This window comes from Thamnophis sirtalis, unplaced genomic scaffold (assembly GCF_051295495.1).
Source record: "Thamnophis sirtalis isolate CommonGarterSnake01/CBP01778 unplaced genomic scaffold, rThaSir2_p1.2 scaffold_4, whole genome shotgun sequence".
NCBI lineage: Eukaryota > Metazoa > Chordata > Lepidosauria > Squamata > Natricidae > Thamnophis > Thamnophis sirtalis.
In genome coordinates this window covers 67,323,670-67,736,169 of record NW_028261384.1, presented here as the reverse complement: position 1 = coordinate 67,736,169, position 412,500 = coordinate 67,323,670, and the positions used below count along the sequence as shown (strand labels likewise).

At 41.6% G+C, this 412,500-nt stretch overlaps 2 protein-coding genes and 1 long non-coding RNA gene across 11 annotated transcripts; 2 read left to right on the top strand and 1 right to left on the bottom strand.

Annotated features, from left to right (window-relative positions):
• Positions 1–27,231: 27,231 nt before the first annotated feature.
• Positions 27,232–29,147, top strand: LOC148045898 (uncharacterized). The gene is made up of 2 exons (XR_015696250.1): positions 27,232–28,376; positions 28,925–29,147. It is a non-coding gene; the product is annotated as an uncharacterized LOC148045898 (long non-coding RNA).
• Positions 29,148–127,637: 98,490 nt separating this feature from the next.
• On the top strand, positions 127,638–377,151 carry HERPUD2 (HERPUD family member 2). Of its 9 annotated transcripts, none has more exons than XR_015696384.1 (9): positions 127,640–128,140; positions 131,041–131,118; positions 132,924–133,031; positions 133,696–133,847; positions 145,310–145,429; positions 147,456–147,779; positions 150,413–150,527; positions 167,429–170,429; positions 170,465–174,478. XR_015696384.1 is itself a non-coding variant. In XM_087713074.1 (8 exons), the coding sequence occupies exons 1-8, from the start codon at positions 127,994–127,996 to the stop codon at positions 375,781–375,783; spliced, it is 1,110 nt and encodes a 369-aa protein (XP_087569200.1). In that variant the 5' UTR covers positions 127,639–127,993; the 3' UTR covers positions 375,784–377,151. The 9 variants fall into 9 exon arrangements, 7 of the variants coding, with proteins under 7 accessions (XP_087569202.1, XP_087569200.1, XP_087569201.1 ...); XR_015696385.1 differs by having other exon boundaries at positions 127,641–128,140; positions 167,386–170,429; XM_087713074.1 differs by lacking the exons at positions 167,429–170,429; positions 170,465–174,478 and adding an exon at positions 375,718–377,151 and having other exon boundaries at positions 127,639–128,140.
• Positions 340,592–341,474, bottom strand: LOC148045897 (uncharacterized). Its single transcript, XM_087712158.1, is given in 2 exon segments — positions 340,592–341,154; positions 341,157–341,474. Coding segments are annotated over 2 exon segments (870 nt in total). The 5' UTR covers positions 341,464–341,474.
• Positions 377,152–412,500: the final 35,349 nt, after the last annotated feature.

The window sequence follows — 412,500 nt, the reverse complement described above, 5'->3', positions numbered from 1 at the left end:
AACACCTGAAAACTACAGACCAATAACATGCTTGCCAACAACCTTCAAATTACTCACAGGCATTATTGCAGATAACATGATGGATTATTTGGAAACAAACAACATCTTGCCAGTAGAGCAAAAAGGCAACAAAAGAAGGAGCAGGGGCACAAAAGATCAGCTTCTAATTGATAAAATGATATTAGAAAATTGTAAGAACAGAAAAACAAACTTGAATATGGCCTGGATTGATTACAAAAAGGCATTTGACTCACTGCCACATAGTTGGATCATAAAATGCTTAGAAACAACTGGCATTAGCAAAAATATTACATCCTTTACTGAAAAGGCGATGAAACAATGGAGAACTGAGTTGGCAGTAGGGAATGAGATCTACGGAATGGTTAATATCAAGCGAGGAATTTTCCAGGGTGATTCACTTTCACCTCTTCTCTTCATCATCGCAATGATCCCACTATCAGTAATCTTAAAAAAAATGAAATTAGGCTACCAAACAGCCAAAGAAGCTGAAAAAATTTCACATTTACTATATATGGATGATTTGAAACTCTATGGAAAGTCAGAAATAGAAATCCAATCATTGACAAACACAGTCCGAGTATTCAGCACCGATATTTCAATGCAGTTTGGCATGGAAAAATGCGCCACTGTATCCATAAAAAGGGGCAAAATCACTGCATGTGAGGGAATTGAAATGCCCAATGGACAATTAATTAAATGCAAAGAAAATGAAGCCTACAAATACTTAGGCATTCTGCAGTTGGATAACATCAAGCATGGAGAAGTAAAAACTATTGTCAGGCGAGAGTACACCAACAGAGTTAGGAAAATTTTAAAATCTAAATTGAATGGTGGAAATACAATCAAGGCCATAAATACCTGGGCAATACCAGTTATAAGATACACAGCTGGTATAGTTAACTGGACACAAGCTGATTTGGACCTTTTGGACCGAAAAACCAGGAAACTAATGACAATGCACTACAGTTTACATCCACGTGGTGATACTGATAGACTATATCTGCCCCGAAAATCAGGTGGCAGAGGATTATTACAAGTGAAGCAAACAGTTGAAGAAGAAAAACATGGACTGGCTGATTATTTAAAAGAAAATCAAGAACATCTATTAATCGAAGTAAAGAACAAAAATCTACTGAAGGCCCAACAGACGAAACAAGAATACAGAAAAGATGTGATAAAATCAAGAATGGAGAGTTGGCAGAACAAAGCACTGCATGGCCAATTTCTGGAAAAAATAAAAGATAAAGTGGACAGTGAACAAACTTGGTTATGGTTAACAACAGGTACATTAAAGAAAGAAACAGAGTCACTAATCCTGGCTGCGCAAGAACAAGCTATCCGCACAAATGCCATTAAGGCCAAAATAGAAAAATCCTCTGATGATGCCAAATGCAGACTTTGCAAAGAAGCTGACGAAACTGTTGATCACATACTCAGCTGCTGTAAAAAAATCGCGCAGACTGATTATAAATTGCGGCACAATTCAGTAGCACAAATGATCCATTGGAATTTGTGCAAAAATTATAATATCAAAACAGCAAAAAACTGGTGGGAACATCAGCCTGAAAAAGTCACCGAAAATCAGATGGTCAAGATCTTGTGGGATTTCCGTATACAAACCGACAAAATACTGGCGCATAATACACCAGACATCACACTGGTTGAGAAAAATAAGGTCACAATCATAGACATCGCAATACCAGGTGATAGCAGGGTCGCCGAGAAGGAACATGAAAAAATCGCAAGATACCAGGACTTAAAAATCGAAATTCAACGACTATGGCACAAACCAGCAGTGGTAATTCCAGTGGTAATTGGCACACTGGGTGCTATTCCAAAAGCACTGGAATTACATTTAAAACAGTTAAAAATTGACAAAATCACCATCAGTCAAATGCAAAAAGCCGCACTGCTTGGATCTGCACGCATATTACGAAAATACGTTACGACGTCCTAGGCCCCTGGGTGGGGCCCGACTAGTAACCAATGCCAAATCCGGCGAAACAACTGGCCGCTGTGATACAATTGTATAATAATAATACAAAAGTAAATTGCGGCACAATTCAGTAGCACAAATGATCCAATGGAATTTGTGCAAAAATTATAATATTAAAACAGCAACAAACTGGTGGGAACATCAGCCTGAAAAAGTCACCGAAAATCAGATGGTCAAGATCTTGTGGGATTTCCGTATACAAACCGACAAAATACTGGCGCATAATACACCAGACATCACACTGGTTGAGAAAAATAAGGTCACAATCATAGACATCGCAATACCAGGTGATAGCAGGGTCGCCGAGAAGGAACATGAAAAAATCGCAAGATACCAGGACTTAAAAATTGAAATTCAACGACTATGGCACAAACCAGCAGTGGTAATTCCAGTGGTAATTGGCACACTGGGTGCTATTCCAAAAGCACTGGAATTACATTTAAAACAGTTAAAAATTGACAAAATCACCATCAGTCAAATGCAAAAAGCCGCACTGCTTGGATCTGCACGCATATTACGAAAATACGTTACAACGTCCTAGGCCCCTGGGTGGGGCCCGACTAGTAACCAATGCCAAATCCGGCGAAACAACTGGCCGCTGTGATACAATTGTATAATAATAATAATAATACTCCACCATTGCCAGTCCCAAGCCAAATGAGAAAGGAGGAGGGTTGAGGGCAGGTTGGCAACCTGGCCCAATATAAAACCCGTCAACCCAAACAACATGGTGAAAGAAACAAATAAAAATTTTATACTGCATCGGTCATCGTGCAGGTTAACAAGTGACGCAGCGGATGTTAAGGTCCCTGGACATCCTTCGGCAAGGGGACTACAAGTGGGCCAGCCAACTAAATGACAAAAATATAGTGCAGATGAAAATCGTGCCATAATGGCCTGTTACTACAACTCAGAGCCAGAAAAAAGAGGCTATTTAAAGTGAATGTATGAATTATGGAAACAACAATATCCAGATTCAAATGTTAGTGAACAACGACTAGCAAATCAAAGGCCATTTATTATACGGAATAAAGTGTTTAGTGAAGTTGAACTTGAGGAAATTCAGGCAAATTGCAAAGCAAAAACAACACCATAACAAGCGGAAATAACTGATATTCAAGACACAACTAAAGACATTGTAGTAGAACTCTCAGAATAAGCTGTCGGGGAGGAAATAACAACACTACCACCAGAACAAGTTATCACTGACCAACTGATGAACTAACTCAAAAACAAAAAGAACTTTAGGACAAGATCATGGAGCATTTTCTGTCTAATGAGGAAAGGCAATGTTTACCATCATTAAAAACTGTGCATAAGAAAATTTTGGCCCCTATCATGAAAATGGTTAATGCAGTGTTTTCAACAATCGGGATCCATCTTGGAAACAAACCAGTTAATGTACAGTGCAGCTGTAATAGTCACTAATGAACTAGGCATTAAAATCAAAGCACCTAGTCCCACAAAGGAAAAAGCATCAAAGCCAAAGTGGAAAATCCAATTAGAACAAAAAATCTAAAAATTAAGGGCAGATGCTAGCAACTTAACGAACATGCATGAACAACGGCTAAAAAATAGCAAAATCATAGATCAGCTAATCAGAAGATATAGATTGGATACAAGAAACATCAATGAAGCTGTAGAGATTGTAAAACAGCAGATAACAGCAACAGCGAAAAATATGAGGCACGAATCATCCAATATAAACAAAATCAGCAATTTCGATCAGACCAACAGCGTTTTTATCAAAATCTAATTGTGAATGGTGACACCAAAAGTGAAAAACAGAAAAGCAGGCCACAGTTGAATTCTGGAAAGAATTGTGGGAAAATGTAAAGGACTACAATAAGAAAGCAAAGTGGATACATGACTTTGAGAAAAGCATTGGCAACAAACAAATGCAAGTATTAGAAATAACAACTGAGAATGTCAAAAATCGAGTAAGAAAAGTAAAGAATTGGACATCACCTGGAAATGACCAATTACATGGTTTCTGGCTCAAATATCTGACCGGTTTACATGCAATATTGGCCAGGCAACTGAATGAAATTTTACAAAATGGTCAAATTGATGGTTGACAACTGGAAAAACATACTTGATTCAGAAAGATGCAACTAAAGGAACAATACCTGAAAACTACAGACCAATCACATGCTTGCCAACATCCTTCAAATTACTCACAGGCATTATTGCAGATAGCATGATGGATTATTTGGAAACAAATAACATCTTGCCAGTAGAGCAAAAAGGCAACAAAAGAAGGAGTAGGGACACAAAAGATCAGCTCCTAATTGATAAAATGACATTAGAAAATTGTAAGAACAGAAAAACGAACTTGAATATGGTCCGGATCGATTACAAAAAGGCATTCGACTCATTGCCACATAGTTGGATCATAAAATGCTTAGAAACAACTGGCATTAGCAAAAATATTACATCCTTTACTGAAAAGGTGATGAAACAGTGGAGAACTGAGTTGGCGGTAGGGAATGTGAACTACGGAATGGTTAATATCAAGCAAGGAATTTTCCAGGATGATTCACTTTCACCTCTTGTCTTCATCATCGCGATGATCCCACTATCAGTAATCTTAAAACAAATGAAATTAGGCTACCAAACAGCCAAAGAAGTTGAAAAAATTTCTCATTTATTATATATGGATGATTTGAAACTCAATGGAAAGTCAGAAATAGAAATCCAATCACTGACAAACACAGTCCGAGTATTCAGCACTGATATTTCAATGCAGTTTGGCATGGAAAAATGCACCACTGTATCCATAAAAATCACTAAATGTGGGGGAATTGAAATGCCCAATGGCCAACTAATTAAATGCAACGAAAATGAAGCCTACAAATACTTAGGCATTCTGCAGTTGGATAACATTAAGCATGGAAAAGTAAAAAACTATTGTCAGGGGACAGTTCACCAACAGAGTTAGGAAAATTTTGAAATCTAAATTGAATGGTGGAAATATAATCAAGGCAATACCAGTTATAAGATACACAGCTGGTATAGTTAACTGGACACAAGCTGATTTGGACATTTTGGACCGAAAAACCAGGAAACTAATGACAATGCACTACACTTTACATCAACGTGGTGATACTGATAGACTATACCTGACCCGAAAATCAGGTGGCAGAGGATTATTACAAGTGCAGCAAATAGTTGAAGAAAAAAAACATTCACCGGCTGTTGAGTTTCACCACATTTTACAAGTTGGCCACGCCCACCTGGTCACATGATCACCAAGCAATGCCCACAAAATAGGCCACACCCACAGAATAGGTAGTAAGAAAAATTGAAACACACTACTGGTTTGAGCGTACTGCTAAGAGAAGCAGTTTCTGAAAACACTTAAGCAGGGCAATAAAGATAAGCAGGATTAGAATAGAAAGAACACACTAGGCGCACTAGAACAGTGGTTCTCAACCTTCCTAATGCCACAACCCTTTAATACACTTCCTCATGGTGTGGTGACGCCCAATCATAAAATTATTTTTGTTGCTACTATGTAACTGTAATTTTGCTACTATTATGAATCATAATGTAAATATCTGATAAGCAGGATGTATTTTATTGTTATAAATTGAACATAATTAAAGCATAGTGATTAATCACAAAAACAATATGTAATTATATATTATGAAATATTTATTTCTAATTACAAATAAATGAAATTCTGTCTTGAAGCATGGTGTAGCACAGGGGTCAGGAATCTTAAACACTCAGAGCCATTTGGATCCGTTTCCCACAGAAAAGAAAACACCGGGAGCCACAAAACCTCGGTGGGTGTGGCCAACTCAACATCACTCCCACCCAGTCACGTGACATCCCCCCCCAAGACATGCCTTTCCAGGTTTCATGGCTCAGTGTTTTCTGTGGAAATAGCATCTCTCTCTCATGTCTCCCCCTCCCTATCATTTCTGTTTTTCTCTATTTTTCTGCTCACTTTCTCTTCTTCCTTCCTTTCTTTCTTTCTTTCCTTCCCTTTCCCTCTTTCTTTTTCTTTCTCATTGAATACAATAGCAAATCGAAAGTAAAGATATTAATTGTAGGAAATTGCTTCTCTGTAATCTTTTCATAGTGAATTCTAAGTTGATAGAAGCTGGCAAGATTCTACTAACAGCAGTAGGATATGTATTTTGATTTCTTTTGAGTTTGACAATATCCAAAATTATAAATAATCTTATTTTCAGATGCATTTTTGCCATCTCTGTTATTTTCTTTTTTTTTAAATGAGACTTGCTTCCAATTTGTGCCTTCTGGCAAACTGCAGTTTTCTTGGCAAGAGATCTAGCTTGCCATTGCTTTTGTCATAGGTCTGAAAAAGTTATTTAGTTAGTTAGTTAGTTAGTTAGTTTCTTTTCTCTTTCTTTCCCCCTGATTTGTTTCCCTCTATTTTCCCTCTCTCCCATTCTCTCCTTCCAGCTCTCTTTCATTTCTCTCTCTCTCTTTCTCCCCTTTTGTCTTTCATCTCTTTCTTGCGTGTGCAAGCAAAATACTCTCCTGGGCTGGAATCACAGCGGCAGGGACAGCAACTGCTTCTGCTGCCGCCACTGAGAAGTGAGTAGCTGGCTGTTCTGCACAGGAAAGCCATGCTGCACAGGAGACTCCTCAGAACCAGACTCAGGTGAGCGCCAGCCGCGGTCCACTTCGTGTTGGCTCAGGAAAGAGCTGGAGCAGCTGTCTCTTGATGCAGAGAGGGAAGAGTTCCAGAGCCCTGCGCAAGGAGAGCCCTGTGCAGCACAGGAGAACTGGAGTTCTTCCCTCCCTGCACCCAATCAGCTGCTGCTGCTGCTGCTCCCCATTCCACTCCTTCTGGAGGCAACACAAAGGGGACCGCGGCTCGCGTCGACCTGAGTCTGGCGCTGAGGAGTCTCCTGCGTAGCGTGACTCTCCTGCACTGCGTACCCAGTTACTCACCTCATTGTGCAGTGGTGACAGTGGGAGGAGAGTCGTTATCCCCTCCACCTTGATCCTGGCCCAGGAAGGTATTTTGCTTGCACGCACGCGCGCAAGAGGTGAACACAATAAAAGGGCTTGGAGCTCTTCCCAACACTGAGTTGCCTGCGAAGGATGCAGAATCCAAAAGCAGGCGAGAGGCTCAAGCCTTCTCAGGGCAGAGAGCAGATTGCTCTCCCCCCCTCCCTCTCTCTCTCTCTCTCTCTCTCTCTCCCTCTCTCTCTCTCTCTCTCCCTCCCTCCCTCCCTCCCTCTCTCTCTCTCCCTCCCTCCCCCTCCCTCTCCCTCTCCCTCCCACATCCTCAGTCCGGTCTCCCTTCCCTTCTTCTCTGTTCAGTTTTCAGCTAATGGGCTCCCCCTCGGATCCTGGCGGAACTAAGCAGAGCCGACAGACTTTCAACCAGTAACCCCCTCCACCCCTTCCCGTGTCCCCAGGCTCCTTGGTGACCCCTGTGAAAAGATTGTTCAACCTCCAAAGAGGTCGCGACCCACAGGTTGAGAACCGCTGCACTAGAATGTCTTCTTCCTGCATTTCTGACAGGATTAACCCCTTAAGGAGGGAAAAGCAAAAGCTGTTGGAAGGAGATTTCTTCCAATGGCTGGTTAGCCAAACTGCTCAAAAAGTTAACAACTGGTTCTCCTGAACCGGTGCAAACTAGCTGAATTCCACCACTGCTTTTATCTTTAATATCAATCTATCCATTTCTGCACAATCTAATATTTTTTTAATTACATCTTCTCTCAGAGTTTCTTCATTGTTTCAATACTGTGTAAATACAATTCTTGCTGCTGTCAAGACATGCAATAATAAATACAACTTCCATTTATTATTATTTTCTGTTACTATCCCTAACAAGAATATTTCTGGCTTATAATCTATATATCTTTAATATTTTTTCTAACCATGCATGTATTTTTATCCAATAATTCTTTGCTTTCGCCACATATTATAGTATATACCTAGTGTATGATTACATTTCCAGCACTTGGCAGTCAAACTTTTAAATATCTTCGCTAATCTTGCTGGTGGTAAGCGTCACCTATAAAACATTTTATACAGGATTTCCTTATAAGTAGTTGCCATTGTCAATTTACAGTTTCTCTTTCAGAGTTTTTGCCAATAGTCTAAATCTATGGTATATCCAAAGTTTTTTGGTCCATATCATTGTTTCTTTTACCATTTTTAAACTTAATAGTATTATAGTTTCTTTATTAGATTTTCATCTGTTCCTAACATTATTTGATCTAATGTTGTTTACTCTTTGTAAAAACCATGTGCTTTCTCATATCTCGATTGTATTTGCAGGTGTAGCCAGCATGATAAGTCCACCTTTTGATTTTGTAACTCTTGTTTAGTTTTAAGTTCCCCTTCTGTATTCAAAATGTCTTTATATGTTAAAGTTTTTCCCAAATTCACTACGTTTGAGTAATTTCTTTCATAGCTGAGAGCCAAACTGGTAGTTTTATATAGGTTTTTTTTTCACCTTTTCCCATACTAAAAGTAAAGCATTTCTTATACAACGTCTTTGTGAGTTTTATTTTTATCACACCATAAAAAAGCATGCCAACCTAATTGGAGATCATGTCCTTCCAGCATCAATAATCTTCTTTGTCTGCGAGTTATCCATTCTCTCACCCATGTTAAAATGGAAGCTTGATAGTAAAACACTCAATCTTGTAATCCAAAGATCCATTATTATTTTTATTCTTATAATATTTTCAATCTTATTTTTGCTTTTTTCCCTTACCAAACAAAATTTAAAATTATTATATTCAGCTTAATCAATTTTTTTTCTATTTTTTATGGGGATCATTTGAAATAAAAACCATATCCTTGGCAAAATATTCATTTTTATAGTTGCAATCCTTCCTACCATTGATAGTTGCAGATTTTTCCATTTCTCCAAATCTGTTTTAATTTGTTGTAATCTTGTATAGATATCTTCTTTAATCGTTACACATCTTGCTGTTAAGTGTATTCCCAAATAGTTTACTTTCTTAACTATCTGAAGGTCTATTTTTTGGGGGGGTCAATTCCCCTTTTTGTTTTTCTCCTACAACACAGATGTTTTCAGATTCCATTTCCAATATTTTCTTATAGAGTATTTGGTAAAATTCTTCTTGTTTGTTATTTGGTGTATATATTGCTATCATGAGTATCTTTTTTTTTGTTCATCACTATCTCCACCATTAAAATTCTTCCTTCTTCATCTGTGTATATTTCTTTGGAATTTATTGTATCTTTAATATACAGAGCTACCCCCTCTTCTTTTGTTGTGCTGATGTGAAATATAATTTCCAAATTTTGGGGCATCCAATAGTTTACTGGGTTGCTTTTTTATGTGAGATTCTTGGAGACAGATTATATCTTCTTTTAATTTTTGAAATCGTGTGAAATTGTTTTTCCTTTTAATAGGGGAATTCAATCCATTTATGTTTATTGATAACATCTCATTTATCCTCTTCATCTCATTTATTAGTATATAGGACTTATTCTCCTAGTCCTTATTTGTCTCTGGTATTTTGCTCTCCCTCCTTCTTGTATTGCTCTTTCTGCCTCTTTGCCTATTTGTTGTGCATTCCTCTCTTCACCCATCAATTCCTCTTGTCTTTGTGCTTCAGATTCTTCTCTTGTTTCTTGTCCCACATATAGAACAACAACAGTATCATAGAATTGTAATGCCTTATCTAATGAGTCCAGTCTGTATCTCTTGTCCTCCCAATTTCCTTTGGCACCAACCATCTAAAAATTACTTCCCTTTTAATCAGTTTAACAGTCAGAAACTGTTAATGTTTTCATAAATCTCTAACCCTCCTAGGTATCTGCTTCAGCACCACTTATTTCCCTCTGTACTGCAATAAATCCTCTCTTATCCTTTTTAGTATTTCATCTCTTGTTGATTTTTTAAAAACAAATCTCACAACTACTTCCCTCAGGACTTTATGTCTCCTTGCATAGCTTGTATTCATTCTGAATATTTCATTATCTTCCCCTCTATCTCTTCCTTTCCTGCCTTTAGAACACTTGCTAGTAACTCTGTCATCACTTCTAGGAGGTTCTCTTTTTCTATATTCTGAAATCTTAAGTAGTAGGCTGCTTTTTCCATTTTGAGGATTGTAACTGTCTCTTCAAGATCCTTATTTGGGGTTTAGGTTGATGTTGTGGTGATATCAGACACAGGTAAAGTGTCCCTGTGTTCCTTGTGCTGAATTTTCCCTGTTTGTGGGCTCCAAGAAAAGCCAAAGCCACCTTGTAAGGTTGGTGAAGCAAAATGGGGCACCCTGTGAGGTCGCGGAGATTCGCAGCTCTCCTGTCTGACCTAGGGCTCTTTTTTCCTCTCAGCCATGGTAAGGAGAAGAGACAGCCTAAAGATGGCTGCCACAAATCTCGGAACCAGCACCAAGGAACTGGTGCTGAAGTAGGTGCAGGTGCAGACTGGTGCTAGAGTAGGTGAACAGGTGAAGTAGGTGAACAGTGACTGAAACTGGGGGGAGGATTTTTTTTTGCCTTAAACCTAACCCCAAGGAATAATTTGGAACTATTTGCTCAGAACTATTTGTAAAAGCAATGTTTAGGTATTCTGAGAAAATATCAGACTGGAAGGGAAAGATGCAAGAGAGAAAAATAAATAAATTTTGAAACATACAGAAAATTGGACTCTTAAACTGGGAAGACACAATTCTGGGAAGGCATTTTAAAATGTTGGAATAATTTACTTAAAAACGTATTCTGCTTTTATAATTGATTTATAACCAAAATGATAATTGACTAGTGGCAATATTGAAATTTAAGTTGAGAGTACCATCTGCTGATGAAAGGAAAATTACATGTCTGGGAATGCCTATATGAAGGATTGTGAAAATATCTATGGATTATTCCCAACTACCCCATGGCTACTAGAATCTCAAATACAAAAATAAATAGGCTATTTAATGAAAGGAACCCCTGAATGTTATGCTAAAAGATTGAACCTGTAAAATGGATGTAAAGAGGCTTTTGATAACCTCTGGGACTATTTAAATGGAACTGACTGTTTACCTATGGGATACAAAGAACTGTGATTAGTGCACTCCTTAAAGAGCAACTTAATGACTGAATAATTAGTTCTTGGACTGCTGGATGAAATTTGAACTTTTAAAAATAAAATAAGATGCTTTATAAGGAAGAAATGAATGGAACCTCGAAGGAGATGCCGTTACTTTTTCAAAACACAAGGTACATAATGGAGAAAGGATTTAAGGAGTTTACGGGGAAAATGGAAAATAGGGATGATGAGTAAAGACCAAGACGTCCAGGAAAAGGAGGAGCCAACAGTAGAAATGGAGGAAAAGACTAAGCTGAAGAACCAGAGAATAAAAGAAGGAGACAAGGAGGAGATAAACATGAAAATAACAGGGAGTTAAATCAGGGTGGGGGAAATATATTAAGAGAGCTGAAAAGAGGATTGGAGGTACAGGATACTTTCGAAAGGGAGACAGGGGCCTGGGCAGAAATTTTGGAAACTAACCAGTGGAAGAAGGTAGAAATGGGAGAAATACTTAGATTGAACAGCCAAAAAGTAGATGCAGACAGAGACAAAGATCCAAGAGAGGAATATGGAAGGCAAGTCAAAAAAAGCAAAGCAATTAAAATATTGAAGCGGGCAAGAGACATTGGATAGATGATTTCTTTTTATTGTTGTTCTGGTTTGCTTTTCTTTTTCTCTCCCTTTTTCAGGCAAGTGACTTGACTAGAAGGTAGGACAGTAAGAAAATGTCTTTTAATAAAGGGTGACATAATTAAAAGTATAAGATAGAAATAGGAGAAAGGGGGAATATTAATATATACACTTTTATATAATAAAATAAGAATAAAAACAAGAGAAAACATGGAATAATTCAATAATGACAGACTGCAACAATATAAATATGTATTATTAGAAGAAATATATAAGTTGGCTGAATGTAATAACTATGATTAATTTTATTAATTTTATTTGTATTAGAATGTATGACATCCAGGTGCCACACTGTTCATGCATTGGCATGTTTATTCAAAAATAAAAAAATAACTTTTAAAAAAAATCTTTATTTGCTTGTGTCAGCTTTTGATTCATCTCCTCAATATTTTTCTCAATTTCTTCTGTTTTGTCCTTTATTTTCTGAATTCTCTGTTCATATTTTTGTTATCATTTGCTGAAAGTTTCCCATTCTCTCATTCATATTTTGGATCTTTTCCTTCATCTCTCCGAGATCGCCTTTCACCTCATTGTGGTTTTTTTCTTGCTTCCGCTTTCTGCAAGGTAATCATTTCTGCAAGGTAATGTATTTCTTTTTGGAAATTATTCATTATTTCCTGTTGTAACATTCTATATTGATCTTTGGCTTGATGGGCTGGATGCTGCAGATGACGATGTGGAAGATGTTTTAGTTAGAATTTGAAGATCCATCCCCCCCTCTTACAATCTACTTTCCCTCACTCTATTTTATACTCTTATTATAGAAATCTAATTTATGAATCACATACTAATCAAACAATAGCATATGCCCTTCAATACCTATACATTTTTTTCTGGATTTCAGCATTATAAAAACTGCAATATTGAAACTCCAATATTAAAATATTAAGTCTATTGAGGAGCTAGAAACCATACAGAGTCAAGAAATCCATATCAAAATTATTATGGTCCAAAATTTTTCCTTAATATCTTGATCAGTGCTGCAAATGTTGCTTCATTTTTCTTCTTTCACCTTTCAAAATATTCCATCAAAAAATTTTTATAATCTGAGATGGCCCACAAAATATCCCAATATTGCCAGTGACCAGTAATCCAAATAGGCCAAAAAAGCACACAAAAAAATCAATTCACTCAATTTTCAAACAGTTCCTCAGAGCTAACTGTGTTTATAATCCACTGAATTCAGCAAGTTCCAAAAAGAAAACACCATCTGTTCCCAAACAACAAAAATGGCCTTACAGATGTTATTTATCTCCTTTCTTCTTTTTTCTTATCAATTCCAGCCTTGTTTAGTCTATTCTTCTATTTACTTCCATTATGTAGTACCTTTTTTCCAGTAGCTCTATCTTCTATCTTTAAAGTGAAAGAGTTATCAGCTGATTGTCAAATAATTCCAAAAAATAAAATTTTCTTTATAAAAGTTTACCAAAGTATATCCAATACTTCAAAATATTTTCCAGCAGTTTAATTTGTCTTTCAGATTGTTATCAATTTTCTCACATTATACTTCTGGGGGGGGGGGCTGCCTGCAGGAGCTGGCTCTTAACAGCTCCTGATTTTCGGTTGTGTTAAACTGTCTGAATGGCAATTCATCAGCTGCTTGACAGCTTGTTTGCCTTTTTCTTCAGGCTTAGAAGATAAGATGAGATAATTGTGCTGGGGCAGCATGCCAATGAACTTCCCCAGACCATAAATCTGGGGGCGGGGGGGGGAGGAAGGACACCCGACAGCAGAATTTTCTCCGTGCCAAGAATCCTGCTGCATTTATTCGCAGCACAAAGGCATCCACCCACTCTCTGCACAAAATCTGATTTATTGAATCCTGGAGGAGCAGAGCCTACACACGTGAACTTTCAATTGTATGTATTAATCCTTAGCTTCATTTTTGCAAGAATTCCTTCTGATAATTTACTTGTTAAAGAGGCATTCAAAATGGCGCCGAGCGGCTATGTTGTTGTACTGGTCGGACTTTGAATTTCTACGGAACTTAAAACTTCAAAGAAAAGGAAGTGATTTATTACTAAACTAAACAGTAATTGCTGTACAATAGTAATTGCTAGGCAAAAGGTGCCCCCCTCCTTCTAATGTCTCAAAAAGTGCGGGAAACTCCCCCGCTCCTGGTACGAAATTACAGTCATTACTTCCCCCCCTCCATTGTTGCAGGGGAGCAGTTGACTAAAGAAATTTTTCAGAAAGAACTGGCTGAAGCTTTTAAAAACCACGCAGTTGTGATGGAAACAAAAATTAAGGAGGAAATATCTGTTGCTCATAAAGAACTGTCTGACAAACTTGAGACTTGGGTTCAGAAGATCAGAGACAACATGCTGGGGTTGTTAATTCGTTAACAGAATATGTCTCGGGAATTGAACACAGATTAGAAGATCTTAATGATGCCAATATTAACTTGGTATCGAAAATGGATGTGGTGCAACAAAAAGTTGGAGATGCTGAAAAAGAAATTATTATGTTATAGTATAGACAAATGGAATTTGCATTAAGAATAAGAGATTTATGTGAAAATATCCAGGAAAATTTGAAACAAATTCTCTCAGAAGCATAACCTGATGGGAAGTCTAGGTGGGAATTTTGAATGGCAAATTGATAAGGTTTATTGTGTTAACTCCTGGCTTGCCAGACGGAAGCAATTACCAAGAAACTTTGTGGTATACTTTTCTACAAGAGACATGAGAAATATGATATTGCAAGAGTCTTATAAAACCAAGCTCCAAATTGGGGGTCAAGGTGACTGTTTTGAAGGAGATACCACTTCAAATGCTAAGATCTAGGAAAGACTATGCTTTTTTAGTTGAAGAGCTTAAAAATCATCAGCTACAGTTCAGATGGGATGCACCAGTTGGTCTAGCACTCATTTACCAGGGCAAAGATACTGTCTTAATTCAGTATGGAAGGCCCGGGACTTTTATAATAATATATTGAAGGCTGGACACTCCGCCCCGCCTGGACCTAGAGAAAGAGAACAAGAAGGACAAGATAGACGGCAAACTACACAAGTGTCAACAAGGTCAGATCAACCTTCTTTCTCAGAAGTACAAGGAGCCAAGGAACAAAGACAAACCCGTGTGATTACCAGATGAATGGATCAAGAACTATAGAAGCAACAATCACAACAAACACCTGTTACCAGTCAAGACGCTACAGCTACCAGCTCAGAAGCAGTGGAAGGAGCCAGACCAAAGGTTAAATTCCAGGAAGTCCAGATGGCTCTAAAAAAGCTTCAGGGACCCAAAGATGACAACTAAGTTCCTAACATGGAACGTTAATGGATTAAATTCCCCACAGAAAAGGAAGAAAATAAATCACTATCTTAAACAGTTCAAGAATGATATAATTTGTTTGCAAGAAACTTACATTAGATCAACTGATCAAAAATACTTGATTAATACAAGACTTGGACAACACTTTATAGCTTCTGCCTCAGAGAAGAAAAATGGTATAGTCATCTACTTAAGGAAGGATATGAAAACTGAATTAATTGAAGCAGAACTCCCAAGGAAGATATATTGCAATAGATCTGGTACTAGAAGGGAAAAGGACATTATTACTGGGAATATATGCTCCCAACCAACAACAAGATGGATTTTATAACAAGCTCCATGCTAAATTAGTACAGTGGGATTATAGGTCTTGCATACTATTGGGTGACTGGAACGGTGTTTTGGACACCAAGAAAGATAAGAAGGTTTCTCGACCAAATACTCAAATGCGAGCGAAACTACCTAAGTCCTTTTTTGATATGATGGATGATTTTGAATTGAGAGATATTTGGCGAGAAAGAAATGCAGAAGAATACGACTTCACCTTCTTTTCTGATAGGCACCAATCTTTTTCTAGAATTGATTTCATACTAACTACCAATGATTTGCTTTTTAGGGTAAAGAAGACAAAGATATGTGCCAGAGTTTTATCAGAGATGAAAAAATGGGAGAAGTTACAGTTATCCTTGCTGGGAAGAATAGCAGCAGTGAAAATGAACATTTTACCTAATTTTTTATTTCTTTTCCAAATGCTACCAATACTTAAAAAAGATGTGAACCTGTTAGAATGGCAGAAGGGTATTGATAAATTTGTATGGGCAGGGAAAAAGCCGAGAGTAAAACTAAAAATAATGCAAGATGTGCATGAGAGGGGAAGTTTGAAATTACCCAATTTAAAATTATACTATGATGCAGTAGTTTTATCTGTAATTAGTGATTGGATTAATTTAACAAATAATAGAATATTTAATATCAAGGGGCATGATCTGGTATATGGTGGGCATGCATACCTGCTATATAACAAAAAAGTGGATAAGAATTTTGAAAGTCATATTTTAAGGAATGCTCTTCTGCGGGTCTGGAAAAAATATCAATACAAATTAAATGATAAGATACCGATGTGGGCAATTCCTAGACATGCAATAGAAAATATGAACATAGTACAAAAACAGGATATAATTACTTACAGACAGCTTCTTACTCTAGAAAGGGGCGTATTACAACTAAAATCCTTGGATGAATTAAAAGAGGAAAAGGTAATCCAAACATGGTTCCAGTATGGGTAGCTACAGGCCAGGTGGAAAACAGATAAAAAAATTGGTTTTATGCAAGTGGAGGATAATTTATTTAAACAAATAAGAGATCAAAGTTTAATGCATATAAAGAGATTATATAATGTATTAATACAGATGGACTCCGAAACAGAATTAGTTAAAGACTGTATGATAAAGTGGGCTCAAAATATTGAAGAACCAATAATGCTGGATACATGGGAAAGGATTTGGGTAAGAAATGTAAAATTTACACAAGCCCAAAACTTGAGAGAAAATTTTTACAAGATGTTTTATAGATGGCATTTAGATCCTAAAAAGTTGGCTTCTATGTACCCGAACTTACAACCCAAATGCTGGAGATGTGACTCTCTGGACGCTACATATTTTCATATATGGTGGACTTGCAAAAAAGTTAAGGCATTCTGGATAAAAATATGGTGGATTATGCAAAATGTTCTTTAAAAAAGGATAAAGTTTTCCCCTCAGTTATTTTTGTTAAGTATAATTACTGATTGTTCAGCTGTAGATATTCATTTGATTTTGCACTTAATAACTGCGGGTAGATTGTTGGTGGCGCAATACTGGAAGAAGGAAGATTTGCCTACAATTCAAGAATTGACATTGAAAGTCACAAATTTAGCCAAGATGGCTAAAATATCTGCATATCTTAAGGATTATTCAAACGAGACTGGAAAAAATGGATCGATTATACTCAAAATAAATATGGGACTAAGAAATTCCAGATAGCTTATGATTAAGATCAGGAATGATATAAATTGTTTAAAGTTAGTCTAGCAAGGAGGAGCTAAGTTCAATTTAAAGATGTTATCAATTTTTTATTCTTTTTTCAAATATATTTTAGACTGCTTTTGTTAAAGATTTATACTGTGTATGTGTTCTGGGAAGTCAGGGGAGGGAAGGTTGGGGGGGTTGGGGGGGAGGGAGGGAGGGAAGTATATTAGGCTTGACGAGGGGTGTTAGATTTTAAAGTAATATGATTGCACATGTATACTGTATTCTCTTATTTTTTCTTTAAAACTAAGATATGTTAAGTATATTGATATGGAAGCATAAATACCATCAACATAGAATGGAGTTTGCTCAGAAGCTGAAATACACCAAGTGAATGAGAGGAAGAGTGGGAAGCAGAGGAGAGAAGAAAGATAGGAAGAGAGGGATAGGAGAGAGGGTTAGGGGGGAAGATTAGGAGAAAAAGGAGGAGTGGAATGAGAAGAGAGGAGAAGGAGAAAGGAAGGGGAAGTAGAGTAGGAAAGGATGATGGAGGAAAGAAAGGAGGTAAGGAGGGGGAGGAGAGAGGCAGAAGAAAGTGGTGTATGGAGAGCAGAAGAGCCAATAGTTGGTTTCTATCTTTTTTAGTTTTTTTTTCCCCGGGAGTTGATGGCAAGATGAACTGATGTAATCATTAATTAATACAATATGATATTGGCTATGTAATAGTATACATGTGATTATATGTTATGTAAATGGAAAATTTTTAAAAAGTATTTAAAAAAAAGTTTCTCACATTATAGTGAGATCTTCGTCGTACAGCTGAGTACCCAGCTCCTAATCTGCAGGCCAAAACAGGATTTCCTAGGGTGAGCCAGCTGAAGAAGACTCCTCTGAAGACCCCTGAGAACTTAAGAGCAGCGAACCAAGCAGTGGAGGGTTCACCAGCACCAATTGAGTTGGGCGAGGTAATAGCAGAAGGCAAGTACCAGAAGCTTCCTATGACCATGACAACAGGGAAGGGGACCCGATGGTGAGTGCACCTCTTGTGCCCTTCCTCATCCCTGTGACCATAATGAACCCACAAACAGGTCAAGGTGGTAGATATAAGATAGACTTGGGTTGTACCCAGTGCCTCATAAACCAAGTGATAGCCACTGACTTGGGGTATGGGTCAAGAAGTTAGTCAAAACCATACAGTTTGAGCATGTTGGTGGGTCCCTGTTGGCAGGAGTCCCAGCCACACATGTCACTGAGCCAATGCAGTTAGACATGCCCCAGCATTGGGAAATGATATTGTTCATAGTAGTGCCTATTATGACCGAATCCATGGACCTGGGGTTCTTGGAGCACCAGCAATTGCTTACCGAATGAAACAGGGTGGCATGGAAAGGTGATAAACTGTATGTGCCATATGCCCTGAGGCCACAGATGCTACAAAGATACCACGACGTGAAACAAGCAGGACACTTTGGGTTCCTTAAAACCCTGCATTTAGTCAAACGGCAATTCTGGTGGCCCAGGATGCAACACAAAATAGAGGACTATGTCAGAAGCTGTCTGATTTGCACAACCACAAAACCCCAAACAAGGAAACCCCCTGGCCTCTTGTAGTCTGAAACTAACCCACCTGGCCATGGAAGGTGATAGGCCTGGATTTTATTGCTGAGCAATGGCCAGAACTTCATATGGATGGTCATTGATTTGTTTTCTAAACAGGCCCATTTTATACCCTGCCCTGGTTTACTGTTGGCATGAAATTTGGCTAAACTTTCCTGCAGCATATGTATCACCTCTACTGGGTGCCATGGAGGATCATTTTGGATTGGGGGGTTAGGGTTCACACCAAATTCTGGTGGAAGTTCATCTGGATGATAGGGTCTTCCCAGGGGTCAAACTTAGGTTTTCATCCAAGTACTAGTGGGGCAGCCAAGAGAGCCAATACCATTATAGAAAGATACCTTAGATCTGTGATGGTGAACCTATGGCACACGTGTCAGATCCCTAAAAGTGATACTGCCATTCAATTGGGAGGAGGGGAGCCTCGGAGTTAAATCATTAGCTACATCTGAAACAACTGAGTTTTACAACTTTACAACTGATTTCCTATCACTGGGAGAGTGAAGATCCCAACATCTCTGGAGGGATGTTTATGGTAGCCATGTGGGATATATAACTTTGATGTCTAACTAGAGATAGCCATGGAACGTGTGCTTTATTGACTCCCAGGGCAGAAGAGTTAAGGAAGTATCTTCACACTTGTGTATTGGTCAGAATCTGAATTCGGACAAAGGGGAGGGGTCATTATCAGCTTAATCCCATTTACATGGCCTAAAGATGTGCAGATGCTGTTTGCTTCTAATGGTTTCCACCCCGCTGAATTAAAGGTTCCTTTTGAAATAATCCGTTTCAAGAGTTTTTACTTTCTCAAGTTAGGAGAGGAGCCATAACATATCTCTCTGCAAAGTGGTCAACCAGGAGAGAAACATTTTTACTCTACCGAGGGGACCCAGCAAACCATGTCTGAGCATAACAGTGAACAAGGGGAAACTGACTGCTGGAGGAAGAGGGAAGCCCCTCCACAACCAGAGGCCTGCTCCTTGTATTCTGGTGGAGAGAACAGAGTGAGCTTGGAGGACCCCAAAAAGCCCCGTTGGTCAATCAGAATCGGGACGAAAGACGGCTGGGAAGGGAAGACCAGGGGAGTCACTCTTACCCGAGGTAGCTGAAAACCAGGGTGGGAATTGGAATTAGAAGCCCCCTTTGACCAGGAGGAGCTAAATGAAGCCACCCTGAGCAGAGATGTACAGGCGGCCCCTCTGCTTAAGAAGTTCCATGGGAAACATCCCCGCAAACTGGGGAGGGGGGATATGGGATATGGTCGGGTATAGTAATCTCTTGCTATGTATCCTCATGTTTGCTTACTATCTTCCAGGTGTGGTCCTGGTGAGAGGGAAGCCACCTGTCAAACCCCGGTTTCCCCTTCGGGGTTTGCCTTGCAGAGAGAAGCTTCTGCTGTTGGGTGGGTTGTGAAGCCGGTGGCTGCAGTGGTATGCCAACAAACCTCCATTGGAGGCATGGATCAGCTGTGTAGCAGGGAGATGGGGCAAAAGAGGCAACCCGGATGTCCAATGATCAGTTGGGTAAGGAGGTGAAGGGGTCAGCCTGATGATCATCTATGAGGCCTCATGAAGTTGCTGGGCAGAGTCCAAATGGCCATTCTGACACACAGCTGCCTTCTGAGTGAGGCCGAGGCTGACAAAGAGGTGTAGCCCACCTACCTAACCATGCTGGGAGGCGGATGCTGACTATACATCCTGGTTGCATTTGTTTCCTGCTTATTGCTTTTTGTAACTCATTTGTGTTGTCTGGCTTAATAAACCTAGTTACCAACCAAATGAGTGGAGTTAATGCTGGATAAGGTCCTGAGCTCAGACCTCTTGAGAACTTATTGCATCCTAATTGCTTCTGATGGTTTGAACATTTGGAATTTGAATTCCATTACTGTTCATGATTTATTACTATTGTAGCACATTTCTCAAGACCAAATTCTATTGCTAAAAATTCTTACATTGTTTCTCTATGATTTTGATTTCTGATTTTCCATAATGCTTCAGATGGTTTATATAAAGCAAATGTGAGGTTTTATTAACATTTCTTTGGCAAATATTTGTTTTTTTTCCAAAATTACTGAAAGTGGGATCATAATAACAAATAATAAGGGTAATAATTATTCACCCTGCAAGATGCCTCTCTGAATATTGAGAAGCCCATATTTTTCATTTTCATCCACAAATTATTTTCATTTTTTTTAAATATAAAATTTTACTGATATTATTTACTTCAAATATTTGATAATCTTAATTATGGGATAACAAATCAAGCACCCTTTTATAATCAATTCAAAGCATATGTAAATTGATTTTTAACTTTTGATATTGTTCCTTTCACTGGGTCTTTTTGAATTAGATAAGTATTGAGACTTATCAACCAGTTGCTTATGTTTCCTTTATGTAACATTCATTGGGTTTTTTAAAAGTATAATTAAGCTAGATATTTGAGTCAGAAGTCATGCAATTGATCATTGTCAGAAGAAGTCAAGTTTTTAATCCTTTTCACTCAATTGTAACCATTTCTGCTGTTATTAATAGATCTTCTATTTGATTTTAGCAAATTCATCTTCAAAAAATTCTCTTAGTTCTAGTTCTCCTTGATTAGTTCGATTAGTTTCCATTCATTGCTTCCTGTCCTGCCTTCAGATGCTTTGGAGAATAGCTTAACTCCCTCTTTTTTGTGGCAACCCCTGAGATATTGGAACACTGCTATCATGCCACCCCTAGTCCTTCTTTTCATTAAACTAGACATACCCAATTCTTTTCATTAAACTAGACATACCCAACAATCGTTCTTTATATGTTTTAGCCTCTAGTCTAAGGTGACCAGACGTCCTGATTTTGGCGGGACAGTCCCTCTTTTGAACAATTTGTCCCACGTCCCGCAGTGTTTTAAAAAAGTCCTGATTTTTTTTAAGCATGAAAGGAAAAATCTGCAAAAAGTCACGGGGAGCCCCGGGGATTGTTCCTCGCAAAGCATCATGGTTGCAGAGAATGCAAATGAAGGTGCTTATCTCCCCACCTGGCAAATTAGAGCCACACTGAGTCCCATTCAGAGGGTGGAGGGACACTGTGCTTTTTTTGTTTTACCTATGTTCTCACAACCATGCAAAGGTTTTGGGTTTTGTGCTACAAGGATCTTTCTTTGTTTCTTTCTTTCCCTGTCTGCGGTTAGGGTTAGGGTTGCCATCATCCTTTGCTTTGGATTAAAACACCGTTTTTCATTCCTTGCAAAACTGGGGAAATGGCAGGGCCCCTCCGAGGCGGCGGATCCCGGAGACCTCCTTGGTTTACCGAGGAACTCCGGGAGATGAAGCGCCGGAGGAGATGCCTAGAGCACCGATGGAGGTCCGATAAGTCCGAATCGAACCGAGCAATGGTAACCACCTGCACCAAGGAATACACCAGGGCACTTAGGGCAGCGAAAAGATCTCACATAGCCACCTTGGTTGCGCCCGCTGAGTCCCGCCCAGCCGCCCTGTTTAGGATAACCCGCTCCCTATTAAATAAAAGGGAAGCGGGGGAACCCTTGCAGGGCAGAGCTGAGGATTATGCCCAATTCTTAGCGGACAAAATTGCTCGGTTTCGGTCGGACTTGGACTCCATCCCCGCAGTTCCAGCCGAGGCACAAGAGGATCAAGTAGAACACCTCTGGGTTGAGTTTCAGGATGTTACCCCCGGGGATGTGGACAAGGCCATGAGGGCTGTAAGTGCCTCCACCTGTGTACTGGATCCGTGTCCCTCATGGCTGGTTACTAACAGCAGTGAGGTGACACGAGGCTGGATCCAGGCGGTTGTGACCGCCTCTCTTCGGGAGGGGAACTTCCCCGCCGCACTGAAAGCGGCGGTGGTGAGACCCCTCCTAAAGAAGCCATCTTTGGATCCAGCTGTTCTTAATAACTATCGCCCAGTCTCCAACCTTCCCTTCCTTGGGAAGGTTGTTGAGAAGGTGGTGGCCTTCCAGCTCCAACGGTCCTTGGAGGAAGCAAACTATCTCGACCCCTTCCAGTCAGGCTTCAGACCCGGTTACAGCACAGAAACCGCTTTGGTCGCATTGACCGATGATCTCTGGAGGGCCAGAGATGGAGGACATTCCTCCATCCTGGTCCTCCTTGACCTCTCAGCGGCTTTCGATACCATCGACCATGGTATCCTTCTGCGACGACTGCGGGAGGTGGGAGTGGGAGGCACCGTGTTGCGGTGGTTCTCCTCCTACCTCTCGGACAGGTTGCAGTCGGTGTTAGTGGGGGGGCAGAGATCGTCCCCTAGGCCCCTAACTTATGGGGTGCCTCAGGGCTCGGTCCTATCCCCCCTACTATTCAACATCTACATGAAACCGCTGGGAGAGATCATCCGCAGGCACGGGATCAGATACCATCAATATGCGGACGATACTCAACTGTATCTGTCCGCCCCGTGCCAACTCAATGAAGCGGCAGACGTGATGAACCGAGGCCTTGAAGCCGTTATGGACTGGATGAGGGTTAACAAGCTTGTGCTCAACCCAGAAAAGACCGAGTGGCTGTTGTGTTTCCCTCCCAAAGATCCCACCAATATTCCATCTCTCAGGCTGGGGGGTCAAATTCTATACCCCTCAGAGAGGGTTCGCAACTTGGGAGTCCTCCTGGATCCACAGCTATCGTTTGACCACCACTTGACAGCTGTGACCAGGGGGGCATTTGCCCAGGTTCGCCTGGTGCGCCAGTTGCGACCCTACCTGAATCGGGAGGCTCTCACAACAGTCACCCGGGCCCTTGTGACCTCTAGGCTGGAATACTGCAATGTGCTCTACATGGGGCTGCCCTTGAAGAGCATCCGGCGACTTCAGCTAGTACAGAACGCGGCCGCGCGAGTGATTGTGGGTGCACCTCGGTTCACCCACATAACACCTATCCTCCGCGAGCTGCGCTGGCTACCTGTCGAGCTCCGGATGCGCTTCAAGGTGTTATTAGTCACCCATAAAGCCCTCCATGGTAGTGGATCTGGATACTTGAGAGACCGCCTTCTGCCAATTACCTCCCTGCGACCAATAAGATCACATAGATTAGGCCTCCTCCGTATTCCATCGGCCAGCCAATGCCGGCTGGCAACTACAAGGAGGAGGGCCTTCTCAGTAGTAGCCCCGACCCTTTGGAACGAGCTCCCCGTGGAGATTCGTACCCTCTCCACCGTCCAGGCCTTCCGCACAGCCCTTAAGAACTGGCTAGCCCGTCAGGCCTGGGGACAAGGATAGCCGCCCCTCCCGAATGATGAATGTATGTTGCTTACTATTTTATTATATGTTTCTATGTCAATGTCTGTATTTCCCCCTCCCTGGTTTTATGTGAGCCGCCCTGAGTCCCCTCAGGGAAAAGGGCGGCCTACAAATATTAATAAATCTCTAAATCTCTAAATCTCTCCCCCCTTTCCTTGCAGCAACCTCAGTTGCAAAATGTTCCCCTGATTTGGTTTATATGTTCACAGCAATGCGATCCAACAAATAGGAAAGTTTTAGTAAGATCTTCTGACTTTATTTGGTCTCTGCTGCCCCCCCACCCCGTTAGCCCTTGGGTTTTGTCCCCTCCCAAGGAGAGAGTGGGAAGGAGAGGAAGGAAGGAGGGAGGGGGGAAGGAAAAGAAGAAGGGAGGGGGGAAGAAGATGGAAGGAGAAAAGATGGAAGGAAGGAGAAAGAATAGAAGGAGGAAGGAGAAGGAGGAAGATGGAAGAAGAAAGGAAGGAAGAAAAAGAGGAAGGGAGGGAGAAAAGAAGGAAGGACGTAGGAAGAGAAGGGGAAGAGAGGGAAAGAGCAGAAAGACAAAGAGGATGAAGTTGATAGGCAAGAGGAAGGAGGAAGGAAGGAAGAAAGAAAAAGGGAGGGAGAGAGGAAAGAAGAAAAGATGAAACTAGAAAAGAAAGAAGGGAGGGAGGAAGGAAAGGGGAAGACAGGGAAAAAGCAGAAAGACAGAGAAGGTGAAGGTAGATAGGCAGAAGGAAGGAAGAAGGAAGAAATTGGAAGGAGGGAAGGTGAAAGGATGGAAGGAAAGAACAGAAGCGAAGGGGAAGAGAGATGGAAAGAGCAGAAAGACAGAGAAGGTAGATAGGCAAAAGAAAGGAAGCTGAAAGAATGGAAGGAGGAAGGAAGAGAAAAGGAAGAAGGGAGTGAGTGAGGAAAGAAAAGAGGATGGAAGGAAAAAGGAAGGAAGAGAGGGAAAGAGCAGAAGACAGATAAGGTGAAGGTAGATAAGCAAGAGGAAGGAAGGAAGAAGTAAGGATGGAAGGAGGAAGTAAAAAGAAGGGAGGGAGGGAGGAAAGAAGAAAATAATGGAAGAAGAAAGGAAGAGAAGGGGGAGAACAGAAAAATAAAGAACAAAGGAAGGAGGGAAGGTGAAAGGATGGAAGGAGGAAGGAAGGGAAGGGGAAGAGAGATCTAAAGAGCAGAAAGACAGAAGGTAGATAGGCAAGAGGAAGGAAGAAAGGAGAAAGAATGGAGGAAGGCTAGATGGAAGAAAGAGGGAGGGAGGGAAGGAAGCAAGGAAGGTGGAAGGAAGGAAGGGGTACTTCCACTTATAGACCTGGGACTAAATGCAGGAGGAGTCTCTCCATAGGATCAGCTGCTCCTCTGATCATGGTCTATGAAAATGTTACTGCCTGCCTGATGCAAATTTAGACAGACGGTGCTTTGGGCTGCCCCTCAAATCCCCCCCTTTACTCCTCCCCCTGCAGAATTCAGCCCCCTGAGTTTTGCCTTTGAGGGGTATCTAAATTAAGGTGACCAGACATCCCGCTTTTGAACAATTTGTCCTGCATCCCACGGCATTTTAAAGAAGTCCGGGTTTTTTTTAAAAAATTTTTTAATCAAGAACAATCCCCCCCCCCCGGTCAAAGGTGTCCCTCTTTACCAATGTTAAAATCTGGTCACGTTACTCTAGTCCCCTAATAATCTTCATTGCTCTTCTCTGCACTTTCTGGCGTCTCAAATCTTTTTTACATTGTGACAACCAAAACTGGATACAGTATCCCAAATGTGGTCTTATCACAACATTATAAAGAGGTATCAGCACTTCACATAACCTTGATTCTATCTGTCTGCTTATGCAGCTTAGAACTGCATTGGCTTTTTTGGCAGCTGTAGCACACTCCTGACTGATATTTAAGTGATTGTCCACAAAAACCCCAAGATCCTCCTCATAATTACTATTGAGCCAGGTACCACCTATAATATGCCTGTGCATTTATTTTTTCTTATCTAAATGTAGATCCTTATATTTTTCAACATTTAATTTCATTTTGTTAGGTAAATACCCAATGTTCAAGTCTGTCAAGATCCTTCTGTATCTTAAGCCTATCTTCTGAAGTATTGACGATTCCTGACAGCTTGGTATTGTTTGCCAATTTGATGGGTTCCCCATCTATCCCTTCAACTAAATCATTAATAAAGATATTGAACAGTATTGGGCCTAAGACAGAGCCCTGGGGGAGACCACTATGCTCTTAGGACCCTTCAGTGCAGCAGAAATTTTATTGCTGTCTTCCCCAGGCCTGCACCTTGCAATAATCCTGTCCTTGAGCTCTGCAGGCAGTTCCTTTGAACCCATGGCTTTTGTTCTGCTACTACAATATGCATTGTCAGCTGTGAGGCCTTCTATAAAAAGGTGTGTGCCTTTTCAAATCATGTCTAATCAATTTTATTTACCATAGAGTGACTCCAATCAAGGCATAGAAACATCAGCAATGATCAAGAGAACTGGAGGACTAAAGAGAACCTGAGCTAAATTTCACGTATTGTTGCAAAGGGTCTGAATACTTCTGTCAATGTGATATTTCAGTATTTTCTTTTTAATAAATTTACAGACATTTCTAGAATTTTGTTTTCACTTTGTCGTTATGGGGTAGTGAGTGTAGATTAATAAGAAAAAAATGAATTTCAACTGCAGCACAACAAATTGTGTGTGTATATATGTATGCAATTGTTTTTTGTCTGTTTCGATATAAAAATTAAACTGTTCCATTATGGAAATCTACAATGAAGCAAAATCACATGCATTAAACAATTATGTGGCCAATTCATGCAAAGACTGAACCTCATATTACAGTAGTGCTAGCAAATATGTCATTTACAGACCAGTGGTATTTGGGTCTGCAATCTATAGTAGGCTTAAATCACTTTGCTGGCATTTGGATTTGCTGGGCTGCCAAAATTTGTTCAATTTGCCACTTTACTGTACTCCCTTTTGGCAGTATGTCATATTGTATAAATGCATGATTCTGCACAATCAGCAAAGCTGACTACATTGAAGCTTAATCCTTTTTGACAGACTGATGCATCTTATACCATTTCCACAGCCAGGGAAGTAAAATAATTAAATACATATCTGCATTAAAAATTCAAACAGTGTTGTGCCTAGATCACCAGACACAATAAGCCAATATCCCCCATTTTATAACTTTCAGGAAACATTTATTATCTCTTTAAAATACTTGCCCTGAAGAAAATAGCCTCTATGCAAAAGGGTTATATGATCACACACAAACTGGCAGTATCCCAGCTATTTCCCTTTGAACTTTTTCCCTTCCCACTCTTCACATTTTCTAGCTGCATTCTTCTGGATTGTGACTCTAATGACTCTCATGAGAGTTAATTCATTCACGTTGTTTTTACTTTCTCTTATTTCAGTATATGTTAGAAATTTTAAAAACAGGGTGGTTTATACATCTACATGCAAGCTAGAGCAGACTGTATAAAGCAAGATTTGGAAAGCTGACATTGATTTCAAATGTTATGATTCATTATTAGAAATATCACCAGATCTTTAGTTACAGAACTGTCAGCCTCTACCTTGCATGCTTGCTATCAGCTGCCATAGTAACAGGGAAGGTGGGGGCTCATGATATTTGGGAGGGGAAAAGTGCTGGTGGAGATATCTCAAGAAGATATTTCAAGAAGGGAGTTTTGTTCTCACATCTGCGCATGCTGATGGTTCATGTTTTGGTCAAAGCCAACTGTCTCTGCATACCAGTGAAATGAAGCCACTTTAAGACACCTTTGGGTCTTAAAGTGGAGATTGGACATTGGGTTGGGGTAACTGGAGAGAAGGATTTGGATAAACGTTTGATATGTTCAAGTTCACACTTTTTTGCTTCAGATCTTGTTTCACTTTCGCTTTTTTCATTTCATGTCCAGTAAAAGTACCTTTTCTCTAATTAAATGGAGTTGGGGGGTTTCTTTCTTGGATTTTGAATGAGGCACGCCTGACAAGAACTTTATAAGAAAGTATTTTTTCCAAGCTAACACCAATTTTCAGCCTTTTAATTGATTTTAAAACATACTCTGCTATACTTCTCAAGAAACAATTCACAACCTAGTTATAATAAAACTACCCAGTATTTTAAAAAAATAGACTGAGCTGTTCAGTTTGACACCATAAGAGTATTAAAATCCATGAATCAATATGCTTTAGTGGCTAAACTAACTTTGTATCTTAAAAATAAATCTGACCAGATTTAAACTCAAACTAGAAAATAGACAATAATCTAATATATGATTTTTTTTTTCAACCAAGGTTCTTCAAATACCCTGCAAATAGAATGCTGGGAACCATTAGTCTTGTGGGAATGAAATTTCAGAAAGTTCTTACCATTTCAGTGTTGCTGTGCTGTTGCCATTTAGTGCTACCACTATGCTACCATGATAACATGATCCTTATTTATGATGTTCTCTGACATCTTCCCACAAATCAATAGGGATGCCTGGGAAATTTGCAGGAAGAAAATTAGTAGAGATCACATGACAGCAGGAACATGGTGGTGAGTTTACACTTGCATTATTTGTTTAGATAAAGAAATATATTTGAAAGGATAAGTCAATGGATCATAGGTTGGCTAGGCAAATCCAAAATATGTTATAGGTACAAAATCCAGGGTATATATATCTCAATTTTACAAGATATCTAAATCAGAACACTATAGATTCTTAATAATACAGACTGAACTTACTACAGCATATGAATCTATGAGGTGATTTATACTGTGGTGTCTATGATTCTTGATATTTATTTTAATAATAGTAGTGACTTTTAAAGTCTTTTATGATACATTATATACAATATATTTAACTGTGAACAGCTAATCAACAATATATTGGTACTGACATTGACAATGAAATGTCTTATTTGAACATAGATCTTTTTAACATTTATATTTTATTTGTCAGGCCTGCATTTATATTCCTTTTAGAATTTTGGCCTGCCACACTTTCTCTTATTTCATTATGCTGTTTCTTTAAGTATAGTTGATAGGAGGGGGGAATAGAAGGAGTAGGATTGTGGAATGTATTGTTTTTCATTCTTTGCTAGAAGTCAAGGTCATCCTTTGTCTCCGCACTTTCACACCTGACCGGAAGCAGTTAGGCGTAGACGCCAGTGTGGAAGAAGAAGATTGGACCATGTGATGGACTGTGGTTGTGGGGACAAGATCATGAACTTTTAACTGGGTGGGATTCTGATGTAACTTCCAGAGTTGGGATCCCACAGAACGATGCCAACATGCCTGTCTTATTAAATTGGAACTTTAAGCATAGTTTTGCCTGCGACTCTGATCAAATTCTGCATGGTATTTGGAACGCTGACATTATTTTGTTCACCTAGGTAAAATGTGAATATATTGCATATCCATGTATGATATGCCATACACTAGATAAATAATAATAATAATAACATTGTAATTCTTTGGTTCATTCATTATATTGTTCATTCAAAACAATTAAATTGTATTATTTTCATGTTCTTTTCACATTTGTATAATGTAGAATGACAGATAGAAGCAATTGGCTTTAATGTGGATCACAATCAATTCTTTTCTTGATCTTTTGAACATTCTTTTTTTAAAAATACTAAAAGCATTTCTGCCTTATTGTTATTATTGTGTATATATGAATTATTATATCTCCTTCTTCTTGTTGTTACATTTCCCAGAAACATGGATAAGATTTTTCTTGACCAGATATATACTTTTGGTACCTGGCTTCACCCTTCTTTCCAGGTTCTACCTAACCTTAATATTCAATAGTGTACTTAAAACCTTCACTGCATGCTCCTCTTTCCTACTTTCAATTTTCACTGACAAATCTAGAAATGCACTGGTTTTTCTGGACATGTATTGGTCTCCTCTATTATAAACGCTTGGTTCTTTCTGAGCTAATCCTTAGTATTATAAAATCATAACTGCAAAAACAATGTTATATACTATGGGGAGGTGGAATACAGTGGTGGGTTTCTACTGATTCGGACCAGTTTGGCCGAACCGCTGGTAGCTTGGTGCCCTGGGTTGCTGGAACGACAGTGACCCAGGCCTGCCATCGTGCCGCCATCTTCTTTTTTGTTTCTGCACATGTGCAGAGCAATTTTAGTTGTACTGTGCATGTGTACGCAGTGCGTGCACGTGTGTGGCACATTCCTGAGTGGAACATAGTTTGATCAGTTTTAATAATAAACGATTAATCATCCCATTTGTAAGTTTCTGAGATCCTATGGTAATATTTTATTATAACATAAATGTGCTTTTAGTTTAATTTATTTTAAGTTGTCATGCAGCTATAAAAGGGATGCCCTTTAAATTGTTTTCATAAACCATGTCACTGACTTTCAGTTTGCCAAATGCAACATGTTTAAAAGCATCCAAATCTTTCACACAATCATTTTAAATATAATTCTTTGTTGTGGCAGTAACAGCAACCTTCACAAAGATAAGAAGAACTATTCATGTTGAGCACTGGTTCGCAAGCCTCACACGTACACTATTCAATGTAAATTGTTGTTCACACATGTGCGGAACAATTTACAGTGAACTGCACATGCACAGTCACTAAAATCCAAAATGGTGGCGGCCTAATGGCAGTGAAGGAACCAGTTCGGGGGCATGGCAGGCCTGAGTCGCTGCCAGTTCTGCGACCCAGGCCTGAATTCCAGTTCCAGTTCGGCCAAACCAGGCTGAACCGGGAGTAACCCACCTCTGATGTGGAGGTCTGAAGCTCCAGATTTGCTTTCCTTTTACTGGTTAAGTCTTAGGGGCATGACTTAGATTTTTATTTATGCTAAAAAGTAATACAGTGTCAGAAGAAAAAAATAGGCCAAATTCTTGCTCCTGGGTATTGTTATGGGAAGCAATGTTGATTAGATCTGACTGATCTATTTCTTTTCTGGTTGCCCAATAAGTAAAACCAGAAAAAATGCAGTATACTCCATTGATGGTAACCTTTTGGAAATTATTACAGTAAAGCCCTAGTACACCCTGTTATGATAGATTGATTAGGTGCTATTACACTGTTTTTGATTCCTAGCATATTCCTATTTCTAGATATAAATCTTTTTATAGTACAATGTCATGAGTAACTATTCAGAAGTCTCATGAATATCAATAGGAGTTACTCTCATACAGGTGACTATAAAGTAGGATAAAATGTGAATTAAAATATAAAAGTGAGACGTGGCAGAAGGAAGATATAAAGACCTGCTTTTAAGACATGTACAAAAACAGGAAATGTCAAAAGCTCAAAACCACAGAGTTCAGCTAAAGTTCTTATAAAGCAACGTAGCCATTACCTGTGGCCCAAGACAAAAGGAGAAGTAAGACAGTATCTACTTATAAGGCTTCTTTTCTCAAGATAACCAATAAGAAATGGGTTAAGTGTTTCTGTGTTGCGCTGCTTTTGAGAACATATAAGAATGTGTGCTTCCACGAGAAGAGTTGTTCAGAAGTTGCATGCTAGCCTTTGACTAGCTTTTCTGAACCTGGCTGCTAATAAACTTGTCCTTGATCCCGAGATGTCTAAGTCTTTTTATTTTTTGCAACAATTGTGGCAACCTGCGGCAGGACTTAGATATTTCACTGAGGACGGAACGGACTGACCGGTGCCCAATTGAGGTCGTTTTGCCAACCTTCAGGCGCCGACAGAGACTTTCTCTGGAAGGGGGCAGACAACCCCCCTTGGGCATCCAGTGAACACCGCCGATCCAAGAACAGGACAAGTCAATAAATTACGCTGGCTAAGAAGAGAAGATGCCTGCAGGCAAGTATTGTGGGAATTGTAGGTTGAGAATGGAAGAGGGGGCTTGATCATCCCTCTGAGCCCGGGATAGTGTCCCTTCCTAATGGAACCAGCTTATCCTAATGTGGATCTAGAATTGTGTGGGTGGTTAAGCCACTGCAGTTCTGTTGGTGACCGTGAGTCTCCAGGGCCGCAGGTCAGTGCAAAGTGTCTTAGAAATAGAACATGGGTGGTGGAGGAAGTGTTCCTTGGATGCCTCTTCAATGCATGTTAAAAAAAAATTAAGAAAGCTTTTAGTGGAGATAATGGAAATTGCACATAAGGTCTTTGTGAATAGAGGCAAAGAGGAAGAAGGGGAAGAGGAATGAGGCCCTGTGGATTCCAAGGCAGAGGCCGAAGTTGGCCCTAAGAGAGGACAGAAGCTATAGGCTTGGCCGCAGTAGATGAGTTGTACAAGCAATTCAAGACCATATTAAGAGCATGTAATTTAAAAAAAATTATTAGAAAAGAGAAAACACTGAACACCCCAGAACAAAGAAGAAGAGGAGGAGGAGGAGGAGGAGGAGGAGGAGGAGAGTTGTAAGGTGTGTAGTCCTGGGTGGACAGAATACAACACTCTTAGAAAAACCCTGAGATATAGTCAGTTACCAGAATGGGTAACAAGCATCAAGGAGGAAAGAAAGAAAAAAAGAGAGTCTCAACGAAACATTTAGTTCCTGTGTTGTTTTAACTTGCGTATTTGTCTTTGTCAATGTATGTAAGTGTTTTTTGTTTTTGTTTAACAAAAAAGAAAAAAGAGAGAGTCTCTGACATCAGTGCCCTCCACCTGTGTATCTTTGACGTGAAATGGTTGACACTGAAGAAGGAGGGGACCCAGGGAGACAAAAGGTTGAATCAGATATTGATTAGAAAGAACAGACAGTCCCATTAGGTGGGGCCAGGAGGAAGAAAACCAAAAAGGTTAGCAAAGGGACAGATCAAGTGGACCACAAACCTGGTCCAAGGGAGCAGTTGAGATTTAAAAAATAACTCAAATTGCCCCTAAAGGAATTTTTATTGCCAGGAGTTGAGGGGGAGCTACGTAAGATGTGGAGATATGCTCCCCTCTCAATGGCTGATTTATATAATTGGCAAAATCAAATTTCTGCTTATAGAGAAAATCCAGATGAGATGCATGTCCTTTTTGCATCCATTTTTCTGAATTCACCAGTCTACTTGGGCTGACATACAAAATCTGATGGAAATTTTATTAACCCAAGAGGAAAGAAGGCTGGTGAAGGGAACCATGAATAAGCCTTTTCAGAAGGATCATGCAAAACATCTGGACTGGACATGGTTACTGGAGGAACCAGATTGGGAACCTTAGTCCATTCAGCTGCAAAACTATTGGACTTTAGTTTTGTTAGGACTCAAACAAAAAGTTTAGAACTTAGGAAAGGTCTATCAAATACAACAGAAAAAGAATGAAAATTCAGGGGAATTCTTAGAATGCATTTATCAAACCTTTAGGCACTATACCACATTAGATCCTGAGGTTGAAGAAAATAAGAGAATGGTCAATATGATCTTCATCGGCCACTCTGCAGATGACATTAGGGTAAAAATTACAGAAGACAAAAAGGGGGCCCAGGAAAGGTGTCTCTGAACTTGTGGAATGAGCATACAAAGCATATATTAATTGGGCTCAAATTTCAGAGAAGAAGGAACCTTAAAAGACAAGAGGAAACACATTTTTTCCTCGCTGAGGTTCTTAGACAGAAAGAGTGGGAGGCCAGGGGACCTGCCGGAAGAATGTACGAGGAGGAGTCAGTAGTTAGAATCCCACACCCAGTCAGAGGAAGAGCCCTCCAGTTAGCAAAAAGGAAGATGGTTAATGTCTACATAGACAGAAAATATGCATGTAGAGTTTTACATGCTCATGGGGCTATTTGGAAAGAAAATACTCACTGATTTTTCACTCAATACATACTGGCAAAAGGCACTTATGCCATTGTTAATCAGGTTGCTCCAGCCTGTCTGTTATGCACAAAAAGGCATTTGAGATTTTAAAGTAAGCGTTGCCTCAAGCTTATATTAAGGGACTTCCCAACCTTGAGAAATCTTTCTTGACATAAGAAAAGGGAAGTGGCACACCCCCCAGCTTAGCACAAAGTGGGGGCACATTGCCTTAAAATCCTGGCCACAACTGCTTTTCTGATCAAAGAAGCTAATAAATTGACTTGTGGGCAGCCACTTACTATATTTACTAGTCATGCAATTCGTGGAGAATTAGAAACAAAGAGAAACTAATGTGCTTGCCTAGGGGAATTAAAGATCTCATAGTGGGGATCTGCACAATCTCCAAGCTGGATGCTCGGATCCAGCAGAAAAGGGAAGAGCAGCTGACAGAGAAGCAAAGCTGTTAGCAATCTGAGATGATGATCCACCCTGACATGACAGCTTATGCAGCATTGGAAATGCGAAGGGGATTGAGCCCCAGATATTCTAAAGCAGAGGAACTCCAGGCAACTGTAGATTTAAAGTGACTAGAATCTTACTCAAGGACAAAGTGTGTCTTGAAACTCACCTTGAATGGGTGAATGCATTGCCGCTGGCACTTTGGTCTGTGCATGCACTCCATGAAAGGGAATTAGGTTATCTCCTTTTGAAATGATGTTTGGGAAACCCCCCAGTTATAAGTGCTAACTTGAAAAATCACGTAGGGGACCTAGGTCAAATAGGGACCTCATGGTGGGAGAATTAAATAAGCAAATACAAGAAATCCAGCAATACTGTGTGTCCCTCAGTCCACCATTTCTGAGCACCTCTAGTAATAATATTCAGGTGGGAGGCAGAGTTTGGGTAAAACACTGGAAAGGAAAGACCTTGAAACCCAGGTGGAAGAGCCCATATACTGTGGTCATGTGTTCTCCACCTGCAGTAAGAGTGCTGGAATCCCAGTTTTGGATTCATTGGACAAGAGTTAAGCCAGCTGCTGAGGAGTATTGGAAGGTAGACCAGGACAAGGCCCAACCTCTAGTGGTATGCTTGAAGAAGCACCCCCTATAACTGTCCTACCGGCAACGGGCAAACTACAAATGGGGCAGAAGAGGCCTTACTGGGAGTCACGCCTGGAAGCTGACCCCTCTACGTATAGCTGAAGATTTGGGGGAGGAAGACAACATTCCATTTATTAGATATAATATGTATTAGAAAGTCTGAGCACCTGTCAGGGTATGGAAAGTCAAGTATTCATAGTCATAACTGCACTATCTATTGCTTTAGTGAGTGTGCTTACCCTTATTGTGATTTGTTGTATTGGGTATTCATTCTTCAGGAATTGCCCCCTCCCTGAGGCTAAAATCATTGACTGTGACAAAGAGGAGTGTGAATCTTCTGATGACACTTACGTTTGAGAAACTCTGGGAGTGGGTTCTCTGTAGCATAGTAGGAGTTTTGGAATTGTGGGCAATATATTTAGCAAATAAGACTTGGCTTTGTGGATTGCCCAAAACTGATATTGCCCTTCCTCAAATTATATATAACCCCCGCCTTCTTCCTGATGTGGTGATTCTGTATGTTAAAAGAATTGTGTTTGGAGAGGTTCTGCGTAAGGAAGGGACAATTATGAGCTTTTTGTGGCTTTGGCTGTTATTGGCAAAGTGCCTACTAAGTGATAATGTCCTGAATATTAGTTCCCAATGTTGTGAGAATTCCCGAGTAACCCCCCTTGCCCTTGAGGGAAGATCCAAGGATGTTAAGAATCCCAAAGAACAGGGCAGAATCAGGTCACAGGGTGTGGAACAGGTCCACTCCTGCATCTGACAATCCCTGTAAGAAATAGGGAGAACGCCCACCTGCAACAATTGAGAAAAGAGAACTATATGTTAAGAGTGCTGGAGTTGGGTCAAAGCCTAATTAATCAGTCTGACCCTGCCCTAGATCAAAAATGCTGGTTGTGTTTATCTGCTGGACCTTCATCTTACCATGCTGTTCTAGTTGAACCAGATCTTTGGGAAAAGACCAAGGCCTCCACCTGTGTACTGGACCCGTGTCCCTCCTGGCTGGTTGCCAACAGCAGTGAGGTGACACGAGGCTGGATCCAGGCGGTTGTTACCACCTCCCTTCGAGAGGGGCACTTCCCCGCCGCACTTAAAACGGCGGTGGTGAGACCCCTCCTGAAGAAACCATCCTTGAATCCAGCCGTTTTGAACAACTATCGTCCAGTCTCCAACCTCCCCTTTATTGGGAAGGTTGTTGAGAAGGTGGTGGCCTTCCAGCTCCAACGGTCCTTGGAGGAAGCTAGCTACCTTGACCCCTTCCAGTTCGGCTTCAGACCTGGTTACAGCACAGAAACCGCTTTGGTCGCATTGACCGATGATCTCTGGAGAGCCAGGGATGGAGGCCATGCGTCCATCCTGGTTCTCCTTGACCTCTCGGCGGATTTCTATACCATCGACCATGGTATCCTTCTGCGACGACTGCGGGAGGTGGGGGTGGGAGGCACTGTTCTACAGTGGTTCTCCTCCTACCTCTCGGACAGGTCGCAGTCGGTGTTGGTTGGGGGGCAGAGATCGTCCCCTAGGCCCCTAACATATGGGGTGCCTCAGGGTTCGGTCTTATCCCCCCTACTATTTAACATCTACATGAAACTGCTGGGAGAGATCATTCGGAGGCACGGGATAAAATACCATCAATACGCGGACGATACTCAGTTGTATCTGTCCGCCCCGTGCCAACTCAATGAAGCGATGGACGTGATGAACCGGGGTCTTGAGGCCGTTAAGAACTGGATGAGGGCTAACAAACTGGTACTCAACCCGGACAAGACCGAGTGGCTGTTGTGTTTCCCTCCCAATAATTTGGCCAGTGTTCCATCGCTCAGGCTGGGGGGTCAAATTTTACACCCCTCAGATAGGGTTCGCAACTTGGGAGTCCTCCTGGACCCACAGCTGACTTTTGACCATCACCTGTCAGCTGTGACCAGGGGGGCATTCGCCCAGGTTCGCCTGGTGCGCCAGTTGCGACCCTACCTGAACCGGGAGGCTCTCACAACAGTCACTCGAGCCCTTGTGACCTCTAGGCTGGAATACTGCAATGTGCTCTACATGGGGCTGCCCTTGAAGAGCATCCGGCGACTGCAGCTAGTCCAGAATGCGGCCGCGCGAGTGATTGTGGGCGCACCGCGGTTTGCCCACATAACACCCATCCTCCGCGAGCTGCGCTGGCTACCTGTCGATCTCCGGGTGCGCTTCAAGGTGCTACTTACCATCCATAAAGCCCTCCATGGTAGTGGATCTGAGTACTTGAGAGACCGCCTCCTGCCAATTACCTCCCTTCGACCTATTAGATCGCACAGATTAGGCCTCCTCCGAGTTCCATCCGCCGGTCAGTGCCGACTGGCGACTACGCAGAGGAGGGCCTTCTCTGTAGCAGCTCCGACCCTTTGGAACGATCTCCCCATGGAGATTCGTACCCTCACCACCGTCCAGACCTTCCGCACAGCCCTTAAGATCTGGCTATCTCGTCAGGCCTGGGGATAAGGATTACGCCGCCCCACCCGAATGTTGAATGACTGTTGTGTTTTATTGTTATTATTTTGTTTATTCACGTATTGTGTTATATTGTCTTGCACTCCCCTTCCCATGAATTGTAAGCTGCCCTGAGTCCCCTCAGGGAAAAGGGCGGCCTATAAATAATAAACAATTCAATTCAAACAATTCAATTCAATTCAATTCACAATAGTCCTTGAAAAAGGTGGTAGGTGGGGAACCAAAGCGGCAGAAGCCCAGTTGCAAGGTGACTTGTACAATGCACTCAAAAGGCTGGGGATGAGCTGTCTCCCCATTGTTGGCCCCATAGCTATGGGTGTAGAAATCATAGGGTCGCTCTCCTTGTGCATCAAACGTTATCAGGAACCTGGCGTTCCTGTGGGGTCACTGTCATAAGAACAGTGCCTATCTGAAATGTATTTGCCCCTAGGAAGACACTCATGGATGTAAAATTAACCCGCAGTATGTCTCCATATGCACACAACCACTTCCAACAAAAGATCACTTTCTTGCTTCTGCCCCCCCCCCCTCGTTTTTAACCGTTGGGAGTGGAATTTGACTACTGGAAGATGCCCAAGGCGATTTCAGCCACCTTGATTCCCCGTTTGGCTTTCAATTCAATCCACCACAGGATTTTGTGTTTATTTCCCCCCCCTCCAGAAACACCAGTTCCCACTGTCTCTTTGAAGGTCCAGTCCTCAGGAATAAGCAAATGGACCCTAACCAAGAAGCTCCATTACAGCCTCTGACTGTATGGGCCTGGAGGGTATGGAGGTATGGACTAATGAAAGGAACCTCTGAGCACATGTCTTCTCCATGAACATAGGCATATAGGAGAAAATGGAGTCTTCTTATGTGGGAAAAATGCATATCTATGCTTACCTTCCAACTGAACTGGAACATGTACTCTGATACACCTCCTCTCCAAAATGGGTGTGGTAACTGGGGAATAGGCTCTCCCTGTATCTCTAATGGGACATGTTCAGAAAATGGTGCTGCTCTTAATCCCACTGTTAGCGATCCTGGGAATAGGGGCAGCAGTTAGAACAGGTGTGGGTGGAATAACACACTCCATCACACAGTTTAGGCAGCTGTCAGCAAGAAAGCCTAACCCAAATTGCTGTTACCTTGGTTGAGGTCCAACATCAAATAGACTCCTTGGCAGTAGTGGTTTTACAAAACCAGCATGCCATAGACCTCTTAACTGCTGACAAAGGTGGGCTGTGTGTATTCCTGGGAGAAGACTGCTGTTTCTATATGAATAAATCAGGTGTGATCCAAGGAGTAGCCAAAAGAATTGCGGGACCGGGCATCTTCAATTGGATAGAGGCTGCAAGGGGAAAGATGCATAGTTCTCTTGGTTACTGGGGTCTGGTTGGATTAAACAAATGCTATTTCTATTGTTATGTGGGATCGCAAGCCTAGCTTTTCTTCCTTGCATAATACCCCTACTTAAGCAACTAGTTATGAGGTCAGTAAAGGAAATATAGGTTAAAAAGGAATTAGTTTTGATGGAAAGCCTTATTTATTGTAGGATTGCCCCACATCCCTATGATGAAGGTGAGATTTCAGACACTGGCATGTTCAACTTGCACTTGGAGAGAGTGCCTTCAGAAGTAAGCTCTAAGAATTATTCTATATGTCTCTTTTCTTTCTCGCTGCTATATATTATTATTCTGTATGCTTGCATTGCTAATCAATAACTCTGTAATAGGCTAGACTCAATTGTAGCTAAAAATAGAGTCTAGAAGGCGGGGGGATAAAGCAGGATAAAATGTGAATTAAAATATAAAAGTGAGATGTGGCAGAAGGAAGATATAAAGACCTGCTTTTAAGACATGTACAAAAAGAGGAAATGTCAAAAGCCCAAAACCACAGAGTTCAAATAAGGTTCTTACATAGCCACGTAGCCAGTACCTGTGGCCCAAGACAACTTATAAGGCTTCTTTTCTCAAGAGAACCAATAAGAAATGGGTTAAGTGTTTCCGTGTTGTGCTGCTTTTGAGAGCGTATAAGAATGTGTGCTTCCATGAGAAGGGTTGTTCAGAAGCTACATGCTAGCCTTTGACTGGCTTTTCTGAACCTGGCTGCCAATAAACTTCTCCTTGATCCAGAGATGTCTAAGTCCTGTTATTTTCTGCAACTATAGCTACTATTTCAAAATCATATGGCAGTCCAAATTTCATATTGAAACATTGTGACCTAAACAAGGAGAAACCAAAAGCAAGCCGAGCCCTAGAATAATTAATGTGATGAGAATATTTTCAGTAATTATTGGCACATTTTCTATATACCAGGTTGTTCAACCCTGCAAAACTAAACAAAGTAAAAAAAAATCCATTGTTTATTTAGAGTCAATCATATATATTGGAAAACAAAAAACAAATATATCTGAAAGGGTAGCTGATGGGTGATCATTTCATAATTAACAGCAAAACAATCTGTACACAATTAAAATTTTGAACAGCTTTGACTGGTTTTATGTATTGTGATAAGCCATTGTTTGCTTAATCAGTGTTTTGATTAATAAATCATCATTGGCCAGTTTTACACAACATACTCAGCCATAAACCATACTTTGCCAAATACAGTGACTTTCTTCTCTAAACCATTAAACTAAAATTTAAATAGATTTATGGCTTAGCACAAAGTGAGAACCCAGAAACTGTCAATGCCGTATTCTGGGCAAGATAGACAATATGTTCTATTAACATCAAGCTATTGAGATTAATCTCATTTTGGTTTGTCATGCAGGGCAAGTACTCAGCTTCCTAGTCTCATGAAATCTGAACTCATGAAATGAATTATTGAAAATTATTTTACATAAAGTAATGTAAAATAGAATGAATGTTATATGCTTTAATATTAATTTACAGAGAATAGTAAATAATTAATATCTATTTTTCAGTAAAAATAAATTTTTAAAGATTTTGATTTTAATAAAACAAAAAAAGTTTTAGGAAAAAAGTAAAATACTATGAGATAATAATTAAAATTGGATCATACCCTGATCAGATAGCTGAATATAATAATGTTGAATCTCATGGATTTATGCCAAATGCTCCTTTTAATTAAATTAGCAAAATATTAGTTTTGTCAGGGAAAATAATAGAGGGAAGGCAATCCAATTATACCTATTCTTTCAAACATAATGTAAAAGACAGCTAATTTTTCTGATTTATCTCATAGCATAACTTTTATTTGGATAATATAATTAAGAGTTCTCAATGATACAGTACATTGTTTCATATGAACCATGCCAAGATTGTAGTTTAAAAAATTATGTTACTGTCACTGATGTACTCTCCAGGAAGAAGCAATAGTCTGGAAATTATTTTCACTGAACTAGCAATTTTCAGTTTGCAAGAACAATCCAGTCTCCTAATAATTGTGTGACATAAAACAAAAAGGCAGTGCTTATATAATATGGGGAGCTGCATCCTTCAAAAGTAGGCCATCTCATATTAGGTCAGGTCAGTTAAATTAGTTATTGTTCAGACTCCATTGCTAGACATGCATATTAACAAAGAAAAGAGATTTGAATTTGTTTCCCTCCAGGAATAACTCATGTAGGAGCATATGTTGCATAATCCCATTTAAAACAATGAAATAAATTAAGCCAGTTATTTGTTTGATAGACATAGGGGAGAAATTGGTATTTTAAGACAGCTTGAATAATTTTGCATATTCATACTATACATAAAGTACTTCTGTCTTTTGGAACTTCTACAGCTCCAACTCTTTTGGTTGGGCATTTTTCTGATTAAAATAATGAATAAAAATAATTCTTCTTCTTCTTCTTCTTCTTCTTCTTCTTCTTCTTCTTCTTCTTCTTCTTCTTCTTCTTCTTCTTCTTCTTCTTCTCTTCTTCTTCTTCTTCTTCTTCTTCTTCTCTTCCTCCTCCTCCTCCTCCTCCCCCTCCTCCTCCTCCTCCTCCTCCTCCTCCACCACCACCACCACCACCACCACCACCGCCGCCGCCGCCACCCTCTCTCTCCTCCTCCTCTTCTTTTTCCTAGAGTTATACGCGCAGGATAGGGTCTGCTTTTCAGCTTGACGAAGGCCATCTTGCATCATCAAATGCAGAATCCGGGTCATGTCTTCATTGACAAATGTAGCTATAAATGTTGGCTATAAATCCATTGGTTACAAAAAAAAACCCTGACCAACTGGCTTGTTGCCTGGGTCTGATGTCCCCTTAGTCTGTGTTCAGCACAGCACTGCCCTGGTGGGCAGGCAGCATCCAATGGCACCACTAGGAGCAGCAGAACTCATCTCCTATAGAAAAATACATCAGTTGGAGAAAATATCCACAATACATGCATTTTTGATGAAAATACTCAACTTAGGGAAATTTCCTTGTTGCCAACAAGCATATATTACATGTATTTTTTTAAAAAAGCAAAGTAAATGAAATGCACATGGAATATGTGTGACAATTGATGAACATATTTTTATAAGCAAATTAATGTAGAAATGGGGGGGGAGATCAGAAATTTTACAAACTAAAACAAATATTTTTTTACCTTATTTATCCATTCTAATGACATCTCCATGTCACTACGGCTAAAGCTTTTAGACTGAGGCCTATGCCACTATTGGTTTATAATATTTTAAACAGTGCCTTATAATTTTCCTAAAATTAAATAAAACCAGCATTTCACATTTTAGCAGGATTGTGCTATTATGTAAGAGATAGAAGTGTTGATGGTGGCAGATTTAAAATTTCAATCTGGATAAGCAAACTAGAGCAAATATACAGCTGTAAAGACATTCAGAAACAAATTTAATGTTTCTTTTTTCTGTCTTTAAATTTTAAAAGGGCAACTATAATGACTGTTTTTCTTAAAGGTAATATTTAAGATACATCTATTACTGTGAATAGTATCACTCCTGATACTAAGCTATAATGTGTTTGGCTTAGGATATTATGAGTATTAAGTCATATTATTGGTTAAATGATCTGAATAATGACTCCATGATTTTTAAAGCATGGATTTTTAAAATCATGGCTTATTGGTTAAGTTATGGGTGAACACAAGAATTCCCCTGACAGTGTTAAAAACAATGTGGACAATAACCTTCTCCAAGTTACAAATTAGTAAAGTGCCTTGCAGGATGTATTACTATGGATAAAGGAACCAGGGCGCCATGCACTAAAAAAATACAAATAGAGTGAGTCTTGGCACTCAGCTGCCACATTTGTTTGTTGAAAGAGAAGTAAATGACTTCTGGTGAAGCCACTCAGTATGCTATTGACCCACTGAGTAATGCATGCATATTCCTGGCATAGAAAAATGATTACATGGAATGACAAGAAGTCCCCAGGGACGCTAGGCCCTACATGCTCACTACCTCCTGTGCTCATGCCCAGGGGCAGGGGCAAGGTGGTGCTGCAGATCTAAGGCTGGATCTGGGTGAGGAATCAGAGAGCAGCTGGGCCACAGGCATGATTCTAGGTGAGTGGCCAAGGCAAGATAAGGAGTTGCTGGGAGGGGACAGGCATGATGGGGTGGGACCAACCAGTGGTGAGATCAACTAGTTCACTGAACTAGGCAAAAGGTTAACAAGGGGCTCAGCCGAACCAGACAGAACCAGCTGAATCCCATCATTGCCCATGTCTATTGGTAACCAATCATTTTCTGCAAAGGTGTTTCATTTTTTTAATATATTTTTTTATTAGTTTTATTACAGAAAAAAACACAAAAAGAAAAGCATCATCTTTCATTACATCTTGTAGAAAGCATATCCATTGGTCACAAGTACATTTTGGGCATTCTGTCCACAATCACTTATATTCCATTCAGTTTAAATTGTATATGTTAAAAAATTATATATTTTACTATTACCATACCACAATTTTCATTTATTTAAGATTCAAAAACACAGCCACCTGCTGGCATTTTTTCCCCTTGCCCCAGTTCCAGTCAATCTGCCATATTTTTATATCTTTATAACATATTCTAAGAAAAAAGTCAATTAGCAGGACATCTAACATTTCCTCTCTCTAACATATCTTTATTAATATTATAGTTAACTAGGGGTTATTTACATTTTTCTCTCTTCTTCTCTCCACAAACGCAAAAAGCAACTATCTCTAAGTAACAATCTATTAATATGTGTTAACAAAATGACCATTTAAAGTCTAAGACAATCTAAAGGGAAAAGGAAAAATGTTGACATTTCTAGCTAATAATCACCAAAGTATATGTTAACCTTCCCTTTTGTTTTTATAGTTGAAAGACAGAAAAAAGAACAATTGTTTGCCATTTCTAATCCAAATTAAAGTGTCTAGTTGATAATCAAGATATGCATTAACATTCCCTTTTATTATTGTAATTAGAGAAAGACAGAAGAAAAGAAAACAATTGTTTGCTATTTACGTCACATCACCTCTTATTCTAATCCAAATTATTTATAGCTTCATAACAAGGTCTGAAACACAAATTAATAGGCTTTATCATACCATCAAAACTCAGTTGCAATTTGTAGCCTGGTTATTTATCCTAATCCTTTCATTGTTAATATCATGATATATTATATGTTAGCAACTAAACATTCAATGATAATCTATAAGAGTCTACAAAATACTAAAATCCCTACTTATTAACCAACAAACATTAGCTAATTTTTATCATCAATTGGCATTATCAGCCAGTGTCTTTCCAATAGCAAAATAATCCTTTCTCTCTCGCCAGCAGTTGTGTCATTTCAGTTATTAGAATCTTTTCAGAGTTTAACATTTCTCTCAGCACTCTGTAGCTTAAAGAATCTCTCATGTAGTTTCATTGCTCTTTAATTGTTATTAACGTAGGCTTAGCTTTGGTTATCAAACTTGTTTCTGGATATATTTGTCTTCTTAGTTCCATCTTTTTCACTCTTTTTTCCCCTCCTGCATCTTGAAGTTGAAAGAAAGGCTCCAAGTTGTCAAAAAGACTTTTTCAGCTTCCCTTCTTTTTACTTTTGCTCATATTTAGTCCATTGATGGATTCATCTGACATCTTATCTTTATTTTCTATGTTTCCATTCTCTTCTTGCTGCAAAGGTGTTTTGACTTCTCCAAGGCGGCACAGTACAAAGATGCCATATCTGGGAAACTATGGCCTTGAACACCCAGTACGAACTGGTTGGGAAGAGTTGATTGAAATGATATGATCCTCTTCTCCCTCAGGCTCCCATACAGTTACAGCAAAAATGAAAGCATGTAAACTATGGCTCATGCTTCCCCTCTTCTGCCCAGAATGGCAACATTCCAACAGGGACCTGACATGATGTCACCTTAGAAGAAGGAGATCTGCATCTGCAAAAGAAAAAGAGAAGAAAAACAAGGAAAATACAAATATTTCAGTTTGTTAGGATATTGGGTATGTAAGCATTTGAGCAATGTAGGGGCTCTGATATGACATTCATCAACCCACTCACCCTGAGAACCTGGGAAATCCTTCCATGCCACCAGGTACTGAACCTTCCCACTATGGATCTGTGAGTCTAGAATCTGCTTAATCTCAAAATGCTCTTCACTGTCAATCATAAAAGATTTGGGGACAGAAGGAGGGGTTTGCTGTAAAGGCAAGGTTGATTTGGATTTTAACAAGTACAGTGGAAGACTGGGTGGAATCTTCTCAGCAATTTAGGCAACTCCTTTTCCATGATAACTGGATTGACAATGTGTTTAATAGGGAAGGGACCTACAAATTTTGGCCCCAGTTTTTTTAGAGGGTTCTAAGGATTGGAGGAACCATGTGGATAGATAAACATGATCCTCAACTTTAAACTCCTTAGGTTCTATTCTTTACTTGTCAGCTTGGATTTTGTAAGTGGCCCTAGTGTCATCCAGGGCTTTACGAACAATTGGCCAATTATTTTGCAACTGTGAGATCCATTCCTGCAATGAAGGGACTACTGGATCTTTTACTGGCAATTCAGGCATAGGCTTAAATTGTTGGGCAGTTGCAACTTGGAATAGAGTTAAACCAGTGCTACTGTGCACTATGTTGTTGTAAGCCACTTCAGCAAATGACATCAGGTCAGTGCAATAATCTTGTTGATAGTTGATAAAACATTGCAAGTATTATTCTAGCACCGAGTTGGTTCTCTCTGAGCCTTCATTAATTTGAGCATGGTATGGTGAACTTAGTCCTTATTCAGTGCCAAATAAGTCCAAAAAGGCCCTCATTATTTTTTTTTAGTAAATTGGACCCCCCACCTATCTGAAACTATTCATTGTGGGCCACCATGTAACTGGTAAATGTGAACAGTTTCACCAGTGTTTTAGCTGTAGGGATTTTTTTTGGCAATAAATAAAATAGACCTGCTTGAAGAACAGATCCATCATGATCCAAATGTGTTTCCTGAGCTTTCAGGAAGCTCTACAATAAAGTCCATAGAGATCTCTGTCCAGGGCGCTGAAGGCTTGGCTACCTTTTGGAGGAAGCCTGGTGTCTTCCCTTGCCTGCACTTAGCCAAGGCACAGATAGGGCAGCTGGATACATAGCTTTCAATGTCCTTCTTGAGGAAGGCCAAGCTCTAATTAGTTTCACGTCTCTCAAGGCACTGCAAAAAATCTGGCAGTGTTGAATGAACAGAAACCATCTGCCGCAAAGTATGCATTCAGCTGAACTTGCTTCCAAGACTAACATGCTCTGGAACTGTTGATTTACATAGTTACCCAATTATTCAGAAAATCAATTACAGTTATCTGCAGATTTCCTCATCCTCATGGGAGCTCAGAATTGCAGACTACTGTAAAAAAATTTCCATGATTTTTTTTTTAATGTATTCTCTATTGTTAATGCTATAGTACAATTTAGGGATGTAATCTTGGCAACTATCTTTTCAGTCTGTAGAATGTGGATGAAATTTCTGAATGAATGAAAGCTACAAATTTTTTTCCTTGATCATGTTCCTTTTGACTAAAGCCAAATCAGAATATCCAAAGATTGAGAAGGGTCCATAAATTGGTGCTGGGCAGTGACGTGCGGTGAGGATTACAGTTGGTGAGGCAAGAGTACAGCAGTGGCGAGAAGCAATGTCCCCGCCGCTGTGTCTGACAGGCGTCTCGTGTTTATGTCCGCCATAATGCGAGACACCTGTCGAACACAGCGGCGGGGACAGAGGAGGTGGGGGGACGAGGTGGCAGAGCATGGCAGCGGCAAGAAGCAACATCTCCGCCGCTGTGTCCGACAGGTGTCTCACATTTATGTCCACCATAAATGTGAGATGTCTGCCGGACACAGCAGCGGGGACAGAGGAGGCGGGGGGGGCTAGGCGGCGGGCGGTGGTCATGACGGTGCCCGACAGAGAGATGTGCACTGACCTGGAGTGGGAGTTCGGGCAGGCGGGGCCGGTGCGGAGGGCGGTGGCCATGATGGCGCCTGGCGGAGAGACATGCACCGGGATGGGCTTCGTCAGCTTCTCCTTGCTGGGGGACGCCCAGTGGGCCCTGAGCGAGATCCGCATCTTCAGCGGCCGCCAGGTCAGCCTGACACTGGTGTGGCCCAAGAAGAAGCAGAGGGTGGCAGGAGAAGGCGGCGGTGGCGGCGGCAAAGAGGTCCCTGGGAAGCGCTGCAGCCCCCAAGGCCAGCCCCCCCCCCCCCAGAAGGTCCGGCTGATCATCTGCAACCTTAGCTTCAAGTGCATGGAAAAGGAGCTGAAGAGCATCTTCGCTCCCTTCGGGACAGTCCTGGAAGCCTCCCTGCCCAGGAAGCCCTATGGGAAGCTCCAGGGCTTTGCCTTCATGCAGTTCAGGAATGTCCTGGAGGCAGGAAAGGCCCTGAAGGGGATGAACATGAAAGAGCTCCGCCGCCTTGCCCCCGCCTTCTCCATCCCCGCCGCTGTGTCCGACAGGCGTCTCGCATTTATGGCAGACATAGACACGAGATGCCTGTTGGACACAGCAGTGAGAATGTCCCTACCACTGCCACGCTCTGCCGCCTCGCCCCCTGCCTCCTCTGTCCCTGCCGCTGTGTCCAACAGGCGTCTCGCATTTATGGTGGACATAAACGCAAGATGCCTGTCGGACACAGCAGCAGGGACAGAAGAGGTGGGGGGGGGCAAGGCAGCAACCCGCAAAGAAAGAGGAGAGGAGGAGGAGGAAAGGGAAAGGGGAGCAGGGTGGGGCTCCCGGTGGGGGGAGAGGGCTGTCCCTCTCTTCTCAAACAAGGCTTCCCTCCCTGCCTCTGCCCCTTCCATCTCTTCTCAAACAAACTCTCTCTCAAATTGAGAGAGAGTTTGTTTGAGTGAAGTGAAGAAAGAAACACACGCACACAGACACACACACACAAATTACTCACAATAAAAAATTACTTACAAATTAAATTACAATAATTTTGAATTCCCCCCCCCTTCCCTCCGTCCGACCCACATACCTTTTCCAGCTGTGTCACAGAGGATTTCAATTCTCCTCTTGTCCGCCATGATGAAAATGTAAAAAGAAAAAGGCAACTTAGGCAAGAGCTGCTGCTGCCAGAGCAGGAGGCAAGAGAACCACGTGCCTCCTTTGCATAAGGAATTTTTCACCTTTTAACCCTTGCTCAGAGTTAAGCAAGCGTTAAAAGGCAAAAAATTCCTTAAGGAAAGGAGGCACATAGTTCTCTCACCTCCCCCTGCAGTTAGCACAAAGCAGAGTCATCCACTGTGACTCTGGCAGCAACTACCTTAGCCTTTTTCCTTTTAATTTTTCTTTTCTTTTCATCATGACACAGGTGAGGCTCTGCCTCCCCTGACTGCACGTCCCTGGTGCTGGGGAACTATTGTTAAATTGCAGTAAAATAGAAGCACTGTTGGTCAGCTGAATTATAAGCCCATATGCAATTATTTGGGATCATTATCTTCTCTGGATAGTATCAAATTAATGAATCATGGGAAAAAATGATTACACCTGAATACTGAGTTTGGACCTATAATAAATAGGGCTGCATTTCTTGAAAGAGTAAAAATGTTCCCAATCTTTGATGTCATTGATGGTATTTATAATGTGGTGAATATTTTCATAATTAAGACCGATATGTCAGCAGATACTGTTTCTGAGTATATTGAATTTGGCAGTAGTTTTCCAGAATTATTTACATTTACTTAAATCCTGTTTTGACAATTGCAATGTGTTCTGCAAGAGACTGCCTTTATATAGTCTGGAATGCAGTGAGAAGCTTATTTATCTTGGATGTGGGAGAGTCTGCTCCCATGTCATTCCCACCCTGTGGAATGAACTGCTTCAGGAATGTGATTTGCATCCATTTTTCTGTCTTTTAGAAGAGGAGTCCATATGCCTCTCCTTCTCCAAACTGTTAATTATAAATTAAGTAACAGATTAACAGAGTTGGAAGGTACCTTGTAGGTCATCTAGTCCAACCCCCCCGTCCAAGCAGAAGACCCTATACTATTTCTGACAAATGGCCATTCAGTCTTTTCTTGAAAGCTTCCAGTGATGAAGCTCCCACAACTTCTGAAGGCAAGCTATTTTACTGCTTGATTGTTCTCACTGTCAGAAAATGTCTTCTTATTTCTAGGTTGAATCTCTACTTGATCAGTTTGCATTGATTATTCCTTGTCTGACCTTCAGTTGTTTGGAAAATAGGTTGACCCCTTCCTCTCTGTGACAGCCCCTCAAATATTGGAACAGTGCTATCATGTCTCCCCTGGTCCTTCTCTTTACTAGACTACTCATGCTGAGTATTTGCAACTGTTCATCATATGTTTTAGTCTCCAGTCCCTTTATTATCTTTATTGCTCTTGTCTGTACTCTTTCTAGAGTCTCAACATCTTTTTATAGTGTAATAATCAAAACTGGATGCAGTATTCTAGGTATGGTCTTACTAAAGCTTCCCCTCTGTTATTTAGGATTGCATTGGCTTTTTAGGCTGCTGCCAAAGTATTGCATTCATGTTAATTTGCCTGTTACCTTTCACATTTTTTTCTCATAGTTTTCTGATCTTGGGTGCACAAATTGAATAGAGTGTTTGGATATTAATGAAACAAATAAAACAAAAGGCTAGATAAATATATGTATTAGCCCTGAGCAATGACCTTCACTAGAGAGGAATGGAGAAACTCCATGCCACTAATTGCCTTTGATCACTGAGATATTGATAACATAATCAGGGCAAATATATCCAGGGGATTGTTCTTTGTTCATCATTAAATGACAAAACATTTCATCCTCTTTTCTATTCAGCAAGTGTATACGACTGCTTGAAAACCTAGTTCAAAGCCAATGTTTGAATTAAAGGAATAGCCCCCAACATTTTGGGCTCCAGGAACAGGTTCCATGGATGATGTTTTTCCCGTGGACCAGGGGTGTGGTTTCACATGCTATCCAGATCCCACACATGTATAGATGGGGCTTTGCTTGCTTGTACGGCCTGGTTCCAGGTGCCAGTCCTCAAATTGGGAGTTGGGGATCTCTGAACTAAAGCATTACCAAAATCCTGATAAATTCCAACTCCCTTTCTAAGGAGTTGGAACAGAAAGGACATTCTTTTATAGTCTTAATTCTACTTTCTGTATCTGAAACAAGTGATGAGCAAAAACATGAAGGCTCAGCTTTTCAGCAATATTGAGTCCAATAGAATATAGTACCTAGTAATCAAAGGCAGAAGCATTTAGGGTGGTAGTGGTCAAAGATATGATTTCCAAATCAATATTTTTCTTCTAATTCTACTGAGGCAAAATCTATCAAGAAACAAACTGCAGTTGAAAGAAATGTGCTTAGTTTCCTGTCTGTCTGACAGGACTTATATCAAGGAGTGCAACCTAAAAAACCAGATTCCTCATGAAAAAAGAGATCCCTTATTTGATTTCCAGGTTCAGAAAAAGGTGAGTGCTTGATAAGTTCATTCAGGTTAAAAATGCAACATTATTTCATCACAAATAGTAATAGCACAAAAACTATTGAATATGAACAATTTCTGTGATATGAAGTTCCCCTGTGGTATGTGTCTGCATGGGAAATGAAATGGGTCAACATTAACTAAACGGACTAGGACTCTTTAGCAGTCAAATAACTATTATTTACTAACATTGTAGTCTCCTGGCTAATTGTAACATCACCATATATTAAATAAATAAATCTGACATTATGAGGGAGGGATAACAAAGATTTGTATTGCTCTAGTGTCCATATTGTTAGGTAATATTGGAAGGATCCCTGAATCATATTATCTGTTTTACATAGAGTCACATAATTATAGAGGTGGAAGGGACTTCCTATTGAAATTAACTGTCTGTATCCCAAAAACAAGAAATTCATGGAAATACTGGTAATAGGCCTGGGATCAAATCTACTTTTTAGATTTGACTGAATTCTGAAAATAATTGTTCTTTATATTAAAGCTTGCACTCAAATATTTGTTTATTTATCAAATTTGTACAGCCACCTACTCTCAAAAAGCAATTCTGGGTAGTGTACAACAGTGGTCCCCAAACTTTTTATCGCCGCGGACCAGTCAGCCTTTGATAATTTTACCGTGGCCCGCTGAGCGTGCGCAGGGGTAGGGAGGTGTTGTTCGCGACGACACATTGATTGTTTATATATCAGATTGTTTTGATTAAACAACTTTTATTTTATTGTATTAAACATGCCATACTAGGGCCTAGTATCAATGTTTGATACTGATCTGGCTGGGTAACTTTAGCCCATTCACTCTATCTAAGCCCCCCCACCTCACAAGGTTGTCGTGGGGGAAATAGGGGGTGGGAGTATTAGGTATCTTCACTACCATATATAAAAGGAGATACTATCTTAAATAACAAAGTGGGCCCCACCTCCAAAATATACTAAAAGAAAAAAGATTCCATGTGCTCAACTAATTTTTTTTAAAATCATCACTATATTATGGACTACAGACACACACACACACACACACACACACACACACACACACACACACACACACACACACACACACACACACACACACACACACACACACATATATATATATATATATATATATATATATATATATATACACACATACATACATACATACATACATACATACATGCATGCATGCATGCATATATACATACCGTACGTATGTACGTACGTATATATATAATGTCCAAATAACAGGAAAAGCGCTTCAAGGACCAAAGTATATTCCTTTTTTGCAGCCTTAAGAGAACTCTTTTTTTTTCGCCCGTTGGCGAAATTTTGGAAGAGAGGCAAGAGACTTCAGGCACCGAGCCCCCACCCTTGGCTGCGGCAACTGGAGCGGGCGGGAGGCAGGGAAGGGGTGGGCAAGACCGCCGCTTTTCCACCGTGCGCTGCAATAGCGGCAGCGGCAGCCTGAATCTGGCGACTGCCCCTCACCACCTCAGGCGGCGCTCATACCCTCCCCTTTCCTGTGCTACCGTTAGACTCCTCTCAGCCCCCCACCCACGCCCGCGGAGGGCGCACGCACGCCAAAATCGCGCACCCCCCATCTCCCCTCAAAAGACCCCCCCGCCCTCGGCTGCCCGACATTCTCTCTCTCTCTCTCTCTCTCTCTCTCTCTCTCTCTCTCTCTCTCTCTCTCTCTCTCTCTCTCTCTCTCCCTCTCCCGCCGTTCCTTCTCACAAGCCAAGGCCGGGCGGGGAAGCACCGTCTCCGTCCCGGGCGCGCTGCCCCTCCCTGGGCAACTCGGAGACGACTGAGCCGCTTTTTCTCCGGCTGCGCGGCCCGGTGCCAGGTACTCCACGGCCCGGCACCGGTCCGCGGACCGGGGGTTGGGGACCACTGGTGTACAACATCCCAAAAGCAGTACTTAGACAATAATTGAACAGTAGGAAGCCTTGTGTTTGGCGGGGAACATATAATCAATCTTATAGGAATTCATTCTATTTTTCTCCTTTATCTACTCTTCTTTTATAGTAATCATTGAGGCTTAAAGTATATTTTGCATATTATATCATTAAAATGCATTCCAACAAGAGCCAATCAGCTTTATCAATCATCATGTCCAATCCAGATCTTCTGCTCCTTTTTGTCCCCGCCTACTACCATGTTTCCCTGAAAATATGACATGTCCTGAAACTAAGGCCATGCCACATTTTTCAGGTGGGCAAAAATATAAGCCCCCCTGAAAATAAACCCCCTGGACAACCCCCCCCCCTTCAGCCAGGCAGAGCGCTGCTCACCAACCTAGAAGTATCCTGAAGGCACCAAGCTGCAGGAACCATGGGGGACAAAGGTGCTCACATTGCTTGGCACCTTCAGGATACCATGAGGTCGGTGACCAGCGTTGTCCGCAGGTGGAGAGGGGGTTTGCTGGGCAGCTGTTCCGCTCCCCAATTGCGCGCCTTCCAGCCTCACAATTCCCTGGCCCAACTCTCCCTGCAGAGCCAGGGCACCTCTGCTGCTGCCTCCCGCCCCCACCCCCGCCATCCCAGCATGGTTTTTTCTGCGGAAGTAGGCTGCCAAGTCTTCCGGCAGTAGCCAGTCTGGGCGTACACTCTATGTTTGTATGCTCTGCCAGCAACTGGCCCACAATTTCTCTCTCTTTCCTCTGCCTTTCCCTCCCCCCATTCTCTCATTTGTTTGGAGTCTCACAAAGACTCATTTCTAGCAACTTTTACCAATGTAGAGAAGGGTGGGAGGGAGAGACGCTAGGCGCATGTCCTAGCATTACCGGAGACTGACAGCTTCACTGCGTTCCTTGCCCTTTTGTCCAGGGAAGGCCCTTGTAAAAAAAATCTCATGAGTTCAACTTGCAAGATTTTTTTTACAAGGGGCTTCCCTGGACAAAAGGGTAAGGAATGCAGCAGAGCTGTCAGTTTCCGGTAACGCTAGGATGCGCGCCTCATGTCCCCCTTCCAACCTGCCACTCCTTACTAAAGGGATGGTGGGGAAGGGAACCAGGCAGGCTGCTTTTACCATTGGGGGTGGGAGGTGGCAGGCCAGCAATGCGCCTTGCACCCCATTCCCTCCTGCGCAAAACAACACCTTTCCCCAATGCTTCCCTTCCCTGACATCCTTTTAGCAAGGGGTGGCAGGTTGGGGGGGGGAGAAGCAAGATGCATGTCCTAGCGCTAACAGAGATTGACAGCTCCGCTGCATTCCTTGCCCTTTCATCCAGGGAAGCCCCTTGTAAAAAAAACCCTCATGAGTTCAACTTGCGAGGTTTTTTTTACAAGGGGCTTCACTGGATGAAAGGGCAAGGAACGCAGCAGGGCTGGACAGGTAAAAGGCACAGTTCGCTTCTCCCCTCCACCTACCACCCCTCGTTAAATGGACAGCAGGAAAGGGAATCAGGCAGGCTGCCTTTACCATTGGGTTGAGGTGGGTGGTGTTGGGCCACGAGGCACATCTCTTACCTTTCCAGGTCCATTGTGGTCCTCACCATTGTGTCCAGGGAAGCCCCTGATAAAAAACCCCTTCTCGCAAGTTCAAGAAGTTTGATTGAACTCATGAGAAAGATTTTTTTTTAACCAGCAGCTTCCCTGGACACAATGGCGAGGACTGCGACAGACCTGGAAAGGTAAGAGGCACGCCTCTCTTCTTGCTTGTCCCAGAAAATAATAAGCCCTCCCCCTATAATAAGCCAAGGCCATATTTCGTGGGTTACAAAAAAATAAGACCCTCTCTTATTTTTGGGGAAACACGGTATTACTTGTTAATAAAGATTTATCTAGTTTGGGCATTTATTTCTGGAGCCCTTGATAGTTAATATTTCCAGACAAGATTTTCATTCATAAAATCTACAAAGAATATGTCCAACTAACATGTATGTTGACAATTTCAAATGCAGTCTTTCTTTCTTAGTTTGAATAAACAACTTTTGAAAACAATGTGATGTAAGGAAAGAAAAGAGGGTGTGAAGAGTAAGAAAATATGAGGCTCAAGAGGCAAGTTTAAAATAGTGTAACTCAGCCAGAAATTATTAGAATTATAATAGAATGGTCCAACAATAAAAAAGAGATACTTGGAAATACAACGTAAGAATTACGCAGCAATTGCAATAAGTAATGGCATATATCCAGAATAGAAAATTGAGTAATTTAAGCAAGAATCATTTCCCTCTATATTACATGTTCTATAGCAAGGTGAATTCAGCAGTACACTTTTAAAACAGAAAATCTTTGATGCAAATATAGTAACCAGAAACAATGTTAATGTTTATAAATAATTTGACATAAGCACTTGTAGGTAGAATGGAAGAACAATATTGTTTGTTAAATTATTTTTGGTTTTTCCCCAAAAAATCATATGCATTTATTTTTAATCATAACAAATAGTGGTAACATCAATATAATGTTGAGAGTTTGGTAGTGATTTACAATTACAACCAATTAATCTAAAGAATAATGGATTTTAAATTTTATAACAATTGTTTTTAATTTGTTTACCTTCTAAAATTTTATTTTCCATGCACTATGTTTTTTTCTCCTTTTATTTTTTAATGTAGACCTTTATTTATTTCTTAAATGTTTCTAAATAAATAGAAAATCAGAATCAATTTCCCTCTTATTAATTGGACCCTAAACAAATGTACAACCAAACCAGAGGTGGGTTCCTACCTATTCAGACCAGTTCGGCCGAATAGGTAGTAACCTGGCTGGACACGTAACTGTACAGGTTCTATCCTGGGCACTGCCATCTTTATTTTCTGTTCTGCACATGAGCAGAACAATCTTCATTGAAAAAATGTAAATTTTTTCCTTTTTAAATGGTGAGCGCATGCACAGACCTTTTTACATGCAAATGTGCACATGCGCAGAACGCGTCTGGTGTATGTGCGAGTGAAGTGCATGCATGCACGTGCAAAGTTTTTCAGACACTGAACCAGTAGTATTGCTGTCAGGAATCCACCCCTGAACCAAATCTATACATGCAACCCTGTACAATGCTGTTATGACTCTGGGGCTGGAGCAGTTGGTAACGGACAACACTAGGCTCAACAATTACTTAGATCTCATCTTCTACAACAGCTTAAACTCAATTTATAGCCTACAAGTTAAAAAACCTTTTTCCAACAGTGATCACAATATGTGTCAGGTTCTGGATGAACAATAAACACTCAGGACACAGATGTTAGGTTGAATTCCTTGTTTATCCAAGCTGCTACTAACTGACTACCACTTTGCAAGACAAAGAGAATATTTGTTAGAGTTAATGCTCTGTGCTCCCCACTACCTTTATGAGCCTTCCATCTGGCTCCAACCATGCTTGTGCTCCTCATCCTGTGATCTGCCCCACCCATGTGCCATCCTCCATCATGACCAATGCTCCTGCCCACAACTGTTAAATGTAAACACCGCTTCTTGCATCCTATCATCAAACACCATTCATCTAGTTGACAGCCACAGCTGATGCAAGCTTCCGGGTTGGTGTCCTGGCTGGTCAACATTTGCCATGCCACCTCTCGTTGGCAACAGCATGGAGAGGCTGCTTCAGTGCTCCTGCGTTGTTCCCTCTTCCTCGATGTACAGCCAGGGGGGGGGGGGAGAGATGGCTGGGAGCCTCTTATGCCAGCCACAGCTTCAGAGAAACCCGACTTCTGGGAACAGGTGAGATGTGGTGTTTTAATGTGTGGTGTGTTTCCCATCAGAATGGCAGCCCCGGACAGATGGGAATATTGGGGATGACATGCGGCCCCCTCTTTCATGGAGACTGCATCTGCAATACATAGATTACGGTGAGTGGTCATGGAAGAGAAAGGTCCCGGCTTCCCTGGGTATCTGCAGTGGAACCTGGCAACCAGCCGTGGAGCATTCACATTGAGACTATGTACCCATGAGGCCTCAGCAAGAAGGTACCCCTTTCATAAGATCAAATATTGTAGGTGACCCCTATGGAGTCAAGCATTCAATATTTCTGCCACCTCGTAATGTTGCCTCCACTACCGCAACTGGATATGATGGTACAGCAGGAGAGCCCCTGACATCAGCTGTTCTAACTGGCTGGAGGAGACTACAGTGGAAGACTGGATAGGTCTTCTTTAACAGGCAGGGTAATTGCAGCTGTACCATCACGGGGTTAATGAGTCACACTATGGGGAATGGGGCCCAGTTTCTTGCAAGGCAGATCCAGGTTCAAGTATTTAGTGGAAAGGTACACCAGCTGGCCAACCTGAAAGGGGGGTTGTAATCTACGCTTCATATCCATTTGTTGCTTATACTCCACGGTTGATTGTTGGAGTGCCTCCTGCACCACACCCCATACCTGCTGTGTTTGTTCTATCCACTTTTGGACTCCCATGTCCTCTAGGTGCACTTGAGGACACTTGGGGATTGGGACGAACTCCTTGCCTGTGGCCACTTGAAAGGAGTTAAACCCTGTACAGTTGTGGATGGTGTTATTGTACACTACTTCAGCATATGGGAGTAGGTCCACCCAGTCATCCTGCTGATGTCTCACGTAGTAGTGTAAATAACATTTCACCATGGAATTTGCTCTCTCAGAAGCCCCATTTGTGGCTGGATGAAACAGGGAACTCAGCCCTTGTGTAGATAATATCCTGATCAAAAGCTCCTGCCAAAACCAGGCTGTAAACTGGACCCCTTCATCAGATATCACTCTGTGGTATGCCATGAAGGTGATATAAATCACAATAAACAACTTGGCTAGTTTCTTAGCAGAGGGGAGACTGGAGCAGGCTATAAAATGGGCCTGCTTTGAAAATAAGTCTATTACCATCCATATTACATTATGGCCCCTGCTCTCCAGTAGACCCACAATAAAGCCCATTGCAACTTGTTCCCAGGGTCTTGTAATAGACCAGCCAGTTGGCCGGTGTAGGCCTTCTTGGTGGTGCATACCGTACAGCTCTTCACATACTCCTCTACATCTTTCTAAATTTATGGCCACCAGAACTGCCAGTTGGTGAGATGCAGGGTTTTCACAAAACCAAAATGGCTGAGCAGATGTTGTGATAGCGCCGCAGCACGTCAACATGAACAGCCTGGGGGACATACAATTTGGAACCCTTCCAGATGAAGCCATCCCTCTGGGTGAAGAGGGATTGGTTCTCCATTAGAATCAATCCATGGGGAGTGCAGACTGAGTGGTCTCTGCTATGTCTTCACACAGGATGACTCAGGCTACTGGTGGGGCCCGTGGGTCCAGCAGAGCCTGGGATCTGCTCGGTGGAATGATGGTTTGCACTATTTCCTCATGGGCACTGTCATATTGAGGCTTCCTGGACAGCGCATCTGCCAGGAAATTCCTCCCCACAGGTATGTATTTTAGTGTGAAATTAAACCTGCAGAAATAAAGTACCCACCTAACCTGCTTTGGTGCTAGTTGCCATGGAGCCTGCAGGGCCTCCAGATTCTTATGATCCATCCAGACCTTGAACATTAAACCCTCCTCCAGGAGATGTCACCATGTGGTCAATGCCCACTGAATGGCAAAGGCCTCCTTCTCCCAGATCAGCCAATTCCATTCGGTGTCTGCCAATTTATGGGAGGTATAAGCACAGGGCTGGAGGGCTCCTTCCTTGTTCATTTGTAGAAGGACTGCAGCCACTGCCATGTCACTGGCATTGGACTGGACTACAAAAGGTTTAGAGGGCTGTGGGTGTTGTAACACTGGCTCCTTTGCAAATAATGTTTTTAGGTGCTCAAAGGCGTGTTGACATTTGAGCATCCATGGTAATGGACATACAGGATGGGTCAAGAGCCTTGTTTTTAGGAGATCGGTAAGGGATAGAGCAACCTGTGCAAACAATGGGATGAACTGGCGATAAAAGTTGGCGAACCCCAAAAAACTCTGCAGCTGTTTTTGAGTTCTGGGTGCCTGCCAATCCATCACCACTTGGACCTTGGCGGCATCCATCTCTATTTCTTTCTGGAATATATAGTATCCAAGGTAGTCCAATTTGGTGAAACTCATATTTAGAAAATTTCACAGATAAATGGGCAGCTAACAGCTTCTTTAGGATTTGGCACACCAAAGCCACATGCTCCTGCATTGCCCTCGTATAAATAAGTACATCAATCAAATATACTAGGACTCCGTTGTATAGGTGTTCATGCAACACTTCATTAATAAGCTGCATGAACACTGCACGAGCCCCTTGCAGCCCAAAGGGCATTATCCTAAACTGATAACTATCTAGGGGACAATTGAAAGTGATCTTTCATTCATCCCTGGCCTTTACCTGCACCCTGTAGTATGCTTCCCGGAGGTCCAGTTTAGTAAAGACCCAGCCCTCCGCTAACCAGGTCAGCATATCCTTCATCAAGGAAAGGGGATATAGATGTTATATGAATACTGTGTTAAGGTCCCAAAAGTCAACACACAAGTGGAGGCCCCCATCCTTCTTCTCCTGGAACAGGATGGGTGTGGCTACCCTGGACATAGCCAGTTGGATGAATTCCCATTTTAGATTTTTATCAATATAGGCCTTCATCTCCTTAAGTTCCTGTGGGGTCATTGACATCCTGGGTTTCAGTAAAACAGCCACATGGAGGATTTCTATCCCACAGTCAGTTGGAAGATGGGGAAGCAGGGTGTCACATTTCCATTTATTGAAAACCTTCAGATCCTGATATTCTGAAAGATAACACAGCTCCTCAGTGGTTTTCAAGAGTACAACCATTTCTACCCCTCCTGGCTCTGGGTCGGGATCTGGCAGTGGCCCTTCTGTATTGGTAGGATAGGACCCAAACCTATCCACAGGTGTCTGCATCCCCACCACCAAATCTTGGGACGCCACTTATCCAACCATGCTAGGCCGAACACCACCTATATTAGGAACCACCACAAACCTCAAGCTTTCTCAGTGGGTCCCTATCACCAGAACAACCTTTTCTGTGACACGGGTAGCTAGCTATCTACCCAGCAGTGAACCAACCATCTGTTCAAACCAGATGGGTTGGGGCAATTCCTGGAGGCTCACCCCCAAACTGTTGGCAAACTCAGCATTCATGAGACCCCGCGTACAACCAATGTCTACCAACGTGGTACATTGTCTTCATTTTGATGACTCTACCACTACAGGGATCATAAATGGTCTGATGAGTTTACTTACCATGGGGTCCAGCTCCCTTTCCTCCCCACTGCTTCTTGTTGCTGGGCCACATCAGCCACTATGCCATTCGGGCATTTGTCATGTTCCCATAGCATCTCAGACAGGGCCTTTACAGTTTTCCATGTGGTTCCCCTCTTGGCACTGTGAGTCCTGGCTGATACCCTTGGACTCGTTGCATGATATTCCATGGTCCAGAGGCCTGGCTTCCCACACAGGAAACACATTAGTGGTGGCTTAGCTGGCACGGCCATTCCTGGTGTCACTGAGGGTATGGCTTTGACTGTCAGTGACTGAGCCCCAGAGCCCAGTGAGGATCATACAGCTGAACCCATATGTTGGGAGGGGGGGCTTCTGGCCCCTAGTGCCCCACAACCAATCTTCCTTGAATTTGCCATCTAACTTGGTGACAACCTGATACCATGCCTAAACTTTGGGGCAACCCCCAGCATGTGCATGACTGTCATAATGTACAGTCGAGGCCCCCTTTAAAATGATGTACTATTAAATGTTCAGGCCATCCACACACCTTGCCTGCCAAGTGACAAAAGTCCCAAATGTATTCCTTCACAGACCAGCCCCTCTGCTTGACAGCCAATAAATCTCCCTCAGTCCCATTCTCAAAATGCTCCAGGAAAAGACCCAGTTCTCCTAATTCCATAGAGTGCTCAGTTACCCAGTCCGCAGCCTCTTCCTCCATTGCTGCCATTACTCGGTCCCACTGTGATGTATATAAGTGTCCATACCTGTCCATATGGTTCAACACTTGACCAATGAACAGGGCCAGCTTCTCCGAGTTTCCATTGAATATTGCCTTCATCACCAGTGGGTCCCAAAGTTCTGCCATAAGAGGGACATGTCCTATTCCCACTACTGGGTGGTCAAGAGGAGGTTGGCTCTCATAGCTGCTAAGTCTCATCCCAGCAGTGCCTAGGCCACGTGTGTCTGGCCAGCCCATGCTGGTTCCACTGGCAGCCATTGGACAGCTGCTCCCAAGGGCTCTGTGCCCACATACTGCTGGACAGCACCTGGTAGCTGGAGATCGCTGGTGGCACTCCTCCCAATGGGTGTGGCTCCGGCAAAGGATGAAATGCTGGGGGGGGGTATATCCTGCCAGCCACTATTCTGGACCAGACCTCCAAACCCAGCAGCCCCAAACATCTCCTGCAAGACTTCAATTGTTAGGCTACCCACTGCCATGGAGTAGCTCTGATTATCACCATCAGATATGCATCTTTCTCTCCACTGGGAGAAATGTGCCCCTAAAGGGGTCAGCACAGGGCTTGTGGTAGGTAGTGCCCAGGAGTCCCCAGAGTGCAAGGCCCCAGCTATGATGTTCCTGTGCCATCCTGCCCCTCAGTCAGTCACTCAGGGGCTTCCGGAAACATTCAGCACATATCAGGGTGTTCCTTCAGCTGAAAATTCACTGCCCCCTCTCTGCAAGTCCAACCTCCACAACAGTTGCCTCTGTTGCTGCATCAAATGCTCCCAAATCTGCAGCCTCCAGCCCCAGCACTGTACCTTCAGCCATCATTGTTTAAAGATTAAAGAGAGCTCTAACAAACTGTCAGGTTCCAGATGAACAACAAAGACTCAGGATACAGAAGTTAGGTTGAATTCCTTGTTTATCCAAGCCAGTAATAACTGACCACTACTTTGTAAGACAAAGGGAATAATTTTTAGAGCTAACGCACTTCCATCCAACTCCACCCATGCTCGTGCTTCTCGTCCTGTGATCTGCTCCGTCCATGTGCCATCCTCTGTAACGACCAATGCTCCCACCCCCGCAGCTGTTAAATATAAACACCGCTTCCTGCATCCTATCATAACACCACTCATCCAGCTGACAGCCACCCCTGCTGCAAGCTTCCAGGTTGGTGTCCTGCTGGTCAGTGCTTGCCAGGCCCCCTCTCCTTGGCAACAGCGTGGAGAGGCTGCTTCAGTGCTCCTGCACTGTCCCCCTGCCTCAATGTACAGCCAAGGGGGGAGATGACTGGGAGCCTCTCATGCCAGTCACGGCCACAGAGAAACCTGACTTCTGGGAACAGGTGAGATGTGATGTTTCAATGTGCGGCATATTCCCTGTCAGAATGGCAGCCCCGGACAGATGGGAGTACCAGGGCTGACAGTATAATTGTCTTTTGTTTCAACCTGTGTCCTTGCAAAGAGGGCCATAATAATGGGATTCCAAATTATAATTTAAAAAAAAGCCAACTATGACTTCATAACTGTCACCTTTCATCTCTTGATTGACACCTTTTGTTCACAGGTTGTAATACTGCAAAAGAGCATCATAACACTTTTCTGCTCGAAGTCAATAGAGTCATTAACCTAAAATAACCCCTAAAGCCCCCCAAAATACAAATTACCCATAAAGATTAAAAAGTTACAATAAAAAAATCGCTTTAGCGATTTTGGCAGAAAACAAAACTGGCTGTGTAGCTTATTTTAAAAACTGCTACAAAGCCTTATGCTGCAAGATAAAGGCAGAATGCACCAATTTCCATTGCAAATAGGAGGAAGAGTTGTTAAATTCAAAATTCTCCTGAGCCTTCTATAATTTCGTAAATGCCAAACTTAAAGACTAGAAAACTATCCCACTCTTAAAAGGGCCTAACGGGGAAGACTGTAATGATGAAGCTGTTAAGGCCAACCTCTTCAATATGTTCTTCAGCTTAGTCTTTGTTGACAGCAATGGCTGCTGACGCCCCTCTCCCAATTTCCTAATCATATCATAACAAATTGAAACAAATTACTACATATTGATTTTACAGTAGATACCATTGAAACGGTACTACGCAACCCAAAGTCATCTTTATCTATTAGCCCTGATGTGCCTATTTCTTGAAAAAGCTTGCACTGCCCTAGCTGAATCTCTATGCACAATCTATGAGGCATCTTTCAGAAGCAGCTCCTTGCCCTACTTATGGCCATTAGCAACGGTCATACCAACAGGTATTTTTAAAAAGGGAGACCCTAGTCTAGTAGAAAATTACCAGTAAATATATATATTTATATATATATAAATATATATACACACACACACACACACACACACACACACACACACATATATATACATATATACATACATACATACACACACACATACACATACACATACATACATACATATATTTAGTGTTACAACCCCTGGTAAGGCCCAATTATGGGAGGAAGCTAACAGCTTCCATTATCTTTCAATCGGCTCGTTGCAAGAGTCCATCACGACAGAAACCCAATATTTTTACTGTTGCCTTTGTTACACATTTTGTGTTATATTTGTGCTGATAAATAAATAAAGGGAGACTAGTATAGATCTATTTCAAGCTATTTAGCTCTCATCAGCTAGCCATACCTATCAGCTATACATACATACATACATACCATATGTATGTATGTATGTATGTATGTATGTATGTATGTATATATACATACATATATATATATACACACATACATATACATATACATACACACACATACATACACAGACACACACACACACACACACACACACACACACACACACAAAAGAAGCTTGGAAGGCTAGAGTGGCAGTGGCTATCAGACTCCACTTTTCTTTTTTCTACAATTTTTTTTTGGAAAAATGGATCAATATCCAGATGAGGAAACCTTAAAATTTCAAAATATCCTGGCTGGAATTCAAAATATTGGAAAGACTGTTGTTTATCACAGCAAAAGATGATGGGGTTGGAGCCCCCAAAATTAAAAAAGAGAATGAAAATATAGAAGATAAAGACAAGACAATAGATGAACTTATTAATGGAGCAAATATGGGTGAAAGCGGAAAGAAGGGAACATGAAAAAGTGAATTTGACAATTTAACAATTTATCCCAGATTTCAAGATATAGGAGAAAAAAAAGGGTGATAAGGATAGGGCTAAGAAGAGAAACGTATCCAGAAATAAGTTTGACAACCAAAGACAAGCTAATGTTAACAATTCAAGGGCAACGAGATGATTTGAGAGCTCTTTTAAGCAATAAAGTGTGGAGAGAAGTTTATAAAAACTTTATAAAGGAGCTGAAAAGAGAATTGACACAACAATTGACCAGAGAGATAAAACTGTTTTGCCATTGGAAAGATACAGGTTGATAATGAAAGTTGATGATAAAAAGTTAGCTAATTTTGGTGATTAATAAGTAGGGATTTTAGTATTTTGTAGATTGTTTTAGATTATCATTGAATGTTTATTCATTAATATATAATTAACTATGACAATAATAAGGAAATGATAACCTTAATTAGTATAAGTAACCTGGTTATAAATTCTAAATTGGGACTTGGTGAAAAGACCTATAAATTTTATTAATAAATTTTTGTTTAGATTTTGTTATAAAGGTATAAGTCCTTTGGGTCTGAAGAGAGGAAAGGTGATATAAATAGTAAATAATTTTTAGTTAACTACAATAATAACAAGGAAATGTTAATGGATAATGTTTAATTTTATATATATATATGTGTGTGTGTGTGTGTGTGTGTGTGTGTGTGTGTGTGTTATACTAGTTAAAGCAAATTGGATATAAGCTTTAAATTGTGAGTTGGGGGAAAAGGGGGGGAAATGCTTAGATATCTTACTAACTGAATTTGTTTCAGAATATGTCATAAAGGTGTAGTGTTATTGGAGGTTTATTGAAACTGCGAATGAATGCCAGTAGGTGGTTGTGTCTTTAAATACAAATGATTTTAGATAAAAACATGGTTAAATAATTGTAATTAAATGAGAATTGTGGTATAGTAAAATACATAAATTTTATTTTTTGATTTAAAATGTACAATTCAATTTGAATGAAGTATATGTAAGGATTGTGGAAGAAACACACGAAATGTATTTGTAACCAATCAACACGCTTTCTACAAGATGTAATGAAAGATGATTCTTTTTTTGTGTTTTTGTTTAATTAAAACAATAAAACTTTTTCAAAATAAAATAAAATAAAAAAGAAATACTAGATTGTCTGCAAAAGCCTGCACTTTGTATTCCTGTGTCCCAATTTTCAATACCTTTATCTCCTGGTTGTAACATTAGTGAGGATAAATAACAGAGGGGATAGAGGGCATCCCTGTCGTACCTCTTTGGTTATGCTGCAACTTCTGTTCTCTCCATTTAGCATTATTTTAGCCATCTTGTTAGATTATATTGCTCTGATCATCCTGATAAATTTCTCCCTGAAGTTCATTACTGCTAGTTGATTTATAAGAAAATTCCAATTTAGGTTATCAAACACTTTTTGTGCGTTAATGAAAATCAATGCTGCTTGTTTTTCTGAATGTATATCATAATATTTTAATATGTTCATTATTGTTCATATGTGCTTATTGGGTAGAAATCCATTTTGGTCAGGGTGTATGATTTTGTTTAGTATATTTTTGATTCTTTCCACCATTATTGTCATAAATATTTTATAAGCAGTCTTTAGCAGTGAGATTGGCCTATAATTTTGGATCTTTTGTTTCTCAGTGTTGTCTTTGGGGATTAATTAATTAATGCATCCATCCAAGATTTTGGTATCTTAGCTCATTCTAATACTTCATTGTACATTTCTAATAATATGTTCTCTAATGGTTTTTGCAGTTCTTTATAAAATTCTGCTGGGATTCTGTCCAGGCCCGGGGTTTTGTTATTTTTTTTTGTTTTTGGATTGTCCTTTTTAACTCTAACATTGTTATTCTTCCATTTAATGTTTCCTTTGTTGTTTCCAGTTTGGTTGGAAGATTACTCTTCTGCAAGTATCTTTTAATATCCTCCTCTATTTTCTCGTGGGTATACAGGGTTTGAAAGTATCTTCCTGCTGTACTTTTTTCCCTTTCTTCTGGTGGTGTATCACCCCTTGTTCATCCTCTAATTGTTGTATTAATTTCTTTTCTTTTTAGTTTTTTAGCTTATAGGCCAGCCACCTCCTGGGTTTGTTGACATTTTTGAAATAATTTTGCCTACTTGATCTAACTTTCTGGGCTATTACTTCTTGTGGAATTAAATTTAATCTATGTGTAATTATTTTTTCTTCTTCTTTAATTTCCTGATTTTGAGGTTTTCTGCATTTTATATTCTAATTTCCCCAGTTTCTCCTGGAGCTCTGTATATTGTTTCTTTTTAACTTTGTTCCTTTGTATTGTGTATGCTATTGTAATGTCCCACACATAGGCTTTGGTTGTATCCAATAGGTTTTGAGTTGTTGTCTGTTCATTCCAGTTTTCCTCTAGGAAAAATGCTAGTTCTTTTCTCGATATTGAACATAGTTATTTTCTTTCACAACCTTCTGATTCATGGTCCATCTCTTTTTCCTTTTTGCCTCTCCTTTCCATTTGACTGTTAATGGGTTATGGTCTGCCCAAATGTTCAGTGTTATTTCAATTTCCTCTACATCCTTCTCCATCTCTGGCTCCATCTGCACCATGTCAATCCTGGACCATGAATTATGGGGGTTTGAAAAGAATGCGTATTGGTTCTTCTGTGGGTTAATTTCTCTCCAGACATCTTTTAGATTTAATTCTTGGGTCATTTCAAAGAATGCAATTGGTAGTGTTCTCCTCCGATAATTTTTTTCTATCTGTTTTATAGTCTTTCTTTGGGTCTACCACTGCATTAAAATCCCCTAGTAAACATACGTTGTCCAGTTCCAAATCTGCAATCTGCTTATGTAATTTACTGTCAGAGAGTTAGAGAAATTATATCTGGCCTTGGCTGAAACGAAGAAAAGGAGAATTGCAGTATATATAAATGAATGCCTATATATGCACCAAACACAAACCAGAAAGAATATTACTGCCAGGCCTGCAGTCATATTCCTTTTTAGGATCTTTGGCCTGCCACTCTCTCTATTATTTCATTATGCTGTTTTATTAGTGTAGTAATTGGGAGGGGGAATAGAAAGGAGTAGAATTGTGGAATGCATTGTTGTCATTCCTTTCTAGAAGCCCAAGGTCATCTTTTGGCTCTGCACCTCCACCAGCTGGGTGGAGATGCCAGCGTGGGCGAAGAAGATTGGACCATGTGATGGATTTATAGGTGTGGGGATAAGATCATGAACTTTCAACTGGGTGGAATCCCAGGAAGCTCTAAATTTGGGATTCCACAGTTTGTGCTAACATGTCTGCCTCATTAAATTGGAACTTTAAGGATAGCTCTGCCTTGGACTCTGATTTAATTCTGCATGATATTTGGAATGCTGACATTATCCCAAATCTAAAGCTTCCTGGGATTCCACCCGGTTGAGAGTTCATGATTCTATCCCCACACCCATAAATCCATCACATGGTCTTGTTGTATTCGGGTCTTTTCCTGTGTATGATTGAGATTGTCTTGGCAACGTTTCAGTGAGATCCCACTCACCATCTTCAGGCTGGTGTTTTCGGCTTTGTGCTTGTGCGAGTAAGGCGTGGTCGGAGCTGTCGTCTTATTATAAATCTTGGTGGGGGTGTGTGGAGTGCTGGCTTTGTTGCTGTAAGTGGGTTGATTGGCTGTGTAGTTGCATCCTGATTGGTAGATGGTGTTGATGTTTTTAGATTGGTGAGCTGTTTCGTATCATCCTGTGTGACTGAGGTGCTGGCTGTGTGTTCATTGTTCTTTTGTGTTGTAATGACCTGGGTGGTAGGTGGGGTTCATTTGTTGACTAGGGCTGGTTTCCAGATGTTTGGTAGGCAGGATGTATTGTCACGTTTATTCATGTTGTGGGGGTGTTTCAAAACAGGATGATACAAAACAGGCCACCAATCTACAAACATCAAATCCACCTACCAATCAGGATTCAACTACATAGCCAATGGACTCACTTACAGCAACAAAGCCGGCACTCCACCACCCCCACCAAGATTTATAGAAAGACGACAGCTCCGACCATGCCTTACTTGCACAAGCACAAAGCCGAAAACACCAGCCTGAAGATGGCGAGTAAATTAGAATATCATGCAAAAGTTCATTTATTTCAGTAATGCAACTTAAAAAGTGAAACTAATATATGAGATAGACTCATTACATGCAAAGCAAGATAGTTCAAGCCGTAATTTGTCAAAGATTCCTACTAGACCAAACCAACCAAGACCTACTCACCCTTACCTCAAACTCAGCAACAAAATCCACCCAGCACTCTGGGACAAATCCAAACAACTAGCCCTCTGGAGAGCCAAAACAGAAACCTCCTACAAGACAGACAAACACACCAACAAACTCCACAGACTAGAAAAACAACAGAAGCCAAACCCCCCTCCACAGCAACTCATGAAACAAACAGTACACAACATGTCAGACAGAACCCTCACCACAGCTGAAACCAATTTCCAGAGGATTCAACTTTGCAGTCGCCCCTAAACGCATCCCCACTGAAGACATCATATGCGGAGTTGAAGCTACACTCACCAAAATCAACCCAGATGAAGGCAATAAAATCAGACTTGCAGTCAGCAACATCCTTCGCTCCAGTAATCTACCCAGAAGCAACTTACAGCAAGAAGAAGAAATAGCACTCACCAACCTGAGGAAAGACAACAACATAATCATTCTCCCAGCAGACAAAGGTAATGCCACAGTGGTGATGAACACATCTGACTACCAAGCCAAACTATCCAACCTACTCCAAGACCCCACTTACAAACCTATAAACACAGACCCCACCACCTACCTGGAAAAAAACACCAAATCCAAAATAAAAGCCTCTCCCATCAGTGAAGAGATCCAGGAAAGAATCATCCCCAGAGAGAAATCTTCCAATCACTGTTCCCTCTAAGGTGCGCGCCTGCGCGACCGCGCACATGAGAAGAAAAGACCGCGCAGGACTTTTTAAGTCCTGCGCAGTGATTTCCACAGGCTCCGGAGCTGGGGAGGAGGTCCTTTGCAGGCGCTGGCCAACTGGCCCTGGACTTGTTTTGATGACCACGGGGCGACTGACGGTAATTGTGAAGCCCCAAAGCCCCCGCCACCACCGGACTAACTGCTGCTGCCTTCTCCTCCTCTAACAGCACCGCCGAATTTGCTGCCCGGCGCTGCGGCTTTGAGGAGCCTTGAGGCTACGGGAGCCACCCAGTAGGAAGGCAGCGGGGGGGCGGGAGCAGGAAAAAAAGCCCCGATGGCTCTTCAAAAGCACGGCGTTGGAGGAGGGGGCAGGGTAACGTGGAGCTCAGGTGCTCCGAGCAGAGGGGGAGCCGCGGGAGCTTTTGCAGCTTCACCTCAGCCGCAGCGCTGGGCAGCAAATGTGGTGCTGTTGGAGGAGGAGGAGATGGCAGCAGCTATTCTAGTTGTTGCAATGAGCAATACTCATTGCTTCCATTATTATCTTCATGCCTGAAAGATGACCTTGCCATTTTAAAAGTAAATTATTTATGGAAAAAAGCCCAGTATCCATTTCAGGTTATGTAAGTAAAGTTAGATAGCTATAGAAAGTACAGACTAATATCTGTTTATATTTTGGGCTGTCTAAGGTCTTATTGCAGAATATTCCTAAAAAAATGACAAGAGCTTCCCTTATGTCTCCTATCATTATTATTATAATTTCCAAAATGCCAGAAGAGTAGTTTGAGTGCAAGGAATTGCAGAGAAAGTCATCCAGCCTTGATTGAAAGGAAAAACTGAACATAACTCTATACAATGAAATGCCAGTAGTGTTTAAGCTTGTTCATGTTCCAGCAGAGTGGCTTGCTAAAGTGACTGTTTCATGTAAATTGAACTGAAGTTGTCCATTTAAAGTTGCATGTGGCAATCTAAGCATAGTCCATAGCCCATATCAAATATTTATCCCCATCCAAGATGGATTATGGTCCTCTAGGAATAATGTATAAAATCTGGAGGAGTTGAGAGTATTATCTTAAGATGCCATCCTTTGTTTGATCTATATTGGGATTTTTAGGGTTGACAGGTTTCTACTTGATGATTAGACCCATCATTCCAACTTTGTAAGAGATGCTGGTGTTTATTATGAATGGCTTTAGGAGGTTGTTCTTGTTTTGTGGAATTTGTACCCTAACCTGCAGATCTTTAGCAATTCAAACTATTTTCTAAAAGCAGCCTTACTTGATCATATTTGTACATTGTTGTTGGCTGGTTTCAAAGAAAATACAGGAAATCATCAATTAGATGTTATTTGGTTGAATACAAGGATTCCTGATTAATACTCCAACTTCAGACAGGACTGCTTTAACTGTAACATAAGGCAATGGGTTTCTGAAACACTGCTACAGTATGGGATTCCTTAGAAGGTAACAGGAGGAAATTATGTTACAGAGAGATTGGTATTAATATGCTCCATGATTTATTACAAAAAAAAATGTTGACTTGCAAATTTGCCCAGCTGAAAGAAGAGCTATCCCACAAAGAGCAAAGTCATAGCAGAGAATTGGAAGGAATGAGGCTTGAGGTTACCCAACTAACACGGGAACTGCATCAATATGAAATCACAATTGCTTCTTCTTTGGGTTCTACTTTAAGCTTAGAGCAACAACAACTAAAAATAGAGAATGAAAAAGTGGAGCAAAAGACAATAGAGCACACAAGTCTTAAAGCTGTCAAGTTTGAACACCTCTGGGTTTTTTTTTCTAAAGGGTTAGAGGTGCAAGGATCTTGTAACCTGACAGCTTTGACTTGCACACTTCAATGCCAGAGTTCCTGAGCCAACATTTTGGTTGCTAAGCAGGAGCTTTGTTAAGTGATACTGATATTATATAACACTTTTAATTAAGCGGGTACCTTGAATAAACATAACTTTGAGTTTCAAATAATACTGATTTCATTGTTGTCTTAGGTAACATCTGTGAAAAAAATTCAGGTGCTCAGGCATGAAAATGTGCCGCTCAAACACTATACTTTTCCGCTCACACTGAAAAAAAATTAGAGGGAACATTGCTTCCAATGCACCAAACTCTATGGCTTGCCCAAGATACACAAAGAAGGAACACCACTCAGACCCATAGTCAGCTCCATAGGCTCACCTCCACAGAATCTTGCCAAATTCCTCGCCAAACAACTCCAACCCTATTCAGAATCCATTACCCCACACATACAAAACTCACTCCACTTCATAGAAACAATAAAGAAACAAAACCTACAACCCAGTGACCTACTCATGAGTTTTGATGTCATATCCCTCTTCCCCAAGTGCCTATAAAAGAAACCTTGAAAGCTATCCAGAACAAACACCCCCCCCCCCAAACACATCCTGCACCTTACCAACCACTGCCTAACCAACACATACTTCATCCATAATGGACAAAAATACAAACAGATAGAAGGAGCACCCATGGGATCACCCCTCTCACCCATCATCGCAAACTTATACATGGAACATTTTGAAACTAATGCCTTAGATAAATCTGAACACAAACTCAAACTCTGGCTTAGATATGTTGATGACACTTTCGTGATTTGGCCACACGGGAAAGAAAAACTGGACAAATTCCTCACACATCTCAACAGCCTATACCCCAAAATACAATTCATTATGGGAATAGAAGCAAACAAACAACTTCCCTTTCTGGACGTCCTAATCTACAAAAAACCCCAATGGCTCCCTAGGACACACCATCTATCGGAAAAAATCAAACACCAACTGCTACTTAAATGCACAATCCCATCACCACCCTCCACAGATCAACTCTGTAGCCAAGACCCTCATCTCCAGAACCAAATGCCTAGCCACCAAAGACCACCTGAAAACTGAATTACATACGCTCACAAACGTATTAATCTCCAATGGATTCCAAAGAAAAACAATTACCAACCTAATCCACAGGGAGATTCCCCCAAAAAACTGAGACACAGAACAGGACAACAGCATCGCCCTCCTCCCTTACATGAAAGGCACCATAGATAAAATCAGCAAAATTCTCCACAAAAACAATATCAAGACAGCGTTCAACACTGACCAAAAATAGCGAACATCTTAAGAAACCCCAAAGATAAAATCCAGGTAGAAAACCAAGGAGTCTATGAAATACCATGCAAAATCTGCTCTGCAACATACATAGGACAAACAAACAGGAGAATAAATGCATGCATCACAGAACACAAGAACGCAGTAAGAAAAAAAGAAAAAAACTTCCTTTTCCAGCACCTTAAAGCTACAGGACATGAAATTAATTTTGAAGGAACCAGGTTAATCTCCAAAACTGAACACCTCAACAAGAGAATAATTATAGACGCTATCGAAATAGAGAAACACCCCCACAACATGAATAAACATGAGGATACCTCCCACCTACCAGACATCTGGAAACTTGCCCTAGTCAACAAACAAGCCCCACCCACCATCCAGGCTGTTACAACACAAAACAACAATGGACACACAGCCAGCACCAATCAGCACCAATCTATCAATCATGATACAACCACACAACCAATCATTCCACTTACTGAAACAAAGTCAGCACTCCACACACCCTCACCAAGATTTATAGAAAGACGGCAGCTCCGACCATGCTTTAAGCCCAAAACCCAGCCTGAAGATGGCGAGTGAGACCTCGCCGAAACGTTGCCAAGACAATCTCAATCTTACATGCGAAAGGACCTGAATACAACAAGACCAGCACGCGTGTATGTATGTATGTATGTATGTATGTATGTATGTATGTATGTATGTATGTATATCAGGGGTGGGTTCCTGCCAGTTCTTACCTCTTCTATAGAAGAGGTTCCACAAATCTACAGTGCTGTTTAGAACCGGTTCCAGCTCCCTCTCCCTGCCCGTCCACAGATGAAGAGCGAGAGGAGGAATTCTGGGAGTTGAAGTCCACGAGTCTTAAAGCTGTCAAGTTTGAACACCCCTGGGGTTTATTTTTCTAAAGGGTTAGGGGTGCAAGGGTCTTGTAACTTGACAGCTTTAAGACTTGTGTGTTTCAAATGCCAGAGTTTCTGAGCCAACATTTTGGTTGCTAAGCAAGAGCGTTGTTAAGTGAGTTTCATCACATTTTATGTTGGCCACACCCATCCAGTCACATGGCCAACAAGCCACTCCCACCCAGTCACATGGCCGGCAAGCCACTCCCACCCAGTCCCATGGCTGGCAAGCCACTCCCACAAAGCAGGCCACACCTACAGAAGAGATTCTATATGTGTGTGCGTGTGTGTGTGTGTGTTTGTGTGGAGAGAGAGAGAGAGAGAGAGAGAGAGAGAGATACAGATAGATAGATAGATAGATAGATAGATAGATAGATAGATAGATATAGATAGATAGATAGATAGATAGATAGATAGATAGATAGATAGAGATAGATAGATAGATAGATAGATAGATAGATAGATAGATAGATAGATAGATAGATAGATAACCTATTACACTCTTTTTACTATATGCGCAATAAATTAATTAGAGGTTAATACAAATCAACAATTCCTATTTTAAAGCTAAATAGATTTTCTAATATGCAGCAATAAAAGAAGTAACTATAAATTATATCCTGTTTTAAATATGCTTAAATCTATATTAAATATATGTAAGTATAAATATATAAAATGTATAGCTTATAAAATGTTAAGTTCTTGGATCTAAAGATCACTATAATAAATATAATAATATTTGAATACCATAAATAATGTAAACGTATTTGAAGTGTACAAAGCTGTTTGCAATGCAAAGTCCTTCGTCGGAATTGCCATAGTTCTTATTCCTCAATCTCTCTGCTTCCTTTGCAACTTCCCTTTTTTCCATGTTCAAGATGACAGCTACCCTCAAATTGTACGATCACTGTCCTTTCTCTTCACTTTCTTCCTCCTCTGTGTCTTCTATCACAAAAAGAGTCTTTTCTTTCCTTCTTTTCCAGTCTGTTCACCACCCACACAAAGGTTTCAACCTGTATCACCACAAATTCGGTCTCAAAAATAACTATAAATTCCCAACTCAGCAGCCGCAATCACTTTTACTCTCTACCGATTCTTTGCTGGTTTTGTCTTCTTTCCTTTCTGCTCCCACCAGTAAGGCACTGCACTTCCCTCTTTGGAGACTCACTTAATTGTTCTATTATAAATTCCAGCAACTTGGAGTCTGGGAGTCTCACTTTGTTTTAGCACTGTCCATCAAAACTTTTTGCACTTTTTGCTTCCTCCACCATCAATCAGACCATCACACCTCCGGACCAAGCCATGACAGCTGGTCTCTTCCATGCTGGATTTCATTTGTCATTTTGTCATTTGTCATTTATTAAAATTTATAGGCCGCCCTTTTCCCTGAGGGGACTCAGGGCGGCTTACAATCACGAGGGAGGGGGGTGCAGTATCAAAAAACAAAAAAAATGTGAACAAAGAAAAATAATAAAACACAACTTTCGTTCAGCAATCAACACTCGGGCGGGTGAATTGGGAACCTATCCCCAGGCCTGCTGGGAGAGCCAGATCTTGAGGGCTGCGCGGAAGGTCTGGATGGTGGTGAGGGTACGGATCTCAACGGGGAGATCGTTCCACAGGGTCGGAGCTGCAACAGAAAAGGCTCTCCTCCGTGTAGTCGCCAGTCGGCATTGACTGGCAGATGGGATTCGGAGGAGGCCCAGTCTGTGCGATCTAATTGGTCGAAGGGAGGTAATCGGCAGAAGGCGGTCTCTCAAGTACCCAGATCCACTACCATGGAGTGCTTTAAAGGTGGTCATCAGTACCCTGAAGCGCACCCGGAGACCAACAGGTAGCCAGTGCAGCTCGCGGAGGACGGGTGTAACGTGGGCGAACCGCGGTGCGCCCACTATCACTCGCGCAGCTGCATTCTGGACTAACTGTAGTCGCCGGATGCACTTCAAGGGCAACCCCATGTAGAGCCCATTGCAGTATTCCAGCCTAGAGATCACAAGGGCTCGAGTGACTGTTGTGAGAGCCTCCCGGTCTAGGTAGGGCCGCAACTGGCGGACCAGGCGAACCTGGGCAAATGCCCCTCTGGTCACAGCTGACAGCTGGTGGTCAAAAGTCAGCTGTGGATCCAGGAGGACTCCTAAGTTGCGGACCCTATCTGAGGGGTATAAAATTTGACCCCCCAGCCTAAGTGTTGGTACATTAGCCAAATTATTGGGAGGGAAGCACAACAGCCACTCGGTCTTGTCCGGGTTGAGTACCAGTTTGTTAGCGCTCATCCAGTTCTTAACGGCCTCAAGACCCTGGTTCATCACGTCCACCGCTTCATTGAGTTGGCACGGGGCGGACAGATACAGTTGCGTATCATGGATTCCATCTTTCACAACAGGGGATTGCTCTTCTCCCGGTCACCCCTAGATTCTCCCTATCTATCACTGTCCCCTCCAAGGTGCAGCTTTGCTGTTGCTGACCTCCAGACGCAAACATACGGGGAGAACGGAATCTCATTCTCCTGTAACCACACCAATGTGACATCACGCTGGAAGTCCAACTTCTTTAGCTTCAACCACAATAATACATGGGCAAACAATCGATATAAACTCAAGGTAAACCACTTTAAACGATTGCAGAAAATACCACTCTGTTCAGCAATAGAGTGGTCAACAGCTGGAATGCTCTACTTGACTCCGTTGTTACAGCCTCAAACCCTCACAGCTTCAATCTCAAACTGTCTACTGTGGACCTCATCCTATTCTTAAGATGTTCCTTAAAGGGGGCATGCATAAGTGCATCAGCGTGCTTACCATCCCTGTCTTACTGTCCCCATTTATTTGTATTTACTCCCTTTGTTCATGTTTATGTTCATACCTATACTTGTCATCTTGTACATGTTTGACAAACAAATAAATAATAGAATTATAATAGAATGGAAGAGACACAAGGGTCCTTGGATATCATGTAGTCCAACCTCCAGCTCCATGCAGGAGTCTAGTACATTGACTCACGGTATGGAAGAGTTGAAAGGATCTGTAGTATGGGTGTGATGATGATCACAAGATTTGGTTTGGGCCCCAATTCAGTGATGTAAAAAATAATCAGTTTCAGTTCAAACCAATCTGATATGATCATAATTCAAAATGAGATTGAGAACAGAAGCTTTAGGGTTGCTCTGTCATTGACTTAATGAAGGATTCTGAAGCAAAGAAATCCAGCATCTCTACCCAAACCCAATAGCCAACCATGACTAAATTCAAAATGAATTATTCATTGGTTATATTGCTAGAACATGCTAATTCATAGTTAACATATTCCTTGTTCATTCAACTTACCAATTTTTTTGAGTTCACAAAAATATTGAGCTGTAAACTAACCACACAAGTTTCACTTGTTAGATTATTGGCCAGTATGCAACTCAATGTGTTTGGTAAACTCCATTCATGACTAGAGTTCTTCTAAATTATTATAAGTAAAGGATGTCTGTTGTTTAATTTGACTGCAACTTTAGGCCTGAATACTCAAATACTTTTATCATGTAGAATCTAGTAGGGTTCAGAATGAAATCATAAGAAAGGTTGAATCTTGATATAAGGCTAGTTTTAGATTAAGGCCAAGCAGACATTGGCCTAAGATTCCAAAGATTAAGGGGATGCCAGTGCCCCATCCTGGATTCTGCATTATTCTACAAATGCAAATATTTGCATTGGTGGGAGGTGGTGCCATCAGTCAATGTTTCCTAAGGATAACATATCCTTGATCCAGTATTGCCTTGGGCATGTCTTCCAAGCCCCAAGCAGCTTCTATTTTAAAGATATACAGTCCAAGCACAATATGTTTGAGCAGCAAAAACTGGAGAATCATAAACGGTTCCACCACAAAAGCGCGTAGGACAAAATCGCGCTCGACAAAAGCGCGCTGTGACGTCATCACAGCGCGACGAAAAAGATTGAAAAATGTAAAAATAAAGCGAAAACTTTACCCTAAGCCCCCCAAACCTAACCCTAAACCTAACCCTAAACCTAACTCTTAACCTAACCCTAAACCTAACCCTAAACCTAACCGTTAAAGTAACGAAAAACCTAACGCTAACCCTTATCCTAACCCTAACGCTAACGCTAACGCTCTAAAGCTAACCCTAACCCTTAACCTAACCCTAACCCTAACCCTAACCCTAACCCTAACCCTTACCTTTATGTGAATCGGCTTGCTTTAATTTTTTTTATTAATTTTTATTTGAATTTTTCGATCTTTTTCGTCGCGCTGTGATGACGTCAAAGGCGCGATTTTGTCAATCGCGCTTTTGCCGTCCGCGCTTTTGACGGGTCACGATCATAAACACTAGTGGTAAATTTCAGGTTTTTTTATTTTTTGCTAGTTACTATTTTATAGTCTAGATGCTATATCTTGAAAAATGTGGGGTATAATTATGATTCCAAATAATAATTTCAGACAAGGATTCATCCATGACAAACATAATCAAATCTTTTATCGATGGGAAAGGTAAATGCATAAATTATTTAAGTGTAAGTAACTTTTTTTTAATTTGCATATACTTGGATGAAATTCATTATAATAATGAAGACTGGTCAATTTCAAACAAATCAGATGCAAGGAATTGAAGTTACCTTTTTAAAGCTTTGTTAAAAAAGCCTTTTGATTATTTAATAGAATTGGATTGCATCTGCAAGGTCAAGATAATGCAAAGTTCAAGGACCCTAGTCCTGAAGAGCCTGTGAAAAACGTTTTCCAGCTTCTACCATGGAGAAATAAACCTGAGGTTGTAGCCTTTTGCAACATTGTTTATTGATGAAACACAAGATGATCTGGATTCAGTTTTGGTTGCTTCAATAAGAGCCTGCATTTAGTCCCCAAATGGTATATTAAAAGAAGGGTCACATTTCTATCATTTCATTATTTTATTTGTTTTATGGGTTCAATGTGTGAGGCATAGTATCTCCAACACTTACACATGTACTACACATATTGTACATACATTTAAATTATATATTTAATTACAATTATTTTAACAACAGTTGAATATGAGATTTGAATTTGAATCTTATTCAATCAAATCTATGTTTCTATCTAGCTGCAGTTTTATCTAAATATTAGATATTTTCTGCTAATGTTCTTCTCATTTTACTATTTATTTATTTGGAAAAAAAAATTCTACTCTTTACCTGCAAACGATTACTAGAAAAGATTACGCAACAATAATACAGTGGGGTTTTTTTTGCTGGTAAGGCGCAAATTAAAAAGGCATACCGTATATACTCGAGTATAGGCCGACCCGAATATAAGCCGAGGCACCTAATTTTACCACAAAAAACTGGAAAAGTTATTGACTCGAGTATAAGCCTAGGGTGGGAAATGCAGCAGCTACCGATAAATTTCAAAAATAAAAATAGATACCAATAATGCCATTGCCCATTGAATAACATATACAGCCTGCCTGTGCCCATTAAATATACAGTAGCCATTGTAAAAATTTGCTCTGCATAACAAATTATTATCACACAATACCGGTGTATTCAATGAAATACTTCACTCACCTCATGATGCTGATGTCCCGCTGTGATGATGATGTCCCGCCTCCTATGACACACGGCACAGTCCTATCATTGGATCACTGTACCAGAGGAGGTGGGACATCGCTATGTGGCTGCTTGCCATAACAAGGAGGAGGTGGGACATCGTTGCAGAGCGGCAGGAGGGGGAGGAAGGGGAATCGTAAGACAGCCCTGCATTACATTAGAACGTGAGGAGGGGGGATGGTGCGGTGCGCGCTGCGCGGCAAACTGACACAGAGGGAGGGGAAACTCACAGGGGCGCTGGGCCATTCACAAGCGTCACCCAGCGGCATGGCCCCGCCCCTTTTTCTCCTCCATTTCGGGCAAATTTTTCACTGACTCGAGTATAAGCCGAGGCGGCTTTTTTCAGCTCAAAAAGTGGGCTGAAAAACTAGGCTTATACTTGAGTATATACAGTAATAGAAAAAGAAAAGGATTTGGAGGGAGAGGATAAGAAAATTCTCTTGTGGTATTAGTTATATAGTTTTTATACTATCTGATTTATTGAATATGTTTGATCACATATTATGATTAGCCATCTTAGCTTTTGACCTGAAAAGATGGAACAAACATTTAATAATTTTTTTTGAACAATACGTTTTTGATTCTATTAATAAAAACATGTCTAATTTTTGAATATTTCGGTTTTGCTCTTAATAACTAAAATCATAGACATTTAAATTTGTCATTTTAATAGCATGATTTTAGTATAGTATAATAAATTTACATATGTATGTATGAGGCTGTCTGTTAAAAGGATCCTTATGATATTGGTATACCACACATTTTCATCATGGTGGACAAGAGGAGAGTTGAAATCCTCTGACACAGCTGGAAAAGGTATGTGGGTCCGAGGGAGGGGGCAGGGGGGAGGAATTCAAAATTATTTATAAGTAATTGTAATTTGTTTTATTATAAGTAATTTGTGTGTGTGTGCATGTGTGTGTGTATGTGTTTTACGCACCTCTGCTGGCGCGCAGGCTGGCACTTTTTTATTTTTTAAAGCCACCGGTTGTATGGCCAGGGCGGCAGCATGCACTTAAAAGTGCCAGTGGGTTGTATGGCCGGGCCTGGGGCGGTGGCATGCACTTTAAAGTGCCAGTGTGCCTTCCGGCCATTCAGCGAAACCTGCGAGGCGGGCTGGCACTTTAAAGTGCTGCACGCTGGGCTGGGAGAGTCCCGGAAGATGGGCGGGAGATGGCGCAGGTGTCCTGAGCCCCTTCTGTCACTGTCCCTGCCAGGCAATCTCCACACCCACTGAGTCTTGCTCTGGAGGCTTTTAAAGCAGAACGCAGGATCTGCACTGCCTCTCCTGGGGGGGGGGGGAGGAGGAGGATGCAGGAGCCACTCCAGAGCCCAAGAAAGGCCGGCAGGCGCTGCTCATGGCTGGTTGGGGGAGCTGGGCTGCCAGGGAGGGGGAGGGGAGAGCAGCCACTGCCAGTCGTGCCCCCGGGGGCATGGGGGAGGGGGGATGGCACATCGAAGAAGCGGGCACAGGAAGCAATTGCTCCTTCTTCCTGGTCGGTTTGGCTGCAGTGCTTACACTGTTTTATGCTCTTTAGGCTTTCACCAGGCTCCATTTTTGCAATAAACCCGCCCCTCCTTCTCTTTTTGAGGCTGCGGAGCTGACCAGTTCCACGTGCATCCGTGGCTGTGGCTCTTGGGGCTAACGCGGATGGGGAAGCGGCTTGGGCTGATTTTCCCCACAGCAGAAAGTCTCATGGAAGGTTTTTTTTTTTTTTTGCAAAACGGGGAATTTCCTCTTAAGGCTCCACCATGTTTCCACGTTCTGTATCTGGATGGGTTTGCTGATTCACTCCTTGCCTTAGTCGGGGCCTGTAGTGTACATGCAGTGGGTGAAAGGAGTGAGTGGGGCAGGAATACTGGACAGGGAAGTCTATTGGAATTGGCTGGCTAATAAATTCAAATAGGTAAATAATTAAAAAAGAAACTTTGGGGGCTACTGGACTTGGGATCCTGGGGTCAATCCACAGATTGAAAATCATGTTTCAGTTACCTCAAATTGGGGTTTACTCAGCTGGAACCCAATCAACCCTATTGTGGTTTAGTGGGACAGATGAAAACCAGGACTAACGCTAAGATTGTTTAGCTCTTACGTGGCTCCTGCTCCTGCAAGAGACGATTGGAATCTTTTGCAAATTCAGAATGTTAAAAGGGTCTTTATGAGAAGGAACCTAAATGTACTTGCAAGTAAAGTAAAAGCCAGATTATATGCAAAGACAACATTCCCACCAAAGTTTTTTTTTTTAAAGTAAATATTCTTGAAAGGGTAAAGAAGAATGACTTGTGTGAGAATCACCAACTGTAACCCATCATTTAGAGACTTCCAATTTGTTCTGCATGTCCATAACTGAGTTTGTCTATTTATTAAATTTATATACCTCCCATCTTACTACCTTAACTGATTCGGGACAGCTTACAATGCTATAAAAGCTAATAGATAAGCATTAAAATTAACAATTAAATGAAGGCTAAAAATCCATGAGGATGAAACACTGCAGGGATGGTCTTTTTATGTTTGTCTCTTAAGGACAGCACCACACCTCCATATTTTCTCTCAGCTCCTGCTTTGATTTATTTATTTGATCAAATTTTGAAACCAACCATCTCCCTCACAAAGGAACTCCGGGCAGTGTACAAATAAAACATTAAAACCTAAAAAAAAAGCATATAAAATTTGAAAGAGGCAAAGATGATTAAAATGCTAAAACTGAATTAAAATTAAAACTTTCAGTTTTCCCTTGCATCAAGGCTCTCCAACAGAAAAGACTCTTGATAGCTCCAGGTTGAAATGAGGGGTCCTGGGTGCTCTCTGAGCTTAATGGTTTTCTTGCAGATGTTTTATTACAAAACTAGGTAACATCATCAGTGCTAGAAAAAATGGGATATATTTTTTTAACTCTTTTTTCAGACAAGAAAAAAGCAGTGAGGAATCTCAGCTGGTAAGAATCTTCTTTGAAGTTCACAGTTTGTTTCTTTGTGAGCTGTGGACGGAGGGGGAGGGTCAACCCAAAGCTGAGTCATTCAACTCCGACCTGAACTTCGCAGCTGTTATTCACAGCACGAGACAGGATCCCCTCCCCCTCAGGACAATCTTTAGAAAAGAGACTATTAAAAAACAATACGAGCAAAGACCAACTTGTGAACTTTTAAACCTTTCTCTATCTGAAATACCAGCTTCAATGTTATAAAAACCTCTTTTGCTTAATTGTCTTCAAAATGGCGTTTACAGCTTCTGCATCTGTTATCTCCGGCTTCCTGCTACAGAAGTAAAGAAATAATCTCTTATAATTTAATTAGAGCTACTCCCTTAAAGCTTTCAAGACTCTTTGTTGATTCAGACACATTCCAAACATTCTAAACGGACTTTCTCTTTTGAAATCCTCCGTAAAACCCCTTGGAAAAAAAAAAAAAAAGGAAAAAAAAAAAGAAGGGAAAAAAGGGGGGGGGAGGAATTTCTTTTTCTCCACATAGCACAGTGGATTAGTAATTTAGAATAAATAATTAAAACCAAAATATAATGGCATCCAAATCAACCTCTGTTAAATTACCTCCGAAAACGTCTCCCATACCTGGCACAAAGTTGCAGCCCCCACCATCTATGCCCCCTAGTGGAGATGTACTAACAAAAGAATTTTTTCTGGAAATGTTCAAAGAATCCAGAGAACAGAATTTAGAAATGTTTAAAGAATTCAGAGAACAGAATCTAGAAATGATTAAAGATTTCAAAGATGAAATAAGGAATGAGATGGAAGTTCTATATGACAAATTTGATACCAGGGTCACTAAAATGAATGATAATATGATGGGAATTGTAAATGTGATAACAGAATATATTTCTGGAATGGAAGATAATTTAGAAACTCTCAATGAAGCTAAAACTAACCTGATATCCAAAACTGAAGTGGTGGAACAAAAAATTGATAATGCTGAAAAACAAATTATTATGATACAGTATAAGCAGATGGAGCTTGCATTAAGAGTGAGGGGGCTGCGTGAAGAAAAGCAGGAGAACTTAAAGCAAATGTTTTCTGAAGCTTTTGACCGTCTGGTGGGAAAACCGGGATCCAATTCTGATTGGCAGATTGACAGGATTTTTCGTGTTAACTCATGGGCGGCAAAACAAAGGCAACTTCCCCGAGACGTGGTAATATACTTTGTTACAAGAGAATCTAGAAATATGATACTACAAGAGTCCTACAATACTAAGCTTCAAATTGGTGGACAGGACCTGATTGTTCTGAAAGAAATACCGCCTCAGATGCTAAGAGCCAGAAGAGATTATGCTTTTCTGGTGGAAGAGCTCAGAAGGCGCCAGATACAGTACAGATGGGATGCCCCATTCGGTATTATAGTTACAATGGACAAACAAAGATATCGTCTCAGCTCTGTATGGAAAGCTCATGATTTCTATCATAAGATTCTGAAGATGGGATACCCTGAACCTTCGGGATATGGTGAAAAACCACGAGACGAACAAGATAAACAGCAAACCACACAACCATTAGATAAAATGTATCATCTCCCTCTTCCGGAAGGGCAAGGAGTCAAGGAAAAAAGATCCAACCGCAAGACCACCAGACAAACGGATAAACAAGCTACTATGCAACAATCTCAACAATCATTGGCCACTGACCAAGGAGCTACTGCAACAAGCTCAGAAGCTGTGGGAGGAGCCAAACCAAAGGTGAGACAGGCCTTGCGGGAGGCTCTAAAAAAGCTTCAGGCAACCAAAAATGACAACTAAGATTTTGACATGGAATGTTAACGGATTGAACTCTCCACAGAAAAGAAAGAAAATATTTCATTGTCTTAAACAGTTTAAGAATGACATAATTTGCTTGCAAGAAACTCATATCAAATCAACCGATCAAAAATATTTGTTTAACCCCAAACTGGGCCAACATTTTGCGACCTCAGCCATGGAAAAGAAAAATGGCATAGTAATATATTTAAGAAAAGACATTAAAGCTGAGCTAATTGAAGCAGATCCCTTTGGAAGATATATTGCATTAGATTTAATCTTAGAAGGGAAAAAGACGTTACTTTTGGGAATTTATGCTCCTAATCAACAACAAGATGGATTTTATAGAAATCTCCATGCTAAATTAGTACAGTGGGATTTTGAGTCTTGTATATTAATGGGTGACTGGAATGGCGTGATCGACACCAAAAGAGATAAGAAGACAGCTCGCCCGAACACCAAATTTCGAGCTAAGTTACCCAAACCCTTTTTTGACATGCTGGACGACTTTGAATTGCGAGACGCTTGGCGCGAGAGGCATGCAGAAGAATATGACTTTACCTTTTTTTCCAATAGACATCAATCTCTTTCAAGGATTGATTTTATACTAATTACAAATGATTTACTTTGTAGGGTGAAGAAGACAAAGATTATGGCGAGAGTTCTTTCAGACCATAATCCAGTCTGGATGGAATTGGGAAGGGTAGCCCAGGCAAGAAGGTCCTGGAGGTTGAATGAAAACTTATTTAGATATGAAAAGTATGTTAATGATTGTAAAAAATTGCTATCGGAATATTTTGTCTTCAATATGAACAAGGGTACATCTTTGGAATATGTATGGGATGCAAGCAAAGTGTATATGAGAGGAGTATTAATGAATATAAATAAAATACATAGATACAAACAAGGGCAAAAACGAAAAGAATTGGAAGAGGAAATTAAAGGGAAAGAGTCAGAATTAACATTGAATCCAGGAGATACAAAGATTAGGGAAACAATTGCTATATTAAAATCTCAGTTTGATATGCTGATCTCTGACCAGGTAGCTACTAGTTTATTATATGCTAAACATAATACTTTCTGCAATGCAAATAAACCCGGTAGGTGGTTGGCTTATCAGATTAGAAAAAAAAGGAAAGCTCGAAATGTATCCAAATTGTGTCACAGAGGGAAGGAAGTGTTTCAACAGGAAGAGATTCAAAAGGTATTTCGGGAATTTTTTACAGAGTTGTATAAAGGGGATAAAATTAAGGACGGAGATATAGACAAATACCTAGATAAAGAGAAAATCCCCCTAGTCAGAGAAGAACATAGGCATAAGCTGAACCAACCTATAACCTCTGGGGAAATTTTGCAGGCAATTAAACAATTAAAGTTAGGGAAAGCACCAGGCACAGATGGTTTAACAGCTGTTTATTATAAATATCTACAGTTAGAAATGGTAGAACCCCTCAGAGAACTATTCAATAAAATTCAATCGGGAGGGAAAGTGCCTCCCTCGTGGAAGACTGCGTTCATATCGTTGATACCCAAAGAAGATCAAGACCTTACCCAACCAAAAAATTACAGACCTATTTCATTACTTAATGTAGATTATAAAATTTTTACTAAAATATTAGCAAATAGGCTAATGGGGGTAACTCAGCAACTGATACATACCGATCAAACTGGTTTTATACAGGGCAGACAGATGAAGGATAATGTTAGATTAATTATCAACGCTTTAGAATACCTGGGAAAGAACAATCAAATCCCGGCCGCATTCATATTTTTGGATGCGGAGAAAGCCTTTGATCGAGTTAATTGGCAATTCCTGCTGAAGACATTGCAAAAAATGCAGATAGGAGATGGCTTTTTACGGTCAATTGGTGCAATATATCAGCAGCAAACAGCCCAGATCATTGTCAATGGAAGCCTGACAGACTCCTTTCAAATTGAAAAAGGTACAAGACAGGGCTGTCCTCTGTCCCCATTATTGTTTATTATAACTTTGGAAATACTGTTGAATAAGATACGGGGCCTGGGCGGTCTAAAAGGGATCAAAATTAGACAGCAAGAATATAGAGTTCGTGCATTTGCGGATGATCTGGTTATAATATTGGAACAACCGCAGGAATCTAGTAGGGTATTATTGAATACGATCAATCAATATGGTCAAGTCTCGGGATTTAAAATAAATCTAGGAAAAACCAAAATAATAGCTATAAATATGACTATCAAACAGAAGGAAGAACTGGGGGCGACGCTAAGATGTGAGGTAGTTAAAAAAGTTAAATATCTTGGAGTTAATATCTCAATCTCAAATGGGAAATTATACAAGTATAATTATGAATCACTTTGGCATAGTACACAGTTGGAGTTGAAAAGGTGGGAAAAACTGCATTTGTCCTTGCTGGGTAGAATAGCGGCAGTAAAAATGAACATTTTACCAAAATTTTTATTTCTTTCTCAAATGTTACCAATACTTAAAAGAGATGCGAATCTTTTACAATGGCAGAAGGGTATCAACAAATTTGTGTGGGCAGGAAAGAAGCCGAGGGTAAAGATGAAAATAATGCAAGATGCACGTGAAAGAGGAGGATTGAAATTACCCAACTTAAAATTATACTATGACGCAGTGGCATTATCTGCAATTAGTGATTGGATTCATCTAACTAATGACAGAATTTTGAATATCGAGGGATATGATTTGTTATATGGTTGGCATGCTTACCTGTTATTTAACAAAAAAACGGATAAGAAATTTAAAAATCACATCTTAAGAAATGCTTTATTGCAGGTTTGGAAGAAATATCAACATAAACTAAATGATAAAGTGCCCATGTGGGCAATTCCTAGACATGCAATTGAAAATATGAATGTAGAACAAAAACACGATAGAACCACCTATAGACAACTTCTTATCTCAGAAAGAGGGGTGATGGAACTAAAATCTTTAGAGGTACTTAAAGAAGAGAAGGTAGTTCAAACGTGGTTTCAGTATGGTCAACTACAAGCTAGGTGGAAAACAGATCAAAAAACTGGCTTTGTAAAAGTTGAGGATAATTTGTTTAAACAAATAAGAGATCAAAGCTCAATGCATATAAAGAGGATATATAATGTATTAGTACAGATGGATTCTGAAACGGAACTGATTAAGGATTGTATGATAAAATGGGCTCAGAATGTCGAGGAACCAATAATGCTTGAAACATGGGAAAGAATCTGGGTAAGAAATGTGAAATTTACACAAGCACAAAACTTGAGAGAAAATTTTTATAAGATGTTTTATAGATGGCACCTAGATCCTAAAAAGCTTGCCTCTATGTATCCAAATGTTCAACCTAAATGTTGGAGATGTGGTTCTTGTGATGCTACATATTTTCATATATGGTGGACATGTCGTAATGTTAAGGCATTTTGGATAAAAATATGGTGGATCCTGCAAAACATCTTTAAAAGAAGGATAAAATTTACCCCCCAGCTGTTTTTACTGGGTATATGCATTGATTTTACAGTAGCAGAGACTAATTTGATCCTGTATTTAATAACGGCAGCAAGACTCTTGGTGGCGCAGTATTGGAAGAAGAAAGATTTACCCACAATTCAAGAATGGACTTTGAAAGTTATGAACTTAGCCGAAATGGCCAAAATCTCAGCATATCTCAAAGAACATTCAAACGAGAGATACAAAAGAGACTGGAAAAAGTGGATTGATTACATAAAAAGTAAATATGGGACTAAAAAACTCCAGATAGCTTATGCTTAGTATCAGTAATAATTTAAATTGTTTAAAATTTGGGTAACAGTAAGAAGCTGAGCTCAATGTAGAGATATTTCAGACTGTGATTGTTCAAAAATTATACCAAGTATGGTCTTTGGGAAGTCGGGGGGAGGGAAGGGAGGTGGGGATTTAGGGGGAGGGGGGAGGGGGGAAATACAATATGTGTTAAATTCCATGATTGTATTTGTATACTGTGGCTTTTCAATGTTAGTGCGAAAATAGTACAAACCGAATATACTGGAAGGTAATAGATACCGAAGGAAAGAGTCGAGTGAAAGAAGAAGGAGGGTGGAGAGGGTGAGAGAGAGGAGGAGGAGAAGGGAGGGAGGGAGGGAATGGAGAGGGAGTGATAGGGTTAGAAAGAAGGGGAGGGGAAGTAGGCGTAGAGGGGTGTGTGAGAAGGAAGAATGAAAGTTGGAGGGGGTTGAAAGAGGGTGTATGGCAGGCCAAGGTGGTATACTGGGTTTGTATTGTAGAGGGCATTTTCTATATAAGTGAAGGTCATGTTTATTATTCAATGTTATATGCCCTGATCAAGCACAGTGAATATGTGATTGTATAGAATGAAAACATAATAAAATATACATTAAAAAAAATGGGATATACAGAGAGGAGGAGGAGGTGGAGGGCAATGACTGTGTGGTCCTTGGTGCTCTCTGAGTTTGCTTGTTTTCTTGCAGATGTTTCATTACCCAAACTAGATATTATCATCATCATCAGTGCTAGAAAGAGTGGGATATCTTGAGAGGAGGAAAAGGAGTGGGGAGGAGGAGGGAGACGGACAGCAAGGTCCTTGGTGTTCCCTGAGCTTGTTAGTTTTCTTGCAGACATTTCATGACCCAGCTAGGTATCTCACACCAACAACAATAAAACATCTGCAAGCAAACCATAGAGACCAAAGGGAACTTTTCTTTTCTTTGAGAGAGTGACTCAAAAGGGGGAGGCAGGGTGTTCCGTTTCCCAGTCCCTGAAGCTTAGTGGTGACTAAGATTTTGAGCCTTTGACAGATCTGGAAAAAGCTTGATTCCATTAAAAAATAAGAGGCATGGGTCAAAACTTATGGAAAGCCTGGATTGGTTCTCTTTGTTTTTTTCATTAAAAAAATTGGAACTGATTTTATGGTTATTAAGTTTGGATGGTGTCAGCCTCTGTTTTGCTGCTTGCTTTCGGTTGCCATTGAAATGGGGAGGGGGCATTGTTTGTGGGTGGGGAAGTGTCAGCACTGGAGAGGCTGAATAAAGGGAGGTGTTCTCACCATCTACTGCACATGCTGCTGATATAAGATTTGCCGCCCAGATCAACTGTCTGGCATACCAGCCTGATGATGCATTTTGAAGATGTCTCCCACATGACACCTGTGGGTTGTACTGATTGGACTATGGACTAAGGTTATTAGGGGGAGGGGGTTGGGTCACATATTGATATCTATGATTACGTGCGCTTTTGCCTCAGACCTCGCTTTGCTTAGCTACTATCTACTCATGACCAGTAAAAGTATTCTTAATTCTGCAAAATGGTGTTGAGTGGTTTCTTTCTGGATTACTGAGTGAAGCAGCCTTGACATTAAGCGAGGTCTCAGATACGCACTCATCCCGGAGCTGATAACCTCCAAGGGGAGTGCACCCAATTCCTATCCCCCCCCCCCCCGGAACATGTCCCAGCAAGGCAGCAACCAGGGGGAGAATGAGGAGAGCCTCATGAAACAATTTGCAGAAACTTGGAAAAAGAAACATTCCATTTGTGACCCTGGAAAAGAAGCGGACCTCCATGGAACAGAGGAGGTTTCTGTAAACATATTTCTCTGCTTGAGAGAGGCCGGGGGACAATCAAAAGATTTATGGTCCTTCCTCAGGCAGCTGTGGAATTTTGTGCAACAGTTTGGAAACATATTTTTCATTGAAGAAGGCAAGGTAAGAAAGCTTGCTACACCTTGGGGAAGTAAGGCAGCCGTTGGGATGGAGGCCCCACATGATGCTGACCCCCCCTACTGAGAGTCTATAAAAGATTTATGGCTGCTTTGAATAAATACTTTGATGATTCGCTCACGGAGCTACAAATAAAAGCTAAATTTATATCCCTTACCCAGGGGAACAAGAACTGTGTAAACAGGGGACCCCCCCCCCCAAATTGCAGCTCTGCTATGGACTGGCTGTGGCAATGGGAAGTGATTTAGTCCATGACAATTATAGTGAGGATAGTGGGAGAGAGAAGGCTACCCCACCCAAATCTCCCCAAGGAGCTCCAAATGAAGGGAAAGGTGGCTCTGCAAGCAAACCCAGATTTCCCATCCCCAAAATGAGCCCAAGATCCTCTATTAGGGGGGAGAGGAGGACAGAGAAACTGCCTGGGAGGAAGAGGGAGACCACCATGAAGGCATTGGAGGCGCATCCCCAAATCCACCCTGCCCCAGGGGGAGAGGAATCGCCCTCTTCATCGGAGGAAAGTGAAACCAAAACTGATGACAATCGTCTGGTAAACTCCCAATCGGGGCCCATGATTATCCCAGTGAAACTTAAAGTGTCCTCTACTGGAGTGCAAGAAAATATGCTGGCTCTTTTAGATTCGGGTTGCACATGTTGCATCATTAGCCCCGAAATAGTGGAAAAATTGAGCCTAAGACTAAAAACCTTGAAGGTCCCTATTGCTTTTTGCCAGTTGAATGGCTTGATAGCTGGAGGGAGTCCAGCCCATTTTGTGACTGAGCCAATAGACATGTGGATGGGAACTCACCAAGAGTCAATAAGTTTTATTGTGGTCCCAGGAATGGATCGGCCTCTTATATTGGGCTTACCCTGGCTGTGTAACTGGAATCCACACATCAATTGGAGGAAAGGTTGGATACGCATCCGATCTGCTACACCCCCCTGAAGGAGAGGGGGAGGCTCCCAAGCGGAGTAAAGAATTGAATTGAATAAAATTTATTATATTTCTATGCCGCCCTTTTCCCCAAAGGGGACTCAGGGCGGCTCACAATCCAAGTCAAGGGGGGGGGGTACAAATAAGGAATAAAAAAGACGGACAAAACAAAACAAAACAAGGAGGAGAGGGAGAGGCCCCCAAATGGAGTAACTGTCCTGCTGCACCCCCTAAAGGAGAGGGGGAGGCTCCCAAATGGTGTAACGTTGACCCCAAACTAGCAGCCAGGGGGGCAAGAAAAAATTGAGTGGGAGGAGAAAATCCCCAAAGAATATTGGGACCTGAAAGATGTTTTCAGTAAGAAGTCTTCTGATAAATTACCCTCACACAGGGCCATTGACTGCAGCATTGATATTCTCCCCGGGGTGAAACTCCCTAAACCTCAGATTTATTCAATGACCCCTAGAGAAATGGAGGAATTAAGGAAATTTATTGACAAAAATTTGGAAAGGGGATTCATTGAACCTGCTAGGCCCTGAGTTGCTGCTCTGGTATTGTTCAGAGAAAAGAGAGATGGCTCCTTTTGTTTGTGTGTTAATTTTAAGAACTAAAACGCTGGACAGATTCTGGTATCTGTCCAGAATCTTTGCCCATTACCGTTAATGAAGGACATGTTGGCCCAGCTGGGTAAGGGAATTTTTTTTCACAAAGTTAGATCTACGAGAGGCCTATTACTGAGTCAGAATTAAAGAAGGGGATGAGTGGAAAACTGCGTTCAACTGCCCTCTTGGCTGTTTTCAATTCTGCGTATTGCCATTTGGACTACAGGGGGTGCCAGCCATTTTCATGCAATTAATAAATGAGGTTTTGCATGACCACCTTTACAAAGGCATGAGGGTCTATCTTGATGATATCCTTATTTACACGGAAACACGTGAAGAACACTCAGTGCTAAAAAAACTCTGGGCAGCAGAGTTATATGCGAAAGTGTGAATTTCATCAGGAGAAAATTGACTACCTTGGGTATCACATCTCCCATGATGGCATCGAGATGGACCCAGCAAAGATCCAAGCTGTAACTGAATGCCCCCCCCCCGCATCTGTAAACAGTTGCAAAGTTTTTTTGGGATTTGCGAATTTTTATTGTCAATTTATTCCCTCATTCGCCAGCATCGCCCTTCCTATTACGAACCTGCTGAAATCAAAAGGGGAGGCCAAACCTAGACCAGGAAAGCCCTTAAATTGGACTATGGAGTGTCAAGTCACATTTGAAAAACTTAAACGACTATTTGCAGCTGAACCTGTTTTGAAACACCCAGACATGGATTCGCCATTTGTGGTCCAGGCAGATGTAAGTGACATTGCAGTGGGGGCAGTATTGCTACAAGCCAATGCTGATGGAAAGCTACAACCTTGCGCTTACACCTCTCGAAAGCTGACTGAGACAGAGAGACGATGGGCTATATGGGGAAAAGGCTTTTGCAGTCAGGTGGGCTTTAATGAGCTGGCAACATTTCTTAGAGGGAGCAAAACACCCTTTTGAGGTGTGGACTGACCATAAGAACTTGGAGGCGTTAAAAGCCCCCCAGAAATTATCCCCCAAACAAATGAGATGGGCAAAACATTTTAACAGGTTCGATTTCACTTTAAAGTATATCCCAGGGGGGAAGAACTTTATGGCAGACACTCTATCTAGACTCCCTCAATACAACAGCTCAAAGCTTAGCGTGGTTCACCCAGTCATCCCAGTGAAGAATCTCGCTGCTCAGGTGGTCACCAGAAGCCAGAGCAGCCCTAATTTTGAGGTCACAAAGGACCTCGTCTCCAAACTCAAGGAAAACCTTGAGTCCGATGAGTGGTTTAAACATCATTCAAATGAGTGTACCATGAAAGACGATCTACCTTGGATAGGGGCTAAATTGTATGTTCCTGCTGCCATTAGAACTTTGGTTCTACAACGGGCCCATGATTCACGCATGGCAGGCCATTTTGGATTTGTGAAAACTCCGCATCTCATTAAAAGGCAATTTTGGTGGCCGTCATTGAAGAAGGACATTGAGTCCTATGTTTGATTTGATTTTTGATTTTATTTTATTTTATTTGTATGCCGCCCTTTTCCCTGAGGGGACTCAGGGCGGCTCACAATCCAAGGGAGGGGAAGAAGAACAGACAAGTTACAAAACATAACATGAAAATCATACACCATTAAAAGGCACAACAGTCATACCATTCGAGTGGGGCTTTAGTCTTTAGCCCCAGGCCTGTCGGAACAGCCAGGCCTTAAGGGCTATGCGGAAGGCCTGGAGGGTGGTGAGGGTACGAATCTCCACGGGGAGTTCATTCCAGAGGGTCGGAGCAGCCACCGAGAAGGCCCTCCTCCGGGTAGTTGCCAGTCGACACTGGCCGGCTGTTGGAATTCGGAGGAGGCCTAGTCTATGGGATCTTATTGGTCTAGTGGAGGTAATTGGCAGTAGGCGGTCTCTCAAGTACCCAGATCCAATACCATGAAGGGCTTTGTAGGTGACAACTAGCACCTTGAAGTGCACCCGGAGATCAACAGGCAGCCAGTGCAGCTCGCGGAGGATAGGTGTTACGTGGGTGAATCGAGGTGCACCCACGATCGCTCGTGCGGCTGCATTCTGGACAAGCTGAAGTCGCCGAATGCTCTTCAAGGGAAGCCCCATGTAGAGCACGTTGCAGTACTCCAGCCTAGAGGTCACAAGGGCACGAGTGACTGTTGTGAGAGCCTCCCGGTTCAGGTAGGGACGCAACTGGTGCACCAGGCGAACCTGGGCAAATGCCCCCCTGGTCACAACTGACAAATGGTGTTCAAAAGTCAGCTGTGGGTCCAGGAGGACTCCCAAGTTGCAGACCCTATCTGAGGGGCGTACAATTTGACCCCCCAGCCTGAGAGATGGAACACTTGGCCAATTAGTAGGAGGGAAGCACAGCAGCCACTCGATCTTATCTGGATTGAGTACAAGCTTGTTAACCCCCATCCAGTCTCTAACAGCCTCAACTGTGGCCAGTTGCCCCACATGTGCTGCTGCGAAGCGCCCACCAGGGAAACCCCAGGACCTCCTCCAGGGCGTCGCTTGTCCGGAGAAACCGTGGAAAGAAATATTTATGGATTTCATTGTGGAATTACCCAAAAGTCAAGGAAATACTGTGATTTGGGTCGTTACAGACTTGTTTTCCAGACAAGTTCATTTTGTTCCATGTTCCAAAATCCTGTCGGCTAAATCCTTGGCAAAATTGTTTATTACACATGTATATCGCCTGCATGGTGTACCAGACCGCATTATATCCGATAGGGGGGGGGGGTCCAATTCACCTCCTTATTTTGGAAGGAGTTTTTGAAGTTGATTGGCTCCGCCCAGGGGCTTAGCTCCACCCACTATCCGCAGACTAACGGAGCTTGTGAAAGGACTAATTCTGTTTTGGAACAGTACCTACGGTGTTTCATTAATTATCAGCAAGATAATTGGGTTGAGTTGTTACCTCATGCTGAAGTGGCCTACAACAACTCGGTGCACAGCAGTACAGGTTTTACGCCATTTAAAGTAGTGTTTGGCCATGATTTTGTACCTATTCTGGAGGTGCCATGAGAAAAGCCACAAGTCCTATCCCTTTCAAAATGGAGTGACCAAAATCTGGCCTTTGGCATACAAGGCATTGGATGCTGCTCATCGGGTACACAAGAAACAGGCTGACAAGAAGAGGACTAAGGAAAGGGAATACAAGGTTGGAGACAGTGTGTATTTGTCTACCAAGTTTCTCCAAACCACTCAGAAATCTGAAAAACTGGGTCCTAAGTACGTCGGTCCATTACCTATTATAAAGATTATCAACCCTGTTTCGGTGCGACTGCAACTGCCAAAATACCTTAACCGTGTTTACCCCGTGTTTCATGTCAACCTTTTGAAGCCAGAACACACTTCCTCTCTGCGAGTTCCTCTGCCTGCACCGCCTGCCCCTCTTCTCATTGAGGGAGAGCAACATTTTGAGGTTAAGGAGATATTGGACTCTCAGTAACATAGAAATCGAATTCAGTATCTCGTTTCCTGGAAGCATATCCCCCCCATCTGATGCTGAATGGGTCGATAAGTCTCACGTGAGGGCTCCTCGACTTTTGCGGAAGTTCTACTCTGCCTATCCCAACAAGCCTTGACCTGGATTGGCGTGGACATTTTCACCTTCTCTTGTTCCTGTTTTCTGTTGTTTGTGTGTTTATTTGTTTTTTTTTCTGCAGGGATGATTTCCTTTCCTGGAGGAGGGCCAGATGTCAGCCTCTATTTTGCTGCTTGCTTTCAGCTGCCATTGAAATGGGGAGGGGGGCATTGTTTGTGGGTGGGGAAGTGTCAGCACTGGAGAGATTGAATAAAGGGAGATGTTCTCACCATCTACTCCACATGCTGCAGATAAAGGATTTGCCGCCCAGACCAACTGTCTGGCATACCAGCCTGATGATGCATTTTGAAGATGTCTCCCACATGGCACCTGTGGGGTGTACTGATTGGATTATGGACTAAGGTTACCAGGGGGAGGGGGTTGGGTCACATATTGATATCTATGATTACGCGCGCTTTTGCCTCAGGCCTCGCTTTGCTTAGCTACTATCTACTCATGACCAGTAAAAATACTCTTAATTCTGCAAAATGGAATTGAGTGGTTTCTTTTGATTACTGAGTGAAGCAGCCTTGACATTTGGACTTTAAAAAGGGATTTTCCCCCTTCAAAATAAATACTGTAGTAAAAATGGAAAACCAAGCAAGCATAGCACCTAATGGTTGGAAAGGATACTACAAATGGAATGAAGAAGTCTGTTATGACTAAGATGGTTATCTTTGGAAAGGAATTGGAAACAAAATAGCACCTCCAGATTGTTTACTTTGAAAGTTTGGAGATACAGGGTGAAAATATTGAAAGGCTTTGATCTATGCTTTGAACTATTATGGATTACAGATTGAGCCAGCAAAGTGAAGAAGAGAAATAGCTTGGGTGTCAGCCTCTGCTTTGCTGCTGCTTCGGCTGCCATTGGATCCCTGCTCCGGAGCTTGTCGGGTGTGAGTCCTTGCTGGTGAAGTTGGACCTTGCAGGTCAAGTGGGCTTGTTGTTGATGTACCTGCCTCCCAACAGCGTGACAACAGCCTCCCCTTGCTCCTTGAGTCAGTAGCCGAGCTGGCAGTTGAGTTCCCCAGACTTATGATACTGGGGGACTTCAACTTGCCTTCGCTCAACGAACACTCTGATGGAGCACAAGAGTTCATGGCTTCCATGACAGCCATGGGCTTGACCCAAGTAATTCAGGGCCCGACCCACTCAGCGGGTCACACACTCGACCTCGTATTTCTTTCGGAGCAGTGGAGTAGTGATCTTGGTTTGAGGGGTAGTGAGATCTTGCCCCTGCATTGGTCAGACCACTTCCTACTGAGGCTTGACTTTCGGAGACCAATCCCCCGCTGTAGGGAGGAGGAACCGATTAGGTGGTTCCACCCCAGGCATCTTATGGATCCTCAGGGTTTCCAGACGGCGCTTGGCGTTATGCCTGATACTCTCGTCCGCAGTTCGGTGGAGACCTTAGTTGCTACTTGGAACTCGGTAGCGTCTGAGGCTCTCCACAGAATTGCGCCTTTATGGCCGATCTGCAACAGTGGATCCAGGAGGGCTCCTTGGTTTACCGAGGACCTCCAGGAGATGAAGCGCCAAAAGAGATGCCTAGAGCGCCGCTGGAGGGCCAGTAAATCCGAGTCAGACCGAGCACTTCTGAAAACCTGCATCGGAGCATATCTATCGGCAATACGGACAGCTAAGAACAATCACATTGCCGCTCAGATAGCGTCCACTGAGTCTCGCCCTGCCGCCTTGTTTAGGGTGACCCGCTCCCTCCTAAATATGAGGGCTGCGGATAACCCTTTACAAGCTAGAGCAGAGGAATATGTCCAGTTCCTCGCGGACAAAGTTGCTCGGCTTCGGATGGACCTGGACTCCAATTGCGCAGAGCCAGATGGGGTACCGGGGGAAGGTCTTGAACACCACCTCTGGACTGACTTTCAACCTGTTGCTCCTGATGAAGTGGACAAGGCCATGGGAGCGGTGAGTGCTGCCATGTGTGTAGTGGACCCGTGCCCCTCCTGGCTGGTCGCGAACAGCAGGGAGGTGACGCGGAGCTGGGTCCAGGCGATGGTGGATGCTTCTCTTCGGGAGGGCTTCTTCCCACCAGCATTGAAGATAGCGGTGGTGAGACCCCTCCTGAAGAAGCCATCGTTGGACCCAGCTAGTTTGAACAACTACCGTCCAGTCTTCAACCTTCCCTTCATTGGGAAGGTTGTTGAGAAAGTGGTAGCCTCCCAACTCCGACGGTCCTTGGATGAAGCCGATTATCTGGACGCCTTTCAGTCTGGATTCAGGCCTGGCTACAGCATGGAAACCACTTTGGTCGCACTGACTGATGATCTCTGGAGAGCCAGGGATGGAGGTCATTCCTCCATCCTGGTGCTCCTTGACCTCTCAGTGGCCTTCGATACCATCGACCATGGTATCCTTCTGCGACGGTTATGAGAGGTGGGAGTGGGCGGCACCGTTTTTCGGTGGTTCTCCTCCTACCTCTCGGACAGGTCGCAGTCGGTGTTAGTTGGGGGAGAGAGGTAGACCCCTAGGTTCCTGAAATATGGGGTTCCTCAGGATTCGGTCCTATCCCTTCTGTTTAATATCTACATGAAGCCACTGGGTGAGATCATTCGACGGCACGGGATTAAATACCATCAATATGCGGACAATACTCAGCTGTATCTGTCCGCCCCGTGCCAACTCAGTGAAGCGGTTGAGGTTTGAGGTTTTGAGGTTTTATTAACATTTATAGGCCGCCCTTTTCCCTGGGGGGACTCAGGGCGGCTTACATAAAACCAAGGGGGGGGGATATACAAACAGTAGCGCAGACAAACATAGAATAAAATAATGAGCAACATTCATTCATCATTCGGGAGGGGGCAATTATCTTTGTCCCCAGGCCTGACGGGCTAGCCAGGTCTTAAGGGCTGTGCGGAAGGCCTGGACGGTGGTGAGGGTACGAATCTCCATGGGGAGATCGTTCCAAAGGGTCGGAGCTACTACTGAGAAGGCTCTCCTCCTTGTAATTGCCAGCCGGCACTGGCTGGCAGATGGAACTCGGAGGAGGCCCAATCTATGAGATCTAATTGGTCGCAGGGAGGTAATTGGCAGAAGGCAGTCTCTCAAGTACGCTGATCCACTACCATGGAGGGCTTTATGGGTGACAAGTAGCACCTTGAAGCGCACCCGGAGATCGACAGGTAGCCAGCGCAGCTCGTGGAGGATAGGTGTTATGTGGGTGAACCGAGGTGCACCCACAATCACTCGCGCGGCTGCGTTCTGGACTAGCTGAAGTCACCGGATGCTCTTCAAGGGCAGCCCCATGTAGAGCACATTGCAGTATTCCAGCCTAGAGGTCACAAGGGCCCGAGTGACTGTTGTGAGAGCCTCCCGATTCAGGTAGGGTCGCAACTGGTGCACCAGGCGAACCTGGGCAAATGCCCCCCTAGTCACAGCCGTCAAATGGTGGTCAAAGGACAGCTGTGGGTCCAGGAGGACTCCCAAGTTGTGAACCCTCTCTGAGGGGTGTAAAATTTGACCCCCCCAGCCTGAGCGATGGAATACTGGTCGAATTGTTGGGAGGAAAGCACAACAGCCACTTGGTCTTTTCCGGGTTGAGTACAAGCTTGTTAGCCCTCATCCAGTCCATAACGGCCTCGAGACCTCGGTTCATCACGTCCACCGCTTCATTGAGTTGGCACGGGGCGGACAGATACAACTGGGTATCGTCCGCATATTGATGGTATCTTATCCTGTGCCTGCGAATGATCTCACCCAGCGGTTTCATGTAGATGTTAAATAGATGTTCATGTAGGTTGACATGATGTGCCAGTGCCTGGAGGCTGTCAGGGTCTGGATGGGGGTTAACAAGCTTGTACTCAATCCAGACAAGACCGAGTGGCTGTTGTGTTTTCCTCCCAAGAATTTGGCCAGTATTCCACCACTCAGGCTGGGGGGTGAAAATTTATGCCCCTCAGACAGGGTGCGCAACTTGGGAGTCCTCCTGGACCCACAGCTGACTTTAGAACATCACCTGTCAGCTGTGACCAGGGGGGCATTTGCCCAGGTTCACCTGGTGCACCAGTTGCATCCCTACCTGAACCGCAACAGTCACTCACGCCCTCGTGACCTCAAGACTGGACTACTGCAATGCGCTCTACATGGAGCAGCCTTTGAAGAGTATTCGGAGACTTCAACTCGTCCAGAATGCAGCCGCGTGAGCGATTGTGGGTGCACCTCGGTACACCCACGTTACAGCTATCCTCCGCGAGCTGCACTGGCTACCGATCAGTCTCCGGATACGCTTCAAAGTGCTAGTTGTAACTTATAAAGCCCTTTATGGTATTGGACCTGGGTACTTGAGAGACCGCCTGCTGCCAATTACCTCCCAAAGACCCGTTAGATCTCACAGGGTCGGCCTCCTCTGGGTTCCATCCACCAGCCAATGCCATCTGGCTACTACCTGGGGGAGGGCCTTCTCTGTAGCAGCTCCGGCCCTTTGGAATGAACTCCCCACGGAGATCCAGACCCTCACCTCTCTCCAGGCCTTCCGGAAAGCCATCAAAATCTGGCTGTGCCGGCAGGCCTGGGGTTGATGAGTTCCCCTCCCCTCTCGACTGGTATGGCTGTGTGATTTTCGTGTATTTTAATTATGTGTATTGTGTTTATGTTCCCTTTCCCCCCTGAGTTGTTCGCCGCCCTGAGTCCCTCCTGGAGAAGGGCAGCATACAAATAAACCAATTACAATACAATACAATACAATACAATACATTGAAATGGGGAGGGGGGGCATGGTATTTGGGAAGGGAATCATTATATGCTGGAGGAAGATTCTAGACGCTGACCTGACCATCTCATTGCGCATGTGGAGGAAGGGAGTTTTCCACCAAGGTTAACTGTCCAGCATTCCATCTTGGTGATGTTTTTTGAAAATATCTCCCACCTGACAGTTGGGTGAATTATAATTGGACTATGGACTGGGGTGCCAAGGGGAGGGGATTGAATTATACATGATATTCTTTGCTTTCACGCCTAATTAACCAGATTCAGCTTAGCTTCGCTACTGTTCATTTGTAATTAGTAAAAGTACACTTAATTTCAAACAAATGGAGTTGAGTGATTTCTTTCCTGATTATTAAATGAAGTCACACCTGACATTGGGTTTGTTTTGTGACCAAGTGGATAATTTCTCTGTTGTTTATTTTTTTCTTCCTTCTTCCTTTTTTTGGTTCTTGAACTGGCTGGATACTTCAAACTGTGGGTTTTTCCACATTTTAAATTTTAACACTTTGGGACTATAAATATATTCAACAGTGAATTGAGATCTATAAAGTCTTCGGGAATAGGTGGGCCTTGTGGATTACAAATATTTACTACTGAGAGAAGAAGGAAGTAGCTTTGAACTTTGAACAATGAACTGAGAATTGCAATGTACTGAGGTATTGATGCACCTTGTGGATTACAGATACTAGTTATTGAAAGAAGAAAAAGAAGAAAGGAAAACAATTATCTGCAAAGAAGTATTTTACGCTACTACAGGATTAATTACTGGAATGATATGGTGGATTATAAAAATTATAAGATTGTGATTCTGGTGTGAAATTGGAAGAGAAAAGAGTATTCTTTCCTTGATTTAAAATAGGAGGGTTACAAGTTGGTTGGGGGCTAGGAGATTATTGGGGTGAATTTTACTAAATTAAGGTCCCAATTAACCTGGTTAATAGAGATAAAAAATTATATCTGCATCATCATCATCTGCATCAGCAGTAGCATCAAGTCAAAGATTGATAGAGAGCATTTGTCAGCCTCTGTTTTGCTGCTTGCTTTCGGCTGCCATTGAAACGGGGAGGGGGCATGGTATTTGGGTGCGGGCATTGTTCTGTGCAGGAGTGACTGTAAAAAGGGAGTTGTTCTCACCATCTACTGTGCATGCTGCAGAGAGAAGAGTTGCCGCCAAGGCCAACTGTCTCGCATACCAACCTGATGATGATTTTTGAAGATGTCTCCCACATGACACCTGTGGGGTGTATGGATTGGACTATGGGATGGGGTTACCAAGGGGAGGGGGTTGGATATCTGTGATTACACGTGCTTTTGCCTCAGATCTTGCTTTGTCTAGCTACTATCTACTCATAACCAGTAAAAGTACTCTTAATTCTGCAAAATTGGGTTGAGTGGTTTCTTTCTTGGTTACTGAGGGAAGCAGCCCTGACAGCATGTTACAAGAAATCAAATTCATTTCAAAAAGATGTGATGATGATGTTCCAATCTTTACAGGAGGTGATAACAAAGAATCATAACGAGGTGTAGAGTGAGTTGGGAGAGGTGAAAGAAATGATACACGATATGAAGGAAAAGATTAGGAAATTTCCAGGACATGATAGGGAAAAAATGAACAAAGGATTCAGGTAATAGAAGAACAAGCTGAGAAAAAAAAGGAAGATATGAACCAAAGGCTTACACAGGAAAATAAAGAGCTTGAGGAAAATATTTCATTGCAAATGGAAAAAGCTGCTTACTTTCTGAGATTCCAAAACATAGAAGAGGAAAAAGGAGACAACCTACCTGATATAATAACAGAATTGCTGGCAAATGCTTTATAAATTACGAAAGAAGACATGCAAGCAGAGATTGATAAAATATTTCAAATACACACAACTACGCAAGAAGACATAACCTCCCAAGTGAAGTTCATGTCAGATTTGTCAAGAAGATAAGAGTTGAAATATTCTAAAAAAGTGAAAGATGAACCCCTGCAATATAAAGGTACCCAGAAGAATAAGAAATCTAAGAATATCCATTTTTGACAGGTCAGCTCAATAAATACAATGTAAATTTCAGATGGCTGATAGCAGAGAGAATTTTGGTAACTTGGAATGAAAAAAATATAGATTGGACTCATTAGATAAAGCACATGAATTTTATGAATATCAATTTGGAGCTACTGAAGAAAAGGGAAGAGGAGAGAAAGTAGAATGTAAAGGACAAAGAGAACCAGTAATTGGGGAAAAGACTACATGGAAAGAAGAAAATGAGTCCAAGAAAACAGGACTAGCAGAATGAGAAGGAGCAAAAGTAAAGGAACAGAGAGAAATAAGATCAACTAGGACAGTATGGCCTATATAAAAGTGAGGAGATGGGAGAAGAATTACAGATGCTATCAATTAACATAAATGGATTGAATTCACCAAAGAAAAGGGAAAAAACTTTTATAAAACTACAAAAATTAAAATTTGACTTAATTTGTTTCCAAGAAATCCACAATCAAAAACAGCATAGCAAGCTTTTAGAATACTCCAAAATGGGAAAAGTATATTTTTCATTAGCACAACAAAAGAAATGGGGGTGGTGGTCTTATCTATAAAGAAAACAATAAATGCCAAGTAAATATAAATGCCAAGCAAAGAAGGAAGAATTTTGATGGTAGTGGTAATAATAAACCAAAAAACAAGTACTTTTGATACATATGTACCAAATAATAAACAAGAAGAATTCTATTAAAAACTCCACATGAAAATAACAGAAATGGGTTATGAAAATATTTGTGTGTAAGGGGACTTTAATGCAATTGTGGACACAAAACTGGACTATAAAAGCAGGAAAATAGTTAAAAGGCATGGAAAACATTCTCCAGGACCTTCTTTAAAATATAGAAGAACTATCACTTCAAGATACATGGAGAGAAATGAACTTAGAGAAAAACCAAGATACATTTTACTCAGATAAACATCAATCATGGTTGAGAATAGATATAATATGGATGACACTGGAATTAAGAACAAATGTACAAGAGATAGAAATTGAAACAAATGTACAGGTAGATCACAACCCAATGAAAATAAAATGGAAAGGACAAAGGATAAAAGTGAGATGGACATTGAATCAAGTAATATTAAATGATAAAGAGTTTATACAAATAATGGAGAAAGAAATTGTCTTCTTTTTCAAGGAAAATAAAAAAGAAAACTTCACTACAAAATATATGGCATAAGCAAAAGCATATATCACTATATAGGTGATCACTAATCCGTGATCACCTATACAGCAAAAAAGAGCAAGGAAAAGAGGCAAACATAAAAGAGATTAGCAGAAGAATGCAAGACTGGAATCAGAGTTACAGAAAGAACTACAAAAAAGAAATTTAAAATAACAAATGGAACTGATAAACTCAACAACTCAATTTAATGGAAACAGAAGATTAAAAGAGCAAAACAAAACTACTTTGAAAATGCCAACACAAATTGAAAAAGGAGAAAGAGAAGAAATTGATTCACAGCTTGTTAGATGAAAGGGAATCCTTCACTATCAAAATGGAACTAAAAGAAATAATCCAGAATTACTATGAAAAACTATATAACCAAGAGAATGTGTCAGGAGAAAAAATAAAACAATATTTGGAGAAGACTGAATCACCCAAATTACCTGAAACAGTGAAGGTGTTATAGATAACAATGATGGAATTAACAGAGGTGATCAAGAGAGAAAAAAATAATGAAACACGGACCAGATGGACTACCAGCAGAACTTTATAAATGTTTACAAAACACTTTGGGTCTGCCAATGTTGGAAGTTTATAATGAAGTACTTTGAGAGGCCAAAATTCCAAACATCTGGATGGAAGGAAATATAGCTCTAATACCAAAAGAATCAGATTTAACGCAGATAAAAAATTATAGGTCAATAACACTATTAAATGCAGACTACAAAATATATGCCTCAATAATTGCAGAAAGATTAAAAAGATTCCTGAATGAATTTATACACCCAGACTAGAATGGATTTTTACCTAAAAGGCAAATTAAGAATAATATGAGAATTATTTTGAACACGCTGGAATATTATGAAATGCATCCTGAAAAACAAATGGCATTGATATTCTTAGATGCACAGAAAGCATTTGATAACATAAATTATTACAGCTATTTATGTTATTACAATTAAACTATATGGCCTTTGGGGAGAAATTTATTAACATGATTGAGGCAATATATTCCAAGGAAACAGCAAAAGTGATGTTTAATGGGGATATGACTGAGAATTTTAACATAAGAAAAGGCATGAGACAAGGATGTCCGCTGTCCCCCCTACTGTTTATATTAACATTGGAAGTACTAAATAGAAATATTAGATAAGACTCAGAAATAAAGGAATGAAAATAAAAACAGAAAAATATAAACTACAGGCATTCACAGTATTTATTTTAGAAGAACAAGAATCTAGACCCAAGTTAATGAAAATAATAACAGAGTATGGTGAAGTTGCAGGACTGAAAATGAATAAAGAGAAAACTAAAATACTAGTTAAAAATGTCAAAGAGAAACAAAAAAAAAGTTGATAAAAAAAATAGTTAAGAAAGTCAAATAACAGCAGTTAACAGCAATATGTGCAACTATAAAGGAAGATAATTATATGAAACTGTTACGACAAATTAAATTAGATTTGGAGAAATGGAAAAACCTGCAGCTATCGTTGATAGGAAGGATAGCTACAATAAAAATGAACATTCTGGAGCTTCCTGGGTGGAGCCTGCTGGTGGTGGCAGCAAAAAACCAGCTGCCTCTGAATTCCTGGCTACGTACCTGTTTAGAGGATCTTCCATCTGACGTCTTAACAGGTTTTCTTACCTTTCAGGCAAGAAGGAAAGAAGAAATAGTTTTGCTGGCAAATGCTCTTCGATTTTTGCAGCTTTTGTACTTGCAGAGAGAGGGGGGCTAGCCCAAAGCAGAATGACCTCCGTGCTGGGAACGTCAAACTGCCTTGTGCAGAACAAAGTAGGTCTCCCCCACTCAGTTCAAAGTTTTGATTGATTTAATCTTATCACGAGCTGGATCCGTTTGCGTGAACAATAATTGTTTATCAAGATTTTAGCTTCTTTTCTTTTTCTCCTCTGAAAATCTATTTACTTAGAGGCTTTTAAAATGGTGCCGAGCAGGCTGGTTTCTCCGGTAATAATGAATACTTTTTGTTAATTGTCACAAGAACTCAAAATTTCAAAGGAGCATGCTTATCACTTGTTTTACAATCGGCCAGCAGAAGCTTTTTAATTAGTTTCATTTTTACAAGACTTTCACTCCCTCATTAATCTTGCTTATCTGGAAGTTAAATGGTGATGAATCTGCTGAACTGTCTTGTTACAATGTTTACTCACTGAAAGTTTTGCCAAGCCTCAAATTTCAAAGTAAAAGGAGAAATTCAGCTTCTTTACTTAAAGCTGCTTAAAGCTATTAATTGCAGGAAGATAAAATTTTGAAATGTCTTCAAAACCAAGTTTTAATTTGAAGCCATCACCCTCTATTCCCAGGGGCACATCCCCAGTGCCTGGCACAAGGCTGCAGCCTCCGCTTCCTATGCCCCCTGCTGGGGATGTGTTAACGAAAGAATTTTTCCTGAGCGAACTAAGCATGGCTCTTAATGCACAGACAATTAAAATGGAAGATAAGCTTAGAGATCATAGAGAGGTGATAAGGCAGGAGAGAAAAGAGGAAATAAAAGAAATGAAAGAAGAAATCAAAAGTGAAATAAAAGGACTTAAACAGGAGTTGTATGAGAAAATCGATGCCAGGGTTGTTAAAATTAAAGAAGAAATGCTGAGACTTGTAACTGTATTGACAGAACATGTTTCTGGAATTGAAGATAGTCTAGAGGATCTTAATGACGCCAATACCAACTTGACATTGAAAACAGAGGCGGTGGAACAAAAAGTGGAAAATGCTGAAAAAGAAATTATTATGATACAGTATCGACAAATGGAGTTCGCATTAAGAGTAAGGGGGCTGCGTGAGGAGAAACAGGAGAACCTGAAACAGATCCTATCAGAAGCTTTTGACCGCCTGGTGGGAAGACCAGGGACCAACCTTGACTGGCAAATCGACAAAACTTATCGCGTTAACTCTTGGCTGGCAAAGCAGAAGCAACTTCCTCGAGACATCGTTATATACTTCACTACAAGAGAGCTTAGAAATATGGTACTACAAGCGTCTTATAACACTAAGCTTCAAATTGGCGGTCAAGACCTGATTGTTTTGAAAGAGATACCATCTCAAATGTTAAGAGCCAGGAGAGACTACGCTTTTTTGGTCGAAGAACTCAGAAATCATCAGATACAGTATAGATGGGATGCACCATTTGGCATTATATTATATTTGATAGGCAAAGATATCGCCTCAACTCTGTATGGAAAGCCCGAGATTTTTATTATAATATATTGAAGGCTGGATCTGGACCTGGAGAAAGACCACAAGAAGGACAGGATAGACAGCAAACTACACAACCACCAGATAAGATGGAGCATCTCTCTCTTCTAGAAGCGCAAGGTGTTATGGAACAAAGACCTAGCCGCATGATTACTAGACGAATGGAGAAACAAGCTAAAAAGCAACAATATCAACAATCACCGGCCATCGATCAAGGAACTACAATAAGTCTGGAAGCAGTGGGAGGAGCTAGGCCTAAGATTAAACAGGCCATGCAGGAAGCTCTAAAAATGCTTCAGCCAACCAAAGATGACAACTAAGATTTTAACATGGAATGTCAATGGACTGAATTCTCCACAGAAGAGAAAGAAAATATTTCACTATCTCAAACAGTTTAAGAATGATGTAATTTGTTTGCAAGAAACTCATATCAAGTCAACTGATCAAAAATATTTGATTAACTCAAAACTTGGTCAACATTTTGTAGCTTCCGCTATGGAAAAGAAGAATGGTATAGTTATATACTTAAGAAAAGATATGAAAGCTGAATTAATAGAAGCAGATCCCTTCGGAAGATATATTGCTTTAGACCTAATCCTAGAAGGGAAAAAGACATTACTTTTGGGAATTTATGCCCCCAATCAACAGCAAGATAGATTCTATAGAAATCTTTATGCTAAATTAGTACAGTGGGACTATAGTTCCTGTATACTATTGGGTGATTGGAATGGAGTGATAGACACTAAGAGAGATAAGAAGACTTCCCGCCTAAATACTAAGATGCGAGCAAAGTTACCCAAACCTTTCTTTGACATCATGGATGACTTTGAATTGAGAGATATTTGGCGAGAAAGAAATGCAGAGGAATATGACTTCACTTTCTTCTTTGACAGGCATCAATCCCTTTCAAGGATTGATTTTATACTAACCACTAATGATTTGCTTTCTAGGGTCAAGAAGACAAAGATTGCGGCTAGGGTCCTTTTGGACCATAACCCAGTTTGGATGGAGTTGGGAAGGGTAGTGCAGGCAAGAAGGTCTTGGAGATTGAATGAAAATTTATTTAGATATGAAAAGTATATTAATGATTGTAAAAAATTGCTATCTGAATATTTTGTTTTGAATATGAATAAGGGTACATCCATGGAATTCGTATGGGATGCAAGCAAAGCATATATGAGAGGAGTGCTGATGAATATAAATAAAACACATAGAAATAAACAAGGGTTAAAACGAACAGAACTGGAAGAGGAAATTAAGAGAAAAGAGTTGGAGTTAACAATGAACCCAGGCGATACAAACGTTAAGGAAGCTATTAACATATTAAAATCTCAATTTGACATGTTGATCTCTGACCAGGTAGCCACTAATTTATTATATGCAAAACACAATACTTTTTGTAATGCAAACAAACCTGGCAGATGGTTAGCTTATCAGATTAGGAAAAAAAGGAAAACTCGAAATATATCTAAACTGATTTACAGAGGGAAGGAGGTCTTTCAACAGGAAGAGATTCAAAAGGCATTTCGGGAATTTTTTACAGAACTGTATAAAGGGGATAAAATTAATGGTTTAGATATAGACAAATATTTAGATAAAGAGAAAATACCTTCAGTTAGAGAAGAGCACAGGCGAAAATTGAATCAACCAATAACCTCGGGGGAAATCTTGCAGGTAATTAAGCAATTAAAGTTAGCGAAAGCACCAGGTACAGATGGTTTGACAGCGGTTTACTATAAAAACTTAGAGTTAGAAATGGTAGAACCTCTTAGATAATTATTTAATATGATTCAAATGGAAGGTAAAGTGCCTCCATCTTGGAAGACAGCGTTTATATCTTTGATACCCAAAGAAGATCAAGATACTACCCAACCCAAAAATTATAGACCTATTTCATTACTGAATGTAGATTATAAAATTTTCACTAAAATATTAGCAAATAGGTTAATGTTGGTTATTCAACAATTGATACACACGGACCAAACAGGTTTTATACAGGGGAGACAGATGAAAAGTAATGTCAGATTAATTATTAATGCATTAGAATATTTGGGAAAGAACAACCAGATCCCTGCTGCGTTTATATTTTTGGATGCTGAGAAGGCCTTTGATCGAGTTAACTGGCAATTTCTGTTGAAGATATTGCAAAAAATGCAGATAGGAGATAATTTTTTACAGTCAATTAAAGCAATATACCAACAGCAAACAGCACAAACAATAGTCAACGGAAGTTTAACAGACTCTTTTCAAATTGGAAAAGGTACAAGACAGGGCTGTCCTTTGTCCCCATTATTGTTTATTATAACTTTGGAAGTATTGTTGAATAAAATACGGGGCTTGGATGGTTTAAAAGGGATCAAGCTTAGACAGCAAGAATATAGAGTCCGCGCTTTTGCGGATGATTTGGTCATAAAATTGGAACAACCGCAGGAATCCAGTATGGTCTTAATGAATACGAATAATCAATATGGTCAAGTGTCTGGTTTTAAAATAAATTTAGGAAAAACAAAAATATTAGCTATAAATATGAATACTAAACAAAAGGAAGAATTAGGAGTGATGCTAGGATGTGAGGTAGTTTAAAAAGTCAAATATCTTGGAGTTAACATCTTAACTTCAAATGGGAAATTATATAAGCATAATTATGAACCACTTTGGCATAGTATACAGACAGAGATGAAAAAATGGGAGAAATTGCACTTATCTTTGTTGGGTAGGATAGCGGCAGTGAAAATGAACATCTTACCAAAAATTTTATTTCTTTTCCAAATGTTACCTATACTTAAAAAAGATGCGAATCTTCTAGAATGGCAGAAGGGTATCAACAAATTTGTATGGGCAGGAAAGAAGCCGAGGGTAAAGATGAAAATAATGCAAGATGTACGTGAGAGAGGAGGTTTGAAACTACCTAATTTAAAACTATATTATGATGCAGTGGCATTATCTGTAATTAGTGATTGGACTCATTTAACTAATGATAGAATATTGAATATTGAGGGACACGATCTGGTATATGGTTGGCATGCTTACCTGTTATTCAACAAAAAATTGGATAAGAATTTCAAAAGTCATATTTTAAGAAATGCTTTACTGCGGGTCTGGAAAAAATACCAATATAAATTAAATGACAAGATACCCATGTGGGCAATTCCTAGACACGCAATTGAAAATATGAATATAGCACAAAAACAGGACAGAATTACTTACAGACAGCTTCTTACCTCGGAAAGGGGGGTATTACAATTAAAATCTTTAGAGGTATTAAAAGAGGAGAAGGTAGTTCAAACATGGTTCCAGTATGGGCAATTACAGGCTAGGTGGAAAATAGATCAAAAAATTGGTTTTATCCAAGTTGAGGATAATTTGTTTAAACAAATAAGAGATCAAAGCTTAATGCATATAAAGAGGATATATAATGTATTAATACAGATGGATTCGGAAACAGAATTAGTTAAAGATTGTATGATAAAATGGGCTCAAAATATTGAAGAACCAATAATGTTGGATACATGGGAAAGAATCTGGGTAAGAAATGTGAAATTTACACAAGCTCAAAATCTGAGAGAAAATTTTTACAAAATGTTCTATAGATGGCATTTAGATTCTAAAAAGTTGGCTTCTATGTATCCGAATGTACAGCCTAAATGTTGGAGGTGTGGTTCTCTTGATGCTACATACTATCATATATGGTGGACCTGCCAAAAGGTTAAGGCATTCTGGATAAAAATATGGTGGATTATGCAAAATATCTTTAAAAGAAGGATAAAGTTTATTCCTCAGTTATTTTTACTAGGTATATGTACTGACTTTACAGTGGTAGAGACTAACTTGATTCTGCACCTAATAACGGCAGCAAGACTGTTGGTGGCACAATACTGGAAGAAGGAAGACTTGCCTACAATTCAAGAATGGACATTGAAAGTCACAAACTTAGCCGAGATGGCTAAAATATCGGCATATCTTAAAGATCACTCAAATGAGAGATATAAACGAGACTGGAAAAAATGGATTGACTATATACAAAATAAATATGGGACCAAGAAATTCCAGTTAGCCTATGCTTAAGATCAGAAATGCTTTAAATTGTTTAAAGTTAGTTCAGCAAGAAGAAGCTAAGGTCAATGTAGAATGTCATTAATTTCTTTATTTCTTTTTTCTCAATAGATTTTAGACTGTGTTTGTTAAAAATCCATACCGTGTACGGGTTCTGGGAAGTCGGGGGGGGGAAGGAGGAGGGGGGTTGGGGGTGGAGGGAGGGAGGGGCATACAAAAAAATTGTACTTCGATGTTTTAATGATTGACGAATGATGAAATATTTGTGTTTTAAAAGAAATAAAACCTTTGAATGAGAAAAAAATGAACATTCTGCCCAGACTGTTATTCTTATTCAAAACAATTTCAATAAAATTAGAATATTTTTTAAAGAACTAAACAAAATGAGACTAAAACAAATTTGGTAAGGGAAAAAAAGCAAGAATAAGACTGAAACTGCTACAAGATACTAAACTAAAAGGGAGGCTTGGGTTGCCAGACTAGGAGCTATACTACCAGGCTTCTGCACTTGTCTGGGTGAAAGAATGGGTAAATTTGAGACATAAAAGACTATTAACTTTGGAGGGACATGATTTCCAACTGGGTTGGCATGCCTTTTTATGGTATGGAAAAAATATACAATGAGCGTCTCTGCATTTGCAGAGTAAAGAGGTAGACCTGGCTCACATCCTATTTGATTGTTGCTTGTATAAGGGGGTGAGAGAGAGGTACCTTGGTCTATATACCAAAAGAATGACCCATTGGGATCCCCATATCAAAACAACTTACTTTATGTGTGGCCAGAATCTGAAAATAACATTTAACACATCACAGTATGGAAAAATCAAATACATGGTGTTCTGTCCCCCCTTCTCTGCTCGTTAACAGACGACAGGCAGACAAACTTAAAAGGAAAGAACTTTTCCTCAGATCAGTCCTCAGCTCAGACTGGCTGCGAGCCCAAAAATAAAGATAAATAAAGTCTCTGACAAGAAGATAACAGAATGCAAAACAAAACTCTTACAAAACAATTTACTTCTCCAAGTGTCTCCTTGAATCAGGGTTACAGAAAGCAAATCACTTCTCCAAGTGTCTCTCACAAACAAACCACGACCGATGATCAATGAACGAATGAATGAACGTTGACTCCTGCAACCAGGGTGTGGCACCATCCATTCTTTTATCACCAGAAGACGCCACTAACGAGCCCCAGCTGCATTGTTAATCTTGCATCCCTACTCAACTCACAGCAAACATCTGCTGAGTCATAACACATGGATATTTTCAAAGGCACCTTGTTAGAAATGCACTATTGTTAGTATGGGGGGAAATGAAAGAAAGACACTATATAAAAATACCAGTTTGGCTCTCCACGATGGAGGCACTGATTCATCCCAATGTGATTAATATGGAAAAAATTGTAAGGTATAACGACATTTTGAATGATAAAGGAGAACAAAAATTCATTAATCAAAAGATCAATTTAGCATGGTGGTGATATGTGCAAATACAATCAAGATATAGGAAAGATCCAAGAATGCATGGTTTCTATAAAAAACTAACAGAACTAGACCAGATATTACTAGGGACAAATGAAAAATTAATTTAAAAATTTATATCTACTTATTGAGTATTAAAATGGAACAAGAGCAAGTCAAAGAAACAATGATAAGATGTGCTAAACATGTTTGTTACTCAATAAAATTAGACAAATGGCAGAAATTCTGGGATAAAAACTGTAAATTAACAATGTCAATAGCCTATAAGGAAAATCTATACAAAATGTTTTATAGATGGCATTTACCACTAGCGATGGTAGCTAAAATGTTTGAAAATTTATCAGCTAAATGTTGGAACTGTAATCAGACACTAGATTCATATTATCATATATGGTGGACATACACACAGGCAAAAAAAATACTGTACTAAAATAGATACTTGAGTAGAAAAAATGATAAAACAACACATAGATTTGAAATCAGAAATATTTCTGCTGGGGATACTACTAGAACAGTATAATAAAGGAAATATATATTTAATTTTGCATGTAATGGCAGCAAGGATAGTGTTTGCCCAACAATGGAAAAATGATAAGGTCCCGACAGATAAAAGTGTAATAAAAAATATTAGACTATTCTGAGATGGATAGATTGATCCTTAAGATAAAAGAAAGAAACAGAATAATTTTACCAATGGTTAACTAACAAAAACACAGTTTTAGAATTTAAAAAGAATTCAAAGAGGGAATAAAAATCTGTACTGAAAATATTACAAGATGGATAAACTAATTGTTCTATTATTTTACAATTAATATTGATATGTTTATTAAGATTACTAGTCCCGTGTTTCTCTGAAAATATGACATGTCCTGATAATAAGGCCATGCCACAATTTTTTGGTGGGCAAAAATATAAGCCCTCCCCCACAAATAAACCCCCTGGACAACCCACCCTCCAGCCAGGCAGAGCGCCGCTTACCAACCTAGCCGGTATCCCAAAGGTGCCAAGCTGCGGGAACCTGGGGGTGGGGGGAAGGTGATTGCATTGCTTGGTTACTAGGTTGGTGAGTGGCGCTATGCCCAGTTGGAGAGGGGGGTTGCCGGGTGGCTGCTGTCTTGTGAGCGGGCTCCCAAAGAGCCAGGCACAGCCTGAGGGGTGAATGGCTGGCTTGTGCTGTCACAGCAGCACAACACAGCAGCCATGAAGCAACCATGCTCACGAGCAGCCATCCAGCAAACCCCCTTTCCAGCTGGGCACCATTCACTGACCTAGGGGTATCGCCAAGCAGTGTGAGCTCCTGTTAGCCGCCGCCCGGCTCTCGTAGCTTAGTGTCTTTGAAATGCCAGTGAATGGCTCTCTGCATGGCTGGAAAGAGGGGGTTGTGTGAGCGGCTGTTCCACTCCCGCTTGCACGCCTCCCAGTCTCATGATGCCCTAGCATTCACTGGTATTTCGAAGGCGCCAAGACGCGGGAGCTGGAGGACGGCGAACAGGCGCTCATGCGGCTTGGCAATACCCCTAGGTCAGTGAATGGTGCTGTGCCCGGCTGGAAAGGGGGTTTGCCGGGTGGCTGCTCATGAGCGTGGTTGCTTCATGGCTGCTATGATGTGCTGCTGCAACAGCACAACCCAGCCGTTTGCCCCTAGGCTGTCCCCAGCTCTTTGGGAGCCCGCTCGCAAGAGAGCAGCCACCTGACAACCACAAAACAATAAGCCCTCCCCTTATAATAAGGCCCAAGCCATATTTTGTGGTCAAAAGAAAATAAGACCCTGTCTTATTTTTGGGGAAATATGATATGATTATGGTTATTGTTGTACCTTTACTTAAAATTAATTATGCCCAGACAACATTCTGTTCAGATAGTCATGGAATTTTTTTATGTTTTTAAAATGAAAAAATGTACCAATAAAACATATATTCAAAAAGGAAAAAAAAAAAGAGCTGAATCAGGCTGAATGGCCCTTAACAGAATTTGCCTCAATTATCTTCTGATAATTTGATATAACTTATTTGAAAGAATAGATTTCATAGGCCAGTCAAATAAAGTACTGACTGTTCACTCATGGACTACTGGCTGCTGGGAACTAAAAAGCAACTAAAACTCTACATCTCTTCAGGCTTTGGAAAACTACAGTATGCAGGGGAAGAACTGAATTGCTATTGCAGCAAATGTATGTAACTCATAAACATTTTCTTCATACTGTGCAGTAAACATTTAACCCAGGGTAAAGTAAAGTAGAAAAAAAGGGCATTCATCATTACATCATATGTATGTATTGTCCCCTATTTGGGTCTGAGCCTGGTGCCAAGGCCAATGAAGGATGCCAGACACGAGTTGCAGGTTTTGATTGCTTTTTATTGGGGTACCCCAAGGAAAAGGGCTCCTCACCAAAATGCCAAGAGAGCCAAGAACAAAGGATCAAGAAAGCTTTATACATTTTCACTAAAGGAGAAGGAAGGACAAGGCGGGATAATAAGAAATATCTAATAAATATTTTAGTAATAATTCTACAATTTGTTCTATTGGTGGGCTGCACTTATCTTAATAACCAGTTTTCTGGTTGTAAGCGTGTGTGTGCACATACTAGCTTTGCTCGTGCACGCCTCTTAGTGGCTGAAACAGAGCTTCAAACATGCAGCTAATCAACTCAGGCAGCTCCGGTGAGTATAGCATGCGTGGCACGGAACTCAGCTGGGGAGAACAAGTCAGAAAGTTAGTTATAAGTGGAAAGAATAGTGCAGAGATGGGTGGGCAGGCCCAGCCAGTGATCACAACTACTGACTTGCCCGAATCAGTCTGACCAGGTAGTAGCCCACCATTGGTACTGCCTGAACTATGATGAATCAACTGAATTGGCAATGATATGGTAACCCTAAGTAAACAAATAGATTGTATTATTTAATAGGATGGTCTGATTCACCAAGCATGCTGACATAGTGTTTTGCTTGGCTTTAACATGCTGTTTTTTTATAGCACAGTATTTTGTTTGGGATGTTGTACAAAAATGCCAATGGGGTTTTCTTGGGTGACATAAAGGTTGTTATGACTTCCAAGTTTGATGGAGTAATTCTTATAGCTGCCACTAATTCTAGAAAGAGCCATTCCTTTGAAAATTAAATGTATCAGAATTATCTGATTCTAATTTGCTGCTTTCAATCCTCCTTGTACCACAACAGCAATACACCTTGGAAGAAATAACCACAACAGATAAATATGATAGTGGCATATAAAACCATGTTTTGCAGATACTTAGAATGTTAAGATCATCCACTTAAACCAAATGCAAGGCCAAACAAAATATTTTCCCACACAATATGTTATTAAACTGTGGAATTTGCTATTATAAGTTTGGTAAGAGGAGCCTATTTGAATTTTTTAATTTAAGAGACTGAAGAGGTTCATGGGGACTTAGGTTTTTAGTGCCTCATGATACAGAAAGTTTGTAACATCCTGAATCATAGACAGCATTCCTTAGATGCTGTTTGCTAGGAGGGGCCTATCGAAACTTGCAGCTTCCCAAATGCATTCTTTAGGCCTGATTCAGCAGGATGTTTCCCTTATAACAGCCAAATCAGGAAAATGCAAATCTACCCCAATTGCACTTCATTCTATTTCCTTCATCAAAGAACTTACAAGAATGCCATACATATTGACATATCACTTGTTAACGAAAAGAGCCAGGGAATAGTAACTCAAGCAATGTAAGGAAATGGGCTTGAGATAATTAAACTGGGACTTGCTATGTAAACAAATGTCAGAGCCAGTCTTGTTATAGAGCAGGGACAACTTGGACTAAGACAAAAAGAAATGGCCAAATAATGATAAAGGAAAACTTTATAGGGCTCTGGGGAAGAATGAGAAAACAGAACAGGAAATGTTTATGTAGATGAAGAAACCCTGTGAAAGCATGGGGGCAGGGATTGTAGGAATTTCAGCCTGTTTGCCATCAAGTGGAATTGTAATTAGGAAACATTAAAGAGTCCAGAGGATAGAATGTAAAACTGCAAAATCTGAAGCTTTATGATGCGACCCAAAATAGCAATAGTTTGAAAAACTCAATTTCCAAGGTTTGTATCTCCAGAAGTCTATATAACCCAGTTCTGGAATAGCCAGTTTATTGATCTTTCAGGTCATACTCCACAACTAATTGGTTTTCTGAGGGCTAGTGGAAATAGCTAAAGATGGTTGGTTGGCTTTAAATAATTGGGAGATTTCTGAACTTATTTGGTTTTTTTTTTAGTAATACCAAAGGAGAGGAACCAACTGTAAAATTGAATATTTATCACCTCTTTGTGAATTTTCCTCATTTTTTAATGGGCACCAAAATGGATAGTGTTTAAATTTGTTGTCAAATTCCAGTAGCCACTCTTTGTAGTCTTCTCATGATTGTGGATACCAAAGTTAATTATATTTTCCAAAACTAAATTGTAACTAAATCCAAGTATTTGCTGTTTGCATACTAAGAGTTATCTCTCTTACCTTGCCATTTCAAGATTTTGTCTTATTATTGAGGATAATTAAATAAAGGGTTCTTGTACCCTGAAGGCATTAAAATGAGAAATGGATATCAACATAAATGCATGTAATGATCTAAATGGGGAACACTATCACAATGTTTTTGTTTTGCCAGCTGTGCTTATACTCTGAGATATACGGCAGACTGCCTCTTGTAAAACTCACTACTCATGTCCATTTTGCCTTCTTCTTTCTCTTTTACTTTCTTTGTTTGCCTGCTGAGGAAGTAGGCTAGGAACTTTGCCAAAATGTAGTTATTAGCTAGTAGGTTTGTTATTTATTTTATAATAAAAAGGTGTTTATTAGAATATACCTCGGGTTTATTTTTCTTAATTATAAAGTATACTTTAAGGAAAACCACGTTTCATCCTCCATTAAAACACAGGGCTGAACTTCCATCCCTGACAAACACAACAATGATTTCACATATACACTAGTTAAGGATAATTCAGTCATTATCAGACGACAAAAAACATTTCAGGAATATAGTATACAACTTATCAAAAATTCATTCACATCTTCTGTGAAAGAGAAAATTATTATGAAAACAAATTATCAGAAGACTAGAAAATATTATGTGTTATTTAAATCTATGAAGTCAACTTTGTCTTAATTCAATCATAATGACTGATTCTGGGATAATTAATTTCAGCACTGCAGTGCAAACAGTGAGTGCCTATTAGATTAAAAATTCTTCTTATTCCATTGCAAAAAGCTCTGGGGATAATTATACTGATGAAGTATTGGAGGAGAGAATAGCACCTGTTTTCCTTCTGAACCTTTAGAAAGTTTATTTTATGCTTGAGCATAATTTTGTCCTACAGACAGAATTCTTGAAAGGAAGTTTTAAATGGGAAATAATTAAACACTCCCCTATTCTTCACATCTTTTTCCATGTGTTTCTTCAGTGCCAGGATTTATTTTATTTTATTTTGCAACTGGGTTTTTTAGCTACCATAGAATATGTCTGCAGGATAACATGGACCTTGGCCCCTACTCTTTATTCTATTGCTTTGTAATGTCCCAGACATTTCCCCAAGCCACTGAGATGCCAAAGAGAGTGAGACTTGAGATAACGCTTGCAGAAAATAAAAGCTTTTATTTTTGGCCAAAGCTAAAAGAACTGGGTGAATACTCTATCCAAAACATACAGACAAACTGCATGTAAGGAATAGCTATATCTCTGCGAGAGTGGCTCAGAGGTGAGAGCTCCTGCGCTGCTTTGAAATTGTTTCTTCCTCCAATACACAATTAGGCTGGTAGGCGGTCAGTAGCTGGAGGCAACAGTGAAAGTCTGGAAGCTCAATACACCAATTACAATACACAACAAGGCTTGGAAGTCCTTAGCTGGAGGCAACGAGCTCTTTCAAGCAACCAGAGAAGAAAAATCCCCTCAGAATACCACGTTAAGGCTGAAAGCCCTCCAATGGCTTCCTATGCCACCCCCCCCCACCCAAAGGGGTAAAGGCAGGCAGACATCACCCCAATGGGGCTATTGGTGGGAAAGAAGGAAATACTCAAAAAATAGGAGAACAGAATTCACAATTAAATTACAATTAACTCAATACTAATGAAATTTTCTCTGGAGAAACTAGATGACCAACCGTCCAGATTGATGGATTGAGTCGAAGCTGGGGGTCTGCCTGGCAATAGGGGTGTGGTTTAAAGGTCTCATCAGGCTCAGTCCAATCATTGAGTGGATGACATCAACCCAGTCTGGTTACTCCTCCCCTATGGAGAATTTACTCAATCAGGGGTAAAGATTCGTTACCAATGTGGGTCTTTATCTTCAAAGGTTTCTTTGTTCAGCCCCCTGTCTCTGCCATCCTTATCTATGGTGCATCCCTATAGCCCTGTGTTGGAGTTTTTTAAAGCTCCCTGGCCAAGTTGTTTATTCAGCAGAATGTTTTCAGGTAACTTCCTGCTGTGATACTATCTATGAGGCAGGAAACTCTGGAGCAGAAGCCAATAACAAAGCTTAATTCCTAATAAATGATTTCTAGCAGTATATCATATCAGAAGCAAACAGCAAATATTGGATAGTGAGATTATTGGATAGTAATCAGAATTCTCCCCAGGCTTTAAAACTCAAAAGGATGATCTGAAACTCCAGAGTTACAGTCAGTCTGTGAAACCTGTGTTTGTGATTGTAATATATAAAACAAGAACATAAAACCAAGAATAACCCTAGATTACTTCCAGGCCCAAAGAAATATTTTTTGGACTTTGAATAATCTGTTCTCAGTTTTCCACAAATGTTAATGAAACAAGATTACCCACTAAAGTTTTAGAAATTATTCAGAATCTAAAAAGTTTGGAATCAATTTCAAGACGTTTGAGAAAAGTATTGACAAAAGACTCTAAAACATCTACTCTTTCATCTTGATTTCATCGCATAATATTTGAACTGTCTGGAATCAAGAAAATGGCATCATACAGTGAATATGAACACTGAGCATTGAGAACAATCCTGTTTTCCTGAAAATATTCTCCTTGATCAGGAGAGAATGAGAGCGGATAAAATTCTCAACAGACAGCCTACTGAGCTATCCACAGATATCGGTTTCTATTTTTAAGTCTTTGGAAATTCTTTCATCCCCACATCTGGGCATTCTGAGAGGCAGTTTTATCCTTCAATAAATGTAGCAACAGCACTATCTAGTGACACTTCACTTAATTTTAAATATGGGTACTGATGGCAAAATATGACTTTTTCAGGCTCATGCCTCAGTGTGCATATTTTCCAATGAGACAAACTGAGACAGGAAGATCATTTTATTACAATTTATCAGAATATTCAAACAAAAGGGATTCATCATTCAAAGAGGGAACCCCAATCTTTAACTTATATCCCCTTATATAGTTAACATAACAAAGAAGTCTGAAAGAGGAAAGTTGATTGGACAGGATAATAGCATATATGTTTATTAAAATGAGTTCTGAAAGGGAATAAATTTTAAGGAGAAAGGTTGGTTAGGGTTCACAAACGAGATAAACCAAACCCCAGTTTGTACTAACAAAATTTTCTTATCAGGAGCTAATCTCCAGTTTGTTTATCAGTTTAGGAGTGTTAAAAACTAATAAATCTTGAACATCACTTTAAAAGAAAGAATAAAAATCAGATTAAAATACAAAGTAACTCGGGGCTTGCAGGGGGTATACCCTATCCCATTGTTGGTTCCAGATTTAGCTATGAGAACTTCCTGGGACCTCGGGGATACCCTTGAGCTGTGATTTACTGCTTCGTAGCCGGAACATCGTGAATGAAATGGGGCGGTTGGCGGTGAAAGGAGAATGAAGAGCATCGGCGGCTGCTGGCATAGGTGTGGTTAGCGGTGGCGTCGGGTCGCCTGGCCTGGGGTCTCTGCAGCTGGTGTGGATGTGGTCGTCGTTGTCGGGATGCCTGGCCTGGGATATCTGAAGCCGGCGTGGGTGTGGTCAGCAGCAGCGGTGGCAGGACGCCCGGCTTGGGATCTCTGCAGCCGGCATAGGTGTGGTCGGTAGCGGCGGCGGGATGCCCGGCTTGGGATCCCTGCAGCTGCCGCTCCTCACATCGTGGTGTTATCCTGACTACTCCCCCCCCTCCTTGCTTATGGACATGATAATTTGGATCAGAGGGGAGTGGCTGAGGTAGCTGGCATGAATATTTATGCCAGCGGAAGATGGCTTTGGTGGTTGGCATGGGCGCAGTTGGAGTGGGGGGGTCCTTCGTTCTGGCCCCCTCCGGTGTCACCACCATTGCCTGGACCACTGTACTGTGTCATTTGGCCATTTGGCCACTACCCTTTTGATAATATGGACTGGGTTAACGGAGTGCGGCCCTGGCGATGGATATGAGTGCAGCTGATGTGGACGGAGCCTGGCTGCTGGAGTTGTTGAAGTTGGAGCAGCCGCTACTGCCACTACTGTCCTCATCGCCGCCATTACTGGCCGCTTCACCACCTCGCAATTCACCATCTGCTGCGTTTTTGACATCTGGCCGTTACTCTTACATATTGTCCTTAACATCGACCATTGCTATGATGGACATAAGCTTCCCGCTACCCCCCTTGAACACTGCTGGCTGCCCCACCCTCGTGGACATGTCATCTCCTCGTTCCATCTCCCCATGATGTCATCCTGTTTGGTTGATGCCACACTCTCCTCTATGTTATACTGTGACAGAACTTTATTCCCTTTGGGAACTCCCCCTTTCCCGGGGATGGCCTTCTTGCCTATCAAGACGCTTCCTTAATGACGGATCTTGGGATCCCGAGAGGTGGCATGCAAAGAAGAAACTTCTTAAGGGTTTTTTACAGGGGTTTTAAAATCAAATTTTAAGGGGGCGCGGGGGGGTTGATTCGGATGGCTCAGACAGGATTGGGGAGGAGTCTGCCAGGGCACAGGCCAGAGATAACTAATGGGTGCGGGTCGGGATTGCTGGGAAGGGTTGGGATTCCGGGGGAGACATTAATCCATTCCATTGGGGGGGTTCACCATCTCTATTGTTTGTGGCAGATATTGTGGGGGCCGAGGGCCAAATTATGTTCGGGGGACGCGGGTTCACTGTTTAAGAGTGATCGCACGTTCCGACCCTCATCACCCTTCTCACACCCCTGGGTGCTCGGGATTAAAGGACCCTGGTCTCCGGCTGGTGTCGCTTAATGCCAGGTCCGTGGTACATAAGGCTCCCCTTATTTACGACCTCATACAAGAGGGTAGAGCTGACCTGACGTGCATTATGGAGACCTGGTTGGGCCATGAGGGGAGTGTTACCCTTAGTGAATTATGCCCACCAGGTTTCCGGGCGTTTCACCATCCGAGAGCCCAGGGCAGGGGCGGCAATGGTTATTAGGGAAAGTCTCGGACCTCAGGAGGTCACTGTGCCTCAGATAGGCAGGTGTGAGTCCCTTTTTGTGAAATGGGGCCTTGGAGTTCAGGTGGGCCTTTTTGTTACGTACCTGTCTCCCTGCTACGTTTCATCGGCCCTGCCGGAGCTGCTGAATATGTTAGCTAGATAGGCGGTTGATTTCCCCAGGCTTATGATCCTGGGGGATTTCAATCTGCCTTCCATTGGCGAGACATCCGAGTCAGCTCAGGAGTTCATGGCTTCCATGATGGCTATGGACCTAACTCAGTTAATTCAAGACCCCACCCATAATGGGGGACACACGCTCAACCTGATTTTTGTCTCTGGGCAGTGGATGAATGATCTAGATTTAGGGGATATTTCTATCCAACCCTTGTCATGGTCGGATCATTTCCTCATCAGGCTTGACTTCCATACTGCTACCCCTCACTGCAGAAGGTTCCGCCCCAGGCACCTGATCGACCATGAAAGGTTCCTGATGGAGCTTGGGACTTTTCCTGAATCCCTTGCTCACAACTCGACCGAAGCTTTAGTGGAAGCCTGGGATCGGGGGGCCACTGGGGCTTTGGATCATGTTGTGCCTTTGCAGCCTCTGACCCGGTGTCGATCCTGGGTAGCTCCCTAGTTTACCGAGGAGCTCCGGGAGATGAAATGCCCGAGGAAGCCTGGAGAGTGGTTGGAGGGCCAGCCGGTCCGAATCTGATCGAACACTAGTAAGAATTCATATTAGATCCTACTTAGTGACGATAAAAACGGCAAAATGGCAACATTTTTCCGCTCTTATCGCATCTGCAGATAACTGCCCAGCTACCCTGTTTAGGGTGACTGGCTCCTTACTTAACCAAGAAACTGGGAAAGACCTCTTGCAGGGTAGGGTTGAAGAATTTGTTCAGTATCTGCAGGATAAAATCACTCAGATCTGGGCAGGCTTGGACTCTGACTGGGTAGATTTGGGCGAGTCGATGGGGATGAATCTTGTGGAGACCATCTGGGATGAGTTTGACTCTGTGACCTCCAAGGGCATGGACAGGATTATGGGGAGACTCAGTGCTGCCACTTGTGTGCTGGATCCGTGTCCCTCTTGGTTAGTCTCGGCTTCCCGGGAGGTGACACGAGGCTGGCTCCAGGCGATTACCAACGCTTCGTTGAGAGAGGGGTTCTTTCCCACCGCCTTGAAGGAGGCAGTGGTGAGGCCCCTCCTTAAGAAGTTTTCCCTGGACCCAGCTTCTTTAGCCAACTATCATCCGGTCTCCAACCTTCACTTTGTAGCGAAGGTTGTTGAGAGTGCGGAAGCACGTCAGCTTCCCCAGTACCTGGATGAAGCTGTCTACCTGGATCCGTTTCAGTCGGGTTTCAGGCCCGGATACAGCACGGAGACGGCATTGGTCATGCTGGTCGATGATCTCTGGCAGGCCTGGAACAGGGGCTGCTCCTCTGTCCTGGTCCTATTAGACATCTCAGCAGCTTTCAATACCATCGACCATGGTATCCTACTGCGACGACTCAGGGGGTTGGGAGTGGGGGGGGCACCATTTTACAGTGGTTCTCCTCCTACCTGTCGGATCGGTCGCAGTTTGTGTTGACTGGAGGGCAGGGATTTACCCCAAGGTGCATCACTTGTGGGGTCCCCCAGGGGTTGGTTCTCTCACCCCTCCTGTTCAACATATATATGAAACCAGAGGGTGAGATCATCCGTGGTTTTGGGGTACGGTATCATCAATATGTGGATGATACCCAACTTTTCATCTCTATCCCAAACCACCGAAACGATGCCCTCGATGTGGATGCCTGGATGCTATGCAGATCTGGATGGGGAGGAACAGGCTCAAGCTCAATCCCTCCAAGACTGAGTGGCTGTGGTTTACGTCATCTTGATTTGTGCATCTTGTTCCATCTTTGATGATAGGGGGAGAAATTTTAGCCCCCTCAGAGAGGGCCTGTAATCTGAGCATCCTCCTGGATATGCGGCTTAGTTTAGAAGAACACCTGACCGCCGTGACCAGGGGACCTTTTACCAGGTTCGCCTGGTACATCAATTGCGCCCCTTCCTGGATCGGGATGCTCTGTGCACAGTCACTCATGCCCTCGTTCTTTCTCGCCTGGACTACCGATACGCTCTCTACATGGGGCTGCCCTTGAAGAGCACCCAGAGGCTTCAACTGGTCCAGAATGCGGCTGCGCGGGTTATCAGGGGGGCACCTAGGTGCTCCCATGTTGCACCCCTTTTAGGCAGCCTGCACTGGTTGCCGGTTGTTTTCCGGGTGCGATTCAAGGTACTAATTATGACCTTTAAAGCGCTCCATTGCTTAGACCCAGGATACCTGCGAGACCACCTACTGCCACTGGTAGCCTCCCACCGTCCAGTGTGATCCCAGAGTTGGCCTCCTCAGGGTGCCGTCAGCCAGACAGTGTCAGCTAGCAACCCCCAGGGGAGAGCCTTCTCTGTGGGAGTGCCTTCCCTCTGCAATTAACTGCCCCTGGAGCTTTGTATAATCCCCGACCTCCGGTCCTTCTGACGCACACTAAAAAGTTGGCTTTTCCAGCAAGCCAGCCTGGCCTGAACAAAACAAAACAAATTATTGATTATTGTTAATTTTAATCGAATTTCCTTTAAAAATGTTATTGTTAAGCTATATTGGGTTTGTTTTTTGGATATTCTATTTTTTTTAAACTTTTGTAATATGTGCTTTTTTTAATGTTGTACCCGCCCTGAGTCCTTGGGAGAAGGACGCCATATAAATCCAATAAACCTAAACCTGACCACACTTGCTCCAATGAATGGCCTGCACAAAGAAGAAATGAACTCTTCAATCTGCATGCACTACATTAGGATGAAACCAGCGCACAAAACAATAAGAGAGCTACTTACAGAGGGAAAATGACTGCCTTGCCAATCTTCTGCACCACCACCTCACCACCTTGCTCCAATAACCTGCACAAAGAAGAGACACAGAAAGGAAGACTTTAATTGCATGCACTACGTTAGGGATGAAACCAGCACACAAAACAATAAAATTGCTACTTAGGGAAGATGACTGCCTTGCCGGCCTTCTGCATCACCACCTCACCACCTTGCTCCAATAACCTGCGCAAAGAACAGACACAGAAAGGAAGACTTTAATTGCATGCACTTACACCTTACAAAAGAATAACATAATGAAAGAGATACACTCAAGTACTTACTTGTGTTATTGGTTTTCTGGTTGAAGATGTTTCCATATTGTTCTTAGGCTTCCAGACTCCTCAGTTGCAGTTTTCTTGGTCTTTACTCGTGGATCATCAGCCGTATGATGGCGTGCTCTGAGCCACTTTTTCACTGCAGGAATTGGGTCCCATCTCTCAACAGGCATGCCAACAATACTTATCATCATCAGATTACTTATGTTTGAAATAATTAGGCGGGTTCTTTGCTCTGAACATATGAGGTTCATTTTTGAGAACCCCCTTTCCGCCTCTGCTGAACTAACAGTAATTGTCCTGACAATATCTCTAGCTTGTCTGATACTGTCAGGAATTTTGTAGTTGTTTGGATTTTTGAGCACATTTTCCAAAAAATCTCTGTAGTCATTGAAATTAATTTTGTAATTAAAATTTTTGGCAAATTCAATCAATGCTGCTGCTGCCTCTGCCCATGAAATGACTACATCTTCAATGTTCCAGTAATCCAGCTCCAAATATGTGATAAAGTGTAACTTGTTTGCGGCTGGCAATTGGTTACAATCTATCAGCCTTTTATTCAAATTGGTGATGATGCTTGACAAAAGCTTTTCATGAGGAAGGACAACAAATTGTTGATTTGGAGCTAATTTTATGTTTTTGAAGGCTTGTGTAGCTAGCATTGCATCAATGTTTTTTTCATATGCGCCCTTTCCCTGTCCAAGCACTTCAAATGCTTTAATTGTTCGCAATACTAATTTTTCGGCCTTGATGATATCTGTGTTTCTCCGCTGCAGGGCATTAGACAGAAGAGAAATTTCATTTAGAATATTGATCATAAAGGCCAAATCCTTCAAAAAATGTAGATTTTCAAAATGGGAAGCCATGCCTGGGAATCTTTCATTGCCCAGAAAAAACTGATGTAGTGTTAGATAAGCACACCATACAGTTATGGTTGCCCTTAAAGGCAGCCCTTCTTGGTCCCAAAACTCTGCTAATCTTCACAATTTCAATGCCCAATTGTTCGGAGATTTTGAAAAGGTCATTCTGGCTCTTGCAGGATTTCTGGAAAGTGGTGTGTATTTTAGGAAGATCTTGAAGTGGTTGAGTTGTTTTATTTCTTTTGTTGCATTATTCAGCACAAAGTAGAGATGGTGGTTCAACCAGTGCCAGATTATGATGTTTGGGAAGTCTTGAGCTATTCTGGTGCTGAGTCCAGATTTTCTCCCAAGCATAATATTGGCACCATCGGAGCAGAAAGCTATTACATTCTTCTGCAGATATTTGGTGGTAAACCCAACTTTACGCAAGCTTCCCATCGCTGCAGAATATATGGTCTCCGGATCTTGTTTCTCTAATTCCAACAGCTCAATGAAAATGGTTGCTGGGCATTCTGGAGCCTCAACTCTAACAAAAACTATCAGAACTGCTTTCATTGAAAGCATTGAGGCTTCATCGATTGTTAGACACACCTTTAGAGTCTTCACAATAATCCTGGAAAACACGGTGATTTTAATTTCGTTTGCAATGAATTCAACTATTTTCACCATGGATCTCCATGAATGCAAGCCAATTCCCAAATCTGCTCCAACTGTAGTTAGCAAATTTACCTGCACTTCAATGTCTGAGAATGGATTGCATCTTTGTGCCAAATCATAAACAGTAACAAATATTTTGCAAGTACTGGATAAATGTTTGTTAGTTGACTTATTTATGGATTTGGTTAAAGCATTCTGTTCCCATTGTTTAGTGTTCTCTCTACAAATAAGATGTGCTATTGATTGAAAATGTTCCTTCAATTTTTTTCTTAGCGATGCTTGTTGATTCTTCTTAGTTGTTCCCTGCTGCCACAACCTGGAAATGTTTCAACTCTCTAGAAACATGAATACCTTTCTTTAATGAGAACATGGATTTTGCACAGTACTCACAACCTAACTTTTTGTCGGATACTGCTAGTCCATCATACTTCTCCTGGAAGTTTCTGTATTGCTGCAAACTCCAGTAGTCAGGAAGTTGTGGAACTTCAGTGGAGGAGATGGACTTACTGCTTTCTCTGATCTCAAGTGGTGGAAGTGCTGGTGCTGGTGGTGCTGGCACTGGTGCTAGTGGTGCTGGTGGTGTTGGTGCTGGTGACTGTTGTAGATCAGCTGATTCCTCATCTCTTGGTTTTTTAGAGAAGAAAGTAGTTATACCATGTTGCCTCTTCTTCATCCTGTTAAATAATACTAATTGTAAAAGAAATAAAACAATATTGGACTCAACTGTGGTTGTAAGCTGAGGACTACAGGCAACAGAAGGGACCTCTGTTTTCACCCAACAATGTACAGTCTTTTCAGGAAGGTGAAAGGGAAACATTATTTAGAAATATCAATGTGGCTTTCAACAATGGAAGCATTCACACATTCAAATATTAGTAGTATGAAAAAATATTATTAGATACAAAGGTATCTCAACAGAAAGGGAGAACTAAAACAAAAACAAGAATTAGAAAAACAAGGGATTGATATAGGATGGTTTTCACAATGGCAAATACAACGAAGATATGAAAAAGATAAAAGGGAATATAGTTTTAACTTAGGAAGTTTGGAGTTGGGTAAGATACTTATGGGAACGGAAGAAAGAATAACCAAAGAACTAGATAGCTATCTATTAAAAACTATGCTAGAAGAAGAAGTGGTTAAAGATACAATGTTAACTTGGGCAAAGAATTTTGGCCATATGATTGAACTAGAAAAATGGCAACAACTATGGGAAAGGAATTATAAATTAACTATGTCAACAGCCTATAAAGAAAACATACAAAATGTTTTACAGATGGCACATGTCACCAGGAAAATTAGCAAAGATGTTTAAAGACAAGTCAGTGAAATGTTGGAAATGTCAACAAGCAATAGGTTCATACTATCATATGTGGTGGATATGTGCAGAAGCAAGAAAATACTAAAATAAGTGGACTAAAATAAGAGTATGGTTAAAGGGAACGTTACAACAAGAAATAGAATTTAGATCAGAGATATTTTTACTAGGTATTATCCCAGAGAAATTCAAGAAAGAGGATACTTATTTGATTATAATGTAGCTACAGCAGCAAGAATGGTATTTGCCCAAAATTGGAAATCAAATAAGCTACCAGCAGACGAAGAGATAATAAAAAAGATATTAGATTGTGCAGAGATGAATAGGTTGACAATGAAAATAAAGGATAAAGAAGAATTGGGAGTACTTCAAGACGTGGGGAAGATTTTATGATTGGCTAGAGAAAGCAAGCTAGAAAAGAAAGTAGGGAGAAGATAAAATACCCAGATGACGCACTATTAAATAGAAAAGGAGGGGGGGGGAGAAGGGAAAACAGAAAACAAAATATTAAATATATAAGTATATATTCAAGAGTGAGATATAAAGGTGGGGGGGACATAGATCAGCGAAGGTAAGGGAATAAGAAATGATACTAAATTATATTTGGGTTGGCAGAAATACCATCCCAAGGAGACATAAACTGAGTTTTGAAATATACACCAACAATAATAGAAAAAGAAAGGGAGAGAGGAGGAGAGAATGAAAGGAAGACAGGGGAAAGAAGAAAGTTAAGGGGAGGAGGAAGGGAGGGAGAGAAAGAGGAAGAGAGAGGGTAGGAAGGGGAAGAGGAAGAGCAGGAGTAGGAGAAAGGTAAGGGAAAAAGAGAGAAGGAGGAAGGAAGAAAGTAGAGAAGGGAGGGAGAAAAGAAAGGGAAAACAAGGTGTTGCAAAAGGAGGAAGGAATGGTAAATAAAGCAACCCAAACTGTACATCATAACTTATTAAATGAAATAATACATGTATAAGAATGATAAATGTAAAGAAGAATAACAATTATGTGAATGTATACTTAAAATGGTATGTAACAGAATAAAAAAATAAAAATAAATTAAAAAGAGAGAGCTGTAAAGCACCATGAAGCGGTATATAAGTCTAAGTGCTATTGCTATTATTTGGTTCAATTTGGGCATAGCTTTCTTGTGTAGGTTGGAGTTTGGCTAATGTTACCTCTAGAGCCGTTATTTTTTCCTCTAGTACTTCACATAAATTACATTTAATAGATGTATTAAATTCGCAGCTCCAACTGCTTGTTGCTTTTTCTGCCAGCTCTATTCTGTCTTTTGGGGATTGAATCTTTTCAACCTTGTTCCTGCTCTGGTCAGCTCTCTTGAACTGCTGTTCAGCTTTCTGATTGGCTCAACTCCGCTTTCTAGTCTGTTCTTCTCAGCCCTCCACTCACCTCCACCATAGCTTTCCCCATTACCCTCTGCGCTGCTCTCTGGCTCTAGCTCACTGCATTGCCCTTGCTGCTGCTGGTTCTCCTCCCTCCTGCACTGCTTTTTGCTGTGCAGCCATGTGTCTCCTGTTTGTTGGTCTGTTGTGCCAGGACACTGCTTCCACCAGCAAACAGGACCCCCTGGGATGGTCCACAGCAAGCTCTCCTCTCCTCTCCACCTTCCTGCTCTGCTTTCTCACCAGCTTGCCTCTATTCCTGCTGGTTGGTTGCAGGAACTGGAATGGCTAGTCTGGTGAAGAGAAGGACCAGGGGAGACATGATAACAGTCTTCCAATACTTCAGGTTTCGTTTTATTTATATGCTGCCCTATTCCCAGTGGGACTCAGCGAGACTACTTGAGGGGCTGCCACAGAGAGGAGGTCAAGCTGTTTTCCAAGGCACCTGAAGGCCAGACAAGGAATAATGGATGGAAAATGAACAAGGAGAGATTCAACCTAGAAATAAGGAGAAACTTTCTGACAGTGAGAGCAATCAACCAATAGAACAGAAGTTGCATTCAGAAGTTGTAGGAGCTTCATCACTGGAGGCTTTCAAGAAAGACTGGTCTGCCATCTGTCAGAAATGGTGTAGGGGCTCCTGCTTGGGCAAGGGATTGAACTAGATGGTCTACAAGATCCCTTCCAACGTTAATCTTTATCTGATGCTTAAGAGTTAGGGCAGATACTCAAACCACTGGTCTATGGTCCTCCCCTTCCAGTTACAGGGTATCCTTTCCCAATTGGCATCTTCCCGATGTATTGAGCTGTATTACACCTCCCTGACTTTTTGCAGTGGAAATCCAACGCATCAAAGGGGACTGCTGAAAACTCGCTAAGTGTCCTTGGACAAACTATGCCCAAATATAAAATGACGTTTTCTTTCCTATTGTTTTGCTTGCTGGTTGCTTTTTCTCCTTTTCCGCTGTTTTTCTGTTCGTTGTTGCCTCTCGTTGGCTGCAGCTCCAAATTCACGTGGCATAGCCGAACACAACAATAATAGAAAGCTTCATTTCCCAAGGGATTTTTTTTTGTCCTTCGGGAACTCGAACCGCACAAGCAGAAACCAGTCTCTCACTGTTTTGCCTTCGTCTCTCCGGACACGGCTATCACCGCTGCTCCACAGTGCCCTCTGGTGGCCACGCGATAGAGCAGCAACAACCACCGATTCCGCCGCTGCTGTGCTGAGCTCTGGTCAGGCGGGGCGGTTGGTTGTTTTTCCGGACTCCATTTTAGGCTCGATGTGGGCTGGTAAGAGTATTGGCTGAGCGGCTGTTTGCGGGGCAGCGGCGGGCTACGTCAAGGCCGGACCCGGGCTCTGGCCTTGTTGCGCGTGGCCACTGTATGACGCTACCCTTCTGCCTCTTGGAGGCCTGAGCCCTGCTGAGCTGAGAAGGAAACAGCAGCTCCCAGCGGACAGAAATGGGTGCTGGGGGCCGCGAGGCCACTCCCGTTTCTGGAAGGCGCTTCTCTGGTTCTTGCTGCTCCTAAGCCTGATTGCCCGTCGGCCGCCTAGACAACCGCCGGCCCCGATGGAGACCCCAGAAGCGGGAGCGCCCGTCACGCTCATAATCAAAGCGCCCAACCAGAAGTACATGGATCAGACCATCAGCTGCTTCCTGGACTGGACCGTCGGGAGACTGAAGTGCCACCTCTCCAAGGTGTACCCCAGTAAGCCGGTGAGCCCCTCGCCTTTCTTTTAGCTCCTCCTCCTCCTGAGTCCCCGGACGAAACAGAGCAGTCGGTGGGGTTCAGGAGATGCTGACCGAGAAAAGCTACTGCGTGGAAGCAGAACGCTTTATTTTTTGCTTTGGGCCTTGCTTTAGTTACACGTTTGAAAGGAGTATGGTGTTCTAAAATGGAGTTTTTCACATCGTCTCTGTATTTGAGCAAGCTTTCTTTGTTACATTTCAGGGTTTTAACTTGTACAATAGTCAGAAATAAAATATAGCATTCCTACTGGTATCCCATGGGACCTCAATGCCATTTTGAAGTTATCTGCTCTACCCGCTATTTCCCAAGCAATGGTGTCAGACCTTGGCATAGTACTAACAACTAGGCCTTTCCCAAACCAAAGTGTGCCCCAGTAAGATTGTGTTTCTTCATTCAGTATTCAACAATGGGTTCACTTGTTGCTCATTTTCTCTTCCTTGAGCCCAAGTAGGCATTCCAGATGTTGGTCACTTCTCTTTCCTTTAATTACTAGATTACAGATACTTTAGTTTTAAATGCATATTGTCTCCTAATAGTGCATAGTTTCCATTATTGGGATTTAAAGAAAGCCATTCCTATCTAAAATATACATACTAAGTCACACTTATAATACAACTTTGTGTTATAAAGAAATAACTACAACTTGCCAACTATGTCTGCAGAAGCAAATCTGTGTTTTCCAATAATTGTACAATCTGCAAAATAACCCCAAGCTTCTAAATAGTTATGTCTAAAAATATTTGTTGCAATTAATTCTCTAGCTGAGCCACCAAAATTGCCTCTTGTAGCTTTTCATCCTGCTTCTCTACACTATTGCAAACGTTTTGGTATTTTTCAGTTTGAAAATCTTATTTTGTTATAAAAAGAGCTTTGTTAACCTGAGCTTTATGCTCAAATCATATACATATCTCCAAGCAAGTGATCATCATAGTTCTAGTTAATTACACGATTGTTATTGTTATTATTGGCATTATGACCTTTGTTCAGTCATGAACTCATCCATTTTTAGACCATCCATGTGGTCTAAAAATATGTTTTTGCTACCCCGCATTAGAGTTGTTCAGTATTTTAAGATTGGATCTCCAAAAGGATTTCTTAATAAATAGTTCTGCCACTTTCTGGGATTGCATAATCACTAATCACATGATCCCAGAGGGAGGGAAAAACATACTGTTTAAGTGTTGTAGTAAGGCACTATGTTTGAATGTGTATTGGTCTGAAATAACTTTTGAAGATTGAATCCAACTACTGCACATTTCTACCTCCACCATCTACTTTATTTTTGGAAATGAGTAAATAGCTATTTTCTTTTAAAGGTGAGTCTTTTCCTTTTCATAATACCGGGGTGAACACAATTGTCTCACCACTCTCTCTTTATCTCTTGATTCATTTTATTCAAGATACTATATAACTCAGTCAAATACAAGATGTTCTTGATTTTTCTGCAAGGGTTCTTTGCATCAACTTGTAGAATAGATTGTTGCATTTTTGCTGTAGGCCTTTACAGACTGTGTTTGAGCAAACTAATATGTTTTTGCTATGTAATTTGTTTTCTAACATTTTAAATAGATACAAACTCATTTCCAAGGCTTCACCTGCACTTTCTTGTAGTTTTACAAGCAGTTCAGAGAAATCATGCCTGTTCTGATAGAATGTAGTGATATCTTGAAATTATTTATGAAAATGAAGCCTGATTTCTCTCCTAGGCTGTTATATTTGCATTAAAATAATCAATATTTAGTAGTAATCAAATATGATTACTGTTTTCTAAAATATACTGTGAATTATTATAACTTACAAGGTTAAGAATGGTTTGCTTTAATACACAGTAAACCAAAGAAAAGTGGAAAAAAAAACCAATAGATTTTGTGGTTGGGGGGTTTGTGTGTGTGCCTTCAAGTATTGGCTTTTTCTAGTTTGTGCAGTTTTCTTGGCAAAATTTTTGGAAGTGATTTGTCATTTTCTTATTCCTTGAGACTGAGAGAGAGTGATTGACCAAAGGTCTATCTGACAAGACTAGAACTTATATTCCTCCAATTCCCAGCCTGGTACCTTTATCATCTAGTGATATGCTTCCTGATTTTCGTTTAGAATTTTTATATAGCACATTATAGTACATGGTTTCTTGGCCCTGGATTTTGTACACATTCTTTAAATGGATTTGAGGTATATTCATTCAAAAATTGTTGCATTATAATGCACTGTTTGGGCTAATTGAAGGTTACAAATTGACAAACAGGAGAGCTTTCGTAATCTATAGATAAACATCTTCCCTTTGAGGTATGTTATTTAGAGAGATTCAATATTCTGAATAAGACTAATCAAGTATTATTTATTTCAGCAATACATTTGAATCCCTTCTTATCAAATACACACTGAATGATAGTGAAACTCACATTTGGAAGCTCTGAATCATATTAATATTCTTCACTGAAGGAGCTAAGTATGTCAAAATAAAGACATTAGTTTAAAAAAGCACTGGTAACAAACTGGTTAAAGCATAATATTGTGAGACAAAGCAATTAGTTGTGGCAATTTATTATCCTATTTCCTTCTAATTTAGCAAGACCAATATTTATAAATGACAATAGTCAAGATATATCACATTTGACAAATAAATTACTTAAATATATATTTACTTTATTTATTAAAGCTGATTGGATGAACTATTCCATGGCTCGAGTCATAAAAGCATTTTTGTGTATTTGTATTATCAATGGGCATGTAGATTGAAGCTTTAGACACCATTTACACGTATTTCAAATGTTCAATGTAAAATAATATTAAATTAAACTATTAATCTACAAATATTGTTTGTGGGTCTAATATAATGCTTTTGAAATTCTTCCTTTGTCACATCTCTTAGTCTACAAAGGATCAGAGATTGGTTTATTCTGGCAGGTTGCTTCCTGATCACCTGCAACTGAAAGATATTCTCAGAAAAGTAAGCTTTACTCAATTACTATATTTTAAATAAAATATATCTAAATAAATCTTTTACTTAAATGAGAATTCTAAATATTGTTAAACTATGTGGGAATTGTTACTATTGTAAAATGGAGCAATTCCAATGTATGATGAACTACAGAATATGCTGACTTTTTTACAATATGAATTGATTATTTGTTTTAGAAAATTATTACTGTAATAATTACTGTATATTTCTAAGTGTACACATACATAAGGTTAGCTATTTTATGTATCATAAATATGAGTGTTAAATTTGTAATACTTCCTAACTATTTTATTGCATTGGTTAGATCTATTGCTGCTCTAATTCTGAACAATTACAGCCTTTTCTAATAATCTCTCCCTGTAATTATTTATTGATAAAGAGGAGATTAAAATTGATGATTGTTGCCAACAGCAGTATAAATTTGGGAGGAATAGCAGTGATTAATGATGGTTCACTGGGACTGATGAAAGAAGAGCGAACCTGTTGATTGCTTGCTCTCCAGAGTGTAGGTGGAGTCAATTGATGGAGCCAAGGGGATTAGTGTTTTACTTCTCTTTTCTATTTCAGAAATACTAGAACAATCCATATGGAAAATAATATTTCTCATCTTACTCAGAATCACTTATGCAATTTGTTGAAGAAGCACAAGGTCATTTGATAATGCAGTGAAGAACAAAATATAAACATTATTTTTATTTTAAAAATTGCTCAGAAGAAAGTCTTAAGCAAATTCCAGGGATTTATTTAAATATAGTTTAGGTACATAGACAGGCAGATAGGTAGATAAAATGTTTGGATTTTGCTTAAATCTTTTTTTGTCAGGACTAGCAAGTTATAAAGCAACACTATTCTCAAATAAAGTAACATAGAGAAGACAAAGCCTAAATTCATAATATTGGGAGAGAAGTATTTGGAAACCTACATTCCTGTACTCCCTATGATAGAAATCCATTGTAGATAAATGGCAATTTATTATTTCTTTAAAAATTACTCTGAATATGTATTTGAAACTGGATAAAACAATTGGACGGTGGAGTATAAATTTAGGATATGGGGTGATCCTGATATTAATATCAATTCTTTTTCACATATTTTTCTGACCCAGAGACTAAAGAACCTCCCAAGCCTCATTGGCAAGTAAACTGAGATGTTCCTTGGTATAAAAATGAAAGTGGAGTCATAGTCATAAACAGATCACTAGATCTATTTTTCTTGAACACTCATGAAAATAAAATAAAGAATTATGATTTACATAAACACCCACACCCTCAAAATCTTTCCTTATTTTCTCCTTTCCTTTTTTCCTTCCTTCCTTCTCTTGCTTTTGCTTACTGGTTCTGTGTTTTCTCTTTCTGATAAGGAAGAGAGCCAGCCAGCCAGCCAAAAGAGAGCACCTACCCATTGCTGTGTGTGCGGGGCTATTCTTTGAAAATGAAAACTAGATGGTTAATATAGATACTATAGCTGGAATGGTCATAATAAACCTGTCCACATTTGGTACTCATTGGCTGAATTAACTAGGTCAGACTAAGACCTAGAAATTGTATTTGCATAAATTACAAGCTTGCGTTTATTTTTTAAATCATAGTTTAATTTGTTCTGCAAATCCAACATATTTTCTTAGAGTCTGTACAAATGTAGAAAATGGGTTAATTCAGTAATCTATTCAGTGTGTTGTTCAAACATATTTACTGTACTAATTATATGAACACTTACACGATGATTGGTATTGCTAGTCAACATGGATTTAATGTGAAAATAGACAGCGCTAAAAATACTCCCTTTTATTTTAGCAAGATGAATATCATATGGTTCATTTAGTATGTTCTTCACGGACACCCCCAAATTCCCCAAAACCTGATAGAGAAAGTCATGAGTCTTCAGCATCTAGCAACAGCTTGGTAAGTTATCTTTGTGTGAGATGTAATCATTTAAGTTCTATCAATAAATAAATGCTATTTTAATATATTCATTCCTACTTATAATAGTGATATTATGATAGTACTGTTGTCAGGAAGGCATTATATCAACTATTTTGGCCATTTGATGAATGAGGCATAATAAAAGGTTTTTAGACTGTATCTTTTAGAATTATGCTTTCTAAAAATACAAAAAAATGTGCAAGTACTATTCCCCATCCTTCCAAGAATATACATAATGTTTGGAGATAATAGATGATAGCAAATCTCTTACAAAGCATTTACAGATGTCTTGGTCCCAATATAGATAGGCTGACATTCATATGGCAATCATATCGTGAGTGCTGGATTCATGATGATGTTTTCCAATTCATAATCTGCTTACCTTTTATAAAGCTAAAATAATACAGTATGTACTATTTTAGCCAGCAAAATATTCTATTAATTTTTTTAAAAAATGTTTTTTAAAAAGATGCATAAAGATATTCTGGGCAAGGTATAAACTGCTATAAGGTATAAAAATTGGATTACTAATAGGAAGAAGCTAATGTCCAGTATAGAATATTAAACTAGTTTTCATAGTATTTTGAAGAACCAGCACTGAATGCTTTGCATATCTAATTCAAACTATTATCTGCATTTTAAGAGTTCAGAACATTTGGGATCAATATCTCCTTCCCCATCTCAAGAAACTGTATATACAACTGTCAGTAATTCTGAAGATGTGCGACATCGCAACCTTGCACAGACACAAAATAATCAAATGCAAAGCCATCCATTTTCATATCTTCTGCAGGGGTAAGTAGCATATACATGATTTGAATCTTAAAGTTCTGTTCAACATTTTATAGTATAAGCAATATAAGCAAAATAATACACAAATCAATGAAAATGTGTTAAAAATAATAAAGAAAAGAAAAGGAAAAGAAAGAAAATACTTGACTAAAACTAATATACAATAAGAGCACTCACTGTATCTCTGCCTGTTTTTCTATCCTTGCAAACTATTCTTCCTTAATGTTTACATCAGGGGTGTCAAACTCAATTTCATTGATGGTTGCATCAGGGTTTTGTTTGACCATTGTGTGTGTGTGGCTGGGGGGGGGGGAACAAAATAGCTAGTTTGAAGTCATTTGTGTCGGGAAGACCTGTGGTGGCCCAGGCAGGACTGGGGGGATCCATTGTCTCCAGGAGAGGCAGGCAAAATCATAGAGAGCCCTAACCCTCATCATTCCTGTCAGGCCATAAGGAGGATCCTCAGCGGTGCAGGCTGTCCAGGCCCTAGGCAGCAGAAGGCAAGCACCCAATCTGGCCTCAAGCTCCTTGGGCACTAGCCCAGACCTGCTTCACTGAGAGGTGCCTGCTGCACTTACCTCCTCGAGGCTGCTGCTGCTATTCTCACACTTCTTGGCCATGTTGGTCATGGTGTGTGCGGGAGGGCAAAGTACGTGGATCAGAGGGAGGCCCACTCACTCGCCACACAAGGAGACCCAGCTTTATAACCAAAGCATCCTCAATTATAAAATGGCAGACCACCAGGAGAGATTAGGAGGAGAAGACAAGGGGATGGCAAAAGGGGAGCAGGACGTCTGGTGGCCAAGTATTAAGGCAGGACTTCCCTCAGACCCTTCCTCCCTTTCATTATAATCTCCCTCCCACTCTCCCTCCCTCTCTTTTCTTTTCTTTTTCCTTTCCTCTTCATTCTCCTTTCTTCTTCCTTCCCCTCTTTCCTTCTTTATCCCTCCTTGTTCTCTTCCCAACTTTCCTTCTTTTTCTTTTCTCTTTCTCTTTTCCTTTCTCTTCTCCTTTCTCTTTCTCCTTTCTCTTTTTCTGTCCCTTCTTGGATGCTCAAATGCAAAAGGGGAAACATTTCTCCTTTTGTTTTGCTTTGCTTTTAGTTTGTTTTGTTAGCCCTCTGCCAATGAAAATGGAGCTTGGGGGGGGCGTGTCCCCTCTCAGGGCCCCATTTTTGGCCACAATGGCCTCCTGCAACCCTCTGACAGAGAAAACAAAGCTGCAGGAGGATGTAGCAGCTGAAAATGGGGTCTGGGTGGGGCAGCATGTCTCCCCTGAGCTCTGTTTTCACTGGCAGAAGGCTGCAGGAGGCTATCATGGCCAAAAATGGAGCCTGGTAGGCCTCCTGAGCACTGTTTTCATTTGCAGAGGCACTGCAGGCTGGTCCTTTGCTATTTCCTGGGCAGCCCTGTGTGCCAGATTTAAGCACCTTGGGGGCTGGATCAAGCCCATGGACATTGAGTTCGACACCCCTGGTTTATATCATGCAGTGTCTTTTATACCAATAAAACAGAGTATTTGTAACTCAGGTTTAAATTGTTGAGTCCTTGGTGCTCTCTGAGCTTGATGGTTTTCTTGCAGATGTTTTTCAGACTTCTCCCCTCCTTACTTTAACCACAACTTTGTTTCTTTTCACCATGTACATTTTTCTTTTATATGATTTGTTTTGCTACTTGATCCTCCTTTCTATCTATAAGATCAAACTCTCTTAAGCACAGATAATTTTCAATCACATTCCTTCAATATTAATTAGTTCTATATATTATCTCTTGTCATTCATACCCACTTCCATTTCCACACAAATTCTATGTTTCTCCTCACATACCCAGCTTTCATTTCTGTATAACAATGTTGGAACATAGCTCTACATACATTTTGGCATTCATAATTGACCATATTTAAATCATGATCTTTCTCTCTCGATGTGTAACTTTTTCACTTCATTTTTCTTGTTGCATGCAATTACCTTAAGCTTTGACTATTAGTTTTCTAGTTGCATCATACTGCAAAGTCTTCAGATTTTCAGTCAATGCATAAAAACATACAAAAAGTACATTCATATTTCTTACCAATATAGTTCTAATGTTAGCGTAACTACCCCATATATATTTATTCATATGTAGACAATCCTCGACCTATAACTACAAATGAAACAAAAATTTCTGTTGCTAAGCAAGACAGTTATTAAATAAATTTTGCCTCATTTTAAAACCTTTCTTGCCCTTCTTGTTAGGTGAATAACTTCATTTATAAATTTAGTAATATGGTTGTTAAATGAATCTGGCTTTCCCATTGACCTTGCCTGTCAGAAAGTTGCAAAAGATGATCACATGATCCAAGGACATTGCAACCATCATAATTACATGCCCGTTGCCAAACATCCAAATTTTAATCATATAACCATGGGGATGTTGCAGTAGTCGTAAGTGTGAAAAATGGTCATAAATCACTTTTCAGTGTTGTAACTTTGAATGGTCACTAAATGAATGGATGTAAGTCGAAGATTACCTGTATGTTTTCTGTAAATCTCTATAAATGTACAGTATGCTTTCTTTTAATTGTTATACATTTTTAAAGATCTAAAAAAAATCTCATTGCACATCCTATGATTTGTATAAAGCTACACCGACTTTCCCAAATTTTGTTCATTGTTGTGTTTTGTACTCAGTCAGAATTCTGCCAGATTCTTTTTCAATCTCACTTACTGAACTAATCACCTTATAAGTTTTTCATTCACATATTTCCCTTTGTATTGCAGAACAACAATGGTATTGTTCCAATAATCAGGAACAGATACCATATTTCTTATTTAATACATTAAATGAATTGCATCGCCACTCCTTAAACTAATAAACATGTGAATATTTTAACATTTTGTCACCTGTACAAACTATACTGAAGTTTTACTATTTGTATTTATAGCTTCCTTTTCATATTTTTTTAAAAAAAGATGCCTGCAGTTACAGCATTAGTTTCAATTCCACTCTTCAATGTAAACGATGTCATCTTCATTCCAGTATCTAAAATATTTCTTCCAACGTTCTCTCCTTTAGTTATTTATAAATATTTTCATCATTTTTTATATCTTTTACTCTGTTGGAAACTTACCCTCTGCACTCATTTCCAACGTTCTTACTGGGCTTCTTTTTGTCTTTAAATTATTATTGTTATAGATCTAGAAAGATAATGCCAATCAGTGGTGGGATTTGAATTTTTTTTACTACTGGTCCTGTGGGCATGGCTTTGTGGGAGTGGTGTGGCTTTGTGGGCATGGCTTTGTAGGCATGGCTGTGGAAGGATACTGCAAAATCCCCATTCCCTCCCCACCCCACTAACCTGCTTTCCAGCTCCACTTTCCTATTCAAAGAAATGAAAGAAAATCGGCTGGGAGACAGGGGGCGAGGCCATCTTATTTGCCGGTTCTCTGAACTACTCAAAATTTCCGTTACTGTTCTCCAGAATCTGTCAGAACTGGCTGAATACCACCTTTGATGCCAATTCATACTCTATAGAATGCATTTTGGATATTTCATAAGTAAGCCTATATCATCACCTCTTTGTGTTTATTTATCTATTACACTTCACAAGATCAGGCAGTTTTTATTCCAATCTATTACTTCTTTTTTTTTTTTAGTTTTGCAAATTCACAGTCTTCTTTCTTTTCAGATGATAATTTATACTTTTTATCATTTACTTCTCTGTCACTCCAGGTTCAATTTTCTATACATTGTGACCAGATAGGTTCATAGATTTTGATCTCTGCTGCCCAGTGCTTCGGTCATTGAAACGTTTTGTGCTAATTCTTTTTAGTAAACTACAAAAGGTACAGACTGTAGTCCAGCCATCTTTATATCTATGTATTTTTAAATAACTACTATTGGTTCTCTCTTCTTATTACTAATATTTTTACATCTCCTGAGTCTGAGTACACAAAGATTAACGAGGTCTCCTGTGACACTTTGCAACCAACTTTCTTCTAAGATAGAATCCTGGTATGATGCAATATAATTGCATCAATGTGTATTGCAGTGAATCCTGTTGTTGCCTCTAAAAAGAATGTACAGCATTGTCATTGTAAAATTTTTAAAATACATATGTTAGATTTATATGTTTGTCATTTCTGGGCAGAACATCAGCCTACATACTGCATTTTTCGGAGTATAAGACGCACCTTTTTTCCTCAAAAAAGAAGCTGAAAATCTGGATGCATCTTATACATCAAATACAGCATTGTTTGCCTCCCAAAGCCCGCCCCCTTTGCCAAAATGGCTGTACATAGCCTTATGAAGGCTTTCAGAGAACTGGGAGCTGGGGAGGGCAGAAATGAGCAAAAAATGGGCTGTTTTGTGCCCCTCCAGCCCCAAGCAGCACTCTATAAGCTTCCATAAGGCTATGCATGCAATTTTTTTGACAAAAAACATGCCCGTTTTCTGCTCTTTTTTGCCCTTTCCCCACCCCTGCAGGAGCACTCTGCAAGCCCCCCCAAGGCTATTCATGCCTTTTATTTGAAAAAAAAGGTCTGTTTTTGCGAAAAATGGGCCATTTTTCAGAGGTTTGCAGAGTGCAACAACTTTTTTTTCCTTTTGAATGCTCTTTAACTGATGAGAATTACATTGATCAAGTGCTGTGCTAGCAGGAACAAAGTCTTAAGGCTTGTCAGTGATTTTCTTCTCCAGCACATGGATAAATACACCTGGAAACATCTACCTACCTACCTACTCTCTCTCTCTCTCCCTTCCGGGGGGTGGAGCTACAGCCAGTGCAGCTGGAGCATGTTTGCAGTAGTGCCTCCTGGTTTTATTTTATTTTATCAATTTTTAGTACTCCTACTCGATTCTTTTTTATTTAATTAACATTTTTTGGTGGAGATAACAGTGTAGAACATAATACAAACAAAAACTTTTGTTGCTGCCGAAGAATTAAATAAGCATGGGAAAAAGAAAGAAACGCCATGGCACCAGCCCAGGATCTCTCCCTCCAGTGAAGACAGCAAAACAACCACGAATTGAGGAGCTCTTTGTTGGCAAGAGATCTGTAAGTAAAACTAACCCCCCCCCCCCCATCTCCAACAATCTGGAGAGATTAGAACAGGACCGGCAAAAAGATATGGCAAATCAGCATTTACTAGACTTCTCTGATCTGATGGAGGGACAACTAAATGATTGCCAGCTCTTATCACAAACAACTAGTCCAACAACTTCCTTTATGGAGTCTAAGTTAAAGACTAAAAAGGCAAAGAACAACCAGATAATTCAGAGTATGGAGAGTTTACCCTGGGAAAATTCAACCGAGTTTATGGCAAAGCAATGCCTTCTCACAGCGCAAACGGTGGTTTCAATATTTGAACAATTAATTGCCATCCAACATGATGTAGAGTCATTGAAAAAAGATTTAGCTGTTTTTCTGCAAATGCAATATCGGGCCCCAAGAACTCCCACTAAAGTTCTGGCAGAAGATTTGATTAACTCCCATTTGCAGGATAAGGAAAAGGAAATAGAACAAAAGCCAGAGAAACAGTTAAAGAGACAGATAAAAGGAGACAGTCCTCTCAAAAAAACAGTCCCCCCCCACCAGACAAGGCATCGAGAGGAAAAGGTACAAAAAAGAAGAATTCAGGAAAGAAGCCCTCCCTCAATTACAACAATCACATCGCTCGCTACAAACACAAAGGATAGTTTTCAGAATCCATTTGAACAGACTTAATTATGGACGTTGGAATTCCAGAAGTGCAATATTAAATTCCCTAAGCCAGCTTCTTCACTGTCACAGGGGCATGATTGATCTCCGTGCTGTGGAGTGGTTACCTGAGGCCCCATATTGGAAGCGGATCCTTCTGTCTTTCAAACAGCCCACCATACTACAGATGTTATTCAAGATAAAGGCATTTTTAGCCTCCTTTCAAATCTTTCCTATCAGAGTCTTTGGTGAGGAAAGGGTTATCCCGTTAATAACTAACATGCAAGCCTCCAAGGCGAATGACATCACCTCATTTTCAACCTTGGAAAAGAAAGAGAATGATAGTGGGAGTCAACCAATCTTGCACGGAGAAGAGATACTTAACAGCACAGAAGCTGGCCTTATTAATGCTTTTGGTGCTCTCCCAAGGAAAGAACAAGACAATATATTATTCAAGCTATAAAATTTAAAGAAATCCTTATTGGTCACAATGGACACAGCAGAGCCACTTATAGACCTGGTTTCCCCAATAATTGAGCCTCTCACTTCCCCCCCAGAGGACAAGAGATTGCATGAATTCAAGATCATAGAAAATAGAAGCCAAGACCCAAAGGGGGTATTAGAGACCCCAGAAGAGATGGAGATGTTTTCATCCCTGTGTGAAAATTCCATGACACCTTCATCACCGCCAGCTCCAAACCAAGATACTGAGAGTCGACTCACGAAAGAGCCACCATTGCAAAGAATGAAAGATGACCTAATAACGCCTTGCCCTACAACCAGAGAAGAGGCTTCGGAATGGCAAGCTCTGCTAGCTGGTGCTAAAACCTCTTACCCTGAACAAGTTTCTCAAGAGTCTACACATGACCTAGACGGGTCCTCCCTATTTTTAAAGAAGACCAATTCAGTGTGCGATGACACCTCAATCCATGGTAACAGCCAGACAACTTCCCTTTGTATAAATCAAGTTTCCTGATGAGCTCCAAAAGTTGACCCACTCTCCCTTATAACCCAGAATATAGCAGGTTGGTCCGTCCCATCAAAAGACCAACTCTTTTTTGACTATATATCACAATTTGACATCCTCTTCTTGCAGGAAACCTGGGCCTCCGCAGAGATTCAGTTAGATGGCTATTGGGTCAACTCAATCCCGGCTGTCCCAAGCAAGGTGGGGGGGGGGAGAGCTAAAGGGGGTATTGTGACATTAGTTAATACATCCTTACATTTTAAATGTGTACCACTGCCACCTTTCCAGTCATGGGTTGTAACTACATTACTCTTATTTAAACAGGTGGAAATTTTGCTATTCAATATCTATATTCCTCCACTTAATAAGAATAATGTGATTAACAAGATTTGGGACAGCATATAAGATTTTATTCTTGGCTGTTCAGCCAAATTCCCCAAAGCTGCAATAATTGTAGGGGGGGACTTAAACACTAGGATGGGGCCAAATGATCAAGCATTATATAAGCAGTTTAAGATTCACTATGATGAAAATGTAACAGATGAATCTTTGCATGCCAGACAATTTAAAGACCCTAAAGCTAATCGGGCAGGCTTATGTGTAAGACAAATGACTGAACGTTTGGATCTGTGTATCCTTAATGGGTCCCCATGGGGCGATTTCCCAGCAGAATATACTTACCGGGGAGCAGGAAGAAAATCCACAGTTGACTACTGGATAATATCATATGACCTCCTGAAGTTCTTACAGAAGATAGAGGTAGACTCGCGATTGGAAAGTGATCATAATACAATATCCTTACTCTCACATTGCACCAGAATTCTCTAAGGGCAGGCACAGCCTACCTACCCAGGTTAGAAACTCAAAATACCCAGGTAAAAATTAAATGGAATGAGAAAAACGCTAAGGAAGTTACCAAATGGATGTTGGCCCCTGAAACCATAGAGTTACGTACATCCCTACTAAGAAATAACTGTGGGGGATCTTACCTAGAGGGGTTTGAATCCTTAATTGTAAACTTGAATTCGGTTCTCAGTAACAGATCACTAGCTCACCCCAAAATGCTAGTTACAAAAAATGGTTTGATAGAGATTGCGTTCAACTAAAAAAGATACATAATGAAGAATACAAGAAAAGTAAAGGTGCCCCCTCAGAGGAGCACACTTACTACTTAAAGCAGCTGAAAACACAATATAAGAACCTTCTAAAAGAAAAGAAAAGTGCGGCCCTGAAGGAGTCTTGGCATAGTCTAATTACGGCAGCCAGGACAAAAAATACATCCCTTTTTTGGTACATCACCAGGGGATTGGGAAAACCTCCCCTACCCCCTACAAATCAGGTTCCAATTCATGCCTGGGAAGAGTACTTTAGGGAGCTTTATACAGATCCTGACTATGTAACCAAGGAGAGCCAAGCTAGTTTGGACCACACTCCTCACTGCCCCCCAGTTACACCAGAAGAGATAGCCCGGTTGATCAGAGCCCTAAAGGCTAATAAGGCACCCGGAGCTGATAATGTCCTGCCAAAAATAATTAAAAAGAACGCCAGTTGGTGGGCTCCACTTTTAGCATCACTGTTTACATTTATAGACAATACAGGCCATATGCCTAGAGATTGGGGAGTAGCAATTATCATACCATTTTATAAAAAAGGGAATAGAAATGACCCAGGCAACTACAGACCCATTAGTCTTCTGAGCGTTATTAGTAAACTGTATGCCAAACACCTAAATTATAAACTTCAAGATTGGCTAATCTCAGGGGGGATAATCAAAGATGAACAAGCCGGTTTTAGAGAAGGAAGATCGACGGTGGATCATATCTTGGTACTCCACCATTTAGTACAAAAATACAAACATAAAAAAAATAATCCTCTCTTTTTGTGGCCTTCCTGGATTTTAAACAGGCCTTCGATTCAATATCCAGGATCACCCTCTGGGAGAAGTTAAAATGCACCACTATCGATAAACGCCTCCTCTTCCTCATACAAAAATTGTATGCTAATTCCACCCTGAAAGTGAGGTGCAATCCCCAAGGGAGTTTAACCGGCTCAGTAAGAGTACAAAAAGAAGTACGGCAGGGTTGCATCCTGTCCTCCTCCCTCTTCAACTTCTATATTAATCCCCTGATTGAGCTTTTACAGAACCCGAATTTCCATCCTCCTAACCTAGCACAACGCAAAGTGCCAATTCTCTTATATGCTGATGACACCGCTATCATTTCACAAACCCCCATAGGACCGAAGAGAGCAATTAGGGCAACACTCGGCTATTGCAGGCAAAACAAGCTGGTCCTTAACTTCGATAAATCAAAAAATTTAGTTTTTGCTAAAAGACCACGCCAATATTCCTGGCAAATAGAAGGATATAGTTTGGAACAGGTTAGAACATTTAGATACTTTGGTGTGGTTTTCCATTCACTAGAGACATGGAAGGCACACCTGGATCACACATTGCAAGTAGCCATTAGGTCCTCAAATGCAATCAAACATTTCTTTTATACAGGTGGAGGTCAGTTAGTACCTGCTGCCTTAAAACTTTTTGAGGCCAAAACATTGGCACAAATTCTTTACGGGGCACAAACAGGAATCCTTGCAAAGAGAGACTTGTTAGAAACCATTCAAACAAAATTCCTGTGAGCCATCTTAGCTGCTCCCAATGGAACTCCAAATGCCCAGTTAAGAATTGAGACAGGCATGCCTCAAATTCAAGTAAGAGCCTGGAAGTTGATGGTCATTTATTGGCTTAAAATGCATTTCTTTCCAGAGGGACTGTCCCCACTAGTGTTGACTGACAATTTCCCTTCCCCCTGGAAACAAGCAATTGATCACAAGCTAGGCTCTTATGGGCTTTCACCATTATTCTTAATGTCCCTAGGTTTTGAGCAAGCAAAGCAAGTAGTAATCAATAGAATGAGGGACATGGAGTTCCAAGAAGAACTAAATAGGTTGCCTTTCCACAGTAGGGACAGAATCAAACAGGATGTGTGGGAATCGGCAAGATATCTAAATGACCAAAACAAAGAATAGTTTTCTTCAGAGCCAGATTTAGCATTCTTCCTTCAGCACTCCTCCAGGGCAGGTATAAGAGAACACCTATAGCCGAACGCATTTGTATATGTGGTAAAGGAGAAGTGGAAGATAATTCACATGTACTATTACACTGCGAGCTATACAGAGCTTGTAGGTCTGCATATATTCTCTCCTTATTAGAGAGATTGCCAGGGAGGGCAGACAATTTTTATCTAGGCTTTCTCCTCCAGGACACTAACCCGGTTACCACATATGCAGTGGCAAAGTTCTGTGCTGCTGCAATGTCCATAAGAAAAAAAAATGGCTACGCTATAGTACTATCTTGTACCAATTATCTGGACATACCTTTAACAATCTTCGGACCGTAATGTTATTATCCACTGTTAATGTAAATACTGTTAATTATATTTTAATGTTAGTATTTTTAATATAGTGTAAAGACAAATGTATATTGCTGGTCTTTGACCGTAATAAAGATACTACTATTACTCTCTCCGTACCTACCTACTGTATTTCTCTCTCTCTATCCCTCTGCCTACCTACACACTCCCCTGCCTACCTACCTACTGTATTCCTCCCTCCCTCCCTCCCTCCCTCTCTCTCCCTCCCTTCCTCCCTACCTACTGTATTTCTCTTTCTTTCTCTCCCTCTCTCTCCCTATACCTACCTACCTTTTTAAAAAAAATTGCCTCTTCAAAACCTTGATGCGTCTTATACTCCGAAAAAATGGTAAATTGAAGTAATGAATAAATAAATATAATCCAAGAAACAGTGATAATAACTTACTATTTTAGCATTTCCTCTTGATAACTAAATCATCATCTTTGCTAGTAAATCATTGTATGCAAGCCTGGTTACATTTTTAACATAATGTAACAATATTTTGCTAAGTTATTCTGTCAAGGTTTTTTATTTTCTTGAAAGCATAATATAATTACGTTATACACACTTTTGGGGATAAAGTATTATTATAATAAAAAATAAAAATAATTTGTTTCCAGGTTACTTACATTATAGTTTTTACTTATTTATTTAACTTATTTATTTATTCCAGAGTAGCTTTCAAATATCAGAAAGTTTGCCTCCTAGCTTTCAAATTAAAAACATGACACTCCTAGAAAAAGTTGATGAAGAAGGGAACAACAGGTATAGCCATAACTTCTTAAAGTAACTGTTGAAGCCTTTGGTGTGAAGGCAGTTAGTGAATGTGCCAGCATTTTATCTTCCAGAATTTATATTGACTTTTCTATAGAAATAAATGGATACTCACCTTTTCTGTTGGAGATTGGTTTGGGACACGTTAAATTTTGTGATAGTATTCAGTTCTTTTCAATTTATTGCAATCTTCTACATATTTGCTAAACACTTGGTATTATTATTTTTAAATTATAAACCACGGGGGATTATGAAATTATATTATTTTTAATATATCATTGTTCTTGTTCATTCTTTTCTATGTAAGATTTTCCTAAAATAAGACTGGGTTTTATATTTATTTGGAGGAAGTGTGATAACTCAATTATTGTTCTGATTTTATTGTATGTTTTATCAGTTACAAACTACCTTAGATTCTTTGATAGAGCCATATACATTTTGTAAAAAATACATTCTTTAACTTCATGCCTACCCAAATCTGGGCTTCAAAAATCCCAACTGCTAGTGGAAAGCAAAGAGATATAGAAATTCTTATTCTTTGTGTACCTGAATTTTTGCAGCTCATATATTTTATCTATTTGTACCTCTGTTATATAAAGCAGAGATATATAATTATATCTCTGTGTGCTTCTAACAGTGTAGATAATCAGTTTCCTGTGCAAGGAATATCAACTGGGTGTCCAGTATATCCTACTATCAGCCCTCTCCAGATGTTATGGTGGCAACAGATGTATGCACATCAGTATTATATGCAATAGTAAGTATAAATAGAAAATGATTTTAATTAATACTCAGATGGAAGATTGATAAGTAAAACAATGTCTAGATTGGTTTTTTTAAATATATTAGTTTTAACCAACCAATTCTGAAATAAAAATACAGATTTGTTAAAGCATTTACTAGAATTATTGAGTTATAAAACTTGATTATTTAAGAGTACCGTATTTTCACCCATATAACCCGCCCACGCAAATAACCCGCCCACGCAAATAACCCGCGGGTTTTCCGGATCGTGTAAAATATCTTCCGTATACCCCGCCCACGCATATAACCCGCGACGAGTAAGAGAGAAGGGAAACAGCTGAGATCGGGGTGGGGGAAGAAACGGAGAAACAAGCCTGCGCAAGCTGGGGAAGAGGAAAGGAACGGAGGAGAAGGAAACAGCTGAGATCGGGGTGGGGGAAGAAACGGAGAAACAAGCCTGCGCAAGCTGGGGAAGAGGAAAGGAACGGAGGAGAAGGAAACAGCTGAGATCGGGGTGGGGGAAGAAACGGAGAAACAAGCCTGCGCAAGCTGGGGAAGAGGAAAGGAACGGAGGAGAAGGAAACAGCTGAGATCGGGGTGGGGGAAGAAACGGAGAAACAAGCCTGCGCAAGCTGGGGAAGAGGAAAGGAACGGAGGAGAAGGAAACAGCTGAGATCGGGGTGGGGGAAGAAACGGAGAAACAAGCCTGCGCAAGCTGGGGAAGAGGAAAGGAACGGAGGAGAAGGAAACAGCTGAGATCGGGGTGGGGGAAGAAACGGAGAAACAAGCCTGCGCAAGCTGGGGAAGAGGAAAGGAACGGAGGAGAAGGAAACAGCTGAGATCGGGGTGGGGGAAGAAACGGAGAAACAAGCCTGCGCAAGCTGGGGAAGAGGAAAGGAACGGAGGAGAAGGAAACAGCTGAGATCGGGGTGGGGGAAGAAACGGAGAAACAAGCCTGCGCAAGCTGGGGAAGAGGAAAGGAACGGAGGAGAAGGAAACAGCTGAGATCGGGGTGGGGGAAGAAACGGAGAAACAAGCCTGTGCAAGCCTCCGATCGTGTAAAATATCTTCCATATACCCCGCCCACGCATATAACCCGCAGGGGGGCGCTGTGCATGTAAAAACCGCATATAACCCGCGGGTTATGTGGGTGAAAATACGGTAGTTTTATTTTTGTTTGGTGGCTGATTCAGAGATATGCTTTATTATAGAGAAAAGTTATTACAAAGTGAAAATTTCCATCCCTTAGACTAACTGTATTTTGGGAAGAATTTTATTAGAAATGCAGAAGAATACAATGTTAAGACACACTCCCATATTTCCAGTTTTTTTTATGTAAAAATTTATCTTACCTGCACATTTGTGTCAAAGGGGAAATCACTTTACATGGTTGAAATTTGTCATATTTAGTGGCATGATTAATCTTATTCATGATAATTCAATGAGATTGAAGGAAAAAATAAGCCTTGCTGTACCTCCTCCTTTACACCTTCATATTTCTTCCCTGACCTTTACTATGTTTCCTTCATGAGCTGTACACCCTCCCCAATTCCCACCCTCCCTTGGAGACACACACCATCCGAAATTCTCATTGCAACTCCCTCATATCACTACACATTCCCTTATACTCTCTGCGCCCTCCTGAATGTCATCATACCTCACTCACATCCTTATATACCCTCCCTGAGCCTGTCTACACCTCCCTGGCACCCCCATGCACACTCATTGAGCCTTGCTGTACCCTGATCCAAATATATCTTCATTACTGAACAGTGGAAATTCTGGTCCTAATTGCCATTATACATTAGCAATGTATAATTGAGGACAGTTATCTGTCCATAATTTCAGTATTTCAGGCTGATTTTTAAAATGCCTATTTCAGCTATCAGTGCGAGATAATCTTATTTCATCCAGGGGAGATGGGTGCCTTTCTTACAGCAACTGATTTAAGTACTATGATGAGATTCTTTTGCTGCATATTATAGGTAGCTAACTAATATGCCTTACTTTTGAGAAGCTATTCATTATTTCTTTTATAGTCAAGCTGCACTTTCAGCACAGGAAAACCTCAGTCCTGAGTCTACCAGTCCTCCAGTTCCGGAGCCCTCAAATTCTGATTATGTTCCTGCAAATGAAGCCCCAGCAGCTCCAAATGTAGCTCCACAGGAGAATAGACCTATAAATCAAAATGTGCAGATGAATGCTCAAGGAGGCCCAGTCATAAATGAAGAGGACTTCAATAGAGATTGGCTGGACTGGATATACACATTCTCCAGAGCCGCTATTCTTCTTAGTATTGTATATTTCTATTCATCCTTCAGTCGCTTTGTTATGGTGATGGGAGCTATGTTATTAGTTTACCTGTAAGTAAATATGATATATTTATATCATAACATAATTTTGTGAATTTAAATTTGAAAAACTGGAAAAGTTTGAACATTATATATTTTGTTGTGAACTTCATCAGTTTAGACTCCCCAACACTCATTTTGAAAACAGATACATGGATTAGTCTGCAGGGTTTTTTAAACTTTTCTGTTACACAGTTAAGCAATTTACTATTTTATGAACATGGTGTAAATGCTACAGTTATTTTTCCCCCCATATGGTCTAATTTGGAGTACTTAAACAGTGTAGCACCATCACCTGCATTTAAAACACCCCTAAGATTAGTTTAGGAAAATCAGTGCATCTTCTCTTCCTGGATAATTGTATATTTAAAAAGATGGCTGTCTTGTTAGCAATCTATATATATACCTTCTTCCCTGGCTTCAGCTGATAAGGAGGAGACCTGTGGCTCAATTGCTAAGACGTTTGCCTAAGATGCAATACAGCACAGGTTCGAATCCCAGTAAGGGTATGGCTAGCTGATGAGAGCTAAATAGCTTGAAATAGATCTATACTAGTCTCCCTTTATTTATTTATTAGCACAAATAAAACACAAATATAACAAAAGCAACAGTAAAAACATTGGGTTTCTTTCTGTAAAGGGAGACTAGTATATATAGGGAGACTAAATAGATCTATACTAGTCTCCCTTTATTTATTTATCAGCACAAATAAAACACAAATATAACAAAAGCAACAGTAAAAACATTGGGTTTCTGTCGTGATGGACTCTTGTGACGAGCCGATTGACAGATAATGGAAGCAGTTAGCTTCCTCCCATAATTGGGGCTTACCAGGGGTTGTGACACTAAATATATACTTTCTTCCCTGGCTTCAGCTGATAAGGAGGAGACCTGTGGCTTAATGGCTAAGACGTTTGCCTAAGATGCCATACAGCACAGGTTCGAATCCCAGTAAGGGTATGGCTAGCTGATGAGAGCTAAATAGCTTGAAATAGATCTATACTAGTCTCCCTTTATTTATTTATCAGCACAAATTAGATAGATAGATAGATAGATAGATAGATATAGAGATAGAGATATTTTTCATACAAATTCATACAATTATCTAAAAAACAGTATACTTTTGCTACTGTATCTGGCTCATTTCAACTTGTGATTAGTCTGCATAGCAGCTGACATCCTTTCTAACTTCTGTAATACTAGAATCTAAAAATAATTGTGAATTTAAATATGAAAAGGAACCCTAAAAAGACTCTATGAACATGTAAGTTTACAACACATTTCTAAAATTTGAAAAAGTTAATTGGAATATCTATATTAATACAGAAATGGATCATGAACAAAATAAAAACTATTGTACCCATCATTATATAATCTAATTCTTCCAGTAACACTTACTAGTGGAAAGACAAACCATGAGAGTCTGAGGGATGAATAGTTTGCCTAAGTTTAGCCACTGAGTTCATAACTAAGGTGAGAATCCTGGTGCTATATATTAGAAAATCCATAAACTGAATTTAGAAGGATCTTAATCGCAAAGTGTACATAATGGTCAAGCGTTCAGTTAATTATATAATTTTATTTTAAAGTTTATTTAATATCTTAAATGCTTATTTTAAAAATATATAAAATGTATGTGATGGAATGTACATCTGCAGGGGCAATGGGAGAAAATTTTGGCAACACAATTTTTTCCAGAGAGAAGCCTGGATTAAGAGGCTGTGCAGTTCCAAGCTGGATGGGTGGTGGTGGTGAAAGAGGTTCAGGATAGCCACAACCTACTATCTCTGAAGATACTTCTAGTAGGTTAGACAGTTACAGCTTTAGTTTGGCAAGACTCTGTCCTTTAGAAGTAAGCTATCAAAAGATTGAACTCAATTGAATTTTTCTCTATCACGGAATCCTGATGATTCAGTGTATTTTTATATCTTTATTTGTTAGTAGACAAACTCCTGACCCATTAGGTTATCATTTCAGAGATATTTTCTTACCTAAACAGAGATTCAGAATGACCACCAGTGGTCAAAAATCAGTTCCAGAGCAATGTCTTACTTCCTCTTGGCTTCCCCATTGAATTTTCTTGTGGGAAACTGGCAGTGAGTGTTGGACATCTTCCTCCTCTCCTCTGTCCTCCCCTCCCTCTCCCCCTCTTATTAGTGGTTTTATACAAATTTAATTATATTTAGATTCACTGAAATCTACTGAACTTTTTAGTTTACAGTAAAATCTAATCCTTTGTTCAGTAAATATAAATATTTTTCATTCCTGAAAGCTGATCAATAAGTAACATTTATAAAATTTACAGTGAGTTGTCATGTGCTCTTCTAAATTAAAACAGAAAATGTTACTGCTTCTACGTGTTCATTTTATATGTTACATTTACTAAAAATATATAATTGAATTATTTTAACTTTACATCATGAAATTATATCCAATACATTTAATCACATTCAAAAATATCTATGTATCTGACTCAGGAATTCTACAAGTTGTACTCCCAACGCATCTGGAAAGCACAGTGATGGGGAAGAATGAGTTAGATGCTATTAGTCTTAACTGATTTATTATTATTTGTTGCTTTATATTATTTGCTGACCTAAATATTTTATTTCATTTTAGTAATTTTGTCAATGTCTTTTATAAAGGCACCAAGCTGGGTGGTTCCCATTCAGGCAAGAAGGAATCCAACAGCCTGCAGCAAACAATGCAGATATAAACCATGATGGTCAAAATGTAAATAATGCTGGTCTTGAAGAAATGGTAAGAGATGAATTGAGCAACACCACTAATTTTAAATTTAAGAACTACTTTTTTATGAGAGTTCAACTCTAAATTTAAGAAATAAAAATAAGATGATTTAATGCATGCTTAATAGAGAATAAGTTTTACTAAAATCAGAACTGAATAAATTTATTTTACATTGCAATGTCTGATTATTCTTTACAATTTATAAGCATAGTGTTGATTTGTCTATAATTTATCAAATTTGCAAAGAGGAATACATTATATTGGTATCTAGATAGAAGGACACATGTTTTCCAAGAAACTATAGTTTACAGTAGTTCTGTTAATACAAATTGCATTAAATAATTCAGTTTTTTTTTAAATATATATATATATATATATATATATATTTAATATATATATATATATATATAAAGGAACGTCTCATGGATGAAGGTATTGAAGAAGATAGTGGTGAAGACATTGGTGATGTCAATGCAGAACAGCCTCCTGGATTTATGGCTTCCGCATGGTCTTTCATTACCACTTTCTTTACATCCCTCATTCCCGAAGGACCTCCACAAGTTGGCAACTAAACAAAGGAGGAATTACTAATAGAACATGGAAGTTGACTCTGGGAGAGTGGTATTTTAAATATCATTATACATGTATGTATATGTATGTATGTATGTATGTATGTATATGTATATATGTGTGTATGTACACATGTGTATGTGTATATGTGTGTATATGTATGTGTGTATAATATATAATACACAAACATACTGTGTGTATGTATTTTATATATATATTACATATACACACACAGTATAAATATTCTGATCGTGCTGTACACAAATGTGGTTTCTTTTCTTTCAGCTTTCTCATGCTAATGAATATATTAAGCAGAAATGGACTAGTAAATTCTTTAGAAATATTTTTCTGTAAAGAAGAAAAATGTAAAAATTGGTCTTTCATGTTTTTGTTTTAATTGTATTAACTGAGGGTAGGAACCTGTAACTGGTGTGAAATGCCTTTTCTTCGAAGTGTTATTAAATTACAAATCTTACCAATAATAGTAGAAATAAGCTCCTTTAGAGTAACCCCCCCTTGTGTTGGAATCTTTATTGTTTCTTTTTAAAAAAAATTTTATATCAAAAATGTATATTGTGCTTACAGTTTTTAGCAATAGTGGCACATTCTCTAGGTTTTCCCACTTTCCTCATGATACTAATAATAAAGCAGCATTTTGAGGATAGTAGATAATAACTAAGTGCATTACAAACATTTAATTGATAAGAAAACTATTTTAAAAATAGTTCAGGACACACAGATGAATGTAAAAAGTTTTTAAATTTAGTTGTAGTATTGAGGAAACTAATCTGCAAGTCTTAAGTATTAATTTGCATGAGAAAGGTTCAATATTTCTGATACAAATCATAAAGAATGTTGTATACATGTTAACTACTGTATATTATTTATAGCAGCATAATCTAAATTACTGTTCTCGTGTGTGTAGTGATATTTGGGAGTTGGGCAGACATAATAGATCCAGAGGCTACATATATCAAAATGAGTAGCATCAATACAAGAAAAAATGTGTAGTTTAGGATTAAAATGAGATCTCTGTGCATTCTGAGCTTGGTTGTTTTTAAGTCAGTCTAGGACTAATAATATTACCTAGTTTAGGTAATGAAACGTTTGCAAGAAAACAACGAAGCCCAGTGAGCACTAAGGATATCTCAAAATGAACAATGCTAGGTGCAATAGTAATTTATTTAAAAATCAATGCATATAATAATCTAGAAATACAAATAAATAATGTATTATGGTAGATTTCATGATTTTTCAATGATTGGCCTATATCAAGGGTCTGCAACCGTAAACCCTCAACAGCCATTTAGACCTGTTTCCCATAGAAAAGGAAACACCGGGAGCCACAAAACCTGGGTGGGCATGGACAACTCTACATCACTCAATCCTACTCAGTGACATGACACACTGGCCATGCCTACCCAGATGGTCATTAGGGCAGAAAACTGGTTGTTAAACACCCGGAGCCACAAAACCCTTTTGACATCTAAAAGGATGTCAAATGATGTCTGTCTGTCTGTCTGTCTGTCTGTCTGTCTGTCTGTCTGTCTGTCTCTCTCTCTCTCTCTCTCTATCTATCTATCTATCTATCTATCTCACCCTACCTCTCTCTCTGTATTTTTTCTCCCCCCTCTCTCATCTCTTCTCTGTATCTCCCCCCTCTCAGTATCTCTTTCCCTCTCCCTCTATCTCCCCCTTTCTCCCTGTATATCTGTCTGTCTGTCTGTCTGTCTGTCTGTCTGTCTGTCTGTCTGTCTGTCTGTCTGTCTCTATCTATCTATCTATCTATCTATCTATCTATCTATCTATCATCTACCTACCTACCTACCTACCTACCTACCTACCTACCTACCTACCTACCTACCTATCTAATCTCTGTCTCCCCTCCTCTCTCTCCATGTAGGCTTGAGGCCTGACAGTATCTATCCCCCTAGCCCTCTCCCCCCCTCTGCATCTCTATGTCTGTCTCCTCCCCTCTCCCCACTCTCTGAATTTCTCACCCTCTTTCCCCCCTCTCTATATCTCTCACCCTCTCAACCTCCCTCTCCTCCCTTGTCTTTGTATCTCCCCTCTGTATATCCCCCCTCTCTCTGTGTGTGTCTCCCCCCTTCCCCCTCCTGATTCTGATTCTCTGGTGTTTCATCCAGGGGTTTTGCTGCCCGACAGACTGAATCAAAAAACGGTGGGCGGCTACTTCTAGCCTTTGTTGGTGCTGGGAGTACCTCGGATGCACTAAGTTTCACTGCTGTACAAGGCATGAGAACAGCTGGCAGGCCATTAGGTGCTCTTGCAGCACCTTGCGCAACACAGCAAAATTTAGCGCACTTCACAAAGTGGGAGACTGGTCCCGTCCTCCCGGGACCCATTATGATATGGGCACAATGCGACCTGCTCCACTCACCCCTAGCAACAAGATGAGTGTGGTGGACCCAGAGCAAATCTCTTCTCATGTCAGGCAAGTAGTGAGTGGGAGGGGAGGGGCAATGGGTGGGGTCAGCCAGTGGTGAGATCAGCCAGAACTGCTAAAAAATCTAACTACCGGCAGTGTGACAGGGAGTTGCAGGAGAGGGACGAAAGAGCTGCATGGTTGCTGATAGCCAGCCTATTCAAAAAAGTAATTCATTATAAAGGTCTCCAATTGAATGATTATGATGTGCCATAAAGTAATCAGTTCTTAGCAACTACTAATTTATGCAACCGTGTTTAAAATAGGACAATGTAAGCCTGGTGGTTTACATCTTAAGTAAATTCATTTAATTTTTTTTAAAATTGCTAATGTTCATTAAAATGTTAATTCTAGAAGACATTTTAATCCATTAGGTATAGTACAAATATCAAGACTGTCATTTAGTTGGCCCTTAGCGCTGTATATGCCATTAGATTCTTGATTTTTTTTTTACCTGCTTAAGATGAATTTGAGCGCCTACTAATTTTGATGGCAAAAGGCAATTCAATCCTTTCCTGGCCATTTTGGGTTGTCTGTAAAAAAAAATAGTTAATGGCCATAATGATAACTGTTTTGACATTGCACACAAACTTTGCGGAAGAGAAGGCTTTGGTTCTTCCTCTCCATATATTTTTTTAGTTACAAAAATAAACATTCCATCTTTCCTTATGCAGTGTGCTATCTGGGTACAAACATCTCTGTGCAACATCATTCCTCTTTTGCCACATCTTTCACATTCATATTAACATTTCCCTAAGTATTATAATATATTGAGCATTTAAATGCTATGGAACTCTTCATTTTTCTTCTTAATATCTTCTAGTAATAATATCATATCAACATTAAACATCATTATTCTCATCATACACATACTAACAGTTTTCATCTTATTTATAGCTCTATAGCTATAGTAGTATTATCTACTTATTTTTTAGTTTGCTTCATTTCCAAACTCCTTTTTTTCTCTCTCTATTTTACCATTGGTAAAATACTTCCCAAATCATATAATATTCAGTTTGCTCTTTCTCCTTAATTGCTAATGTTAATCTGTTCATTTCTGCACATTCTAATATTTTCCTTATCACCTTCTCGTCAACAAGAATCTTTACATTTTTCCAATGTTGCGCAAATACAATTCTAGCTGCAGTTAATACATGAATGATATACATTCTCTTTATTATAAATTTCAGGTAGAATTCTTAGCCGAAATGTTTCTGGCTTCAGCTTAATACATTGTTGTATCGTCTTTTCCAATCATGTCTTATTTTTTGTTCAATACTTCTTTGCCTCTCCACATGTCCACCACATATGATAATAAGATCTAGGTATTTGGTGGCACTTCCAACATTTAGCTGAGTTGTTTTTAAACATCTTTGTCAACCTTGCCGGTTGTAGATGCCATTTGTAAAACATCTTATGCAAATTCTCTTTATATGCAATTGACGTTGTTAATTTGTAATTCCTATCCCACAATTTCTGCCATTTATCCAATTCTATCATGTAGCCAAAAATTTTCGCCCGTGCTATCATTGTCTCTTTTACTTGTTCTTCTTCCAATTTTATGCCCAATAAGTAATTATATAGGTTTTTTTAATTAATCTTTCTTCTGTTCCTATTAGAATTTTATCTAACTCCATTAATTCTTTGTAAAAACTCTGTAATTAGCATCTTTCTCATATCTAGACTGTATCTACACATGAGAATACCAGGTTATATCAATCCCTTGCTCACTCATTTCTTCTTTCGTTTTAAGTTCCCCTTCATTCAAAATATCCTTATATCTGACAATGTTTTCCATATTAATAATATTTGGGTGGCTTCCATTGTTGAAACCAAACTGGTATCCCCAAATAATGTTCAAATTTTCCCTTCATTGTTCATTAATTTGTCTATTGGCTTCTTTCTCTCTCTCTTTTTTAATTTACATGCCAGCCATCTTCCTGGTTTGTTAGCATTTTCAAAGAAATGTTGTTTAACATTTTTAATTTTGCGTGCTAATTCTTCTTTCTCCATTAAACTCATTTTATGTTTCATTAAGTCCATTTGATTCTGTATTTCCTTTTTTGTGGATCTTTTTGTAATTCTGTCTCTAAAGTCTTATATTCTTCTAGTATTCTTTGTTTTTGTTTCTTCTTTCTATTTTGCTTCCCCCTGTATGTTATAACTAATACTCTGATATATGCTTTGGTTGTGTCCCATAAATTTCTATCCTCTTTGAAGAAAAAATCTAGTCCTTTCCTCCTAAAATGGATACATTCCTTTTCTTTTAGTATTTCTTGATTCAATGTCCATCTCAAAGATCTTTTTTGTCATTTCCATATAACTTTTATTGGGTTATGATCTGCCCAGTTGCTTGTTTCAATACTTATTTCTTTTACATTGGCTTTCAGTTCTGCTGTCATTCTATCAGACCTGTTTCCCCTAAAAAAAGACCTCCCCGGATAATAAGCCCAATTGGACTTTTGAACTCATACGCTAAAATAAGTCCTCCCCCCCCAAAATAAGCCCTCTTTAAAATATTTAAATGTATGTGCAGCCAGTCCCCCACCATTTCTTAGGAGGAAAAGGGGGGGTAACATGCCCCACGTGCCCCATATGCACTTGCCATCCACACAGAATGGCTTCATGGAGGCTGCTCCCGCAAACCCTAGTTAACTGCCCCCCTTCTCTTAGTGGCGGCTGCAAAAAGAGCGGCAGTCCCAGTGACGCTAGGGCTGGCAAGAGTGTGTCAGAAACAGAGACAGCACGTCCGGCCCTCTCTGGATCAGCTGCTCCATAGGCCGAGGTTAAGGGGCCTCCTGCACCTCAAAAATAATGTCCTCCCTGAAAATAAGGCCAAGTGCTTATTTCTGTCTTATTTTCAGGGAAATAGACATATTTTCAGGGAAATAGATATATCTCTGTTTGAATAAAATGAATATTGGTTTTTGTTGGAATGCATTCTCCAAAGTTGATGGAGACAGCAGCCATGCATGGGTTAACTCAGCCAGTAACCAATAGGACTGAGTCTATTGATTTGACATCATAGCCTCTGAGGAGTGTTCTCCCGCTTTTTTAGACTCAGTTCGAATTGGACTGGCTGTGCTAAATTGCTCTCCTCAACTTGATAAATACTTCAGATTCACTATCTGGAAAAGAATTAATTGGCTTTTTACTAAAGAAATAATTCCAAAAGATCTCCTGGCTGTGGAAGGCAGGGATTGTCATCACGACAGCGATTGCTCCTTGCTGGAGCGCAGGCTTCCACATCATCTCAGGATCGTCAGGAGAAGCGGCCACGTGAAGTTGGGCTTTCAGCCTCTCAGCTTCTAACTGCAGCTTTAATGGGCTCTTATTGCTCCTCACTGCCTGGCATCGGCCGTTGGAGGCTCCGGCCATCGTGCAGCCTTGCCGCTTGCTCAGCACCGCCTTAGGAGCCGTGAATCCTTCGCTGCCGCCTACAAGCCACTGCTGCCGCAAAGCTGCTGACATCACAGATCCGTCAACTCCACGGCATCCCAACAGGGCTTCTCATTGCCCTTTCTGGACTTCAGCTTCGCAGAACCTGGCCCATGGGCTTCTCAGCCTCGGCAGCCATTTTCTTTGGGCGCGAAGTGTCCTGGCAGCCATTTTGACTTGAGCTCATCTTCCTGCAGGGTTGTAAATACTGGCCATAGCCTCCAATCCCATTCAGGATCAGCAGGACCCTCCAGCCTCCCAGGCCCTGAGTCCAGCAATCGGACCTCCCAAACCCAGGGAAAAGAAGCACAGGCCTGCCCCAGATGCTCCAGCCAATGAGCCTCCTTCCAAAAGCCCAGGGTTTACTCAGGGGGCCACAGTTAACTTACCTTCAGAGGAAGGCTTCCCAGTTCCACAGGCACCACCTAAGAAGGCCAGGAAAAAAGCCAAGCACACAGAGCCACATCCCTTCCAGGCCCAAAGGCCTCTACAGGCTAGTCGTCCTCCTGAGTTATCATCTGTCTCTGAGGACAAGTTGTTTCCTGCAGCCTCCATCATTCAGCCTGAGGAAGCCAGAGGTACAGGCGACCTTGGGAGGGGATGAATCTAATGATGACAGGAGTCTCACCCCGGATGGGGAACTCTTGTCCCAGGTGGATGGTTCTCCATTCAGGCTGCTGCCCTACACTCCGGATATGGCCACTAACATCTGATGCTATCGAACGGGGCATAGTGGCGAGTCTTAAACAGGTCTTCTAACCATTCTATTCCACACAGGTTCTTCCAGTTCCAGGTGCAGACATGGTGACCTCTCAGCCTCTTCTTTTCACGAAATCCCTGGTACCTCCAGTCAACCATTGGTATTTGGTGAAGAGGAATGCCCAGCTCGAAATTCTCTGAGGGTCGTCCACAAGATCCTCCCACATTTGTAGGCCTTTTTAAACCAGCTATCTTTCGATCTCTTCTCTTTAATACAAAGAAAATAGCGGGCATTCCTGCACCCAAGGCTACCCAAGGATCGGAGGCGGACAAGACTGACACTACAGATCCTCTCTTCATTCAACCCAAGGTAGAGAAAGAGGTGATTCCATTGCCCTGTTTATCAATGTCGTCCAGAACCAGTGGGTATCCTCAGGTACAGGCCCTCTCCCCAACACCTTGGACAAACGTCTTTACAATGTGGGGCCAGAGCTTTCCAATGCTCTAGAGATCGACTTGCCTGTGGTGAGTTCTGTCAACTTGCCTGTGGTGAGTTTATCCTCCCCAAATGTGGCTTCGGCCATGTCTGAGGAAGCCCTTCGTCCTGAGGACAAGAGGTTTGAACAAATGCTCTTTAAAGGGCATCAAGCCTCCGCATGGACCATCCATGCCCAGGTCTCCTTCAGCCGCTCTACTTTCCTTTGGCTGAGGCAACTTCAGGAGAGACTCCCTGCTAGGGATTCCAGGGCACGCAGGGACATTAATAAATTGAAAGCGGCCCTGGAGTACACTGCAGATGCAGCCTTATATGCGGCCCATTTCGCGCTCAAATCCATTGCTGCCTCTATCACTTCTCACTGGCTTCTCTGGCTTAAACAGTGGCAGGCGGATGCCCATGCTAAGTGGAGGCTCGCCTCCTCTTCCTATTCTTCCAATCTTCTCTTCGGTCCACCACTAGAACCTTTGTTAGTGGAATCTAAAGATAAACGCAAGGTCCTGCAGGCTGCTACCAAAAAGCAAGATACTCAGAACCAATTCTTTTGTCGCAGGCAGCCCTTTCAAGGGCAGGACGGGGGTTTCTCCAACCCCCGTCCTCAATGTCATGCACCTCTCAGACAGGGACCCTCCTTCTCCAGTAGATCAGGCAGGAATAACCAGAAATTTCATCCCAAGAAATCCTTCAGAGACAACTCCAACCGCAGAAGTTACTTCCTGGAGGACCTCCCAATCGGGGGTCGTCTGGCAGCCTTCATGCATCATTGGGACAAAATCAGCAACGACGTGTGGGTCAGATCCACTGTCAGATTTGGCCTAACCTTGGACTTGTGCTTCAGCCCTCCGGACCACTTTCTCACATGCCCGATCTCCAGAGACCCTCACAAGAGGCTCCTAGTAGAGCAGGCCATCCATCACCTGCTCCACATTTGGGCCATCCAACCTGTGCTTCCAGATCAGGTAGGACGGGTTTTTTACTTTCATCTCTTTATTGTGCCAAAGTCTTCGGGGGGGCTGGAGAGCGATCCTCGATCTCAAATTTCTCAACCGATTCATCAGGTACAGGAGATTCAAAATGCACTCTCTCCTGTCAATTCTGGAGAGAGTGCGCAAAAACGATCTCCTCACCTCAGTGGACCTCATGGAGGGCTACCTCCATGTGCCCATTCTCAAACAACATGGATGGTTCCTGAGGTTTGTCTATGCAGGCAACCATTTCCAATATCGAGCCCTCCCCTTTGGGCTATCATCAGCTCCACGGGTCTTCACCAAATTACTTGCTGTGGTGGTGGCCCATCTATGAGCCAGGCCCATATGGATATTGTGCTATCTGGATGACATTCTCTTGCTGTCCAGGTCACACAATCAAACTCTCCAGGATCTCCGGACCACCATTCGGGTCCTGCAGGAACAGAGTTTCTCCATAAATCACGACAAGAGCCATCTAGTTCCCACCTCCCGGCTAGTCCATCTGGGCACCCTGATAGATTCAGCAAAGGGGAAGGTATGTCTATCGCGAGAGCAGCAGGTCAGCCTCTGGAACCAACCGTTGGTTCCTCTGATCCGACTGTCCCAGTTACTAGGGAAAATACTCTCCTGCTTCTCCATTATCCCTTGGGCCCAGCTTCACAGCCATTGTCTCCAGTAGTTTCTTTTGCCGTATCAAAAGATCAAAAGCAGCTGCTCCTTAGTCAAGGTCCAATTGATCCAATCTCTGGAGTGGTGGATCTCCCCGGCCATCTCCCAGGGGTCCCTTTTCTGGGAGCCTTGGTGGCTTGTCGTCACGAAAGATGCCAGTCTCAATGGGTGGGGCGCTCACCTAAACTCACAGGTAACCCAAGGCCTGTAGTCCAGCTCTGATCTCACCCACAGCATGAATTGGATGGAGTTGAGGGCTATTCATCTAGCCCTCCTACACTTTCAGACAACAGTACGCAACTCCCATGTCCTTATTCTAATGGACAGCATGACGTACAAGAGCTGGCAATTGAGTTCCCTAGGTTGATGGTCCTGGGGGACTTTAATTTGCCGTCGCTCGGTGAAAACTCTGATGGGGCGCAGGAGTTCATGGCTTCCATGACAGCCATGGGCTTGACTCAAGTAATCCGAGGCCCAACCCATTCAGCGGGACACATGCTTGACCTCGTATTTCTCTCGGAGCAGTGGATGTGTGATCTTGGTCTGAGGGGGAGTGACATCATACCCCTGTCGTGGTCAGACCATTGCCTACTGAGGCTCGACTTCCGGAGGCCAAACCCCCACTGTAGGGAGGAGGAACCGACCAGGTGGTTCCGCCCCAGGCGTCTTATGGAGCCAGTAAGGTTCCAGACAGAGCTTGGGGTTATTCCTGATACTTTCGCCCACAGTCCGGTAGAGACTCTGGCTGCTGCGTGGCATTCGGCAGCGTCAGAGGCCCTCGACCGGATTGCGCCACTGCGGCCCCTCCGAGGCGGCGGATCCCGGAGACCCCCTTGGTTCACCGAGGAGCTCCGGGAGATGAAGCGCCGGAGGAGATGCCTAGAGCACCGTTGGAGGTCCGATAAGTCCGCATCGAACCGAGCAATGGTAACCACCTGCACCAGGGAATATACTAGGGCACTTAGGGCAGCTAAAAGATCACACATAGCCTCCCTGGTCGCATCCGCTGAGTCCCGCCCAGCCGCCCTGTTTAGGATAACCCGCTCCCTATTGAACAAAAGGGAGGCGGGGGAACCCTTGCAGGGCAGAGCTGAAGAATATGCCCAATTCTTAGCGGACAAAATTGCTCGGTTTCGGACGGACTTGGACTCCACACCCGCAGTTCCAGCCGAGACTCAGGGGGACCAAGTACAACAGCTCTGGGTTGAGTTTCAGGATGTTACCCCCGGGGATGTGGACAAGGCCATGAGAGCTGTGAGTTCCTCCACCTGTGCTCTGGATCCGTGTCCCTCATGGCTGGTTTCTAACTGCAGTGAGGTGACACGAGGCTGGATCCAGGCGGTTGTAACCGCCTCTCTTCGGGAGGGGAACTTCCCCGCCGCACTGAAAGCGGCGGTGGTGAGACCCCTCCTGAAGAAGCCATCCCTAGATCCAGCTGTCCTTAACAACTATCGCCCGGTCTCCAACCTCCCCTTTTTGGGGAAGGTTGTTGAGAAGGTGGTGGCCTTCCAGCTCCAACGGTCCTTGGAGGAAGCAGACTACCTAGACCCCTTCCAGTCAGGCTTCAGACCCGGTTACAGCACTGAAACCGCCTGGTCGCATTGATGGATGATCTTTGGAGAGCCAGAGATGAAGGACATCCCTCCATCCTGGTCCTCCTTGACCTCTCAGCGGCTTTCGATACCATCGACCATGGTATCCTTCTGCGAAGACTGCGGGAGGTGGGAGTGGGAGGCACCGTGTTACGGTGGTTCTCCTCCTACCTCTCGGACAGGTCGCAGTCGGTGTTAGTGGGAGGGCAGAGATCGTCCCCAAGGCCCCTGAAATATGGGGTGCCGCAGGGTTCGGTCTTATCCCCCCTACTATTTAACATTTACATGAAACCGCTGGGAGAGATCATCCGTAGGCACGGGATTAGATACCATCAATACGCGGACGATACTCAATTGTATCTGTCCGCCCCGTGCCAAATCAATGAAGCGGTTGACGTAATGGACCGGGGGCTTGAAGCCGTCATGGACTGGATGAGGATTAACAAGCTTGTGCTCAACCCAGAAAAGACCGAGTGGCTGTTGTGTTTTCCTCCCAAAAATTTGGCCACTAATCCAACACTCAGGCTGGGGGGTCAAATTTTACACCCCTCAGAGAGGGTTCGCAACTTGGGAGTCCTCCTGGATCCACAGCTGTCATTCGACCATCATATAGCGGCTGTGACCAGGGGGGCATTCGCCCAGGTACGCCTGGTGCGCCAGTTGCGACCCTACCTGAACCGGGAGGCCCTCACAACAGTCACTCGGGCCCTCGTGATTTCTAGGCTGGAATACTGCAACGTGCTCTACATGGGGCTGCCCTTGAGGAGCATCCGGCGACTTCAGCTAGTGCAGAACGCAGCCGCGCGAGTGATCGCGGGTGCACCCCGATTCACCCGCATTACACCTATCCTCCGCGAGCTGCGCTGGCTACCTGTCGATCTCCGGATGCGCTTCAAGGTGCTACTGATCACCCATAAAGCCCTACATGGCAGTGGATCTGGATACTTGAGAGACCGCCTTCTGCCAATTACCTCCCTACGACCTATAAGATCCCATAGGTTAGGCCTCCTCCGCATTCCATCGGCCAGCCAGTGTCGGCTGGCAACCACAAGGAGGAGGGCCTTCTCAGCAGCGGCCCCGACCCTTTGGAACGAGCTCCCCGAAGAGATTCGCACCCTCTCCACCGTCCAGGCCTTCCGCACAGCTTTGAAGAACTGGCTCGCCCGTCAGGCCTGGGGATAAGGACCATTACCCCGCCCGAATGTTGTATGCATGTTGCTTATTATTTTATTATGTGTTGTCGTCTTAGTGTTGTATTCCCCCCTCCCTGGTTTTCTGTGAGCCGCCCTGAGTCCCCTCAGGGAAAAGGGCGGCCTACAAATAAAATCAAATGAAAAAAAAAAAAATGAAGACGCATGTCAACCGCCAGGGGGGAACGAGGGCAGTCTCTCTCATGGACTCAGCCTTTCACCTGGGGATCTGGGCGGAAGCCATCCTCTCTCTCCAGGCAGAACATATTTCAGGCACCGACAACACACAGGCAGACTAGTTGAGTCGCACAGCCATCAACCTGACGGAATGGAGCCTGAGCCATTGCATCTTCAGACAGTTGACCACGAAGTACAGGACTTCAGTTCTGGATCTTTTCGCATCACGATCCAACAAAGAACTTCTCAGATACCTCACCCAATACACGACACTATGGGCGGAAGGGACAGACACTCTAAGGTGCAGTTGGCCTCCAGGTCTTCTGTACGTCTTCCCTCCCTTCCCCCTGATACAGAGGGTCATTCGCAAAATGCTAGAAGAGGAAGCTCATTCTAATCGCTCCGCATTGGCCGCGCCGACAATGGTACGTGAACCTGGTCAATCTATCGGTGAGTCCACTATGCCGCCTTCCGATGGTCAGGTTCCTTCTTCATCAGGGGTCCATTCATCACCCCGACCTCCAATGGCTTCGTCTAACTGCCTGGAGGCTGAGCTGGCAGCCTTAACAGCGGCTAGCCTTTCTGACAGAATAATCTGGACAATTCAGGTGTCTCGACGCCCATCTACTAACAGAATTTATGGATCCTCTTGGCAAACCTTTACTACATTGTGCCGTTCTTGGGGTATTATTCCACTCCAGGCCTCGATAGCCGTGGTTTTGGAATTCCTACAAGTATGTCTTGAAAAAGGACTTTCTCCTAACACTCTAAAGCTCTTTCATCTATTCTCTCTCTGCATCGTTCCGAACCTCTCTCTTTGCTACCCACATGTCAGACGTTACCTCAAGGACACTTCCAACCTTAACCCTCCTGTCACCCATAGGTTCCTAGCCTGGGCTCACCAGGATCCTCGGTTTTCTCACCAAACCACTGTTTGAACCCTTGAGGTCTGCCTCATTACAAGACCTGACTCTGAAGGCTGTATTTCTTGTTGCTGTCACATCAGCGAGGCAGGTTTCGGAATTGGCGGCGCTGTCCATTAGATCTGATCTGTGTGTGTTTAATCTGGACCGAGTGGTCCTTCAGCCAGACCCCACCTTTGTCCCTAAGGTAAATTCGGCCTCCCATCGGGCTCAAGATCTGACTCTTCCTGACTTTTGCCTCCAACTGACACACAGACTTGAAAAAAAGTGGCATACTCTGGACGTGTGACATGCCCTCAAAATCTACATCGGTAGGACAGCTGAGTTCAGACGTATGGAGGCCCTTTTCATCTCCTTTTACTCCACCAATAAAAGGCTTAAGGCCTCCTCTATGATGATAGGACGCTGGATCAGGTCCTCCATTTCAAAGGCATATCAAGCACATCACCTCACACCACCATCTAACATTACTGCACATTCAATGCACAGCGCAGCAACCTTGGTGGCATGGTCTATCCAAGCCTCAGTGGAAGAAATCTGCAGGGCGGCCACCTGGATTTCTCCGACAGCTTTTATCCGCCACTACAGGGTGGATAGGTATGTGGCCTTCAGAAGACGGGTGCTTCAACAAGTACTTTTCTCATCAGTCTCTTAGGCCATCGCAATTCCTCCCGTGGACAGGCCAAGCTGTGGTATGTCCCATGTATAGCTGCTGTCTCCACCAACTTTGGAGAATGGGGCGTTGGTTGCTTACCTGATACGCCCCTTCTCTGGGCAGGTGGGAGACATCAGCCATCCCCACCCTTTCTCTTTGTGGGCCTAGTTCGCAGAGGGGCAGTAGTGAGGAAATCTAGGATATGAGCTATCGAGAGCAATCTGTTAGAGCATAGCAGTCTACTTATCTCCTTCGTCAAAGAAGCGGGAGAATACTCCTCAGAGGCTATGATGTCAAATCAATAGACTCAGTCCCATTGGTTACTGGCTGAGTTAACCCATTCATGGCTGCTGTCTCAACCTGCCTAGAGAAGGGGTGTATCAGGTAAGTAACCAATGCCCCAATTCATGCCAAACATCTTGAATAGCTAGTTCTTCCATCATTCTTGAAAAGACTTTAGGAAGTGTTTTCTTGCCTTTTTATTTGCTTTTCTAATTTTATCTAGTTTCTAGTTTTATAGTCCATTTCTGTATCCACAATTTCATAAAAGTCCCCCAGGATACAAATATTTTCATATTCCAATTCTGTTATTTTTTCATAGAATTTTTTTTATAAAAAAACATTTTGGTTGCTATTTGGTGCATATATTGCTACCAAAAATATCAGTTTATTGTTCATCATTATTCCACCATCAAAATTCTCCCTCCCTCATCTGTAAAAACTTGTTTGGCATTTATTGTTTCTTTTATATACAAGGCTATTCCCCTTTTCTTTTGTAGTGATAAAGCAGTATATTATTTCCCAATTTTAGGATATTCCAATACATTCATATGTTGTTTTTATATGTACTTCTTGCAAACAAGTTATGTCTAACTTTAATTTTTCTAATCTCTGGAAAATCTTTTTCCTTTTTATCACCACAGTCCATTTATATTGATTGACATTAATTTAAGTTCTTCTTCCATGGTTATTGTTCTTATTTCTCTTAGTTCTTTTGCTCTTACCCCTTCTCTTAGTGCTATTTTCTCTCTGTCTCTTTCATCTTCTTTTTCTTTTTCCATGTCCTTCTCTTCCATTCCTTCTCATCATCTTGCCTCTTCTTTATCACTAATTCTCATTTCCTCTTGTAGTCCAAAATATTGTTCATAAAATTATTCTGCTTTCTCTTTGGAGTCCAATCTGTGTCTTTGCTCCATCCAAGTCACCAATGTTCCATCTGGAATCAGCCATCTGAAATTTACTCTGTGTTTGATTAGTTGTCTCTCCTTATTTCTCTTACTCTCCTTGGAATCTGTTTTAATACTACAATTTCCTTTTTCTTGTATTTTATAGGTTCATCTTATCTCTCTCTTTGTAAAACTTCTGCCTTCATTGCTTTAAAAAAAAATCTCACATGGCCCTTTCTAGGGAGTCTATGTCTCGCTGCATATCTGGTGTTAATTCTAAATATTTCATCAATATTTTCCCCAAAAAATTCTTTGTCCATGTCTAGGGTTCCTGTCAATAACTGCCATTTTTTCTAGAATTTCTCCTTTTTCTTCCTCTATATTCTGAAATTGTAGATAAAAGTCAGCCTGGTCAACTTCAAGTGAAATTATTATTCTTTCTTTATTTTTATCTGCTAGTGTCAGTCGGTCATCAACTTCATCCACTTTTTTCCTCTCTGCATTCAACTTTTTTTCTACTTTCTGTATAGGTTGTTCATTATTTGCCATCATTTGTTGGACTTTCTCTAATTTATCTTCTACTTTCCCTATTTTTTTCTGCTTTAAAATCATCATGGAGCGCCTGAATCATTTCTTTCAGATCTGACTGCATTGCGTTCACTTTCTCTTGTTGACCTAGAGTGGCCAAGGTCTTCTGTCCAGAGAGACTCGAAGCTGCTGATGGGTTTGTTGACAATGGTGCTGACGCTGTTTTCCTCATCTTGAATCTTTTAAAATCTTTTTAATATTTATAATCCACCATGAAATGAAACAAAAATAAATATTCTTCAATTAAAATCCAAAAAAGAGAATAAACAAAAAAACCCAAAGCCAAAAAATCAAAAGAAAAAAAAAATAAATCATTTATAATCCAAAAATCCAAAAGTTTCCAAACTTTCAATCTCTTGACCCCCCCCCCTTCTTCTATTTTTGTTTGTTATTTTTTTCAGTTTCCCCCAACCCTAATCTTTTAATATCCAGGCAAAAAGAATAGTAATATAACAATAAAGTGTGGCCCACCAATAAACTATGGCCCACCAAACACAATTATTTTTTATTTCCTATGACTGTGTTATTAATTTGGTACCAGGGAGTAAATTTCCAGCTAAGAGGCAATATCCAATGTCAGGAAAGGAACTGATGATCTTAAAGCAACATCTGAATTCCAATTTGGAAAAGGATTGATTAGACTTTCAAAGTCACTAGCACCTATCTTTTTTGTTCCTAAGAAACAAGAAATGGATTTTCTGAACCCCAAAAGTGAGGTTCCCATGTGCACAGTCCTCAATAACAAGGTCACAATGAGGGTGTCAGCGTTCCAAATATCATGCAGAATTAAATCAGAGTCCAAGGCAGAGCAATCCTTAAAGTTCCAATTTAATAAGACAGACATGTTGGCACATTTTGGAAATCCCAATTCTGAAAACTTCCTGGGATTCCATCCAATTGAAAGTTCATGATCTTATCCCCACACCCATAAATCCATCACATGGTCCAGTCTTCTTCGGCCACGCTGGTATCTCCACCCACCTGGTTCTGGTCAGGTGCAGAGGTGTGGAGACAAAAGATGACCTTGGGCTTCTAGAAAAGAATGACAACAACACATTCCATAATTCTATTCCTTTCTATTCCCCCCTCCCAACTTCTACACTAATGAAACAGCATAATGAAATATTAGAAAGTGTGGCAGGCCAAAGATCCTAAAAGGAACATAACTACAGGCCTGACAGAGGGACTATTACCTATTAGCTACCATATCTGTTGGGCAGATTGCAAAATCAGAGCATATTTATTAAACTGGACTTCTTAAAATATGCAAATTACTTGACCTTTTATTTGCAGTTCCCACATCTATGAAGATCCATCCAGTTTTCCATTGTTGCAGGTCAGAGAGACTTCACCAAGATTTTTAAAACTACAATAGCCATTGCTCCCTCAAATGATTGTTTAAGATGAAGAGGAATTCAAAGTCGAAATATTGGACAGGAGGAAATGGGGTAAAGGCATAAAACATTTGAATCTACAGAAAAAACTCACCTGAGTTGGAATAATCATTTGCATTTTGAGATTCAGGAATTGCAGTGGGAATATTCTAATAAACATAGGCCACTATGAGGTAGATGTTGTAAGGCTACATTTCTTTTGTCTAAAACTGTTCCATTTATGTCAACCCTGATTTTCTCCACAATTAAAGAGAATAAAGGAATTAGAGAATTTCAGAAATCACAGTGAGGTTACCCTAGATTCTGATTGAGAATATTATTAACATTTATTAAGCCTATAGAAAAATAAGATCCATTGATTATCAATATGATTTTGCACATGATCAAAGTTGATACCACCCAGAGCATAGAAAAACTCAAAGAATTAGTGTAAAATCTGAAGATGTGGAGAGACCTGGCCTGTAGAATTGCCAAGAATAAAAAATGACTGAATGTGGGGGAGGGACTTGATGTTGCTGTGAAACGGTGGACTTTTTTGGAGTCCCGGGATCGCCGTTGAATTCAGGTCGCCTGGACGGTCCAATCAGACCTAAACTGTCCCGTAGAGATGGTGATAGGTAGAGGTATATCCTGCTGATCCCAGAGACCTGCAAAGTCTCTGGTGATCTGGGAAAAATCCCCTTTTGCCGATGACTTTGAGTTAGCCACTAGGCTGCTGAAACGGCAGACAGCTCTGTAACACAAGGGCAGGAGAGAGGCATGTCATTTGGTGAGAGTTTTAAATTTTTCTTTTCTATTGGCGAGGGAACACCCCAAATTTGAAGATTTTGTTAAAAATAAAGACTGATGAGGGAGTAAGCGGCGGATCTAATGCATGGTCAATTGAAGGTTTCCTTTTTTTCCCTTTTTACTGCTGGAAGCTGGATTGGACTTTCATTGCAATTTACTTTTTAAAGTGGACTGATTCTTTGCGGTTTTTCTTCCTTACTTTTTTTATTGGACTCTTTGGAAACATTGATACAACTAAGTTTGAACTGTCTAAAAGTTTCTCTCTTTTTACCTTTGTTTAATGAATTAATGTATTTTCTTTTCTTGGCTTTCCATTTTTTTTTAAGTAAAAGGTAGAGTGTAAGAGATAAAGACAGAGTGGGAAAGAAGTATCACTGCCACCTAGTGGATTTGAAACAATGTTTTTATTTTTTGCATGAATGTCTGGAGAGAAGCTGTTTTTCTTAAGATTATCTTGCTAAGGCTTGATAGTTGGAGGAACACAATTGTTTATACAGGTGCCCCTTGGGAAACTTTCAATGCCTGGAAACCCACCTTGAAAGAATAAATAAAAACCTTAAGGGAAAGCCCAGAGTGACCTTGTAAAGGCTTTCACACTACAAAAGCTTTGAATTCCTTTTCTTTTTCTTTTTCTTTGGTGGCAGTGTTAATCTTACTCTGTTATGGAAGTTGTGACTCCTTTCTGTCTCCCTTTTATTTTTAGATTTTTTTTTTTACTTTGAGGCACTGTGTGAGCATGTTTTAAATGGACTAGACCAAAGGAACACTTAAATATTCTTTTTCTCTTTTTCCCCTTCTTCTATTTATAACTTTTGTATTTTTATATTTTTATTTGGGAATTGCTCTCCCCTCTTATTTTTTTGTTTCGTTCCCCTTTTTATTTTTATTTTTTTACTTTTACTTTTTCTTTTCCCCACTTTTTAATTAGAACCAATTAGATAAGGGCATACAAGAGACCAAAGATTTTTTACTCTTTTGGCTTTTTATATTATTGTATCTTTTCTCTTTGTGGCTCTTCCGTTGCCCCCTAGCCTCTATTTAGTGTTTTATTTCTTATTTTTTGGCCTCATGGCTATGTGGGACCACAATTTCATCTTACATTAGGTGGATTAAAACACACAAAAGAAAAAATCTGGAAGATGAGTAAAAAATAACAACCTTTGGCTCTGCAACAACAACTCCCTCCTCTTTACCTGCAGGAGGACAAAGATTAATACAGACAATGCTCCGTGAGGAAAAAGATAAGGGAATAACATTAGAGGCAATTATGCAAGGAATACAAAAACTACAAGTGAGAACAGAGAGCATTGAAAAGATCAGAAACCATTGAAAAGAGAACAGAGATGGAAAAGAGAATTGAGACGATAGAACAACGAACAGAAAACACAGAACAAAAGACAGATAAAACAGCAAAAAATTGAAAACATTCAACAATGGATGATGAAGTATGAGGATAGATTACAAAAAAATTGAAGAAAGAGATTAACAAAGAGAAGAAAATTGAGGACATTGATAATAGATTGAGTTTTGTGGGAAAAGATAACAGCGGAATATTGGGATGGGAGATGGATTGGTCAGAATTTTTCTTAAGATTTCAAAACACAGAAGAAGAAAAAGGAGAGAACTTGGTACAAATAATATCAGAAATTCTGACAGATGTGTTAGTGATACCCCAAGAGAAGATGATAGATGGTATAGATGAGATGTTTCGAGTTTACACAAGATATGCAGTGAGAAATGCTTTCCCAAAGGAAGTTCATGTAAGATTTACTAAGAAAACAATTGTCACAAATACTACAGAAAACAAGAGATAGAAAATTGGAATATAAAGGCAAGGAGATTGTAGTTCTGAAACAAATTCCAAGAAGAATGAGAGAGATAAGATAATATCAATTCCTGACTAAGATTTTACTCAAAAAAGGCATCAACTATAGATGGCTCATACTGGAAGGTTTAATTTTTGTATGGCAAGGACAAAGATATAGAATAGATACAACTGAAAAAGCAGAAGCATTTTATATGGAACACCTGGGAGGGAAGGCTGAGAAGGCTGAAAAAGAAGAGCTATTGGTAGATCTCCAAGAGACACAGCCGAGACTGAGAAAGTAGTAGGTGCAGTAGGTGGGTTCGAAACAGAAGAAGGTGCTGTAGGAGGTGTGGGTTCGAAACAGAAGAAGGTGCTGTAGGAGGTGTAGACATCAGAGAACCATGAGAACCGAGATCAACTAGAGCTATAAATCCTACTTATAAAACATAAACATGGAAGAGAAAAAAATGATTACAATTAATATAAATAGACTTAAATCAGCAATTAAAAGAAGAAGAAGATTTCACAAATTAGAAAAATTAAAATTGGACATAATTTGTCTATAAGAAGCACATATTCAAAAATAACACAAACACTTATTGGTACAGCCAGAACTTGGAAAAATGTTTACTGCACTGGCAAGATGCAAAAAGGAGTGATCTTTTATAATAAAGATAAAATTCTAGTGAAACCAATTTATACAGATGAGGATGGAAGAATTCTGATGGTGGAAATTATGGACAACATTAAGAAAATACTTTTAATCCCAATTTATGCTCCCAATGATAAACAAGAGGAATTCTATAGAAAACTACACAGGAAAATAATTGATTTGGACTATGCTGATATCTGTATGATGGGAGATTTTAATGGAATTGTAGATCAGAACGTGGACTATAAAGCACAAAAAACAACAAAGCTAAATAGAAAACCACTCCCCAAATCCTTTTTCAAGATGATAGATGAAATAAACTTAAAAAATGTCTGGAGAGAAAGAAACCCTACAAAAAAAATATACTTTTTATTCAAATAGGCACCTATCATGTTCCAGATTCGACATGGCATGGGCCACAATGGAACTGACCTGTAATGTACAGGAAATTGAGACTGAAACAAGTACCTGGGCAGATCGCAATCCAATTACAATTGACTTGAAAGGCCAAAGGATACGATCTAGATGGACATTAAATATTACTGTATTAAAAGAGAAAGACTTCATTCAGAAAATAGAAAAAGAAATGACTTTCTTCTTTAAAGAAAATAGAAAAGAAGATACGTTATTGCAGAACCTTTGGGACACAGTGAAGGCCTTCACCGGAGGTTTGATAATAGATTATACAAGAAAGAGAAACATAAAGAAAAGACAAACTTTTAAAGATTTAGAGAATGACATAAGTCTCTTGAAAAAGAGTTACAGAAATTCCGACAAAAAAAGACATTAAAATAAAAATGGACATAAATAAGTACAAAATGGATCTATTGGAAAAGGAGGAATTGGCACAAAAAATTAGAGGTACTAAACAGAACGACTTTGAAAATGCAAACAAACCAGGTAGATGGTTGGCATATAAATTGAAAAAAGAAAGAGAATTAAAGAAAATATTGCAATTAAGAGATGATTAAGGGCAAATCCATTATGGAAATGTTGAGAAAAAGAAAATTATACAAGACTACTATGGTAAACTATATGAACAAGAGATTATAGAAGAGTGAGGAATTAAACAATATCTACAGGAAGCCAATCTCCCCCAGATACCCAAAGAAACAAACAATATTAGAAGGCAAAATAACTATGATGAAGCTAACTGAAGCACTTAAGAAGCAAAATAATGGAAAGGCCCCAGGCCCGGACAGCTTACCAGTAGAATTTTACAAGACATTTCAGGAATCGTCATCCCTCCCGCTATTATTATGAATGAGGTGATGTCTGAGAACAGGATAACCAAATCATGGTTAGAAACATATATTACACTTCTGCCAAAAGAGGAGGCTGATTTAACACAAATCAAGAACTACAGACCCATCTCCTTGTTAAACATAGATTATAAGCTATTTGCTTCGATATTAGCAGAACGACTTAAAAAATACCTAAACAGTTTCCACCCTGATCAAAATGGGTTTTTACCAAAGAGGCAAATCAAAGATAATATGAGAATAATTTTGGACACTTTGGAGTACTATGAGGCGCATCCTGAAAAACAAGTGGCCTTAATGTTTTTAGATGCACGGAAAGCATTTGACAATGTGAACTGGCGTTTTATGTTTCTAACAACTGGAACAGATGAATTTTGGTAAGAAATTTACCCAAGCCATACAAACCATATACCACAAACAAACAGAGAAGATAATGATAAATGGAGAATTGACAGATTCAATCGCAAAAAGGAGAGGAACGAGACAAGGCTGCCCACTATCACCTTTACTTTTTGTCTTAACATTAGAAGTTTTAAATAGAAAGAGAGAAAGTTTTAAATAGAGGAGAGAAAGAAATAAAAGGAATGAAAATTAAAAAAAGAATATAAATTACAAGCATTTGCAGATGATCTGGTTTTTATCCTTGAGGATCCAGGCAACGAACTTGATGTGGATTAAGGGGTGGATAACATTAAGAAATTCTAGAATATTGACTGTAGAAGGACATAACCTGCTGTTGGGATGGCATGCTTTTTATGATATAAGGAAACTAAAACACAGGGTTATTTTAGAAGACACTATATACGAGAGGCTTTGTTACTAACTGGGAGAAGATCAAAAGGCAATACTACCTAGAAATTCCAGTCTGACTATCAACTATTGAAGCTTTTTCATATCCAATAATATATAAAAAGGAACAAACAGTTATGTATGTGAAATATTGAATGCAGAGGGTGAACTCAAATCTATGCAAGAGTTGAAACAGGAAGGAATAGGAATGAATTGGTTTTCATATGCGCAAATACAATCTAGATATGATAAAGATCATAAAATGGAAGGTTTCTATGATAAAATGACTGAATTAGATAACATTTTGACAGGTAGATGAAAAAGTAATCAAAAAATTATTTACTAGATATTTACTAGAGATTAAGCTAAAGGAAGAACAAGTCAAAAAAACCATGATAGCTTGGGGAAAATTTTTTGGACATGGGATTGAAATAGAGAAATGGCAGAAATTGTGGTCTCAAAATTATAAAATGACAATGTCAACAGCATATAAGGAAAATTTGTATAAGATGTTTTACAGGTGGCATCTATCCCCAACGAGATTAGCAAGAATGTTCAAGAACAAGTCAGAAAAGTGTTGGAAATGTCATCAGACACCGGGCTCATATTATCACATATGGTGGACTTGCATAGACGCTAAAAGATACTGGACTAAAATCCACATGTGGTTGGAGAAAATGATACAAAAACACACAGACCTTAAACCAGAGATTTTTTTATAGGGAATTATACCAAAAACATACAACAAAGATTTGAAATATTTGATTATAAATGTTTTAATAGCAGCTAGAATTGTATTTGCAAAAAATTGAAAAAATGAAAAAATACCAACACAGGAGGAAGTTATTCGAAAAATAATGGAATGTGCTGAAATGAGTAAATTGACATTTGAAATTAGAGAACAAGAAAATGTATAATTTTATAAGATATGGGACTTGTTTTATCCGTGACCCGACAAAAGGGCGAACGACAAAACCGCGCCCGACTAAATCGCGTTGCTGACGTCATCAACGCGGCGACAACAGCCAGCGCGGAGAAAGAAGGGCGCTTTAAATAGTGCGGAGAAAGAAAGCCGATTTAACTTAAGGTAAGGGTTAGGGTTAGGTTAAGGGTTAGGTTTAGGGTAGGTTTAGGATTATGTTAAGGGTTAGGGTTAGGGTTAGGGGTTAAGTTTAGGTTTAGGGTTTACAGTGTGCTTCTTTCTCCGTGCTGTTGTCGCCCGGTTGATGACGTCAGCGACGCGGTTTAGTCGGGCACAGTTTTGTCGTTCGCCCTTTTGTCGGTGAACCATTTTATCAATAACTAGATAAAAAACATAGAAATGAAAAACTTTGGAGAAGTTTTACATATTGTAAGAATAATAAAATAAGATAGGTGATACTATAAAGATATATTATTAAATAGACTAACAATGATGTAATGGAATATTGGCATATACATGAATTGAATATCTGAAACATTTTCCTTAAAATGAAAGAATATCAATAATAACTGAACAATATGATGTACAATGTCAATAATGTATCTGTATGCTTGATGGATAATCAGTGACCCTATACACAATTGAAAGTGGTGATGCACAAATGCTTGTAACCTAATGACATAACCTAATAACCTAATGGGTTTATGTTACATGAACTGTTTGTCTTTGTTTATAAAACTTTTAATAAAAAAATGACTGAATGGATAACATTATCATGATTTTGCAAATATAAATGGGTCTTTATTTTTTCAGAATGTAACAAAACATGAGGAAAATGTTAGGAAAAGTATCTACAATGGATGCTACTAACTAATGTGTAAAACTCCATAGGAGAAATCTTAATTGAAACTTAATTTATACCCTGCCTTTATTATTTTTTATAAATAATTCAATTTAATATTCTTCAAATATTTTCTTGAAAATGTTTCCTCCTCCTTCTCCTCCTCATTAATTATGATAGAGCAATGGGAAGCAAATACTGAATTTATTTGAATTCTGGACTATCTTTGAAGGTGCATATTTGAATAGTGACAGTGGAAATGGAAAGTGCCAGTTCTGTTGCAAACAATGCAACTTCCACTTCTTCTGACCTATCTTTAATTTCTTAGCTTTAATTTATTCTGACTAATCTGACCAATCTTTAATTTCTTAACCTATTTATATTCTTCATATCCCACTAGATGGTGCAATAATCACATATATTCCTTACTGAAAACTACACAAGAACTCTATTTGGAAGATTCCTTTTGTGGGTAATTCTTATAAAAATTGGGGAAATTGTCATGGAATTATTGAGGCATTAGGAAAGACATACTGCTTAGTGTATACATTTCCATCTCAGATTTTAAATTGCTGATTTTTTTTTCATTTTCTGGGCTTTCTTAAGTCAGTAGAAATAGATTAAATATACTTTTGCTTGTTAAAAGAAAAAAATATTAAATATTGGGAAATGGGGTTTTGTTTCATTTACTTAAGTTAATGTAACTTGTGTTAGTGACATGAATATGTATCCCAAAATGAATAATTATCCTTTCATTCATCTTAGCAAGGATTTATGAGTTAGTCCTGTCCAATGTGGATTGAATCATCTGATATATTTTTGTGTAGCTGTTTCTTTGAATTCCTGAAATCATAGATGCTTTCTATTAGTAATACTATAACATTTATATCAATTGATTGCTACATATTGATCATAAGTGATATCTGAAATCAGTGTAATCTTTTTAAAAATCTGTATGAAAAATTAGTGGAAAAATATAGAGGAGACTATAACATAGGCATGATTGAAAAAAAAATTGCAAATTTCCAGTGTAGAGTAATATGGTTGTATAGTAATATAAAACACAAAACAGATATGATGACTTCAAGTAGCCTGGATAGAGATTTTAAAAAACCGCAGATCTCTATCAGAATGGTTTATACCTATTTTGTAACTGTTTCAGCTTAACACAAAGATTAAATTATAAAATATTTGTAATATGACTTGTAATGAATTCCAGAGAGGCTGACATCAGCAAAGGTTGTTAAGGTCATAGAAATCCACATGTTTGAAGATATCTGCTTCTATATGACCAATTGTGTGTGATGATCAATGAGGGATCTTATTAATTTTTAAAATAAAATTGGATTGTGTGAAATATAAGTTTTCATTCATGCTTAGGTGAAGTGATCTGATCAATGACTGATCATTTCTGCCTACGTGAGGACATTCTGTTAAATAAAATTGTGTCTCCCTTCTTCACTTTCTTTTTTGAGCAGTATCCTTTTCTATCCCCAAATATCGGTGTTCTTTCTAGGGATAAGAAATTTATATATTGCTTCTCATTCAGTGCAATGAGAATGTAAACAGTATCAAAGTTAAACATGTTACTATAACAGTATAGTGTTGCAGCTTTGAAAAATAAATGCAAAAAAGCATTTTGTTCTGAATACTATATGTATTTGGTGTTCTGCAGGAAGGGTATCAAAAGTTCATATTATATTTAGAAGCATCAGTGCAAAGAAATCTGTAGCTGCTAATCTGACTCCAAACCATATTTGGTTACTTTAAATGTAATATAGGCAAAGTGAGGGCTGATTTTCAATTGCAAACATTCCTTTTGCATTTTCCACTATTTTAAATCATTCAGTCTTCTACTAGGAAAAATAAATGGATACTTCAGCTTTTACTTGATTAAATTCTCTCAAGTTTTAGTTATTTTAAATATTCATTAGAAAGCCTAACTTGAAAAGATTCGCCAAAAGTGCTGGGATGGGAACAGTTGGAAAATAGCAGAGCTCTGACAGGCTCTGCGAAAACCCAACCAGACACAGCTGCCAAGGACCTTTGGGTCAGAACCTGTTCTGGAAGAACTGGTGAAAAAGAAGAAACATCTTGTAGAAAAAAGAGGAACCGGCAGTTCCTTGAAAGATCCAAGGTAAAGTTCTTCAAACTGACAGTGGCAGCAGTTTTAATGGCCACTTTAAAGTTGGGGCAACCAGACCAAGCTATTTGAGCAGGAGAAGTGCTGGAACAAATTGTTGGACCTGGGTGAAAGAGTAATCAACCCAAGGTTAAAAAAAACATTTAAATTTTGATTAAAAAGAGACCTGGAGTGGAATTTAGCAGCTATTTGGCAGACGGGGGATTTAACGGGGGGGTGGGGTGGCGGGGCGGAGACAAAAATGCAAAGCCCTAGAAGACTTTTATCCCCCAAATGTGGACTTGGAAACATCAAAAATAATAAAAGAACTTGGAGTGAAATTTCCTTTCTTTTGCTACCTTTTTCTATTTTTTATGGAATAAATATGGATTTTGACAGCTAGAACACATTGCCTACAGCAGAGAGTGGTGAGCAGAGGATACCACAAGATCTAATAGAAATTGGCAGGGGAAAGTACATCTGGAACTTCACCTTGACTGAAGCAAATAACGATACTTTGGAGCTGTGAGAAAGAACAAGGAGGATTTGTTTTTACAACAGCGTTGTGGATTGATTTTAGTGGAAGACCAAAAGTAAAGTAAACAAAAAGTGGAATTGGATTTAAGGAATTGGAAATTTTTTAAAAAAGGAGGGGGGGAGAACTTTAAGCTTAAGTAAAAGTGATATAATAGAAAAAATTTAACTTGTCAAATTAATTAAACAGATAATATGGAATTTTGGATGTTTAATGAAATAGTTGATATGTTAAAAATGCACGTGAAATGCTAAATGGGAATAAAATAGTGGAAACTCAGAGGAAACATTTAGAACAAGGAGAAGGAGAAAGAAAAGGGATTGAATGAAGAATAGGAAGATAACATAGAAGAAAAAGAGATTGAGAAAGAAAAATACTTAGATGATTATACTGGGATTTACAGTTACATACCCAAAGAAGACAAGGGGGAAGCGGCCCCCCAAAAGGGAAAAATAAATAGCAAAGGTGGGATTAATAGAGGAAGATGGCGGGCAAAACTGGGGAGAGGTACAAAAACAACAATTAAAAAGGAGGAAAAAGATTGGAAAGAAAAAGGAATTTCAAGATCAAGAAAAAGATAGGCAAATGGGTGGAGAGAAGAGAATATAAGAGAAATGAAGTTCCTGAGAGACTAAGAAAATGGTTGAAAGGAGGAAAGAAAAAAAGGATTTGCCAGTAGAATACAATGAAATTTAGTAAATATAGCCAATGGTATATATTCAATACAATGTGGAGGAAATAGATTAAAATTATAACTTGTGGATAACTAACTAAATGAGATGTTTACTACATAAAATTAAACTTGAGGATAAATTTTATTAACAGAATAATAGATGGAAATGATATGTTAAATTTGATTAATTTGGAGAGGCAAATAATGATATTGTTTATATATTAAGAAGAATTAAAATTAAGCGGGAGAATATGGAATAAAAATAAGATGACTGAAATGTAAAATGGGAATATGATGTAAAATGTACTATGCATAATAGAAGATGTAAAGAGAGGAAAACCAGGACAACACTTTGTTTATAAAAGAAGTTAAAATATGTGACAAAAAAAAAAACTTTGAAAAGGAAACCTAACTTCCCATTGACGTCATAGCAATACTGTCAGAGAGGAACGGGCCTCCACATTCCCTATGCTGAACTCTTCCTGTTTGTGGGCTTTGGAGGGAGCCTAAGAGGTGTTGAAGTGGGCAAGATATGATGTGTAGTTGAGCTCTTTTTCCTTATTGTTGTTTTGACTTGTTTTTCCTTTTTCACTTTCTTTTAAAGTATAGCAATTAAAGCAGGGAAATGATGAAGGATGATTCTCTTTCTCAGTTACTGTATTGAATTGTTTTCCCCTCTCCCTCCCTCTCTATTCTTTTCTCTTTCTCTTTTTGTAGGCAGGTGACCTGATTAGAAGTTGGTCAGGGAAGAATGAAAAAGCTTTTTGTAGGGTGATATGAAATAAAGGGAATAATGTACTATGTTTTTATTTGATAAAATGAAAGTAATAATGAGAAATAGGTAGAATAATTGAATAATGAAAGATTGTAACTTAATATAGATGTATATTGTTATGGGAATTATATGTTGATTGAATGTAATAATAATATTCAATCTGATCAGTTTTGATTGTATTGAAATATATGGTGCCCAGGTGCCACACTGTTCAGGCATTGATTTGACATTTTTATTAAAAATTTTTAAAAAAAAGAATATATCTTGTATTCAACATCTGTCTTATGAAAGGCCATATCTATAGATAATTAGTATCTCAGCCAATTTTGTATCTTTTTGACAAGTGTTTCAATAGATATAGAAATATGCTAGAATAATATTTCATGTGTCTTATAAAATGAACTATATCTACAATATTATTTTATAGAATTCTTAGTTTATTCATTGTTCTCAAGGAGCTAAGCTGTTTATAGATGTTATTTGTTATTTAAATAACTTTTTGCCAAAGTTGTTTATTCTCTGTTTGAGTATCCAAAAATATTGCTTTTAGCAAATATGTAATATCTTTTTGAAATGTCTGTGCAGCTCATAGTGATTTGCACACTGGAGTTCATTGTTAAATGGGTCCAGGTGTTGATGAATATAACATCTGAGAGTTAACCCATTAAAGCTCAAAAAAGGTCACAAAAAAGAAAGTTATTTTTAAACCTTATAAAAATGTTATTTGATATAATTAGTAACAGTGCAGTCTTATATCTACCTTTAAACAAGTCGAAATTGAAGTACCAGTGTATACATTTATACAAAAATAATATGTGTTTTATATTTTGTAACATTAAAAAAAACTTGCTGGAACATTTATTACAATTTTTAATAGTGTTCAATAATACTCCACCACTGAATTTTTCTTTACTGAGTGGTTTATATAAAAATATATGCATTTATAAAATGTTAAGTTTCCCTTCATGATGACAAGAGGGGACATCATTACCATTTTATTGCATCCAAAGTGCAGTAACAATGATCCACATTCTCTTATTTTGCATTTAACTTTTGTTTTTTTTAATGTTCATACATTGTTACTGAAGAAACTAAAATTTTCAATTTTATTTCAATTTTGCAAAAAAAAAATACAAAGCAAATTTGCAGTGTCTTTTTGTATACACAAGCTCTCTCAGCAATCTCCAGAAGCGTTACCAATTTAGTCTTTGTTTAGAAGCAGTCTAATTTCTTTTACTTGACGGAATCAGTCATTCCCCTAATACTAGGTTTACAAGCATTTGATTATTTACAGCTATATTTCCAAACCAGAATGTTATTGTGTCTGGGATATTTGTAATAAATGATATCATATATATGGTGATATTCTTTTTTTGCTTTAAATAATGATGGCAGTTGTGGGATCTTTACTTTTAAAAAGTGCATCTATTTTTGGAGGACTGCATTTTAATTAACATCAATTACTATAGACATCCAAGGTGGGCAATGCAAATGACTTAGGGTAATTGAGAAATGATGGAAATCTTAATTATGGACATGAGAAAGAATAGATAAAGAAATATAAGAGAAAAGATAGATACAGAAATGCCATCACAAACTCCTGAGTCTTGAGAGAACATCTAATCTAATGAAAATAGATTTTGCTTGAGAGATCATGCAAATACAATTAATTATTCATGGCAGCAACATCATTAGGATTTCATTTTGTTTAAAGGCCTCTAAATTACTTAGAAAATTGGGTTAAATTGAAGAAGAGTTTCAGGGGAAAGGATGGACAAGCTTTTCAATATATTGACTTGGTGTAGTACTTTCTAATATAGGAAAATGTACATTATTCCTAAAATCCTTTTCAATCTGGATGTAAATTTGATCAAAAGAGTCAGGCAAACTGAACTAAATAGTGAACAGTGGGAATAATTAAAATTAAATGACTGTAAAATTGGTGATGGGTTTTCTTGTCATTTAATAAAAATATATGTTTATGAATTTACTCTGTTGAAATAGGAAGCTTTTGGGTCATATCTCAAAGGTTACATAGTCCAAAAATTCTAACATGTCAGCCTTAAAACAAAATCTTCTCTAGTACTTGAATCGTGTATGTTTTCTAATTCATCTGGAAATAGACACTTGATAAAGTATTCAGAGATAACAAACATTGTACATTTGACATGCAAAATTTCTGTTTAATTTATCTTGACTCTGATTTTCCTAACTTATAAAAGCTTACTGGAAAGAAACAGGGTAGTAATAAAACCTGATTACCTCTTTTGCATTTTATGCAACATGCAACAGATTGTGGTTTTGCAACCACGTGGACTGAGAATTCTGGGAACTGCAACCCCACCTATCTGAAGAGAGATACAAGATAACTTTTTCAGGATTCCTTGACTTCTATCCAGGATCACTGGAGACAAGTTCTTATTTTTAATAAGACACTTGTTGGAACTATTGGAAGCACCTATCCAGTATATAAAAGAAACAGAATCAGTAATTTTATACATGTGGCCCAAGGAAAGAAACCTAATTCTACTAGAGCAGTATTTTTTAAACTTTTAACATGTGGTCTTCAACATTCAGAATCCTCTGCACTCAGCACCTTTGGTTTGAAATTTGGAAATGTTATAATAGCGAAATACAGAAGAAATGGTAAAGAATATTTATGGGCATCATTCAAAAAAAATTTTTTTTTGAGATGGGGAGTTAGAAAAAAATAACATCCCTGAAATGTTTTTAGAAAATACCCATTCTTCATCATTTCTCTAAGAAATTTGTGGTGTCTAATATATATACTTGTGGTAATTGACTTTATTTCAGTCTACTATGGCACTGCAAAATTTAGGTTTGTGTTTTTGGTTTAGGCTAATACAGGCAGTCTTTGACTTGCAACACTTCATTTAATGAGTGTCTGAAGTTACAACAACACCGAAGAAAGTGACTTATTACCATTTTTCACATTTATGATTGTTACAGCACCCCTGTGGTCATCTGATCAAAATTCAGATGTTTGGCAACTGATTCATATTTATGATGGTTGCAGTGTCCTGAAGTCATATGATCATCTTTTGCAGTCTTCTGACAAGCAAAGTCAATGGGAAAGCCAGATTCACTTAACAACTGCAGTGATCCATTTAACAACTGTAGCAAGATCATAAAATAGGGCAAACTTCATTTAATAAATGTCTCACTTAACAACAAATTTTGGGCTCAATTATTGTAGGTTGAGGACTACCTGTACTTGCTTTTCCTTTTTTTAAGTGGAGTAATTACTCAATCTGGAAAAGTTGAGCAGATTGGAGTTAACTATTATTTTAGGAGTGTGAAACTCATTTCATCATAACGTTATCACATGATGTATCAATCCCCCCCACAACTTTGCTAAACCGGGAGTGGCCAGCACATGATGCATCCGGCCTGCAAGCCAGGAGTTTGACAGCCCTGTACTATCTGAATTGACTTGATTGTTCTATTAAAGTCTCCAACCTTTCTCAAATGAAATTTGAAATGGCCCCATCACTAAGATCTACTAAGATCATTTTTGTTTTGACTTCCTGCCAACTAATGCTGCCCTGATTTTGTGTGTACAAGGTGTAATAAGTTAGGTAATTGGTTGATGCTTCCTGCAAATCCTGCATTGCTGCCTTCAGTTCATCATTGGTTAGGGGAAAGCACTCACCAATCAATGTTCTGCCATAATAATGGGGTGGATTTGGCTGCATGATTTTGTCAATTATTTTAAACACCTCCCTGTGATTCTTTTCATATACATTCTGTTGTAGGCAAAGCTAAATAAGGTAAAAACCAAGAAAAAGATTGTGATCATAAAGTGTGCCAAATCATAAATATTTATTTATTAGATTTAAAAAAAAAATCTTACTTACATTACAAGTAAGTCAAGCAGTGAGCATATAAAATATTCCTTCCTCTTCCTATTTTTATTTAGTCTTTTTACTTAGGATTTCTCTCCCCTTCTTTTACATTCTTTACAAAGAATGCAATGACCGGTTTGGAAGACAACTGCATAGCAATGACAATGGTCATTTATTGAAATTTATTTATTTATTAAATTTATATGCCACCCATATCACTTCTAAGATGACTCTGGGTTCTTAAAAATGATATAAATATAAAAACAATTAAAATTAAAAGACACATAAAATTTGAACAAGGGGATGGGAAGCACAGAGGGGAGTTTTTCTTTTTACCCTGTCAACCATCTCCAGCAAAGAATGTTCCTATCAGGATCCCAAACCAACTGGTAAAACTAGGTTTTGAGACCATGTCAGAAGGCCAGGGAGCAGATCAGGGGTGGGTTCTTGCCAGTTCTAACCTTTTCTATAGAAGAGGTTCCACAAATCTACAGCGCTGTTTAGAACTGGTTCCAGCTCCCTCCCCCCGCCCGTCGGCACATCATCAAGATGAAGAGTGAGAGGAGGAATTCTGGAAGTTGAAGTCCACAAGTCTTAAAGCTGAACACCCCTGGGTTTTTTTCCTAAAGGTTTAGAGGTGCAAGGGTCTTGTAAAATGACAGCTTTAAGACTTGCATGCTTCAAATACCAGAGTTTCTGAGACAACATTTTGGTTGCTAAGCAAGAGCATTGTTAAGTGAGTTTCACCACATTTTACATTGGCCACGCCCACCCAATCACATGGCTGGCAAGCAACTCCCACTCAGTCACATGACCAGCAAGCCACTCCCACAAAGCAGGCCACACCTACAGAAGAGGTTCTAAAAAAATTTGAAACCCACCACTGGAGCAGATCCCTCCTCTGGCAATAGAATGTTCTAGGACAGAGGCCCCAATGGAAAAGGCGCTTCTCAATCCTGCCAGATGAAATCCCTTAACAGGTAGGTTTTGCAACAAACCCGTTCTGGAATGAATGGTGGACCAATACCTTGAATTGGACCCAGAAGCAAACCCCTGCAGCTTGTGAAACAGCAGTGTTAGGGGCCTCCAGAATATTTTGAACTGCTGCATTACTGTAATCCAGATAATGAAGGACGACTATAGGCGTCCAGACCATATGTCCAGACCACCTTGAAATGACCAGTAAATGCCTTTAATCCACCTGCAAGTAGTGATCAGTTTTTGCTTCTGACATAATAAGAGGAAACAACATCTTTTTTAAAAAAAAATATAATTTTTATTAAACATTATTACCTTTAAAAAACAGGAAGAAAAATACAGCGACAAAAATACAACGACATAAGCAAGACAAATCATACATAACAATATAAAGTAAAACATACAGATACAAATGCCGTTTTAAACATACAACCCCCCTCCCCCCCACGGTGACAGTCATTCACAACCCAGTTTTTCTTTCTTTCCTCATTATTAGGTCTCTAAGCCACATCTTCTCATTGCAAGATTCAGGGATCTATTACGGTACCTATGTTAACTTTCCCCATTTTAAGTCCCTGCTGTTCTCCTAGTCGCCCACATATACCATAGGTTCCAGCTAAGATAATGTTCTGTTTCTCCTTTGTCCCTCAGCCAACCCGTCATTCTGTCCATTTTTAATCCTTTTCCAATATTTCGTGGCCTCAGTACAGGACCACCAAATATGGTAGAATGTGCCATCCTTTCTTCCACATTTCCAACACAATGGAGATAACCCAGGAAACATCTTAGCTAACCTCGTTGGGGGGAAGTGCCACCTATAAACCATCTTGTATATGTTTTCTTTGAAGGCAGTAGATGTTGTAAGTTTAATGGTCTTGCTCCATAGATCCCACCATTTGCCCATTTCAATTTCATAACCTAGGTTTCTCTCCCATACTATTAGAAGGCTTTTGTCCATCTCTTCATTAGTATCTTGGCAGGTCAAAAATTGGTAGATCTTCGATAACATTTTCTTGTCTCCACCAAACAAGATCTTATCTAGCCCCTGAGGGTTTGGGTAGATCCCGAAACGTGCCTTATCACTATTAAACCTGTTTCTAACCTGTAAATATTCCCACCATTCCAAATTCCTGCCCTGTTGCTCTAATTCCATCTTTGTTTTCATGTTGCCCTCTTCTGTCATGATATCTTTATATGTTATGTTTCTTGTCCAATTAAATAAACTCGGATGCGTTAAGGCCTCTAATGGTGCCAACCAACACGGAACCCTAAGATAATATTTTTTCCTCATTTTTTCCCAGACCCCCATCAAAATCTTCCGAATATAAGTACCTATGGGGGGTGTCTCTTTCTTGCCAGAGGGAGGCATGCCATCCCTGGGGGAGGTCATGTCCCTCTATAGCCAATAGGCGCCTTCTATTCAACATCACCCAATCTTTCACCCATGTCATGATTGCTGCGTTATAGTATGCTTCCCAGTTGGGTACTCCGAAGCCTCCCAGTTCTCTGCGTTTTTGCAAAGTTTGGGCTTTGATTCGTGCTTTCTTGCCTTGCCATATAAACTGTGTCACTATTGTCTCCAGGGATTTTAAAATTTTTTTGTCCAATTTAGTTGGTGCCGTTTGAAACAAAAACAAAAATTTTGGTAATACATATGTCTTGACTGTCGCAATCCTGCCCATCAGAGACAGAAACAACATCTTATTGTGAGTTGGATTAAGGAGAAATTTTCTAAGGGTGAGACCAATCGAGTTGGCCATGCTCACCCAGTCATATGCCCACCCAGTCACATGCCCACCCAGCCACACTCATCCAGCTGGTCATTAGGGTAGAGAACCGATTGTTAAATTATTTGAATCCCACCACTGCCCTGTTTATGAGGCTTATCTAGATAGTTTCGTTTGGAAATGGAATAGAAGATTTAGTATATCCAGCACAAAGAATCTTGCATTGTTTCACAGTTGTTACAATTCTTAGTTTAAAACAGGATACATACATTTTTTTTAAAAGGAAAAGTTTTAAAAGTTGATTTGGAGGCTGAATTTCTGTTCTCAATCCTATATATATCATCTGAGCCTTGATCTCTGTGTGGATGCTAGGCTGATCTCTGTCACACTATGCTAGGCTGATCATTGAAAACTGACGTGCTCTGAGAAATGCTTTGATTAAGCATGAAAATTAGTCGGAATTATTCTGGAATCTGATTGTTTTAAAAGTCTGCCTTTTTTCCTTTACCCCATCCCACTTTTATTTTATTGTTTGTTTACTCATCTTGCAATTCTCTCAACTAATTCATGTATATAATTCAAGAACAGATTTAAATTAAAGTAGACAGCCTCCAGTACTGGTCTGCCTTTTACATCATTAGGTTGGTTTAACATGGCCTGTTTGCAGAATGTTTGAAATGCATGGAATCTATATGCCTATTTTTTTTAATAATGTGCCTGAATGCTACTGCTGTTAACTTAAAACATTTGTCTGACAGAGATACTAAAACCTTACTAATGATTGGCCAATATCTGTAAACTATTTTCCATCCCAAGGGAAAGTAATGGTAACTTGGAATAATAGCAGAGTGGGTTGCTCAAGTTCAGCCCGCTTTGGCTGAACCAGTAGGGGAATTCAGTCCTGGATCGCAGAACTGGCAGCGGCCCATGCCTGCCACACCCCTGAAACAGTTCCCTTGCCACCGGTGGACTGCCACCATTTTGGTTTTTAGTCACTGCACATGCACAGTTCACTGTAAATTGTTCTGTGCTTGTGCGAAGAACAATTCACATTGAACAGGGTTGTGAACCAGTAGCAAAATCAACAGCAACCTACCCCTGAGTAATAGGCAGTAGATTTGGGGCAAAAATGTTTTCTAGTTATATAAGAGGGATAGCTAATTAAATAATAACAATGGTGGATAAAAAGCAGTAGACCTGTCCTTCCTCGCTTCCACAGATGCCAAAAAATCAAATATCCTTATTAACAGAGGAACTGTCAGCAAATTACAAAGACAAATCTGTCATAAAACCACTGAAATAAAGCAAATGTTCCACTACCCAAGTATTAACCCAATACTTTAAGAGAAGCTATGTAAGAACACTATGTAGATGAACACAAACATACTTTGGCAACCTTGAATATCATAAAAAGTAAACAGACCACCTATACAACATTTTCCAACAAAATGTATACTGCAATTTTATCAATTTTATTTAAGTTCCTAACCACTTAACACATTATAGCACAACCATCCCAAGTTATAAAAAAATAGCATTGCCATACATCAAAAACATCTCAGAAGCAACCAACCCACTATTATAACCGCACAGCATCACAGTAACTAAAAGACCAAACAGCTCAGAAGAAAAAAACAGGAGTCATATACAATATACACAATAAGAATTGAAGCAACTATTATGTAGGATGAATAGACTAGCATAGTGCATCTATGAACACCACTAGAAGTCAGGAGATATGACAGAAAACTTATTAATCGCACAACACATAGACAGCCTTAACCATAGTTTCAACTGGGAAACTGTGAGCATCCTGGGCCAAGCTAAATCCAAAAAATTCTAGGGAATACCTGGAAGCCTAGCACTCAGACAAATCAGCCATCAGTAATCAGACAGAGTTGGTGTTGCGGCAATATCAGACACAGGGAACGTGCCTCCGTGTCCCTGTGCTGACTTCCCCCTATTGGTGGGCTCCGAGACAAGCCAAAGCTGCCTTGTAGGGACAGTGAAGCAAAGATGGATGCCCTGTGAGGTCGAGGAGAGATGCAACTCTCCTGTCTGACTCAGGGTTTTTCTTCCCTCTCAGCCACGGCAAGGAGAAGAGACAGCCTAAAGATGGCTGCCACAAAGCTGGGACAGCCAAAGAACAACAACTAAGACTGGTACTGGAGCGAAGTAGGTGAACTGTGAATGGAACTGGGGAAGAGGATTTCTTTTTACCTTAAACTTAACCCTAAGGAAAATTTGGAACTATTTGCTCAGAATTATTTGTTAAAGTGGTGTCTAAGCATTCTGAGAAATTCCAGACCGAAAGAGGAAGATATAAGAGAGAAAAATAATAAAATTTGAAATGTATAGAAAATTGGACTCTTAAATTGGGAAGATGTGGTACTGGGAAGACTTTTTTAAATGCTTGAATTATTTACCTATAAAACTTAGTCTGCTTTTATAATTGATTTATAACTAAAGTGACAGTTGCCAAGTGGTAATGCTGAAATTTAAGTTGAGAGTGCCACCTGTTGACAAAAGGAAAAACTACAAGCCAGGAAATATTTATGGGAAAGACTGTGAAAATATTTACTGGATTATTCCCAACTATCCCAGGACTATTGGAGATTTAAACACAAACATAAGCAAGCTACTTAATTAAAGGGATCCCTGAAAGATTTTCCATAACTTCTGGGACTATTCAAATGGAATTGAATTGTTTGGGATATAAAGAACTGTGATTAGTGCATCCCTTGAAGGGTAACCTAAGGACTGTATAAATAGCTTTTAGACTGTTGAACAAAAGTGGAATTTTTTTTAAAAAAAACCCAAAATAAGATGCTTTATAAAGAAGAAACAAGTGAAACATTGACGGAGATGGCATTACTTTTTCAAAACACTAAGTATATTATGGAGAAAGGATTTAAGGGGATTATGGAAAAAAATGGAAAATGCTATACAAGGGATGATGGGTAAAGATTAAGATGCCCAGAAAAGGGAGAAGCTAACAGTAGAAATGAAGGGAAAGACTGAGATGAAGAACCAGAGAATAAAAGAAGACAAATAGGAGACAACAAAGAAAATAACAGTGACTGATGAATTAAACCAGGGAGAAAATATATTAAGAGAGTTGAAAAGTGAATTGGAGATACAGGAAAATACCTTTGAAAGGGAGATAGGGGCATGGGCAGAAATCCTGGAAACTAGGCAGTAGAGGAGGGTAGAGGTGGGAAAAATACTCAGATTGAACAGCCAAGAAACAGATGTAGAAAGAGAGAGAGATTTTAGAGGAATATGGGAGAAGAGTCAAAAAGAAAAAAAAGCATAGCAATTAAAGTATTGAAGCAGGCAAGAGATGATGGATAGATGATTTTACATTTTTGGTGTTGTTTTGATTTGATTTGCTTTTACTCTCTATCTCTCCTTTCTTTTTTCTGTTCGTAGTTGACATAATTAAAAGTTAGATAGGATAGAAAGAAAGAAGATTAGAAGTTAGATAGTATAGAAAGAATATGTTTTTTAACAAAATATGACATGATTAGAAGTTAGAATAAGAGAGAAATAAGAGAAAAGGGGGATATTAGTGTATACACTTTTATATAATAAAATAAGAGCAACAATAAGAAAACATGGAATAATTGAATAATGACAAATTGCAACTTTATATAAATATGTACTACTATTAGAAATATATACCTGCAATACGGGTGGCACAACTACTTATGGTGCGAGGGAAATAAAATCCACAATTATTTTAGTAGTCACCATTTAAGGGGGGTATTGATTAAGGACTGGCTCGAAATTAGAAGGAGATACTACACGCAACTACCTAAATGGATATCTCCGACGGAAGCCCTGATATACCCGAATTTGATAAACTTGGATAAAATTGTTACCTACCAACAGTTGCTAGACGACCAAAACAAACTAAACCTCAGGGAAAATTTGGCTGATAAGGGAATAAACATCGATTGGTGGCCATATCTTCAAATTCAAAACAAACACAAATTCGATCTAGCACAACCTGGCTTCCAGAACAAGAACCAGGAATTAGATAAAATTTTAATTGGACCAGATGAGAAATTAATTTCAAAAATATACAACTGCTTACTGATTCGAAAAACGGAAGCAGAAAGAGTAAAAGAAGTCATGGTAACCTGGGCCCAAAACATCGGCCACACAATAGACCTAGACGACTGGGAAAGAGTCTGGGAATGGAACCTAAAATTGACAAAGTCGACGGCCTATAAAGAAAATATATATAAAATGTTCTACCGCTGGCATCTTCCACCGACAAGACTGGCGAAAATGTCTTCAAAAGTTTCGGCCATATGCTGGAAATGTAAAACAGTGCTGGGCACGTACTACCATATGTGGTGGACGTGTCCGGTAGCCAAAGTATATTGGAAGCAAATACTAGGATGGCTGAATGGAATCCTGTCAATTAAACTATGCCTTAAGCCGGAAACTTTCTTATTAGGGATAATAGATCAAAAAATTTGCAAATCTGACCAATACCTCCTAGTCCATATTCTGACAGCGTCAAGGATTGTTTACGCACAGTGCTGGAAGAGTGAAAATGCCCCCACCAACACTATGGTGATGAATAAAATTTTAGAACTAGCAGAAATGAACAGACTGACGATGCGAATTAATGACAAAGAAGACACAGACTTTTATACAGTCTGGGAGAAGCTATACAAATGGCTTGATGAGTCAGTGAAGACCTAGACATAAAAAGAGATAGCTGACTAACCTAATACGATTAAACCAATAACTCAAATGAACAATATACAACAACTGAGAGATAAACGAAAGGAGAAATGTATCAGGGGCGAGAACCCACCGTCGAGCAATTTTGTTACGCTACAATGTTGGGAAAACTTTAAAAAGCTGATAGGAAATCCGCTATAATTACCTGCATGAAATTAGCGATTAAACTTCATTTTAGATGAGGCGAGAGGACTTACAATCCTTGCCTCTTCAAGCAAGGAAAGGAAAAGAGAACCAGGTTGTCCTCAGCAGAGGAAAATATGCAAATGTAACAAAGGTTAGAAGGGAGGGAGGGAGGACAGTAGGGAAGTCAGGATGGAGAGGAGAAAGGAGAGGAATAGGAAAGGCAGAAGAAGGGGGGAAGGATAAAGAGGAGGAAGAGAAAGAAGAGAAGGGAAAGAAGGTGGGAAGAAAGAAGGAGAGAAGAAAGAGAAGAAACTGGGGGAGGAAGGAGGGAGGGAAGAGAAGAGGGTAGTAAAGAGGGAAAGAGGGAGGGAAAGAAAGAGAGATGGAGAGTTGAAAGGAAGGAAGGAAGGAGGGAGGAAAGGAGGGAGATTAAGAGAAAAGGAAGGAGGAGGGAAAGAGGCAGGGAAGGAGGAAAGGTATGTGAGAAGGAGGGGGGGACCGAGGGAGGGAAAGGAGGGGGAAGGAAAGGAGGAAAGGAGAAAAGAAAGGAGGGAAGGCAGGGGAGAAGGAAGTAAGGGGTGGAGGGAAGAAAAGGGTATGGAAAAGAAGAAATGAGGGAAGAAAAGAGGGAGGGAAAGATACCTAACCTTTGATGTTTATAATGATTTGATAGTATGGGAATATCTCGAAATGTAGTTGTATTGTTTTTTACAAGTTATGGATGTTGTATTTTCTTTTTACCAATAAAATCTTTAAAAAAAAAAAAAAAAGAAATATATACCGTATTTTTCGGAGTATAAGACACACCTTTTTTCCTCAAAAAGAGGTTGAAAATCTGGGTGCAACTTATATACCAAATAAAGCATTTTTTGTCTCCTGAAGCCCTGCCCCTTCACCAAAATGGCTGTGCATACCTTTATAGAGGCTTTCAGATAGCTCCTGGGAGCTGGGGAGGGCAGAAATGAGAAAAAAAGGAGCTGTTTTTTGCCCCTCCAGCCCCCAGCAGCACTCTATAAGTCTCCATAAGGCTATGCATGCATTTTTTTTTGACAAAAAACGGGCCCATTTCATGAAAAACGGGCCTTTTTTGCTCGTTTTTGCCCCCTCCCAGGAGCACTCTACAAGCTCCCCCAAGGCTATTCATGCCTTTTTTTGAAGAAAAAAATTGGGCCCATTTTCATGAAAAACAGGCCATTTTTGGGAGGTTTGCAGAGTGCAAAAACTTTTTTTCCCCTTTGGAAAGCTCTTTAACTGATTGATGAGAATTACATTGATCAAGTGCTGTGCCAGCAGAAACAGCTACCCCCCTCTCTATATATTTATATTTATATTTATATTTATATTTATATTTATATTTATATTTATATTTATATTTATATTTATATTTATATTTATATTTATATTTATATTTATATTTATATTTATATTTATATTTATATTTATATTTATATTTATATTTATATTTATATTTATTTATATTTATATTTATATTTATATTTATATTTATATCTATATCTATATCTATATCTATATCTATATCTATATCTATATCCATATCCATATCCATATCCATATCCATATCCATATCCATATCCATATCCATATCCATATCCATCCATCCATCCATCCATCCATCATATATAATATATATATATATATATATATGTGTGTGTGTGTGTGTGTGTGTGTGTGTGTGTGTGTGTGTGTATATATATATGTGTGTGTGTGTGTGTGTGTGTGTGTGTATACACACATATACATACATACCTACACACACTCTCCCTCCCTCCTGTATTTCTCTCTCTCTCTATCCCTTTATCTACCTACCTATCTATCTACCTACCTACTCTTTCCCTACCTATTGTATTTCTCTCTCTATCCATTTACCTACCTATCTACCTACACACACACACACACACACACACTCCCTGCCTACTTAATGTATTTCTCTCTCTCTCCCTCTCTCCCTCCCTACTCTCTCCCTCTCCCTCCCTATCTACTGTATTTCTATCCCTCTACCTACCTACCTACCTACCTACCTACCTACCTACCTACCTACCTACCTACCTACCTACCTACCTTCTCTCTCTCTCTATACTTGCCTACTGTATTTCTCTCTCTTTCTCTTCCTGTCTACCCCCATATCTACATACCTACTTTTTAAAAAATTTGCCTCTTCAAAACCTTGGTGGGTCTTATACTCTGAAAAATACGGTAAGTTAGTTGAAAGCAATAACTATGACTAATGCTGTTAATTTTATTTGCATTAGAATGTATGACACCCAGGTGCCACATTGTTTATATGTTGATATGTTTGTAAAAAATAAAAAACTTAAAAACAAACAGAGATAAACAATATTTGCATACCATTCAGAAGAGACAATGAAAAGATTAAAAAGGAAGCAAAAGGAAAGACCAAAATAGCTCCTCACTAGCAACAACTTAGATAAGCAGAGATTAATACCAGAATTAGTACTAAACCAAACATGCAGTAAACAATATCCAGTCAAGGAACTACCAACTCAGACAAACAATCAAACAGTAAAAAATAGCTTAATCAAAGAACTACCAAGAAGAAAATAACACTATCACCAAAATTGACAGCATTAGTCACTTTATAAACAGATACAGTGATGGGATTATTTTTTTTGGTGGTCATGTGACTAGGTGGGTGTGGCTTGGTGATCATGTGACTGGGTGGGTGTGACTTGGTGGTCAAGTGGCTTGGTGGTCATATGACTTGTTGGGCTTGACTGGGAGGTCATGTGATTGGGTGGGGGTGGCCAACTTGACATCACTCACATCGAGGTGCCTTGCCTGGCCTCTCCTTGTCTCAAAGGCCTCAATTTCGTCTATTTATTTACTACTACTGAACAACCAAATACACTATTTAATCCTATGTATAAGGATTGCCTTTCCTAATTTAAGAAAGTGAAGACTCTTGAAATGAAGTATTTCAAAAGGAAGCTTTTATTAAGTGAAAACAATAAGTTCAAAGCAATGTCTGAATCCCTTTAGGCAAGGCAAGTAGAATTAAAGCAGTAGAGACCCCTTCCATTAATCAGAAAGCAGCTTTTATCCGATACACAAGTGTGAAGGTGGTTCCTTTATCAGCTGCCCTGAGAACCAGATAAGCATACATTCCCATGGCTATCTCCATTAGACATTTAAGTGAACCATCCCACATGGCCATCATAAATATTCCCCAAAAGATGAGGAGATCTCAAGGCACTTTGGCATCAGGAAACAAGTTGTAAAATATCAGTTGTCACAGGCACTACTAATAAATAGAATCCAAGCCCTCCCCCCATCTCCCAATTAAATGGCAGTATCACTTTAGGGATCTGACGCCATATACATATGCCATATGTGCACATACATATTACATAGAATAGAGCAAGGATGGCGAACCTATGGCACACGTGGTACGCAGAGCCATTTGTCAGGGCACGCGAGGGGTTGCCCTGTCAACCTTTTATTGAGGACATTTTTCGCCCTTCCCAGGCTCCAGAGGCTTTATAGAAGCCCGGGGAAGGCAAAAACAGCCTCCCTGCCCACCGGAGGCCCTCCAGAGGCTTTAGGAGCTTCCCTGAAGCCTCTGGAGCGAAAAAACCAGCCCTATGGGCAAACCAGAAGTTCAGGAACAGACTTCTGCTTTGCTTGTAAGGCCAATTTTAGCTCTCCGGAGGCTTCAGGGACCTTCCGGAGGCTTCCCTGAAGGCTCTGGAGGGCAAAAAACAACCCTGCAAGCAAACGGGAAGTCACTTCCGGTTTGTCCATAGAGCTGGTTTTTTAATGGGGGAAAAGCACTGGTCATGCGCGCATGTGCGCTGGGGTCATGCATTGAATTATGGGTGTGGCACACCTGTGCACGACTCCCCTGCACTCCCCCCGCTTTTGGCACATGAGCCAAAAAAGATTTGCCATCAGTGGTATAGAGTGTGTATAGGCATACAAAAAGATACATATCTACTATATATACTGTATGTGTATGTACACACACACACACACACACACCTTTTCTAAAACCTATCTTACTGCATTTGGAAAAACACACTGAGTCCACTTTCTGCCACACATTTAACTATAACCTGTACATTAGAACATTACACATACCTTCAGATGTTCTTTCCTAGTCTGCACATGACTGTTAGAGTCAGGAGATGTCATGGATTGAGTAAAATGTGGTGAAACTCACTTAACAACGCTCTTGCTTAGCAACCAAAATGTTGGCCTCAATTGTGGTCATAAGTCAAGGACTATCTCTGTCCTCCTCTACATGGCAGCCTTGTCCTAGTGAACTCCTTCTCCTTTCTCGCAATTTTCCTCTCTGTTAGAGACACCAAAATAATCCAGATGATATAAGGTTTCCTGCTGGAGCAGGGGGTTGGACTAGATGGCCTCCAAGGTACCTTTCAGCCATAGATTGCTGTGATGTTTCAAAGCATCTTTTAAGCCATCTCTAGTATCAGGGTTTCATTCTTCTCCTTCTCTCTCTCTCCCTCCTCTCTCTCTCTCTCTCTCTCTCTCTCTCCATCCATCCATGTATCACCCAGCAAATGGGAGGGAGAAGGTGAAGGTGGCAGCATTTACTTTACTTTATTCTTATTGTACGTATACACACAGTTTATACATACAACAAAATTCACACAACACCCAGAGTCCAGGCCCAACACACATAACAATCCCCAAACACACCCCAACCCACCAAAAAAATCCCTGCCCCGAAACCACCCAAGCATCCACACAACAGATCAAGTGGTAGTGTCCAATAGCTCATTGATATTGACCCTTTAGTTCATTGTTGAATGCAATTGCTCTGGGATAAAAGCTATTCAGAAGACGTGTTGTCCTAGTTTTAATTGTTCTATATCTTCGGCCAGAAGGCAACAGTCTAAAAAGGTTGTAAACAGGATGGGAAGAGTCTCTGAGTATGTTATGCAACCTTCTCAAACAGCGAGATGCAAAAATGTCATCCAGGGCTGATAGCTGGAGCTCGGTGATATTCTGGGCAGTTTTAATGATTCTCTGTAGAGCATTTTTGTCTGCTGCAGAGCTGCTCCTATACCATGCAAGAATGCTTTATGTCAGGACACTCTCAATAGTGCTGTGATAGTAGGACAGAAGTAGATGCTGAGATAGATTTATCTTCCTTAGCATTCTCAGGAAGTACAGCCTCTTCTGTGCCTTCTTCACAAGCATGCTAGCATTCATGGTCCATAACATAGCACTATAATGGATTTCTTCAGGCAGGTAGGGATAGAGTACTGCAACAGGGGTAGATTGAAAATATCCATGAACACTCCAGCTAGCTCTGCAGCACAATCCCTAATAACCCTTTCCATGATTGTAGCAGGCCCAGCTGCCTTCCAGATGTTAACATCCTGGAAAGTGTATCTCACATCAGAGATCTGCAGTAGAAGTGGTTGCCTATCGATGGTAAGTGTTAGTAGTGTACTATCAGTGGTAGATGATGGAATAATGGTCATTCCTGTTTCTACCTCAAAATGGCTGAAGAATTGATATAGCTGTTCCACCAAAGAGTCATTACTGCTGGACAAACTATTTTTATTGCTCTGCCCTGTGATTTGTCGCAGATTTTGCCATACCAGATGAGAGTCCTAGTTCTCAAAAAGATGTTCAATTCTCTGTCTGTACGTAGTTTTAGTATTCCTGATACCCTTTTTCAATTTAGCTCTTGCCTCGCTATACTGTAGCGCATCACCAGAGTGGAAAGTAGAATTTCTAGCTCTTAATAAAAGGCACACTTCTCTATTTATCCAGGGCATGCTGTTAGAGAACACCCATACCTGTCTGTTGGTAGTGACAACATCAATGCAGCTGTTGCTATAAATCTTGAAGTTGCTCTGATGCACCTTCTGTAAGGTGACCAGACGTCCCACATTGGTGGGACAGGCACGCTTTTTCATAATTTTCCCCGCGTCCCGGGCCGTTCTCAAAAGATCCCGCTTTTTAATTTTGGCGCCTTCTTCGATCGCTCGCTCCCTGACCCATCCGCTGCCGCTCACATAGGCGGGGTAGCGTAGCGAGTGAGCAGGCAGATGGCGGTGGGATCGCCGCCCGGGAGCCGCCAGAAGCCTTCCTGCCCAACACCTACTCTCCCCGGACTTGTTTTGATGAGCGCGGGGCGACTGATGGTAGTTTGCACTGGCCACGCCCGCTCAAACTATCATCAGTTGCCCCGTGTTATAATCTGGCCACCTTACTCTATGCTCACTTTTATTCTGGGGAAAAAAACCCCGAGCCTCCGCCATTGTCCAATCCTCGCGTTTCCTGGCAAGAAATCCATCCCCCATTGTGACGAGGTACGCCGGCTGTCTATTGGTTAAGGGCCCTGTCCTTCTCCCATGTCTCTTGCTGGTAGAGCCGGGTTAGCGGGGTCGCGGATGGAGAGGCGCTTTCTGCCAGGTGAGGACCTGGGTTGGGGAGAACCGTCGTCTTCTTCCCCCCGTTCGCTTTGCTCAACGGCTCCTGGGGACTTGGGCGGAGGGCTAGTGGCATTCTTCCTGCTGTTTCGTCCTGCCGCTTGCCTAGTTTCTTTAATCTGAGGGGAACTGAGGTAGGCTTTTTTTAAAAATTAAAGGTGCACCGCCCAGTCCTCCCTTTTTTTTCTGGCGGTCATGAGATTCACAGGCGGGCAGAATGAGGAACCTTGCTCACTTCCCTGGACTCGCAACAAGCTTTTTAAATGAGAAAGAAGAAAAAATATTTCGCTTAGCTGGGAGATGGTGGGGAGACTCGCGGAGCCTAACACTCACTTGTGTGATGACAAACAAACACACTGCAAAAGGAAAGAGAAACCTTTAATGCTGCCGCTTCCCCGAAGCCTCTCCCACCTGGCTCTTTAGCCTTCAAGCGCCCCTTTTACTTTCCTTCCTCACGCGAGGTTATTCGTGTCTGTGTGGATGCACCATCATTGACTTTGGTCGTTTTTACCTCTCTTTCCGTGCTTCCTTTTTCTTCATCCTTTAAAAAAAAAAAGATTAAAACCCTATACAGGAATAGCTGGCTAACTGGTCTCCACCTAGGTATTTCTATTTAATGTTTGGTTTAATTATACTCGGTGGAAATAGTCGCAACCCTCTTTTAATTTGAAACTGGTTCCACTTGCGTGACTACACTCTTGCTGGGTGAATAAAATGTTGTCTAAGACCTTTTGGAGAACAACAACCTTGAGAATTGAGACCTTATAAAGTCCTTCTTCACACGCTTTTCCCTCCCAACCGCACCCCTCTCGCGTTCTTCGGCCCGCTGGACCAATGGGGGCCCGGGGTAGGCGGAGCCCAGCGAGCCTCCTGGGCCGAGAAATTGGAAGGAGCGAAGTTGCGAATGCTCCAAGGAGTGAGTAAAGCGCTGCGCTCGGAGAAAGTAGCGGCACATGATTGGAGCGGGAAGAAGGGGTGAGTTGGGGCATCCTTGGCATCCCCTGGGTGATCTCTGGGCCCCCGGATTCCCCATCTCCTCTCCTATGGGGAGACGTGCATCATAATGTTGTAAGCCGCCCAGAGTTACCTGTGTGTGAGGTGGGCTGCCCTATGCATTTGCGTGTGTGCGCTGGAGAGAGAGTGAAAAAGAGAGGGAGAAATAATTAGATTAATTAGATAGATCAGTGTTTCTCCACCTTGGAGACTTGAAAGTGTGTAGACTTCAACTCCCAGAAAGGGAGTTGGAAGAAAGGGAGAAAGGAGGAGAGAATGAAAGGAAGATGGTGGAAAGAAGAAAGAGGTAAGGAGAGGAGGATGGAAAGGAGAGAAAGAGGAGGAGAGAGGGTAGAAAGGGGAAGAGGAAGAGCAGGAGTAGGAGAAAGGTACGGGAAGAAGGAAGGGGAAGGAGAGGAGAAAGGAGGAAAGTAGAGAAGGGAGGGAGAAAGGAAAGGGAAAGGAAAGGAAGATGGAAGGGAGAGAAAAGGAAGGAGAGAGGGTAGGAAGGGAAAGAGGAAGAGTAGGAATAAAGGAGAGGTAAGGGAAGAAGGAAGGGGAAGGAGAGGAGGAAGGAAGGAAGTAGAGAAGGGAGAGAGGGTGAAAAGAAAGAGGTAAGGAGAGGAGGATGGAAAGGAGAGAAAGAGGAGGAGAGAGGGTAGGAAGGGGATGAGGAAGAGCAGGAGTAGGAGAAAGGTACAGGAAGAAGGAAGGGAAAGGAGAGCAGGAAGGAAGAAAGTAGAGAAGGGAGGAAGGGAGAAAAGAAAGAGAAAATAAGGTGGTGTTATAACAGAGGAAGGGATGGTAAACAAAGCAACCCAAACTGTATATTATAACCTATTAAATGAAATAATAAATGTATAAGAATGATAAATGATAAAACACGTAACCAAACGACATGCTATATGTGATGATGGGTTTTTTCTTTTTGTTTTGTTTTTTGTTTTTTTTAAATTGTTGTGGGTATGTGTCGTCTATGTAACAAAAAAAACTTATTTTAAAAAAAGGTGGAGAAACACTGAGATAGATGATAATGAGATGAGAGAGGGAGAGGGAGAGGGAGAGCATAACTAGATAGACAGATAGGCAGGCAGATAGACAGATGGATAGAGAGAAAGAGAGAGAGATAGGTCGGCAGGCAGATAGATGGATGGAGAAAGAGAGGGGGAAAGAGGGAGAGGGATACCATAACTAGATAGGCAGGCAGATAGACAGATGGATGGATGGATAGAGAGAGAGAGGATGTGTACAATGAAGGTGACCAGACATCCCTAGCGAGGCCGTGCACTGGCCACGGCCTAGCTCCCCCCCCCCCCGGTCAATGGTGTCCCTCTTTACCAATCTGAAAATCTGGTCACCTTAACCTTCTGGCCACACTTGTATTTCTCTAATCGATGGTCTAATTCTGTTGACAAGAGGTCTGTATGATTCCTGTGTGTTGCTGCTCTTGTTAGCTCCACAGACAATGTTAGCAGCCACACTGCCCCCTTCTTCCTCTCCCTCCCAGCTGCTGGTGATTGCATGTGAAGAAGGGAATGGCAGCCTTTAGCAAAGGAATAAAAACTGATTTTACTGCTTCTCCTTGGCTAATGCCCAGCAAAGGATAATTTGCTCTGCCGCGAACGGGCAGAGACGGGCAATGAGGAGAGTGCATGAGTGATGATCGTGTGCCAATAAAATCTTCCCTTCCCCTGTGGAAAGATTGGGACCTTTTTAGGTTGGGTGGACAGGGAGGGACGGGGCCAGCCAGAATTTTTACTACCAGTTCTCTTGAACCATCCTGAACTGGCTGAATCCCACCACTGAACAGACAACAAACTCCAGTCCCTTCTAACTAGTTGGATAACAAAATGTCTGCAAGAAAACAAGAATTCCAAAATCAAAGTTTCTATAGTATTATCTTTCCAAAGAATTAATACAAATTCAGATGTGCCAAGAAGAAATGGGAATCATAGGAAAATTGCAAGATAATGCATTGTTTAATAATTTCTTCATTACTTTTTTTCTCTAGATGCCTTCTGATAACAATTTGTTTTGCTGAGTTCAAGATTACATTTGCTGGATAAAAACTGTAGAAGGTATTAGCAAAAATGGGCCCATGGGAAATAAGCAAGCAATCCCTTTCTCTATTCAATGTTTCCTTTGCAGTTCCTGTTCTGAAAGTCAGTCTGGATTTGTTGAGAACAAGTCTTAGCATGTTGTCAGAAACCTGTGAACATAATATATTTTGGCTTCAGCATTTTTTAAAAAAAATACATACAATTTTCAAAGTACAAAATTAATTAAGCATGTGAAAAATGGAATATCTGGTTGATAGGTTGATATTTGGGTTGAATAGCATAGTCAAAGAGTTTTCACCCATGGTTCCTCATCAAACTGGAAAGAATTATCAAGTATTACAGGATTAAATCCTGTATCTATTACTGTTCAATATTTTTATTAATGACTTTGTCTAACTGCTGAACACAATGCTTATCAAATATGCAGATGATGCAGAATTGGACAATAAGATAAGTAGGCAGGCAGGCAGGCAACAGACAGACAGGCAGATAATATTCTAAATTCAGGAACAATGTTCAATGCAATCCTAAAAAACTAAAAAAAACCTCAGTTGAAAATAACAGAATCAAATTTAATAGAGAGAGCTATGAAGTTCTTTACTTAACAAAGATCAACCAAATATACACATTTAATGTTGAAGACACCTAATTTGAAAATAGTATGCATGTTAAGAATGTTGGAACATTTTAAAATACATCTGTTGTAATGTCACCTAATGTCACACAATTCATCACTATGTTTGAGACATAAAACAGCAGCTCAATCTCAAAAAGGATCTTCTTAACTGAGACAGGGACCTAAGCACATAGCTGAAAAAGTTCACCCCATCCCACCTCTTTTAAAGAGAAAAAGCACTATTCTGTTCTAGAAAAATCAAGAGATCTGGAAGAGAAGGAGCAAGAAGTACAAATGAAGTACCGTATTTTCACGACCAAAAGCCGCACCGGATTATAAGCCGCAGTATCAATTAACGTTAATTTTTCAAACTTTTTCCACATATAAAGCGCACCGGGTTATAAGCCGCACATTTCCCGACGCTTCTGGACATCTGTTGCAGTCGCGAGGAGCGGCATGAGGGTTCTTGGCGCTCCGGGGGGCGCCGAGGGTGGCTGGGAGGGGCGCGCGGCTTGGTTTCTCCTCCCTGGACGTCGCAGCGGCGGCCCCGGGCGCACCGATCTCTGTGTTTTTCGCATCGGGGCATGCTCTTGCAGCGCGCCCCGATGCGAAAGGCACTGGGATCGGTGAGTTTGGGGCTGCTGCTGCGGCGTCCAGGGAGGGGAGGCCGGGCCGCGCGCTTCTCCCAGCTGCTTTCGGTGTTTCCTGGAGCGCCGGGAGCCTTCGTGCCGCTCCTTGCGACTGCAACAGATGTCCAGAAGCGGCTTTTGGGGCTGGTGGGGATTGGATTTCCGGCTCGGTGGCCCCTGTCGCTTCTGGACGTCTGTTGCGGTTGTGGGGAGCCGAGGAGAGTGTGGAGGGGAGCGTGCGACGGTTCTTGGCGCTCCGGGAGGCGGGAGAGGCGCGCGGTTTGATTTCTCCTCCCTGGACGTCGCGGCGGCGGCCCCGGGCGCACCGATCTCTGTGTTTTTCGCATCGGGGCGTGCTGCAAGAGCATGCCCCGATGCGAAGGGCGCGGGGATCGGTGCGCTTGGGGCTGCTGCTGCGGCGTCCAGGGAGGAGAGGCCGGGCCGCGCGCCTCTCCCGCTTCCCAGAGCGCCGGGGGCCGTCGCGCGCTCTTCTCCGCGCTCTCCTCGGCTCCTCACAGCTGCGGTGGACGTCCAGAGGCGACAGGGGCTGTCGAGCTGGGGGTCCGGTCCCCATTGGCCCCAGGGGCCGCTTCTGGACATCTGTTGCAGTCGCGAGGAGCAAAGCAGCTGGGAGATCTTTTTCCACATATAAAGCGCACCGGGTTATAAGCCGCACTGCCGATTTTGGATCAAATTTTAGGATTTTCAGTGCGGCTTATGGTCGTGAAAATACGGTACTGCCTTGGAATTTGATTTTTGATTTGTCTAGTTGTGTTGAGCTTTATATTTGACTGTAATATTTATGCTTTTTATATGTTTTCAGTACATTCTGTGTTCTTTTGCAATTTAAAAGCGCCTTAATGCAAGGTTCCTTATCTTCTGATCTATTCAAAACCATGTATACTCCTTTATCTTCTTTACTTTCAGGGATCATTTTTCAATCACTTTCACTAAGACAGGAAGAGGGGGTGGGGGACAAGTTGGTAGTGTAATATGGTTGCAAAAAACAATAATGCAATGTCAGTAGTTTGCCACTTCAGTCATAGTTTCCATGTTATGGAAATTAATAATGTCATTATTCTCTTTGACATTGGCCAAAGGTGGCTATAGAGTAAATCAGTCATGACTGCCATAAGGGTCAAGTTGAAGCACTATCTGTTTCTTATGTGTTGCCATCTTTACTTTTTAAAAACTATATAGGATAAACTATATTCTGTGGATATGCCTACCTCCAGCATAATTGTTCTGACTATTTTTGGAGCTTCATCCTTGAAGAAGGTTTCAGAAATTTAGAATAAATGCAAAGAATATCAATGAGGATAAGTAAGCAGATTAAACTAGGCTGCAGAGTTCATTGGAGTTAGACAACTAATACATTTAAATAAATACCTAAACAAAATGCTCCCCATTTTGCTCGTCCCCATCACCACAGTCTCTTTGCAGCTTCCACAGATATTCCTTTCAACCTACCACCTTATCTTTCCAATGTCTTCCTGCTACCATTGCCAGATTTTTCAGCTGGCCCATCCATCTTCAATAATATGTTTTGCTTAACAGTGTATATATAACATACTATAGTATGTTTTACTTAATTTGTCGTGGAATGACAAAAGATGGGATATCCTTTGGGAAAAAAATTAAGAGCACGTTCATGTGACCAGGGCTGAACCAGCTATATAACCTATAAAAAAAGAGGAAGTTCAAACCATTTAGAGAGCACCAAGTTGGAGAAGACAAGTTTATATTTTTTACTGCTAAACATTTGACACTCAGAAATAATCCTCTCCTTCAAAACTAAATGCTTGGCTTTCATCACCATTTCCTTCATACCAGGAGGAGGGTGAGATTCTCAGTCTCAGCCTGATTTCATAGCTCTCAACTGAAATGAAATACAGTGTCCAGGGATAAAGCCCATCTTCTGTAAACACCCTGAGGAAATGGTTTCAATGTTAGCTCAGTTTGTAACCACACTGGGAAAATTTGTTTTTACATCAAGCAGATGAATGATTTCTCAGTTTGGGGGAGGAAAATCTATGACTAATGCTTAAAATAGAAAACTGCCTTGGTGAATGTTCCAATCAAGGATACTGATGTTGAAATACATATTTGTGTTTCTGCTTTGGCCACAGTGATTGGTGGATTTCCTTTAGTCTCCCATCCTTCAGCCACAATAATATGTGTCAGTCAGGTTCTCTTCTATGGACATTTATTTTGAGAACTGGCAAAAAAAAAAAAAAAAAAACCCCACTTGTGAACTGTGCTTGAAGGGAAACTTGACCAAACTATTATTAATGATATCTAATTAAAAGAGAATAAGAAATGGTCCACCTTTCACTACCTACAAAACAAAACAAAAGTTACACTAAAGGAAAAGACTTTCATAGCAGGATGTTTAGTACCATAGCAGGATGTTTAAGAGCCAAGGTGGCGCAGTGGTTAAATGCAGCACTGCAGGCTACTGCTAGATCAGCAGGTCAGCGGTTCAAATCTCACCGGCTCAGGGTTGACTCAGCCTTCCATCCTTCCGAGGTGGGTAAAATGAGGACCCAGATTGTTGGGGGCAATATGCTGACTCTCTGTAAACCGCTTAGAGAGGCCTGAAAGGCCTATGAAGCGGTATATAAGTCTACTGCTATTGCTATTGCTATTACCAAAAAGTAATCAAAGGCAAAGGGTGGAATCTGTGAGAAGGGACTTCTAGAGCAAATTCCAGAAGTGTCAGGTGCTGCTTCATTTAATAATCAGGAAAGAAACCACTCAACTCCATTTGTTAGAAATTAAGTGTACTTTTACTAATTACAAATGAATAGTAGCAAAGCTAAGCTGAGTCTATTTAATTAGGCGCGAAAGCAAAGAATATCATGTACAGTTCAATCCCCTCCCCTTGGCACCCCAGTCCATAGTCCAATTATAATTCACCCAACTGTCAGGTGGGAGATATCTTCAAAAAACATCACCAGGGTGGAATGCTGGACAGTTAACCTTGGCGGGAAGCTCCCTTCCTCCATATGCGCAATGAGATGATCAGACCAGTGCCTAGAATCTTCCTCCAGCACATAATGATTCTCCTCCCAAATACCATGCCCCCCTCCCCGTTTCAATGGCAGCCGAAGCAGCAGCAAAGCAGAGGCTGACATCTGACCCTCCTCCAGAAAAGGGCGGTCAGACCTGCAGAAACGAAAAGAACACAAACAAACAGACAGACAACAAGAAACAAAAGAGAGAAAGGGGAAGGGAGAGAGAAAAAAACAAAAAGGAAAATTAGCAGACTGTCTAAGAATCAGGGCTTGTCAGGATAGGCAGAGTAGAACTTGCGGAGCAGATGAGGAGCTTGAACATGGGATTTTTCAACCCATTCAGCGTGAGATGGGGGAAAATGCTTCCAAGCCACCAGGTACTGGACACGGTTCCGCCGCTTACGAGAGTCCAAAATCTCACGCATCTCGAAATGCTGCTCACCCTCTATCAAAAGTGGGTGGAGGAGGAAGAGATGCTCTCAAGGAAGACGTGAGCTGAGGCTTCAGGAGATTAACATGAAAAACAGGATAAACCCGGTTGAGGTGTTTAGGTAACTGGAGACGGACGGAGACAGGGTTGATGATCTTGACAATTGGAAATGGGCCAACATACTTGGGGCCCAACTTCTTCGACTTCTGAGTCATTTGAAGAAACCTAGTGGATAAATAAACTTGATCACCAACTTTATATTCATGGGGTTTAGTCCGTTTCTTATCAGCCTGTTTCTTATGAGTGCGGTGCGCAGCATCCAGAGTCCGGAGTGCCAAAGGCCATATGTCTCGAAGGCGATCACTCCACTCGGACAGCGAAGACACTTGTGGCTGCTCGCGGGGAATCTCAGGAATGGGCCCAAAATCCTGGCCATACACCACATGAAAAGGGGTAAAGCCAGTGCTGCTGTGCACGGAATTGTTGTAAGCCACCTCAGCATGAGGCAACAATTGCACCCAATCATCTTGTTGGTAGTTGATGAAACAACGTAAATATTGCTCCAGCACAGAATTAGTCCTCTCACAGGCCCCATTAGTTTGAGGGTGGTGGGAAGAGCTTAAACCCCTGGGCGGAGCCAATCCGCTTCAGGAATTCTTTCCAGAATAGGAAGGTGAACTGAACACCCCTGTCCAAAATGATGTGGTCGGGTACCCCATGTAAACGATATATGTGAGATGAACATCTTAGCAAGAGATTTAGCGGAAGGGATCATGGAGCAAGGAATGAAATGAACTTGCTTGGAGAATAAGTCAGTAACGACCCAGATTACTGTGTTTCCTTGACTTTCTGGAAATTCAACAATGAAATCCATGGAGATCTCCTTCCACGGGGCTACTGGGTGAGCCACCACCTGGAGCAACCCCTGGGGCTTACCCGGAGGGGGTTTAGCTGCGGCACAAATGGGACAACTAGCTACATAAGCCTCAATGTCTTTTTTCAGTGAGGGCCACCAAAATTGCCTCTTAACGAGGCGCAGGGTCTTGACGAACCCAAAGTCTCCAGCCATCCGGGAATCATGAGCCCATTGAAGTACAATGGTCCTAATGGACACAGGGATGTATAACTTTGCTCCAATCCAAGCCAATCCATCTTTTATAGTGCATTCATCCATGGGTTGCTGGAACCAGTCATCCTCAGTAAGGGCTTTTTTTAGGCTAGAGAGAAAGTCTTCAGTGACTTCCAATTTAGAAGTTGTTTGACTTCTAGTAACAACAGGAGCATCTGTTTAGGAGAAAGTTTTCTGGGGGTTCTCAATGCCTCCAAGTTCTTGTGGTCAGTCTACACCTCGGAAGGGTGCTTGGCGCCCTCTAGAAAATGGTGTCAGGTTGATAAAGCCCAACGAACAGCAAAAGCCTCCTTCTCCCAAATAGCCCAACGTCTTTCCGTGTCGGTCAGTTTGCGAGAGGTGCAAGCGCAGGGTTGCAATTTACCTTGGCTATTTGCTTGAAGTAGCACAGCTCCCACTGCTATATCACTGGCGTCAGCCTGGACCACAAAAGGCGCATCCATATCTGGGTGCTTGAGGACCAGTTCCTTCTCAAAGAGGCGTTTCAACTTCTCGAAAGCAGCTTGACAGTACATAATCCAGTCCAATGGTTTGCTAGGTTTAGACTTAGCCCCTCCTTTTGATTTAAGGAGGATAGTTATAGGGAGAGCTATATTAGCGAATAAACTGACGATAGAAGTTAGCAAATCCCAAAAATCTCTGTAATTGCTTACGTGTACGTTTACTTCATTCTCTTGAAGTAAAACAGCACCAACTGCCACATCACTGGCATTGGGCTGAATTACAAATGGTCTTGGTGTTTTAACACAGGTTCAGCCAAAAAGAGTCTTTTCAGTTTCTCAAATACTGTTTGGCTGATAGTCCACTTCAGTGGTTGGCTAGGATTCAGTTTATCTCCTCCCTTGATTTTTAACAGATTTGTAATTGGCAATACTATTTGGGCAAAAGAGGGGACAAACTTCCGATAAAAATTAGTGAACCCCAGGAAGCTCTGCAATTGCTTGAGAGTGGTGGGGGTTTCCCACTTGAGGACTGCTCTGACTTTTGTGAGGTTCATTTCTATCCCCGGTGAAAGGTTTGATACCCTAGGTAATCTATTTTATCTTTGGTAAAATTCACATTTGTAGAGTTTGGCAAATAAGCTGCCCTTGGTTTCTTCAAGACCTTCTGCACCAACTTAACATGTTGAGTCTTAGTTTCAGTAGAAATAAATATATCATCGAGATAAACCAAAACTTCACTTCCTTATACAAGTGTTCATGCAGCACTTCATTAATTAGCTGTATAAAAACAGCAGGAGCCCCTTGATGCTCAACAGCAAAACCTTGAACTGAAAATATTCAATAGACAATTAAATGTTGTTTTCCATTCATCCTCCTCCCAGATCTGGATCCAGTAATAATCCTCTCTTAAGTCTAGTTTGGAAAAAATTTCTCCCTTTTGCCACATGGGACAGCATGTCCTTCATTAGGGATAGGGAATAGAGATTTTTCTTGCAAATTGTGTTTAAATGTCTATAATTCATACACATAATCGCAATGAGCCATCCTTCTTCTCCTGGAACAGGACTGGGGCGGCCACCTTGGGTCTCACTGGTTTGATGAACCCACGCTTGAAGTTTTTGTTTATAAAAATGCAACCAGTTCTCAGGGAATAATAGCATAAAGTTTCGGCTTAGATAGTTTGGCCCCTGGTAAAATCTCGATGGCACATGGGTGAGAAGTTCATCTGAGGCTGCTTCACTAAAAACATCCATAAAATCTCAGTATTCTCTGGAAATGCCCAGGCGGGGTCCATTGGCTGTAGTCACAGCTAACTCCTCAATCTGCGGTACTCCAGTCTGGTGGGCTTCCGGATTAATTCATTATTAGAGTATTGGAGGGTCCCCTCCATCCAGTCCACCCTTGGGTTTCACTTCTTTAACCAAGTCAGTCCCAGAACTAGGGGCCAGTCCATCCCTGGTGTCACAATGAAAGCAATGGTTTTGGAATGATTTGCCATAGTTAGTTCAAGTGGTTTAGTGGCAAACATGACTTGAACATGCCCCACAATGGACCCATCAATTTGGCAGAACAAGACTGGAGTTTTTAGTAGCCTTAGTTGAATCCCAGTTCCCCAACCACAGTCGGGTTTATTAGGTTTCTCATTCACCCCAAATCCAGTAATGCTTTAAGTCTCATTTTTCTTTCCATTAATTGAATAAACAGTTCTATAGGAGTTGTAAGGGGTTCAACAAACCCACTTACCAAAGTCATAGTCACTCTGTTACTCGATGATCGGGTTCCTCCACCAGAGGGGTTGGAGTTCCTCACACCATAATTAATTTGAGCAGGAACTCAACAACTGCATGAGTCTTTAGGGGGGTGTCTCCAGAATGTGGTGGTGGCTTTGAGGGTTTCCCTCCAACCTGCTTCTCTCCTTTCTGGGTGGGCATCCTTGCATGGCACTTGGCTACGTAGTCGACTTCCCTCTCTCAATCGAAGCAGGTGGCTGAGCATGGCAGGGCAGAGCGAGGTTTGGTTCCCTCCCCTTTCCCTTCTTTTGGGGATCTCTTCCAGGACCAACTAGAGTGGTATTGGTTTTGAGTTTGCTTGATTTCAGCTTCTTCAGCCAAGACACACCAGCCATGCATACAGACTGGGGCTCCACAGGCAACACAGGTATTATACAGGTCATTCTTTAAGCCATCTTTGAACCAACTATGAGTATTTCCTCTGGTCAATCTATGTGGCAAGTCAGTTCACAAACTCTTTGATGTACTTGGCGACTGGATGGTGCCCCTGTCTGATGTGCCTTATACAGTCTGGCAAAGGTTTTGTATGTCCTAGTAAGCAATACAGTGTTACCAGAGAAGAAACTTTGCAAAATTAGGTTAACAACTCTGAATGCCTTTTTGGCAATGCTGTTACAGTGAGCTCTGGGGCTTAGATTGTTTGAAATGAGTACTCCTAGGTCCTTGACAGAGTGAGGGTCATCTACAAGGTGGTATCCGTCCAGCTTGTATTTTGTGTTCTGATTTTTATTGCCAATGTGTAGGATAGAGCATTTATTAGTTGAAATTTAAAGTTGCCAATTGTGCGACCATTCTGACACATTGTCAAGGTTGCTATGTAGGGGAGCACCATTGTCAGTAGTGTTAAATAATTTTAGATCATCAGCGAAGAGAACACAGCTGTTTTTAATATGATTGCATTGGTTGTTGATGTAAAGCAGAAAGAGTGTAGGTTCTAAAACGCTGCCTTGGGGGACACCTCTGTTAACTGGTGGAGGATTTGATAGGGCCCTCCCTATTTTGACTATTTGTTGCCTTTTTAAAGATAGGTATGACCGTGGCTAATGACCACAAGTCGGGCAAGGAGCTGGTTCTGAAGGATACCTCATAGATTGTGCATCAAAGTACAGCTAGGGCAGTGGCAAGCTTTTTTGAGAAGTAGGCACATAATCCATCAGGGCCAATAGGTAGGGATGGCTTTAGGTTACATAGTGCTGTTTCAACGTTATCTAATGTAAAATCAATATGTACTAAATCAATACAATTTGTTATGGTACAACTAGGAAATGGAGGGCAGCAGTCATTGCTGTCAACAAAGACTGAACTGAAGAACGTATTGAAGAGATTAGTCATAAAAGCTTCATTGTTACAATCTTCCCCTTTAGGCCATTTTAGGAGTGGGATAGTTTTCAAGTCTTTAAGTTAGGGTTTATTGATGCTTATAGATTAATGACTCTATTGACTTCAAACAAAAAAGTGTTATAATGGTCTTCTGCAGTATTACAACCTGTGAACAGAAGGTGTCAATCAAGAGATGCAAGGTTGGCAGCTATAGTTGGCTTTTTAAAAATTATACTTTGGAGTCCCAACATTATGACCCTCTTTCCGGGGACATAAATTGAGATAAAAATCAATCATGTTGTGATCACTATTGGAAAAAAAGTTCTTTAAGTTATAGACCATAAATTGAGTTTAAGCTGTTGTAGAAGGTGAGATCTAAGCAATTGTTGAGCCTAGTGTTGTTCATTACCAACTGCTCCAGCCCCAGAGTCATGACAGCATTGTACAGGGTTGCATATATAGGTTCGGTTGTACATTCGTTTAGGGTCCAATTAATAAAAGGCAAATTGCGATCATCAAGAAAGATAAGGGGATGTGGGCAGGAAGCTTCCCATGTTAGTAGCATAATTAGCTTGTTCGTATGACCAAGGTCATAATCAGGGGCTCTATAACAATAGCAAGAAATGAACTGTGGTATTTAGGCCCAGTTTACAGACAATGGTCTCAGGAAGAGCAAACTCATGTGTAACATTAATCTTTTTCAGACCTAGGGATTTTTTAAATAGAAAATAGCAAAACCAGCCCCTCTATGGTTTTCACGGTCAGATCAGAAAACCTGATAGTCACTTACTATAAAAAGGGAGTTTGAAAAGGATACATTCAACTACGTCTGAATAATAATGTTGATTCATTCAACATTAACTTTACTGTTATCACACCATAAGTAGCCATGCCATCCAAATCTTAATTCATGGCCCACTAATTCAAGTAACCTCTTATTCTGAAGGCTCAGGTCAAACAGTATGCATCAAAATGCAATTTCATATCTTGTAAACCAAATCCTCTGTCAGATCCCTAAAAGTGATACTGCCATTCAATTGGAGTCGATTTATTAGCAGTTCCTGTGACAACTGATATTTTACAACTGGTTTCCTGGCTCCAAAGTGCCTTGAGATTTCCCTCATCTTTTGGGGGAATGTTTATGATAGCCATGTGGGATGTTTCACTTTAACGTCTAACGAAAGATAGCCATGGGAATGTATGTTTATTCGGTTCTCAGGGCAATTGGCAAAGGAAACATCTTCACCAGTGACGTGCGGTGAGCTTCATGGCAGGTGAGGCAAATGCGAAAGCCCCGCTGAAGCCCCGGCGCCGCATCCGCCATAGAGCGGGACTGGGACCCGCTCTATGGCGGATGCGGCACCAGGACTTTAAAGCCTGCCGCTGGGGCCCTGCCACCACTTTAAAGCCCGGGTGGCAGGGCTTTAAAGTGGCGGCAGGGCCCCGGCGGTGTCCGCCATAGGGCAGCCCCGACCGTTGTTAGTAGCCACGTAGTAGCCTTCCATGCCTGCCGACTTCACCTGATGCCCAGAAAGTGCTTGCAGGCAGGCAGGCAGGCAGGTAGGCAGGAGCTCAATAGCTTAACATTGGACTAACAGCTGCAGATAAAAAGGACACGTTGGGGATTCAATGAACGCCCTCGGAAGGGAAGGCGAAGGGGGGGTTATGTGTTCAGGATTTGGCTGGGTCTCCGTTGAACGAAACCGCAAGCTCCTTTTAAAGCAAGGTCGGGGGAGGGGGCAGAGGGGCGAGCCAGTCAGCACTGCAGTGGAGCTATGCAGGAGCCTAGCAAAGAGGGAAGCCATGATGGCTGTCCCTAGCTCAGCAGGTTCCTCGCTGGCTCACCTCTCTGTGCCCCCTCCAAGCCTCTGTTTGTGGCCAGCATCCCCCACCCCCCCACTCCTACCCCTCATTTGGTAAAGGCACTGAAGCCTTTGATCTGCTTGCTGACACCCCCCCTGACTCGATTGCGATTGCTCCACTCAGGTGAGAGCAAAGGATGAGGAAGGCAGGGAGGATGCCCGGGGGCGCCTCTGGTTTTGCAAAAGGAAAAGGCAGGAGAACTGCAGCCCTTACCTTCCACTGCCATTCTCTCAGAGCTCGCTTAGTGCATGAATAATTTGCCTGCCCAGAGATGCTTCTCCTCCTCCTCCTCCTCCTCCTCCTCCTCCTCCTTCTCCTCCTCCTCCTCCTCCTTCCTTCTGCCCTTCTTCCCCCACCTCCTTCTTTCCTTCCTTCTCTTTCTTCTCCCTTCACGGTTTTCTCTCTCTTGCCCATCTGCAACCGAGAAGTTCAACCTGCAGCGAGGAAGGCTTTAGCTCGCTTTCCCTCTGCAGCCTGGGAAATGGAGTCTCTGCCCTCCCTGCTCAAGCGGCGCAAGGCATGATTTGCTGCTCCCAGATCAGGAGGCGGGAGAATCACGTGCCTCTTTTGCATACGGAATTTTTCACTTTTTAACCCTTGCTTAACTCTTAAAAGGCGAAAAATTCCTTATGCAAAGGAGGCCCATAGTTCTCCCGCCTCCCCCTACAGTTAACACTAAGCAGGCTCAAAGTCACTGTGACTTGGAGTCTGGCAGCAACTACCTTGGCCTTTTTAATTATTTTAAAAATTGTTTCCTTTTCCTCATGAGACTGGTGAGGTCCCACCTCCCCTGCCTCCAGTGATTGCACATCCCTGATCTTCACACTTGTGTATTGACTAAAATCTGTATTCTAAATAATGGGAGGGGTCTCTACTGCTTAATTCTATGCACATTGCCTAAGGGGTTTCAGACATTGCTTTGGATTTAATGGTTTCCATTGTACTTAATAAAAGGTTCCTTTTGAAATACTCTGTTTCAAGAGTCTTCACTTTCTTAAGCTAGGAGAGGAACTCTTACATAAAGCAACATCTCTGCAAAACAGTCAGCCTGGAGAAGCCATTTTTGCTCTACTGAGGGGACCCTGCAAACCATGTCTGAGCACAATAGTGAGCAGAGTGAAGCTAAATGCTAGAGTAAGATGTCAACCCCTCCTCAACCAGAGGCCTGATCCATGTACCATGTTGGAGAGGATAAGGTGAACCTGGAGGACCCCCAAAGCCCCACTAGTCAATTGACATTGGAACGAAAGACAGCTGGGGTGGGAGGACCAGAGGAATCACCCTCGTCTGGGGTAATCAAAAACCGGGGTGGAAATTGGAGCTAGAAGCCCCCTCTGACCAGGAAGAACTAAACAAAGCCTCGTTCTTCAACTGAAGAGACATATAACCAGTTGGTTCTGGTGGATAAACCAGAATGGCAGCAAAGAAACATTGGAAGGGCATCAACAATGGATGATGCCAAGGGGTTACCCCCATACTCATTTGGAAGCAACCCAGAGGATGAACCACTGGTAAGCAAACCAATTAAACTGATTACCCTTCTGCTAAGAATGTTTATCCCCAACTGGGAGAGGGGGATAAAAGTCTCCGCTTTAGTGGACTCAGGGTGAACCTGCTGTTTGATTAGCCCAACCCTGGTAAGAAAGTTGAGGATTAATGTAAGGAAGCTGAAAAGCCCCATAGCTTTTTGCCAACTAGATGGGTTAATAGCAGTGGGGGGGGGGAGCCAGCTTCTTTTGCCACTGAGACTCTACAGATAGGCATTTGGAGCCACAAAGAAATACTTACATTTATAGTGGCATCTGGCATGGAATGGCCGCTAGTTTTGGGCCTTGAATGGCTGACAAAATGGAACACCAAAATTAATTGGAAGTGCACCATAAAAGTTCAGATTTATGAACCGAGGTGGCGCAGTGATTAGGGTGCAGTACTGCAGGCCACTTCAGCTGACTGTTATCTGCAGTTCAGCGGTTCTAATCTCACCAGCTCAAGGTTGACTCAGCCTTCCATCCTTCCGAGGTAGGTGAAATGAGGACCCAGACTGTGGGGGCGATATGCTGACTCTGTAAACCGCTTAGAGAGGGCTGAAAGTGGTATATAAGTCTAACTGCTATTGCTATAGATGCATGTGACTTTTGCTGAGAATCCATACAAAGAAACTGGGGGGGGGGCAGAACACCAAGAAATAGCAATGCCTGCTTATACTATGTCAACCCAGGGCATACCCAAAGAATACAAAGACTTGGCTGAGGTTTTTAGTGAAAAAGCTTCTGATGAGACCCCCCCCCACCGCTCCACTGGCTATGTGATAGAAATCCTACCCAGTGCCAAACTCCCTAAATCCAAGATGTATAGCATGTCTCCAAGGGAACTGGAAGAATTGAGAGCATTCATTGAGAAGAACCTAGCAAGGGGTTTTCATTGAGCCAGCCTGACCAAAAATCGCAGCCCCAGTGTTATTTAGAGAAAAAAGATGGCTCTAAACGTCTCTGTGTAGATTTTAGAAACTTAAATACGATCAGTGTAGAGAACATGTACTCTCTTACCCTCATGAAAGACATGTTAGCACATCTCACTAAAGAGAAAAAAATTTTGAAGCTGGATTTGAGGGAGGCTTACTACCATATCAGAATTAAGGCTCCTTAAGAAGCCTTCTCTGGACCCAGCTATTCTTAAGAACTATCGTCCTGTCTCCAACCTTCCTGGGAAAGGTTGTTGAGAAGGTGGTGGCACTTCAACTCCACCTTGAATGAAGCAATTATCTAGACTCCTTTCAGTCTGGCTTTAGGCCTGGATACAGCACAGAAACCACTTTGGTCGCACTGACCGATGATCTCTAGCGGGCCAGGGATAGAGGATATTGCTCTATCCTGGTGCTTTTTGACCTCTCAGCAGCTTTCGATACCATCGACCATGGTATCCTTCTGCGACGGTTAGAGGAGGTGGGAGTGGGAGGCACTGTTCTACGGTGGTTCTCCTCTTACCTCTCTGACAGGTTGCAGTCGGTGTTGGTCGGGCAACAGAAGTCAACCCCTAGGCCCCTTAAATATGGGGTGCCGCAGGGTTCGGTCTTGTCTCCCCTCCTATTTAATATCTACATGAAACCACTGGGCGAGATCATTCAACAGCACGGGGTTAAGGATCATCAGTATGCTGATGATACACAATTATATCTCTCTGCCCCATGCCAGCTCAGTATAGCGATGGACGTAAATTGTAAATTTAATGAATTTATATGCCGCCCAATCCCGAAGGACTCCGAGCGGCTTACAAAATACAGGACTAAAAAGATAAAAAGTTAAAAATAAAGAAAGAGAAAAACAGATTAAAAAGCAACGCATCATACACTCAATCTAGGTGGGGCTGGACCTCATTTGTGAGGTCAACAGCCCCAGGCCTGCCGGAATAGCCAGGTTTTTGTGGCCTTTCAGAAGGCCGAGAGAGTGGGAAGGGTCCGGATCTCTGGGGGTAGATAGTTCCACAGGGCTGGAGCAGCTACAGAGAAGGCCCTCCCCCGAGGAGTTGCCAGCCGGCATTGTCTGGTTGACGGCACCCAGAGAAGGCCCATCCTGTGAGATCTTATTGGCCATTGGGAGGTGTGTGGCAGGAGGCGGTCTTGCAGATATCCGGGTCCTAGGCCATGTAGGGCTTTAAAGATGATAACCAGCAGCTTGAAGCACGTTCGGAGACCGATAGGGAGCCAGTGCAGCTCGCGGAGGATAGGTGTGACATGGGTGTATCTAGGTACACCCGATATCGCTCGCGTGCCTGCATTCTGGACCAATTGTAGTCTCCAAACACTTTTCAGGGGCAGCCCCATGTAGAGCGCATTACAGTAATCAAGCCTTGAGGTGACGAGGGCGTGAGTGACCATTTGAAGTGCCTCCCAGTCCAGGTAGGGCTGCAACTGGTGCACCAGGCGAACCTGGGCAAAAGCCCCCCTGGTCACAGCTGACAGATGATGTTCTAGTGTCAGCTGCGAGTCCAGGAGGACCTCCAAGTTGCAGACTCTCTCTGAGAGGTGTAAGATTTCACCCCCCAGGCTAAGGGATGGAATATCTGGACTGTCCTTGGGGGGCAGCATCAATAGCCACTTGGTCTTGTCAGGATTGAGTGCAAGCTTGTTCACTCCCATCCAGGCCCTGACAAACTCCAGGCACTGGCACATCACTTCCACCGCTACACTGAGTTGGCATGGGGTGGAGAGATACAACTGGGTATCGTCTGCGTATTGGTGGTATTTAATCCCGTGCCGGCGAATGATCTCACCCAGTGGCTTCATGTAGATATTAAATAGGAGGGGGAACAAGACCGAGCCCTGTGGCACCCCATATTTAAGGGGCCTAGGGGTCGACCTCTGTCCTCTAATCAACACCGACTGCAACCTGCCCGAGAGGTAAGAGGAGAACCACCGTAAAACGGTGCCTCCCACTCCCACCTCTTCCAGCCGTCGCAGAAGGATACCATGGTTGATGGTATCGAAGGCCACTGAGAGGTCAAGGAGCACCAGGATAGAGGAATGTCCTCTATCCCTGGCCCGCCAGAGATCATCGGTCAGCGCGACCAAAGCGGTTTCGGTGCAGTAACCAGGCCTGAAACCCAACTGAAAGGGATCTAGATAATCTGCTTCATCCAAGGTCCATCAGAGTTGAAAGGCCACCACCTTCTCAACAACCTTTCCCAGAAAAGGAAGGTTGGAGACAGGACGATAGTTCTTAAGAATAGCTGGGTCTAGAGAAGCCTTCTTAAGGAGCTGGAACTCACTCCAAAAAATTCGATCAAGGCCCTCCCTTGGCATCTCCGCTGGTACTGTCCAAGTGGAGTCCAGGTACATCCAAATCTGAGTGACTTTGTCCGACAGAAACTGGGCAAATTCCTCAGCCCTTCCCTGTAAGGGTTCCCCCGCATCTCTCCCTTTCAGGAGGGAGCGGGTTATCCTAAACAGGGTGGCCAGGCGCGATTCTGCGGATGCAATAAGAGCGAAAAAATAAGTACATTTTGCTGCCCGTATCGCCACTAAATAAGTCCTAATAAAGGCTCTCAGTTGTGTTCGGTCAGATTCGGAGTTACTAGACCTCCAACGTCACTCTAGGCATCTCTTTTGGTGCTTCATCTCTCGGAGTTCCTCGGTAAACCAAGGGGCCCTCCTGGATCCACTGCCATGGAGAGGCCGCAAAGGCGCAATCCGATGTAGTGCCTCAGCCACCGCTATATTCCAAGCTGCGACCAAGGACTCTGTCGGATTGTGGGCTAGGGAGTCAGGTATCTCTCCAAGCTCCGTCTGAAATCCCAATGGGTCCATCAGGTGCCTGGGGCAGAACCATTTAATCGGCTCCACTTCCCTGCAGTGGGGGAGTAGCTTCCGAAAATCAAGCCTCAGTAGGAAGTGATCTGACCATGACAAGGGTGAGATCTCTATGCCCTTCAGTTCCAAATCACGTCTCCACTGCCTGAGAGAAACACAAGGTCGAGCGTGTGTCCCGCTGTATGAGTCGGACGTGATGTGCCGGTGCCTGGAGGCTGTTAGGATCTGGATGGGGGTAAACAAACTCGTACTCAATCCTGACAAGACCGAGTGGCTATGGATGTTTCCCCCAAAGGACAGCCCAGATAGTCCATCCTTGATCCTGGGGGGTGAAAACTTATACCCCTCAGAGAGGGCACGCAATTTAGGGGTCCTCCTGGATTCACAGTTGACACTGGAACACCATCTGTCGGCTGTGACCAGGGGAGCCTTTGCCCAGGTTCACCTGGTGCATCAATTGCGGCCCTACATGGATTGGAAGGCACTCCAGACCGTCACTCATGCCCTAGTCACCTCAAGGCTGGATTACTGCAACACACTCTACATGGAGCTACCCTTGAAAAGTGTTCAGAGACTGCAACTAGTCCAGAATGCAGCTGCGTGAGCAATATTGGGTGTACCTAGGTACACCCATGTCACACCTATCCTCCGTGAGCTGCACTGGCTACCTATTGGTCTCCGGATGCAATTCAAGGTGTTGGTTATTACCTTTAAAACCCTGCATGGCTTAGGACCAGCATACCTGTGAGACTGCCTCCTGCCACACTCCTCCCAACGGCCAGTAAGATCCCACAGGGTGGGCCTCCTTCAGATGCCATCAGCCAGACAATGTCAGCTGGCGCCTCCCCGGAGGAGAGCCTTCTCTGTGGCTGCCCCGACCCTTTGGAATGAACTACCCCCAGAAATCCGGACCTCACCCACTCTCATGGCCTTCAGAAAAGCTGTCAAGACCTGGCTATTCCGGCAGGCCTGGAGCTGTTGACCTCATTGTTGAGGTCCAGCCCCGACTGAAATGAACGTATCTGTGTTGTTTTTTAACTTGTCTATTTTATTTTTATTTTCTTTTGTTTTCTTTTCTTTCCCCTCTCTGTAAGCCACCTGGAGTCCTTCGGGATTGGGCGGCCTATAAATAAAATTAAACTTGAAACTTGAAATTTGAAAATGGAAGATGAATGGAAAACAGCAATTAACACTCCTCTTGGATGCTACCAATTAAAAAGTGCTCCCATTTGGGCTACAAGGGGCCCTTGCAGTGTTTATGCAATTAATAAATGAAGTGCTACATGATCATTTGTATAAGGGCTGTTTGGTATATTTAGATGACATTTTGCTATATACTGAGACCAAAGCAGAACATATAAAACTAGTCCGGGCTTATCTGAACACACTCCGCTCTGCTAAACTTTATGCTAAACTCTCTAAATGTGAATTCCACCAAGAAAAAATCAATTATTTAGGGTACCACATTTCACACCAGGGCATAGAAATGAATCCTTTAAAAATGCAGGTGGTACTTGATTGGGAACCACCCAGAACATGTAAACAGTTATAAAGCTTCCTGGGATTCGCCAACTTTTACTGCCAGTTTATCCCTGCTTTCGCCCAGATTGCCCTCCCCATTACCAAGCTTTTAAAAATGAAGGGGGAGGGTAACCTGAATAAAGCAGTCTTTGAACTGGATAATGGAATGCCAAACAGCATTTGAAAAATTTAAATGGCCATTTTCAGCAGAGCCAATTCTAAAGCACCCGGACACAGAGAAACCATTCATCATACAAGCAGATGCCAGTGATGTGGCATTAGGAGCAGTCCTGCTTCAGAAAAACAAGCAAGACCTATTACAACCATGCACTTACACATTAAAAAAAAATTGAATGAAACTGAGCAAAGGTGAGCCATTTGGGAGAAAGAAGTTTATGCAGTTTCGTGGGCACTTTTAACCTGGAGGCATTTCCTAGAGGGGAATAAGAGAGCCATTTGGGAGAAAGAAGTTTATGCAGTTTCGTGGGCACTTTTAACCTGGAGGCATTTCCTAGAGGGGAATAAGATCCCTTTTGAAGTCAAGATGGATCATAAAAATTTAGAAGCCTTAAAGACCCCAAGGAAACTCTCCCCAAAACAAGTATGATGGGCTCAGCACTTTAAATGGTTTGAATTTACACTCAGATATCTCCCGGGGGAGGGGGATTTTCTGGCAGATGCACTATCACTAAGAAAGGACATAGAGAATTATGTAGTTAGCTGCCCTATTTGTGCTAAAAGACGTCAAGGGAAAATCCCAGGACTCTTACAGAAGGTAGCTGAACCTTCAGAACCCTGGAGAGAGATTGCTATGGACTTTATTGTTGAACTACCAGAAAGTGTGGGGAATACTGTCATTTGGGTCGCAACAGACCTGTTTTCAAAACAAGCACATTTTATACCTTGCCAAATGATCCCAATTGCTAAAAGTCTAGCCAAGTTATTACTGATATACATTTATTGTTTTCCTGGGGCCCCACAGAGAATAATCTCTGACAGAGGCGTCTAATTCATATCAAAAATTTGGAGGGCATTTTAAAATTTGCATGGCACCACCCAAGAACTGAGCTCGTCATACCATGCCCAAACTAACAGTCAAACTGAAAAAATGAACTTGGTCCTAGACAATATCTAAGATGTTTTATTAATTTAGAACAGGATAACAGGACTGAACTTTTACCTTTTGCGGAAGTGGCATTTAATAACGTTGTACACTCAAGCACTAGTTTTACCCCTTTTAGAGTAGCAACAGGCGAGGATTTCAGTCCCATGCCTGAACTACCCACAGAAGAACCCACTATCTCCTCACTTAAGGAGTGGGTAGACACTTTATGAGACACATGGTCAGTAATTAGATTAGCTTTAGAGGAAGCTAGAGTGGCTTTTAAAATTCAAGCTTGTAAGAAAAGAGTGGTACCCAAACCTTTCCACATTGGAGATAGAGTATACTTATCTACAAAATTCCTGAAGTCATTGCAGCCATCAAAGAAATTAAGGCTAAATTTCATTGGCCCTTTCCCTATCACTAGAGTCATCAACCCAGTAACAATAGAACTACTCCTTTTAAAGACACTCAGGCAAGCCCACCCAGTATTTCACATTAGTTTACTCAAACGAGAAGTAATTTCACAACTCAGACCACATGCGTCTACACCACCTGTCCCTATCAGGATAGAAGGTGAACAACACTTTGAAATTATGTAAATCCTTGATTCTAGAACCCACAAGGGGAAACCCAATACTTAGTTGCTTGGAAACATCTACCCTCATCCCAAAATGAATGAGTAGCTAAACACCATGTTAGGGCCCCTACCTTACTGAAAAAAATTCACTCCCAATACCTTGACAAACCATGTTAAAATATTATGATGGAATTTTTGTTTCCTACTTTTCACAGGTAGATTTCTCCTTTTTCTAAGGAATGGCAGCATGTCAGATTCTTAAAAGTGATACTGCCGGATTTCCTGTGCTGACATCATCGTGCTTGGAGCAGAGGAATGGGAGCTCTCCTAACCTCTAACTCTAACTTCTTTGTTTGGGCTCATTTTTGAGTGCTGTGGATCCTGAAGGGGCCAGCAGATTAAGGAGGATACTCTGTAGATGCTGGGGTAATATGGCAAATCCCCCAGCGGATAGGAGAAATCCTCTAAATGGACGAGGATCTATCCTGCCATTTAGTTAGGACCAGAGCGATGGCGACCACATAAGAAGGAAGCAGAGAGAGAAAGCAGTTGAAATCTAGATATCTGTTACTATTACTGACAACCCAAAAAAGAGGAGGACAATGCGAAATTGGCAGAGAGGGTGAGCTGGAAAGAAAGAGGCGCCGGGACGGAGACTGTTTTTGCAGTTCAATTTGCCGAAAAGAAGTGAAGCAGAGACACTGAGTTGGAAATGACAGCCTGAATAAGTTGAAGGAATTGGCCACAGTGAGAATGAAAAACTGGCATGGACAACAGGAGTAGAACATAATAACTGCTGAGAAGATTTGGAAGGCACAGAAAGGATTGTTTAACAGTTGGGTTGGTAGTTGACTTGTTTCTTCTTGCTCTTCCTTCTACTGTTTTGTTTTTCCCAAAGAATAGTTGAACTTATAAGTACTTGATATTTATTTGCCTCGGAACTTGGAACAGTGCCAGAGACAGTAGAGAGAGGACTGTTTCAGAAGGAGTCCTTTACTTCCCTTTTTTGCTGGAATTGTGGATACTAACAGTGATACTGAGGAGAGGGTGACATCTAGTGGATTATAAATTTGAACCGTGAAATCGGATGCAAGAAAACCAACGGTGACATAAGCTGATTATATATACATATACATATACATATACATATACATATACATATACATATACATATACATATACATATACATATACATATACATATACATACACATACACATACACATACACATACACATACACATACACATACACATACACACATATATACATACATGTATACAGAGAGAGAGAGAGAGAGAAAGAGAGAGAGAGAGAAACTAACTACTAGAATTGAATACCTGTATAAATGATAAAATTGAGAGACATCTATTTGTATAAGATAATAGTGTGATACAGAAATCTATGATATATAGGAGAAGAAGGTGGGGCTTACCAGTGTGAAGACGGACTTTCAGGCTGTTCCTGAGGGACCATCTAAATCGGGTCATCTGGACGGTCCTTTTTTGAACCCAAGCTATCCCGTAGAGACAGTGAAAGGTAGGGGGAAACTCAGTGGTCCCAGAGACGTTCGCAAAGTCTCTGGGGGCCTAGGAAAACCCCCTTTGCCAGTGATTTCCAGACCAGCCATCAAGGCTGCTGAAACTGCGGATAGTCCCAAAGAGACTGGATAAGAACATATCGTTTGGTGTGAGTTTTAAACCTTTTTTTTTTTTGTTGGAAAGAAAACACTCTAAATTTGGAAACTTAGTTTAAAATAAGGCTGACTAGTGAGAAAAGCGGCGGGTATAAGCTTTGCCAATTGAAGGATTATTTTTTCTGTTTTTCTTTTTATCTTTGGAAACCGGGCTGGACTTTCTTGTAATTCAAATCGGCTTTTTGTATTTCCTTTTTGTTGTTGATATCTCTAACTTTGAACCTTGTGGGGACATTGAATTTAAACCTAAAGTGCTTTGAAGATCCATCCTTTGTTTTCTTTTAGCTTTTTGGTTGCATTTTAACAATTAGTAATTAGCAATCGGTAAACAAAGAAGCTATGGAAGTTTTAATATAGAGTTAATGCAAGCCACAAGTTACAAGCTAATACTGCCATCTAGCGGACTTGAACTATTATTACCAAAATTTCCCCTGTAATTCATTTGACTCTTAAAAAGAAAAAGGCTTTATTTACAACTTTTTATTACACAGCTGCTGTTTTTTCTTTATCTGGAGCTCTGTTAGACCAAATAACAGAGCGGCGAAGGAGCTGAGAATGACCTTGGAAAGACTTTTACCTTGGGGGGGAGGAAGAGTCTGAAAAGACTATTTGTTTTAGCTTGGTGGCATTTTCTCTTTTTTCAACATTACTTTTATATCATTCTGCTGGGGAGATATTGACATTGACTTTTTTCCTTTTTTACGATTATTCTTTTTGACTTTTTGACTACTTATAATTTTTTTCTTGTGGATTGAAGCCCCCTTGCTTTTTCCTTTTTTGGGGTTTTCTTTTTCTAACATTTGTCTTCTTTTTGGCATTTTTTTTTGAAGACATTGGGACATCAGTAGATGGTTCACCTTAAATTTTGAGCAAAACAATCTGAAGAGTTTTTTTCTTTCTCTTTCTTTCCCTCTTTCTTTATTCTTTTACCATCTCTCCCTTCTCTCCTTTTTTCATCTTCTCTCTTAAGCCAGATCTCCACTCTCCCCCCTTCTCCTGTCTCTTATGCTCTTTTTGCATTGTACTTACAATATTACACCTTCTAAAACTTGCTAACTATGAGTAGAAAAGCAGCCCCCCTTGGCTCTATATCAACTTCCGCCCCCTCACTTGCAGGAGGCCAGAGGACAATACAGCCAATGCTTCAGCAAGAAAAAGAGAAAGGAGCAAATTTTGAAACACTCATGCAAGCGATGCAGAAAATGCAAGCAGGACTTGATAGTAAGGATGACAAGTTAGACACCCTCATAAAGACATTTGAGAGTATGGAAAAAAATGGAGATAATGGAACAACAAAACCAAAGCATAGTACAAAAAGTTGATAAAATGGAAGGGAAAATTGAAAGTATGCATAACTGGATGATGAAATATGAAGACAGGATTCAAAAAATTGAAGATAAAATCCAAGAAGGAGAGAGGAAAACCGAGAAGCTAGAGAGCAGACTAAGCGATGTTGAAAGAGAGAGTAGTGGAATACTAAGATGGGAGATGGATAGGTCAGAATTTTTCTTAAGATTCCAAAACATAGAAGAAGAAAAAGGAGAGAACTTAGTTCAGATAATATCCAAGATCCTGATAGATGCATTAGATATTTCCCAAGATAAGATGATTGATATGATTGATGAATCCTTTAGAGTATATACAAGATATGCAATGAGGAATGCTCTTCCAAGGGAAGTGCATGTAAGATTTACTAAGAAAACAACCAAATTACAAATCTTACAGAAAATGAGAGATAGAAAATTAGAATACAAAGGCAAGGAGATTGTAGTCCTCAAACAAATCCTGAGAGAGGTGAGAGAGAGGAGAAGAGAATACCAATTCCTGACCAGAGTTCTGATTTAAAAAGGTGTTAATTACAGATGGCTCATACTGGAAGGTCTACTATGTACATGGCAAGGACAAAGACACAGGATAGATACAACTGAGAAGGCAGAAGCTTTTTATGCAGAATATTTTAGAGAAATTGCTGAGAAAACTGGGGAAGATGGTTCTGTGGTACAACTACTGGAATCACCCACAACTGCGACTGAAAATCTCAAAAGAACAAAGGGAGACGATAAACAGGCCAATAACGTTAGCCGAAGTGGAATTAGTCCTGAAAAATCAGAAAAATAATAAAACCCCAGGACCAGACGGAATACGGTGGAGCTATACAAATATAACAAAATAATATTGGAAGAGCTAGGAGTGGAAATGTTTAATGAGGTTTTAGGAAAAGCCAAGATACCCGAGTCATGGACTGAAGCAATAATATCGCTAACCCCAAAAGAAGAAACCAATCTACAAGAAATTCAAAATTACAGACCAATTTCATTATTAAACTCCGATTATAAAATATTTGCAGCAATTATGGCAGGAAGAATTAAACAGGTTTTAAATGAACGAATACATCCAGATTAAAATGGAGTTTTACCCCACATACATATTAAAAATAATACGAGAGTCATCCTAGACATAATAGAATATTATGAGGTGCATTCAGAAAAGGAAATGGTACTGGTTTTCCTTGATGCACAAAAAGCATTTGACAATGTAATCTGGAAATTTATAACAACACTATTGGATGAGATGAAATTCGGAGAAAAATTTATAAAAATGATAGAAGGGTTTTATAACACTCAGACAGCTAAAGTTCTGATGAATGGAGATCTAACAGAAAAGATTGAAATAAAAAAAGGAGTCAGACAGGGATGCTCCCTCTCTCCTTTGCTGTTTATATTGACTTTGGAAATTTTACTAAATGAAATTCGGAAAGACCAGGGAATAAAAGGTTTGACTCAAAAATGAAGAATATAAGGCCCAAGTCTATGCCAATGACTTAGTATTTGTTCTAGAGCAGTGGTCCCCAACCCCCGGTCCGCGGACCGGTGCCGGGCCGTGGAGTACCTGGCACCGGGCCGCGCAGCGGCCGGGGGCCATGATCACTGCAGCGGCCGGGGGCCATGATCGCTGCAGCGGCCGGGGGCCATGATCGCTGCAGCGGCCGGGGGACATGATCGCTGCAGCGGCCGGGGGACATGATCGCTGCAGCGCAAAGGCTCCTGGGCCGTGCGCAAAAGCTCCTGGGCCGTGCGCAAAGGCTCCAGGGAAGAGAGCCCCGCGCAGGTACGCAATCAATGTGTCGTCGCGAACAACGCCCCCCCACCCCTGTGCGCGCTCAGCGGGCCACGGTAAAATTATCAAAGGCTGACTGGTCCGCGGCGATAAAAAGGTTGGGGACCACTGTTCTAGAGGACCCAATAGAATCCAGCTTGAAATTAATTCAAAAATTAGAAGAATATGGCGAAGTGGCAGGACTAAAGATCAATAAAGACAAAACAAAAATGATAACCAAGAACATGACAAAAAAGCAAGAAGAGGAACTGGAAGTAGCAAACAGATTGCAATTAACTAAGAAAGTGAAATACTTGGGGATCTGGTTGTCGGCAAAATGTTCCACAATTAAAGACGATAATCATAATAAATTAGTGATACAAATAAAGAAAGATTTAGAAAATTGGAAAAATATTCAGTTATCGCTCATGGGACATATAGCAACAATTAAAATGAATATCTTACCAAGAATCCTATTCCTGTTGCAAGCTGCACATATTAATCCAGGTAAAAAATTCTTTCAAGAATTAAATAAAATAACCTCTAGGTTCATTTGGCAGGGACAAAAACCGAGGATTAAACTAAAGTCAATGCAAGACAGCAAGGAGAGGGGAGGTTTAGCATTACCAAATTGGGATTTATATGCATCAGCAGTAACAATAACATTGGTGAAGGACTGGATAGAGCTAAAGAATTAAAGAATTTTGACCTTAGAAGGCCATGACCTGCAGGCAGGCTGGCATACATTTCTATGGGATGATAAAAACAAAACGCACAAATACTTTCAAAATCATTTAATTAGAAGAGCGTTATTGCAACAATGGTTCAAAATAAAAAAAAAAATCCACTATGTGAAAATCCCGAATTGGCTATCACCAACAGAATGGACGACTCACCCAAATTTTACAGATTGGAACAAAATCCTAAAATATAGAGGCTTAATTGATAGACAGGAAAATTTAAAAACAATTGAAGAATTGGCAGATCAGAACATGAAAGTTGACTGGCTAACTTACCTTCAAATCAAAAGTAAATACAATAAAGATACTAAATTATATGACATTGAAACAGAACCACACGAATTGGATAAAATTATTCAAAGCCCAGATAGAAAGATGATAGGGAGAATATATAAATTCCTCTTGAAGTATAAAATGGAAGAGGAAATTGTGAAAGAACAAATGATAAAATGGGTGCAGAACTTTGGCTATAATATTGAATTAGACAAATGGGAAAAATTTGGGGAATAAATTTAAAAATGACACTATCAGTTCCATACAAGGAAAACCAGTACAAAATGTTTTACAGATGGCACCTGGCACCATCAAGGTTAGCTAAAATTTCAACAAATACCTCCCCCAAATGCTGGAGATGTGAATTAATACACGGAACGTATTACCATTTATGGTGGACCTGTGAGGAGGAAAATTGTTTTTGGAAAAGGATCAAAAATTGGCTGGAAGCAGTAACAGGGGTTAAAATAGAATGGAAACCTGAAGTTTTTTTTTATTAGGAATTATGTTGGTGAAATACAAAAAAGAAATCCAGTATTTAATACTACATATATTTACAGCGGCAAGGATTGCCTTTGCCCAGAAATGGAAAAACAAATTAATCCCAAATGAAGAAGAAATAATAAGAAAGATTATGGACTGTGCCGAAATGGATAAACTAACTAAAGAAATCCAGGGAAAGGAAGAATCAGAATTCTACCAGATATGGATAAATAATAGTTATGAGTAAAATAAGAGGGCTAAGAATGGTGAAATCTAAATGAAATACAATAGAAGTGGAAATAATATAAGGTGAGCAGTATCGATTGATGATTGCTATTATAAAAAACAGGAAGATCCTGTTCGTACCGTATTGTATAAATGTGGTGTACATCTAATTTGTGTGTGTGTGTGTATTTTATATGTTTGTTAATAAAAATCTTTTTAAAAAAGTGATACTGCCATTCAATTGGGAGGAGGGGGGCTTTGGAATTGATTTATTAGCAGTGCCTATGACAACTGATATTTTACAATTGGTTTCCTAGTGCCGAAGTACCTAGAGATCCTCAGCTTTTTGGGGAATGTTTATGATGACCATGTGAGATGTTTCACTTTAATGTCTAATGGAAGATAGCCTTGGGAATGTATGTTTATTTGGTTCTCAGGGCAGATGGCAAAGGAAACATCTTCACACTTGTGTGTTGGCTAAAATCTGCATTCGAACTAAAGGGAGGGGTCTCTACTGCTTTAATTCTACTCGCATTGCCTAAGGGGATTCAGACATTGCTTTGAATTTAATAAGCCGAGGTGGCACAGTGGTTAAATGCAGCACTGCAGGCTACTTCAGCTGACTGCAGTTCTGCACTTCGGCTGTTCAAATCTCACCGGCTCAGGGTTGACTCAGCCTTCCATGCTTCTGAGGTGGGTAAAATGAGGACCCGGATTGTTGTTGGGGGCAATATGCTGACTCTGTAAACCGCTTAGAGAGGGCTGAAAGCCCTAGGAAGCGATATATAAGTCTAACTGCTATTGCTATTGCTATTAATGGTTTCCATTGTACTTAATAAAAGGTTCCTTTTGAAATACTCTGTTTCAAGAGTCTTCACTTTCTTAAACTAGGAGAGGAACTCTTACATCCTCTCTTTCCTTGGCATCTTGCAGTATCTTATATCTAATTCTTGGTTTTTTCTCTCTTGCCAAATGAACTTAGAAATATCCTTCTGCCATTGTTTAAATGGATTATCAGTTGTAATTATCCTTTGTATATTGAAATACCTTGACCTTGGGGGCTTCAATCAAAAGATCCAACAAATCATAATTTGGAGATGTAGTGAGTAATTTTTATTAAAGATTTCCTGTGATGTTGGAAGAAGGATTCTTTATTAAATCAGTTTAAACCTATTGCACATGTTATTACTCTTTTTTAGGTTTTTTGCATATTAAAACAATGTTAGGACAAAAGTTAACTTTCTTGTGCTTTTCTCTCTCTAAAGACCATGGATTTTTTTGACATTAATGTCTAAAATTTGGATCTGTTATGGTGGAAGAATCTAGCTGACCTTGACTGATCTCTAAAAGCTAAATAATATTGCACCTGGGGGAATATATGGGGGGATATCATTAGGAATTAGTCAAACTGTAGGTCACCCTAGGACAGGGCTGTTAAACTCGATTTCTTTTAAAAAACATTTTTTTATTTTTAAACAAACACAAATGGATAGAACAAACAACAAACAAATAAAAGCATCTTCCATTACAAATTATAGAAAGTGTGTCAGTTGGTTACAAAATTTCTGTGCATCCCTTCCATAGTCATCACTTGCAATTCATATCAAATCACATATTTTTAATATATATATATATATATATATATATATATATATATATATATATATATATATATATATATATATATATATATATATATATATATATTGAAATATTCTAAATCTAAAGTAAAATTATATAATGGCATTCCATTAGATCTTCCTAAAAACATCCAATAACATTACATCTTTATAATATGTTATTAAATATAATTGATTATATTTAATAACAAAGCCTTTAAAACTTCCTCTCATAGTCTCCATTTGTAGTTTATATAAATTTCATATTGTCAAACTAATATATATAAGTATATATAAGTATATATATGTGTGTGTGTGTGTGTTTGACAATATGAAATTTATATTTCATAGATATTTGACTATAACTATTATCACTTCATTTTATACATAATACTTTAAATTTAACTAAGTATTAACTTAATTTTTATTATACACTTTCATTACATCAACCTGTATCTTTCCAGTAATAGTGCAGTCTTACGACTTTTGCCATTTGTAGCATTAGTATTCTGATTATTTTCTTATAAGTCTTGTATGGACTTCTCCTTGCCAGTTGTTGTTCATTTCATATCTCATAAAAACTCGAAACCCTCCATCTGCTCCTTCCATCAGCTTCTTTGGTTATCACTGGTGCTTCTGTCAATATTTCTCTTCTTACCTCTGTCAATTTTTCTCTCTTTTCTTCTTCTATACTTTGGAATCTGGGGTAGAGTTCCAGTCCATCTATCTCCCCTTTCCATATTCCGCTCTTGCCATTTCCAATCATGCTCAGTTTGCTGTCAGTATCCACAATTTTCATATCTCTTTGCTCATTTTTTCTTCAATTTTTAGAACTCTGTCATCCACTTTCTTCATTTGATAAACATCCTCAATATTTCCATCAAATTTTTCTGTTTTGTGATCTATATTCTCCAATCTCTTCTCAATTTTCTCTGTTACTACTAATAATTTTTAAATTTCAAACATAATCATTTGCAATGTTAAAGTTTCTTTTTCCTGCTGCACCATTCTTCCACTTTGTAAACACTACCACTATAGCATTCAAGGCTTTTTATTAAATTTCAAGGAAGTTCATTATAATCTTTCAAGTCAAGATTTTGTCTTCCCTCCAATCCAGCTGGTGATAGAACTCTCGAAGAACACCTGTGTAAACAATCTGTGCTCTTCCTACTATCACTTTCAATAAACAAGCTGAGAAGCCTTGAAGTGTCAAATGATCAAAGAGAAGGAAGAAAACAATATATTCAAGCCTCCAGCCTCTAAGTGGCAGTGTTACTTCTTTTCTCTTTGTTGTTAGAGCCCTCTTTATATTCCTTTTTATATCTTCTTTATGTTCCAAATTTAAAGAAAAAAAAACTTAAATGGAGGGAAAAAAATCCAATCAAGCATTATGCAAAAAAAGTAAAATTTTAATCCATAGGTATAAGAAAGAATAAACAATAGGGAAGAGAGCTGACGTCATGATGGCACGACGTGCGATCTTGGTGTTCCGATATCGCAGTTGAATTCCTGCTGCTGGACAGTCCATTTGGACCTAAACCATCCCGCAGAGATGTTAGGAATGTAATCTAACAGTTGGGTTAGCAATATATAAGCCATGATGGTAGTATTGTATCTTTAAGTACTGCTGTAAATGTGATTGGTTGCTGTTACCTCAAGTGGCCTTAAGATGGAGCCAGAATGACTGTTAACTCTCTGTTTGTTAGATGCTGATCGTTGGATACTGCTTGTAGACGTGTCATATATTGCTCAGCTTGAATTACTGTGAGTTTTGCTACTATTAGCGACTTTATGTGCTGAACTGATTATATGATACTGGACTGTGTTTGATGGATCACCCCTTAACTGAGAACATTGATGACTGACTGTCTTAACCATTTATGAATTGGACTCTGCATACATCTATTTCCACAGAAGTAAAATACTATCAGTTTTACAATTCAGTGTCCCTATATGCTGGTTTATGAGTTTCTTCCACACCACTCTCACTACGCTTCTCTGCACGCACTCATTCTCCTAACAGGGAGCTTACCTAACAAGAGACAGTGATTGAGAAGGGCACCTCCTGCTGATCTCAGGGACATCACAAAGTCCCTGAAATATCCAGGAATAGTCTTTTTTCTGGTGACAGAAATGCAGCTAATGAAGCTGCTGAAGTTGGGACAGCTCCGGAATGGGAAGAAAGTGGAAAGAGAAAGTGTGTTGAATTGTTGAGGAAATTTTATTATTAGACGAAGAGACTACCCAAGAAAAAAAAATTGAAGTTAAGTTAACTTCAGTTGAAGACAAAAGACTGTAGGTGGCGAGACTGATCTGCATTGAACTTAGTATGTTATCCAGTTTCTAATTTCTTTTTTTTCATGGATGGAACTTTTGCAGGGGCTCCCTATTTTTTAAACTGAATAGATTAATTTTTTCTTCTTCTTTTTTCACTTTTGCTTATACCTATGGATTAAAAATCTCCTTCTTTTTTATTATGCTTGATTTGATTGATTGGATTTAATGGGTTTTTTTCTTAAACTTGGAATATAAAGAAGAAAATAGGAAGGATTACTTGGAAGATAATAAATGAACCTGTTTGAAGTTTATTAAATAACCTTGAACCCTATAGTGGCAGTATCTGTAAAATTGAAAGAATGGCCCAGCAGGAAAAAGAAACTGTAGCATTGCAAATGATTATGTTTGAAATTAAAAATCTATTAATTGTGACAGAGAGAATTGAAAAGAATTTGGAGAATATGGAATACAAAACAGAAAAATTGGATGGAGAAACTGAGGATGTTTACCAAATGAAGAAAGTGGAGGACAGAGTTCAAAAGATGGAAGGAAAAAATGAGCAACGAGATAAGAAAACTGTGTATACTGACAACAAGTGAGTATGGTTGGTAATGGCAAGAGCAGAATATGGAAAGCGAAGATGGATGGATTGGAACTCTACCCCACACTTCAAAGCACAGAAGAAAAGAGAGAAAAATTGACGGAGATAAGGAGAGAAATCTTGACAGAAGCACTAGTGATAAACAAAGATAAGGTGATGGAAAAAGCAGATATTGGGTTTCAAGCTTTTGTGAAATATGAAAGGAACAGCATGTTGCCAAAGGAGGTTTATATAAGATTTATTAAGAAAGTAACTAGAACATTAATGCTGCAAATGGCAAGAGATATAAGATCCTACTATTGCTGGAGGGATACAGGTTGATGCAATGAAAATGTATAATAAAAATTAAGCTAAATTTAGTTTACTACTAGTATGTATAAAATGAAGTGACAATAGCTATAGGTAAATAATGATTAATAATGATAACAATACATATAGATTTATCAGTTTGATAATATGATTTTTATATAAATAATATATGGAGATTATGAGAGGAGGTTTAAAAGCTTTATGTAGAATATGTTATAAAGATGTATTGTGATTGAATGATTTTAGGATGATTTAATGGAATGTTATTTTATAATCCTATTCTAGATTTTGAATATTATATATAAAAATACGTAAAAACAATTATAGTCAAATTAGGGTTGAGATATAATAATTAAGACATACATGAATATAGGTGAATTTAAAATATGTGATTTGATATGAAAAGCAGATGGTGACTATGGAAGAGATGCATGGAAATACTGTAACCAACTGATACACTTTCTACAATTTGTCATGGAAAATGGGTTTTTTATTTTTATTTTTATGTTTGTTTGTCTTTGTTTAAAACAAATAAAAATATTTAAAAAAAGAATAAACAGTAGAAGAAGAAAAACTAATCCATTCAGTTTAAAAAATAGGGAACATTTGCAAAAATTCCATCATAAAAAGAAAAATTAAAAAAGATAACAGACTAAGTTTAATGAAGCTTAATTTCACCGCTCATTCTCTCTGTCTTCAATTTTAATTTAGCTTTGATTTTTTGGCGGTAGTCTCTTTTCTAATAATAAAATTTCCTCCCCAATTCGACACACTTTCTCTTTCCGCTTTCTTTCTGTTCTGGAGCTGTCCCGACGTCAGCAGCTTCAATGGCTGCATTTCTATTGTCAGAAATAAGAGCTTCTCCTGGGTCAATCAGGGACTTTGTGGTGTCCCTGAGATCAGCAGGATGTACTCTTCTCTATCACTGTCTCTGCGGGACGAAGCAAAAATATCGACTGCTATCTTGGAGCTCCAAGATCGCACATTGTGTCATCGTGACATCAGCTCCTCCTCTTCTGTCAAACTTGATTTCATTGAGGGCTGCGTCAGGGTTGTGTTTGACCTTGAGGCGGGGCATGGGGTGTATGGCCAGAGTGGGTGTGTCAAGCTCAATGTCACTCATGACAAGGGTGCCTGTGATGCCCCAAGTGCTCTGCCAGCAAAAACGTGCTCCCAAGCTCTGTTTTCGGCTATGAAGATCTCCTACAACCCTCTGCCAGTGAAAATGGAGCTTGGGAGGGCCATGTATGGCTGTTCCAAGCTCCATGTTTGCTAGCAGTGGCACTGCAGGCCAGTCCTTCAATGTTTCCAGGGCAGCCCAATAGGCCAGATCGAAGCACCCCATGGGCCAAGCCTTGAGTTTGACACCCCTGCCCTAGGAAGTAAAAACAGATTCCAGAAGAAGCAATAGGGGTTCCCTTTGGAAGTGCTGCCAAGAATACTGAATGGGATGGCAATAAAGTTGAACTAAGCTCCACAGAGATTTCAATCTCCTAAATTTTAGAATTGAAAAAAAAATACCAACAATCCTCTGTATTAGGAATTATTAAATATTACAGATAACTATTAATAATACTAATAGTCATAGCACATAATAGTTGTTACTATTATTAATCATAATTACATTTTGGTTGTTAGATAATTATACATTGGTATGAAACATTGCTTATTGATGATCATTTTTTAAATGTAAGGCAGAATTATTAATCTGTCCTTTCATATAGATTTTTTTTGGTTCAGTTTCAGTTTACTTTATTGATTAGCCCATTAGTGAGATAAAACTACAAATTACTCAAATCTTATAAAAACAATTTAAAATGGAATGAAATAAAATACAATTTTAAATGAAATTGAAATAAAATACAGTTGAAAATGAAAATAGAATAAAATACAATAATTTCATATATAGATAAATAAAATATGATAAAATTATATCTTGGTGTCACCCCTACAATCTACCCCATCAGTCCCACATTTGCAGACCCCAGCTGATCCATTTTGCTTAAGTACTGTGCTGTGATAAATGTTATTTTTAGATTCTGGCCACACATAAGGTAAGTTGTTTTGATATGGAGATCCCAATGGGTCATTTGTTTGGTATATAGATCAAGGTACCTGTCTCCCATCCTCTTAACAGGCAACAATCAAATCGGATGTAAGTCAAGCAGAGGTGATATTCAGCAGGTTCTGACCAGTTCTAGAGAACTGATAGCAAAAATTTTGAGTACTTCGGAGAACTGGTAAATTCCTCCTCTGACTGGCCCTGCCCTCATCTATTCTCTGCCTCCCAAGTACCAGCTGATTGGGAGGAAATTGAGATTTTGCAGTATCCTTCCCCTAGAGTGGGGTGGGATCAGAGATTTTACAATATCCTTTCCCTGCCATGCCCACCAAGCCATGCCCACATAACCAGTAGTAAATTTTTCAGAATCCTACCACTGGAGCCAAGTCTTCTGCCTCTGCAACTCCACAAATGCAGAGATGTCCATTATAGGGTATAGAATGGAATCTCCCTTATCTGACCATTGATTAGATTGATTAGATTAACAGAGGTGGAAGGGATCTTTGTAGGTCATCTACACCATTTCCGACAAATGGCAGTCCAACCTCTTCTTGAAAACCTCCAGTTATGAAGCTCCCACAATTTTCAAATTGTTCCATTGGTTAATTGTTCTCACTGTCAGAACATTTATCCTTATTTCTAGGTTGAATCTTTCCTTGATCAGTTTCCATTCATTATTCCTTGTCTGGCCTTTGAAAATAACTTGATCCCTTCCTCTCTGTGGCATCCCCTCAAATATTGGAAGATTACAATCATGTCTCCCTGTGTCCTTTTCTTCACTAGACTAGCCATGCCCAGTTTCTGTAACCATTCTTCATATATTTTAGCCTCCAGTCCCCTAATCATCTTGGTTGTTGTTCTTTGCACTTTTTCTAGAGTCTCAACATTTTTTTAATAATTTGTGACCAAAACTGGATGCAGTATTCTAGGTGTGGTTTTACTAAGGCTTTATAGATGGTTCCACCACAAATGCGCGCACAACAAAACCGCGCCTGACTAAACCGCGGTGTCTAAAGCGCGGTGACAAAACCGTACGACGAATGAGCGACTAATTAGCCCTAAAGCGCGCCGACAAAAGCGCGCCGACAGAAGCGCGCTGTAACGTAACCCTCAACCTAACCGTCAACCTAACCCTCAACCTAACCCTAAACCTAACTGTAAATCTTACCTTAAATGAAATCACGCTTCTGTCGTCGCGCTGTTGTCGTCGCGCTTTTGAAATCGTGGTTTTAGCGCCGCGGTGTTGTCGGCGCACTTATGACGTTCGTGCTTTTGACGGGTCACGCTATAGATTGGTATTAGTACATCCCTTGATCTTGATTGTATCCCTCTGTTAATGCACTTAGGATTGCATTGACTTTTTTGGCTGCCACTGCACACTTCTGGCTCATATTTAATTGGTTGCCCACTAAGACTCCAAGATCCCTCTCACAGTACTGCTATTAAGCCTTGTTTTATCCAGTATATATATGTACTTTTAGTTTTTTTGCCTAAGTATAAGACTTTACTTTTCTCTACGTTGAATTTCATTTTGTTAGATAAATAAGTTCCCCTTCTATTCCCCCATCTAAGTCATTTATGAAGATATTGAAGAATACTAGTCCTAAGATGGAACCTTGTGGTACTCCACTGCTTACTTCCCTCTATGTAGACATAGACCCATTAAGGACAACTCATAACTGATTTGTCACCCAGTTATGAATCCATCTGGTGGTAATGCTATCTATCCCAATTTTTTCTAGCTTACCAAGAAGTAGATTGTGGTTACTTTGTTGAATGCCTTGCTGAAGTCTAAGTATATTATGTCCACAGTATTTCGCTAATCTACTAATTTAGTCACTATGTTGAAGAATGAAATAAGATTGGTTTGGCATGATCTATTTTTACCAAACCCAGGCTGATTGCTAGTTATTACTTTACTCATTTCTAGATGTTAGCAGATTTGTTTTTTATTATATTTTTTCAGTATCTTCCCAGTATTAATGTTAGGCTGATTTGTATGTAGCTTCCTGGGTCTGATCCCCCCCCCGCTTTTTTGAAGATGGGAACCACATCATCTCTTTTCCAATCCTCTGGTAGTTCCCTAGTGCTTCAGAATTTTTGAAATATGTGGTACAATGGTTCTGAAACGTCATCTGCCAGCTCATTTAGAACTCTGGGATGTAATCCATCAGGTCCTGGTGATTTTTATTGTGTCAAGCTATTTGAATCTGGCTAGTGTAAATATCTCCCTAAGAAACTTTGGCAGGACTTTTCTTGTTATCTTTTCTTCTTGTTAGAAGGTCCAGACAGAAACTGCTGAAGAAGTTAACCCTGCCTCTTGCTCTCTGCAAGCCTTCTGCTATGTCTGTCTGTTTACAGAGAGGTTGTATTAATACTCCATGCTGACTGAGACTAAGCAAATTAATAGACTCTTTCAGCACCTTCATTACACTGCCTGCTGTGCTAATCATTCAACAGCCTTGGTTGACTGCAACAGCAGCATTAAACTTGCCTTTCAATTACTGGTTTATTATTCTAAGATGTCTTGAGAGGTGAGTGGTGATAACCACATGCCAATACTGCTAGGGACTCTGGGTGAAGTTACTAATGGGACATTACCAACACAAACAAGGGTCCAAGCAAGTCTCTTATGCTGGTGACTGATAACTTCTCACATGACTTTAAAACAACCCTGAAAGAAAAACAGAATCAACTCAAGTACAGAATTCATCAGAACTTAGCAGTTCAGTCCTGTATTGGAATCAGGTGCTCATTCTCCAGCCCAGATTTTAAGGTCAAGGAAAAGGTGTGATCACTTAAGAGGAAACTGTTATACTAGATCATGGACACTACTTCACGATATCTCTCACAAGAATTTCATTTGGATATTTTTCAGAAACAAAAAACCAGCTGCTGGGGTGGGTGGGTTGTAGCAAAGTAATTATGCATGGATACATATCCTGAAACAAATAGGGCAGTTTCTGAAGCAGCAGTGGGAATATGAAAAAGAGGTATTAACAATACAAAAAGAGAGAGGTTTTATATAGGCTTCTTAAAAAAAACCCCAATGACTTCAACAATTTGTGTAGGTCTAATATGCAATGTACTACATCTGTATCCATATCAAGTCCAGAGATTGATTAGTATGGAGGCATCACTCCTAGGCTAGAATTTTTGTAAAAGACATTATATTAGAGAAGTCAGTTATCAGCCAGTAACTTTTGATTTCTTTCTCAAAACTGGATGACTTTGGCAAGGTGCATAACAGTTTAGTACCTTGCTAAGATATAATAAATTAAACAGACATGTGTGTGGAAAGAATATTTTTTATACTCAGAAATTTGTTTGAGAGAATAATAAAATTCACATCAGAAGACTCCTGAAAATAAAGTAAAAACACAAGAATCCAAACTAATGGATCCTCAAATGGATCAACTTAGAATTCTCACTTGAGGAATCAATGACCAGGTTCAAATTATCTAACTTCAGACACCTTAAATGAAAACCTAACTGTCTGGAGTAGGGCTCTAAATGCTAGAAATGGTAGACAGAAACAGAAGAAGATGATTTGCTGTTCTTGTTCAGTTGTTAAATCAAGTTTGACTGTTTGTGACCCCATGAACTATAGCATGCCTGTCTTCCCCTGTCTCCTGGAGTTTGCTCAAATTCATGTTCATTGCACTGATAAAGCCATCTAACTATCTCATCTTCTGCCATCCCCTCTCCTTTTGCCTTCAGTGTTCCCCAACATTTTCCAATGTATTTTCTTTTCTCATTAGATGGCAGAAGTATTTGAGTTTCAGCTTCAGTATTGTCCTTCCAAAGAACAGGGTTGGTTTCCTTTAGAAAGAAGAAGATGATGGGCTGCAGCAATGTGTATATTATTGGAAGACCTAAAAGACCAGACTAGGGATAGATTGTCATGAAGAAAACTGTGAATCAACAATGTCTTGATGGTACATAATCAGCTAATCCCTGGGAAGATATCCACATTAGATCTTTAAGAAGAGAGGAAGGAAGAAAACATGGTGGATTAACTATATAATTATTTTTTTTAACACAGTGAGAATTAGTTATATTCAACAAGCTGTAATTATTAAGAATCAATAAATCCTTCCAGATTCTATTTCTTAAAGTCAGTTATTAGAAATGAGTTGAGATGTTTGTATAAGTTAACACTTTCCTTTGTTATAACTTTGTTCCAATGGCGGGTTTCAAGTTATTTTACTACCAGTTCATTTGCATGACACTTCTGTGCATGCACAGAAGCATCTGGGTGGGTGGGCAGAGCCTCCCGCTACCACCACTACTGGTTCACCCAATCTAGGGCAAACCGACAGAAACCCACCTCTGTTTTCCTCTCTTTAACACCAGACATAGGATTTGAGTATTACTCAAAATGAGTTCAGTCCATTTCAAATAATTGCCATCTTTCAGCAGAGAGGTCTTTTATCTTGCTAACCCTGAGGCAACTTTATTCAGCAATAGATAAGGAATGTAATAAAAGTAATAAAATTAACTAATTTGCAATGCTCCCTTTGCTAAATGGTTGCTTTTTACTCCTTTATCTTGAATATAGAGTAAAGCAACATCCAATACAAAGTTTACTGATCAGAACTCAGCAGTAATTTTCAAACTTTTTTGTCTTGGCATAGTTCTTAGACTCCAACTTAACTGAAGACTTTCAAATACAAGACACAGAACATCTAATTATGAATCTATTTTGTGCATATTTGATTGAAACCACTCAAATACATGTCAGGGTGAAAATGCAATTCTTAAATCTACTGAAGCTTAATTCTAGTGCTTTCTCCCTCCACTCTTCCCATAGTTTAATGGATTTCTCCAGTGATGAAATTCAATTTTTTTCCTTGCCGGTTCTGTGGGCATGGCTTGATGGTGGTGGTGTTCATGTGACTGAGTAGGCATGACCAACTTTATGTCACTCAAGGCAATCCACCAAGCCACACCCACCAAGCCATGCCCACAGAACTGACAGAAAAGTCAAGTCTTCTAACTGACAGAAAAAGCCAAGTCTTCTAACATTCAACCTGGCTGTTTTGCACCTCCTTCTCATGTTTCCTTTATGTGTATGAGCCTGAGAAGGAAGAGAGAAGCAGCCACGCTGAATGCTGCAGCAAAGAGAAGCTGAACGTTTCTCCCTCCCTTCACAGCAGAGCTGCTCAGGAGGCAGCTACTGACTGCAATCTATCCCTTTATGGCCTCCCCACTTTCTTCTGGGATCATACCTTAAAGAGGCACGTCATTCTCCTGCCTGCTCCTGTAAAGGGTGCTTTTTTAGAGGCTTTTTTAAACAGTTAAGCAGAGTCATCCACAGTGACTCTGGTAGCAACTAGCCCAGCCTGACCTCAGCTCTTGCATTTTTCCTTTTACATTTTTTTTCTTTTCATTATGGCAGGCAAGAGTAGAGTTGAAATCCTCTCTGAAACAGCTGGAAAAGGTATGTGTGGGTCGGAGGGAGGGGAAGGAATTCAAACTTCATCCTCCTGGTGCAGGGCTTTAGGCAAAGGCTAAAGGGAAGTGCTCTCCCTCCCCAAGTGATTGCCTTTGCCTCCGATTCCAGGCAGAGCCACGTTGTCTTTTCAAATCTGTAATCAGTGAAGCTGGGCTGGATCCTTCCGGGGGCTGGGGGAAAGACATCCATGTGCTCCAGTATGGCTCTTTGATTGGCTTCCTGCCCCTCCTGTGGTCTCCCTGATTCCCTCCAATCCAACTTTCTCTCTCTCTGTGTGTGTGTGTGTGTGTCTGCTTATTTGAGAGAAAGTTTGTTTGAATGAGAGAGGGAAGGGGGTAGGAGAAATAGTCCAATCCAACTTCTGTGTGTGTGTGTGTGTGTGTGTATGTGTGTGAGAGAGTGTGTGTTTGAGAGGGGGGAGGGAGGGAGAGAGGGAGGGAGGAGGGGAAGGGAGAAGAAAAAGAATGAAGGAAACTTATTTAACAAAGGAGAAAAACAAATGCAGTCACTTTAAATCAGAACTGCGCATGCCTGGCTGTGGAATTGTGGGAGTTGAAGTCCACAAGTCTAAAAAAATTGCTGCCTCACCAGCCATAAACCTCATTGCACATCACTGGTGTAATTAAATGCAGTCATTCATTTAATCTGAACTCACTGTTGCCAGAATATATGGGGGTCAGTAAGTGGAATGGGAGAACTCACTATGGTCAAGTCTCTGCAGCCATCTTGCCATGGCCATTTTGCCAGGGTCAATACAGCATGGTCATCTCACTGTGGTCATCTTGCTGCAGCCAACTCACTGCAGGACACCTTGATGAGAGACAATTCCATACAGGATAACTCATGCAATACATGTTATCTGCTGCTATTTCTTTGACATTATTTCCATTAACAAAAAATATATATCCAGTAGTGAGTTGTCCCACAGCAAATTGGCTGTGGTGAGTTGTCCTAGACTCTCAGGAAATGAGTGTTTCAAAGTCTAAGCTAAAGATACCTTATTGTGAGCCAGTCCAATTATATCTTACAGCATATTCAATGAGAACTGGGGGCACTTAACTTTAACCCCGATAAATTTCTGTGTGAGGTACACCAGAGTGGAGCTCTTTGAGAGCTGCCTAAATTAAATGATTTTTGTAAGATCATTAATCACACCAAATTCTCTTGAGCAAGCTTTAGTGAGATAAATATGATGACATTACAAAATCCCAGTTACTAAACTATTTTCAGTTTAAAAGCAATATATCCTTGTGTATATTAAGATGGAGACTTTCTGATATTTTTCTCAGTCGGGGAACTATTTTTGACAATGTCTCCATTGTGGCTGTTTCCAAAGGACTGTGGGGCACCTGGGAAATCATTGGGAATTCAGAAATTGGATGTTAAAAATTTGCTGATGACTTTTGTTTTATTTGTCATTAGTTGAACACAAAACAATTTTGATTTTGAACATACAGTAGAGATCAATTTTGCTAATAAATACTAGAATGCCCAGAAATGGAAATCCACCTAATTTTTGACACCTAGAAGACAGAATTTGCAAGGAGTTCCTTCTTACTTTTTAATTTCTGTTGTAAATGTTTGGGGTTTTTTTTTAATAGGAAAGAGAGATTTAGCTCTGCTGATCTATATCCTAGTAACCACAGAGACAAAATACAATACAGTAATATTCTGTATGGATTACCCTTAAATAATTCAAAAACTAACAAACATCCTCTTTAGTCATTTCAATATTTCCCTTGAGAACTCAGTTTTTCCAAACTTGTCCCTGCATTCTTCTGTTTGTGAATCACTGATTCAGGCGAAAGCAGTCAAGAAATTTTTCTGCCTTCTCTACTCTCTGTAAGGCTGCTTAAGACTACTCAGCAATCTCTATCTGAGGGTCTATCCTTGTTTTGTTTCCAATTTCAAAATCAGAGATTATATCAATTGAATAAACAATCTTGTTCTACTTTGGGAGCTTTAACTTTTAGTTGCTTGTCCTATGAAATCATGTTAAGTTAAGACAATGGATAACAATGGCTTGCTAGGTCTTTGCAACTATTTCCAGAGACACAGCAGTGTTGGATTGTCTTGTCTTAAAATGGGTCATTTTAAGACAAATAGAAACTCAGATGTTCCCACTGGCTTTAAAACAGTTAGAAAATAAAATTAAAAATTAGCCAAAAACCATGAAAAAATAAAAGAATTTGAACACAGCAGATAAAAATGTTCAGACAATATGGCTTTGGTGAGTTCAAGATTTTACTTATAATCCTAATCATAACAGTAGGAATTGATAATATAATTGGCTGTCAGGTGGCTTGGAAGGCAAATAGGATCCCAGCTAAGGGATCCTAAGACACAAACCATTCCATAAACAGAGTGGTTGCAGCCTACAACTGAACTATTCCATTTATCTGAAGATATGTCAAGAAGCTTATTAAGTGTTTCCCAGGCTGTTGCTACCAGCCCAAATTAATTGTGCCTTGCACTATCAGTAAATACTTTCAGGAGGAAGAGAAAGAGAAGTTTTACTGTCCACATGCATACTGGATGATCTCTGGCCCTATGTCCACAGCTTAATTGGTAAAACTCAACTTTGCTGGTGATTCCCTTTCCTGCTGAGTCTTCTTGGTCCTGCTTGTTATGCTGCCTGCATTCATTCAACATAATGGCTGCTACCTGCCAATGTTCTTTGAGGGATATTGTTAGCATTAAATTTGCCATTTACATTTTCATGCTTGACATAATTGAGGAATGAATGCTCTTATGAAAATTAAACTTGTGCTCCTCCCGGGCTGCTGTAACCCTGTTAAAATGTAATGCGATTCTTGATGCGGCTTCTTTAGATTTTTATTAAATAGAATATCAGTATGACTAATTCCCCTGGTCTAAAAGTAAGCTGGGAAGCAGCATTATTGATAGGCCTGAGTACAAATGGTCCTCGATCCTCAGGCTCTAATGGCCTAATAATGCATTATACTGGAATCAGAAATACTCTGAGTTGTAGTGCTTATGGCCATTATTGAAAACACCTGGATGCGCCATTTGTCAAGGTTACATTGAGATGGGTCCATTTGTTTATTAGTCTGTCAGTAAACATTTTTATGTAGTTTCATATTCATCAGTTGGTATAATTCTTGATAAGAGGGTCTGGGTTGCACAGATTCTCTTTTTTGTGATTTCTCAAGATTAGCTTTGCAACATAATCAAATGCTTAGGTGGAGCTCTGTAAAGAAAATAGTGCTTCCTCTTCTCTTCTTTGAGCACTGATGCTGGCCAAATAGCTTCACATAAATTTCACAGTAACTTGCAACATAGTAGTATTATTAAAAGATTGCTTTGATGCACATGAAATTTGCTTTGTTGCTTTGAAAAAATAATCTGTTCGCATGAGAAATTAGAAGAGAGCTGGACATAAATGGTAAATATGACAAGAAATCTTTGTTGGGATTACAAGATCACCTGCTTTAGACTCCCATGGCAGACATAATTTGTGGCAATTGATAGCTCCCATTGTAAAAGATCATAGAATGAAAATAAAAAGTACTGACCAGAGCACCTAAAATCTGTGATCTTTCTCAAGTTAAATTTCCAGAAGTTCATTCAAGATTTATAAATTATATAAGCTTATTATAATTGAAAACCCTATTTTGTCTTGATATTTACAGAAGTTATAGGAATAGCAAATAATTAGGGATCAAGATATTAGAAATAAAGAAAACTATAGATTAACAAATTATGAAGAATAGAAAAAAGCAATAACAATAGAAAAGAAGAAACAAGGCTGTAAAAATATAATTCTATCTTCAGACAATCTTCACACAAAGATGTGACCTATCTTTGCAACCCATGAGGCTAGCTTAATTTTTTTGCTTAATAAAATTTAAAATGGTCACATCATTAAATTCATTCTTGGGCATAAAATCATAGCTATTCTAGTGTCCACACTGGTGGAATTTTACATATTGTTTTGGACATGAATTTAGAAGAGGTGAACTATGTGTTGGAAGTTTCACTACATGCCCCCCATCCCAGTTAACTGACGTATGTATAAGTTGTATGGTACAGCAAGCAGAAAATGAGCACAGAAAAAAATGTAATGTCCATCTAAGATTTTTCTCAATTTTAGAAGACTCTCCTTTTGTTTTCCTAACCCAACACAAAAATGGACAGAAAGAATCTATCTCTCAGGATGCTCTATTTTCAGATTGCTGTATTTTGGCAACCTCATTTTCCATTTGTAAAATGAGAGTATCTGATTCATATTTTATCTCCTGTGCCTATTATATTTTCATTATGTCCTTTCATTATTGTAATGAATTATTGCCAAAATTTTGGAACTTTTTTCTTCTTCTCTATTTTTCTATATTCAATCTTGAATAGGTCTTTAGTATAGAAGAACATGATATAAATGCCAAAACAAATTGATAAATAAGCCTGTTTATTCATTGTTAGCTAAAGTATCAAGGTGAATGAAATCCAAATATCATGCTTTAAGGGATGTCTGCCAATTGTTTTATATTTTTCCTATCAGCACATGCTTTTCAATTTCAACATAATCCAAATATTTCTTGAATCTTCTCTTTTCAAACTAGTAGGAAAAAGCATTTATATGCAGTATTTGAAAAGAATACAGCAGATAATCAGATATAACTACATTTCACTGTATTAATACCATGCATGGCATGACCCTGGATTATTCATCACATAGTTTTATTTTTGGCTGAAGCAAGCAAATGAAAAAGGACAGTATTTTAGATGCCTGTATACTAATGTGCAGAATATGAGGAACAAACAGGAAGAACTTTAAGTATGGGCATGGGGGCAAGAGTGACACTGTTCACATTTGTAAGTTAATTGACCATAGCCATTTTCTTGATAAAATAGATTGTTTTTGGGAATGGATAGTCCCACTCCTAGGTGAATTTGCAATGTTTGGTTCTTAGTGAATTGTTGTCTACATGAACAAAAGGAGGTACTAGTGTGGTACCCAGAGTTCTTTCCTAGGGCTAGCACTTGCTAACATTTTTATAAATGATTTAGACAAGTGGAGAAAAGGGAGGTCTATCAAACTTGCAGTTGATACAAGGTGAGGGAATTACTAATACCTCAGAAGGCAGAGTAAATGTTCAGAACATTCTTCCACTCTGAGTCTGTCACTGGGACCAAATGGTTTTTGTCTTCCATGCAGGAGGGCATCTATCTTCAGGGAATTTCTCTCTAGCAGAATGTGTGCTGTTCTCTCTGTGGTATATTTATAATGCCTGTTGTAACATTCTTCATTGTCTTGACACTTGGGCTCTATCCAACAATATGCAGTTTAGTTGTTAGAAATATAAGATTATACACCTTGATTGACAGGACAGTTTGTTCCCTGGTTCAGCAATAATATTTGTAAGAAGAGTCTGGGTATCTGTACATTACATATTAAATATGAACTAGCAGTGCTGTAGCTGATACCAAAAGTGCCAATGTAAACATAGGAGTAGAGTCAGGAGTATGAAGTGTGATGGCTCATTTTTATGCTGGCTTCACTGGGTGAAATAAACTTGGAGTATTGTATCCAGTTCCAGCACCAGAAGGATAATGTCAAGGATGATGGTAATTATAATATAACCCAAATTTTCTAATCCATCTAGGAATATTTATTGGTTCTCTTAAGTGTGGTTTTATTTTCCCAGAGAATACAAGTATCCCTTCAAATGCATAATTTAGTATTTTAAAATTAAAATTTCTCCTGAAGTTTTTAAAATGATTTATAAAGACAGGTACTTGGCAACCCAGGAGATTTTATTTTTGTTTAATGGCCACTAGGTGGGGGTAATATACCACAGCAGTTTGTTTCTTGCCATATAGGAAACTACATTTTGATCCTCTGGAAGCCTGATGCAAGGATTTATGAAGCACAGTCTATTTTAGATAGAGAACCAAGTTATTATTCCATTAGTGTGGTATTGCAGAATGGAGGAGAAGCAATCTCACTTCATATATATCAGGACATAAAATAAGGTATAAAACATAAATGTGTGCTTGCACAGTCTAGAACAATGGCACAACACAATCAAAACAGCCAATATCAGTGTTTTTAAAGACTTACTAATTTATTTGATGTTTTGAGTAAACACGTACAATTATAAAATCAAAGAAAAATATATTTGGAAGATTCCAAAATTTGTTAGGTCCTGGCATGTCCAAAACATAATCAAGTCTTTAGATATTCACATTCTTTTCTTTTATTGTTATCAAAGAGCATTTTTTGAGAACTGCTGATTCTAGACTATAACATTGACGCAAATCAAATATGAAAGGTTCAGATAATGCAAGCAATGTTCTTTTTTTCCAGTAACATTTTAATCTGCCATATCTATTAGTGCTGTGCATACTTCAAACCTTTCTGCATTAAGTTAGCAGACTTTGTTGGGAGCTCTTCATCTTTACATCATTCTCTTCTTCCTATGTCCTGATTTACAACCACAATTGCCCTAACCCGAACCAAAATTGCCCTTTCAACAGTTTGTGTAAAATAATATATAAATGATACATTATAAAGGTATTAAAATTTTATAAGATTATTCAGAGCCAATCAGAAGAAGACCATGATCAATAACAAGGTAGATTGACTCAGTTACAGTAGCAATGAGTGCATCACTGGGAGACTTTTTAAAATACAGGTAGCCCTCAATTTACAACAGTTTGTTCGATTCACAACAACATTCAAAGTTACCACAATACTAAAAGTGGCTTATGACTGTTTTTCACACATAACTGTTGCAGCATCCCCATGGTCACCTGATCAAGATTTACATGCTTGGTAACTGACTCATATTTATGATAGTTGCTTGTCCCAGGGTCATCTGTTCAACTTTTGTGACTTTCTGACAAGCAAAATCAGCCAGGAAAGCCAGATTCACTTAACGTATTACTAACTTAACAACTGCAGTGATTCACTTAACAACTGTAGCAAGAGAGATCTTAAAATGGAGCACTACTCACTTAACGACTTTCTCAACGACATAAATTTTGGCGCAATTGGGGTAATAAGTCAAGGACTACCTGAGGTAATTTTATTAAAGTTTGCAATTATAATAGGAAAAACTAATTTAAGAAGGAACAAAAAGAAAAGGATAGGTGGAGAAAAGAAAAAATAAAAAGAAACAGAAAAGAAAAATAATATAATAAAGAAAAAAGTCAGAATATATAAAGAAGGGACTTTCCCTTTCATTACAACAAATACAAACAATTTCAAAAACATTTCTTTTAAAATATGACAAATGATCTCTTCTTCACATATCTTATATCCTATCTATAAACAAATGCTTTACCATTTCAGTCTTGATGTTGCCAAAAATCTATTAAGGGTTACCAGAGAAAATAATATATCTGTCAGCTGTCGGTGGCATTTACCCTTAACCAGAATTGCAAGAATGTCCAAGAATAAATCAGAAAAGTGTTGGAAATGTCATCAGATACCGGGCTCATATTACCACATGTGGTGGACTTGCATTGAAACTAAAAGATACTGGACTAAAATCCACATGTGGCTGGAGAAAATGACACACAAACAAATAGACTTTAAACCAGAGGTCTTCTTAATAGATTATTGGGGATCATACCAGAAATCTATAACAAAGACTTAAAATATCTGATTGTAAATGTGTTAAAAGCAGCCAGAATTGTATTTGCAAAAAACTGGAAAAATGAAACAATACCAAAACAGGAAGAAGTTATTCGAAAAATAATGGACTGTGCTGAAATGAGTAAATTGACACTTGAAATTAGAGAACAAGAGGACGAGCAATTTTATAAGATATGCGACTTGTTTTATCAGTGGCTGGGGGGAAAAACTTGGAAATGAAAAACGTTTTACTCATGTTTTAACTGAAGGAGCTAAATGATAACACAATCATGCTGTGAAATAAATTAACAATGATACAATGAAAAACTAATATATCTATGAATAGAATACTTTAGAACTTTTTGCTTTAAAAAGGATAAGGATAATAATGATTTTATGTATACTTGATAGAGGACTGGTGATATAATGTATAATGTTAAGAACATACTACAATGATATCTTGTTGTTGATAAATAATTTTAATAAAGGAATAATTGAAAATGGCAGTTGGTCTTACCTGAACTGCATGTTTAAGAGTGGGTGTGGGAGGAGTAACCAATGGGTATTAACCCTGCCCTCTTGCCCTTGGAGTCTGAGGATAATCCTTTGAAGCCACGCCTCTGATCCTCCTCTTGCTCTCCCAGATTAACTGATAGTTGTAGCAGAGTCCTGGAAGGAAAGAACACAGAACAGCGCAAGCACCTATCCTTCCTATTGACCCTGAATGACCACGGAGCTAACTCAGGCCCCTGGCATGGGCGCGCTAAACAAGGGGGGGGGGGGAAGTGACTCCTCCCACACCTACTCTTAAACATGCAGTTCAGGTAAGACCAACTGCCAGTTTCCAGAGTGAGGTGTGGGAGGAGTAACCAATGGGACATACCAAAGCTAGATGTCCTAGGGGGGGATTATTGGGCCTGAGGCTCTCGAGAGTCTAGGACTCCCTGCAGCACCCTCCTGCTGAAGGCTTCCTCCGCGGAGGCAGAGGCATCTAGACGGTAATGTCTAATGAATGGGGAAGGAGACGCCCAGGCGGCGGTCCGGCAGATCTCTTCTATGGGGGCCTGGGTGGCCCAGGCTGCTGAGGTGGCCGCACTCCTGGTGGAGTGCGCTTTGATGCCCTCTGGGACCTGAATACCCCGTGCCTGGTAGGCCTGTGAAATGGCCGCTCTTATCCACCTGCTGATGGTGGCCAGGGAAACTTTAGCGCCTCTGGTGGAAGGTTGATATGACATGAAGAGGGCTTCTGAGCACCTAAAGGGAGCTGTGCGCTTAAGGTAAATGTGCAAGGCTCTCCTGACATCTAACTTGTGCCACGATCTTTCCCTATCCCCGGAGGGCTGCGGACAGAAGTCCGGCAGAATTATCTCTAGAGCCCTGTGGAAGGGAGAATTGACCTTGGGCATGAACGCGGGGTCCAATCTGAGGATTACCCGGTTCTCTAGGAATGTGCAAAAGTCCGCTCTGCTGGAGAGAGCGTTGATCTCAGAAACCCTCCTGGCCGAGGTGATGGCGACCAGGAAGACGACCTTAAGGGTCAGAAATTGGAGGGAAACCTCCCTCAAGGGTTCGAACGGTGCCTCCATCAAGGCCTGGAGGACCGTAGGTAGGTCCCAGGAGGGGAAACGATGGACAGCTGGGGGCTTAAGATTCGCCGCTCCTTTGAGGAAACGCTTGAGGACCGGGTGTTGGGATAAGGGTGGAGCGTCCACCCCCCCTAGAATGGTGGAGAGGGCCGAGACCTGTCTCCTAAGAGTGCTGGGGGTGAGGCCCTTCTCCAGATCTTCCTGCAGGAAGTCCAGGACCTGAGGAACCGAGGCCACAGCCGGTTGGATGTCCTTTGCTTTACACCAGTCAGCAAAGGTCACCCAGGAGGCATTGTAAATGCGAATGGCGGATTGCCTCCTGGATGCCTCAATGGTCCTAATGACTTTGGAGGAATATTGGGCCTCTCTTAGCTGTTCCCGCTCAATCGCCAGGCGGTCAGATGGAGCCACTCTGGATCTGGGTGCTCCAGAGACCCCTGATGTAGGGATACCTCCCCCGGGGGGATCCTCCAGTGGGGAGCTGAGGACAGCTCCACCAGGTCTGCTAGCTAGGGGTGGCATGGCCAGAAGGGAGCTACTAGAATCATCTCTGCCCCCTCTGACACTAGCCTCCTCAGAACCCTGGGAATGAGGGGAAGGGGGGAATGTGTAAAGTAGACCTGGTGGCCATCTGCAGCAGAGGGTGTCCGTGTCCATGGCTCCTCTGGAGGGAAACCTCGCTATGAAGTTTGGCAGCTGGGCATTCGCTGGAGTTGCGAAGAGATCCACCGTCGGTTGTCCGAACCTTTCGCAGATCCGCTTGAAGATGCTGGGGTGGAGCTGCCACTCTCCGTTGTCGACCGTCTCCCTGCTGAGCCAGTCCGCTTGGTGGTTCTCCGTCCCGGAGATGTGTTCTGCTCTGATGGACTGGAGATGTCTCTCTGCCCAGTTGCCTAACCGGAGGGCCTCATCGCGAAGGGCCTTGGAGTGGGTTCTCCCTTGCCTGTTCACGTGGGCCATGGCTGCCACGTTGTCCGTCAGGACCAGGATGTGGTGACCGGAGACTGTGGTCTTGAAGTGTAGTAGGGCCAGGTGGATAGCTCTGAGCTCCAACCAGTTGATGTTGTTGTGCAGATCTGTTGGAGTCCAGCGTCGCTGGGCCATCTGAGCTTCCAGGTGTGCTCCCCAGCCAAACAGGCTCGCGTCCGTCGTGAGTATTTTCTTCGCTGGCTCCTTGAAGAGGAATCCCTTGGTCAGTGCCGGGGTCAGCCACCAACGGAATGAGAGCAGCACCTGGGGTGACACTCGGATCTTGAATCTGGCGTTGCTCGTCCCCGCCTTCTGGTATGGAAGCAGGAACCACTGCAGCTCCCTGGTGTGTAGGCGAGCCCAAGGCATGATCCCTATACAAGAAATGAATTTCCCAAGGAGCCTGGAAAGAAGAATGTAATTTACGAACCTCATGAATTATCTGCACAATGCTGTCCCTTCGCTCTTGAGGAAGGAACACCTCCCCAGACACCGAATCAATAATAGGGCTGAGGTGTTGGAACCAGCTGGCTCTTCTCTAGGTTGATAGAGAACCCCAGGGACCTGAGAGTGTCAATGGTGGTGCCCAGATCCTGTCTGGCTGTGGCTGGGGACCTGGCTAGGGCTAAGATGTCGTCTAGGTAGCAAAATAAATGGACTGGTAAAGAATGCAGGTGACCTGCGGCTGCAGCCAGCACCTTGGTAAAGGTCCTGGGGGCTGAGGCCAGCCCGAAAGGGAGGGCTCTATATTGGAAGTGATTTCCCCCATGTGAGAACCTAAGGAACCTGCGATGTTCCGGGGCGATGCTGATGTGGAGGTAGGCCTCCGTAAGGTCAATGGAGGCCATAAAGTCACCCTGTCATATGCCTTCCAAGATGGACTTCAGGGAAGTCATCTTGAATCTACAGTAGACTACCCTGGAATTGAGTTGTTTAAGATCCAGGATAGCTCTCCACCCTCCTGAGCTCTTGGGAACCAGAAACAGGTGGAAATAGAATCCAGAACCTCTCTCCCCCTCAGGGACCTCTTCGATGGCCTTGATGTCCAGGAGGTGTTTGATGGCCTTAGCCTTAAGGGCTCGTTTGGCCGGATCAGCAGAGGAAATGAAGGTGCGGAACCTGTTAGGGGGTTGCGAGCGAAACTCCAGGTATAACCCGAGCTTAACTGTCTGGAGGACCCACTGTCAGAGGTGATGCATTCCCAAGCATCCACGAAAAGGGCGAGGTGACCGCCAATGGGGTGATCCATGGCTGGATCACTTGAACCTGCGGAATGGGCGACCGCCTCCTCCTCAAAAGGGCCGTTTGCCTTGCTGCTGGCCCCTGAATCTGTCCCTAAAGGACTGCCTGTCCCCTTGCCTGTGGAACCTGGGGGGTTGATACCTGTGAGACTGAGCCTCCGAATCAGGCTGGCGGAAGGATGTTCTCCTGGGGTAGGGGGCGTGTTGGTTATCCGACCGTCTGGTCGTGGCTGGGAGGACCTTCTTCTTGTTTTTGTCCTCCATCAGAAGTGGGTCCAGCGAGGTGCCGAACAGCTTGCCCCCGACGTAGTCTGCTCCTGCAAGGTGCCATTTGGCTCGGGACTCCGCCTGCCAGTGGCGCAACCACAGTAAGTGCCTGGACGCTACAGAGGAAGATAAAGCTCAGGATGCATACTTAACTGCATCCAGGGTAGCGTCCGCAGAGAATTGTGTGGCTGCCAGCATCTTCGAAATGGCTTGCAGCAGTTGCACCTCCGTGGCAGGTGTTCTGTCCCTCCCTTCCAGCCACAACACCGTGGACCTGTTAAAAAAGGAAGCAGAAGCGGCCACCCTAATGGCCCAGGTTATTGCCTGAAAGGTTTTACGTATCACGGTCTCCGCCTTCCTATCCTCTGGCTTGAGACAGTATGCAATGTCTCCCGTCACCACGGATGAGGCTGAGGCTAGAGTGGCGATCAGGTTGTCCACCTCCTGGAACTGGAGTGCCTGGTCAAAGGTGGGGTTGAGGTTATAGAACCTCCGCTCATTGCCCCCCGGATTAAGGAAAGTCTCTGGTTTAACCCACTGGGACTTTAGGACCTCCATAAACATCTCTGGAGTTGGAATCTCCACCTTTTTAACTGGGGGTCTATGAAAGGGGCCCTTTTTTCTCCTTTTACTGGTGCTAGGTGTGGTAGTGGTCTGTGCGGGTTCTGGAGGGGGATCCAGGTCCGCTGTGTCCCTGGCCTTACGGAGTAGGGAGCTAAATAAGGAGGGGGGAAACAGGCCCATGATGTTGGGGGCGTCTGTAGACTGAGCATCCTCATCCTCAGAGAACCCCACGTCCTTCAGCTCCCCTTCTTCTAAATCTGAGGCTTCACTGGCAGTGGAGGGAGAAGGGGACCTGTGCTCTCTGGTCACAGAGGCTCTGGGAAGGGCCTGATGATCTCTGGGCTGGTCCTGGGATGATCCCTGTTGTGAGGCCTGGGGTTGGTGCTGCATCCCAGCGGCCATCACTTGAGCTAAAGCCCTGATTAGAACCTCCTGGAAGCTCTCAGGTAACTCTGGGAGGGCAGGGCGGAGCTCTGGGGGCTGTAGGTGATCCCTTGCCTCTGGGGAAATTGGTGCTAGCCTGGGCCTAGCTGAGCTGGAAACTCTGCGCCCAAAGGGATCCCCCCTCATTTCAGAGGAATGAGCAGGCGAAAGGGGGAGGCGAAATGGAGCTATGCCTCCTGCCTGAGCCCCTGGAGGAGCCAGGGGAGGGACGCTGGGCCTCTGCCAGTGCAGGGAGCCTGCGGGGGGAACGTGACCTGGAAGGTGATGGACTGATGGTGTCCCTAAACCTTCTTGAGGAGGCCCTGGTGACTCGGCTTCCCTGGGAGCGGGGCTCCTTCCTGGGTGCCCTGGACTTTTCTCTTTTGTCGGGGGATCTCCCTCTGGGGCCCCAGGAAGCTCCCTTGGAGACCCCTCACCTGGATCAGAGTCCCCTGGTCTTGGGCCTGCACCCCCACTCTTTGCTGCCTCCACCATAACACTCACAGTTTTGTTGCTCACTCCCTCCTTGTTCTCTGCCGGCTGATCTTCTCTTTCCCAGCCGGCCTGCACCGAGGCTTCTAGGCCTTCTGCGGATCCACCAGCAGAATAGGGCCGCTCTAGGCCTCTTCCGGCCTTCTCGATGCTGTCTGAGCACTTTCGGCTTCCGTGGGAGGCGAGCTGATCACGTGCTCGACCATGTGCTCTCCTCAAAATGGCAGAGATTCAAGATGGCGGCCGCCAGTCTCCGCTTCAATTCCCAGCTGCTTGGGAGCGTTGGGGGAAGATTCCTTGACTCCCCGGTCCTCTGCTGGGCTCCTGGGTGCAAGGGGGCCTCCAAATGGCCCACGCGGCTCCTTTTGCCCTCTTACGCAACCCTCCGGTTGCTGAGGATCGCTGAGAGCACAGCAGAAGGGGTGAGTAATCCACAGAAATCTTCTTTAAGAGAAAAAATGCTGAAAGGAAAAAAAGCCTTAATCCTAAAGCAAGGTGATGCAGCCTGTAGAATCCTGGGGATTCCTAGAGGCTGCAATCCTAGAAAAACCTGAAGGAAAAAAACCCTAAACTTTCCAGGTGAGGGAGAGTCAGAGAAACACTCCTTCTGGGCTGGAGTCTGAGGTTGATCTGGGAGAGCAAGAGGAGGATCAGAGGCGTGGCTTCAAAGGATTATCCTCAGACTCCAAGGGCAAGAGGGCAGGGTTAATACCCATTGGTTACTCCTCCCACACCTCACTCTGGAAACTTGGTATATATATGTAGCGACTATTTAGAATATTTTGTTGAAAAATGAAGGAATAAGATTTCTGTTTGAATGTATGATGTACAAGGATAATAATGAACATAAGCATACCTGATAGTTGATTGGTAGAATTATGCATAATTGAAAACAGTGATATACAAATATAAATGGTTGGTAAAAAACATTTTTTTCTATTACATGGGCTTATATAAAGGTATACTGTTATCAAATAGATAATTAAGAATGTAAGGGAATCATGATGTACTGGAAAAAATAATACTAATTGTAACGGAACATATACTGTACAATGAAAGTGAGGTATTTAGTTATACTAGATGAAAAATCCAAGATGGTAAATATTATTTGAGAATATGGATGTTAAAACACCTGTAACCAAATGACATGCTGTATGTGATGATGTTTTTTTTGTTTTTTTCTATTGTTGTGTGTATGTGTTGTCTATGTAATTAAAAAATAATAATAATAAAAAAGAAAATACGGCCCTTCCCCAGTTGGGCCAGCATATCCTTCATCAATGGTAATGGGTAGAGGTTCTAAGCTGAGATGCAGTTCAGGTTTTTGAAGTTCACATACAATCTGAGGGAGCCATCTTTCTTTTCTCTGAACAATACTGGCACTGCTACCTTGGGTCTTGCTGGCTCAATGAAACCCCTTTCCAAGTTTTTATCAATGAACTTCCTCATTTCCTTCATTTCTCTAGGGGACATTGAATATATTTGGGGCTTTGTGTAGCCACTAGTTTATTATATGCAAAACACAATACTTTTTGTAATGCAAATAAACCGGGCAGATGGTTAGCTTATCAGATTAGGAAAAAAACGAAAACTCGAAATGTAACCAGATTGATTTATAGAGGGAAGGAGGTGTTTCAACAGGAGGAGATTCAAAAGGCATTCCGGGAATTCTTTACAGAATTGTATAAAGGGGACAAAATTAAGGGTTTAGATATAGACAAATACTTAGATAAACAGAAAATACCCCTAGTTAGAGAAGAGTACAGGCAAAAGTTGAACCAACCAATAACCTCAGGGGAAATCTTGCAGGTAATTAAACAACTAAAGTTAGGGAAAGCGCCAGGCACAGATGGCTTGACAGAGGTTTACTATAAAAATTTACAGTTAGAAATGGTAGAACCTCTTAGAGAACTATTTAATAAAATTCAAATGGAAGGTAAAGTGCCCCCACTTTACCTTTTATATCTTTGATACCCAAAGAAGATCAAGATACTACCCAACCCAAAAATTACAGACCTATCTCATTACTTAATGTAGTTTATAAAATTTTTACTAAAATACTAGCAAATAGGTTAATGGTGGTTATGCAACAATTGATACATACTGACCAAACAGGTTTTATACAGGGGAGACAGATGAAGAGTAATGTCAGACTAATTATTAATGTATTAGAATATTTGGGAAAGAATAACCAAATTCCTGCTGCGTTCATATTTCTGGATGCTGAGAAGGCCTTTGATCGAGTTAACTGGCAATTTCTGTTGAAGATATTGCAAAAAATGCAGATAGGAGATAGCTTTTTATGGTCAATTAAAGCAATATACCAACAGCAAACAGCCCAAATCATAGTCAACGGAAGTTTAACAGATCCTTTTCAAATCGGAAAAGGTACAAGACAGGGCTGTCCTTTGTCCCCACTATTGTTCATTATAACTTTGGAAGTATTGTTGAATAAAATACGGGACTTGGATGGTCTAAAAGGGATCAAGATTAGGCAGCAAGAATACAGAGTCCACGCTTTTGCAGATGATTTGGTCATAATATTGGAACAACCGCAGGAATCTAGTATGGTTTTAATGAATACGATTAATCAATATGGTCAAGTGTCTGGTTTTAAAATAAATTTAGGAAAAACAAAAATATTAGCTATTAATATGAATAATAAACAAAAGGAAGAACTAGGAGGGATGCTAGGATGTGAGGTAGTCAAAAAAGTCAAATATCTTGGGGTTAATATTTTAGCCTCAAACGGGAAATTATATAAGCACAATTATGAACCACTATGGCGGAGTATACAGATAGAGATGAAAAAATGGGAGAAATTGTACTTATCTTTGTTGGGTAGGATAGCGGCAGTGAAAATGAACATCTTACCCAAAATTTTATTTCTTTTTCAAATGTTACCTATACTTAAAAAAGATGCGAATCTTTTAGAATGGCAGAAGGGTATCAACAAATTTGTATGGGCTGGAAAGAAGCCGAGGATAAAGATGAAAATAATGCAAGATGTACGCGAGAGAGGAGGCTTGAAATTACCTAACCTAAAATTATACTATGATGCAGTGGCGCTATCCGCAATTAGCGATTGGACCCATTTAACCAACGATAGAATACTGAATATCGAGGGACACAATCTGGTATATGGTTGGCATGCTTACTTGTTATTCAACAAAAAATTGGATAAGAATTTTAAAAGTCATATCTTAAGAAATGCTTTACTGTGGGTTTGGAAAAAATATCAATATAAACTAAATGACAAGTTACCCATGTGGGCAATTCCTAGACATACAATTGAAAATATGAATATAGCACAAAAACAGGATAGAACCACCTACAGACAACTTCTTACTTTGGAAAGGGGGGTGCTACAACTAAAATCGTTAGAGGTATTGAAAGGAGAGAAGGTAGTTCAAACATGGTATCAGTATGGCCAATTACAGGCCAGGTGGAAAATAGACCAAAAAAACTGGTTTTATCCAAGTTGAAGATAATTTGTTTAAACAAATAAGAGATCAAAGTTTAATGCATATAAAGAGGATATATAATATACTAATACAGATGGATTCGGAAACAGAATTAGTTAAAGATTGTATGATAAAGTGGGCTCAAAATATTGAAGAACCAATAATGTTGGACACATGGGAAAGAATATGGGTAAGAAATGTGAAATTCACACAAGCACAAAACCTGAGAGAAAATTTTTATAAGATGTTTTATAGATGGCACTTAGATCCTAGAAAGCTGGCTGTATGAATGTACAGCCTAAATGTTGGAGATGTGGTTCTCTTGATGCTACATATTTTCATATATGGTGGACTTGTCAAAAGGTTAAGGCATTTTGGATAAAAATGTGGTGGATTATGCAAAATATCTTTAAAAGAAGGATAAAGTTTACTCCTCAGTTATTTTTAGTAGGTATATGTACTGACTTTACAGCACTAGAGACTAATTTGGTTCTGCACCTAATAACGGCAGCAAGACTGTTGGTAGCGCAATATTGGAAGAAGGAAGACTTGCCTACAACTCAAGAATGGACATTGAAAGTCACAAACCTAGCCGAGATGGCGAAAATATCGGCATATCTTAAAGACCATTCAAATGAGAGATATAAACGAGACTGGAAAAAATGGATTGACTATATACAAAACAAATATGGGACTAAGAAATTACAGATAGCCTATGCTTAAGATTAGGAATAATCTAAACTGCTCAAAGTTAGTGTAACAGGAAGAAGCTGAGTTCAATGCAGAGATGTTATTAACTTCTTCTTTTTTATTTCCTTTGTCTCAATATATTTTAGACTGTGTTTGTTAAAAATCTATACCGCTTACGGGCTCTGGGAAGTCGGGGGGGAAGGGAGGTGGGGTGTTAGGGGGGAGGGGGGATATTTAGTATGTGCTAGATTTTAAAGCAACGTGACGGCACTTGTATACTGTTGCTCTTTAATTCCACTGTAAAAATAGGACAAGCTGAATATATTAATAGATTGTAGAAATACACCGAAGGGAGGAGTAGAGGGATAGAAGAAAGAGGGGTAGCGAGTGTGGGAGAGAGGACTGGAGGGAGGGGGAGAAGGAAGGGAGGGAGTGTATTGGGAGAGAGGAGTGGTAGAGGGGGAGGGGAAGTAGGGTAGAGGGGAATGATGGAGGGAAGAAGGAAAGTTGGAGGGGGGCGAAAGAAAGGGTGTATGGATGGTCGAAGAAATACATTGGGTTTCTATTTTGGGGGGTATTGTCGACAAGAGGAATGGCTGTGTTTATTGTTTAATGTTATATGGCCCCGGTTATGCACAGTATATATGTGACTGTACGAAAATGAAATGGAAAATAAAAACACATTTACAATGAATATATTTGGGGCTTTGGAAGCTTTACTCCAGGCAAAATATCAATGGTGCAATCTGTGGGTCTGTGAGGGGGCAATTTATCAGAAGATTTCTCACTAAAAGCATGTTTGAGGTCCTAATATTCCTTCGGAATTCTTTCCTCCCCCTCAATTTTCTCCTGTCCCCTGGCTACCAGTGTGGGGGCAGTAGTATCAGAGTCCGGAGTTTCAACTTTCCCCTCAGGGGGTGTGGTTGTTCAAATACGTAACCACCCCTCTCTCCAGTTAATGCATGGGTTCCATCTACGGAGCCAGGGGAGTCCCAAAATAAGGGGCCGGTCCATCCCAGGTGCCATAATAAAAGTTATCATTTCTTGGTCGGTACCCATCCACATCTCGATGGGTTCAGTGGAAAAATGAGCAGGGCCGCCTCCCGCAATAGAACCATAAATTTGGCAAAAAGCAATAGGGACTTTTAAAGTCTTTAATTTTAAGCCCAGTTTCTCCACTATCTCAGCGCTTATCATGCAGCGGGAACACCCTGAGTCTAATAGAGCTAAAAGTTTCTCTGTTGCACCAGAAGAGGGCACTCTAAGCTCAATAGGGATAAGCATAGGGCCAGCTCGTGAGCTTACCCAGTGATGGGAATTCTCATCATCAGATTCGTCAGACGAGCTGGGGCTTCCGTCTCCCTCCTCCTCTGGCTCGAAGCGTCGAGAAACATTCTCATCAGCGAAGGCAGCCTCCTTCCTCTTGCTTGGAGTCCTCTCCGGCTTCCACTCCCTCCGGGGGGGTGGAGCAGGTTGTGTCACTTTGACAAGCAATTCATAGCACGATGCCCCTCCTTTCCACAGTGGAAACAAGTGAAAGGCTTGGCTTTGCCTGCAAAACCTCCCCTGCCTTCACTCCTGGGGTGGGGGTGGGGGTTTAGGAAGTGCTGGGGGGAATTTCTCAACTTCTCCCTCTCTCATGCAATGCAGCCTGATTAAATCCAATTCCACGTCTGCCGTGTTTTCATATCAAGTTGCTAAACGACGGGGAAGGTGTCTGTTTATGCATTGTTGGTAAACATCTTTATCCAAGCCATCAGCGAATTGATCCAGCAAGGCCTCTTCTGACCACCCCCTCATATAGGCTGACAATTCCTGAAATTCTTGCACATAGTCAGGCACAGTTTTCTTTCCCTGTTTAAGGGCTGTAATTTCAGCCTAGCACGATGCTCGGTCAAAGGGTCATCGAACCTTATTTTCATGGCTGCCATAAATTCATCAAAATTTCTCAGGAGAGGGGAATTGTATTTATGTAGCCCGACCATCCAGTTGGCTGCTTTCTTCTCCAAGGCCATTAATACCATTCTCACTTTAATTTCATCTGTCTCTAAATCAGGCCCATATATTTCCATATAATTCCAGACCTGAATAATAAACAACCCAAGGCCTCTAGGGTCTCCATCATTTTTTACGCTTAAGGGTGGGACCTTAGCCATCCGGCATCGCCTGGGCCCCCCCCCTGCTCTTGGAATGTCTCTAGCCACAGGGGGGAGGCTGGTTCTGGGTTTTCTTGTGCACATCCCCCTCCGGCCCCTCCAGGTTCCCTTAAGCTTGGCAGTAAATACCTTCTCTCCTGTTCCTCTGTTGGTTCCCTTTCCACAGATCTCTCTTGAATTCGACGTTCAGTCCATGCCTCTTCGAGGAGCCTCAGGGAGTGGGAGAATTTTTTTTTACTTATTATATTTTATTTTCATTTTCATACACTCACATGTATACACCATACAGTATTAAACAATAATTGCATCAATTCCTCTTGTCAACAATGCCCTAGAAAATAAAAGCCCAATATACCTCTTCCATTTTCCATGCACCTCTTTCTTCCACCACCCTCCAACTTTCTATCTTCCCTCCATCATCCCCCTCTACCCTACTTCCCCCCCTCTACCACTCCTCTCTCCAGATCCGCTCCCCCCTTCCTTTTCACCTTCCCCCCCCACCCTCTCTCCCATCCCTCTCTACCCATCTTTCTTCTTTCCTACTCCTCCTCCCCTTGGTGTATTTCCACTATATGTTAATGTACTTGGCTTATCCTATTTTTAAAGAAAAATTAAACAAAAACAGTATACAGGTAAAGTCACATTGCATTGAGATCTAACACATCGTGTCTAGCCTAATATATATCCCTCCCCCCGCCCTCCCCCGATCCCCCACCTCCTCCCCCCCAACTTCCCAGCACCCGTACACGGTATAGATTTTTAACAAACACAGTCTAAAATCTATTGAGAAAAAAATTAAAAAATAAATAACATCTCTACATTGATCTTAGCTTCTTCTTGCTAAGCTAACTTTAAACAATTTAAATCATTCCTGATCTTAAGCATAGGCTAACGGGAATTTCTTGGTCCCGTATTTATTTTGTATATAGTCAATCCATTTTTTCCAGTCTCGTTTATATCTCTCATTTGAGTGATCTTTAAGATATGCCGATATTTTAGCCATCTCGGCTAAATTTGTAACTTTCAATATCCATTCTTAAGTTGTAGGCAGGTCTTCCTTCTTCCAGTATTGCGCCACCAACAGTCTTGCTGCCATTATTAAGTGCAGGATCAAGTTAGTCTCTACCGCTGTAAAGTCAGTACTTATACCTAGCAAAAATAACTGAGGAGTAAATTTTATCCTTCTTTTAAAGATATTTTGCATAATCTACCATATTTTTATCCAAAATGCCTTAACCTTTTGGCAAGTCCACCATATATGGAAATAGGTAGCATTGAGAGAACCACATCTCCAACATTTGGGTTGTAAATTCGGATACATAGAAGTCAGCTTTTTAGGATCTAAATGCCATCTATAGAATATCTTGTAAAAATTTTCTCTCAGGTTTTGAGCTTGTGTAAATTTCACATTTCTTACCCAAATTTTTCACCATGTATCCAACATTATTGGTTCTTCAATATTTTGAGCCCACTTTACCATACAATCTTTAACTAACTCTGTTTCCGAATCTATCTGTATTAATACATTATATATCCTCTTTATATGCATTAAACTTTGATTTCTTATTTGTTTAAATAAGTTATCCTCAATTTGGACAAAACCAATTTTTGGATCTATTTTCCACCTGGCCTGTAATTGCCCATACTGGAACCATGTTTGAACTGCCTTCTCCTCTTTTAATACCTCTAAGGATTTTAATTGTAGTGCCCCTCCTTCCAAAATAAGAAGCTGTCTATAAGTAATTCTATCCTGTTTTTGTGCTATATTTATATTTTCAATTGCATGTCTAGGAATTGCCCACATAGGTATCTTATCATTTAATTTATGTTGATATTTTTTCCAAACCCGCAGTAAAGCATTTCTTAAAATATGACTTTTAAAGTTTTTGTCCAGTTTTTTGTTAAATAACAAGTAAGCGTGCCAACCATATACCAGATCATATCCTTCAAGGTTCAGTATCCTATCATTAGTTAAATTGATCCAATCACTAATTACGGACAACACCACTGCATCATAATATAGTTTTAAATTGGGTAGTTTCAACCCTCCCCTCTCGCGTATATCTTGCATTATTTTCAGCTTTACTCTCGGCTTCTTTCCTGCTCATATAAATTTATTGATATCCTTCTGCCATTCTAAAAGATTCGCATCTTTTTAAAGTATAGGTAACATTTGGAAAAGAAATAAAATTTTTGGTAAGGTATTCATTTTCACTGCTGCGATTCTTCCCAGCAAAGATAAGTGTAACTTCTCCCATTTGTTCATCTCTATCTGTATACTATGCCAGAGTGCTTCATAATTATACTTGTATAATTTCCCATTTGAGATTGAAATATTAACTCCAAGATATTTAACCTTTTTGACTACCTCACATCCTAACATTCCTCCTAATTCCTCCTTTTGTTTAGTATTCATATTTATGGCTAATATTTTCTTTTTCCCTAAGTTTATTTTAAAACCAGACACTTGACCATATTGATCAATCGTATTCATTAAAACCATACTGGATTCCTGCGGTTGTTCCAATATTATGACTAAATCATCCGCAAAAGCCCGCACTCTGTATTCTTGCTGCCTAACCTTAATTCCTTTTAGGGCATGGGAGATTTTGTAGTCTTCTTCTTCAGTGCCACTCCAGTCAGCCACTGGATTTTTCTTTGGCCTCCTTCTTGTGACTCCAGCTTGTAATTCCTCAGGTTCCTCTTTCTGTCCCACACCCCAAGTCCATCTGGGATGGACGGCAGGTTCTTCCACTCTTAGTTCAGCTAGTCTTTCTGTTAGAGATGGTCCCGCCACTGCCCCCTCTTCTTCCTCCTGGTCGCTTTCATGCAAAGACATTTTCTTTTCTTCTTGTGAGGGCACCCTCCTCGGTAGTTGTTCACTCCGGGATGGGTGCGATTGAGATTCAGCTTATTGTCAGCTGCGACTTCATTTAATAATCATGAAAGAAACCACTCAACTCCATTTGTTTGAAATCAAGTGTACTTTTACTAATTATAAACGAACAGTAGCAAAGCTAAGCTGAATCTGGTTAATTAGGCGCGAAAGCAAAGAATATCATGTATAATTCAATCTCCTCCCCTTGGCACCCCAGTCCATAGTCCAATTATAATGCACCCAATTGTCAGGTGGGATATAACTTCAAAAGACATCACCAGGATGGAATGCCGGACAGTTAATCTTGGTGGGAAACTCCCTTCCTCCACATGTGCAGTAAGATGGTCAGGTCAGCGTCTAGAATCTTCCTCCAGCACATCATGATTCCCCTGCCAAATACCAAGCCCCCACTTCCCATTACAATGGCAGCCGAAGCAGCAGCAAAGCAGAGGCTGACAATATCTATTTTTATCTTGATCAAATAAATTATCTTTATATTTTGCTTTATTCCTAACTATCTTGATCTTTAGTCCCTTCAAATGTTGTTATAAAACTTGATTCTTTTCATTTTTTTCTTTATCCCTTTTCACAAAAATTTACATTAACAAACCTTTTTTGTAAATCTAATATAGGGAAAATATCAGGTTTGATTTGGGTCATATTTTCTTTTCACCCCTGAAATAAGGGCTTTGCCTTATTTTCAGGGGAGGGGGGCTTATTATTTTGGGGGTGCAGGAGGCAGTGAGTATGTTCACCTCATAACAGTGCAACACAGCCGCTGGTTAGCTGTTTGCCCCTGAGGCTGTGCCCGCGTCCTTCCATATAGCTCTTCAGGAGCCCGCTCACAAAAGAACAACCACCTGGTACTTCTTGCCATGTGATGCCCACCCAGTGGAAAAACTGTCCTCTCCAGCCGGGCAGAGCACTATTCACTGACTGAGTGGTATCCTGAAGGTGCCAAACCGCATGAGTGCCTGTCCCACTCCACTTGCACACCTCCCAGTTCTCACCATGTTGATGTGGGTGAAGCCAGCTGATGCTGCTAGCACCCACCACCAGCACCTGCATGGAAGCCATTGCTTGGGCCAGCTTCCCCTGCAGGACCAGGGCTGCCACCACCACCATCACAGCACTGAGGTTGGCTTCCTCTGTGGTTTCCAAACCCTGAATGGAAGCCCCTGAAAGCAGAGAAGAAGCCAGTTGGGCCAGCCGCCTGCTGCTGAGCTTTTCTGGGAGCTGGGGCAGAGAGTCTTCCAGTAGCCAGGGCAGAACCATAGAGTGGGAAGAGCACTCCTAGAGTGGCCACTGCTGAAGACTCTCTGTCCCAGCTCCCAGAAAACCCAGCAGGAGGCAGCTGGCCCAATCAGTCTCTTCTCTGCTCCCAGCTGGAGTTTAGAAGCTGCAAAGGAAGCCATCCTCAGTTCTGGGATGGTAGCAGCAGTGGCAGTCCTGGCACTGCAGGGAGAGCTGGCCCAGGCCATGACTTCCATGCAGGTGTTAATGGTGGGTTGCCAGTGGCATCGGCTACGAGCTCCTCAAGGGCTTGGTGCTCACTGGCTTCACCCACATCAACATGGTGAGGACTGAGAGGCGTGCAAGGGGGGCACAGGCATGCAGGCGGCTTGGCACCTTCAGGATACCATTCAGTTGGTGAATGGCATTCTGCCCTGCTGGATGGGGGGTGCGTGGGGCAGGAATTTGCAGGCAAGGGAGATGGATGGGTGGGAGGTGGGTGAGTGAGCACCAAGAATGCCGGGAAGAGATAGAACAAAAGGCAGTTCTTGATCCGCTCAGCTGATCCATGGGTTGCAATTAAGGTGCCCAGTTACCATTAGCTGACAGGGGAAGGGAAGGGCTGCCTCCTGTGCTGGGCATACCCATTCCTTTACTAGGGCTTATTTTCAGGGGAAGGCATATATTTAGGCTCAAAATCAGTATTGGCCTTATTTTTGGGACATATCATATTTTCGGGGAACATGGTAATTATATATTCCTTTTAAATATTCAGCTGGGTTTTTTTTGTATGTCTGGTATAGTATTTTTTCCATGTCATTTTGAGGCCAGTTATTTTTAAATCAACTTTCAAATCAGGATCTTATCAGTTAAAACTTATTCCTTTTCCATAACATTTTTTATACACAGTCTCTCTATAAAAACAGGTAAATCTGTTATTCAAGACTTGAGTATGCAGTGATGCAGTGAGCTGCTATTACTTGCTTCAGCTCCTGCCCAACTAGCAGTTCAAAAACATGCAAATGTGAACAGATTAATAGATATCACTTTGGTGAGAAGATAACAATATTTTGTGCACCTTTGGCATATAGTTGCTGCTAGTTTTGCGGGGACTCTTTGCCCTTCTGGCAGAGCAGGTGGACACCAGGGCATGCTGAGAACTTGGCCCTGATTACAGCTACGGGCAAGCAAACAGTGGGATGGAGAGGGTGGGGTCAGTGGTAGCCACCCAAACACTTTTCTCCCCGAGGGAGATGAAACTTCATATGCTTGCAAAGGGGATGCTTTGAAACAGAGCTAATCACGCCATTTCAAGCCATCCCCTTTGCAACCACATGAAGCTTTGTGTCTCCATAATTTCTCCATCTCGGAAAAAAGTGTTTGATTGCCTATGGGGTGTTTAGGAATGGAATGATTTGCTGCAATGATTAGCTCTGTTTGAAAGGCCCCATGCACTCACCACACCTTGTGCTGGCCATGCCCATCCCCATCCCCCAGGCTTATTTTTTTGGGGAGGGCTTATCTTAGGCCCATCCCAAAAAAATTAGGATAGGAGTGGGTCTTATTTTCGGGGAACAAGGTACTAATATGGTCAGAATAGTGAACCTTAGTATTTGGTGAAAGCATCTTTGTTGGAAGACAGTAAATCTCTTGTTAATATTTGCTAATACCTTCCAAGACTTACTGGTGTAAATGGCTGTTGGGGCCACTGTCGAGGTGAACACATGGAGTTTGGATTTCAGTGATACAGACAATAAGGACCAGATTTTATTCTTCCTCTGGAAAGCAGCTTTGCTTTTCCAATGTGGTATTTGACACCTGCATCTCCATTTCAATTACCTTACCCAAATAGGTAAACCTTTCTACTTCCTCAAGTTGCTGTGATCTGAATGTGATTCACTGTATCTCTGTGGTGGAGCTCATATGCATGATCTTCAATATCTCAGCTCTTATCCTAAGGCCAATTTTGGTTGCCTCTTCACCTAAGCCAGTCATCAGTTGTAGTTTCATCTTTTCTTCCTCAAGTAGGGCAATTTCATTTGCAAAATGAGTGCCTTTCCTGATGCATGACATTCATATAGCATAGTCAAGGGAATTGTTTGACTCTCGTAGTAATTTCAAAGAAGCATGGCCATTTTTGGTCACAGCTTGATTGTAGAAATAAGATAATAATGATAATAATTGACAATAATGATTAGGTGATATTATACTAGAATTAAAATCATCAGTCCATCATCCATAAATGTAAAGTGATTAAACAAGGTTGCTAAAAAGAGTTAAAGTACAGCAATCAATGACCAAATGAATAAGGAAGTATTGATAGTGTTAGAAGTCTGTATTTATACTTTGAAAATGACAAAATAGTGAAACATTTATTCAGATTCAAGATAATTTATTAGGATAAATTATTACTTATCTAATATTTGAAGATAGAATAAATAAAAATGCATTACAAAATTAATATAAAATTTCAAAGAAGCAATGAAAATGGATCAACGGAAAGACCTTTGGGGCAAAATCAGTAAAATTAACGCTAATCTACAAAGAGGGAAAATTGGGATAAATATTCTACAGATTATATACAACTCCATTACCAAGAGTGATAAATTGAAGAGCAATAAATATTGGAAGTGCTACAACAAAGCAGGAACATTTTATCATATGTGGTAATTAAAGTGAAAAGAATCCCAAAACTACTGTAAAGAAATTCACCAAAACATCCCTAAAACTCTGAAAATATTTTTTTTAATTAAAACACAAATATTTTTATCAGGCACAACCCCAGAGAACATAAATGAAAAGTTCAATAATTTATTAAGATATGTGGTAACAACAGCAAGAGTCAATCTGCATAGCATTTGAAAAGAAAAACATTGCTATTAGTGCAGGATTGGGTGACTAAAGTGGAGGAATATGCCACAGTGGAAAAACTGACCATATGCTTTCACAGAAGTCTAATGAATTCAATCAGGAATAGTGTCAGGATTCCGACCAGCCCTAACGCAATTAAGAATCTCAAGCTATCTGGCAATAAAAATCCAGTCTTTTATTAGGAGCACCATGTCAGCATTACCTAGGTAAAACCAATTCTGACTACACTCACTTCACGCCTTGCCTCTGACCATGTTTCCCCCTCCCTCCAAAGTGTGTCACCCAATCACATTCCCCAAGAAGTAGGTGTATTGCAGAAGTCACTCCCTTTCAGGCATTGGTGGTATCCATGGAGATGGCCTTGACTTGCTCAGCCAGAATGCATCTTCTTATGACTGAGGAGTAAATTCCTTGATGCAGCTGCAAAGTGTGATTTCTCATCCCCCTGCCTATGGCGATTCAGGAGCAGGTCAGGAAAGCTTCATGTGTTTACATTTGGCCTCCCTCACTTACTGAAGGTGACTTATGCAAAGCAAAAACAATTTGAGTACAGGTATATCATTTACGGGTGTGATTTCCCCCCACCCCCAGGTTTGGTTGGGTTCTTTTCACGAATCTAGCTAGGAGATGGTTGGCTTGGATGTTTCTGTTCTTTACCCAGGATGCCTCTGATAGAAGGTAGCCCATCCACATGATTAGGTGTTGCCCCCTGTGCTATCTAGAGTTGAGGATGTGTTGCACCTCATAAGGGGTCCCCCCCATGATCACTGGATCTGGGGTTTCAGGGATGGTGGTAGTCTCGGGGTTGACCCAACCACAGGCTTTAAGAGGCTGCTATGGAACACCGGGTGCATTCTCCCCAGTACCTGGGCAGCCCCAGCTGCACTGTGATTGGATTGATGATCTTTACTATGGGGAATGGCTCCATGAACTTAGGTCCCAGAATCTTGCTGGAAAGTTTTAGCCTTAAGTATTTTGTGGATAGGTAGATCTTTCCTTCCACTTGGAATGGCCATTGTGGGGCTTGGTGTTTGTCTGCCTGTTGCTTATAGGTCTGCACCACCTTAACTAGTGTTTTCTTGACATTTTTCCATTATGCTTTCAGTATCGACATCCAGTTAGTCAAACTGGCTGAGGAGCGGGGTTCTCTTGGATATTCCTGCATTGGGACAAAGTCCATACCACTTACTATCTTGAAAGGGATTAACCCTTTGCCACTGTGAACAGCATTATTATAAGCAACTTTTGTGAATAGCAGAAGGTCAGCTCAATTAGACTGCTGGTAGTTCGCACCTCAAATACTGTTCTACCATGGAGTTCAATCTCTCTGCCCGGCCATTGGTGCTCAGATGGAACACCAAGCTAAGGCTCTGGGATGATCCAATGGACTGCAAAAACTCACTCCAGAACGTAGCCAGGATGTGGGCTCATCTGTCTGAGATCATTCTGAACAGTACCCCATGCAGGCAGTAGATATGCTTCACGAAGAGTTTGGCTAGTTGGTGGCTGAGGGTATGAAGTGTGCCTGCTTGGAGAATAAGATAATCACTGTCAGATCCCTAAAAGTGATACTGCCATTCAATTGGGAGGAGGGGGGCCTCGGAGTTAAATCACTAGCTGTACCTGTAACAACTGAGTTTTACAACTTTTACAACTGGTTTCCTATCACCAGAAGACTGGAGGTCCCAGCACCTCTGGAGGGATGTTTATGATGGCCATGTGAGATATCTTACTTTAATGTCTAACTAGAGATAGCCATTGGAACGTGTGTTTTATTTGACTCTCAGGGCAGAAGAGTTAAGGAAACATCTTTGTTAAATATTCATTAGTGGATTTGTGTATGCATTACGTTCTAGCCTGGCCACAGTTACTTACTGATTGGCCGAGGTACTGAAGTCAGCGGTCACGCCCAGTCCTCGGCCAGTGATTGGTTGTTATAATTGTAAATACCTTGGTGCGCGTTCCCGGCTAGCTTCGCTGTCGCCTTCTTTTTAATGTTGAATAAACCTGGACTGTTTTGTTAACCCTGGCTTTCGCGTTCCTCTTCTGCCGAACTACAAAAATCTTCACACTTGTATATTGGTCAGAATCTGCATTCAGACAAAGGGGAGGGGTCATTATCAGTTTAATCCCACTTGCATGGCCTAAAGGGTTTCAGATGCTGCTTTGCCTCTAATGGTTTCCATCCTGCTTGATTAAAGGTTCCATTTGAAATAATCTGTTTCAAGAGTCTTTACTTTCTTAAGTTAGGAGAGGAGCCATTACAATCACAGTCCAGATCACTGTATTCCCCCTGATCTTTGGCAATTCAATTATAAAATCCATTGCAGTATCCCCCCCCCACAGTCTTATTGGCTCTGCCACCTGTTAGACCAGTCCAGGGGCGTCTCCTTTTTATGGTGGCAGCTTTTTAAATAGCCATCCACATCTTTCTTCATGCAGGGCCACCAGAATTGTCTCCTCACCAGGTGTAAAGTTTTTAGGAACCCAAAGTGGCCTGCCAATTTGACATCATGGCTTCTGTGGAGGATTGAGGTGTGTAGGGACTTGGGAATGTAGAGTTTTGCCCCCTTCCATGCTAAGTCCTCACTTTTTGTCAGGATGTGCTGGTTGTCACGGATCCAGGGGTTTGTTTCCAGTTTGGTTTTAAACTTTACATTAAATCACTTGTGAGTGGGTCTTGCCAATCACATCATTTTGATGGTGGTCACTTGGACTGTGGTTTGAGGAAGTGGAATGATAGTGTTACTACCTTCCCCCACTCGCATTTGTATTGAGGCATGAGGGAGAGGATGTTAGCTAGAAAATTCCTTCCCCCGAGTTATCAGGTTGTGTTTTAGCATGAAGTTGAATCAGTTGAAGTCGGAGCAGAGGCTCTGACCAACCCCAAATTGACTCTGGGAGCTGGACCAGGACTAGGGCAGGCAGAAGGAACTTCAGCAGCAGCAGCAGCAGCAGCAGCAACCCATGCTCCCCCAAGGGAAGGCAGCCCCGCAAAGGCACTGAATTCGAAAGATTCCTCCTCTAGGAGTGAAATATGGAGGGGATCCCAAAGTGCTGGGATTTTTCTTAGCTCAAGTCTGAAACTACATGCAGGAATATGGGGTAGATTTTGTATGAGAAGCTGCAAAAGTGAGATGTATTACCATGGCATTGGAGGATGCCGCAGTTGAGTGGATAGTGACCCTTCACAGTGATGGTTCCCCACAGCTGAGGGATTATGATGGATTTATGATGTCCCTGATGGCACACTTTGAAGACCCCCTTGCTGACTGGAAGCCAAGAACCAGGATGAAATCCTTAATACAGGGTCGGAGATCAGTGGCAGAATGTGTCAAGAGTTTCGTGAGCTGTCTGTACACATGCGGCTATGGTCCCAGGAAGTGCTGATGGACAGTTACAATGACGTGTACCAGAACTGTGTTAACCAAGGGGCTCCCCAAGACCTTCAGCTCTGGTATGTGCTGGCTGCGAATGTGGAAATTGACCTGGCCAGAAATTGATGCCATGGGGCAACTGTTGGAGCAAAAACCCACCCCCTGTTTTGAGGGAAGCCCCTTGAGCACCAAAAGGGGGGGCAGTGACCAATTGCAGGTCAACAGCATGTTTCAGATGTGAGAAGGGGGGCATTGGGCTACTGATTGCTACTCTAAGCCTGGCCATAAACTGACCTTGGCTGGAGGGAAAAAGGCTGAGAAGCAGTCAGTGAAACATCGTGAAACAGCCCTGAAAGATGAAGTCATTGATTTCCCTCACCCAGGTTCGGAGGAGATGGGAATCCAGCCATTTCAGGGGAAAGCAAAACCGACTCTGATGACAATCTCCTGGTAAGTCCTCATGTGGACCCCATGACCATCCCAGTAGAACTAAGGGTACCCTCAACTGGCACCTAGAGAAAGATGCTGGCCCTTTTAGACTCTGGTTGCATCAGGTGTGTTAATAGCCAGAGGGGGTGGAAAAATGGGACTAAGACTGAAAACAATGAAAGTACCCATTGCCTTTTGCCAGCTGGATGGGTCATGCTGGAGGGCCCTACAGCCCATTTTGTGACCAAACCAGTAGAGATGTGGATGGGGGACCATAGAGAGTCTTTAAGCTTCATCATCACCCCTGGGATGGAATGGCCCCTCATACTTGGATTACCATGGCTGTGGAAGTGGAACCCACAGGTGAATTGGAGGAAGGGACTGCTATGCATCCATTCCACCCACCTGGGAAAGTGGGTAGGGAAAACCTCCTGCATAGCCAGAGCCACAAAGGAACTGGCAGCATTCACACGTGAGACAATTGAGGGGGAGGAGAAAATCCCCAAGGAATATTGGGACCTCAGGCAGTTATTCAGTGAAAGGACATTCCGATGAGCTCCCACCCTATTGCCCTACTGAATGTAGCATAGAAATCCTCCTCGGGGTGAAAGTTCCTAAGCCACAGATTTACTTGGCGAATCTGTGCGAATTGGAAGAGTTATGTAACTTCATTGATTAAAAACCTAAAGAGGGGGTTCATCCAGCCAGCTAGGCTATGGGTACCTGCACTGGTGTTATTTTGAGAAAAGAAAGATGTCGCTCTTCGCTTATGTGTGAACTATAAGAACCTTAACACCATTTGTGTGAAAAATGTCTACCCCTTACCACTCAGGAAGGACATGTTAGCTCATCTGGCCAACGGGAAATTTTTCACTGTTGGATTTAAGGGAAGCATATTACAGAGTCCAAATAAAAGCAGGGGATGAGTGGAAGACCACCTTCAACTGCCCTCTGGGTTGCTTCCAGTTTAGAGTACTCCCATTCATACTTCAGGGGGCACCAGCAGTTTTCATGCAGCTGATAAATGAGGTGCTGCATGAACATCTGTATAAGGGGGTGTTTATCTTGACGACATCCTCATCTACATGGAAACCTTAGAGGAACATGTGAGACTCGTGTGCTCATGTGCTCATGTCCCGAAAAAACTCAGGGCTGCTGAACTTTATGCCAAATTTTCTGAGTGTGAATTCCACCAGTAAAAAAATGACTATTTGAGATACCACATTTCTCATATGGGTATTGAAATGGACCCAGAGAACATCCAGGCTGTCATAGAATGGGCACCCCCTACACCTGCAAACAGCTACAAAGGTTTGGGGGAGGGTTGCCAATTTTTACCACCAGTTCATCCCTTCATTTGCTAGTTTTGTTTTGCCAATTACAAATCTCCTAAAGTCAAATGGGGAAACAAAGCCAAAACCTAGTTGGCCCCTGAAGTGGACAATGGAATGCCAACTGGCATTTGAGAAATTAAAACAATTGTTTGCATCTGAATCTGTTTTAAAACACCTCATCCTTGATGCACCTTTTATGGTACAAGCTGATGCAAGTGATGTGGCTGTAAGGGCGGTATTACTTCAAACTAATGCTGATGGAAACCTACAACTTTGTGCTTACACCTCCTGGAAGTAGACTGAGACAGAAAGGAGATGGGCAATTTGGGAAAAAGAAGCTTTTGCAGTCTGGTGGACCCTGCTGACCTGGCGGCATTTCCTCAAAGGAGCCAAGCACCCGTTTGAAGTGTGGAATGATCATAAGAACCTCGAGGCATTAAAAACCCCATGGAAACTGTTGCCCAAACAAGTTCGCTGGGCATAACACTTTAATAGGTTCAATTTTACTCTGAGATACCTCCCAGGAAGAAAGAATTTTATGGCAGATGTCTTATCCAGATTGCCCTAGTATAACAATGCCAGGCCGGAGGTGATTCATCCAGTCATTCCTTCCAAGCAGCTAATGGCTCCAGTAGTCACCAGGAGCCAAGGAAAAGCTGAACAAGACATACTCACAGAGCTAACAAAATGTCTTGAGGGAGACACTAGCATCTGATGACTGGTTCAAGTCCCACTCAAATGAATGCACCATGCAGGATGGCCTTGCATGGGTGGGGGGCAGGTTGTATGTGCCTGCTAGTCTAAAAAGTGTTGTCCTCCAACAAGCCCATGATTCAAGAGCAGCTGGACATTTTGGAATTGTGAAGACCTTACATTTGCTTAAAAGACAGTTTTGGTGGCCTTCTCTGAAAAAAAAGACATAGAATCCTACATTGCTAGTTGTCCTGTTTATGCTGCAGCAAAGAGACCACCAGGAAAACTGCTAGACTACTCCAAAGTGTTGCCAGACCTGGTGCCCCTTGGAAGGAGATATCCATGGATTTCATTGTTAAGCTACCAGAAAGTAATAGCAACACTGTCATTTGGATGGTCATGGATTTGTTCTCCAAGCAAGTGCATTTTGTGCCCTGTTCCAAGATCCCGTCAGCAAACACACTGGCTAAACTATTCATCCTACATGTGTATATGTTATATGGTGTTCCTGAATGCATTATCTCAGATAGAGGAGTCCAATTCACCTCCCACTTTTGGAGGGAGTTCCTAAAATTGTTAGGCTCTGCCCAAGGTCTAAGCTCCGCTCACAATCTGCAGACAAATGGGGCTTGTGAAAGGGCTAACTCGGTTCTAGAGCAGTACCTCAGGTGCTATGTCAATTATCAGCAGGATAATTTGACTGACCTTTTGCCATTTGCAGAAGTCGCGTATAATAATCCTGTACATAGCAATAAAGGATTGACCCCATTCAAAGTAGTGTCTGGCCAGGATTTTGTGTCTATCCCTGAATTGCCCCAAGAGAAATTATAAAACCTTTCCTTATCCAAATGGATTGAACAGCTACAAGTCATCTGGCCTGTGACACGTAAAATGTTAGATGAGGCTCATTAAGCATATAAAATACAAGCTGATAAGAAAAGGGTGAAGCCAAAAGAATACCAGATTAGAGAGAGGGTTTTCTTGTCCACTAAGTATCTCCAGGCTACCCAAAAATCGAAGAAACTTGGACCAAAATATATGGGTCCCTTCTCCATTGTCAGACTTGTTAACCTGGAAAGGAGGGGGCAGCGTCTCAATGGCACACACACGAACTTCGGGGCTCCAAAGGACCTACCACTTTGGGAGGCTCCTCTGAGTCTGGAACTGTCTTGGAGGAACATTGAGGAATGAGAACATGGGCAGATGTGAAGGGGGGTGCCCCAAACCCTCTGGGATGTCTGCAACAGCCCTCAACCTAAGTGACTAGGAGGGCAGCCATTATGAGCTGTCAGAGTGGAGGCAGCCTCATAAAAAGAGAGAAGAAAGCAGCTTGGGATGTCTGGGTGAGATCTTGCTAATACCTTGGGGCACACTGTATTCAAAAGTTTGTTTGGATTACCTCAATACAAACACCAATACAAATAAATGATTCATAATAATAGTTTTGAGAGGATGGTTTGGAGAAATGGAGAGCAGTCTGGACAGAGTTGACTGCTAGTGAAATTTTTAAATTTTGATATTGATATTGAAAAATTGAAACTCTGAGATTCCTCTTGAAATCTCTTTTTCTTTTTTCCTAACTACTCTTTTCAGTAACAACAGTGCCATCTAGTGGCAACAGAAAGAACAATGCATGTGGTGATAAAAACTGCCACATAAGACAAAACAACAGCTGTGGATTCATCTTTGCTGCTTTTGTTTTCTACTTTTCTGATTATAACTTTGGAGTGCTGGAATTGTTTTGGAACTGTTTGGAACTGTGGAACTTTTGCTTATATTAAGAATGGAAGTCATTTTCTTTAGGTGGATCTGTACCTGGTTCCCTTTTTTTAAATCAATGTCTTTTTTTATTTTACCCGTAACTTTCTACTTAGTGGGTACTTACTGGGTTTTTTCTTTTTCTTTTTACTCTCTCCTTTTCTCTCCTATGGCTAGAGTTGAAGGGAATAAGGGGGATTAAAGATATATATTTATTTTACAACTGTGGTCAATTCTTTACTATTTTTCTCTCTCTGCTCTCTCTGTTGGAATTTGGGTTTTTAAAAAAAATTGTTTTGTTTTTGTCTTTCTAACCTCCACTGCAATTGGATTAGGGTAACAAGAACCTGTAGTTTGGAGGAAGTAATGGCGACTAAGGAAACATTTTTATTTTACAATTGTGGTCAACCTTTTACTATTTTTTCTCTTTGCCCTTTTTGTTGGAATTTGGTCCATTTCTTTCTTTCTTTCTTTCTTTTTATTTTACTACTACAATTGGATCAAGGTAACAAGAACCTGAAATTTTGACCACCAGACTTGGAGAGGCGACTTGTAAAACTTGGATTTTTTCTTTTCTTCTCTTTTCCTTTTTTTATATTTGGATTATAAAAAATAAATCAACAAGATGAAGAAGATAACAGCATATTCCTCATCGACAGCAACAACCTCCAGTCCTACAGCACAAAACCCATCAAACACAATAACACAACATGATAAAGCTACTATGGAGTTAAAGAGCATGCTACAGGCTCTGCATGAAGACCTCAAAGAAAGAATGGACAAAGTGGATGAAGACCTGAAAGAGGTTAAAGAGATAAATGAGAAGAGATTGCAGAAAGTGGAAGAAAAGGTGGAAATAACAGAGAAGAAAATGGAGGAGATGGATTATAGATAACAGCAGATTAAAAAACAAGAAAATGAATATTCTATGGAAAATAGACAAGGCAGATTTTCATTTAAGATTCCAAAATATCAAAGAGGAAAAGGAAGAGAATCTAGCAGGAAAAAATCACTGACATATTAGTGGACAGACTGGAAGAATCCAAGGAAAAGATGTTAAGTGGGATTGATGAAATTTACAGAGTCTATACAAGATATGCCATAAGAAATAAATTACCCAGAGAGGTACATGTAAGATTTACTAAGAAAACACTGAGAACAGAGATCCTGCAAGCTGCAAGGAACACCACAATAAAATACAAATCTAAAGAAATAATAGTCATCAAACAAGTGCCAAGAAAGGTGAGAGATCTGAGAAGAGAATATCAATTCCTGACTAAATGCCTAATAAAAAATGAATTAATTTCAGATGGTTAATATCAGAAGAGATACTAGTAACTTGGCAAGAACAAATGCATAGGCTGGATACGTAGAGAAGGTAGAGTTATTCTATGAACAATACTTTGGATCACAAGAAGAAGAGAGACAAAGAAAGAAAATAGGAATAAAACTACAAGAAGAGAAGGAGAAAGAACAGAGAGAATCAGCCAAAGAACAAGAAGAAAGGGCATTAAGAGGAGCAAGAGGAAAAGAGATGAAAGAACAAATGGAGATGAGAGTGACTAGATCAACTAAAATGACAAATAAATAAGACATGAAAGAAGAAATAAAAAAATAATCTCATTAAACATAAATGGACTAAATTCAAGCATAAAAAGAAAGAGGACCTTTAATAAATTAGAGAAATTGAAATTAGATATAATATGCCTGCAAGAAGTACATATCAAAAAACAACACAAAAAACATTTGGATTACCAGAAATTGGGGAAGCTGTATAAGACACTTGCAGATCAAAGCAAAAAAGGTGTGGCATTGTATATTAAATAATCAATACAATCAAAACAAATATTTGAAGATGAAGAAGGAAGAATATTGATAGTGGAAATAATGATGAATAATAAAAAAATATTGATGGTGGTGATATATGCGTCAAATGACAATCAAGAAGAATTATATGGAAACTTCACAAAAAGATAATAGAATATGAATATGAAGAAATATGTATATTAGGGGATTTTAATGCGATAGTAAATAATGAGTTGGATTATAAAACTGAAAAGTTGAATAAGAAGTTAAGGAGAACACTGCTAAAACATTCTTTACAATGATGGAGGAATTAAGTCTACCAATGTATGGAGAAGAAGACATTTGAGAGAAAAACAATATACATTTTACTCAAACAGACACAGGTCATGGTCAAGAGTAGATATGATTTGGGCAACAACAAATCTAATTGCTAAAACACAAAAGATTGATGTAGAAATAAGTGTATGGGCAGACCACAATCCAATAATAATGACATAGAAAGGTCAGAGGAAAAAATGAGATGGACATCAAATCAAGATCTATTAAATGAAAAAGAAATTCAGCAGTATATGGAAAAAGAATTGAACTTTAAAAAAAGAGAATAAGAAGGAGGACACATCCTTACAGAATGTGTGGAATACCAGCAAGGCATATACTAGAGGACTAGTAATGACTTATCTAGGAAAAAGAAACAAACAAAATAGACAAATACAAAAGAAATAGAGGAGGAACACTGAGACTGGAAATAGAACTACAAAAAAACCCACAAAATACTAAAATTAAAAATTTGATGGGCCTAGTAAAACACAAATTGAATTTAATGGAAAACAAAGAAGTGGCAAATAAAGTAAAAGCCACAAGACAAAATTTCTTTGAAAATACAAATAAACCAGGATGATGGTTTTCATACAAAATGAAAAAAGAGAAAGAAAAAAAATCATAAATCAATTAGCAGATTGAGAAAGGAATATTTGTTATCAAAAGGAGGAAAATGAAAAAATAGTAGAAAAATATTACAAGGAATTATACCAGCAAGACACAGCGGTAGAGGAAAAGATAAATAGTATTTAGAGAAGGTGGAAATACCTAAGATTCCAGAAAAATTTAAAAAGGCACTAGAAGAGAGAATAATAATGATAGAAGTAATTGAAGCAATAAAAAGGAGGAATACTACAAAACACTACAAGAAGTACTAAGCAACATCATGCTAGAAGTATTCAATGAGTTGTTATTGAAAGCAAAAATACTGGATTCTTGGTCAGAGGCTTATATAACTATTATCTCAAAAGAAGAAACAGACTTGCAACAAATAAAAAAACTATAGACCAATTTCTTTATTAAACATGGATTATAAAATCTTTGCATCGATAATGGCAGAAAGACTTAAAAGACTGTTAAGTGAATTTATACACTCAAATCAAAATGGTTTTTTTTTACCCAAGAAACAAATTAGGGATAATATGCAAATTATATTGAATGCATTAGAATATTATGAAGCACATCCCGGGAAACAAATGGCATTGTTATTTTTGGATGCACAGAAAGCGTTTGATAATGTAAATTGGCAATTTATGATAATGCAATTGCAAATGATGGATTTGGGGGAGGGATTCATAAATATGGTTAAACTATCTATAAAGATCAACAGGCAAAAGTGATAGTAAATGGAGATATGACAGAAAAAGTGCCAATTAGAAAAGGGACTAGGCAAGGGTGTCTGCTAACTCCACTATTATTTATATTGATACTAGAAGTCTTGAACAGAAAGATAAGGCAAGATAAAGATACAAAAGGAATGAAAGTTAAAAAAGAAGAATATAAATTGCAAGGGTTTGCAGATGACTTGGTGTTCATTATTGAAGATCCAATAGAAATAGATCCAAAACTACTAGAACAAATAAAAGAGTATGGAGGAATTGCAGGATTGAAAATTAATAAAGATAAAACAAAAATTTACTGAAAAACATAACAGAAAAACAGAAAAGAGAAATAATAGAGAAATTAGATATACAAATAGTAAAAAGAGTGAAATATTTGGCAATACAGTTGACTTCGAGATGAGTAACTATAAAGGAAGATAATAAATTATAATAAACTATGTTAAGAAATCAAATTGAAATGGATATAGAGAAATGGAAAAACCTACAGCTATACTAATGGGAAGAATAGTGGTAATTAAGATGAATATATTACCAAGAATATTATTTTTATTCCAAACAATACTGATAAAACTGGGAAAAAAGTACTTCGAAAAACTAAATAAAATAGTGGGAAAATATATTTGGCAAGGAAAGAAAGCGAGAATTAATATAAGAATGTTACAAGATTCAAGGATTAGAGGTGGATTTGGTATACCGAGTTGGGAATTATACTATCAAGCAGCAGCTTTAAGGTGGATAAAAGAATGGATATTATTAAGAAATGCAAGATTATTGTCCTTGGAGGGACACGATATGCAACTGGGTTGGCACACATTTTTGTGATATGGGAGAAATAGAATACATGGTTATTTTCAGAGACACTATGTAAGAAATGGTTTATACGCAGTATGGAAAAAGTAAAAGAAAAGCACTTTTTAGAAGTGTCAATGTGGCTTTCAACGACGGAAGCTTTGACATATCTGAATATTAGTAGTACGAAAAAGGTTATTATAAAGATATAAAAACAGCACAGGGAGAACTAAAACAAAATAAAGAATTAGAAGAACAAGGGATTGATATAGGATGGTTTAAACAAATGCAAATACAAAAAGTGATACAATGACAACAAGGGGGTGCAGACCATTAGGGGTGGAAAAGCTAGGAAGTTGTAAGTCCCCACAAGCCTGTGGCTCCAAGTCCTGCAGCAATGTCACGATTCCAAGAAAGTTGGGCACTTTGGCTACTTGAAGACCCTGCACTTGGCCTGAAGGCAGACTTGGTGGCTGAAAATGAAGAGATGTTGAGGACTACAGCAAGAGCTGTGCCACATGTGCAGCCATGAAGAAAAGTACAGGATAGCCCACAGGACTACTACAGCAAATGGCAGATCGTGGGAGGAGATTGCTATGAACTTTATTGTGGAACTCCCTGACAGTGGGGGGGGGGGGGACACAATCATTTGGGCCATGATAGACTTGTTCTTGAAGCAAGCCCACTTCATTGCATGTGAAGGGCTCCCATCAGCAAAAACAAATAACCCAAGCTATTTGTGAAGCAGATTACAGATTGTGTGTGGTTCTCTATAAGATTATTTCTGATAGAAGGGTCCAATTCAAGGCTGTTTTGGAATGAGTTTGCCAAGTCCATTGGGTCCTCACAGGGGCTTAGCTTGGCTTTTTATCCAAGAACTAATGTGGTATCAGAATGAATGAACATGATGGTAGAGCAGTACTTGAGGTGCTATGGCAACTATCAGCAGTATAATTGGGCAGAGCTGCTGCCATTTGCTGAGGTAGCATACAATAATAAAGTAGAATAAAATATGGATTAAAAATATAAAAACAGAGACGTGGCAAAAGGGACATGTCAGCCTCTGTTTTGCTGCTTGCTTTTCAGCTGCCATTGAAATGGGGAGGGAGGGCATGGTATTTGGGTGAGGGAAATAATCTGTACAGGAGGACTGTTAATTGAGAGTTGTTCTCACCATCTTCTGTGCATGTAGCAAGGAGGGGAGTTTCCCGCCAAGGCCAACTGTCCAGAATACCAACCTGATGATGATTTTTGAAGATGTATCCCACCTGACAGCTGTGGAGATATTGGATTGGACTATGGATTGGGGTTACCAAGGGGAGGGGAATGGGTCATGTATTGACATCTAATGCTTTCGCGCGCTTTTGCTCAGATCCAGCTTTGCTTAGCTTCTATTTACTTATAATCAATAAAAGTACTCTTAATTCTGCAAAATGGAGTTGAGTGATTTCTTTCTTTGTTAATAATGAAGCAGCACTGACAGGACAGCTAGAAGCTTGCTTAAAGGGACATGGAAATGTCATCAGCCTTCAACCACAGCTTGTTCCTGCAAATGTCCCTATGTCAAAAGTCCAAAACCACAAGGTTCAATTAAAGTTCACATAAAGACATGTAGTTCGTACCTGTGTCCCAAGACAAAAGGAGAAGACCCCATCTCCTTATAAGGCTTTTTCTTCAAAGTAACCAATAAGAAATGAGTTAAGTGTTTCAGTGTTACGCTGTCTTTGAGAATGTATAAGAAAAAAAAAAGAACTTGCAATACTAGACATGGGCTAGCTTTCTGAACCTGGCTGCCAATAAACTCCTCCTGTATCCTGAGAAGTCTAAGCCTGTCTTTTGCTGCAACAATTCTGGTGACCGTGGCAGGACAGTGATATTTCGCTGAGGACGGAATGGTGCCCCATCGAGGCCATCTTGCCTGTCTTCAGGTGCCAATGGAGACTTTTCTCTGGAAGGGGGCTGATGACCTCCCTTGGGCATCTGGTGGACCATGCTGATCCAAGAATCTGGCCAGGATCAGGACAAATCAATAAAATTACGCCGGCTGAGAAAGAAGATGTCTGCAGGCAAGTATTGTGGTAATTGTAGACACACTCGGTTAAGAGTGGAAGAGGGGCATGATCACTCCCCTGAACCCAGGATAACATCCCTTCCAAATGGAACCGGTATATCCTAATGAGGCTCAAGGTTTGCGTGAGAGGTTAAGCCACTGCAGTTCCTGTTGGTGACCGTGAATCTCCGGGACTGCAGGTCAGTGGAAAGGGTGCTAGAAATAGAACTTGGGAGGGGAAGGGAACGTTCCTCATATGCCCCTCCAATGCATGTTGAGAAACTTTAAGAAAGTTTTAGTAAAGTCTCTGGCAGAGAAATTATCCTCACCCCCATTGTACAAGCTTCAAGAAGGAAATAAAAAGAAAGAGAATCTCTGACATCAGTGCCCTCCACCTGTATATCTGTGTACATGAAATAGTTGACACTGAAGAAATAGAAGACCCAGGGAGACGAAAGGTTGAATCAGATATTGGTTAGAAAGAACAAACAGTCCCATTAGGTGGGGCCAGGAGGAAGAAAACAAAAACGTTATCGAAGGGACAGATCAAGTGGACCACAAACCTGGTCCAAGAGAGCAGTTGAGATAAAAACTCAAATTGCCAGAAGCTGAGGGGGAGCTACATATGGTGTGGATATATGCTCCATTCTCAATGGCTGATTTATATAATTGGAAAAATCAAATTCCTGCTTATAGAGAAAATTCAGATGAGATGCATGTCCTTTTTGCATCAATTTTTCTGAACTCACCAGTCTACTTGGGCTGACATACAAAGCCTGATGGAAATTTTATTAACCCCAGAGAAAAGAAGGCTGGTGAAGGTAAACATGAATAAGCCTTTGCAGAAGGATCATGCAAAAAAATCCAGACTAGACGTGGTTATTGAAGGAACCAGATTGGGAACCTAGTCCATTCAGCTGCAAAACTATTGGACCTTAGTTGTGTTAGGATCCAAACAAAAGTTAAGAATTTAGGGAAGGTCTATTAAATTCAACAGAAACAGGATGAAAATCCAGGGGATTTCCTAGAATGCATTTATCAAACCTTTAGGCAATACACCACATTACATCCTGAGATTGAAGAAAATAAGATAATGGTCAATATGATCTTCATTGGTCACTCTGCAGATGACATTAGGGTAAAAAAATACTACAGAAGATAAAAAGGGAGGCCAGGAAAGGCATCTGTGAACTTGTGGAATGAGCATACAAAATGTATATTAAGTGGGCTCAAAATCTCAGAGAAGAAGGAACTACAAAGGGCAAGAAGAAATGTAATTTTTCTCGCCAAGGTCCTTAGACAGGAAAAGCAGGAGGCCAGGGGAACTGCTTTAAGAATTGTCGAGGAGGGGCCAGTAGTTAGAATCCCACACCCAGTCAGAAAAAGAGCCCTCCAGTTAGCAAAAAGGAAGCCATGAAGGTTTATGTGGCTCAAATAAAAGGAAAGGCAAATGTGAGGTCAAAAAAAGTCACCCCGAAAAAAAGCCTCTCCTAAAGACCACACCCTATGAAGAGGAAGGTCCCCCTTCATATGCTCCTACTTATCATACAAGGCAGCTACAGAATACTAGCAGTAGAAATAATCAAAGGGCAGTAGGACAAAGTGACCAGAGGGAAAAGCAAAAAAAGTGGAAAGTCCTTTTAGCAGACCCCTCTCTCCTGCAACCCAACAGACTTCTCCCATTGCTGCCCGAACCAGAAGTCAGTTCCTAGCCCCACTTCACCAAGTGAATCAAAGAGTTATACATAGACAGGGACAGGCAGAAATTCAGCCTCTATTTCAATACGTCCCATTCACCACTACAAATTGGAAACAACAGGGTTATTATTAAAACCCATAATCCAACCTGGCAGGATTGGAACAGTTAATTACTACTCTTCTTAATGGAGAAGAGAGAGAAAGATTAAGTAGTGCCACTGGAAAAATCCTAAAGCCTGCGGACAGAGGAAGCCTTCAGGCTGTACTAAATTTACAGATTCCAAGGTAAGATCCACAATGGGATCCCTATGGAGACATGACCCCCCCTCCCCCCGGGACTGTCAGGCACTAATTTTTAAGGGCTTAGAGCAGGCTGTAAAACTTCCAGTGAAAAAGTCCAAGCCTTCTCTTGTAAATCAAAAACCAGATGAAAGTCCCGAAGCCTTCTTCCACAGGCTGGTTGAAGCATATAATACCTACACTACAATCAATCCCCTGGATCCGGAAAATGCCTGCATGCTAGCCATGGCTTTCATATCTCAGAGTGCCCCTGACATTAAACGGAAGCTCCAGAGGCAAGAAGGGGCCTTAGGAATGAATATAAACCAATTAATGGAAAATGCATAAAAGGTCTTTGTGAAAAGTAGAAGAAAAAAAGAAGATGAGCGGTCTGAAGACTGAAGGGGATCAGGGTTTAGTCAAGCCCCTCCCGAACCCTTGGTCTAAATGAAGATAGGGGGCAATAATGTAACCTTTTTGGTAGACACAGAAGCGTCTAGATCCATGATTACAAAACCCTTGGCTCCCTTTCCCAATAATGTATTAAATATCCAAGGGGTTGATGGTCTAGTAAATCATTGTCCTGTATTAAAGCCCCTGAATTGTTCCCTAAATGGAAGAGATATATAACACCAGATCCTCTACATGCCTGAATGCCCAGTTCCTCTTTTGGGTCATGATGTCCTATGCAAAATGGGAGGTACACTATCCTTTAAGGAAGATAAAATGGCCCTAATGATGAGGCACCCCCCAGATGAGACATGGTGAGTAATGGTAATTCAAGAAAGCCAGATCCTCAATACCTGGCAGGAGTTTGAGGTAGCCCAGTTGTGGGCAGAAAATAATCCACCAGGCCATTCATCTCATCATGCACCAATAATTATACAAGTAAAGTCTTTAGCCGTGCCTGTCCGCCTACACCTTCTTCACCATCTCAAATACATAGAGACAGCCAAAAACTGTTTGCTTTTGAGTGGGAAGACCCAGTAACAGGTCAAAAGAGGCAGTTTGCTTGGACTAAGTTTCCCCAAGGATTTAAAAATTCACCTATCTTTTTGGCTAAGCCTTGGCCTCAGACCTGAAAAATCTCCAGCCTTGCGAAGATGGAGATGTGCTATGCCAATATGTAGATAATATCTCAGTAACCAGACAGACAAAGGAGACTTGTTGAAAAAAAATACCAATCAACTGCTTCATCTGTTAATGGACAAGGGATATCGCGCCCCAAGGCAAAAAGCTCAGCTGGAAAAGCCCCAAGTTAAATACTTAAGGTACACCATAAGTCAAGGATAGAGGACAATAGGACATGAGTGAAAAGAAACTGTGTGCCAAATTGCAGAACCAACAGCTAGGAAAAAGTTATGGGGACTTTTGGTCATGGAAGGATATTGCAGGATACAAATTCAAACTTTTGCGCTTCTAGCCAAACCTCCTTACATATCTAAAAGGGGGTTGAAAAAGAACCCTTTGTTTGGGGTTTAAAGCAGAAATGGGCATTCAAAGCCCTAAAGTCAGAATTATCTCAGGCTCTGATAATGGGACTCCCCAATCTGGAACAAAAATCTTTTAATCTCTTTGTGGACTCAAAAGGCAATATGGCTCTGGGAGTCCTGACACAAGAAAAGGAAAGTTGGCAACAACTTGTGGCTTATCTATCCAAACAGGTGATGCAAAAGGCTGGCTGCTACGGCTCTCTTGATGGAGGAAGCTAATAAATTAATCCTTGGACAGCCTACCACTATCTATACCAGCCATGCAATTCAAGGAATCTTAGAAACAGCAGAATTATGGGCTTTGATCCGAGCACTAGAAAGGACAAAGAATGAAAGGGTGAACATCTGAACTGACTCTGCATGCCTTCCTTACTTTGCATATCAATACTGCCGATTATAGGGAAATATGTCTTTTAACGGCTTCAGGAAAGAAATTAAGCAAATGCGTGAATCGCACTGTTAAGGAAAAGATAAGGTGTGTTTTGAAACCCACCTTAAATGGGTAGACACCTTACCCTTAACTCTCTGGTCTGTGAGATGTACTCCACGTAAAGGACTTAAATTATCTCCTTTTGAAATGATGTTTGGACGGCCACCGGTTATAAGCCATAATTTGAAAAATCATATAGGTGACCTAGGACAGCTGAGGTCCTCATGGGTGAATCAAATGGTGGGAGAATTGAATAAGTAAATACATGAAATCCAACAGTATTGTGTTTCCCTCACCCCACCATTTCTAACAACCTCTAGTCATAATATTCAGGTGGGGGACAGAGTGTGGATGAAACACTGGAAAGGGGAGTACTTAAAACCTAGATGGAAGGATGTAGTCATGTGTTCTCTGCTTGCAGTAAAAGTTTTAGAATCCAATTCATTGGACCTGTGTTAAGCCAGCCGCTGAGGAGTACTGGGAAGTTGATCGGGATGAAGCCCGTCCTCTAGTGATATGCTTAAAGAAATGCCCCTAAAACTGTCCTACTGGCAACGGGCAGACTACAAACGAGGCAGAAGAGGCCTTACTGGCGTCACCCTTGGAAGCTGATGTCTTTAGGTACAGCCGAAGATTTGGAGGAGGAAGACAACGTTCCATTTATTAGATATAAAATGTAATAGAAAGTCTGAGCACCTGTCAGTGTATGGCCATTGCTGCACTATCTCTTGTTTTAGTAAGTGTGCTTACCCTTATTTTGATTTGTTGTATTGGGTATTCGTTCTTCGGGAATTGCTCCCTCCCAAAAAAAGACAGATGCTGAAGCTAAGATCATTAATTGTGATCAAGAGGAAAATGAACCATCTGATGACACTTATATTTGAGGAACTGTGGGAATGGGTTCTTTGCAGTATAATAGGAGTTTTTGGATTGTGGGTGATATGTTTAGCAAATAAGATTTTGTGGATTTTCCAAAGCTGATATTGCCCTTCCTCAAACTATATATAACCCCTGCCTTCTTCCTGACATGGTGATTCAGTAGGGTAAAAGAATTGTGTTAGGAAAAGTTTTGTGGGTGGGACAATTATGAGCTTTTTTGTAGCTCTGGCTGTTATTGGCAAAGGGCTTGTTAAATGATAACATCCTGAATAGTAGTTCCCAATGTTGCAAAAATACCCGAGCAACCCCCCCCCTTGCTCTTGAAGAAAGATCCGAAGATGTTAAAAATCCTGGGGAACAGGGTGGAATCAAGTTACAGGATGTGGAACAGGTCTGTTCCTGCCAACGGTGCATCATTTATGCTTGGGGATGGAACCGTAAGCCAGTCCCAACACCTAAAGTCAATTATTTGACAAACCCTGTAAGAAAATGGATAGAGCATAGGGAAAACAGGCCCCTGCAACAATTGAGAAAAGATAACTATATGTTAAGAGTGCTGGAGTTAGGTCAAAGTTTAATCAATCAGTCTGACCCTGCCCTGGGTCAAAAATGCTGGTTGTGTTTGTCTGCTGGACCTTCATCTTATCATGCTGTTCCAGTTGAGCCAGATCTTTGGGGACAAAAAACAAAGCTACAATAGTCTTTGACAAGGGAGGTAGATGGGGAACCAAAATGGCAGAAGCCCAGCTGCATGGTGATCTGTATGATGCACTCAAAAGACTGGGGATGAGCCATCTCCCCATTGTGGGCCCCATAGCCATTGGTGTAGAAATCACACCCTCCTTGTGCATCAAATGATATCAGGAACCTGGCATTCCTGTGGGGTCACTGTCAGAGGAACAATGCCCATCTGAAATGTACTTTGCCCTTAGGAAGACACTTGTGGGCGTGAAATTAACTCGCAGCATGTCTCCCTCTGCTCACAAGTTCTTCCAACATAAAGTCACTTTCTTGCTCCCGCCTCCACACATTTTTAACCATTGGGAGGAGAATCTGACTATTGGAAGATGCCCAAGGCCATTCCAGCCACCCCAACTTCCAGGAATTTGGCTTTCAATACAATCCACTATGGGATTTTGTGTTTACTTCCCCCTGGAAACGCCAGTTCCCAATATCTCTTTGAAGGTCCAGTCCTCAGGAATAAGCTAATGGACCCTAATCAAGAAGTTCCATTACAGCCCCTGACTGGTATGTTCCTAGCAGGAACCTTACAAGTCTGGACTAATAAAAGGAACCTCTGAGCCCATGCCTTCTCCATGAACATTGGCGTATGTGTAGGAGAAAATTGAGTTTTCTTTCTAAGTGGGAGAAATGCATATCTATGTTTACCCACTAATTGGACTGGCACTTGCACTCTAATACACCTCCTCCCTAAAATGAATGGTAAGTGTGGAACAGTCTATCCTTGTGCCCCTCATGGGACATGTCCAGAAAACAATGCCGCTCCTAATCCCACTATTAGTGATCCTGGGAATAGGGAGAGCAGTTGGAACAAGTGTGGGTGGAATGACTCACTCCATCACACAGTTTAGGCAACTGTTGGAAGAATTCCAAGAAAGCCTAAATCAAATTGTTGGCACCCTGGTTGAGGTCCAAGATCAAATAGATTCCTTGGCAGCAGTGGTTTTACAAAACTGGCATGCCATAGACCTCTTAACTGCTGAAAAGGGTGGGCTATGTGTATTCCTGGGAGAAGATTGCTGTTTTTATATGAATAGATCAGTGGCAGTCTGGGAGGTGGTTAAAGAACTATGAGACCGAGCTTCCTCAATTGGTTAAAGAATGCAAGAGACAGATGAATGGTTCTCTTGGCTACCGGGAACAGGTTGGATTAAACAAATTGTTTCTTTTGTTATGTGGGATTGCAAGCTTAGCCTTTCTCCTTTGCATAATACCCCTACTTAAGCAACTCGTTATGAGGTTCGTAAAGGGAATATTGGTTGAAAAGGAGTTAATGCTGATGGAAAACCTTATTAACCATATCCCACATCCCAATGAGAAAGATGAAATTTCAATACTAGCTTGTATGTTCAAATTGCACTCTTAGGAGTGGAGAAAATACTTTTGGAAGATAAGCCCTAAGATGTGTATTGCTTGTTTCCTTGCTGTTATGTATTCTGCATGCTTATATTGTTAATCAAAAAGAGGAACCCTGAAATAGGCTAGACTCAATTGTGGTTATTAATAGAGTCTAGAAGGGGGGAGATAAAGTAGAATAAAATATGGATTAAAAATATAAAAACAGAGACGTGGCAGAAGAGACAGCTAGAAGCTTGCTTAAAGGGACAGGGAAATGTCATCAGCCTTCAACCACAGCTTGTTCCAGCAAACGTCCCTGTGTCAAAAGTCCAAAACCACAAGGTTCAATTAAAGTTCGCATAAAGACATGTAGTCCATACCTGTGTCCCAAGACAAAAGGAGAAGTAAGACCCCATCTCCTTACAAGGCTTTTTCCTCAAGGTAACCAATAAGAAATGAGTTAAGTGTTTTCATGTTGTGCTGCCTTTGACAATGTATAAGAATGTGTGCTTCGATAATGAAAGTTTTTCAGAACTTGCAATACTAGCCACGGGCTAGCTTTCTGAACCTGGCTGCCAATAAACTCCTCCTGTTTCCTGAGAAGTCTAAGCCTGTCATTTTCTGCAACAATTCTGCTGCTAATAATAGCACTGGTCTGACCCCCTTTCAGGTCACCAGCAGCATGGAATTTGTTCCCATGACCAAACTTCCCAGTGAGCCTCCCTCATCTGTGTCATTAAATGAGAGAATGGACTCTCTGAAGCAGGGGTGCGAAAACACAAAGAGGGGATTGCAGTAAGAGTTTGGAATGTTAACAGATCATCCTGTGGAAACCAAGGTAATCTCAACAGGTGCTGGCAACTGAGGGTAGTTGCCAAGGAGATGCCAGAACAGCTAATTGGACAATATAATCAGTAACCATGAGGGAGGGAATTATCTATTCTTTAATTATACTGAAACCACGGGAAATATTTAGAACTGTTCTGCCCCGGGCAATGAGGTTCTGCTTGGGCAGCCAGTTAACTCCACACTTAGGAATGTCTTTCAGATCATGTTTATTATCAGGCATCCTTAATAGCAAAACTTACAGTTCAGTGTTAAGATTCTTCTGACTTTCCATGATCTGTCCCATCACGTAGTATAAAAAGACATTAATTCCTCTAACCCATGCTGCTGGTGCAAAGGTGCTTCTGGTAGAACCAAAGGCAATTCAGTGAGTGCTCAGTAATAAATCAATTTTCCTGGGCAGAGTACCCCGCTGCCCAATCAGGGAGCACAGATGTGGTCACATGTTATGGAACTACATTTCCCATGAGGTAGTTTCTTAGAGGAGACAGTTCTTAATTCCTACACTACCTATATACTGCTGGGGCAGCACACTCCCCACCTGGAATTATAAATTCCACTATCAACTAACCTTTAACTAAAGGCAAACAAAGGCATGGCATAAAAAAAGCAAACTTGACTATCTAATTAACTAAGATAAACAAAGGCATAACATCAAACATGTAACTAACTGACTAATTAACTGAGCATGCAAACTTAACTAACTGATTAACTGGGTTACACAAGGAATAGCATCAAACAGTGCAAACAATCATGTAAACACAAAGCATGCAAAGCTTGAGGTTCAATCTTCTAGTTCAGTCTTTCGTGGCAACAGTTCTGGGTCTCTGATTGGTCAGGTGTAGAGTTTCTTGATGGAAATCTGCTTTGCGACCTGAGCCTCCATCTGACGAACCAGTTCATCATTACTGGGTGGGTCTTGGTGCAGAAGTGCCATAGGCTGTGAGTTCCAGTGGACACAAGTCCCTTAGGCCACAAGTTCCAATACATGTCTTTGGGAACAAAGTTCCCTGCTGGTTCTGGCCAGTCACCTATTTTCTGGGTCAGTAAGGTGGCTGGGGTAAGGACAGTTGGTATTTCAGGATCCAAACACTCTGGAACCAAGGCTTGAGAGTTGATGATGGCTGCCCCCTCTACCATGAGGGTGGTGAAGATGATTACTGCTAAGCCCAACATGAGAGGCTTTCATCTGGAGAGTTCTTTGAAGCGAATTGGTTCTTGGGACTGGTTGACGGGTAGTTGTGGTGCTAGTTTCACCATTCCCATGATGAGACTGATGTGAACGTTGTTCTCCCCACCGTAGATGATGTGAACGTTGTTCTCCCCGCCGTAGATGATGTGAATGTTGTTCTCCCTGCCATAGATCTTGATATATCCTATGGCTGTTACTGCCTTCATTGTGGTGATAGGCAAGATGGGAATGTACTTGCGCTGGACAGGAACGCCTTGGAGACAACTCAGGGATTCTTGCCATATTGGCCATTCTTGCTTCTGTTGGTTGTGCTGTTCGTTGCTGGACCACATGAAACATAGATAGCTTTGATGGTTTTCTCTGGCAAGGAATAAGTAGAACATCTGCTTGATGTTGTCCATGATGGCTATGGCTTCCTTTCTGGGGTGAATGAGCATGCTGAGTAGACTGTGGGTGAGGTCGGGACTTTTGAAGAGCACTTTGTTTAAAGAGAGGCCTTGGGATTTCACGCTGGTATTGAAAAGTGCTTGAATCTGGTCTGGCTCTTGTGGCTGGCACTTTCTAAAGGATGGGGGGTGCCAGCATTCTTCATCAATTTTCAGAGGTGGGGTAAGTTCTGCATGTCCGTTCTGGACTAGTTGGTCTAGGAACTCCACAAAATGAGCTTTCATGTATATGATTTGTCTCAGATTGAAGAGGCGAGGGAAAGGTTGCTCATAGTTATTTGGAAACCATTGTCTTGGTATGCAAGAGGGTATTGGAGCCATCCAATTCTTGGTGGCGTCCTGTTGAAACTCCTTGTCCATGAGCCCCAGAAATTATTTGTCCTCTATCGACAAGGCTAAGTCATTGTCTTCTTTGCTGGTCTGGAACACTGTTGCTCCTAAAACTGGCTTAATCGATGAGGTCGTGAAATGTTCTTGGCATGGTTTCAAGTGTGATGTTCTCCCATTACTGAGAGTGGAAGTTGTGAAGACATTCACCTGGGTTGAGACCTGCAGCCGATCAGCACAAACTGCTCCTGCGATGACCCATCCGAGTTCTGTCTTGAGGGCGAGTGGGGAGCCTTTTGGGCCTCCATGGCAAGCGAAAGCGTCAGGGGCATCCATTCCCAACAAGATCAGGTTTTTGGTTTCAGGCTCTAGGGCAGGAAAGTGATTAGCCATATGTCTAAGGTGGGGTATGGCGTTTGCTAACTCTGGTGTCGCAATCTGACTGTGATCATCTGGTAGATCATCCCACTCTGTGATTGCTGGTAGTGAGAATTGCCCACTCCCATCTAATGCTTCTATGCAGAGTCCATCGACTTCCCTCCCCACCGTGCACTGGGATCCGGTGCATGTTGATATAGTGAATTCCGTCTGTTTGCTTTGGATGTCAAAGAGATCGAAGAATGCTGACCTTGCTAGCGATTTATTGCTTTGTGTGTCTAGGATTACATACATCTTCACAGCTTCTTCTGGGTGCGCAGCAGGATAGACTTTAGCTAGGCAGATTTGGTGGCATGTGCGAGGTGATGGAGGGTCACCACATATTGAGGTGCATCTGACGCTTACCTCTGTGTTAGTTTCTGGGTGCACTTCGGCATTGTATGGAGCCTGCTTGCATGGAGGGGTGTGGGCTGTTGGACGATGTATTATCTCGGAGTTTGGGTATAGAGTGCCAGGGTGCCTGCTACTCTTGCAAAGATGACATTGCACCTTGGCTGTACATGCTTTGGCTATGCATTCTGTAGAATCACAACATTTATAGCAGAGTTTGTACTCCCTAATTAGAGCTTTCCTTTCCTCCATAGGCTTTCCAAATTCTGTACACTTGTTCAAAGGGTGGGAAGACTCGTGGAATGGACAGAATGGGTCCTTGTTTGTTGTTGGGGGTTTAATTATAATTTTCTTTGATGGTCACACATTGGAATCGTTCCTGGCAGAGTTGGAGATTTGTGTTTTATGAACTGACCCAAAGGTTTTTTTCCCTTGTGGTCTGCATTGGGCTCTTGATTGCAGCAGCATTATGGGCAGCCCCTTTTGTGATTGTGGAGTAGTCATCCCAATGACGTAAATTTTGAGGGTCGGTGCCTTGTTCTACCTGATCAGCAACAAATTCTTGGAGTGTAGTAAAGGGAGGATCGTTCTTCCTGTAGGCGTCACAGGTGCTTTGTCCACATGGCACCATCGATCGTTGAACCGTCTTGATAGTTTTCTGATGATAGTGTTCTGTGTGTTGTAGTCATCAAGGCATGTCAATCCCTTAGTTTTGGGGTCTTCTTGAGCAGTCCATAGTTCCGAGAGAAAGGCAGAAAACCTCCATAACTCCTCAGAATCATTTGGACTAATATTGGGGTACTCGATGACCAGGGACGTGCAGTCACTAGAGGCAAGGGAGGCGGAGCCTCACCAGTCTCCTCGGGAAAAAGAAAGAAATTTAAATATATTTTTTTAAATAATTAAAGCCAAGATAGTTGCTACCAGATTCCAGCTCACAGTGGCTTGGTGTCTGCTTAGTGTTAACCAAAGCAGGAGGCGAGAGAACTCGGGGCCTATTTTCCATAAGGAATTTTTCACCTTCTAAAAGTTAATAAAGAGTTAAAAGGCAAAGAAGTTCAGATGGAAAAGAGGCACTAATTCTCCCGCCTCCTGATTTGGAAGCAGCCAATCGTGTCTTCTTGAGCACGCTTACGTTGGGCGGGGCGTGCTTCAGAGGAGAGAGGAGTGGGCGAGAAGGAGGAGGCTGCCTCTTTGCTGCAGACCTGGGCGCTTGGCGGCTCCCGCGATGCAAAGTGCCCCACCATCCCCGATGCTGCCGCCCGCTGCCCCAGCCTGCTTCTCCAAGCTCCGCTGCTGGAAGTCCCGGATCGCCTCTGGGGGAAGGCTGGGTGAGAAGCGGAGCGAAGCTTCTCTGCGGCCTCCCGGCGCTGCGCAGAGGCTCTCACAGGAGCACGTGTCAGCGGCCGGCGGCCTGGAGCGACCCCAGCTGTGAGACAAGGGAGCACTTAAAGCAGCCGCTGCCACCACCACCACCGCCCCTCCTTTGCCCGGCGGGGCAGTGGTGGCGGCAACGGCAGCGGCTACTTTAAGCGCTCCCTTGTCTCAAAGCCGGGGCTGCTCCGGGCCACCAGCTGCTGGCACGCGCTCCTGTGAGAGCCTCTGTGTAGTGCCGGGAGGCCGCGGAGAAGCTTTGCTCCGTTTTTCACTCAGTCTTCCCTCAGAGGCGATCCGGGACTTCCAGCGGCGGAGCTTGGAGAAGCAGCGGACGCAGGCCGTGTCAGCGGGGGGGCAGTGGGGCATTTTGCATCACGGGAGCTACCAAGCGCCTTTGCTATAGACCCGGGCGCTTGGTTGCTCCCGCGATGCAAATTCCCCCCCCCCACCGAGGCCGACCGCTGCCCTGCTGAGCCTCACCAGGTATCAACCTCACCGCACGTCACTGTCAATGACCTGTTTCAAGAGTGAGGACTTCATGAGTATGGACGTGCCAAACTGTCGATCGAGTACCTTCCACGCTTGTTCGCAGGCTTTGACTGGATCCTTCAGGTAAGTGTGGTAGATTCCTGTAATTATTAGTTTAGACTTTGGGCCTAACCAAGCTTTCATAAGTACAATCTCATCCTCAGGCTCTATCTTCTTCTTTTTTTTAAATTGAAAATTTTAAAAAAGGTTTTACAAATATTTACCTCCCTCCCCCACCCTCCCCACCTGAGCCCATCTCCCCCTCAACCTCCCCCCTGACTTCCCAGAGTAAATACAGGGTAAAAATCTTTAACAATAATATTCTAAAATAAACTAAAAGTAACTTGGCTACATTTTCATTTGTGCTTTAACTCCTCTTTTGTTAAGTTAACTATAAACAAATTAAATCATTCCTTGCTTTTTCAATCATAAGCTATCTGGAATTTTTTAGTCCCGTATTTATTCTGAATATAGTCAATCCATCCTCTCCACTCCAGATTATATTTCTCATCTGAATGATCCTTACGATATGCTGATATTTTAGTCATCTCTGCTAAGTTTGTTACTTTTAGTGTCCATTCTTGAATAGTAGGCAAATATTCCTTCTTCCAGTATTGCGCCACCAACAGTCTCACTGCTGTTGTTAGGTTCAAAATCAGATTAGTCTCTATAACAGTACAATCAGTAGTTATACCTAACAAGAATAACTGAGGGGTAAAGTTTATCCTCTTTTTAAAAATATTTTGCATAATCCACCATATTTTTATCCAAAATGATTTAACCTTTTTGCAAGTCCATCATATATGGTAATATGTAGCATCAGTACAATCACATCTCCAGCATTTAGGTTGTAAATTCGGACACATGCAAGCCAATTTTTTAGGATCTAAGTGCCATCTATAAAACATTTTATAAAAGTTATCTCTCAGGTTTTGAGCTTGTGTAAATTTTACATTTCTTACCCATATCTTTTCCCAAGTGTCCAACATTATTGGCTCTTCAAAATTTTGTGCTCACTTTATCATACAGTCTTTAACTAATTCTGTTTCAGAATCCATTTCTATTAGAACATTATATAACCTTTTTATGTGCATTTGACTTTGATCCCTGATTTGTTTTAGTAGATTGTCCTCATTTTGCATGATACCAATTTTCTGATCTTTTTTCCATCTGGCCTGCAACTGTCCATACTGAAACCATGTTTGAATTACCTTCTCCTCTTTTAATATATTCAAGGGTTTTAATTGAAACACACCTCTGTCTATATGTAGTTACATCATGTTTTTCTACTACACTTACGTTCTCTATTGCATGTCTGGGAATTGCCCAGATAGGTATCTTATCATTTAATTTATATTGATATTTTTTCCAGACCCGCAATAAAGCATTTTTGAATGTCTTATCCACCTCTTGTCGTATATCAAATAAGCATGCCAACTGTATATCAAGTCATGCCCTTCGATATTCAATAACCTATCCTCTGTTGAATTAATCCAGTCACTAATTATTGATAAAACTACTGCTTCATTGTATAGTTTTAAATTTGGCATTTTCAAGCCTCCTCTCTCACGTACATCTTGTATTATTTTAAGGTTTATTCTCGGTTTTTTCCCTGCCCAAACAAATTTGTTAATACCCTTCTGCCATTCAAGCAAATTTCGTATTTTAAAGTATTGGTATCATTTGAAAAAGAAATAGAAACTTAGGCAAGACATTCATTTTCACTGCTGCTTTTCTTCCCAACAAAGATAATTGTAATTTTTCCCAATTTTTCATCTCTGCCTGTATGCTATGCCATAGTGGCTCATAATTATACTTATATAGTTTCCCATTTGAAGTTGAGATATAAACTCCTAGATATTTAACCTTTTAAACTATTTCACATCCTATTATTTTTTCTAAGTCTTCCCTTTGATTAGTGTTCATATTTTTAACTAGCATCTTTGTTTTTCCTAGGTTTATTTTAAACCCAGATACTTGGCTACATTGATTAATCATATTCATTAAAACCTTGGTAGATTTCCCTGGTTGGGTTAAAGTTATAACCAAGTCATCCACAAATGCACATAATCTATATTCTTGGTGCCTAATCTTGATTCCCTGTAAATCACCTGACCCCCGTATTTTTTTCAGCAATAACTCCAGGGTTATAATAAACAATAATGGCGATAGGGGACAACCCTGTCTTGTACCTTTCTCGATTTTAAATGGTTCTGTTAAACTTCCATTGACTATCATTTGTGCTGTTTGTTCCTGATATATTGCGTTAATTGATTGTAGAAAATACTCTCCAATTTGCATCTTTTGCATTGTTTTCATTAAAAATTGCCAATTCACTTGATTAAAGGCTTTCTCAGCATCTAGAAATATAAGCGCTGCACGGACTTGGTTATTCTTTCCCAAATATTCCAATATATTAACAATTTGTCTTACAATACTTCTCATTTGTCTCCCTTGTTTAAAATCAGTTTGATCATTATGAATCAGTTGCTGAGTAACCAACATCAACCTAGTCGCTAGTATTTTAGTAAAATTTTTATAATCTATATTGAATAGTAATATAGGTCTATAATTTTTTGGTTGACTAAGATCTTGATATTCCTTAGGTATGAAAGATATGAATGCTGTCTTCCAAGATGGAGGTACCTTCCCTTCCTCTTGGATTTTATTAAATAATTACTTAAGGGGTTCTACCATTTCTAATTGTAAATTTTTATAATAAACTGCTGTCAAACCATGTGTGCCCGGTGCTTTCCTAGCCTTTAACTGTTTAATTACCTGGAGGATTTCCCCCGAGGTTATTGGTTGATTCAATCTCTCTGTCAGCCTCTGCTTTGCTGCTGCTTCGGCTGCCATTGAAACGGGGAGGGGGGCATGGTATTTGGGAAGGGAATTGTTATGTGCTGGAGGAAGATTCTAGATGCTGACCTGACCATCTCATTGTGCATGTGGAGGAAGGGAGTTTCCCACCAAGGTTAACTGTCCAGCATTCCATCCTGGTGATTTTTTTGAAGATATCTCCCACCTGATAGTTGGTTGAATTATAATTGGACTATGTACTGGGTGCCAAGGGGAGGGGATTGAATTATACATGATACTCTTTGCTTTCGTGCCTAATTAACCAGATTCAGCTTTGCTTTGCTACTGTTCATTTATAATTAGTAAAAGTACACTTGATTTCAAACAAATGGAGTTGAGTGGCTTCTTTCCTGATTATTAAATGAAGTTGCAGGTGAAAATAAGCTGATTCTCAATCGCACCCATCTCGGAGCTAACAACTACCGAGGGGGGTGCCCTCACAAGAAGAAAAGAAATGTCTTTGCATGAAAGTGACCAGGAGGAAGAAGAGGGGGCAGCGGCGGGACCATCTCTAACAGAAAGACTGGCCGAACTGAGAGTGGAAGAACCTGTCGTCTGTCCCAGATGGACTTGGGGTGTGGGACAGAAAGAGGAACCTGAGGAATTACAAGGTGGAGTCACAAGAAGGAGGCCAAAGAAAAAACCAGCAGCTGATTTGAATGGTACTGGAGAAGAAGACTACAAAATCTCCCACGCCATGAGGCTCCTCGAAGAGGCATGGACTGAACATCGAATTCAAGAGAGAGCAGTGGAAAGAGAGCTGACAGATGAGTTGGATAAAAGGTACTCAATGCATAGCTTAAGGGAAAGTGGAGGGGCCGAGGGGGGTTGTGCGCAAGAAAACCCAGAACCAGCCTCCCCCCTGTGGCTAGAGACATTCAAAGAGCAGGGGGGGGGGCCAGGTGACGCCAGATGGCAAAGGTCCCTCCGTAAAATATGATGGAGACCCCAAAAGTCTTGGGCTGTTTATTATTCAGGTCTGGAATTATATGGAAATATATGGACCTGAATTAGAGACAGATGAAACTAAAGTAAGAATGGTGTTATTGGCTTTGGAGAAGAAAGCAGCCGAATGGATGGTTGTGCTACATAAATGCAACTCCCCTCTCCTGAGGAATTTTGATGAATTTATGGCAGCCATGAAAAGAAGGTTCGATGACCCTTTGACCGAGCGTCGCACTTGGCTGAAATTTACGGCACTTAAACAGGGAAAGAAAACTGTGCCGGATTATGTGCAAGAATTTCAGGAATTATCAGCCTATATGAGGGGGTGGTTGGAAGAGGCCTTGCTGGATCAGTTCGCTGATGGCTTAGATAAGGATATTTACCAGCAATGCATAAACAGACGCCTTCCCCGTCGTTTAGCAGTTTGGTATGAAAACGTGGCAGACGTGGAATTGGATTTGGCCAGGATGCATTGCATGAGAGAGGGAGATGTTGAGAAATCCCCCCCAGCAATTCCTAAACCCCCCTCCCGCCCCAGGAGTGAGGGCAGGGGAGGTTTTGCAGGCAAAGCCAAGCCTTTCACTTGTTTCTGCTGTGGAAAGGAGGGGCATCGTGCTGTGAATTGCCATGTCAAATTGGCTCAACCCGCTCCACCCCCCCTCCAGAGGGAGGGAAAGCCGGAGAAAAATCCAAGCAAGAGGAGGGAAGCTGCGTTCGCTGCTGAGAATGTTTCCCGATGCTTCAAGCCACAGTGTCAGCTCCTCTCCATTAGTTAATTAGGAAAGAAAGACCATGAGACTCCATGCGTAGAAATCAAATGTACTTTTACTAATTAAGAATGGTTAAAAGGCAATGCATAGCGAAGTCTGATTAATTAGGCGCGAAAGCAGTTGATATATAGAATAGCCCATTCCCCACCCCTTGGCATCACAGTCCCAGTCCAATCATAAGTCTTCCAAATGTCAGGTGCAAGATAACTTCAAAAGGCATCACGAAGATGGAATGTCAATGCCCTTAGACCTGGCGGGAAACACCCACGCATGCGCAGTCCGATCAGTCGGTGAACTCCAGAACCTTCCACCAGCACAATGAGTAACCCCTCCCAAATACCATGGCCTCCCTCCCCATTTCATGGCAGCTGAAGCGATAGCAAAGCAGAAGCTGACACACAGGAGGAGGAGGGAGGCGTGAGCACCAGCTCGTCTGATGAATCTGATGATGAAAATTCTCATCGCTGGGTAAGTTCCTGAGCTGGCCCTATGCTTATTCCAATTGAGCTTAGGGTGCCCTCTTCTGGTGCAACAGAGAAGCTTTTAGCACTCCTAGATTCTGGGAGTTTCCGATGCATGATAAGCCTTGCAATGGTGGAAAAACTGGACTTGAAACTAAGGACTTTGAAAACCCCTATTGTTTTTTGCCAAATTGATGGTTCTATTGCGGGAGGCGGCCCTGCTCATTTTTTCACAGAACCCATAGAGATAAGGATGGGTACCCACCAGGAATTAATAACTTTTATTGTAGCGCCTGGGATGGACCGACCCCTTATTTTAGGACTCCCCTGGCTCCGTAGATGGAACCCACGCATAAACTGGAGAGAGGGTTGGTTACGTATTCGAACAACCACACCCCCTGAGGAGAAAGTTGAATCTCCGGACACTGATACTAATACCCCCACGTTGGCAGCCAGAGGGCAGGAGAGAATTGAGGGGGAGGAACGAATTCCAAAGGAATATTGGGACCTCAAGGATGTTTTTAGTGAAAAATCTTCTGACAAATTACCCCCCCACAGGCCCACAGACTGCACCATTGATATTTTACCTGGAGTAAAGCTTCCAAAGCCCCAAATATATTCCATGTCCCCTAGAGAAATGGAGGAAATGAGGAAATTCATTGATAAGAACTTGGAAAGGGGTTTCATTGAGCCAGCAAGACCCAAAATAGCAGCTCCAGTATTGTTCAGAGAAAAGAAAAATGGCTCTCTCAGATAGTGAACTTCAAAAATTTGAACGCGATCTCTGCCCAGAACCTCTACCCATTACCAAGCATGAAAGACATGCTGGCCCAACTGGGGAAGGGCCGTATTTTCACTAAGTTGGACTTAAGAGAAGTGTATTATAGAGTCAGAATTAAGGAGGGGGACGAATGAAAACTGCTTTCAACTGTCCCCTTGGTTGTTTCCAATTTCACATAATGCTGTTTGGCCTACAGGGGGCGCCGGCGGTTTTCATGCAGCTGATTAATGAGGTTTTACATGACCACCTTTACAAAGGTGTTATCGTCTATTTAGATGATATCCTTATTTACAGGAAAACACGTGAAGAACACGTGAAGCTGGTTCGTACAGTGCTGAAAAAACTCCGGGCGGCTGAACTCTACGCCAAATTGTCCAAGTGTGAGTTCCATCAAGAGAAGGTTGATTACCTGGGCTATCGCATCTCCCACAAGGGTATCAGGGCAGTCACCGAGTGGGAGGCCCCTCGTACATGCAAGCAATTGCAGAAGTTTTTGGTTTTGCTAATTTCTATTGTCAATTTATTCCCTCCTTTGCTAAGATAGCTCTCCCAATAACTAACCTCCTTAAGTCTAAAGGTGGGGCGAAATCCAAACCTAGTAAGCCGCTCGATTGGACTATGGACTGCCAAGCTGCTTTCGAGAAGTTAAAGTGGCTTTTTGCGGAGGAACCAGTCCTCAAACACCCAGACATGGATGCACCTTTTGTGGTCCAAGCTGACGTCAGTGACGTGGCTGTGGGAGCTGTCTTACTTCAAGCTAATAGCCAAGGAAAATTACAATCCTGTGCTTACACCTCTCGCAAACTAACCAACACGGAGAGACGTTGGGCCATTTGGTAGAAAGAAGCTTTTGCTGTTCACTGGGCTTTGTCCACATGGCGCCATTTTCTGGAGGGCGCCAAACACCCTTTCAAAGTATGGACTGACCATAAAAATTTGGAAGCTTTGAGAATGCCCAGAAAACTTTCTCCTAAGCAGGGCTCAGCATTTCAATAGATTTAATTTTACCCTGAAATACATTCCAGGTGGGAAATTTTTTATGGCTGATGCTTTATCCACGCTTCCTCAATACAACTGTTCTAAGCTCAGTGTGGTCCAGCCTGTCATTCCCGTGATGAGCCTCATTGCTCCTGTTGTTACTAGAAGTCAAGCAACTTCTAAGGTAGAGGTCACTCAGGACTTTCTTTCTGACCTAAAAAAGGCCCTTACTGGAGATGACTGGTTCCGACTGCACATGAATGAATGCACTATGAGAGATGACATACCTTGGATTGGGATGAAGTTATATGTTACTGCGTCCCTTAGAACCATTGTTCTTCAATGGGCTCATGACTCCCGGATGGCAGGGCATTTTGGATTCGTCAAGACTCTCCACCTCGTCAAGCGGCAATTTGGTGGCCCTCTTTGAAAAGGACATTGAAAAATGTGTTGCCAGTTGTCCCGTTTATGCTGCTGCTAAATGCCCTCCGGGTAAGCCCCAAAGGTTACTCTAGGCGGTGGCTCGCCCCATGGAATGAGATCTCCATGGATTTCATTGTCGAACTTCCTGAGAGTCAGGGGCACACTGTCATCTAGGTTGTTACCGACTTGTTCTCCAAACAGGTCCATTTCATCCCTTGCTCCAAGATTCCCTCTGCTAAATCTCTCACTAAGATGTTCATCTCCCACATTTACCACTTGCATGGGGTGCCCGGCCGCATCATTTCGGACAGGGGTGTTCAGTTCACCTCCCTCTTCTGGAAAGAGTTTCTGAAACGTATTGGCTCTGCCCAAGGATTAAGCTCCTCCCACCACCCTCAGACTAATGGGGCTTGTGAAAGGACTAATTCTGTACTAGAACAATATTTACGTTGTTTCATCAACTACCAACAGGATGATTGGGTGGATTTGTTGCCTCATGCTGAGGTGGCTTACAATAATTCAGTGCACAGCAGCACTGGTTTTACCTCTTTTCATGTGGTGTTTGGCCAGGATTTTGTGCCCATTCCTGAGATTCCTCGTGAGCAACCCCAAGTGTCGTCGCTGTCCGAGTGGAGTGATCGCCTTCAGAACATTTGGCCTTTGGCTCTCCAAACTCTGGATGCTGCGCACCACGCTCATAAGAAGCAGGCTAATAAAATACGGACTAAACCCTATGAATACAAAGTTGGTGATCAAGTTTATTTGTCCACTAGATTTCTTCAAACACCCCAAAAGTCGAAGAAACTGGGGCCCAAATATGTTGGCCCGTTTCCCATTGTCAAGATCATCAATCCTGTTTCTGTCCGGCTCCAGTTGCCTAAGTATCTCAACAGGTTTACCCTGTTTTTCATGTTAACCTTCTGAAGCCTGTCTGCACTTCTTCTTTGAGACCATCTCTCCCTCCTCCACCCGTTCCGCTTTTGATTGAGGGTGAGCAACATTTCGAAGTCCGTGAGATTTTGGACTCTCATAGACGGCGCAACCATGTCCAGTACCTGGTGGCTTGGAAGCATTTCCCCCCTTCTCACACTGAATGGGTTGATGGGTCCCATGTTCGGGCACCTCGTCTGCTCCGCAAGTTCTACTCTGCTTATCCTGACAAGCCCTGATTTTGGACAATCTCCTAATTTTCCTTTTCTTTTGTTTTTCTCCCTTCCCCTTTCCCTCTTTAATGTATTGTTGTTTGTCTGTGTGTTTGTGTTCTTTTCGTTTCTGCAGGTCTGACCGCTCTTTTCTGGAGGGGGGCCGGATGTCATCCTCTGCTTTGCTGCTGCTTTGGCTGCCATTGAAACAGGGAGGGGGGGCATGGTATTTGGAAGGGGAATCATGATGTGCTGGAGGAAGATTCTAGACGCTGACCTGACCATCTTACTGCGCATGTGGAGGAAGGGAGTTTCCTGCCAAGGTTAACTGTCCAGCATTTCATCCTGGTGATGACTTTTGAAGTTATCTGCCACCTGACAGTTGGGTGCATTATAATTGGACTATGGACTGGGGTGCCAAGGGGAGGGGATTGAATTATACATGATATTATTAGCTTTTCGCACCTAATTAAGCAGAATCAGCTTAGCTTTGCTACTGTTCATTTGTAATTAGTAAAAGTACACTTGATTTCAAACAAACGGAGTTGAGTGGCTTCTTTCCTGATTATTAAATGAAGTTGCAGCTGACATTCTCCCTTTGCTCCTCTTTAACTATACGTATTTTTTCTTTGTCCAAGTATCTATCTATATCTAAGTCTTGTATTTTATCATCCGTGTACAATCCTGTAAAAAATTCAAGGAAGGCCTTTTGGATCATATCCTCTTGATAAACTTCTTTTCCTTTATAATATATATTTTGGTATATTACGAGATTTTTGTTTCTTCCTGGTCAAATATGCTACCCATTTGCCAGGTTTATTTGCATTGCAGAAAGTATTATGTTTTGCATATAACAAATTCGTAGCCATCTGGTCTGACATCAGCATGTTAAATTTCACTTGTAATAGGGTAATTGCTTCTTTAATCTTCTTATCTCCTGGATTTAATATTAACTCCTGTTCTTTCTTCTTAATTTCTTCCTCTAGTTCCTTTCTTTTTTCCCCCTGTCTACGTCTATGTAACTTATTTAAATTTATTAGGACTCCTCTCATGTATGCTTTACTTGCATCCCAACCATTTCCATGGATGTACCCTTATTCATGTTAAAAACAAAATATTCTCTTAACAGTTTTTTACATTCATTAACATTTTTCTCATATCTAAATAAATTTTAATTAACCTCCAACACCTTCTAGATTCCTTTCCAAATTCCAATTCCATCCAAACTGGGTTGTGATCTGTTAAGGCTCTGGAACATATCTTCGTCTTCTTTCCCTTAGAAAGCAAATCATTTGTTGTTAATATGAAATCAATCCTGGAAAAAGATTGAGGTCTATCAGAAAAGAATGTAAAGTCCTGTTCTTTTGCATTTCTTTCTCGCCAGATATCTCTTAGCTTCATATCATCCATCATATCGAAAAAAGACTTAGGTAGTTTCGTTCGTGTTTGGATGTTTTGCAGGAGACCCTTCTTGTCCTTCTTGGTATCCAAAACTCTGTTCCAGTCACCCATTAAAATGCAAGATCTATCGTCCCATTGTATTAACTTGGTATGGAGCATCTTGTAAAATTTGTCTTGTTGTTGATTGGGAGCATATATTCCCATTAAGAGTATCTTTTTCCCTTCTAATACAAGTTCTATTGCAATATACCTTCCTTGGGAGTCTGCTTCAATTAATTCAGCTTTCATGTCCTTTCTTAGATATATAACTATACCATTTTTCTTCTCTGAGGTGGAGGCTACAAAGTGTTGTCCAAGTCTTGTGTTCATCAAATATTTCTGGTCAGCTGTTCTAATATGTGTTTCTTGCAGGCAAATTATATCATTCTTAAATTGTTTCAAATAATGGTTTATTTTCTTCCTTTTCTGTGGTGAATTTAAGCCATTGACATTCCAAGTTAAGAATTTAGTTATCATGTTTAGCTCCCTGAAGCTTTTTAAGAGCCATCTGGAAATCCTGTAGTTTGGTTTTCAGCCTGGCTCCTCCCACCGCTTCTGAGCTAGAATCTGTGGCTTCTTTAGCTGTTGCGTGCGTTTGTTGCAGAGCTTGTTGCTTCTTTAACTCTTGTTCTGTAAGTCTAGTGACCACATGGGTTTGTCTTTGCTCCTTCGCTCCTTCTACTTCCAGCAGAGGTGTCCAGACTTGGTCCACCTGGAATGATCCTTGAGTATCTTGCTGTCTGTTCTGTCCTTCTTGCTCGCTTGCTCTGGGTCCTGGAGGGAGGGGATTTCCAGCCGTCAGCATATTGCTGTAAAAATCTTTAGCCTTCCAAACTGAGTTAAGACGATATCTTTGTCCCAGGTAGTTGACCACTAATCTGGCTGGAGCTTCCCATCTGAACTGTAGCTGATGGTTGTTGGGTTCATCCACTAAGAAGGCATAGTCTTTTCTAGATCTCAGCATTTTGGGTGGGATTTCCTTCAGAACTATCTCCTCCTGGCCCCCAATTTGCAACTTGGTTTTGTAAGACTCTTGTAGTATCAAATTCCTCGTGTCCCTTGTGGCAAAATACACTACAATGTCTCTTGGAAGTTGTTTCTGTCTGGCAAGCCATGAATTAACTCCATTTGCCAGTCAAAGTCCCCACCTGGCCAGCCCAACAATTGATCAAAGGCTTCTGAAAAAATCTCCTTCAGGTTTTCTTGGTTTTTCTCTTTAAGGCCCCTTATTCTCAAAGCAAATTCCATCTGTTTGTACTGCAACATTGTAATTTCATTTTCTGCATCATCAACCTTGCCTTGGACTGCATCCATTTTAGTTACCAGATTAATATTGGAATCACTAACATCTTCCATTTTATCCTCCAATGCTAATACATAACCAGATAATCATTTAAAAGCATCTAAAATATCTTCTCTGATTTCTTGATTACGAATCTGCACCAACCCCAACACCTCTTCCGAAATCTCCTTGAAAGCAGCAGAAATCTTTTCCTGTATTTTAATTTCAATCATGGCTGCATGATCTTTTAAAGCATCATTTAAAACTCTTTGCAATATTTCTTGAGTCAGAGGTTCTCCAGCAGGAGAGGGGGGGGGTTGGGGGGGGGCAGCAATGACTTTAATTTAGTTGTCAGAGCAGGTGAACTCCCTGCGCTCTTTGAAGTCATAGTTGTTTTAGCTTGCTTTGAAGCCATTTCCTCAGTTAATCGTATCTTGCACCCAATTAATAAGACCAGACAGACCACTTGTTCCAGTTATTAGTCTGTAGCTTGCTAATAAATCACTGCTGATTTAGTGATCTTTAAATGATTTTAAGCTCTGTGGTAGTTTGTAACATCACAGCACAACTCCACCTACAAAACTCTTCAGCGCCATCTTTATCTTTCTGCCACGTAGTTTAATAGAAGGAATTTTTAGAAAAATGGAGTTAAAGTCTGTTAATACAATTGGAAGTTCTCCGGTATTTCTCTGCCTGTCTTGGATTCAGATATAAATCAATCATTGAGCAAGGGGTGGACGTGTGTCTTAGTTTCTGCAAAAAGGCAGAATGAGTCCCGGGGCAGAGTTCGCTGGGTTGCAGGGGGGCTCACACCTTCCACACCCCAGATTTATCTCCTGGGGGAGGTTAGTGGAGCACTTCCTAAGTCCAGCTATTCACCCCTCCTTCTTCGCCCAAAGGAGAGATAATGAATCTGTCAAAGAGCTGATGAATGCTGTTTAGACAGCTTAACGCAATCTCAGGACTGGAGCTGCTAAGAAAAAACAGCTTCTTCAGATGACACGTCCAAACTGGAGGGCACTATCTTCTCAGCAAGGATAAGACGTTGGAAGATCTCCCTCCATACCTTATATTCTCGGCCTGGTTTGTCCAAGAACTTCTTTATCCCTCTCTCTGCCAAACTCATCTTCCTCTGCCAAGGTTGCCCATCTGCTCCAGGGTGGTATGCCGGGGGAATCGGAAGGGTGTGCCCTGCAGCTTTGGGTGGATCAGGACCAGTGGTATCCTGTTGGTTTGAACAGGTGCGGTCTATAGGGGTGGGCATGGTGGCTGAGAACGGGTGGTGTTTCTCTTCCGAAAGGTTCTGTGCAACTTCATATTGCCATGGTGTAGCCAAAGATTGTTTTCGTTGTTGCTCTGCAGGTTGACTGTGTTGACTCTGTTCGTTCCTGTTCAAGTAGCCTTGAAGTATTGGCTGGAATTATTTTGCCTTGACGCTGAGGTTGCTACTTGCAACTATTTGTATCTCTGCTGGCTGAGGATTGTTTGACATTGCTGGGCTATGGTTGAGATTGCCTCATGTGTCTGGGTTCATCGGTTTAGGCTCTCCAGTGCTAAGGGAAGGATAGAGTGGTGCGGATTGTATGACATCAACTGTCTCGTTAGCTTGTGGGTTTGTTGATTGTTTCTGTTGTATTATGTGTTGGCCATTTACGTAGGCTTTGACACATGCATCTGGGTTCTCTGCTTCTCACTTCCTAGGATCGAAGTTGAGGAAGGCACCACCGGCCTCGGCCTGTAGAACTTTGGCCCATGTTAGTCTTTCTTTTGCTTCCCACTTGTGTCGAAGGTATTTCAGTTGAGCCTGAACTTTAGCAGCTGCAGCTGCCTTTTCTGCCTGAGTTTTGGCTATTTCTGCTGCCTTCTCTGCCTCCATCATTGCCAACTTCTCTTTCAGCAGCTGCTCTTCTCTTGCTGTCTCTAGATCCACCTCTGCCATCTCAGCTTCTATTAGTGCTTCTCCAGCTGTAGATATCTGTCACCTTTGGCTGTAATGGGAAGATTGCTGCGAGACGCTGCTACCTGCTTTTGATCGGAAAGATGAGACCTTTCTGGAGACGTGGGAGGAAGCTGCATGTGACTGTCGAGATGTCGTGTGTGAACGATGAGACCCCCCTGATGTGGCCTTCTCTCCCTGTGTAACTTTTGGACTAGATGAGGATGTCCTCTTAGAAGCGTGAGAGGGGGCTGCATGTGACCACTGAGATGGTACTCGCAAATGATGAGACACTTTGGATCCAGCATTTGTTTCTGATGTATCCTTGGGATTGGATGTGGACACTTGCTTGGAAGCATGGGAGGGAGCTACATATGACTATTGTGATGCTTCAGACTCAGCCTTCTCATCTGGGGCTGTCTCCCTCTTCAGATTGGATTGTATAAGGTCTTTGCTGCATCAGAACTGCTTTTTACATTCTTTGTTTAACATCTGAATGTGCAGCATTTCCTTCTGGAGTTCTTCATCATCATTTAGTTGTAACTGGATGTCAGTGAGGCGGTCTCCATAGCTTGTAGATTTTGTCCATATCTTTACTCAATGAACAGAGGCGTTTTGGGGGTAAATCGAGTTTGTCACAGAGATGCTGCAACTGCTTCCAGCCACTTTCCTGATTTCGATAAATCCCATCCCACTCCTCCAAGAGGTTTGACCGCATAATCTGTGTAGGCTTTCTATGCTGTCTTAGGCCATAGGCTATTTGACGTGTTTCTGCCTTTTCTGATAGTTGGACATCCGATTCTGAGTTTTGGATGACCAATTCTGAGTCTGTGGTGGGTTCAGGCATGGATTTTGACATGACTGACCCTTCTGCCATACTCAGGAAGATTCTATAACTAGGATTGACTCAGAAAATTTCTAGAATGTGTTATCAATTCTTAGAGTTCAACTCCCTTTTTGGCCACTAGGGTGCATTGCAAGACTTGAAGATGCAGGTGCAATTCACTTGTCTGCCACTAGGGTGCATTGCAAGACTCTGGCGATATAGGTGCAGTACACTTGTTGGCCACTAGGGTGCGTTGCTAGACTCTGATGATATAGGTGCAGTACACTTGTTGGCCACTAGGGTGTATTGAGAAACTTTGGAGATGCAGGTGCAGTTCACCTGCCAGCCACTGTGTTGCTAGTATTGGCTTTCTGTTCAATATTGGAATTCCTAAGGATCTAGACCTGGCCTCGGAACCCCTCTTGGACCTGAGGCTTGATACCTCCTAAGGGCTTACGCCTTTTCCGAATTCACAAACAATAACAAATCAGCAAGAACATAACTTGTACTCACTTTTAATTCATTCAGCTGGTCTGCCTTATGTTTCTTTTGGCTGTCTGCAGGCTTGCATACCCTAAGTAAGTTGGCCTCTTTATTGCCTCTCGTTGCCAGGACAATTCATCAATAAAGTTCAAAGGAGTTGGGAGGTCTGCTCTGGGCTGCTGATCTCTTCCTTACTCAAATTTCATTTGCATGGAGATTTTTCCATGAGGCGTTTACTACACAAAAGACTTATCTTCTTGTTAGGTTGGGAAGGAAAGCGGGGTTGCTTTATCATGCGAATCCTGGTTTCCTTTTAACACACTTTCTTAATCACAACAAAGTCCTTCATCTCAAGAGAGATAATCAGCCTTTCTCGCTGAAACGGGATGTTTCTCTTTGCTCCAAAAGGGGGTGGGGAAATTCTGGCAGCTTTTCTCAGTTAAAAGGCAAATGGAGTTTGGGATTTCACCTCAATGTCTTATTTACTCAGGAACTTCTGGATGGGGGCAAATCATTCATCATCTTTTTACTTGAGGAGAATAAACTTCAAAGCCTTTTCGCTCTAAGGAGGTTAAAGGATTTCTAATGTCTTTTTACTGTTCTGCCCTGGGCAATGAGGTTCTGCTTGGGCAGCCAGTTAACTCCACGCTTAGGAATATCTTTCAGATCATGTTTATTATCAGGCATCCTTAATAGCAAAACTTACAGTTCAGTGTTAAGATTCTTCTGACTTTCCATGATCTGTCCCATCATGTAGTGTAAAAAGACATTAATTCCTCTAACCCATGCTGCTGGTGCAAAGCTACTTCTGGTAGAACTGAAGGCGATTCAGTGAGTGCTCAGTAATAAATGATTGGGCAGTGGGCAGAGTACCCCACTGCCCAATCAGGGAGCACAGATGTGGTCACATGTTATGGAACTACATTTCCCATGAGGTAGATTCTTAAAGGAGACAGTTCTTAATTCCTACACTAGCTATATACTGCTGGGGCAGCACAAGAACTGCTTTTGTTTTATTCATGTTGAAATGATGTACTCAATAAAACAGTTCTTTGAGAAAACTGAAAATATCAGAGTTGCTGAAATGGTTGGCTTCATTAGTTGTAACCTTGTTGTTAAACCAGCTTTAACTTCTTAAGCTTTAATTAGTGAACAACCCCTTCAGATCCTGAGCTCAGGCTGCCTACCTGATCACTTTTGGGAGGGCAGAGAAGACTCAGGGAAAAATTAAAGGATGGAGTGAAAGGGAGAGCCTGTGACCAAGTCTGGTCGAGGTCCAGTGAAGAAGGTGCAGGGGATGGGCAAATAGAGGGGACCCTGGGTTTCATTAATGTCTGTGTGTGCTTGTGCTTCTCACTTTCTAGGGGGATCGACTGTCAACTTTGAAACAGATCAGGCTTGTCACAGTCATTCTTTCCATTTCTCAGCTTATGTGTGTGTGGGAAGTCTGTAATGTCAGACCAGACAACAGCAACAGTTCATCCAGTGGGAACCAAGGTCATTTCAACAAGTGCTGGGCAGAAACTTAGGGTAGTTGCAAAGGAAATGCCAGAACACGCAATTAGACAATGTGAACTGTGACCATGAGGAAGGGAATTGTCTATTCTTTAATTATACTGAAACTGCAGGAAATATTTAGAGTTGATTTTGTTTTCATTCATGGAGTATTCTTTGAGAAAGGTGAAAGTCTCGGAATTGCTGAATTGGTTGGGTTCATTAGTCAGAACCTTATCACTTGCGCATTCTTATTCAAGGTGTTTGTGCATATTTCTTCACCCTCTTTTCCCACATTGTCTCTTTTGAGACTAATGCAACCCTTTCCCCTTATTTTTTCTTGTTTTCCTTTATGGTATTATTATAGCTCCAATATCATAGCAAAGCAGTAGGGAACAGATGGGACTTTCATTTCTACTTCCCTTGTAGTCCACAGTCATCTTATAATAAGTAAGAACTGAGAATTCAAAGAAGCAAAGTGGCAAAGTGTTGCAGCAGATTGAGGTTTGTAATCTACTTACAAAAGACCAGGACTCGAGACCACGAAGGTGAGAGAAACAGGTTTATTTGATGCATCGAGTTCAGTGTGTTCACACACCAAAATCTGAACTGCCTGGGCTCTGCCCAGGATGCTACTTTTTTGCCGTGTTCCCCACTGTGCATTCTCAAGGCGTTTCCATACACGAGACAAACATGACATTTCGAAAAGGAGAAGTTCATTTTGGAATGTTACAGAGAAGTACATAAGAAAAATACAAAAAAAGAAGTTCCTATAATGTCTTAAGCTGTCAGCTGTTTTACCTCTGTTCTATCTGACACCCACGCCTGGCTTCCTGTGCCCCTCCTTGCCACACTGTTCAGCCCTATTTTTAATACTTATGAGGAAGTTGGAGAGAAAATTCACTCAAGCTAAAAGTCAACATTGGAACTCCAGGGCACTAGAATGAAAAGCCAAGCTAATATGAATTTATAGTATTCAGCATATTAGGATCACCTAACCTGGCCAGCCACTGGTGGGTTTACCTGTGCACCCCCTCCTGCATCAAAAGTACCTGCATTGCAATGTAAATATGTTTTTTAAAAAATAAAAGAAGGAGGAAGGAGTAGAAATGCAGCCTGGATAAAAACCAAAGAGTATGTGTTGGGAGATGTACAGGTTGGATGGAACCTGACTGTCTATGGTTGAACACAATTCATTAACTTAATGAACTATTATTGGACCAACTACATGATTGTTAAAACAACATAAACAGCCAAACAGCAGGGAGCATAGGAACCCAGCATCCCAGAACAAAATGGCTGGAGGGAAGAGGACATGTGAGTACTGCAGCCAATCAGAACTGGATCTGTTACCAGAATGGAATGAAGTGCTGGACATCATCTGCTCTGAAAGATCTAAGACAGCTCAAGTTGTAAAATAGTTGTTTTGAATTAAAGCTGGAGCATATTTCAGATGGACCAGTAGTGGGAATAGAACAATGTCATCTTTTCTGCTCTTAAGAAGGAACAAGTGAACCACAATAAGGGTGAGGAGCCAAGAAGAAAGTAAGGATCTGTGCAGCACTCCAAACTCAGAAAATGTCCAAACTGACAAAAATAGGCCATTTTGAAAATTAAAATAATGCTTTTGTCTTTAAAATAGATTGTTGCGAATTTGAAATGATCACTGTTTTTTAACATTTTGCATATTGTTGCAGAATCCTACCTGACAAAATACCTTCAGGGATATTAAAATGTTCCAAAGAGGAAAAAATTCTGATCCAGTCCTTCATTTTTGAGTGCTGAGATAATTATATCCATAAAAGATAGCATCTTACTGGATGTAGAAGTGCAGTTTGGAAGAATAGAATTCTGTTATAAAAAGTGTTGGGTTTTTCACTGTACATTAAACTAGGCATAGTTGCAGTCAAAATATGATTTAAAAAGCAAGTCCAAACTCTATTATTAATTAACTTCTTTGTAAAATAGATTGAAAGTGTTCCTTTATCAAAATAAAAGGGAAGGAAATATCTATATCCCACGAGGCTAGCAAGAAATTGATTTTTCTGCTTGAGATTATGCGGTCTTGCTATATAGGCTTAAGGCTTTTAATTTGCTTACAACATAAATAGACTGGTTGAGCTTTATACCTCATGCGATCAATGAAAAATAGTTTACTTTGAACTTTGTCTGATTTTAAAAGAATTCCATTAACCAGTAATAAAGGTCTTCTATTAACATGATTACTACAGGGGTTTGAGCAAAGGGGGAAATACATTTTATCCTTAGTGTGGATATTGTAGAATTGTTTTTAAGAAATGGAATAGAAAACAAGGAAGACATTGTCCTTGTGTCCTTTTTTAAAAAAAACACACAAACAATTGTCTATGTACCACTCAAGAAGAGGGCATATTTTCCTTTACTGAAAAATTTGGACTCTTGGAACTCCAACAGCTTTACTCTAAAGGTTGTACTAACTTATATAATTGCAATAGTACTATCTTACTAAGTTTAGCTTCTAAAGCCAATTTAAGTTCATTGTACATCCAGTAAATGGACTGGAATAATTAGGTTTCTTTTTCCTCCAGTTAGACAAGATGTGATTTCATTCTTGGACCAAAGAGATCTAGATGATACTGGTGGTAATAATTATAATGATGAGCATCATCTACTAGCATTTATATTTTAGATTATTAAAAATAATTCAGATACATTACTGTGTAACCATTTTTATAAGATTGATACATAAGTGAGTATTAGTATCCCATAATTCAAATGGAGCTTGAAGTTGAGAGAAAGTGAAGAGCATTTAATGAATTTCTGCAGGGCCCCCAGAAAATGCTGTTTCTTTGCTAATATTAAGTGTTTTGCAGCCCATATTTGGAAGAGATGAACTGGGAAAATCTTAGTTTATAGCTCAGGTTTTTTTAAAGAATAGATTTAGAATAACAGAGTTTAGAATAACAAAGACCTTGTAGTCATTATCCAATACCCTGTTCAAGCAGGAGACCTTATACCATTTCTGACAGATGGCTGTCCAGTTTATTCTTGAAAGCTTCCAGTGATGAAGCACCTACAACTTCTGAAGGCAAGTTGATCCATTGTTTGATTGTTTTCAGTCAGAAATTTTCTTCTTATTTCTAGGTTGAATCTCTCCTTGATCAGTGTGCATCCATTATTCCTTGTCTGACCTTCAGTTGCTCTGGAAAATAGGTCGACCCCCTCCTTTCCTCTCTGCAATAGCCCCTCAAATATTAGAACATTGCTATCATGTCACCCCTGGTCCTTCTCTTCACTAGACTAGCAAGTTCAGTTCCTGCAACCATTCTTCATATGTTCTAGCCTCCAGTCCCCAAATCACCAATCCCCTAATCAGTCCCTTGAACAAGATTGGAAAAGGTCAGTCTACATTCCAATTTCAAATAAGGGCAATGCCAAAGAATGTTCAAACTACCACACCATTGCACCAATTTCACATGCTAGTAAAGTTATGCTCAAAATCCTACAAGCTAGGCTCCAGTAGTATGTGGATCAAGAATTACCAGAAGTACAGGCAGGATTCTGAAGAGGCAAAGGAACTAGAGATCAAATTGCCAACATATGCTGGATCATGGAGAAATCTAGGGAGTTCCAGAAAAACATCTACTTTTGCTTCATTGACTATGTTAAAGCCTTTGATTGTGTGGATCACAACAAATTGTGGCAAGTTCTTAAAGAGATGGGAGTACCAGACCATCTTATTTGTCTCTTGAGAAACCTTTATGTGGGTCAAGAAGCAACAGTCAGAACTGGATATGGAACCACTGATTGGTTCAAAATTGGGAAAGGAGTCCAACAAAGCTGTATATTGTCAGCCTGCATATAAAGTGGGGCTAGATGAATCAAAAGTTGGAATTAAGATTGCTGGGAGAAATATCAACAACCTCAAATATGCAGATGATACACTCTAATGGCAGAAAGTGAAGAGGAACTAAAGAGCCTCTTGATGTGGGTGAAGGAGAGTGCAAAAGTTGGCTTGAAACTCAGCATCAAGAAAACCAAGACCATGGCATTCGGCCCTCTCAATTCCTGGCAAATAGTTGGGGAAGAAATGGAGGTAGTGACAGATTTTATTTTCCTGGGCTCCCAAATCATCACAGATGGGGACTGCAACCAAGAAATTAAAAGATGCTTGCTCCTGGGGAAGAAAAGCTATGTCAAATCTAGACAGCATACTAAAAAGCAGAGACATCACCCTGCCAACAAAAGTGCATATAGTCAAGGCTATGGTTTTCCCAGTTGTAATGTATGGCAGTGAAAGTTGGACCATAGGAAAGGCTGAGCACTAAAGAATTGAGGCCTTTGAACTATGGTACTGAAGAAGACTCCTTCGAGTCCCTTGGACTTCAAGGTGATCAAACCAGTCAGTTTCATCTGACCAGTTTTATAAAATTCAAGAATATGATAAAGAAATAATGGAATCACAAATAGAAGAAAAGGAAATAGTGGAAGTTATTAATAAATTGAAAATGGGTAAGGCACCAGGGTTAGATGGATTAGGTGTAGAATATTATAAAAATTTCAAAGGACTATTGGTGCCGAAAATAAAGATAATGTTTAATAAAATAATGGAAGGGGAAAATATTCCACGTTCCTGGAAGCAATCCTTGATAATACTGATAGCAAAAGCAAGTAAAGATTATACAAATCCAGGATCATATAGGTCAATATTACTTATTAATCAGGACGCTAAGTTTTTTACAGCAATATTGGCAAATAGATTGAATATATTTATAGAGAATTATATTAAAAATGACCAGTGTGGATTTATAAGAGGCTTACAAATGTCAGATATAGTAAGAAGGGAATTAAACATAGATTATTATATAAAGAATCAAATATTAAAGGGAGGTGTATTAGCATTATATGTATTTAAGGTTTTTGATTGTGTGGAATGGCCTACATTGAAGATATTAATAGAAGTCTGGTTAATTAGGCGCGAAAACAGTTGATATATAGAATAGCCCATTCCACACCCCCTGGCATCATAGGCCTAGTCCAATCATAAGTCCTTCAAGTGTCAGGTGTGAGATAACTTCAAAAGGCATCACGAAGATGGAATGTCGGTGCCGTTAGTCCAGGCGGGAAACACCCACGCATGCGTAGTCTGTCCCTCCAAAGACCTCCAGAACATTCCTCCAGCACAACGAGTAACCCCACCCAAAATACCATGCCCTCCCTCCCCGTTTCATGGCAGCTGAAGCAACAGCAAAGCAGAAGCTGACATCTGGCCGTCCCCCGGAAAAAGGCGGTTAGGCCTAGAAAAAAAAAACAGAAACAAACAGACGAACAACAAAACACAAAGAGAAACAGGGAGGGGAAAGAGAGAAATTAAGGCTTGTCAGGATACGCAGCATAAAACTTCTGAAGCAATCGGGGAGCACGAACATGGGACTTGTCAACCCATTCTGTATGAGAGGGAGGGAAATGCTTCCAAGCCACCAAATATTGGACGCGATTACGACGCTTGGGTGAATCAAGAATTTGACGAACTTCAAAGTGCCGTTCGCCATCGATGAGCAACAGAGCAGGTGGAGGGACATCAGGCGGACGTAAATGGGAAACACGAACAGGCTTAATCAGGTTAATGTGGAATACCGGGTGAACCCGGTTCAGGTGCTTGGGCAATTGCAAGCGAACAGAGACAGGATTGATGACCTTCACGATGGGGAACGGACCAACATATTTGGGCCCCAATTTTTTGGACCTCTGCGTGGTGTGAAGGAACTTAGTGGACAAATAAACCATGTCACCCTCCCGGTATTCATAAGGCTGTGTACGTTTCTTGTCCGCCTGTTTTTTATGGGCACGATGTGCAGCATCTAGAGTAGCCAGAGTCAAAGGCCAAATGCGGCTGAGACGTTCACTCCAGTCAGCGACGGACGGAACTTGCGGCTGGTCACGAGGCAATTCAGGAATAGGAACAAAGTCTTGACCATACACCACCCGGAAAGGTGTGAAACCAGTGCTGGAATGGACAGAATTGTTGTAGGCCACCTCAGCATGCGGCAATAAGTCCACCCAGTCATCTTGTTGATAATTGATGAAACAACGTAAATATTGTTCAAGAACAGAATTAGTCCTCTCACAAGTGCCATTAGTCTGAGGATGGTAGGTGGAGCTAAGGCCCTGGGCGGAACTAATACGCTTGAGAAATTCCTTCCAGAACACTGAGGTGAACTGGAGACCCCTATCCGAGATGATGCGATCAGGCACGCCATGCAGGCGGTAAATGTGGGAAATGAAGAGTTTAGCCAACGCCTTAGCGGAAGGAATCTTGTGGCAGGGCACAAAATGAACTTGTTTTGAAAACAAATCTGTAACGACCCAAATGACGGTGTGCCCCTGGCTCTCGGGGAGCTCAACAATAAAGTCCATAGAGATCTCCTTCCAAGGGGCCACAGGTCAGGCAACAGACTGGAGCAATCCCTGCGGTTTCCCTGGAGGGCGTTTCGCGGCCACACAAATGGGACAACTGGCAACATAAAGTTCAATGTCCTTTTTCAAAGATGGCCACCAAAATTGTCTTTTCACTAAATGTAAAGTTTTTACGAAACCAAAATGACCTGCCAACTTGGAGTCGTGAGCCCGTTGGAGGATAACCGGACGGAGGGAGGTGGGGACATATAATTTGGTGCCGATCCATGGCAATTCGTCCCTCATTGTGCACTCATCCTGATGCTTCTGGAACCAGTCATCCTGGGGAAGGGCGAGTTTGAGGTCAGAAAGAAAATCTTGAGGCACATCGACTTTTGCTTGTGCCTGCTTGCGAGTAACCACCGGAGCCGCCAAGCTGGAAGTGGGAACCACGGGTTGCACGATGCTCAGTTTAGAGCAGTTGTATTGAGGGAGTCTGGACAAGGCGTCTGCCATTTTCATTTTTCATTTCATTTCATTTTATTTAAATTTATAGGCAGCCCTTTTCCCTGAGGGGACTCAGGGCGGCTTACAATTAATGGGAAGGGAGTGTAGGACAAAACACAAGAAAGAAAAAAAAAGTGTGAATAAAAAAATAAACCGATAAAACACAACATTCACTCAACATTCGGGTGGGGCAAGTACAGGTCTTATCCCCAGGCCTGACGGGATAGCCAGATCTTGAGGGCTGTGCGGAAGGCCTGGACGGTGGTGAGGGTACGAATCTCCACGGGGAGATCGTTCCAAAGCGTCGGAGCTGCAACCGAGAAGGCTCTCCTCCGCGTAGTCGCCAGTCGGCACTGACTGGCGGATGGAATTCGGAGGAGGCCTACTCTATGCGATCTGATGGGACGAAGGGAGGTAATTGGCAGAAGGCGGTCTCTCAAATAGTCAGATCCACTACCATGGAGAGCTTTATGAATGGTGAGTAGCACCTTGAAGCGCACCCGGAGATCAACAGGTAGCCAGCGCAGCTCACGGAGGATCGGTGTTATGTGGGCGAACCGTGGTGCGCCCAAGATCACTCGCGCGGCCGCATTCTGGACTAGCTGAAGTCGCCAGATGCTCTTCAAGGGCAGCCCCATGTTGAGCACATTGCAATATTCCAGCCTAGAGATCACAAGGGCTCGAGTGACTGTTGTGAGGGCCTCCCGATTCAGGTAGGGCCGCAACTGGCGTACCAGGCGAACCTGGGCAAATGCCCCCCTGGTCACAGCTGACAAATGATGGTCAAAAGTCAGCTGTGGGTCCAGGAGGACTCCCAAGTTGCGGACCCTGTCTGAGGGGTATAAATTTTGACCACCCAGCCTGAGTGATGGAACATTGGCCAAATTGTTGGGAGGGAAGCACAACAGCCACTCGGTCTTGTCCGGGTTGAGTACCAGTTTGTTAGCTCTCATCCAGTCCTTAACGGCCTCAAGACCCTGGTTCATCACGTCCACCGCTTCATTGAGTTGGCACGGGGCGGACAGATACAACTGTGTATCATCCGCGTATTGATGGTATTTTATCCCGTGCCTCCGAATGATCTCACCCAGCGGTTTCATGTATATGTTGAATAGTAGGGGGGATAAGACTGAGCCCTGCGGCACCCCATAAGTTAGGGGCCTCGGGGACGATCTCTGCCCCCCCACCAACACCGACTGCGACCTGTCCGAGAGGTAGGAGGAGAACCACTGCAAGACAGTGCCTCCCACTCCCACCTCCCGCAGTCGTCGCAGAAGGATACCATGGTCGATGGTATCGAAAGCCGCTGAGAGGTCAAGGAGAACCAGGATGGACGCATGGCCTCCATCTCTGGCTCTCCAGAGATCATCGGTCAATGCGACCAAAGCAGTTTCTGTGCTGTAACCGGGCCTGAAGCCGGACTGGAAGGGGTCAAGATAGCTAGTTTCCTCCAAGGTACGCTGAAGCTGGAAGGCCACCACCTTCTCAACAACCTTCCCAACAAAGGGAAGGTTGGAGACTGGACGATAGTTATTAAGAACGGCTGGATCCAAGGATGGTTTCTTCAGGAGGGGTCTCACCACCGCCGCTTTGAGTGTGGTGGGGAAGTGCCCCTCCCGAAGGGAGGCGGTAACAACTGCCTGGATCCAGCCTCGTGTCACCTCATTGCTGTTGGCAACCAGCCAGGAGGGACACGGGTCCAGTATACAGGTGGAGGCGCTCACAGCTCGCATAGCCTTGTCCACATCCCCGGAGGCAACATCCTGAAACTCAACCCAGAGATGGTCTGCCAAGTTATTCCCCTGTGTCTCGGCTGGATCTGCGGGGGTGGAGTCCAAGTCCGACCGAAACCGAGCAACTTTGTCCGCCAAGAACTGGACATAATCCTCAGCCTTACCCTGTAAGGGGTCCCCTGCCTTCCTCCTATTTAGGAGGGAGCGGGTTATCCTAAACAGGGCGGCTGGGCGGGACTCGGTGGACGCAACCAAGGTGGCAATGTGTGTTCTTTTAGTTGTCCTTAGTGCCCGGATGTATTCCTTGGTGCATGCTGTCAGAAGTGCTCGGTTCGATTCGGACCTATCGGACCTCCACATGTGCTCTAGGCGTCTCATCCGGCGCTTCATCTCCCGGAGCTCCTCAGTGAACCAAGGAGGCCTCCGGGATCCGCCGACCCGGAGGGGCTGTAGTGGCGCAATCCGGTCAAGAGACTCCGATGCTGCCGAGTGCCAGGCAGCAACAAGAGTCTCCGCCGAACTGTGGGCGAGAGTATCAGGAATATCCCCAAGCTCCGTCTGGAACCTTAGAGGGTCCATAAGTCGCCTGGGGCGGAACCACCTGGTCGGTTCCTCCTCCCTACGGTGGGGGTTTGGCCTCCGGAAGTCTAGCCTCAGTAGGCAGTGGTCTGACCACGACAGGGGTATGATCTCATTACCCCTCAGACCAAGATCACAAATCCACTGCTCTGAGAGGAATATGAGGTCGAGCGTGTGACCCGCTGAGTGGGTTGGGCCTCGAATTACCTGGGTCAAGCCCATGGCTGTCATGGAGGCCATGAACTCCTGTGCTCCATCAGAGTGTTCACCGAGCGAAGGCAAATTGAAGTCCCCCAGAACCATAAGTCTAGGGAACTCAATTGCCAGCTCGGCTACCGACTCGAGGAGCGAGAGGAGGGCTGCTGCAACGCAGTTGGGAGGCAGGTACGTTATCAGCAGACCCACTTGACCCTTGAGGTCCAGCTTCACCAGTAGGGACTCACACCTGACAAGCTCCGGAGCAGGGATCCTACGAGGTGCTAAAGACTCCCGGACAACAATAGCCACACCGCCACCCCTTCCCTGGGCTCTCGGCTGATGAAGCACCTGAAATCCGTCTGGGCACATCTCTACGAGGGGGACTCCTCCCTCCGTGCCCAGCCATGTCTCAGTAATACATGCCAGGTCTGCCCTCTCGTCTAAAATTAAGTCCTGGACGAGAGGAGCCTTGTGAACAACAGACCTGGCATTTAGCGACAGCAGCCTGAGACCAGGGTCCTGATTACTCGCGCCATCTGACCTTGGAGTGGGACTCATAGGGCCGGAAGGAGGGATCGCTGTGATGTAGCGAGCCCTCCTTCCCCGGTAATGGCCAGCCCTAAAGTCCCCGCCGTATCTGCCTCTCCCTGTTATGACCGCAATGCTCCGACCCTCTCCCGTGGGCGTAGTCCCCCCAACCACCCCAATGGCCCCCGCTTTCCCCGGCAGGTCCTCCGAATCAGACATACTCATTCACTCACCCAAGCAGTCCCCACATAGAAGTTAAAACATATAAAATACAATGGTAATAAAATGGTAAAAGTGGGATCATTCACTCAATCACATACAATCCCATGCACTCATCATACCAGATAAAAATTGCGCTGTTGTGCGAATTGGTGAAGGCTTATATGAAGGATCTTAGAAGTTTGGCCTTCCCGTTGACAAAGTCTAATGGGAGTCCAATAGAAAAATGTATATGGTCCAGAAATGTATATGGCCAGAAAGAAGTACCAGTAATGGCCACTGGAGGGAGTCCAAGTTCTCGACACACTGCCTCTCTGGTGTAATAGTGCTTGATGATAATAAAGGTACTTGATGGTCCAGAAAAAATACCAGTAATGGCCACTAGAGGGGGTCCAAATTCCCAGCCAACACAGCACTCCTGAGGCAGTGATGATTGCAATGGTAGCAGCTGATGATAATGGCTGCCGCAGGGAGCCCGTAATTGAGTTCTTGAAGCTTTACTTCTAAACCAAGCAGGCAGATGGTCAAGCCGTTTAAAGTCCTGCAGAAACAGCGGCGAGATCGAAGTAAAACGCCGCTTCAAAATACAGGGAGGGATATCAGCAAAGCTATAGCGGAGGAAGGAAACCAGTTCCTCTGCCTCCCGGTCCCAGTCCCAGTCCAGTCCAAACATCTCTCCTGGACCTCCCACCCCCTCTTTGGGGCATAAACCAGCCCCAGGATGTTGTCCAGTCAGTGAGGGGGTTCGGCACCCCTCCAAACAGCGGGGCCGAAGCCTCCGCCTTTCGCACAAAGCCGTCGCCGCCGCTTCCCAGCTGTTTAAAAGGGCCGATGCAAAAAACCACGCCAGGGAGGATATCGTCGTTCTGGAGCTGTTCCTGGAGCCGCTCAGAGGTGGCCCCCTCCTCAAACAACCACCTCCCTGGAAGAGCTGAAGGCTGGCGCCCAAAAGGAACCCCCCCGTTACCATGTTAGGGGTCCTGGGCGCCGCGGTTAGTGTCTTCTTATCCTCAGGCATTCGGAGCGGCGGAATTCGGCAGCCATTCTATTCTCACGCATGCGCAAAGAAAAATTCTTCCCACCGGGGATGTACTTGAGTGTGAAATTGAACCGGTTGAAATGTTGGGCCCACCGCATTTGTTTGGGGGAGAGTTGGCGCGGTGTTCTCAAAGCCTCCAAATTCTTGTGGTCAGTCCACACCTCGAAAGGGTGCTTAGCGCCTTCCAGAAAATGCCGCCACGTGGTCAAGGCCCATCGAACCGCAAACGCCTCCTTCTCCCAAACTGCCCAACGTCTCTCAGTGTCTGTGAGCTTGCGGGAAGTGTACGCGCAAGGTTGAAGGTTACCTTGGTCGTTGGATTGCAACAAGATGGCCCCAACAGCGACGTCGCTGGCATCCGCTTGGACGACGAAAGGCTTGTCCATGTCGGGATGCTTCAGCACTGGCTCCGCAGCAAAAAGGCGTCTCAGCTTCTCGAAAGCCGCTTGGCAGTCCATGGTCCAGTCAAGAGGTTTGCTAGGCTTAGGTTTAGGACCACCTTTGGATTTCAGCAAGTTAGTTATAGGAAGCGCAATTTTGGCAAAAGAAGGAATGAATTGACGGTAGAAATTAGCAAACCCCAAAAATTTTTGCAATTGTTTACGAGTTTTGGGCGTGTCCCACTCAGTGACCGCTCTCACCTTTTCAGGATCCATCTCAATGCCGGCCGGAGAGATGCGATACCCAAGGTAATCAATCTTAGTTTGGTGAAACTCACACTTGGATAATTTGGCATACAGATCAGCAGCTCTGAGTTTTTTCAAAACAGTGCGCACAAGTGCGACATGTTCGTCATAGGAGCGAGTATAGATAAGGATATCGTCCAAATATACGATAACTCCTTTGTAGAGGTGGTCATGCAAGATCTCATTGATTAACTGTATGAAGACTGCAGGGGCCCCCTGCAGGCCAAAAGGCATGACCCGGAACTGGAAGCATCCAAGAGGGCAGTTGAAAGCAGTCTTCCATTCATCCCCCTCCTTTATGCGGACCCGATAATAAGCTTCCCTGAGGTCCAATTTAGTAAAAATGCGGCCCTTCCCCAACTGGGCCAACATGTCCTTCATCAATGGAAGCGGGTATACATTTTGAGCTGATATCCCATTCAAATTTTTAAAATTAACACATAATCTGAGAGAGCCATCTTTCTTTTCACGGAAAAGGACAGGGGCAGCAACTTTGGGGCGAGCAGGTTCAATGAATCCCCGTTCCAAATTTTTATCTATGAAACTCCGCATTTCCTCCATCTCCCTGGGTGACATGGAGTATATTTGAGGTTTCGGTAGCTTAACCCCGGGTAGAATGTCAATAGAGCAATCAGTAGGTCTGTGGGGCGGAAGTTTGTCGGAAGACTTCTCACTGAAAACTCCCCTCAGGTCCCAATACACTTTAGGAATCTTTTCTTCTCCTTCAATCCTCTCCTGCCCTCTGGCGGCCACCTCAGGATTGCAATTAACAGGTTTATCAGGAACGCCCTCCCCTTCCGGAGGCTCAGCCGTGCGAATGCGTAACCAGCCTTCCCTCCAATTTATGCGAGGGTTCCATTTCCTAAGCCAAGGGAGGCCCAAAATGAGAGGCCTGTCCATTCCCGGGGCCACAATGAAGGAGATTAGTTCTGTGTGGGAACCCATTTTCATTTCCAAGGGCTCAGTAAAGAAATGAGCGCCCCCCCCCATGATGGACCCATCTATTTGGCAAAAGACAATGGGGTTTTTTAAAGTACGCAATTTGAGGCCCAACTTTTCCACCATAGCAGGATTGATCATTGAGCGGGAGCACCCTGAGTCAAGTAAGGCGTGAAGGGGTTCCGGCTCCCCATCAGGCGGAACTTTTAGTTCTATGGGGATTAGCATGGGGCCTTTGTTTGAACTCACCCAGTGAGGCGATGTGTCATCATCAGAGTCATCCGAAGAGGTGGGGGAGGCGTCCGCTTCTCTCTCCAAAGCCTGGCTGAAACGAGGGGGTCTGGAATCGACAGCGAAGGCAGCTTCCTTCTTTCTTTTGTCTGAGGACTTGCCAGATTTCTCCTCCCGCTTGGATGGGGGTTGGGAGGTTGAGGGTAATTTAGCACGGCAGTCAGGGGCGCGATGGCCCAATTTTCCGCAACAAAAGCACGTTACTGGTCTGGATCTCCCCGAGGGGCCACCTCTCCCCTCGCCCTTCCCTCCAAATGGGGCTTTCCGGCCAGGGGGGGTGGTGGTCTTTGCAGCTTTCTCCTTTCTTTTCTGTCTCTCCTCCTTAGCACAACGGAGCCTGGCTAAATCCAGCTCGATGTCAGCAGCGTGCTCAAACCAAACAGTTAAACGTCTGGGGAGATTTCGATTGACACATTGCTGATAGATATCTTCATCTAGGCCCAAAGCAAATTTGTCCAAAAGTGCCTCCTCACTCCACCCCCTCATGTACTGGGAAAGGCGTTGAAACTCTTGAATATACTGGGACACCGGTCTGTCGTCTTGCTCGTGGGTTATAAATGTCAACTTGCTTCGTTTCTCAGTAAGGGGGTCATCAAAGCGCCGTTTGAAAGCCTCCATAAACCTATTGAAATTCCTCAGGAGGGGGGAAGCTGATTGATGTAAACCAGTACTCCAGTCAGACATTTCGCCATCCAAGGATAGTAAAATCATCCTTATTTTCATAGTATCTGATTCAAAATCTGGGCCGTAGATTTCCATGTAATTAAAGACTTGCATGATAAAAGATCCCAGTTTTGTAGGGCTTCCATCATATCTCACCAGCAAGGGGGGGATTTTAGCCATTCTGCGTCTTCTGGGAGGTGGGCCCCCTACTCTGGCAAAAGCCCCAGCAGCAGGGGGTGAATCAGCTCGAGGGGGTGTGTGAATCGGCGCGTGGGTTTTCTCAACCCCAGCCCCTCTTGACCTCTTCATCTTCCCCACCTGTTTGCCCAAAGTACCTTTGCTCCCAGTAATCAGGTTGATCTCTCTCCTGGGGTCTCCTTTCGGCTCCCGCCTCCAGCGGTCTTGTTGGGGTCTTCTTCGGGTAACCCCCGCATCCCAGCTGGCCCCTTCCTCTCTTTGTCCTACCGAGGTGGACCACCGGGGGGGAGGTGGATCAGCCGGGCTTGATATCCACAGTTGACACAGATCTTCATGAAGCGAGAGTTCGGGAGGGGGGAGTTCTTCCTCAGCGGGGAGTTCTCCCTCCTTTTCTCTGCTGGCTGGCGAAGACATTTGCACCCTCCACGGTAGATGTTGATCTCCTGGAAAGGTGATTTTGAGACTTCGCTACTTGTCAGCACCTCTCCATTTAATAATTAGGAAAGAAAACCATGAGACTCCATTTGTGGAAAATCAAATGTACTTTTACTAATTAAAAATGGTTAAAGAGCGATTGCATAGCGAAGTCTGGTTAATTAGGCGCGAAAACAGTTGATATATAGAATAGCCCATTCCACACCCCCTGGCATCATAGGCCTAGTCCAATCATAAGTCCTTCAAGTGTCAGGTGTGAGATAACTTCCGTTAGTCCAGGCGGGAAACACCCACCCATGCGTAGTCTGTCCATCCAAAGACCTCCAGAACATTCCTCCAGCACAACGAGTAACCCCACCCAAAATACCATGCCCTCCCTCCCCGTTTCATGGCAGCTGAAGCAACAGCAAAGCAGAAGCTGACACATTTCAAATTTTGTTATCTGTCTTTCTCCTTGAATCTTTCTTTCACTTTTATACATTTCTCTGTATTAAATTCAACCAGTTTAATTTAATATCTGCTAAAATGTTCTTTCATTGTGTTATATTCCTTGCCTTGTTCTTCCAGTCTTACCATTTATATATCTGATTTTATTTTAGTTTATTAATCCATTCTTTCAATTCAATCTTAGGGATTTTCTCCATTTCCATCACTTGTGTTAAAGGAGAAATTCCTGGCATTAGCTGGTATCTCCATTCATTCCATAATTCCACATTTTTTTAAAAAAAAAAAGGATTTTGAATCCTCCTAACAATTTTTTTTCCTGCTTAAACTGTCTTTATTACTTTAGGATAAATTGACACAAATGGTTCAGGACATGAGGGGAAAAAACAGTTATAACCGATTGCAAGCTTTTGCATTCAGAACAATTCTTTTTTTTTTTTAGAAGTTTTAATAAATTTTACAAATATTTCCCCTTCCCCTTCCCTCCCCCCACCCCAACCCTCCCCCCTCTAACCCTCGCTCCCCCCAACTTCCCAGAGAAGAAGTTAGCATTTAACAATCATACACTAACATAAGCTAACTAACTATAGCATCCTACCTACCTCTTGTACTTTAACTCCCCTTTTATTAAATTAAATTTAGATAAATTATAAATTATAACATACCCTAATTGAAATTCCTTAGTCCGATTTTTATTTTGAATGTAATCAATCCATCTTCTCCATTCCAACTTATATTTCTCATCTGAATGGTCCTTCAAATATGCTGAGATTTTGGCCATCTCTGCTAAATTTACTACTTTTAAAGTCCATTCATGAATAGTAGGCAATTCTTCCTTCTTCCATTACTGCGCCACCAACAATCTTGCTGCCGTTAAGTTCAGAATCAAATTAGTCTCTATAACTGTACAGTCTGTGATTATACCTAGCAAGAACAACTGAGGAGTAAACTTTATCCTCTTTTTAAGAATATTTTGAATTATCCACCATATTTTTATCCAAAATGCTTAAACTTTTTTACAGGTCCACCATACATGATAATATGTAGCATCAACACAAACACATCTCCAACATTTGGGTTGTAAATTCGGATTCATACAAGCTTACGTTTTGGGATCTAGATGCCATCTATAAAGCATCTTATAAAAATTCTCTCTCAAGTTTTGAGCTTGCGTAAAGTTTACATTTCTTATCCAAATTTTTCCCCATGTTTCCATCATTATTGGCTCTTCAAAGTTTTGTGCCCATTTTATTATACAATCTTTAACTAACTCTGTTTCAGAATCTATTTCTATCAATGTATTATACAACCTTTTTATATGTATTTGACTCTGGTCCCTAATTTGTTTTACCAAATTTTCTTCATTTTGTATGATGCTAATTTTCTGGTCTTTTTTCCATCTAGCCTGTAACTGTCCATATTGAAACCAGGTTTTAATTACCCTTTCCCCTCTTAATACATTCAAAAGCTTTAACTGTAGTTTCTATGTTAAGAAGTTCCTTATATTAGGGTGACCAGACGTCCTGCATCTGGTGGGACAGGCACGCGTTTTCATAATTTTTCCTGCGTCCCGGGCCTTTCTCGAAAAACCCCGCTTTATTTTGGCGCTCGCAGCTCGCTCGCTCCCCCGCCCATCAGCTGCTAGCTCGCTCGCTTGTTCCGTTCTACACTAAAAATCTAAGCCAGCCCAGCCTGCTGCTCACTGATTGGCCTGGACTCCAGCCAATCAGTGAGCTGGCTGGGATGGAAAACTTTAAGCACACAGCGTGCTTAAAATTTTCCATCCCAGCCAGCTCACTGATTGGCTGGAGTCCGCTTAGCTTAGCACGCTCCATTTCATTTCATCTTTTGCTTGCTGCTTAACTGGTGAGTAACGTTACCGGTGGGAATCGGGAGGCGCTGGGGGGAGGAGACGGCCCTCCTCTCCTTGTCCTCCTTTGCGGAGTTTCCCTGTGTCTCCCAGGTCGCACCCATCCCCTCTCAAAAGGATTCATCCTGCTTCCTCCTCTTCTTCTTCCTCCACCTCCTCCTCCTCCCTGTCCATGGTGGCAGCCACAGGATGGGGCAGCGGCGAGAGAGAGAGAGCAAGCGAGAGAGGGTTCTGTCCCACGAGGAGATGCCCACCGAGCTGCGGGTCCCCCCGCCGCCTTCTTTCCCTCGTGGTCGCTTCCCTTCTTTCGACTCGTGGTCACTTCCCACCACTGGCGGCGCCTCGCTTCCCACCATCCCGCCATCGCCCAGCTGCCGCCTCCCCTTCCTCCCTCCCTCCCCCTCGGACTCCTCTTCCCGCCCCCGCTGCCTCGGCTTGGAAGGGCCGGGAGAGCAAGCGAGCGAGAGAGAGAACGGGGGAATCTCTCGGGGCTCGCCGGAGCGCTGCTCCTTTCCCAGGGCGAGGGCGGCGCAGGGAAGACTATCTGCTGGAGGAACCTTCCAAAGTGGAGGCGGCGGCAGCGGCTGGGCACACACTGCTCTTTCCCTCCGCGCCCTGGTCCTCTCCGTTCCCAAGCAGCCCCGTCCTCTCCTCCTCCCTTGGTCCCTCCCGTGGCTGCCCCGCCAAAATCTTGCTTTCCCTTCCCCCACTTCGGCCGCTGCTGGCCATCGCCCAGCCACCGCGGCCACCACCCCTTCCTCCCTCCCTCCCCCTCAGACTCCTCTTCCTGCCCCCGCCGCGTCGGCTTGGAAGGGCCGGGAGAGCGAGAGAGAGAGAGAGAGAGAGAGAGAGAGAGAGAGAACAGGGGAATCTCCCGGGGCTCGCCAGAACGCTGCTCCTTTCCCAGAGCAGAGAGAGAGAAGGAAAGAAGGGGGGAGAGAAAACTGGGCACCCGAGCCCTTTCCCCACATCCCTATGCAGTGGGGAAAGAGAGGTCGCTCCCAGTGAAGGGTCGCCCCCACGCTCGCTGCTTCTGCCGCAGCCACCCGAGGCTGAGACGGGATTCGGGGTTTTGACAGATGCCCGTTTCCCCCCCCCGCGCACCCAAGCCCTTTCCCCACATCCCTATGCAGCGGGGAAAGCTTGCTGCTTCTGCCGCAGCCACCCGAGGCCGAGATGGGATTCCCTCTGCCAGCGCTGGGCAGCAAAGCTGAGATGTTAAGCTCACTCCCTCTTCTTGCAGCACGCCCTGGTGTGAAAAACGCTGAGATCCCGCGCGCTTGGGGCTGCTGCGATGTCCAGGGAGGCTCAGCTGGTCTGAGTAGGCAGGGCAGGGGTAACGCGGTGCCCAGCTCAGGTGCTCCGAGCAGAGGGGGAGCCACCCCCTCTGCCAGTGCTGGGCAGCAAAGATGAGATGTTAAGCTCACTCCCTCTTCTTGCAGCATGCCCCGATGCGAAAAACACCGAGATCCCGCGCACTTGGGGCTGCTGCGATGTCCAGGGAGCTCCAGGATGACTGAGAATCCCCCGTGTTATTCCAGATAGGATAGAATATTGCCTTTTCCTCTTTCTCCACTCCCCCCAATGGCAGGTAAGAATCAGCAAAAATTTGGGGCGTGTGTCTGCGAAAGAAAGAAAAGAAAAGAAAGGAAAAGGAAAGAAAGGAAAAGAAAGGAAAAAAAGAGAAGAAAAGGTCTTTTTCTCTCCCACGGTTGTTTCTGCGGGGCCGCTTGGAGGCGTTTTCCCCACGGCGCGCGCGCGTGCGCTCCTTTAAAGTTGCAGGGAGAAAGCGAGAGGTGAACCCCAATTCTCTCCAACGTGTCTGAAGCATGTAGGGGAATCGCTGCCCCGCTCAGGTTTCAACTTCGGGGGAATGACCAAGCGAAGGAGGGAAGAAGAGGGGAGAAAAGGGGGCTTGTTGTAGAGTTGATAAAGCTTTAAGAGTTTGGCGGTGAGAGGATTCTGAATGGATCCCGAATGGTCGGGACTCGAAACAGCTCTATTACATCCTGCTTTTTGTGGGGGAAAAGAGAGAGAAAGAGGGAGAGGGAAAAAGTTTTAGGAACAGCCGTAGCCTTCCTCATCTGGATCCTGGAGCGAAGCGCGGAGAACAACACAAAAAAAGTGTTGGGTTGGGTTTTTTTTGGATGCTCTGATTTTTGTCTCTCTCATTACTGTTTTCAATTCAATTCTTTTTTTCCCCAGTCTTTTTAAAAAACTGAACGCTTCTACCTCCACCCCTCCTTCGCTGTTTGCCCCGAGGAGTTTTGGAGTGGAGGGGAGGAAGAGGGTTTGAGGCACGGGGATGGAGGTGGTTGCTGCCCGCCCGGGTTCCGTCGGAGAAAAGAGGACGGGGGTGGGGGGTGGGGGGTGGGGGGGATCGGCTGGCCAAGACGGCGTAATCCCCTGCTTTCCAAGCTCGCAAAGAGCACGGATCTCTCCAACTCTTTCTTGCTCTTAGTATTTTACACTGAGGTTTTTAGCTCCAGCATCCCTGTTTTTAAAATGCTGAAGACCCATCCTGATCCCTCCAATGACGTTCCAGATAATGAAATATGCAGGGCATGTTGTAGTAATTTTTTTTTTGTGCCAATTATCATGGTTGAAACAGGATCTGAATTGTAGAACTCCAATTTGCTTGGCATAATGTTTAAAGGACTTTGATTTGAAGAGAAGAGATTTCAGAGGAAGAAATGGCTGTGGCTTCAGAGGAACAAGTGGCAGCCTCAAGTTACATGAGCTCGCAATATGTCATACCTACATGCTTGCAAATTCTTTTACTTATTGGACCAAAGACCCAGCTAGGAAAAATGATAACACATGGAATCCTTTAGTGAATGCTATGCAGCAGTATGTGTATCAAAAGCATAGATTTACAGGAGCTTAGTAGAAATGTGCTGTAGTACTAATGCAAATCAAAAGCAGAAGAATTTATCCTTGAGGATCTTTACTATTTTCAGCCTCTTCCCTCTTCAGGCTTCAGAATATAAGGAAATAGAGAGGGAGAGGGAGGGAGGGAGGGAGGGAGAGACAGAGAGAGAGAGAGAGAGAAAGAGGGAGTGTGTGCACAGGAGGGGGGATTTTCTAAAAGTCCCATTGAATCCAGAGGAGGGGAGAGAGAGAGAGAGAAAGAGAGAGAGAAAGAGGGAGTGTGTGCACAGGAGTGGGGATTTTCTAAAAGTCCCATTGAATCCAGAGGAGGGGAGAGAGAGAGAGAGAGAGAAAGAGGGAGTGTGTGGACAGGAGTGGGGATTTTCTTTTTTCTTCTTCTAAAAGTCCCATTGAATCCAGAGGAGGGGAGAGACAGAGAGAGAAAGAGGGAGTGTGTGCACAGGGGTGGGGATTTTCTTTTTCTTTGTTTTCTTTTTTTCGTTTCAAAGGTTTTATTTCTTTTAAAACACACAAATATTTCATCATTCCTCAATCATTAAAACATTGAAGTACAATTTTTTGTATGCCCCTCCCTCCCTCCACCCCCTACCCCCTCCTCCTTCCCCCCCCCCGACTTCCCAGAACCCGTACACGGTATGGATTTTTAACAAACACAGTCTAAAATCTATTGAGAAAAAAGAAATAAAGAAATTAATGACATTCTACATTGACCTTAGCTTCTTCTTGCTGAACTAACTTTAAACAATTTAAATCATTTCTGATCTTAAGCATAGGCTAACTGGAATTTCTTGGTCCCGTATTTATTTTGTATATAGTCAATCCATTTTTTCCAGTCTCGTTTATATCTCTCATTTGAGTGATCTTTAAGATATGCCGATATTTTAGCCATCTCGGCTAAGTTTGTGACTTTCAATGTCCATTCTTGAATTGTAGGCAAATCTTCCTTCTTCCAGTATTGTGCCACCAACAGTCTTGCTGCCGTTATTAGGTGCAGAATCAAGTTAGTCTCTACCACTGTAAAGTCAGTACATATACCTAGTAAAAATAACTGAGGAGTAAACTTTATCCTTCTTTTAAAGATATTTTGCATAATCCACCATATTTTTATCCAGAATGCCTTAACCTTTTGGCAGGTCCACTATATATGATAATACGTAGCATCGAGAGAACCACACCTCCAACATTTAGGCTGTACATTCGGATACATAGAAGCCAACTTTTTAGGATCTAAATGCCATCTATAAAACATCTTGTAAAAATTTTCTCTCAGATTTTGAGCTTGTGTAAATTTCACATTTCTTACCCAGATTCTTTCCCATGTATCCAACATTATTGGTTCTTCAATATTTTGAGCCCATTTTATCATACAATCTTTAACTAATTCTGTTTCCGAATCCATCTGTATTAATACATTATATATCCTCTTTATATGCATTAAGCTTTGATCTCTTATTTGTTTAAACAAATTATCCTCAACTTGGATAAAACTAATTTTTTGATCTATTTTCCACCTAGCCTGTAATTGCCCATACTGGAACCATGTTTGAACTACCTTCTCCTCTTTTAATACCTCTAAAGATTTTAATTGTAGTACCCCCCTTTCCGAGGTAAGAAGCTGTATGTAAGTAATTCTGTCCTGTTTTTGTTCTATATTCATATTTTCAATTGCGTGTCTAGGAATTGCCCACATGGGTATCTTGTCATTTAATTTATATTGGTATTTTTTCCAGACCCGCAGTAAAGCATTTCTTAAAATATGACTTTTAAAATTCTTATCCAATTTTTTGTTGAATAACAGGTAAGCATGCCAACCATATACCAGATCGTGTCCCTCAATATTCAATATTCTATCATTAGTTAAATGAGTCCAATCACTAATTACCGATAATGCCACTGCATCATAATATAGTTTTAAATTAGGTAGTTTCAAACCTCCTCTCTCACGTACATCTTGCATTATTTTCATCTTTACCCTCAGCTTCTTTCCTGCCCATACAAATTTGTTAATACCCTTCTGCCATTCTAAAAGATTCGCATCTTTTTTAAGTATAGGTAACATTTGGAAAAGAAATAAAAATTTCGGTAAGATGTTCATTTTCACTGCCGCTATCCTACCCAACAAGGATAAGTGCAATTTCTCAGACTTTTTCATCTCTGTCTGTATACTATGCCAAAGTGGTTCATAATTATGCTTATATAAATTCCCATTTGAAGTTAAGATGTTAACTCCAAGATATTTGACTATTTTAACTACCTCACATCCTAACATCACTCCTAATTCTTCCTTTTGTTTAGTATTCATATTTATAGCTAATATTTTTGTTTTTCATAAATTTATTTTAAAACCAGACACTTGACCATATTGAATAATCATATTCATTAAGACCATACTGGATTCCTGCGGTTGTTCCAATATTATGACCAAATCATCCGCAAAAGAGCGGACTCTATATTCTTGTTGCCTAATCTTGATCCCTTTTAAACCATCCAAGCCCCGTATTTTATTCAACAATACTTCCAAAGTTATAATAAACAATAATGGGGACAAGGGACAGCCCTGTCTTGTACCTTTTCCAATTTGAAAAGAGTCTGTTAAACTTCCGTTGACTATGATGTGTGCTGTTTGCTGTTGGTATATTGCTTTAATTGACTGTAAAAAATTATCTCCTATCTGCATTTTTTGCAATATCTTCAACAGAAATTGCCAGTTAACTCAATCAAAGGCCTTCTCAGCATCCAAGAATATAAACGCAGCAGGCATCTGATTGTTCTGTCCCAAATATATTAATGCATTAATAATTAATCTGAGAGAGACAGAGAGAGAAAGAGGGAGTGTGTGCACAGGAGTGGGGATTTTCTAAAAGTCCCATTGAATCCAGAGGAGGGGAGAGAGGGAGAGAGAGAGAGAGAGAGAGAGAGAGACAGAGAGAGACAGAGAGAGACAGAGAGAGACAGAGAGAGACAGAGAGAAAGAGGGAGTGTGTGCACAGGAGTGGGGATTTTCTAAAAGTCCCATTGAATCCAGAAGAGGGGAGAGAGAGAAAGAGGGAGTGTGTGCACAGGAGTGGGGATTTTCTAAAAATCCCATTGAATCCAGAGGAGGGAAGAGAGAAAGAAAGAGGGAGTGTGTGAGGTGGGGGATTTCCTAAACCCCATTGAATCCAGAGGAGGGAAGAGAGAGAGGGAGTATGTGAGGATGGGGGATTTCCTAAACCCCATTGAATCCAGAGGAGGGAAGAGAGAAAGAAAGAGGGAGTGTGTGAGGTGGGGGGATTTCCTAAACCCCATTGAATCCAGAGGAGTGTGTGTGTATTTCTCTCTGTGTGTGTGTGTGTCTGTGTGTGTGTGTGTGTGTGTGAGAGAGAGAGAGAGAGAGAGAGACTATCACTAAGTGTTGTAACTTATGATTCTTGATGAATGTATTGTATTTTATTTTATTTATGTACACTGAAGACAAATTCCTTGTGTGTCCAATCACACTTGGGTAATAAACTATTCTACTCTACTCTACTCTACTCTACTCTACTCTACTCTACTCTACTCTACTCTACTCATTTCTATTTAAATTCTAATAAGGAGTTTAGCTTCTCTCTCTTGAAAATGTAAGCTAGCATAATGCAAGCTAGCTTTAGCTTTCAAACAGTTCATTTAGTGACCAAAGTTACAACGACATTGAAAAAAGTGACTAATGACTATTTTTCACACTTAGCGACCATTTTTCACACTTAGCGACCGTTGAAGCATCCTCATGGTCACGTGATCAAAATTTTGATGTTTGGCAACAGATTCATATTTATGATGCTTTCAGTGTCCTGGGGTCATATAATCGCTTTGTGTGACCTTTTGACAAAATATAAATTTTTTAATCAAGCCGCCCCCCCTTCACCCCCCGTCAATGGTGTCCCTCTTTACCAATCTGAAAATCTGGTCACCTTACTTATATATAATTGCATTCTGTTTTTGTTCTATACTTATATTCTCTATCGCATGCATCTATCGCAAGAGCCAAGGTGGCGCAGTGGTTAAATGCAGCACTGCAGGCTACTGCTAGATCAGCAGGTCAGCGGTTCAAATCTCACCGGCTCAGGGTTGACTCAGCCTTCCATCCTTCCGAGGTGGGTAAAATGAGGACCCAGATTGTTGGGGGCAATATGCTGACTCTCTGTAAACCGCTTAGAGAGGCCTGAAAGGCCTATGAAGCGGTATATAAGTCCACTGCTATTGCTATGTCTGGGAACTACCCACATAGATATCTTGTCATTTAATTTATATTGATATTTTTTCCAGACACGCAATAGAGCATTCCTTAATATGTGGCTTTTAAAAATCCTATCCACCTTCTTATCATATAGTAAATAAGCATGCCAACCATATACCAAATCATAACCCTCAATATTCAATATTCTGTCCTCTGTTAAGTTAATCCAATTACTAATTGTTGATAAAACTACTTCTTCATAATATAATTTTAAGTTGGGCATTTTCAAAACCTCCTCTTTCACCTATATCTTGCATTATTTTAAGTTTTATTCTCGGTCTCTTCCCTGCCCAAATGAAGTTATTAATACCTTTGGGCCATTCTTCCAAATTTGCATCTTTTTTGAGTATTGGTATTATTTGAAAAAGAAATAAAAACTTAGGCAAAATGTTCATTTTTACTACTACTATCCTTCCCAGCAAAGACAATTGTAATTTTTTCCATTTATTCATCTCTGTCTGTATTTTGTGCCATAATGGTTCATAATTATACTTATATAATTTCCCATTTGAAGTTGTGATATAAACTCCTAAATATTTTTACTATCTCACATCCTGTTACTCTTTCTAATTCTTCTTTTTGATTTGTAGTCATATTTTTTTTAAAGTAATCTTTATTAGTTATACATTTTTTAAGAGTAAAACATACAAATATAAATACAATTTTAAACATACAACCCCCCCTCCCCCCCGCGGTGACAGTCATTCACAGCCCAACTTTTTTTTTCCTTCCTCATTGTTAGGTCTCTAAGCCACATCTTCTCATTACAAAATTCAGGGATCTATTACAATTCCCATGTTCACTTTTAACTTTCCCCGTTTTAAGTCCCTGCTGTTCTCTTTGTCGCCCACATATACCATAAGTTCCAGCTAAGGTAATGTTCCGTTTCTCCTTTGTCCCTCAGCCAACCCATCATTCTGTCCATTTCTGCACATTCATAGATCTTTTTAATTATAGCATCTTCCGACGGTATGGTAGTGGATTTCCAAAATTGTGCATAAGTTATTCTTGCGGCCACAATTATATGTAGGCTCAAATGCCATATTGAATTGCTCATGTTTTCTGGTTTAATGCTTAGTAGAAGGTTCTCGGGTCTCCATTCCATGCTTGCCCCGGTAACCTCTTTTAGCCATTTTTCAATCCTTTTCCAGTATTTCGTGGCCTCAGTACAGGACCACCAAATATGGTAGAATGTGCCATCCTTTCTTCCACATTTCCAACACAATGGAGATAACCCAGGAAACATTTTGGCTAACCTCGTTGGGGGGAAGTGCCACCTATAAACCATCTTGTATATGTTTTCTTTGAATGCTGTAGATATTGTAAGTTTAATGGTTTTACTCCATAGATCCCACCATTTGCCCATTTCAATCTCATAGCCAAAGTTTCTCTCCCATGCTATTAGAAGGCTTTTATCCATCTCTTCATTAGCATCTTGGCAGGTCAAAAATTGATAAATCTTCGATAACATTTTCTTGTCTCCGCCAAACAAAATCTTATCTAGCCCCTGAGGGTTTGGGTAGATCCCAAACCATACCTTATCGCTTTTAAACCTGTTTCTAACCTGTAAATATTCCCACCATTCCAGATTCCTGCCCTGCTGCTCTAATTCCATCTTTGTTTTCATGTTGCCATCTTCTGTCATGATGTCTTTATATGTTATGTTTCTTATCCAATTAAATACACTGGGATGCGTTAAGGCCTCTAACGGTGCCAACCAACACGGAACCCTAAGATAGTATTTTTTCCTCATCTTTTCCCAGACCCCCATCAAAATCTTCTGAATATAATGTCCCATGAAGTACCTATGGGGGGTGTCTCTTTCTTGCCAGAGGGAGGCATGCCCTCCCTGAGGGAGGTCATGTCCCTCTATAGCCAATAGGTGCCTTCTACTCAACATCACCCAATCCTTCACCCATGTCATAATTGCTGCATTATAATATGCTTCCCAGTTGGGTACTCCGAAGCCTCCCAGTTCTCTACGTTTTTGCAATATTTGGGCTTTAATTCGTGCTTTCTTGCCTTGCCATATAAATCGAGCCACTATTGTCTCCAAAGATTTTTTAAAAAAATTGTCCAATTTAGTTGGTGCCGTTTGAAACAGAAACAAAAATTTTGGTAATACATATGTCTTAACTGTCGCAATCCTGCCCATCAAAGACAGTTGTTTACCACTCCAATTAGTCATATCTTTAGATACCTGCTGTAGCAATTTCATATAGTTATCTACCTTGATAGAGGAACATCTCTCCATGAGCCAAATTCCCAAGCATTGTATTTTATGGGCCATGTTAATCCCTAACAGGCTTTGTACTTCCCTTTTCTGGTTCAGAGTCATATTCTTAATTAACAGTTTTGTCTTCTCTTTGTTTATACGTAGCCCCGCTATCCTACCGTACTCCTCTATTTTACGTAAAAGTTGTATCCCAGAAGCCATAGGATCCTCCAGGATAAAAACAAGGTCATCAGCGAAAGCCTGGACCTTAAATTCCTGAGCTTGAGCTCGTAACCCTTTAATTTGTGTGTCACTTCTCACTATTCTAAGAAGGGGTTCTAATGTGAGGATAAACAGTAGGGGGGATAACGGGCATCCTTGTCTTGTGCCTTTACCAATCTCAATATCACCCGCCTCTTCTCCATTTACCAATAATGTCGCGGTTTGTCGTACATAAATTGCCCGAATTACATTTAAGAAGTTTTCTCCAAACTTCATATTTTCTAATTGTGACAACATAAACTTCCAATTTACCCGATCAAAAGCCTTTTGTGCGTCAAGAAACATAAAGGCCACTTGTTTATCCGGCTGAGCTTCATAATATTCTAAGGCATCCAAAATAATTCTAACATTATCTTTCAAATGCCTTGACAGCAGGAAGCCGTTCTAATCAGGGTGTATAAATTTATTAAGGAAGAATTTAAGTCTATCTGCCAGTATAGCTGCAAAGATTTTATAATCCACATTCAAAAGTGAAATGGGCCTATAGTTTTTAATTTGGGTACGGTCAGCTCCAGCTTTAGGCAAAAGGGTTATATAGGCCTCAGCCCATGATTTCAGTGTGATAGAATCCATCAAGACAGCATTAAATATTACTATCATCTCTTGTCCTAAGATTTCCAAAAAAGATTTATAGATTTCAACTGGCAAACCATCCATGCCAGGAGTTTTGTTGTTTTCCATTTTTTTGACTGCCTTTTCTAATTCATCTATTGTTATCTTTTGGTTCAGTACCCCCTTTGCTTCATTTGAGATCTTGGGTAGATTTGCATTATCTAAAAATTTCTTAATTTGGTCCTCAGAAATTTCTTCCCTACTATATAGTTGCTGAAAAAAACCTTGGATAATTTCCTGTTTCTCCCCCTTGGTTTCTACTAATTCCCCTTTACTATTCTGCAGTTGAGCTATACATCTGCTCTCTCTTTCTTTTCGAAGTCTATAAGAGAGCCAACAACCTGGTTTGTTAGCATGCTCAAAAAAGTTTTGCTTAATCCCCCTAAGTTTCCGAGCAACATCCTCCTGGTCTAGAAGAGAGATCCCATGCTTAATTCTAGCCATTTCTTCTTTTTTCCTATCATCTAGTGGGTTCTGTTGCAAGGCTTTTTCTACCACCTCCAATTTAGCTACCCATTTTGCCTTCTCTTCTAATTTTTTCCTCTGTGTGCCTGTTGTATATTTAATAGCTAGGCCTCTCATATAAGCCTTGGCCATATCCCAAAGTATTTGTGGAGTTACTCCCGGTTGATTCAATCTTTCCCTTTGCTCATCTGTAACTATGGGAATATTCTCCTTCTCCAAATATCTATCTATATCTATACCTTGTATTTTATCACCAGCATACAGTCTTGCATAAAATTCTAAAAAGGCCTTTTTAATCATATTCTGTTGATACACTTCTTTACCTTTATACTCTATTTTCTCTATGGTATGAGACTTGTTTTTTCCTTAACATATATACTAACCATCTACCTGGTTTATTTGCATTGCAAAAAGTATTGTGCTTAGCATATAGCAAGTTAGTTGCAACCTGGTCTGACATCAACATGTTAAATTGATCTCGCAGTAAAGTAAATGCTTCTTTTGTCTTCTTATCATCTGGGTTAGATATTAGCGAGGTGGCGCAGTGGTTAAATGCAGCACTGCAGGCTACTTCAGCTGACTGCAGTTCTGCAGTTCGGCTGTTCAAATCTCACCGGCTCAGGGTTGACTCAGCCTTCCATCCTTCCGAGGTGGGTAAAATGAGGACCCGGATTGTTGTTGGGGGCAATATGCTGACTCTGTAAACCGCTTAGAGAGGGCTGAAAGCCCTATGAAGCGGTATATAAGTCTAACTGCTATTGCTATTGCTATTGCTATCTCCTCTTCTATTTCCCTCCATTTTCCCTGCTGTCTAGGTCTGTGTAGGTTATTCAAATTTATTAGAACACCTCTCATATATGCTTTACTTGCATCCCAAACCATTTCCATTGGTGTTTCCTTATGCATGTTAAAAACAAAATATTCTTTCAATAGTTTTTTACATTCTATCACATTTCCCGCATATCTAAATAAATTTTCATTTAACCTCCAAGACCTCCTAGACCCCTCTCCATATTCCAGTTCCATCCACACCAGATTATGATCTGTTAGAGTTCTCGGGCATATCTTCATCTTCTTCACCCTAGAAAGAAAATCATTCGTAATTAATATAAAATCGATTCTAGAAAAGAATTGGTGCCTATCGGAAAAAAATGCAAAGTCTTGTTCTTTAACATTTCGTTCACACCAAATGTCTCTCAGTTCCATATCATCCATCATGTAAAAAAACATTAGGCAATCTTGCTCATGTTTGAGTATTTTGCAAAAGTCCCTTCTTGTCTTTCATAGTATCCAATACTCCATTCCAGTCACCCAATAATATACACGATCTATAATCCCATTGTATTAATTTAGTATGCAGCAACTTGTAAATTTTTTCTTGTTGTTGATTGGGAGCATATGCTCCAGGTAAGAATATTTTCTTTCCTTCTATTAATAATTCAATTGCAATATATCTTCCTTGAGGATCTGCTTCAATTATTTTAACCTTTAAGTCTTTCCTTAAATATATAACTATGCCATTTTTCTTCTCCGGAGCAGATGCCACAAAGTATATTCCCAATCTTGCATTTATCAAATATTTCTGGTCATTATTATTTATTATTATTATTCAATTGTATCACAGCGGCCAGTTGTTTCGCCGGATTTGGCATTGGTTACTAGTCGGGCCCCACCCAGGGGCCTAGGACGTCGTAACGTATTTTCGTAATATGCGTGCAGATCCAAGCAGTGCGGCTTTTTGCATTTGACTGATGGTGATTTTGTCAATTTTTAACTGTTTTAAATGTAATTCCAGTGCTTTTGGAATAGCAGCCAGTGTGCCAATTACCACTGGAATTACCACTGCTGGTTTGTGCCATAGTCGTTGAATTTCAATTTTTAAGTCCTGGTATTTTGCGATTTTTTCATGTTCCTTCTCGGCGACCCTGCTATCACCTGGTATTGCAATATCTATGATTGTAACCTTGTTTTTCTCAACCAGTGTGATGTCTGGTGTATTATGCGCCAGTATTTTGTCCATTTGTATATGGAAATCCCACAAGATCTTGACCATCTGATTTTCGGTGACTTTTTCAGGCTGATGTTCCCACCAGTTTGTTGCTGTTTTAATATTAAAATTTTTGCACAAATTCCAATGGATCATTTGCGCTACTAAATTGTGCCGCAATTTATAATCAGTCTGTGCGATTTTTTTTACAGCAGCTGAGTATGTGATCAACAGTTTCATCAGCTTCTTTGCAAAGTCTGCATTTGGCATCATCAGAGGATTTTTCAATTTTGGCCTTAATGGCATTTGTGCGGATAGCTTGTTCTTGCGCAGCCAGGATTAGTGACTCTGTTTCTTTCTTTAATGTACCATAACCAAGTTTGTTCACTGTCCACTTTATCTTTTATTTTTTCCAGAAATTGGCCATGCAGTGCTTTGTTCTGCCAACTCTCCATTCTTGATTTTATCACATCTTTTCTGTATTCTTGTTTCGTCTGTTGGGCCTTCAGTAGATTTTTGTTCTTTACTTTGATTAATAGATGTTCTTGACTTTCTTTTAAATAATCAGCCAGTGCATGTTTTTCTTCTTCAACTGTTTGCTTCACTTGTAATAATCCTCTGCCACCTGATTTTCGGGGCAGATATAGTCTATCAGTATCACCACGTGGATGTAAACTGTAGTGCATTGTCATTAGTTTCCTGGTTTTTCGGTCCAAATTGTCCAAATCAGCTTGTGTCCAGTTAACTATACCAGCTGTGTATCTTATAACTGGTATTGCCCAGGTATTTATGGCCTTGATTGTATTTCCACCATTCAATTTAGATTTCAAAATTTTCTTAACTCTGTTGGTGTACTCTCGCCTGACAATAGTTTTTACTTCTCCATGCTTGATGTTATCCAACTGCAGAATGCCTAAGTATTTGTAGGCTTCATTTTCTTTGCATTTAATTAATTGGCCATTGGGCATTTCAATTCCCTCACATGCAGTGATTTTGCCCCTTTTTATGGATACAGTGGCGCATTTTTCCATGCCAAACTGCATTGAAATATCGGTGCTGAATACTTGGACTGTGTTTGTCAATGATTGGATTTCTATTTCTGACTTTCCATAGAGTTTCAAATCATCCATATATAGTAAATGCGAAATTTTTTCAGCTTCTTTGGCTGTTTGGTAGCCTAATTTCATTTTTTTTTAAGATTACTGATAGTGGGATCATTGCGATGATGAAGAGAAGAGGTGAAAGTGAATCACCCTGGAAAATTCCTCGCTTGATATTAACCATTCCGTAGATCTCATTCCCTACTGCCAACTCAGTTCTCCATTGTTTCATAGCCTTTTCAGTAAAGGATGTAATATTTTTGCTAATGCCAGTTGTTTCTAAGCATTTTATGATCCAACTATGTGGTAGAGAGTCAAATGCCTTTTTGTAATCAATCCAGACCATATTCAAGTTCGTTTTTCTGTTCTTACAATTTTCTAATATAATTTTATCAATTAGAAGCTGATCTTTTGTGCCCCTGCTCCTCCTTTTGTTGCCTGTTTGCTCTACTGGCAAGATGTTGTTTGTTTCCAAATAATCCATCATGCTATCTGCAATAATGCCTGTGAGTAATTTGAAGGTTGTTGGCAAGCATGTTATTGGTCTGTAGTTTTCAGGTGTTGTTCCTTTAGTTGCATCTTTCTGAATCAAGTATGTTTTTCCAGTTGTCAACCATTCATCAATTTGGCCCTTTTGTAAAATTTCATTCAGTTGCCTGGCCAATATTGCATGTAAACTGGTCAGATATTTGAGCCAGAAACCATGTAATTGGTCCTTTCCAGGTGATGTCCAATTCTTTACCTTTTAAACTCGATTTTTGACCATCTCAGTTGTTATTTCTAATACTTGCATTTGTTTGTTGCCAATGCTTTTCTCAAAGTCATGTATCCACTTTGCTTCCTTGTTGTAGTCCTTTGCATTTTCCCACAATTCTTTCCAGAATTCAACTGTGGCCTGTTTTTCTGGTTTTTCACTTTTGGTATCACCATTCACATTAAGACTTTGATAAAAACGCCGTTGGTCTGATCGAAATTGCTGATTTTGTTTATATTGGATGATTTGTGCCTCATATCTTTCAATTTTTCTAGCTGTTGCTGTTATCTGCTGTTTTACAATCTCTACAGCTTCATTGATGTTTCTTGTATCCAATCTATATCTTCTGATTAGCCAATCTATGATTTTGTTGTTTTTTAGCCGTTGCTCATGCATGTTCTTTAAGTTACTAGCATCTGCCCTTAATTTTTTGATTTTTTGTTCTAAACGGATTTTCCACTTTGGCTTTGATGCTTTTTCTGTTGTGTGACTAGGTACTTTAATTTTAATGCCTAGTTCATTAGTGACTATTACAGCTGCGCTGTACATTAACTGGTTTGTTTCCAAGATGGATCCCGGTTCAATTGTTGAAAAAACTGCATTAATCATTTTCATGATAGGGGCCAAAATTTTCTTAGGCACAGTTTTTAGTGTTGGTAAATGTTGCCTTTCCTCATTAAGGAGAAAATGCTCCATGATCTTATCCTTCAATTCTTTTTGTTTTTGAGTTAGTTCATCAGTTGGTTCAGTGATAACTGGTTCTAGTGGTGGTGATGTTATTTCCTCCCCGAGAGCTTCTTCTGGGATTTCTACTATAATGTCTTTAGTTGTGTCTTGAATATCAGTTATTTCCGCTTGTGATATTGTTTTTTGGGTTTTGCAATTTGCCTGAATTTCCTCATGTTCAACTTCACTAAACACTTTATTCCGTATAATAAATTGCCTTTGATCTGCTAGTCATTGTTCACTAACATTTGAATCTGGATATTGTTGTTTCTATAATTCATACATTCGCTTTAAATAGCCTCTTTTTTCTGGCTCTGAGTTGTAGTAACAGGCCACTATGGCATGGTTTTCATCTGCACTATATTTTTGTCGTTTTGTTGGCTGGTCCACTTGTAGCCCACTTGTCGACGGATGTCCAGGGACCCCAACATCCGCCGCAGCCCTTGTTAACCCGCACGACGACCGATGCGGTATGGAATTCTTATTTGTTTTTTTCACCATATTGTATGGGTTGGCTTGTTTTTTTTTACAGGACCAGATGCCAACCTGACCCCAACCCTCCTCCTTTCTCATCCGGGCTTGGGACTGGCAACGGCAGAGTTGTTGTTGTTGTTGTTGTTGTTGTTATTATTATTATTATTATTATTATTATTATTATTAAAATTTATATGCCGCCCAATCCTGAAGGACTCCGGGCGGCTTACAAAAAAAAAGAGGAAAAAAAAGAGAGAGAAAAAAGAGAGAAAAGACAGTTTAACATCACAACACCACATACATTCATTCTAATCAAGGCTGGACCTCAACAATGAGGTCAACAGCCCCAGGCCTGCTGGAACATCCAGGGTTTTACAGCTTTCCTGAAGGCCATGAGAGTGGGTATGGTCCGGATCTCTGGGGGTAGCTGATTCCAAAGAGTCAGAGCAGCCACAGAGAAGGCTCTCCTCCGGGGGCCCACCAGCCGACACTGTCTGGCTAACGGCATCTGAAGGAGGCCCAATCTGTGGGATTTTACTGGCCACTGGGAGGTATGTGGCAGTAGGCGGTCTCAAAGGTACGCTGGCCCTAAGCCATGTAGGGATTTAAATGTAATAACCAACACCTTGAATTGTGTCCAGAGACCAATTGGTAGCCAGTGCAGCTTGCGGAGGACAGGTGTAACATGGGTGTACCTCGGTGCACCCAATATCGCTCGCGCGGCCACATTCTGGACTAGCTGCAGTCTCTGAACACTTTTCAAGGGTAGCCCCATGTAGAGTGCATTGCAATAATCCAGCCTTGAGGTGACAAGGGTGTGAGTAACCATTTGAAGTGCCTCCCGATCCAAATAGGGCCGCAATTGGTGCACCAGACTAACCTGGGCAAAGGCCCCCCTGGTCACAGCCAATCACAGCCAACAACCCAAATTGCGGGCCCTCTCTGAGGGGCGTAAATTTTCACCCCCCAGGATGGACTGTCTAAGCTGTCCTTCGGGGGCAGCATCCAAAGCCACTCAGTCTTATCGGGATTGAGCACAAGTTTGTTCACCCCCATCCAGATTCTAACAGCCTCCAGGCATCATCACATCAAATCTGCTGCTACACTGAGCTGGCATGGGGCAGAAAGATACAGTTAATACATTTGTTCTAATATGTGTTGCTTGCAAACAAATTACATCATTTTTGAATTGTTTCAAATAGTGAAATATTTTTTCCTTTTTTGTGGTGAATTTAAGCCATTAACGTTCCAAGTTAAAAATTTAATTGTCATCTTTAGCCCCCTGAAGGTTTTTAAGAGCCGCCTGGAAATCCTGCTGGAATTTCTTCTTTGGTCTGGCTCCCCCCACAGCTTCTGTATTTCTATTTATAGTTTCTTGGGTTGTTGTCTGAGCTTGTTGCATCTCTAATTCTTGTTCTTTACGTTTAGTTATCGCTCAAGTTTGTCTTTGTTCCATAACTCCTTCTATCTCCTCAAATAATTCCAAGGCTTGAACAGCACCAGAAAGTTGCATTGAATCTTCTTGTCTACTCAAGGTACCTCTTTGGGCTTGTACCTGGGTAGTTCCCTTTCTAGCCTCCCCTGCTTCTTTCCTTCTTCTGGCTCCTGGAGATGGTGGGTATCCAGCCTTTAGTACATTACTGTAAAAATCTCTTGCCTTCCAAACTGAATTAAGACGATATCTTTCTCCTAAATAATTCACCACCAATCCGGCTGGAACCTTCCATCTATACTGTATCTGGCAATTTCTAAGTTCATCAACTAGGAATGCATAGTCCTTTCTGGATCTCAACGCTTTAGGGGGAATTTCCTTCAGTACTGCCACCTCCTGTCCTACCACCTGTAGCTTGTTTTTATAAGTCGCTTGTAATATTCCATTCCTTGTTTTCCTGGTGACAAAATAGGTTAGAATATCTCTTGGTAGTTGTCTCTGTCTAGCAATCCATGAGTTAACACAATAGATTTTGTCAATCTGCCAATCATATTCTGCCATGGTTCACCAATTAATTGAGCAAAAGTACCTGCAAAAATCTCTTTCAAATTTTCTTGGTTATTTTCTTTAAAGCCTCTTATTCTCAGAGCGAATTCCATCGCTCTGTATTGTGTCATTGTAACTTCTGCCTCTGTCTTTTCGATCTTGATTTGAGCCTCATCAACTTTGTTCTCCAGGTTCACATTAGACTGATTAATTTCTTCCACCCTATCCTCCAGCGATGTTACATAACCAAGCAAGCCCTTAAATGCATCCATAATATCCTCTCTTATTTGTTGATTGCGGGTTTGGATTAAATCCTTAATTTCAGACATTTCGTCAGACACATCTTTAAAAGCAGTTGTAATTTTTTCTTGCAAAACAGAGGTTTGTGCCTTTAAGGCTTCAAGTGTCAGTGTTTGTGTATCTGCTGGGGGTAAGAAAGACTGCAGTTTAGATGGTTGAGCTGGGGAACTTCCAGCGCTCTTAGGAGCACCTATTTTTATTTGTTTTGAAGCTATTTCCAAATATTCAAATCTCATTTCCCAGCAGCCAAATTATTGAGTCCAAAAAGTCCACTTTATCCCCAAATTTGTTAAATCTTATAGTTTGTTAGTAAACCAATGTTGTTTTCTTTAATCTTGAGCTCTTTGTTCTTTTAAAATCGAGCCCATTAATTAGAACAAGGTTAACAACGTTAACAAGCACTTAACAAGTACTATCCTTATAAATTTCACTTTCACCACACCCTTTAACTTTCAGGCGCCATCTTCATTTCCCTTTTGTTCCCCTCAACCTTCACAGAAGGGAGTAATACTGCATCAGAGTTAAAGTTTGTACTTGCAATTATAATCACTCCTGTCTTTGCTCTGCCTGCTTCTTATTCAGATGTAGATTAAAGCATTGTTTGCAGGGATGGTCACGGCGTTTTGTTCTGCTACAGCAGAAACATCCCAGATGCAGAGCTCTGTCGGGCTGCTGGGGAGCTCTCATCCTTCGAGCCCCAGAATTGCTCCTGGGGGTCTAGGGAGCTCTACCCTTGCCGGGCTGCTCACCTCCCCCTCTTTTCCCAAGGGGAAAGTTTTCAAGCTGCTAGACAGCTGATTTACGCTGTTCTAGCAGCTTATACGGGATCACGGGGCTGGCGTTCCAACAGGAGCGTCTTTCAACGCCTACGGTGCCACCGGAAGTCCCAATTTTTAATATCCTTTTTAAACAAATATGTTTCTATTGGATCACCTATTTCCCTTAACTCTTTCAACTCTATATCCCTCCATATTAAATCTCTAGTTATTACTATAATATCTGGGACCACCTTTAATTGATTAGCTACCCAATAATTTATAATACTTGGGAAACCTAGCCCACTCTTTTTTAATGGTTCATACCATAGTGTTTTACTTATTCTTGCTCTCTTACTTCCATTACAATACACCTCTAGCAGCCTCTGTATTTGCTTTAATTCTTGATCCAAGAATTTAATTGGGATCATCCAAAACAAAAACAATTTTTTTTGGTAAAACTTTCATTTTTATCATTGCAATTCTTCCAAACCACGATAATTTTACTTCCTCATATTTATCTATTTTATCTTTTTTATTTTTCTTTAACTTTTCATAATTTATTTTCTTTAACTTGAATAGATTAGTTATGGCTAAATATTGGGGACAAAATTGGGATATTCAAAGAAATGAGTAGTATAATGGCAATAAATGATAAATAATTATAATGAAATATGAGGGAATTTTATAAAATCAGTGTTAGTGGAAGGCAAAGGGAATAAACCTACTCAAGAATCTATGTTGTTTTGGAGGGGATAAGGGCACAATTGGAATATATTCTAAATTTTTTAGTTGTTATAGATAAAGGCTTAAATGTTTTTAAAAAAGGTCTCCACCATACTATATTTTTTTCCTTTTTCCGTTTTCTTTTTTTTTTTTTGTATCTACTGTTTGTATTTTTTGTATTTAAAAAATAAAAAAATGAGTTGGGCCATAAGAAAGGCTAAGAGCCAAAGAATTGAGGCTTTGAACTATGGTGCTGGAGGAGACTCCTGCGAATCCCATGGACTGCAAGGCAATCAAACTGGTCAGTCCTAGAGGAGATCAACCCTGACTGCTCTTTAGAAGGCCAAATCCTGAAGATGAAACTCAAGTACGTTGGCCACCTAATGAGAAGAAAGGACTCACTGGAGAAGATTCTAATGCTGGGAAAGATTGAGGGCAAAAGAAGAAGGGGATGACAGAGAATGAGGTGGCTGGATGGAGTCCCTGAAGCAGTAAGCATGAGCATTAATATGCTACAGAGGATGATAGAGAACAGGAAGGCCTGGAGGAACATTGTCAATGGGGTCGTGATGGGTTGGACTTGACTTTCCAACTAACAACAACAATAACCCCTAATAATCTTGGTTGCTGTTCTCTGCACTCTTTCTAGAGTCTCAACATCTTTTTTATAGTGTGGTGTCCAAAACTGGATGCAGTATTCTAGATGTGGTCTTACTAAGTCCTTATAGTGGTATTAGTACCACACATGATCTTGATTGAATCACTCTGATTGCATTTAGGATTGCATTGGCTTTTTTGGCTGTCCCCCCCACACACACACACTGCTGGCTCATATTTAACTGGTTGTCCACTAAGACTCCAAGATCCGTCTCACAGTTACTGCTATTAAGCCTTGTTTCACTCAAGGCTTAATAGCAGTAGTACTTTTGGTTTTTCTTGCCTAAGTGTATGACTTTACTTTTCTCTATGATGAATTTCATTTTCATAGATAAGGTCCAGTGTTCAAGTCTGTCAAAATCCATCTGGATTTTGAGCCTGTCATGTAGGGTGTTGGCTATTCCCGCCAGCTTAGTATCATCTGCAAATTTGATTAGTTCCCTTTCTATTTCCTCATCTAAGTCATTTATCAAGATATTGAAGAGTACTGGGCCTAAGACAGAACCTTGTGGAACCTCACTGCCTATTTCCTCCATGTAGATGTAGTAACATTAAGGGCTAGTCATTGAGTAAGGTTTGTTAGCCAGTTAGAAAACCATCTGGGGTTCATCTATCCCTCTTTTTTCTATCTTTCCAAGATGTAGATTATGGTCTACTTTGTTGAATGCTTTGCTATAGTCTAAGTATACTATGTCCACAGCACTTCGCTGGTCTACTAATTTAATCATTTTGTCAAAGAATGAAATAAGATTGGTTTGGCATGATCTGTTTTTAACAAATCTGTTCTGACTTCTAATTATTACTTTATATGATTCCAGATGTTTGGAAATCTGCTTTTTTATTATCTTTTCCAATATCTTCCTGGGTATTGATGTTAGGCTCATTGGTGTGTAGTTTCCTGAGTCTGGTTTTTGTTTTTGTTTTTTGAAGATGGGAACTTCATCAGATCTTATGCAGTCCTCTGGTAGTTCCCTGGTGCTTTTTGAAAGAATGGTACAGTAGTTCTGAGATGACATCTGCCAGTTCCTTTAGAACTCTGGGATGTAATTCATCAGGTCTCAGCGATTTATATTAATCAAGATTAGACAGGTGATCTCTTACCATTTTTTTTATTTTTATTTCTAGTTTATTTTTTACAATATTTTTTGGTACATTGGATTATAGTTTCTTCTTGCGTGAAGACTGATGCAAATAATTAGCTTTGCTTTCTCTCTGTTGCCTTTTACTTCCTTGCCATTTCTGTTTAGTGGACTGACTGTTTTTTCCACTTTATTGTATTGGAAGGACAGAATATTCTATGCTATTATAATCAATTGTTCATTTTATTGTTGTAGTGAAAAAGATCAAGTTTATATTGTACATGCTTGCTCAAAAGGAATACCTATTAAGTGTTTAATCCTAGCTAAATGTATATAGATTGCAACATTAGCCAAGATGGTGCAGTGGTTAGAATGCAGTACTGCAGGTTTAAGGAATTGCCTCCCCTCTCCCTTCAAGAAAGCAGAACTCTTGAAACTTTTATCGAGGGAAAGTGATAACAAGGAAAGCACAGCAGGCTCTGAAATTCCAGCTCAAAATCCTGTTGATTAAATGTTGCAAAAAAAACCCCTCCCTTATGTCCAGTGGTGGGATTCAAATAATTTAACAACCGATTCTCTGCCCTAATAATATCTTTCAACAACCAGTTCACCAAACTGCTCAGAAAGTTAACAAGTGGATCTCCCAAAGTGATGCAAACTGGCTGAATCCCACCACTGCTTATGTCTAGTTCAAGCTAAGTCAATCCACAGATGCAAAGTTGTTTTGAGAACTCGAGCCAAGAAAGGTGATAAAAAGTTGTTCCCAAACACTGCTGTGGCCATTTCTTTGGAGATGGGATGAAACAGATAGCCCCAAGCAATTCCCTCCCCATCCCTTTTCCAAACAGGTCCTTCAAAATGACAGGAAAGCCAGAAACAAGAAATGGGTTGTAAAAGAAGATCCAGAGCCCCCCCATAGGATCTATGGGACCTGATATACTCCCCCCCCCTTAGGAAAAGGAGAGGTCCACCTGGAAAGAGATACCAGCTCCATAGATCCCATTGAAGCTGCTTTTGAAAGTTCCATGATGCCCTGATGGTTTGTCAGCATAAGAAAAAGGGACAGCTGGGATGGAAGAACCAGGGAGTGACCCTCACCTGCAGCAGCTGCAAACCTGGGTGGAAAAAGGAACTGGAAATTGTTTCTGATCAGGAGTAACTGATTGGGGAACAACTAACAGATGATTGTTTGAAGTAGCACATCAACTGCCTCGTGATGTAAGCCCTGCAAGACCTCGATATCCAAGGTAAATCAGGATGCCAATGGAGGAGAGTGGGCAATCCAGCAGCCAAAGGACCCTGAATAATCACTCCTGTTGAAGCTGTGACTGACCAAGCGGCCAACCAAGCCAGCGGAGCAACAGCCAGGAATCCAGCCTCCTGCTGGTCCAGCCCAGGCAATATTTCCCAGTCAGCCCAGGGGCCCATGGCTGGAGAGGAAAGCTTCCCCTTTGGGGGGGGGGGGGATTTGACAGAGATCCCCAGAAATTGGTATTTTTCTTGGCTCAGATCCTCACCTATATGCAAGAATATGGACACAATTTTCCAGGTTGTCACCCTAGCCCTAGAAGGGGCAGCTGCCAGATGGATGGTGACCCTCCACAATGCCGCAGGACTTTGTTTGATTTATGACAGCCCTATGCCACTGCTTCAAAGACCCCCTTGCCAATCGCAAAGCCTGTGACCATATTAGGGTCATAAAGCATGGCTGTTGGCCTGTTGCTGAATACACCAAGGAATTCTGTGACTTGGCCGGCTGAATTGACTGGCCAGAAGATATCCTAGTCTGCTGGTTCAAAGACAGGCTCAATGACGACCTGTACACTGTCTGCCTGTCCTGGGGGCCCCCTACTGCCTGCATGAATGGTACCTGGTGGCAGAGGAGGCAAAGATTAACATGACCCAAAACCACTACTGCACCAGCAGAGCCTGGAGAAGATTCTCACCCCAGGGTTTGTGGGAATCATTCAAGTCCCAAACCACCATGGTGCTGAGGCCATCAGGTTGTTTCAAGTGTGTGAAGAAGCGGCACCACACAGTAGAGTGCCATTCAAAAACCCCCACCAGAAAGCCAGATCGCCCATTAGGGGGAAACCTGCAAACCCCCCCACCCCAAGGAAAAGAAACCACAATGAGAAGCCAGGAGGCAATGGAGTTTCATCCCCCCCCCCACAAACACAGAGAAAGGAACTCTAGCACCCCGAGAAGATTTGAGCCAGTTCAAAAGAGATACAGAAGATGACCCACTGGTAAGCAACTCAATCAAATCACTCACCCTATCCCTAATACTTTTTATCCCCAGCTGAAGAAAAGGAGAGGAAGTAGCAACATTACTGGACTTGGGGTGCACTCAATGCCTAATTAGCCCAACCCTGGCAGGGAGATTGGGAATTCACTTATGGAAAATGAAAACCCCCATCACTTTCTGCCAGCTAGATGGCACAGTAGCAGGGAGGGGGAACCAGCTATTTTTGCCACAGAACCATTACAAATAATCACTCTCCCCACTACAAACTTTGTAAAGACAAAAGGGGGTGAGAAACTGAAACCAAGGCAATCCCTTAACTGGACCATAGAATGCCAAGTGGCATTTGAAAAAACTTAAACAACTCTTCTCAGCTCAACCAATCCTAAAACATCCAGATCCAGAACAACCATTTGTCATACAAGCAGACTCCAGTGATGTGGCAGTAGGAATGGTCCTAATGCAAAACAATGAACAGGGACAATTGCAACCGTGTACATACACATCCCAAAAATTGATAGAAACTGAACAAAGATGGGCTATATGGGAGAAAGAAGCTTATGGAGTAGAATGGGCCCTCCTCACATGGAGACAATTCTTAGAATGGAACAAAATCCCCTTTGTAGTCTGGACTGATCATAAAAACCTAGAAGCTCTGACAACCCCATGAAAACTCTCCCACAAACAAGTACGTTGGGCACAATACTTAAAACGGTTTAATATCTTCCAGGAGGGAAAACTTCTTAGCTGATGCCCTGTCCAGAAAACCCCAATACAACAGCAAAAAGACTGAAATGGTTAAAAATATGCACCAAACACCCCACTGAGCCACCAAAGTAATTACCTAAGTACAAGCCAAAAAAGAATCGCTTGCTGACAATTGCAACTTTGCAACTTTAATAAATTTTGTATGCCTCCCACTCTCTAGGGACTCTGGGCGGCTCACAACAAAAGCAAAAACATAGAATATTAAAAATACGATTATTTAAAATAAAATCATCCATTCAATCACGTGGGGCTGGATTTTAATCAACAGCCCCAGGCCTGCCAGAACAGCCAGGTCTTGGTTGCTTTACGGAAGGCTGGGAGAGTGGTAAGGGTCTGGATCTCTGTGGGTAGCTCGTTCCATAAGGTCGGCGCAGCTACAGAGAAGACCCTTGTCCGGTCGATGGCATCCAGAGGAGGCCCAACCTGTGTGATCTTATTGGTTGTTGGGAGGTAAATGGCAGGAGGCGGTCTCTCAGGTAGCCAGGTCCGATACCATGTAGGGCTTTAAAAGTAACAACTAGCACCTTGAAGCGGGTCCGGAGACCGATGGGGAGCCAGTGCAGCTCGTGGAGGATAGGTGTAACATGGGTGTATCTGGGTACACCCGTTATTGCTCACGCCGCTGCATTCTGGACCAACTGCAGTCTTCGAACACTCTTCAGGGGCAGCCCCATGTAGAGTGCGTTATAGTAATCCAGTCTTGAGGTGACGAGGGCGTGAGTGACTATTCAAAGTGCCTCCCGGTCCAGATAGGGCCGCAACTGGTGCACCAGGCAAACCTGGGCAAAGGCCCCCCTAGTCACAGCCGACAAGTGGTGTTCTAATGTTAGCTGTGGATCCAGGAGGACCCCCAAATTGTGGGCCCTCTCTGAGGGGTGTATAACTTCACCCCCCAGGCTAAGAGATGGAATGTCTGGACCATCTTTGGGAGGCAACGTCAATAGCCATTCGGTCTTCTCTGGATTGAGTGCAAGCTTGTTCGCTCCCATCCAGACCCTGACAGCCTCCAGGCACTGGCACATCACTTCAACTGCTTCACTGAGTTGGCATGGGGCGGACAGATACAATTGAGTATCGTCCGCATATTGATGATATTTAATCCCGTGCCGGCGTATGATCTCACCCAGCGGCTTCATGTAGATGTTAAATAGGAGGGGGGACAGGACCGAGCCCTGCGGCACCCCATATTTGAGGGGCCTAGGGGTCGATCTCTGTCCCCCAACCAACACCGACTGTGACCTGTCTGAGAGGTAGGAGGAGAACCATTTAAGACGGTGCCTCCTACTCCCACCTCGCGTAACCATCGCAGAAGGATACCATGGTCGATGGTATCAAAAGCCGCTGAGAAGTCAAGAAGCACTAGGATAGAGGAATGTCCTCTATCCCTGGCTCGCCAGAGATCATCGATCAGTGCGACCAAAGCAGTTTCGGTGCCGTAACCAGGCCTGAAACCCGACTGAAAGGGATCCAGATAATCTGTTTCATCCAAGGTTCGTTGGAGTTGAAAGGCCACCACCTTCTCAACAACCTTCCCCATGAAGGGGAGGTTGGAGACTGGGCGATAGTTGTTCAAAATGGCTGGATCCAGGGAAGGTTTCTTAAGGAGGGGTGTCACCACTGCATCCTTTAGAGGATACGGGAAGGATCCCTCCAGAAGAGAGGTGTTAACAATCCTCTGGAGCCAGCCACGTGTCACCTCCCTGCTGGTCGAGACCAGCCAGGAGGGACACGGGTCCAGTAAACAGGTGGAGGCACTCACCGCTCCCTTGTCCACTTTCTCAGGAGCAACAAGTTGAAACTCGCTCCATAAAATCTGATCAGGACCTTCCCCGGCGCCTCGGCTGGTACCGTCCAAGTGGAGTCCAGTTCTGTCCTGATCTGAGTGATTTTATCCGACAGAAACTGAACAAATTCCTCAGCTCTACCCTGTAAGGGTTCGTCCGAATCCCTCCCTTTCAAGAGGCTGTGGGCTATCCTAAACAGGACGGCTGGGTGAGATTCTGTGGATGCAATAAGAGCGGAAAAATGCGCACATTTTGCCGCCCATATCGCCACTAGATAAGTCCTAATAAAGGTTCTTAATTGTGTTTGGTCGGATTCAGAGTTACTAGCCCTCCAATGTCGCTCTAGGCATCTCTTTTGGCACTTCATCTCCTGGGTTCCTTGGTGAACCAAGGAGCCCTCCTGGATCCACTGCTGTGGAGAGGCCGTAAAGGCGCAATCCGGTTTAGAGCCTCCGCCACCGCTATATTCCAAGCAGCGATCAAGGACTCCACCGGACTGTGGGCCAGAGAGTCAGATATCTCACCAAGTGCCGTCTGAAATCCCATAGGGTCCATCAGGCGCCTGGGGCGGAACCACCTAATCGGTTCCCCCTCCCTACAGTGGGGGATTGGTTTCCGAAAGTCGAGCCTCAGTAGGAAGTGATCTGACCATGACAAGGGCAAGATCTTGATGCCCTTCAAATCTAGATCACGTCTCCACTGCTCCGAGAGAAATACGAGGTCGAGCGTGTGCCCTGCTGAATGAGTCGGACCCTGAATTACCTGGGTCAAGTCCATGGCTGTCATGGAAGCCATGAACTCCTGTGCTCCATCAGAGCGATCACCGAGCGACGGCAGGTTGAAATCCCCCAGCACTACAAGCCTGGGGAACTCAACCGCCAGCTTGGCTACTGACTCGAGGAGCACAGGCAGGGCTGTTGCAATGCTGTTGGGAGAAAGGTACATTAGCAACAAACCCATTTGACCCCCCAAGATCCAACTTCACCAGGAGGGACTCACACCCAACAATCTCCGGAGCAGGGATCCTACAAGGAACTAGGGACTTTCGGATGATGACTGCCACTCCCCATCCCTTTACTGGTGTCGCGGCTGATGTAGCACCTGAAACCCTTCTGGGCACATTTCAGTGAGGGGGACTCCTCCCTCATGGCCCAGCCAGGTCTCAGTAATACATGCCAGGACAATGCAACAGTCTCCAAATTTAAGGAGGGTCTATTTAAGGATGACTGGTCCCAAGCACACAAAAACATTTGTTTGCTCAAACACAACTTAGCCAGGGTAGAAAACAAACTTTACGTCCCTGCTAGCCAAGATCAGATCTCATGAAGTGATGCCATGACAGGATAGCTGGAATTTTGGAGTTGTGAAAACTCTACACCTCATCAAAAGACAATTCTGGTGGCCATCCCTTAAAGAAGACATTGAGAGTGATGTTGCTATGTTGTCGAAATGTGAGTTCCACACGACCTCATTAGATCACCTGGGTTATCGCATCTCCAATGAGAGGATAGAAATGGATCCAGGAAAAGTGAAAGCTGTGTTAGACTGGAAACCTCCAAGTACAAAGCTTCCTTGGATTCGCCAATTTCTACAGGCAGTTCATTCTGACTTTTGCAGAAATTGCCCTCCCATTGACTGAGCTGTTAAAAATGGTGCCTTCCCCAAGAAAGCTAAAAGCAAACCAACCCCTAAACAATGGACTGTCAAAAAGCCTTTGAGAAATTCAAATGGCTCTTTGCCCAAGAGCCTATACTGCAATACCCCGATCCAGAGTGACCATTCATAATCCAGATGGATGCCAGTGATGTAGAGATAGCTGCAGTACTAGTGCAAAAGAATATAGAAGGCCACCTTTTGTGGTGTGCTTACATCTCCAAAAAACTCACCACTACTGAAAGGAGGCGGGCTATTTGGGAGAAAGAAGCCTTGGCGATCAGGTGGTGCCTGCTCACATGGAGACATCTCTTGGAAGGGGGGGATATGCCGTCTGAGGTCTGGACTCATCATAAAAACTTTGAAGCTCTCAAAGCCTATTCAAGACTATCCCCCAAACAGGTTTGCTGGGCACAATATCTCCAAAGGTTCCAATTCGAACTTAAACATATCCCTGCAGGGAAGAACTTGTGGCGGATGCTTTGTTGAGAAAATCGCAGTATAAGAAGGAAGAAGTTGTTCACTCCATCATTTCTTCCCCCCACCAAAAGGCGGCCCAGGTCACCATCCGAAGCCAAGATAAGCTGATGACAGCACTGAAATCAGTACTCCCAGCAGACCCGTGGTTCAAAAATAACAAGGACATTCTAACTATGAATGATGGCTTAGCCTGGAAGGTGTCCAAACTGTACATCCCTGTGGGGTTGAGGCTGGAAGTTGTACAGCTAAGCCATTGTCAGCCTCTGCTTTGCTATTTGCTTTTGGCTGCCATTGAAACGGGGAGGGGGGGCTTGGTATTTGGGAGGGGAAGATTTAGTACAAGAGAGATTGTAAAAAGGGAGTTTTGTTCTCACCGTCTACTGAGCATGCTGGAGATTGGTGCTTGGTAAAATAAAAATGATGCATCCCAATCCGACTATAGAAATTTTCATCAAAGTTTAGGTTTAGGTTTTATTGACATTTGTAGGCCGCCCTTTTCCCTGAGGGGACTCAGGGCGGCTCACAGAAACCAAGGGAGGGGGAATACAACATTAAGACGACAACATATAATAAAATCAGCACCATACATTCAATATTCGGGCGGGGTAACGGTCCTTATCCCCAGGCCTGACGGGCGAGCCAGTTCTTCAAGGCTGTGCGGAAGGCTTGGACGGTGGAGAGGGTACGAATCTCCACGGGGAGCTCGTTCCAAAGGGTCGGGGCGACTGCTGAAAAGGCCCTCCTCCTTGTAGTTGCCAGCCGACACTGGCTGGCCGATGGAATGCGGAGGAGGCCCAGTCTATGCGATCTTATAGGTCGTAGGGAGGTAATCGGCAGAAGGCGGTCTCTCAAGTATCCAGATCCACTGCCATGTAGGGCTTTATGGGTGAGTAAAAGCACCTTGAAGCGCATCCGGAGATCGACAGGTAGCCAGCGCAGCTCGCGGAGGATAGGTGTTATGCGGGTGAATCGGGGTGCACCCGCGATCACTCGCGCGGCCGCGTTCTGCACTAACTGAAGTCGCCGGATGCTCCTCAAGGGCAGCCCCATGTAGAGCACATTGCAGTATTCCAGCCTAGAGAGCACAAGGGCCCGAGTGACTGTTGTGAGTGCCTCCCGGTTCAGGTAGGGTCGCAACTGGCGCACCAGGCGTACCTGGGCGAATGCCCCCCTGGTCACAGCCGCTAAATGGTGGTCGAATGACAGCTGTGGATCCAGGAGGACTCCCAGATTGCGAACCCTCTCTGAGGGGTATAAAATTTGACCCCCCAGCCTGAGTGTTGGAATGTTGGCCAAATCTTTGGGAGGGAAACACAACAGCCACTCGGTCTTTTCTGGGTTGAGCACAAGCTTGTTAATCCTCATCCAGTCCATAACGGCCTCAAGACCCCGGCCCATCACGTCAGCCGCTTCATTGATTTGGCACGGGGCGGACAGATACAATTGAGTATCGTCCGCATATTGATGGTATCTAATCCCGTGCCTGCGGATGATCTCTCCCAGCGGTTTCATGTAGATGTTGAATAGCAGGGGGGATAAGACCGAACCCTGCGGCACCCCATAATTTAGGGGCCTTGGGGACGATCTCTGCCCTCCCACTAACACCGACTGCGACCTGTCCGAGAGGTAGGAGGAGAACCACCGTAGCACGGTCCCTCCCACTCCCACCTCCCGCAGTCATCGCAGAAGGATACCATGGTCGATGGTATCGAAAGCCGCCGAGAGGTCAAGGAGGACCAGGATGGAGGGATGTCCTTCATCTCTGGCTCTCCAAAGATCATCCATCAATGCGACCAAAGCGGTTTCTGTGCTGTAACCGGGTCTGAAGCCAGACTGGAAGGGGTCTAGATAGTTTGCTTCCTCCAAGGACCGTTGGAGCTGAAAGGCCACCACCTTCTCAACAACCTTCCCCAGAAAGGGGAGGTTGGAGACCGGGCGATAGCTGTTAAGAACAGCTGGATCCAAGGATGGTTTCTTCAGGAGGGGTCTCACCACCGCCTCTTTCAATGAGGCGGGGAAGTTCCCCTCCCGAAGGGAGGCGGTTACAACCGCCTGGATCCAGCCTCGTGTCACCTCACTGCAGTTAGCAACCAGCCATGAGGGACACGGATCCAGAACACAGGTGGAGGAACTTACAGCTCTCATGGCCTTGTCCACATCCCCGGGGATAACGTCCTGAAACTCAACCCAGAGCTGTTCTACTTGGTCCCCCTGTGCCTCGGCTGGAACTGCGGGTGTGGAGTCCAAGTCCGACCGAAACCGAGCAATTTTGTCCGCTAAGAATTGGGCGTATTCTTCCGCTCTGCCCTGCAGGGGTTCCCCCGTCTCCCTTTTGTTTAATAGGGAGCGGGTTATCCTGAACAGGGCGGCTGGACGGGACTCAGCGGATGCAACCAGGGAGGCTATGTGTGATCTTTTAGCTGTCCTAAGTGCCCTAGTATATTCCCTGGTGCAGGTGGTTACCATTGCTCGGTTCGATTCGGACTTATCGGACCTCCAACGGTGCTCTAGGCATCTCCTCCGGCGCTTCATTTCCCGGAGCTCCTCGGTGAACCAAGGAGGCCTCCGGGATCCGCCGCCTCGGAGGGGCCGCAGTGGCGCAATCCGGTCGAGGGCCTCTGACGCTGCCGAGTGCCACGCAGCAGCCAGAGTCTCCACCGGACTGTGGGCGAAAGTGTCAGGAATAACCCCAAGCTCTGTCTGGAACCTTGATGGCTCCATAAGACGCCTGGGGCGGAACCACCTGGTCGGTTCCTCCTCCCTACAGTGGGGGTTTGGCCTCCGGAAGTCGAGCCTCAGCAGGCAATGGTCTGACCACGACAGGGGTATGATGTCACTCCCCCTCAGACCAAGATCACAAATCCACTGCTCCGAGAGAAATACAAGGTCAAGCATGTGTCCCGCTGTATGGGTTGGGCCTCGAATTACTTGGGTCAAGCCCATGGCTGTCATGGAAGCCATGAACTCCCTCGTCCCATCAGAGTTTTCACCGAGCGACGGCAGATTAAAGTCCCCCAGGACCATCAGCCTAGGGAACTCAATCGCCAGCTCGGCTACCGACTCGAGGAGCGAGGGGAGGGCTGCTGCAACGCTGTTGGGAGGCAGGTACGTTAGCAGCAGACCCACTTGACCCTTGAGGTCCAACTTTAACAGCAAAGACTCACACCCGACAATCTCCGGAGCAGGGACCCTACGAGGAACTAACGACTCCCGGATAACGGCGGCCACACCCCCACCCCTTCCCTGAGCTCTCGGCTGATGCAGCACCTGAAATCCTGCTGGGCACAGCTCTACAAGGGGGACTCCTCCCTCTGGGCCCAGCCAGGTCTCAGTAATACATGCCAGGTCTGCCCTCTCGTCTTCAATTAAGTCCCGGACGAGAGGAGCTTTATGTACAACAGACCTGGCATTTAGCGACAACCGCCTGAGGCCAGGGTCCTGACTACTTGCGCCATCTGGTCTTGGAGTGGGACTCATAGGGCCGGAAGGAGGGATCTCTGTAATATAGCGAACCCTCCTTCCCCGGTAATGGCTTGCCCTAAAGTCCCCGCCGTATCTGCCTCTCCCTGTTACGACCGCAATACCCCGACCCTCTCCCGTGTCTCTGGTCCCCTCACCCACCCCCATAGCCCCCGCAACTCCCGGCAGGTCCTCCGAAGCACGCATACTCATGCACTCTCCCAAGCAGTCCCCACGTAAAGAGTTAAAAACACAAAATTACAACAATATAATCATAAAAGTGGGACATTCACTCATCTCAAACATACCTCATGCATAACCCATACAAAGGAAGAAGAGAAAGATGAAAGAAGAGTAAGAAATTATAGGTTGCGCAAGTTAATTAATTTAAAGTGCGAATAGTCCTGGGAAGGTCCAAAAGAGTCCAAGGTGGATTAAGGAATAGAGATAGAGAGGGTCTCCTATATGTTGTAAATACCCCCACTCGTCCAGTAGCGGTGCTATCTGTGGTAGCAGGTCCAAGGCGGCATCAGACCACATTGGCCTTGGCAGATGGAAATGTTGATAATGGGACAGATGAAAATATAGTCCAAAAGGTCCAAAGGACACATTCCAAGGAGAGTCTAATCTTAGCCAGCATAGGGCCCTGCGATGACAGCAGCCCGATGGAGGGGCGAATGTCCCAACAGGGGAGGCCAAGCCGAAGGGAAAAGAATGGGGTTGCAGCAGCGGCAGATAAAGACCGCCTCCCATTCTTTCCCAGTGATGTCTCAGGCTAACCGCCTTCTCCCTGGGGCAATAGATAATCCAATACAGTCCACAGCAACCAAAAGTACAGACGAGGCAGAGTAACAAGAAGAGGGGGGGGGACTCTTTCAGCCGGCAGGGGGAGGAGGGTCTAGGCTCTCTCAAGTCCACCGGATCACAACAAATCCCAAACAATACTCCAGACCAAGGTTGCCCAGTGTCTCCAGCCGAAATGGGTCGCAGCGCCTTCCACGCGGCCCCCGGGCAGTGTTTTTGAATGTCTCTCCAACTCAGCTGGGCCGCGGCGTCTTCCGAGCACCCCCGAACGGTGTTTGGCGTCGGCGCTCTTTGCAAGGCTAAAGGCAGCCTCGGAGAACAGAATCTCTCCTGTCCGCTGCCAGCAAGCCTCCGGCGATCGATTCCTGCCCTATATAATCCTGTATAACCCTTTATGCCCGGACGGCGTTTTCGATGTCTTATCAGCTGGGCCGCGGCGTCCTGATCAGCTGGGCCGCGGCGTCTTCCGGGCGCCTCCGAGCGGCGCCGGCGTTTTTTCACAGAGGCAGCCCTGGACAGCGAAGTCTCTCCACTCTGCTGCCAACACCGGATTCTCCAAGAAATCGCCCGTGCCCTGATCTCTCTCCGGCACAATTTCAGAGGGCGAAGTCTCCTCCTTAATTTTGCATGGTTTCTATGAGTGAAAAGTTGATTAAACATGTAAATACATCTTAAAACTGAAACATGCAAGACTTTTTCACACCTCTGTAGGATTTGTTGGGCGTCCGTTTTAGTTCATAGAATATACCTACGAATATAACTGGAAGAGACGTGTGTGTGTGTGTGAGAGAGGGGGAGACAGAGAGAAAGAAAGAGTAAGAGAAAAAGAAAGGAAAGAAGGAGGGAGAGAGAGAAAAGAAAGAGACAAAGATAGAAAGAGAAAGGAGAAAGAAAGAGAAGGAAGGGGAAAAAGAAAGAGGAAGGAACGGAGAGAGGAAAAAGAGAGAAAGATAGAAAGAGAAAAAGAGAGAAAGGAAGGAAGAAATGGAGAGAGAGATAAAAGAAAAAGAGAGAAAGAGAGAGAAAGGGAAAGGAAGAAAGAGAAAGGAAGGAAGGGAGAGAAAAAAGAGAGAGACAAAGAAAGAGAAAGAGAGAGAAAGAAAGAAAGAAAGAAAGAGAAAGGAAGGAAGGGAGAGAGAGAAAAAGGGAGACAAAGATAAAAAGAGAAAGGAAGAGAAAGAAAGTGGAAGAGAGAGACACAAGAAAGAAAGAGAGAGAGAGAAATAAATAAATAAATAAATAAATAAATAAATAAATAAATAAATAAATAAATAAATAAATAAATAAATAAATAAATAAATAAAACTTATGACCACAATTAAGCCCAAAATTTTGGTTGCTAAGCAAGAGCATTGTTAAGTGAGTTTCACCACATTTTACAAGTTGGCCATGCTCACCTGGTCACATGGCCATCAAGCCACACCCCCAAAATGAGCCATGCCCATAGAATAGGTAGTAAAAAAAATGAAACCCACCCCTGATATGAAGGGATGAAAGTACAGCTTGAGATCAATTGTCACAGATCTCATTTATCACCTTGGACTTGGAAGCAACTTAAGAGATGAGATCTTGCTTACTATTCCATAAAACATAACTTCCTTGGAATTAAATGAGATAATGTATCTACTAATTATTCAACCATCCTGCATACCAACCTGATGATGCTTCTTGAAGATGAAACCCATATGACACCTGAGGGATTTGCAGATTGGACAGTGGGATGAGGGTTACTGGGGGAGGGGTTGGACACATATTGATATGTTCCACCCAAGGGGGCCCCTGGAGGCAGACAGTGGAGCTCATCAGGATGGGGAAGCCCCGGCAGCAGCAGCAGCAGCAGCAGCAGCAGCAGCAGCAGCAGCAGCAGCAGCAGCAGCAGCAGTAGTTGCAAGAGCCCTTCCAAGAGGAGGAGCCCCCTCCACAGACGCCGGATGACAAAAGTTCCTCTGCTTAGTGTGGAATTTGGAGGTGACCCAAAGGAGCCTGGTCCAAGTCTGGAATTTCATGCAACAGTTTGGAGAGGATCTCCCCACAGAAGAAACCAAGGTAAGAGTTGTTACCATGGCACTGGAGAACAAGGCGGCGGCATGGATGGTTGCCCTGCATAACAATGACTCCCCCCTGCTGAGCAATTATAATATATTTATGGCCACCCTGAGAAAATGCTTTGATGACCTGGTCACTGAGTGGAAGGCCAGAACCAAAATGTAAACCCTTACCCAGGGGAAGAACCCAATGGCTGACTACATACAAGATTTTCGTGAATTGTCCATTTATATGTGGGCATGGTCAGAAAAAGCTTTAATGGAAAGTTTTATGGATTGCTTAAACAAAGTTATATACCAAAACTGTGTGAACAGCCCCTCCCCCGGTAACTTGCAACCCTGGTACGAATTGGCAGCAGATGTGGAGATAGATCTACCCAGAGATAAGTACTGCGAAGACAGTGAAAAAGAGAAAACTACCCCTCACGACCCACCCCAAAGGAATTCCAAAAGGAGGAAAAAGTTGGTCTACAAGCAAGCCCCAGTCTACCACCTGCTTCCGATGTGGAAAGGAGTGGCACCGGGCAGCAAATTGCCACTCCAAGATTGACCCAAACCCCTTGCCATGGGGGAGAGGAAGCCAGACAAACAACCTGGGAAATAGAGGGACACCACCATGAAAGGGGTGGAACCTGTTGCACAATTCCTTCATATGCCAAGAGAAGAAGAACCATCCTCCTCATTGGGGGAAAGTGAAACTGATTCCGATGACGACCATCTGATAAGTTCCCGATCGGGCCCCATGACCATCCCAGTAGAACTTAAAGTGCCCCCTACTGGTGCCCAAGCAAAAATACTGGCCATTTTAGACTTGGGATGCATACGTTGCCTGGAAGTGGTGGAAAAAATGGGCTTAAAACTGAGAACTTTGAAAGTACCCATTGCTTTTTGCCAGCTAGATGGGTCTATAGCTAGGGGGGTTCCTGCTCATTTTGTGATTGAACCTATAGACATGTGGATGGAAGATCACCAGGAAACATTAAGTTTCATTGTTGCACCTGGGATGGACTGGCCTCTTATAATGGGCTTACCCTGGTTATGTAAATGGAACCCACTCATCAACTAGAGGAAAGGGTGGTTGTGCATCCGATCCACTAAACCCCGAGAGGGAAAAGGGAGGGTTTCCAACATTGCCAACACTGAACCTAACCTAGCAGCCGTGATGCAGGAAAATATTGAGGGGGAGGAGAAAATCCCAAAAGAATATTGGGACCTAAAGGACGTTTTCAGAGAAAAATCTTCTGATAAATTACACCCCCCCTCCCCGCATGACGGATTGAGATCCTCCCAGGAGTGAAACTTCCAAAACCCCAGATTTACTCGATGACCCCATGCAAAATGGAGGAATTATGGAAGTTTATTGACAAAAATTTGAAGAGAGGGTTTATAGAACCTGCTAGGCCACGTGTGTATATTGTTTAGAGAAAAGAAAGATGGCTCCTTTCATCTCTGTGTTAACTACAAAAATCTCAACAGTGTGTGTGTGTGTAAAAGGTATAACTCCTCCCACTGATGAAGGATATGTTGGCTCAATTGGGTAAAGGGAAGATCTTCACGAAATTGGACCTACTACAGAATCAAAATCAAAGACGGAGATGAATGGAAAACTGCTTCCCACTGGGATGTTTTCAATTCAGAGTACTCCTGTTTGGTCTAAAGGGGGTGCCAACTGTTTTCATGCAATTAATAAATGAAGTTTTACATGAACACCTGTACAAAGACGTGATGGTCTACCTTGATGACATCCTTATCTACCCGGAAACATGTGATGAACACGTGACTTTAGTGTGATCAGTACTCAAGAAACTCTGGGTTGCAGAACTTTATGCCAAATTGTCTAAATGTCCAGGCTGTAACTGAGTGGGCACCTCCTCGCACCCGCAAACAATTACAAAGTTTTTTGGGATTTGTGAATTTTTATCATCAATTTATTCCCTCATTTACCAGCATTGCTCTGCCCATTACAAATCTCCTAAAGTCAAAAGGGGAGGTCAAGCCCAGACCGGGTAAGCCTTTGAATTGGACTAAGGAGTGTCAAGCCGCTTTCGAAAAATTAAAGCGTTTCTTTGCAGCTGAACCTGTTTTGAAACACCCAGATATGGAGGCACCATTTATCATTCAAGCTCATGCCAGTGATGTGGAAGTGGGGGCAGTATTACTTCAAACGAACGCTGATGGAAAATTGCAGCCATGTGCTTACGCCTTACATAAACTGACTGAGACAGAGAGAAGATGGACTATATGGGAAACGGAAGCTTTTTCTGTCAGATGGGCTTTGATGACCTGGTGACATTTCCTAGAAGGGCTGGAACACCCTTTTGAAGTATGGACTGATCATAAAAATTTGGAAACATTGAAGACCACACGTAAGCTATCTCATAAACAGGTGCGTTGGACGCAACATTTCAACCGTTTCAACTTTATCCTCAAGTACATTCCGGGGGGGGGGGGGAGAACTTCATGGCTGATGCCTTGTCTAGGCTTCCCTAGTACAACTCTAAGCTGAGCAAGATTCACCCAGTCATCCAAGTGAAAAGTCTAGCTGCCCTGGTGATTACTAGAAGCCAAGACACTTCGAATTTAGAGATCACTACGGACCTCATGTGCAAACTCAAGGAAAGCCTTGAGTCCGATGACTGGTTCAAGGAACATTCAAACGAATGTACTATGAAAGATGGACTGGGTAGGGGCTAAATTGTATGTTCCTGCTAACCTGAAACTATTGTTCTTCAATGGGCCCACGATTCGAGAATGGCAGGCCATTTTGGATTTGTAAAAACTTTACATCTGGTTAAGAGGCAATTTTGGTGGCCTTCATTGAAAAAAGACATTGAATCCTACATAGCCAGTTGTCCCATTTGTGCTGCCGCAAAGCGACCACCGGGAAAACCCCAGGGCCTTCTCCAAAGTGTGGCCCGCCCTGAGGCCCCATGGAAGGAGATATTGATGGACTTCATTGTTGAATTGCCAGAGAGTCTAGGAAATACCGTGATTTGGGTAATCACTGATCTGTTTTCCAAACAAGTTCATTTTGTGCCCTGTTCCAAAATCCCATCAGCTAAGTCGTTAGCTAAGTTGTTTATTTCACATGTATACCAGTTACATGGAGTGCCTGAATGCATAATTTCAGATAGGAGGGTCCAGTTCACCTCCCTCTTCTAGAAGGAGTTTCTGAAGTTAATTGGCTCCACCCAGGGGCTAAGCTCCGCCCACCATCCTCAGACTAATGGGGCTTGTGAATGGACTAATTCTGTTTTGGAACAGTACCTCTGGTGTTTCATCAATTATCAGCAAGATAACTGGGCTGAACTGTTACCACATCCTGAGGTGGCGTACAACAACTCTGTGCACAGCAATACCAGCTTGATCCCTTTTAGAGTTGTGTTTGGGCAGGACTTTGTACTGATTCCTGAGCTGCCTCGAGAAAAACCACAATTTTTGTGCCTCTCCGAGTGGAGTGACCAACTTCACCAATTTTGGCCCTTGACCTGCAAGGCGCTGGAGGCTGCTCACTGGGCGCACAAGAAACAGGCTGATAAAAAGAGGGTGAAGTAAAAAGGGTACGTGTTTTTGTCCACCAAGTTTCTACTAAACCACCCAGAAATCGAAGAAACTGGGGCCGAACTATGTCGGTCCTTTCCCTATTGTAAATATCATTAATCCTGTTTCTGTACAATTGGAGTTACCAAAGCATCTTAAGCAGATTTATCCTGTGTTTCAAATAAACCTGTTGAAGCCAGAGCATACTTCTTCCTTTCGTGTGCCTCTACCTGCACCCCCTGTCCCTCTTCTTATTGAGGGAGAGCAGTTTTGAAGTTAAGGAAATCTTGGACTCCAGGAAGCATAGGAATCGAATTCAGTATCTAGTATCCTGGAAGCATTCCCCCCCCCCTCCCAGGCTGAATGGGTTGATAAATCTCATGTTAGAGCTCCTAGGCTCTTACAGAAGTTCTACATCAAGTACCCTGATAAGCCTTAATCATATTTGAAATGTACATATCTTATTGTTTTATTTTCTTGGTGGAATGATTTCGAAACTAGGAGGCCACTTTGGATTCCTAAAAATCCTCCACCTCGCCAGCTGTCAATTTTGGTGGCCAAAGATGAAATCGGAGGTGGAAGATTATGTAAAAACCTGTGCTACTTGTGCAATGATAAAAACACAGCCGAGGAAGCCCCCTGGATTACTACGAGTGGCCAACCCTAGCCCGCCATGGGAAGAGATCACAATGGACTTCATCATCGAGCTCCCAGACAGTGGTGGGAATAGAGTAATCTGGACAATTATTGATTTGTTTTCCAAGCAGGCTCATTTCATTGCGTGTTCAGGGTTGCCGTCTGCAAAGAAATTAGCAAAAATGTTTGTGAAACACATTTATCACCTGCACAGGGTGCCCAAGAGGATCATTTCAGACCGTGTTCAGTTCACCGCCAAGTTCTGGAGAGAGTTCCTGAGATCCATTGGGTTCACACAAGGATTGAGCTCAGTGTTTCATCCCAGCACGAACGGCGCAGCGGAGAGGACCAATGCGATGGTGGAACAATACATCCGGTGCTATGTGGACTATCAGCAAGACAACTGGTCGGACTTGCTACCCTTCGCCGAAGTGGTGTATAACAATGCGGTCCACAGCAGCACTGCATGAAATCCTTTCCAGATTACCAGTGTCATGGAATTTATTCCCATGTCTGAGCTGCCTAGAGAAGCTCCCTCCTCCATGTCTCTGACTGAATGGATGAACACGCTTAATAAAGGATGGGAAAATATGAAGAAAGCTTTAGCAGATGTGGCAGAAGCCTACAAGAAGCAAGCTGATAAACACCGCTCACGCCAACCTCTTAAATTGGAATCATCCAGTGGGCAAATGAATGCAGTTTTCCACTTGTCCCCTTCCTTAATTATAACCTAGACATAGGCTTCAGGTAGGTCTAGTTTGGAAAAAAATATTTCCTTTTTAAAGGTGAGCTAACATGTCCTTCATGAGGGGAAGGGAGTACACATTTTCCATGTACACTGCATTCAGACCTCTATAATCAATGCATAAGTGCAAACACCCATCTTTCTTTTCTTGGAAAAGCCCAGGGGCTGCCACTTTTGGTCTGGCTGGTTGAATAAAACTTCAGTTTTTATCTATGAAGGTGTGTAACTCTTCTAGCTCCCTAAGGGTCATGGAATACATCTTGGGTTTTGATAGTTAGCTCCAGGGAGGATCTCAATGGCACAGTCTCTGGTCCTGTGAGGGCGCAGTTCATCTGAGCTTTCTTCGCTGAACAGTTCATCTAGGTACCTGTATTCTTGGGAATGCTCCATGGTGGCTTTATTTGTGCAGTGACTGCAGGTTCCTCTCTTGACCCACCTCCCCACTTTTCCTCAGTTTTGTTTGGCCCTATGACTCTCCACAGGAACATTAAAGTCCCCTCTTTCCAGTCTCCTTGTGGGTTCCAATGCTTTAGCCAAGTGAAACCCAGGACCATGGGCCACTCCATTCCAGGGGTCACAATGAATACTAAAGCCTCGTTGTGGTCTCCCATGTTTAGTTCCAGAGGCTCAATGGCAAAGGTGGCCAGTTCCCCCTGCAATAGATTCATCCAGCTGTCAAAAGACAATCAGGTTTTTTTAGTCTCTTCAGGTGGATTCCAAGTCTCCCCATCAGGGTTGCTCACTGAGTAGCTTGTCAGCAATGAGGATTTAACAGCTGTCAGCTGATATAAAGTTGTAATATGTAAGCTGATGCAATCAGCAATACATGTATCACCTCTTTAAGACTCTGATGGGTTCCACACAAGGCATTTACCACTTTAAGAGGTGTCTATATGTAGGTGGCATTAGAGGGTGTTGCTATTTCTTGTCGTGCATCTCTTTTTTATCCTTGTGTCCATAGTTGAGTCATAAGGAATTTATCTCCACATATATGTCTGTATATATTTGTATATAAACCATTATTAATTGTATAAAGGCACTGTGTGCTGTGTGCTCTGTTTTGCTCTTGGGTTTATCTCATAGTAATAGTCACACTGCCAAAACTCTGACAGGTTATGGGCCCAGTCCAGAGAGAAGGCCAGAGTGACTATAGAAAGCTTAGAGAGAGGAGTAACCCAATGTGAGCTTGCACTAGAGTATGAGATTTAAATCATGGTTAGTAGGCAGCATGGCCTCCTTCTGCATAATGGGAGGAGGTTTCCTGGTGTCTCGGTTGAATGAGACAAACAACCTCTCCTGGAATGTGAAAATGGAGATGTTCCTATGAGGGAGGAGTTGTGGATGATTGTTACTAATCTACCAGCAGTCCTGGATGATGGTGACCAGAGAAGAAACAAAAAAGCCTTAGCCAGCATAATTATTGCTTTGGAGGACAGTCAGCTGCTACATGTAAAAGGTCCCCAGTCTGTGGACCAGTGCTGGGAGGAATTGTGCAGTATATATGTGAAAGAGACTGTAGGCAGTAAGGTGCTGCTGACTAAGAAACTGTATAAGGCACAACTGAAGCCGGGAAAGTGTATTGTCCACACATTTGCAGAATATGAGAAGGACATTCCTTGAGTTGGAAGAAAGGGGAATGACAAAGAAGAGTTGGATATTGTCACATACAGGAAAAAGCAAAGCAAAACAAAATTATGATAGAACAATGTCCCATATTAGAAGAAAATGTTGTCTAAATGTTCCAGTATGCCAAACAAGATGTTTTATAACGAAATGGAGTCAAAACACTGCAGTTTTTTTTTAATAAAGTGCCCTTCCTATTTTGATATTTATGCACAGTGAGAACTTTGTCACAGATAAATCTGGATAATGGCATCACTCTTATGTTGTATGAGTATACATGAGCTGCAAGGCTTGTATTTTGCCATAGTATCATCTACAGTTCCATAAGTACTACTAGGGTTTTGACCAGCTGCTGGGCACCAATATATTGAGGAATACGGAAAGACTGATTAGGTGGAGCAGTGTAATGAGCATTTCTGAAATGGCAGATACCACAGAACAAAGTCTTCTTCTTTCTCTACCCCCACCCCACCCTGTTATTTTGGGGGGAAAAACAAAAGGCAGCAGTCTGTGTGTGAATGATCAAGCATGTACTGTATTACACAGAATTTATTGAACAGTGAAGTAGTTACTAAATTTTACTGAGTTTACTAAGTTACTAGTTACTAAGGTTCTTGATAAATGACTATCAGATTTTGAAAACCTGGTATTACTGGATCACGTTCAACAATTCTGTTGAATTAACATTAACTAAAAATGTTTTTAAATTGGATTTTGAATAAATGTGCAATTAATTGTTACAGTTTTGAATTTTACTGTTACTATCTTCTTTCTGTCGTGCAAACTGCCCAGTCACATGACCCCCAGCCACGCCCACCAAACCACATCCACAGAACCGGTAGTAAAAAAAAAAAATTCCACTACTGGGTGGGGGGCACTGAGGATCAGTTTGTAGCACCAAGGGGGCGGTGGACTGAAAAAGTTTGGGAATCACTGTACTAGACAATGACTACAAGAGATTTGAAAAAGAGTTACAGAAATCTCCTCAAAAAAAGGACATTAAAATAAAAATGGACACAATTAAATATCAAATGGGATTAATGGAAAAGGAGGAATTAGCACAAAAAATTAGAGGTGCTAAACAGAACTACTTTGAAAATGCAAACAAACCAGACAGATGGTTAGCATATAAATTGAAAAAAGAGAGAAAATCAAGAAAGATACTACAACTAATAGATGATCAAGGGAAAATGTATTATGGAAATGAAGAGAAGAAAAAAATATACGAGATTACTATTGCAAACTGTATGAACAAGAGATTATTGAAGAGGGAGGAGTTAAATTTACAGAAAGTCAATTTACCCCAAATACCTAAAGAAACTGAAATGATGCCAGAAGGCAATATAACGATGATGGAGCTAACTGAAGCACTTAAAAAACGAAAAATGGAAAGACTCCAGGCTCAGACGGTTTACCAGTGGAATTTTACAAAACATTGCAAGAATTGTTGTATCTCCCATTGTTAGAAGTTATGAATGAGGTGATGTTAAAAAGGAGAATACCCAAATCATGGTTAGAACCAGTGGTGGGTTTCAAAATTTTTTGGACCCTCTTCTGTAGGTGTGGCCTGCTTTCCGGGTCCACTGGTGGAACCTCTTCTAACCGGTTCGGTAGATTTGACGAACTGGTTCTACCGAATAGGTGCGAACTGGTAGGAACCCACCTCTGGTTAGAAGCATATATTACTCTTGTCCCAAAGGAGGAGCCTGACCCACTTCAAATTAAGAACTATTGAACAACTTTATTCACCCTGACCAGAATGGGTTTTTACAAAAGAGATAAATTAAAGATAATATGAGAATAATTCTGGACACTTTGGAATACTACGAGGCTCATCCTGAAAAACAAATAGCTCTGATGTTTTTAGATGCTCAGAAAGCCTTTGATAACGTGAGCTGGTGATTTATGTTGTTACAACTGGAACATATGGGAATGGAAATTTACCCAAGCCATAGAAACTATATACCACAAACAAACAGCAAAGATAATGATAGAGAGAATTAACAGACTCTATTGAAATAAGGAAAGGGACAAGACAAGGCTGTTCACTATCCCCTCTATTATTCATCTTAACATTAGAAGTTTTAAATAGAAATATTAGAGAAGGAAAAGATATAAAAGGAATGAAAATTTAAAAAGAAGAATACAATTTGCAAGCATTTGCGGATGATTTGGTCTTCATCTTAGAGGACCCACTAGAAACTGCACCTAAATTGATTGAAAAAATAGAGAAATATGGAAAAGTAGCAAGCCTGAAAATAAATAAAGACAAAACAAAGATTCTGACAAAGAATATGTTATTAAGACAAAAGGAAGAATTGGCTGAAACTCCGAAGATTCAAATCATGAATAAGGTCAAGCATTTGGATATATACTTGTCAGCAAGATGCAACACACTTAAACAGCAGATTGCGATAGACTTGGCAAAATGGGAAAATCTACATTTATCAATAATAGGGAGAATATCTACAATTAAGATGAATATATTACCCAGGATTCTATATTTGTTCCAGACAATTCCAGTTAGACTAGGTAAAGCCTATTTTGACGACCTAAACAAAATAGTGTTGAAATATATTTGACAGGGAAAGAAAGCAAGGATAAAATTAAAATTATTACAAGATGCTAAAACAAGAGGAGGATTTGGTCTACCGAACTGGGAGTTATACCATCAGGCAGCAAGTTTGATATGGATAAAAGAATGAATAACATTAAGAAATTCTAGATTATTGACTGTAGAAGGACATGATTTGTTGTTGGGATGGCATGCTTTCCTATGGTGCAAAGGAACTAAAATGCAGGGGTATTTTAGAAGACATTACATACTTGAGACTTTGTTATTAAACTGGGAAAAGTTAAAAAGACAATTTTTAAAATTCCAGTCTGGTTATCAACTATTAAGGCATTTTCATATCCAATAACATACAAAAAGGAACAAACAGTTAGATATGGTGAAATATTGAATGCAAAGGGTGAACTTAAATCTATATAAGAATTGGAACAGCAAGATATGAAGATGAATTGGTTTTCATATGTGCAAATACATTCTAGATCTGATAAAGATCTTAAAATGGAAGCTTTCCATGATAAAATGACTGGTTAGATAAAATTTTGACAGGTACTGATGAAAATGTGATTAAAAAACTATTATTAGAAGTTGAATTAGAAGAAGAACTAGTTAAAGAATCCATGATTGCTTGGGGAAAAATTTTTGGACATGGGATTGACTTAGAAAATTGGCAGAAATTGTGATCTCAAAATTATAAAATGACAATGTCAACAGTGTATAAAGAAAATTTGTATAAGATGTTTCACAGGTGCCATCTATCCCCAACGAGAATAGCAAGAATGTTCAAGAATAAATCAGAAAAGTGTTGGAAATGTCATCAGAACCTTGGTTCATATTACCATATGTGGTGGATTTGCATAGAAGCTAAAAGATATTGGACTAAAATCCACACTTGGTTGGAAAAAATGATACAGAAACATATTGACTATAAACCAGAGATCTTTTTGTTGGGAATCATACCGGAAACAATACAGAACTGAAATACTTGATTGTAAATGTGTTAACAGTAGCTAGAATTGTATTTGCTAAAAACAGAAAGAATGAGAAAACACCAATGCAGGAAGAAGTTATTCATAAAATAATGGAATGTGCTGAAATGAGTAAGTTGACATTTGAAATTAGAGAACAGGAAGATAAACAATTTTATGGGAAATGGGATCTATTTGGAAATGAAAATTATTGAAGAATGTCACCAATATTAGAATAATAGAATGATTTAGAATAAGATATAAAAATACTTTATTATTGGATATATTGAAGATGATGTAATAAATTATTATAATATAAATGAACCCATACTCAGCATATTTTGTTTAAGATGAAGAAATAATAGTGATAGTCAAACAAATGTAGTATTATAATAGTGATGTACATAAATACATTTGACTTAAAATATGTGATTCTATATAAAATGTAAGTGATGACTATGGAAAGGATGCACAAAAACTCTGTGACCAATCGACACACTGTATGTAATGAAAGATACCTTTATGTTACATGTCTTGTCTTTCTAGGTTTGTTGAAAAATAATATATATATATATATATTTAAAAGCCAAAATGTATCCTGTAAGAAAAGTGCAAGAACTACAAACAGAATATTACAATTAATCCATGCTGATTTGATTGGTCCTATTACACCCTCTTTAGGAGGAGTGAATTGAATTGAATTGAATTTATTATATTTCTATGCCGCCCTTTTCCCCGAAGGGGACTCAGGGCGGCTCACAACCCAAGTCAAGGGGGGGGGTACAAATAAGGAAAAGAAAAAAACACGAAACAAAACAATACCACAATTTAAAAGCACACAACAACCATACCATTCGAGGGGGGACAAAAGCTCATTAGCCCCAGGCCTGTCGGAACAGCCAAGTTTTAAGCGCTTTGCGGAAGGCCTGGAGGGTGGTGAGGGTTCGAATCTCCACAGGGAGCTTGTTCCAGAGGGCCGGAGCAGCCACAGAGAAGGCCCTCCTCCAGGTGGTCGCCAGTCGGCATTGGCCAGTGGATGGAATTTGGAGGAGGCCTAATCTGTGGGATCTAATCGGTCTATTGGAGGTAATTGGCAGCAGGCGGTCTCTCAAGTACCCAGGTCCAATATCATGAAGGTCTGAGTGAGATATGCCTTAGTCCAGTGACGTGCGGTGAGGCTTATGCCTGGTGAGGCTCAGCTGGGCATCCTTTTGTGAAGCCTCGGCGGTGGGGGGGGGAATTTGCAGCCTCGGCAGTGGGGGGGGGAATTTGCATCGCGGGAGCCGCCAAGCGCCTGGGTCTGCAGCAAAGGCGCTTGGCGGCTCCCGCGATGCAAAGTGCCCTGCCGCCCACCCGCTGACTCGGCCTGCGGCCGCTGCTTCTCCAAGCTCCACCGCTTGAAGTCTCGGATCGCCTCTGGGGAAAAGCTGAGTGAGAAGCGGAGCGAAGCTTCTCCGTGGCCTCCCGGTGCTGCGCAAAACATCTGCGCAGCGCCGGGAGGCCGCGGAGAAGCTTCGCTCTGCTTCTCACCCAGGGCCAGCCTTCCCCCAGAGGCGATCCGGGACTTCCAGCGGCGGAGCCTGGAGAAGCAGGCCGGGGCAACGGGTGGCAGCATCGGGGATAGTGGGGCACTTACTTTGCATCGCGGGAGCCGCCAAGCGCCCAGGTCTGCAGCAAAGAGGCAGCCTCCTCCTTCTCGCCCACTCCTCTCTCCTCTGAAGCACGCCCCGCCCAACGTAAGCGTGCTCAAGAAGACACGATTGGCTGCTTCCAAATCAAGAGGCGGGAGAATTAGTGCCTCTTTTCCATCTGAACTTCTTTGCCTTTTCACTCTTTATTAACTTTTAGAAGGCGAAAAATTCCTTATGGAAAAGAGGCTCCGAGTTCTCTCGCCTCCTGCTTTGGTTAACACTAAGCAGACACCAAGCCACTGTGACCTGGAATCTGGTAGCAACTATCTTGGCTTTAATTATTTAAAAAAAAAATTAAATTTCTTTTCTTTTCCTGAGGAGAGTGATGAGGCTCCGCCTCCCTTGCCTCTAAGGCACGTCCCTGCCTTAGTCATAGTAGATGATTACAGTAGATATGGATATTGTTATTTACTGAAAAATAAGGCTGAAGTATTGCATCAATTTAGGAAATAGGTAACACTTGTAGAATGACAGCATGGATGTAAGGTATGCCAGCTGCAAGCAGACAGGGGAACAGAGTTTATGTCTGAGAGGTTTTTGCACCTACTGTGAAAAGCGAGACCATAAGGCTAGCAATAGCGGTAGCAGCTTCATATAAATATTCTATGTATTATTTTGATATTTCTACTGTTTATTTGAATGCTGACTTAGCAGAGGAGATATATATATATGGCCCAAGCTCCAGGTTCTGAAAGTGTGATGCCTGGATATGTATAAATATTGAATATGACCATATATGGAATGAAACGACCAGCCAGAAATTGGAATCAATGTTTAGATACCTCTCTTAAGAATTTAGGATTTAAGAGCAGCAAAGCAGATCCCTGTTTATATATGGCACAGTATGAAGGAGCAAAGTGTTTGCTCCTAGCATATGTAGACAACATATGTTTTATTTGTAAAGTCACAGGCTGATTGTTTTGCTAGACAGTTGGAAAACAAATTTTGACTAAAAAGCCTAGGGGAAGTAAATAATTATCTAGGTGTAAAAATAAGTAAAATAAAACGAGGAGGATATATAATGAGACAATTAAAGAAAATAAAACAATTACTGGAGATGTACAATATTTTAGACTGCAATAGTATATCAAACTTTCAGAACACTGTGGTAACAGACGCAAATGCAGAATGTGACAAAGAAATATACCAGTCTGTTATAGGCAGTTTATTATATTTATCCCAGTAATTAAGGCCTGATATCACCAATGCTGTTTGTATGTTGTCGGCACACAACAACACTGAGAAAACACCCATGGTTGGCAGTAAAAAGAATATTAAGGTATCTGAAAGGAAGAATGAATTTAGGATTATGAATAAAGCCATCTGATGATCTCAGTTTAAAATGCTATGTGGATAGGGACTGGGCAATTAATATGCAAGATAGAAAATCACCACAGGGTTTGTAGTACTGTTTGCTAACACTGTAATTGGATGGAAATCCAGAAAGCAACCATCAGTAGCACTCTACTGCTGAGGCTGAATTCATAGCTTTATCTTTTGTTCAGAGATAACATGGTATGTGCAATTGCCGAAAGATGTAAATATTAATGTAAAATATGATATATCAGTATTTGAAGACAATGCTGCATGTATAATAATGGTGATAGGACCACATCAAAAATGGAAGTAAGCATATAGCTGTTAAATACTGTAACATGAAAGAAGCTATAAAGGAGAAACTGATCAGATTACAGCATTGTTCTAGTGATTATAATATAGCTGATATGTTAACAAAACTTGTATCTATAGAAAAGTATAAAGACTATGTCAAAACATTTGGATTATCAGCTGTACAGCTTTAAATGGGAGGAGTGTCAGGTAATGAGGGTTTAAGAACTGCCAGCTGATGTAAGGTTGTAATCTGTAAACTGATGCAATGAGGATGATTCTGCAATACATGTATCACTTCTTTAAGATTCTGATGGGGTTCACACAAGTCATTTACCCCTTTAAGAGGTGTCTATATATAGGTGGCCATTAGAGGGTATTGCTCTCTCTCAGCGTGTATCTCTTTTCTCTCCTTGTGTCTGTAGCTGAGTGGTAAGGAATTTATCTCCATGTATATGTCTGAATATATTTGTATATAAACCACTATTAATTGTATAAAGGCTCTGTGTGCTTTGTGCTCTGTTTTGCTCCTGGGTTTATCTCATAATAATAATCACACTGCCAAAACTCTGACACAACTGATGCACCCTGAGTCTAGCAGGGCTGTCATTTTCCCCAAACTACGAACCAATTGTCTTAGGGATAAAGTGACCGGCTTGATCGGCTCACTTATCAAGGGGTCATCTTCAAGGTCATTCTCGGAAAGCCTAGGGTCATCCTCAGATGGAGTCAGAGTTCCCTTTCCCAGTTTAGCTGAGGAATGAAACTCCATGACCTCCCATCTCTCATTACGGTGTCCTTCCCATGTGTGGTTGCATTTCCCACTGGACAGGTGATCTTGCTTCCAGGCTGGGATCTTCAAGCAGCATCCAGTGGCAGGATGCTGTCCTTTCATCACTTGAAACAAGTGGTTGACCTCAGGGCCCCAGTTTGTGGCTTTGACCTCAGGGCCCTGGTTTATGGTTTGAAGTACCCCTGTTTCCCCTGGGGTGGTGATCTCTTTCAGCCCTCCCAGCTCAGTAACTGATTTCTGGCTAGGTTGATCTCCACTTCCTCCACCAAGATGTACCATTCATGGAGGTGATTAGGGGCTCTGTGGGCTAGCAGGCATGGTTTCCAGTCTGTCTTTGAACCAGCTGACTAGGATGACTTTCAGCCAGTCCATGCAACAAATAAGGTCTCAGAATTCCTTGGTGTATTCAGCCACCAGCTGGTGGCCCTGCTTCACTGTTCTAATGTGATCTTGGGTCCATCAGTGGGTCTTCAAACCTGTGGCATCATGAAGTGATCTAAGTTCCAGAGCTCTAGGGCATCTGCATTATGGAGGGTCACCATCCATCTAGCTGCTTCTCCTTCCAGGGCCAGGGTGACGACCCTGACTTGGATGCATTGGGTTTTGAAATCTCTCATGTATTCCTTCATGTACATGCACCAGGAAGAAGCCCAACTGCTGTGGGTCTCAGTCATACTTGATGCCTGGGTGCCTGGGGGGTTGTCTTTTACTCCACTTTCAAGGCTCTCAATGGTCCTGGGAAGTTTGTGGGGATAGGCACTAGGCACAGTGGGTTGGTGGGTGTGGCAGCTGCCCCATCTGCTCTGTCTGCTGGAACAGCGATGGCTGGGATCCAGGTGTCAGCTTTTATGCCATTGGCGGCTGCTGCTGCTGCTTCGTCTCCTCCACCCAGGCGATCCATCTCACCCATGGTTCTCAGGTTCTCACATGCTTCCATCACAAAATGCATGATCCGTTTCTTGAGGCAGTCATCTCGACTGGTTCTTTGACCAAGTCTTCATGGTCTGATAGGCCTTCCAGCTTGCACTTCCAGTTCATACTTCCAGTTCTAGTCCAACCACTTGCCCAAGCAGACCTTATACCATAGCAGTCCAATCTCTTCTTGAAAGCTTCCAGTGATGAAGCTCCCACAACTTCTGAAGGCAAGCTGTTCCATTGGGTGATTGCTCTCACAGTCAGAAAATTTCTCCTTATTTCCAGGTTGAATCTCTCCTTGTTCAGTTTGACCCCCTTCTCTCTGTGGCAGCCCCTCAAATATTGGAACAGTGCTATCATATCTCCCTTGGTCCTTCTCTTCACTAGACTAGCCATGCTCGGTTCCTGCAACTGCTTATTGTATGGATTAGCCTTCAGTCCCCTAATCATCTTGCATATAGTTGCCATAGTTGCTATAGTTGCCCACCCCTGACCTAGATATATTTATTTCAGATCTCCAGAGATTCATTCTAGCAGCATAAAGAGTTGCTTTATGCTCCTATGAGATTTTATTTCTTTAAATGGGGATTTGTATATTTGAAGTGTGAAGGACAGTTTTCCAGCATTGACTCTGAATGTAGTCAACAATTCTGTGATTCCCATATGAAATTTCCCACTTTGAAGTTTTTAACTATTCATCCCTTTTTCATCTTTTCAAGTTCTATCCTCCACTGTGCCCACTTTAGGGTGCTAAAATATTGATTCTTGCTTGCTGTAGCATAGGAGCCTTATTATCTCCTAGGGGTTAGACTTGCAACCAGAAACTGCAACCAGAAACTGTAAAGTTGCTATTCCAGATTTAGATGCAGTAGAATATTGCATGCAGTATAGTTTGGAAGCAATTTAAAAATCTTAGTTTACAATTTTGGACAGTGTTTAGGGATATGGAAAAATTTGGCTAAGACAGATTTACTAGAATATAATTATATATTGTAGTGCTCCTATTTCTCCAGGGTTCTGCAAACCTCCATACATCTGGTCTTTTACATCTGCCCCTCCCTTTTTAGATTTGGTCTGAAGTGTAAGTTGTTTTGTTACTACTCCTGTGAAGAAACTCATTTCAGCTCTGAACTAGGTAACTGTAAACTTCAGTTATTTTTGGATTTCAACTTGCAACCTAGAAAAGATGTGAGTTTTAGTCCATCAATATTTGGAAGACTATATATTCCCCAACTTGGTTTAAATGCAGAAAACTAAGAAACAATTGCCTTGAGGATTGGACTCATACTAAAAGAAAATCAGAGTGCTCCTAAACTGAATTGTCCTGAAATAATTAAATTAGTCTTTGAATTTAGATTATGTCTGCACCAGCCCACTTCCATTGGTAATATTAGTGTATTGTTCATTGTATAATCACTGCAATTTGACTGACTACCAAGTTAAGCTTAATTGACAACTTTCAATAGTTTTGCAGTATCAAATTCTTAGAATTACCATGAGACTCCTTGTTACCATCAGGCCTCCTTACATTAACTGGCAATCCATAAGAGAAATATAGGAAATGATACAGGTAAGTATTGTAGCATATCCTGAGTCATTCATTTCTATATATTGTAGTATCTTATTGAATTAAAGTTTGCCTAAAATCATTCTCAGTACTATTTTATATGACATGAAATCAGAGATTCTAGCAAATTTTATATGGAAACTATGAGCCAAGTTATAGAATATGGGCCAGGAGGCATGGTCAGGTCACGTGGGTCATCTAGTTGCAGATAATGAGCTGGGATCACAGAAGAGATGTCACAATTCTTCTGTTACAGTCATGTTTAATGAGATTTCATTTTAAACCTCATTGTTCAGGTAAATTAAGATTGGAAAAAAATTATGATGAATAAAGACTAATGCAAAGGTAACATAAATTATGAAAAAAACGTAATCAAGGCACATTCACAGCTAATCACAGAAAAACATGCAACAATGCCTTGGAGTAACATACCAAAATTTGATAAAAATAGCAAGAGATAGGAGCTAGAAGCCATTGGGAAAATCTTAATCCTATTTTCATTCTTGATTATGAACCTCACTTTCTCAGAAAATGACCCTTAACATTTGAGTGACCATATTGGAGATCAGATTTGTTCCCATGCTCTAGTTGAGGATGGTTGGCAGACATATAATAACTATACATCATTTCATTGTTTCTAACTCATTGAATGTAATAGTGTTCATTGAGTTTTAAAACCTAAATAAATCTGTTGTTTGTTGAGCATTCCTAGTTACATCGCACAACTTCCCTTTCCTTCTGCATGTCAGACACTCAGATAAGCAGAGAGCAGCATTAGCAATTCTGTCAGCTTTTCTCTTTTGCCCTCACATTCTCCTCCCTCAGCTCCACACCCCTCTGTCAATGGTTGCTTCTAAAAGGATTAATTAGAAAGATGTGAGCAGGGGTTGGAACATCAAGAAACAATCATCACTTTCCTATCTGACCCCTATCACCAGATGCAGAATTAACAAATTGAATGTCGTCAGCAAACAGGAGTTGCATATGATATGAAGTTCATTACTAGCAGCACAGGACTTGTTGTTCAAAGCCCATTTTAAACAACTCTGGCTGATTAAATTCCTTGCAGGGACTCCTGCCAGACGCTGTTAGAAAGGACAGACATATAACAACTCTCTCTCTCTCTCTGTCTCTCTTTTTAATATGTGCCAATTATTTGTCTCCTATCTGCAGGTGCTGGCAAGGATCAGTATTTTGGCCCTGCTGTCTACAGTCTTATCCATTTGGTGCCTGATGTAGAACTCTCACATTACCAGCAGTTGGTTCTGGTTTGATTGTGAAAAGTTGTAAGAATAACCTCCATCTCTTCCCACCCGCTCCCCACCTTCCCAGTCTCATAGCTCTTTAAAAGTGTCTCAGTGATACTAATCCTATCAAGGAGGCTTCTGAGTTGACATATACTGGGGAAGGAGGCAGACAAAACTTTCATTGAGCAAATTGCTCAGGTGTACTTTCACAGGGGTTCCCCATTTTCTGCTTGCCATGAGGGCTGGTTTTTGTTTTTCTCCATATTTTTATTAAAAGAAAAATACCTGTTCCATACAGGATACTTATGCTGTGAATTATTAAGAATTTAAGAAATCTGTTCATCAGATGGAAAATTATGCTTTCAGATTTGACAACCCTGTCTTATTGTTATTGTAGTTTCATGTTGAAGATGGGATAACCAACCAAAATTATACTGGAGCCATATTAGGAGTTATGTTAAATATAACATTGTACATCACAAAAGTAAGCAATCTGAGGCTCTATTTCCCATTTTTCTGAAGCTTCTGTAGCCTCAACAAATGGAAAATCATCAACACAATTCCCTCACCATTTTTTGAGAAATAATCAATAGCTTTTTTACGTTCTCTAAATTTGAAAAAAAAGGTTAACATCTCAAAACACAAATAAAGTAAACAAAGAAAATTATTTGTTTAATCTTAGAGAAGATTAAAAGCTTTCCCTCTCTGCTATTCATATTAGGATAGAGAATAATTTGGTCCCATGAAGATGCTAAATGCTCATATTATGTTGCTGCAAATCCAGATAAATGGATATCCTCCTCTCCTGCAGATATGCATTTGTGAAAATATCCAGGTAAATACATGTTATATTTAACTTTAGTTCAGAGCTAGATGAAAAATACATAGTAGCTTCTCCAAACTGTCCCATTTTTTCTGCCTCTAAAATGGAATGTGATTGCTCTATGCATTCCCCTTCCTTTCTTCTACAAATATCAATATCAAAGATGTGGAGTGAAATTTAGGAATTTTAGAAATATAGAAATTTACTGTCAGGCCTGCAGCCCTATTTCTCTTGGAACTTTGGCCTGCCAAACTTTCTATTATTCTACTATGCCCCTTTCTATTGTGGAAAATGGGAGGGGGGATTGTATTGAGTTAGATGCTATGTAGCCAAAACAAAATTCCTTCTAGAAAGCCAAGGTCATCCTTTGTCTCTGCATCTCTGCACCTGACTGGAACTGGATGGGTGGAACTGCCAGCATGGCAGTGAGAGATTGGACCATGTGATGGATTTGTGGGCAAGATCTTGAACTTGCAACTAGGTGGGGAAGACCTGGAAGCATTCAGATTCAGGTTTTCCCAGATGTGCCAACATGGCTCTCTTAATAAATTGGAACTTTGAGCAATACTTTGCCTTGGACTCTGATTTACTTTTGGATGCTATTTAGAACACTGACATTTACATGACTTCACATCCTAGTTTTGGCTATTCAGGTATTAGAATATGGAACATAATATAATAGGTTGGAAGGAACCTTAAAGATCTTCTAGTCCAATCTCCTGCTTGAGCACGACGCCCTATCCCATTTCACACAGATGGTTGTCCAGTTTTTTTCTTGAAAACCTCGAATGATAGAGCCACACAATTTCCGGTGACAAGCTATTCCACTGATTGCTTTCATTATCAAGAATGTTGTCCTTAATTATAGGTTGCATCTCTCTTTAATAATCTTCCACTCATTAATTCTTATCCTACCCTATGATGCTTTGGAGAAAAGATCATCCCTTCTCTTCTCTCTGACAGCCACTTAGATATTGGAAGATTGTTATCATGTAATCCCGTCCTTCTCTTCATTAGATTAGATGTAGCTAGTTCCTGCAACCATTCCTCATGCAGTTTGGCATTAAGATCCCTTATCATCTTTGCTGCTTTTCCCTGCACTCTTTCTAGAGACTTAAACTTAAGGCGAAAGATTTATATGATCTGAAGAGAAACCAGAGTAAACTTAGACTTCAACATCTCAGGAGATATTAGCGATTTGTTTTTCTATATAAAGTTTTTTTATTTTTTTCATTTTTATAACATATAACTACATGTATACTATTACATAACTGTTGTGGCCTGGCAGGAGCCATTGGAGGTGCCACCAGACCAGTGACGTGCGGTGAGCTTCATGGCCGGTGAGGTAAGCGCAAAAGCCCCGCTGGAGCCCCAGCGCTGCGTCCACCATAGAGTGGGACCGGGACCCGCTCTATGGCGGATGCCGCGCTGGGAATTTAAAGCCCCTCCTCCGGGGCCCTGCCGCCACTTTAAAGGCAAGAAGGCAAGACAAAGGTAAGACGAAGGGTCGTGTGAGGTGGGGGGGCACACCGAGAAAGGGTAATTATCTGAGTATCTCACGTAGCAGCAGCGAGGGCACGAGGAGTGCGTGGCTATTAAGCAAGACGGGGAGCCGAGAAGCTGTAGGCGCTTCCTCGTGCAAAGTTTGGTTCACCCATTCACTCGGGAAGTGTTTTCCTACCGCACTCGGAAGGGGGGATCCCTAATCCAAGCGCTTAACATGGGAAGGCAATGTTTTTACACCGGATAGTGATCCAGACCTCACACGGTGTAGACATGGGCCGTTGCACTTCTTGAGAGATTCACTGGGAAGTTGGGCAAGGGCAGCTCGCTTTCCTTCCCATCTGCTTGGCATACCACACCTCTTCCTCTGCACACCAGCGGGCTTGGGCACGGCGGCACGCGTGGGTGCCCTTTGTGGTGGGGTTCCCCCGTGAAAGGCTGTGTAACTTCTACTAGCTCCTCTCTTAACCTAGGCTCATTTTCTGCGGGAAGTTCCACCGAGGCGGCTGAAGTGGTCTTCCAATGCTTTAAATAGCCGGCAGGGCTTCACTGCCAGGAGCAGAAAGGCGGAAAAGCTCTCTTTAGTATTACAAAAAATCCCCAACTTTGTGGTTTCTTGACTAGCCAGGAAGGAGCTGAGTAGCCGCTTCCAGGCAAAAGCCTCCCTGCCATGGCCGTTACCTTCTCTTCTTCAAATGAGGGAGGTTTAGCTTAGCCGCCTTAGTCTTTTAGTAAATCCTGCTGAGATGAATTGAGCTATGGGAATTATCCATCTGGAGGAACCAGACTGAATCCTCTTTTCAAAAGCATTAAAACTATTTCTCCACCAGTCCTATCCAGAGGAGAAAGATTATCCACAGCGATCATGCTCCAGTTTCCAGATGATTTTAGAAGGAATTTACAAACGATATATTACTAATTTTTTAAAATGTGAACTCGAGTCTCCCCCAAACTGATTGCCTGTGGCATAGAAGCAGCCATCCTTCCGAGTACGCCTCGCTATTCCAAGCCAAGCAAAAAAACAAACAAAAAACCCACCATGTGTTTTTGAGCAAGCCCAACGGGAAAAGCAACCGCCAGCCTAATGGTTCATCCATTTGCAGTTGATCACCATTTACAATGCACTCTGTCAACTGACACCAACAAAACACTGTTTAATGGTTTGCCCAGGCAGGGAGGGAAATATGATGCGCCCCACAGGATTACAGCAACACATTTCAACAACAGCAAAACCCCACCTTGGAGCTTAAAGTGGACTAACCTCTCGCTTTGCCATGACTATTCCTTTAAAATATGTGAAATATCGCATTTTGGAATGGGCAGCTGTAACAAAAATTTAAAAGTATCCTGGCAGTTATCAGACAATGGAAATATCAATACACTGAACAAAAGACGTAGCGAAATATAAAGAATGCAAGAGAGAAACACGCATCCTTTTAAAGTCCCCAAATGCCAGGCACATTAACCCAAGAAGAAGTGGTCCTAAAGGTGCTTTTTTCTCCAAAAGGCGAGTTGACTTTCTTGGGGTATCCCCCCCCCCCCGTTTTGAAAAAGTTTCGCTTCTCATCCATGAAGCTTTCGGTTCTTCTATCCTCTTGCATGAGAAGAGAAGGGGGGGACCCCAGAAAGTCCACTCGCCTTTGGAAAAAGCGCAGATCTGAATGATTGAGAACCTCTCCGTAGACATAATGGTAAAAGGTTGAAAAACCAAAGAAACTTTACTTGCACGCTGGAGAATTGAACTTGCTCGGAGCATGAACTCTTCCAACACAGGCGCGTTTTACAAGCAAGGCTCCTGCAGCTAGATTGCGCAGTCGCTCAACTGCAAGGCATGATTTGCTGCTCCCAGATCAGGAGGCGGGAGAATCACGTGCCTCCTTTGCATATGGAATTTTTCGCTTTTTAACCCTTGCTTAACTCTTAAAAGGTGAAAAATTCCTTATGCAAAGGAGGCCCATAGTTCTCTAGCCTCCCCCTACAGTTAACACTAAGCAGACTCAAAGTCACTGTGACTTGGAGTCTAACAGCAACTACCTTGGCCTTTTAAATTATTTTAAAAATTCTTTCCTTTCCTCATGAGACTGGTGAGGCCCCGCCTCCCCTGCCTCCAGTGACTGCACATCCCTGCACCAGACTCCGACAGCGAGGGGCCTTATGAGTCAGCCCTGGAGGATGTGGAGGACCCTGGACAGGGTTCCGACTCTGAGCAGGGTGCAGAGAGACTGGTTGGCCACTAGGTGGCGCCTGAGCCTTGGATCAGTGGGGAGGAGACAAGAGAGAGTGATCCAGAAACCACCTGTGAGTAGTTCCAGGATGCACGCCGTTGAAGGGCTCCTTGGCATCAAGAACAACTACACAATTACAGGAGGTAATTAGGCTCAGCTGATGCTCATTAAACTCCTCTTCAGATTATAAAAGGGACTGCTTGTGCCACGCCCTTCTTGCAGAAATCAACGTTAGGGACTAACGAGAAACAAACTTGGCAATCTGGATTGCTGCCAGAGTTTGTTGGCATTGCTGCCAAGGTTTGTAGGACTTGCTGCCAAAGTGCTTATCTCTTTGTTGATTTGGCTTTCAGCCACCAAGAGTCTGGACTTATTAAAAAACATTCTCATTTATGTTTGTCTCAGCTTTTGTTCCTGGACGGAGGAGGGGGGGTGTCAGAACACATAACCAACATTGTATTATATTATTAAATATTTGCATCAATTCATCTTACCATCAACTCCCAAAAATGATTATTGGCTCTTCTGCTCTCCATGCATCGTATTTGTACCATATCCATCACTTTCTTCTCCCTCTCTCCTCCTTCTCCCTCTCTCCTTTCTTCCCTCTGTCATCCTTCTCTACATCCCCTTCCTCTCTCCTTCCCTTCTCTCCCCTTTCCACTGCTTCTTTCTCTCCTCCTCTTCCCCCTCCCTACCTTCTCTCCTATCCCTTTCTTCTTCCCTTACCTCTCTCCTCTACTTCTCTTTATCTCATTTACTTGGTGTATTTCAGCCTCTGAGTGAGCTCCATTTTATGTTGATGGTATTTATAATTCCATTTCAATATACATATTTAATTTTAACATACGTCTTCCTCCTTCTTTTTTAAAATAAAAAGTTTGCATATATAGTAATTATATTTTAACACCCCCCCCCCCCAGCCTATTTTTGACCGAGATGTAGACATGGTTACAATTCCCAGCTATTCTCATCATTATATTTATATAATTATGCATCCTTACATGCTCCAAATTTGTGATCCTGTCTTTATAATCTCAATAATTTCCCATTGGGAGTATATTTCATGTTCCCTCTCCATTTTTCCATATCTTGGCTTAGGTTACCCTTAATTGTCTTTAAATAACAATCCTTACTGTTTAATGTTCATTACAATTCCCTTAATATACTATTTAGAATAACAAGCAGTATACATCTCACTTTGTTCATCATCTTAGGAGGTCTATATGTGTCCATATTTCATATATTTTAGCCCATACTTAATTGTGCTTCCATTTGTCATATTCAGTCAATTAGCAACTCAGTTTAATTATCATGTATAAAAGTGGATCACATACCTCTGCTTTACATTCTCCCCATAATAGTTTCATATTTGTCCATATTCCATATATTTTAACCTTTATTTAATTAGCTTTCCATTATTATATTCAATCAGATAGAAACTCAGTTTTATTATCATGTATAGGAGTAAACCACATATCTCAGCTTTATATTTCCCCATATAACAATTTCTAATTGTCTGATTTTTTCCTAGTAAGTCTTTTGTCCCACTTCTCTATTTCTATCTTCTTTCTTTTCTTTGTTTTGACATGTCCATCCTGTTCAATTTTTCCCAAGCCACTGTCAAACCCAGTGAAATATTTTTCCCCTTTGTTGGGGCATAGCCCCCCTCTTCAGTTTTCCCTATGCCACTGTCAAACTCAGTAAGATCTTTTGTCTGCTTTTTATTTCCTTTTGTTGGGATACATCTCCCCTTTTCAATTTTCCCTGTACCTGTTTTTCATTTTTCCAAGAAAAAAACCCCACTTCTTACTTTCCCAGCTCTTAATTTTATTCCCCCTCCCTTGTTACCTTAATGTCCAGTCCCAAAATTACAGTTAGTTAGACAGTTCTTATTTCAAAGTTCTGGTCCACCTTAAATTTAGCTAATTTAGCAAATGTGAAGAGGAAGAGAAGTAGGGGGGGACTTTGTATTTTTCCAGTTCTTGATTTTATTATTTTTCCCCTTGTTATCTTCTACATCTCATTGGTTATAGTTGCTCAAAATATATTAATTGGAACAAGCTCGCATACAGCCAAACTCCTGTATGTTTCTCTTCACTTCCTGCTTTTCCAAATTCTGATTTATGGCAATTGGGTAATTATATCTTCCTGCTCAGAGTTTCACATTCCATTTGCAGCACGGGCAAGATTAGGTTATCAGTGAGAAAATAGTGCTTTTTTCTTGATGTTTTTCCTTTGTTATATTCCACCTTTCATTAATTGGAGTTGTTTAAGATATGTTAGTTAGAAGAAACTAGAATGAAGCAAATCTCCTTGGTATGTTTTGGCTTCCATTTCAACCTCCTAGTCTCCTTTAGAAACACAATATTTTCAAATCCAAAACCAAATTTAGAGTTTGTATTTGAGTGGGTTTGTCACTTCTCTACTTTCTCCTTTTCTGTCCAAATTGTTTCAAGCAAATGGATCTTTTTGGGCTAGTGATTCAACCCTCCATTTTCCCCTTCTTTCTTTTTGCCAAAATCCAGATATGTCCATTAATATTATTTATACTCTCAAATTCTGATTTATGACTGTGGGTTGATTAGATCTTCTTACCAGGCTTTCATCTCGTCTCTTCCACTCTATTGCTCAGTTGTTTTGGCCTGAAGTCAGCTTCTTTGCAGCCATGTTGCCATGTTGCCACCCCAACTCCAATTCAGAGAGCAAACCTCTGACCTACAAGGGATCTATTGGACTCCCTTTGGGTCTGATGTGACACTGCCCCTTCTTCACCCTCCACGGGGAGGGAGGGGTTCTGATCCAAAAATGATATCAGAATTGGTTTATCAGACAGAGTTCATATGAGACTCTTCAGAGCTCACACTCCCTCGTCTGTCCAGCTGGAGAACATCCGGTCGATTTGATATTAGCAATATGTTTGTACAATTCAGGCAAAACCATTTAGTCTATGTTTACTCATATGTCATCATCATAATCATCTTCATTGTAGCCACTGCCTATCCTATTGCAGGATGAAGGCCTCTTTCACATATTTCCAACCAATGTTTATTTAACGGAATTTGTCAAACAAAAACAAGAACAAAAATAAGCTAATAAAAATATAATGATAGGGATGATAGGCATGTTAGTGCACATACATGCCCCCTCTAATATGGTCCTGAGCTTTCATTTGCCAAAAGGGCCTACAATACTTGCTGATATTATTGATCCATCTTGTTTTAGGTATCTTTCATTGATGATTTTTATGAAGTGAGATTCATTCTATGTCTGCCTTGGTCCACCTGTCATCAGTTCTTCTTGTTATGTGACCAGACAATCTCCATTTCAATTACTCGCATGTATTTGGAAGTATATCCAGTAGGTCTTAATGTCATATTTCCAAATAAATAAGATGGCAAGGTTATTCTTGGACTGACAAAAACAAAAAATAGAGAAATGTCTGGATAAATTGTAAAAATAAGTATAAAAATTAGAGTATTTTTCTCATGGGTCTTTAATTTCAATGCAAATTTACTTTTTTGTCATTCCTCAGCTCAGTTTTCACTTTTTTCTTTTAATTAAACCATTCCATTTTACTTGATGGTAATCAAGATAATTTAATCACTTAACTATGATTTCTCCCCAAAATAAACTATTCTACAATTCAGATGATTTCATACCCTCATGAAGAGATAGTTTACACAAACACAAGCATAATTTGGTATTGTGTGATCTGATTACCCCACACCTGGTGAATCTGTGAAGAATCTATTGATATAAGATATTGTGTTCTGTCCCCCCCTTCACGGCTTGTAACAAACGGCAAGATGAATAAACTTAAAAGGAACTTTCTTTATCAGTTCTCAGTTCAAACTGGCTTTGAGCCCAAAATAACATAAATACAGTCTCTTTCAAGCAGATAACAGAATACAAAACAACTCTTACAAGCAATGCACTACTTCCAAAGTCTCCACGAAGCAGGGTTACATGAAACACCAAAGCACTTATCCAAGTGTATCAAGCAATGTTGTACGAACCCAGGAACGCACGAAGGAACATTGACTCCTGCAACTAGAGCGTGGCAGCATCCATCCTTTTATCTCCAAACCTGCCTCTAACAAGCCCCAGCTGCATAATGAATCTTGTATCCCGAAAAGACTCACAGCAGACATCTGCTGAGTCACAACACTATCCCCCACCGCAGGGCCCTTTCCCCGGGTTCTGATGGTCTGGATGCGGTGGGAATGACGTGTCCACAAGATGACCCGCACCCATTTTCCCTTGGTGCCTTTTTCATGAATCCCAAACCTCTGGAGGCATAGACCACTTGAATCGGAACTCCTTAGGTATCCGGTGGCCACCATGTTTCCTTCTGCCCTTCCCAGCTTTGACACCCCTTCCAGGGTCATCCATCCTCCACAAGGCCGACCTACCAGCCCCCCTACCGTCGGAGGTTGATGGCAGCTCTACCAGCTTCGGCCGAGCCTTAACACCCTGTCCAGGGTCCTCCACCCTCTGCACGGCCGACCCACCAACCCCCCTTCTGTCGGAGGTTGACGGCAGCTCAACTGACTCCTGCCAAACCACCACGCAATCCCCTCCCACAGAGCCCTTCCCCTGATTTTGATGATCGGGGTGCAGCCCAGAAGGGTTGGTGATGGCCTCCCCCGAGCACAGTCCAAGACCCTGGTACCCCTCTGGGACCCTAAAGACAAAGTCCAGTGCTGCGGGGACCGAAGTCAACAACGGCTGGAATCTCGGCGGAGTTCTCTTTGTAGACCTGGCCCAATGACACTGGGCACATGACTTCACGCACCTCTGTATGTCATTTTTCAGATGGGGCCACCAAAATTGACGGGAAGCCAGGCGCAACGTCCGAACAAACCCCCAATGTTTTGATGCAGACGCACAATGAATCTGCGCAAGCACCTGTTGACCGATGTGCCCTGCGGGAATATAGAGCCAGCCCTGACACTTCAAAAGATCCCCTTCCAAAGTCTATGGGGACGCCGGCCTCATCTCCGCCTTTTGTGGCTCCACCCAGTCATCACCCCACTGCGCATCCCGTATCAGAGCCTGCATGCTCACGGGATGACAAACGGCAGCACAGGATGCAACGGGCTGAACAGTCTGAGGTGGAAGCGAGCTCGCAGGGTCGGAGTTCCCCACTTTACTCGGCAGGGCATCTGCCCTGGGACTCCACAACCTCCGAACGCACACCATCCTGTGTGAACGGGGTAACACGGCCACACCAGCCTGCTGGTTGTCCGACTTGATCGTGCATTGCTGAGGGACGGCCGCAGTCCGTGCAACCCCTCCGATCCCCCTGGGGCAGCTCCCTGCCAAGTGTCCAAGATCCCCACAATAAAAACACAATCCCTCTACACGTTGTCTGTCCATCTCTGTCCGTGACACTCGATGTCGGACAGCACCCAATTCCATGGGCTCCTCCCAGTCCACTGCAGTCCCTTGCTGAACCGGCATGCTGGTGGTCTCCTGGAATACATGGTGAGGCCTTCGCCTCTGCAGCCGGGCATCTATCCGGAGGCACAGGTGGACCAATGCATCAAACATCAGTGGCCTGTCCACCCTCGCCAGTTCATCCTGCAAGGCCTCAGACATTCCATCCTGGAACGTGTCCATCAGAGCTGGTTCATTCCATGTGGAATCCTGGCCACGCAGCCTGAATTCACTATCATAGTCCTGCAATGAACCACTCCCCTGCTGCAATGACTTCAGACTTCTAGCTGATGTTTCCCACTTGATAGGATCTTCAAACATCCGTTTGAATTACTGACAAAAGCCCTGGAAGTCATCCAATTTCCAGTTAGTGTATATGGCTTAAGAAAACATTTTAACGGTAAATTCTGAAACTATAAAGCATCTTAACATGTATTAAAAGTTTTTCCCCTCTCCTTAAGTTTCATATTTTGAATTTTTCTTTTATGATCACAATAAATGACTGAAATGTGAGATGCATTAATGTGGAGCTGGTATTGTACTATTCTTTTTAATTCATTGTTCTTGCACAGCTAATGCACAATGAAATAAGTAGGCTATGTAGATATTCTTCTCTCCTTTGACATATTTGTGGTTCCACACAGATGACAATTATTAACAATAAATCTTTTTTTCATGCAGATATAGTGAGGATGCTTAAAAAATATTTGTTTCATATATCTAATGCTGAAAATAAAAAATCCATTTCAAAACCATGTAGTCAAATGGTAGTTTGCTTTTGTTCAGCTTTTATTCAGGTATCACTGATATAATCCAGAACAGCACTGGTATTAAGTGTTCTTTATGAATTGTGACAGAAAGTGCAATAAAACTAATTTGAATGTTGTTGCTTCAGCAGGATGTTTCTTGATTGAAGAGGGCACCAAGTAAGTACTACATTCTTGTAAATACTACAAAGTGGAACAAAAACCCTAACAGAGTTAACAAGCACTAAATGTGTAATTAATGTCAAGGAATATAAAGATTTACCATTTTCCATAAGATTTGATATATCTCATGCTTTAAGGAAGTTTCTCTGTGCTTCTCAATGGTAGAATGGAAGCACAACATCCTAGATTCCCCATCATCTTCTCTGTCTCAGGTACACTGGTTTTATCCAGAACAAACATTGACCCTAAATCACAAGTTTTGGTAACAGTAGAAAATATAATACGCCTCACTTTTGCTGCAAAAAAAATAATGGGTTTGCTGAGTATGATATTTTTTACTGTTACCAAAATTTGTGATTTAGGGTCAATGTTTCTGTTCTGGATTAAATCAGTGTACTGAGATAGAGAGGATGATTTCTACCTGTCCTGACTTAAAACTCCCTGAGGCTCCTATTCTGAATTTTGATCAAATGACCATGGGAATGCTGCGAGAGTTCTAAGAGTATACAACCAATTTTGTTGTATACATGATGTACAATGACAGTAAAGACTACTATTATTATTAAAGTGAGTATTGGTTATAAGTCATTTTTTCCAATGCTGTTGAAGCTTCAAAAGGTTGATAAGTGAATGGTTGTAAGTTGAGGTTCACCTGTAACATTGACAGTGCTTTCGTTAACTATTCCAGTAAAAGAAATCCACTGTAAAACAGCAGTAATAATCAACGGTGAATAATGCCATCTCAAAAAATTCAATATTTTCTCCCCCCCCCCCAGAAATTTATGTTTAATAAGAGCAATTCTGATTCCAATGCCTTGGACTATCCTTGTTATATACTCCTTATCCATTCAAAAATAAAAAATAAAAAAATAAAACAACCCTAGGTAGGACACTAATCCACATAGCATATATTTATGGTCTGATTTTAAAGTTGATAAAAACAGATATAGCTTTGGAAGGTTATGGAAAATACATTATTGCTTTAATCTTGTTTAGAGACTGCATTAACTTGGTGACCATTATAAGTTACAATGATGATGAAAAAATAATTTTACAATCAATACTCACTTTTATGACCTTTGTAGATTATAGGAAAATAAAGGATGATGATTCTAAATTTTACTTAGTAACCACTTTATTTAATAACCAAATTGCAGGACTCAATTGTGGCCATTAAACAATGCCTTTATTTATAATATGTGAAAATGAATATTCATTGGCTTATTTCTGATCCTGAGTCCTAGATCATATTTTAGATTCAGACTTAAGTAACTTATATTTGGGCTCAGGTACTTAACAGATACTGCTGTAATACAAGTGGCAGCTTTGTTTAATTGGATATGTGTGCTTCTGTGGTTATCATGTAGTGTTATATTTATTGGCAGCAGATCACAATGCACATGACACAGCAAGAAATACTATCCAACAAAGCTGCTGGGCTATCAGTGACTATCAAATTAATATATAGATTGATTTTCCATCTGTCAGTGCATTGCTTCAACGAACTTCCTCGGGTGGGCAGCTGCAAATGGCTATTTGCATCAAACAGTTCTCAAGTCACTTTCTATTAGGATGGATGCTTCCTTTTCCTGTTAATGAATTGCTTGCATCTGTGAAATTACTGCTGCTCACTGGGTTTGGTTAAAATCACAGAGTTCAGAGTTATTGCTTCTAATATATATTACATTATCCAGGTAAGATCTGCAACTAGTTATATATCATAAACATATACTACGGAGTTCAATGAACTTAATTCCCTGGTACCTTGTATCTGTAGTAAGAACAATGTAGTGCAGAGTTAGAATGTTATACCTAATGCTGTTCTATCTGGACTCATATCTTCACCCAGTTCTAAATTACTAGGTAGTCTTAGTTATAGTTATAGTTTATTGGTCTTGTATGCCGCCCACTCCCGAAGGACTCCGGGCGACTTACAATAAACAGGGGAAGGGGATAAATAGACAAAACAACAATTAAAATACACAACATTCATAGTTACCGTAGGGCTGGATACTACAACAGTCCCCCGGCCTGCCGGAGCAGCCAGAACTTAGTGGCTTTGCGGAAGGCCAGGAGAGTAGTAAGTGTCTGGATCTCCACGGGGAGCTCGTTCCAGAGGGCTGGAGCTGCAACAGAGAAGGCTGTCCCATGGGGAGTCACCAGCCGACATTGGCTGGCAGATGGGATCTGGAGAAGGCCTAGTCTGTGCGATCTGATCGGTCTATGGGAGGTAATTGGCAGGAGGTACCCTCAGGTCTCTCAGGTACCCAGATCCGATGCCATGTAGGGCTTTATAAGTAACGAATAGCACCTTGAAGTGAGTCCGGAGACTAATGGGTAGCCAGTGCAGCTCATGGAGGATAGGTGTAACGTGGGTGTACCTGGGTGCACCCACAATCGCTCGTGCGGCTGCGTTCTGGACTAGCTGAAGTCTTCGAGCACTCTTCAAGGGCAGCCCCATGTAGAGCGCGTTACAGTAATCCAGTCTTGAGGTCACAAGGCCGTGAGTGAGTATCTGAAGGGCCTCCCGATCCAGGTAGGGTCGCAATTGGTGCACCAGGCGAACCTGGGCAAAGGCCCGCCTGGTCACAGCCGACAAATGGTGTTCTAGAGTCAGCTGCAGATCCAGGAGGATTCTCAAATTGCGAACCCTCTCTGAGGGGCGTATAATTTCACCCCTCCTGCCTGAGAGATGGAATATTTGGCCAATCTTTGGGAGGGAACATCAATAGCCACTCGGTCTTGTCGGGATTGAGAGCAAGCTTGTTCATACACATCCAGATCCTAACAGCCTCCAGGCACTGGCACATCACTTCTACCACTTCACTGAGTTGGCACGAGGTGGACAGATACAATTGAGTATCGTCCGCATATTGATGGTATTTAATCCCGTGCCAGCGTATGATCTCACCCAGCGGCTTCATGTAGATGTTAAATAGGAGGGGGGACAGGACTGAACCCTACTGCACCCCATAATTGAGGGGCCTTGGGGTTGACCTCTGCCCTCTGACCAACACCGACTGCAACCTGTCCGAGAGGTTGGAGGACAACCACTGAAGGACAGTGCCTCCCACTCCCACCTCTTGCAACCATTGCAGAAGTATACCATGGTCGATGGTATCGAAGGCCGCTGAGAGGTCAAGGAGCACAAGGATAGAGGGGTGACCCCTATGCCGGGCTCGCCAGAGATCATCGATCAGCACGACCAAAGCAGTTTCCGTGCTGTAACCAGGCCTGAAACCCGACTGAAAGGAATCCAGATAATCGGTTTCATCCAGGGACTGTCGGAGTTGAGAGGCCACCACTTTCTCAACAACCTTCCCTACAAAGGGTAGGTTGGAGACTGGACGATAGTTGCTCAAAATGGCTGGGTCCAGAGAAGGTTTCTTCAGGAGGAGTCTCACCACCGCATCCTTTAGGAGGAGCGGGAAAATTCCCTCCCGGAGAGAGGTATTAGCTATCGTCCGGATCCAGCCGCGTGTCACCTCCCTGCTGGTCGAGACCAGCCAGGAGGGGCATGGGTCCAGTATACAAGTGGAGGCACTCACTGCTCCCATGGCCTTGTCCACTTCCTCAAGAGAGACAAGTTGAAACTCTATCCATAAAATACGCTCAAGACCTTCAGTGGGTAGCTCGGCTGGTACCGTGCAATTGGAGTCCAGCTCTGTCCGAATCCGAGCAACTTTATCCGTTAAATACTGAACAAATTCCTCAGCTCTACCTTGTAAAGGGTCATCCGCATCCCTCCCTTTCAAGAGGGAGCGGGTTATTCTAAACAAGGCAGCTGGGCGCAATTCAGCGGATGCAATAATGGCGGCAAAATGCGCACGTTTCGCCGCCCGTATTGCCACGAGATAGGCTCTGATAAAGGCTCTCATCAGTGCTCGGTCTGACTCAGATTTATTGGCCCTCCAGCGGCACTCTAGGCGTCTCTTTTGGCGCTTCATCTCCCGGAGTTCCTCGGTGAACCAAGGGGCCCTCCTGGATCCACTGCCTTGGAGAGGTCGCAAAGGCGCAATCCAGTTTAGAGCCCCCGCCGCTGCTGTATTCCAGGCAGCGACTAAGGACTCCACCGGATTTTGGACGAGAGTGTCAGGTATTTCTCCAAGCACCATCTGAAATCCCATAGGGTCCATCAGGTGTCTGGGGCGGAACCACCTAATCGGTTCTACCTCCCTACAGTGGAGGATTGGTTTCCGAAAGTCAAGCCTCATTAGGAAGTGATCAGACCATGACAAGGGCAAGGTCTTAATGCCCTTCAACTCTAGATCATGTCTCCACTGCTCCGAGAGGAATACGAGGTCAAGTGTGTGACCCGCTGAATGAGTCAAACCCCAAATTACTTGGGTCAAGTCCATGGCTGTCATGGAAGCCATGAACTCCTGCACCCCGTCAGAGCATTCACCAAGTGTAGGCAGGTTGAAATCCCCCAGCACCATAAGCCTGGGGAACTCTACCGCCAACTCGGCTACTGACTCGAGGAGCGAGGGGAGTGCTGTTGCAACGCTGTTGGGAGGTAGGTACGTTAGCAAAAAAACCACTTGACCTCCAAGGACCAACTTCATCAACAGGGACTCACACCCGACAAGCTCTGGAGCAGGGATCCTACGAGGAACTAAAGACCTTCAGATGATGACAGCCACTCCCCCACCCCTTCACTGGGGTCGCAGCTGATGAAGCACCTGAAATCCTTCTGGGCACATTTCAGTGAGGGGGACTTCTCCCTTCGGGCCCAGCCAGGTTTCAGTAATACATGCCAGGTCTGCCCCCTCATCTAAAATTAGGTCCCAGATGAGGGGAGCTTTGTGAACCACAGACCTGGCATTTAGCAACAACATCCTGAGACCAGGGCCCTGACAATTCTCACCATCTGGCCCTGGAGTGGAACTAGCAGGGCCGGAAGGAGGGATCTCTGTGACGTAGCGAACCCTCCTTCCCCGGTAATGGCTAGCCTTGAAGTTCCCACCGTACCTGCTCCTCCCCATCATGACCGTAGTGTTCTAGCCCACTCCCGCACCCATAGACCTTCCCCCCCCCCGTAGCCTCCGCTCTCTCCGGCCAGCCATTAATCTCAAACATTCTAGGACGGGAGATAGCCCCCTACCACTTCTGCAATGGCACTCAGTGGAGGAGGCACCCGGTTTCTCTCCCAGTCCCCTCATGCATACACAGTCACTCACTCATCCAGTCCCCACAAGTCAGTTAAAAATTATAAAATACAATGACAATAAAAGATAAAAGTGGGCGCAGACCGTGGCCCGACAAAACCGCGCTCGTCAAAATAGCGGTGACAAAACCGTGTTGCTAAAGCCGCGATGTCATCACCACGATGTCATCACCGCGGCAACAACAGCGCGGCAACAGAAGGGCATTTTAAAACAGCGCGGCGGCAGAAAGCCGATTTAAATTAAGGTCAGGGTTAGGATTAGGTTTAGGGGTTTGGCTTAGGGTTAGGTTTAGGGCTTCGGCGCGGATTTGCCCTCTGCGCTTATGTTGGTGCGGATAAGGGCTTCGCGGTTTTGTCAGTGAACCGGCGCAGACATCACACATACCTCGCATACATACCACATACATATCCCATACAAAAGAAAGAAAGAAAAGAAGAAGAAAAGAAGAAAAGAGAGATTGCGCAGCTGTCAAGAAATGTGCAAGTTCAGGTAGTGCAAGTAGTTCTTAACGTTTAAGATGATTAAAATGATTGAAACCCAGCAATGGTCCAAAGGAGGCGTACAGGGGGGTGTCTCGTATCCCCCTCTCCTTTAGGTCTGAGAAGGTCCAAGAAGTCCGGGGTGGTTGAGGAGAGCAGAGGGCCTTCCTACATGCTGTGAGCACCCCCACTCGTCCAGAGTCCAAGGCACTGTAATAGGTGGAATTAAACAAGTGCTGTGTGAGATGATATTCTAGGGGCAGTCGCGGATAATGATAGTCAAAGTGACTGGGGCTGAGGCAGCAAGTCCAGAGGCCCTGGGGTTACAGTTCAAGAAGACTGGATGTTCCGAAGCCCAGATGGAAAGGAGCCAGATGGCAAGCAGGGGGGTAGAAAAAGGCTCCACAGCAGCGATGATGGGCTGAGGGAGAAACTCACCAAAGGAAGAGGCCCAATCAAGCAACAAACGGAAGAAAAAGGTGGCAGCATTGATGCAGAGGCTGAGTCAAACAGTGGGGGGGGAGGGGCGTCCGGAAGGGCCATGGGGGCGGCAAATATAGCCAGCCACCAAATTCGCCCATCCTCGGCAGGCGCACAGGTCATTCTCCCCCTCTTCGGGGTGATGGCAATGCAAAAAGGGGCTCAACAAGCTGGGCGGGCGAAGTCATAAGATGTCGCAAGCACCACGAATTAGTAGAAAATGCCGCCATCACCACCATCATCCACACGCCGCCGCCGCCGCCGCCATCAAGCGGCAAAGATCGTTGCGAAACCGCTGAGGGTTGCAAGACCTGAGATCATCTGGGAGTGATGATCTCCCCAGCAAACTGGCCTCTTCGGATCCCCCGGATCTCAATCATCCCCGGGGACCTCTCCAAAGGATTATACTCCCTGTTTGTAAGGTTTCCCAGCATTTTCTCCATCAGCTTGAAACGGAGCAGAAAACAGAGCGGCCATTCTGAGCTCGCACATGCGCACATGCGCGCTAGTCTTGATCCAGTTATTATTTCTCAGTTCAATCAAAGACTCATTCAAAATGTGGATGGAGAGCCAAGTTACCTATTTTGCACTCCTGAGAGAAAAATCTGGGTGTAGCTTAAAATATAATAATGAATAAAAGAAGTTCAATGAATTTCAGTATATGACTCTACTAACAAATAATACTAAAAAGCCAAGAGCCACTTGCTCCATGCTATGGCAATATATGTGAATATTAAAAGTGTAGCTATAATGGCTCCTCTCCTAACTTGAGAAAGTAAGGACTCTTGAAACGGATTATTTCAAAAGGAACATTTAATCAGTCAAGATGGAAACCATTAGAGGCAAAGCAGCATCTGAAACCCTTTAGGCAATGCAAGTGGGATTAAGCTGATAATGACCCCTCCCCTTTGTCCAAATGCAGATTCTGACCAATACACAAGTGTGAAGATGTTTCCTTAACTCTTCTGCTCTGAGAGTCAATAAAATACCCATTTCCCATGACTATCTCTAGTTAGACATTAAAGTAAGATATCCCACATGGCTATCATAAACATCCCTACAGAGATGCTGGGATCTTCAGTCCTCCGGTCACAGAAAACCAGTTGTAAAACTCAGTTGTTACAGATGTAGCTAATGATTAACCTTGAGGCTCCCCTCCTCCCAATTGAATGGCAGTATCACTTTTAGGGATCTGACATGCTGCTGTTCTTTAGAAAAAGGAGAGATCCATCTATGAAAAAATAGGAAAAGAAATTGCATCATAGTATTTTAAGAAGGTTTGTCAGGGTATTGGGAGTGAATTTTTTTTCATAGGGCAGGGGCCCTAATGTGGTGTTTCTCTACCCATTCATTTTGGGATGAAGGTAAATGCTTCAAAGCAAGTATTGGGTTTTCTCCCTGTGGGTCCTAGAATCCTGGATTCCCTAAATTTCGAAATGTTGTTCACCTTCTATCATGATAGGAACAGGAGGTGTAGGTGCAGGTGGTCTGAGTCGTGAGATTACTTCTCATTTGAGTAAACTAATGTGAAACACTGGATGGACTTGCCTGAGTGTTTTTGGAAAGAGTAATTCTACTGTTACTGGGTTGATAACTCTGGTCATCGGGAAAGGTCCAATAAAATTTGGTCCTAATTTCTTTGATGGCTGCAATGACTTCAGGAATTTTGTAGATAAGTATACTATATCTCCAACATGGAAAGGTTTGGGATCTACTCTTTTTTTGTCAGCTTGAGTTTTAAAAGCTTCTCTAGCTTCCTGTAACGCTAATCTAACCACTGGCCATGTGTTTCATAGGTTGTCTATCCATTCTTTTAGTGAGGGGATAGTGGGTTCTTCTGTGAGTAGTTCAGGCATGGGGTTGAAATTCTGGTCTGTTGCTATTCTAAAAGGGGTGAAACCAGAGCTTGAGTGCACGTGTTATTGAAGGCCACTTCTGCAAAAGGTAAAAGATCAACCCAGTTATCCTGTTAAAAATAAATAAAACATCTTAGGTATTGTTCTAAAACCATGTTCTGATTTTCAGTTTGACCTTTGGTACATGGATGGTGACTGGAGCTCAGTCCTTGGGTGGTGCCAAGTAAGTTTTAGAATGCCCCTCAAAATTTTTAAGTGAATTGGACCACTCTGTCGGAGATGATTCTCTGCGGGGCTCCATGAAGGCGATAAATGTGTATCAGGAATAACTTGCTAGACTTTTGGCAGTTGGGATTGTTTGGCACGGTATAAAATGTGTCTGTTTTGAAAACAAATCTATTACAACCCAAATGACAGTATTCCCTGCGCTTTCTGGTAGTTGGACAATAAAATCCATAGCAAATTCCTTCCAGGGTGGTGAAGTCTCGGCTACCTTCTGTAACAGTCCTGGCATTTTGCTTTGCCATCTTTTAGCTGCCGCACAAACTGGACAGCTGGCTACATAGCTCTCTATGTCCTTTTTGAGTGATGGCCACCAAAATTGCCTTTTAATTAGATGTAACGTTTTTACAAAACCAAAGTGTCCTGCTAGTTTGGAGTCGTGGCACCTTTCCATTAAGTACAGTCTTTGGCTGGCTGGAACATACAACTTCCCTCCCACCCAAGCTAGGTTATCTTTCATCAGGCAGCTGTTTTTGTGGCTCAAAAACCATTGATCGGTGGTAAAAGCTTGTTTAAAAGTTTGGATGGTGTCATTGTCCTCTAAAGTGTTCCCTAGGATCTGGTGGTTTTCCCTAGGATCTGGTGGTTACTTTAGTGGCTAGTTGTCTTGTATCATGGGTTTGATTACATTTGGCTTCATACTATTGTTTTGGAGTTTCCTAGATAGTGCATCATGCAGAATTTTCCCCCCAGGAGGGAACTGAGCGTAAATTCAGACCATTTAATGTATTGAGCCCATCGTACTTGTTTCGGAGAGAATTTCCTTGTGGAAACTTTAGTGCTTCTAAATTTTTATGATCCATGCAGACTTCAAAAAGGGATCTTACTCCCCTCTAGGAAATGCCTCCAGGTTAAAAGAGCCCATTGAACTGCATAAACCTCTTTCTCCCATCTTGTCCACCTTTGCTCGGATTCATTCAATTTTTTGGATGTGTAAGTGCATGATTGTAATTGGTCTTTCTCATTTTTCTGAAGCAGGACCACTCCTATCGCCACATCGCTAGCATCTGCTTGTATGATGAACGGTTTCTCTGTGTCCGGGTGCTTTAGGATTGGTTCTGCCGAAAACAGCTGTTTAAGTTTTTCAAATGCCACTTGGCATACCATTGTCCACTTCAAAGGCTGCTTCAGTTTCGGGTTTCCCTCTCCCTTTGTTTTTAAGAGCTTGGTGATGGGGAGAGCAATTTGGGCAAAAGGGGAATAAACTGCTGGTAAAAATTGGTGAATCTCAGGAAGCTTTACAACTGTTTGTGTGTTCTGGGTGGTTACCAGCCAGTACCAATTGCACTTTCGAAGGATCCATTTCTATGCCCTGGTGTGAAATGCGGTATCCTAAGTAATCACTTTTTCTTGGTGGAATTCACATTTGGAGAGTTTAGCATAAAGTTTTGCAGAGCAAAGTTTGTTCAGAACCACCCGGACTAGTTTTACATGTTCTGCCTTGGTCTCTGAATATAATAAAATGTCATCAATATAGACTATGCAGCCCTTATATCAATGCTCCTGCAATACTTTGTTTATTAATTGCATAAATACTGCAGGGGCCCCTTGTAGCCCAAATGATAGCACTTTGAATTGATAGCATCCAAGAGGGATGTTAAATGCTGCTTTCCATTCATCTCCCTCCTTAATTCTGATACGGTAGTAAGCCTCCCTTAAATCCAGCTTTGAAAAAATTCTCCCTTTAGTGAGGTGTGCTAGCATATCCTTCATGAGTGGGGGGGGGATATATATTTTTCATATTGATCGAATTTAAATTTCGAAAATCGACACATAGGTGCTAGAGCCATCTTTTCTCTATCTAAACAATAGCAATAGCAATAGCAGTTTGACTTATATACCGCTTCATAGGGCTTTCAGCCCTCTCTAAGCGGTTTACAGAGTCAGCATATCGCCCCCACAGTCTGGGTCCTCATTTCACCCACCTCGAAAGGATGGAAGACTGAGCTGGTGAGATTAGAACCACTGAGCTGCAGATAACAGTCAGCTGAAGTGGCCTGCAGTACTGCACCCTAACCACTGCACCACCTCGGCTCTTAAACAACCCTGGGGCTGCAACTTTTTGCCGAGCTGGTTCAATGAAACCCCTTGCTAGGTTTTTCTCAATGAATGGCCTCAGTTCTTCCAGCTCCCTTGGAGACATGCTATACATGTTGGGTTTAGGGAGTTTGGCTCCGGGTAGAATTTCTATTGCACAGTTAGTGGAGCAGTGGGGGGGAAGCTCATCAGATGCTTTTTCGCTAAAAACCTCAGCCAAATCCTTACATTCTTTGGGTGTGCCCCGGGTTGGCATGGTGTAAGCAGACATTGCTGTTTCTAGGTGCTCTGCCCCCTCAGTTTCTTTGTCTTGATTCTCAGCAATAGTCATGTGCATCTGTACTCTTATGGTGTCTTGGCTCCAATTGATTTTGGGATTCCATTTTTTCAGCCATGCAAGACACAAAACTAGTGGCCATTCCATGCCAGGTGCCACTATAAATGTAAGCATTTCCTTGTGGCTTCTGATGCCTATCTGTAGAGGCTCAGTGGCAAATGAAGCTGCCCCCCCCCCTGCTATTGACCCATCTAGTTGGCAAAAAGCTATGGGCTTTCCAGCTTCCTTACATTAATCCTCAACTTCCTTAGAGGGTTGGGCTGATCAAACAGCGGGTTCACCCCGAGTCCACTAAAGCTGAGATTTTCATCCCCCCTCCCAGTTGGAGACAAACAGTCTTAGGGGCAAGGTAAGCAGTTTAATTAGTTTGCTTACCAGTGGTTCATCCTCTGGTTCACTTCCGGATGAGTATGGTTCCTCCTGCTGTGAAGCTGGGGTTGCCTTCTCAAAGAAGGGAGAGGGTGGAGATTTTACAGTCTTACCTACTCCTCAGGGCCATCTCCTTTCCGCGCTGGCCAGGTTTCGTAGGTTTTCCCCCAATGGGCTGTCTGGTTTCTTAGCCAGTGCCTAAGAATGGCATTCTGCAGCTCGGTGCCCCTCTTTTTCACACTTGAAACATACTAAGGATTTCAGAGAAGATGTCATTTTTGGTTTAAAAGGTTCTTGTTTCCATTGGGGTGGGGATTTCTTACACATTCGTCCTTCTTGGTACTGATTTCTGGCCACATAAATTTCTGCCTCTTCAGCAATGAGATACCACTCATGTAGGTGGTTTAGGGCACCTCGGGCCACACAAGCATTTTAGAGGTCATCACTCAGCCCATCCTTGAACCAGCTTACCAGGATATCATCTGGCCACTTCACATGACATGCCAGGTATCGGAATTCTTTGGTATACTCTGCCAGCTGGTGTCCCTGCTTCACAACTTTCATGCAGTCATGTGCTTTGTGGTCTGTGAGGGGGTTGAATGTTGAATGTTTATTTTATTTATATGCTGCCCTTTTCCCCCGAAGGGGACTCAGGGCGGCTCACAACTCAAACCAGGGAAGAGGGGATACAGACAAAATTAAAAACGACACAAAACAATGCATGATTTAAAACACACAACAGTCATACCATTCGAGATGGGGGCAATGGTTCTTTAGCCCCAGGCCTGTCGGAACAGCCAGGTTTTAAGGGCTTTGTGGACAGCCTGGAGGGTGGTGAGGGTTCGAATCTCCACGGGGAGTTCGTTCCAGAGGGTCGGAGCAGCCACAGAGAAGGCTCTCCTCCAGGTAGTCGCCAGTCGACACTGGCCGGTGGATGGAATTCGGAGGAGGCCTAATCTGTGGGATCTAATCGGTCTAGTGGAGGTAATTGGCAGCAGGCGGTCTCTCAAGTACCCAGGTCCAATACCATGAAGGGCTTTATAAGTGACGACTAGCGCCTTGAAGCGTATCTGGAGACCAATAGGCAGCCAGTGCAGCTTGCGGAGGATAGGTGTTACGTGGGTGAACCGAGGTGCACCCACGATCGCTCGCGCGGCTGCATTCTGAACAAGCTGGAATCGCCGAATGCTCTTCAAGGGCTGCCCCATGTAGAGCACGTTGCAGTAGTCCAGTCTAGAGGTCACAAGGGCGCGAGTGACTTTTGTGAGGGCCTCCCAGTTCAGGTAGGGACGCAACTGGTGCACCAGGCGAACCTGGGCAAATGCCCCCCAGGTCACAGCTGACAAGTGGTGTTCAAAAGTCAGCTGTGGGTCCAGGAGGAAATCTGGATTGAGTACAAGCTTGTTAACCCCCATCCAGTCCCTAACAGCCTCGAGGCCCTGGCACATCACGTCAACCGCTTCACTGAGTTGGCACGGGGCGGACAGATACAGCTGCGTATCGTCCGCATACTGATGGTATTTTATCCTGTGCCGTCAAATGATCTCACCCAGTGGCTTCATGTAGATATTAAACAGGAGGGGGGACAGGACCGAACCCTGCGGCACCCCATAATTCAGGGGCCTAGGGGTCGATCTCTGCCCTCCGACCAACACCGACTGCGACCTGTCCGAGAGGTAAGAGGAGAACCACCGTAGGATAGTGCCTCCCACCCCCACCTCCCGCAGTTGTTGCAGAAGGATACCATGGTCGATGGTATCGAAAGCCACTGAGAGGTCAAGGAGCACTAGGACGGAGGCATAACCTCCATCCCTGGCTCTCCAGGGATCATCGATCAATGCGACCAAAGCGGTTTCCGTGCTATAGCCAGGCCTAAATCCCGACTGGAAGGGATCTAGATAATCGGTTTCCTCCAAGGACCGCCGGAGCTGAAAGGCTACCACCTTCTCAACAACCTTCCCCACAAAGGGGAGGTTGGAGACTGGATGATAGTTGTTTAAGACGGCTGGATCCAAAGATGGCTTCTTCAGAAGACGGTTCTTGAACCGTCGTCGCAGGGCTATCATGAAATGGTCAAAGTCCCACAGTTTTGGTGCATCGACATCATGTAAAATCACCATCCATCTGGCAGCGGCTCCTTCCAGGGGTAGGGTGACCACTCACACTTGGGCTCCTTAGGTTCGAAAATCACACCCATATTCTTGCATGTAGGTGAGCACGTGTGGCACAAAGAATCCCAATTTTTTTGGGTTCCTATCAAATTTTACACACACACCCCGGAAGGAGTTTTCCTTTCTAACTACAGGTTTTGGGGTTGGTTAGGAGTGGCTCCCAACCCATGCACCAACTGGGGGGAGGGTTTTCTGGGTTCCTAGCTGTTGCTGTTGTGCCGTCAGCTTGATCAGCAGGGACAAGAGAGGGGTTAGTTCCCCTGGCGTCAACCCTGTTTGCCGCCCTTCCAACGCTTCTTGGTTGCTGATCTGGCTCCCCCCAGATGTTGAGATTTTCCAAAATTTTCATCACCAACTGGATTACATGCCTCTTCAGAGGATCCTGTCTCAGCGAGGCTTCATTTAGCTCCTCCTCCTGGTCAGAGAGGGCTTCTAAATCCAATTTCCACCCTGGTTTTTGGCTACCTCAGGTAAGAGTGACTCCCCTGGTTCTCCCTTCTCAGCCGTCTTTCGTCCCTATTCCAATTTACCAACAGGGCTTTTTGGGGTCCTCCAGGCTCACCTCGTTCACCAGGGTACAAGGAGCAGGTCTCTGGTTGTGGAGGGGTTTCCATCTCCCTCCAGCAGTCAGTTCCCCCTTGTTTGCTGTTATGCTCAAACATGGTTTGTTGGGTCCCCTCGGTAGAGTAAAATGTTGTCTCTCCTGGTTGACCACTTTTGCAGAGAGATGCTGCTTTATGTAATGGCTCCTCTCCTAACTTGAAAAAGCAAAGACTCTTGAAATGGATTATTTCAAAAGGAACCTTTAATCAGGCAGGATGGAAATCATTAGAGGCAAAGCAGCATCTGAAACCCTTTAGGCAATGAAAGTGAGATTAAACTGATAATGACCCCTCCTCTTTGTCCGAATGCAGATTCCGACCAAGACACAAGTGTGAAGATGTTTTCTTATCTCTTCTGCCCTGAGAGTCAATAAAACACACGTTCCCATGGCTATCTCTAGTTAGACATTAAAGTAAGGTATCCCACATGGCTATCATAAACATCCCTCCAGAGATGCTGGGACCTTCAGTCTTCTGGTGACAGGAAACCAGTTGTAAAGTTGTAAAACTCAATTGTTACAGATACAGCTAGTAATTTAACTCCGAGGCTCCTCTCCTCCCAATTGAATGGCAGTATCACTTTTAGGGATCTGACAGTAGCTCTGACTACGTGGCTTTTCTTTTTATGGCCAGCAGTCATCCCATTACCACTTCAACACATACCATAACCATTTTCCTTGCCTCTCTGAATGGTAAACAAGTTTATCAAATATGTGAATAGAAAGTTTATTGCTATTATACTCCTGATGGCTGGAAAATACTGCTGTAGTGAGGGAGCTAGGTTTTGAATAGTTATTGGGCAAGATGCTGCGTTTATTTTCTGTGCTGAAAGGGATTACAGATCACCTTCAGCATAACTTCTAAGTCCAGTCTACATAATGTTCCAAGTCACAAGATGAAAAAAAAATGTTGCCTCTTCTCTTTCTCCGTCCTGTCATTGCTCATTCACTTATGCAGAATAGGTTAGATTGGCAGCTCTGAACTTGATAAATGATAAAAATGCTAAGGAATTCCACACTTATTATTGTTGAGCTATGGGTCCTTTAACACTGACTCTTAATCTGCTAACAAGGTAGCATTTTTCTTTCCATAATTGGGGACCAGTCACCACCTATGAATGTGAGGAACAGCATACATTTGTGACCCCTACAAATCAAGTACTGGAAGAGCAATTTATTTAAAATAAGTTTTGGTAAGAACAACCCTATTAAAGATATGATAGAAAACAAATTCAGAAATACTTTTATTGTACTACTGTAAGTTTTTCTGGGGGGAAAAAGAGTTATCTTGTCTGTTAGGCACTTTGCAGGGACAAAATTTAAATGAGACTCACAGCTCACACTCATACATGAAATTTTACTTTGGCAAACCTAATTATGAAAATAGGTTTAAGTCTGACAGGAATGATTGCAGATTAAGTCCATATAATGTTTTCCAAACAATATGACCTATTGATTTCAAGTGGGAAGAATAAATGTAGAAATCAGTTTACTTGTACTTTTTATTGCACCTACTGGTACTACTAGCATAGTGATTATCTTTAGAGATCAATATAGACAAGTCTTTCAACCTACCACATTGCAAAGTATTGCGCATCATCTTTTAAAATATATATATTTTTATTGTATTTACATTTGAAACAATGCCGTACCGCAAAGTTGAAGTGACCATGCAATTACATTATATACAAATAGTCTCATCCATTAACTATTAACCTACTTAATACATTATCAATCCTTCTATCCAATCACCTTATTTATAGTTTGTTCCAGTCTTGTCAGCTTGTCTTATACTGAAATCTGTTCCAGACTTCAAAGTATTCCAATTCCTCTTTATTTTTTAGTTCAAGAGTGAGCCTATCTGCTTCCGCACAGGCCAAAATTTTCCTGAATATATCTAACTCTGATGGTATATTTTCTTTTTTCCAATACGCACATAAGTTATATGCACCGCAGTTAGTACATGTATAATTAGATAAAGTATATCTTTCTTATATCCCTCCGGTATTATGCTTAGGAGAAAAATTTCTGGTTTGAACAAAATTTGATCTCCCACCATTTGTTCCAACCACGATTAAATCATTTTCCAGTATCTTTTTGCCTCATTGCATATCCACCACATATGATAAAAAGTATTGCACATCATCTTTGATTGCATGCTAATTCATACTTAAGTCTTATAGGAATACAAATACAAAATATGGATTATTCATTGTATTTTGGAACTATATGAGCATAGCAATGAATACAAGTAAAATAGCAAAAGAAAATATTGTAACTTGCATTGTCTAAGAATTAATATGCAATAGATCTGTATTGTAAGAATAGTGACTACACCAAAAATACAGCACATTAGGTTTCTAGATGGATATTGGACAACATTATTAATATCATTGTATTTGATGACACAAAATCTTTGCAGTTGGGTTCACACATATTAACATTGTCCACCTGTGAGATTAAAAAACAGATCTACAAAAAACTAGAAGCAAATAAAATTATAACTAGTAACCAGCATACGTTTGTTAGAAACAGATCATGCCAAGTCGATCTTATTTCATTCTTTGATAAAGTCACTAAATTAGTAGATAAGTGAAATGCTGTGGACATAGCATACTTAAATCTCAGTAAAGCATTTGACAAAATAGACCACAACCTACTTCTAGGTAAGCTGGAAAAATGTGGTATAGAAAACCTCACCACTTTGTAGGTGAGAGAAAAACTATACTCAACTAGTAGTCCTTTTTTTTAATGAGCATTTTTGAAAAAACAAACTTTTACAAATATTTAGTTCCCACCCCCCCACACACCATCCCCACAACCCCCCCCCACCTTCCCCCTCCCCCCAACTTCCCAGAACCAATACAGGGTATAAATCTATAACAAAAACAATCTAAGGTACAGTTAAAAAAAACAAAAAAATAGTTAATAATGACTTTCAATTGAACTCTAGCTCCTCCTTGCTGGACTAGCTCTAGACAATTTATAATTCCTGGTCTCTAATAATAAGCTATCTGGAATTTCTTAGTCCCATATTTGTTTGAGTATAGTCAATCCAGGTGGCGTTTCTTAACTGCTGCGCCCGGGGCTCGCTCCACTTTTCGCGGGGAACTTTGCCGGTGTTGGGCGGCAAGAAGAATCCTGAATTCTTCGCGGTTTCCCCCCGATGGGAAAAGCTTACACGTGAGGAATAGAGAAGGCCGGGAGAAAACGGCAATAGGAGCCGTACGGTGTGTCTCTGCCGCCGCCCCCTATTTCAGTGCCGCGGAGAGAAGGGTGTGTGTGTATGTGTGTCCGAGGTAGACGGGCTTGCGCCTGACTTGGAAAGCGCAAGCTGGTTTGTGTTTTAAGCCTGCAAGAGTGAACGGTCCATACCTGCCAGCCCGCCTATTTACGCCCTAGCAGCAGCAGGAGCAGCGGCGTCTTGGTTTGGCTTTTCAGCTCGTCCAGGATGCCTGATGAAGACTTAACCTTTGGTGTAAGGCACCCTCTTTAGTAAGCTGGTTGAAGACAAAGACTAGTCCGCTTTCCTTCTCCACCTTTGACCCTTTGAATGAAATAAAAAAATGCCTGATCAGACCAGAGTTATTTGGTTTCCCCCCTGCTGTGCTCGAAGTTACATTCATCTCTTTTTAGGGAATTTCCCGCTCCTCCTAAATGATGCGGTTGTGAGACCCCTCCTGGAGAAACCCTCTCTGGACCCAGCCATTTTGAGTAACTATCGTCCAGTCTCCAACCTCCCCTTTGTTGGGAAGGTTGTTGAGAAAGTGGTGGCCTTTCAACTCTGACAGACCTTGGATGAAACTGATTATCTGGACTCCTTTCAGTCAGGTTTCAGGCCTGGCTACAGCACGGAAACTGCTTTGGTCGTGCTGATCGATGATCTCTGGCGAGCCAGGGATAGGGGTCACTCCTCTATCCTTGTGCTTCTTGACCTCTCAGCGGCCTTCGATACCATCGACCATGGTATCCTTCTACGACGGTTGCGATAGGTGGGAGTGGGAGGAACCATTCATCGATGGTTCTCCTCCTACCTCTCAGACAGGTTGCAGTCGGTGTTGGTCGGAGGGCAGAGATCGACCCCTAGGCCTCTCAATTATGGGGTGCCGCAGGGTTCGGTCCTATCCCCCATCCTATCTAACATCTACATGAAGCCGCTGGGTGAGATCATACAACGGCACGGGATTAAATACCACCAATACACGGATGATACGCAACTGTATCTGTCCACCCCATACCAACTCAGTGAAGTGGTAGAAGTGATGTGCCAGTGCTTGGAGGCTGTTAGGGTCTGGATGGGAACGAACAAGCTTGCACTCAATCCCGACAAGATCGAGTGGCTATTGATGCTCCCTCCCAAAGATGGTCCAGTTATTCCATCTCTCAGCCTGGGGGTGAAATTATATGCCCCTCAGAGAGAGTTCGCAATTTGGGAGTCCTCCTGGATCCACAGCTGACATTAGAACATCACTTGTCGGCTGTGACCAGGGGGGCCTCTGCCCAGGTTCACCTGGTGCACCAGTTGCATCCCTATCTGGACCGGGAGGCCCTTCGGATGGTCACTCACGCCCTCGTCACCTCAAGACTGGATTACTGTAATGCGCTCTACATGGGGCTGCCCTTGAAGAGTGTTTGAAGACTCCAGTTAGTCCAGAACATAGCTGCGCGAGCGATAGTGGGTGTACCTAGGTACACTCACGTTACACCTATCCTCCGCGAGCTGCACTGGCTTCCCATTGGTCTCCGGACACGCTTCAAAGTGCTAGTCATTACTTTTAAAGCCCTACATGGTATCGGACCTGGCTTCTTGAGAGACTGCCTCCTGCCAATTACCTCCCTGAGGCCTATAAGATCGCACAGATTAGGCCTCCTCCAGATTCCATCTGCCGGTCAATGTCGGCTGGCAACTCCCTGGGGGAGGGCCTTCTCTGTTGCTGCTCCGGCCCTATGGAACGATCTCCCCACAGAGATCCGGACCCTTACTACTCTTCCGGACTTCCGCAAAGCGACCAAGACCTGGCTGTTCCGGCAGGCCTGGGGCTGTTGACTTTGTCCAGCCCCATCCTAATTTGTGAATGTTGTGGATCTTTTAATATTGTCTTGTTTTTGTATGTCCTTCCCTTTCCCTTTTTTTACTTGTAAGCTTTGAGAGTGGGCGGCATACAAATTAAATAAATAAATAAATAAATAATAAATAAATAATAAATAAATAATAAATAAATAATAAATAAATAATAAATAAATAATAAATAAATAATAAATAAATAATAAATAAATAATAAATAAATAATAAATAAATAATAAATAAATAATAAATAAATAATAAATAAATAATAAATAAATAATAAATAAATGATAAATGATAAATGATAAATGATAAATGATAAATAATAAATAATAAATAATAAATAATAAATAATAAATAATAAATAATAAATAATAAATAATAAATAATAAATAATAAATAATAAATAATAAATAATAAATAATAAATAATAAATAATAAATAATAAATAATAAATAATAAATAATAAATAATAAATAATAAATAATAAATAATAAATAATAAATAATAAATAAATAAAATCTTTTCCACTCCAGTTTGTATCTCTCGTTTGAATGGTCCTTATGATATGCAGATATTTTGGCCATCTTGGCTAGGTTTGTTACTTTCAAGAATGTTGAATAGTAGGCAAATCTTCCTTCTTCCAGTATTGCACCACCAACAATCTAGCTGCAGTTATTAAATGCAAAATCAGATTAGTCTCTACAACTGTACAATCAGTAATTATACCTAACAAAAATAACTGAGGGGTAAACTTTATCCTTTTTTAAAGAACATTTTGCATATTTTAATCCAAAATGCTTTAACCTTTTTGCAAGTCCACCATATGTGAAAATATGTAGCGTCCACACAATCACATCTCCAGCATTTAGGTTGTAAATTCGGATACATAGAAACCAATTTTTTAGGATCTAAATGCCATCTATAAAACATCTTATAAAAGTTTTCTCTCAAGTTTTGGGCTTGTGTAAATTTTACATTTCTCACCCAAATCTTTTCCCATGTATCCAACATTATTGGTTCTTCAACATTTTGAGCCCATTTTATCATACAGTCTTTAACTAATTCTGTTTCCAAGTCAATTTCTATTAATACATTATATAATCTCTTTATATGCATTGGACTTTGATCTCTAATTTGTTTAAGTAAATTATCCTCGACTTGCATAAAGCCAATTTTTAAATCTATTTTCCATCTGGCCTGTAATTGCCCATACTGAAACCATGTTTGAATTACCTTTTCCTCTTTTAGTACATCCAAGGGTTTTAATTGTAGTACACCTCTTTCTAAGGTAAGAAGCTGTCTGTAAGTAGTTACATCCTGTTTTTTTACTATGTTCATATTTTCTATTGCGTGTCTGGGAATAGCCCACATGGGTATCTTATCATTTAGTTTGTATTGATATTTTTTCCAAACCCGCAGTAGAGCATTCCTTAAAATATGACTTTTGAAATTCTTATCCACCTTTTTGTTATATAGCAGATAAGCATGCCAACATATACCAAATCATGTCCTTCAATATTAAGTATTCTATCATCTGTTAAGTTAATCCAGTCACTAATTACAGATAAAACTACTGCTTCATAGTATAGTTTTAAATTGGGTAATTTCAAGCCTCTTCTTTCACGCACATCTTGCATTATTTTTAGTTTCACTCTCGGCTTCTTCCCTGCCCATACAAATTTATTAATACCCTTCTGCCATTCTAGCAGGCTCACATCTTTTTTGAGTATTGGTAATGTTTGAAAAAGAAATAAAAATTTAGGTAGAATATTCATTTTCACTGCTGCTATTCTTCCCAGCAAAGATAATTGTAGTTTCTCCCATTTTTCATCTCGGTCTGTATACTATGCCATAGTGGTTTCTAATTATACTTGTATAACTTCCCATTTGAGGTTGAAATATAAACTCCTAGTTATTTGATTTTTTTTACTATTTCACATCCTGTCATTCCTTCTAGTTCATTCCTTTGTTTAGTGTTCATATTTGTAACTAATATCTTTGTTTTCCCTAAGTTTATTTTAAATCCTGACACTTGGCTATATTGATTAATCATACTCATTAAAACCTTGCTGGATTCCTGTGGTTGGGTTAATGTTATAACCAAATCATCCGCAAATGCCCGTACTCGATATTCTTGCTGCCTAATCCTAATTCCTTGTAAGTCCTCTGAACCCCATATTTTATTCAACAATATTTCCAAAGTTATGTTAAACAATAATGGGGATAAGGGACAATCCTGCCTTGTACCTTTCTCAATTTTAAATGAATCTGTTAGACTCCCATTAACTATGATTTGAGTTGTTTGTTCCTGATATATTGCTTTAATTGATTGTAAAAAAATGTTCTCCTGTTTGCATTTTTTGCAATATTTTCAGCAGGAATTGCCAATTCACTCAATCAAAGGCTTTCTCAGCATCTAAAAATATAAGCGCAGCAGGGATTTGGTTAATCTTTCCCAGGTATTCTAATGTATTGAAAATTAGTCTTACGTTACTTTTCATTTGTCTCCCTTGAATAAAACCTGTTTGATCATTATGAATCAATTGCTGAATAACCAACATTAACCTATTTGCTAGTATTTTAGTGAAAATTTTATAATCTATATTGAGTAATGATATGGGTCTATAATTTTTTGGTTGAGTAAGATCTTGATCTTCTTTCGGTATCAAGGATATAAAGGCTGTCTTCCAAGATGGGGATACCTTCCCTTCCACTTGGATCTTATTAAATAATTCCTTAAGAGGTTCTACCATTTCTAATTGCAAATTTTTGTAACAAGCCGCCATCAAGCCATCTGTACCTGGTGTTTTCCCTCCTTTTAGCTGTTTAATTACCTGGAGAATTTCCCCCAAAGTTATTGGTTGATTCAGTCTTTCCCTCTGCTCATCTTTAACTATGGGTATTTTTTCTTTATTCAGGTATCTATCTATATCTAAGCCTTGAATTTTATCATTCGTGTACAATCCTATAAAGACTTCACAAAAAACCCTTTGAATCTCCTCCTGTTGGTACACTTCCTTCCCTTTAAAATGTAATTTTGATATATTACGAGACTTCTGTTTTTTCCTAATCAAATATGCTAACCATCTACCAGATTTATTTGCATTACAGAAGGTGTTGTATTTTGCATATAGCAAATTGGTAGCCACCTGGTCTGACATCTGATGTCTATTGGAAAAAACGGTAAAGTCATATTTTTCTGCATTCCTTTCTCACCAGATATCTCTCAATTCAAAATCCTCTATCATATCGAAAAAGAACTTAGGTAGTTTTGCTCGGGTTTGGGAATTTTGGCAGAGAGCCTTCTTATCTTTCTTGGTATCCATAACACCATTCCAATCACCCAATAATATGCAGGATCTATAGTCCCAATGTACTAACTTAGCATGAAGCATTTTATAAAATTTCTCTTGTTGTTGATTGGGAGCATATATTCCCAATAGCAGTGTCCTTTTCCCTTCTAAAACCAGATCTATTGCAATATATCTTCCATGGGAATCTGCTTCAATTAATTCAGCTTTCATATCCTTTCTTAAGTAGATAACTATATCATTTTTTCTTCTCTGTGGCAGAAGTTATAAAGTGTTGTCCAAGTCTTGTATTAATCAAGTATTTTTGATCAGTTGATCTAATATGAGTCTCTTGCAAACAAATTATGTCATTCTTGAATTGTTTAAGATAGTGGTTTATTTTCTTCCTTTTCTGTGGGGAATTTAAGCCATTAACATTCCAAGTTAGGAACTTAGTTGCCATCTTTAGTTCCCTGAAGCTTTTTAAGAGCCATCTGAACATCCTGGAATTTAATCTTTGGCCTGGCTCCTCCCACGGCTTCTAGACTAAGACCTGTAGCTTCTTGAACAGTGGCATGTGTTTGTTGTGATTGTAACTTTTTAAATTCTTGTTGCATTTGCCTGGTAATCATGCGGGTTTGTCTTTGTTCCTTAGCTTCTTGTACCTCTGAGAGAGGAAGTTGATCCAACCTTGTTGATGCTTGAGTGATTTGCTGTCTGTCCTGTCCTTCTTGTTCTCTTTCTCTGGGTCCAGGAGGGGGGGATATCCAGCCTTCAATATGTTACTGTAGAAATCTTGGGCCTTCCATACTGAATTGAGACAGTATCTTTGTCCGTGATAGGTGAGTGCAAGGCCGCTGGCGCTTCCCATCTAAACTGTATCTGACGATTTTTAAGCTCTTCGACTAAAAAAGCATAGTCTTTTCTAGATCTCAACATTTTAGGTGGTATCTCCTTCAAAACAGTCACCTCCTGACCCCCAATTTGAAGCTTAGTTTTGTAAGACTCCTGCAATATCGTATTCCTAATAACTCTAGTAGCAAAGTACACCACAATATCTCTTGGTAGTTGCTTTTGTCTTGCAAGCCAGGAGTTGACACGATAAACCTTTTCAATTTGCCATACATAATTCCCCCCCATCAGTAGGTCAAAGGCTTCAGAGAGAATCTGCTTCAAATTTTCTTGACTTTTCTCTGGGAAGCCCCTTATCCTTAAAGCAAATTCCATTTGTCTACACTGTAGCATTATAATTTCATTTTCTGCATCGCTAACCTTTTGTTGAACCACATCTATCTTCATTGCCAGATTAATATTAGAGTCACTAAAGTCTTATAATTTATCTTCAATTCCAGAAACGTAGCCAGATAGGCAATTAAAAGCCATCAGGAAATCATCTCTAATCCTTTGATTGCATGTCATAAGATCTTCAGACAGTTCTTTGTTAGCAGCAGATATCTCTTCCTTAATTTTAATTTCCATCGCATCTGCATGATTTTTTAAAGCTTCAATTAATTCTTTCTGCAAAATTTCTCTGGTCAGAGGCTCCCCTGCAGAAGTGGATGGGGGGAGTAATGACTGTAATTTAGTAGTGGAAGCTGGCGAGCTGCCAGCACTTTTTGACGTAATGGGGGGGGGATTTTGCTTAGAAGCCATCCCAGATTTAATCTTCTTTAGCCAATTAGTAAGTCCAGGCAAGCCGATTATACAGCAATTGCTATTTAGTTTGATAATAGATCACTTCTGAGCTCCATAAGAATGCTATCAAAGTCTAACCCCTCCTACACAGCTCAGCACCATTTGTGTATCTTTCAGCAAGTAATTATCAGAAGGAATTATTTACAGATGGAGCTAAGGATTTATACATACAATTAGGAGTTCACGAGTATTGGTTCAGCTCGTCTTGAAATCAGCAATAAATCAGTCTTTGCGCTGAGGATGAGTGAAGGCCTTTGTTCTGCAGCAAAAGGCAGAATAAATTTTTGGCGCAGAGATACTATGCTACCGGGTGCCCCCCCCTTCCTTCCCAGATTTATAGTCTGGGAGGATTAGTCTGAGTGCTGCCCAAGCATAGTTTCTCGCCTTATCCTTCTAAGCCCGAAGAAGAGGTAAACAAACTGCTAAACAGTTGATGAATGCTGTTTAGACAGTTTAACGCAGCCAAGATTCAGGAGCTGTTAAAAAACAACAACCCCTGTCAGGCCCCACCCACCGGAAGTCTCAACTAGTAGTCCCTAATGGTACTACATCTACATGGAGAGAAATAAATAGTGGGGTACCACAAGGCTCCGTCTTAGGTCCAGTACTCTTCAATATCTTCATAAATAACTTAGATTAGGGAATAGAAGGGGAACTCATCAAATTTGCAGATGATACTGAACTGGCAGGAATAGTCAACACCCCAGAAGACAAACTTGGGATCCAAAAAGTTTCAAAAAAGATGTTAAGACTTTGGAGAAAGTTTAGAGAAGAGGAACTAAGATGATCAAAGGCCTAGAGACTAAAACATATGAAGAATGGCTGCAGGATTTGGGTTTGGCTAGTCCAAAGAAAAGAAGAGTTAAGGGTGACATGATAGCAGTATTCCACTCTTGAGGGGCAGAAATCTATTTTCCAAGCCATCTGAAGGCCAGACAAGGAATAATGGATGGAAATGATCAAGGAGAGATTCAACCTAGAAATAAGGATAAATTTTCTGACAATGAGAACAATCAACAAATGGAACAGCTTGCATTTGGAAGTTGTGGGAGCTTCATCACTGGAGGTTTTAAAGAGGGATAGGACTGTCATTTGCCATCACTGGATGTTTTTTAAGAAGAGTCTAGACCAGTGGTTCCCAAACTTTTTCATTTCACCGCCCTCTTGGTGCTTCAAACTCATCCTCAGTGCCCCCCACCCAGTGGTGGAATTCAATTTTTTTTACTACCAGTTCTGTGGGCATGGCTTGGTGGGCATGGCTGGCGGGGTCATGTGACTGGGCGGTTTGCATGATGGAAGGAAGATAGTAACAGTAAAATTCAAAACTGTAACAATTAATTGCACATTTATTCCAAATCCAATTTAAAAACCTTTTTAGTTAATGTTAATTCAACAAAATTGTTGAACGTGATCCAGTGATACCAGGTTTTCAAAGTCTGATAGTCATTTATCAAGAATCTTAGTAACTAGTAACTTAGTAAATTCAGTAAAATTTAGTAACTACTTCACTGTTCAGTAAATTCTTAATGTGATGGATGGGCTTGATGAAAGGATGCCAGTTTCCCAATGTTTGGTTTTAAGTCACTTAGCAGGAGTCTTAAATCACCACATTCAGTAATCCGGAGTCGATTTCTTTGCTTGAAGAGAACTTGGATGACCACACTGAAGCCACGTTCCACCAAATATGATGTTGGAAATGCAACAAGGAGCTTCTTAACCACTGTCCATAGTGCATCCATAAAAGGGAAAGAAGAGTGAAGTTGCCTTTCCCTCTTGCCTTTGCAAATTGAGCGCGCATATACCATTATTTCTGCTGTCTTATATTATGTAGATGTTTCTTATAGTTTTATTATTTGCTTCCAAGCATAAACATCTATATAAGCATATGCCTTTGGTTTGATGCATGAATTGCCACCCAATTTTCAGTAAAATTTTAAGTAGCTCTTTAAATGTG

Coding starts and splice junctions, on each gene's coding strand:
- HERPUD2 (XM_014063647.2), top strand. CDS start 127,994: ATGGAGACCCCAGAAGCGGGAGCGCCCGTCACGCTCATAATCAAAGCG. Junction 133,032..133,695: donor CAGCATCTAGCAACAGCTTG/GTAAGTTATCTT, acceptor CTGCATTTTAAG/AGTTCAGAACATTTGGGATC. Junction 145,430..147,455: donor CATCAGTATTATATGCAATA/GTAAGTATAAAT, acceptor TTTCTTTTATAG/TCAAGCTGCACTTTCAGCAC.